The 508,113-nt window shown below is 41.6% G+C and overlaps 8 protein-coding genes, 2 long non-coding RNA genes and 1 pseudogene across 13 annotated transcripts; 6 read left to right on the top strand and 5 right to left on the bottom strand.

Annotated features, from left to right (window-relative positions):
- Positions 1-62,741: 62,741 nt before the first annotated feature.
- LOC121449438 (sodium-dependent glucose transporter 1A-like) lies at positions 62,742-76,225 on the bottom strand. The gene is given in 5 exon segments (XM_041653862.1): positions 62,742-63,683; positions 63,685-64,669; positions 67,268-67,384; positions 68,469-68,637; positions 75,969-76,225. Coding segments are annotated over 4 exon segments (1,431 nt in total). The 5' UTR covers positions 68,635-68,637; positions 75,969-76,225; the 3' UTR covers positions 62,742-63,520.
- Positions 76,226-81,429: 5,204 nt separating this feature from the next.
- Positions 81,430-105,611, top strand: LOC121449293 (sodium-dependent glucose transporter 1-like). The gene is made up of 4 exons (XM_041653596.1): positions 81,430-81,588; positions 92,082-92,250; positions 94,216-94,332; positions 104,587-105,611. The coding sequence occupies exons 1-4, from the start codon at positions 81,430-81,432 to the stop codon at positions 105,609-105,611; spliced, it is 1,470 nt and encodes a 489-aa protein (XP_041509530.1).
- Positions 105,612-120,847: 15,236 nt separating this feature from the next.
- On the top strand, positions 120,848-136,284 carry LOC121449613 (sodium-dependent glucose transporter 1C). The gene is made up of 4 exons (XM_041654175.1): positions 120,848-121,317; positions 129,242-129,410; positions 133,090-133,206; positions 135,025-136,284. The coding sequence occupies exons 2-4, from the start codon at positions 129,245-129,247 to the stop codon at positions 135,951-135,953; spliced, it is 1,212 nt and encodes a 403-aa protein (XP_041510109.1). The 5' UTR covers positions 120,848-121,317; positions 129,242-129,244; the 3' UTR covers positions 135,954-136,284.
- Positions 136,285-144,475: 8,191 nt separating this feature from the next.
- On the top strand, positions 144,476-154,381 carry LOC121449031 (sodium-dependent glucose transporter 1C-like). The gene is made up of 4 exons (XM_041653232.1): positions 144,476-144,835; positions 146,285-146,453; positions 147,856-147,972; positions 150,213-154,381. The coding sequence occupies exons 2-4, from the start codon at positions 146,405-146,407 to the stop codon at positions 151,172-151,174; spliced, it is 1,128 nt and encodes a 375-aa protein (XP_041509166.1). The 5' UTR covers positions 144,476-144,835; positions 146,285-146,404; the 3' UTR covers positions 151,175-154,381.
- Positions 154,382-158,435: 4,054 nt separating this feature from the next.
- LOC121449075 lies at positions 158,436-171,195 on the bottom strand. The gene is made up of 3 exons (XR_005974478.1): positions 171,118-171,195; positions 163,489-163,588; positions 158,436-162,103 (listed from the first exon to the last, which is right to left on the bottom strand). It is a non-coding gene; the product is annotated as an uncharacterized LOC121449075 (long non-coding RNA).
- Positions 171,196-171,265: 70 nt separating this feature from the next.
- LOC121449989 (sodium-dependent glucose transporter 1C-like) lies at positions 171,266-179,791 on the top strand. Its single transcript, XM_041654637.1, has 4 exons — positions 171,266-171,595; positions 174,381-174,549; positions 175,438-175,554; positions 176,551-179,791. The coding sequence occupies exons 2-4, from the start codon at positions 174,501-174,503 to the stop codon at positions 177,762-177,764; spliced, it is 1,380 nt and encodes a 459-aa protein (XP_041510571.1). The 5' UTR covers positions 171,266-171,595; positions 174,381-174,500; the 3' UTR covers positions 177,765-179,791.
- A 6,123-nt stretch (positions 179,792-185,914) lies between these two features.
- Rev3l (REV3 like, DNA directed polymerase zeta catalytic subunit) lies at positions 185,915-327,288 on the bottom strand. Of its 3 annotated transcripts, XM_041654073.1 has the most exons (33): positions 326,819-326,945; positions 317,308-317,436; positions 280,093-280,282; positions 271,123-271,197; positions 269,184-269,344; positions 262,326-262,422; positions 258,916-259,010; positions 257,549-257,653; positions 256,536-256,620; positions 256,301-256,452; positions 254,361-254,480; positions 248,361-248,598; positions 245,023-245,165; positions 240,326-244,478; positions 236,662-237,572; positions 234,158-234,240; positions 233,243-233,368; positions 228,422-228,614; positions 226,663-226,774; positions 225,774-225,889; positions 220,563-220,681; positions 217,976-218,094; positions 215,445-215,586; positions 214,663-214,907; positions 213,659-213,767; positions 209,537-209,743; positions 206,602-206,711; positions 201,499-201,613; positions 198,967-199,104; positions 197,870-198,060; positions 197,084-197,330; positions 196,027-196,236; positions 185,915-187,046 (listed from the first exon to the last, which is right to left on the bottom strand). In XM_041654073.1, the coding sequence occupies exons 3-33, from the start codon at positions 280,185-280,187 to the stop codon at positions 186,906-186,908; spliced, it is 9,153 nt and encodes a 3,050-aa protein (XP_041510007.1). In that variant the 5' UTR covers positions 280,188-280,282; positions 317,308-317,436; positions 326,819-326,945; the 3' UTR covers positions 185,915-186,905. The 3 variants fall into 3 exon arrangements, with proteins under 3 accessions (XP_041510007.1, XP_041510005.1, XP_041510006.1); XM_041654071.1 differs by lacking the exon at positions 317,308-317,436 and having other exon boundaries at positions 326,819-327,288; XM_041654072.1 differs by lacking the exon at positions 317,308-317,436 and having other exon boundaries at positions 256,301-256,449; positions 326,819-327,288.
- A 109-nt stretch (positions 327,289-327,397) lies between these two features.
- On the top strand, positions 327,398-452,085 carry LOC121449560. The gene is made up of 3 exons (XR_005974535.1): positions 327,398-327,770; positions 364,273-364,371; positions 450,797-452,085. It is a non-coding gene; the product is annotated as an uncharacterized LOC121449560 (long non-coding RNA).
- LOC121449559 (glutathione S-transferase P-like) lies at positions 340,536-341,198 on the bottom strand. Its single transcript, XM_041654076.1, has one exon. The coding sequence runs from the start codon at positions 341,178-341,180 to the stop codon at positions 340,548-340,550; it is 633 nt and encodes a 210-aa protein (XP_041510010.1). The 5' UTR covers positions 341,181-341,198; the 3' UTR covers positions 340,536-340,547.
- Traf3ip2 (TRAF3 interacting protein 2) lies at positions 417,968-460,392 on the bottom strand. Of its 2 annotated transcripts, XM_041654074.1 has the most exons (9): positions 460,019-460,392; positions 446,864-447,700; positions 437,005-437,188; positions 432,420-432,598; positions 430,355-430,443; positions 426,467-426,535; positions 425,284-425,400; positions 421,009-421,083; positions 417,968-418,490 (listed from the first exon to the last, which is right to left on the bottom strand). In XM_041654074.1, the coding sequence occupies exons 2-9, from the start codon at positions 447,690-447,692 to the stop codon at positions 418,344-418,346; spliced, it is 1,689 nt and encodes a 562-aa protein (XP_041510008.1). In that variant the 5' UTR covers positions 447,693-447,700; positions 460,019-460,392; the 3' UTR covers positions 417,968-418,343. The 2 variants fall into 2 exon arrangements, with proteins under 2 accessions (XP_041510008.1, XP_041510009.1); XM_041654075.1 differs by lacking the exon at positions 446,864-447,700 and having other exon boundaries at positions 460,019-460,385.
- A 6,092-nt stretch (positions 460,393-466,484) lies between these two features.
- Positions 466,485-467,230, top strand: LOC121450192 (annotated as a pseudogene).
- The last annotated feature ends 40,883 nt before the right edge of the window (positions 467,231-508,113 follow it).

The raw sequence follows: 508,113 nt of genomic DNA, 5'->3' as shown, positions 1-508,113 counted from the left end.
GTGGAAGTAACAGCCAACATGCTAAGTGTACAATTTCTTTTAAGGGGGTTTGAATAACTGTAATTTATTTATTATTTATTTATCATGACATAGAGTGTAAGTAGATCAGATTGGCCTTCAACTCTCTTCTGTTGCTTCAGACTTGTGTAGGAATCGCTGCCATTTGTGGTAGTAATTTTGATTTTGAAGGTATGAGCTTACAAGGCTATATACATGCAGCTGTTTTCTTTTCAAGGCAAGGTCTCACTAAGGAGCCTAAGCTGGCCTGGAGCTCACTATGTAGCCCAGACTGGCTCAAACTCACAGAGCTCCTTTAGGTTTTTGGAAGCAGTCTTGATATGTGGTCCAGGAGGAACTGGAACTTGAGGTCCTCCCGCTTCAGCTTCCTAAATGGAGGAATCACAGGTGAATCACAGCTGTGTGCCCACCTTCAGCACTACTGCACCCGATGTTTTTCTGTTTTAAATTGAAGGGTCTTTGGCAATTTGTTTGCAAAAGGTTCTCTTTCAGGAGGTATGTATATATGTATGTGTGCGCATACACACACACACACACACACACACACACACACACACACACACACACACTGGTTTTTCCAGACAAAGGTTTCTTTGTGTAGCCTTTGCTGTCCTGGAACTCCCTCTGTAGAGCAGGCTGGCCTCCATCTCCTAGAGATCTGCCTGTCTCTGCCTCCCAAGTGCTGGGATTACAGGCATGCTGGGATTACACTCCCTGGCTCAGGAGGAAAATATCTTAACCATATTGTCCTTTCTTTCTTGTTTTAGAGAAGGTTTTACCATGTAACCCTGGCTGGCCTGGAACTCAGAGAGATCATCTGCCTCTGGCTCCCCTGCTGGGTTTAATGCTGTGCACTATAACTCCTGGCTTCTGTCTCCTTGAGTGTTGAGTTCAGGCACATGGGGTTAACACATGGAGAGAGGTGCTTTTCTAAGTAGCGCAGGGAACATGACATGAATTTGTCTTGCTGGAGGTTTACAAATACTTTCACCAAGTCTAACAGTAGCATAGGTATACAAGCCAGAAGTTCCCAACCTAATTTCTGTTTCTCAATAAATCTAACTATAGGTATCTCTCAGTTTCAGCGAGTTCTGGAGGGAAAATGCCTTGTAGTCATGAAGCAGCTTGTACGTAATAGGACTCTCAGCACAAAATAATGTTGAGAAGCCATGTTAGAGCTGGGAAGCCACCAGGAGATTGGGAATGGCAATTGTTCTAAAGTACGTGATGTTTTCAGCATATAAGTAACTACAGACAACTTGTTAAATTACTTTTAAAGATTTATTTTATGTATGTATGTGTTTGCACAGGTAGCCACAGAGGCCAGAATGGGGCATCCTATCCCTTGGAGCTAGAGTTCAGGTGTTGTGAGTAGCTGGGATCTGAACTCCAGTCCTCTGGTGGAGTGGTGAATGCTCCCCACCTCCAAAAAACCCAAAAGAGACAAGTCTCCCTATGTAGCCCTGGCTGACCTAGAAGTCACTGTGTAGACCAGGCTGGCTTCTAGCTCAAGATACCTGTTTGCTTCTGCCTCCCTTGTGCTGGGATTTAAGGCGTGCGCCACCACCTAGCTGCCGTAAGCACTCAACTTCCCAGCTGATGAGTGTTTTATATGTGTGTGAAGGCATAAGCCTTCCCGAGACCTTCCCTGCTGGGTGAAGGAGACTTTAATAATACAGTCTGCACTGCAATACTGTCTTTAGGTCCTAGGGTGTGTTACTGTGTTATATTTTACTCCCTCACAGAAGGACTGCAGCTGGTGCCTCTACTAAAAATTAGATCAAGGTTGCTATTAAACTTCATATTCCTTTCAAAAAATTTTTTATTAAAAAGATTTACTTTTTGTGTATGGATGTTTTGCCTACATGTATGTGTGTGCTTTCAGAGGCCAGGAGAGTGCCTCATGTCCTCCCAGAACTGGAGTTACAGGAGGTTGTGAGCCACCCTGTGGGTGCTGGGAACAGAACTCAAGTCCTTTTCAAGAGCACCAAGTGCTCTTAACTGTTGAGCCACCTCTCCAGACCCAATATATATAATATATATTATATATATATTAAAAAACTGTAAGACAATGGAAAATGTGTTCAACCAACAAAACCATACATGTATTTTATACATACATTTGAGGAATTTTACATATGAAGCTATTACTGAGTTCAAATACATGGTAGGATCCAGTTTTTGTTAACACTCAATGATTTAAGTTTTATTTACAAGAAATTGACCACCAAATTAAGCCTTTGTAATGAACATGGCCTCCTAAGAGAATAACTTTAAAGCAAAAGCTCTCATCAGTGTTTCTAGCACAGAGTGTAAAACACTCATGGATTGGGGATATCTCACTGTGGTAGGGCGCTTGCCCTGCGTGCCCAAAGCTCATGACAAAAAGTCATGACAAAAAGTCAAAAGGAAAAGAAAAAGAAGGCATATGTATCTTATAATTAGATTTGATTAAGGAGATATTTTGAACATTTAAGCTATTTAAGTTTTTCAACCTAAAGTCAATTTTTTGAGTCATTGGTCTTAAAATTTGAATATTGAGTTACTTACTGAGTATTTTTGTAATCTGAAAAAAATTCTCATTGAAAGTATCCTTGTTTGGGGACTGGAGAGATGGCTCAGCAGCTAAGAACACTTGACTGCTCTTCAAAAGGACCTGGGTTCATTTCTTGGGACCCACATGGCAGCTCACAACTGTCTGTAACTCCAGTTCCAGGGGATCTGGCACCCTCACACAGGTACATATATAGGCAAAATACCAATATACCTTAAATAAAAATAAATAATTTAAAGAAAGAAAAAATGATAGTTCACTTTTTAAAAAGTATTTACTTATTTATTATTTACACAGCGTTCTCTCTGTATATTTGTCTGCATGTCAGAAGAGGGCATCAGATCTCATTATAGATGGTTGTGAGCCACCATGTGGTTGCTGGGAATCGAATTCAGGACCTCTGGAAGAGCAGCCAGTGCTCTTAACCTCTGAGCCATCTCTCCAGTCCCTGACAGACTAAAACTGCACCTGGGCCAATGTCCACAAACCTCAGTTCCATGCTTGTGATCAACAGTGTTGGGCTCCTGCTTGGTGCTCCTAGCACCATGCTTACGACAATGTCAGACTCACCAAAATGTCACCAAGAGGTACCTGGAGGCCCCAGTTTATGAGCTTCTGTGAGCAGGATTCAGACAACTGAAGGTCATGAGGGTTAGTGTAGCCCTGCTTTCTTTCACAGACTTTGCCTCAACTGTTTCATAAGAATGAGAAAACCTCACTGCCAATGTTGTCTTTTTAGCTAGAAAGAGCATGCGTTCCCAGCTGGGTCTGTTGGGTTCGCTGTTAATTATTGTGAGTTACGTGTGCAAGGAGAGCCTTACTGATCATATTCCAGAGTTCCTCCCACAGCAGCTTCTGATATAGCGATTAATTAGGGGAGCCAAAGACCCGACAGTTATAAAGGTACCGTGTCGCACGAAATAGCGCTGCATTCTATCCGCTTCTCCCGTCAGGTTGTTTCAGCTTGAAAGTTAGAGCTACAATAGACTGAACTTCGCAGTACTGAGAAAAAGACTGTTTTAAGTATCTCTTGGCATCTTCTTACTATTTCTACTTATATTTTATCTTAATGTTTATCTGAAAAATTTAATTATTTTATATAGTTTGAAAGTTCAAACTCTCTTAGCAAAACCAAATATTCCAAACGTACCTAGTGCTCCATGTGAGCATGCCTCTCCCATCCTCTCTCCTCCTCTCTCCGCTTCCCTTTCGCCCCCCCCATCTCCCCTCCTCTCCTACGTGGGGTGCCATCCTTCCCAGAGACGTGTAAATATAGCTAACTGTGTGAAAGTGCCATGCTTGGACTGACCAGCATGGATATTTTCCTAGTTTTGAGAAATTCTGCTTCTTTTAAAGTAATAGACTTTATAATTGAGTTTTTTAAAAAATGTGATTTATATATTTCATATACAGACAACCAAAACCTTTTTAATGAAGAGTGCTTTGTAATTTGGAGAATACAGTCATTTTACTATGGGGAAATGTGATTCTCTCAGTAAATGCAATAAAAGTTTTAGCAAATTCCTGTAAGACCTTGTGATTGTATTTATGGAATTCCCGGGGCAGGGGACTTAACTGAGGTGAACAGTCTGTGTTTTATGCTGTATGTTTTCCTAGTGTGTTTGGATATTGCCATTTCCCAGGGAAGGGAAGGCCTCGACATGTTCTAAAAGCTAAAAGCCCTAAGCGTAGAGGCTATGCCCAGGGTTTTGCCCATGCTAAGCAATGCTCCGTCCCTGGCTGCACCCAGCCCTAGCACTTATTTCAGCGAGTAGTATGTGGCTCTGCAGATCAATTCTTCACCTGTGAATCAGGCTTCTAGAACTCTAAACCTCCCTGGTTCTCCTGGCTCCAGGCCACTCCTTTCCTGTGTCCTAGTCATCTTCTGAGGATTGGGATTGCGCCAGGACCTAACTTTTGACACACAGATCCCTTGGAGGTTGGGTGCTCATGGGTCCCAGCTCTCAATCTCCTGCCTCAGCTTCCCAAGTACTGGAATTATAAGCATGTGCCCTCCTGCCCAGTCAGACTCCTCCATACTCTCTAGCCTCAGTTTCTAACTGTGTGCTGACATAGCCTCTCTTCCTTGACGCCCCTAGTCTTGTGTTTCCCACCTTAATGTCTCAGTAACAGGGCTTAATCAGTTTATGCCAAACTGAGCTTGTTTCTTTCAATTCATGGAGTCTTTTTTTTCTTTTAAACACTACTTGGCCCATTTCTATCTAGCCTCTTCTAGGCTAATTCTCGCACCTGGACTAGCCCATTTCTAATTATCTGTGTAGCCCACGAGCTGGCTTACCAGGAATGATCTTAACCTGCGTCTGTCTGGAGTGGGAGAATCATGGCGACTCACTGACTCAGCTTCTTTCTCCCAGCATTCTGTTCTGTTTACTTCATGAAGACTTTATAGTTGCATGGACTAAAGCATCACCTGCACAGCCATGTTCCTCTCATATCCACTAACAAACACCAGCAGGTCCTGTAGGCACCGTCCCTAACATATCCAGAATTTCTCCCCTCCCCACACAGAGACAAGTCATAATTTATGTGTTTGTCTGCCCTGTAGTTTTTCTGCTGTCTGGCAGCTGGAAAACTATGATAACCAGGGAATATTCTACCATTGAACTGCTTGAATTAGGAAATATTTTTAAGCAAGAAATAAGAGTGTGTCACAGCCTGGCAAGTGAGGCTGTGACACAGGGGCCAGGAAGAATCGGTGCGGGTGCTGTGGACACAGGAAAACAGTAGCATAGCTACCCATTCCTCCTCGAGACAAAGGTTGTGTCATGAGAGGTGATGTGAGGGAAACCAGACACTAATGGACTGGCTTATGAAAGCCATTAAAGGGCGTTTGGTCCATCACAGCTGAGATCATCACAAATATTACAGCTGGGGACATAGAGGAAAGACAGGTTTTTTTCTATCAAAAGTGGCTAGCCTGTCAAAGGACCAGTATTTCATAAATACCCCCCACCTTACAGGATTTTCATGTAAAGGAGATCAAATCTTTTACTCTCCTGAACTTGGCAAGACTCCTGTTTCTCAAGGGTCTGTGCTGCACTCTGGAACTCAGTCATAGCAGCCAATCTCTTCCCATTTTTCTTCAGAGCTCTTTCCAAATTAACCAATCAGGAGCAGACTGTGAGGGTGAACCTCAGCCAATGAGAAAGGGCCAGGCTCCTTAAGGGAGTCTTTTAGACAGAGACCATCTTGGCTGTGTGTACTGCTTGTTTGCCTGGTGTGGGCCATGATGCCCCCTTTTTTACAAAAATAATTGTCTTGCCATTGTTTTGTTTACTTTCTTTGTGCAAATTCCTCAGTGAATGGGGTGTGGAAGAAGCAACATTCAATGCTCAGTTTACTGCCAGATAAGACGGCTTACAGGGTGGGGAAGAAAGAAGTTGGCTCAGCAGAGATCCTGGACTGGCGTTAATCCCAGTTGTCAAGAATAAGATCATTACCACAATTTTTGAGCCAAATTTGAAGCAACTTTTAATTAAATACAAAAGGTCAGGATGATCGACTCTGACCCATTCCTGGGTTCCCAGAAAATGACAATCAGTCACATTTTGCAGAGGCTTGAAAAGACAAACCCATCAGGCTACATATTTCCCAACTGGTCCAATCAGGGGCAAGCATATATCCTGACATCTTTCCTGCCCACATACTTCCCGCCTACCTGTGATAAGCCCATCTGGTGCAGTTGGGGGCAAATGAACTTGTTTAAGGGAGCAAACACATATGGCTTGTTATCTGCCATAAACAACAGCCTCCAGCACATCTGTCCTTGGGCAAGGGGCTTGCAGGTTAGAGGTATTTTGCTTTATTTTTTACTCTCAGGCATTGAAGGAGTACCTCCAAGTGTTCAAATGCAAGAACATACCTTGCTGACAGCCAAACTTGTAAGAGTCACCCTGTTGGGTATTGGTTTAAACACACAAAGGGGTCATGGAAGGAAGCTAAGAGTTGGCACTGTCTGGTGGGGCTATGTAGTGATAAGGAGCCGCGGGCCACTTCTTGCCACCCGGCTAGCTTTACCCAAAATAATTACACGGAAATTGTATTCTTTTAAACACTGCCTGGCCCATTATCTCTAGCCTCTTACTGGCTAACTCTCTTGATTAACCCATTTCTAATAATCTGTGTAGCACCACAAGGTGGTGGCTTACCGGGGAAAGATTCAGCACGTTTGACCTGGTGGCTGGCTTCATGGCGGCTGACCAACTATGCTTTCTTTCTCCCAGCATTCTGTTCTATCTACTCCACCTATCTAAATCCTGCCCTATCAAAAAGCCAAGGCAGTTTCTTTATTAACCAATGAGAGTAACACATAGACAGATGACCCTCCTCCATCAGGGCTAGAGTTCCTACAGTGAGCCCAGTTGCAATGGGGAACCATAGCAGTTGTGAAGATGCTGGTGCCAGGGGACAGTCAGCAGAAACACCAGCCACCATGAAATGGAGGCAGCTGGGACCAAGATGGGTGGGCCAGAGAGGTGACTCAAGCTCTCTGGGAAATCTCAGAGGAATTGTGAATGAATCCCAGATGTTGAAAGTTGAATGGTTTGCACTGTTGGAACTTGTTTTTGTGCTGTGCAGGTTGTGGTTGTGCCCTGTATCTTCCCTCTTGAAATAAAAAAGGTTCTTTAGATATTGTAGGAGCACAGCTGAGATATTTTTAACTTCTTTAAAGGGAAATTTTGGAGTTTTACAAAAATTTAAATAAAAAACCTAGAAACAGTTTTTAAAAATATTTAAACTTACAAGGCTATGTGACATTTTAAATTTATAAGTTATTTTATTACGATATCTTTATTAATATGTAATCTTTTGGGGGGTGTTGAGACAGGGTTTCTCTTTAACTTTAGAGCCCTGGAACTCACTCTGTAGATCAGTCTGGCCTCGAACTCATAGAGATCCGCCTGTCTCTGCCTCTCAAGTGCTAGGATTAAAGGATGTACCACCACCCATCTTTAATATGTCATCTTGATAAATACAAAATAAAAGGCTAAATTTAGGGCCACAGCTATGAGTATTAAACACTTAACCCTAGAAACTGGGATATTCCTACCTTGTGATGCAGCATGATAGTAGACCTACTTCTTACATAAGGTCTATTCGGGCTAACAGAGACTGGTTTAAGCATGAACGTCTAACCTCCTCGTCTTTACTAACTTTGTTAAGCTTTAACTATTTTGATAAACTGAGTCAGACAAGAAACATATTGTGTAATGCACTGGAAGGACCAGGAAAGTAAAGTTACCATTCTCCCTATGGACTGAAGTCATGATTTAAGGTTTTATTTTAATACTGAAAGAGCTTCAACTCAGAACCTGTTATTTTTTTTTAAGGCTCAAATGGAGATACAGCGGTAAAATCCTAATCTTGGAAGGGTTACTAGCTTACTATAAATTGTTAAAGATAATTAAGTTTTAATGTAGTAGGGAGGGACTTGGTCTTGCCCCAACTTAATGTGTCTGATTTTGATGACTCTCCATGGGACGTTAGAATGAACAGTTCTTGCTGTTTCTTAGGTAAACATTACAGTGAATGGTTGCTTCTCAAAGTACTTTGAGGAGTCATAGTGGAAAATGGTAAAAAAAAAAAAAAATTCTTTGTGAAAAACAGTGATGTTTCCCATGATTTGTAGAATTGCTTTCTGAAGGTGCATTGCGGCCTTTGGCACACTTGAGGCTCTTAGATTATTAAGTATTGCAAATGGTAGGCAATAAAGAACTGAAGTCATGAGGACATATAGCAAGACATATAGATAAGTAGGACCTAGGTTTGAGGAACTACTTACCCAAAAACCTTGTGAAATTATCAATAAATATGCCTTTGTATGGCTGTTGGGGTTCAGATCATCAGAGGCTGGACCTTCCTGTTGGGACCTTTTGGAGTCCTGGCCTCCGGCTGCTCTCCCCCCCACTAGTGACCTTTCCTTGCCCTTTTGATTTGAGCTTCTGAGAGCTGTGTCAAAGCTGTTTGCCAACCCTGCTTCCTGAGCATGCATTGCCCTGCCTTGACTGAGAGGATCAGGTGATGAGGTCTTCACCTGTTGGCCCACCTGGCTGGGTTAGGTATAAAACCTCCGTGGTGCTGTTCAATAAAGAGCTTCTTCTACCAGCAGCTTGAGAGGTGTGTGCGTGTTCAGTCCTGATGTCCTTCACTCGGTTTCGGTTCTAGGCCGTGTAGGTGCTGCAAGAGGAGATCCCACCAAGGTGGGGAACTAGGGAACGCTGAGAGGTCACCCTCGGGAATGGTGAGGGCGGATTGAAGAATGGTATGTGTGTTTTTATCCTCAGAGACGCTCTGAGGGATGCCCTCCAAAACAGGAGACAGGAGGGTGAATTGAAAGGCTTCATGAAGGCATAAGTCACAAACAATGCCACACCAGTTTGGAATTATGATTAATAGGGTGGTATTTATTTAAAGGGGAAAAAACTTACAGATCACCGTCCCAGACAACAGCCCTCTGTGCAACCAGGAAGGGAGTCTAGTCACCGGAAGTGGCCGCTTTTTTAAAGGGCGAGAGACCACGCCCCAATGGGCTGGTATCTCAGCGGCTATAGGCTGGAGGAGCAGAAGGACCTCCTGCAACAGCTTCAAAAAGGAAAAGAGTAAAAACAGTACAAAAAGAATGAAAAAAATGACAGAGTATAGCCCCAGAGATGAAGGAAAAGAGTAAGTTTAAAAGACAGATTAAAAGGAGGACCCCCAAGAATGCAGCACCTCGACTCAGCAGGAAGCAGACCTGCCCAAATTCCCTAAAAGATTGTCAAGGAGAAGAAAACAAGGATAAAAAAGGGGGTGAGATGTTGGGAGCTGTGAACCTCCCAGATCCTGAATTTCTGGTAAACAACTTGTAAGGCTTGCAGCTGCTCTGAGCACGAGACCCTCAGGAGTTCCTGATGGCAGGAGAGTGGTTTCTGGTGGGTTTGGCTGGGTGTGACTATCAGTTAAGGATCTCTATATAAACTGCCCCTGGACACAATAAAGGGGGCATTCTTGTTTCAAGGATGACCCCTGTCTCTGTCTATGTGTCTGTGTGTTTCAATCTCCAGCCCCTTGCCCAGTTCACAAACTGTACGGTAGTGCATAGAACACAGACAGGCGTGGTACGCTACTGGTGTCGGAGGTCCTTCTGTTTATGTGTTGCTTTTATTGGTTAATCAATAAAGAAACTGCTTGGCCTGATAGGGCAGAACTTAGGTAGGCAGAGAAGACAGAACTGAATTCTGGGAGGAAGGAAGCAGAGTCAGGGAGAGACACCATGAAGCCGCCAGAGACAGACGTGCTGACTCTTTCCCGGTAAGCCACTGCCACATAGTGATACAGATGAATAGAAATGGGTTAAATCAAGATGTGAGAGTTAGCCAATAAGAGGCTAGAGATAATGAGCCAAGCAGTAATTTAATGAATACAGTTTCTGCGTGACTATTTCTGGTGTAAGCTAGCCAGGCGGCTGGGACAAAGGGCCCTGCTCTCCTTGTAACAACACTACACTTTCCTGCTGTCACATAGACCTCAAAATTTCATTTTGAAATGACCTCCTTCTTCCACCAACCCACACAACACAAACACCCCAATGGTCTGAATGTGGGTCAAGGGATCTGGGGGGAGGGTGACGAAGACAGGAGGAAGATAAGAGGGGGCTGGGGAGAGTAAACACTCCCTAGAGTCCGCATTAACTTCTGTGAGGGAGGGAACAGAGTGAGACAGAGAGAGCTGACAGTCTGGGAAAGGAGATGGGGAGAAATGGAGTCACCAAAGGAGGACCCCAACATCAAAGGGCAGGTCCAATGGAAATGACGGAGAGGAAAACAGGACACATCACTCTGGGCGGGGTGCAGCCCCAGCTCTCACCAGCCCCAGGAAGGCGGCATACAGGACCGCGATGGAGAACCAGCGTAGCACGCTCCTGGCCTGGCCACTTCTCCGGGAGGTCGGCCGGGGGACTTGCTCTCTGCCAGGGTCTCCACCTGGTGGAGCCAATCTTGGGTCCTACACTCCCGGTCTTCAGGTCCAGTTCCAGCTTGGCAGCTGCAGAGAAAAGGGCAAGAAATGGGAAGGCTGGATTTTAAGATTTTGAAGTCAAGCCTTTGCCAGAGATGATGTTTCAATGTTGGTGTTAAGCCTGTGGAAGTGAAGTGTGGCAGTGGCGTGGATACTGAATCTTAGAGCAAAGCCATTGACTGGAGCAGGGGCTGGGTGTCCAGGAATGATCTGGGAGGTCCATGGACAGCTGTGACATGCACAGACAAAGGTGGTAGAGACTCCAGCTCCTGAGAGAAAGGGGGCAGGGGAGGCTTTGGAGTATAAGGGTGAGCATCTATCTTTGGAAGGGCTGAAAAAGACAGCTGACTCTGAAAAAGAATTTTTAAAACCCAGAATTTTAACTTTTTACGTTTATCTATAAGAGATTGAGAACTTTCAATACTAATTGGCACTATGAGTTATAATTCTCAAGTTAGGTTTTATGAATATGTTAGAATTATTCTGCTTTTCCATAAAAAATTGTTTTATCCTGCTTAGGATCATTAACAGTTTGTTGTAATTTTTCTTTTCCTGATTTCTCCAATGGTCTGTGTGGCCAGCATAATCCGGTATGTAAATATCTATTGAATTAAATGGCATCACAGATAACGAAAATTTCCCCTTTTTAGTGTCACTAACCATAAATAATGCCTTGTTCTGTAGTTAGAATTCAGCCAATAGTCAGCAACCCTTGACAGAAGTCAGCAACTGGGTAATCAACAGGAATAGGGTTTTGTTTTTGTTTTCAACAACAACAACACCACCCTTCCGATCTGGTTCTTGACCAACGGTCTTCTGAAAGAATGCTCGCAGCTGAAGTCATCCGTGATGGCGAGAGCAAGGAGGTTTTCGGGTGGATAGAGCACAGATGGTTGATAAACACACCGCATTGTTGGCTTGAGTACAGCAAATGGAACAAAGCTGACGCCCGGTAACGGCACAGCCTCGCAGCCGACATGACTTTACTCAGCAGTCATGGCAATCAGTGTCAGGCTCCAGTCATTTGCGAGAATTTGAGCTGATGTACGTTTGAAACCCCAATTTTGAACCAATACGTGTGCCTTGAGCTATTTGGCTGTTGACGAGGCCAGTGACTGCTGACTGATCTTGGTTTTCTCGATGGCTGGATCCTCTCCTGACACCTAGCTATGGTGACAGCAGGGTGTGGCCAGGATCCCTATGGCTCCAGGAGCCTGTTCCAGAGCAAGTGATTGTAGCCTGAAAGCTGAAAAGCAGACCGGGAAGGCTCAAGAGTGGACAGAAGGCAGGGATGCGGTCTTGTGAGGACGACCTCTGCTCCTGCACACAACGGTTCCCTAAAGCTTAGCAGCACGCACTGTTTAGGGGCTGTTGCCAGGCTGCAGCTGCAGCTCAAACTCGCGGAGAGTTCGGTTTCCTAGGCAACCACCATGACTTCCTGGCCGACTCTCCCCGTTGGTTGGCCAGAGCCTGACTCTGTCACCGGAACCCCGGCTATTTTGCAAGATGGAGAGTGAAGGTTCTGGGCGGCCAGCTGGGGCCAGGGTCGAAGTCCAGCCGCCGCAGGAGGTCCTGAGTCGGGACGGTCCCTGGGGGAAGGTGGAGTCTGGAGGAGCCCAGCACAGAGCCTGTGAGGGTCCGCCCGCAGCAGGAGCTCTCCGCAGCCGCCAGGCTGGAACTAAACGTGAAGACCGGGAGCGCCGGGCCTGCGGCTGGTGCCCAGCGGCTCCACCAGGCGGAGACCCTGGCAGAGAGGAAGCCGGCCGCTGCGACCTCCTGGAGGAGTGGCCGGGCCAGGAGCGTGCTGCGCTGGCCTGGGTCTGAAAAAGCATGGGATAAAACCGGACTCGCTGAACATAGCGGATAATGAGAAGTACTGAGAACTCAAGAACAAAGGCAATGGGTTTTTGATCCTACTGCACGTACTGGCTTTGTGGGAGCCTAGGCAGTTTGGATGCTCACCTTACTAGACCTGGATGGAGGTGGGCGGTCCTTGGACTTCCCACAGGGCAGGGAACCCTGATTGCTCTTCGGGCTGACGAGGGAGGGGGACTTGATGCGGGAGGGAGGGGGAAATGGGAGGCGGTGGCAGGGAGGAGGCAGAAATCTTTAATAAATAAATAAATAAATAAAAATAAAGTGAAAGAGACCATGCCCAAGTGGGCTGATATCTTAAAGGCTATTGGCTGAAGGAGCAGAAGGAGCTCCTGTAGCACCTCCTCTTTTGTTTAAGTAAGAGATTTCTAAACCCAATACAAAACTATATACACTAGGAACAGATATCAAGTATAAGATTATAATTACAATCAGCATAAACAATATTAAGCAAGGAACATATGCTAAATGTTTTAATAAACATTCCATCCTAAGGAGTCTAAGTCTCCTGTTCTCATCACCTTACCTCTTCCTGTCTGGTTGACCCACCTATACTTTCTGCATGGCCAATCAGCATTTATTTAAAACATGATTGACAGAATACAGACAATTCTCACGCACCACTTCTCCCCCCCCCCACACACTTTTTTTTTAAACAATGGAAAATATCCATAGTCCATTTTTTTGGGAATGTGGGCATAATATTCCAGGCTACTTCTGGCTGGTTGGGGGTGCTGATAATCTTATAGGGACCTAAAGAAAATTTAGAGTTATGATCAAGTCCTGACTGGAGTATCCTGTGAGGCTTGATCATCTCAGGCAGCATCTTGAATCTGTTTTGGATGTAGAACTCAGACATCTGGGCCATCTGTTTCTACCGGAGATTTCTCAGGTGGTCTTCCTTGATCAAACCTGATTTTTCTTAACTCAGAATGAATCCACATTCTCTCATTTTTTTGTAGAAACAAAAGCAAAATCTCTTCTCCAAAGTAGCATACCTTTTGACTTCAATTTTGAAGTCAAGGTATTTTTAAAATACCTATCTTGGATTAATTTAGCAGCATTTATAAACAAGTAACTTTTAGCAGCTGTTGTTCCTTCCTCAGCATTCAAACAATTTAAAGAGAGCAACATACAGTATCAAGATGTGTATTTTTTTTATCTTTACGTGGCTTTATTTTAACCTCTATTTTTTTATTTTTATTTTTAACTTTTGGGCTTTTCTGTATTCTGACACACAGCAGACTGCCACAGTGGCTGTAACTTGTCTTGACTGGAGATACTCCCTTAATGATTGAACAGCATTTGTGGGGGCGGGGATGGAACCTCTGATATCCTTCTTCACAAACGTGAAATTGTTTAGGCACCTCCAGCAGCTCCTATTCCCCAAATCCATCTCAAGCAGTGGGAGCTATAGAAGGTTCTCAGCAATGGAACATAGCTCCCCACAATGAAACAACCTCACTACCAAGTGGGCTAAGAGTGGACCATAGGCTCAGCAGTCAGGGAATCCCTCTCAGGAAACAGATTACCTCCTTGCTGCTCTCCAATGGTGGTGACCCCGAGCTCCCCATTTTCTCCATTGGTCTGGTGACAGGAGCCATATGAGCTTAGACAACTAATGAATATGAAAGCCTGAAAGCCTTCAGAGGGCAAGCTGGGCATTCACCATGCTGGATGGTTGCAGACCATGCTATCTGTTCCCATGGATACATCCCGTGGCCCTTCCTTCCCCTGGGAAGTCTCTTTATTGTGTGCAGGTGCCTGTCTGGAGGAACCGTGATATCATCATGGGGGTGCTGGGTTGAAACCTGGACCTGCGTCTTCACCTGAGCTGCATCCCAGCCCCTCAGGCACCTTTTAAAAAAGCCACACTTTGTGCAGCAGTAAAAGCAAAGGAAAGGAGTCAGGCAGAACAATTTGTCCATCATCATACTCACGCCCCAAGGAGGAAGGCTATAACTCTGAATTTGTTCCACTAATTTATGTGAAATATTAATGTCCTCACTCATCTTTCAGAGTGGCTTTTGACTCCTCTGAGCATCTGATTGGTTGTAAGATTCACCTTCCCCCAGTTTTAAGCGTGTGTTGCAAATGCCATATAACCAGCACCCCGAGACTGCACAGAGCAAACACCCAGGACCCTGTTAGAAGCTTCTTCACCTGCAACTAACTTCTCTTACTGTTTCAGGGCCGGCACTAACTTTGCATATTGACTGCTCTGGCCTCTGGTTATCAGGAGGTTTGGGAGATTCCAAGGAATCCTATGAAAAAGGCAGCAAGCACATAACCACTAAATCTTCCAGTCCCTAGGATACACCCTTGAAATGAGTATCCAGAAGGGCTCGGTCTGTGCGCTCCAGTGGGAAGGATCCAGTGTCCATCAATGGTGACACCCAGGACCGAGCCATCCAGCTGGCTCAAGAGTGTGCCCTAATGCTGCTGCGCAGTGAGACAAACACAGCTATTGCTGAGAGTTCTCTGTGGATGCTCCATAAGGAGAGCATCCTTTCCTTTAGAGACAGGGCTTCACATAGCCCAGGCTGGCCTCACGGTCACTCTGTAGCCAACAATGACATTCCATTTCTGATCCTCCTACCTCCACCTCCCAATGCTAAGATTCTAGACCTGGATCATCACACCCAGTTTATGAAAATTAAATTTTCTATATCATAACCATATATAGCTCCAGCCTTTCTGTATGGGAAAAGCTTGTACCAGGAAGTAAACTCTGTGGGTGTCAAGTGAACGAATCCATCCACAAGGGTTTAAAGCATGACGCTTCTGGGAACATATCACTGAAGGCTTTTATTGTCTCCACCAAAATTAAGGGATTGAAAAGCAAACACTGGGTAGGAGCCTCATTTCCTAGCGATCTCCTGTTGCTCGGTTGCGTTCGGGGTCGTTTCAGCTCGACACGCTGAGTCTTGGAGCGCAGAGCTTTTGCTGGTGCCCGCTTTAAAGACTCAGTGGGCGCCAGGCGGACATCCAAGCTGCCCCTGGGACCACGCATGGCAATGGATTTCCATCACCTTAAACACCAGTTTTGCTTTCCACTTAGGTGCCTAAAATTGTTCATTAACTAGATTATGTAGGAAATTAGACTTGGATCGCTCTTGTGGAGCTCGTTCAAACCGCACAGTTTAACAATCTCTCCACTGGTGGCTACTGAGCATGAAAATCCGCCAGGTCATTTCCTGGGTACTTATTTCTTCTTGTGCTCACTGCTTGCTGGGTTAAACATCACCTTGATGTTTATGAGCCACTGGTTTCTTCATTAGAAGTCGAGAATTCCTCCCCAGCCCAATGGGGCGACCTTAAAGCTACAGAATCCTGTACTTGACAGAGTCTCTGCCCTTGAATGCCAAACTGATGGTGGCTTGGTAAAGAGCCCTCCCCCTAAACGGTTAACTGTAGGTGACAAGACTTCAAGTGGACAAAGACCTGGTGAGAGTTAGAATAGTGATGCACTTGGCGAGAAAAGTCGTCTCTGTTCATGACCTGCAGCTTTTATGAGGTGGATCTTGTGTTGCCCATGTTGACCAAAACTCATGCTCTGTTTGATCCTGCCGTCCCCCTGACAGCCAGGACCACAGGCAGGGCCGCTCGGCCTGACTCCTGCATATAACACTTACAGATAATAATTAGGATTATTATTGATGATGTTCTACTAGAATTTGTATTTTTTGTGAATGTTATATAGTTACTGAGACCCATTAGTAGTAACACACATTGCAAAATAACTGAAAATTATAGCATTAGTTACATTTTAGCAATGTTTCCCATGTAATATAACAAATAAACTCAATCAATTTAATTTCCTTACTTTTAAAAAGAGAATTATCTTTTTGAGAGGTTTCAAGTTTCTATTGGGAAAACCTGCAAATTAATTAATTCGTGGTTAAGAAAAGTATTTGGAGACTAGAGAGAGTGACCCGCAGTTAAGACTGCTGCTTGCTTTTCCATAAGACCTGGATTTGATTTTCAGTATCTATATGGCATTTCATATGGGATACATGTTACATGTCATAGTTACATGCTTGTAACTCCAGTTCCAGGGGATCAAACATCCTCTCCTGACTTCTCAGAACACCAGACATGCATATACTACACAGACATACAGGCAGGCAAAACGCCCATGTAGGTAAATTTTAACAGAAAAAAAAATATTTAATCTGATTTGATTTGGGGAACTTCAGCAAAATTTCAAAGGTTTAAAATACTTTTTCAAGATCAGTTCACAGGTTAAGGACAGTCCTTCCTCAACCAAAGCGACGTTAGCACTTCGAAGGCAAATGCGAAAACTTTCACTGTTGCCTTTACTTAGATCTCTTGCAGAATACTCAAAACTGAAAAGCTAACGTGAGGAGCACAGGAAAAGCGGGGATCCCTGCTTCCTAGGCCACCACCTCCAGTTTAAAGTACAGTCCTCCACAATCTCTTCCTAAGCCCCAGTGATGACGGGGGAAGGAGGCTGTAGTTATAGAGTTAATGTACTGCTATTTAAAAGACCAAAAGGGCCAGCCAGCATGTAAGAACACCTTATTTATTGTTTTAACAGCAACATGAAATTGTAGCTTTGCAGTGAACTTTAGATACTGATGCTCAATTTTTAGAAAATTTTCTGATCTCAGTAACTATGGTCACATGTCCACAACCTTCTTATCTGTTCAGTTCACTTCAGTTCAGTGTTCTTATCTGTTCAGTCTTCGCCCTATTTCCTTGTCTTATTTTTTTTTTAACTGATCATAAACTTCAGCACAAAAAGTACCTTATTTTTCCCTTGAAAGAAGTATCTGCATGTTCTGCGGTTACCCTTACTAAGACACATCTTGTCTTTCTTGTATGTGTCTTATTTTTAGAGGGTTTTGTTGCATGCATTATTTGAAATTTAATTTTTAACTTCTTTTTAGTTGTATCTCTGGGTGCACACCAGTGGGTATGAGCGCCAGTGGGTATGCGCACCAGTGGGTATGAGCGCCAGTGGGTATGAGCGCCAGTGGGTATGAGCGCCAGTGGGTATGAGCGCCAGTGGGTATGTGCACACGAGTGCAGGTGCCTGAGGAAGCCTGAGGGATAAGATTCCTCCTGAGCTGGTGTTTTAGGCCTTTGTGAGCTGCCCACTCTGGGTCCTGGGAGCCAAACCTGGATCCTTTGCAAGGGCAGTAAATTCTCTTAACCTTTGTGCTATCTCTCCAGCCCCCTCATGAATTAATCAGAATTTTTAATTTTGCTCTCCGGCGCCGTCGACCTCTTATTTTGAGACAAGGTCTCTGCCCTGGCTTTGACAGGGCAGCGAGCCCCAGGCAGCTCTCTGTCTCTGCTTTCCCCAGCCCTGGGATTCCAATGGTGTCACACCCAGCGGTTTAAAATGTGAACTCTGGAGAGCTAACTCAGGCCTTATGCTGTGTGGACACACTCTGCCCACTGAGTCCCGTTGTTTTAGACCTTAAGCAGTGTCTCACTGGGTTACTTAGGCTAACCCTGAGCTCAGGCTAGCCCAGGCAGATCCTGAATTCTCTACTCTCGTGTTTCAACCTTCCGAGATGCAAGGCGTGTACACCTGTGTCACAAGGCCTGGGTGAGGAACTACCTTGCTAAATTTAATTTTTAACATCTGTATCAAGCGCATTTGAAACTGCAAAACTGACTGTTGATAGTCTCAGCCTGGGACTGGACCCCTCTTCTTCCTGGAAAGTAACAACTGCATCGACCAGCGGTCCTTGTGACTTGGTAGTGAATTCCCACAAAGGCACCATGGTTCGATCCAGGCCTTAAAAGCACCAAAATATGTTCATCTTCAAAAAACAAGTTAGATGAAAGTGTTCAGACCAAGAAACTAAGGCAAAACTTCATGGTGGAGCATGTCAGCGCTGCAAAGAAGTCCCTGAACACGTGTAAAGTAGAGCAAATACAAGCCACTGTCACAGCCTAAGGAGGGGTTACATGTTTACAACAGGCAGTGAGGGACTCTTACGAATGTGTGGACCAGGTGCCCGTGAGCTTGAAGCTTGTGCAAAATGTGGAAAGAAAGAAGCTGCTGTCATTCTGTTTAATAAAGAACCAGGAACTTCAGCAGTGACTGAAACTCAGGGCTCCATCCATATCAGACGCCACAAGGGAAGGAAGACGGTGGGGAGGATTTAGATGCTGACCCTGACTCGGCTGATGAAGATGGACTCGCTCAGGCGGCTGACGGCTCAGCGTCGGCTGCAGAGGGCTCAGCAAACACCCACATCAGAACGAGGGAGTCAGAAAGGCTGTCAAAGTAGGCAGAACTGACTCGTGAGCAGTAGAAATTATTTATAGCATTTGAATAACAAACAAGCTTGCATATACAGAATATGTGTGCAAACACTTACGGTGGCGTGCTGTATAATCTACGGAAATTGTTTAGAGAAACCTATTACCTGATGTCAAGCCATTCAGTGAGAACTGGTGATTGTGTCAGACTATTTCCTGGGAAACTGAGATGAGGAGCGCACAGCAAGCGCATTGCCATTGCCTGACCTCAGGTGTGTGACTCCCTGAGCATAAGGCCCCTTACATCTTACTAAGAAAACCTTTTGTTTTTATACACACACACAAAAAAAAAATCAAGTACAAAATCGTGTATAGCAATTTCCCTCAAAAAATATTTGTAGGTGGCATATTCTGTACCGCCAGCCAGTTCCCCAGTTACCACCCAGAGACTTATTACCAATTATATATGCTCAGCGGACAGCTCAGGCTGATTACTAACTAGCTCTTGTACCTTAAATCAACACATATTTCTTATCTGTGTTCAACCATGTGGCTTGGTACCTTCCCTCAGTATGAAGTGCTCATCTAGCTTCTCTTCAAGTCTCCTGGACTCCGCCCTCCTTTGTCTCAGCATCCTCTTTGCCTGAAAATGTTGAGTAGCTTTGGTCATTCAGCTTTTTATTGAAACAATCCAAGTGACATATTCATAGTGCACAAAAAACTATTCCACAACAAATATTTTATTGTATTTTAGAGACAGGGTTTTTTTGTGTGTGTGTATTTCCAGCTGTCCTGGAACTCACTCTGTAGACCAGGCTGGCCTCAGGCTGAGAGATCCTCCTTCCTCTGTCTCCTGAGTGCTGGGATTAAAGATGTGCACCACCTGGTATAATATTTTGATATACTTCATCCCATTGTTTTTTATCTTCTGCTAGTTTGGAAATATATATTCAGGAAAATGTGTGAACTATATAATTAATATAGTTAATTATTAGTTAATTAGGGAAATCCAGCATTCATATTAAGTGTATACATGGTCTGTATCAAAGGCTCCAATGAGGTTCTGTCTCATAAGCTTATCCTCCCCACAATTCCATGGTTCTGAATCCTCACTCTGTGGCCAGTGTTTCCACTTACAGACAGTGCAGGTTAGCTTTGTGTGATTATTGAAATCTGTGTTTTTGTGTTTAAAATCGCAAAGCTACAGAAAAGCAGCTGGGTTGAACAATGAACTTTCTCACATTCTTTACATAGATAGCCAGTTTCAGTGTTCTATTATGTTTTCTTGGTGTCCTTATCTCCATGTATGTATATACACATACATATGTGTGTATGGATTTCCTGAACCATTAAAACGAATGTGAAACCCTGGTATTGGAAAAAAGAAAAATATGCAAATCATTTCACAACTAAGTCACACAGAATACAGCTGAAGAGAAAGAACTGAGAAAATGAAGAATTCTGTAATTTTTATATTGGAAATGGAGGTCCATATTCGTAAACTCAGTGCCTGGAGGGCAGGAGGATCAGAAGTTCGAGGCCATTCTTGGCTACTCTCAGAGTTTGAGGCCAGCCTGAGCTGCAAAAAACACTATCTCAAATTAGTATATAATGTTTTAAAAATTGAAGGCTGTACATGGATAAAACCCGGATGACCACGTTGCTCTAGCAATAATTGTATTGCCATTGTAGATCTTTCTGAACTGAAGGTCTTAAAGTAACCCACTGTCTCTCATCGTCCCACTCTTTTTATGGGAGAACAATCTGTTACCACTCTTTTTAGACATTGTTTTAATTTTTGTAAACGCAAAGCTTCTGTCTTTTTAAATTTTAGGGAATGAGTGTTGCTATACTGGGACCCACATTTCAAGATCTGGCAGCGAACGTGAACAGAAATATCAGCGGCCTGTCTCTCATTTTTGTGGGCCGAGCCTCTGGGTTCTTGTGTGGCACCATGATTGGTGGGGTTCTCTTTGACCACACGAACCAGTTCTTCCTTTTGGGTGAGTAAACACCAACTTCCGCTGTTCTCTGCCTGTCCTGACTTTATACCCTGGCTCTTCATGCGACAGGCACAGCCTACAGAGTGCTGAAAACAGAAGCAGTCAGTACCAGGGCGTCTTCCCTGGCAGCTGGGCTTCTAGACTCCCTGCCCTTACCTGGGGAGTTGGAAGGAGTCTGGAAACCTGATTGGCTCTGGGGAGCGAGCGCTGGCCCCCTGAACGGGGCTGACCTTTACTGCAATGTCGGCTCTGCTCCAGGCTCACACACTGGCTGACCATGAAACTCTGCTTTTCTGGGGGTAGGGCAGGGCTCCTGGGGCCACAGGGGTTAGAATGGGTTCCTGGAACCTGGCCAGGTTCTGTGCATTCAGGATTGAACAAGAAGGGGCAGGAGGTGGTGGGTGAAATCACGTAGACTATGTTTTGTCCTAGTCACCCAGTGTCCCTGAGGAACCTAGACTGTCCCTTCCATACCTGAGAAGACGGCAAAGCTCTCAGCATAATGTTTCCAATAAATTGGCACAATTAAGGGGGATTTAGACACAAAGCAAGGGGGAAAAGTTACTTCTAGTGAATAAATGGCTCTTTTTCTATTTCCTCTCTATTCCCCTAAATTATTTTTTTTTTTATTTGAATTTTCGAGACAGGGTTTCTCCGTAGTTTTTGGTTCCTGTCCTGGAACTAGCTCTTGTAGCCCAGGCTGGCCTCGAACTCACAGAGATCCACTTGAAGGCGTGCGCCACCACCGCCCGGCTCCCCTAAATTATTAATTTAGGGTCATAAGCAGGAACTGTTTTACTGAAAACACTGTTAGTCCACCTCTGAAAGTTCTCCAAGTTTCTTTTTTACTTTTCCTGGTTTTTCAAAACAGCTTTTTGTTTTTGTTTTTTTGGTTTTTGTTTGTTGGTTTTTTGTGTATGTAACAGTCCTGGCTGTCCTGGAACTGGCCTTGCAGACTAGACTGGCTTCAAATTCACTGAGGCCCACCTGCCTCTGCCCCACAGTGCTGAGATTAAAGGCATAGGCCACCATTGCTTGATTGGGTGGTGGGAGCTCTTAGTTTCCGATTGTATGGTAGTAAGTAAATATTTTGGGCCTGTCTCTTTTGCTATAAAAGTTGGCTTTGCTGTATAACTTATGATTACTAATGGTACTATAAATCTGTTTTGGTCATACATTACAAAAGCCTTATAAAATTTACATAATTTTACATGAACACTGTAGAAACTACTACACTCAGTGGTAATTTAATCTTATTTTTCTATTTTTATAGGTTTGATTATCCTGAGGAATACAGTTTTTATATTTTATTTTCATTATTTAATATTAATGTTTATTTTTACAGTGGGGATCAAACACAGGACTCATGCATGCTAGACAAGCATGCACTCCACTACTAACCCGTGTTTCCAGCTCCTACAGCTGAATTTCTTGCCTTTCTTCCCAGGAGTGTCAATGGTGGCAACGGCAGTCGGCCTTTATCTCACCCCTTTCTGCAAGACAGCAGTCTTACTGATGGTCACCATGTCTATCTTTGGGGCTTCCGTTGGCGTTGTGGATACAGGTGTGTGAAGTGTCACCTCTGGGGTGGGAACTCCACTAGGAAAGTACAGCAGATGACATCAACGGTCCCTGGCATACTTTTGAAATGACACAGTACTGACTTGGTCCTGGGGTCACTCAGAGGGAACACCCTTGTAGCAGCTGCACTTGGGGCTGGTCTGGCATTGATTATGAACAGATATCTATACGATTGGACTAAACATCTTCGATCTCTGAGAGACTGATTTGCAGGAGTTACCCTGGGAACGGCCATCTGTGGTTGCAGTGTGGCTGAATGGGGCTTGAGTCTGGGGGTTAAAATTTATCTTTGCAAATCAAGTAGGAGGAGCTGGTGGTTTAGATCCAGCCCAGGGCCATCCATTGGCTGAGAAAGCAGAGAGGCAAACTTACAGTTAAGCAGACCCGACTTACCCAGCTAAGAGAAACTGTGCTGCTTGCTTTCTTTCCTGTTATTTTCTCCTAGAAGTTCTAAATCTCCAGAGGTACAACTTCTCCTTTTGTTAATATCTATTTGAAAACCTACGAAATACCACACACGATGTGGACTTTCCTTCAGTTCCTACTCTCTAGATCTCCCTCAATGTTCTTTTTTTTCCCATTTCATTGAAATATTTATTTTTCTTACATAATATATCCTGATTACATTTCCCCCTCTCTCTACTCCTCCCAGCCTCCCAGTTCCTCCCTGCCACCTCTCTCATCTAACCCACTCCCTTTCTGTCTCTCATTAGAAAAGAGCAGGCTCCTAAGGGATAATAATAAAACAGAACATAACATTATAAATATGTTAAAAGAAAAACCTACACACCAAAACTTGACAAAACAGACAAACATAGGGAATAGAGCCCAAGGGCAGGCACAAGTAGCAGACCCATTTGTTCCCACACTCAAGGATCCCATTAAAACACTAAATGGAAGTCATAATATATATGAGAAGGACTTGGTGCAGACTTATTAGCCCTTGTGACATAGCCCCTGCAAGACTGCACCCCTTGTGATAGCACCCAGGTATCTCCCTCTCCACTCACACGAAGTGTGACAGGACTCAGTAGTTAAGGCCAAAGTATATCCACCAGGGAACAGAGGTCAGTGAACCTCTATGACCTGGATCCTGAACCACAGTCTTTAGAAACAACACCATAAGTGGCTCCCTCTGACTGTTGGAAGAGCCCACACCAGTGTTTACACACCAAAGCATCAGCGCCCTCCGACCTAGACTGACAGCTCTCAGGATTTATAGCAACTCTGGCTAGGAATGTTTCTCCTGAGAAGCAGAGGATATCCTGGTAGCAACAGCCTAGCTCATGGATCAAGACTGATCTGTGTCTGCAAAACCTGGTTCTCTTTCCCCATCACCGACTGTCTTGACCCCATCCCTTTCCCTACAGGAAGATACTCAGCACCATGGAGGCTATACCAAAGCTAATGCCATGCAACAAATCAGAAAGCTCCAGCTGCTGGGTTTAAGGCTAACAATACCTTCACATCAGGAAACACTGCCACTAATGGCCAACATTGTTCCATGTTTCTGTGCCATCACGGTGAATCCCAGAGGGAGAGGAAAGCTCTCTTTGATACGAAGGACATCACTGCTCTGTGCCTCTTACACTCGCTGGGAATATGGCCCCAACTTCCCAGCAAATACAGGGCACTATTCTGAGTGACATTTGTGAGAGGTTGACCTTGAGAACACAGGGCCACGCACGGATCATCTATGGGATCACTAAGTCCATAAGTTGTCTTTCCACTAACTGATCTTATTCACCATGACTTCAGGCTAATGGATCACAAAATACGCTTTCCACTGGACCGTGTTCATGAGCTACAAAAAGTTAGGAGCAAACAGATTTAACTGAGTTCTGCTCAAATGCCCTTAGATGGCCATGTTTTCCAGTCCCTAAAGACCAAGATTGGTCTATGGGGAATTTCTTCATTCAATGAAGCTTTCATGTTCATTCAGAACTTGCTCTTTGACCTGACTCTTTCCTGTCTTCTGAGCAGCTTTTTATAAGGTTTCCTTACTCTCCACCATCATACCAAAGTGGGCAGTATCCAATGGGATTCCTGGACTGGATCCTCCTGGGCAGCAGGCGGTGCTGTTGTATTACTTGAAGTTAAGATTTCAGTTTGGGGAAAAGTGTGCTGCAGTAGGTCAGATCTGCTCTTGGGATACCAGATGTATACGAGATGTATGGAAAAGGGGGGTGTTAATCAGCATCATCACTGTATTCTTAAAGTCAGAAGTTTGTGCACATCCTCTGAACCAATTACTGCATACTGTACAAGTGTTGGGAGGGATGAGAGATGCTCTAGTCTTCTCTGGAATCTTGAACTTCTATTTGGGCAGATATCAACAGAGTCGTGTGTGTATGTGTGTGTGTGGGGGGGAAGCACCCAGAAAGGCGGTGAGAACTTTCATGTCCATCAACTAGTGGAACAAAATTTGCTTGTAGATCTTCTTGCCCGTGTTGTGGGCTCGTGTGTGTTGCTGAGTAACAGAACGCTGTAGCTGACTCTGCCTGGATTTCACTGCTCTACCGGAGCAGTGAAGCTGACCAGTGGCACACACCTGCAGTCCCAGCACCCAGAAGGCAGAGGTGGGTGGATCGTTAAGAGTTTGAAACAAGCCTGGTTTATATAGCAAGTTCCATATCAGCCAGGGCTGTATAGTGAGACCCTGTAGGGGGAAAAAAAGCAATAAAAAGGATGGCTGAGGAGCTGGGTGTGGTTCGGGTGCAAGAGCATGCGTGTTGAATGGACAAGACGCTGGGTTCAGTTTACAGCACTAATGATGATGATGGTGATGGTGATGATGGTGATGGTGATGATGATGATGGTGATGATAGCACTAAACAGATCTATAAAAGAGCTGATAGTGCTGTTGCTGAATGAATGCTTGGGGAAACGTCTCAGAGGAAGGAAAGGAATAATGTTTGTGGGAGCAGCTAAGGTTGTTTGCTGATGTCCAGAATGGTCGGGGGCAAGCCTGGCTGTCCCAGACTTTTTGGTCACGATAGTTAAGTGTGTCTCTAGGTTCCCATGATGTGTTACCAGGTGGCTCACTACAAGAAGAAAGTTTGACTTTCACAGCCTGCTGTGGTCCTTAGTCACCATGACAACCCAAACAAGAATTCTGACCAATAGCAGGGAATAAAAGGCTTTGAACTCTATTTGACTATGTTCAGTTTGGTTCACAGAGACAGCCATAAGGACTGTCCTGAGTTTCCTGGTATTATTTTCTTGACAGCATCGTGTAATCTCCCCCTGTGTCAAACCCACTCAAGAGATACAAACAGGGACAAGCATGGAGGTGTACACCTATAATTCTAGTGCCCAGGAGGCTGAGGCGGAGAATGCAGAATTTGAAACCAGCCTGGGCTATATAGCAAGACTCTGCCCCGCCCCCACCCCAGGGGGGCGTAAGTGTTCCTCTCAGCCAGCCTTTGTGGTTTCAGCAGTAAACAAGAACAAAGAAAGCAGAACCATGCAATGAATGGAGATTCCGTTTAGATCAATCAATTACGGTGGAGACAGAAAAACTTTTCGGGGTTTAAGGATTCAGTCAGTTTTGAGAGACTGTCAAAGAGGGAAAAAAATAGCACCCTTTTGGGGGAACCCAACCCCACAGCTCCCTCAGATCACAATTACCAAGTAACAGGGAATTTCCCACAGTTCACCCAGGGATTGGCTGAACCACTTCCAATGTGGTGTTTTACTCTAAGAAAACATTTAAAGTACTGCAGAGCTGATTTCAAAAGAATCGTGTGCAGAGTGAGACTCGTTCCGGTTTCACTACATCTGTGTGGCCAAGAGAAGCCGCTTTCCTCTTGGACCTGTTTCCTATTTGCAAAGCCAAGTGGAAGGCCACCCACAATGGAAGCGCTAGAAACGCCAGTTTATTGTGTAGTAAGTTACAGTTACAGTTACTGCAGACCCACGCAACGCCAGGAAAGTTCGCTGCAGTTAGAAAACAGCACAATCAGTTTCGAACTGGACAGAAACCCTCAGTGATTCAATTAGCGCCCACGAGATAGCTGATGGACCGGAAGTGCCCAAAGTCACAGAACGTGCAGGGAGCGAAGGTGAGAGTCCAGCTGGGAAGGGCAGGTCGCCTGCAGGAGGTTCGTGCCCCAGCCTGGGAGGGGTGCAGCGTCAGCTCTCACCAGCCCCAGGAAGGCGGCATACAGGACCGCGGTGGAGACCAAGCGCAGCACGTTCCTGGTCCGGCCACTTCCCCGGGAGTTCGGTGCCTTCTGTCCATTCTGCGCAGGGGCCTCGGCCTGAAGGAGCCGCTGAGAGGCAGCCGCAGCCCCGAACTCACGGAATTCCACTCCCAACTCCAGCTTGGCCACTTCAGGCTACTGGTCTTGCCTCTGCCGCCAAGCTTTTCGGCAGATCCCTAAGGGGCTCTGAGCTCCAGTCCTTCTGGGCCGGGAGATTCCGCCCAGTGTCACCTTCCTCTGGAGACGTTTCAGAATGAGGTCAAGGAAAGCTGGACTTCGTACAATACTGTGTTGCAAGAGGAAGACAGTCAAGATCTTTCTTGCACAAGCCTGCGCGATCACGTGATGAAAAAGTGGCTCCAGCCAGCGAGGGCAGAGTTTCCAGTTAGAAGCAAACGTGGTTACCCTGGAGACCGCGGGTCGCTCTCCCAGGGGCGTCTCACCTGTCAGAACATTAGCTGATTGACGGGTGCCGCAAGGAGGCGAAATTTGGAAGTGCAGCTTCAGAGCGGAAGAGGGGTAAAATGAGGCAGACAGGCCTTTCATTCCACCAACTGGGACTTTAAGGCAAGAGGTCGAATAGTTGGAAGCCAACATGGATTACATAGCAAGACCCTGTCTCAAAACTCAAGCAAAAAGTTGTGAATATTGGAGGTGTCTGTGCTTCTCCAAGCCCAATGGCGCGTTCTACTGAGGGACTGGAGTCATAGAGCAACCCAAATGCCTGCCCTGCCTTAGGATTCTCCAGCAAGTCCAGGGGAAAAAAATGACTCAAAGCCCAGCATATGCACAGTGAACCAAGTTAATGGTTAGTGTAGATAGTAACCAGTGGTCATTACAGGAGAGCAAGGTGCGCTTCCTTCTCTCACTGCGGCTAAGAGATCAGAGGCCAATACAGTCTAGTATGAACTGGAATGCACCTGATATATCGGCAATTGAGGGTCCCAGAAAAAATAAGAGTACTACCAGCAAATTCTGCTCAGGAACAATGACTCCACTGACAATACTAGTGACAATAGAAGATCTGAGAGAACTGCATAGCCAGAAACAGTTACAATGTTAAGTCAAGTTTGCCAAGTCCCCCCACAACCACCAAGGAGACTGAGTCCCGTATGTAAAATCATAGAGCTTTTATTCAAGTTTGAACTCCGACTCTCTGAGTGTCCAACACATTTACATGATCAGAGAACCTTAAGCTCAGTTTGGGATGGGGTTTTATCATAGCAGAGGTTGGGGTGAGGGAGTGCTCAGGTTCAGGACCCCAGATTGGCTGACATTTGTCTAGGGGTGTCTTCATGAAAGGGGATGGGTGTGTGCTGGGCTAAGGAACTTCAGGGGATCCTATTTACAATGCTTGGAACCTTAGGAATTTCCTTTGGAATGTTAGGTACTTTCCCTTTTGATGGCCGGTTCCTAGGTGGTGCCTGGGTTTTTTCAGTTCGTGGACTTTCCTGGAACTGGGTATTATTTTACCTTAGGGTAATCTGAAACTCAGGCCTCTACTGAGCTTGTCATGGCTGGGCCCCACAGTGTCATTATATGTATCTGTCTTTGAATTGCTGACATTATTTTGGCAAATTAAAGATTATGGTTTAATCTTGAATCAATCTTATTTTCATCAGAAGTTGAAAATCTTCACTACTTTTTTTTATTTACAAATTTCTCCAAATCAAATGAAAAAATCTTTTTCTAGCTATTAATTTAATGTAGAAACCTCCAAGATGAGTCCTTGGAATATCTCCACAGGCTGTATCTTTTTATAAAAATAGAGATGTTAAACTCATATCTCTTAGTTTATTTGATGCATTGAAGTATATGAGAAGTACAATAAAATAATAAATGCAAAATGTATACAAGTGATACACTCAAGTCCGTGAGAACTGTGATGACAATAAGAAATTCAAAATTAATGAGCTGTGTACAGATGGGTGCGTTACTAACATGTGTTTCAGAAATTGTGTGACATTCTTAGGAATCTAGTGGGCATAAGTATAACACGAGCAGTCACAATTCAAAGTGTTACTTTGTTATTCTGAAGCAGGGCTCACGTGTCCCAGGGCTGCATTGCTCTCCATACACAGCTGAGGATAATCTTGAGGCTCTGATTCCACTACCCTCTACCTCCTGAGTACAGATGTGCTTATAGGCATTTGTGCGAGGGATGAACCTCAGGCCTTCCTGTGTGCCTGCAAGTACCCCACCACCTGTGCTGCCACCCAGCCTCCACCTGTTTCCTTTATGTGTTATATGCAAGAGCCAGGCCTAGCAACCCTCCCCATAGTCCTAGCTAATCAGGAAGCTGGGGTAAGAAAATCAGCTGAGCCCAGGAGTTCTGGTCAGCAAAGACAGCCTAACAAGAGCATCTCATAAAGTTTGTATGCAACAGACACAACCTGTCTTGGTCCAGTTGACTTATCCATACATTCTTGAGAAGGGGAGTGTGGATTAAGAAAAAAGAATAGATGAGAGACTGAAGATAGAGTCAGGAGGGCATTCCAGTGAATACTGAAACTGCCTCAGATTTACCTGGGTAAGACCAAACATCCTGTTGTTTGACCTTGTAGGAGCAATAATAGGCTAGAACTCTCTGATCTTATGTCAAGGTGGAGTGGAGCCACTTCTATGGACCTCTACAGTTTCTCCCTTTTAATTTAATTATGACTGTGTCTGTCTTAGGTTGTTCTTTTTAACCTTCTAGCCTTACCTGTCATTGATACATTCCATCATGCGTGTCCTGTCTTAAGTTGACTGTAGGCAAAAAGACCTTACTTGTCTTTGACTAAAAGCATCTGTTATAAAGGGTTAAGGGAGAGTGTACCTCTGAACCAACTTTTCAATGAAAGTTCTCAAATAACTTGATAAGGCCAAGCAAAACATATACTCCTATGGCTACAATATTTCCTAATAAAGGGAGAAAAGGATAACAAAGATAAAATGGCCTTTTAAAATTGGCCCAGGATGTCTCTAGCAGTTTTAACTGCATCAAAATCCAATCCTGCTTTTTTTAATCACACCATATCGAAAGATTCTTTAGCATCATGTCAAACTCCTCTCAAAATGAGCTCTGACTTTTCCCCATCTATTAACACTTAGATAGCATAGCAAAGTTGCAAGCATTAATAGGTTAATACTATCCAGTATGATCACACACAATTGGCTCTATTACAATTTTCATAATTTTGATTCAATCAAAGGATAATAAAATGTTTTTGCAGTGGCCAAGGTATGAGTAACTCCACCGTCTTGAACCTTTTCTCTTTCCCTCCCTTCAAGTCCAATGCATTGTCGCTTCTAACTTTCAAAGGCAAGCTTTTGCCCTATTCCTTCTCATTCATAATTTCTATATAAATTGAAATCCTGTTTTCTACCAAAAATGTCCCATAAAATCTAGCAGTATAACCTTTACAGCTAAATGCTGTCTGTGTCACCACATCCAACCAAACATTCCCAAAATGTGCAGTCCATCCGCAATAACCGAATATATCATTTTCGTTGGCCTCCTCAAAGCCCTTTCCATTCCTTTTACATTTTTCCTATAATTTATCTTTTTGGGTTTTCTTACCAAGTCTTCAACAAAAGCTAACTAGTATGAAAAATAACTAACATGCTTAGTTCCACAAATGGAGAATATCATTGCAAGACACAGCACTTAACATCTATCTCAAATGTTTATACAATTTTTTCCATGGTCTTAAGCTTGACAATCACAGCGTCAATCTTGGATGTGATGCAGCCTAGGGAGTGCTCCATGCCGTCCACCCATCTCACCAGTACCTGGAACTCTTCATAGAAAATCCTGCTGGAGATGCTGCCCTTCCTCTGGGAGCTATTGCCCACTGTTGCCATCATCCTCCTTCTCAGAGTCATCCAGGTTTCTTGGGGAACTTCTGCTCATGGGATGCTGTAGGAGCACATTCTGCTCCTTCAGCCAATAGCATGGAAGACACCAGCCCACTTGGGTGTGGTCTCTTATATTGTAAATGCAGCTGTAAAGTGTGCACTCCCTCTCTTGCCTCCAGCTGCTAGACTCTGTTCCTGTTTGCACAGAGGACTGTTATCTAGGACAGTGATCTGTAAGTTTCCCTTAAATAAATAACCCTTTATTATTCCTAATTCCGAACTGGTGTGGGATTATTTTGTGACTTCCGTCTTCAGTGGGATGTGGTAAAGAGCTATGTTCCAAGTCTAGATCCTCCCTTTCTTCTGCACAGGGTGGTGGTAGGGGCTCCGGTTGCCACTACTCTGGTACACTGGGGAATACTTAATATTGGTATGTTCATGGCATTTTCTTTTGCTCTTCTGCTCTCCTTGATCCTTCACTGCAGCGTCTCAATGTAATGCTGGACAGCCATGTAGATGAACCAGTACTGTACCTCTGTCTGGACTATCCCTGGCCTCTGGGACTGCACCATCTGAATTGTTTTAGGAAAATTGATGTTACAGTCCCATTGGGACCAGGGGCCATGTGTGTCTGTCTGTCTGTCAGCGTGACTGGTGTACCAAGAGGGATGGCTCATGCTGTGCTCTGAAGGTCACCCCCCCAAAGCAGGCCAGTCAATTTGACTTTGTCCCTCTCCACATAAACTTTGCAACAAATAGTCTTAGAGCTTTAAACAGAGTTTTTAGACCTCACTAAACCAAGTTATGTAACATCTGTGATCTTGAGAAGTTGCTGCCCATAAAATAACTAGATAGACATTATCAATAATTTGGGCATATGAAAAATATTTACACTGTAGCCAACAACAAGGCAAATAAGGTGCTGTGGTGAAGTTGCTGCTGCAGGGAGATGATGAACTGAGAGCTTTGGCGATCTGGGGAACCACAACATGCCCAAGCCTGGCTTTATTCCTTGTGGCCCTATTGATTTATTTTGGCCTGGTAAGTAAGTACAGGAGCTTAGAAAACTTCATAAAAAGTTTGCTGGAAGATGCGTCGGAGAGGCGCAGCATCCAGACGAGGTGGAGAGGCACCGCAATCAGGAAGAGGCTTTGGGGGACCAGCGCGGCGGTAGACGCAAGCGGCGGGGACCGGTGCGGAGGCAGACGCAAGCGGCTGGGACTGGCGCAGAGGCAGAGGCAAGCAGCGGGGACCGGCGTGGAGGCAGACGCAAGCGGCGGGGACGGGAGTGCAATAACGAGAGCAGATCGCTCTACTACAATTAAATCAAAGAGGTAGGCCTTTTGTTGGCGAGGTCACTGGCAAACGGGAGCCTGGTCCTGTCCTGAAGACCCTTCGGAGGGGTGAGAGGGTTCTTGGCCTGCGGCAGGAACCAGGAAACAGAGCGAGGGCATTTTGTAAGCAGAGCCCTTGGCCAGCAGGGAAACCTGATCCGGTTTTTAAAAGACCCATTAGATTGGATCAATAGGAGGAGATGGGCAGGCGCCAAGGCAAGAATTCACCCAATAATCTGAAAAACAACATGAAAACACCAGAACCCAATGATCTTACAACAGAAGTATTTGAACAACCTAACACAGAAGTGGAAAAAATTGACTTTATGAAAGCAATAGAGTCCCTTAAACAACATGTAAAAAACGCCCTTATAGAAATGGATGAGAAGTATAACAAAAAGTTTGAAGAAATGAGTAAATACGTACATGATACCCTGGGAAACCAAGAACAAAACGATCAAACAGGTAATGGAAACAGTTCAAGAATTGAAAACTGAAATGAAGGCAAGGAAGAAAATACAAACTGAGGACCAGCTGGATATGGAAAATCTAGGTCAACAAGCAGAGTCTACAGAAACAAGCATAATCAATAGAATACAAGAGATAGAAGAAAGAATCTCAGATTCTGAGGACACCATAGAGAAAATAAACGAACAGATCAAAGAAAACAGCAAAGCCAACAAATTCTCAACACAAAACATTCAGGAAATATGGGACACAATAAAAAAACCAAACCTAAGAATAATAGGAATAGAAGAAGGAGAAGAGTCACAGCTCAAAGGCCCAGAAAATATTTTGAACAAAATTATAGAAGAAAACTTTCCCAACATAAAGAAAGATATTCCTTTGAATATTCAAGAAGCATACAGAACACCAAACAGACTGGATCAAAGAAAAACATCCCCTCTCCATATAATAATCAAAACACAAAATATACAGGTTAAAGAAAGAATATTAAGAGCTGCAAAGGAAAAAGGGCAAGTAACTTATAAAGGTAAACCGATCAGACTTACACCTGACTTCTCTATGGAAACCATGAAAGCCAGAAGGTCCTGGATAGATGTACTGCAGAAGCTAAGAGACTATGGATGCAAACCCAAACTACTATACCCAGCCAAGCTATCGTTCACTATCAATGGAGAAAACAAGACAGTCCAGGATAAGAACAAATTTAAACAATACATAGCCACAAATCCAGCCCTACAGAAAGTAATAGAAGAAAAATCGCAACCCAAGGAATCCAACACTTCCAACACTGCCTACAATAACTCAGGCATCTAGTGACCCTTCACCAGCACATCTCAAAGAAGGGAGACACAATCTCTACTACCAAAAACAATAAGAATAACCGGAGTAAACAACCACTGGTCATTAATATCACTTAATATTAATGGGCTCAATTCACCTATAAAAAGGCACAGGCTAAGAGATTGGATACGAAAACAGGATCCAACATTCTGCTGTTTGCAATAAACACATCTCAACCACAAAGACAGGCACCTACTCAGAGTACAGGGTTTGGAAAAGGTGTTTCAAGCAAATGTTCCTAAGAAACAAGCAGGTGTGGCCATACTAATTTCTAACAAAACTGACTCCAAACTAAAATCAATCAGAAGAGACCGAGATGGTCACTTTATACTCATAACAGGAACAATTCATCAGGATGACATCTCAATCCTGAATGTCTATGCCCCTAATATAAAAGCACCCACTTATGTAAAAGAACTATTACTAGAACTCAAGGCAGACATCAAACCACACACACTAGTAGTAGGAGACTTCAACACACCTCTCTCTCCAAGGGACAGGTCAATCAGACAGAAACCTAATAGAGAATTAAGAGAATTATTGGAGGTAATGAAGAAAATGGACTTAACAGACATCTATAGACCATTCCACCCAAATAGGAAAGAATATACCTTCTTCGCTGCAGCTCATGGAACCTTCTCGAAAATTGACCACATACTTGGAAACAAAGGAAACCTCCATAGATACAAAAAAATATCAGTGTCCAGCTGTGTCCTATCAGATCACCACAGATTAAAGTTAGAAGGCAACAACAATGCTACCCACAGAAAGCCGACAAACTCATGGAAACTGAACAGTCAACTACTGAATCACACCTGGGTCAAGGAAGAAATTAAGAAAGAAATTAAAGTCTTCCTTGAATTTAATGAAAATAAAGAGACAACATACTCAAACCTATGGGACACGATGAAAGCAGTGCTAAGAGGAAAGTTCATAGCACTAAGTGCCCACTTAAAGAAAACGGAGAATGCATACATTGGGGACTTAACAACGCACCTGAAAGCACTAGAAAAAAAAGAAGCAGACGCGCCCAGGAGAAGTAGAAGACTGCAAATAATAAAACTGAGGGCGGAAATCAACAAAATAGAAACACAGAAAACAGTCCAAAGAATCAACGAAACAAAAAGTTGGTTCTTGGAAAAAATCAACAAGATCGACAAACCCCTATCCAAACTAATTAAACGACAGAGAGAGAACACGCAAATAAATAAGATCAGAAATGAAAATGGGGACATAACCACAGACACAGAGGAAATTCAGAGAATCATTAGATCTTACTACAAAAGCCTGTATGCCACAAAACTGAAAAATACAAAAGAAATGGACATTTTTTTAAATAAGTACCATATACCAAAGCTAAACCAAGACCAGGTGAATGATCTAAATAGACCTGTTACTCACAAAGAATTAGAAACGGTTATCAAAAATCTCCCTTTGAAAAAAGCCCAGGACCAGATGGTTTCAATGCGGAATTCTACCAGAACTTCCAAGAAGACCTAATACGTATACTCCTTAATGTATTTCATAATATAGAAACAGAAGAGGCATTACCAAATTCCTTTTATGAAGCTACAGTTACTCTGATACCAAAACTGCACAAAGACTCAACCAAGAAAGAGAATTATAGACCAATCTCACTCATGAACATCGATGCAAAAATCCTCAATAAAATACTGGCAAACCGAATTCAAGAACACATTAGAAAAATTATCCATTATGATCAAGTAGGCTTCATCCCAGGGATGCAGGGCTGGTTCAACATACGCAAATCTATCAATGTAATCCACCATATAAATAAACTGAAAGAAAAAAACCATATGATCATTTCATTAGATGCTGAAAAAGCATTTGACAAAATTCAACACCCCTTTATGATAAAGGTCTTGGAGAGAATAGGGATACAAGGGTCATACCTAAATATAATAAAGGCTATTTACAGCAAGCTGACAGCTAACATTAAATTAAACGGAGAAAAACTCAAAGCCATCCCACTAAAATCAGGAATATGACAAGGATGTCCACTCTTTTCATACCTCTTCAATATAGTGCTTGAAGTTCTAGCAATAGCAATAAGACAACATAAGGAGATCAAGGGGATTTGTATTGGAAAGGAAGAAGTTAAGCTTTCGTTATTTGCAGATGATATGATAGTATACATAAGCGACCCCAAAAATTCTACCAAAGAACTCCTACAGCTGATAAACAGCTTTAGTAATGTGGCAGGATACAAGATCAACTCCAAAAAATCAGTTGCTTTCCTATACACTAAGGATAAGGAAGCAGAGAGGGAAATCAGAGAAGCATCACCTTTCACGATAGCCACAAATAGCATAAAATATCTTGGGGTAACTCTGACCAAGAAAGTGAACGATCTATTTGACAAGAACTGTAAGTCTTTGAAGAAAGAAATGGAAGAGGACACCAGAAAATGGAAGGACCTCCCTTGCTCTTGGATTGGGAGGATCAACATAGTAAAAATGGCAATTCTACCAAAAGCAATCTATAGATTCAATGCAATCCCCATCAAAATTCCATCAAAATTCTTCACAGATCTGGAGAAGACAATAATCAACTTTATATGGAAAAACAAAAACCCAGGATAGCCAAAACAATCTTATACAATAAAGGATTGTCTGGAGGCATTACCATCCCTGACTTCAAACTCTATTACAGAGCTACAGTATTGAAAACAGCTTGGTGTTGGCATAAAAACAGAGAAGTCGACCAATGGAATCATATAGAAGACCCTGACTTTAACCCACAAACCTATGAACACCTGATTTTCGATAAAGGAGCTAAAAGGATACAACGGAAAAAAGAGAGCATCTTCAATAAATTGTGCTGGCAAAACTGGATGTCAATCTGTAGAAGAATGAAAATAGATCCATATCTATCACCATGCACAAAACTCAAGTCCAAATTGATTAAAGACCTCAATATCAGTCTGAACACACTGAACCTGATAGAAGAGGAAGTGGGAAGTACTCTACAGCACATGGGCACTGGAGACCACTTCCTACGTATAACACCAGCAGCACAGACACTAAGGGCATCATTGAATAAATGGGACCTCCTGAGACTGAGAAGCTTCTGTAAAGCAAAGGACACTGTCACTAAGACAAAAAGGCAACCCACTTACTGGGAGAAGATCTTCACCAACCCCGCAACTGACAAAGGTCTGATCTCCAAAATATATAAAGAACTCAAGAAACTAGACCGTAAAAGGCTAATCAACTCAAATATAAAATGGGGCACTGAGCTGAACAGAGAATTCTCAACAGAAGAACTTCAAATGGCCAAAAGACACTTAAGGTCATGCTCAACTTCCTTAGTGATCAGGGAAATGCAAATCAAGACAACTTTAAGAAACCATCTTACACCTGTCAGAATGGCTAAAATAATAAACACCAATGATAGCCTTTGCTGGAGAGGTTGTGGAGAAAGGGGTACACTCACCCATTGCTGGTGGGAATGCAAACTTGTGCAACCACTCTGGAAAGCAGTGTGGCGGTTTCTCAGGAAATTCGGGATCAACCTACCCCTGGATCCAGCAATACCACTCTTGGGAATATACCCAAGAGAGGCCCTATCATACAACAAAAGTATATGCTCAACTATGTTCATGGCAGCATTGTTTGTAATAGCCAGAACCTGGAAACAACCTAGATGCCCTTCAATGGAAGAATGGATGAAGAAAGTATGGAATATATACATATTAGAGTATTACTCAGCAGTAAAAAACAAGGACTTCTTGAATTTTGCATACAAATGGATGGAAATAGAAAACACTATCCTGAGTGAGGTAAGCCAGACCCAAAAAGAGGAACATGGGATGTACTCACTCATATTTGGTTTCTAGCCATAAATAAAGGACATTGAGCTTATAATTCATGTTCCTAGAGAAGCTAAATAAGAAGGTGAATCCAAAGACAAACACATAGGCATCCTCATGAATATTAACCTTCATCAGGCGATGAAAGGAGACAAAGACAGAGACCCACATTGGAGCACCGGACAGAAATCTCAAGGTCCAAATTAGGAGCAGAAGGAGAGGGAGCACGAGCAAGGAACTCAGGACCACGAAGGGTGCACTCACACACTGAGACAATGGGGATGTTCTATCGGGAACTCACCAAGGCCAGCTGGCCTGGGTCTGAAAAAGCATGGGATAAATCTGGACTAGCTGAACATAGCGGACAATGAGGACTACTGAGAACTCAAGAACAATGGCAATGGGTTTTTGATCCTACTGCACGTACTGGCTTTAGGGGAGCCTAGGCAGTTTGGATGCTCACCTTACTAGACCTGGATAGAGGTGGACGGTCCTTGGACTTCCCACAGGTCAGGGAACCCTGATTGCTCTTCGAGCGGATGAGGGAGGGGGACTTGATCGGGGGAGGGGGAGGGAAATGGGAGGCAGTGGCGGGGAGGAGGCAGAAATCCTTAATAAATAAATAAATTTAAAAAAAAATAAGGCAAATAAGCAGAAAGAGTATTTGTAAATGTACATTATATTTACAATGATATTCCCGATTATAGGGACAAAATGAACATACAACCCACACATAAAAATCGACAAGAATATGATGTGAGAGTCCCCTCTGTGTGCTGTGATTACCATTAACAAATAAAGAAACTGCCTTGGTCTGTTGATAGGGCAGAACTTAGGTTGGCGGTGAGACAAAACTGAATGCTGGGAGAAGGAAGGCAGAGGAGAGATGCCATGGAGCAACCGGAGACAGACATACTGGTATGCCATGACCTTGTGATGATGCACAGATTAATGGAGATGGGTTAAATTAAGATGTAAGAGTTAGCCAATTTTGTTGAAGGTTGGACTTTACCCAGTAGGCATCAAGGAGTCCTCAGAGGTTCTAAAATGGGTGGGGACAGTAAATTAAGGATAAAGACACAGGTTTTGGGGGTTTGTTGTTTTTGTTTCTGTTTGAGACAGGGTCTCTATGTAGTTCTGGCTGTCCTGTAGTTTGCTATGTAGACAAGGCTAAGTTCAGCCTGCCTCTGCCTCCTGAGTGCTGGGTTTAAAGGATTGCACCACTACACTGGGCTAAGTTTGGGGTGATGTGGGAGTGTCATATATCAATCTGTTGATTTCATTGGTTAAGCAATAAAGAAACTGCTTGGCCCTGATAGGTTAAAACATAGGTGGGAGGAGTAAACAGAACAGAATGCTGGGAGGAAGAGGAAGTGAGCCCAGAGACGCCATGCTCCCCTCTCCCGGGCAGATGCGATTCAGCTCCGACCCAGAATGGATGTAGGCTAGAATCTTCCCGGTAAGCACACCTTGGGGTGCTACCCACATGATTGGAAATGGGCTAGTCCAGGTGCGAGAGTTAGCCAAGAAGAGGCTAGATATAATGGGCCAAGCAGTGTTTAAAAGAAAAAAAAGCTAGAGCTAATGGGCCAAGCAGTGATTTAATTAATACATTTTCTGTGTGATTATTTTGGGTCTAAGCTAGTCGGGTGGCCGGGATGAACAACTGGGCCCTCCTCCAACAAGAATGCAAAAGCCTCTGTTCTATATTTACAATTTTTCTCCTGAGTCACTCACCACACCTGTGCTTTACTTTTTATCCGAGTGCTCACTTTTCACTTGTGGTATCCATCCCTTCCTCCCATGTTCTCAAGCCCCAACATCGGGCACCATTTCTCTCGGTTCAGCTAATGTGTCTGTACACTCTTGAGAAGGGAAATGTGGATTAAGGAAAAAATAGATGAAAGAGTCAGGAGGGCATTTCAGTGAACACCGAATCTTCCTCATCTATTTTTCATAGCCTTTGTATACCCCAAGTGAGTAGGGAGGGCAAAGGACATTTTATTTATTTATTTTTATTTTCGAGACAGGGTTTCTCCGTAGCTTTTGGTTCCTGTCCTGGAACTAGCTCTTCTAGACCAGGCTGGCCTTGAACTCACAGAGATCCACCTGCCTCTGCCTCCCGAGTGCTGGGATTAAAGGCATGCGCCACCACTGCCCAGCAAAAGGACTTTTTTTAAATCAAGGACTAAACAAGAGTGATTATTCAAAATATCTCAAAGAAGCAATAATAGGCTCTCTGACCTTACATCAAGATAGAGTGGAGCCACTACTGTAGACCTCCACAACAACCAACTTTTGTTGCCAAAATGCATTACTATTATACAGAACTCTCAAACGATCTTCAGCCATGGCCATCTTGAGTCTTGTCATTTGTAGTTACTGTTTAGTATAAAGGGACTGTAGTGGAAAGGGCTATCAAGTTCTGTTGGCCTGGGGAGGAATTCTCGACTTCTAATGATGAAACCAGTGGCTCATAAACACCAAGCTGATGTTTAACCCAGGGCCAAGCACAAGAAGAATTAGTCAAGTACTCAGGAAATGACTTGACATATTTTCATGCTAAGTTAGTCTGTGGTGAAATTACATACTGTGCAATTTGAAAGAATGTCGTGGATTGGCCCATGCCCAATTACCTATCAGAATCTATTTAGCATATAGTACTAAGCCCCTGTGCTTGAGATGATGCAAATTCATTGCTAAGCATGGACCCAGGGAGAGCTTGGATGGCTGCCTGGTGCTTGTTGAGTCCACAAAGCTTCTAGTATTAAATGCTCTGTACTCTAAGATACGCCATGGTAGGAAAAAAATGTTCCAAACTGTAACAAAACATTGGTGGATGCACATTTTCACTGGACAGGGCTTCTAACCAGCGTTTGCCTTTGCATCCCACCTCCAGTTAACCCAATAAAGCCCCAAGTCCTGTACTGTCACCAGTGGGATGAACCCGGCACTCACAGCCACCAGAAGTGCTCATTTTCTCATGTTCAGAGGCTGCCCCGTACAGAAAGGTAGCTACAGTTAAATTAAAAGCTGTGTTTTCCTAGCAGGGGTCCTGAAGAAATCCCTGGCCACAGTGGTACCTCTTTCATCACACAAGCTGTGTAAGAGCTAAGCAAGGAACCACAGATACAAAGGCAGTGAGCCCAATTCCTGGATCACCTGAAGGCCCTCAGTCCCAAGCTGTTCCAAGTGATGGCAACAGGATCCACTCCCACTGGAGAGCATAGACGGAGCCCTTGGAAACAGTCACTGCCAGGCCTCCTCCCTACTGAAGACCCGGGTACCACCTATTCACATAAATGTGACATGATCCAGAAGGCAAAGCTTCTGTGCATCAATCCAAAGTGTATTTTCACTAAGACCATCTTCAAGCAGACAAAGGCCTTAGCTTTACACACACACACACAAACACACACACACACACACACACACACACACACACAACTTGTTGGGTCTGAGGGTGCATAAATAATGGGAAACAGACCACCTAAGTCTATGGAACCAGAAGCAAACTTTATTCCAAATATCACCACAGGTCACATAAAGCTTACCAGCTAGACCACAGCCAAAGTTCGGGCTTTTAAAACTGTGGCAATGGGGCTGGGGTTTGGGCCTCTTTTCATGGTAAGAAGCAAGCATTAGGCATGAACAAAGGAATTTTTACAATTTTGAGGCTAAGCTTAGAGACATATTACAGTTTAAGATTTACAATTTTTGATAACAAAGTTTTATCTAAATTGTGCTTATATAAGCATGCATATTTTCTTCACTGCTGACAGTGTTTGCAAATATCTTCATGGCTTTTCTGGCACAACTGGTTTCCCATAGCAGGGAAGGATATGAAACAATGTGAAATTGAAATTTTGTCACATATGAGCATTTTGTTAAAGTTTATGGGATGGGATGTATGCTAGCAGTCTCACACAAACCATTACAAGTTAACTTTGGTTTATGCAGTTGTCAGTAGTAAGTAGCAGAAGGATTATTGTAAAAAAAATAGCTACAGAGAACCATTGTAAGAAAGCTAGTTTTTGGTTGTAGCCAGAACTGCCTATAATAAGCAAAGAACACTATTGTTAAAAGCTGTTCCCTAGTTGCTGACAGAGTTGCTGACTGTCAGTTCCATTTCTTTAGGCTTATACATTTATATTCCTATATTCCTGGACCTTCACCTACTGCTGTCGTGGTTCTCCCTTCCAGCTCCTTGCAGGAAAGCACAGGGAAATGCTGTCATCTTTGGATAAGCTCTAACTAGAGCTATCGCCAAAGCCCTTCCAGGTTGTTATAGAACTGCAGAGCAGAAAGTGCTTCTTGGTATTCTGGACCTCATCACTGCTTGGGAAACACTCAACTGGAAATGACCTGGCTGGTTACTAACTAATATGACCAAATATATGCCAGTAAAAGTGTATCGTGTGTCCATGGATTGTACGCACAAGTCCTAGGGACTACTGTGGGTAAAAACAATAATTGAGTGGTGCCATGTTACATCAAAATTAATGCCATTAAGTGAGGTGCTGTATGGATGCAGCTTGCTACCCGTAGGAAGCTTCACACAAGACCTTAGAGGTGACTGAACTTAATTGATATATGCTTGGTGTCCACTAGGGGGCAATCATTTCCACCTCAAGAGCCCTACTGAAATTGTAGTCTCCTTGCTGGTGTAGATCTTACTGTTAGGCATGGCAACTTCTGCTTTCAGAATTGCTTTTCTGGAAATTTCTATTGTAATGGTCTGCTCAGTCCCTTTAAGAGACAAGCCATGCCCACTCCCTTCCCCATCTGCTGAGGCAAGCTGATCTTCTCCCCACTTCTTCCCCCTCTCTGCCTCTCTCTCTGCTCTTCCCCCTTCTCCCCTCCCTTCCATAACCCACTAAATAAATACCCAACCTCACTCTGCTTGGTGTGCCTATCCATGTCTCTATCTCTCACCTGCTGCCACATGACTCCCTGCCTGGGACTAGCCACCTTTGGAGACCTGTGGCATGGTCTTGTGGCATGCTCATCTGTCTGTCTCTCCTCATGGGACTGGCTGCCCCATTGAGGTATCTCACCTACCATGTGGCTCCCTGCCTGGGGCTCTGGCCCACTGCAGCCACTCAGGGACCTGCAGCATTTTACTTTTACCATAACAATGGTGCCATGACTCAGCCAGTCTCTCCACATTCCCTCTGGCCTGTGGGTGGGCTGGTTGAGAATGCATGGAACCCTGGGCTTGGGAACCAGGTTTTTTTTTTTTTTTGCAACAGTTCTCCATTCTGCCTGAGTGTGACTTCGACCCACACCACTGGCTTCAAATGATGAGTTTCCCCACTCTGGTCAGCTTAACTGTTTCTCTGAACCTGAGGAATTGACCATTGAGCTCACAGAAATCTTTAATGTTCTTAGAAATGTGGGGACAGCTCCCCAATCATGGCCTTAACAGCTACGATTGAGCCCTTCACTGACATTCATCTCTGGATTACTTCCCTTAGCTAAAATCACAGGAAGACTGACCCTGAATCATCCAAACTGCTCTGTCCCTTTAAGAGAAAAGCCACGCCCACTCCCCCCAACTGATGCAAGCTGAACTACAGCTCCAAGTCTAAGTGCCTCCCTTTTCAGTGTCTCTCTCCCTTCTCCTCCCTTCTCCCCTTCTCCCTCCCTGTTTCTCTTTCTCTCTGCCTCTCTCTCGGCTCTTCCCCCTCTTCCTTTTCCTTTCATCACCCACTAAAATAAATATTCAACTTCACTCTGCATGGTGTGCCTATCTGTCTCAGTCTCTCACATGCCATATGGCTTCCTGCCTGAGACCTGGGTGCCTTTGTGTCCTGCCATGGTCTTGGGACCCACTGCCCGCTGCCTGCTGCAGCTCAGGGTCATGTGGCATGGTCTCATCGCCCACTGCCCATTGCCACCACTCTGGCACCTGCAGCATGGCTCACCATGGTTTTGTGGCCTGCCGCTCATTGCCACCACTTGGGGACCTGCAGTGTTTCTGCTGCTGTGCCCCTTGGGGGAACTGCAGCATTTTATTTAAACCATTACATCTATACCTTCCACAGTCAAAGCAGTCAATACTCAAAAGGAGCGCCCACCTTTGAAGAGAGCTTCTAATAGTGTTTCTGGGAATTATTTGTGGCAGTGAGGTGCTAGTTGTATAGGATTTAAAGCTACCTGTAACTTGGGGAAAATTTGGATCTAGTAACCGGTCAGACCTCCCATGGGTTCTGAAATGTGGAAGGTGAGAGCAGTTACATCCACAAATACTTTCTGTACGAGAGTCACGTTAGATTTCCTCTTCGGGGGCTAGAGACTACCCCATGAATTAGAACATACACTTCTCTTCCCCAGGACCCCAGTTCTATTCCCAGAACTCAGGTCGGGATCTCTCAACTGCCTGTAACTGTCTGACTTCAGAAACTTCTCAGGGGAGAGGAACACACTGTGTGCTCATGGGAATAGCAAGCGGTTAGTCTGCAAGCATCAGTGATGGTGGAGGACAAGCCTGGCTACCACAAAGCTTTCAAATACTGTCATTAGTGGCGCTCCAGGTTCCTTTGGCTTATGCTGCCAGGCTAACTATAAAAGTAGCTAACTCTTTAAATCAGACAGTTGTCCATCAACTTAGGGTCTTAACTGCCATCATGCCATGGAGTCTAGACAAAGGCTATAGAGAGATTTCCCCTAACACCTTCGCTCTTATTATGGGGGTTTGGATTGTTTGATTTTGATCTGGTTGGTCCCAGTGGAAACCTGTTAAAGAGTGTGCCCTAGTTTCTTAGTTAATTTAAGAAGTATAAGTTAGTTAATAAGAAGCCTGAGCTAATAGACCAAAGAGTATGTGATTAATATTAAGCCTCAGAGTGGTTATTTCATAAGCGGCTGCAGGAGCTAGTAAGCAGGACCAGGTGGGTAGAGAAAAATCAGTCTAGGAGGACCAGCGGAATAGAGAATAATATTTGTAGCTATACCTGTCCACCTGTTAACTATCCTAACACCCTCCCTTACCTGTCGGGATCCTGTGAGTAATAGGTGTTTCTATGTGCTAAGCCTTCGAACTGCAGTTAAAAGCATGAAGAAGGCATAGAGAGTTACCTGTTTAAACGTTTATTGTCCATTAAGAATTAGATAACTGGACCAAACTGACCATGACTATGGTCACAGAAAGTGCTGCTGGTACCCAAGACCTCATCCCATTTCAAACCAATCTGCTGACCCACAAGGAAAGTGGGATTGTTAAATCAGCCTACAGTTGTCCTTGTGTGTAGGAGTCTGCAACCTCAGTACTCCAACACCTGAAGCCCAACAGAAAGAAGATTCTTAGAGAAGCAGGTGACAGCCAAGTGCTGAGTCCTTTACAGCTGCACACGGCCCAAAATGCCCAAAGTCAGGCGAGTTGTCCACAATCGTGTTATTTTCATACACTCTCTGGGTCTCTAGACAGTGTCTGCCCATATTCCAGAGTGGGGTTTCTCAGCCTTCACTGGCCCTGTCCAGTTCCTGAATTACTTCTTTGTGCAAAGAAACTTAAAATCAACACGGGTGACCTTTGCTTTTCAATAGGAGCAGTAACAGAAAGGTTAGCAGCTGGCTGTCAGAGGGAATCCTTGGCCCTTTAAGAAAATGTTTCTATTTCATCTACATTTAGAGAATCGCCGATTCTCACTGCACCACGTCTTCTCCAAGGCAAGGTGTGCCCCTTCCCCAGGCAGAAGCCGCCCAAGACTCAGGGTCAGGTGAGAACAGGTGCTCAGCAAGCAGTGAGTTCAAGGGTCAGAGCGGTGGCTCTCACCAGAGCGCTCCCTGATCCTAGAAAGATTTACAGAAGACCTGGCCCAGGGAGGGGATGCCCCTGCATCCACAGTGATTACTTCTCGGATCTTCCACCCCCACCATCAAAGCCCAGTTCTGATTCCATCTCTGAGGTGCACAGTTAGCAGACATTACTCCGCAGAAGACTCACTTTCAACTCTCTGAGGCCACAATTCCCCAAGACAAAGGGAGGTCATCAGCGGAGAAGGCGCTTCTCCCTGTGCACTTTGAGAAAAACTCAAGGATCTGAAGGCTCAATTTACATAGGATTATGGTAGAGAGTGAGGCAGCTTCTGGCTTCAGCACCTATCTAACTCCGCGACCTGACAAAAGTCTCTTCCCCTGTGGGACCTAGTTTTCAGCTGCGAAATTAAATTGTTAGCTGGATGTGGTCAGTGCACAGGGAAGAACTCTCAGGAAGAAAGGCTCCTTGCTGTGTAATGATCTGGGGTGCGAGTGCCATTGGCACACACCAGCAGAACCTCCCCCCCCCCACACACACACCTTGTACAGAAAACAAGTAAGATTTGCTGCAGCAGGAAAACCCTAGGACAATCTGTAATGATTTCAGCCACAATAAGGCTGATACTCTCGGATTCTAGGGCCATGCATGTGCACACAAGTCCTCGGGCAGAAGTGCCTAATGGCCCTTGGGGATGTTAAAAGGCCCCGCGTGATCCACGTGCAGCATGGGTTACATCATCCACGTACGATTCACCTAAGTTCTTGAGCCCTGTCATCTGCATGAAGTAGCCACGTCAACCCTTGTGTGCACGTGCTAGGCAGCTTGTAAAAACTGGATGCACCATCTTGCTCTCTCTCTTTCTCTCTCTCTCCACGCTGACTTCCCAGGCCTGTGCAGACCCTCTCTAATAAACTCCTAAATCGGTTTGTTGCATGTTCTGTCTTTCCTTCTCACTCGCACCAGGTAATTCTACAATCAATTTCACATTTGATTATAACTGTGTCTATTTTCCTGATGATTGAGTCCTGTCACTGGTACTTGTGAAGGGGGAAATATAGGGCACAGGGTAGTTTGATACAGACCTTCCAAGTCAGGCTTTACAGAAACCAACCAGAAAGTAGGCCTGAGTCTCAGTTTACCCTAAGGCAACACCTGACTCCAAATAATACCACAAACTTGGACCACCCAGGCAGAAATGAACCAATCAGCATCCAAGGAAAATGCCCAACATTCCAACCATTGCAGATAGGATCATCTGATGTTGTTTAGCCCGGCACACACCCACCCCCTTTTCATCAGGGTACCCCCAGACAAATGTTGGCCAGTCAGGGGCCCTAACCCTTAGAAATCACTCACCCAAACTCTGCTATTATAAAAACCCCACTGGGGCTCCTTGATTGTGCCAATGTGCTGACCGTAAGGAGAGTCCGAGTTCAAACTTAAATAATAAAAATAAAGGCTCTTTGCTTTTACATCCAGGATTTAGTCTCCTTGTTGGTTTTTGGGGAACTCCACGATCAGGGCATGATAGTCATCTGAGCGAGGAGGAAATACCTTTACTTACTCACTGAGTTATTTGTGAAGCCCAAGTAGCTGTTACACTTAATAAGACACCATTTCCCTCTGCTAAGATGGAAGAATTCAGTATGAAATGGGATGCACCAATGCATTATTGAAAGAAGTACCAAAGAAATTTCAAGCAGTATTGTGACCACCATGTCAGGGATGATGTTCTAGATCCCCATGGAATTGTGACCACCATGTCAGGGATGATGTTCTAGATCCCCGTGGCATTGTGACTACCATGTCAGGGATAATGTTCTAGATCCCCGTGGCATTGTGACTACCATGTCAGGGATGATGCTCCAGATCCCCACGGCATTGTGACCACCATGTCTGGGATGATGTTCTAGATCCCTGTGGCATTGTGACCACCATGTCTGGGATGATGTTCTAGATCCCTGTGGCATTGTGACCACTATGTCTGGGATGATGCTTTAGATCGCCGAGGCATTGTGACCACCTTGTCAGGGATGATGTTCTAGATCCCCGAGGCATTGTGACCACCATGTCTGGGGTGATGCTTTAGATCCCAGTGGCACTGTGACCACCATGTCTGGGATGATATTCTAGATCCCTGTGGCATTGTGACCACTATGTCTGGGGTGATGCTTTAGATCCCAGTGGCATTGTGAGCACCATGTCTGGGATGATATTCTAGATCACTGTGGCATTGTGACTATTATGTCAGGGATGATGTTCTAGATCCCTGTGGTACTGGAGACTGAACTGAGGGCCAAGCACATGCTAGGCCAATGCTCTACCTAGGCCCAAGAGTGAAGAGACACCCACAGCATCCCTCCCTTTGGCTACCAGATTATTAAACAACAGTCTCTAAGGAACTGGAATTTCCCTGTATGCTGGGAGAAGTGTTAATCCCCAAATTCTCGAGAAAGGAATAACCAAGAATAGGATTGTCCTAATTAAAGCACATTGTATTTAGGGGTACCTGAGGATAGCTAGCCAGTGACTCTCCCTAGCTCGGGGATTTTGAGAGCAGCCCCCACTGGCCTCTCCAGGTCCCTTTGATAGGAGAGATAAAATGTTCACAAGGGGTGAGGGGGCTGGTGTTTATCTATTGTTAAAAGACACAAGGAAAAGGAAGGAACAAGGGCAAGTGTACATACCAAAGGCAAGAGCACACACCATGTGAATGGGGGTTACAAGCAGTTTACATCGGACCAGGAACTTCTTGATTTCAAACAGAAGCCTTCATTAGTAGGGACTTGACACAGGACACATCTCTTAGCTAGGAACAGACAGGAACTGTTTTGACTATAAACTGAACTCTTAACCTGTACAATATATTCTTAGTTTCAATTTCCCCTTAACCTGTGACATGTATTTTGGTTTGGCATTAAAAAAAAGCGAAGCTCAGGGCCAGCCAGGGGAGAATTTTTCTTCACAGCCTTCTGGCAGCTTTCATACCAAGAAAAGGAACCACCTTGTCCAGGACTGCCTAGTTATATGTTCCACTTGATAGCCTTTTAAGCCCAGTCTTACATCAGGACCCCAAAGATGGACTTGGGGCAAGACTCTGAGCCTCTTCATTTGTTCCTCTTCCTAATGTGGCCACCCTGAGTAAATAAATCTCCTTTCTCTGCTTTCAATATTACTCTTTCTAACTGGATGTTGAGGACCAGTGGCTGAGCCTAGGTTGTATTGAGAATAAGACCACTACCACAATTTTTGAGCTAAATTTGAATCATACTTTAATTAAATAGTGAGCAGGACAATGGGCTCTGTTCCATTCCAGGGTTCCCAGAAAATGGCAATTTTGCACAGACTTATAAAGACAAACCCATTAGGCTACTTAATTCCCACGAGGTCCAATCAGTGACAAGCATATATCCTGATGTACTTCCTTCATATATATTCCCCACCTACATCCAATCATAGGCAAGCATACAATCTGACGTGTTTCCTGCCCTCAAACCTCCCGCCTCCACGTGATCAAGTACATCCAGCACAGCTAAGAGCAAACACGCCTGTTTAAGGGAGAGACGTGGCTTGTTATCTTCCACACAGTCTCCAGCATTTCGGGAAGTATCTGTCCTTGGGCAAGGGCTTGCAGATGCATTTTGTTTCATGGATCTCTTGGGCACAGTACTTAACACCAACCACACAGATTTGGCTGTCACAGTTGTCAGGGTGCCAGGGCCCAGTCTCACCCCAGCAGTTCTGGTAACAGCACTGCCAGGTATTGAACAAGGCATTTTTGGAGGACCCTGAAAAATAAGGATAATAGTGAAGTCCTGGCTGGAGTAGTCTGTGAAACTAGAGAATTTCAGCCAGCAGCCTTGAAGCTATTCTAGATGCCAAACTCTGAAAAAACTACAACAGAGACATCTGAGAAGCTTGATAAGTTGGGCCGTTTGTTTTTAATTGGTGTGTGGTACCTTTGCTCTGGAAAAACAGAAACTTTTTAGAGTATATATATAATATGTATATTCTGTGCTAACCCAAGTATGGAATGTGTAGCATGCACAATTCAGTTAAAGATGATATTTTTTGTTTTATGTTTGAGCAGGTAAAACATGTATCACTTGTCTTCTATTTTTTTAGGTTTATTTCTTTATGTCTGTAGCCTGGATTTTCTGTGGGTCTCCCCCAATCAAATCTATAACCTTAAATAAATCTATAGCCCTTTATTTTTTGTGGAAATAAAAATATAATGTCTTTTCTAATGCAACATATTTTTGATTTTCAATTTGAAGTTAAGACACTTTAAAAATATATAGGTTAGTATTTTTTTTTGTTTGTTTTTTTGAAAACAGGGATTCTCTGTGTTGCTTTGGAGCTTGTCCTGGAACTAGCTCTTGTAGACCAGGCTGGCCTCAAACTCACAGAGATCCACCTGCCTCTGCCTCCTGAGTACGGGGATTAAAGTTGTGTGCCACCACTGCCCAGGTAATTTAGTAATTTTTAAAATTCAGTGTCTCTCAGCAGATATTGTTTGCTCATTAGCAACCAAAAAAAATTAAATACTGTAACATGAGGGCCTGCTTGTTGGGGTTTCTGTCCTGCCTAGTTCCCACAGTCTTTAGGTCCCAAAGAAAATCACACCGAGAGTCTACATTAGATATGAACTGATTGGCCCATTAGCTCAGGCTTCTTGTTAACTCTTATAATTTATATTAACCCATTATTCTTATCTATATTAGCCACATAACTTAGGACCTTTTTCAACAGGGCAGGTCACATCCTGCTTCTTTGGTGTCTGGGCAGGACTGCAGAAGAATGGGCTTCCTCCTTCCCAGAATTCTCCTGTTCTCCTTGACCCGCCTCTACTTCCTGTCTGGTGTCTCACCTATACTTCCTGCCTGGCTACTGACCAATCAGCATTTATTTAAAACATAATTGATAGAATACAGAATTGTCCTGCACCAAAATACAACACAATAATATGCAGGATCCAGATTCCCTGTGTATTTCCCATCTTCACATGGCTTATTTTTTATTACTTTACTCTTTCTTTAAAGACTTTATTATTTTTAAACTATTTTTGATGACTGTTTTGTTTTAAGTCTATGCAGATTGTTAAACACACTGTAACCTGTTTAGAGTTTTCCATTGGAATCTGTCTGAACTGAGCATCTGCAGCGTACTCTGTCTGCCATTGCACAGCTCATCTTAGCACATGGCACTCGTGGCTGGACTGTAAATAATGACCAATAGCCCTATCTCTGTATGTCACCAAGCCTACCTGAGAGACAGTGGTCACCAGGAAGCCGTGTTTTTTTTTCTTTTTTTTTTTAAATATTTATTTATTATGTATACAATATTCTGTCTGTGTGTCTGCCTGCAGGCCAGAAGAGGGCACCAGACCTCATTACAGATGGTTGTGAGCCACCATGTGGTTGCTGGGAATTGAACTCAGGACCTTTGGAAGAGCAGGCAATGCTCTTAACCTCTGAGCCATCTCTCCAGCCCAGGAAGCCATGTTTTTGACTCTATGTTCTGAACTTTTAAAAAAAAAGTTTTCTTAGGGTTTATGTGAAAATTTTGGCCAGATGTTGGGCTCCATGTAATGCAAGTCTTTTTCTGTTCTACCAGTCAGCTCCCAAATCATGACAGGGAGATTTCTTATTAATTATGAAAGCTTGGCATATAACTTAGGTTTGTTTCTAGCTAGTTCTTATAACTTAAATTCTATTAATTTATATCCTGCCATGTGGCTCATGGCTTGCTACCTATTTCCTTGCATGTCCTGCTTCTTCTGTATCTCATGGTGTCTGGGCTTTCTTCTTCCCTGCATTCTCTCTGCCCCCAAATCCTGCCTAGCTATTGACTGTTTAGCTTCTTATTAAACCAATCCCAATGACATATCTTCACCTAGTGAAAAGGAATATTCTTCAACAGGTCAGCTTTCACACCTACCGACAACCCTCCTAACACAGATCCCACCTTAGTCCTGTCTACATCCAGGAGGACTACAGCTGACAGAGGACATAATAACTCACTCAAGAGTGGTCAGTGGATCCCTGACTATAGCTGGATAGTGAATCCCTGGCTGTAAGAGGATAATGAAACATTATCCTCATTGTACCAAACATTATCCTCATGTACCAAATCTGGACTGGGGCTGGAATGTAGTGCTTGAGTGTCCAGAATAACCAAAGTCTAGATTCTCTACCTTGGACTGAAACAATATCTAACCCAATAGCTCAGGTCTCAGCTACACACACTAACCTGTTGTATGATAAATAAAGCTTGTCTAGAGATCAAAGGATGGAGCTAGCCACTAGTTAACCATAGAGGCCAGAGAGTGGTGGCTCACATCTTTGATCTCAGCACTTGTAATCTCATGCCTTGATCCCATCACTTGAGTGGCACACACCTCTACTCTCAGCACTAGGGAGGTGGAGGCAGAAATATAAAGCAGGTGGAGACAGGAGCTCCCCAGTTCAGTCTGAGGATTCATAGAGGTAAGAAGTCTTTGGTGACTGGTTCTTCTTCTGTGATTCTTTCAGCTTTCACCCTCGATATCTGACTATAAGTTTTTATTGTTAAGACTAATTAGGATCATGCTTCACTACCCCAAGTCCTGCAGATAATTCCAGTGTTGTGAGGAACTGGAAAGGGGCATAGATGCTAGTTTTTGCTGAATTATGTCACATGAGGGGCGGGGGGGGGGAAGTTCTTTAAAAAGAAAAATTGAAAAAGTATCTCATTCTGTAGCCAGGCTGGCTTGTTGGTATACAAAAGAGTTCCACAATAGCCTGAAATGGAGTTTAACAAAAGTAAACAGAAATAGGAGCATATTCAATATAACAAATACACATTATAGAAGTCTGCCAAAATTTACTTTTCCTGTTTTCTATTGGATTTTTTGATTTATCCTTTATGATTATTCTATTATCCAGAGCAGTATTATTTATTATAATAGGTCATGGATTTTTTTAATTTCCCTGGGGAGTCACATCCTTCACAGTGACTTGGAATGACTGGACCATGTTTGACCTGGGGTCCTGTGAGAGGTCCCCAAGTAGTTTCCCAATGTTAATGGTTTGCCTTTTGTTAATCTACATTTATTGGTCCAATGCCAGCCTTTGTTGCATCTTCTACATAATCCAGATGATTGAGATCATTGTCATTCCTATAGGAAACATTATTTCTAGGAATGCCTATCTACAATCCCTTCTCAGATATCTTATTCCACCATAATTAAAACATTTGGTATTTTGATGCCTCTTCACACCTTTGGAAATTGCTTCTCCTACCCAAGCCTCAGTATTATAGTCAAATGACTCAACATTGACCATTTGAAGGGATCCATTCATCCATTGGTGCCAATCTGGTCTTTAAAGGCTCAAGTGTCTTTCTACATTCTAAGATGGCATATTCAGAAGACAGAGATTCAATAAGTACTCATCTAATTTCGGGATTGATTACCCCTATTTGTACAGCTTTATTTAATCCTTGCAAAAAGTCACTAAAGGATTCTCTTGGGCCTTGTATGATCTTAGTATATGATTCAATCCTTCATTCTAGTTCTTGAATCCTGTCCTAAGCATTCAAGGCTGCTGTATGGCTTAGGAACAAGATGTTCATTGTAAAAAGCTTGACTCTGTGGATCAGCATAATGGTCCTCACCAAGAATTTGATCTTGGGAAGCCTCAAATCCTTTGACTCTACCTTTCTGTTCTAGGACTGTAGCCTCCTGTCTCTAACAGCACTTCCACTGTAACTGTGTCCTATCTTCTAGCACTGCTGAGACTAATTGCCTTCCTGGAGGGATGTTCTGTCTGCTAGCTTGTCTCAATTGTTCTGGGCTTGGAAAGAATTGCTGACCCCTTTCTGTAATCACTGAGTTGGGTCTGCGGCCAGTGTGAAGCCTCTTTCTTTAGTTTATCTTTAACTCACAGCTTGTGCAATGGTCTCACTCACAGGCCAGCACCTGTTTATTTTTAGCCCACAATGGGAGGTCAGCCAGCAGCTTAGAGATTCTCCAGTGTAGTGCTTGAAATCTATCTCCTGGAAGGGGGAGAAATGGATCAGCAGCTCTTGCAGAGGTTCAGAGTTTGATTCCAGAACCTGCACTGGGTGGCTTTCAATGGCTGGTGACTCCACCTTCAGGGGATCTGACACCTCTGGTCTCCATGGGAAACTGCACTCATATACGCAAACACACACATGCAAGGCAAGATATTTTTTTTTAAAAAAAATAATTAATCCTTTTCAAAAACTGTCTTATTCATACATTTCTAACTTCCTATATGCCTCATCAGGCCCATCAGTGAAGGCAGCATGGGGGGTCCACGCTTGTGCAGTCACTCCCAACCTTTTACACGGCCTCTGGAGACCAGATTCAAGGCTCACATCTGCATAGCTAGCACTCTACTCATGGAGTTCTTTCCAGACTTCAATTTAAACTCTCAATGGTAAACCAAATGGAATCGGGATCAGATGCTGGGCTAAAATCATGGAACCAGGTAGCCTGAGGACAGACCTCGTGAGTATCAGTCTCTATCATTCCTAAGACCCCACCTAGCTGTGCTAAGAGGTAATCTAAAGCTAGCTGCTGTCTAATGCAGCACCTGTTGGTACTTCAAGGAGGATAGTTCAAGCTTTTAGAGAAAGGCTGAGGTCATTGTGGGTTTTGTGTCTTCATTTTTTTTTGAGACAGTTTCACGTAGCACAGGCTGGCCTTGAACTCACTCTGTAGCTCAAAGTGACCTTGAGCTCCTGATCCTCCTGTCTCCTGTCTCTACCTCCCAAGTACTGGGATTAGAGGTGTTTTTTGTCATGTTCAGCTGTGGCCATGTTTTTAGTGAGTTGTAGAGGGTTTTTGTGGGTTTCTTTTGGTTTTTGGTGGAGGATAGGCGACTCCTCTCTTTCATGAATGATGGGTCACTGGTGTCATGAATTGGTTCTGTGACTCTTCTCTCTGTTTGTCTGTCCCTCATCTGAAAAGGTAACTATTGCTTCTCTCTAGTGCTCGCTATCTCCATATTCTCTCTCCCCTTCTCTCTGTTTATCTATTCACTCCATAACCCCCATAACCATTAAATAAACTCTGTACCCAAGCTCTGTCTGCCTGACATATCTGTCTGTGTCCAACTCTCCGTGGTCTCCCACCCACTAGCAGACCTGCCAGGGACCCTCCACTTTGATCTTTCATTGGTGCTGTGAACTCAGCAGGCTAACCCTTCCAGTTAAGGACTGCTAGGGATCCTGTGACCTATACCCTTCAATATGGTCGCTTTTCCAACTTAAAATCTCTGGAATTCTACACCCAACATCAAACAGTAGGTTCCTCCCACACATTTGGCCATACCTCCATGAGTGTGCAATCACTCGGTGGTGGTTCCCCCACGGTCAACCACTTGCCTATCAGGATTAAAGCCCCTCACTCAGGCCTCCAACTTCATGTGATGATGTAGAGGTTTGGTTTGTGCCCACCCATTCTCATGGCCCCTGGACTTTGTGAGTGATGACCCAAAGCCAGTTTAAGCAATAGTCTATGCTGAAGTTCCTGGATGCTGAAGTTCAGTCTCTGGACCTTCTTGCCTTACTCATGGAGACTGCATCTCTCCCTTTCCCCTCAGATATCAAGCTACATAGCTGCCTATCATTAGCTTTCATTCTGCCAGTGATTGTTAGCTGGAAATGTAACATCCTTTTTCTATGTCTATCTACCTTTCATTCCCATGCATAATCACACCCATGCTAAATTGGCCCACAGCTGCCAGGACCCGCTCCATCTGGTGGGCTTGGCAGCAGCAGAATCAATCTCTCTTCCATTCATAGAGCCCTGTTTCTGCCACTACTGCACTGCAGGTGTAAGGTCCAAGGCATGTGAAAATCTTAAACCTGGACATGCAACCAGCTCACTTCCCAACTTTCTGTCCATCAGCTGGGTCAGTTGGTAAGATCACCTCTGCCGCTTCCCACAAGCAAGATTCTCTCAGGCTCTGTCTTAGCACTGAGTGGTGCATTCATTTTTCAGGCCCAGGGCAGGGTTCCTCTCAGATCTATGGATCCTTTTCAGAATCCTGTTCCTTTTTGGCCTAGTGCCTCTAGGGTAACTGCCTCTTCTCAGCTCCCATTGTCTTGTAGACGAATGGATGATGGTCCGAGATTGGCGTTCATTTCTCTGCCTCACAGGCTGACAAACTTTTACAGCGGGCAGTTAAATGCAAAGAGTTACAACATGTGGGCAAACATGACTGCCACCATTTTCTTTGAGTATAAGAGAGGAGCCACAGCCTCTAGCCAAATGGCACTGGCAGCCTACTTGCCTACTAACAGATGACCATACTCCAGCAATAGCTTAGCTGCCCCCAGCTACATGGCCTGTCACCAGCTACCTTTAAGCCACTAGCTCTGCTTTTAAAAATTGCTCATAGGCTCTATTGCATTTGGTGTATTTGTGTGATGATTCACCTTGGCAGGGCCTGCTGTTCATTACACACACAGACCCATCTGCAGCACATCTCCTCCCCTGCAATGACTTTACTTTCCCCATAAAAAAGCCAGCTTTCTCTCGCTCACTTTTCATTTAACTTTATGCGGGACTTAAGTTCAACTGTGTGCAAATGTACATGTACTAACTGTTAAATATTTTAAGTAATCTGTTTGTTACATCTCCTTCCAGACTAAGCAAACGATGAGTCTCAAATATTTTAAATTGGTATGTACTTTTAAGTCTCTTATAACATACTATATATGTAATCCTAACCTGCTTCACAATACATTAAGCTGTTTCCCACTATTGTAAGTGTCTATTGCAAACAGGTTTTTCTTCTTTGTCTTTCACAAGTACAATAACTGTTGAGTTAAAAACCAGGGCAGTCAAGTTGGGACCCAGCTCTCCAGGCAGATTCCATACTGTAGTAATAACCTTAAATATATACCTGATAAACAGCCCTTCAGGGCTCAGAGATCTGGGGAATATGACATTTAAATGTTTAATTATCAAAAGACTTTTCATAACAGAGACACAGGTTGGCTCATAGCAGCAGCAGCCCTTCTTCTCCAAAGAAAATAGAAGACAGATGGGCACAGAATGGGCACAAAACAGTGTCCATCCACAATTCACTTCAAGTGAAAGTACTAACCACTGGAAGGAACTGCCTTTCATCTAAACTCCTGAAGATCTCCAGACAGTGGACAGAATCACTAGAATCAATGGCCCAGCTACTCAGGGTGAGGTAGGCTTGACTTTGTACAGATTTTCTAAGCCATAGGATCTTCTAAAACCCAGCAGTCCCTATGATAATCAGCAGAAGGCAAATACAGCCATAAAAGTCCCTGCCCTCGATGACCCTGGATGACCCTGAGGAGTGGCTCTAGGTAGCCAATCGAGTAAGTTCTCTGTCATTTTTTAAATCAACAACTCAAGTAAAATTTTATCCTTTTCAAATATCTCTGATGCAATTTGACAGCTGAGAGGTTTTGTGTGTTTAAAAGAGCAACCTCACCAAACAAATTTCAGTATAACTTCTTAACATGTTCTAAATTCAAGTTATCAAATTTCTCTCTCATGTTACCACTCATAATCTTAACATTATCAATAAAATGCTCATGAGCTTTTAATCTAACTCTAGCAGAGTACTACCACTACTGCAAGACCAAGATTTTAAATTCTCTTTGGCTGTTTTCTAAAGATATTTTCCATTGTGCAAAAACATCTGTCACAGTCATTCTGGCATAAATATGCTGCTGTTTATACAATGTATGTGTCTAACATTTATGATTTACACATTCAAAGAATTCTTGTGAGTTTCAGGGAGCAGAATTAAAGGATTCACCTTAAACAGGTCAGATACACCCTTCTCATTTCCCTGGTCCTGATTTTTTTTTCTTTATAAACGTAACCTTGTCCTCTGCTCTGCCAACACCTTGCCAGGTCCAAGAGACACCGGACAGTTCCACACCACAAATCCTGGACTGGAGTAAAGCAACCAGATACCCCAGGATGTGACCATCACCCAGCCTTCTCAGCACCTCCCCCAAAGTCTTTGTTGCCCACAAATAAGCAGGAAACAGTCTTGACAACCTGGCACCCTCAGTCCCCTTAACCTGCCATGGCTAACTCCTTGCCTTTTTATTATAAGAAAAATGTGGGAATGTTGTAAAAGTAAATCTGCTGGCCTGGCCTATCACCTGGGTACCTGTCACTTTAAGATACAAGCCCTACCCTCTTCCAATCTCCCCCTTCCTGCCAAGGCAAGTGAATCTCCTGCCTTCTCTCCAGCCAGCTCTCTCTCTCTGCCCATCCTTCTTCTGGAGGGGCAGCTTCTGCCTCTTTCCCTTCTCTCCCCTTTTCCCCCTTCTCACCTTTCCCCTTGTTTCTTCTTTTTATTTCTCTTTCTCTCTCCCCATCTCACTAACTAAACTCTATACCCAAGCTCTCTCTTCATGGCGTATCTGTCTGTCTCCCACCTGCTGCAGCCTCAGGACACCTGCTGTTGCCCCTTGTGGGACCAGCCTTGGGTCATCCACATCATGAATGAAAACATTGGTTCTTTGACTCCTCTCTAAATCTAACCTGCAGTGCTGGACCCAACAGATTTAGTCCCTTGCTTATTATGGATATGAGTGATGTTGTGAATAGAAACTCCTGGTAGAATCATATATCTCAAGATAGAGGCTCTTTGGTGATAATTTCTATGGTGGTTTGAACAGGTATGGCTCCCAAAAACTCATGTGTTTGAATGCTTGGCCCTAGGGAATAGCACTCTTAAGAGTTGTTATGGCTTTGTTATAGCAGGTGTGGCTTTGGAGGAAATATGTCACTGTGGAGGCAGGCTTTGAGGTCTCACATGCTCAAGCTACACCCAGTATGTCACACAGTATCTCTTTTTGTTGCCTGCAGATCAGGATGTAGAACTCAGCTCCTTCTCTAGCACCAATTCTACCTGCATGCTTCCATTTTCCCCACTACAACGAAAATGGACTAAGCCTCTGAAATTGTAAGCCAGCCCCAATTTAATGTTTTCCTTTATAAGATTTGCCATGGTTTTAGAGTAAAAGGGACAACTGGAGCAGGAAACCAACCAATTACTGAGCACCCTGACTCTGAACCCAGAGCCAATGAAAGAAACACACCCTGGACCTGAGACCTGAGTCAGGGAAATAAACATCTTTATCCCAGAATCCAGAACCAAAGAAACATGCCCTGACTCTGAAACCAGTGCCAAAGAATCACACTTTGTCCCTAGAATCAGAGTCAGTGAAAGAAATATGCCCTGGGCCTAAGATTAGAGTCAAAAGGCTTAAAAGGACCAGTGAAAGAAGCACAGATTGGCCATGAAATAAGAGCGATCTCTGCCCCAACTAACTAAACTGACCAATCCCTGAGCAGGGAAAACTAACCAATCCCTCCTCTCCCTGGAAAAACTCCACCCCCTAAGAAGCCCCATATATAAGCCGGCGATGGTGGCGCACGCCTTTAATCCCAGCACTCGGGAGGCAGAGGCAGGCGGATTTCTGTGAGTTCGAGACCAGCCTGGTCTACAGAGCTAGTTCCAGGACAGGCTCCAAAGCCACAGAGAAACCCTGTCTCGAAAAACCAAAAAAAAAAAAAAAAAAAAAAGAAGAAGCCCCATATAAGCCTCTATTGGGTTAGAGGCTGCTGTTCCTCCCACCCTGGCAGAGGCAGCCTCTCTTCTGGACTCCTCTTTTCCAAGTAAGTCTCTTTCTCAAAAGAGTCTTGGGTGACGATCTTCATTTGAGGCACAGAAAAGACGAACCTGACTGGGGTGTTCCTTAGGGGACTGCGCTGAAAAGCCTTGCTGAGACGGCCCCTTAGGGGTGCCGAGCAAGGCTGAGCAGAAAAAGTAGCAACTTTTTTGCCAGAGCTGGAGGAAATTGTTACATTTCTGCATGGGCTTCCACTTTAGTAGAGTGTTAGCAAAAGAAGTAACATCTTGCACCAGAGAAGACGCAGATAGCTCTGCTAGGACGTTCCCTTAAGGGAAGAGAGCAGAGCTCAACTGTAGCTGCTCTCCAGAACAGGATTGCTGTATCCTGAGGGAGATCATTCCCCACCACACCCCAGCTCCGGGTAACTTGGCTTCCTGATAAAGTCAGGACACCTTTCCTCTAGGGCTGTCCTATTGCGGCTTCAGCCTCCTCCAGCTGTCCTATTGCAACTCTACCCCCACTCCCCCCCCCCAGAGCTGTTCTAGTGCACTCTAAGTATATCCTGACTTCCTGGTAAGTCAGGACATCTTTGAGGTACCACAGCTGTAACACATTCCCTACAATGGTCACGGTGTCTCTTCACATCAATAGAAACTCTAACTAAGATAGATTCTATACCCTAGAAATCGGGAGCCAGATTGGAATGTGTGAAAACAGGATATACATAGAATGGGCCTGTGCCCACAGACAAGACAGTATCCTTAGGAGAGGATGGCTTCCTAAAGGTGCCCAGAGAGTAACTGTTGAGTTCAGGAAAGAGAGAGGGGCAGAGCTAACATGCCTCCCTTAAGTTCAGAGAATTTTCCTGCCTGACCAGCTATAGTATAGACAGACTAGACTGTGTGGCAGACAGTGTCTTCGATGACTGTGAACCAACACAACCCTGCCTTCTTTAAGTTGCTTTGGTTGGGTATTTTGTTGCAACAATGAGAAGTAACAAAGACACCAGGAGCTGTGAAGAGCAAGGGGACTAAGGGTGAAGGACTTGATTGTGTCTGATTAGATGAGGCGGCTGGCCAGTGAGTCCCGGGGATCCTCTTGCCCCTGCCTCTCCAGCACTGTAGTACAAGCGTGTGCACTGCCACACCCCGCCTTTTATATGGATGCTCATCTTGGACTGATTTTCCTTACTCTGCCTTCAAGGGCTGGATCCATTTTTGGAAGGGCTACTAAGACTAGAGAGTTGGACTTTTAAACTTTACTTATGGGAGGGGCACTCACTGGTGTGCATGTGCGTGTCCCATTGCACATATGTGGAGGCCAGAAGACAACTGTTTGGGAGTTAGTTCTCTCCTTCCCTATAGTCCTTACATTGAGACAGTGTCTCTTGTTTATGCCCTGTGCTGCATACGAGGGCTTCTGGCTAGTCAGTTCTCACATCTGTCTGCCTCCCTTGTCTCCACAGCAGTGCTCGGATTATAGGTGTACACCATCACACTGTTCCCCCATGAGTTCCAGGGATCAAAGTCAAGGCATTGGGCTTATACAGAGAACATTTTTTTTTTTTTAAAACCAAAGTGTCTCCTTGGCCTGGAGTCTGGACTTTTTAAATGACTGCAGGTTAAACTGTCACAGTTGTGGCTAGAGGCTTCAGGAATGTATCAACTTTCTTCCTAACCCTGTATCCACTGGCATCTTAGGTAGACCCTGTAAGAGCCGAAATAGTGCTCAGAGTAGCTTTAGAAACCTATTCTAAAAACATATAGTCATCCTCCTGGATATTAACCTTCATCAGGCGATGAAAGGAGACAGAGACAGAGACCCACATTGGAGCACCGGACTGAAACCCCAAGGTCCAAATCAGGAGCGGAAGGAGAGAGAGCACGAGCAAGGAACTCAGGACCGTGAGGGGTGCACCCACACACTGAGACAATGGGGATGTTCTATTGGGAACTTACCAAGGCTAGCTAGCCTGGGTCTAAAAAAGCATGGGATAAAACCAGACTCCCTGAACATAGCAGACATTGAGGACTGCTGAGAAGTCAAGAACAATGGCACTGGGTTTTGATCCTACTGCACATACTGGCTTTGTGGGAGCCTAGGCTGTTTGGATGCTCACCTTACTAGACCTGGAAGGAGGTGGGAGGTCCTTGGACTCCCCACAGGGCAGGGAACCCTGACTGCTCTTCAGGCTGATGAGGGAGGGGGAGTTAATTGGGGGAGGGGGAGGGAAATGGGAGGCGGTGGTGGAGAGTGTAGTATGAGCTGCGGGCCTCTTCCCACAGCATGGCTTCTGGCCGCCTGGCTAGCTTATACCCCGAAATAACAACACACCATCTGTATTCATTTAAACACTGCTTGGCCCACTAGCTCTAGCCTCTTATGGGCTAATTCTCATATTTTGCCTAACCCATTTTTAGTAATCTGTGTAGCACCAGTCTTACCGGGAAAGATTCAGCATGTCTGACCTGGCGGCTTGCTTCATCGCATCTGCCCGGGAGAGGGGAGCATGGCGTCTGTGTTAGAAGTCTTAGCTCACTTCCTCTTCCTCCCAGCATTCTGTTCTGTTTACTCCACCCACCTATGTTCTAACCTATCAGACCAAGCAGTTTCTTTATTAATTAACCAATGATCTTCCTCCATCAGGGGAGGAGACAGAAATCTTTAATAAAAAAAAAGAAAAAGGAAACCTATTCTAGCTCACTGCTATGATTGCCAATTGCTCTACCCCAGTCACTTTCCTGCAGAGTGTTTCAGGTCATGTAGGTGGCCACAAACCAATTGTTTTCCCTCTTACCACCCATATCGATTGAGGGTCCTTGGGATGACTCTTAGGGACCTACAAGAGTCCCTTTCTTAGTCTTTTACCATTTGTACCACCTTTGGGGACAGGTGGGTCAGGGTCTCAAGCCCCTTGGGAGCACCGAGGCCAGCTCCCCTTCAGACTGCTCTCTGAGGTCTCCACAGCTTCCCTGATCAAGAGGATGGGTGGCTTTATGAAGTTTTGGGGGCCTTTTAGGGGTATGCCATTTCCCCTTGGGGATGGGCTTGCCTAGATGGGGGAGGGGACAATATTGTCCTCTTTCTTAGAGCCTGATCCTTTGTCTCTGCCCCGACACCCCTCTTCAGCCATGGCAGGTCAAACCCACAAACGGTGAGCAGGAATAAATACTCTCTTCTGCACATTGCTTTAGTCAGGCATTTTAAGACAGCAACAGAAAAAGGAACTAAAAATCCCATTCAGTCAGCAGGACACAGAGAAGCTGCCGCAGCCTGGGTCCATGGGACTGAGGCATAGCTCACAAAGACAGCAAACTCAGCAGCAGCCGCGAGATGCTGATTGTGCAAACATATGGAATGAAAGAGAAATGGGGATCCTGGGCCTCCTCCAACATTTCAAAGGAAGTCCCAGGAGGCCGGGGTACGGGCAGAAGGATCGGAATGCTCACAGGAAGTCTCTTACAGGACAGCCACATGAAACTGCAGGAAGAAGGCAAAGCTATCAAGGATTCCACAGGAATGCAGACTGCCAAGGCCAGGACATAAGCCAAGCTGTAGGCAGTGAACAGACCCAGTCAGAGTGAGCATGTGCCTTACAAACAGCAAATCCAGGATACGGGCCCTCAGCATGCCCTGTTATACTCAGATGCCGTTTCTTCCTTTGTGGGTCTGTTTTGGGGTCTCACTATTTTTATTCTCCTGTTGGAGGAGATGTGAATGTGACTTCCCTGGCATTGTAGTTTGGAAGTAGGTGACTTTCTTTTCATTTTCTTAAAAACAGGGTCTCACTGTATTTCAGGCTGGCACAAAGCTCATGGCACCATGAGCTACCATGCCCGTCTCTTTCAATCTTTAGGAAAGCTCACGGCTACTCATTTGCCTTGAGTCTCAGAGCCTGGACATGGACTTCCGAGAAATACTTCAGATGTTCGAGACTACTGAAACGTAACAGAACATTTTGCACTAGATTCAACAGAGGACAGATCAGTATTTTATATGTGTATATAAGACAACATTGTTGAGTAACTTTGTCCCAATGTCAAATGATCATTTATTGTAAAGTGTATCCTGATTTCAGAATTGTTAACAGTATGGAGGGTGTCCCTTATGGTACATTCAACTCTGCACTGAAAACAGTATTGATGTGGGATTCCCCTCTGTAGCCTGTGAGTACCATTGGTTAATAAAGAAACTGTCTTAGGCCTGTGATAGGGCAGAGTAGAGCTAATGCTGGAAGAAAGGAGGTGGAGTCAGAGAGAAGCCATGTAGCCCCGTCAGAGACAGACACCAGTTGGAATTTGCCGGTAAGCCACAGCCACACAGTGATACACAGAATTACTAGAAATGGGCTAAATTAAGATGTAAGAGTTAGCTAGTAAGAAGTTAGAGCTAATGGGCCAAGTAGTGATTTAACTAATACAGTTTCTGTGTGGTTACTTCGGTTCTGGGCAGCTGGGACAAATGAGCAGCCTCTTACAACACTGTATTTTTCAAAAGACTATTTATATTTGGCCTTGAGTACATTATACAGCACGTGCAATTAGTATCACATTCTTAATTAAGTTTTTGATCATCTCTGTTTCACTCAGAATTTGCATTGACGAGCAAGCTAGAGCTTATCTAGGAGACATCTCACAAAAACTTCATGATACATAGATTTTCAATTTGGGAGTCATCTCATCTTCCTTTATAGAAATTCAGGATCTGGAGAGGACACAGAGGCCTGTGCTGAGTGCCTCAGGGCAGACCTGAGAGGCAGAGTCATGTTGAGAAGCCACACATAACTTAAACCTTGCTCTGTGTTTCCTTTGTAGAAATAAAAACCTGAAACCAGCCATTGCCCCTGGTACTCTGTGACCCAGCCCTACAACAGCTGTGGAAATGTCGGACCCTTACAAAGATACCTTCAGAAGAACACTCCCAGAATACCTGGCAGAACACAGGTGGGTGATCACTGTTGAGCACATCTGTCTGCTGTTGGCACACCCTGCAGCTTCCCAACCCAACCGTCTTCTTTACATGCTCTGAAAGGTGGCGACCATCAACATTACCTGTGTATGCATCTGTCGGAATGAATCTCCTAGCAAGATCTTATGGATGACTGAGAATCACAGAACGTGTTTCTAAATTCTTTAGCTTTCTCTATAAGTAGACCCAGAAAGTATGAATGCCAGCAGGTATTGAAAAATCCTCACTCTCCCGATGATTGAACTCTTTATTCAGTGAAGTCCTTAAGGAATTCTTCCTCTCTAAGTATATACATCCTTTTTGTCTGGAGTGTGTCAAGGGGTTGCCTTTATTTACTGCAGAGGACTGAGCAGAAGGGCCCCTTCAAGAGAACATCTCTAAATGACCCCATTAAAGATGGCCTCGTTGGGTCACTCATTTCAACCACTTTAAAATCTATTTCATTGTTGTTGTTTTTTTCGTCTTCCTGTTTAGTCTCATGCTCACAGTCTAGAACTAGTGGACAAAGCTTTCTGGTCCTCGCCTTTTCTTTTTCCTTTGCGCTGGCGTTCCAGAGGTGAGGTGGCTAATTTATACATCACGGGAAATATAACTCCAGTGAAGATGGCTGATGCAAAACAGATGTACAGAATCACTGGCAGGTCTGGGTAGTGTCCTTGAAGAATTCCGATGACTGCAGGAATCGCCATATCTCCTAGAGAGGCACCAATTACGAAGAATGCTGCAGACTTCCCACTTAGGCTGGTGTACTGCTCAATCCAGGAAACTCCACTGGGAAACGTGGTTGCCATCGAGGCTCCATACACAGCAGTCGCAATCCAGAGGCAGAGAGGGCTCTTGTCAAAAAGTACCAGAAAGAAAGATGAGACAAGGCTGCCAACGTTGCTCAACACAATCATGGTTCCAGGCTGTAAGAATGTGGCAAAGAAGATGGCCAGGCCCCTGCAGGCTGCAAAGGTCCCCCAGAAGACAGAGTTCAAGCCGGCTGCTTCACTTTCTTTCATGCCAACATGGGTGGTGGCAAAGGAAAATAGGTAAGAGCCAAATGTTATCTCAGCTCCAACATAAAAGAAGAAGAAGACAAAGAGGAGACAGAGCAGGGTCCTGTGATATTTAGCTCTTCGAGCACCCTGAGCAGAATCTGTGTTTTTTTTCTGCCTTGAGTGTTTAATACAAAACAGACCAAAGAGAAAGACAGAAACTACTAAAATATAGGTGCCGGTGGAAGCATACGCCCACAGCAGATTCATGTTCTCGGGTACCGCAAACAGAGAGTCTGAGGTAGCTTCAGATGATCGGTTCAGCATTAGAGGGTCAAAGGCAGACTCAGTGAGGTTCTGAGTGGATTCTGAGGTACTCCAGGCCAATTTAGCCAGCAGGGGAGCCAGGACAGCACCCAAGGCGAAGCTGAAGTGCAAGGCCTGCATGTGTGGGGCTCCTTTGTCTCCCCAAAGAGCCAAGATGAGGACATTTGCACCTGCCAGTGAAACATGGGGAAAGGTTCAAGTTAAATTGTCAGTCAGTGCAGGGAAATCTCAACAGGCCATTACTATGATAAAGCGGCTGAGTCTGTGTCACACGGTAGGAATGGCGTGACATTAGCCCCAAGTGATTCTGATTAAGGACCTCATCCATGAACACCAGAAAACTGTGTGTTGTGATATCTCAACTCATACGTGGAAAGCTTCAAGCTGGAAAAGCACTACCCTCTGGAACCAGGTACACAAGCAAGCAAAGGGCTGTTATACATAGGCCCACACCACACTGGGGAATAATGCTATAGACCTATTTGTTACTAGTGTTTGAAACTTATGTGTTGACTAGGGTAATGTTTATCATCCAATAGAGGCCAAATGACAAAGCTGTCTGGCAACCACTTGAACATGGTGGATAGAAGAAATGCAAACACTCCACCAGGAACCCAAGTGATCTAGGCTCTGGTGCTCCAGCTACGGGAAACCAGCGGCCCGTCTTTTGGAATCCACACAACACTGCCTACACCCTGACAAGGGGCAAACTTTAAGCACCAAGCCTTTGGTTTTTTATTTTAAGCAGTTACTTTGAGATAAGCATATGTTTCTACTTTGTAACTCCACGACCAAATGATACCTGAGTTATAAAACACTAATGGTGTTACTGTTACATTAGAACATCAAGGAACATTCCATCTAGAGAAGCAGATCAGTATGTTGCTTGACTATCATCAGAGGAGCTTCCTGCATCAGGTGGGTACAAACACAGAGACCCACAGACAGCGATCTCACACACACACACACACACACACACACACACACACACACACACACACAAGCACACATACACACACGTCACATGTATGCATGCACGCATGTAGGCAGGCAGACAGGCAGACTGACTGACTGACTTTGGAAGACTAAGCCCTAGATAATGTCTCCATCAAACTCCCCCTCTTAGAACTCAGGGAACCCAGCTGAAGAAGAGGCAGAAAGAGTGTAAGAGCCATAGGGGATGGAGGACACCAAGAGAACAAGGGTCTCTAAATTAGCTTGAGCAAAGCTCATATGAACTCAGAGACTGAGGCAGCATGCACACACCATGCACACATCTGCACCAGGTGTAATGTGAAAGTAAAATGCTGCAGGTTCCTGAGGCATTTCTGCAGCAGGCGGGAATGCTGCAGGTCCCCAGAGCAGCGGCAGGCAGCGGGCAGGGAGTCCTGAGAGCAGCCAGTCCCAGGCAGAGACAGTGCAGGAGACCATGAGGAAAGACAGATATATGGGCACACCATGAGACCACGCCACACATCTCCAAAGGTGGCTAGTCCTGGGCGGGCAAGAGACAGATGGATAGGCATGCCATGCAGAGTTAGGTTGGATATTTATTTAGTGGGTTATGGTAGGGAAGGGGAGAAGAGCAGAGAGGGAAGAAGAGGAGAGAGGGGGTAATGGAGAGAGAGAGGGAGTAAGGGATGAAAGGAGGGAGGGAGGGAGAGAGAGGGACGAAGGGAGAGAGAAGGGAGAGAGACAGAAGCTGCCTCTTTGAGAGGGAAACGGAAAAAGGGGAGAACTCAGGCTGGAAGTTGAAGATCAGCTTGCCTCAGCAGATGGGGGTGTGTGTGTGGCTTGTCTCTTAAAAGAGACAGGACAGACCATCATACCAGGTCCTTCTCATATGTATTATGACTGCCAGTTTAGTGTTTTTATGGGATCCTTGAGTGTGGGAACAAGTGGGTCTCTGCTACTTGTGCCTTCTCTTGGGCTCTATTCTCTGTGTTTGTTTGTTTTGTCAAGTTCTGGTGTGTAGATTTTCCTTTTAACATATATTCTTATATATATTATTTTATTATCCCTTAGGAACTTGTTTTTTTCTAATGACAGACTGAAAGGGAGTAAGTCTGGATGAGAGAGGTGGCAGGGAGGAACTGGGAGGAGTAGAGAGAGGAAAATATAATCAGGGTATATTGTGTGGGAAAAAAAAAACCAAATCTAATGTCAATGAAATAAAAAAAAAAGAATATCGAGGGAGATCTAGAGAGTAGGAACTAAAGGAGTGTCCACATAGTGTGTGGTATTTTGTAGGTTTTCAAATAGATATTAACAAATGGAAAAGCTATCGCTTTGGAGATTTAGAACTTCTAGGAGAAAATAACAGGAAAGAAAGCAAGCAGCACAGTTTCTCTTAGCTCGGTAAGTCAGGTCTGCTTAACTGTAAGTCTGCCTCTCTGCTTTCTTAGCCAAGGGATGGCCCCTGGCTGGATCTAAACCACCAGCTCCTCCTACTTGTTTTACAAAGATAAATTTTAACCCCCAGACTCAAGCTCACTTCAGCCACACTGCAACCACACATGGCCGTTCCCAGGGTAGCTCCTGCAAATCAGTCTCTCAGAGATCGAAGACGTTTAGTCCAATCGTATAGATATCTGTTCATAATCAATCCCAGACCAGCCCCAAGTGCAGCTGCTGCAAGGGTGTTCCCTCTGAGTGACCCCATGACCAAGTCAGTACTGTGTCATTTCAAAAGTATGCCAGGGACCGTTGATATCATCTGCTGTACTTTCCTAGTGGAGTTCCCACCCCAGAGGTGACACTTCACACACCTGTATCCACAACGCCAACGGAAGCCCCAAAGACAGACATGGTGACCATCAGTAAGACTGCTGTCTTGCAGAAAGGGATGAGATAAAGGCCGACTGCCGTTGCCACCATTGACACTCCTGGGAAGAAAGGCAAAAAATTCAGCTGTAGTAGCTGAAAACACGGGTTAGTAGTGGAGTGCATGCTTGTCTAGCATGCATGAGTCCCTGCAAAAAAAAATACTTTAATATTTAAAAAATAAACGTGAGTTATAAAAAACTATATCCCTGAGGATAATCAAACCTATAAGAGTACAAAAATTACATTCAGTTTCCACTGAGAGTAGTGGTTTCTAAACTGGTTATGTAAAATCGTGTAAATTCTCTAAGGCCTTTGTAACTTATGACCTAAGCAGATTTGTCGTACCATTAATGCTCATAATTATTTATACCGCAAAGCCATGGTTTTTGGCAAAGGATACAGACCAGAAATCATTTCCTTATTGTCACACATTAAAGAAACTTGGAGAAATTTTAGATGTGGCTAACAATTTTTTTTTCCGTATAAGTTTCTGCTTATGCTCCTAAATTAATTGCCTGGGGGAACAGGGAGGAGGTAGAAGAAGAATCCCTTATTTATTAACCGGAAGTAACTTAGTTCCCTTGCTCTGTGTCTTACAACATCATCTAAATCCCCCCTAATTGTGCCAATTTGTTGGAAACATTATGCTGAGAGCTTTGCCGTCTTCTCAGGTATGGAAGGGGCAGTCTAGGTTCCTCAGGGACACTGGGTGACTAGGACAAAACATAGTCTACGTGATTTCACCCACAACCTCCTGCCCCTTCTTGTTTAATCCTGAATGCACAGAGCCTGGCCAGGTTCCAGGAACCCATTCTGACCCCTGTGGCCCCAGAACCCTGTCCTACTCCCAGAAAAGCAGAGTTTCATAGTCAGCCAGTGTGTAAGCCTTGAGCGGAGCTGACATTGCAGTAAAGGTCAGCCCTGTTCAGGGGGCAGAGCTCGCTCCCCAGGGCCAATCAGGTTTCCAGAGTCCTTCCAACTGCCCAGGTAAGGGCAGGGAGTCTAGAAGCCCAGCTGCCAGTGAAGATGCTCTGGTACTGACTGCTTCTGTTGTCAGCACTCTGCAGGCTGTGCCTGTCACACAAAGAGCCAGGGTATAAAGTCAGGACAGGCAGAGAACAGCGGAGGTTGGTGTTTACTCACCCAAAAGAAAGAACTGGTTCGTGTGGTCAAAGAGAACCCCACCAATCATGGTGCCACACAAGAACCCAGAGGCCCGGCCCACAAAAATGAGAGACAGGCCGCTGATATTTCTGTTCACGTTCGCTGCCAGATCTTGAAATGTGGGTCCCAGTATAGCAACACTCATTCCCTAAAATTTAAAAAGACAGAAGCTTTGCATTTACAAAAATTAAAACAATGTCTAAAAAGAGTGGTAACAGATTGTTCTCCCATAAAAAGAGTGGGACGATGAGAGACAGTGGGTGACTTTAAGACCTTCAGTTCAGAAAGATCTACAATGGCAATACAATTATTGCTAGAGCAACGTGGTCATCTGGGTTTTATCCATGTACAGCCTTCAGTTTTTATCTTTTTCTTATTTATTTATTTATTTATTATAGATTTCTGTCTCTTCCCCGCCACCGCCTCCCATTACCCTCCCCCTCTCCCAATCAAGTCCCCCTCCCTCCTCAGGCCAAAGAGCAATCAGGGTTCCCTGCCCTGTGGGAAGTCCAAGGAACCCCACCTCCATCCAGTTCTAGTAAGGTGGGCATCCAAACTGCCTAGGCTCCTGCTCCTACAAAGCCAGAACAACCTAGATGCCCTTCAATGGAATAATGGATGAAGAAAGTATGGAATATATACATATTAGAGTACTACTCAGCAGTAAAAAAACAAGGGCTTCTTGAATTTTGCATGCAAATGGATGGAAATAGAAACCACTATCCTGAGTGAGGTAAGCCAGACCCAAAAAGAGGAGCATGGGTTGTACTCACTCATATTTGGTTTCTAGCCATAAACAAAGGACATTGAGCCTATAGTTAGTGATCCTAGAGAAGCTAAAAAAGGAGAACCCAGAGAAAAACATATAGGCAGCCTTCAATTTTTAAATCATAGTAATTTGAGATAGTGTTTTTTGCAGCTCAGGCTGGCCACAAACTCTGAGAGTAGCCAAGAACGGCCTCAAACTCCTGATACTCCTGCCCTCCAGGCACTGAGTTTACGAATATGGACCTCCATTTCCAATATAAAAAATTACAAAATTCTTCATTTTCTCAGTTCTTTCCCTTAAGCTGTATTCTGTATGACTTAGTTGTGAAATGATTTGCATATTTTCCTTTTTTCCAAAACCAGGGTTTCACATTCATTTTAATGGTTCAGGAAATCCATACACACATATGTATGTGTATATACATACATGGAGATAAGGACACCAAGAAAACACTGAAAGAACACTGAAACTGGCTATCTATGTAAAGAATGTGAGAAAGTTCATTGTTCAACCCACCTGCTTTTCTGTAGCTTTGGGATTTTAAACACAAAAACACAGATTTCAATAATCACACAAAGCTAACCTGCACTGTCTGTATGTGGAAACACAGGCCACAGAGTGAGGATTCAGAACCATGGAATTGTGGGGAGGATAAGCTTATGAGAAAGAACCTCATTGGAGCCTTTGATACAGACCATGTATACACTTAATATGAATGCTGGATTTCCCTAACTAACTAATAATTAACTATATTAATTATATAGTTCACACATTTTCCTGAGTATATATTTCCAAACTAGCAGAAGATAAAAAACAATGGGATGAAGTATATCAAAATATTATACCAGGTGGTGCACATCTTTAATCCCAGCACTCAGGAGACAGAGGAAGGAGGATCTCTCAGCCTGAGGCCAGCCTGGTCTACAGAGTGAGTTCCAGGACAGCTGGAAATACACACACGAAAAAAACCCTGTCTCTAAAATACAATAAAATATTTGTTGTGGAATAGTTTTTTGTGCACTATGAATATGTCACTTGGATTGTTTCAATAAAAAGCTGAATGACCAAAGCTACTCAACATTTTCAGGCAAAGAGGATGCTGAGACAAAGGAGGGCGGAGTCCAGGAGACTTGAAGAGAAGCTAGATGAGCACTTCATACTGAGGGAAGGTACCAAGCCACATGGTTGAACACAAATAAGAAATATGTGTTGATTTAAGGTACAAGAGCTAGTTAGTAATCAGCCTGAGCTGTCCACTGAGCATATATAATTGGTAATAAGTCTCTGGGTGGTAACTGGGGAACTGGTGGCGGTACAGAATATGCCACCTACAAATATTTTTTGAGGGAAATTGCTATACACGATTTTGTACTTGATTTTTTTTTGTGTGTGTGTGTGTGTATAAAAACAAAAGGTTTTCTTAGTAAGATGTAAGGGGCCTTATGCTCAGGGAGTCGCACACCTGAGGTCAGGCAATGGCAATGCGCTTGCTGTGCGCTCCTCATCTCAGTTTCCCAGGAAATAGTCTGACACAATCACCAGTTCTCACTGAATGGCTTGACATCAGGTAATAGGTTTCTCTAAACAATTTCCGTAGATTATACAGCACGCCACCGTAAGTGTTTGCACACATATTCTGCATATGCAAGCTTGTTTGTTATTCAAATGCTATAAATAATTTCTACTGCTCACGAGTCAGTTCTGCCTACTTTGACAGCCTTTCTGACTCCCTCGTTCTGATGTGGGTGTTTGCTGAGCCCTCTGCAGCCGACGCTGAGCCGTCAGCCGCCTGAGCGAGTCCATCTTCATCGGCCGAGGCAGGGTCAGCATCTAAATCCTCCCCACCGTCTTCCTTCCCTTGTGGCGTCTGATATGGATGGAGCCCTGAGTTTCAGTCACTGCTGAAGTTCCTGGTTCTTTATTAAACAGAATGACAGCAGCTTCTTTCTTTCCACATTTTGCGCAAGCTTCAAGCTCACGGGCACCTGGTCCACACATTCGTAAGAGTCCCTCACTGCCTGTTGGAAACATGTAACCCCCTCCTTAGGCTGTGACAGTGGCTTGTATTTGCTGTACTTTACATGTGTTCAGGGACTTCTTTGCAGCGCTGACATGCTCCACCATGAAGTTTTGCCTTAGTTTCTTGGTCTGAACACTTTCATCTAACTTGTCTTTTTTTTAATTTTTATTTTTTTAGGTAAATGTATTCTGGTCCTTTGGGGCCCTGGACTGACCCACAGGGCCTTTCTGAAAACTCACCAGATAAGAACACTGAAATGAACTGAAGAGATAAGAACAGATAAGAAGGTTGTGGACATGTGACCATAGTTACTGAGATTAGAAATTTTTCTAAATATTGAACATCAGTATCTAAAGTTCACTGTAAAGCTACAATTTTATGTTGCTGTTAAAACAATAAATAAGGTGTTCTTACATGCTGGCTGGCCCTTTTGGTCTTTTAAATAGTGGTACATTAACTGTATGCACTACAGCCTCCTTCCCCGTCAGCACTGGGGCTAAGGAAGAGATTGTGGAGGACTGTACTTTAAACTGGAGTTGGTTGGCCTAGGAAGCAGGGATCCCCGCTTTTCCTGTGCTCCACATGTTAGTTATTAAATTTTTGTTCCTTCAGAAACTGAGTATCCTGCAAAGAGCTAAGTTAACCAACAATGAGAGTTTTCACATTTGCCTTTGAGGCGCTAACGTTGCTTTGGTTGAAGAGAGATGTCCTTAACCTGTGATCTGATCTTGAATAAGCATTTTAAACCTTTGAAATTTTGCTGAAGTTCCCCAAGTCAAATCAGATTAAATATTTCTTTTCTGTTAAATTTTAAGAGTATGGGTGTTTTCCCTCCTTACTTGTCTGTGAACAAAATACATGTCTAGTGTCCTGAGATGTCAGAAAAGAATGTTTGATCCCCTAGAACTGGGGTTATAGGCATGTAACTTTGGCATGTAATATGTATCACGTATGAGCTGCCATGTGGATATTGAAAACCAAATCCAGATCTTACGGAAAAACATACAGTACTCTTAACTGAGGATCAATCTCACTAGTTTCCAAATAATTTTCTTGAACATGAATTAATTAATTTGCAGGTTTTCTGATGGATGCTTGAAATATCTCAAAAAGATTATTCTCTTACAAAAATTGAGACATTAAAATAATTGGGCTTACTTTTATATTAAATTACATGGAAAACATTGCTAAAAAGTAAGTAATGCTATACTTTTCAGTTATTTTCATAGGGGTGTGTTATTGTTCTTGTGTCTCAGAAATTATATAACATTCATAAAAATACAAGCCCTCGTAGAACATCATCAATAATAATCCTAATTATTATCTGTAAGTGTTATATGCAGGAGTCAGGCCGAGCGGCCCGGCCTGTGGTCCTGGCTGTCAGGGGGACGGCAGGATCAAACAGAGCATGAGTTTTGGTCAACATGGGCAACACAAGATCCACCTCATAAAAGCTGCAGGTCATGAACAGAGACGACTTTTCTCGCCAAGTGCATCACTATTTTAACTCTCACCAGGTCTTTGTCCACTTGGAGTCTTGTCACCTACAGTTAACCGTTTAGGGAGAGGGGTCTATACCAAGCCACCATCAGTTTGGCATCAAGGGCAGAGACTCTGTCAAGTACAGGATTCTGTAGCTTTAAGGTCACCCCATTGGGCTGGGGAGGAATTCTCGACTTCTAATGAAGAAACCAGTGGCTCATAAACATCAAGGTGATGTTTAACCCAGCAAGCAGTGAGCACAAGAAGAAATAAGTACCCAGGAAATGACCTGGCGGATTTTCATGCTCAGTAGCCGCCAGTGGAGAGATTGTTAAACTGTGCGGTTTGAACGAGCTCCACAAGAGCGATCCAAGTCTAATTTCCTACATAATCTAGTTAATGAACAATTTTAGGCACCTAAGTGGAAAGCAAAACTGGTGTTTAAGGTGATGGAAATCCATTGCCAAGCGTGGTCCCAGGGGCAGCTTGGATGTCCGCCTGGCGCCCGCTGAGTCTTTAAAGCGGGCACCAGCAAAAGCTCTGCGCTCCAAGACTCAGCGTGTCGAGCTGAAACGACCCCGAACGCAACCGTGCAGCAGGGGATCGTTAGGAAATGAGGCTCCTACCCAGTGTTTGCTTTGTCAATCCCTTAATTTTGGTGGAGACAATAAAAGCCTTCAGTGATATGTTCCCAGAAGCGTCATGCTTCAAACCCTTGTGGATGGATTCGTTCACTTGACGCCCACAGAGACTCCGGACTCAGATATACATAAATACATAAGGCATTCCCATACAACATGAGTAATGCCTTTTTAAAAAGAGCTGCACCCTAACTTATAGAAACTTGCAGATCTTGCCTTCTCATAAGCTATAACATTACTTGCTAGTCGGTTTTACGGGATTCCAGCAAAGTATATTTTCTCTAGGCTGAAAAAAAGCCCCTTTCACCCACCAACTGGTGTGAGCCAGGATTTCCATGATCTAGAATCTGGGAAATGGGGCTTTTAGAAACACCACCATTAACTTACTCCCCTCCACTATTGGAAGGGGCCATTCCAGGTTTTCTCTGCAGCAAACTTCTGGGCTGTCTATCTTCTATCTGTATCTCTTAGCTAGGAGGGACTGATCCTATCTGCTCCAATTGTGCCTGTGCTGGACACCTTAAGGAAAGGTTGACCAGGGACATTTCTCCCCAGAAAGAGCCACCATTATAATGATGGGTCACTTTGCTAAGATCATGGAGAGATCTTCTCTGTCATTGCAAAACCATTATCCTTTTTCCTTTTCCTCTAGCCTGGTGCCCCCATCCTCGTCCTCACAAGGATATCACTGATTCTCTAACTGTGCTCCTGCATACACTAAGGAAACTTCCCAGGGAGGGGCTGGGATGCAGGATGCATTCATGGGAGCAGCTAGCACTTAGTATGTAAGCACACAGCGTGGTGGAGGCAAAGCCTGCGAAATGAAAGCTCTCAGTCTTTCATTTACATTGGTTGTTTAAGCTCGTATGGATCCTGTCACCAGATGAATTAAAAAAATGGGGAGCTCGCAGTCACCACCATTGGAAAGCAGCAAGGAGCTAATCTGCTTCCTGAGAGGGATTCCCTGACTGCTGAGCCTGTGGTCCACTCTTAGCCCACTCGGTAGTGCGGTTGTTTCATTCTGGGGAGCTACGTTCCATTGCCGAGAATCTGCTTGAGGTGGATTTGGGGTATAGGAGCTGCTGGAGGTGCCTAAACAATTTCACGTTTGTGAAGAAGAAGGATACCAGAAGTTCCATCCCCATCCCCATGAATGCTGTTCAATCATTAAGGGAGTGTCTCCAATCAAGACAAGTTACAGCCCCTGTGGCAGTCTGCTGTGTGTCTGAATGCAAAAAAGCATGACCCTGTGTTGGTGGCTCTTACTTGTGAGCTTTTGCCATGTAAATTAAAGGACTTTGGAGTAGTTTCTCAAACAAGAGAGATTTCTGCTGCTATGTCCAGATTTTTTTTTTTCAGGATGGGACCCTGGTCCCTCAGAACCACTGGCTGCTATGTCCAGATTTTTCAGCATGGGACCCTATCTCTCAGAGCCACTGGGTTGTTGCTTGTTCCGGTGGCATCCTTAGACCTTCGCTCCAACATGTGCGGGGCTCGGCAGGGAGGAGCATGCACAGAGCTTGGGGTGGGTCTTTGCCTACCGTGTTCTTTCACAGCTGCCTAGCGTCCCGCACCCAGAGCAGGTCAGCAGCAGGATGCCAGGCAGAGCTTCAGTGGGCTGCTGGTAGGTTTGGAGATTTTGGAAACCTTCGGGTTTTCAAATGACAAGAACAAGGGGAAAAAGCAGATGCTGCAACCAAAATCAAGAAAGTGGAGTCCAAATGGAGGTCAGAACTCCACAGCCAATCTTAAAATGGTCACAGGGACCAGTTGGAAAGAAAACGTTGCACAGACTTCAGCAATGTCTGCAGTAGAACACAGGTGAAGAGCTTACTCATTATGCTTTACGGAAGGTTCAGAAGACCCACACTTACAAGTTAATAGTTTCTGGTTAGTGTATGAGTTCTTGGTTTGTGAGTGTTTAGCTTTGGGGATGGGTATGTGGTTAACGGCTAGAGTACTTGCCTAGGTTTCGTAAAGCCCTGGGTTCATCCACTGTTCTTCACAGACCGAACATGCTGACACACACCCATTATCCCAGCACCTTGTGTGGAGGTCAGGAGGATCAGGAGTTCAAGGTCCATCATCAGTTACGGGATGAGTTGAGGACCAGCCTCTGCCACTTAAGCAGCTACCGGTATGGTAGAGAAAAAATAATTTTTTCTCTTGTTATTATTTCCCCATCTGTATAATCAACTGTTTGGCGTAATTTAGTCAAGTCACCAGAAAGAGAAGATTCCCCCCAAAGTAGATTTTTCTGTATAATAATTAAGGGCGGTGACTACAGACGTTGGCAACCTCTTTTCTGTCTCCCCAGTACTCAGAAGAGCAGACAAAGATGGCCATGCGGGTGGGGGCATCTTATGCAAAATCAATCATGCTCTTGACAGTGACCCACCATGATTAAAATTGTGTTAGTTGATGAAACCAAAGCCCCAGCGGATTAACTAAAATGCCCAAGGTCACAAAACGTGCAGGCAGCAAAGGTGAGAGTCCAGCAGGGACGGTCAGGTCCCTTGCCCAAGGCTCGCACATCACTCTGGGAGGGGTGCAGCCCCAGCTCTCACCAGCCCCAGGAAGGCGGCATACAGGACCGCTGTGGAGAACCAGCGCAGCACGCTCCTGGCCGGGCCACTCCTCCAGGAGGTCGCAGCGGCCGGCTTGCTCTCTGCCAGGGTCTCCGCCTGGTGGAGCCGCTGGGCACCAGCCACGGGCCCAGCGCTCCCGGTCTTCACGTTTAGTTCCAGCTTGGCGGCTGCGGAGAGCTCCTGCTGCGGGCGGACCCTCCCGGGCTCTGTGCTGGGCTCCTCCAGACTCCACCTTCCCCCAGGGACCGTCCCAACTCAGGACCTCCTGCGGCGGCTGGACTTCGACCCTGGCCCCAGCCGGCCGCCCAGAACCTTCACTCTCCATCTTGCAAAATAGCCGGGGTTCTCGTGACAGAGTCAGGCTCTGGCCAACCAATAGGGAGTGTCGGCCAGGAAGTCACGGTGGTTGCCTAGGAAACCGAACTCTCCGCGAGTTTGAGCTACAACTGCAGCTGCAGCCTGGCAACAGGCCCTAAACAGTGCGTGCTGCTAAGCTTTAGGGAACCGGTATGCGCAGGAGCGGAGGTCATCCTTACATGACCGCATCCCTGCCTTCTGTCCACTCTTGAGCCCTCTCCGTCTGCTATTCAGCTTTCAGGCTACAATCACTTGCTCCGCAACAGGCTCCTGGAGCCATAGGGATCCTCGCCACACTCCTCTGTCACCATAGCTAGGTGTCAGGAAAGGATAAAGTCATAGAGAAAACCTACAGCTCGCCAAAGGTCAGTCAGCTGACACTGGCCCCGTCAACAGCCAAATAGCTCAAGGCGTACGTATTGGTTCAAAATTGTGGTTTCAAACCCACACAAGACCAAATATACCCACAAGTGACTGGAGCCTGACATTGATCACCATGATCGCTGAGTAAAGTCATGTCAACTGCGTGGCTGTGCCATTACTGGGGAGGAGGGGGTGACTTTGTTCGGTTTGCTTTACTCAAACCAACAATGTGATGTGTTTACATCTATTTCAAATACGTTCTAGCCACCCGAAAACCTCCTTGCTCTCTACAGCACTGACGACTTATGCTGAGAACATTCCTACATAATAGCATTGGTCAAGAACCAGACTGGAAGGGCTTTTTGTTTGTTTGTTTGATTTTTAATAAAAAAAAAAAACATTATTCCTGGAGATTACCCAGTTGCCTGCTCTTATCAAGGGTTGCTTGTTATTAGCTGAATTCTAACTACAGAGCATATCATTATTTATGGTTAATGACACTACAGAAGCATAAAATTTTGTAATCTATGATGTCATTTAATCCAACAGATATTTATATACCAGATTATGGTGACCACGCAGGCTATTGAGAAAATCAGGAAAAGAAAAATCACTGCAACTTGTTGCTTGCTCTAAGCAGGATGAAACAATTTTTTTAGGGGAAATCAGAATAATTATAACTCATGGATTAAACCTAAATTGAGAATTAAAATAAATAGTGCCAGGTTACTATTGAAAGTTCTCAGTGTCTTATAGAGAAATATAAAAGTTAATAAAATTCAGGTTTCTAGAAACTATTTCAAAGTCAGCTGTTTTTGTGAGTCCTTCCAAAGATAGGAGTTCACCCTCATACTCTAAAGCCTCCCCTGGCCCCTTTCTCTCAGGAGCTGGAGTCTCTACCACCTTTGTCTGTGCATGTCACAGCTGTCCGTGGACCTCCCAGATCATTCCTGGACACCCAGCCCCTGCTCCAGTCAATGGCTTTGCTCTAAGATTCAGTATCCACGCCACTGCCACACTTCACTTCCACAGGCTTAACACCAACACTCGAAACATCATCTCTGGCAAAGGCTTGACTTCAAAATCTTAAAATCCAGCCTTCCGCTTTCTTGCCCCAGTTTCCCATCCCCCTGTTTCCCTCTCCGTCATTTCCACTGGACCTGCCCTTTGATGTTGGGGTCCTCCTTTGGTGACTCCATTTCTCCCCATCTCCTTTCCCAGACTGTCAGCTCTCTCTGCCTCACTCTGTTCCCTCCCTCACCGAAGTTAATGCGGACTCTAGGGAAACTCCATGAACTGTCCTAGTGGTAAGCTTACTACTTGACACAGTAGTGGTTTTACTTCAAAATTAAATAACTCTAGCTTCCTTAACCTGCTGTTTAAAAGTGACTGAATTTGTTCTCTGACAATTCCACCGTGTATAGCGCAGTGTGGCGTGTTGTGTTTACTCTCCCCAGCCCCCTCTTGTCTTCCTCCTGTCTTTGTCACCCTCCCCCCAGATCCCTTGACCCCCATTCAGACCTTTGGGGTGTTTGTCTGTGTGAGTTGGTGGAAGAAAGAGGTCATTTCAAAATGAAATTTTGAGTTCTGTGTGACAGCAGGAAGGTCCAGCCTCTGATGAACTGAACCCCAACAGCCATACAAAGGCATTTATTGATAGCTTCACAAAGCTGGTTTTTGGGTAAGTAGTTCCTCAAACCTAGGTCCTCCTTATCTATATGTCTTGCTATATGTCCTCATGACTTCAGTACTTCGTTATGTATCATTTGCAATGCATAATAATCTAAGAGCCTCAAGTGTGCCAAAGGCTTCTGTGACCAAAGTCATTCAAAGGCCGCAATGCACCTTCAGAAAGCAATTCTACAAATCATGGGAAACATCACTGTTTTCCACAAAGAATTTTTTTTTTTTTACCATTTTCCATTATGACTCTTCAAGGTCAAAGTACTTCTAGGAACAACCATTCGCTGTAATCATTACCCCAGAAACAGCGAGAACTGTTCATTCTAATGTCTAAATAAGATACAGGGAGAAGTTGTCATACTAATGCTTGCTTCAGATACAGTGAGAACTGATTACTCAGGCATCTACTCCGCATACGTTAGAAGGTTTCATTCTAACGTCTTCTCCAGATACAGCGAGAATGTTTACTCTAATGTCTACTCCATATACAGAGAGAACTATTCATTCTAAAGTCTACTCCAGGTACAGTGAGAATGTCCACTCCAATGACTACTCCAGATACATTGAGAAGATTTCATTCTAACGTCTTCTCCAGATACAGCGAGAATTCTACTCCATATATAGAGAGACCTTTTCATTCTAAAGTCTACTCCAGATACAGTCAGAACTGCTCTCTCTAAAGTCTACTCCAGATACAGTCAGAACTGCTCTCTCTAAAGTCTACTCCAGATACAGTCAGAACTGCTCTCTCTAAAGTCTACTCCAGACACGATAAAAATTGTTTTTACTAACATCTACCAAAGATATAGTGAGAGCTGTTAACTCAAATAACTACTCCGGATAGAGTGAGAACTGTCATTCTAACGTCTACTGCAGATATAGTGAGAACTGTTTACTCTAATGTCTACCACAGACACAGTGTACACCGTCCTCTCTAATGTCTACCACAGATAGTGTACACTGTTTACTCTAATGTCTACCACAGGTATAGTACACACTATTTACACTAATGCCTCCTCTGTGAGAAATGTTAACTCTATTTTCTACTCCAATTACATTTAGAATTGTTCATTCTGTGAAATGCTACAGATACAGTGAAAACTCTTCACTCTAACACGTACCCCAGATAGAGTGAGATTTGTACACTCTACCGTCTACTCCAGATACAGTAAAAATTGTTCCCTCTAATGTCTACTCCAGATACAGTGAGAATGTTCACTCTAACATCCACTCCAGGTACATTGAGAAATGTTCACTGTAACTTCTACTCCATATATAGTAAGAACTGTTGATTCTAATGTCACTCCAGACAAAGTGAGAACTCTTCACTCTACCATCTCCTCCAGAGAGAGCAAAAACTGTTCACTCTTAAAGTCTACGCCAGATACAATGGGAACTGTTCACTCTAACATCTACCCAAGATACAGAGAGAACTGTTCATTGTAATGTCTACTCCAGATACAGTGAACACTGCTCACTCTAAAGGTTAGCACAGATACAGTGAGCACTGTTCACTCAAACATCTACTCCAGATACAGTAAGAACTGTTCACTCTTGCATCTACCCAGAAATAATGAGAACTGTTCACTCTAACATGCACCCCAGATACAGTGAAATCTATGCCAGATACAGCCAGAACTGTTCACTCGAATGCCTAATCGAGAAACAGTGAGTACTATCCATTCTAACGTCTGCTCTGAAACACTGAATACTGTTCACTCTGTCATCTACTCTCGACAGAGTGAGAGTTGTTCATTCTAAAGACTAATCCAGACAGAGGGAGAACTGCTCACTCTAAAGGCTAGTCCAGATACAATGAGAATTGTTCACTCTAAAGTTTTCCCAAATACAGTGAACACTGTCCACTCTAAGGTCTACCCTAGAAACAGTGAGAACTTTTCACTATAATGTCTACCCCAGATACAGGGAACACTGTTCACTCTAACGTCTACCCCAGATACAGGGAACACTGTTCACTCTAAAGTTTACTCCATACACCACGATTCTGCTAAATTCCTACAACATGTGTCTTTAGTCCAGTATTGTAATCCACCGTCTTTGTCCAGGACTCTCTGTGGTCACGCATTTGAATCTATCTTTTGGAGCACAGTGTTTTCACAGTTGGGTATGAATTGTTTTCTTCTCTCAAGTGAACACACACACACATACACACACACACACACACACACATGCTATTTTTCACATCTTGGGGGAAAATAGCCACATGTCACTTATAGCCATTGGTTCTTTTTCTTTCCATTTTTTTAAAAGGAAAAAAAATACACTGAGATGCTTAGACCAAATACCTTTAGGGACTGCCCTCTGCTGCCTGGAGAGAAGTTGGTACCACTGAGTATTCACAAGAGATAAGAATGGGTGTGTGTGTGTGTGTGTGTGTGTGTGTGTGTGTGTGTTTGTGTGTTGGGTCCCTTATAGTTAGAGTTACAGGTAGGTTGTGAACTGCCCAGTAGGAATGCTAGGAATTGAACTCAAGTCCTCTGCAACAAATCAGCAAGCACTTTCAATGCCTGAGCCATCTCTCTAGTCGCCAAGACCACTTGACTGGGCTCCTCTGAGACTGTGCTTCCAGCTTTGTCAGCCTCCGGAGGTCGGTGCATACGTCCTCAGGAGACTGATGCATACGTCCTCGGGAGACTGATGCATACGTCCTCGGGATGCCCGTGTGCAATTATGTGAGAAGGATACGGAATGAAGCCGTGAGAACATGTGGTCTTCCAGGAAACCACATTTCCTCTCCCCCAAGAAGCTGGGCTCCTGAGTGCTGAGAGAGGCCTGTCCGCCAAATGCTCTTCTTAGGAGCTTTGTCAGATGAACCTGAGTTTCCCCTGCTCTCACCACGTGCACAGTTCAAAGTGTAACTTCCCAAGGCCCTGACTCAGGATTGTCCTTGGTGGGAGGAGGCTCTGGGAGGAATTTTCTGGTCCCAAGGAACAGGAGCTCAGAGCTCCAGGGACCCTGCTAAAGAGCTGGGTCACAGCAAAACCCCTTGTTTGGAACTGCCAGTCTGGGATTGGAAATGGAGTCCCAACGGTCCCAGGCCAAGGCTGTTGGGCAGCGCCTCCTCCAGGCTGAGACCCCAGGGAAGAATGGGCTCCGGGCTGTGTCCAGCGGCCAAGGGGGAAGAGCGCTCCTCTGGTTCACCACTGTGGTCCTGAATGCCGCCTTCCTAGGGATGGTGAGAGCTGAGGCTGCGCCCTGCCAGGCTGGGTGCAAGCCTCCTGCAGGGGACCTGCCCTTCCAGGGAGACAGGCTTTTGACCACCTGGGCATTCATGTGACCTGTGTGCAGCATTATTTAAACAGCCTGGGCGGTGGTTTCATCGTCAGGAAAATGGGTACAATTCTAACTAAACGTGAAACTGATTGTCCTAGGGTTTTGCAACGGCAACAAATCTTACTTGGTTTCTGTACAAGGCATGCATGTGTGTGTGTGTGTGTGTGTGAGGGGGGTTCTGCTGGTGTGTACCAATGGCCCTCTCACCCCAGATCATTACACAGCAAGGAGCCTTTCTTCCTGAGAGTTCTTCCCTGTGCCCTGACCACATCCAGCTAGCAATTTAATTTCGCAGCTGAAAACTAGGCCCCACAGGGGAGGAGACTTTTGTCAGGTCGCAGAGTTAGGTAGGTGCTGAAGCCAGAAGCTGCCTCACTCTCTACCATAATCCTATGTAAATTGAGCCTTCGGATTCTTGAGTTTTTCTCAGAGCAGAGTGCATAGGGAGAAGCGCCTTCTCCGCTGATGACCTCCCTTTGTCTTGGGGAATTGTGGCCTCAGAGAGTTGAAAGTGAGTCTTCCGCGGAGTAATGTCTGCTAACTGTGCACCTCAGAGATGGAATCAGAACTGGACTTTGATGGTGGGGGTGGAAGATCCGAGAAGTAATCACTGTGGATGCAGGGGCATCCCCTCCCTGGGCCAGGTCTTCTGTAAATCTTTCTAGAATCAGGGAGCGCTCTGGTGAGAGCCACTGCTCTGACCCTTGAACTCACTGCTTGCTGAGCACCTGTTCTCACCTGACCCTGAGTCTTGGGCGGCTTCTGCCTGGGGAAGAGGCACACCTTGCCTTGGAGCAGACGTGGTGCAGTGAGAATCGGCGATTCTCTAAATGTAGATGAAATAGAAACATTTTCTTAAAGGGCCAAGGATTCCCTCTGACAGCCAGCTGCTAACCTTTCTGTTACTGCTCCTATTGAAAAGCAAAGGTCACCTGTGTTGATTTTAAGTTTCTTTGCACAAAGAAGTAATTCAGGAACTGGACAGGGCCAGTGAAGGCTGAGAAACTCCACTCTGGAATATGGGCAGACACTGTCTAGAGACCCAGAGAGTGTATGGAAATAACATGATTGTGGACAACTCACCCGACTTCTTCGGACATTTTGGGCAGTGTGCAGCTGTAAAGGACTCAGCACTTGGCTGTCACCTGCTTGTCTAAGAATATTCTTTCTGTTGGGCTTCAGGTGTTGGAGTACTGAGGTTGCAGACTCCTACACACAAGGACAACTGTAGGCTGATTTAACAATCCCACTTTCCTTGTGGGTCAGCAGCTCGGTTTGAAATGGGATGAGGTCTTGGGTACCAGCAGCACTTTCTGTGACCATAGTCATGGTCAGTTTCGTCCAGGCTGAGCACATAGAAACATCTATGACTCACAGGATCCCGGCAGGTAAGGGAGGGTGTTAGGATAGTTAGCAGGTGGGCAGGACCAAGAAACTAGGGCACGCTCCTTAAGTCAGAGCTCATCCAACGAGGGCAACATGTCCATGTGCTTTCCTGCAAGGAGACAAAAGGGAGAGCATCAACAGTAGGTTCGTGTGTGTGTGTGTGCGCGTGCGTGCGTGCGTGCGTGTGTGTGTGTGTGTGTAGAAAGCTAAGGCCTTTGTCTGCTGGTAAGATGGTCTTAGTGAAAATACACTTTGGATTGATGCACAGAAGCTTTGCCTTCTGGATCATGTCACATTTATGTGAATAGGTGGTACCCGGGTCTTCATTAGGGAGGAGGCCTGGCAGTGACTGTTCCCAAGGGCTCCGTCTATGCTCTCCAGTGGGAGTGGATCCTGTTGCCATCACTTGGAACAGCTTGGGACTGAGGCCCTTCAGGTGGTCCAGGAATTGGGCTCACTGCCTTTGTGTCTGTGGTTCCTCACTTAGCTCTTACACAGCTTGTGTGGTGAAAGAGGTACCACTGTGGCCAGGGATTTCTCCAGGACCCCCACTAGGAAAACACAGCTTCTAATTTAACTGTAGCTACCTTTCTGTACGGGGCAGCCTCTGGACATGAGAAAATGAGCACTTCTGGTGGCTGTGAGTGCCGGGCTCATCCCACTGATGGCAGCACAGGACTTGGGGCTTTATCGGGTTAACTGGAGGTGGGGTGCAAAGGCAAACGCTGGTTAGAAGCCCCGTCCAGGGAAAATGAGCATCCACCAATGTTTTGTTATAGTATGGATCATTCTTTTCCTGCCATGGTGTATCTTAGAGTACAGAGCATTTAATACTAGAAGCTTTGTGGACTCAACAAGCACCAGGCAACCATCCAGGCAGCCATCCAAGCTCTCCCTGGGTCCATGCTTAGCAATGGATCTGTGAGCTCTCAAGTTCAGGTTTTAGTACTGCCTACTAAATAGATTCTCATAGGTAAATGGACTTGGGTCAAATCTACCGCGTTCCTTCAAATTGCAAAGCTTGCAGTTTCACCACGGACTAACTTAGACGAAAATATGCCAAGTCATTTCCTCGGTACTTAATTCTTCTTGTGGTTGGCCCTAAGTTAACCATCAGCTTGGTGTTTATGAGCCACTGGTTTCTTCATTAGAAGCCGAGAATTCCTACCCGGGCCAATGGACCTTGGTGTCCTTTCCGCCATTGTCCTCTCATACTGAACCATTAACTGCAAGTGTCAAGACCATGATGGCCATGGTGAGAGCTCCTTTGAGGGCTCCGTATAATAGTAATGCATTTGGCAAGAAAAGTTTGTTATGTCTGTTGCATACAGACTTCATGAGATGGGTGTTGCTAGGCCTGGGCTCAGCTGATTTTCTTGCTCCAGCCTCCTGATTAGCGAGAACTACGGGGAGGGTGGCGAGGCTCTTGCATATAACACATAAAGGAAACAAGTAGAAGCTGGGTGGCAGCACAGGTGGTGGGGTACTTGCGGGCACACAGGAAGGCCTGAGGTTCATCCCTCGCACAAATGCCTATAAGCACATCTGTACTCAGGAGGTAGAGGGCAGTGGAATCAGAGCCTCAAGCTTATCCTCAGCTGTGTATGGAGAGCAATGCAGCCCTGGGACACGTGAGCCCTGCTTCAGGATAACAAAGTAACACTTTGAATTGTGACTGCTCGTGTTATACTTATGCCCACTAGATTCCTAAGAATGTCACACAATTTCTGAAACACATGTTAGTAACGCACCCATCTGTACACAGCTCATTAATTTTGAATTTCTTATTGTCATCACAGTTCTCACGGACTTGAGTGTATCACTTGTTTACATTTTGCATTTATTATTTTATTGTACTTCTCATATACTTCAATGCATCAAATAAACTAAGAGATATGAGTGTAACATCTCTATTTTTATAAAAAGATACACCCTGTGGAGATATTCTAAGGACCCATCTAGAAAGTTGCTAAATTAATTCAATATCTAGAAAAAAATTTATTTCATTTGATTTGGAGAAATTAGTAGAAAAAAAAGAAAAGAAATAGTGAAGATTTTTAACATCTGATCAAAATAAGATTAATTCAAGCAAAGCACAATCTCTAATTTACCTATGTGATATCCATACTTCAAAGGCAAATACATAGGCTGGCACTGTTTTTATTTTGAGATGAGGTGTCACTGTGTAGTCCTAGGTTGTCCTAGACATCCTGGTCCTCTGACCCAGCCTCTACAGAACTGGGGTTAAAGGTGTGATCTTAAGTCAGAAAAAAAAAAAAACCTAATAAGGACATCACAGAACACAGGAAATTATCTCGGTAAAATTCAGGATTTTCACATCCTATAATAATTACCCCAAATGGCAAAGAAAATTCCTACAGTATCCTGTACAATACTGTACAAATACAATAGGTGTATGTGTGTACACACACACATGCGTTTGTGTGTAGGGGACTGTTGTGTGCACAGCACCTGTGTGGAGGGATAGCTTGTAGGCATCAATTCTCTCCTTCTACCCTGAGTTCTGGGGCTTGAATTCAGTGACAGACTTGGTGGCAAGCACCGTTACCCACTGAGCCATCTCACCAGCACAAAATTTTATTTTACTACTGTTTTTTTTAAGTCTTACTATTATACTTAGAAAGATGGGGACTTGTGACCCTGACAGTCTGAGGATCTCAGAGGATCCTTCAGTGCTGACCCAAGAGGAGGATGCCCTGTTTTGGTCCCAACATTCTCCTCCCTGTGAGCCTGAGCAAACTGTGGATGTGTGGGTTCCCAGGCACGAGGTATTGTATCCCCAATCTCTTTTGGTTTGGCTTCTCTGGCTGGCAAGCCTCTGTAACAGCATCAGGCCAGACAGAGGCAACACACTCTCTCCGTACCACCCATGGTGTCTCCAGGGTGCTCCCAGGCCACCACTCCATGCCACACCATCTGAGGGAGCAGCAAACACTGGTGATCGCTCCACAGGTGGCCACCCCTCCTATGCACCTCAGTGAACACGTTAAAGAACGCATTGCACTGATTTTAAGGCACTGGACTCTTTTCTCAAGTGAGCAATCTCATCTAAGTGAAGACATCTCCATTCTAGGCACTCCAGTTCAAAGGTTTCCTAATAACGTTAACTTACTCCTGCCCAGCCCCCAAATGTACACAGGGTCGGTGCCCTTAACTTAGTGATGATGATAAGCAAGTGTCTAAGAAATCAGTCTCTGGAGATGGATGCTAAAAAGAAATCCCACACTAACTCAGAATTGAGTATAATAAAGAGTTATTTATTTAGGGGTAGACTCACAGATCCACTCCTCTGCATGAATGGGGAACAGAAACCAAATCCAGCAGCAGGAAGAGAGAGAGAGAACACGCACTTTACATTGGCATTTATAGTCTAAGAGCAAGCCCAAGCAGGGGGGTAACTTAAAGGTTACTGGCTATAGGATTTTTTACAGCACCTCCACTTTTGTTTAAATAAGAGAGTTCTAAGTCTAATACAAAATTGTATACAATAAGAACAAATATCAGGTATAAAAATTAGAATTACAACAACATAAACAATATCGAGCAAGAAACATGTGATAAATGTTTCAATAATTATCCTATCCTAAGGAGTCTAAGTCCTGTATTATAAATAACTTGGCCAAGTCATGAGAGGAAAGTAACTACAACAATCTAGTCTTCAACCCCATCAAAGACCCAAGAAGGGAAATAGTATTACTTGAGTCAGCAGAAAGTGCAATCAATCAACTTCCAAAATGTGCAGTAGATGACAGAGACAACAGGCTACCTGGGCAATCACCCAAAGTCTCATTTGCAACATTGGAGCAACCAACTTTGGCTAAGACCTAGAGTAATGGACAGACCATTTTCAGAGGCAAGAAATTTTTCAAAACCGTCTTACCCTGTCTTGGCAAGATTTGACAGTCTTTTCTCTTGTATCCTGCTTGTCCTGTCTGGACATTGTGCATTTTGTCAGTGGCCAATACATGGGCAGTTTCTTGCCCAAAGGCCAGTTTTTGCCAAGATGAAAACAAGCTCCAAGTGGAGTGTCTTCAGTCCTCAACATTCTTGTGGGAATAGATCAGTGCTGCCAGGAGCAATCGTGTCTTACTTCAACACAGCCCTAAGTTATTTAAATGTCATATTCTACAGCACTCTGAAGTGGTTGAAGATTGCCTATCTATGTAGAATATAATCCCTTTGTTTCTAAAGAACCTGATTAGTCTAAATATAAGTATGATAAACGTAGATGACTATTGACTTACAATTCTTAATATCTATATAACTTAAAGACTAAGATTTCATATTAGAATGCTAAACAATATTTAAACAACTGTACAATAAATGAGGACAATGACCTCAAAATGTAAACAATGTATAAGTATCTTGATAAGAGATAGAAATGTATATTGCAATGTGATAAATATATCCTAAAAGTGTATCAATATACAAAATGTCTTAAGCAGAGGTAGAAGCATACATACATACAATACGACAAAATTAATTTGCCTCGGTATACAAATATTATAGATGAAAATAGGAATATATTTAGTATAATTTAAGTTTGTATCAATATACAAGAATCTATACCAATGTAAATTGCCTATAAATAATAGCTCACAAGTATTCACTCTATTGCTCACTATTATTAGTGTGAGTAAGCTCACACTAATTTATTATCTCATCCAATTTCCCTTTATTTCTCCTCAAAGAGATCCCTGAGCCTACATAATTTGCCTCCAACTCCCAACACTATACCAATTATACTCAACCCCTAAATGATGTCCCTAGCCCTGAGGACAAACTTTGTTGGGAGAGGAGACATCTTCTTTTAGAATTATTTTCAGCTGGCAATGTTCTTCCTATGGGCTCCTGTGAAAGTAAAACGATGGCTAAGTTTCGAGATTACTGTCTGGTATAATTGCAAATAAACTTTGAGTATTTGGTAGGGTTTTTATGAGGTTTCTATTTGAGTTCTAGCCATAATGTTGTAAAAAGTACAGAATTTCACCTAATCAAGTTGGAACCATCTTGTTCAGCTGGTACTCAAAACAGGTCTTATAGTAGTACTATCAGTATCATGATGTCATATCAACCAGGTGGGGTTGTTGTTGTGGGGCCCCATCTTCTTCCTGGAAACTTCAAAGATTACTGTAGGAAAACTCATTGTTTATTGTGGAAAACTTAAACATTATTTATACAGACATATATTCAATAAAGGTATGATAGAGTCAAAAATAGGTATGAAGAAAAGTAAAATTTTTTTCTAAATTCTTTCTTCTTTCTGTCCCATACTGGATGGCTCCTGACATGAGACAGAAACTCTGAATTTTTCTTTTAACAACATGCTTGGATTTAGAGAAGGACAGAGTCGTTATCCAACTCCAAAGCCAGATTTGATTTTTAAGTGAGTCATGACTATTTAATGACTAGTTAATATTTAATATTTAATGACTAGTTAATATTCAGAGATTCTTACCTTCAGAAGATCTTTCCTCATAAGTGATAATTCTTTTTGCTTGGTGGTTCTATCTGAATAATTATCTTTTCCTATTTAGGTACCCAGATGTCTAGGGTCTCTTTATTTTCTGAAGATGAGTATTTTCCTGCAAAGACAAGAACAGAATCCTACCCCAACCCTTATAAGGCTTGAGGAAGGTTGTTTCCTAATTTTCTGAGAAATCGCCACACTGACATCCAAAGGGGTTGTACCAGCTTGCATTCCCACCAGCAATGCAGAAGTGTTCCCTTTACTCCACAACCTCTCTAGCATAAGTTGTCATCAGTGTTTTTTTTATCTTGGCCATTCTTACAGGTATAAGATGGAGTCTCAGAGTTGTTTTGATTTGCATTTCCCTGATGCCTAGGATGTTGAACATTTCAAGTGTCTTTCAGCCATTTTAGATTCCTCTGTTGAGAGTTCTATGTTTAGGTCTATACTCCATTATTTTATTGAATTATTTGGTATTTTGATGACCAATTTCTTGAGTTCTTTGTATATTTTGGAGATCAGACCTCTGTCTAATGTAGGGTTAGTGAAGATCTTTTCCCATTCTGTTGGGTGTCATTTTGACTTGTTGACCATGTCCTTTGCTTTACAGAAGTTTTTCAGTTTCAGGAGGTCCCATTTATTAATTATTTCTCTCAGTGTCTGTGCTGCTGGGGTTATATTTAGGAAGTAGTCTCCTGTGCCAATGCATTCAAGTGTACTTCCCACTTTCTCTTCTATAAGGTTCAGTGTGGCTGGCTTTATGTTGAGGTCTTTGATCCATTTGGACTTGAGTTTTGTGCATGGTGGTAGATATGGCTCTATTTTCATTCTTCTACATGTTGATATATAGTTATGCAAGCATCATTTATTAAATATGCTTTTTTCCATTTGATATATTTTGTTCCTTTGTCAAAAATCAGGTGTTCAAAGGAATGTTGATTAATATCCAGGTCTTCTATTAGGTTCCATTGGTCCTCCTGTCTGTTTTTATGCCAATACCAGGCTGGAAAACTCTTTCTTTAAACCTTTGCTATTGACATGATGTTTCTTATGAAATTCTGAGGCCTTCAACACACTTCCAATCAATAATTGCTCAATTTCTGCATTACTTTGTGCTAGAGGACCTGGCAGACCCGTATGGGATCAGATGTGTGTTATGAATATGGGACAAAGTCCATTCCTGATTATATCTTGAACCTGTATGAATAATGAAGTCAATTGTGTATCATCTAGTATAAATTGAGCAGTTTTGATATGCAAGACAACTTTTCCTGCATATTGTAAATCAGTAACTATATTAAGAAGTTCTTTAAAATTCCTTAGTACCATGAGAATAGCATATAATTCTGCCTTTTGGACAGAATTATAAGGACTTTGCTCTACCTTACTTAAATCTTCTGATTTGTAACCTGCCTTTCCTGATTTATTTGCATCAGTATAGAGGCCCAAGTATCTTTTTGCATTCTAAGTTGGAATTTTCAAAAGTCAGAGATTCAATAAGTACTCGTCTAGCATCTGGGTCTATCGCTCCCAATTGTACAGCCTTAGTTAATCTTTGTAAAAAGTCACTAAAGGGTTCTCTCTGGCCCTGTCTAACCCTAGTATATAATTCAATTTATTTTCTTGGTTCTTGAATCTTGTCCCAAGCATTTAAGGCTGCTTTGTGGCATAGGGACAAGATTTGTTCATTGTAAAGGGCTTGAGCACATGGAGCAAGGAGCTCAGAACTCAGGAGCAGGGAGCACAAACCTGAAGTTGTCCCTCAGCTGGGAACGCAGCAGTGTGTGTGTGTGTGTGTGTGTGTGTGTGTTCACGAACTTGGGAAATTGCCAAGTTGCCACGGCCACTTAGCTCCGCTGTGGTGGGACTTTAACAAAAAACTACTTAGTAGGTGAAAGCAAACCAAGCGGGCAGGGGTGGGAGACCTTCTGGGCTGTGGACTGTTTGGGCCTTTTAGACTGGTCCACCCAGTAGGTGTGGAGTCCGGATCCATGTGGGTGCCAGATGAGGAAGGACGCTAAAAGAAATCCCATACTAGCTCAGAATTGATTATAATAAAGGATTATTTATTTAGGGGTAGACTCACAGATAAGAGTCCTCTGCACAAACGGGGAGCAGGAACTGAATCCAGCTGCTGGAAGAGAAAGGAAATCAGCATTTATAGTATATGAGGCCACGGCCAAGTGAGTGGGTAACTTCAAGGCTACTTGAACTAACTACTGGCTGTAGGATTTCCTACAGCTAGTCTCCCAGACACCTTAGCCTGGAGGAACCCATTGCAAAAGTGCTCTCCCATCAGTGGTCCCATGTAGCAACCCAGAGGACCATACACAAACCTGTAGACAAATCGAAGAGACAGCCCACAGTGACCTCGACTGCTGTGCTGAGGTCACTGAACACAAAAGACTCTGGTTGATACATTGATGTAATCATTTGATGCTGATACCATCACTGGAGGTCTCTTCCACCACATATCTGATGCCAAACCTTTTAATTTGGTCAATTTTCATTTGAGGGACTGGAGATATATGGTTCAGCAGCTATGAGTACCTACTGTTAAGGCCTGGGTTTGCTTCCCTGCTTTCATATCAGCTGACTCTCAACCACCTGTAACTCCAATTCCAGAATGTCCCACACCCTCTTCTGGCTCCTGCACATGTGTAGTGCACGTACACATAAAATAAACAAATATTTTAAAAGATCTTATTTGAGCAGAGGAGCATTCATAAGTTGGGCAGCTCAGATGACTTATCTCATATGTTGTGTGTTTGTGTAGAACCCCATCTGTACCAGAAGTAGGTGTCTTAATAATATAAAAATTCTGGTATGTAAATCCTCACATTCGAACTTCCAATGCATTTGCAAATACTATACTAAAAATTTAGTTTGAAAATAAAATGAACAGTACATCTTACGAAATACTGTAACTGGCGAGACAGCTCAGCAGTTCAGATGTATGCCACCGAGCCTGGGCTTGATTCTCAAAAGCCACATGGAAGAAAGAACTGACTTACACAAGTGGTCTCGTTATCCAGACATGTACACCGTGGCACACACAGGTGTGGATGCACACACACTCAAGAAATGAAAAATTAAGGATAAATCAGCATTAATTTGTAGTGCTAGACTTTAAACATGGACTTGTGCTTGCTAGGCAAGTGGCCTACCATGGAGTTGCCTCCCTAGCTCTAAATTAGCGTTTAATACACAATAGCCTTTTAATGTATTGTCAAATAGGAAATAATTTCTTAAAAGCCACAGATTTAAAGGACTTTTGAAAAATTGAGAGGTTTGAAACAAAGAAAAGCAAAAAAAAAAAAAAAGAAAGAAACAAAGAAAAGCAACAGGAGCCCACGGCTTGTGGTAACTTTAGTGTTATTGAGTATTCCTCCCTTTCTCGGGGCCTTACAGTCAATCTCCGCCTTGTTACCGCTCGCCACTAGCTCATCTGCAGTGGATATAATTAGATGGATGTTACTTTGTTTATAAGTAAAACCGTTTGTCTTTGTGAATTGTAGGGGGTGGGCGCTGCTGTGCTAGGACCCACTTTTCCAGACCTGGCACGAAATGTGAACCGGAACATCAGCAGCCTTTCGGAAATATTCGTGGGCCGGGCCCTCGGCTACTTGGGCGGCTCTGTGGTCGGTGGGGTGCTTTTCGACTACATGAATCATTTCTTACTTTTGGGTAAGCTAACAGTGATTTTCATTTCATTGTTTCTGGCAATGAGTGTGCAGTGAGTCTCTAAATACGAAGGCATCAGCCTGGGGACCTTGACAGCTGAAGTACACTGTGCTTTGCTGTTGTCAACTGGGTTGCCAGAGGCTATTGTCCCAAAGGCAGTGACAGGGAATGGTTAAGGAGTGCTTTGGAAACTTGACTAACCCTGTGAGTGGGAGTGTTGGCACTCCCAAGTCTTGCCAGCCTAGGCCCCAAATCAGGTTCCATTCCAGACACACACAGTGTCCCCACGTTGGGCTCGTTGGAGGCTCAGCTGGGTTCCCAGGGCCGCAGAGGTAAGAAACGGCTCTTGGAACCTGGATTGGACACAAAAGGTTGATGAATTAACGCAAGCTGGATTTTTTTTGTCGCTGCTATCCAATGTCAGAAACGAGCTCAGGATGCTCGCCCACGTCTGGAAGCAGATGGGAAAGTTTTTACCATGCCTGCTTTGAATAAATCGACCTCTAAAGAAAGAAAGGCAAAACACCTCTGCATCTGAAGCAACAATTTATTATTCCTGGTGAATAAATAAGAGATCCCTTTTATTCCAAAGTGCACTGAAGAATACATATAACTCACTATACAGATGTAAGTTTTTGTTTGTGGAGAATCCTGTTACACAGGTCTCCACCACTGAGCTAAGTCCCAGCCCAGAACTACATGCCTTGTGTTTTCCTCCCAAGTCCACAAACTAACTTATGTAAAGTTTACTAGTAACTCATCCTCCTCTTGGCTTTTTTGTTATTCTATATGCAAACATTCCTTTTGGTTCTTGGATTTTTGTTTTGTTTGTTTTGCCCGTGTGTGTGTGTGTGTGTGTGTTTCACATATGTGTGGGCTCATGTATGTTCAGGTATGTGTGAATGAGTCTTTCTTGATGACTCTCCAGTTTCTTTATGGAAGCCCGTTCTCTCCCTGAACTCACAACTCACTGATTTGCTTCCTCTGGGGAGCCTCCTAAACTCTAGGATTACAAGATCCCAACATGTCTCAGCCCACCAGCCTCTTGCCTCCTCCAGCACAGTTTCTTTGGTAGCCCTGGCTATTCTGGAACTCACTCTGCAGAACAAACTGGCCTCAAACTCAGTGATCCACCTGCCTCTGCCTCCCAAGTGCTAAAGGCGTGCGCTGCCACCACCCAGGTTCCACCAGGCTGGGGATCAGAACTCTGGTCCTCACACAGGCATGGTGCATGCTTGTCCTCTGAGCTAGCTCTCTAACTACTCCCCTCTATTTCAGCTATTTTTTTTAATCATAAAAGTGCATTTAAGGGGCTGGAGAGATGGCTCAGTGGTTAAGAGCACTGCCTGCTCTTCCAAAGGTCCTGAGTTCAATTCCCGATAACCACATGGTGGCTCACAACCATCTGTAATGAGGTCTGGTGCCCTCTTCTGGCCTGCAGACATACACACAGACAAAATATTGTATACATAATAAATAAATAAATATTTTAAAAAGTGTATTTATTAACTACAGTGCGTGTTCCAGAGCTCTCCTGTGGAGTCAGAGGACAACTCTCGAGACTCAGTTTCTCCTTCCACGTGTGGGTTGCTGAGCTATAACTCGGGTCTTCAGGCGTGGCAGCACAAAGCTCTATTGCAGCCCTCCTTTGGTTCTTGAGTGTAAAACATTTAAATAAAAAGCTTTTGCTTCTTTTGCTATGAAACTTGGCTTAATTGTGTGTTTTGTAGCTTGATTCTAGCAATGATAGAATTACATTAATTTTTAAACCTTTTATATTTTGTAATCCATAAAGATTACACAAGATTTAAAAGGCATGGTTCCTTGTAGAAGGTACAATGTTCACCCACATGAGGTTTTTAAAAATTTGATCCCATTTGCATTTGGTGGAGTTATTATGTTGGAGTGACTCCTGACTCACAAACACTGCTTTTTACAGCTGCCTTTCTTTCAACCTTGTTTTCTCAGGGCTATCAAACCTGTTCACCTCAGCTGGCTTTTACCTGATCCCATTTTGTAAGACAGCTGTCTTACTGACTGCCATAATGTCTGTCACTAGCATCTCATTTGGCGTTCTGGATACAGGTAAGTGAATCACTCGATGTCCTATCCAGGACTGGGGCACTACTGCTAGGGAAAGGTGGAGCAGGAGGCATTAAATTCTTCCTTGTGATAGGCTTGAAATGAAGAAGAGCTATTGCTCTGGAGTCCTCAGCTCAGAACCAGCCTGCTACAACTGCTTCTTCTTGCAATGTACGACAGCAGTTCTCTAACTATCTGCCCGTGAACGGCCTTAGAGGTTTTTGTCTTATGTCCTGCTACTATCAGCATCCCAAGAGGGCAGCCAAGAGCCTGCGCTTTGTACCACTTTCTTTGCATTTGTTTTTTGTTCTTTGCTTTCTAAACTTCCCTTTATAGTAAAACGTCTGCATATGCATGGTGTCTTTAAAAACCTATAGCTGCGGGGGCAGGCAGAATAGCTCAGTAGGCAGAACCAAGACATCACTTGCTGTCCAGCCTCGTTGCAATGGCAAGCTTGGGAATCAGTGACAGACATTGTCTGATGACAATAAGACAGGGCATGACAGAAGACCCTGGACGTCTCCCTTTGGCCTCTGGATATGCGCACAATTGTGTGCATGCCTACACACTCATATGCAACACACACTGTAGTAATAAGAGCGGCGGGGCTGCGTCCCCAGCATCCCAGCCTCCTGCTTGGCTAGCTTATGCCCGAAATAACAACACACAAACTGTATTCATTTAAACACTGCTTGGCCCTTCTCTTCTAGGCTAATTCTCGGGAGAGGAGAGGATGGCGTCTCTGTCTGAGGCGTCTTACCTCACTTCCTCTTCCTCCCAGCATTCTGTTCTGTTTACTCCACCCACCTATGTTCTAAGCTATGAGCCCAAGCAGTTTGTTTATTACTTAGCCAATGAAATCAACAGATTGATATATGACACTCCCACATCAACACACAAATCTACTAAATGACATATGTGTAGATGTAAGTCACAAAACAATCCCACACCAGTTTGGAATTATGATTAATAAAAGGGTTATTTATTTGAGGGGAAAAACTTACAGATCACTGTCCTAGACAACAGCCCTCTGTGTGACCAGGAACAGAGTCTAATAGCCGGAAGCAGAGCTGGAAGCAAGAGAGAGAGAGAGAGAGAGAGAGAGAGAGAGAGAGAGAGCGCAAGGTTACTGCTGCTTTTTAAAGAGAAAGAGACTACACCCAAGTGGGCTGGTATCTTAAAGGCTATTGGCCAAAGGAGTGAAAGGAACTCTCATAGCACCTTCCCCTTTTGTTTAAGTAAGAGAGTTCCAAACCCAATACAAAACAATATAAACTAGGAACAGATATCAAGTATAAGATTAGAATTACAATCAGCATAAACAATATTAAGCAAGGAACATATGCTAAATGTTTTAATAAACATTCAATCCTAAGGAGTCTACGTCTTGTATAGGAAATGGCTTGACTAGATCGTAAGAGGACGGTAACTATGACTATCTAATCTTCAACCCCATCAAAGGCCTGAGAAGGGAGATAATATTACTTGAGCAGGCAGGAAGTACAATCAAGTATATTCCAAAGCAAGCAATATATGAGAGAGACAATTAGCTATCTGAGCAATCACCCAAAATCTCATTTTGCAACACTGAAGCAACCAACTTTGGCTATGGCCTAGCATAATTGACAAACCATTTTTAGAGGCAGGAAATTTTTCAAAACCATCTTATCCTGTCTTGGAAAGATTTGACAGTCCTGTTTATCCATTTCCTGTCAGTGGTTGAGGCATTGTCAGTTCCTTACCCAAAGGCCAGTTTTGCCAAGAAGAAAACAAGCTCCAAGTGGAGTGTCTTTGGTGCTCAACATTCTCTCAGGAATAGATTGGTGCTGTCAGAAGCAGTCATGTCTCATGTCAACAGAACCCTAAGTTATTTAAATGCCATGTTCCACAGATCCTTGATGTGGTTGAAGATGACTATCTAGACAGAATACTATCTCTATGTATCTAAAGAATCTAATTGATCTAACTGTATGTACAGCAAGCATGAGCAACTATTGAGTTATAATAATTAATACCTATAATACTTAAAGACTAAAACTTCATGTCAGAATATTAAATAACCTGTAAACAAATGTGCAACAAATGAGGACAATGACCTCAAAATGTAAACAATATATAAGTATTTGATCAGAGGTAGGAGTAATATATAATGCAATATGAAAATATATCCTAAAAGTTGTATCAATATACAAAATGTCCTAAACAGAGATAATAACATACATATATACAATCTGGCAAAATAACTTTGTATAGGTGTACAAATAATGCAAACAAAAGTAACAAATATAGTTTGAACTTGTATCAATATACAAAAACTATACCAATGTAAATTATCCATGAATAATAGCTCACAAGTATTCACTCTATTACCCACTATTACTATCTCCCCCTTTTTTTTTAACAAACATAGTTTTCACCCCAACCCTCTATCTAATACAAGTAATAATCAACAACCCTTAAACAGTGTTCCTAACCCTATGGACAAACATTTTTGGGATGGGGCATCTCTTCTAGAATTGTTTCCCACTGTCATGAGGATGATATTCTCTTAATGGGATCCTGCAAAATTAAAGTGATGGTTAAGTTTCAAAATTACTGTCTAGTATAGTTATAAAAGAATTTCTGAGCAGTCAATAGATAGGTTTTTTTTTCAAAGTTCTTATTTGGAGTTCTGGTCAGAATGTCATGAGAAGGTGCACCATTTCAGCAGCTGGTACCTCCCCCAAAAGGGAAGCGGTCTTATAGTAGCACTGTCTGCATCATGATGTCATCTCAGCTAGGTAGAGTTGTTGCTGTGGGGGTCCCATCTTCCTCCTGGAAACTCAAAGATTAATACAGGGAAAGGATCCATAGGAAAATCTATTGTTCATCATGAAAAACTTAAACATCATTCATATATACATACATTCTATGAAGAATATGATAGAGACAAAAAAGGCATGGGGAAAGTAAAAATTTTTCCTAAAGTCTTTCTTCTATCCCATACCAGATGGCTCCCGATATGAGACAGAAACTCTGAATGTTCCTTTTAACAAAGGATTGGATTTAGAGAAGTACAGAGCCATTGTCCAACTCCAAAACCAGCTGAATATATATATATATATGCATGTGTGTGTATGCGTGTGTAAATGTAAGTGTAACCCATACCTGGATTCACAAACCATATTCTGTTTTCTAGATGCTCCTTAGTGGATAGTTATTTTTTCTTCTGTCAGCATTCAAACATTCAGGGTCTCTTGAATTTTTGATGATGTGTATTTTCCTGCAAAGATAAGAGCAGAACCCTGCCCCAACCCTATATGGCTTTCCCTACCACCTATATGGTTGTCACCATTGTGGATGAGCTGTCATTTCTCTCTTTCAACGGATTTCTCCTTTCCAAAGCAAATCTTTATTAATTTTGATGGTATCTATAATTTTTTTTCTCCTGTGGAAATAAGAGCAAAACCTCTTCCCCAACGTAGTACATCTCCTGGTTTCCATTGTGAAGTCAACACATCCTTGAAATATACTGGTTGCTTCAATTCAGAAGTTTTTTTCCATTATCCAATGCCTCTCTGCTGCTGTTGTTTCTTTCTCATTAGTATTAAGAATATTCAAGGTTCATAAAGCATTATGCAATCTATTTCTGGGGGTATTTTCCATCCCTTTCTGTTTGTTCGGCATATCCTTTATAGTACAATTTGACCTTTCTATAACTGCCTGACCTGTAGGATTACTTGGTATAACTGTAATGTGCTTTATATTATAATAAGCAAAAAACCATTTCATTTTTTTAAGATATGTATTCCGGACCATTCTGTTTTTATTTGTGCAGGTATACCCATGATGGCCATAACTTCCAATAAATGTGTGATTAATGAATCAGCCTTTTCTGAGCTCAAGGCAGTTGCCCATTGAAAACCTGAATGTGTGTCTATGGTGTGATATATATATATATATATATATATATATATATATATATATATTAATTTACCAAATTCCATAAAGTGGAACACATTCATCTACCAGATTTCATTCCTTTGAGTACCCTTTGGGTTACTTCCTACAGGCAATGGTGTTTGATTATAGAAAGAGCAAGTAAGGCATCTCTTTATAATCTCCTTAGCTTGTTGCCATGTAATAGAAAACCCTTTCTTTAAACCTTTGCTATTGATGTGATGTTTTTTATGGAATTCTGAGGCCTGCAACACACTTCCAATCAATAATTGATCAATTTCTGCATTACCTTGTGCTAGAGGACCTGACACACCCATATGGGATCAGATGTGTGTTACATACATATGACAAAGCCTATTCCTGATTATGTCTTGCACCTGGATAAACAATGAAGTCAATTCTGTATCATCTGGTATAAATTCAGCAATTTCAATATGCAAGATAACTCTTTCTGCATATTATGAATCAGAAACTATATTAAGAGGTTATTTAAAGTCTCTTAGCACCTTGAGAATAGTGTATAATTCTGCCTTCTGGGCAGAATTATAAAGGCTTTGTTCCCCCTTACTTAATTCTTCTGATTTGTAACCTGCCTTTCCTGATTTATTTGCATCAGTATAAAATGTATGGGCTGAGTTATTGGAGCATCACATAAATTTAGGGAAGAGCCCAAGAAGTCCTCTTTATAAGGTTAAGTTTGTCGCTTTTGGGATAGTTGCTATTAATTACTCCCAAAAAATTAGCACAAGCTCTTTGCCATGGTTCATTGTCTTCCCATAACTTTTTTATTTCATTAGTAGTGAAAGGCACTATAATTTCTGCTGAGTCTATACCTGCTAGTTGATGAAGTCTCAATTTACCTTTTATAATTAATTCAGAGATTTTTTTTCACATGAGTTTTTAATCTTTTACTTGGTTTATGTGGTATAAAGATCCATTCTAAAATAATATTTTCCTTCCACATTAAAATTCCCATAGGAGAAATTCTGCAAGGCAATATGACTAGAATACAACTAAGAATTGGACTCACCCTATCCACATGTGCCTCCTGTATTTTTTTCCTCAACCATTGTCAGTTCCTTTTCTGCTTTAGCTGTTAATTCTCTGGGACTATTCAAATCTTTATCACCACCTAAGGTTTTGTTTAAATGAATTATTAGATCAGGTGTTATCCCAACAGCTGGTCATAGACTGGAAATGTCTCCTAACAATCTTCGGAAATCATTTAGAGTCTGTAATCAGACTCTCCTAATTTGTGCCTTTTATGTTCTAATTTTCTGTAAACCTATTCTGTAACCTAGGTAATTAACAGAATCTCCTCTCTGTATTTTCTCAGGAGCAATCTGCAATCCTCATTTAGGTAAAACTATCTTTACATATTCATACATTCTTTTAAAAGTATCCATGTTTGAATCAGAAAGCAAAATGTCATCCATGTAATAGTAGATTATAGACTTAGGAAATTGCTTATGAATTATTTCCAATGACTGACTTACAAAATATTGGCACAATGTGGGACTATTGGGCATCCCTTGTGGGAGAATAGTCCATTGATATCTCCTACTAGGCTGAGAACTATTATAAGTAGGCACTGTGAAGGCCAATTTTTCTCTATCCTTTTCTTGTAAAGGTATAGTAAAAAAAAACAATCCTTTAAATCAATAACTATGAGAGGCAATCCCTTTGGTAACAGAGAAGGCAGAGGAATTTCAGATTGTAGAGGGCCCATAGGTTGAATAACCTTGTTGATAGCCCTTAGATCTGTCACCATTCTCCGTTTTCCAGATTTCTTTTTAACAACAAATACAGGAGAATTCCAAGAGCTAGTAGATTCTTTTATATGTCAAACATCTAGTTGTTCTTGTACCAGTTGTTCTAAAGCCTGTAACTTTTCCTCATTTAGAGGCCACTGCTTAACCATTTTGGTTTCTCAGTTAACCATTTTAAAGGTAGGGCTGTTGGTACCTCTGAAGGTTTATCAATTGCTTTGTGTTCTTGTACAGCCTGAATGGCTGGTGTCCATCATCTACAATATTTTCTAATATTTTCCTCAGAAACATAAGTTTTGGGGGCTTCTGGTGTAGGACAATTCTGTATTGTCAATTACATTTTAAATAAATGTTGATTGGCCATAGCCAAGCAGGAAGTATAGTTGGAACAACCCGACAGGAAGTAGAGGTGTGGCAATGAGAACAGGAGAATCCTGGGAAGAAGGAAGCCCTCCCATTCCTTCCCAGGTCACCGAAGAAGCAGGATGTGACCAGCCCCACTGAAAAAGGTACAGAGCCATGTGGCTAACATAGATAAGAATAATGGGTTAATATAAGCTACAAGAGCTAATAAGAAGCCTGAGCTAATAGGCCAATCAGTTTATAATCTTATGGAGACCTCTGTGTGATTTTCTTTGGGGCTTGCTGGCTGTGGGGAACAGGGAAGGACATAAACCCCAACAAGCTGGACCCAACATGTTACAGGCTTCAGGAATGTTAATATGGGTATTCCATTGCTGCAATAGGTCACAACCCCACAAATTCACTGCGATATTGTCTATACATGGCCTTTGTCTTCCTATTTGACCTTCAGGCCCTATGCATTCAATCCATCTTGTGATTTGTTTTAACTGAGATAGGGTTCCAGTTCCCAGGAACTGATCATCTACCTCCTGAAGAGGCCAATTCAGATGCCAAGATTCTGGAGTAATGATACTTACATCTGCACCAATGTCTAGTAAGCTTTCAATAAAAATGCCAGTTATACAAACTTTTAGCTTTGGTCTTTGATCATTTATAGAAGTCTGCCAAAATATACATGTCCTCTCTCCTACTGGATTATTTGACTCATCCTCCACATTTAACCCATCATTCAGACCACGATTGACCAGTATCACAGCAGGCATTAGATTTTTTAATTTTCTTGGTGAGACACATTCTCCACTGTAACTGGGAATGACTAGGCCACTTTTGGCTTGGGGTATCTGCTAGAGACCTCTCAAGGAGTTTCCTGCTGGTATTGGTTTGCCTTGTTTGTCTGTTGTTGACCTGCATTCATTGGTCCAATGTTGGCTTTTACCACACCTTCTACATATACCTGAATGCTGAGGAGTATTTTTGCCATTCCCAGAGGAGACATTATTCCTAGAAATTCCTTGCCTACAATCCCTTTTCAAATGCCCTATTTTACACAATTGAAACATTTGGCAGTTTGATGTCTCCTTATTGCTTTGGAAATCACTTCTCCTATCCAAGCTTCATCATTATAGCTAAACGTCTCAACATTCATTGTATGCTGAATCCATTCATCCATAGGTGCTGATCTAGACCTTTAAGGCCCAATTATCTTTTTGCATTCTAAGTTTGCATTTTCAAAAGCCAGGAATTCAAGAATTATTTGTCTAGCTTCTGGGTCTGTTACTCCTATTTGTACAGCCTTAATTAATCTTTGTAAAAAGTCAGAAAGGGTTCTCTCTGTCCCTGCCTAACCGTGGTATATGATTTGATCTTTTTCCTTAGTTCCTGGATCCTGTCCCAAGCATTCAAGGCTGCTTTGTGGCATAGGGACAAGATTTCTTCATTGTAAACAGCTTGGATCTGTGGGTCAACATACAGCCCTTCACCAAGAAGTTGATCTTGGGGAACCTCAAGACCTTTAGCTTTTCCCTGTTGTTCCATATGTTTGGATTCCTCTCTGAAATAAATTCCAAACATCAAGAAGGTTCATCATCCAGGACTGCTGAACCTAACTGAAAAATGTCATGGAGGGGGGGTGGTTTGCCCTGACGTTAGAAGCCCAGGTCTTTATCATCTCCTTAGCAAATGTAGAATGCAAGCCATAAGTTACAACAGCTTTCTTAATTTCCTTTAGATTATTTATTCCTATTGGCATCCATCTATCTTCTTTGGCTCTCTTCAAGGCTTTAGAAGTTGATGCTTTGTCTTTGTAAATTACAGGGTAGGATGCTAAAACCCTGGGTGATCCAGTTCTGACTGCCACTGGCGATGTTGCATCCTGTCCTTGTGCCTTCTTACCATGTTAATCAGCTCCAATAATTTTCTCAATCATTTCAAATCTTTTTATCATTTTTTTTTTTTTGTAAAGCCTGAATCTCCTGGCCTGTAGATATTTCTAGTGATTTCATGGAGGCATCAAGTCTCTGGTCCTCATTCTGCACCTGTGATTCCATGGTTTTAATGTTCTCCTTTCAAGATAACATCTCCTCCGTGGATTTTTCTTGAATATCATGTAGATTGCTATCCTGGAGGTACATTCTGTCTGTTACTTTATCAAAACTTTTTTTGATAACTTTTGAATGTCAAATTCAACAGTATGAATTCTTTCACATAACTTCCTAGTACCCTTAGATAAGGAATTAATTCTGTCTATCATAGTATCCACTTGTTCAGATAACCTCTGATTTTCAATTATTTTCATCCTGTCAACTAGCTGTTCATTATTAGTCTGTAAAGATTGTATCATTCCTAGGAGTGCCACACTCTTCCTTAATGGTAGAATATGGGGAAGAAAACTGAAACCTAGTAACCAGTAAATTGAGGATCCCCATAGTCACGTAAGCCTCACATGATATAATCCATTGTATTAGTAAAGAAAGCAGTAAAAGTTGCATTGGAAATAAAAACTGCCATATTACCTGTTATCCAGCAGGTGGCACTGTTGCCAAGTTGCGACCAGAATCTATGCAAAGGTGACAGAAACGGGGTCCTGTTTCAGTGTCCACCTTGGTATTTGTTAAAGACTGGGAAGTATGAGTTTCTCAACAAAGTAAATGTAATTAAATCAATTCCATACATAGAGCCATAAACCCAGAATCCAGTGGCAGAGAACAGCAACCCAGAAGCCACATACGCCACCACGTGACAAAGAGTCACCCTGAGGAGTTGCAGCATTAGGCAACTGCTTGTGCTCTGACTCACGCTGCGTAGGCTCCGTGCTGCAACAGGGATTTAAAAACCCGCTCAGGAAAGAGCAAACCAGGGGGGCAGAGACTGTCTGGGCCTGTGGAGCCCGGGAGGCATGGAGTTTAAATCCACATGGGTGCCACGTGTAGACGTAAGTCACAAAACAATCGCACACCAGTTTGGAATTATGATTAATAAAAGGGTTATTTATTTAAGGGGAAAAACTTACAGATCATTGTCCTAGACAACAGCCCTCTACGCAACCAGGAACAGAGTCTAGTAGCTGGAAGCACGTGCGTGCGTGCGTGTGTGTGTGTGTGTGTGTGTGTGTATGTGTGCATGTGTGCGTGTGTGTGTGTGCGTGTGTGTGCGTGTGTGTGCATGTGCGTGTGTGTACATGTGTGTGCGTGTGTGTATGTGTGTGTGTGTATGTGTGTGTGTATGTGTGTGTGTATGTGTGTGTATGTGTGTGTGTGTGCGTGTGTGTGCGTGCGTGTGCGTGCATGCATGCGTGCGTGCGTGCGTGTGAGAGAGAGATAGAGAGAGTGAGAGAGAAAGAGAGAGAGAGAGAAAGCAGCGACTGCTGCTTTTTTTAAAGCAAAAGAGACCATGCCCAAGTGGGCTGATATCTTAAAGGCTATTGGCTGAAGGAGCAGAAGGAGCTCCCACAGCACATATGTGATATTTTTCCTTCCATATTCCATCCTTCTTGTCTTTCCTTCTCTGTCTAATGTTATCTTATTGATGTGGAAAATATTTTATTCTTTAGGCTTTGTTTGATTATAAATACTTTGATTTTTAAAAAGAGATGCATGGGCTTGATGCTTTAAACTTCTCATCCGGTAGGTCCTCTGACAACACTAAGGGCAAAATCCAAAATACGTATTATTTCCTGTAGTAGGCACACCAGGACATATGGTGAATTCAGGATTCTAAATCAGTATTTGGCACCTGTTTTTAAGCATAAATAAATAAATAAATAAATAAATAAATAAATAAAATATTTACTATTGCAAGTACAAAAAGGGTAGATGCTGTGTCTGAACTGTATGCATACATTTATACGTGTGTGTGTGTGTGTGTGTGTGTGTGTGTGTGTATTGAATGAAATTTCCCAGTAAAGTGCCAGCATATTTTAGAAAAACCTCTGTTAATGTTCATGGCTCTAAGAAGTAGTAGCTGATCCGACAGTAGATTTCCATGCGTAGTCCATGTGTAGGTATGAAACAATGTGTGCAAAGAGCCTGCATCACAGAGTTGAATCAGGTGCAATCTTCATTGTCTTAGAATATTTGCCATGCTGGTGCAGCGTAATACAGACACATACTTTTAGTGGCGTTTGTTCACTAACACACATATTAGCAAAACTGCCATGTTTAACTTAAACCACTTCTTTTGTTGGCAGGTGGCAATGTTCTCATCTTGAACCTTTGGGAGGACAAAGCAGCCCCACAAATGCAGGCCTTACACTTCAGTTTCGCCTTGGGTGCCTTCCTGTCACCCCTGCTGGCTAAATTGGCCTGGGGTACAACAGCGTCCGCTCAGAACTACACAGAGCCCGACTTTGAGCGGTCAGCCTTGAACCGATCCTCTGCAGGTACCTCATACTCTCTACTTGCGGTACCTGAGGACAAGAATCTGCTGTGGACGTACGCTTCCATCGGTACCTATATCCTAGTAGTTTCTGTCTTTCTGCTTGCTCCATTCTTTAAGAAAAGCTCAAAACAGAAAAAATCCACGGCATCTGACCAGGGAGCTCGAAGAGCTAAGTACCACTGGGCACTGCTCTGTCTCCTCTTCATCTTCTTCTTTTTTTACGTTGGAGCCGAGGTGACCTACAGCTCTTTCCTATTCTCCTTTGCCACCGCCCATGTTGGTATGGAAGAAAGCGAAGCAGCGGGTTTGAACTCCATCTTCTGGGGGACGTTTGCAGCCTGCAGAGGCCTGGCCATCTTCTTTGCAACATTGTTACAGCCTGGAACCATGCTTGTGTTGTGCAACGTTGGTAGCCTTGTCTCATCTTTGTTTCTGGTGCTTTTTGACAAGAACCCCCTTTGTCTCTGGATCGCGACTTCTGTGTATGGAGCCTCAATGGCAGCCACATTTCCCAGTGGCATTTCCTGGATTGAGCAGTACACCAGCCTAAGCGGGAGGTCTACGGCATTTATTCTGGTGGGTGCAGCCCTGGGACTGATGGCGACTCCTGCACTGTCTGGAATTCTGCAAGGACTCTACCCAGATCTACCAATAATTCTGTACACTTGTCTGGGGTCAGCAATATTCATGACTGTTTTAATTCCTGGGATGTATAAATTAGCCACCTTACCTCAGAAGCAGAAGGAAACCGTCAACAGTGAGGACCAGACATTTTTACCTTCTAGCTCTGGGGAACAAGGAAGAAAATGCAAAGATGAAGAAAAATGCAATTAAATGGGAAAAGCAAGAGTGGGGACCAGAAGACTCTGCTTTGTAGCTCTGAGATAAACAGAAAGCTAAATGAAGACAAAAAGGGGGCAGGTGTGGTTGACATGAAGAATGGGGCACCCTTTGAAAGAAATAGAATAGAAATGTTTTTATATATCCCATAGCTGAGCAGTCTTCTGGAATGTTCTACAGCCTGCATCCTCCCCAGGTAACAGGGATGATTCACTTGAGAATCACCAGGACAAGGGACTAAGGGAGAAAATGGGCTGGTGACTGAGTGGCCTGACTGAGTGACTCCTAAGGAGCCTGTCAGAGCCGAGCTCTAAATGTCCAGCATATTTCAGGGAACCCAATCCAGGCCCGGTTACAGCCAGTGGAGATACTGTGAAAGGATTGATTCTCAGGGTCTCCCATAAACTCCCAGGTGATCTTGTTCTGGGCCTCGGGTTTAGCAGAAAACTGATTAATATGTTATGAACCCCACCTTTCAAAGAGTTCATAGAAGACGTCTGTTTGTGTTTTATTCTTTTGAGACAGGGTATTTCTGTGTGTCCCAGTCTGGTCTCGAATTCACAATCTTCCTGTCTTAGTTCCAAGACATTTGAGAATTTAGGAAGCTCCCCAATGTGGAGAAGCCACAGAGTGGATTGTATTTGCTGAACAGATAACCGGTTTTCTCATTCCACCTGAGAAGCTAGGGAGTAATTTCATGCCATAGTGTCCTAGGCAATGGGAGGAGTTTTTATTCATTGCTTACTTTGTCTGGAGGTTGGAGCAAGGATCTTAATGATTCACTTGATTGGTGTTTTTTTCCTTGAAGAGAACACATAGTTCAGGAGACCTGCCTCCCAGGTCTTCTGAGATCCCTAACATTGCTGACATAGAAGTCATCTCCACAACCCATGATTCTAGAAGACAAAATACAAGGATTTCCAAACTAAAATCCATGACTTCCGCAGTCCCTTTTGGACGTCTCTGAGAACTTAATGTAGTCGCCGGCCCATTTTTCATTTCAATAAAGAAGTGAAACACAAATCACAAATAGATTTAAGAATGTGCTACACATTTAATACTTTATACGTTAGCTCTAATTTTCAGTAAAGTGTGAATTTTTAAAGCTGCATTTCATCAATTCTAACCACTTTAAAATTATGGCACTCCTTATAATAAATGATTGTTCAACATTGTGGCAAGATTAATCAATTCTCTTCATTTACATATATGAAATGACATTGAATCTCATGATTAGATTCAATAAGGCATGGTAGTTTATTGTTTTAAGGATTGTGAAGACACCTAGTTTAGCATAATGTTTTCTTTTTCTCTGGCATATGTTTATTGTACAGAGCACTGGGTTCCATAGGAGTTGGAGACATGGAGGCTAGGCAAAGTCTTCTCAAGCCCTTGGCCTATTTCAGGGGTTGGGTCTCTAGTTTACTACTTCTGGATTCGATTTACACTAGTTCTGAGTAGCAGTTACTCCATAAGCACTATAAGCATCTCACAAATGTACCCTCATCTTTTTCTCATGTATTTGTGTGCATGGTACATGCACATGCGTCTGCATGTTCTCATGTGTGCAGGTGTTTGAGGAGGCTGGAGGTTGACATCCAGAGTTGATTGCTTGTCACCTTTTCCACTAAGGCAAGGTGCTTGAGTGGACCCAAAGCTCTCTGAGATTCCTACCTGGCCAGGCACTGTGTCCTAGGGATCCTTGTCTCTTCTCAGAGTGCTGGCATTACAGGTGGGACGCTACACCTCTCTGACACTGTGTGCACTGAATGCAAGCTCTGGTCTTCACACTTGGGCAATAAGCTTTTTAACCTCTGTGCCATCTCCCTAGCCCCCGGTATCGATCTGCAGCCATTGTCATCTGAGGCTCCTCTTCCCTGATAAAGAACCTAAGAAACCAAAGAAAAAATGAGAAGATGGCTTTATATCTTGAAGTCAAGGACAAGAAAGTCCATTTTGTATGGACGTGGCAAAACTGGTGTGGGCCATCCTTGGAAAAATGACTGGAATTGATGAAGGATTGGGACTGGGCATTATTATTTCTAAGTCTGACTTTTTGTAGTTTGGAGTGGTAATTATATCATAAGCACAGTAAGTATTGACAGATGTTCCCAAGATTCATGTTGCCCAATATCGTCTTTCTACACTGCGGAATGCTTGCTTACATTTATCTCATATCTATAAACCTGAAGTTTTGATGAAAATGGTTTTGTTTTTTAAGTAAAGTGCAGCTCTTTGCGGGGCTCAGGATCAAACCCAGAGCCTTGTGCACACAAACCAAATGTTGTGCTCTTTACATTCCAGGCTCAGGACAGCTCCTTCCTCAACAACTGTCCTTAATCTCAGAAACCCACTAAACATTGGCTCATGTTATTCACTTTGGACATCCAGAGTAGACAGGTAGACAAACTGCCAGTATGAGCCAGTCAGTCTTCCATTGTACCCTCGGTCAGAGTAGGGAAAGTGCTTTGGCATCACTTGTTGCTTTTGCTCAAGCTGTCCAGCTGAGAAAAGTTGTCTCGGTTACTCTTCTCCTCCAGTGAGCGCCATGACCAAGGTAACGAATATAAGAAAGCATTTAATTGGGGTTTATGGTTCCAGAAGATTAACATTCAAAACCAGCATGATAAGAAGTATGGCACCAGGCAGGTAGCTTGGTGCGCAACCATTATAGGAGTTTACAGGTTGAGAGAAAACTCACAACGGGGGGAGAGAGAGGAAGGGCAGAGAGGAGAGAGGGAGGGAGAGAGAGAGAAAGAGAGAGAGAGAGAGAGAGAGAGAGAGAGAGAGAGAGAGCTAACTGGGAATGGAATGGGCTTTGAAATGTCAAAACTACCCCCAGCGACATACCTCCTCCCGCGAAGAGATACCATAACCACAACAACTCATACAAGGGAAAGTGTTTAATCAGAGATAGCTTATAGTTTAGAGGTTTAGTTCATCATCCTCCAGGAAGCATGGCAGCACAAAGCCATCCACGGTGTTAGAGAAGCGGCTGAGAGTTCTGCATCTGGACCATCAGGCAACAGGAAGACAGAGTGACACTGGGTTGGGCTTGAGCTTTTGGAACCGCAAAGCCCACCCACAGTGGTACATTCCCCCACCATGGCCACACGTCCTAATGATGTCACTCTCTGTGGGCCTATGGGGGCTCTTTTCATTCCAACCACGATACATTCTAATTATTTCCGAAAAGTTCCACCATGTGGGGAACAAACATTCAAATATGTGAGCCTATGGGGGTCATTCTCATTCAAAATACCTCTGTCCTAGATAGTAGCAGTTTTTGAAGCTTGTCAAATGTGGGTTCTGCCTTCAGCAGTTGCCTATTGAAAACTTAAATAGGTATCAATCCTATGGTGTACATATTTTAGTTTTCCAATTCTGTCCCATATAAGCTGGTTCTTCTGACATGAGACAGAGATTTTATATTTTACTTTAATAAGAAGTCTTAATCTTTAATTGGACTGGGACTACACAAAGACCATTTGTATTATTTGTCTGTAGAGAATAGTAGAAACAAATATTTGGGAAGATTTATGAAATTTACTCTTTTCCTTTGGACATTTTTTTCTGGATGATTTGTCCTTTTTCTTTAGATGTCTTATTTGTCCAGCAGTCTTCACATTCCTTACCTGGATACCTTTATTCTTCTAAAAAGGCAAAAACAAAACCCTTTCCCAACCCTAATTTTGGGGAGATTCTCTTTTGCAAAGTTAAATATATCAAATGAAAAGCACTTGTTAGTTTTACAGGTTAGTTTAGATTAAACAGCCATGATTCTTAATGAACCATCATCTCTTCTAATTAAGAGGTGTCTCTTATTCAAACCAAATCTTTATTAATTGTGATGGTATCCGTAGATTTTCTTCTCCTGTGGAAGCAAAAGAAAAACCCCTTCCCCAATGTAACACATGTCCTGTTTTCCATTCTGAGGTCAGTACATCTTTAAAGTATACTGGTTGGTTTAATTCTGCAGTTTTTTTCCTACTATCTAATGTCTCTCCACAGCTGTTGTTTCCTTTCTCATTAGCATTTAGAAATTTCAAACTTAATAAAGCATTATGCAATCTATTTCTGGGGGTAGTTATCATCCCTTTCTGTTTATTTAACATTTCATTTAGAGTTTGATTTGATTTTTCTATAATTGCCTACGCTGTAGGATTGTGTGGTATGCTTGTAATGTGCTTTATATTGTAAAAAGCTAAAAACTGTTTCATTTTCTTAGACACATAAGCTGGAACATTGTCTGCCTTTATTTGTGCAGGTTTACCCATGATGGCCATAACTTCTAGCAAATGTGTGATTACTGAATCAGTCTTTTCCAAACTCAAAGCAGTTGCCTATTGAAAACTTAAATAGGTATCAATTTGTGATGTGCAGATTTTAGTTTTCCAAATTCTACAAAATGGAACACATCCATCTGACAGATTTCATTGCTTTGAGTACTCTTAGAGTTACTTCCTGTGGAGAGTGGTGTTTGGTCTTATAAAGAACAAGCAGAATACTTCCTTATAATTTCCTTGGCTAATTGCTACTTGATAAAAAACTCTTTAAACCTTTGCTATTGATGTCATGTTTTTTTTTTTATGAAATTCTGAGGCCTTCAGCACACTTCTAATCAATAATTGATAGATTTCTGTATTACCTTGTGGTAGAAGACCTGGCATACCTGTTATGGAATCTGAATTAATTCAAAAAGGAACATTGAGATTTCATCAATTAACAGAAATAGACTCAACAGAAATTTTAGCACCTTTAATAATGATGACATTGACAAATTATTGGGGAAAAGAAAATCCTGACAAAGAGCTTGTACTAATTTTTTTTGGAAGAGATAAGCAACAACTATCCCCAGAGCAAGAGAATTGAACTTAGAAAGAAAACTAACCAGATCCACCTCATATAATATGGGACACACCAATAATGGGAGCCCTTACATTCTATACTGATGTAAATAAATCAGGAAAGGCAAGCTACAAATCAGAAAATTTAAGTGAAGTGGATCAAACCCCTTATGATTCTGTCCAAAAGTCAGAATTCTATGCTATTCTCATGGTACTAAGGGATTTAAAGAACTTCTCAACATAGTTACCAACTTGTAATATGCAGAAAGAGTTGTTTTGCATATTGAAACCACTGAATTTATACCGGATGATACAAAATTGACTTGATTATTTATTTAGTTACAAGATATGATCAATAGGAATCATCCCATATACATAACACACATCTGGGTATGGTGGATCTGGTTAGTTTTCTTTCTAAGTTCAATTCTCTTGCTTTGGGGATAGTTGTTGCTTATCTCTTCCAAAAAAAATTAGTACAAGCTCTTTGTCAGGATTTTCTTTTCCCCAATAATTTGTCAATGTCATCATTATTAAAGGTGCTAAAATTTCTGTTGGGTCTATTTCTGTTAATTGATGAAATCTCAATGTTCCTTTTAGAATTAATTCAGAGACCTTTTCTACATAAGTTTAGTTTTTTTCTGCTTGGCTTATGTGGTAGAAAGTTCCATTCTAAGATAATCTCCTCCCTCTGCATTAAAATTTCTGTAGAGAAATGTTTGGAGGGTAATATGACCAGAATGCAGTTAGTATTTGGATCCACATGATCCACATGTACCTTCTGTAAATTCTCTTCAATCAAAGCCAATTCCCTCTCAGCTTCAGCTGATAATTCTCTGGGACTATTTAAGTCCTTGTCACCATCTAAGGTTTTGTTTAAATTAATCAGTTCATTGGGTTTTATCACAATAGTACACCATAGATGAGAAATGTCTCTTAGTAATCTTTGGAAGTCATTAAGAGTCTGAAATCGATCTCTCCTAATTTGCACCATTTGGGGTTTAATTTTTTGTAAATCTATTTTATAGCCTAAATGAATAATAGAATCTCTTCTTTGTATATTTTCAGGAGGAATTTTTAATTCCCCAACAAGGAAAATTTTTCTTTACTTCTTCAAACATTTTTTCTTTGAAACAGATAGTAAAATGTCATCCATGTAACGGTAAACTATAGATTCAGGAAATTGCTTACATATTGTTTCCAATGACTGACTTACAAAATATTGATGCAGAGTGGAGCTATTTAACATTCCATGCAGAAGAATCTTTCATTGATATCTCTTAGCAGACTGAGAATTATTATAAGTAGGCATTGTGAAGGCAAATTTTTCTCTCTCCATTTCTTGTAAAAGTATAGTGAAGAAACAATCTTTTAAATCAATACTATAAGAGGCCATCCTTTAAGTAATAGGGAAGACAAAGAAATTCCAGTCTGTGCGCCCATTGGCTGAATTGCCTGATTAAGAGCTCTTAGATCTGTTACCATTCTTCATTTTCTAGATTTCTTTTTAACAATAAATACAGGAGAATTCCAAGGGCTGGTTGATTCTTTAATATGCTGATAATTTAGTTGCTCCTGTACCAGCTATTCTAAAGCCTGCAGTTTCTTTGTTGTTAAAGGCAATTACACAACCCATACAGATTTGTCTGTCAACCATTTTAAAGGTACGACTGTGGGTGCCTTTGGAAGATCAGTAGCTGTTGTGCCCTGTTCTTGTACAACCGGAATGGTCGGTGACTATTCTTTATAATATCTTGTGGTATTGTTCCCAGAAACATATGTTAATTCATGGTTTATTTCTAAGATTGGGAGAATATTAATCTGAGTATTCCATTGCTGTAATAAATCACATACCCACAAATTCTTTGGCATGTTAGCCACATACGGTTTTAATATTCCTCTCTGTCTTTCTGGTCCTATACATTGGACCCATCTCACACTCTGTTTTATCTGAGATAAAGTTACAACCCCTAAAAAACTGAACATTTGCATCCTGAAGAAGCCAATTTGGATGCCAATATTCTGATAAAATTATTGCTACATCCACATCTGTTTCTACCAGACATTGAATGACAATTTATTCATATTATTAATTTTGATCTTTGCTCATTTATAGAAGTTTGCAAAAATACTCACATTATGGTTTCTCCTTAAATTTTTGTTCACTTTTCTGTAGCTATTTCCGAGCAGTATGATTTCTTACAATAGGCATTAGGTTCTTTAATTGCTCTGGGAAGGAGTTTCCTCTATGATGGCAAGAAACAACTGAGACGGATTTGGCATAGGGGCCTGTGAGAGACCCCTCATGGAGTTTCCTGATGGCAAAGGATTACCATGAATATTCCTCACTGACTTACATTCATTAGTTCAAAGCCTGCCTTTGCTACACCTTCCCTATAACCCAGAAGGGAGGGGTGTTCTGAGTGGATTATTCTTAGAAAAAATATTGTTTCTAGGAATGCTCTAACTACACTTCCTTTTAAGGTGACCTTTGCTGCCACAATTATAACGACTGACATTTTGATTTTTCTTCAAACCTCTGGAAATCCCCTCTCCTATTGAAGTATCGTCATGGTCATGAGATTCAATATTAATTGTATCTTGAATCCAAAGGTGCTTATTTGCCTTTAATGGCTTAATTATCATTTTGTACAGAGAAATGGCATTTTCAAAAGCCAGAAGTTCAATTATTATTTGTCTAGCTTCTGAATTTGGTATCATTGTACTTAATGCTGAGGTCAATCTCTGTATGAAATCTGTAAATCCTTTCTTTGGTTCCTGTATAACTTTAGTAAATGACTCAGTTTTCTTTCCTATTTCTCCAGTTCTGTCCCAAGCATTCCATGCTGCTGTGTGGCATAAATCCAGGGCCTGGTCATCGTATACAGCTTGCCTTTCTGTAGTAGCATAATCTCCTTCTCCAAGAATTTGATCTTGGGAGATTTCCTACCTATAACTTCACTCCATTGTCCAATAATCCTAGCCTCTTCTCTGAGCTAGGTACTCCATTGCAATTATGGACCAGGCTCTAAAATACCTTTAACCAATTCTATCCAGTGGTTAGGGATAATTCTATTACAAACTGAGTTTAACAGTTACAAACGAGTTTACCTTTGTTTCACAAAAGGAGAATGCATGCCATGTGAGACTATTGCTTCCTTGAATCTCCTTAAATTTAACATTGGCACAGGAGTCTAGTTAGCAGTAACAGAGCCTCTGACATTGGGCAGTTTCTGTAAAGTTACTGGATATATTCAGATTGGTTGCTTGAAAATCTTAGTTTGCTCCTCTTATTCTTATAATGCAATGCTGAAATTGGTTCTCCATTCAATTCCTCTGTCTGAATTTGAATATTTCTTGTGGCAGGGGAGAGGGCCGCTTGTTTGTCCTGCTTCTGCTCCCCTTTCCATCCCCCTGCCTCCACCTTTGTATGTCTCCTTTCACTCCCAGTATTCCCTCTTCTACCTGCATTTCAGATTTATTACACTACTCTCCCCAGACCCTCATTGAAAACCTCTTTGTTTTTTCTGCTCATGGGCCTCTTTCCAGTTTCCTGGCCTCTACTCACACCTACTCCACATATATAATTGCTGCGGACTGGCTCAGGGGAGCCACTCAGAGTGTGGGAGAAGCAGGGTCTTTGTAACAGGAAGGCACAAGTTTGGCGAATGACAGACAGACACAACACACAGAGAGAGGTTGGAATCTGCTGCAATTTTACTGAATTCATGTTTTTATTATATAGTATTCAAACAAAGAACAAATCAGAAGATCATATATCATCAATTGGCACAGTATGAAAGCTTCTTTTAGTCACATCAGCGATTTTTAAGAAAAGCATATTATCAGGAACAGGTGTTAGACATAAAACATCCTTTGAAGAGGAACTCTTGTCCTTGGAAATGTAAACCTCAGACAAGTGGTTTCATCTTATCTAAGAATAGAAAGTTTCTGTCTCATTGTCGCTATTATGGCCTTTCCTCTTTCTAACCTTTTCTTGACCAGCTTGCTGCACCTGCTGAAATATACTTTTTTGTGCTTTTTTACGCAGCAGACATCCTGGGGGTTGGGATCTAGCAAGCCTATCCATAAAGTTCAGAGTATAATATAACAGTCTTTGTCCACCAACACTAATACATCTATTCCCTTGCTCATCATACACCCCATGTATGACAAAGGTTTCTGCTGTAGTCTTATACATTCCCATACTGTGCTTCCCTATCCCAGAGCTGCTCCTGAAGAGATAATCCTTGTCTTGTAGATATATAGAATATCATTATTAAAAGAGATTGTGCAAAGCCAGCTACTCAAGAAACCTGTCTATGCCTCAGGGGTGGCTAATACTGGGCTGTCTGCCATTGACCTCCAGGAAGCCTAGTCCCATAGGACACTTAGCTCCCATCCGGCATAATGACATATGTCATGTCACACAGACGACACTGGAGTTGGTGTGGCATATAATCATGTGTAAAATTGGAGGCTAAGATCCCCATACAAGAACATGTAGTGTTTGTCATTCGGAGTCTGTTATCCCATTTAATAGAATATTTTAAAAGTTTCCACCCATTTTACTAAAAAATTTCTTTTTCTTTATGACTGAGAGAAGTTCAACTGTGCTACATTCCACATTTTCATTGTCATTCATTGGGTGATGGGCTAGATATAGACGGATTCCATCTCCTTGTTATTAAGAATAGAGCAGCTATAAACACGGATGTGCAAGTGTCTCTCTGGTAGGATAAAGACTCCTTTGGGTGTATGCCAAGGAGAGGAATAGTGTTATTTTATTTGTTTTTGTTGTTTTGTGTTGTGGAGTATTTAAGTATGTAAAGATGTATTGCATTTGTTTATGTTGCAGAACATTTGTTTAACTATGTAAAGATGCATTGTGTTTGTTTAATAATGTAAAAATGTGTTGCTGTTTTAAATTGCCTGACTAAGGAATCTGATCGCTCTAATAAAAAGCTGAACAGCCAATAGTAAGGGAGGAGGTATAGGCAGAACTTCTGGGCAGGGAGAGTTAGGAACAGGAATTTTTAAGCTCAGGGAAGAAAGAAAAAGAGATGACAGGGAGACACAAGGTGTCTGACAGACAGACAAGAAGAAAGCAGGAAATTAGGGCAAACAGAATGAAAGAAAGGTAAAGTCCCGAGGCAAAATATAGATGAATAGAAACAGGTTAAATTAAGTTAAAAGAGCTAGTGGGGAAAGCCTAAGCTAAGGCTGAGCATCCATAATTAATAATACATCTCTGTGTTTTTATTTGGGAAGTGGTTGGCGATCCAAATAAAAACCCAACTACAGTATTGTTTTTTTTGTTTGTTTGTTTGTTTGTTTTTTGAGACAGAGTTTCTCTGTGTATTCCTGGCTGTACTGGAACTCTCTTTTTAGAACATGCTGACCTCAGACTCACAGAGATCACCTGCCTTTGCCTCCTGAGAGCTGGGATTAAAGGCATGCACCACTATTCCAGCAGGGTTAGTCTATGTTTAACTTCTTATAGAAAGATTTGTTTTTATGTGTATTGGTGTTTGGCCTGCATGCATGTATTGTTCCACATGCTTGCCAGGTGCCTGTGGAGGGCAGAAGAGGGCATTGCATCTCTTAGATTCAGTATAGATGGTGGTGAGCCTCAATGTGGGAGGGACCCACACATGGGTCCTCTGCAAGAACAGCAAGTTCTCTTCAACAATAAGCTGTCTCTCCAGCTCCTGGTTTTGGTTTCTTGAGAAACCGCCACATTGGTTCCCACAGCAGCTGCAGCAGTCTACACTCCAACAACAGTGAACAGCATCTTCATGCTGACTCTAATTTTTAAGTTCCTGTTATTTGTCATCATCGTGACACATCAGAGACCTAATGATAACTCCAGCACACATGCTTTGAAAATACATTAAAACATTTGTTATAGCATGGGCGAGAAACAAGGACAACAGCTAAGGTAGAGGACATGGAAACCTGGAAGCCAATTTAAGAGACACTAAAAGCAGAGTGCCTTTAATCCCAGCACTCAGGAGGCAGAAGCAGGAAGACATTTGTGAGTTCAAGACCATCCTGGTCTACATACGAGTTCCAGAACAGCCAGGACTATGCAGGGAGACCTCGTCTCAAAAAACCAAGAGAGCCAATAGAGAGATAGTGATTGAGTGGAAGACAGGGGAGAGAGAGAGAGAAGGAGGGAGGGAGGGAAGGACATAGGGAGGGAGGGAGTGAAGAAGGGAGGTATGGAGGGAGACGGAGAGGGAGAGGAGATTGAGATATTTCTGAGGCCACCTAGAAAACTTAATGAGCAAATGGACAAAACTGGAAACCGTTTGTAAGAAAGGGAGACTCAGCCGGGTGGTGGTGGCGCACGCCTTTAATCCCAGCACTCGGGAGGCAGAGGCAGCCAGATCTCTGGGAGTTCGAGGCCAGCCTGGTCTACAAGAGCTAGTTCCGGGACAGGCACCAAAGCTACAGAGAAACCCTGTCTCGGAAAACAAAAACAAAAACAAAAAAGAAAAGAAAAGAAAAGAAAGACAGACTCAAGGGTTTGTAATCTGGCAATCTAAATGAATAAGAGCAAGAAGATGGAAAAGACATTTAATAGAAAGTTAAAGGAAAATTTATCACAATTTGAGAATGGGGTTGTCTTGAGTAAAGAGCAAAATCAAAATCAGGTAAAGATGAGACCTTCTGGCCCGTATGTGTGTGTGTGACTCAACACACACTATTTTTAAGCCCGACCTGAGTTTAATTCCCATTACCCACGGGGTGGAAGGAGAGAATTGACATCCTCAAGTTGTCCTCTGCCCGCCATGTGCACACTGTGGCAAGGTGCACTCAGGTGTGTGTGCACGCACACGCACACACACACGCACACGCACACACACGCGCACACACACCCCACCATCACACCATATGCAAATAAATGTACTTTTAAAAAATACAAGACCTTAATTTTTTCTTGGCTAGTATAAAAACTAAGCAATGCGGCAGGTGCGGTGCACCGTCTTTAATCCCAGCATTCAGGGGTGGAGGCAATGGATCTCTGTGAGTTTGAGGTCAGCCTGATATACATGGTGAGTTCCAGTACAGTTAGGGTTATATAGTAAGACCCTGTCTAAAATAACAAGCAAACAAACAAAAAAAAAGCAATGATTCAGATGGACATTTTTTTTCTTTAAAGACGGGGATTATCTGCAGTTTGGAGCCTGTCCTGGAACTAGCTCTTGTAGACTAGGTTGGCCTCAAACTCACAGAGATCTAACTGCCTCTGCCTCCTGAGTGCGGGGATTAAAAGCGTACACCACCACTGCCTGACTGCAAGTGGAATTCTTTACAGCATCTGAGTTTTCTCCAGGAAGAATGCATAGTTGAAAAACCTAAAAGTCAAATAATTGTGTGTGTATGTATATATATATACATATATACATATATATATATATAAAATGATTGAGGTGGGAGGGCCCAACCAACTGTGGGCAGTGCCATCCCTGTCAGGTGGTATGGGTATATAAGAAAGCAAGCAATAGAGATCAAGACAATTAGCCGCGTTCCATGGTCCCTCCTTCGGTTTCTGCTCCAGACTTCTGCCTCAGTGATGAATTATAAAGTGTAGAAAAAAATCCCCCCACCAAGTTGCTTTACCAAGTGGTCTTTACCACGGCGACAGAAAAACACACTAAGACACCGTTCTTGGCCCCTATTTCTTCACCAGAGTTTCTCCATCTCTCATCTCTTTCTGTAGTTTGCAGTATTTGAAATTGTTGGGACATACTGAGGGCTGAGGTTCCTCTAGCAGGGCGCAGGAATTCAACTCTTGAGCAGCAAGAATGCTGAGGAGGGAGGCAGAGGCAGGCGGACCTCTGTGAGTTCCAGGCCAGCCTGGGCTACAAGCGCGAGCTCCACGACAGTTAGAGCTGTTACACAGAGAAATTCTGTCTCCAAACAAACAAACAAAGAAACAAAAAAGAATAATTATAAGGTGTGGTGGTGAACGCCTTTAATCCTAACACTTGGGAGGCAGAGGCAGGTGGATCTCTGAAAGTTCCAAGTCACCCTGGTCTACAAAAAGTTCCAGGACAGCCAAGGCTGTTACATAGAGAAACTCTGTCTCTAAAAACAAAAACAAAACAAAACAAAAGCCAAGTAGTTGACCGCATGATCATCCCATTTGCCTCATAGCCATGGCTCTCTGTTTCTAGAGTTGCGTTCCTATTAATCTGCTGATGGAGCTGCATCTACAAGAATCGTGTCCTCTGATGTCCCTGCAATGGTTTGATCTGTATTTGAAAAGCCACAGTTGCTGCCATGTGGATTAGAACAGTGGCAGCTGATCAACACACAACATAGGTCTTGGAGATGTAATTTATTTTGCCTTCTCTCGCTGAGTTCATTTCTGAACAATTGTCCATTCTAGAGAACAGAGTTTTCACTCACTCTATTCAGACTGCCTTCTTGAGGTCTTTCTAAATCCAGATATTCAAGAGCTCTTTCCTTTGGCCCAGTGTGCAAGGAGCTGATAGTAGAACTAGAGATTTTAAAAGGGGTTGATGGAGGTTAAGACTTGGTGGTCTAAAATGTCTTGGACTGGGGAGCTTGGTGATGGAGCAGCTCAAAATGTTTCTATAGGGCCCAGCCATGACAAGATCAGTAGAGGCCTGAGTTTCAGATTACCCTAAGGTAAAATACCTAGTTCCAGGAAAGACCACGAATGAAAACCACCAAGGAATGGACCTTGAAAGCAGAAAGTGCCTACCATTCCAAAGGAAATTCCTAAGGTTCCAACCATTGTAGATAGGATACCCTGAAGTCCCTGAGCCCAGCACACACCCATCCCCTTTCACGAAGACACCCCTAGACAAATGTCAGCCAATTTGGGGTCCTGAACCTGAGCACTCCCTCACCCCAAACTCTGCTATGATAAAATCCCACCCCAAACTGAGCTTGAGGTTCTCTGATCATGCCAATGTGTTGGACACTCAGAGAGTCGGAGTTCAAACTTGGAATAAAGGCTCTTTGATTTTACATACGGGACTCAGTCTCCTTGGTTTTTGGGGGACTCGGCAATCTTGACCTAACATTATAACTGTTTCAGGCCATACAGTCCTCTCGGATCTGGCACTGTCACTAGTATCTGGGACGCTGGAGTCTTTGTTCCCAAGCAGAATTTGCTGGTAGTACTCTTATTTTTTCTGGGACCCTCAATTGCCGATATATCAGATGCATTCCAGTTCATACCGGACTGTTTTGGACTCTGCTCTCTTAGCCGCAGTGAGAGAAGGAAGCGCACCTTGCTCTCCTGTAATGACCACTGGTTACTATCTGCACTAACCATTAACTTGGTTCACTGTGCATATGCTGGGCTTTGAGTCATTTTTCTTCCCCTGGACCTGCTGGAGAATCCTAGGGCAGGGTAGGGGGTTGGGTTGCTCTATGACTCCAGTCCCTCAACAGAACGCGCCATTGGGCTTGGAGAAGCACAGACACCTCCAATATTCACAACTTTTTGCTTAGATTTCTTTGAGACAGGGTCTTGCTATGTAATCCGTGTTGGCTTCCAACTAGTTGTCCTCTTGCCTTAGAGTCCCAGTTGGTGGAATGAAAGGCCTGTCTGCCTCATTTTACCCCTCTTCCGTTCCGAAGCTGCACTTCCAAATATCGCCGCGGAGCGGCACCCGTCAGTCAGCCAGTTGGTGTCTGCAGTTCTGACAGGTGAGATGCCCCTAGGAGAGCTACCTGAGGTCTCCAGGGTAACCACCTTTGCTTCCAACTGGAGACCCCACCCCCGCTTGCTGGGGCCTCCCCTCCCCCACCTTTTTTTTGGTTTTTCAAGAGTGGGTTTCTCTGTAGCTTTTGGAGACTTTCCTGTAACTAACTTTTGTAGACCAGGCTGGCCTCAAACTCACAGAGATCCGCCTGTCTGTCTCCTGGGTGCTGGGTTTAAAGGTGTGCATCACCACCGCCCGACTCTTCTTTCTTTTTATAATTTCTTTTCTTTTTAAGAAGACAAACTATGTTTCTCCGTTTTACATACCAATTTCAGTTCCCACTCCCTCCCCCTTCCCATTCCCTCCACTTCCATCCCACCCCCATCCACTCCTCAGAGAGGGTAAGGCACATTTCCTTGGGAAAGGTCCAAGGCCCTCCCAACTATATCTAGACCGAGCACGGTATCCATCCAAAGAGAATGGGTTCCCAAAAAAACAAAACAAGCAGTAGGGATAAATCCTGTGGCAGAGCAGTCTGCCTCAGCCATACAACTGTCACCCATAATTCAGATGTTCTAGTTTGGACTATTCTGGTTCCTTCCCTGTCCAGCTGGAGTTGGTGAGCTCCCATTAGCTCAGGCAAACTGTTTCAGTGGGTGTCCCCATCATGGTCTTGCCCTCTTTGCTCATATTCTCACTCCTCCCACTCTTCAACTGGACTTTGGGAGCTCTGACGAGTTGGAACCTCTTTTTCATCACGTGATCGCACAGGCTTGTGCAAGACCGGTCTTGACTGTCTTCCTCTTTCAACACAGTATTGTACGGAATCCAGCTTTCCTTGACCTCATTCTGAAAGGTCTCCAGAGGAAGGTGACTCTGGGTGGAATCTCCGGGCCCAGAAGGACTGGAGCTCAGAGCCCCTTAGGGATCTGCCGAAAAGCTTGGCGGCAGAGGCAAGACCAGTAGCCTGAAGTGGCCAAGCTGGAGTTGGAAGTGGAATTCCGTGAGTTCGGGGCTGCGGCTGCCTCTCAGCGGCTCCTTCAGGCCGAGGCCCCTGCGCAGAATGGACAGAAGGCGCCTACCTCCCGGAGGAGTGGCCGGACCAGGAACGTGCTGCGCTGGGTCTCCACCGCGGTCCTGTATGCCGCCTTCCTGGGGCTGGTGAGAGCTGACGCTGCACCCCTCCCAGGCTGGGGCACGAACCTCCTGCAGGCGACCTGCCCTTCCCAGCTGGACTCTCACCTTCGCTCCCTGCACGTTCTGTGACTGGGCACTTCCGGCCCATCAGCTATCTCATGGGGGCTAATTGAATCACTGAGGGTTTCTGTCCAGTTCGAAACTGATTGTGCTGTTTTCTAACTGCAGCGAACTTTCCTGGCGTTGCGTGGGTCTGCAGCCACTGCGCTCTAACTGTAACTTACTACACAATAAACTGGCGTTTCTAGCGCTTCTATTCTGGGTGGCCTTCCACTTGGTTTTGCAAATAGGAAACAGGTCCAAGAGGAAAGCGGCTTCTCTTGGCCACACAGATGTAGTGAAACCGGAACGAGTCTCACTCTGCACACGATTCTTTTGAAATCAGCTCTGCAGTACTTTAAATGTTTTCTTAGAGCAAAACGCCACATTGGAAGTGATTTAGCCAATCCCTGGGTGAACTGTGGGAAATTCCCTGTTACTTGGTCATTGTGATCTGGGGGAGCTGTGGGGTGGGGTCGCCCATGAGAGAGCTATTTTTTCTATCTTTGATAGTCTCTCAAAACTGACTGAATCCTTAAACCCCGAAAAGCTTTTCTGTCTCCACCGTAATTGATTGATCTAAACGGAATCTCCATCCATTGCATGGTTCTGCTTTCTTTGTTCTTGTTTACTGCTGAAACCACAAAGGCTGGCTGAGAGGAACATTTATGCCCCCCCCCTGGGGTGGGGGCGGGGCAGAGTCTTGCTATATAGCCCAGGCTGGTTTCAAATTCTGCATTCTCCGCCTCAGCCTCCTGGGCACTAGAATTATAGGTGTACACCACCATGCCTGTCCCTGTTTGTATCTCTTGAGTGGGTTTGACACATGGGGAGATTACTATACCACGAAACTTCTTATGGCTGTCTCTGTGAACCAAACTGAACATAGTCAAATAGAGTTCAAAGCCTTTTATTCCCTGCTATTGGTCAGAATTCTTGTTTGGGTTGTCATGGTGACCTAGGACCACAGCAGGCTGTGAAAATCACTGACTTGCTTCTTGTAGTGACCCACCTGGTAACACATCATGGGAACCTAGAGACACACTTAACTATCGTGACCAAAAAGTCTGGGACAGCCAGGCTTGGCCCCCACCATTCTGGACGTCAGCAAACCACCTTAGCTGCTCCCACAAACATTATGCCTTTCCTTCCTCTGAGACGTTTCCCCAAGCATTCATTCAGCAACAGCACTATCAGCTCTTTTATAGATCTGTTTAGTGCTATCATCACCATCATCATCATCACCATCACCATCATCACCATCACCATCATCATCATTAGTGCTGTAAACTGAACCCAGCGTCTTGTCCATTCAACACGCATGCTCTTGCACCCGAACCACACCCAGCTCCTCAGCCATCCTTTTTATTGCTTTTTTTCCCCTACAGGGTCTCACTATACAGCCCTGGCTGATATGGAACTTGCTATATAAACCAGGCTTGTTTCAAACTCATAACGATCCACCCGCCTCTGCCTTCTGGGTGCTGGGACTGCAGGTGTGTGCCACTGGTCAGCTTCACTGCTCCGGTAGAGCAGTGAAATCCAGGCAGAGTCAGCTACAGCATTCTGTTACTCAGCAACACACACGAGCCCACAACACGGGCAAGAAGATCTACAAGCAAATTTTGTTCCACTAGTTGATGGACATGAATGTTCTCACCACCTCTCTGGGTGCTTCCTACCTTCCCAAGAGCAGATCTGATCTACTGCAACACACTTTTCCCCAAACTGAAATCTTAGCTTCAAATAATGCAACAGCACCACCTGCTGCCCAGGAGAATCCAGTTTAGGAATCCTAGCTTCAGTGGGAGCTCAGTTGTTTAGCACATTTTTGGAACTAATTTTAGCTATTGGCTGCTTTGGTATGATTGTGGGAGGTCTAAAAACCTTATGAAAAGGTCTTCAGAAGGCAAGAGAGAGCCAGATCAAATAGCAAGTTCTGAATGAACAGGAAAGCTTCATTGAATGGTCTCTAGGGACTGAAAAACATGGCCATCTAAGGGCATTTGAGCAGAACTCAGTTAAATCTGTTTGCACCTAGTTTTTTGTAGCTCTTTAACATGGCCCAGTGGAAAGCGGATTTTGTGATCCATTAGCCGGAAGTCGTGGTGAATAAGATCAGTTAGTGGAAACACAACTTATCGACTTAGTGATCCCATAGATGATCCGTGCGTGGCCTTGTGTTCTCAAGGTCAACCTCTCATAAATGTCACTCAGAATAGTGTCCTGTATTTGCTGGGAAGTTGGGGCCGTATTCCCAGCGAATGTAAGAGGCACAGAGCAGTGATGTCCAGCATATCAAAGAGAGCTTTCCTCTCTCTGGGATTCACCGTGATGGCACAGAAACATGGAACAATGTTGGTCATTAGTGGCAGTGTTTCCTGATGTGAAGGTATTGTTAGCCTTAAACCCAGCAGCTGGAGCTTTCTGATTTGTTGCATGGCATTAGCTTTGGTATAGCCTCCATGGTGCTGAGTATCTTCCTGTAGGGAAAGGGATGGGCTCAAGACAGTCGGTGATGGGGAAAGAAGAGCAGGTTTTGCAGAAACAGATCAGTCTTGATCCATGAGCTAGGCTGTTGCTACCAAGATATCCTCTGCTTCTCAGGAGAAACATTCCTAGCCAGGGTTGCTATAAGTCCTGAGAGCTGTCAGTCTAGGTCGGAGGGCGCTGATGCTTTGATGCGTAAACACTGGTGTGGGCTCTTCCAACAGTCAGAGGGAGCCACTTATGGTGTTGTTTCTAAAGACTGTGGTTCAGGATCCAGGTCATAGAAGTTCACTGACCTCTGTTCCCTGGTGGATATACTTTGGCCTTAACTACTGAGTCCTGTCACACTTCGTGTGAGTGGAGTGGGAGATACCTGGGTGCTATCACAAGGGGTGCAGTCTTGCAGGAGCTATGTCACAAGGGCTAATAAAAGTCTGTGGGAGCAGATCCAGTTGCCACCAATTGCTGATGCCATTGGCAGGCCATCTGGTCAACCCAGGCTTGATATTGCTGTGTTTGGGACACTTGTGTAGTGAAGCCGGTATGGCTGTAGCTGGAGATCTCTTCAGCATGCCCGACGAGGGAAGCACCTTTTTGATAACTGTAGCTATGTATAGCACTAGCCGCTCTGCACAGGAAAGCTTCCATCACCTAGGAGATAAACACCGAAAGTGGCCAGTGAGTGGATCCACCCAAAAGTGTTCAAATCATCCAGGAGCTGATACAGTGTTCCTTGAGGTTGTTTTTTGATTTTCAAGACAGATTTTTCTGTAATTTTTGGTGCCTGCCTGGAACTAGCTCTTGTAGATCAGGCTGGCCTTGAACTCACAGATATCTGCCTGCCTCTGCCTCCTAAGTGCTGGGATTAAAGGCATGTGCCATCACTGCCTGGCTATGAAAAGCAATATAATTTCTAAAAGGTCAGGAAAATATCAAAAGTTTAACACATTGTTCGGACAGAATTGAATATTATAGTGAATGAAAAATAGTTTTTTATTTAGCCGAAATGATATTAGTGCTTCAAACTGAATTTCAAAAATCTCATAAATGTGGAATAACCTTAGTTCTTTTAGTACTGAAGGCTTAGTTTCCTTAAATGATTTTCAAAACATCACAAATACAGCATGAAACAGGAAATCATGTTGTCCACTTCCTGTGACTCTGCCTGTTGGGCCAATCACCTCAAATGCAACAATACCAAAGCAAATCCTTCACACTTCCCATTGCGCATCAACCAACACACCAGGAAACGAGAAGACCAAATCCTAGTTTTACAGTGAGCCTTAGCAGTGATGCTCAGTTTCTAGAAAAACTTCCGAACAATTCTCATCTACTCTCAGCCAGCTTGTCCCAGAAAGTTGTTTTCTGAGTTCTTCTTCTACGTACTTCCTGCAATATTCTTACCCGTTCTACTTTGGCCTTATTGTTCTTAGTTTAGCGCAGCTACCCTGCTTTAAGACAGAAGAACATCCATTTTTCCTTTGATAATGTATCTGCATACTTTACACTGTTCTTGCCTTGGTGACTTTTCTATTGCCATGACCAAGGCAACTTATGAAAGAGTTTATGTGGGGCTCACAGTTTTGGAGGGCTGGTCTGTGACCATCATGGCATGGCAACAGGCAGGCAAGCATGGTGCTGGAGCAGTAGTTAAGAATTTACATGTTGAGACAACAACCACAAAGCAGAGAGAGAGAGAGAGAGAGAGAGAGAGAGAGAGAGAGAGAGAGCAGAATTGACAGCTTCAGCTTTGAAAACCTCTAAGCCCACTCCTAGTGGCAGACCTCCTCCAAAAAGGCCACACCTCCTGATCCTTCCCAAACAGTTCTACTAACTGGAGACCACGTACTGTAAAGCATGAGTCTATGGGTGCCATTCTCATTCAACCTACAACATTCCACTCCCTGACCCCCATAGACTCATGGCCATAGAATAATATAAAATGCATTTAATGCAACTTCAAAGGTCTCTATGGTCTTGTACACTCTCAACACAATCTGAAAGTCCAAAGTTTCTTCTGAGACTCAAGACAAACACTTAACTGTAAAACCAAAAAGCACATCACATACTTCCAACATACAATGATACAGAATGTACATTACCATTCCAAAATGGAGGACTGGGGCACAGTGAGGAAATACTGGACCAAAGCAAGACCAAAACCCAACAATGTCTCAATGTCCCTCTCTCTCTCTCTCTCTCTCTCTCTCTCTCTCTCTCTCCCTCTCCCTCTCCCTCTCTCAGGCTGGTACCACTCCCTCTCTGCAGCTCTCCTTGAAAGATGTCCCATAGCTCTTGCATCTCCAAAACTCTGTGTTCTCCAATATAATGCAGGCTTCACTTTCACAGCCTTCCTTTCACACACTTTCACACTTTCACAATGGCCTTTCTGACCTCTGTGAAGGGAATCCCCCACCACATGCCTGGCTTCAGCAGCTTTACTTAAAGCTTTACTTTATGATGAAGGAGGAGTCCACAGCCCCTTTACTCCTGTATCCTTCATGACTCTAAAGCCAGAATCATGCAGCCAAAGCTGCCAAGTTCTGCTTCCTTGGTGGAACCTGGCCCCCTCTTTGATTGCATTTTGGGTAAGCTTTCTCTTTTATAAATTGGGAGTTAAACTGGGCGGGGTCTTGTCCCGAGAGCACCACTTCCTCTATTCTATTTCACATCAGGCCTCTTTTTTTTTATCTCTTTCAGCAAAAGCCCTGGCCCAACATTAAGTTTCCTGGTGCTCTTTTTCTCTCCAAATTGTGTTTAGTATTTCTTTTCTCCTTCTTATTCTTTTTAATCATAGATCTTTGTAAAAAACCATTGCTAATAATCAAGCAACTGAGTCAATAGTAGAGCTGTCTTACAATCTCCTCCGCCAACAAATTTAATCCATAACATTTAAATTTAGCCTCAGGTAGGTTCTTAGAACAAGGACAAAATCCTTAGCAAAATATGAAAATGGCCATTAGCCATTGCTAATATTGTTCCCTCTGCATCCTCTTGAGTACTGCCTCTATAGTCCAGATTGCTCTCTGCATTACTGTCTTCCAAGGCTCGCTCACAACATCAAATGCTTTCCTAGTCCAAAGTCCACATGTCTTCCACATTCTAAAAAGAAAAACAAAAAACAAAACAACAACAACAACAAAAAACCCGAGCATGGTCAGGCCTTTCACTGCTATAGTCCACTTCAGGGTACCACTTTTACCTTAATTACTTTTCTATTGATAAAACACCATGACCAGAGCAACTTATAAAAGAAAAAAAATAATTTGGGGCTTGCAGTTCCAGAAGGTTAGGCCATCATGGTGAAGCATGGTAGCTGGTCGGCAGCCATGGCACCATAGCAGTAGCTGAGAACTGACACTGAGACAGCAACCACAGGCAGTCGTTAGGGATAGCTAACTGGGGGTTCGGTGGGCCTTTGAACCCTCAAAACCCACCCCCAGTGACACACCTCCTCCAATCCTTCCCAAAGAGTTCCACCAACTGGGAACCAAGCAGCCCAACATATGAGCCTTTGGGAGCCATTCTCATTCAAACCAATGCACTTACAAAAGTCCCATCTCCTTGTACAATTGCATAAGGCTTCCTGTTTGTAGTAATCTTAATTCATGTATTAGAATTTTAACCTGTATTGGCCTTAGTTTCCATCAATGATAGTAAATGTGCCATTGCCAATTTTATGCTAGTCAGGTAGAGACTGCTAAATCTATTAATCATAGCTCCTAAAAGAAACATGTACCCTTAGGATAACCTAAGAGTCAATGTGGTACAGATATGTTCACTAATAGTCCCAACTATCTTCAGTCTCTGCAATAAAAAACTATGGAGGAGGAAAAATTTTATCACTAGTCCTTTGGTTCCCCCATCCCCACCTTTTTTCCCTTGATCTACATTTCAAGTATTTGTGCAATTTTCCCTCATCCATAATGGTACATTTCTTTTTTAAAAAAAAAATTAAAAAATGTATCAGTGTTTTACCTGTATGTCTGTATACCACGTGCATGCACAGTGCCCATGGAGGCCAGATTATGACATCAGATCCTTCAGAAATGGAGTTAGAGTTGCCATGTGGGTGCTGGGACTCGAACTCAGGTCCTCTGGAGAACAGCCAGCAGTTTTAATCACTAACTGATGTCCCCAGTCCCCAAACTGTACCTTCTTGATGACAGAATGGTAAAATATTCTGACACAGAAGGCAAATCTTTTACAGAGATTTTATCTTCTGCCTGTTTAACTGATCTCCAACGATTGGGCGAAAGAGGCTTAAAAACATGAGGATGAAGTCAGGTGTCATAAGCTGGTTTTCTTGGTTAAAAAATATACAACAGATAAGATTAAGTTGTATAGACCTACAGAAAAAAATGTATTTAATGGTGACAAATGCATATTTTATGTTTTTGTTTAATATTTCATTACTTTGACAAGGCCCCATGTAGCTGAGGCAGGATTTGAACTTACTATGTACTTGAGGATGACCTTGAACTCCTGAAACTTCTCTCTGTTTTGTTCAGTGCTGGAAAGGGAGCCCAGGCTTTGCACATGCTAGGCAGGCGCTCTACAACCAAACTGCATCTCCATCCATATTGTTATTATGATTATCATGCTTATATTGCCATGCTAAGCATCCAACGTAAGCTTGAACATGTCAGCAGCAATTCTACCACTGAGTTATATCTTGAGCTTCTGTTTTTGCTTGTTTTGTTTTTGAAGACATGGTTTCTCTGTGTAGCCCTGGCTGTCCCAGAACCTCGCTCTGTAGATCACGCTGGCCTTGAATCACAGGTCCATCTCCCTCCGCCTCCTAAATGTTGGGATTAAAGGTGTGCACCACCACTAACTAACTAGCTTATCTCCAGCTGCTTATTAACTTATTTAAGAGAGGAAAAAGGCACAGGGATTAAATCATTTTTGGCTGGAGAGATGGCTCATCAGTTATAAACACTGACTATTCTTCCAGAGGACCTGTGTTTGGTTCTCATCACCCACATGGGCACTCACGACCACCAATAACTGTTTCCAAGGGATCTGATGCCCTCCTCTGGCCTCCTGAGGCACTGCACACCACAGTGCACATGCACATAAAACATACACAAACATAAAATAAAAGTATATACATCTTTAACATTTTAAAAAATAATTAAATAATTTTGAAGGGAAATTACTTCTGAAATGAAGACAATCAACCAGAGTCTATGGCTCTGGTAATATTAGTATCATAACTATAAAATTCTTTCTTACTGTGAATGGGCCTTAAAATAAGTTCTTGCTTTGTAACCCACTCCTCACTTTTTTTCTTAGACAAAAATGAAATACATATTATCTTGCTTGCAAGTAAATCTTTCATCTTTTTTAATTTCAGGGAATGACTGTTGCCATATTGGGGCCCACATTTCCAGACCTGGCACAAAATGTGAACCGGAACATCAGCAGCCTTTCGGAAATATTCGTGGGCCGGGCCCTGGGCTACCTGTTTGGCTCTGTGGCTGGCGGGGTGCTTTTCGACTGCATGAATCATTTCTTACTTTTGGGTAAGTGAACATCACCTTTTATTTGCAACTTGACTCTATATATGAAAACTGCAACCTTACTTCAGATTTGACAACAGAACTGGGCAGTGTGGGTATCCTCCCTGGAAACTGGGCATCCATGGTTCCTGTGCCTACCTTAGCCGGTGCAGGGACTCGGTACTGAGTCCTCTGGGAACTCATTAGTCCTCAGGTCTGTGTGTCAGCAATCCTGAGACTCCACCCTCAGGTCACACACTGGTTGACCACACAGTTCTGCATATTTGGAGGTTCCCAGGACCACAGAGGTCAGAATGAGCTCTCCACACGTGGCCGGGCTCTGTGGTGGACCGAACATGAGGAGGCAGGAGATGGTGGTGGGCTGACTATAGGCTGCATTTTGTTTGGGTTTCTCCATGTCAATGAGGACAAACCGACTGCTTTCCCACATTCTGGAAATGATGGCGAACCTCTTCATGTACTCCCTCCTGAATAAACTGATTTTGTTAATAGAATATTCAGAGTCTCATTAGTACTTGTTGAAGAAAGAAAAATAGTTAATTAATTGCTGCAAATGCCACAGCAGGGAGAGTAACGATCCAAGGGAGACAAGAAGGAACTCTAGTCCAACACAGTTTAGTTTAGTTAGCAGGAAATCCAGTTGTTTTTTTAATTTTTATTTATTTATTTATTTATTTATTTTTTATTTCTATTTTGTTGTTGTTGTTTTTTGAGACAGGGTTTCTCTGTAGCTTTGGGGCCTGTCCTGGTACTCACTCTGTAGACCAGGCTGGCCTCGAACTCACAGAGATCCGCCTGCCTCTGCCTCCGGAGTGCTGGGATTAAAGGCATACGCCATCACTCTCCAGCTGCAGAAAATCCAGTTTAACATGACTTAGCTGGTGTTGGTTCAAACTCCCAGAGTCTGACCCTGGGTAGTTTATTTCTTAGACGTTTAAGTACAGTACAGTTGTCAAAAAAAAAAAAAAAAGTTTCCTGGTAACAATGACTTCAGTCCATGTGCACAATAAGACGTAAGGTGTGACTACATCACAGCTCCTTTACAAAGCACACGTGACCTTTTCCATAAAGGTAAGGGTTCCGTAGCTTAAGGGCCTAGGAGAAGGTCTGGTGTGGTCATGGCCATAGAACACGTGACGTCTCCCTAAAGATGGGTTCTTTTGGCTGAGAAACAGTGCTCAAGATAATGGTCTAGGGAGGTCGTACCTGGGGAATTTGGGTGTGGCCCAGTCTTACAGGCAGCGCAGCTCACCAGGCTGCTAACAGTATCGATTCCCAGTCTTCTGGGTGGAAAACAGGTCCCTCAAGTTGAAGAGACAAGCCTGTGTGTTTAACATTCCTGGTTCCCCTCGTGTGTATCTGTGAGCACAAAGACCTCATGCTCTCTACAGCTGTTGCCGAATAAGTGAACAATACCTCCTATTTCCTACGTAAGCTTAAAGATTCTATGTGTGCATGCAGTTTGGGGTGAGAGAATCATGTTCAAGGCCTGTGCCTTCTAATCACGTGCTGTACCATTGAGTTATACACCCACCCACCCCAATCACGTATCTTCTACTTCCCTTGTTATCTGCTACACTCATTTATTTCAAATATCTTTACCATTTTATTCTAACTGGGGGGAGGTATAGGCATGTAGAAGTCGGAAGTCAGTGTCAGGTCAATCACTTGTTAAGGGGTTTGTGACCTGGGAAAATACCACAAACTCAATCTAATTATAATTAAATATTTATTTGAGATTATCTTGAAGGAGGGGTATGGAGAAGGACTTTTAAAGGAGAGAACCACATGAAGACCTTCCATATCTATGCAAGCCAGCAAAAACCGTTCTGTTCTGCCAAGTGAATCAGTTAAGGCAACTGAAAACAATGTTTGTGTGTCTGCATAAGCAAGTTACAAAAGGAAAAAAGGCAGAGGCAGTTAGCTGTATAATAACAAGTAGAGGGTCACTGGTGTACATTTTCAGGTGAGTGCCGTTGAGTTAGGGTAACTGGGAACTTGTCTTCCAGGGCCTGGAGTCAGAGACAAGTGCCTGGTGGGTACCAAGATGGATGCCTAGCATAAAATGGAGCTTCTGTAGCCATGACATCCCGCAGTGATTTTAGAACAAATGAATCAAATCACTGATTCACATTTATGTAGGGGTAACGGTTGATATTTTAATTAAGCCATTCAATCAAATCCCAGCCCCCAATGTGAGTAACCCTTTCTGTCACTCTCTGATTTTAACAGGTATTTGTAATGCTGAAGGAGCTTTGGTGCGCTAATGGGCACCAGAGATAGTCCTGTGTCCCTTTTGACAGAGATAGGGAAATGGCTGCCTGGGTAGAGGAGAGCTGGTTTCATTCGGCCCTAACATTCGGGTCTTTTGTTAATGATTGGGGTAATGTACTCTCTTCTGTAACTGCTTCCCAGATGACTTAGGATGTTGTTGTCAGGCTCAGGAAGGCTGGAATGCTGGTCATAGACCCGGAGGGGGCAGGGTTCATCTTGTTTGCTGTCCATGTTTTGTTGGCCCACCGGAGGCCGGGGAAGCACCCATTGTATTGGAGCCGTCTAGAATGCTGGTCTAAAGCTAGGCTCAAGGCAGTAAGAAATCTCGTTGGAAGCATCTGGTTTACCTCAGCTTTCAGCAAGGTAAGGACAACCCGCAGGCGCTGATTCTCTCCTTCTGCCTTGTAGGTCCTAGGTGGAAAGTTTCTCCACCCTGATAAGCCTCTCTGCCAACCCGAATCAAACCAAATCAAACCAAATTAGAAAAAGCTCAGGTTTAATGGACACACTTGCTCCCAGATGGCTTTCCAGCCCCCAGAGAGAAGATGGAAAAGGAAGATCTGAAAACCACGTGTTTGGTCTCTGGGGGAGGGGGGCAGTTTAAATACCCTGTGGGCGTGGTCTTGAGCATCTCTGGGGAGGGCTCATCTTTGGCAGGTTTTCTCAGAGGTGGAGTCTGGACTGAGGCAACTCCCGGGGAGGGGGCTTGGGGTGGAACTTGCACCCAAACATTCCAGACAAAGTACCTTTACCAACTGAGCTGTCTCCCAGCCCCTTCAGCACATATTTTGAGGAAGGTTCCCTCACTACACCCGCCTTCTACTCACAGGGCTACACTGGATGCTTAGCAAGCCCCAGGGATGCTCCTGCTGCCTCCTTCTCAGCCCTGGGATCACAAGTGTGCACAACTTTCTCTCTGTGTCTGTAAAGATCCCAGTCAGGACAATTCCTGGCAGCAGGCACTTCACTGCATTTATTTCAAAGTTTTACTACAAACTTCTACAACTGCACTTTCTTTTGCCTTTTTGCTACCTCAAATTCCTTTCAGTTTATAAATGTCAAACCTCTAATTTTTTTCAGCCTTATCTTATTTTGTTAGAAAGATATTGTGTTATGTTTATAAATTATTAGCAGTATTCAATGGTACTCATGTCATAGTTTTATATATATATGCATATATATACATATATCATATACCACCATGCCCAGTAATTATTTTAATTACTTTAATTATGTTTAATCATTTAATCCATAAAATAATATAATATTTATAAGATATAACCTGCATAAAGAAATTCTCAAATTATCCAGTTTTCATACGACCTTACTTTCATTTTTGTTTTTAGGACATTGGCTTGACTCTGCATGAATACTGTCTATATAACTGACATTCTCACCCTTCTTTTAGGGATGGCGATGTTGGCTACCGCAATTGGTCTTTATCTTGTTCCTTTCTGCAAGAGAGCAACATTACTGATTGCCATGATGTCTGTGTTTGGTGTTTCATTTGGCGCTCTGGATACAGGTTAGTGACTGGGGGAAGTGGATAAAATTACACTGTCACCTGCAAGGCTTGTGAAATGGCGTGGCCTTCTGAGGAGGTTGTAGGGTCAATCATTTAAGCACACCCTTCTAGCAACTGTGCTTCTTGCCAACCAGGGAGTCAGTTTTGAACAGTTAGTGGATACGTGAACTAGAAGACATTTCCCTGTGAGGGAGTATTGGTTTTCAGTATCCAAATGAGAAAGGATCCCTTCCTAATGGGTAATTACAGTGTAAGTTAGAGGGCTTTCATTTTGAGATAGAATTTGGTCATATTAAAATAAAAAGAATTAATGGCTTATTAGAACAAACTAAGGTTGGAACTGACATTGGGCTGTAAAAGCATAGAAACAGACAGCCAACTAAAAAACACCCACTTTTGAGTTCAGAGAAGCCTATGTTGAGAAGCCTTTCTCAGTCTATGTCAGAGGTTGCTGTGTTTTTGAAAACCTCTTAAACAATGTGTATGATGTTTGTTTGCCCCAAACTCCAGCTTTCTATCCATCCCCTCTTTTCAGTTAGTTGAAAAATACTGGGTGGAATTACGAGTTTGCCTGATTTTTAAAAAGAGTCACAGACGAGATGATTTTTCGCCTTGAAGCTGCTCTGACAGGGTGAGCTCAGTTTCTGGAAGACATTCTTGTCTATTGGAACAGGAGCATCCGGGTCCTAACTGGCTGCTTTGCTCAAACATAAATAATCTCTGGGGGCTGCCAGCTCCAAGTACATAAAACTAAAAATGTGTAATGTGTTTATTAAACTTTGAACTACATTTATTAAATATATTATATTATATAATGTATTATAAACTCTGCAATGTATTTACTGTGTATATTTATCACATACATAGTAATAAGTAAGTGTGTAAACATTACACCCCCAGTGTGGTATTGACTCTATTTTGTAAAACAAAAACAAACAAACAAAAAAAAACTTTGCAGTTGTGTCTGGCTCTAGAAGGTGGTGAACACCAGCCTTTAGGTCATGTCTATGAGACATTACAATGCATAGTTCCTGTTGGTGCATTAGGGATCTTAACCACATAATCAACTCACAGTTGGCATTTGTAACTTAGAACATCTATGATGTTCACACTGTGCAATGCATATTCATTCATTTTCTAATGGCGCTGAATGTAATTGGTCTTTCTTTGGGCTGCCAGTTCCCAAATAATGACACAGAGACTTTTTATTAATTATGAATGCTTGACCTTGGCTTAGACTTGTTCCCAACTATAACTTAAATGAATCATTTCATATTAATCTATATTCTCAAACATGGCTCATTGCCTCTCCTCCATAGTGTATGTCCAAGTTGATTCATCCTCTCTTCTTCCCAGAGCTCCTCTGTCTCCCCAGAAGTCCTGCCTATTCTCTCCTGCCTAGCTATTGGCCAGTCAGCTCTTTATTAAACCAATCAGAAGGCGCCTTTGGCAGAATCACATCTTCACAGTGAACAAAAAGATTATCCCACAAGAAATGAAACATTTTTTTTTTGTTTTTATAAGGTTCTTGAGATTTTTATTTTTATTATTTCTAACTATGCATACGTATTTGTGCCTGTGTATGGGTAAGTACACATGCGTGCAGGTGTCCACAGAGGTGAGAGGTTGCTGCTCCCTGGGAACTGGAGTTTTAGGGGCTTGTGAGCCACCAGACTTGGGTGCTAGAAACCCAGTTCTGGTTCTCTGCAAAAGCAGTAAGTACTCTTGACTGCTGAACGGTCTGTCCATCCCTGGTCTTTCATAATTTTACTAAGTTACTATGTGTAGCAGATGATTTTGTCCATGTTTCATTGGCAGGTGCAAATGTCCTCATCTTGGCTCTTTGGGGGGACAAAGGAGCCCCACACATGCAGGCCTTGCACTTCAGCTTCGCCTTGGGTGCCTTCCTGGCTCCCCTGCTGGCTAAGTTGGCCTGGGGTACAACAGCGTCCACTCAGAACCACACAGAGTCCGACTTTGACCCTCTAATGCTGAACGGATCCTCTGAAGCCAGCCCAGATGCTCTGTTTGCGGTACCCGAGGACATGAATCTGCTGTGGACGTACGCTTCCATCGGCACCTATGCGCTAGTAGTTTCTGTCTTTCTGTTTGGTCTGTTTTGTAAGAAACGCTCAAGGCAGAAAAAATCTGCAGCATCTGGTCAAAGAGTTCAAAGAGCGAAGTATCACAGGGCCCTACTCTGCCTCCTCTTCATCTTCTTCTTCTTTTATGTTGGAGCCGAGGTGACCTACGGCTCTTACGTATTCTCCTTCGCCTCCACCCATGTTGGCATGAAAGAAACTGAAGCAGCCGGCTTGAACTCCGTCTTCTGGGGGACCTTTGCAGCCTGCAGGGGCCTGGCCATCTTCTTTGCCACATTCCTACAGCCTGGAACCATGATTGTGTTGTGCAACATTGGCAGCCTTGCTTCATCTTTGTTTCTGGTGCTTTTTGACAAGAGCCCTCTCTGCCTCTGGATCGCGACTGCTGTGTATGGAGCCTCAATGGCAACCACATTTCCCAGTGGAGTTTCCTGGATTGAGCAGTACACCACCTTAACTGGGAAGTCTGCAGCATTCTTTGTAATTGGTGGTACCCTGGGAGAAATGGCGATTCCTGCAGTCATCGGAATTCTTCAAGGACACTACCCAGACCTGCCAGTGGTTCTGTACGTCTGTTTTGCATCAGCCATATTCACTGGAGTTTTATTTCCTGTGATGTATAAATTAGCCACCTTACCGCTGTAATGTGAATAAAAAGAAAACATTTCAGGGGGTCAGAATACTTTGTAAGTCTGACCATAAAGAAAAGCACAAATGCGAAGATGGAGGGGAGAAAATGAATGAATGAAGTTTGAAGCTGTTGAACCATGCAATGCGGCACTCTGTAGTTGTCTGGGAACCTTTGATGGTCCCCACAGTTGCTCACCAATACCTCTCACGTACATTGACTTGGATAAACAGTTTGATAATCCTCTGTGGAATTCTGTGTTCATTTCTTGTGACTGTGACCAATATTTGACAAGAAACCAAGGAAGGGCTTTTGGGGCTCACAGTTTGATGGTGCACTCTACCATGGAGGGGCAGGCATGATTGCAAGAGGTTCCCTTCATGTATCAGGAGTGTGAAGCTGGGAACCATATTCTTTCACATTTTGGCAAAACAGGAAGCAAAGAGGGACCAAAAATGTGTCCAGGTATAAAATCTCAAGCCCTTCCCCTAGTGATGGACTTCCTCCAGAGGAGCCCCACTTCCTCCAGAGGAACCCAACTTCTTTCAGAGGAGACCAACTTTCTCTAAAGGAACCCCACTTCCTCCAGATGAGCCCCACTTCCTCCAGAGGAGTCCCGCTTCCTCCAAAGGAGTCCCTCTTCCTCCAGAGGAGCCCCACTTCCTCCAGAGGAGTCCCACTTCCTCCAGAGGATGCCCAGGCCCTAAAGGTTCCACAACCCTCTAAAACAACAGCCCCAGCAGGGCACCAAGTATCAAACAATCCTGGGAGGGGCATTTCACATTTCACATTCAAGCTACAGAAGCATCTGTCAGTATTTCTTGGGGAAGGGGGACAGTGCAGGGTCAAATTCAGAACTCTTCATGGGCCAGGCAAGCATTCTACCTCTGAGCAGATCCTCAGCCCGCCGTTTCCTTGAGTGGGCAGTCTAAGTGGGCCAATCAGAGAAGGTCAGCAGCAGTGTTTCAGTGGGCTCTGGAGATTCAGTTTTTGAGGTCAATGTATAAGGAATGCCAAGATATTTTGAAATGTTCTGTAATTCCCAGAATCCTCACGGTCTTGTACTGTCAATCTCTTGCTATGAGGCACTTATTTTGGCAGGAGCCATCAGGCGATATTTCATGGTCTCTTATTTTCAGAGTGTACAAAGAATTCACACATGTTTGAAAAGTTGGGTAGTGTTCAAGTAGATCAACACCACTAAGAAAGAGAATGGATGTGCTGAGCAAATGAATCGCCAGGCCATCCACACTAACCAGGGACGTCGTGGAGAAGAGCTTCATGAAAGAGTGTATTTTGATGTAGACAGATGTTTTCACTGTTTGACTTTACCAGTCAGCTGGATTAAGGAATGCTAGTGACCCATTTATCTTTGCCTATAAGACATTATGGAGTGAGTTTGAAGAGAGCTGTCTGCGAGACTTGACTGCCTTCTGGGTCTACTCTGAGGCACTTACTGAGGCCTCATTTCAATGGTCCATTTCAAAAGAGAAGTGAGACAGAATGACAGGAAGGCTCTGAGAGGCGCTACTGGTTATGAATGCATTCCAATTTGACGTGCTTGCTCTGCCTGCTGACTTTCTGACAAGTGTATTTACGGCTGCGTTTCACTGTTCTGAAGATGCCTCTTTCCCTCATACTTTATGCATATCTGAAACAGCGTATATTTTATTGTCAATGATCATTTAATACCATGGCAAATTATAACTGACAGCAGGTTTCTGTATACAGATTAAAGATAATACGATTTACAATCAGTGTTTTATATTAGTGAAAAAAAAACAGTAGCAACTTCAGTTGTGGATGTTATATTAATTTTAAAAAAATTTTTAAGGAAAAAGCTGTTTGTTTGTTTGTTTGTTTATTATTTCAAGATGGGTCTTACCATGTCACCTTAGCCTTGTCTCAAACTCTGGGACTCAAGCAATCCTCCTTCCACAGCTGTCTGAGTTCCGGGGCTACAGGAAGGTACTGCAACATTTCCTGTCCTTTAATGTGTGATTTTTTGTCTGTGTTCAGATAGAATTTGTAGACTGTGTGTTCCAATACCTTGACAATAGAATGAATCCGTGTCTATTTGTGTTCCGATGGGGTTAGTAACACTTTGTTTTGCTACCTTGCTGGGAGGGTACATTTGCATACAGTCATATTCAGAGATCTGTAGACACCTCATTCTCTTGCCTTACATATGAGGGCTGTAGATGGATCTTTTTGAGCCCTTAACTACCTCAGTAAGACATAATAGGTCTGGGACTTGCTGTTCCTAGATTTGACTTTTCACTGGTTTTGAATAGTAATCATATCATGAAAACTGTAAACATTTGACAACTTTCATTTACAGCTAGGCAATCTGTCTGAGGGTTAGAATGTTTGTGTAACCCACTATACAATGTTGCACCTGCGTGGGGTTTAAAGTAACAATGAGAAAGAGGAACAATGACCATGGGTCAGAGGAGAAAGGCTGCTTCATATTAAATATAACAAAACATATGCGTGCTATCCTTTAAGGGGCAGGATTGAGTGAGTTTGTTTACTTCTTCCCAAGCTTTATGGTGAATGGCTTTTAATTCCAATCTGATGGTGGCGGGTTATTTCTCATATCACTGTAAGTTGCTTCTGAATATATCTTTGGTTTAAGTGAAATGTGGCACCTTTCTTCACAGCAACCCACTCACCTTGTGCTCACAGCTTGGCCTATGGACTCCCCTAGCACGAGGCTCAGAAGAGGATGGAGCAACAGAAGGCTCTTTCTCTTTCTGTAGTGTACTCTTCTCTTAGGACTGAAAGTACCTCTGCTCAGTTTACTGTTTCTCCTACAGCCCTGGGGGCTTAGGTCGTAGTATTAACCCCTTAACTAGACATTCTGCCTTTAGCATCTACTTCCGTAGAATTGTTATCTGGTTGGTTGGTTTTGGTTTGTTCGAGGCAGGGTTTCTCTGTAGCTTTGGAGCCTGTCTTGGAACTAGCTCTTGTAGACCGGGCTAGCCTCGAACTCACAGAGATCAGCTTGCCTCCACCTCCTGAGTGCTGGGATTAGAGGCGTGTGCTATCACCGCCCAGTCTGTTTTAGGCAGGCTCTTGCTGTATAGCTCAGGCTGACTGGCCTCAAACCCAAGGCAGGCCTCCTGCTTCAGTCTCCTGAGTGCTGGCATTGTAGCCAGGAGCCATCACAGCCAGATAGCAGGCAGAGAACAAAAGCAGCAGCCAGAGGATATAAGGATTATGGTAAGACTTGTATTTAGAAGGAGATCGCTATCAAAAGGAGCGAGAGTGATGATCATGTATCTCCAGTTCAGCGAAGCCACAGACAGGAGTGCCCATTGTACAGTGCAGGCTTGTGGGAAACTTTCCAGGGTGTTTTTTATTTCTTAGAATTAAATACCACTGTTCTTGTCTGTTTAATCCAGGGATACAAAGTGCTTTTCTCTGGACTGTGATATGAGAAGTGCTTAGTGATACTGAAGAAGGCAAAGGGCCATCTGCTTCTGCCCTTCTAGAACCCATAAACCTCAGGAGGAGAAAGGACCCAGGAGAAACGTGATTGCAGTGTCCTCTTGTCCCCCAGCACGAGTGATAAGCCTTTGGTACCATGGATTTTAACCCTGACCTGTATAACAATTACCTCGCAGTGTTACATAATGACCAATGCCTGGCCCTTTACACAGAAATGCCTTTAAGTTCCTCTGTAGTGTAATCTCAGGCAAAGGTGAGAACAGAGGCCTTTGGGAATGCAAAGGAACAGGAACCTCTCTCTGCTGGGCAGAGCTAATGCAGGGCTGGGGAAGCTGTGCTCTTTGTGGGTGACTTCACTGTGCATCCTCTCTGAAGGACGAGCAGGGATGGAGAGGTGTCCTGTTTGCTGTCACCATCGCTGCTGCTTGGTCAAGTAGAGAGGAAGGTGGATTCTGTTGCTGGAAGTTCTGACAAACACGAGCAATTCCAGACTCTCTGCAGCTTGCCCGCCTTCTGCTCCGGCATTTTAATACATTGTGATTTTATTCCACCTAATCAACTGTAGTTTTATTTCCTCTTTAAATGAAAAAAAAAAGGAGGAAGACTCTTAATGTATGGAGAATATTTTTACTGTAGATATAAGGGAGAAAGCAGGCAGAGGGGAGAGTCCTGGCTGAACATGGATGGCCCACTGACTTAACCGAACCATGAGAGGAGGGGAGAGCCAAGAGGGGCAGCTGGGCAAGAGACTGCTGTGGAGGGATCAGGCTGGGGGAGGGGGAGGGAAGCCCCAGCCCTGAGAAGGAGAGGGTTAGTGTACTGGAATGGTGAGAAGTACTGGGGGAGTCACAGGTACTGAATAAGGCTAGTCCTGGGTTTGAAATCTAACCCCCTTAAAGATTAGGCGTGGTCTTGTGAATTTCTTACATTTACATATGACTGCATTCATTGATTATAGGTTTTGAAGAACATCTTGAGAGGAATATTGTGACGTGTGATATAAACACATTTATAATTATAAATTCATCACAAATACTTGCTCTGAGCTTAGACGCTGGTCATTAGTTGTGTCTTTGATTTTTAAAAAATGGGCTTGACATCTCTCCTTTAGAAATTAGTCAAGAACGTCTTCATGTTTTACACGTTGAGGGGTTCACACTTACACTGAGTCCCTACAATGTGAGTAGCATTCCATTTGACACGTGAACAATCCTTGGGGTTTTTTTTTTTTTTCCAGCTTCTCTTAAGAGCTTTCTGACAGGTTCTAAACTTACCAGTTCTCCGGTGAAATTGTTACTTGCTACATGACTTACTACATATATTGCTGATAGATTTCCTGGCGGAGATGATTATAGCTACTCCTCTGTCTCAGAGGAGAAAGGAGATTTTCTGAATGGGCACCTGGAAGCCTACTGTCGGGATCCATGGCCCTGTTTTGCACTTAAACAAGAAGAGTAAAAGAAACTATTCAGTGTTTGCAACTCAGCATGATTCATGTGTATTCTTATCTCCTGACTTCGTACATTTATGAGTCTCTGGGAAAGATCTTCTTAAAGTTGGAACGTTCAAGTTGAAAGAGGTTATGTCTTATCTAAATGATTATAATAAGTGATAGTCCCCGAGTCCTTGACTCCTATGGTCCCTGTTTCGAGTGACCCTGGTTTACGACTGTGTGCTCTGCTCAGGACAGAACTTTCATACTAGGGACTCTGGGCAACCTTTGACCTTTTGGTCTCCTCTTAGGAAACTGTGGCAATAAGAAGCAAAAAGCAGCATTTCAGTATTATAAGTATATGAGTGTTAAATAGAGGCCCCAGTACTTTCTACAAGGAAAGGCTTGTTTGTATCTGACACTTTCTCTGTGGGATGCTCCCTGGGACTAGAAAGATGGGCTATCGGACTGGTTCCCAGGGCGCACCTGAGGCCTCGCTGGGGCTTCGTGACGCTTCCTCTGAGGTTGATGATATGCGTGTAGAGGGGGCTATTTTCTGATTCTTTACTAAAAGTCATTCTTTAAGAAAGCAATTGAGCGGGCTGGAGAGATGGCTCAGTGGTTAAGAGAACTGTCTGCTCTTCCAGAGGTCCTGAGTTCAATTCCCAGCAACCACATGGTGGCTCCAAACCATCTGTAATGAGATCTGGCGCCCTCCTCTGGCTTGTGGGTGTACATGGAGGCAGAAAGTTGTATACATAATAAATAAATAAATCTTTAAAAAAAAAAAAAGAAAACAATTGAGCTTGAATCCAGATGTCATCTATAAGCTATCACACCAGGCTTTCCTTTCCTCTCTCTCTGTGACTGAGCCAACACACAGTTATCACCCTTGACAAGGAACTGTGTAGTTTTGTATATGAAGAGGGACCACAGAACACAGAGGTGGCGGAGCCAGCTTAGTTATGGTGCTAACTTCTTTTTTTTTTTTTTTCGAGACAGGGTTTCTCTGTAGCTTTGGTGCCTGTCCTGGAACTAGCTCTTGTAGACCAGGCTGGTCTCGAACTCACAGAGATCCGCCTGCCTCTGCCTCCCGAGTGCTGGGATTAAAGGCGTGCGCCACCACCGCCCAGCTGATGCTAACTTCTTATGCACACTGACAACACTGATTCTGATAATCTCCCCGAACCCTGAAGCCTTGTAAGGCAGATGCTGGATGCTGTTTTCATAGAGGAAGGTACAGTTATAGGCGCTATTTCCTCCTGAGTGCTAAGGCTGGTGGAAAAGAAGCCAGAATTCAGTCTGAGGTTTGCACGATTCCAAAATCTGTGCTCTCTTCACCAAACTACACATGTTTTTCTTCACATTTGCCCTATATAAGCTGTTTAATTCTGTTTAATATCTGTTTAATTCATGTATCATTCACCTGTGTAATCTAGCTTCAGCTCACACCCGACTAGACACCTGCTCTACTCCAGGGACAACTCTGGCTTCCTGACAGTGTTTAATTCTTTAGCTAATGCAATAATTTACCTACCAAAACTTTGACTTTTTGTTTTTTTGAGACAAGGTTTCTCTATGTAGTGCTTGCTGTCCCGCAACTTGCTTTGTAGACCAGGCTGACCTCAAACTCACAGAGATCTGCCTGCCTTTGTCTCCTGAATGCTGGGATTAAAGGCGTGAGCCACCACATCCAGCTTTTTGAGTGGTTTTCTTATGCTAGGAACTATAGCCTGACTTTCTTTTCTGCCGCCAGTCCCAAATAATTATGAAAACTGGCTTCAGCTTAGGCTTGTCTTAACTAGCGCTTATAACTTAAATTCACCCATTTATGTCAATCTACGTCTGTCACGTGTTGTTACCTCTCTTTCATCCTGCACCTCCTGCTTCTTCTCCAGCTAGCTGGCAACTCCACCTGCCCTCTTCTTCCCAGAGTGCTCTCTTGTCTCTGGAAGTCCTGCCTAACCTCTTCCTAACTATTGGCTGTTCGGCTTTTATCACGCCGATCACAGCAATACATTTTCACACCTTGTGTACAAATATCCCACAACAAGGAATTCTATTCATTCAGGGGTACAATGGATGCCAAATCAGACATAACGTCTGACGTCATGATTTCAGAGTGGGTCCAGGTGATACGCTCAGGCTTGACGTCAGTGACTGCTTCTTAACCGTCTAGCATGAGTAACTTTTAAAGAACTATTTTTGTTGTCCTGTTTCTACAGTTTTTAACCCTTTACTGGCTATACAACCAATTGCTTCTGCTCGACACATCTGAACAATGTCTTGGGGTTTCTTGCGTGTTTGTTTTGTTGCCTCAGCAGGGCCTTTGAGTGTGTGGTACTGCTGCTTCCGCTTCCTGGCTGGTTACAGGTGTGATCCACCACGCCTGGTTTGCACACCAATTACTTCCTTATAGCGATGACTGGATGTTGTTGGGTCCTGGAATCCCTAATCAAAGACTATTGCAATCAGGTCTGGCGGCTTATGCCTAGTATCCCAGCCTTGCTGAGCTAAAGCGGAAGGTTGAGACATTTAGATCAGCCAGAGCTACAAAGTTAAGATCTTACTGCAAACAGGAGGGAATGGAACCAATTAGCTCTTTAGACAAAATTGGCTTCAATTCAGCCTTTTTACGATGAAGAGGTCTGGTTTTAGGAATATCTATAGAAGTAATATTGACAGAACTTGAGATATTGAGGAGAAAGAAGAGGAAGTATGAAGGTGTGATCTTGGAGTCTGTCTGGAGATGACCAGGTAGACGGTGGTGACGGTATATATGGCTGCCCCAGATTCTCACTGTTGGGCAAGCTGACTGCAAACCGATTTCAAGCTGGACTCTCTCAAGTAGCAGGGCCACCAGACAGCAGGCATGCCTCCGATTTTTAAAATCCTGTTAGTTGTCATGTGCTCCTTCAGAAGCCACCTGCACATCCCGAAATTCTCAGAGCTGTGGTTTCGGAGATCTACTGTGGCCTTTGCGACTCTGCGTTTGAAATGCAGACAAGAAGGAAAGTCATAGACAGGAAGTTGGAAGCTGATTCAGGAGACGTCTTTGGGGTGATTAGGAAAGGCTTAGTGACCACACGTGGATGAAGCTGTTTCGGAGGGATGATGAGACCAGGGTTTGTGTTCTAGGAGCCTCAGAGTATTCCGAAAGAGGAGCAAGAGTTGGGGCACGCCCGCAAGGATGGGATGGGGGTGTTGGATAAAGACCAAACTAAGCGACCTTGCCTTCTGTGAAGACGCGAAGGCCTTAGTAAGCAAAACTTTAGTCGGCCATCTAATTTATCACGCTACGTCAGAAATAAGTTCTGAATTGGACGAGACACATATCCGAAACCACAGCTTTGGGCCTATGTTTGTTTCTGGAGTTGCTGTTCCACTGTTGGCGATTGACTAGGCGGCAGCGTTGCGAGGATTGGATAACACAAACGAAAGATGATGCCCGAGCTTCCTCGAATGTCTGTAGAGTGGAAAGATGGACAAGGAGGCAGAGAAATGTCGGGCGTCAAGGGCTGGGCTCTGGCCAAGTTTACAAAGGCCAAGCCATCCCCCCTCCTTCCTCTCCATAGGTGATGGGGGTGGGGTCGGGCCTCACCTTGTGGGTGTGGCAGTGCTTCTCCTTGGGGCTTAGCGGTGTCATCTGTAGATAGGCTGCTTTTACACTGGCGACCCGGGAGCCCAGCAGAGGCGCTGGCTGCAGTGCGGACATCGCAGGGACGGATCACCCTGGAGGTGGCGTGGGGAGCCGCGGGGCAGGCTGCGCCCAGATCTTACTCGCCTGGACGAGATCGAAGGCATCCAGAGCCTTTTGGAACCGCCAAGCTGGAGCTAGAGACGGACCTGGAGTTCCGCTGGGCCCCGGCCCCCGGGCAGCTCCTCTTGCAGGAATCCGGGGCCCCGGCGACGCTCAAGGAGTGGGAGGAGGCGGCGGCTGAGCGCAGCGGCGGGACGAGGCGCGGGCTGCTCTGGTTCACCACGCTGGTCCTATATGCCGCCTTCGTGGGACTGGTGAGAGCCCAGGCTGTCCCTTCCCAGGCTGGGCCAGGAGGTTCCCTACTAGGAACGATCACTCCCCGGCTGCAGACCTGCTTCCCTAGCCAGTACAGTGGGAGATCGGGTGCATTCATCTTTCTGGGTTTCCGTTTTCCCATCTAGGAAATGATCACAGTTCTAATCTTGGAGGGTTTTTTGTCAACTCAAACGGATTGCCTTAATGTAAACTTTCATGGTCATGGGTACGATGGGAAGAGATACAGCAAGGGAGGCCCAGACTTTCACCTGCTCACCTCCACAATCACCCTTGCAAACTCCGGGGTGGGCTGAGTAAGTTCAGCTACCTGGCAATTTTGCAGACGGAAAATGACTTTTCTTCATCATTCAGATGGTTAGGTGGTAGGAGTAAGCGCCTGCGAATGCCAGTAGCCACAGTCTTTAAGATTGTAGCATTTTTAGACACGGTGCCACAAAGTAGCCCAGACTGAGGCTAAACTCAGTGGTGGTGTTTCTGCCCCAGGGATTACAGATCCGCACACCTGGCTTGCTTCTCGGGTTTCTTTGATGTAGGAGGAACTGCGAAGGAAAATTCTACAGGTGCCTAGAGAGCCTTCCCTGTGTGCTGAAGTCTCAAAGTCCCTTGGAGGACTTTGATAAGGACTCAGTATTCTTTCCTTGAACTTGGTGCTTGCTGCTGGCCTGTCCTCACTTGTCGTCCTTCGTCCTGGGTCCCTGCTATTAAAAGGGGGCACACTGGTTTGAAGCAGATCGGTGCCGTTACCATCAATCACTCTTAGAATATAGATAGATGACTTAGAAACGTTTTTCTTAAAAGGACCAATGCTAACACATTGTAAGGCAACATTTTATTGATAAAACCGTTGTGTATGTGTGCATGTAATAATTCCTTAAAAGTCTATACTCCTTCCTGGTGGCTTTGGAATTTCATTAAAGAAGATTATAGATTTAGAAACATTCAGAGAGTTGATTTCCAGCATATTGTGTTTGTGTAGGTCAGAGAAACCTATGTATGTCAGAAGGATTGCATTTTTTTTTAACATAACCAACATGAGCAATACACTGATGTTTCGGAATTTAAATTTTGACAACTAAATTCCTAGATCAGTAATAAATGGAGTATATTTAAAATAAAATATTTTGAGAATACATTTGATATATCTTAGTAACTATTAATACAGAAAAATTTTGTAAGGTGATCTTCAAAATCTAAACAGAACTGCAACCAAAGCCAGGCAACATTTAAATACTGAGTAGAGGATGATTCACAGGAGCGTGCGCCTCTAATAGTAAAGGGTTGCTCATCTTGTTTTGTTTGAATAAAGGGAACCTCTATATTACATTGTAATTCCTGCCTCCCATTCTTTATTATGGAAAATGCCACCATTTAAATGCATACCAATTTAGTGGTTGTAAGTTTAAAGCTCTTCTCATTTTAAATTTTAGGGAATAAGCATTGCTATCCTTGGGCCAACATTTCCAGATCTGGCAAGAAATGTGAACCAAAACATCAGCAGTCTGTCTATCATTTTTGTGGGCCGTGCCTCTGGATTTGTTTGCGGCACCATGATTGGTGGCGCTCTCATTGACTATATGAATCATTTTTTACTTTTGGGTAAGTAAACGCTGCTTTTTTGCTTCTCCCTCCCCCCCCCCTCCAGTGAATTTTAAACTTGACTTTAAGCATTAAAAGCGTAGACTGAAGAATGGTTGACAACAGAAATGGGTGTGGGTATCCTCCCCTTCTGTACAGAATCCATCCATACTGAACATTCTAAAACTTGATTGGCTCTTTCTCAGGAGCGTTGGTAACCCTGAGCAATACTGACTTTTACTGTCGGCTCTGCTCCAGGCTGACACACTGGCTGACCTTGAAGCTCTGCTTATCTGAGGGTACGGCAGGGCTTCTGGGGCCGTGGGGTCAGAATAACTCCTGGAACCTGGCCAGGCTCTATGGACTTGGGGTTGAAGATGAAGGAACAGGGGATGGTGTAGCCTGCACTCGGGCCTATTGCCCTTGTCAGAGTTGAGCGCAGGTTGATCCTCTCAGATCCCGACCCTGGAAGAGAGGGCAGAGTTGTCAGCATGCCTTTTTCAATAAATTGGCATAATTAAAAAATTTTAGGTTACTGTGATAAAAATCCTTTGGAGGCAAGGTGAATAATTTATTGCTGACAAATAAGTAATCATCATTATTCCCAAAGTTGGCTAAAAGATTGTTTTTCCTGTACTTTATTTCCTTTTATCCTCCAAATGAACTTATTTGGTAAAATTTCCCTGTCATCTATTATGATTTTTATTCTTTTTTTTTTTTTTTGATTTTTTCGAGACAGAGTTGCTCCGTAGCTTTTGGTTCCTGTCCTGGCACTAGCTCTTTCTAGACAGGCTGGCCTCGAACTCACAGAGATCCGACTGCCTCTGCCTCCCGAGTGCTGGGATTAAAGGCGTGCGCCACCACCGCCCGGCTATGATTTTTATTCTTGCGTTGTTACCTCATATAAGAATTCTCTTTGAAGTAATACTTTTGGGGTTAACACAGACACTAAAAAAATTATTTTTTTATAATTTCTAATTTGACCATTAGCAATAATAGAATTGTATTCAAGTCATAGTAATTAATACTTTTGTAGTCCACAAATATTATAAAAGATTTAGATAAAACCACCATGTATTGCAACTGTATCTCTCATCTACTCATGATTGAAATTTTACTGTGGTGGTAGTGGTGGCTTTGCCTTCTTGGCTTGATTGTCTTTGAGACAAGATCTCACCATGTTACCTTAACTGGCCTGAAACTGTCTTTGCAGAACGTGCTGGCCTCAAACACAGAGATTTACCTGTCTCAGTCTCCCAGACATTGGGATTAACATTAGTGTGTACTACCATGCCCAGCCCAAGACCAACCAGTTTTAATTCGGTGTTATTTTTCATTTATAGAATTTGTTATGATGTTCCTTTGACCTAGGACCCTAATGAATACTTGTTTTATAGCTGGCTTTATTGTCTTCTGTTTTCAGGTGTGTCAATGTTAGCTACTACAGTTGGGTTTTATTTCATTCCTTTCTGCAAGAAGGCAGTCTTACTGGTTGTCATGATGTCTGTCTTTGGTACTTCGGTTGGTGCTGTGGATACAGGTTAGTGAACCCTTTGGAGTCATCTCCTGATTTGGGGATAGTACAATGAGTAAGAATAGACCATATGAAATTGTGGCATCGTTTGTCTTGGTCTTAAGATGGCATGGACTCGCACAATCAGATTACATTTCCAGCACCCCTTCTTCCTGCCAATCAGGACTGGGCATGGTGGTAAACACTAACGTTAATCACAACCAACCAATTGTTATCCACTAACTATGACGTGAACTTTGAGAATTTTGCTTTATGAGAGATTGTTGGGTTGTCCCCAACATGGAAGGACTCCCTTTCTGCGGGAAATTATAATGCAAATGGGCTAGCTCTCATTCTGGGACAGAGTTTGGTTGCTCTAGTATAAAAGAAAACGATGATTTGATAGGACAAAGTATATTAATTATTTTGTAATTGCTGTGATAAAACACTATAATGAAAGCAACTTGTAGGAGAAAGACTATTTGGGCTTAGGGTTCCAGAGCTCCCATGATGGGGGAAGCTGGGACCACTCATCTTGAACCAGAAGCATAAAGCAGAGGGAGCAGTTAGAAATGGTTGGAGGCCTTTAAATTCTCAAAGCCTGCCCCAGCGGCACACTTCCTCCAGCAAGGCCACCTCCTAACCCTACCTAAACATTATTTTTAGTATACCACCAAATAGGGATCAAGTATTCAAATGCCAGAGACTATGGAGGACATTCTCGGTTAAACCACCACACAGGGGTAGAATTACTTACTATATGGCTGCAGAAGCACAGAAGGAGTCATTCAACTTCAGATGCGACCGGATTCTAGACTTAGAGAAATCCGTGAGGGTACCATATTCTTGCCTTTGTTTTTGGTTGTTTTTTCTTTCTCTGCAGCAGAAAATCTCCATGTTTCACTCTATCACTGAAGACCTCCTAAATTACATGCAGATCATTGCTTATCCCTAATCCTAGCTTTCAATTCCCAACTTTCTTGTTCTAAGGGAAGAAACAATATTTGATAGATCATTTACACTTCAAGCTCCATTTGAATGCAAAAATTACAGTGTGGAACCATATGATTGTCTCAAAATACCTGATTTGTTTAAAGATAACCAAACACTAGATGCTTCTGGCTTTTTACTGTGTGGGTGTTGAAACTATGTAGTGTACAATTCTGAAAATTGTTTTTGTTTCCTATAACAAGTATGCCACAATTCTGGGGCAATCTGGCTCCCAGTTGGGTGTCATGCATCTGGTTTAGACTTAAGCAAACAATATTCTTCAATTGGAATTGACACCTAATTGGAAGTACTGAATCTTTGGCAGTTTCTCCACCATTAGATTAAATTTTGCCTAGTATATATATATATATATATATATATACATATATATACATAAATATATATATTTACATACGGACCTGGGGATATAGCTCAGTTGGCCAGAGTATCTGCCTAGCATGCATGAAATACTGTGTTTAATCCCACGCACTGCATAAACTGAATGGCACATTCTTGTAATCCTAGCAGTTGAGTGGCACCGGTGGGAGTACCAAAAATTCAAGATCATCTTTAGCTACATAACAAGTTCAAAGTCAATAGGACATATATGAGAACTGTCTCAAAAACACAAATAAATTTAGCAGTGTGTTGTTGTTTCTATTGCTCTGAAGAGATGCTATGACCAAGGCAACTTATAGAAGAAAGCATTTAATTGGGAGTTAGTTTACAATTTCAGAGGGTGAGTCCATGATCATCATGGCAAGGGGCATGGTGGCTTCCAGGCAGGCATGGCACGGGGGGAATAGTAGACGAGGACTTTAGATCCTCATTTGGAGAGAAGGAGTGGAGGCGGAGGGAGATGGAAAGGGGGAGGGAGCAGGATATATTGACTAGACTTGGGGTTTTGAAACCTCAAAACCCACCCCCAGTGATAAACTTCAACACCTAGCCCTTCCTAAACAGGTCCCCAGGTGGGAACTAAGCTTTCAAATATGTGAGCTTATGGGGGCTATTCTGATTCAAACCACCACAGTTAGTAATCTCCCAGTGAGATTACCATTGTTTTATGATAAACTGTTTCAAATGTACCTAGCTCACGTGACGGTTTACTAACTTATAAACTTAACGTATGAAGATGAGCTGGAACCCAGTCCTCTGGTGATAGGGGGTTGAAGCACCTTAATTGGCTCTGGTGTAAACATCACAAGCTCCCATAGCCCAATACAGACACCCCTTCCTCCATGAAGCGACTGACAAATTGTTCCTTTAACTTGTAGGTGGGAACGTCCTCATCTTGGCTCTTTGGGGAGACAAAGGAGCCCCACACATGCAGGCCTTGCACTTCAGCTTCGCCTTGGGTGCCTTCCTGGCTCCCCTGCTGGCTAAGTTGGCCTGGGGTACAACAGCATCCACTCAGAACCACACAGAGTCCGACTTTGACCCTCTAATGCTGAACGGATCCTCTGAAGCCAGCCCAGACGCTCTGTTTGCGGTACCCGAGGACATGAATCTGCTGTGGACGTATGCTTCCATCGGCACCTATGCGCTAGTAGTTTCTGTCTTTCTGTTTGGTCTGTTTTGTAAGAACCGCTCAAGGCAGAAAAAATCCACAGAATCTAGTCAGAGAGTTCGAAGAGCTAAATATCATTGGGCCCTGCTCTGCCTCCTCTTCATCTTCTTCTTCTTTTATGTTGGAGCCGAGATAACATTTGGTTCTTACATATTCTCCTTTGCCACCACCCATGTTGGCATGAAAGAAACTGAAGCAGCCGGCTTGAACTCCGTCTTCTGGGGGTCCTTCTCAGCCTGCAGGGGCCTGGCCATCTTCTTTGCCACATTCTTACAGCCTGGAACCATGATTGTGCTGAGCAACATTGGCAGCCTTGCTTCATCTTTGGTTCTGGTGCTTTTTGACAAGAGCCCTCTCTGCCTCTGGATCGCGACTGCTGTGTATGGAGCCTCGATGGCAACCACGTTTCCCAGTGGCGTTTCCTGGATCGAGCAGTACACCACCTTAACTGGGAAGTCTGCAGCATTCTTTGTAGTTGGTGCTTCTCTGGGGGAAATGGCTTTTCCTGCAGTCATCGGAATCATTGAGAGACACTACCCAGGACTGCCGGTGGTTCTGTACGTCTGCTTTGCGTCAGCCATCTTCACGGGAGTTCTTTTTCCCGTGATGTATAAATTAGCCACCTTACCCCTGCGCCACCAGGCAAAAGAAAGAAAGAGTGAGGACTGAAGAACTTCTCTTTCCAGCTCTAGGCTCAATGACTGTGAGGCAGAAAAGAAGTGGGAAGACGCAGGAAAATGGAATGGAACACATTCTGAGGTAGTTGAGATGAAGGATTCGAGGCATCTGTAACCGAGGAGTCTAGACATATTTCTAGTTGATAGAGGCCACAGCTGATGCTTCCCAAACACCTCCATGTGTGAGGCCTCTCAGGTAATGGCTGTTATCCCCTGGGATACACCAGTAGAAAATGGACAAACATTTGGAAAAGATAACTTGTTTAGTAACTTCATAGTTCCTACACTTACGGCCAGGGGAGCCACGTAAGTTCTCAGCAATTTCCTGGGGTCAGCTTCTAGAGCTATTGTACAGTAGCTGCTGAACTGTTTTTAAAAATTCTGGAATTTCCAGAGTTTTCCATAATGTACCAAGTGATCTCATATAGTGGGATCTTGTAACGAGGCTCCTGTTTGAGAGACTTATTAGGAAATATGTTTTTTTTTTTGGTGTGGTGTGTGCTAAAAGGCATCTATAGTTAAGAAATTGGTAGTGCTCCAGTAGGAAGGTACCACGGAGATGTGGAATGGATTGGCCTTTGCTGCGCAAATGATCAAGCGTCCATTTTCTCTTGGATGAGTGGGAGAGGGTAGTTTTGACACAAGAGAAACTGGAAGTAGTAAAATTGATCCTATAAAGGATGTACTCTGCTTAGGAAATGAATTAGCAGTTAGTTAAAGGGTGGTACCTCCACGCTCACTGGAAGAGAAGTAGTGTACTGACCAAGTTCGCTAGAAACTGAAGAGAGAAAACTTTGTGCCATAATCTAAGTTTAGGATTGCTGAGAAAATTTCTGCTAGATGATTATTCACCAAGACTGACCTCCAGTTAGATTCCATCCCCATAACGAAAGGGTCTTATAAGCAGTCATTGGGCCCATCACCATATCAAAGAACATACCTCTAAAGGGCAGCTGAAGGGGGCAGAGCAGGGTGACAACCATCACTATGCCCTGGCAAGATGAATCTAGGAGCAACTATGTCACAACACTGGTGTGCTCAACAAACTCTTCTGACAATATCTTTGTGTGTAAATCTCCCACCTGCCCAAGTGTCCAGACACACGGTGTCCTATGACTGCTTAAATTGTTCCAAGTATAACCTGGACCAGGACCTAAGAGAATTAAGGGTGACAAGATTTGTGGAAAGAATCGGCCTAAGGTGTGAGTAGGAGCTAGGAAATCTTCAACTCAAGGCCAGCTCTTCTTTGGGCATTAGCCACAGTCAGCTTCATGGCTTTTTGGATTTTTGTAAAGAGGTTTTCCTTTATTAACTCTAAGTGTGTGGCATGATTTCTCACTAGGTAGGCATATTATTTCTATAACAATTTCATGGAAACCTATTTGGAAATGGGGATACATTATGTAATTCTTTGCCATATCCCTAGTGTTGGGTTAAAGAATGCTAAGGACTTGTTTGGTTTGGTCCTTTCTTTCCATCTTTTTTTTTTTTTAAGATTTATTTATTAAGCATACAATATACTGCTGGCAAGAAGGTTGTGAACCACCATGTGGTTGCTGGGAATTGAACTTGGGACCTCTGGAAGTGCAGCCAGTACTCTTATCCTCTGAGCCATCTCTCCAGCCCTGGTTTGGTACTTTCCCTCAGGTGGAGTCCTGCTTTCTAGATTCACGATGAACACTGACCAGGGACTTCTTTCATGTCATCTCCTTGTCCTTCACCCTGGAAACGCAAGCGAGAGGATTTCCAAACTGAGAAACCCACAGGGTTTGGAGTTTGTGCAAGACATCTGCCGAACAGCCCTTCCTTCTCTTAAGATGACAATAAAGAAGCTTTAAGAATGTGCTTATATGGATATATGCTAACACCTTAGTACTTTATTTGAATAATTATATGAAAAACACTTTCATTGCTGAATTTCATTATTGTTATTGTCCTGTTTTGTTTTGTCTGGTTTTGAAATAATGTTTTGTTGTATATCATAGACTGGCCTGGAACTGGTAAACCTTCTACCTCAGCCTTCTGAATTACACCCTGCACCTCCAGGTCACAATAGTGCTGTATTTGATCCATCCTAAAATAAATCTTTTCCTAATACTTTAACATCTTGAAATAGATATGAAATAATCATTCAACTCTTTAAACAAATTGTATGTTCTCCATACAAATATGGAAATAATGTACTTCAGTATAATTAGTATCTTAGTCATTGAAATGTGATTATTCTAATTATTACAATCATACTATTTTACAGATAATTTTTTAAAGTTATGGGTGGTCTCACTGTAACATCCAGGCTGGCTCCAAATAATGGGGCTCAAAGTGATTCTACTTCCTCAGTATCCTGAGTAAGAGGACAGACAGGTACCTCCACCCCAGACAGAATGTTCTATCTGCATATGCTGTTTCCAGTTATATTCACTTGTACTTAGAGAGAGCATGGTCCAATACTAGAAGCTGTTACAGAGGTGCTACTTCAGCGCACAGCTGTAGGCAGGGTCTGTTCCATTCTCAGGGTTTGGACATCAGTTACATTATAAACACTATTAAAAACAGGCTAGTTTTTTAAAACTTATGATGAGGCAGTCTTTCCTAGGGGTTGGACTCCTTGTGCAGCCTCCTGGGCTTCTCCTTGAACTTGAAATACCTGGGAGTCCGATATACTGAGAAGAGGGTGTTTTGTAACCAAGGGTGGGGATAAGAAAGGCTATTTTCTGAACATGGCAAAGCCGGCCTGTGTCATCCTTAGACAAGCCTGAAATTGATGTGAGATTATATTTCTTTCTACATTTTAGCTGACTGATGTTGGATTTCTACCATATTACAGTATGTTTTCTCTTTCCTAATTTCTATAAATGTGCTTTCGATAAACGTGCTTTAGTTTGTTCATGTGGGGTGCCCCTCTGTATGCTGTGAAAATATTTTATTACCATTGGTTAATAAAGAAGCTGATTTGGCCAATAGCCAGGCAGAATACAGCCAGGCAGGAAATCCAAGCAAAGATACAGGAAAAAAGAAGTCTGAGTCTGGGAGACAGCAGCAGCTGCCAGGGAAGCAAGATATGAGGTAACAAGTCACAAGCCTAGTGGTAAAATATTGAGTAATAAAAATGAGTTAAAGTTGTAAGAGCTAGTTAATAATAAGCCTGAGCTAATAGGCCAAACAGTTTGTAATTAATATTAAGCCTCTGAGTGGTTATTGGAGAACTGGCAGGCAAGAGAAACTTCCAGTTACAAATGGCGTACCAACATGAAGCTCTTGAATTTCCAAAACACCTAGAAAAATTTTAAAAAGGTTATAAATGCACAAAAATAGAACTGTGCTGGGCTTCCTAGTCTCATGATTTCCTGCCAACAGCAGCAGGCCAGAGGTGTATCTCCCAACACCTGCCTGTAAGATGGAGCTGGCTACCAGCTGCCATGAGCTAAGCTGCATGGTGGGTTTCCACAGTGTCACACAGGTCTCGGTATAGAATGGCTAACCTTACTCATACGGACAAAACAAAAAAGTTTGTGGGCTTGTGGGCAGCTGCATGCTACCTGATGGGGGAGGGGGTACAGGAGGGGAGCAGGGGTGGGGTAATCATGAAACCCATTGCTACCTCCATCGTATTGAAAAGTAAAGCATGGCAGAACCAACAGCCAAAGTAGGCACTCTGGTCCTAGCCACGCCCACTGGACAGTTTAAAACAGTGATCAAAAACTGTTACAGATTAATAAAGACAGGTTCTAAACGGGTCACAGTGTGCTAAAAAATGTACATGGCTTGGGAGAAAGGAAAAGAGTATAGAGAGTTACGAAAAATAAGTTTTAAAAATAAAACAAAGTCTTTCAAGAGACAGTAAAGGTAAAATAAGAGAAAAAGCCACAAAAGATGGGAAATACACAGAGGACCTGGATTATGTAGACTACTGTGTTTTCTTTGAATTTTTTTTTTTTTTTTTTTTTTTTTTTTTTTTCTCTCCCTTAATTTTTATTTTGCAATATGTCAACTTTAAAAAAGTACCACATACACTTCAGCTAGAATCTCCAATCATTAACATTTTTCATTTTTTGCCTCTGTTTTCCATTTGCAGTTTTGACAAGTCACATGAATATTGCACACATAATATTCTTATGTGAATATTAAATCAATGCACCCATGAGCAAGAACTTCTTCCTAACAAACCCCAGGGCCTTGATCATGCCCATGAAATCTAATGTAAATAACACTATCCAAAAGGCAGTCCATCAAAAAAAAAAAAAGTTTTCAATTCTCCCTATGTTTTCTTAGTAGTTGAGGTTATTATTTTTCTTCCTTCTTCCTTTAAATTATTATTCTCATCAAGGTCAAACAGGGCTTACTTATTTCATCAGGTTTTTATGTTCTTCCTTTATTTCTTTTTTTTTTTTTTTTTTTTTTTTAATAATTTTTTTATTAAGAAAAGAAGAAAAAAAACATAAACAAAAAACAAGTTTCCACCTCCTCCCAGCCTCCCATCTCCCTCCCCCTCCTCCCACCCTTCTCCCCCTCCTCCCACCCTTCTACCCCTCCCCCCACTCCTCTCCCCCTCCCTCTCTGGAGCACTGGACTGAGCTCCCAAGGTCCCAATGAGGAGCAGAAGGAGGGAGAACATGAGCAAAGAAGTCGGGACCACGAGGCGTGCACCCACCCACTGAGACAGTGGAGCTGATCTACTGGGAGCTCACCAAGGCCAGCTGGACTGTGACTGAAAAAGCATGGGATAAAGCCAGACTCTCTGAACATGGCGAACAATGAGGGCTGATGAGACGCCAAGGACAATGGCACGGGGTTTTGATCCTACTTAATGTGCTGGCTTTGTGGAAGCCTAGCCAGTTTGAATGTTCACCTTCCTAGATATGGACGGAGGGGGGAGGACCTAGGACTTGCCACAGGGCAGGGAACCTGGACTGCTCTTTGAATTTTTTGACTGCTAACGAGCTGACTACAGAGAGACATTTAGTTGTGGGGCTGTTAAGCTAAGCCAACATGAAAGTATCTGCAACACCAGTTACGGCTCTAGTGGAACGCCACCGTCCACACCCTCATGCCGCTATGAGTTCATCTTAGGGACTTAACAACCTTGCACTGACCTGGTGGATAAACATACTGATTGCTACTTCTTTCTGTTCCGTGTTTTCCTTAGGCAGGTTTTACAGATGACCCTTGTCTCATTTTATTGCATTTCTGAAGCTCTTAGGCCTTAGTAACTTCTGTGAGGCTTGTTTAACAGGGATCTACCTGTAGCCTCTGCTTTCGGAGGGCGGAAGATGGAACACGGGGAGATAACCATGTGGTAAGAATGCGGTATACACTTCAAAATCCACAATGGAATCCACAAACGAAACAAGAGTGGCTGTTGTGTCGGGCTACAACAGACCTCCAGATGATGGAGTTGCTGGCTCACAGACCCCACTTTGGGTAACAATGGTGCACCTTTGGGGAGTCTCTGAACGCATTTGCTCCCTTTCTCCCATAGGCACATGCACACAGCACACACCGTGTACAAGATGCCCTGTATAAACATCTCCAGCTGTAAACCTGGTGTTTAGGCTTCTCCGCGTGTGTCACTGACTGTTGGTCATTTCCTTCATGTTTGTAGAGCACCAACTTGTTTTTTCCAGTACTTGAGATTAAGCCCAGGGCCTCACGCATACCAGACAAGTGCCCTGCCTTGGAGCTGTGTCTTTCTCCTAAGTGCCGCTAATTTTGCATTTTCTGCTGATGTGTATCTGGGGCAGAGCTACTCTGATACACACAGAGCCCCTGTCCTAATGGAGTTCATCCTTAATGCAGCCCTGCCAGTAGAAGTTTCTGCAATGGTGCAGATAAGTTTCCTTATCTGTGCTGGCCTGTAATACAACAAGCTACTTTCAGTATGAGTTTTGCTCTCAAGATATGATATAGTCATCTGTCCCACAAGACAATTTGGGGGTTCTATATCAATGGGAGGATGTATTTAACATCGTCCCCAATTCATACTTATGTTTCAATAATGTTTTAATTTTCAAAATTTTTATTTATTTATTTACTATGACTTGTATAATGACAAATCCATTTCTAATTTAAACAGAAACAGCTGCCTTGACTACAGGCTGCTGTATTGGAGAGCTAGTGAATCTACATCATTCTATTATTCATAGAGGTGTTGCCAAAATGCATTTATTTCTTGTTCCTTGGGAAATTAACAGTATCTAGAGGCAGGAATATATGTAAATACCTTATTAAATTGCATAATTCCCATAGCCTTTGTGAAAAGCCTAGACTTAAGAGCTCGTGGTGCAGACACTGGAGCTAAATGATATCAAAGGGTATTAAGTGTATAAAGTCACACTTGGTTAGGAAGAGGCTTTGTAACCCTTTTCCTAAATACATTTTGGTCAATTGTCATTTGAGCTAGATCTTGCGGCAGGAAGACCCAGGCTTTTATCTGGATCTTGACACAGAGGGATACGCACCTTTAATATAGATTTTGAGATGGGAAGACACTCTTAATCTGGGCCACACCTTCTGCTGGAGGCCTGTATAAGGACAATGGAAGAAGGAAGGGAGTGTGTTCGTTCTTCACCTGCTTGCCCTCACCTTGTCAGCATATCCGTTCCTCACTGGCATTGGAGTCCACTTCTTCTGGACTCCAGCACATACAGAAGACCAGCTGAGACACTCAGCCTCGTGGGACTGAACAACTGCTACATTCCTGGGCTTTCCATTCACAGCTAGACACTGCTGGACTGCAGCCTGTAAGTCACTCCAATACACACACACACACACACACACACACACACACAGATACAGACAGACAGAGATTGAGAGAGAGACAGACAGACAGACACACACACACACACACACACACACACAGAGAGAGAGAGAGAGAGAGAGAGAGAGAGAGAGAGAGAGAGAGAGAGACGGAGCAAGAGATTCATTCTGTAAGTTCTGAGTCTCTAGAGAACCCTTACTAATACAGCATGGGATGGAAGATACCAAGGAAACCATACCTTCTAGATACAATCAGATGATGCACATATGAACTCAACATGGGAGCATGCACAGGGACTGCACAGGTCAAGACAATTGGGGTCCAACTAAGAGAAGTGGACGCATGCTCCCACCCCTAACTCTGATGAAGGCGTAAGTCACAAACAATGCCACACCAGTTTGGAATTATGATTAATAGGGTGGTATTTATTTAAAGGGGAAAAAACTTACAGATAAAGGAAGGAGTCTAGTCGCCGGAAACGGAGCAGGAAGCGAAGAGAGCGAGAAGGGAAGTAGCCGCTTTTTTAAAGGGAGAGAGACCACGCCCCAATGGGCTGGTATCTCAGCGGCTATAGGCTGGAGGAGCGGAAGGACCTCCCGCAACACTCAGAGGCTATCTCCAAGTGTCAACCACTTGTAAAGGAAAAATTACTTTTCCCAATGGAGTCTCACTTGGTATACCAACCATCCCATGTCCAGCAATAGATGGCCAACACAAAATTAATTCAGTGATATTTTTAGAGATTTTCTTTTTGTCTCCTAAGGTTTTAGGTTTTTTTTTTTCTTTACTGGTTATTATGCTTTTATGTTATGGTTTCAGATTTTGTGTTTTTAAGGGTTGTGTGTGTATGCATATAATGTATTTCTTATACTTTTTCTGTTTTGTTTTATTCTTTTTTGCTTGCTTTTCTAAAGAGAGGGAGAGTGAGAAAGAAGGTATACAATTGGAGGGGGTAGGGAGGATCTGGGAGGACATGAGGGAGAAGCTATGACTGGAATATACTGTATAAACATTAAGTTTCATTCAAAAAAGTATTGTTTCAGACTCTAGACAGGTGTTTGATCTGCAACCATCTGTATCATCCATGCAGTGAGAAGATGAACTCAGAAAGTGTGTAAAACTAAAGCTTTCTTTCTAGTTCATGTTGTGTATTTTAGGCAGTTGTTCTGAGATCTTTCCGTGTGCTGAGTACTGCAGACTTAGGACCTTCCACTCTTATCCTTGGAGTACGATGTAGCATGGTGGTGTTAGGATTTGAGACACGATGGGAATGTTAGGAGGTGCGGTCTACTTGTTAAAGGGGCAGTGGAGGTGAACCTGTAAAGGATGTCTCTCACACCTGTCTATCCCTGGGTCTGTCTCTTGACCTCCATGAGGCAAGTGCCTCTATCTCACCAGGCCTTTCGCCATGGTGATCCTTCTTACCATAGGCCCGAACACAGAGAGAGTTGAGCACCAAGTGAAACCTCTGCAACTGGGAGCCCTAATCAACTCCTTACGTGTTAAGCAATCTCTCATGTGTGTTTGGCGCGGTGATAGAAGTACTGACTACTAAAGGGTTTGATTCCAGTCTTGTGCTGCCTCATGGTTCCTGCTTGGGCTGCCTTGGAAGGAGAGGTGTGTGCTCGAGAATCGAGGACTGGCTAGTCTGTACCTCTCACAGCATCTCTGCCCTTTACAATTGTTCCCGCTTCCCCTCTCTAGGCTCCCATCCTCTGTGTGCTTCTGTCTAGATGTTGAACAGAGATTCGTCTATTTGTTTATTTTGGTCTTTCAAGACGAAGCTTCTCTGGGTAGTCTTGGCTGTCCTGGAACTAGCTCTGTAGACCAGGTTGGCCTCGATCTCACAGAGGTCTGCCTGTTGTGCACCACCATTCCCCAGCTTAACGCCACTGTTCCACTGAGACTACCCTCTGGGGTTTCTGGCCACGCTATGAAGGAAGTGAGAGGGTTGGCTTTAGGTCTGCTCCACCGCTCCTTCTAGAGAGCTGGCTTTCTCACACTCCCACACACACTACTCTGACAGCAGAAGCACTTACTGTGCAGTGGGAAATTTCACGTTCAGTCTATTCCAGGGTAGACTGGGCTCAGCAACTATTGTCAGTGGGTACCTGAATGAACAAGGTTCTTCTTTTCAAATGGAAAAAAAAAACTCAGCTAATTGTAAAATTCTTCTTGAAAAAGTCTATTAGTCAAAGTTACTAGAATCTATTTTTAACATTTATTTACTTAGCGTGTACCTGTAGTCCGTGTGTGTGTGTGTGTGTGTGTGTGTGTGTGTGTGTAGGTACCCTCGGAGGTCAGGAGAGGGCACTGAGTCCCCCTGAATGGGAGTGATAGGCAGTTGTGAACCATTCTACATAGATGCTGAGTGATCTCTCCTGTACTTTTATACAAAATGATACTTTTATACAAAAAGCTGTACTTTTACACAAAATAATAACAGCTAACACAATAGAGTAACATTTACACTTGAAAGAGCTATAAATGGGTGCCCCTTTATAATAGATACAATTACAGCCCTCACCTGTGGACCAAAAAGCTTCCAAGTTCACACAGTTCAGTCACTTAACAGACACAGACCAAACATGTGCTGTGCCCAGTGGGCACTGCTGGGGGTAAGGCGGGCAATCCTCAACCCGAGCAGAGCTAAGACCACATTTATACAGTCAAGCAGCTAGTGCAGCCAGATGGAGCTCCAGAAAAACAAGGTAGCTGCACTCTTTATTATTGTTTGCTGTTTGAGCTGAGAATTTCCAGCATTTATGTCTCTGGGGTCAATCTTCATTTACAGTTTTTCCACTTTTTAGCACAATGCGTGTGAATTAGTGTACCTAAACCCAACAAAGAAAGCCCTGGGAAGGGATGCTGACACCAGTGTCAGGTTTGTCTGGTAGAGCTGAGGGAACACTGTGACAGTTGAGTTGGAGCTTAGATTACAGCCTCTAACACCAAGGGAACGCGAGGGCTTCAGTTTTCAGTCCTGTCCCTTATCACTTACAGAAAATGCAACTTCTGGGAGGAGCATGTTGTCTTCTGAGTCCAGAGGACCAGTGGGCCTTTTAGCCTTGCTTTAAAATTATTTGTGTGTATGTGGGTGTGGGTGTATGTGCGCGTGTGTGAACTTTGTAGAGTTAGTTCTTTCCATCCACTTTTACATGGGTTCCAGGGATTGAAGTCAGGTAGCCAGGCTTGCCCAGAAAACACATCACCCACTGAGACATCTTTTCAGCCATGACCCTTTGTTGAAGTGACTCAGGGATAGAGCATTCCAGAAAGGACAGTTTACCTGCCACAAGAGTCTAAGAAGGCTTACCTGAAAAATAAAAATATTTGATGGAAAACCAAAACAAAACTGAATGTTTCCAAGTGTGCAGAACTGCTTTTGAAGCAGGGTGAGTGACACCCATAGCCATCATGGTCCTGAAGATTGTGCATCCTCACAACAGCAAACTCAGCTACAGAAAACACCCAGAACCACCCTTGGCAAGGTCCAGCTCTATGAGAAATGATTAGGTTTTATCATTTTAAACATACTACCAGTAGATTGATACTGCCATTATTATCTTGGAGTACAAAATGCTTTTCTCTGGACTGTGATATGAGAAGTGCTTAGTGATACTGAAGGGGCAAAGGGCCATCTGCTGCTTCTGCCCTTTAGAACCCATAAGCCTCAGGAGGAGAAAGGACCCAGGAAAAAATGTGATTGTGGTGTCCTCTTGTCCCCCAGCACGAGTGATAAGCCTTTGGTTCCATGGATTTTAACCCCGACCTATGTAGCAATTACCTCGCAGTGTTCCATAATGACCAATGCCTGGCCCTTTACACAGAAATGCCCACTTCTTTGCAGTAGAACCTGAGCCTTTAAGTTCCTCTGTAGTGTAATCTCAGGTAAAGGTGAGAACAGAGGCCTTTGGGAATGCAGAAACAGGAACCTCTGCTGGGCAGAGCTAATGCAGGGCTGGGGAAGCTGTGCTCTTTGTGGGTGACTTCACTGTGCATCCTCTCTGAAGGACGAGCAGGGATGAAGAGGTGTCCTGTTTGCTGTCACCATCGCTGCTGCTTGGTCAAGTAGAGAGGAAGGTGGATTCTGTTGCTGGAAGTTTTGTCAAAACACAAGCAATTCCAGACTCTCTGCAGCTTGTCCGCCTTCTGCATGCCACACTGTAAGTGTGTTGGTCACAGGAAAAATAGCAAGAGTCAGCTCTCTCCTTCCACCATGTAGGTTACAGGGATTAAACTCTGGTATTTAGGCTTGGGAATAAGCATCCTTACCCACTGAGACATCTCACCAGTCCTTTAGATTATTGTGAGTTTGTTTGATGTGCATGTGTAAGTGCCCTACAGTGTGTGTAGAAGTCAGAGGGCAACTTGTGAGAGGCAGTCGGTCTTCCTGGGTTCTCACTGTGGGTTCTGGAGGGGTCAATATCATGGCATAAGATTATGTAGTAAACCATTTTACCCACTGAGCCATCTTTCCAGCCCTGACATTTCAATTCATGTGACTCCAAAGCCCACAATCTTTTCATTAAGCTACTTTTAATGTCTTCTCACAGTTGCCATATATAATGTATAATGTATATGACTTCTAATGTGTTTAGCTCCCTCCTTGCTAGTCCACTGTAATGTGGCCTCAATTCTCCACACATCTACAGAGCTGCTACAGTTCAGTGACAGTTCCAGTTCTAGTCCTTGGGAACACCTTTAACCCTTTATCTGGTCATTTGTGTATCCAAAATTGGAGTAAATGCATTTGCCAGTCATGGTGTGCATGCTGGGATATGCTGGGGAGCAAATCAGGCATGGTTTCTGTCATCAAGAGATTAGAACAGTGGTTCTCACTCTGTTGGTTACAACCTCTTTGGAGATCAAATGATCCTTTCACAGGGGTTGTTTAAGAACACCAGAAATATCAGAGATTTATATTATGATTCATAAGAGTAGTAAAATTATAGTTATGAAGTAGCAATGAAAACAAATTTATGGTTGGGGGTCACCACAACATGAAGAAATGTATCAAAGAGTCACAGACTTAGGAAGGTTGAGAACCACTGGTTTAGAGTCTGATGGCAGCAACCAATCAGAACATAGTAGCTAGGCAGATCAGACAAGTAGGTGTGATAAATGGGTCTCTTTCCCTTTCTCTGCCTTGGGGCTAGACTCCAGGTCCATGTGCATACTAGAGAAGCACTCTTCCAGTGAACTATCCCTAGACAAAGAAATCTCTCTTAGCTCTCTAAGAAAAGTAGTTTCTGGCCAAATGTGGCGGTTCATGCTCATAATCTTAGAATTTGGAAGGCCAGGAGGATTGTCATGAATTCTAGTCCATGCTATGCTACAAAGTTAAGTTTGAGTCCAGCCTAGGATACAAAGCTGTAAACAGAGACTGCTTATTCATTTCCCTGCTGCCCAGATCCAAATAATCAACATAAACTATATTAGTTGCAACATTGTTTCACCAATGGTTCAGGCTTCTTATCAACTAACTCTTACATCTTAAAGTAACCCATTTCTATTAATTTGTGTATCACCACGAGTCTGTGGCTTACCTAAGGTTCTGGCTGGAGTCCTTCTTTGGCAGCTACATGGCATCTCCTCGACTCCTCCTACTGTTTCAATATAGCTCTTCCTGACTGGTTATATTCTGCCCTGCCATAAGTCAAAGCAGCTTTATTCATTACCCAATAAAAGCAACACATATACAGAAGGACATCCCACATCATCTCCCCTCTTTCTGTCTAAAAAACGGAAAGATTTTAACTTTAACATAGTATAATTACATAGAACAAAACAGTTATCAAGCAGAAATTATAGTTACAATATTTAGTTCATTTGCATTTGTCAAATTAAGGAAAATACTCTGTCATCTATCCTATCTTTGTGAGTCTAAAGTTTTATATCTAATTTATTCTTTATCATAACTAAGGAAAACTATATGTCTTCAACTCTTCAAAGACCCCAGAAGGATATAATATTATCTAAGTAAACAAGAAGTGCATTATAAGCAACTTCCAGAACTCTAGAATTGACAGAGACATCTGACTGTCTGGACAGTCACCCAAAGTTCTTCTATAATGTTGGGGCATCCATCTTCATGCTACAGGCCCATAATACCTGGCAGACTTTTCCATGAAGCAGAAAATTTGAAGATATGTTCTGCCTTGTAATGGGAAAGTTCATCAGTTGCTTTCTTCTGTGTCTTGCAGAATGTCTGGCAGATTCTTTCATGAAGCAGGAACCCTGAAGGACTGTCTCACCTGCTTTAGGCAAGTTCACCAGTCATTTTTCTGTGGGTCCTGCATGTCCAGTTTATATAGCATACCTTCAAGCAGTCCAGGCAAGAGCAGTTTCTTGCCCAAATGTCTAGTCTTGTCACATTGAAGGCAAATTCTATAACGAGTTTCTTCAATGCCCATCAAACTCTTGAAGTAATTGGTGCTGCCAGAAGCAGATATGTTTAGAAAAGTTTGAGTTCTTTTTTTTTTTGTCTTTTTTTTTTTTTGGTTTTTTGAGACAGGGTTTCTCCATAGCTTTGGTGCCTGTCCCGGAACTAGCTCTTGTAGACCAGGCTGGCCTCGAACTAAAAGTTTGAGCTCTTAAAACATTTTAAATGCCATATTCCATAGGTCTTTGAAGTGTTAAAGATTATCTATCTAACTGAAATATATCTTTGTGTATCTAGAAAGCCTAAATAATATGACTATAAGCTTAACTAATATAAATGACTATCTATTAATCTTTATTTTTAATTATACATTACATTTTTAAATGAGCTGCACAATCTACAAGAGTTAGTTTCAAGATAGGCTCCAAGCACAGAGAAACCCTGTCTTGAAAAATCAAATAAAAAAAATGAATTGCACAAACACAATACCTTAAACAAGAGTAAAATATACATACACACAGTGTAACAAAATCAACCATAACTTTGTATCAATAGATTAAGATCCATACCAATGCAAAGTATTCATTTCTATATCATATCCCCCTTTACATGAAAACAAACATTTATAGACAATCATTCTGGGAATTTGGGCATTGTTTTCTCCAAACTGCTTCCTGCTGTTTGTTAGGCAAAGTATTTTTAGGGTTCACAGAAAACTTTCAGGGGGTCTTGATCTCCCAAACCACATTAGCCTAGAAGGAATCCAAAGGTTCTCATCCTCTGTGGAAACAAAAGCAGAACCTCTTTTCCAAAGTAACATATCCTTAGCCTCAAATTTTGAAGTCATGATACCTTTAAGTTGGTTTAGCTTAGCAGCCTGTACAATGAAATGTCTCTCTCTAGTTAGCTCATTCAGTCAAAAAATCCAAAGATAACAGAATAATATATACAATCCAGACTCTTTGTGTATTTTTCATCTTTACAAGGCTTATTTTTCTTTACTCCTTTCTTCTATGACTGTCTATATTATTTTATACTACTTTTTATGTCTCTTTAAAGACTCTGTTTTAATTTTTAACTGTCTATACTCTTTTCTTCTTTCTCCCAAGTCTACATATATGCTTTAAACACACGATGACCCTTCAGAGGTTTATTTCTGTCTGAATCTGTCTTTATTGTGCGTCTGTAATCATTTTCTGACCAGGAGTGCATTTGTTTTCTAAATGCTAAGTTTAGTGATGCTAGGACCAACTCTGCACCCCTTCCTGTTGGCTTCCAGTCCAATATGGCAGTGGTATGTTCACTGCCTCTGCAAGTCACGCTTACTGCCCCAGCTCCAGGGACGCAGCAGGTCTATGTCGCCATTAAACAACACGGAGCATGCTGCTCAGGACGGAGCATGCTGCTCACAGACCCCATTTAAGCGCAGGACCTCCCAAAAGAGCCAGAGCCATTCCTGCTACCAGCAAGGATCAGGAAGCCTTACTTTAAAGAAGCTATGCTGTTTTTTGCTGCTTATGCTGAGTCAGGAAGCCTTTTCTTAAAGGAGTCACCTCTGCTTGTGACCAGCAAACAGAGCCTATCTGAAAAAAATGTGGCTACCGACAAGTGCTTGGCTCCCATGTTTTGTGGATCTAGGAAGTTTTTAAACTTTCTTAGGCTTCATGTGGATGTACATTGCTGAGCACTGGGCGTCATCTGTAAATGGAGACTGTTCATTTGTTTCCCGGCTGCCTGGACACAAATAATCACACAGAAACCATATTAATTGCAACACTGTTTGGCCAATGGTTCGGGCTTCTTATTAACTAACTCTTACATCTTAAATTAACTCATTTTATTATCTGTGTATTGCCACAAGGCTGTGGCTTAAGGTTCTGGCTGGAGTCTTTCATCTTTGGCAGTTACATGGCATCTCCTCAACACTGCCCACTCCCTCTATATATCTCTTCCAGACTGGTTATATTCTGCCCTGCCATAGGTCAAAGCAGTTTTATTCATTAACTAATAAAAGGAACGCATATACAGAAGGACATCCCACACCACAGTTTTCTTTTCAGACAGGGTCCCTTGTTGCTCAGGCTGGCCTTGAGCTTACTACTGTAGCTAAGGTTGGCCTTCTACTACTGATCTTGCCTCTACCTTCCAAGGGCTGTGATTACAGGTATATACCACCATACCAGACAAGAAAAGTAACTTTTTATGGATTCATCTGCTTTTCTTTCTGTTTCTGATTTGTCAGTTCTTCTGCATACAAAGTCAAGTACCTCTCGGTTCAGATCAGCTGAGGGACAATCCTATTTTACAGAATGAGATGCTGCCTAATACTAAATGCTTACATTAAGTCAATTGTATCTTTAAAGCAAACTTGTAATTAAACTTTCAACAGATAGGAAACCTTATTTTAGAAATAATTGTACAAATAAAACTGATTGTATTGTGTGCATGTCTGTAATCCTAGTTTGCGGGAGGTAGGAGCAGGAGAGTTAGGAATTCTGGTTGCCTTTGACTCTGACTCAGAAACTGAGACAGAACAAAAAGATGACTTATCAAGCTGACACACCTAGAAAACATTTTCTATTTTGTTAATCTTGTTTAGCTAGTAGACGTGTCCTGGCCAAATCCAAGCCTTTTGGTATGGAACACGAAGCTCTCCACAGTGTAGACCTAGCCTACCTTTTCCACATCATCTTCCAGTTTCTTTCATGTCTTATTTTGGCACATCAAAGTTCGCTCAAACTTTCCAGATTTGCCAAATACGTGAGGTAATAGATTTATAGGAAGAAAGGTTTATTTTGGTCAGAGCTCAGAACTTTTGGTCCAGAGTTGCTTGGCCTGGCTGTTCTGAGCTTGTGGTAAGCAGAACAGCATGGCAGGATGCTTCAGTGGAAGACATTCTCACTAGGAAGTAGAGGGATTGTCCCTTGGTTGTCAGGAAAGATAGAGGGGGAAAGAGAAAGAGGGGGAAGAGGAGGAGGGAGGGGAAAAGAGGGAAAACTTGGGCAGTCCTACTTGCTTTCTGCAGTCCAAGGGCATCTTTCCCTCTCTTGGTTTTGCTTGGAGAATGGAGAGATCCCCTTACAGACTTTGATAAAAACAGGACTGATAATGCTAAAAATGCCTCCCATCAACTAGAAAACTGCCTCTGCTGTAACCAACATTATTTCCACAGATTAGTGATGGGGCCAAAATACAGCTCTGTACAGTAAGGCCAGAAGAACTGTGGCTAACCTCGGTGTCACATTTGCAAACCACCCAGGAACTCTTAGAACTCGGAGGTGATGGAAGTGATGGTTATTCAATTCTGCATTATCGAAGGGCTAGAAAATTTGACCATTTAGTCAAACACAGTAATACAACATGGGTCTCCCTTCCCACAGAAGACCTTTGTTGTCGGAGGCTGCTTGTTTGTTTCCCGGCCACCCAGACTCCTGAAATAATCACACAGAAATCTGTAGTAATTGCAATACTGTTTGGCTAATAGCTTAAGTGTATTTCTGGCTAGCTCTTCTATGGTAAACTAACCCATTTCTACTAATCTGTGTATTGCCACTTGGTTGTGGCTTACCGGCAAGGTGCCAGTGGGCTCCAGAGTAGGTGTCTGTCGACTGCGGGTGGCTACATGGTTCTCCTGACTCTGCCTACTCTCTCATTATCTATTCAGCCTGGCTTTACTCTGTTAATCCACTGGCGGAAAGCAGCTTCTTTATTAACCAATGGCAACAAAACATATTCACAGCATACATCACCTCCCACATCAGACCTTGGTACTTTAGCAATTTCTAGAACTATTATAAAAAAGGAAAAGGCAGCACGATTCAGATTATTAGCTTACAAGAACAGTTAAGCTCACAGGGAAAGAAAGCTAATTCATTCCATCTTGAAAGAAGACAAAAGAAACTACAAGTAAAATAGGTGTTCTCTTACAGGGGCAGCAGCCTCTGAAAGAAACTTTGAAAGAAAAAAAAGGCAGACAATAACAGGGCTGCTCTGGGGAATAAGGAAGTTTTCCACTGCTAATATGTTAGGAGAAATAGAGATAATTATTAACCAACAGGAAACAAAGACCCCGGCAGAAACTTGAGCTACTCTGTTTTACACCCTACCATGTTTAAAATCTCGCCCAGAATAAAAATAAAATTCAAATGGTGGGGGATTTCAATTTACCCATACTGCCTGTAAGTCAAATCCTACTGTCTTAGTGTTTTATTGCTGGGAAGGGACACCATGACCATTGCAACTCTTAATAAAAGAAAGCATTTACTTGGGGCTGGCTTACAGTTTCAGAGGTTCAGTCCATTACCCTTATGATGGTGAACACGGAGGCACACAGAAAGACATGGAACAGGAGAAGTTGAGAGTTCTACATTCAGGTCAGCAGGCAGCAGGGAGAGAGCACTGGGCCTGGCTTGAGCAACCAAAACCCCCTAGCTGACCCCCAGTGACACACTTCCTTCAACAAGGCCACATACACGAATCCTTTCAAATAGCGCCACTCCCTGTGAGCCTATCGGAGTCATTTTCATTCAAACCACCATATGTATAAAATTGATATTGGGAGAAACTGGGCAACACTACTTCCTCCTGGTAAATTGTGCCCCTGTCCGTTTGTTAGGACATGACTCTTTGGAAACAAAATGTTCACATATCCATGTCCCAAAAGGGAATAGTATCATTAACTTAGAGACACTGAGAAGCTCCAGTCCCCAAATTTTCTCCATGCAACTTGTGAAGGGGTCAAACAAGGAAAGAAAACCGACAGCCTTCTTTCACAAGGAGAATTTGTGCAAAAAAAGCCCTCAAAAACAACAAAAACAGATGTTGCTAGGTGATGGTGTCCTTTAATCCCAGCACTCGGGAGGCAGAGGCAGGCGGATCTCTGTGAGTTTGAGGTCAGCCTGGTCTACAGAGTGAGTTCCAGGACAGCCAGGGCTATACAGAGAAAGCAGGTCTTGAAAAAACACAAAAACAAAAGAGCGAAAAACAGACGTAGGATGACTAAAATCAGTTGCCCCGGTTGAGATAACAATAGACAAAAGCAAGCCTTGCCTAGAATAAAAACATAAATACAATTTGAGGCAAGAAGCCCTGGAGGAAATCAAACCATCATAGAAGACTATCAAGAAAATGGATTCATAATACAATGACCAGCCCTCACACCACCCCAATATTACCTACAAAGAAGCAAAATGGAAGACAATAGATATTTGTGCAAAATCTCTAGGCCATAAGTTGGACAGTCATCCTTGCAATCCAGTGGTACCTAATCCCACACTTTGTTTACCTAGAGTTTCTCTAACTAGAGAGCCCTTTTCGGTGGTAGGTTTTACAGTACCTTTTCTTTAGTGTCCTTTTGCTCCTAATAGCTATTTTTGTTTCCTCACATAGGAGAAACGACAGTATTGTATTTACTGACAGTTCTTATTTAGGAGATGGACAGGGCATTTTCAGGAAGGATATGTAGTTAAACTACCTGTCTTAACATAAGTGAATGTGCTCATTCGCCTAGCATTCCATCTGCTCAGAGGGCTGAACCAGAGTTTTAACCAGAGCATGCCATTTGGCGGAACACAAAACAGCTAACATTCCTATAGACAGCCGCTGTCCATTTGGAGTGGTGCAGCATTAATGGCATGCTGTGGAGACAAAGAGGATTTCTGACTTCCTCTGGCCAGCCCATTTGAAATAGTTAACAGGTCTCAGAATCACTGAAACGTTACCGATTTGCCCAATTAGCCACCATTAAAACCTAGGACACTCTAACACAAACACGGCAGAAGCAAAGAATATGTTGGTATTGTAGCATGCAGAATAATTCACATCTTAAAATGCCTTTATTTAATCATTTTTGTGTTCTAAATTTCAGTGTCCCACTGAAAATTTCAAGACACACACTTTTGGAGCCCAATCAGAAAACTTTTGAAATATTCTACATGAGAAATAAAAACAATCGTAAAGATAGTTGGAATGGAGAGGAGGAGTTGGAAACCAATTTAAGAGATAGTTCTGAAACAAATAGAGAAGTTAATGACCTTGTAAATTAAGGTGGAACGTTGGTTCACAGATAATGAGGTTTTGTAGTAGCTTGAGAGTCTAAGTGGAGTGGGTATTGGAGACAGACATACAAGTAGACAAGAAAGTCAGATACAGAATAGTATCGTAGCATTTGAGGCCGTGGTCCCTGTGTTTAAACAAGAACCAAATCTGTAGTCGTGTACATGATCTTTCTTTTTCAGCTGGCATAGCCACTTGGCAAACAAACTCACACCCAGCTCCACTCCTAACAATGGAACTGTCTGCAAGAACGAGGGCAGGCAAGTGCTTGCAGCTCGTTTTGACCCGGATTTCTTTCCTGAGATATTGTTTGACTCTTCAGGAAAGACCAGTGGTTTGTTGTCTGGCCTTTGGAGAATTGTTACTCTTAATATTCCTATTCCTAGTCGGGATCACGTGGGATTCTGAGTGTTTTGTAAATTAACAGATACTTAATGTGTGGGTTTACATGTGAGGGTCAATAGCTGTGGAGTAAGAAGCTGCCTTTGAACACTCTCGTACGTTCAAGGAGCAAAGGCAAAGGTTTTGGAAAGACCAGAGTGCAATAAACCCTTCGGGTTTCCAGGTGATCCCGAAGTCTGAGGAAGTTACCATCTTGCAGTTCTAGGCGGGTTTTCTTCCTAAGTTTTGTGACTTCTTACCCTTTGGTTCGTCTTGTGCTAGGCTGCAAATCCTACTTCTTCTGCCTAGCATGCCCCAGGCGCAAAACTCCCACGCTCAGTTTACTACCACACCTCACCTGGTCCAGGAAATCCGATCACCAAGGCAAACAGCTTAACTTCCGGTTTGAAGACAGCTCCTGGTTGACTAGACGCTTCATTTCCGCAACGTGATCCGCGCAGGCGCCCTGCGATCCGGAGGGCGGTGCCCTGGAGCCGCACCTGCCGGATAGGAAGGCTGTGTTCTGGCGTCACGCTCCCTCGGGCTGGTCCCGGGGTTGTCACCCCGGGAGACTCTGGGGCTCGTGGGCGGAGCCGGGCACAGCCCTGCACGCCCGAGGCTGGGGTGCACGGAGCTCGGCAGGTAGAGAGCGTCGTGGAGCCGCCACGCTGGAGTTGGAGCTGGAGTTCCGTGAGGCCGGAGGGCAGCGGCTCCTCCGGGCCGATCCGGGGCCAGAGAATGAGTCCGAAGCTGTGGTCCCCGGGCGGAAAAGCCGTGCCGAGAACGTGCTGCGCTGGTTCACCACCGTGGTGCTGTGTGCCGCCTTCCTGGGGCTGGTGAGAGCTGAGTTTGAAACCCTCTCTGGCCAATGCTGGAACAAGCGTCCTGCAGGGAACGTGGTCTCCTCAGTGCTCGGTGCCTTGCGTGACCTTTGGGTGCCTTGGTTAATCCCATGGGTCTCAGTTTTGTCATTTGGAAAAAGTGGGCAGAACTCTAATCGTGGAGGGTTATTGTCAGACTCAAATTAAAAATATGTTTTCCAACATGAGCAAACCAACTTTCCTGGGGCAAAGGGGAGATATGGGAGGGGAGCCCAGACCTTTACCAGTTCTCTTTTGCTCCCATCCACTGAAGCTCCAAATCGACCACAGAAAAGCTTTGAGAAATTGCCTCTTCCTGGAGCCCTGACCAAATCCTGCCAGCCGCTTTATTTTGCGGATGGGAAAATAAACCCAGAGAAGAAAGTGGCTTTTTTGGTTAAATGATAGCATTAAGAACCTGTTTCTTATCCTGTTCTCAGCCCTGTTTAAATCAAGCCTTAATATCCTTAAATGATTTTCTTCATTCACGTACAAGAACAGAAACACCTTTTAAGACCAGTGTCTCTTTCTGTAGCTCCAGCTACTTGGCTTGGAACTCGCTATGTAGACCCAATTGGCCTCTAACTCACAGACAGAGGGTCTCACTATGTAGCCTTGGCTACAGTGGAACTCACTGTGTAGACCAGGATGGCCTCAAATTCATAGAGATCCACTCGCCTCTGCCTCCTGAGTGATAGACTTGAAGCTGTGGACGGACCACCGGCCTAAACCTGATCATTTCTGACTTGAGTGTTCTGAGGGCGCCTTTGGCGAGAGTCGCTTCCCATCACTTGGCATCTCAGTCTGAGCCTCCGTTGTCTTAAGACTTCGATGGGATGCAGAGCAGGAAGAAGGTGCTGCAGGTGATAGAGACCCTCACTGTGTGCCTGGTCTTGTGAGTGCTTTGAAGAAGTTTGATGAGAGCCTGCACGGGCCACAGGCCTGTAGGTACCTGGTCCTTAGCCCTGGCTTGCTGCTGCTTGGTTTATAGCAGAACAGCGCAACACAACCATTTTTTAAAATTTATTTATATGCAGACTGGGGATTGACCCAAGGGCTTCAAGTATGCCAGGCTTTTCCTCAGCTGTATCCTCTGCCCACAGTCCGTGGTTCTTAAAATTCACACATCTTAGAGACATTTTGGGAATTTCACCTGAAGTGGAGCATAACCCTTAGTTCTTGCTAGTGCATTATATAACATCTTATTGTAAAAAGATCATTCTGTCCATGTTATGTGTATTTTTGCTACGAAAGTTTTATAGTCCATATATTTCCCCATGGCTTTGGAATTTGAGGAAAACTGTAGACACAGGAACATTCAAATTGCTTATTGGCCATATTAGGTATAGATATATGCATACGCAATTTAAAGGAAGGACTCCATGTGTATCAGAAATATTGGCATCTTAATATAAAAGAGTAATAATTTGGTGTTTCATACTTTAAAATTCTAGCAATTAAATTTCTATACTTAAGCATATAGTATATTTGAAAATATAAGAATATATTTTAAAAATAGTTCATTATATTTTGGTTCATTGGGTTTGTGTGGAGAGGCCAGAGGTGGCGTCCTTAACTGCTGTCCTCCTTATTGTTTGACAGGGTCTCTCATTGAGCCCGAAGCTTACCAGCTCAGCCAGACTAGCTTGTGAGCCACAGGGGTTGCTGGGATTCTAGGCATGGTGCTGTGCCTGTGTGTGCTGGATATATAAATTTCTGTGTTTTTTTTTTAAGATTTATTTATTAATTATATATACAGCATTTTGCTTGCATGTGTCCCTGCAGGCCAGAAGAGGGCACCAGATCTCATTACAGATGGTTGTGACCCATCACGTGGTTGCTGGGAATTGAACTCAGAACCTCTGGAAGAACAGTCAGTGCTCTTAACCTCTGAGCCATCTGTCCAGCCCGTGCTGGCTAGTTTTATATCAAGTTGACACAATTAGAGTTCTCTGAAAGGAAGAAACTTCAATTGAGAAAACGCCTCCATAAGATTTGGCTGTAAGGCATTTTCTTAATCAGTGATGGATGGGGGAGGGCCCAGCCCATTGTGGGTGCCCATCCTTGGCTGGTGGTTCTGAGTTCTATAAGAAGGTAAGCTGAGTGGCCCCTCCATGGCCACTGCATCAGCTCCTGCCTCCAGGGTCCTGCCCTGTCCTGGATTCTTTCAATGATGGACTATAGTATGGGGGTGTAAATCTTATGCCCTTTCCTCCCAACTTGCTTGCCAGTCATGGTGTTTCATTGTAGCAAAGAACCCCACCTAAGGAACTGTTCTTTTTATGTGATGATGGAGTTCCAAACCCAGGTCCTCTTGTTGGTGCAGCAGGCACGTCACTGACTGAGCCAACTCCTTAGCCCCTAGTTTGTTACATACTAACTGTTAATACATAATGGTCATTTAGGGTATTGTTCAATACTGAACAGTTGAAACAAAAGAAAAGTAGTTTTTTTAAAGTTATGTGTGTTGGAACACACTGGTAGTACCAACATTTAGAGACTGAGACAGGAAGACTATGATGTTAGGATCTCCAAAACAAAGCAAAAACTTTAAAAAATATCAAGGGTTTCGAATAAAAGGCCGTTGGGAGTGTGTAGCTCTATTGCTATAATGTATGTGTTTCCTTAGGTTTGACTTACTGTCCTCCGAAGGCCCTTATGGTAGATTGTAACCCTCTGCCTGTGGTTTTGTTACCATCCAAAAGCTGCTTCTTGGGCAGTGTTTCCGAGATAAGTAAAGCTCTCTTCTTTTTGACTGTAGGGACTGAGTGTTGCTATACTGGGACCCACCTTTCCAGATTTGGCAAGAAATGTGAACCAGAACATCAGCAGCCTGTCTTTCATCTTTGTGGGCCGGGCCTCTGGATACTTAGGTGGCTCTATGATCGGAGGAGTTCTTTTTGGGTGCATTAATCACTTTTTACTTTTGGGTAAGCAAGCACTGCCTTTTTACTTCCTTGTTTCTGTCAACAAATTTACAGCGAAGATCTAACTATAGAAGATTGTTGATACCTGTGACGGGCACTGTGCTGGCCTCCGCCTGGCAGCTGGAGCTGAGTTCCTCTTTCCGCTTTGGCAGCAGGAGGGAGTCTGTACCTATCCCACTGTAAACTTGATTGACCCTTGGGAGCGAGTGTTGATAAGCCTGAGCAATGCTGGCATTTCATGTCGGCTCTGCTCCAGGCTCACACACTGGCTTGACCTTGAAGCTCTGCTTATCTGGGGGTAGGGCAGGGCTTCTGGGGCCACGGGGGTCAGAATAACTCCTGGAACCTGGCCAGGCTCTGTGGAGTTGGGGTTGAAGATGAAGGATCAGGGGACAGAAGGGAAGTGATGTAGGCGGTATTTCAGTCCTCCTGCCTATGACAGGGATGAGCACAGACTGATCCTCTGGGACCCTGCCCCTGGAAGAGAGGGCAGAGCTGTTAGCATGACCCTGCCCCTGGAAGAGAGGGCAGAGCTGTTAGCATGACCCTGCCCCTGGAAGAGAGGGCAGAGCTGTTAGCATGACCCTGCCCCTGGAAGAGAGGGCAGAGCTGTTAGCATGACCCTGCCCCTGGAAGAGAGGGCAGAGCTGTTAGCATGACCCTGCCCCTGGAAGAGAGGGCAGAGCTGTTAGCATGACCCTGCCCCTGGAAGAGAGGGCAGAGCTGTTAGCATGCGCATGCCTTTTTCAATAAATTGGCATGACTAAAGACCATTTGATTGAGACATTAAAACTCCCGTGGAAACAAAAATACTTATTGCTGATGAATATGTAAATACTTTGTTACCCAAAACAGAGCTGTTTTAGCCAACCTTCTAATGTTTCTTTTCAGGGGTGTCCCTTTCTGCTACCACAGTTGGTCTTTACCTTACTCCGTTCTGCAGGACAGCAGTCTTACTGGTTGTCATGATGTCTGTCTTCGGGATTTCAATGGGCATTCTGGATACAGGTTAGTGAAGCCCGTATTGTCATCTGCACTGCCGGGGACACTCCTGCTGGGAACAGGAAGGCAGACGACATTACACTGTCATTGGAATGTCAGGCTGGGCCACCGCACCTGGTCAGACTCACCTAGCAGCGACATCAGAACATCTTTTGAGCGTTTGCCTATGAAATCAGCATCAGTGGTGTTTCTCAGTGAGAAGAGGGGATTCAGGATATCCAAACATGGAAGGCTGCCCCTCCCACGGGTGGTGTAGTACAGATAGCATCTGATCCTTTAAGAAGCCACTAGCGGACCCTCTTCACGGGGTAATGTGACGTTTGCTCCCCTCCACGGTCCTCCATCCCTGTCCTCCCCGCTTTCATGTTGTTGGACAGATTGTGGGACTATTGTATACATTAGGTTCCGTTTGGTTGTGAGACTGTGGAGTGAAATGTTTGCTTGTCTGAAAGTTAAATAGAGAGCCAGAGACTTGATGCTTCTGGCTGTCACCTCATAGGCTGTCCAGCAGGATAGTGCAGGGGCGGAGAGCTGTGCTTGGTGCTGGATGTATGTCACAATCCTGGGTATGGACTTCCGTGGCAGTGGCTGCCAGGTGCAAGAATAGAAAGCTTTGCTGATTTGGCTACTATCTGGTGCTAAAATCAATCTCTCTCTTGCAGATAGGTGTGTGTGTGTGTGTGTGTGTGTGTTATATCTGTATAACCCCTGGTGTGGTGCTAGCACGTTTTATAGAACGCCTTTGCCAATGTGCCTGGCCCTAGGGGGTGGTGGTTTCCAGCTCGTAGATTCTGTGTGTTAGGAAGAGATACTGTGATACATCTGCTGGTGAGCGGGGGTCAGAGCTCTCACACATAGCTTCGCCTTACTGCAGGCTTTGCATCAGCATGTTGACTCTGGGTGGGACCAGTGCCCCGCCCCCCACACCCTGCATATTTTTAAATAGTGATGTAGTGTTCTTATTAACTCATTGTTAATTTAGAGAATTTCTTTTGTTGGCAGGTGGGAACGTCCTCATCTTGGATCTTTGGGGGGACAAAGGAGCCCCACACATGCAGGCCTTACACTTCAGTTTTGCCTTGGGTGCCTTCCTGGCTCCCCTGCTGGCTAAGTTGGCCTGGGGTACAACAGCGTCCACTCAGAACCACACAGAGTCCGACTTTGACCCTCTAATGCTGAACCGATCATCTGAAGCCACCTCAGACTCTCTGTTTGCGGTACCCGAGGACATGAATCTGCTGTGGGCGTATGCTTCCATCGGCACCTATGTCCTAGTAGTTTCTGTCTTTCTGTTTGGTCTGTTTTGTAAGAAACGCTCAAAGCAGGAAAAAGCCACAATATCTGCCCAGGAAGCTCGAAGAGCGAAGTATCACAGGGCCCTACTCTGCCTCCTCTTCATCTTCTTCTTCTTTTATGTTGGAGCCGAGGTGACCTACGGCTCTTACGTATTCTCCTTCGCCACCACCCATGTTGGCATGAAAGAAACTGAAGCAGCCGGCTTGAACTCCGTCTTCTGGGGGGCCTTCGCAGCCTGCAGGGGCCTGGCCATCTTCTTTGCCACATTCTTACAGCCTGGAACCATGATTGTGTTGTGCAACATTGGCAGCCTTGCTTCATCTTTGTTTCTGGTGCTTTTTGACAAGAGCCCTCTTTGCCTCTGGATCGCAACTTCTGTGTATGGAGCCTCGATGGCAGCCACATTTCCCAGTGGCATTTCCTGGATGGAGCAGTACACCACCGTAACTGGGAAGTCTGCAGCATTCTTTGTAGTTGGTGCTGCTCTGGGGGAAATGGCGATTCCTGCAGTCATTGGAATTCTTCAGGGACACTACCCAGACCTGCCAGTGGTTCTGTACACGGGTCTGGGGTCAGCCATCTTCACTGGAGTTCTTTTTCCTGTGATGTATAAAGTAGCCACCTTACCCCTGGAACGCCAGCGCAAAGGAAGGAAGAGTGAAGATCAGAGAGCTTTGCTTTCCAGCTCTGAGCTCAATGACTGTGACGAAGAGAATGAAGAGGAAGATGCCGAAAAATGGAATGAAATGGATTTTGAAGTGGTTGAAACGAGTGATCCAACGCGGGAGCCTCTAAGGGACCCATCTAGAGGGGTCCTGATGGAGCCCACCCCTGAGGCTTCCGGTCAGTACCTCTCAGATGGGTACTTTTCAGTCAACAGTAGCAGTTCTCTTGTGCGTCACCAGGACAAGAGGGACTGACAGTCAGAGATGACTTACTGAAGGGCTTCATCGCGGAACAACCACTCCTGAGGACACCGCTCAGAGCAGGGCTTTGGCAATGGAACTTTGTGCGCATTCACAGTAAGCGCTGAAACGATTTGAAGTGCTTGCTGTAGGCGCCTCAAGAACCCTCTGTGCACCATGGCTTTTGCCAGGAGACCGTTTCCTGGCCTCCACCACTCAGAAGGCATTTCCGTGGGTAGAGCCGGGTAGTTAGTTACGCGGTAGGACAGTGGAGCTACTGGGCTGAGCAAACGATCGTACCGGGGCTTGTGGAGAACGGTCACGTGGAAGAGCCAAACTTTGGAAACAGAGATAGTTTTCTCATTTTACCCCCTGTGTAGGGTTGAGCAGAAGAGTACTGCTGACCAACTATTTCTGTGAGAACACAGCAGGCCATGGTTTCTAGCTCAATATCTAGCTTCCTCCCTGACTTCACATTGAGCTTTGACACGAGTCTGGCGTTTTTGGTCTCCTGTGATTCTAGAAATGCAAATGAGATTATTTTGAAATTTTAGGGTTTGGGTTTACTTTGTTTCTTGAGTCTTACTTTACAGTCTAGGCCGGCCTGGAATTTACTAACTAGCCCAGGTCTCTGCCTCCTGAATTTTGTCCTAGAGGCGTGGGTCACCATGCACGGTGAACTGTGTGAGCTTTAAAGTTGTGCAATATTTTTGCTAAAGTAGCCCATTCCTTTCAGGCGGAATGTGAAACAGCAAGGCTGGTCAGCCTCTGAACGCACAGCGGCTTGTGAAGGCACAGTTTAGCAAGCCCTTGATAGCTGCAGCGTCCACTGATCGCCAACACGCCCCTTTCCCTCAGGCTGAAGGACCGGCTCTTAAGAATTCTAGTAATTTCTGTTCTTGTTTCCCCGTGCACTTAAACACATTTTTTTCCCCAATCACAGTATCATGTTCCATGCAGTACAGCAATTCATTGCATTTCAGAGATTATGGTATTTTTGCTGACACTTTAAAAGAGAGAGGTTATTTTTATATATGAATCTATATCGTGTTCAGAGAGGATCTGGAGACATTCTTTTGATTTTATGTAATTATTTTTTTTCTTTTAGCTTTTACTTTTTTTCCAGTGCAGGTGACTGAACAAACACAGGGCCATGCCCTTGCTAAGCAAGTGTTCCACCACTGAGCCAAGTTCCCGGTGTCTTAGGTTCAATCATAGAAGCTATTTTGGAGTTACTACGTTAGCAGAAGTGGTGTGTGTGGGTCCTTTGGTGCCCATAGCCTCCCTCAGTAACAGAGCCTGGGGCTGGGCCTGGCTGTTTTAGGATTTGACTCCCACTGGGTTGGGGTGTTAATCACATTTGCACTGTAAACCAGGCTAAAAGTTTAGTTTACAAATGAGTCACTATCTTCTTTGGTGACTGGAGATCTTGTGTCTCCGTCTCCAGGACTACTCCTGGGGTTTGAAGTACCTGGAAACCAAAATAAAGATGAGAAGACAGGGTGATGGCCTAGGGAGTCAGGGATGAGGGACAGAATGGGCCATCCTTTGGTAAATGGCTTATACTTCTCAGGTTTTATGCGGAGTGACAATGAATAGCTGTCTGGCTGCAATGTGTTTGTTATCTTACCAGATTTTAAGAACTTGCTTTTCTTTAAAAAAAAGTGCTTTGTTTTTTATTAAGTGAAATATAACAACACCTTCTTGTAAAAAAAGATTAAATTTTTTTTTCTGTGTGTGACTTTTGTGACGTTATGTAAGTGTTCCAACATGGGTGCCTGGTGCTGGGAAAGTCCAGAAGAGAGGGGGTCGGATCCCCTGGAACTGGAGTTATAGATGCTGTCAGCCACCATGTGGCTGCTGGGAATAGAACTTTCCAGATCCTCTCAAAGAGCAGCCAGTGCTTTTAACTGCTGAACTGTTTTTCCAGCCCCATAACACCTTTCTGGAGCACTGCCTATGACCTCCCATATGCCTCTGGGCACACTGGTTCAGGTTACTTAACAACTCTGCCCCACTTTGCAGAATGCTTGTTAGGCATCAGGTGGCAGCTGGCACTGGAGTCTTCTTAAACACAGATTCTACCTTCAGCATCTACTTTGCAGGGCAGAAGGTGGCATCAGGAAGAGAGGCACGGTGATAAGAACTTGACATAGAGTTTGAAAATCCACACTGGAAATCTCCCACACCAAAGTGTAAATTGCCACATGAAACAGTCATTGTCATAGCGTGGATGTATTTTTAGATTGGAAGGAAACAACTGAGCTCAGGTAGAAAAAAAATATTCGTAGGGAAATATCTTCTGGTGCACAGTAGCCAATGGTCAAGTTTCCTGTTGCTGACAAGATCTAGCTGTTTGCAACTTTGACAATGCGGCATGACTTGACTGTTCGCACACTGAGGGTCATTATCAGGGAGGACTGTGCTCTTTACTGGACGTGGGCGTGTCTTCCAGGGACACCTGTTTGCTGGCAGTGTAGTGGTGGAGGCTCCTGTTTTCTGCCGGCTATCGGCTGGTCACTTCTATGGGTTTGTCAAAGTCTCCCACGGTTCCTCTCCAGGCTATACTCTTAAGTTCCCTTAAAACACGGCAGCCTGCCCAAAGCAAGCAGGAAAATCCCCTTCCCGCGACAGCGAATCCCTATCAAGCCAGAGTTGTGTGGCATGGATGTACAGAGGACTGCATCCTAACACCTTTGCCCTCTTTGTCTAGCTTGAAGTAAATCACAGGTTCTGCCACAATGCAGGCAAGAGGCTAGACAGGCTTGTGAACCCGTGGATTCATTGTCGGGAGTGTGTGCCATACTTAGTCAAGCTTTTCAGAGCATTACAAGGTAGATGTCTCAGTAATTATAGGTGCCACCTTGTATTAGGGTGCTCTAGAATGAATATATGTGAATATATAATATATATGAGTATGTATACATGGGTTATATTCTGATATATATGTTAGTTATACATAATATATGTTATATAATAATAGTCTAAATATGACAGGAACATTCATGTCAATTATAATCTTTGTTTCTGCAACTGATCACATCACCGTAGCTGGTATTTAGAACTACCTTCCTCTACTACGCATTCTGTATTTCCTCCATCCTCTACAAGCACTTCTGCAGGTCGTGGTTCTTTTCCTGGAGTGACCCATACCATCATCCCTGATCGGTCTGTGCCCTTTGTCATCCTGCTTGGATCAGGCTGTTATAGTTTTCCATTGATTTTAACCACAGGATCCTTCTTACCTCCATTGTGGAAAAGGAATTCAATTCCCTCATGGTAACTTAATCAATCATTCCTCTGAACACTGTTATTCCTTTCTTGGCTGGTTGGCTTAAGGACATCAGAAGCCCACAGTGGCCAGGGGCAAGTCTGAGCTTCCAGTTCAATGGAATATTTGCTGTTGCTCATAGAAGGAGTGTGCCCCACTTTGGAACCAAAACTTCTAGACCAAAAATTAAGATTGTGGGAATAGAAAGCAAAAACTTTCCTAGTCGATCACTACAGGTGATAGTGAGTAGAACCATTCCCCTTTCTGTCCCTTGATTCCTGGACCCATGGGAGAAACCTTAACATGTATATTTGATGCTGATTCAAAATATATACCACCTATCCACTCAAAAAACCCCAGTCAGCCCTATAGGCTGCTGCAACCTCAGTGGCGGTGAAACTGTCTTCAAAAGCATTCTATTTTTCAGGCCAGCTGTTTCAGGATGCTGAGGAACATGGGAAGACCCGTAGATTCTGTGATTGTGAGCCCATTGTTACACTTCCATTTAAGTCCTTCCTGCAGGTACACCTGGCAGCTTCTCCATGCCCTCCTGGTCCTCTAGGATGCTGAACCCTCCCCCACTGGTGGGGTTCCTGTTTGCCACCCTCCCTTCCTTCTCTAATCTTTTTGGGCTCCTTGGACTCAGAGGTTTCATTAAAGCCTCACTGTCTTATTGCAAACAGCTTGTTCTCGGTAGAGCTCGACGACGGCCAAAGATTGCACACTAGATTTCTAAGGTGGTGGTGCACGCTTTTAATCCCAGAAGCAGGTGGATCTCTATGAGTTCAAGGTCAGCCTGGTCTACAGAGCAAGTTCCAGGACAGGCTCCAAAGCTACACAGAGAAATCCTACCTCGGAAAAACCAACCAGCCAGCCAAACAAAACGAAACAAAACCAAATTGTCGGATTGTAACAACTTCTGCTACCACACAAGCAAATGATTCCAAGTCTCTTATCTCTAGCTTTTTCTACTTTCCACTCTTAAAAAAATCTCTATTCTTTCTTGCTCTCTGCTCTAGAAAACAAATCTCTTAAGACCTTTGTTTAAACTCTTATCTCAGGATTTGCAAATTTATTGGGTGTGGTTAAAGTCTGTGACAAATGTCATCTTAAAATTTGTCACAAAAGTTGATGGTTTAATTACACATAGGAAATTAGGTAATCTTAATGCACCCCATGTTTGTATGTGACTTGGATTCAACTTTTTTTTTTTTTTAATAGTCAACCAATGCTCAGTTTATTTCTCCCTCTCTTGGTTTTCTGAGACAAGGATTCTCTACAGAACAGTTCTGGCTGTCCTGGAACTCACTCTGTAGACCAGGCTGGCCTCAGACTCAGAGATCTGCTTGCCTCTGCCTCCCGAGTGCTGGTATTAAAGGCATGAGCCACCACATTTTTTCATGGTTCACTCACAACGGTACTTTCCCAGGTCTCTGAATTCATTTTAGTTACTTGGCCCCTGAAGGTATTTATGTATCAACTAATTCACATTTAGAAAAAAAATCACAAAACCACCTGCCCATGTAACAGTGAAGTATCATATTTACAGTTGTTTATCTGAGGATGAATTATCCTGAAGTATAATACTGTGCCATAGCACCTGGAAGCTGAACTCTAATGAAATGTTCACTGATACTGACCTGCCAAGGATGCAAAGAGTGTTTTCTAAAGGCTGGGAATTAACTGGTGTCAACACCCCTCCTGGAATCAAAGCCCAGGAGAGAGGGTCCACAAGGTAAATATTAACTTGACCCTCATCTCTTGTTTAGAGGAATAGATCTGCTACGGTATACTGTATATATAACTTGGATTCAACTCTTGTTTAGGAAATGGAAAAAAAAGGGAGGGGGAGGGTAATATGCCTGATGGGTTCACCTGGGAATAAACAGCAACCATGTAGCTGGCAGCCATCTTTCCTAAGGTTAAAGAGAGCAAATGCCATGAACTTTCACCACCATCGTGATTAAGATCATCACAGGGTAGAAAGCAACTAAGCAGTCATAAAACTTCTTAGTCCTACTGAGCCCTCTGTTTCTCAGTGTATCTCTTTTTAGAATAAGGAGGCAACAGCAGGTCTCCAAGATATTATGGATTATGATGGATTTTTGTATGATTTTGTCTTGAGAGTAAAAATTTCAGAAAAGAAACAGCATGTTTGATGAATAAAATATGCTCAATGAAGGTTTATAAATTCCTACAGTTATGTCTCTGTACGTAAACAAAAACTGACTTAGAGATGTGGATCTAGCCATTTATGTCTTTGCTGTGTTTAACGCCAGGCTTCTAGAAACTTTCAGATAAGAAACAACATAGCCTCTTTTTCTTTGCTTTGTTAAGCTTTAGCTATTTGAATAAATTGAGTTATACAAAAATTGTGATATTCTATACAGGTACACAGTAAAAGGGTCAGGAAATAAAGATTTCCAGTCTCTCTGTGGACTGTATTTATGGTTTTTTAAGTTCTCGGTTTCTCTGTGGACTCTATTCAGTGTTTAAAGCTTTATTTTGATGCTAAAGGATCATCAATTAAATCTCAAATTTTTAAGGCCCAAACTTAACAGGGATAAAACTATAAAGTCTTTATTTTCTAAGTTACGAGCTTGTTGTAAACTGTTGAAGATAATTGAGATATGTGCTCAAGGACCACTATCCTTGTAGTCACGTGAAATACAAATGGGATTCATGTACAAGGACCTTTTGCCTTCTGTAGATGCCAGTGGTTCTCAACCTTAACATTGCTGCGACCCTTAACATTGTTCATTTGTGGTGATCTCCAACCATAAAGTTATTTTTTTAAGTATTTATTTATTATATATACAATATTCTTTCTGCATGTATGCCTGAAGGCCAGAAGAGGGCAGCAGGCCTCATTACAGATGGCTATGAGCCACCATGTGGTTGCTGGGAATTGAACTCAGGACCTTTGGAAGAGCAGGCAATGCTCTTAACTGCTGAGCCATCTCTCCAGCCCCATAAAGTTATTTTTGTTGCTACTTCATAACTCTAATTTTGCTTCTGTTATGAATGGTAATGTAAATATCTGATATGCAGGATATCTGATATGTGCCCCCAGAGTGGCAATGACCCACAGGCCGAGAACCACTGGTATAACATATGATGTTTAGTTACTCCAAAAGTAAGTCAAAACTAAATTTATTTAAAAATCAGGCATACTTAATAGATTACATGATGGCCCTCAAACTCCTTAAAGAATTTAAAATATTCAATGAAAAAAGCTTCCCTCGATAGACAGAAATGCCAGCCCCTAAGGTTACCTCCAGCGAAGATGATGGGAGTACAAATGAACTCCACTGGGAATTTGCTTTAAATGGGACAAAGCTGGTCACTGTGAAGAAGTGCTCCATGCCTTGCCTGCTGCCAGGGCCCTGCGACAACTGTGAACACATTAGGGTTGACTGCCTTACCCTGCCTTATGAAGGCAGGTTAGTTTTCCCACATTCCTCATCTACAGGAAAACCTCAGACCTTGTGGGTCAGCCGAAGACAGACAACCTCTGCCCACAAGAAAACCATCAAGATGACCACAGAGGAGCATACAGTAACCATCCAGGTAGAGGCTTAGTCTCTGTCACTTTCACTGACACAGAGGCCATTTGGATTACAAAACCATCAAGATGACCACAGAGGAGCATACAGTAACCATCCAGGTAGAGGCTTAGTCTCTGTCACTTTCACTGACACAGAGGCCATTTGGATTACATTTTCTGCTCAAATTTACCCTTCTCAGGTCTCTGATGGTGTTGATGGCTGGCCTTCACTTTATCAGTTTAGCAACAGCAAGCAACAAGTTTCTCTCCAAAAGGCTGCAGGTGCTTGGTCAGTCCATTTCATATGTAAAAACCAGTGCCTGTTTTTTCTAGAGGAAGGCTTACTCACAGGTTCCACGCTGAAAGAGAAACTCACAAAGTGGGTTTGAATGTAAATACTCAAGCTACCATGATACTATTTACTAACTAAATTTACCTTTATTTAAAAGAACTTGCTGATGGGTTTTTGATCCTACTGCACGTACTGGCTTTGTGGGAGCCTAGGCAGTTTGGATGCTCACCTTACTAGACATGGATGGAGATGGGTGGTCCTTGGACTTCCCACAGGTCAGGGAACCCTGAGTGCTCTTTGGCCTGACAAGGGAGGGGGACTTGATTGGGGGAGGGGGAGGGAAATGGGAGGTGGTGGCCGGGAAGAGACAGAAATCTTTAATAAATAAATAAATAAATAAATAAAAGAACTTACTGAAATTTCAATGACTGCTCTCAGTAATCAATCATCTGTGTCTAATGGTAAATGCTTGGATGGAAAAAGGAAAAGTTTAAAGTTTATGTAAATTGTGAGGGTCTAAGAAAGTCATTTAAGGTGTGTGAACACAAGCTGTGAAGGTCTGAGGAAGTGATGTAAGCTGTGTGAATGAGCAGTGTTTCAGATTTCTTTCCCTCTGGCTATGCTATTGTTATATTATCCTTGACTTAAAAAATTCAAAGTTTTAACATATTAATCAATGTAGTTCTGATAAGCTATTAATTTAACCTTGTAAACAGCTAGCTACTGTTTAGTCACAGGCCTCAAAATTTAAATCTCCTTTGGTTGTTTTCCAAATATAGATTTAAAAGGTTGTTTTGTTTTGTTTTTTTTTTTTTTTTTTTTTTTGTGTGTGTGTGTGTGTGTGTGTATGTGTGTGTGTGTGTGCTGAAAACATCTCTGTTCAATCCAGCCCTCTGGACAGAGAAAAGAATGTTCATGCTTTTAACCCAAAACCATCCTTTTGTTATGGTTTTACCTCATTAAAATTCAGGAACACCTAGGGTTAGATGGAACCCATGCTGCCTATAGAACAGATGAAGAGAATTCTACTTATGGCAAGATAAAAATCACAGCACTATATTTCATATTTTATTCAATTTTCAATTTGGTTTCCATTATTAACTCTTAAAACAAAATGATTTCCAGTTTAAAAAACAATGCACTGACCACATAATTCCTTTTTCATTTTATACAGTTATACAAATATCCTAAATACACATTTGTGTTCAAGGGATGGCAAATAAGATTAACTGTACAGTACATAAGGAAAGAAAATATTTTAAGCATATTTAGAAGCAATAGAAATGTCTATACAAAACAAGCAAAATGGAATAAATTTTTTTATTTTATTTTTAAAGTATTGCAACAGGCCCACAGGTTTGTAACAAAAATGTCTTTGCACAGTTCCTCACAATGCCCCATTAGTAGCTAAAGCAAGACAGCGGTCTTTAGAAAAGAATGTTTCAAAAAATGCTACACATGGTACTATTTGCACAGTTTGATCAAAGTAACAAATCTACCTTTGAGTCAAGCAAAACCTAGAGGAGATATACCAACAACGTGAAAATCATTGTATAAAATTCATTGCACATTATTTTACTCAGTTGTTTGAAAAGTAAAAAAGTGTATTTACAAAATATTTTGCAGTCAAAATTATAAAGTGAGTGGATATCTCTAAGCAACACGTCTTGATACAGACAGTTTAAGGAATACACACGAATGACTTTCTTTTAAGAGGTTCTCAGTGTTCCTTCCACGGGGAAGTAAACGTGATCTGTTCAAATGGATTTACAAGATGGTACATAAACTGGAGCAAATCCAACACTTACATTATTATAAAACAAGGTTAAAAGGTGAAAGAATGAGAAATTTGTACATTGTAAAAAGTGAGCTATTCAGAGATCAACATGTATACTTTTTAATTCAGTTAGCAGAAATCTTCATAGTCTTCGATGACAGACAGACAATGGACATCTTGGACTGGATGGATGTTGAAAAGCACCATGCAGAGGAGTTGAGTGGTAAACACTGAACAAATAGCACCTGGAGTTCTGTGATACTGATAACTTAAAACTGGTCCAGTAACTGCCGGAGATATGGTGCCTTGGATAATTCTCTGTTTACTCGTGAGAGTTTGAAAAGTACTGGGCAGTTGAGAGAAACACATGGGATATGTCGGTCAAAGGAACCTGTACAGTTCCTGCATATCTGAAAGTGTAAGAAAAACAGATAAAACGGTAAGAAAAACATCTATGTATTTATGCAAATACATTTTTAAATCCCTTCTGCTCACTCAGATAACCAGCAAGCTTAATTCAGTATAGAAAATTTCATCTGCTTAATCTCCCAGAAACCTTGCTTACTGTTTATGAGCAAGGTATTTCTAAAGGCTAGTTCACAAAAAGTTCCTGATGGCAGAGGAGTGGTTTCTGGTGGGTTTGGCTGGGGCGTGGCTATCAGTTAAGGATCTGTTGGAGGGAGGGGGCCCCACTTGTTCTTCCCAGCCGCCCAGCTAGCTTACACCCGAAAACAGAAACTATTAACTAAATCATTGCTTGGCCTAACTTCTTATTGGCTAACTCTAACATCTTAGTTTAACCCATTCTAGTAATCTGTATATCACCACAAGGTTGTGGCCTACCAGCAAAGTTTCAGCACATCTAATCTCCAGCAACGAATGGATCCATGGCTTCTCCCTCTGCCCTCCTTTCTCCCAGAATTCAGTCCAGCTTTCCCTGTCTATCTAAGTTCTGCCTTGCTATAGGTCCAAAGCAGTTTCTTTATTCATTAATGGTAATCATAGCACACAGAGGGGACTCCCACATCAAGGATCCCTATATAAGCTGCCCTGGAACACAATAAAGAGGACATTCTTGGGGTTTTCAAGAAAGACCCATGTGTCTGTCTCTATGTGTCTAAATCTCCAGGCTCCTTTCCTGGCTTGCGAATTCCCGTAGTACAGACGTACAGTACACAAATGTGATTATATAGAACTAAGATGCTCTGCATAGCTAAGGAAACAGTCAGTAGTGGAATGGGAGATAATATCAGAAGACCATTCATGCGATAAGAAATACCCAGACAAGGAACACAAACTCAAAGGCAAACCCAGAGAAGCAGTTAACATGACTAACAAGCAGGCAATAATAAACAACACCACAGTGGAGATCTGCTGTGATGGCATGTTCTTGTAATCCTTCAAGCTGGAGAATCCTGAGTTCCAGGCTAACCTGGGCTATAATATTCTCTTTCAAAAAACTAAAGCCAACACACAAATTTACAATGAGATATCATTTAATACCAATTAGAATAGTTATTTTTAAAAAAGATAACCAGAAAACAGTACAGTGATTCCTTAAGATTCAGAACAAAACTATCATAATACAATTACTACTTTTACTTTAATTAATTTATTTTTTAATTTTTGAGATAGTGTTTCTCTGTGTAACAGTCCTGGCTGTCCTAGAACTCACTTTGTAGACCAGGTTGACCTTGAACTCATAGAGATCCGCCTGCTTCTGCCTCTAAGTGCTGGCATTAAAGGTGTGTGCCACCATGCCTGGAGATGCAACTATTTCTACTACTTAGTATATATCCAAAGGAATGAAATCACTGTATGAAACAAACACTCAACTTTCATGTTTATTGTCACTTCTATTGTCAATAATTAAGATGTGGAATCACCTGAAGTATGTACCAACAGATGAATAGGAAAAATAAGGCATACCTATAAAATGAAATATTATTCAGTAATAACGGAAAACCTGTCACTTGTAGCAATAAGGATGCAACAAAGTGAAATAAACCAGATATAGAAGACAAAAATACCACATTTTCATGTATAGAAATTAAAATTAGTCACATCTCACAGAAATAATGGGTATAATAATGATCATAAGAGGGCTTGGGAGAGAAGGGGAAGAGAAATAAACAAAACCTGCAAACAGGTACCAACATGTAGACACATTGGAAGAAAAAGTTCTAGTGTTGCACACAACATGGTGATGCCAATCTACAGTGATTATCTCAAAAGAGGTAGAAGAGAGGCATTTGAGTGTGTTTGCTTAGCATGCATGAGGGTCACTGATTCAACCCCCAGTGTTACATGTGCATAAACTGAGTGTATTGGTGCACGCCTATAAACAGCAGGCCAGAGCTACAGGTGAAGATCAGTACGAGTTTAACATCATCCTTGGCTACACAGCAAGTTTTGAGAGCAGCTTGGGATGCATAAGACCCTTTGTCCCCTCCCTTCCTCTTCTTCTCCACATCCCTCTTTCTCGGTCAGTGGATCAGGAGGTGACTCTCAGCTACTTCTCCAGCACCATTTCTGCCTGTGTGCTGCCATGTTTTCCACCATGATAATGAACTAAACCTCTGAAACTGTAAACCAATCCTCAATTAAATGTTTGTTCTTAAAAGCTGCCTTGGTCATTGTGGTGGTTTGAAAGAAAATGGCCAAGTTTTAACTTTAAAATGGCCAAATTTCAAAACAGCCGAGTAGAGATGCTATCATGCGTTTAATAGCGTTAACTCTGATAAGGATTTATAAGGAAAAGGAGCAAGATGAACAAATAAAAATACAAAATGTACATTAAGAAAAAGGGCACCAGGAAGTGGAATAGAACTAAATACTGTGTTCAAGGAGATAAACAAATTAAGAAATGGAATAAAGGGAGTGGTGACCTTAGGGAAAGATCCTACCCAACTAAGTTTCCAACTTGTGAAAAGAAATTAAAAGTTTAGAGCCAGGTGTGGTGGTGCACTCCTTTAATCCCAGCATTTGGAAGGCAGAGGCTGGTAGATCTCTGAGTTTGAGGCCAGACTGGTGTACAGAGCAAGTTCAGAATGGCCAAGCTTAAGCAGTGAAGGAAATCATTGAAAACAGAAAGCTGGTGAAGATATAATTAAAAGTTCTCTGAGTCTGAGGCTAGCCTGGTCTATACAGATCCAGTTCCAGGACAGCCAAGCTTAGGCAGTGAAAGAAACCACTGAAAACAGAAAGCTGGTGAAGACGTAATTGAACAAAGGGGCCATGTTCCAGCCCCAGCAAATAGCAGAACTTAGCAGCTTTGGTCACATGGTTCTGGCTTTAGAGTTAAGGGCAGAAGAAAGGGATTGTGGAATCTACTTCCACAACCAAGGAAAGTCTCTGAGGCCAGGCCATGTGTATACTTGAATGGAGGCCTAGAGAAGCCGTTTTGTGAAGCTGTGAAGCTGAAGCCTGGATTGCTCTAGAGAACCCAAGATGTTGCAGATGCCAGAGTCATGGTATACTTGCTGAGGAGAGTTGCTAACTAGGAGTGCAAGAGAAAGAAGTGTGTTGCAGTCCACAAAGCCAAAAGGAGTTGGAGATCTGAAGAGCATTTTGACATCAGACATGTAGATGCAGAGTTTGGAGTTTGCCCAGCTGGTTTTTGGTCTTGCTTTGGTCCAGTATTTCCTCACTATGCTCCCTTCCTTATATTTTGGAATGGCAATGTATATCCTGTGCCATTTTATGTTGGACATCAATGTATATCCTGTGCCATTATATGTTGGACATTAGTGATCTGTTTTTTTTAATTTTTACTTTATAGGAATTGCAGTTAAGAGATTGCATGAATTTCAGAAGAGACTTTGAACTTTGGATTTTTAAATATTGTTGCAACAGTAATAGACGATGGGGACTTTTTCTTTTAATTCACCTTGAAAAAAATCCTCTATAAAAATCTCTCTTGCTCTTCTACATAGATCCCTAAATAGATCTACCTAGGCTCCTCATTATTCCACATAGCAGCTTCTCTAAGTAACTCTACAGCCTCCATATCTCTGGCTCTACTCCCTCAGCCTCTCCTGTCTATACTGCTGCCACTTCTCTCACAGCCAAAATCTGGACAATTATATGTTACATTTTCAGGGCCTGACCCATTCTCATAACACAGGATTAGGTAATGCAGTTTCTCTTAGGCTAGGGATGTCACAATGATCAGCCAGTAAGTAATGCTTGGCCATGCATGTAGCTCTTTCCCAGACAGCAGAACCGTGAGTGGTAGGGAGTACATGCACAAAGTTTCAGTTGCTAGACAAGGAGTTGTGTCTACCAAAGTTGCCTCATTTCTGACTTGGTTCAGCAATAAACATTGTGTATTTGTCTTCAGGGGCAACCAGTCTGCTCTGAAGTCCAAATTAGCTGTCTTTGTGACTGAGAATAGCATTACCTTTCTATGTCAGTCTGAATAATGAAAGATATCTTAGTATTATTTCTATTCATCATAATCCTTAAACAGAAATCATCTTCCTGACCATCCACAGCTATATATGTGCCCAATAGATGGAATGTTTACATGAGAGAGATACACAGGCAGTGGGGAAAACACCCATAGCTGTTCTTAGGGAAGAAATACAGTTCTTGGGGAAGAAATGAAGTGGCATATGAGAAAAATTACAGACAGAAAACAACTAGTTTCCATAGCCAGTAACCCCATGGACTTTGCCTAGTGGGGCTCCCCAAAAGAGGGTCATTCGTCTTGGTGGGCCAACTGGCTGAACACTAGTTGTCACCTGCTGCATAATTCCATGGCCTCTGGTAAAAGCCATTGCTACCAGTAGCTCTCAGCAGTGGTGGTGGTTTGAAAGAAAGTAGCCCCCAAAGGGAGTGGCAGTATTAGGAGTTACAGCTTTGTTGGAGTGGGTGTGGCCTTGTTTGAGGAAGTGTATCACTGTGGAGGTGGGCTTTGAGGACTTATGTATGATTAAGCTACACCCAACGAGACAATTCACTTGTTGCCTTCGGATCAAGATCTCCAGTACCATGTCTGCCTATCTATCTGCCACACTATTCCTAGCCCCCATGCTCCCTACCATGATGGTAATAGACTAGATCTCTGAAACTGTAAACTGCCATCTCAATTAAATGTTTCTCTTTATAAGAGTTGCTGTGGTCATGGTGTCTTTTCACAGAAATAGAACCCTAACTAAAACAGTGCTTAAAAATAATCAGCCACAGTAAATATTTCTAGAAAAGGGGAAGCATTGTGATAAATAATCATCAGAGTTTAATGATAGTCACAGACATAGTTAAAATGATATTAAACATGAAAAACTAGTTTAAACCAATACTAGTGAGAACTCCTCAGAGTCAAGGAAATACAGAACAACTGTGTGGTTAGAAAAGGGAGCTCAAGCCGGTTGTGGTGGCGCACGCCGGTAGGATTTGCTGAAGGAGGCAGAGGCAGGAGGATCACGAGTTTGAGGCCAGCCTGGGCTACACATTAAGCCGGGCGGTGGTGGCATACGCCTTTAATCCCAGCACTCGGGAGGCAGAGGCAGGCAGATCTCTGTGAGTTCGAGACCAGCCTGGTCTACAAGAGCTAGTTCCAGGACAGGCTCCAAAACCACAGAGAAACCCTGTCTCGACCCCCCCCCCCCCAAGAAAAAAAGAAAAGAAAAAGAAAAAGAAAAGGGAGCTCAAGTGGCAAGCATTCAGTCCTAGTTACTCTGGAGGCTCAGGTAAGAAGATGAGCTGAGTCATGGAGTTCTTCAGAAGTGAGGGAGAGAGCAGACACAATAGCAAGCAGCAACAAACGGCACTAGACTATTTCAAGAGATGAATGAGCTCACTGTAATTACAGCTCTAGTTTATTTGTAGGAGGGGTTCTGGTTTAAAGATGGCTCACAAGGCACTGAAATTTTTATCTCTAAAACACCTCATGTCAACTGAAGGATCCATTTTCCAATGCACACGGGTCATTGTATACAATGTTAGTTACTGCCACAGCGAACTGCTTAGAAGCACATACTCTGCAAAGATGGAGCATACTGTTCTATGAAGGCTTTTGCTAATTAGATCTTTGCTAAGAGATTCAAATCTATTCCCCAATATAGCATTTCTGTGTTGCAGCTGTATGTGCTACAGTTACATTCAGGTGCCAGGACACACTGATGAATATTTAAGAACTCTCTGTGCCTGTCTGGTAAATAATCTAGGCTGGAATATGCAGCTTGCTAAATTTAGCTCAAATGTTTACTTCCAAGGCTTTACTGGCGATTTAAACCCTGAGTGTTATAGCTTGATTCATACTTAAGTTTAAAAATTCAAACAATACAAAAGCAAGATTGCATTTTAGCTTAGAAGGCAGATATTAAAAAAATATCATTGTGAGATCATGGACCCTGGAGGCAAATCTATAACCACCACTTTACTAAAGTAGTATGATCTCTAACTACATTCTAGATATCTGTCCTTATACCCACAGGTAAGTGAAGTCTTCACCCTTCATGCAAGAGACTGAAACCATTATAGAAAACCATATCAAAACAGAGTTTTCGAGTCCAGAAAATTCTGTGGGAGAGAGGGCAGAAAGACTGTAAAAGCTAGAGGGCCAGGGAGTTTGCTGTGAGACTGTGTCTCCTTGTAACATCAGAAGCTACACTTCTAAAGTCTATCAGCATGTCTGCCCATACATAACCTGATCAAATAGAAAACATTAAAGTGGACAGGGGAAAGCCCAGAAGCCTCAACCCCACACAAAGGAACTATAGGCAACTACAGGAATACTGAGAGATGAAGAAATGGTCTTTCCCTTGGGAAGACCCCACCAACTGGTTATCCTATGCTGACCAGTCAGTCCTGAAAACATATATAAAAGTAACACTATGCAGACTGAGCAGGCTGTGTTTAAGAATGTATGTGTATATGTATGAATATATGTATACAATTATGAAGCAATAATTAATGAAAAAAGAGGCCATGAACTGGAAATAGAACAAGGAGAGGTATATGGGAGGGTTGGGAGGAAGAAAAGGGAAAAGAAAATAGCTTAAATCACTTGAGTGTTTACCACAGACGACAAAGACTACCACATTATAAGGATAGGACAATGAACACAATGCTTTGATCAAAGTCAATACTGGCAATGCAGAGCTTCAGTTGCCATGAGAAAATTATGACTTTCCTTCTCAATTTTCCTCTTCTTGGGCACTGGTGTGAATGAGTGTTTGCATCCTCCAGTGTTTTTATCTTTCCCTACTTAGAGCATGCAATTCTATCTGAGCAACTGTTAAGTAGATTTACTACATTTATTATTTATGTGTATATGTGTGTGTGTGTGACGTGTGTGGGTGCTCACACACTGAAAGAGCAGGAAGGGATGAACAAGCCCCAACGAGGTCAAATTTTAAACACTCTATAAACACCTAAGATATATATTGCCTAATTTAGTGTTTCAGAGTTTGATACACAACCATAAAAATTAGTTTATGATACTTCAACCTTCTGTACCTTTATTATTTTTTTCTATGACTGGGTTTCTCTGTGTAGTCCTGGCTGTCCTGGAATTAGCTCTGAAGACCATGATGGCCTCGAACTCAGAGGTCTGTCTGTCTCTGCCTCCCAAGTGCCCCAACACAGTTGTATTTCTAATTCCTTGACTAATCTTGGGCTGAGAGAGCTATCAAAAGCTATTACTATTTTCCCATTTCTTACTGAGTGCCTGGTAAATGATGATTTATAAAAATTCCCACACACACTTTAACTATCTCAATTGTAGTCATGTCCACCATGCTCGGCTTAGAGTCTTTGGAAAGACGTTAAACCATTCCTCCATCTTTATTTACAAATGCTATCATTTCTTTTAAGCTATATCTTTGTGAGAAGTGAGACCTACTGGCAAGGTGAGTACTTTCTGAACTGATGGCATCATCTAGAGTGGTGTTTTTCACTGGCAGCAGAAGACAAAGAGATCCTAGAAGAGACTAACTCACGCTTGATCACAGCAGGTCTGAAGTTCTGTTCTTGCCAACATATGATACCAGAATCCAAGGAGAGTTTTTCTGAGATTTAGCTGCTGCTGACACATGATAGAAGCTGGTAAAACAAATAAAGCTAGGAGTTCCCAGTGACTTAAGTAGCTGTACTAACTAGGACCACTCAACTAGTGCACTAGATGGTAAGAACTCCATGGACTAAGCAGGAGGTTGCCCATTCACTCAGTCAATATGTCTACCACACCGCCACCAGTGTGGGCTAGAATCAGGTGGAGCTTCAGTTACAGGAAGCGGGGAGAATGGCAGAAGTCTACTACAGGGAAGGCTTTCCCTGTCCAGCTGTTTAAACTTGATTCTTCTCAGGTGATCACAAGGGGAGAACAAAAACATTTTTAGAAAGAGGGAACAGGGATTCAAAGACCAGAACATAGGTAAGATTAAGGTATATTCATGTGTTGACATACAAAAGAGTTCCACACTCCCAGAATGGAGTATAACAAAGGTTTGTTTATCAGGGGATAAACTCACAGGAAGAGTAGTGATCCTCAAGTCCTCTGAATGGGAGATGTGAAGGGCACAGTATGACCAAGAAATGGGTACAGAGAGACACTTTTTGCTTAGATTTCATTTTTTAACTTACATCAAGAGAGGTTTGCTTGTTTATTTTTACTAGAATTACATGTAATTGTTATATTTCATGTTAATAGTCCAGCTTAGCCACTTACTTATTGGGACCATAAAATGCAAATTACTTAACCTATCAGCAAGAGTGATTATAGCATTTTATCAGGAAGATTTGATTCATTATCTATTTTCTATCTGGATTCTCAGAACTGTAGATTTCACAAGTTCACTCATCCATCTTTAAGATGACTAGTTTGATGAAAATGGCAAGTGATAAATCAGCTAGAACCTTTATTATTTTTAAATAAAAGAAATTGTATAAATGCCCACTGTAATCTAGGTTTCAATAAACAACACACTATCCTATATAACCCAAAACTAAACAAAAATAACCTAAGTCATTTTTACTAATTAAATTGCAGTGTTAATTAAAGATTATTTATTAATGTGTGTGTGTATGTGTGTGTGTGTGTGCCTCTGAGTGAGCTTATGTGTATAACATTCATGCAGGTCTCTCATGGATGCCAGTGGGCACTGGATCCCCTGGAATGGGAGTTGTAGGCAGTTTAGCTGTCACGTGGGAGCTAGGAACCAAGCTCAGGTCCACTGCAAGAGCAACAGGCACTTTTAACCGGAGTCATCTCTCCAGCCCCAACTGTAGCATTTCTTAGACTTTTAGAAGTTTATCTGTGTAGAATCCTTACTTCATTTTTCATATTGGTTTCATATCTCACTCTACACTGAAGAGTGGATACTATCTCCCTGAAGAGTCAAGAGTGTTTGTTTGGGAGTTCAGATCTACTAAGCAAGGCTGTACCTTCACAAGTTGCTCCTGTTTACGCTCCAGTTCTCGGATTTCTTGGTTGAGAATGACTGCTACATGCTGAGGCTGGCTCCGACATTTGCTACAGATGCCATGTTGAGTCAGGTCATCGCACACAGGACAGTGTAAAGTGGTGAAATACTGGGAGATAGTGCCTTTCCGCCCTTCCAGTTCACTTCTGGAGGAGCTGGTCGCTTTCTGGATCTACAACAACATCAGTTCAGAAGTTAAGTCTGGGTGGGTGGTCTTCACAGGCAAGCAGCTAGTCCCTTAATTACAGGTTTTTCTTTCTTTCATTCAACAAATGCTGAATAACTATTGTTTTAGATACTGGGGTATAGAAGGGACCAAAGCCTTTACTTACCTGGATGATTTTAAAAAATAAATAATAAAATGATTTTATTTATTTTACTTTATGTGTATAAATGTCTTGTCTGCTTGTGTGTATGTGTAACACATACATGCCTGTTGGATCTCCTGGAACTGGTCTACAGATGGTTGTGAGCCACTATGTGAATGCTGGGAATTGAACCTGGGTCCTCTATATGAACAACAAGTGCTCTTAGCCACTTAACTATCGGTTTAGCCCATGAACTTACACTATCATCAGCTACCTTGTTTTGTTAGTCTGCAGAGTGTAAAGGTCCAACGAAAGTAAAGCCAGATCATTTCAAATTTAACTGGATACATGTCACCCAAGAATTCTTCAGTTGACATTAATACTTATTTCAGGGATCTGGTACTCTTTTTACATTGAAATAATATATTCTGTTCTTGGAGTCTTATGGTGCCATCTAAAATCATTTTGAATAAATATTAAGGAGTAAAGTATCTTAGAAATGTCATTGACTTAGAATTCTTGTTAGTCTTGGCAATTAAAAAAAAAAACCCTCAGTTTCCTGGCTTCTAACCAAGATATAGCATTTTATATGCCAGTCAGCACAAATTCTCTGAAGTCTTAACCTTAGTTTCCTAGCTTATATTCTTCTTCCAATAATAATATACTGAAATTTGAAATATTTATAGGACATGCGTTATTTAGTAAACTTACTCTTGGTAATTCATGATACCAGCTGAAGACATCAATACCAATAAGAGAGAAGATTCTTGCCAGAGGTGGAAGAATTTGCTTGGTGATATAGTAGGTGGCATTCAGTCTCAGAGACGGATCCTGTAGGACTTCTGCTGGGCGCCTTATCAGTTGGATAAGGGGCAGTCCGGGGGTCCCATAAATAATGACATACGGTACTCGTTCTCCAACCCGAGGCTCAGAGCGCCGGTCATAAGCAAGCATTTTCCTGTTCAAACCCAAATGAAGTACATAGTCAGAATGTCACAGAAGGCACCTTCCCAGCAAATTAATTCAGAATTAAGCTAGAAACCATGAGCAATCTACAGGGCTACCTTCAAATTAGAGTGCTGCTTCTTTAAGAATTATATACACTTGGCTCAGCTGCTGTCACGTAGAAACTTACTCTCTACAGCACCATGAACTGAATGGTGTGAGACCCTAGTAAGTATTATCTAACAGGGAAAGAAGAGAGAACTGACTAAACAATCTGCTGCAGAAAGAAATCTAAATGCCTGCTCTGGCAGTTCAAAATAAGGATGGCTTAGTGATTCTACGGAAGAAGCAAATGTAATCAGAAACATCACAACTGTATTGCATTTAGTTTCCTAAGAAAAGCCCAGAAGAGGAGATCTTACAGAGCACAGGGAACATCAGTGTGGGAAACACTGCATCGTGGCTATTGTCTTTTCTCTTACTGCTGCAGGTGGCCTCTGCAATGTCCTGGCTGTGTCCTGAGGATTGTTAGGCTGTTGTGTGTGTCATTACCTTGTAAGTTCAAGAGCTGGAACACAAGCTCCAGGTCTGTAAGAAAAACTTCCTCTGTACTCCTTGGCAAAGATAAAATCTTGAATGCTGGCTTTCCCTTCCACAAGCTTCATACATTGTCGCTGTACATACTGTTTAATTAGACTTATATCTCTTGTTTCAAACAGCAGCTTTAGAGAACGTTCAAGTATCTTAAAACAAAAAGATGCAGAAAAGATAAACTAGCACCCGGTATGTTTCAGCATTATCATTGTACTTTCATTAAAAAGCTTTTGGGTATTGAGTCAAATACAGACACACACACACACACACACACACACACACGCGCGCGCGCGCGCGCGCACACACACACGCATGTACACGCCCTTGATCTTGTGATTAGGTAATAAAAATGATTAGAGACTGAAGTTTGAGATGTTATATAGCCTGCTGTTTCTAAGAATATCACACAGCTTGAGAAAAATCATACTGGAATGATGTTCTGATGAAACATTTGCCATGTGATGAAAAACATGAAACTTGTTTTTCTTAAACAGTCGAAGCACTTAAAGCGTGAGAAACAGGACCAAACCTTATGTACTAAAAGAACCCAATTTAGCTATAGAAAAGATAAAGAAAAATTTAATATTACCAATGAGTCAAATAAAAAAAATCAGCCTTTTTTATAGCTTTGTAAGCGACAGTTTTCTGTGTTGTAAGTATGTGTGATATGACATAATCCAACACAAAGTGGGTTGACAGAGGAAGTTCTAGTCAATTTGGAATGAACTCAGTTACTTAGGAGGGGTCTGTAGCTTCTCATCTTCATGTTGCTCCATACATTGTGGGAGTTGTTATATGAGAAGCTATTCTATCATCAAAGGCGACAGGCAATAAACTCTTAATTCCGAGAGAACAAAGGTATGGGAAGAAGTCTGAAACTAAGCACTGAAGTAGAATAGTTTCCAACTAGAAATAAAATTCTCAAAACTCACTTATCCCCCCCCCCCCATAGTTCTGTGTCCTTAAACTAAATGCACGTTTAAGGACATTTACATCTATACCAGGTTCATTACTACTTATATCTCACTGTTATAAACAACATATATAGAACCTACCTTAGAAACAGCAGGGCAAGAATCTCTTCTGACTGTTTCTATTCCTTTTGCATCAAATAATGGGTCCTTCTGATCCAGAGTTTCATACATGTAACCCACATATCTCTTTTTTGTTTGTAAAACACAGGGCAAATATACCTGTAGTAAAATTGACAGAATGACTCTTAGTAACCACCTTCCTCAAACTGTGACTGATTTTCTGCTTTGTTCTCTGTATTTGGATACCACTATAAAATGTTTAAATATTCCCAAGGATGCAATGAACTCCGATCTACAACCTGGAATGTGAAAACACACAGAATCAATTGCTAGTACTTCTTAACCATTTACTCCTTTTTCTGCACTGACTTGCTTCTAATTCAAGTGATACTTTTTTCAAAAGCCATCAATTAAATATTAATTTTAAGTTACTTTATATCAGCATATAACATAAAGTTATAAGAATAAGCAGTGAGAACTTCCTAAAGGTTTGCTGCTACTGAATTCCTCTGTTCCTTCCAGAGGTGCTCTGTGAAAAATCCAACTATTCTCCCCGCACCAGCAGCTTACCACATACACTGCTTTGCACTTTGTAGCTTTAAGTCAATAGTTTTCTTGGGAGAGCATTGCATTTGAGTGCGGAAGGTTCATCTGTCTTAAAGCTACAGAATAGCCCATGGTATGTGGGTGCTATGACCGAGGTGACTGACACCTCCTAAGGGGTCCATGGTGTGTGGGTGCTGTGACCGAGGTGACTGATGACCTCCTAAGGGGTCCATGGTGTGTGGGTGCTGTGACCGAGGTGACTGATGACCTCCTAAGGGGTCCATGGTGTGTGGGTGCTGTGACCGAGGTGACTGATGACCTCCTAAGGGGTCCATGGTGTGTAGGTGCTGTGACCGAGGTGACTGATGACCTCCTAAGGGGTCCATGGTGTGTGGGTGCTGTGACCGAGGTGACTGATGACCTAAGGGGTCCATGGTGTGTGGTAGTAGGTGACTGTTCACCTACTAAGGGGCACTGAGGATGTCTGAATCTTTAGACGTTAGAAATAAGGTTGCGGTAAACAACCTTACACCTTATTTGATTTCATCTTTAGGAGAGATCCCTGGACCGATAGGACATTCCTTTTATTTTAAATTACAAATTTTATCCTTTTTCTTGCCTCTAAGCTCCCCTCTTCCCCAAACCCTGATTTAACATTTCTTATTTTTCTTTTGAAAAACACAGTCTCACTATTTTTTTCAAAGTAGCTTTGAATTCCTGGGCTTAAATGTAAGCCTCCTTTCTAAGCCCCAGAGCAGCTAGGAGGACGGGCTTGTGCCATGTTGTCTTTAAAGTGATTCTACTTTCTAAGCCCCCCGAACAGTTAGGACTACAGCCATGTGCCATGGTGCCTGGCATATTTATTTTTTCTTAATCTAAAAATAAAAAGTTTCTGTTTATCACAGTCAAAGTGGTAACTTGAAATATATGTTCGCGTGGAATGCCAAAGCTTTATCCATCAGCACATTAAATGTACATGGCCTTAATATCCCAGTTAAAAGGCAGAAATGATCAGAAAAAGAATAAAAAATAAAGCTATTCTTAAGATCTATTAGAAATCTATATAACATAAGGGCACAAAAGAATTTAAAAAACCAAAAAAACTAAAAAGCACCTGATACCTTTCTACTCTCATGTCTGCATTAATATTAACAATATTAATATCAATGCTAATATTAATGAAAAGAAAGGTGGAAAAAGTGGTCTTTGTTCAATACAAGGAATATTATTTTAAAACATTCTGTTAAGGCAATAAAACCTAAATAAAGACTAAGAAGCAAATCCATGATTACAATGCACACTTTAGCATCTCCAACTTGTGAGTGACAGAGAATCAGTGAGAAGAGACATGCTTCCACCACACAACCTATGGAAGAACTGAGCAATGCTCCCTACAGCAGTCTCATCATTCATCAGAATATACACCGTTTTCCAAGGTCACACGGAACACTTACAAAGACAGGCATTCATCACATGCAGACGTGGGAGTAGGAAGACGTCAGGTGATTTAGCCGTTAGTTGTTGACTGCTGAGGTTACAGTCAGCCTTTGTAACTTCCTAGCTGAGGGTCTAGAAACTGAAGCAGAGACAAAGACTCTGCTGTAGCTTTTCTAAACTCCCAAACCATAAAATCTGTTGATACGTTGGCTGCCTTATACTATTAAGGTTGGAGTGGCCTGTTTCATAAAAAAAGTAAATGAAATCATCTCTTCACATCTTAAGATATTATTGAAAAAAAAAATTGGGAGGCCTGGTGGATACAAGCTCAGTTGTAGAGTGTTAATACAAGCTAGGCCTTAACATTATACCCAAACACATAAACCCCAAACCAAACCAAATGAACCAAACAAACACAACTTTATACATACAACCTTCCGAAACTGAGAGAGTATATAAAAGTAAAAACTTTAATAGTCAGGGTATTTACAGTGCTACAGACTGAGTGAGTCAGGAACTTGTAGAGGTATGGAGACTCTGCATGTGATTAGTAACACTCCAGCTCCTTACCTTCTCAAACTTCAATTTTACTGGCTTAGGATTAGTAGCAGTAACAGCTTCAGCAATTTCTTGACCAATCTTAAAAGACTGCTCCTTAGTGGCTCCTTTCAGTAGCACAAACATACTAAGAGATTAAAAAATACAGCAAGGTAATGCGGAAGTCATTGTGAGAACAAATTTCATCCAGAGTCACTTCCTGGCTGATAAACAGTCTAAACCAAGACGATCCACTCCACCCTGACTGTTCCTTCTTAAGTTGGTTCCTATCACAGCTTTCCTGTTTACCCCTTTCTCCTTGGATTCTTACAAGATACCTAGTTACGGCTCTCAAAGGCTCAGGTACAACTAAAACTCAAACACTGAAGCTGCCAAGGTCCTAGATCATCTGCGGGTATTCAAGGTGGTGCATGGCACACAGTTAAGTTAATTAAAAAAAAAAAAAAAACAGTCTTTTAAAACTGTACTCCTGCCCCAGGATTAACATATGATTAGTTTTCTGTTACTACAGATTAGTTTTGTTTTTTCAAGAATTTTGTATAAATGGAACCATATCATACATACTCTATTGTGTCTGGCTTCTTTATTTAGCATACCTGAGAGGGTCATCTATAATGTTGGGATAACTGGTTTCTTTTTATAACTAGAGATACCTATATCTATATCTCCACTGTCTGGATAGACCATAAAATTTCTATACTTTCATTTGACTATAATGAATAAAGTTCTAAAGAATATTTATATGCATCTTTTTGCACGAACATCCTTTTCCCCTTAAAAAACTGTACTTAAACGTACAGAAGTGTGACTTCTGGTTTTTATGCTAAGAGTATGTTTAATAAATGACTGCCAAATCATTTTTATTATAAAAAGTTATTATTTTTAGGTTTTTCAGATACAAAGATGAATATAAGCACTTTAAAAATAAGATGCACATATGCATATATTTAAGAACAAGTAGTTAAGCTATGGTGACAGAAATCAGAGATGTGACTGCATGGTGGTGCTGGTATGAAAAATGAGTACTGACTGTAGAGGGGAAAAAGAAAAGAGCTTTCATAGCAATAGAAATGTTCTGCTGGGCAGCAGTGGTGCATGCTTTTAATCCAAGCACTCGGGAGGCAGAGGCAGGCGGATCTCTGTGAGTTTGAGGCCAGCCTGGGCTACAATAGCTAGTTCCAGGACAGGCTCCAAAGTAACACAGAGAAACCCTGTCTCGAAAAACAAAAACAAAACAAACAAAAAGAAATGTTCTGTAACTTGACTAGAGTGGTGGCTGGTTACTCAGGCCCACATACTTCTCTATAAACTACATGCTGTGCACTTCTGTAAAGGCTATATAGTTCAATAAAAGTGATAAAACCAAGTGTGTTAGCTATCCAAACATGTCACATTTGTTACTTTGCCAGATGGGCCAAGTGACCACAGCATAACACATGTATTTCTAGATCAGCACTCACCTCTACATTCTCTAATTCTCTCCCCCATCTGTCTCTTAGAGTGCTCACTCTTCAGGACCAGACATAAGAAAGCACATACTGTATAATTCCGTTTATATAAAACACTTGAAAGAAATAAAACTAATCTACAGTAATAGAAAGGGACTCATGGGAAACCTTGGGTCAGGGGTACGAAATCCTATAGATATGTTTAGTTAGTATATGTATACACACTTAGAAGCACACTCAGTATACTTTAAAAGTTATTATATGTTTGAGATATTACTTAATAGTATTAATGGGCTTATTGGTGGATACTCTGCTGTAGTTAACTTGATTTGGAGCTACATTTCAAGGAAATTACCCTGAATTAATGTGAAGTTCTGATCACAGTACATAGATGAGTAGTCTAAAATGGAAAAGATATCTTTGTTGTTACAACTGTTTTTGAGATGGCCTTGTTAAGTAGTCAGTCATGCCTGGCCTGCAGCTCAACATTTAACCCACTTGAGACTAGAACTTGGGGTAATCCTTCTGCTTCTTGTCTGTCAAGTCCTAGGACTACAGGCATTAACCACACCTGGTAAAAAAAGAGTGTCTTACATCCAATTCTCATTGTTACTGTACTTTTAATACATTTAAATAACATTCATCTTTGGGCTAAATAGGTTCAAGTATACATTTAGAATTATAATTAGTATACATTTTAGGGATTGCTAGGATGTTTTTCTTAATTATGGTCTGATGAATTTCCCAAGAGATTCTGATTTTACTTCCCTATCCTGAAAGTATATATATTCTTACTGGAAGTTCTTCCCTACACCGCCTAAGAATTACTATTACTTTAGTCATTGACTGAAGCAGGTTTTATCCTACTGGATGGAATAAATGTGAATGAGAACCATTACTATATAAAATAAAAAAAGAGTGTCTTACATCCAATTCTCATTGTTACTGTACTTTTAATACATTTAAATAACATTCATCTTTGGGCTAAATAGGTTCAAGTATACATTTAGAATTATAATTAGTATACATTTTAGGGATTGCTAGGATGTTTTTCTTAATTATGGTCTGATGAATTTCCCAAGAGATTCTGATATACAGAATCTATACTGTATACTATAATATACAGTATGCTTATTTAATACACTTAAGTGGGTGGTAATAAAAAACAGTCTCCTGTGTCATTTTGATACTCTGGTAACTGACACTCCTCAATTGGAACCCAAGATTCTTTATGAATCTTGATCCTTGAGATTGAGGGAGGCAACGGTGACTCATCATCATTTACCAAGTTCCTTCATTCAGTTGATGAAGTAGTTGAGTCAGAAGCTATGTGAATTATGATTGGCCATGTTAATACACTAAAAATATAGCTAGACAGATTTCAGATCCTTTCTTTCAGTTGAAATTTTTTCCGCTCTGTCAAATATTTATTATTTCTAAGGCATTTTCAGCCCTTTATCATAATCATCCTCCTAATGAAAAATTTATACTTAATTTGAATAAAAGTAATTATTAAGACATATATTTTGGAAAATTTTTGTACTTCTAATAATTTATTTTTACCTTGCTGTTAGAAGGCACAGCCTAAACAAATTGTCCTTACACAGATCAAGTAATCAATGATGATCAAAGTGATACTGTCCATAAATTTAGCTGACTGGATCTCAATATTCTTGTGAAATCTGATATATAGAGAAAGCATTTGCTAGGAATCAAGACATAAATTTACATTTATGTCTCAATTACTGACTAATTGGTGATAATTTCTTACCTAAGGGCATGAACTTCTAATAGTATATAAATTGCTAGCATAAGTAATTCCACATACCCTTTTGTTCTGAGAGCCTGTGAGCATTGGATTTTGAAATTATTTTTTAATTTAAATTATTTTTTTAAATATTTATTTATTTATTATGTATACAATATTCTGTCTGTATGCCTGAAGGCCAGAAGAGGGCGCCAGACCTCTTTACAGATGGTTGTGAGCCACCATGTGGTTGCTGGGAATTGAACTCAGGACCTTTGGAAGAGCAGGCAATGCTCTTAACCACTGAGCCATCTCTCCAGCCCTTTAAATTATTTTTTTAATATTTTTGTTTTAAAGGCAGAGTCTCACTGTGTAGCCCTGGTTGGCCTGAAACTCTCTATGTAGATCAGACTGGATTTGAACTCAGAGGGATCTACTTGCCACTGTTTCCCAAGTGCTGGGATTCAAGGGCATGTACCACTATGCCTGGTTTGTTTCAATTCTTAAAGATTTTTAATGGTATATAACATTCAGTAAAAATCATGCTAACTTATGATCCTATGTATCACCAACTAACACACATAAGACTCTGAGTTAAAAACAATTTAAGTATTTAGATTTCTTCTTTTCTACAAATTTTGCAAAGAATTGTAACTTAATGAAGTTTGTTTTAGTACTTATTTTGATAGACTACCAAGCAGAAGTTTAATTGAGCAGCGAAATGCCCAAAGACAAACCAAGGTATGGCTTTTGGTGAGCAACACTGGATAATATTGATGGAGCTTTGAAAACATGAAACTATCCCTGTCTACTGGTAATGAAAAGGTTACTACATGCAACAAGGTCTCAGTGAGCACTAACATAATGCTGGCTGTATATACATTTTGAAGGACTGAGAGAATTAAATATTATTTAAAGATCACTCACAAGTTATTTTTATTGATTGGGAACATTCTCTCCCATTGCTCTGTTGAATAATCATCAGAGGTGCTGAGGCAAGTGCTCCTAGCTTGATCACAATGGAACTCTAAATTTATTATGAAAACCACTTCAGACTGCAACTAATTAGAATACCTACATTCTAAAAGGATTTCAAGGAGTCAAACAAGTAAGATGTTACATAAATAACTGAACCTTGAAAAATATTAGAATGAGTAACAAAGCAAGCAGGGTAATGTTAGTAATCCAGGATTCAAAAGATATCCCATTCTTTACCAGGATGTAAATGGGCTTGGAGAAGCCTGCATATTCTCTAGGATAAAACGGGTAACTCTATTTGTCTCTTTGCTTCTCTTAAAAGAAGGTCAATAGATTTAATAAAAAGTTAACAGCGTAAGGCTTTGACAACTGTCTTTTTAAAAGATTATTTTTTTGTTCTTGATTATGTAGGGTATATAAGTGTACATGTGTAGGCATGTGTTTACCAAGGACAGAGAATGACAATGACCGCCCCTGTCTATCATTTTTCTCCCTTTTTCTGCTATGGTGACAGCCAGCAAACCAGAGATATTCCTGCCTTTGCCCTCCCTAGTGCTGGGGTTACTCATGTGGCCATGTCTAGTTTTTAATGTGGGTACTGTGAATCCAAATTCAGGTCTTCAAGGCAGGATAGCAAATGCTCTTACCAACTCTAAGCCATCTCCCTAACCGGCAGTTGTTTATTGCTATTGTTATTATTGTTACTACTACTACTACTACTATTCTAAGGGACTTAAATACAGTGACTCAGAAGAACTATCCAATCAAGAGATCATAAGGACAAGAAGACTGATCTAGGAGTATTTAAAAGGATTTTCCCTAAGCTATTTCAAACACCAAAAAGGAGGTATCAATAAATGTAAACAAAATAAAAAATTAACAAGAAAAATGCACATCCCCAAACCAAACCAAAAACCCAACTATAATCCCTAAATCCATTACCTGTCAGTATCACCGTAAACAACCCTAGCGCCCCATTTCTTGGTATCATTCACTAGTTTAATTGCTCGTTCCAAGGTCTCTCTGGCTTTGTGAACAATACTATCACCAACCTGTTGACAAAACACATTGGAAATGACTTCTTAACATTGCTCAGTAAAAGTCAACAGATTTTAATAATATTAAAATTTTAATTATTTAATATTTCTAGAAATGAAATAATGTAAAACCAAAATAGCTATCAGTGTCATCACAAAGTTAAAAAACCGAATTAAAAGAATTGACAGCTATGGACTTGCCTTTGAATGTACCAGGAAGTACAATGGATTGCACACTTTTACAAGGTACACAGGTACCTTTGATTCTTGGAAGAATAAATCTTGTTTCAAGGTTTATTCAAGGTCTATCTTTTATACCCATATAATCAACTAGGGCACAGTTGATTATATCTTTCAAAATTAGTGTTTATGATAGTGTGTTTAAATGCCGAAACCAAATTTTGTGACTGATTATACATATATTTTGGTAAAACTCAGTAAAAGAAAAAATGTAAACAATTATATGGCAGAAAAATATATTAGCAATGTTCAATTTAAAACAAGTAGGTAAATAAATATGCCCCCAGGGTTCTTTCAGTGTGGCCAATGAGTTTTAGCAAGGATCATGGCAGAAGCTGATAAAAGATACTAGGCCTTACGCAATGTGAGACACTTCTTCATTAGGCTATATAGTTCGGTAAATTAAGGAGACTATATAGCATTAGTGTTATATCTACTAAGCTCATTGAGATGAAAAGATAGAGAATTCCATCAAACTAAATGGAGCCTTCCCTTTGCAATTTTAAAATAAAACTATGTATTTTTGTCTTTTTGTTAATAATCAAACAATAATAATACTGATGCTTCCCTTTTTGCTACAAAAGTTGAAGTTTCCAAACTAACATAGGATTGAATAGTATTTAGAAAGCTGTCTAAAGCTGCACTGTAGAGTAAATACTGGCATATAAACACAAGGATAGATAATAAAACTGCGAGCAAAAATCTAATTTGGATTTTAAATTAAGATAATATATTCTATTTGAGACTTTGAGTATATTAGAGAACCTTGAAAATGTGAACTCTAACTTATACATTAAAATATATTATGAATTAGCATGCATAGTAGTGCATATCTTTAATCCCAGTATTTAGGAGGCAGAGGAAGGTGGATCTCTATGGGTTCCAGGCCAGCTAGGATTACATAGTGAGATCCTGTCTCAATACAAAACATAATAATAACAACAACAACAATAACAATAAGATAATCAACCATAAAAACACTGAAAACCATGTTATCCGGCTGAAACTAGTAAGTTTTAATAAAATGTTGAATCTCTGTCCAACAGCCACCTTCTCCCAGCACTGAGTTTATAGACATGGTAATGCATACTACTTACATGGGTCCTGAGGATTTCAAGTTTTTAAGACTGCACAGCAAGCACTTTACTGACTGAACCATTTTCCACACCCACCTTCCCCTGGAGCCACCTTTCCAGCTCAACACTGGCACCTCAGATGCCAGAAGATTACTCTGTGTAACCCAATCTCTCCTTCCACCTTTCTGTGGGTTCCAGGGATGGAAGTCAAGTTATCAGGCTGCTTTGGTGAGTGTTTCTGCTGAGCTCTACTGCCAGTCCCTGAGCAGCTGTGAAGCTCACTTGGCCTATTGGGAACTGTGAGAAGACTCTGTTCCTCCTCTAGCTTCTCTCAGCAAAGATGTAAGTTGGGCACATCACAACCCTCATGTAACATTAAAGAACATTAGGCCAATGGATCTCCTGTCTTTTCTGTCACTAGTACATTTATTATTCTGCTGCGCTGTTTCATATTCATGTCTAATAAACATCTTAAGAAATTAGTTTTGTTCTATGAAAAGTGCTTTTCAACTGATCAATCCAAATGAAGGTTTTATCTTCTTTAATTGGTACACTAACAAATACAGAAGATTTTGCAGGGCGGTGGTGGCACATGCCTTTAATCTCAGCACTGGGCAGGCAGATCTCTGTGAGTTCAAGGTCAGCCTGAACTACAAAGTGAGTTCAAGGACAGCCAGGGCTATTGCACAGAGAAACCTGCCTGAAAAAGCCAAATAAATAAATAAATAAATAGATTTTACTTTTTGTATATGGTGCATGTACATGTAATTGTATGGGGGGGCGGGCAGAGGCTGACATCAGGTATCTTACTCAATTGTTTTTCACCGTTTTTGAGACAGGGTCTTCCACGGAACCTAGAGCTAACTTATTCAGTTAGACAAACTACTCAGTAAGAGTCAACCACCTCATCACTGAGACCACAGGCAAAAAGCTGTTGCCCCTGAAAGTGCGTGTGGGTATTGGCGATGTCAACCTGGGCCCCTCAGATTTATACAGTATAATCTATTTACCGACTGAACCATTTCCCCAGCCTATGGAATGATTTTTCTTTATTGTAACATTTGGACTATAATTTTGTATCTATCAAAATACTAAAAGGAATTATTTTGTATAAAAGTTACTGTAAACACTACTATAAACTGCCACTGAAACCTCAACTCAGGATAATAAATGTGAAAATATGTACAATTTATTTATTTTTTGGTTTTTCGAGACAGGGTTTCTCTGTAGCTTTGGTGCCTGTCCTAGAACTAGCTCTTGTAGACCAGGCTGGCCTAGAACTCCTAGAGATCCGCCTGCTTCTGCCTCCCGAGTGCTGGGATTAAAGGCGTACGCCACCACCGCCCGGCAATATGTACAATTTAAAAATTATTATTGAAATAAGGGAGCAGAATTTTCAGAGAAAATTCACAAATACCCAGGAAGATGCATGTTTATAGACCTAATTTAAGAAAAAACTAGTATGCCATGGAAATGACACTTTAGTCAAAAGTTTAAAAACATAAAAAAAATAGTTTGTGTTACCTCAATGCATGGCATTCTCCCCGAGAAATTAGCAGATGTATAGCCAAATGTGACATTTGCTATCAGCTTTAGTCCGAGCTGACGTGCATTAAGCATTCGTGACAGGGCTCTGTCTTGCTTGTAAGCCTTCATTGACTGCTTCACCATGAATCTAGTCTTCAAAATTTCTTCAAGCATTCTTGGTAGAACACCCTTTCGTACTGAAGGCTATCATAAAGGAAAAACAAAGGAATATATAAAACTCCTCAGTCATATGTACATGCATACAGATTTTGGTGACTAAAAAGGAAACACTTATAATAATGGCCAACTTTCATAAATTGAAACATGCTACTAACAAAAATAGCCACAGGACTAGCAATTGTCATACAAAATGATCAATTTTATTTCTTTTGAAGAGGATTTTTCTTCTAAAACATTCCTGTACTGTTTATAATTCAGATGCGGTACTTCTATGTGAGCTCTGAGAACTCCAGGAAGCAGGATGTCAACTAGTACATAAATAACTACACAACAAATTCAGAGGAAAATGCTGTTCATACTTTGATTGAGACCCCCATCCTTCTAGAAAGACATATGGGCCTGCATCACTCATAACCAACGTCAGGTGTTAAAGATCTCACCCTAATGACCCCACACAGTGCTCTGCATGGAACTCCATTTATCTACCTTGGAAGAATGATGAGCTGGTTGACTCTGCTGACATTCAAACCTGCAGTTCCAGGGACTCTAGGTATTTCAAATCTGATGCTTAGACCACTAAGCCATCCCCTCCGGCCTATATTTATTAGCAATCTGGAAGAGGGGATGAATAATGAGGTGATAAAATTTGTTGTTGCCAAAAAAAAAATCATTTGTATTAATCAAGACTAGGGAGGATTTATGAGAACTCTGGTAGGAATGAAAACCACAAAACAGTTATTAACTGATGATTCATAGCCACGTGCAAAATAACGCATGTCAAACTGAACAATTAAAACTTCAGTTATATGATAATTACATTTTTGAATATTAAAAAAATCTTATTTTTATTAAGTTTTACACACTAGGTCAAAATGTAAATCAGGTTTTAAAAATGCTATTAAAGGGAGCTTAAACAAATAATCTATACGTGTGACAATGAAATTATAGTCTAACCTCTAATTCATTTGGTGTACCCTTTTGAAGCAGACTTAATGTTCTCTCTTTGTTCTAGCAATTAAAATTGTAATTATTAATGCAAACTAATAATTATTTTTATATTACACTATTAGTGTGATTATTAGTGAAAACTTTCACACTCACATATTATGTCTTATTATAAACCCTTCCTATTGTCCTCTCTAACACTCTCCTACCACCCCTCTTCCCTTCCCTTTGCCTTCCCTAGTAGAACCTGCTTGCTTTCAGGTCCTCTCCTCCAAGCCTCTGTTTTCCAAATATAAGAGAAAAAGTGATATTTGTCTTTCTGTGTTTGGATTATTTTACTTAATAAGTTGAGTTCCATCCATTTCTCTGCAAATAATACAATTTTATTATTCATTATGGCCAAACACTACTCCATTGCGTGTGTACGGCATATTCTTTTGTGTACTCATCTGATGATAAATAGGATGGGCACCCTGGCTGATTCTATGACCTAGCTGCTGTGAGCAGTGCAGCAATAAACAGGGACATATAGGTATCTCTTCTGTGTGCTTTCTTTCTGGTTTACACCTAGAAGTGATGCTGGATACCCAGTAGTATAGTTTTAGTTTTTAAAGGGGCCATCATACCACTTTCCCCAGGGCTATGTAATTTACTGTCCTCCCAGCTGGGTATAAGGGCTCCTTACTCCTCTCACATTTGTCGGCATTGGATTTTTCCTTAATGAGAGCCACCTAACCTACGGTGAGGTGGACTCTTAGTGCAGTTTGACTTACATTTCCCTGGTGGCCAAAGACTCTCAGACCTTTCACATGGCTGTCAGTCAGCCACTGGAATTTCTTTGAGATCACAGGCTTATTTACTGACTGGATTATGTGATCATCTGGTATTAGATTTCTCGACTCCTTTATATATTTTGGATATTAATTCTGTTGGAGTTCCTTCCACTCCATATTTTTTTTTTATCTTTACTCATGATTCTTTAATTTGCTGACAGAAGCTTTTAAGTTTCATATAATCCCACTTGTTATTTGAGTTTTGAGTCCCACTCAGGAAATTGTTACCAGTATCAAAGTCCAGAAGTGTTTCTGTCATGTTTTTCTGTATCCGTGTTAAAGTTTTAGGCCTTTAATTCATTTTCAGATGATTTTAATTTTAATTTCAGGTGTATTAATTATTTTACGCTAATGAGTATTTTTTCTGCATGTCTGAGTACAATGCTTGTAGCTTGGTGCCCAGAGAGCCCCGAGAGGGCATCAGATTCCCTGGAACTGGAGTTACAAGCAGTTGTAAACCACATATGGGTGCTAGGAATCAAAACCATGTCCTCTGAAAGAACAGCCAGTGCTTTTAACCGCTAGGCTGTGTCTCTAGCCTTTCAGGTGATTTTTATGTAGAATTAAAGGCAGAGAGATCTAGTTTCAGCTTTCCTGACACTTTTTGTTAAAGCTGACTTTTCCCCCATGTATATTTTCGGTATTTTTTGCCAAGAATCAGATAGCTTAGATTCACACATTTATATCTAGGTTCCTTATTCTATTTCATTGGTTTATATTCCAGTTATATCTAATATTATTCAATGAAGTTTTTGTTTCTTTGGCTTTGTAGTGCATTTTGAAATTAGGTATTGTGATGTCTCCCCTCCTCATTATTATTCTTTTTGCTTAGGATTGGCTTTTTCTATTTGGTATCATTTGTGTTTCTGTATGGCTTTTAGTTTTTTGTCTGGTTATTTTTTTTTCCAAGTTTCATGAAAGTTACTGGTATTTATTAGGGACTGCATCAAACATGTAGCTCAATTTTGATATTATGTCATTTTAACATTATTAATTCTCATACATTGAAGTTTTCCTATCTTCTCATTTCTTCTGTTTTTTTTTTCTTGAGTGTTTTTATAATTTTTCTTTTTTAGATAGGGTCCTCACAACTTAGCCCTGGCTGGCCTAGAACTCGCTGTGTAAATTTAGCCTGAAATTTACAGAGATCTGCCTGCCTCTGCCTTCTAAGTGCTGGGATTAAGGCGTGGGGCACCACGTCCCACTCACTGTATTATAATTTTTACTGTCAAGGCCAAAGACAGGAAGTCTTTACTTATATTTATTTCCAAGATTCCACTCCACCCCACACTGTGAATATGACTGCTTTCCTGATTTCTTAAAAAGAACCATGATCAAATATGCAGAAATATTATTTGAAAAAGGATTTTTTTAAAACACGGGGAAACAAACAAAAATTCAGCTCCAAAAATTTCTAAGAAAGGAATATACCAGGAACTTATCGGTAAATATTTTAACATCTAAATTGCTAACTAACATTTAGTATTATCTCTTAACTGGTAATAAGTACACCAGAATGAATTGGAGGGTTGGTGGGATCTACATCAAACATTGTTTCATAAGTGTAGTAGACATCAACTCACTGCTAAGGAACTAGGAAAGAAGTTGGCTATATAACCTCTGAAATCTCCTATTTTCTTTATTCAGTTAGGAAGCTTTCTTTAGTCTTTCTTGAGGAGAAAACATACACAGAAGAAAGGAACTTTATTTTTAGTTTGTATGTCTTCTTTAAAAATGCAATCATTAAATTTATTAAAGTATCATCGTGTCTAAGATGGTAATAATTAAATTTAAAATAATGTAGAAAACTTGCAGGATGTACACATTAAAGCAATTAAAATTTTTGCAGATAACATCTTTTAACCATCAAATTGCTAGGTATGTCTGCCAGATTATAGCAGGAGGTAGATGCTATAGGTGTACACTTACTTTCTTCAATATTTCATGAATTAAAATATAGCAATTAAAATATTTAAACCCAAATTCAACCAAAGGAAGATGATTTCTTTTCTTCAAAATGATTTCTTAGAAGATTTGTTTTTGACTTTATGAGATAAAAGTCTTCAAGTTGTGTAACCTTATATGTCAACAATACCTAAACACTATTTGTTCTCTAAAGGTAAGCCACGGTTGATTCCTTTCATTTACAGGAGAGTATTACCTTAACGAAAGCTACTCCATTGGGGGACACTGTGACGTCATGCCTAATTTGGTAAAGTAAATCTGGAGGTACTCTGAGAGAGGTACAGCCAAATTTGAACTCCTCATACCTGTTAAGAAAGAAAATATTGAGCAGAGACCTTCTCAGATGACACAACAGAGCCTATAGACACATCTCTAACTTCATCACAACTCCATATCCAAACATGTAAACATGAGTTCATGTAATTAGTCATATGCTTACTTGGTTCATTAACAAAATTCTTCATATATGCACAACTTACAGAAAAAAGGCATTCCTTAAATAACAGTGCTTTACAAATTAAGAACTGAATATGCACTAAAATACAAATTCCAACTCAAAATATAATCATGTTATATCAAACTCCCTAAAGAAAATTTCAAGTATAACAATAAGTAATTCCAAATTTCCTTCTTAATAAAAGACAGGATTAACAACAACAGTTTCTACAAATATTTTCTATGAAAGATACTACCAGATTAGATCACAATACCTGGTCTCAAGTGCACAAAATCAGTAAGAAGATAAGATTCTGTATTTCTTATAGTCTAGGAAAAATATTCACTCCTTTGATAATTTAAAATGTTATTCTCATTTAATTTACATGAACTAACAAAATCTAAGAGTTAATTCCATCTTTTGAAAAATCACAGCCTTTTTCTAGGAGGAAGTGACAACTGGAATTAAATCATTACTTTCAAAGTATTGCACTGAAGGCTATATTAAAAAAATAATTCTCCTGAAGAATCAAACAGAAAGATGCAAGGCTGATCTGTCCCCACTAATGACCCTGTTCATGTGCGTCGTCCATTCACAAAACTGAATCAATTATAAGATCATGTCAATTAGGAAGACAACTGCAACATTGTGTCAGCTGTGCTCTACCCAACTCCCTTATTCTTAAGGAAGTGTGAAGACAGTCTATAATCATAACACATATAAAGCACAAGAACATGACTGGAAAAATAAAAACAAAATCTTACTTTCCCAAATTCTCTATGTGGCCAAGGCAAGTGGAAAAACAATAGTTATATGCAATCACAATGGAAGGATATAGTGACTGGAAATCCAAAACAAGAACGGAGTTGCTATAGAAGCGAGACTCGGGTTCCATGATGAGGGGAACACACTGTGGGGCTCTCATCTGGGACCTCTGCTGAACACTAGGGGTCACTGGAATATAGTTCATTGGTTTAGCAAAACGCAACATCATTGATTCCACACGGTACTGCAAGGAGAAAAGAATGTAAATATATGGTTACTTGAATATTTTGAGGATGGTTTTCCCCTGCAGACTAATCATATGGTTTTCTACACTAAGTATTTTTTAGTCAATTTTCAAGGTATCACTGAAATTGATTTACAGATTCTTTATTTTTATGTTAAAATTATCTATCAGGACTTGGAAGACTATAAACTTAGAAATATAAATATAAATGAGGTAGATTTTCTTTCCTGGCTTCCCCACTGATAAGAGGTATCTCTAATGATACTACAAGATTCAATTATTCAGGTACTGATACTAAATACAAAGTTTGTTTTTCTCTGTGTGGGTTTCTCTGTGTGGCTTTGGAGCCTATTCTGGTACTAGCTCTGTAGACCAGGCTGGCCTCAAACTCACAGGGTTCCTCCTGCCTAAGATTAGAGGCATGCGCCACCCCCACTCCCACCCCCCGGCTAGATACAAAGTTTTAAAAACCTACTCAGGTCAAGAATAAGCATCTCATTTATGTAGTACTTTAAAGTGTACAAGAAAAATTTCTACCTGTGAACCTCTTGTTAATACATGTAAAAACTGAATGCCAAAAAGTCTGGCCATTTCACTGGTTTTTCCAATTAGGTCCAGCTGTTCTAACATCTGGAGATTTCCACGGACACGGCTAACATAATGATCAACCATTTTCCATCTGTCAAAAAAGAACCCATACATGAATACAGATAAAGTGAGGTTACTGAAGGAGAGAGTGCAATATATAAAGTATATTAAGGAGTTAAATGCTGGAGAACTTCAAGGAATAAAACTCAGTAATAGTACGCAAAATTTAAAATAGTACTTATGATAAGGTATCATAAGGATAACAAGTTTCATATTTCACCCTGATTTTGCTAACCCAGGTCCAGTATTCTACTTAACTTGGCAAAAAGTTACCTATTCAGAATAATACCTAATTAGAGGTGGCAAGACATGCATTTAGAGCAGCACTATACCATACCTTAACAAACATAATTTTTAATAAGTAGAATTAAATATTATTGACTGGTTTATGTATGATTCTTTTCTTGAATCAACACTCTATTACTGAACTACAACCTAACTTCTCTGTGAAGCTTTGACACAAGCCTCAGCCTTACTGTAGTTTACTTTACTTCTCTGAGGTTCCTCAAAATGAAATGGAAGATAAGCAGATACCTTGAGAGAGATAGGGTGTGGGAACTGGGTGGCTGGGGAAGTGGGGAGGAGCTGGAAGGATCTGGGGGAGGGGAAAACCATAAACAGAATATATTGTACTAAAAAAAAAAACCTGTTTTCTGTAAAAATTGTTTTCTCAAATACATGAGAGTTGTTTTTTTAAAGCTGTATCTCTTCCATCTTTACCAGAATTTAACTTTATATTTAATAAGGCAAAATGCACTCATTTTTAAATACTGGTCACCTGCCTTTCTCCTTTTGAAGCCTAAGTCCTGACAAATTAGAAGCGCTTAGGAAACATCTGGAGTGGTATAGGCCATTCCCAAACACAGAAGAGCACCAGGTAGTGGTCAAGGGGCAGGACACTTCCCAGCACAGAACTTAAGCAAAGGAGCTCAGCAGCTAAGGAAGAAGCAGGAGAGTCTCTGCCTACCTCTGGACACAGGCAGAAAACCTTTCTGGACCCAGAAACTGGTAGTTATACAAAATCAAGGGTTTTCCCACTGTGGTAAGAATAGGAATGCTGAGGAATCTCATCCTAATACCCCAGAAAAGAACTTCCAAAGACTAAGGCCAAACAGGAAGAATGAGTAATTCCTTCAAATCCACTCTATGTCTTATACAGACTAACAGTGAGCTGAGTGTTGTTTTGTACAACTGTAATCCTAGCACTTGGGAGACTGAGGGGGGAGCATTCCAAGTTGGAGGTCTTCTTGGGTTATGTTAGAGTCCAAGGCTACTCTAGGCTATGTACAGATATTGTGTCCTTAAAAAGAAGAAAGAAATCAAATGAATTGGACAAATTAGGAATATCTGAATATCCTTCACAGAAACAATGAAAGGCAGAAGGAAAGGCAATCAAAATCTTTATAGTAGTTAAGAAACAGAAAACAAAGCAAAACTCAATCATAGAATGAGACAGTAAAATATCAGTCAGAAATATTTTCTTTTCTCCTTTTTGTAGGTAAGTGCTGGGACAATTTATTTCCAGCAAACTTGCAGTAGATGAACCACCAAAGGAAAAAGACAATGACAGCAGACACTAACCAACCATGTGGCCTAGAAATCCGTCAACTACTGAAATGAAAATTTAAGTTCACATAGACTTGCATACACAGTTATTACATGATAGCTTTATTCATAGTAGCTACAGCCCACATTGGTGTCTATTAAGAGTTAAATGAATAAACTGTTAGGCATTTCACATAGGTATTACTGAATATTAAGAATGAATAACATGCAACATATTAAATCTCACAACAGTTACAACTTAAAAAGTATAGTTCAGTTTCTTCAAGGAAGTCTGATAAAAGCAAAAGATTACTAACATTTCCATTTCTATGATGTTCTACCTGTGGCAAAAACAATCAGCTAATAGAAAACTAATTAGTATTTAATACAAATCTAATTAGTATTATTGTGGATAGTTAGGGTTTGGGTAGACTGACTATAAATCTGTTTAAGTATTCCCTTGTACGTAGTTATCCTTCTTATCTGGGTACTACAGAGTGAGTGTATATATTCCTCAGAGTCATAGAACAACACACTTTAAAAGTCTGCATTTTATTGTATATTAATATAAAGCTCAATAATAGTGACTCAATTCTACTTTTAAAATTAATATTTTATGTGCAGGAGTGCTTTGCTGGCATGTGTGACAGTGCACCATATGTGTGCTGGTGCCTGCAGACGCCAGAAGGCACTGGACTCCCTAGAACTGGAATTACAGACAGTTGTGAGATGCCACGTGAGTGCTGGGAATCAAACCTGGCTTTGGAAGAGCAAGCAGCCAGTGGTTAAAACTGCAGAGATGTCTCTCCAGCCCCTAAAACTGATTTAAAATAAATAAAAAGATACAGTAGCTTCTTGGGTGTGGTAAACATTACCTGTAGAGATCTGTCTTGTTATCAAACCAGTCTGACAGGACGCGGAAGGTAAAAAGGGGAAAACGCTGATGGAGAACGTGAAAGCTCACATTTTCAAAAGTGTAGTTAGTCAGAGCAACCTTAAAAAAAAGTGTAAGGCATAATTATATTTATGTAGATCATTTGTTTTTTTTTCTAAGTCAATCCCAGGTCATTAGGTTTTAAAAAGTCTTAATATCACTTAGAATTTTTCATAGATGACATGAAAGCCATTTGTAAAGATTATCTGTTACAAGCAATCTATACATAATTAATTCAAAATATGTATAGCTTACTGGGTATAAAATTTTTCCACATTAACAATCCAGAAGTATAAAACAGTGATCCAAACTGGTCTATTTTACTTAAAACTTGTCACCTCCGAAGCAATGGCACACTTCAGGACTCACATTCTCTTTCTGTCTCTCTCGCTGACTGACAACGGTAAAAAGGCAATGGGATAAGGTAAAGACCCAACAAGTGTAAACGAGGAAGGACTGCAAAGGCATGACAACAGCAGATGAGGTTCGCCTGAGAGCAGCAGGTACAGCATGGACTACAGGTCAAGTTAGTGATCTGAAGAATAAATCTAAATGGCTTTCTTTGAATGCAGACAATGAGGGAAGCGATCATACCAGAGGGACCATATGGAGAAATTAGGACCAGAGACTAGAGTGCTACCATACAGGAAAATTAGGTTTGTAAAGGAAGTTGAAAAATCTAAACGGTCAAATCTAACATAACACTCTGTTCTCTGTACTGCCAAACGACTTGATAAAATCTGAAAGCCTAGATGGAATCGATGATTTAGAAGGTCTGTAACTGTTTTCAGTTTTCAGAGTAAGAGTCATATATTCCTTTAAGTAGCTAATATATATCTAATAAAAATTATTTAAGAGGCAGTGGGTTTATCATTAAGGACTTGAAGTTCCCCAGTGGGAACAGCAGAAATTTTATGCGTAGAGGAATCACACAAGCTACAAATTGCCAAGCACCATGAGAGAAACAAATAAAAGACACAAAGATTACACTGTTTTTTTTTTGTTGTTTTTGTTTTTGTTTTTTTTTTTTTGATTTTCGAGACAGAGTTTCTCCGTAGCTTTTGGTTCCTGTCCTGGAACTAGCTCTTGTAGACCAGGCTGGCCTCGAACTCAGAGATCCGCCTGCCTCTACCTCCTGAGTGCTGGGATTAAAGGCGTGCGCCACCACTGCCCGGCAAGACGCAAAGATTAAAAAGGAGCTTTTGTAACTATTCCAATTCAGAAAACATAATCTGAATGTCTCTAGTATGAAGCAAATACTCAAGGCTAGCTCAGGTCCAAAGTCTTGAGAGACGTATTACTACTATCACTCAGGATAAAAAGCGATGGGCTGGGGAGATGGTTCACTTGGTCAAGTGCTTCATGGGAATCTTAGTTCAATTCCCCAAATCCATGTAAAAAGGTCACTTGTGTTAGCACAGTTTGAAATCTGAGTGCTGGGGCAGTGGTACACTCCAGACCTATGAGAGACCCTGTTTCAAAATACAAGGTGGATGGCTCCTCAGAAATGATACCCAAGGTTTACCTCTGGCTTCCACCAACATATGCATACCCAAATCCTTACACACCACATAACTGCACACAATAAAATTATCCTCAAGCAGATTCATATAATGCACAGTTTCAAGTTAGATTAAATGTGAGTACAACTTCAGACACAGGGCACAAAGAAGAACGAGGCTACATAATTTTTATAAAGAACCCATTGCTTTTTCCAGTATGATTTGCATGTGACAATGCTCCAGCATGCTTGGAAAGTCAGTGTTTAACATAAATCCCGGATAGCTACACAATCACTGAACAAGGGAAAGATAGAAAGCGTATAATGAAAAAATAGTTTCAAATAGCAGACAACATTGGAGAATGAATTTTCATCTAATCGCTTTAGCTGTTATTATTCAAAGTCCAAAATCTAAAAACAACCTATAGTATGAATCTTTATATTTCACATAGAAAAAACAAACAACTTCAAAGATGCAAGTATCATCTAGTAAGCTCTACAAGCTTACTTTTATTGTGTGTGAAATAACTATTTCTACAAAGGATTGCAAATTAACGGAGAGCTTGGTGAAATTATTTAACCCCAAAGCCTATCCAACGGGATGCCACTATTAGCTATTTCCAAATAGTTTCTCTCCAGTTTGGCCCGGTATTTAACTGTATTTATTATGAGTTTCCTTCCTAAGTCTAGACTAGATTTTCTTAAAATGATGAAATTATACAATATTAAACACAAATACCAAAATATTTTATTACAGTTATAGACTTTACTTTCAAGGGTCGAGGCTAGCCATGAATTCCTGATGTATGTACAATAATTCTGATTTTCCTAGCTGTTAAGTTAGACAGAAATAGAAAAACAATGAAGGTGTAATTTTATTTTGTCATTTTATAAAGTATTTTGCAACTTTAATTACATACAACAATAATAGGTCACAAATCAAAGAGAATTTTTACTAACACTCTATAATGAGTAAACTGTTATACTGATCTAATCTTATTTCCAAATTTTAAATAAAATACCTCACCTCGTTTCTCATGATTCTCCAAAGGTTTAGCGTAATTCTGCCAACAATGTTGATCTCACTCATTGTATCTGATGCATAGTCATCTCTTTCCGCTGCACATGTGTTTCCAGTCTTGTCATCTATAAAAAGAATGCATGTTGTATCAAGAGAAGCAGAAAATAAGCTTTCAGGGAAATTATGCCAAAGAAAATGAAAGCAACAAAAGTAAGACTTAAGACTAAAGGTAAAATTTGATTCAGTCTATTCAATATTAGAACAATGGAATACTTATTATTTTAACAAAAACAATTTTTTAAATCACATAGGAAGTTTGTAAACTAAATATAAAGACACAAGCATTCTCTTCGTCTTTCTATATAGTATATACACTTGTTCCCTTGGTATCCATAGAGAATGGTTCCTGGATATCTTGTAGGTAGTAAAACATGTAAAACACTTCTTAAATAAATGGCTTAGTATTGGTGTAAGACCTATGCATAGCTACATCCACACACATCACCATATTGTTTAGAATACCAAGTACAATGTAAATAGTTGTTTAGTGCGCATGCATTTTTGATCCACCTGTCTGTGGCTATGGTATCCCAGGATATTAAGAGACAACTATGTATATTTATTTTTGTCTACACAAAATCCAAAACTGTTTTAATTTGAATATTTCTCAATGAAAACACTTTAGTGATGTTTGAAAATGTACTTTGAGTGTAATTCCTATCAATAGAAAAGTAAGATATCTTCAAAATCTCTTACTTTTTAATTTTTAAGTACATAATTTTGCATATAAAAGTTTCATCATAGTAATTAAAATTTTACTGCCTTATTTTAAAGTTTAGAAAAATGTTACTTTCTTATTTTTGTCAATTTTAACAATATACTGATAGTTTTTTCCTGTACCCTCAAGTATCACATAGTTGAAAATATTCTATTATGTGAACTACAAAATAAGTAGTTAAAAATTCCAGTGGTACAATTCTTGCTTTTAATTAACACTGATGAAGTTGTAATTTTTGAACTGTGAATGCTTCATTAGATCAAATAGACTGATCATTTCTTTTTCACCCTCTTACATTTTTTTCCCTTACTTGACTTAACTGCACTTTTAAGATGTTCAGAGGGAACTAGGAACCTGGTTTCTGCCTCTCAAGTGTGGGCTTAGTGTTCTGAAGCAGCACAAGCAGCACAGGACCTATGGGAAACGATGGCGGATGAGGTATAACTGAAGTGCAAGACAACGGGTGGGCTCCAGCCATAGCCAAGTCAGGTTCTATTGGTGAAGAGCTGAAAATCCAAACTGAAACTAAAAATCACTGTTTTGATTTTTGATAAATCATAAAGTCTTTCAATGGGTGCTGGTATCTATATAATTCTCAAATTTTAATCTGAACTGAAAGGCTACAGCCAATGCTCAATAAATGCAACAATTTTATTCCATTTATTTGTTTGCAACAACTTTTATTCCATCCAGCAAAGCCAAACAACACTGGTAATGCAGAAAACCTAACACTATAAACCAAACTCGCTGAAATTTGCTGTTTTATGTCCTCCTCCCCAAGAAGTTCCTCGGGCACCATAACCTCTAGCTCCCGTAACATCCTCCACTAAGTGAAGTGCCAGTCAAGATGTGCCAGGACTGTGTAAATTTAAACAATAGCCATCTTTTAATTTAGCAATTTGTGCTGTTACTTTTGGTTAACACATAATGCTACAACACTTTTGTTTGTTTCTGGGTTTTTTTTCCCTTTAGCATAAAAAATGTCCATTGCTTCTACGTTTGTAATCCCTGTTCACAGTGGTAGAAGCAGTAATACCACAAGTTCAAGGTTAACCTAAGTTATAGTAAGACCCTATGTTAAACCAAACCAAACAAAAACAACAAAAATTCCATTGATAAGCCAGCTGTTTTTTGGGGGGAAATAAGATAGTTTGTATTGGCGGTGTGTGTGCGCCTGCACATGTGCACAGGGACCAGAAGCTGACACTGGGTGTCTTCCTCAATTGCTTCTCCACCTCATTTATTGAGACATTCCCACCACTGAACCTAGTACTTATTCATTTATCGAGGCTAGCTTGCTGGTAACTCCTGTACTACTCCTGCTTCATCTCCCATGACTGGGATAAAAGGAGCCTACCACCATAGCTAGTTATACTGAGCACTGAGGATGCAGCTGAGGTCCTCATAAAAGCACCACGTTGACTACGCCCTCTTCCCAGCCCCAAACGGCAGTTATTAATATACATAATTCTCTCAAAATTTGAGAAACTCAGGACAAATCTCTTAAACTATGAGAGTTCCTTAGAGCAAAGAGAACTGAGTCACTTCATGGTTGATAATTAAAAAATTAAAATAACAATAAATTTAGTTAACACAGCTGACTAGAGGTATTGTATCTTATACATCTATCGTGTTCTAGGAACGTTACCAACACTGCTTCCTTTACTAGCACCTTCACTATAAATTTCATTTTGTACCATGCAAATTCTGCTTAGAAACATTACATCTTGTCCCAGGTCATATGGTAAAAAAACAAGTAGTAATCTGACTTGAAATTTTTGCTTCTTCCTGGATTTTTTGTAACATCATTGTAGCCTATGCCCTTACCTGTAATATTCAGGGCTTAATATTTCAGCATATAGTAGATATTCACTAAAGGAAGTACATATGGGCTCAAAACATTTTTAAAGTATCTTTACAATGCCAAGACTGCCATGAACATATTACTGTATGTCGTTTCTCTGATAAGATTGTGTAAAATGGAAATATACCACCTTTGCATCTACATGAACTCTTTACATTACTCAATTCCTAAAAATGTATCCACTGAAGATAGTGGATAAGCACTGGGAAATAATTACCATTGAAATGAGCAAAAGAATATTCAGGTTGTACGCTAATGACAAAGCGTCCGTTTCTAGAAACGAACACTCTCTTCAAAGACAATTAGTTGAACTATTCTTTGCTCAGATTAGGATCGTGAAATCAGTCTATGATCCTGAGGAAAATATGAACTTTATGCATATCCATGTAATGAAACTGTAGGGTGTTAGTGTGGAAAATTGTAGGGAAAGTTGTAGCTCATACAGCGGGATAGTGAGAGTGGCATTTGTGGTCAGAGATTTTTCTGAGTGTGAGGCTTAAGACACTGAACTGAGAATGAACATTTGCTCACCCACTGAATGACAAGCAAGGTGTCATTCCTGGACAGAAGCAACAGTGAAAAACAATTTCATAATGATTTTATCTTACAATCTTATTTTTAATAAAATTCCTGTTTTTGAAAACTCCATACATGAAAAAAAACCAAGTAGTATTCTATACAAGGATCACTTCACCTTGAAGGCCATGGACCCACACAACTCTCATTTCTTTCTTTATGCTAAAAAAATAATGTTCAAAAATTTCATTTTACTAAGTCAGCACAACACTTATAAAGTGTTTACTGTCTTCAGGCTCCATTACAACCACCTTGAAAGTCCTTTAAGAACCTCCACTTTCCAGAGGAGTAAATCAAGTATTGGATCTATTCTGTAATTTGCTTGACATTATATAGGTGCACAGGCAGAGTTTGAACCTGGGGAGTCTTTGCTCCAGAACCTGTGCACTGGACCACTACTGTGTTACTTAACAAACCACACACCCTTTGTGTTTACTCTGTTGCTTAATTGTAAATGGGAGACTGCAATGTGGCGTGGCTCACGACACTTAATAAAGTTTTAGCAGTGATTCTGAGAAAGGATGTGAGCTCTCCTTCCCTCCCTTCCTCCTTCTCCTTTCCGTTTCTTTCCTTCTTCCATACTTCCCTCCTTTCCTGTGGTGCTGGGGATCAAACTCAAAACCTTTAAACACTCTACTGCTGAGCTACACACCTAATGTAGGACATTAACTTCATCATTCTTTTGATCCTTATCTCTTACAATCAATTAAATGTAATTAACAATGTACCTGAGGGCTGCCTCTCCTGAACACTTAGAAAACTGTCCCATAAAGCTGTGGGAGCCAAAACAAACTAAAAAAAATGTAGTTATATAGGCAACTAATGACTGCTGAATTAGTCTCTTCCAGGGACGGGCACCCTAGTTAGTTATCCAATACCAAGAGTCAGCCTCGAAATCATGTACATATAAAGGAACACTAAATTAATGCAGTAGGTTGTATTCATATATTGATGTGTTTATATATTACATAATAAAGTATATAATAATAATAATAATGATAATAATTAAAGGAAAAGAGGCCACCTATTTGAGATGTGGAGGTGTGGAGGTGAAGGTGTTAGAGAAAGGGGACAAAAAGGAACTAGAGTGAAGAAAGAGAAGGGGGACTAATATGATTAGACTTTAATTAAAATTAAAAGAACATTAAAAAGAAAAAACTAAAAATAAAAAATAAAATGACTATGGATAATAAGATATCTTTAGTTATAGAAAAAATGTTTTACAGCTGGGCATTGTGGTGCATGCCTTTAATCCCAGCACTCAGGAGGCAGAGGCGGGCAGATCTCTTGTGAGTTCAAGGCCAGTCTGTTCTATAGATTACATTCCAGAACAACCAAGGTTAAACAGAGAAGCTCTGTCTCAAAAAGAAAAGAAACAATAACAAAAAGACTTACAAATTACAATTAATTTTATTATAAAAATTATTACTCCCTCTCTCTAAACAGCACCAAAACCTTAGTGAATTACAATCAAAATTCATACTACTTTTTAGACTTATACTCTAATAAAAATCAAAAGCCAATTACTTAATTACTAATCTTAACTATTACTGCTCTTTGGCCCTTCCTCTCCTACCAATTTAATGGGCAAAACAATAAAAACAGAAAAAAAAACCAATAACATTACAGTTTATGAAGCTGAGGAAATATGAAGCAGCTTCACAACAACCGTGAAGACTATGGGAATCATAGTATAATATAGGAAAACAGTTCTAGGATATTGGATGAAGAAAGCACATTAAAGATGAAACAGTATAATGCTATAAAAAGATTTATATATGAAAACATAATTAAAAGTGGGAAAATCCCCAACACATAAAACAGCATATGTAACAGTGCGAAGGTAGACTTTTTCCAATCTGTTTTGTATGGAGTTATATCTAGAACTTATCACAATTTAGTATAAAAATGGAGCTAGAATAACAGTACTTCCTTTAACATTTTCTCCTTATTTACAATTTCTCTGTAGTTGTAACAAAACATTTGCAACTCTACGTACCTGGCACTCGAGAGATCATCTGACATAAGTCGACACTTAGAGCAGCAGCCCTCTGTAAGAGGTAGCCCCAGGAATGCATCTGAATCTCATATCCTAGGAGAATATCAGGGTCATACCTAAAGAAGGAGGTGGATCAAAGTGCATACATTACAACATTTGGACCTTTGCCCAGAAGAAGCATTTTTTTCATGATGTAGGGAACAAAAATCAACATATATATTCCAATGTGGAATATATATGTACAAGGGGAAGGATGTGTAGTGGTACCTGTAGAACAACTCCTACAGAATGACTTAGAATAAATGACTATAGGAGTTATTTTCTTTTCTAAAATGAGTTTAATCTTACTAAGACTGCACTTGTTCTGTATTTCTTGGGAAAGGGGCTGTGGGAGATATTGTAATTTTAAATTAAAATGATTTTGTTTAAAATTACTTCATAAACTCTCACAAAATTTTACTTTCAACAAAAATACATTATTAAAATAAAAAAGAATTAAAAAAAAAACAATTCAAAATACTACTAAAATGGTAGTTAGTTCCCAAGGTAGAAACTTATTTAAGTGAATAATACAACTGAACTTTTGTACAAATTCCTATTACTTCAGAACCATAGCAAAACCATCTTAAAATACAACTAAGAGGCTAGAAGCAAGTATTTTTCTTTATTCCCTTAATTGTAAGAAACAGAAGATTGCTTTTCCTATTCTTCTTTGATGGGCACAGGAATGATGATAGAAGACTGAAAGTAAGAGCCTCTCTAAGGATAATTATATACTTCCAAGGGTCCTGGAAATGATTCCTGTCCTCTTTTATATCTTATGTCATCTGCAGGAAATGACTGAAGAAGAAAGACCAAAAGAAAAAAATCAGAAAATACAAGATAATACCTCTTTATTATATTTGTAATTTCTTGAAAGAGTGCCTTCTCATCAGCAGCATAGGTAACTTCTAATCCTGTAATTCCAGATCTGATAAGTAGTGGGGTCTGATATCTGATATCTAAGGAATAAAATATTATATATAACATTACTTCATGTACTATTAAAGTAACATTAATCTTTACTTTTAAGTAAAAGAATATGAAAACTGAACCCCACAAGTAAAACTATAGTTCAACTACTTGAAGATTTTCTTTAATGGTTTTTCTAACGTAACATGTAACTTAAATTCAAGTTTCATATTTTCAGTTATTCTACTAAAGTCTTTATTTATAAAATTACTTGCAAAGACAATTACTTTGTTTCTATGCTTAATTATCCTAATGGGAATATCTTTGCTTAATAGAAAATATTTTAATCACTAGTATGCTGGATAATGGGTAACAACTCTTCAAGAAAAAAAAATTGAATGTGTCTTTGCTTGCCTATTTCCATATGTAAAGTCATCCCACCACAGTTAATTTCAAATGACCAACACTGGCTATCATGAAGAATTCATAAAAATTCAATGACTATCTTGTTAGCCGATGTTAGGCAATTAAACATCAGATTCTTAACGGCTTTCTTTTATACTCAATCTTCCTCAGTGTACTCAAATAATTTATAAGGGTTACCTTTACAACTTGGGAGAAATACTTGCATTTCCTTAAATGCTTATATGGTATATGAATAACCTCTGAACCAAACATATCTTTATTTAGGAAGATACATGAACAGTTAGAAAATATATCTTACAAACTATGAGAATAGTTAACAATGTCTAAAGTAAACAGTTTGTATTAGCAGCAATCTGGAAAACAATGAAGTTTGTTTACCCAAGCTAATTATATATGATTATTTGGAATTGTTGTGAATAATTAGTTTATAAACTATGTGTTAATTAGAAATTTTACTAAGATCTTTGTGTCACTTGGTTTCTAACTTCCCTCCCCTGTGGTACTGAGGGCAGAATCTGGAGGCCTCACACTCTGATCCGTGTTGTATTCCATCTCTATTTACTTGTGGTTGTAATAATCAAAGTAAGAATCATCAGTCTAGGAAAAAGGGTTTTTGTTTATTTGTTTGTTTGCTTTTTTGAGTTTTGTTTTTTGAGACAGGGTTTCTCTGTGTAGTTTTGTAGTCTGTCCTGGAACTCCCCCTGTAGACCAGGCTTGCCTCCAACTGAGAAATGCCTGACTCTGCCTCCCGAGTAATGGGATTAAAGGTGTGTGCCACGCTGCCTGGCTAGGAAAAAGTTATGTACAGCTTCATACCCCAACCTCAGTCAACATTAGAGAGGAGTCTTCCTGATTGCTGTAGTTCTTCAAGAAGAAATTTTGTTAAGAATGACTAATGGCACACACCTTTAATCCCAGTACTCAGTAGGCAGAGGCAGGCGGATCTCTGTGAGTTCGGGCCAGCCTGGTCTACAAGAGCTAGTTCCAGGACAGGCTCCAAAAGCTACGGAGAAACCCTGTCCTGAAAAACCAAAACAAACAAACAAACAAACAAATAAATAAAAAGAGTGGCTGGCACATGCCTGTGATTCTAGCATTTTGGAAGTAGAGGCTGGAACATCAAAGCTCAAAGTGAGCCTCAACTACACAGCTAGTACAAACCAATCTGAGCTATGTGAGATCCTGTCCAATCCCCACCACCTACACACACACACACACACACACACACACACTCACTTGGCAAGCACATCCTTACTAAAAATAAACAATACCTTGATGGGTGACTGTCTTGTCTTTATCAATCACTATCACACCTGTGAGTTCTGTTTTCTCTGTGTCTGGGAGAGGAGTGTCAGATGAGATGCAGTAGAACAGAGCACAGATTGGGTCAAACTCGGGATCTGGTTGTAAGTCTCTTCTAGTTCGAGCATGCAACTCCACACTGATTAAGGTAAGATTCTGTATCTACAAAAGGAAACGAAAAATTACACTTAAAGTGTTTCACGGCATGCATGTTCAAAGAAGTCCTTTTTACTAAGACTTTGAGAAGACAAGTAAGTAGAAATATAGATATGCACATAAAAGACAAAGTCACAACCAGGCGGTGGTGGCATCCACCTTTAATCATAGCACTTGGCAGGCAGAGGCAGGAGGATCTCTGAGTTTGAGGCCAACCTGGTCTACAGAGTAAGTTCCAGAACAGCCAGGACTACACAGAGATATTCTGTTTTCAAAAATTAAAGAAAATAAAGGCAAAGTCACAATTTAATAGTTCATAAATTTATGAAACTTAAGACTTTTGCTTCCAAAATTAGATTAACTCGTGTTCTTATTTCAGGAAATGCTTCAGCTGCTACTTCTCAATGGCCATACTTCAAAAGTGTTTGTTTAGAATACATGCAGTGCTTCTTAATTTCTGTTTGAGAAAAGAATTAGTTCAGCAGCTTATCTACATTCAAACCAGACTGTCACTTCACAGTTCACTGCATTAGAATACTATCTTTAGTTTAAACTGAAAACAGAAATCATCTTTTAGTTTAAAGTTCAGATTTACTAACCTGCTACTATTTAAGGATTGTTTAAATTTAGATATTTTTGCACATATGCATCAATTTTTCAAGTTTTAGTTTTACCTTTAAAAAATTAAAAGAACTTTTATGGAATCAACCACACAAGCTGGTATGGGACAATTCTGTATTCTGTCAATTATGTTTTAAATAAACGTTGATTGGCCAGTAGCCAGGCAGGAAGTATAGGTGGGACAACCAGACAGGAAGTAGAGGCGGGCCAATGAGAACAGGAAAATTCTGGGAAGAAGGAAGCTCTCTCCTCAGTCCTGCCCAGAAACGGAAAAATAAAGATGTGACCTGCCCTGCTGAAAAAGGTACCAAGCCATGTGGCTAACACAGATAAGAATAATGGGTTAATATAAGTTATAAGAGTAAATAAGAAGCCTGAGCTAATGGGCCAATCACTTTATAACTAATTCAGACTCTCTGTGTGATTTCTTTGGGACCTAAACAGCTGTGGGAACTGGGCAGGACAAAAACCCCAACAAGCAGGTACTCCTGTTAAAATAAGCCTTTTCATTTGACCAGTGTTCATACTCTTACTAACATGCAACACACATTAAACATACTCACTATACTTTGTTAATAAAAACCTCTCAATTGCAATTTTTATGTTTTTTTTTTAAATTGAGACAGAGATAGGCCCAGTAGAGCACACATGTAATCCTAATCACTCAGGAGGCTGTAATAGAAGATGGCTTCAGCCCACAAACTCAAATCTAGCCTGGGAAAAAGAGATATTGTGCCTCAAAAAAAAAAAAAAGTAAAAATAAAAATAAAGTAAATCAACATAATAGTACAGGAAACAAAATTTGGCCTGGATTCATAATTACATGCTATACACTACCATATATCATATACATACAGCTGGCACTGGAAAATACGACTATTCATAGTGTCTTCATAATTATTCAGATCACATAAATTAGCAACAGATTTGTAGTTATAATCCATGCAAGCCAATGAAGAATGTAAGTGCCATGACTTCCATTAGTAACAGTAATAGAATCTGGCAAATTCTATTTTTGGCACAAAATCTTTTTGGAGGACAATTTAGAAATATCTATCAAAACTTAAAATTTAAAATGCACATATCTTTAGCCAAGCAATTCTACTCCTGAGAAATTATGTTATAAACTCATTCATTAAATCAAAATATAAGTAGAAGGAAGTTTACTTGAGACTTTAAGAGCAAAAGGAGTAAGAAAAAAACCTCAATGTTTAGATGGGAGATTAGTAACCAGCTAAGTGCCATAAGGGTCATGTAATGACTGAACAGTCAGTAACTTTTAACATTTGTCAAAATAAAGAGACTGATATCTATGTTTTAATATGGAAACATCAGTATAATATATTGTAGTGAAATTTCATTTGTATTTTAATAAATAAAGCTTGCCTGAAGATCAGAACGCGAAACAGCCACACTAGTCAGCCATACAGGCCAGGTGGTGGTGGCACACACCTTTAATCCCAGCAGCCACACTAGTTAGCCACAGAGGTCAGATGGTGGTGGTACACACCGCAGGATGAGACAGGAACTGCTGTCAGTCTGAAGATTTCAGAGGTAAGACTGCTCTAGTGGCTTGGCTGCTTTGCTTTTCTGATCTTCAGGTTGAACCCCAATATCTGTTTCTGGGTTTTATTATTCGTGCTACAATATGTTGATAAATGGAACCACGGAATGTAGTATGCCTCTACATATGTAAAAACGCAAGCATGTGCACAGAAAACTTCTAGAGGCATGAGAATGTATAAGTACATAGGACTTTTGCAAAAGGAAACTGCTGGTCTAGGGTAGGAGGGAGGCTTATTTTACCTTGTCTATCTTTTTGTCCTGATTAACATTTAACATATACATGTAGTATATGTATTTGCTAATATGGTTACTATTATATTCTTTTAAATATGCAAAACATTAATTATGTGTGTAGGAAGTCGATGCTGGGTATCCTTCTCTGTTGCATTCCATCTTCTTTTTCTGAGACAGCCTCTCCTGCTAATTTTGAGCTAACTTGTTTTCTAGCTGGCTGGCCAGAGAGCCCCAGGGATTCTCCTCTCCTGACCCCACCCCCAGTGTGGGACACTACATCACACACTGCCACACCTGGCTTTATATGTGGGTGCTAGGCATCTGGACCAGCGAGCATTTAAGGACTGAGCCATCTTCCCAGCATTCCCATGCCCCAGAAATTTTTACTTGGAAATGTATACCATTCAAGATTTTATTGTTTATAATTAGCACATAATAACCTAGCAAACACAAAAACTTTAAAGTGGAAAACCTCTCTCCTAAAGCCATGAAGACAAAACAACCAACTGAATTAGATGAATGAACATGTATAATGGGTACAGAAAAGACTTGCGAGGACAATTTTAGGTCAGAAGACCCTTACAGAGTAATTTCATTTTTAGAAATCTCACATTTACACTGAGCCTTTCTATCTGAGAGTTAAAATGCACTGCTGCTCTTAAGAGTTCCTACGGTGTGGTTTAAAGCGGAGTAAAGAGTGAGCTAGATGGGTGAGAGAGAGGAGTCCTTGTGTTCTGTACTGAGTAAAGCAGAAAGAAGATAAGGGAATACAATGGGCGAAGCTCCCTAGAGCAAGCATTCTTTAGAGTTCATCTGCTGTTCTGACCACTGCACAGGTATTAAAATTCTGACCTGAGAGGAGAAAGGTCTATTAACAATCAACTCAACATCATGGACTGATTTTAACTTCAAGATGTTACATACATATAAATAAAATTAGGTTGTTCAAATAAAAAGAGAATAACCAAAGGTAATCAGTTTTTCTGGAGTCTAAAAGGACGACTCAGTGGTTAAGAGAGCTTGCTGCACAATGATGAGGACCAGATTCAGACCCCAGCAAACACATAACAGCTCAGGCATCTTGCAAACACCAGTAACTTCAGCTTCATTTGACACGATGTCCTTTTTCTGGCCTCCGTGGGCATCCCCACACAAACGTGCGCGCGTGCACACACACCCCAGTATACATGTATGTATGTGTGTATGTGTATATGTGTATGTGTACATGAATTTTTAAAAAACAAGTCTTTTGCTAAGTACTATCAATTTTGCTTTTATATTTTTCTTATTTTTATTTACTAAATAAAAAATACTTATTTATGTATGTGTGCATACATATGCCCTAGTATGTGTGTGGAGATAAGAGGACAACTTATGGGAGTTGGTTTTCTCCTCCTACCATGTAAGTTCTAAGGATTGAACTCAGATTGTCAGGGTTGGTGGCAAGTGCCTTTACTAGGTAAACTATATTGCCAACCCAATAATTATAGTTTTAAAAAACAATTCCTTTAATTTTTAACTGTGGGCATGCATTTGCTATGTATTCCTAAATTTATCTCTTGCGATTTGGGCTCTTGGTGCCTGGCATGGTGGGATCTTGCTCCCTCTATTGGCCATCTTGGGCACCAGACATACACAGTGCACTTAGATAACATGTAGAAAAATTGCTCATGAAATAAAAATATAAATATATAAATGTTTATTATATATAAAACAACAAAATAAGAACAAACACTGATTTCAATCTTGCTATCACTTTAACAAATGCTTTGAGTTTCCGGTCCATTAATTTACATTTACATTATTTTTGTTGTTTTTGCTTTTTAAGACAGAGTTTCTCTCTGTGTACTCCCGGCTTCCTGAACTCGCTCTGTAGACCAGGCCAGCCTTGAACTCACAGACACCTGCCTCTGCCTCCCAAGTGCTAAAATTAAAGGTGTTAACCACCATCGACTGGCTTTCCTAATTTAACCTGCATAAACTAAATTTTAGGTATTAATTCTGTGAAGGTTGTGAAACAATAATCAGTCTCAGCATTTGGTCAATATTTAAACTTTTTTTCTATTTTACACATATACAATAGAAAAAAAATGAAGATTAATGAAGAAATTTGAACATATCCTTTTCTGGTTAAAAAATTTGCCATACTCACCCTATGGACAAATCCTGATAGTTAAGCTCAATGTATACAATCTTATAAGTTGTAGTTTTACCTCATGTAAAGCTTTTGCCTCTTGTAAGTTTTGTATGCTGACTTTGAAACCATAGGTATTGTTTAAAGATGGTCCGTCAATCTGAGAAGTTTCTTTCTTTGGAGTATTTACTGGTGCAAACTGATTCTATTAAGAAAAGACACAGCCAGAAACAAACATGAACAGCCATTTAAGAAAAAAGTTTTGTTAGCATTCCTTTTACTTTAGTAACTGTAAAAATGTGATCAGTCTATAAACAGACCATGTGCTGACATTTGATTTTACAAGCTCTGAATATGGAAAGAAGTTGTTGGGTAGAGCTCACACTTCTACTCCACAGATATTTATCTTGACTTTTCTTGAAACAGAAGTAGCTAATATGGAAGTGGTTTCTATCATTTATTTCCAAAGACAATGTCTAATGCATTTCATTCACGTAACCTTATACTTATCAATTAAGTACTATCATATCTCTAGTAGTTGAACAAGGACATTTTTATTTCTCAACTTCAATAGTAGATAATGTTGCTTTCTTTGTAATTTAGTGAAAGAAATTAAAAAATTAAGTTATATTTGAAAAAAATAAACCAACGAAAAGGATATATTTCTGGTGGGATCAAAATCACTTACTTGAGCTCTGCTGTGACTGGACTGTTCTGATACTGCCAGTTATCAGTTAATGTATGTGTATCCTCATAATCCACAATTTGGCTATCATATTCACTTTCTCTGTAATATTTGTATTTACACATAAGAATATTTTAGATCCCAACAATAAAAAACCAAAGAAAAATGTAATTTTTTGTTGTCTCAAAGATATGTAAATAACGATGCAAAAAAAATGAAACAATTAAGTTCAAACACAGTTATGAGTTATCTGAGGTCTAAAATGAAGACTTGGTCTTGCACTGACCTACAGATGTCTAGTATAGTTACCTTCACTTGTGTTGTTAGGAGAACTCTCCTGAGACTTTCAGTATCATTCCCTTTCTTATTACACAACTTCTGGGTTTTTGGTTCTGTAGAGAAAAATTTCATTTTTATCTTGTACATCTGCTTCTGTTTTTTAAAACAAATTTTGCTGTTTCAAACACTTAAATAACATGTGTATCATTCTATACTCCAAATTTCATAATTTAAAAATAAAATTAAAATCTTAAATCTCCACAAAATACTTGAAAATTTTGCATTTTATATATGCACACTGGCGTTTTACTATTGAGTTTCATATCTTAGTCATTACCATTGGGAATAATTTACTCATCAAATAGTTATGATGAGGAGGGAGAGATATCAAGTTTCTTCTGTGCTTTAGAAAGAATCATAAATTCGTCATACATAAATGAAGGTGAAAGTACAACAGTTCTATACAGACCACATTCTAAGACCTTTCAGTAGATATTTGTGGATAGTACTAAATCCAGCATATACCATGATTTTTGCTATACTTACCTACCTATCCCCCATAACAGCATTTAATTTATAAGTTAGGCAAAGTAAGCTTAAAAATACCCAGTAATAAAATAGAATGACAATAATATACTCTTAATAATTTACATGAATGTGATATTTTCCCCCTTTTCATAAGGAAAGTATCTTCCTGCTTCTCTTTGGCATCATTACTTCTATGCTTCGGGTTCATGAAGTAAAATAACAACCCCTTGAACAAAAGTGTTCTAATCCACAGCTGCTGACTGGATCACTAACAAGAGAGTAACGGGTAGAATGCTATACTAGATAATGAGATGGTTCATATCCTGGGAGAGAAAGGATAAATAGTCATGATACTCAAACAGGACATCATTTCAAACTCAGGGTTCATTTACTTACAGAATTTTATAATTAGTATTTTTGAACTGCAATTGTCTGTGTGTGACTGAAACTGCTAAAAGCCAAATCCTGAATGAGGGAGGAAGTAATTGGGAATTTGTATCTAGTTAACACTTAGTGTCTTTGAACTGAAGTATGCATAGCAGGAATACATAAATGGTTTCTCCTGACTGTCATGCAGTAAGAGCATAAGAAGGCCAGTAGAGGCTCAGGCAAGAGATGATAATGAGCCAGCATAAGGCTGTGGTAGCAGAGATAAAATGAAGTAGAAAATTTTGAGTTATTTAGGAAGTGAGTAAAAGAACATTGTAAAGGAGGGAACAGGGTGCTGATTAAGGGAATCAGACGATGTGACATATGTATTGTGCCTAACTTTGTTTAATGATGAGACAATGACATTATTCACAGAGAGAGAGAATGGAAAGATTTGATGGGTCTGAAAATGGCTCATGCAGCACATGAATCTGAGTGTGTTGGTAAGGTGGTAGTGCATGCTGACATTGAGATTATGATTTAAGGGTTAAAAAAAATCAATCTTGTAGTCCTTTGAATATTCAATCGGAATGCCATATAGTCAAGTAGGATAGTATTCTACAGCCTAAAATAGAATTCCCAACTGGAAATACAAATTTGTGAATTATCAGTATTAACCCTGTGGTCAGGAATTTGATCATTTAGGAGAAAAATCAAAGGAAAGCTTAAGACTTAATTGCAACACTTAGATGACAACTAAGAATAGTATGATATATTCAAAAGAAAATCAAGTAGAAAGAAATAAAAATGAAGACAAGAGGAACTCCAGAAACTAAGTTGTGGACAACAGGCCATGATTACTTAGAAGGCACGATTAAAAACTAAAATGCATCTATTGGCTTTAGTTACAAGTAAGTTTTGAGAAACTTTTTTTCCCCCTGTTTTTCCAGACAGGGTTTCTCTGTAGCTTTGGAGCCTATTCTTGTAGGCCAGGCTGGCCTCAAATTCACAGAGATCCGTCTGCCTCTGCCTCCAGAGAGCTGGGATTAAAGGCATGTGCCATCACCCCTGGTGAAAAACCTTTTTCTTTTAAACAGTGGAATGACAGAGTTCAGATTAGGATAGGCTGAGAAATGAATACAAAGTAAATAAGCAGAGCTGTTAAGAGAAATCTTGTAAAAAGCAAGCTGGCTTTAAAGGAGGAAGAAAAATTTGGCCTGAGATATAAGGTCAAGGGAAATTTTGGCTGCTTCTATATTTAAAGGTGGGAAAGAGGCTGGGGATATACTTCTGCAGTGGAGTGTGTGTACAGACCTTGGGAAAATCAAAAATCAAAAAGGTGGTGACTTGGGCATGTGTAAAAAAGCCAATGGTAAAAATTCAGTTCAGAAGCAGGTAAGGCTTCTCAGTGGTTCGTCTATTTCATCCAGAAGGTAGAGAGATACAATGTACTTCACAGTAGAAAGAAGAAAACATTTCCATCTGTCGATTCCCTAAAGCATGATGAGTCAAAAATCATATTCCATTTCCTGAGCTACAATTTCAATTACAAGACTGTAATTTTTATCATATAGTCTAATGTTTCATCTCTACCTTTGAAGAAGCATATGTAGCCTTTCCACTATTTATACACTTACCAATTGATAAAGGGCTAAGGCCAGTTACTTCAGGAAGCTTTTCTAGAAATTTTCTCTGCATAACTGGTGTACTATGAAGGCAAAGTGGATCACATTTCCCAGTTCTTGCTTTAGCATTGATTGGAGAGATCATCTGAGGCTCCCGAGGCTCACTGCATGGACTTTTTGGGATACTATCTTTTGTTGGCTTTAAGAAGTTCTCAGCAGCTAGGGAACATAGTTCCTCCATCGGTGATGAGTGTCTATCATCTCCATTTAATGCTTTGAAATCTGGGGATGTTACTTGTTGCCAAGGTGGAATACCTGGAGAATCAGGGGAGCTGCAACTAACATAACAATTATCATCATCTTCATCTTCCTCAGGAACAACTGCAGAGGTGAGTGGTGGTAGTGTCTGACTGACACTTACAATCTGATCACATCTTGTAGTTGTTGCTTGTGAGGCAATGTGAGCCTTAGTAACTTCTTCCTTGGTGTGTGCTGTAGTAGGAAGTGTATGTGGGCATGCATCCATCTGTGAAGACACTGCAGGTGTGTCAGCTGGAATAACTAAAGGACTGATGTTTTCAGCAGATTTTATCACTCCAGTTAACTCAGTTTTAGAGAATTTCTTTGAACGTTCATATTCTTCTTTGGCTTGAAGCCATGCTTGGACCAGTTGTCGACTTGGGGCATATTTGCAAGGCATAATTACAATTTTTTTATCTTCTACCGTCTTATGGCTATTACTTGACCCTTTATTGACAACTGCTTGGCCATTACGAAGAGGGGAGCCTGGTCTGGGACTCTGAGTCATTGCTGAGAATGCTGTTTTCCACAGGCGCAGTCCTTCCAAGGAAAAGTCTCCTTCAAATTCAACCAGGTCATTTGGAAGTCGAGTTTCCACCATGAGAAGTCGTCCACCAATCTCCCTATAAATACATTTTGAGAACATATGTTTTTGTCTCAAGAAACAATTACCCAAATAAGTTCCTACCTAACAGATTTAGAGTCCCTTTTGGTGTCTCAAATATGACAATTTCTTTTTCCACTTATCCCAACTGTAGACAAAACACTCTACCTTCAGATTCAATATGCTTTTCTTTACTGGCATACAATTACAAAATTAATTTCTTTGAAAGGCATCATCACCACAAAGAAAGAAGGTATTTGTTGTTTCAATTTAGTGTCCCATGAAACTTTTTCTTTGGAGATGACACAAACTCATCAAAATCCTTTCCACTAGTCTTCTCTGTATGTGTTTGGGTATGTTTTTATATGAGTGAGTTAACATATGTGGAAGGCAGAGGATTATACTACATACCTTCCTTAGTTGCTCTCCACCTAAGTTTTGGAGACAGCAACTCAAACTAAACTTTAAGCTCATCACTCTGATTAGCTGGATGGCCAATGAGCTCCAGGGATCTGTGTGCCTGCACCTATCGAGTGCTAGGGTTATGGACAGGTGCCACCATGTCCAGATTTCATGTGTGCACTAGGAAACCAAACTCAGGTCCCTGTGCTTATGCAACATGCACTTTGTCAACTGGTTCATCCTCCCAGGCACTCACTATTAATTTTAAGCAATATTCTACTCTCACCATACACAGATAAAAACAATAGAATAATTTGTCTTTTATTTCTCTAAAGCCTCTTTCTCTATTTGCTAGTACCTATACCTTTGTATTTTTAAAATTCTCTCAATATTAAAAAAAACATGCATTTGTTGGTGGTATACTATGAGGTTTTGGGTTCAATGTTCAGTATCAAACAAAATCCCATCTACACAGCTGAGGGAAACAACTATAATTCTGTTGTCATGTATTTGAGTTTATAAACACAAGAACTTTGGAATTGGCAGAACACAAAATGAACAGTCTAAATTCCACTAATGTTTAAACTCATGTGTATATAAGGAAAAATCAGTAACTGAAAGATAAACTGGTTTAGTTTGTGGGGTGTGTGCACATGTGAACATGGAAGTCAGAGGACAAACTTTTGAATGTTCTTCCTCAGGTGCTGGCTGGCCTCTCTCTTTCACAGACCTGAAATTCACCAAGTAGGATGGGCTGGCTGTTCAGCAAGCCCCAGGCTCTATCTGGACCACCTCTATAGAGATTTAGGATTACAAGTACATGCCATCAGACCTTTTTTGTTTTTGTTCTTTTAAACAAACACCCCACACACACACACACACACACATAAGTCTAGATTACCGGATTTATGTCCTCAAGCACTTTAGCAACTGATTCATCTCCAAAGCCCCAAACTCTTGGATTAGGTCATGTATTCTGTTAGCTCTTGTTAGTTATGTGCTACCCTAGTGATGAGAGTCTAGAGAACTATCCAATGGCTGCTACAGAAAACAGTACAATGACTACCACTTCACTCTTTGTTGTATGCATCTTTCCTGAAAATCTTTAATGAAAGAAAAGATAAAGAGAAATCACACCTCAATCACACCTTAGTAACTATAAAAAGCTAATAGCACTATCAACAAGACTAAAGATGTTGGAATCAAATGAAAAGTAGTTTAAAACAGACATATCCAAAACTAATGTTCATTTACTATCATAAAAGAACTTATGTGTCCCCAAAGGTCCATGCATTAGAGGCTTGGTCCTTTAGGACTGTGAGAGTTGCCAGAAACTTTAAGGTTTAACTTTAAGGTGGGACTTATCGAGAGGTCTTCAGATTATAGACACTGGTCCTTCTTTTTGGTCCTAACTATCTAGTGAGAAGTTTGGCTCTGCCAAATGTGCCTATTTTGATGCGCTATTGCAACAGACCCAAGTCATAAGTTGAACATAGACTGGAATCTCTGAAACTGTGAGTCCAAGTGAATCTCTTCTCCTTATAAACTGGGTAGCATACAACATTTCTCAGTGACAGAAAGCAGATGAACACATTTATTAAAACAAAACAAACATTTAAAGAAACAATTTTTTTTTAAATAAAAAAGTCCAAAAGCTTAATTTTGGTTTGGTGAGATGGTTCCACAGGTAAAAGCAGTGGTTACTAAGTCTAACAACCTAAGTTTGATCTTTGGGGCCCACATGGCAAAAGGTAGGAATTGAGTCCCACAAGACCTCCATACTTATGATATGCACACAGATACATACACATACACCAAAAAAAAAGTACATAAAAAAGCTTAACAATTAAAACTTTCATTCATGGGCATGGGTTAAAACTCAGTGGCAGTATTTGCCTATGATATGAGGTCCTAGGTTCAGTTCCCAGAATTGAATTCTCTCTCTCTCTCTCTCTCTCTCTCTCTCTCTCTCTCTCTCACACACACACACACACACACACACACACACACAAGTCTCTCTCACCCTGTCCTTCCCTTCTTTTCTCCTCCTGTAATACTTTAAGGTATTTTGACATTCTTTTAAATTCTGTATCATGTCAAGGTGAGCCTTTGCTCCTCTAATGGTGACACGAGTTAAGTACTAGCAAATTAAAGCCCAAGATCATCAACTTAATTTGTCTAGGTGCAGTTTTCTACTTTGTGAATGTTCTTAGTCAATGTATAATTACAAGTAATTTTTCACTGTTCTTGAAAACGCAATATCACAAAAAATGCAATATCACAGAGATAAAACTAGCAATCAGTTATGAAATGTTACAAAATAAAAGCTGTTCAAAATGACCCAAGGAGAAACAAATGGATTTTGATTACCTGGGCTTTTCTGGCACATCAGAAGGATTACTGCAAAATGGTTCCTGATAAATAGTTTCTGAAAGATCATGATCCAACAAAGTTGCCACAATTTCTTCCCTACTTGGTGGGGACATAAGTGGTTTCAGAATGTGAGCAGTTCGAGGAGTAAAACTGCCGTTTTTAGACTGTAAGGGAGAGCTGGTAGACCTTGGTGAACTATCAGGAGTTGGTGTCAATACATCATTGTTTCTTGAAACATACAATTCTAAATCTTCAGAAGCTGCATCCACAAGTTCCCCATCAGGGGAGGAAAGTATGGTTGTAAAAGAGGTATTAACTGAGTCAAGAGACTGTTCCATTTCTTTTCTGTTATGACCTTGCATCCAGTCTGAACTGCTTGCCTGTGGAAGACTGAGAAATACTTCTTTACTCACTGAACTCCTATTCAGCCTGGATTTCTCATTTAGACAACCCTCTGACTGCTGGACACAGAAAGACTCCATGATTGCATTAGATCGAGATGCCAGAGGATGAAAGCTATTTTTCCACTGGCTGTGCCGATGACTTTCATTGTTATCTATAGACGCTTTCTCAAAAAGTTCAGGGTTCAAAGTACTGGATCTAATCCATGGGCTTGAATCAGAGACATGATGCTTCTCCTCACTACAACTCTGTTTGTCGTGACTTAAAAGTTCGTTCTTTTCTATAGCTTGTCCTGGGAAAAGATCCTGAACAGCATCACTCAGAAACTTCTGAGGCAAATTCTGATCAGCTGGAACAAACTGACTACCAGAGTAAAAGCTACAAAACCCAGTCTGGCCAATTGTGTTAATATCAAAATTATAATTATGTTCAGGAGATAAGCTATCTTCAAGTGAATAACAACTTTCAAAACCTGGATCTGAAAAAAGGATGGGACTATCATCTGACAGGGAATTATCCAACTGGCCAGAGGTCTGCAGATTTAGAGGGTCCACTTTTAGACATCTGGGGGTTTGCTCCTTAGGTTTCGTTCTTCTGGGAGTCCGAGGTTTTCTTGGAGATGTCACTGATCGTGTTCGTTTACTTGTTTTCTTATGCTCGACAGGAACAGAAGTATTCTTATCTGGCTGATTACTAGATGTTGAATCTTGTACAACATTTGCACTTTGTGCTTTCTGCTGCCTTTTTTGTAACAATTCTTTTAGAACAGCTAGCCCAGATTGTCCTTCACCAAATACTGGAGGTGTTGACACATTTTGATTTTTACACTGTGATAGTGCTTTGGTTTGTGAAACTGCTTCTGACAGTGACCTTTGTTTTACCCTTTCAGGCTTAAAATTTGACATATCTAAAATAAAGCTCCTCTGTTTCTGCTCCCATGCTATTTGTTTGATGGGACTTCTCAAAGAGGTTACAAAACAATTAGGTGTCTGGCTTTCCTCAGAAGCTGCATTTCCTGGAGAACAAGTTTTTTCACTATGTTTTGACTGTTCTGACATGTACACAGTCTGCTGCTGACTGTCCTTACAGTGCAAAAAATTGGGGGCACAGACCTGTTCTGGCTTTGATTCTAAAGAACTGCGGTACTCATTTAACTTTCCAATAGATGACACACAGTTTTTCTGTATATTTGTAGTCTCATCTGTCTTTGGAGACAATACACCTGAAGAGATCTGTGTACTTTGTGCTACCTGAGACAAATGGTTGGAAAGGTCAAATATGCTTTTCTGAATCAAGGTTGATTCCTTTCTAGTAAACATAGCATTTTGAGACCGCTGAATATTAATTTTTGAGATTCCAGGTCCTAGGGAACTATAAACTGATGAATGTAAATCATCTCGTGAACTGGGGAACGTTTGCAAATCCATAGACTTCTTGCTTTCTAAGAAAGAGGAAAAGCAGTTAGACATCTTTTGCGGTGTACTAAGTCCAGTAGGTTGGCAAGTAGAAAGTGAATGATCCACAGCAGGGCCCGTTTGTGACATCTCTTTCTGTTTAAAAAGTGCTTGAGTGCCAGAGGTACTTGTGAGCTCAGGCACGTTCTGGTGGTTGAGCATAAGCTTTGCCTCAGCCTCAGACTGTGGTTTTATCTTTTCATCTGTTGGTGCCATGTGCTTTCTTGATGTACCTTTCTCATTTGTTCTTTGTTTCTGTTTTGCTCTTGGTTTCTTTTTACCATCATCTCCCAGTTTATTTGTCTGATTTCGTTTGTTTCTTTTTTTAGTGACTCCAGAGGGATTTGCAAGTCTTGCTCTTGACTTCTTACCCTGTGCTCTTGCTCGACTAGTTTTTCCGACCCGAGAATTAGCAGTCTTAGTGTTGTATGCATTAGGACCCTTAAAAAGCACTGATTCTTTTTCTGCAGCAGCCAGAATTTCTTCAGCTCTTGGGTCTGTGGGAGACCAGCAGCGAGGAGGAGATGAATTGATAGGACTTGTGCTTCTCTCAGAAAGAAAACCTAGCTTTGACATAACATCACTATAATTCAAGTCACAGTCTTCGGTTTCAGCAATGTAAGATGGTGAGGGAGGAGAAAGAATAGCATGTGTCCGTCTTTTTCTGAAAGATAAAGTTCTTTTAATGTTTTCACTGTTTGCTCTTTGTTGCTTACCAGCTTTTTTCTTAGCAGACTTATGTTTTGACTTCCTTCTGTGACTTTTCTTTGGTGCTAGTGGATAAATGGGATATTTGGTTGCAGGGGAGTCAGGAACTTTTGGCCAAAAATCCTTCAAAGGTGCAAGCTTCTTATACAGTTCCATTTTTTCCTCAGTTAATATGACTTGTTTTTCTTTAGAATCTATTTTACTTAGCTTCACAAGCATATTTTTCCTCCCTCTAAATCTATTGATAATAATATACTTTATAATGACAGGGGGCAGCTTTTTAGACATTTTTCTTCGTTTTCTGGATTTTAGAGTTCCATCTAAATTTTCACCAATTTCCATGGGATGAGGTAGGCTAATTTTTGAGTTCTGTGTTACAAAACTTGACTCACTATCTTCAGTTTCATAATTTACCTTGCGTTTGGCTCTAAGTGTGTATTTATTTCCGTATAGTCCAAAGGACTGATCAGCTTCTAAGGACCCATCTCCAAAATGACAGTCTATAAAATTTTCTGTAGGTGTTTTATTGTCAAATGTTCCATGAGTAGCTTTAATTAAATCACTACTCCATGCATTATCCTTCTCAGAAGCACTGCTGTAAGGATTACTATGCATACAACTGTCTTTTGTGATTCCAGTATCACTACTTTTGGTAGAAGTTTCCTGATGGCCTATTAATTTCTTTTTATTCAATTTTAACCGGGAAGGTTTGCTGCCAGGTTGTAGTTTGTATGTGACAGGAGATAGTTTCTGTGGTCTACTGAGACAATTAGAAAGAACAACACTGGGAAAAAACATATAATGGGCTGCCTGCTGGCTGAGACTTGGCTTTTCCACTTTATGTTCTTGGAATTCTTCGTATCTGATTTTGAGTTTATTCAGTCCACTCTCATCAGCGATACTATCAAGAGAATTCACCATAGGTCTATTCTCTGCTGAGCATGACAGCATGTCACAACTTTCAGTTAATGAAGAGGGGAATATACTATTAAAAGATGTGCTGTTTCCCTTTTCATTTCCTTCAGAGGACAGTTTACTTTTTGAATGACTTAAGTCAGGAAAGTTGAAAGAGTTTTTCCCCAATGTATTCTCACTAGTATGACGGTTCACATGTATGAAAGAGGCATCCTTTTCAAGTTTTCTCATGTTCGTATACTTTCTACTTGGTATTTGTCTTGTAACAGATGGAATATCTTCTTCATAATCAAAAACACTACTTTCACAGGAAGATACCGGCAAAGACTTGTCTTTCTTACAAATTTCTTTATGAGAGTTATCTGAATGAACAGTACTGTTCAAAGATCCAGAGCATTTCATGGAGTAAGGACTTTCATTTGTAAAAGTGACCGAACTGTCTCGACCTTTTTCTGTATTGTTTGGTGATGAAAGGTCTCCAGTGAAATCTTCTTTGTTTAAAACATGGGACGAAAGGGCACTTGTGTGTTTACACTGAAAGGTAATCTTAGCAGAAGATGGGGGTTCCAATGTAGCAGCATCCTTGTGAAAGATGGAAGGTCTTACTGATAGTTTACTTGTTGCAATCACTGAAGAGTGTGTTCTACAATTTTCATTGTTTAATGGATTGTCTGGAATCAAAGAAAGAAAAGAATTTAATCATTCATAGTGTTAATCTCTTAAGGAAGAATTTAAATTGTTTGTACATATAAAATAGCAATCTGAACAAAGTTTACCCCTCTCATCAAGATTATACAACCGAAACAATCAAGAAACAACATTAGTCATTATTTTAAACATATATTCTTTTAATCAAAAAAAGTTACAGTTGCTTTAAGGAATATGAGAAAACACTATCATTTGTTTCATGAAATAATATGCTATTCTTCATGTTATCTGAAATACAGTTAGCATATTTCTTAGTTTCCTGTTATATATGAATGATACTGATTAGGGTTTACAGAGCTTCAACAAGCAATTCACAAATATCCTACCCTCTTGAAAATAAGGAATCACATATCTATATTTTTTAAAAAGAAAAACTATAGAAAGAAAAAACGTAATTGTATCACTAAGAACCTCATATACTTATGCAGGAAATGATTTCAGTTTTCAAATAAAATATAATTTTACTTACTAAATAACCAAATGCCTACAATAGATTTGTTTTCTTACCACTATTTTCATCTGCAGTTCCGTCTAACTGAGGTATAGAAAGATTGGCAAAAAGCAAACTATTATCACTCCACTCCATTTCTTCTTCTGAGGATGAATCATCATCTTCAGTTGAGCTTCTGTGGGCATTTCTACACAGTGACCTAGAGAATATTAAAAGTCATTGGTGAGTATGACCATTAGAAAAAGATGCATCTGGGGTTGCAAAGATGACTCAGGAGTTAAAACACTGGCTGCAGAAGACTCTATTTCAGTCCCAGAACCCACATGGTGGCTCACAACTGTAACTCCAGTTTCAGGGGATCAAAACACTCTCTTCTGGTTTCTGTAGGTAATGCATACATGTGATGCACAGACACACATGCAAACATACATGTAAAATAAAAATAAAAATCTTAAAGAAAAAAGTGCATTTTAGATGCAAAATTTCTGATTATGATAGTAAAACAAAACAAAGATAAAAATAGCATTTAAAAAAGAAAAACAGATTTATTTTACTTTATTAAAGTATACTGCTATGGGACCTGCAAAGTTATTATAAAGTAGAATTTATAATCTTGCTCATGTGAAGTATAAAGCATCATAATTATTACTTATGACCACATCTTGGGTTACTCTATCTAGTCATGTCCTTCCTTATAATCTCCCTGCATCCTATCTGTGATAATACATACACATATGTAACAAACGAGAATCGAGTGACTCTTAAGAAGGTAGCATCCTAACATTTTAAGATATTCATAAATGAACCTTTAAACTCTGAAATGAGAAACAAGAATGCAGTGCAATGGGGCACTGAAATCAGGACCAGAGAGAAAGCAATAGTGATCAAGAAGAGCTAGAAGACAATATGGTAACTGACTTGATCCTGCAACAGCTATAAAGCAAGGTTACTGAAAATTTTAGGAAAATCTGAGGTTCAGCAAGTTTAAGTTCGATCACATATTTCTACTAGCTTGGAACTTTCATTCCCATCTTGATGCTCAAAATATTTCTTCCCATACCTAGCCTTTTCCCTCTGGCCTCAACTGCTTGAAAACCATTTACCCTTTAAGTCTTTTACAAATCACAATTTGTCATAAAATCACTTTTATGTGCTCAAAGAAATATTACACCAGACATGATCTAATTGTTAGTTATTATTACTTATACCCTGGCTGACCTGGAATTAGCTCTGTAGACCAGACTGGTCTCAAACTCGGAGATCTGCCTGTCTTTGCCTCCTAAATACTGGGATGAAAGGCATGCACCACCACACCTGGCTAGAGTTATTATAAGATTCTAATAATTCTAGTCTAACTTTCTATTTGATATAAAAATCTTATTTTTAATAGTTCTGATAAATCTCCGTCTTCATGGTCTTTCTAACAAGGGCTTGTTGTCTCATATAATAACCCTTCAATGATTAGTGACTCCAGTGTAGCTAACTGCCTTTTGATATCACATACAATGAATATTTTCAACTTCCATGATATATTAATGCTTTATCCTCCATCATAAGGAACATATATGTCATTTTCTACATGTCAATATTCAATTTATAAATTTTATCACTTCTCCTTTAATTACCTAATTAGACCAAATATCCTCTATTCTAATGTTTTTTAAAAATTACAGTGTTCACAGATCTTTCTAGTTGTCTCCTTTTTCTTTCTCTTTATTTTCTCAGTCTTCTTAAACTGTGGTACACGTGGAAAAAAAAACATTTAATATATAGCATACATTTAACAAATTCCTTTCTACATTTCTACTATTCGATTTCTCTCAAATATGGTTATGAAATGTTTGAGTCTCGCTCAGAGGCTGATTAAAGAACCACAACACATAGGTGATGGCTAATCTCGGTTGCCAACCTCACTGACTCTGGATCAATTGAAATGTGTATCTCTGGGCATTCCTGGGAAGAACTTTCCAGACCAGATTATCTGAAGCAGGCAATACTACCCTAAATGTGGGCAGCACATTCTGGTCGCAACCTAGATAAAAAGGCATGGAAAAAGGAAACTTGCTTTTTGCCTGCTTGCCCTCACTCTATCCTGTTGCTGTGGCATTCCTTCAACAGTATCAAGGGGGAAAAAAACTTCTTTGGAATTCCAGTGTAAACTGAAGAACAGCAGCTCTCCAGGAATCTTCCTGGCACAACAGATTGGGCCTGCTGAGACATTAGTCTCGTATACAGATTCTTGGCTTCTCCACTGTAAGATGGTTGTTGTTGGTATGCATCCTGTAAAACAATCTCACAGATACCCTTTTATATTATATATTATATATAGTCATTATAAATATATATTCCTTCTACCAGTTCTGTTCTGCTGTGGAACAATCCTTTTTTTACACTAGGATTACATATTACTCTCATTGGTTAATAAAAGCTGAAAGGCCAGGGCAGTAGCTGGGTAGGAAAATAGGTGGGAAAACCAAACTAAGAATGATAGGAAGGAGGGCAGAGTCGGGAGAGACACCAGTCAGCCACCCAGGAAACAAGACATGCTAGAGAAGAAGTAAAGCCAAGAGCCATGTGACAATACATAGATTAATAGGAGCGGGTTAATTTAAATATAAGAGTTGGCTAATAACAAGCCTGAGCTATCTGCCAAGAATTTATCAGCTTGCACTGTTCCTTTAGAAAACCCTGGCTAGTATATCAGCTTTTTGTTTTGTTTTGCTTTGTTTTGTTTTGTTTTGAGCCAGGGTTTTACACTGTAACCCTGGCAGGCCTGGAACTTACTATGTAGATCAGGATGGCTCTAACTTACAGAGAGCCACTTGCCTTTGCCTCATGAGTTCTGGGGTTAAAGGCATGCAGTATCACATCCAGTTCTTACTGACATTAAAAGTAAACCATAACAACAGTGCTTGCTTCTTTCTGAGACTATTTATTTGAGGTAATATGTAGCCTTTGCTACATATTAAAGGCATGTGTGATTAGGACAGCTATTTGCTTATGTTTAGTATTTAATTCACTCAGTCTAATCAGACCTGAAAGTCGCCTCTTATTTTTAAGCTGACACTGCATACTGCTATTCAGACCCATTCACAGTTACTAATTACTCTTTTCAAGTTCAGTGGTGTAGGGGGAGCTTCAGTTTTACCCATTGGTTCCTCAGATGTGTCAATACTATACACAAAACTGACGGTTTAAAATGTAGCAGATTATTTTGCTGGGAATATTAAATATATGCTACACAAAAAGTCATTATTTAGAAGGAATTTTAAAAGTCAATTTCACAAGGCATTTTACAGTATCAATAATAACATGATTTTCTACAAAAGTACAGCAATGTGACAAAAAGTATTTATTATAGTAACTAAAATAAATTTTTTTAAAAAAAAATCACCTCTTTTTGGCACAATGTTCTTCAATATCATTGTCCCATCTCTGGGACATCACCAAACTAAGCTCCATTTCCTCCTTTTCAATCTGTGGTGCATTTTCTTCATCATCACTATTTTGGGGATTTTGAGAGTCTGCAAAGGACTGACATAGTAAAGGCATCCTATTCTTTTCTCCTTGATATCCATCACTTTCCAAACCAGCAAGAAGATGTACCAGTGCTTCATCAGGACTACTGTTCACTATAAAACAAGCAAATTAATCACCAACAAATAGCTTAAAATTTCTAAATGATCTAATAATTGACATCAATTATGAAATAACACAATAGATGCTGACACATACTAAAAAGAATATAATTAGTGCAAAGGATCAAGTGTTGATGATGTAACCCTTCTGTCAAAATGAGCTCCTTAGACCATCTGAATGAGAAGAATTAGTGACCTTATGAAAAAAAAAAATTCTCGCTCTCTCTCTGTCTGCCCTTCTGGAGAGGCAGCTTCTGCCTCTTTCTCTTCTCCCTCCTTCTTCCCTTTCCCCCTCCTATCCTTCCCTTCCCCCTCCATAACCCACTAAATAAACTCTATACCCCAGCTCAAACAAAAAAAAGAAAAGAAAATTCTCAGATTCCATCTCACATCTATTAAATGAGAACTTCTGAGGTAGGACACAGGGACTGATGTTTTTGAAGAGCTGTCCAAGTGTACTTAGGTATGGACAAGCACTAAAAAAAAAAAATGGCCATAAGTGTTCAAAGTAAGCTAGCATATTCAAACCAACGCTAGCTAATTAAGTGTAATAAGATATATATGTAAACATCTTATCCTACACTTAAACTTTACACACAGGATAGTCAAATACAATCTAGTTGAGATACATAAAGTTTTTAAAAGTAGTTCAGAAGCTTATTTTTTATGAAGTCATACCATATAAACTAAGATTCCTAAAGTTAAAAATTCACACAGTATCAAGGGTTAACAAGGCTGTGATAAAACTGGAATCTTCATCTACTGCTGCACAGGGTGTAAAATGTTCTTAATTTCTGGCACACATCTAAAATCCTTGTAATCTTTAAAGTGTGCCTTTTAATATGCTAAATATATCAGGACGGGTGTTTGCAACCACAAGGAGAAAGGCAGGATTAGAGCGAATTCTGTCATATCCTCCAGCCCTCAGGGTAGAACAGAATAGCTGACGGATGAGTTACACTCTTGGTCAATTAGTCTTGCCTACATAATGAAACATCCACAAAACCCAAATACTGCACATTTCCTTTAATTTGTGGTTCCCAGATTATAGACAGATACATATAATCATATGTGTGTGTGTGTGTGTGCGTGTGTGTGTATGTGTGTATATAATTTGAAAGTAGAAGTAAAACTGTTTAAATGAACTAAGGACTTACATAAGGAAGGGTGAGGTGAGGAGTTAGGAGGGATGAAGGAGAATATTCCTGATATACAATATATACATTTTGAAAAGTTTAAATAAATAAATAACAAACAAAAAAGGGTGGGGTGTGTAAAACCTCAAAACGCAAAAGGACGGAATTTTGAGAGTTTTAGATAGACAATACATGAGAGTTCCTGGAGCCTGGCACAGAGGGATAGGACATAGACATTCTGTGCCTTTCTTTTGTCCCTCGTTATACCCACTGGTTCTGGCTGTTTTTGGTAACCTTTCTAAGACCCTTATAAGTCAGTAATAAATCTGATTGCCCTAGTTTGGTGATCTCAATAAAATTAATTGAGCCTGGGAAAGGGGTAGGCAGCTCTTCCCCATGGATTCTGTTATAGTCTCCAAGTAGATAAGGACTAAAACTGAATTGAATGAGGGAACATCCAAGTGTTATCCATTCCAGAATTGACTGCTTGCTAGGTATGTGGGAAAAATGCTTAGACATCCAGTCACAAACATGTTCTGTTTCGATTGTTAGGGTTAGGAATACAGGAGAAACTGAGTTTATATTCTCCTTATATCCATACTACATGACCCAACATGTGTATGTAAGAAATTCACTACCACATGTATATACAATAAAACTGAAGATATTTATATGGTTTTTTTTTTTTTTTACTTTTTACTTCCAATGACTGGGTCAGCTTATAAAATAAAGGGTTTCATTATGTCATTTAGATATGTGCATATCACTTCGCTATACTCCAGTTACCGTTTCCTTCTCTTTTCTGCTACTCTCAGTGCCCTCCATCCATCAACTGGCTCACTTTCTGCTTTCATGGTCTATAGATATATTCACTTTTTCTCCTGTGTGTGTGTAGGAGTCTGTGCACGTGCAAGTAGAAGCCTAAGGTGGATGTTGGGAATCTTTCTCAATTTCTTTTCTACATTAGCTTTTGTGGAAATATCTTCCCACTGCAGTTATTTATAAAACAGGATACCAAGAATACGTAAATAATTAAAATAGATGATAAAAAAGAAATTAGTCAATAACTAGGTAAAGGAATTAGTTCACAAAAGGAGAAACATAAATGTCCACTAAATATATAAAAATATATTGAAGCAGGACCTTTTTTTAAAACAGAATCTATGTAGTCCTGGAATTCACTATGTAGATCAGGTTGGCCTCGTACTCAGACCTGCTGGGATTAGGGGCATGGGCCACCAGGGCAGACTGAGGCAGTACTCTTAATCAAACCCAGAGCTCACTGATAAGGCTAGCCTCATTAGCCAGCTTACTCCTCAGATCCATCCTCTTTGCCTTCACAGGACAGAATTACAAGTGGAGTGTCATGATCACCCAGCACTTGTATAAGTTCTGGGGGTTTTAATGACACTCCTCTTGCTTGCATGACAAGAACTTTAAATTTATTTAAAAACGTTTGTTTGTCTGATTTTAAGGGCATGAGCCAGTCTTTTGCCTGCATATATCTCAACACCAAAAGAGGAGGGCAGAAGTAGGGTTGACTCTGGGACAGGAATTAAAGACAAGTTGTCATTTGGGTGCTAGGAATAAACCTGGGCCCTCTGGAAGAGCAGTCAATACTCTTAACTGCAGTCATCTCTCCTCCATCTAATAACTTAGTTCTTTATGGCTCAAAAAGTACTATTATGTATCTAAACCACATTCTCTCTCTATCTGACTGTCTGTTGGTGGACATTAAACTGGTTTGATATCTCAGTCACTGTGACTCAGTACTCAGGATGCACCGGCAGCAGTTATCCAGCAGTTATTCGGTTTATGTTTTAAGGACCCTCTGCACTATTTTCCGTGTTGATTGCATCAGCTTATATTCCCACTTACAGTGTGCAACACTGTCTGTTCTTTCTCTATGTCACTGGTATATGAGCTCAGGGCTTCTCACACGCCAGGGGCAACTCTCTACCTTGAGCTACAGCTCTTTTCTCTTCTTCCCTTTCTTAGACAGAGCCTGTCACCAAGCCAGGCCTGGCACTTGCTCTCCTCCTGCCTCAGGCTCCTCAGTGGGCCCAACATTCGTCTGTTTCCTTGATGACAGAAGTTCTGCCTGTGGTGAGATGGAATCTTAATGTAATTTTAATTTGCATTTATTTGTCTGATGGCTAAGAATGTTGAACATTTTCCCCATATACTTATTGGCCATTACATTTCTTCTTTTGAGAACTGACTCAAAAGTTACTACTTCTTATAGATTTATTTTTATTTATGTGTCTAAGTGTTAGCATACACACTTGTATGTGCACCAAAGGCATGCTTGGTGTTCATGAAGGTCAGGATAGAGTGCTGCATACATTGTATAGGGAGCTGCCATGTGAGTGTTGGAAACTGAACCTGGGATGATGTAAGAGCAGCAAGCACTCTTGACTGCTGAGCCATATCTCCAGTGCCCCCCTACTTTAACATTTAATTATTTATGTTCTTTATATACTCTAGGTTATCAATATCCTATAAGATATATGGCTAGCAATGGAGATATTTTCACAAAAGCTTATTATTCCTAAATAAACATGTCATAATATTTATAATACCCCCAAATTGGAAATAACCTAAATATACATCAGCTGACAATCAAAATATATTATGATGTAAATGATAAAATATTTCTGATCAAGAAAAAGGGAATGAAAGTTATACCATGGTTGAACTTTGAAAACGTTATGATAATTGAAAGCAGCCAGATCCAGGAAAATATTTGAATGATTTCATTTATATTAAATGTTCTAGTTAGGTAAACCCAGTAAAAGAGAGTGTTTGCCCAGGGGCTAAAAAGAAGTAATTGTTGCTAATGAGTACATGGATTTTCAGGAGATGATAATAATGTTCTGAAATTGGGTAATAGTACAGATTGCAAAATTATAATAATGCACCTTTAAATAAATTTTTAAAATGACATTAAAACAGGTCCGTCCTTCCCCAGTCTATTACACAGCCCTTCTCTCTATAGAATGAGGCAACAAGGTAACATAATCTCCATTTACTAAAACACCAAGCTTTATGTTTTCTTTGTTGATGTTTAGGAATTTGGCCCAGGGACTGGAGAAATGGCTGAGGTTAAAAGTACATAATTCTCTTGCAAAGAGCCTGAGTTTGGTCCCTAGTACCTTGTTTAGGCAGCTTACAATACCTGTCTGCATCAGGGAATCTGATGCCCTCTTCTGGACAACATGGACACACCCCCATCCTCCAACAGACACACTTTGGTCATGTTAACAAATGTAATATAAAATGAAAATAATTGCTTAAAGCTGTTTTGACAATGATCTACTTCTTAAACCGAAATATACAATTATTTTCCTTTTTCTGCTTCATTCTTATAGAGATCAGATAACATTTAAACTGCTAGAATTGTAAGAAAAGGTGGAGTCATATCTGTTGCGGGTACAACACATTTGGCTAACGGTGAATTAAGGATCTACCACTCACACTCCTTTTTCAATTTCTTAAATTCTATGTTCTCTCTTAACTTTTGTTTAGCTACATTTGATATATGTGTTAATTTATTCAAATAGAGAAATATATGAGATTATAACCTCAAATTAAAGCAGTAATATGTTCATAGAACAATTTCTTTTAAAAATTAGATTTAAAAGCTAAAAAGTTTCTTATCCAAAAGATTTTTTAAATGAGCATATACAATAATTTTTGGATTGCCCACAACCAGTAAGTTTATGTTCTACCTAAATAAAAATGTAGAGGGTATTAGATGGAGCTGAGATCATACTGGTTCTATAAAAATTTTTAAAGGGAAGCAAAGAAGCATCATAATATTGATAAAACCAAGCAAAATAAGAAGCAGACTGTATAAATGGTTTCTGATGATTAAAAGGCATTTAAGGTGATACTGCAACACTCAGAAATAATGGTCATATGCTACACTACTTAAAATTTAGTGACTTGAATGTAAATTTCTTAGTAGTACAACAAACCATTCATGGTTTTATTAATATGCTTCATGTGGAGTATTATTTTAAAAAAAAATATAAAGAGTAACTGGGAGCTGGGGAGATGGTTCAGTAGTTAAAATGCTTACACTGCAAGTATAAGGACCAGAGTTCAGATCCCTAGAAACACATATAAAACCTGGTGGGCAGAGCAACCCACCTGTAAATCTTGCCCTGGAAGGGGTTAGCAGGGAGTTCCCCTTTGAGTTTGACAGACTCTGCCTCAGTGAATAATGTTGAAGAGTGTTTAAGGATGGTTCCTGACATAGTCGTGAGGACTCCAGATGCATGCACACAGACATGCCTGCTTATCCCTACATATGTAAATACATGTGCATATGTATTCATCCTACACACACAGAAAATAAAAGAATAAAGAGAATAAAATTTGTTTTGCTCCTAAAGCAACATGTTTTCACCCAATGTAGAGTTACAAAAGGCTTTCTTTCACAGCTGTTTTTTTTTTTAAGGAAAAACTATGCAGAAAACACAACATTACTGGATTTAATGTGATGCTTAATTTCTATATTCAGTATTACTAAATGTAAAATGTTTACTTTTTTGAATCAAGGGGAAAATAAAAAACAGAAACCCACTTTGATTAAAACATGATAAATTTACTTACTGAAAGTTGGTGTCTCACTCAGTCTTTGAGTCAAAGGCTGAAAAGTCTGACTATTTTCCATGAGGTTCAAAATGGCTTCTTCATTAATAAGTGCTTCTTCTACTTTATGTCTAGTGCTACCTTAAGGTGACAAAGAATACAAAGTTAGCAGTTTACATACTAGATTTTATATAAGTTATGGGATATTACAGTATAATTCTACTTTAAAATTGTGAAATGTTAGTGAAATATATAAAAATGCAATATAAACTTAATAAAAAAAGCCAGTGACTTAATGGGAAATGAGCAAAGAATATAAAAATCAATTATTAGATGAAGAAATCCACATGGCCTTCAATTTGCTTCAACTCACTGGTCATCAGAAAATGAAGGTTAAAATAAGGAAATGCATTTCAAAGAACCACAGTAGCACAATTTCTTTTGTTGTATTTCATTTGTATCTATATTTAGCACATTCAAATGTTATCTAGGGTCCTCCTGCCTAAAAACACCACATATGAAACAAAGTGACTAATCATAAAAACCTTCATTATCTCTTATACACCAATTGTATACAAACTATATTCTTGCATGCATCCTACCATCCAGCTACACACATGTGTTCTGTCGAGAAAATCTGGCACAAAATCATTAAGAAGGCATATAAAGCCCTGGGCAAAAGTGAAAATGATCTAATATTTGTAGAGAAACAGAGAAGTATTAAAGCAAAATATCTGTCAGTGGCTAAAATAAATAAACAGTGATAAATTTCAATTAAGATGTTGACATAAAAAGATGATAATTACTATTAGTAATGAAAGAAATAATTAAGCCTCAGTAAGTTAGTATTCATATTCTGTAGAACAGTTACATTAAAGAGATAATATCAAGTGTTAAATAAATAAAAAACACTAAATCACAGGAAGTCTTACATAATGTTGGTAGGAATGCAAAACAGTCCACCCAACATGGAAAACAACTCGGTATTTCATTTAAAAACTAGACACAGATTTATCACATGCTCTATAAATTCCACTCACTGGTATCTACTGGAAAGAAATGAAAACATGTTCATACAAAGACATGTTTATCTAATCATTGTTTTAAATTTTACCCCTTCTTCAAAGGCAATATTTATAATAAAGCTTACTTTGCAACTGGTTCATTTGCTACAATTTCCAATATTTTATAATTCTTCCCATGACATTTACTTTGAATTTCATATTTTATTGTTCATAGCAACATTACTTTTATCAAACGAAAGTGAAAGCAACTGAAATATCTACCAACTAAGAATGGATTAATAAGTACAACATTTTATAATAAAAGGAATGAAATATTGATAATTATCATAGCACAGACAAACCCTGGAAGGGTTTGCTAAGTGAAAAAAAAACTATATTATATGATTTCATTTATTTGACATATCTAGAAATGTAGACAGACAAGAATTTAAGGAAATGGTTACTTGGGAGTTAAAGCCGGAAATGGCCATAACTGCCAATAAGATAGACTGTATGTTGGTGGAAATTTTCTAAAATTAGAACATACAGAGTAATAATGTATTTAAAATGAGTGAATTTTATGCTCTGTAAATTATTTGTCAATTATTTGTTTAGAAACGCAAAATTTTGAATGTAAAAGCAAATTTCCTAATCTATGTCAAGAATGACATTTGTATAAAATCTGAAATATTAAGCAGCAGCACATATTGTGGATATACATATAAAAAGAGTCACAAAATTTTACATCAAAAGAGTTTATAGCAACTTTGGCATAGTGTTTATCTTTAGAGACATAGAAAGGGTAAAAGAATAGGAAATAATTTTTGCTATATCTATATTTATTTCTTAGGAGAAAACCAAACAAACAAACAGCCAAATATTAACTTAAGTGTCCAATGCAATGATGCTTGTTTTAGTATTTTCTGTTTAATTGAAAAGATAATCAGATAATTTCACCTTTGCTCAAATCTGTGTCTTTGTGGACTTCTATCATATTGGCTGGCGTACACGGAAGCATTTCAGGAGAAAGAATCTCAGAGTGCAATGTTAATTCAGCAGAGAACTCTTGGGATCCATTGCTGTAGTCCACAGATCCTGATAATGTTCTGCTTAATTAAAACATAACTTTTATAATAAACTATATAACAACACAATAAAATTAGCTCTAAGATCTATAACAAATAAGACTTACACAGAGAAATCATTCTGTTTGAGAATTTCTTGGAGTCTCTTCTGAAACAGTTTTTCACTTTCTGTTGCTGGCACAAATCTGCAATCTTTAAATTTGAAAAATGCATTAGATAGCAATGAATGAAATACTTCTCCTTTCTCACAGCACTTTCTTATCTTTCTTCTAACTATATCCCACCACCTAAAAGTAGTCCTGTTACAGAATTATACAAAAGAGAAATGGATGTTATTAACAATAAAATTAAGAACTTATCATTTGAAGTTTTATAATTATAGCTTAAAACAAAACAGAAAAAAAATCTTCTCTACCCACAATCACATTATATACTTCAAAATTAGAAGTTTTCTCCTTTGTAAAATACATTTCAATTTTAAAGGGCATAAAAAGGCACTTAAATTTTATCAAAACATTTTTGGCACTCCAGATATAACAGTAAATTTAAAAACTTTAATTGGACTTCAGTAGAGACTTACTACAATATTTGTTTTCTGAGTGGTCCTTAACACTTTATTTTTAAAGCTTTGCTGTATTCTGTGGCATGTGAACTCTCAACTTCTTTCAGAATATAGCAACATTTAATAATAAATGAATATTTTTCTTAAATTAAGGTGAGGGTTTATATGACAGTTTCAGAAAACAGTGAGGACAATATTTCATGGCTGACACTTTCAAAGTAGAACAAATCAATGGTGTTTCTAAGCTGAGACCCATGGATTTCAGTATCTTATTTGGAAATAAAGGAGAGAAGAATATACTAGAGGATGAACACAGAACAACAAGTGTAGCAAAAAGGTAAGGTACACAAAACCCAAAAACACACAAAGAGGTAACAATAAAATGACATTTGGAGATAGTTATAAAGATTTATTGGTTGTACAGCAATGATGGTAAGAAGTACAGAAAAATTAAAGGTAATTTAAGAAATAAAATCTAGTGCTAAGAGAAAATTCAATGACTATATTTTTCTACTAAAAATATTTCCTTAAGTCATTAAAGCATTATCAGGCATATACCTTGTGATTCAGGCTGGCTAATTTGAGAACTTTCATTTCTGTTTCTTCGCCGTTGCTTTTCATCTTCCCATATGGCCTGGAGCCCAGGGTTTCCACCAATTTGAGCTGCAATCACAATACTACAAGGGTCAAAGTGAAAAATTCTTTCTATAAATCCCCTAAGCTTTAATAAATACCTTTGTGGGATGGGGATACACAGGGATACTCATACTGGCCTGGAACTCATTATATTACTCAGGCCTGCCTGGGACCCATAGAGATCTGCCTGCCTACGTCTCCTGAGTGCTAGGATTAAAGACATACACTACCACGCCCAACAATATTATCTTTTAAGAGAAACATTTACTATATATGGTATAAAGGACAAATTATCCCAACTCGAAATTTATCATGTTGCTTCCTTTCTAGCTTTTTGTCCTATAATGACTGGGAAAAAAAATAAAATACCAAATAAATAAAATTCAAAGATGTGATGAGAGATAAATCTAAAACTTCTCTCCATGACATCTAGCCTGTGTATAAAACAATCAAAGGGCAGAGTATATGAAATTATTTTACACTGGCTAACGTCATTTAGTGTCACTTAGTTTCCTATCTGGGTAAATAAAGTCAAGCAGACGGAAATATACAAGAGCAAAATGACTACCCATTGTGATTAAATATAAAATGCTTTCTCAAGAGCCATGTGTTGAACACTTGGCCCCAGGCTGGCGGCTACACTTCAGAAGTGACTGGATTACGAGGGCAGTAAGTTAATCAATGGAAGGATCCATTCAATTTAGAATGGGCACAACTGGAAGAAGTAGGTCATGAGGAGTGGAAGTGCTACTGTATTTATCTTGTCTTGGTCCCTTTCTGTCTGAGTCCTGGCTTACATGAGGTGAATAACTTTGCTCATCATGACCTCCTGCCTTATGCCTGGAAATGATGGCGCCAAATGACCATGGACAGAAACCTCTGAAACTGAGACACCTAAGGAAGTCTTTCTTTTTTTTTTTTTCAATTTAATTTTGTTTTTATTGAAAGAAAAAAAAAAACAAATTCCCGCCTCCTCCCAGCCTACCATTTCCCTCCCCCTCCTCCCACTCTTCTCCTCCTCCCTCTCCAGTCCGAAGAGCAGTCAGGGTTCCCTGCCCTGTGGAAAGTTCAAGGTCCTCCCCCCTCCATCCAAGATGGTTTCCCCAGGTATTTTTCTCAATGCAACACAAAGCTGGCCAACATACCCTCCCATCAGAAACAAAGAGCACACTTGAAATATTTTGTTTTCTTCTTCTATAATATCATACTTCTCCAATAATGCTTCTACCCTACTTTTGTCATTATGTTTTACAAATAAAAATACATATTAAGAAAAATTGTGTGCATACCCTCAATGTCCAGCCTATTTAAGATGTCAGCAGCTACAGCATCCACTTCTAATTCACATGTACTCAGAGGTTCAACACCTTCCAGTAATAAAGAGCTGTAAAGAAATGATATCAATAAATACAGTAACTGTGCCAGCACAAACTCCCCAAATTGTTGTTGTTGCTGCTGGGGATCTGAGATTTCTTATGCAGGAATTTGTGTTTTAGTAGTAATGAGAAAACCTGAGGTTAATAAATGAATTCATAATTATTCATGATACTATGTATATGTAATAAATTAATAACAGGATAAGAAAAACTGTAAGGACAACCTACTAATAACATTTAAAATACAGTCTATATATTCTGAATATTTTATACATAAGGAATATTAATATTCAGTATACTGTTCTGGTTAAAGAAAACAGTTAAGACAACAGAGGGACAACATAAAAATTCATGAAAAATCATAAATATATAAAGTAAGTTGCATAGAAGTATTTTCCCCCTGCATGATTTTTCAGATAAGGGAAGGTAAGCACACCAATTCACTTTTGGACCAATTCACTATTCTTCTTGTCCTCAGCTATTTCTTGACCTGGCGATGCTTTAAAACTTTTCACAACTACTGAAGTGATAACCACATGAATGTTCAACAGTGAGTTATTGCTAGCAAAGGTGACAACAGTTTAATTTTATAAGAACTACAACAAAAGTTTTCACTAATGCCTTTGACTTGAAAACATGGGTTAGTTTGAGATTTTTTTGACCTTCAGACCCACTAAAAAGAAAATTAGGAAGACACCGTGGAACTGTCCATTCCTCTCAGAATGCACAAAAATCTGGTACAGGTCCTAGTTTGCCTGTTCCAAATGCAAGATCTCATGAGAGAACAGATTCTAAATGAAGAATGAAAGATCAATAACTCTACCTGAAAGTAGGGGATGCAGGTTTTATTAACATTATATTGGATGTTATTCTAATGTTTTTTTTTTCATTTTAAAGACTTACTTATTATGTATACAGTGTTCTGTCCGCACATAAGCCTGCAGACCAGACGAGGGCATCAGATCTCATTACAGATGGTTGTGAGCCATCATGTGGTGGGTGGGAATTAAACTCAGGACCTCTAAAAGAGCAGCCAGTCTCTAAACCACTAAGCCATCTCTCTAGCCCCTATTTTAAATGTTTTAAGAAAAACATTAGGAAACTTTCATTTTCTATTTTCTTTTCCTAAGGTGGGACATAAGACATTATTAATTTGTCATGGCTGTTGGTATAGCTCAATGACAGAAAGCCTGCCTGGGATGCCTGAGGTCTGGCCCTGATCATTACCCTCACACTACAAAACAGAAAGTAATTTGTTAAAACACACACATACCTACCTTTGCACTATTCCTACAGAAAGGCATAGTAAAGTTAACTTATCACAACATTCCTTTACCTTTCAGAAAAAAAAAAAAACAATTCGCAAAGTAGAATGGCCTCTCTATTCATTGTTTTCTTAATATAGAGTAAAAAATAAAGTCTATGAATACTAGCGGCCCACCCAATTCTTCACACTCATAAATAGACAAATCTGCTACCAAGAAAAGAAAAAAAAATCAGCTGGGAAATAGCTCAGTCAGTAAACTTTTTGCCATACAAACATGAAAATGACAGTCAGTTCTCCAATATCCATGTAAAAAACTGGGTCTAACACCCCTACTCTGTAATTCTATCCCTAAGAAAGTAGAGAGGAAGTTCCCTAGGAATGCTATTCTACTCAAGTGTTCCAGGTTCAGTGAAAAACTTCAAAGAAATAAGGTGGAAAGTAACTACAGAAGATACCCGACCATGACCTCTGGACTCCATTCACATATATAAACAAACAAATACATACCAAAAAACACAAAAAACCAAAAACAAACAAACAAACAAAAAAACCAGAAACAGCAAAAAACAATCTCACGAAGATCAGTGAGTTAGGGAGATGGTTCTGAAGGGTGCTTGCAGGCAGGTCTAAAGACCTAAATTTGACCCCAAAATCTCACATGGTAGAACGAAAGAACCAACTTGAGATTTGTCTTATGACCCCTACACTTCTGCAATAACACATATACATGCATGCATGTCTGTGCATGTACACACACATAACACCATATTAAATAAATTAATAAATATAGTTCAAAATAATAAACGTCCCTGGTGGTGGTGGCGCACACCTTTAATCCCAGCACTTGGGAGGCAGAGGCAGGCGGATCTCTGTGAGTTCGAGGCCAGCCTGGTCTATAAGAGCTAGTTCCAGGAGAGGATCCAAAGCTACAAAGAAACCCTGTCTTGAAAAACCAAATAATAACAATAAACATAAATTTAAAAGAATAAAACAAGGCTAGCAAGATAACTCACTGGGTAAAAAAAAACACTTACTAACAAACCTGATGACCTGAGTTTTATACCCAGGACTTATATGGTAAAAAGAGAAAACTGACTCCCACAGATTGTCCTCTGATCTCTGTGCATGTGTTCATATACACAACAGATAAAAATAAAATGAAAGTTTAAAACCTTTTGAAAACTGAGTGACACACATGCAGTTAAAAAGAGGAAAACTATAACCATGTTGCCAGTAACACAGTGACCAATAAGAGGCTCAAGAAAGCTTGACCGATATTATGTAGGACAAAAAAAGAAATCCCTTAACTTTATACAGAAAAGCTACTGACTAATAACTTAGAAGGGTAGTGATGACATGTCTGCTTTATGGTAGGAAAATCTAAGCATTTGGAATTTGCTATAACTTTAAGTATAATCAGCAAAACAGTAAAAGAAACAAGTTGTACTTTGTTATGTCTTTATTTCCATAGCTCCTCAATATTTAGAATCTAAAGGGTTATTTAATTTAAATACATGTCACTTCAATTTTAAATTGCCATTTTATAATAACTGAGTTTTTAACTTAATAACTTAGAAGACCTCAATTTAGACTGCATGATGAAGACTAATACTGACAAGAAATATAACAACTTACATCAGATTCCGTTTATTAATTAGGTAATAACTATGCATGTTTCCATGATCTGTTTTTTATTTATTTTATTTATAAAGTGACAGTGAATTTTACATTGTGTGTTTTATATTGTGCAGGTGTGTATGTCATCACATGGAGAGGTCAGATGACAATCTGTAGGAATCTGTTCTCTCCTACCATGTAGGTTCAGGGATCAAACTCAGATCATCAGATTTGGCAGCCATTTTGCTGCTCCCACCACCGTGAGGTGTTCTTTAACCTGTGAACTCATGTTATATACCAATTCTGAGACTTGCTTTTACAATAAATGTTTAAAAGACCCAATGTAGTAAAAGGCTAAGTTTTAATTATAATAACCAACAGTAAGTGATCATAGTCAGAACACACATAAACTTTCCCTTCTTTGACATCATTGGCTAACCTTGGTATTTCATCTTCTTCCCACCTAAACAAACTACCCGCAGCAGAATTTCCTGATAACTGCTCCTTTAATGATCCAGTTGCATGTGATGTATCACCTAGAAAAAAGGCAAATTTAAATAAATCATACTTTCAAACTTTTTATTTTATCCAATAAATTCATCTACCTATTTATTTATTATTGGAGACAGCATCTCATAACATAGCTGTGGTTGACCTAGAACTCATTTTGTAGACGAGAATAGTCTCAAATTTACAGACCTGGAAGACTCTGCATATATCAGGAAGGTTATAATTTGTACAAAATAGTTCTCTTTGTAAAATAATTTACAAATCATGCAGAGTACCTAAACATTGTATCTTAAAGATTCACTGATATGCAGGATTACATATGCACAGCTGAATGCAGTAATTCCAAACTAAGAGTATGAGAAAGTGTTCACAATGAATTAGAGTAATGAACAATTACAAAATGACACAGTATAATAAAAGTATATACCTAAATGTTCAGGTAAATATAATTAACATCTCATTAAAAATAAAGAAATGTACTTTTTAGAGTTCAAATTGCTAAATCAAAGAGATCTGAGAAAACGCCACAAAAATCAGCAAAATGACAAGAATTAATATATACCTTTCAATAGCAAGTCTGACTATTAAAGGTCTTAATTCCCCAGTAAAAAGACACAGACTAACAGACTGGATTAGAAAACAGGATCTATCTTTTGCTGCTTCAAAGAAACACACCTCACCAATAAAGATAGACATCACCTTCTGTGGTGATACTTTGTTTGTGCCTGAGAATCGGAGTCTAGAGCAAGCCACTAGTTAGCCATAGTGGCCAGGAAGACACACACACCTCACAGCAGAGGCAGATGGATCTCTGTTAGTTCAAGGCCACCTTGGGCTACACTAAATTGATCCAGTCTCAAAGAGAAACTGAGCCTGGCAGTGATGGTTCATATCTTTATTCCCAGTACTTGGGGGTCACATGCCTTTAATCCCAACACTATGAAAGTGGAGATGGGAATGGATATGGCTGGGGGAGAGAGGAATATAAGGAGCACATTCAGTATGAGGATTCATAGAGATAGGATCGCCCTTTTGGTCCGAGGATTCAGTAGAGATAAGAACTAATGGCTGGCTGCTCTGCTTCTCTGATTTTTCAGATTTCATCCCCTAATATCTGACTCTGGGCTTTTATTATTAAGACCAATTAGAAATCACGCTACAACCATAGGAGGAAAATGGTGGGAAAAAATATTGTAAACAAATAGAAATAAGACAGGAGTAGGTATTTTAGTATCTGATAAAATTAGACTTCAAACCAAAATTAGTTGGAATATATAAGAAGGGACACTTCATACTCATTAAAGGAAAAAAACCACCAGCAGAATATTATACTCCTAAACACAGGGACACTTAATGTCATAAAGAAAACACTGGTAAAAATAAATAACCTCAACACAGTAATAGTGGGTGATTTTTAACACCCTCCTCTTACCATGGGTGATTTTTAACACCCTCCTCTTACCAACATACAGATCATCTGGAAATAAAATAAGCAGAGAACCCTGAGTTAATGATATAGAAAACCAAATGATCTAAAAGATATCTATAAGGTTTTCCACCCAATCCCTAAAGAATAAACATTATTAGCAGAACACAAAACAAATTTCAATAAACATCTGACCTACATTTTATCTGACCACAACAGAATTATAGTAGATTACCAACAACAATAGAAACAACAGAAAACACACAAATGGATAACAGCAGACTGTTGAATAGCAACTGGGTGAAGGATAAAACTAAATAGGAAATTTTTAAACTCCTAGAAATGAATGAAAATGAAAGCACAACATTCCAAAATCTATGAGACACAGTAAAGGAAAGTTTACAGTACTAAGTGCCTACCCCCAACCCCAATCCACTCTTTCTCCATTTCTGTTTAGGAAAGGGCAGATCTCCCAGGAGTATCAACAAAACATGGCATATCAAGTTGCAGTAAGACTAAGCACTTCCCCCATGTATTATGATGAGGCTAGGCAACCCAGTATGGAAGTAGGGTCCCAAAAGCCAGTAAAAGAGTCAGAGACAGCCCCTGTTCCCACTGTTAGCCCCACACGAGGACCAAGCTACACAACTGTAACATATATGCAGAGTGTCTAGGTAGGTCCCATGCAGGTTTCCTGGTTGTCAGTTCAGTCAATTTGAGAGATCTTTAATTAATAAGTTAATGATGCACCTAAAGGCCTTGGAAAAACTAAAACAAAAACACCTCCCAAAAGTAGACAGGCAGAAATAATCAAATAAGGGTTGAAATTAATGAAAAATATAAAGATCAATAAAATGAAGTTAATAATTCTTTAAAAAAGATTAACAAGATTGCAGTAGAACAAACCTCTTATACACTATAAAGATTTGTCACTTGAATTGGTTTAATAAAATGTTGACTGGCCAGTAGCCACGTAGGAAGTATAGGCTGGGCAACCAAATTTAGGATGATGGAAAGAAGGGTGGGTGGAGTCAGGGATGCAGGCCAGGCGCAGAGAGAGCAAGATAAATATGCCATGCTGAGCAAGGGTACCACCATGTGGCAGAATGTAAATAATGAATATGGATTAGCTTAAAATACAAGCCTGAAAATAATAAGCCTGAGCATTGATCAAGCATTTATAAGTAATATTAAGCTTCTGTGTGGTAATTTGGGACGTGGCTGCTGGGTATTTGGCACCAAGTGACTCTGAGATAGAAAACTTCCATCTACAATTGATAAACCTTTAGTTAAATTAACCGAAGAGAGATGATCCAAACCAATAAAACTGAGACTCTAAATAAAGACATTACAATAGACATTCAAGAAATTCAGAGAATCATAAAGACTTGAGAATTACTTTATAATCTATGTTCCATTAAACTAGAAAATCTAAAAGAAATAGATGAATTTCTAGGTATAGATGGCCTACCAAAGCTAAATCAAGATTAACTAAACAATTTAAATAGACCTATGAAATACAATTGAAATAAAAGTAGTAGTTAAAAATCTCCCAACTAAAAATAACCCCAGGGCTAGATGGATTCAGCAGAGAATTCTATCACACCTTCAAAGAAGAACACCAATATACTTCAAATTATTTCACAAAAAAAATGAAGGAACATTCCCAAATACTTTTCACAAAGCTGAGATCAACCTGATAGCAAAAACTATACAAAAGCCCATTAAAAAAGAAAATTATATGCTAGTATCTCTGATTGACAAGGCCACAAAAGTTCTCAATAAAATACCAGCAAACCAAATTGAAAAACACATCCAAAATACTGTCCATCATGATCAAGCTAATTTCATCCCAGAGATACTAATGTATCAGTAATCTGAATCTGTCACATAAATACATGACAGGACAGAAACCATACGATCATCTCATTAAATGCAGAAAAGCTGCTGATAAAATTCAACATCCCTTCATGATAAAAGTCCTAGAGAATCAAAGAAGGCAGGAGAAATATCTCAACATAATAAAGCAAGCCCAAAGCCAACATCTTACTAAATGAAGAAAAACTCAAAAGAATTTCAAATAAAATCAGGAAGAGACAAAAATGTCTACCATCTCCATTCCTATTCAAGTTTTCGCTACAGCAATAGACAAGTCATGGAGATAAAAGCGATACAAATAGGCAAGGAAGAAGTCAAGGTACCCTTACTTTCAGATGCTGTGATTCTATGCATATAAGACCCAAGAAACTCCAACAAAAACCTCACACAGCTGCTATGCAGTCAGCAAAGTAGCAGAATATAAAAATAAACACACAAAAATCAGTTGCCCTCCTATATAGGAACAACAAACATGCTGATTAAGAAATTAGGTAAATAATTCCATTCAAAATAGCATAAAATACATGCATACATGCGTACGTGTGTGTGTGTGTGTGTGTGTGTGTTTGTATCTTGAGGCTTGAGAGATATCTCGATGGTTAAGAGCACTTGATGTTCTTGCAGTAAACCTGAGTAAAGCAAAGTGGGATGTGGCTTAGTGGTAGGATGCACAGACTTCTGGATTCAATTTTCAGACACGCATACATATATAGGGGAGAAAAGGAGGGAACAGCACATGCATGCACATGCACAAACACACACACACACACACTATAAGCCAATAAACTATATGTGCCAGTCCTGACATGTATATATCCAACAATTCTAGAAGTAATCTTTGAAATGAAAATGCTTTCTCCACTGTCAAAGTTAAGGTGGCTATATGCAAGCTATTTCTCTACCGAAGTACCACAGTATCACTGTCAAAGTTAAGGAGACTATATGTGAGCTGTTTCAAATGTGGACTTTCTCCTGGGCTTCATATTGCTATCCTTTTACAAAGAAGCTAATAGGCAGTCAAGTCTATCTCAACCTTCTTTATATGACTTTTTTCTTAGTGATTCTTAGGACCTAAGGAGAACTATTCACTCAGAAAATTTGGCTGCATATGAGAGATTTTATATTATTCTAATTCAGTGAGAAGATGAAAAGTTTTAATATCATTAAAACTTGAGGTTATTATTAGCTAGTATAATAATTTATAAATAAAAGAATTATTTTGGTCTTTGAAGGGGAGTAATGAACTAGGTTCACGGCATTATTAATCTCTATGCATTTAAATAAATGTAGTATGAAGTATATGTTGTCACTATAAAGTATTTTCTTTCTAAAAGGAGTTTTGCTGCATCTAAACTGTTTCACATAAGGATATTAACAGTTGGAGAGCCTAAAATAATTTTTAAAAGTATTAGTGAATATAACATTGTATAGTAGGACTCTGCACACAGCATCCTTACTTGATAAAGATTACAAATGATTAATCTTTCAGTAGCCACCAATGATGACACCAACTGAGTTCTTTGCTGATTTGGGGTGTGTTTACAAGGTTTGACTTACAAGACTAATTCTAATATATTCTAGTACATTGTGTACTGAACATATACTTGAATATTAAGAGAGTATGCTCTAGGGAGGATTTGAACTTTCTTTAACTAAATCTAAATATTACCAGATTAGTACCACCTTAGATCACATTCCATATATGAGAATGTTTTAGTCCCAAGATATCCTAACTGTACTGAATGTCTTGAGAGTGTCCAAGTTCTTCACCTGTGTTCAACTTAAGGGTAAATGTAGGAGTGAGTCTACCTTATTCTGGAATTTCCACCTGCCAGGTAGACCTGGACTTGGGTATCTCTTACAGCAGTATGATTGACTCAAAGAAGATTCTGAATTTCCCATGGTAAACAAAGTGAAAGTCATCCTTACTACATTACCTCTTTTGGTCTGCACTTTTTATTATTTGCATATTCTTTAGTGTATTTACTATTGTTTGAATACTGCCCAACATTTAAATGATTTGCATATTCTTTAGTGTATTTGCTATTGTTTGAATATTGCCCAACATTTAAATGATTTTTTTTTTTTAAAGAGACTGTTCTCAAACTATAGCCCGTTAAGGTTTGGGAATAGTAGAAGAAATTAAACCAAAGGAGGAGAACAGTTAGTAAACTTAGAGACAAAAATGCTGACTCCTGGGTGAAGAACTATGGGAATAAAGGAAGAAAATATGGCCACCAGGAAGAACATATTGGCCAAAAGAAAAATGTCCATTTCATTTTGTTCTAAAAGAAATAGAAAGGAAGAAGAGATTACACAATAGATAAAGTGTTTATCTACACAAGAGTATGTGCATCAATGTGCATACACATGTGTGCATCCTCCCTCCTTCCTTCTCTCTTTCCCTCTCCCTCTCTTATAAGCTAGACCACTGAACCTAAAAATTCTACTCCAAGGTATATATGCTCAAAAGAAAAAAAATGTACAGAAGTGTCAAAATAGCATTGTTAACAAGAATCAGAAAAGGAAAGATTTCCAAATGACCATCAGCTGATGAAAACAAAAAATGCAGGTTATAAACACAACAGATTCCTTTAATCCCAGCACTCGGGAGGCAGAGGCAGGCGGATCTCTGTGAGTTCGAGGCCAGCCTGGTCTACAAGAGCTAGTTCCAGGACAGGAACCAAAAGCTACGGAGAAACCCTGTCTCGAGAAATAAAAAAATTAAAAAAAAAAAAACCACAACTGATTATTACTGTGTCACTAATAGGAATGAAGGACTAATACAAAACACAAGGATTAACCTTAAGAATATTATAGTAAGTATGAAAATTATGGTTCAACATACTGTACAAATCTACTAATACTAAATATAGAAGATATACAGAAACAAAGTTTATTATTGATTACTTAGCAGTCGTAGGTCTGGGAAGCTTGCAGATTAGAGTCCTAAAGTATAAAAAGGTTTCCTTCAAGGTGACTAAAATATTTAAATCTATTTCAATGTCTCATAGCTCCAAATAGGTGAAAAATCTTCAAGCTGTCTCCTTAGGAGTAGGTGAATTATATAGCATGTGAATATTTCAGTAAACTATTGTCTTTTGTACTACTTTAAAGATTTATTTATTTTTATGTCTATTGCCTGCAAGTATTTCTATTTGTCACTTGTGTGCTTGGTGCCTGAAAATAACATTGAATCCCTTGGACTAGAATTAAACATAGTTCTGAGTCATCATGTGGATGCTGGAATCAAAATGGGATTCTCTGGGAGAGCAGCCAGTGCTCTTACCTACTGAACCATCTATCCAGCTCCAGAAAACGTCCTCTCAAAAGTTTTTCCTGGTAGTCTCAAACCCCATTCTGAGCATTTAGTTTTCTTCATTAGCCACTCAGCAATAACTTCTCAATATATACTATTTTGTAAGTCATTGATTACATAGCACCTGTTTCAAAGCCTTAATCTGAACTGGAAAATTAACCTACCTTTCCTTCTTGCTTTTCGGAACTTGACAGCAGCCAGATTTATTAAATTCATCCCATAAAGATTGTAGTCAATGAAGAGCTGTAGGAGGTAGGGAATATGCGCTTCATGAGGCTGATAAAATTTATTCATTATGGCTCCACTTTGCAAAAGTTCACATATTCTAGATTAAAAAAATAAAGTTATAGGATTATGTTCTTTAAAATATCAAATGAAGCAATAACTACATATATACAGAAAACAAAAAAATACACAAAATTTTCATTTAAATATTTCCAGAAATTTGTATTTAATTTGAAGTTAAAAGTTTAAATCAAAGTTTTAAAGAAAAGAAAATGAAATTTTCTCAATTAAAAAAAACAATTCATGTATTAAAAGGAGAAAAATTTTAAACCATTTTTAACAACTTACAGAAATACACACTGGGCATATCAGTGACTGCTTGCAATCCCAGCACATGGCAAGCTGAAGCAGGAGGATATGTTTGTGGCCAGTCTAGGCTTTCGGACAAGACCCTGTCTCAAATCACCAAGATGGAGTTGGATGTACCAGCCCTTCCAAAAGTAACTAAAAGTCAACAAGTTCTTTTTTTCCCAATTTTTTTAAAGAAAAAATTTAGCACTCACAACAAGTAACTTACAACAAACTACCTGTAACTCCAGTTCCAGGAAATCAAACACCCTCTTCTGCCCTCCTCAGGTAGCCTATGCTCACGGTGCACGCTCACACACACTCACATGCTCACACAAGTACCACACAATAAATAAATTTGAAGGATTATAACACTGTGATAACTTATTTTTGAAAAGGAAAAATGACTCATGTTTACTTTCTTACCACTGGGTATGTAAAAGATAGTAAGAATCCCAAGAAGTGTTCTTTTGTACTCCATGGTTACAAGAAAAGTGAACAGAGGAGAACTGATACAAAGTCCTTTCTTGGCAGAACTCTATACAATTACTTTAGTGCTTAATAGAAGCTATTTTGTATCAGGTCAGGGGTGTGCTGTACAAAAATTATGGGACAGGCTCCAAAACCACAGAGAAACCCTGTCTCGAAAAACCAAAAAAAAAAAAAACTATTTTACTTGTATATAAAAGAAAATAACTATTGGGATTAGGGCTATCTATCTATCTATCTATTCATCCATCCATCTATCTATCTAAAATTTGGTAAGGTGCTCAATCAGTTTAATTCAAAGCAAACTTCAAGTCTTTGGTTCTCGCATCTCTTACAGTTCCTTAACTCACTGTAGATAAAGAATCATTCAAATTATCTCTTACCAAATGACTAACTTTTGGAACTCAGTAATATTAACTGAGAAGCTCTCCTGAATAAGAACATTAAGTACTCACCCAAAGGCCATTTATATTTTGTTGTCATGTACATTTAAAAACCTTGTGAATTTACAATGAAATATATGTGTTTGTTTCATTCCTGCTTTCAATAACATGGGTTCTAGAATAACTGGGAAAATAAATTAGATGCAGTAGACTAATTAAAGGCAAAACAAAAACAAAAAATTCAAAATATGAAGCAACTACTAAGGAACCAACAAGAAGCCTGCTCACTGTAGTCTTTCACAAGTCTTAAATTACTTTGAAATCAAAGGGCTATCTCCTTTTCAGTTTTGAACATATGGACTGGTCAACAGGGCACCAACATTACATCACACAGTTGTCATCTCTCCTTACAAAATTCAACAAACACACTACATCTGAGACAGAAAGAAGTAGACAGGCGCCATAAAAAGGACCTACCTTTGAAATATCCTTCATACAACCTAAGCAATGGGACCTTTTCTACTCATATGTGTGGACATTTTATGTTCTTAACTGTAACGGTGTTAAAATTACACAGCCCTTCTTCTATCATTTTCTTGTTCTCACTAAAACATTTAAGTCATGGTCATTGGTATTTTGGTCTCATTTATCTCTGTACCTTTTCACCATTGCAGGGTTGTAAAGATAGATCTTCATAAAGTGTCTTTCCTTCTCATGATAACCATAAAAAGGCCTGAAATAAAAGAAAAACATTTAAAAATATTTCTGCAATTCAGAAATGGAACTTATTGTCCTAATTCGGTTCAGTTGGCCTAATTCAATCTTTAATAGTTATTCAATATTATGAAAACACATTTAAAAGTACCACCAAAACCTTTCAACTAAACCTATTAGCGATTTTCATATAAAAAACACCAAAGCATTTTTTTTTTGGAGTCAAAAACAAATGTGAAATAAGAAACAGGATAATCATTTTTGATGTAGTTCAGGAATGATAAATGTCCTTCAGGTTACAAAAAAAAAAAAAGGCTGAAGCTAGATTCTGAATTTTGTGACAACAAAGCATTTTTGAAAAAATTTTTTAAAAGAAATGATTTGACAAAAATAGGGACAAAAAAGAAAAGCAAACCATTTTCTAACTTACACTTAATCATCACAACTCTAGAAAAAGCTGCTCATTTAGTGTGGAGTTTGAATGAGAATGTACAAGCATATCACATTTGTAGCTGGGCCCAATCTAAGGGAACTACTTTCTGGCTGGCAGTATAATCCCACAGCCACTGCAGTCTACAGAAACTTGCAGATATTGCTAGTGTTGATTGTAACTGAAAAAGCTGAATACATCCATAGAAACTTGTCTCACTAGGAACACAAATCAGCATGCCATATCCAATCAAAATAATAGGAAAGTCTCTTACTACTAAAGTCACCACACAAACTGGCACAGGGAACTAACTCAGCAGATTCACAAATATTAGCATAAAGAAGCATGAAAAAGAAAAATGTAGTATGGGCTTCCAAAGGAACATAGTAATCATGTAGTAGAGTACAAAGGAAATGAATTAATTAATTAGTTGGCAAAAACCTCTCAAGAGAATGAGTTTTTCCAAAAGACCTTGTACAATACTAAGTAATAACAGACAAATAAACTTAGGAAGATAACTCAAGGTATAACTGTGAAAATCATTAAGTAAAGATATGGGAGAATTAATTACTAAAAATTAAATTATTGAAGAGATATACACTGGAAACACTAAAAAAAATCCTGAAGGTAAAAAAAAATGAATGAAGTTAAGTTTCTAGTTTGTTGAGAATCTCAACAGTAGAACTGAGCATCTAGAAGAATTTCTGGGCCTGAGGATAGGTCTTTTGCAATAATCTAGCCAGGTTTCAAGAAGTAAAAAGATGTTGACACTAACTGAATTCCATTAAGCAGGTCATATTAATTTTATGAGATTTCAGAACATAAGGGGAAAAGCATAAGAAAAATCTAGCAAACAAAATAAGTGATAAAAATGTTACAATTGGCCAGGTAATTGTTGAGGTTAAGGGCAAGAGGTTCAGGAGTTCACAGCAGACCCAGCTACATGATACTGTTCTTCACATCCAGAAAGTTCAGAGTAATTCTAAAATATTTTATTTAAAAAGCATCTCTCTAAGGAATATTAAAATCAATTCTCAAAACTCAAGGAAAGTTAAAAAAAAAACTCGAAGTAAAATCGTTAAAATAAGGCAAGTATTAAGTCAATGGGATAAAAGCAGAAGTTCCAGCAGGAACATTATACTACAGGGGAGAAAGAGATGTGATCTGAGTTCTCAGGTGGGGTAGAAACCCTGGCCAAACATGAGTATTATACCCAGCAGAGCTAGACTTGGGTGCAGTTGGCGAGGTACTTGTATGGTAAGTGTAAAGCCCTGTGTTCTATCCCTAGCACCACACAGCAGACACACGACGGGAAAAGAAAACAGAATACAATAGAGCAGCCAGAGGAAAACTGTGACAAATAAGGACTGTGAGTCTTCCTCAGTCTCTCCAACAAAACCAAAAATATTGCAGAAAGTAAAAATACTGGAGCTGGGCAGATGGCTCAATGGTTAAGAAAGAATATGTACTGATTTTGCAGAGTTTGGTTTCAATTGCCTGAAACTCCAGCTCCAGGAGAATTGAATGCCTCTGCAGGCACCCACACATGAGTACACGATTAAAAAAATAAATCTTCCAAAAATATGTTGCAGGAAAATGAAAACTACCATAGCCACCAAGTCTATTGTCAGACATGAAGGAGAATTTGTGTGTGTGTACTTGTGTATAGGTGCATGTACATGCACGCTCTTGGGATCTAGGAGGACATCTGGTGTTCTGTTCTATCACACATTTCCTTAAGACAGGATCTCTTACTGTGGTAGTTTGAATAAGAATGGCCCCCATAGGTCCACAAAGTTGAATACTTAGTCATCATAGAGTGGCACTATATCAAAGGACTAAAACGATTAGGAGGTGTGGCCTTGGTGGAGGAAGTGTGTCACTGGGGGTGGGCTCTGAAGTTTCAAAAGCCCATGCCTACTGCTCTAGTGCCTGCCTTCATGCTGTCATGCTCCATGCCATGATGATAATGGACCAAGCCTCTGAAACTATAAGGAAGTCCCCAATTAAATATTTTCTCTTATACGAGTTGCCTTGGTCATGGTGTCTCTTCACAGCAATAGAATAGTAACTAAGACATTTACTGAACTTGCAACCAGGCCGACAGCAAGCAAGACCCAGCAATCTCCGTCTTTGCCCCCCAAAACAACGGAGTTATAAGCACACATATAGACATGCACACTGAGACCTTTATGTGGGTGCTGGAGACCCAAACTCAGGTCCTCATGCTTGGACAGCAAACATTCTTACTTAGTTAACTATTTACCCAGCCCAAGAAATGCTTAACAAAAGCAAAAACTGAAGGACACCACAGGGGTCAATGCCTTCCACACTTCAGAAGCCTTAGAGTAACAAAACCTGCCGTGACTGCCAAGCAACCCCTCCTTTCAAGTTAGAGGAAAGCCCAAGAAGCCCCAAAACAATATAGTCTATTGCCATTACTCGTGTAGTGTCCTTTAACAGCACTTATAAGACCTCCCTTACTCGGCTTTATTAATTTCACAAGTTTACTAGGGAGATGCAAATTATATATCATATATATGCACTCATATATGTATGTGTCATATATAAACGTGTATGTCAACACATGACACATTTTAGTAGCTGATGTCTTTAGTATCTATACATAACAAATGAAGTCAGTGAAAATTGAACAGACCAGAAATTAAGAGCTTGAATGGGACTGGTAAGATGGTTCAGTGGTTAAGGGTGTCTGCCAACGAACCTGAAGACTGAAGTTTAAATCCTGGGACCCACAGGCTGGAAGGGGTAACAAATCCCATGAGTAGGCCTCTGACCACCCCTCCCAACTGAGTAACTAAATAACTATTTATGGGCTTAAGAATCCTATTTTGTTATCTCAGGATATGAGACTGAAGAAGAAAAAGAGGTGCAGATCATACTAAGGAGAGAAATTTTCAATGAAGGCAGAAGAAGTGAGGTTTCCATATAATTTTAGAAGGACCTAAAATAAAAATTCTAATGCCTCTGATAAAACGTGACTCTTCAAAGATGCGTAATTAGGAGCTAGTGAGCTGACTCCGTGGGTAACAGTGCTTGTCATTCAAAAGCACAAGACCAAGTTCAAACTCCAGTAACACCTGGCATGTAAAGCCAGCTGCATGACACAGGTGCCTGCAATCTCACCTTTCCTACACAGAGAAGGAAAGCAGAGGCCAGAGAATCCCAGGAAGCTCATGGGCCAGCGCATGCAGCCTAGTATACAGCAGAAAAACACTACAGAGAAGCCTTATCTCAAGTCAAGGCAGAAGATGAAGACAACACCTGAGATTATCCGCTGATTCCATCTATATGCCACAGCACACAGGTGCCCACACCCACCAGACACTGTGCACATACTCACAAAATAGTAAAGTTTTAAAAATTTAAAAACAATTTCTCATATTCTGGGTCAGAGCTATCTCTATTATTATTGTTAGCAAGTAATTTCTATTAAAATTTTAATTTTGCTAGTTTCCAACATCTAAAATGTGCTTCCATCTCATCCTTGTCTCTCACTTTAACCTTGTGATTATCACTGACAGTTCTTTTTCCCTGTCTATTTTACACCACTTTGGGCTCTCTAATTTGATCCCTTGCTTGTATCTGATCCTTCCTCATGTATCCCCTTGGCTAGCTATCTCCTTAGCCTGGAAAGCTCTGCTCCTGGCTTTTGTATAGCTTCCTTTCCATCTTCATCAGATCTCAGCTTAACTCACCTCTCTCAGAACTGTATTCTCTGATCAACTCTGTCTTTCATCCTTTATTGTTAACATTTATTAATTTTATGTCTATGTGAGTATACTACACATGTGCCTGGTATCCAATGAGGCCAGAACAAAGTGTCATCTGAATGTCCTGAAACTAAATACATCTGTGAGCCACATGTTCTACATGCTAGGAACTGAACCCTGGTCCTTTGCAAGAAATGTTCTTAAACACGGAGTCACCTCACCATCCCACATAATATTCACACTGGGTGGTGGTGGTGCACATATTTAATCTCAGCTCTTGGGAGGCAGAGGCAGGTGGATCTGAGTTTGAGTTTGAGGCCAGCCTGATCTACAGTGCATGTTCCAGGACAGGCTTCAAAGCTACACAAAGAAACCCTGTCTTGAAAAACCAAAGAGGATGGATGGATGCCTCTTCCTATGTGTGTGGCAAGTATGCTCACATATGCGCACACATGTGTGTAGTATGCGTGTGTGCATATGCATGTAGAAGATGGATGGATGCCTCTTCCTATGTGTGTGGCATGTATGCTCACATATGTGCACACGCGTGTAGTGTGCGTGTGCATGTAAAAGATGGATGGATGCCTCTTCCTATGTATGTGGCATGTATGCTCACATATGTGCACATGTGTGTAGTGTGCGTGTGTGCGTGTGCATGTAGAGGATGGATGGATGCCTCTTCCTATGTGTGTGGCATGTATGCTCACATATGTGCACATGTGTGTAGTGTGCGTGTGTGCGTGTGCATGTAGAGGCCAGAGGTGATGTGAAGTATGACGCTATTGCTTGGTGTAGGAGGTCCTTCTTTCTATGTGTTGCTTGTATTGGTTAATTAATAAAGAAAACTGTTTTGGGTCCTTGATAGGGCAGAACTTAGGTAGGCAGAGAAGACAGAACTGCATTCTGGGAGGAAGAAAGCAGAGTGAGAGCTGCCATGGAGCTGCCCAGAATCAGACATGCTGAATCTTTCCCAATAAGCCACTGCTACATGGCAATATACAGATTAATAGAAATGGGTTAAATCAAGATGTGAGAGTTAGCCAATAAGAGGCTAAAGCAAATGGGCCAAGCAGTGTTTTAATTAATACAATTTCTGTGTGGTTATTTTGGTGCTAAGCTAGTCAGGTGGCCCTCTCCCTTGCAACAATTGCTTCTAAAATTTGCTGCTATTTTTATGAAGAAAGGGATAAAAGATGTATGGCACTGTGATCTTGAGTATCTAATTGACCATATCTGGAATTAACTAAAAACCCAAAAGTGGGGCATACATGTGAGGAATTTTTCTTGATTGCACCATTTGAAGAAGGAAGACCAACCCTAAATGTATATAAAGGATGTGTAAAGAAGTTTTTTGCCTGCTTGCCCTCAATCTCACTGGCAAGTTCATCTATCCTGCAGCCGAGGCCTTCCTTCAGCCTACTTCTTCAGGATTCAGACACGTACACTGAACATCAGCAGACATCCAGCCCCATAGGCTGGACAATTATTGGAGGGATTCTTGAACTTTTGTTGGGAAACAGTCATTGTTGGACTAGCAGGACCACAGCCTGGAAGCCACTCTAATAAATCCCCTTTATATGTGAATATATATTTTATCAACTCTGTTCCCCTAGAAAACCTTGACTAATACAGTAAATTCCAACTTTCTCCTACTATTGTGGTATTTTTTATATATATAAACAGCTCTTGGGACATAGGTCAACTCTACCCAAATAAATGGGAAGAAAACCTCTGCTAATGTGGTCCATATTATCTTTGTTAACAATCTTTAGTGTTTTTTTCAATTAGTCTCTTTATTTCATATACTGAGTAAGTCTTTAACTATTAAACCAAAATTATTTGGAAATTTGGTTTCATATATATATATATATATATATATATATATATATATTGCTATATATAGACATTCTATACATAACCTTCTATTTCTCTTAGCCATTGAAAGTCTCTGAATAATTTTAGCTTGCTTAGTTGGGGAATATGTAAGAAAGATTTATCTACATGCAGGTGAACACAATCCAAATCACACTGTGAACAAAAAGACAGATTTTTCTCTCCTTTTCCAGAACTGGAACACAGTTTCTCTTCTGCTCTTAGAGATCATATGTTCAAGCTCTCCAGCTTCGGTAAATCTTGATGTGAGTTTCTAGGACTCACATCAACAGCCTGAAGCTGAGAATTATACCATCAACCTTTCTGGTTCTGAGGCTTGGACTGACTACCAGCATCCCAAGGGTTTCAGCATTCAGACTACTGCAACATAGCCTCTATGACCATGTGACACAGTCCCCCAAACAAATACTCTCTCAGCATCTGTAGTTGTATCTTATCCACAGCTACATCTATATCCTATTATTGTCTCTCTTTTGGCTAATAAGATGCTCAACAGTGTGAAAAGGTACTAGTGTGTACTAATAAACAAGTAAACATGATTCTTTCTCTGACTGAACTTTTAAGCTAGTGGAAAAACATAAAATTAAGAATAAAAATTAAAATAATTCAAGCTAAGTGCTAAAATAAACAAAGAGTGGACTAATATACAGAATACTAATAATCATGACAACATTCTACTTAAAGTAGTCATGCTTGTACCAAAAACTCAGTGGGGAACAGTCTAGTATACATAAGAACTGAAAGCAAAGATTGTGTCTCTAGATGGAACACAGTAAATAGGAAGTAAATAGACATCAGATTACGTAGCTATGGTTAAAAGTTTTAGCTTTATTTCACAAGCACGACAAGATTTTTTTAAATGATCCAATTACATTATGAAAAGACTGCCTTTTGTTTTTAACTGACTTGTAGTCAGACAATAGAAAAAAAAGAATTCAACTAAAAAATACTATCCAAAGGAAAGTCTAGATTAAGATGTAAGAAAGTAGAAAAATGTAAGGTCTATAATTTGATAGTACAGACATATAAACCCCAAACGTCCAAGCACGGACTCCAGATCTTTCCTCCAATACGCTCCACCAATACAGACTCAAAATTCTGAGCAAAAGTCCTGTTGTCATTCTTGACATATCCCACAGCTCTCAACCAACTCAACAGTAAATCTCGACAACCCTCAGATATATTAAGACAGTGATCTTTGCATTACTCCCTCGCTACTACTCTAGTTCAAGCCACCACACTTTATTACCTAGACTGATAAAATAGTCATATTGTATCTGTATGTCTTCCAAAATCTGTGTTCCCCTATATAGTTGCTAAAGAAACTCTAGTTAGTTTAAGTCAGGCCTTGGCTGCTTAGTGCCACGCAGCAGCTCAGAAGAAAATTCAACAGAGTTTCTCATTGGCTCAAGCTCTCTAAAAATGAAATGCAGTGCGTGGATTTTTTTTACGGAGAATGCGTGAAAGGAAAGGAGCAGGGAGACAAAGAGGCTGGGTGACCATCAGGCTTAGATATAGATCTAATCCAAGATAAAGGAGAAAGAAATGGAGGCAGGAGCTGTGAGGTATCTTCTACTGCAATGTAATTCAAAAACAAAGAATACAACTATTAATAAAGCTATTAGAGAAGTCTCAAGTCTCTATATAAGAGACCTGACTTGGTGTTCTACTTGGACTCAGAGTCTGGCTAAAATGGCCTATGGAAAGTCCTGGATTTCACCTGCCATTGTTCAGATACAGTCCCTGTCTTCAGAGATCTGAAAACCACAATCTCACAACTTTCAAATCAAATATGCTGGAGATACTAGAAACCAAAGTATGAAAAATATACCTTGAAAATTAGTGGTCTACATGACCTTTTTCTCCCACATATCTACCTACTCTCCTTCTGTTGCTCTCGCCTAACTCTCCTTCCACTCCAGCCACGGGAACTCCTGCTTACTCATTTCCAACTCACTCTTTTACCTTCCGTAGCCATACGATAGCAGCGTCACTGATCTTATCATGACACCCTTTCTGAGCACCATATCTAAAACTGTTACAAGTCTTATCTTCTTAGTGTTTTCCATATTCTCTTCCTCTACACCAATGATCATGTAACAGATAAATCTATTTCATCAAGATGTACTGGCTATTACCTTTTCTTGTTATTAGAATATAACCTCTAAGGATTTTTGTTTTGTTTAGCAATATGCAAGTAAAATAATTTAGATTTTGGATAGCCTCCAAACGTCCATGACTTAAAGGCACTACTGAGAAGGTACCTTTAAAGGTAGTTTAGTGAGGGCCTTTAAATCATTAGAAGCATGCTCTCTCAAAGGGACTTAAGGAATAGTCTCTTTCTTTTCCTTTCCTGTTTCCTGGTCTACGATGAACAATTTGTTCAGTTACAGTTCCTGTAATGATGTACTTTCTTGACACAGGCTATAGAAACCAGATCAATGGACTATGGGATATAAATGGAATCTATAAAATGCAACCCAAATTAAATATTTTCTCTTTATAAATTGATTGTCTCAGGTGTTCAGTATAGTGGCAAGAGACAGAGCAACATTCCAAGGATCTAGAACAGCATATTAAAAAAAGGTGCCATAAAGTGAATATGAATTACATGAGTTTCTTCAGCTCAAGGAAGAGGAGAAATGGGAAAGATTAAAACAAAAACAACTGGTAGCCATTTACTTTTCATTCCAGTAAAAAGTTACTTTACAAAAGTTTCAAAAAAATTTACCTTAGCTCCATTATTATGAAAGTTTAAAAACAAGTCAAGATATATTTTATTTAAGCATTTTCTCTAATTAAAATAACAAAAGAAAAACAGAAAAGCAAAATTTAAAGGATATTATCATATACTTACATTCCTGATACTAATGACACTTTGAACACATGCTGAGCAGTGGAAGATGGATTGCCTAAAGCCACATTAAGTGCTCTGTCGATACTGAATGCCATCTGAGAAAGATAGCTTTCTGGTTGCTGTCCATAACCATCATATGGCACATAGAGGTAAGGAAAGATGCCATGTAGATGAAGACATGTCTTCTGACCTAAAATGTAACACATTATAAAGTTTAGTCTTGAGACACATGTAACAATATAACATTCAGAAAGCAAGTCATTTAAATGATCTAACGGCGATATAACTTACATAAGGTAGGAGAAAAAAATTAGTCCATAGCCACTTGTCTTAACTATACTTAAGAATAAAACATTTGTAAACATTTTGTAATCATAAGCACTGTAGTATATTATCTAAATGCTGTGCAGTTTTGGTTAAAAGATATGTAGCTACTTTATTCTTACATTCTGACTACTTTTAAGTATCTGACAGTGCTACAAAGCTTACAAAGTCACTGAACATGTACTAAAATCAATGACTACCTCTTTGCACTAATGTTTTTACCTTAGAGGCTTCCTTAAGATAGAGATAGCTCTAAGAGAAAGAACAAAAAAAAAAAAAGTTCCGATGTATGAAATTTTGCTATTGGGGATAGGAAAGGAAGTAAAGACAAAATTTTGCTGTTGGGAAGAAAACAAAACAACTTATAGATCAATTGTATGTAATAGAAATGGACTTCTGCATATTTAAAATTCCTATTTGATGGGATGGTTTTACAGGGAGATGCAATGTGATGGGGTGGGTGAACCAAAAGTGAAAAACCAACAAGAATGCACACTTTTCAGAAGCAAAACTGGCACTGACTGACCAGCACACTACCTGGGCACAGCCACGATAAAGAAAGAAAGGAGAGGCTCGAGAGATGGCTTAGTACTCACTGCTCTTGAAAGATCTGGGTTTAGTTCCCAGGACCTCCCCTCCCCTCTTATGGCCTCCATGAGTTCCACACACATGGTGCACATAAATTCACACAAGTTCTCATGCACACACATAAATAAAAACTAAGTCTCTTTTTGAAAAGAAAGAAATAGTAGTAAGATTCAAAAGGAGAAAGGAAAAAAAAACTGCCACAAAACCAAAATCCATGCCAAGGTTAAATAACAACAAAAAAAAATCAAGCACAGGCACCATCCTTCCCTGAATCTGGCAGGGCTATGGAGTGGTTCCTATCCTCAGAACACTGTCGTTGGTTCCTCTCTTGGGTGTGTGTCATTTGTCTATTCAAACGGAAAAGAGCAGTGATGGAAGAACACGTCCATATTTCTCTTGCTGCCATTCACTACCACTGAGCTATTTCTGTAAAAAAATCTCCAAGCTTCTTTCTGCCTATTACCTTTTCCTCACTCTCATCACTTGGCCTTTTCTTTTGGTAGAAGTGGCTATTTTATTGATTACTATTTCCCATTTCTAGCTGAGATTTATAGAAAACATAAAGAAAATACTGTGAACATTTTATTATAAATAACACTTGTCTCCCTTTCCCCTACCCTGGAGACAGGTCTCTATATGTAGCCCTGAAAATTCTGGAACTCACAGATCCAACCTGTCTCTGCCTCCAGAGGGCTGGGAATAAAGGTGTGCAGCACCACATCCACTGTCGCATTTTTAAGGTATTGTTCCAAACAGAAACAACATATTTACAAGTGATTATATAAAGCAGAGCAATACTAGAACGGTCAGTTTCACAATGGATAAGATCTAGAATTCCTAGGCTACAATATTCTGATTATTATTTTAGTGCTGGGACCAAACTTTGATAACTAGGATTTCATGTGTGAGGCAAATCCTTTATCACCGCTCTACATAACCAGCTGTGGGCTGCAGTATTCTCAACTACCAGCCATGCTACTTTTGAAAACTTAGAAACTGTGTGGTCACTACACTGAAATTTAGTTTCTATTTGTACTAGCAGTTATGAAGCTTAATTTCAGAGGAATAAAAAATTATTTTAAATTAAAAGCAAATTATGTAGTAAATTTATTTCTAAATAAAATTGTTTCCAAAAAACACAGTTTAAAATTCTTCAAATAAAGAAAATTGGTGATAAAAAAGATCTCAGTCTACTGATGACCTGCTTACATGTTTTCTAAATATCTCATGAATAAAAGTTTTAAAAACTACCCTTGTACATATAAAACACAGTTGGATTAATGGTAAATACGCTTAACTAGAGAGAGGCTGAAGGATGGAGAGACAGAAATGTTTCCTGTAAGCTGACAAGTAAATTGAAGATCAGTGATTCACAGAATCACTAGTAACATTTCACAAGAAACTGTAAGGACCTAGGATAGGATTTTTTTATGATCCACGTATCTTAATGGAATTTTGGTTAAAATGCCTAAGAGAAACAATTACAAATTTTAATTTCTACTAATGAAGTATTTTCAAAAAACAACTGTATACCACTTTTCACATTTTCTGCTTAGTAGGAGTCAGAAATTATTTTCTATTCTTAAGCTTTGGAATTACAAAAATCTGGGGATATATGGTTTAGGGAGAAGGTAGAAACTATGCAAAACACACCAGACTAAATTTTTTTTGCACTTATTTCTTTCTAAGAAACAACTTTGCCAAGTATCACATGGGCTAACACAGTCTAAGTTCTCTATCTTCTTGACGCTGCGGCCCTTTAACACAGTTTCTCATGTTGTGGTGACCCCAAACCATAAAATTATTTTCTTGCTACTTCAGAATTGTAATTTTGCTACTGTTAAGAATCATAATGTAAATAAATATATGATACGCAGGGTATCTGATGTAACCCACAGGTTGAGAACTGCTGGCCTAAGGCATAGCATGTTTTAGTAACTGAGGTTAGATTTAAAAGCAGACTGACAAAACCTGAAACCAATCACCTTTTTATTTAATTTAAACACTCAGTTTCTTAAAAAGTTAATGTTGGCTTCCTTAACCTTTTAACTTCTCAGTTATTGTTTTATTTAAAATTATGTTTCCTTGACTCACTCTATGACAAATTCTTTGGGTCTTGATAGAACTGTTTTTTTGTTTGAAGAACACAGTAATTTCAGGACTCAAGCACAACACATGCAATGTGTTTACTAAATACTAACAAATGAAAGAATAGTCAACAAAATAGAGTAATTGCTCAGGGACAAAAGAAAGAACTAAAAGCCTGAACATATCTGAAGAAAAAAGTCCATGAAAACATCAACTATGATAAAGGAGGAAATGGGCATATGATCTGATAAGAATTCCATCTTATTTAATTTCCTGTTCTGAATACTTTCAGTACCATTCACAGCCATACTGACAGCATTAAGACAGATCTACCTTTCTCTGGTTCCTAGAGATGGTTTGGTGCCTCCACATACCAAACAAATGAATTCCTTGGCAATAATACTAACAAATCTAATATAGAACGGGCATCAGAGAAGAGAAACAAAATAAGAAACTCAAATGTTAGAGAGACTCTGTACAAAAGTAAGTATATAAATCAACTGCGTTATAAGCAGCAGTTTCTACTGTCAAATCTGTGATTCCACAACAGCATTGTTTATCTTTACATGGTACGGACCAGATCTGTCGCCTTATAACAGTTCTGTAAGTGTGTGCTACCACACGCCATAAAGTCTTATTAGAGATAAACTATTCTATCTCAACTTCATTAGTCAGGATTAGGCTCAGCTGAGAGAGAGCGCTCTAAAAGCAGCAACTTCTCTGAGAAGTCTCGGTAGATAACTGATGCTATAGAGAGCTGCAGCCTAGTGAAGAATCTTGCCTTCAGTCCAGGAACCTACACTACACTACACTACACTACATTAAAATATGTTACACATCTTTAAGAATATTTTTCAAAATTAATAAAATGTATTTTAATCTAATAAAGTATCTTGAATTCTTAAAGATTTAGGGTATTAGCTACTTCTAGGTGACATGTGAATCTGAGAAAATATATTTATTTCCTTGTCTCCAGAAATCTTATTAAGGTAAAATTTATAATAAAACCAGTTAATTATATAGTGCATGCATGATATGAATATATTGTAAGATGATTAAATAAAGCTAATTAATACATCTATCACCTTGTATACTTATTTTGTGATAAGAATTTTAATATCACTTAAGTTAAAAGAAAACCTAGTATCACAACACCTTTCAAGTTTCTTGTTTTTAATTATGTGTATGTGTGTAGGTGTCTGTAGCGTATGTGGGTACACCTGGGGACCACAGATATGGGAGTCCTCATGAAGTCGGAGTTACAGATAGTCATGAGTTGCCAGATGTAACTGCTGAGCCGTCATCTTGCCAGTCCTCAAATTTCTTCTGTTTTGAATTTCCACTCTGAAAGACGTTGTCCAATCCAGAAGGTCTAACAAAGGTTTTAAAAAGTGATTTGGCAAAATGTGTCACCTAATGGTTTTCAAACACCTGGCAAGACGTGGTAGAAAAGAGTGCCTCCTAATGATGTTTAAATAAATCTTCTTTGCTTATAAAGATGGGGATGATACAAAAGTTTTAACTAGCAATAGTAAAAGTTATAAAATTTTCAAAATTGAAAAGTTATAAAAATTTCAAAATATTTCAATATAACAAACTTGATTGCCTACTTTTGTAACAAATGTTTCATTGAGATGTTCCACATCCTATCTGAATGGTGCTATATGACTGACAGCTCTTGTTACAAGTTGAATAAGCTGCACAAGAGACTTTTCAGACTTCAGGCTGTAACATACATTATCTAGTACAATACCAGTTTGTCAATTTCAGCAACACATCATATTGCATTATACTTCTCTGTATGATGTATGACTATGCTAGATATTTAATTTTCTCCTTTTATAAATAGTCCTTTGGAGTTTCTCATTTATTTTTATTATTTCAAGAGTCTACTTTATTCATACAATAGTCTTATATGACTAATAGTGAGAATAACTCAAATACAGCTGTAAGTTTTCTATACATTAAACAACTTTCCAAAGTCCAATGTTAGAAAATAAATCACATACTACTCATATTTACGGTCCCTGACCTCATGGACATTATATTCTATTTGGAGATAGAGATGCATAATCAGGAAATAATAGGATGGCATAATGGGTGCTGCAAAGACAACCCAGTTACATGTAGAGATACAACAACCATCTGTGAGAACCTATGAAGGCTTCCTAGAGAAAGTGACATCTGAAATTTAAGTAAGACTAAGATTTTCAAAAGAATGTACAGAAACCTGAAAGCAAGAGAGAGACTTCTAGGTAGGCTACGTACATTCATAGGTCCTTGCATATGCCCAGGAAAGGCCTGAGAAGGCCCACTTTTACATGTGTCTCAAGAAACAGCAAGTATCCTTCCATAAATGCTGGGACAAAGTGAGAAAGCAGCAAGTGGGCAAAAAGTGCCCCCGCTAGCCAAGAAGCTTCACAATGGAGAGCTACTGGCTCTCCTTCAGTTTCCTTCAAAGGAATGACACTGGTCTATCAACCAAACTCCATGGGAGCCCTCATACTCCAGAGTAAGTGGGCAATACAATCCCACCCCATGGTTTTTGTGGGGTTTTGTTGTTTTGTTTGGAGAAAAAGAACATGAATTTGGGGTTGTATATAGGGAAGTAGGGATCTGGAAGGAGTTTGGGAAGGTGAAGTAATATGATCGAAATATATACTATGAAATTCTTAAGTACAAACATTTTTTAAAAGATTTGAGAAAATCTAGTTCAAAGCATTTCAAAAAATAGTTGGTCCATTAACTGTATTAGGATAGCTGTGCAGAAAGATCAAAAACAGTGACTACACAAAATCTGTCAGCAAAGTAACTAAAAAAATAAAAGCAAACAAATACAAACACTGAAGGTGTGGACATTCTGACTTAAAGAATTCTTTATTCTTGGAATAAAGCTCTTAAAGCCTTTGCATCTGTAATGTGCCTTTGTTTTTGTTCAATGCACCAATGCTGTTCATGAAACCCAGGAATATGGTACATCCTATTAACTTGAAAATGTCTAGTTTTCAAGAAAATATTACAAATAACACAGAAAATATGGGCTTACTGTTGTGGTATATTATTTTAGGTATTTTACTCACCTCCTACCCCCGAGACAGGGTTGCTCTGTAGCTTTGGAGCCTGTCCTGGAACTAGCTCTGTATACCAGGCTGGCCTCGAACTCACAGAGATCCACCTGTCTCTGCCTCCCGAGGGCTGGGATTAAAGACGTGCACCACCACCACCCGGCTAAGGTATGTTACTTTTGCTTGTGCTCTGGGACATTTGTTTAATGATACAAAGATGTGTTTGATTAAGTAAAATTCACCTGCAGTCAAGAGGCTGCATCATCACCCAGCTGACAGGAAGTAAGTGGTAGGGAGGAGACAGATGCAGAAGGGTTTTTAAGGAGGGTAGGGCCACACAGGAGGGCTTCTAGAGAAGTGAGCTGCTTACTAATCACCTCTCTGAGAATTCAATTCTTTAGAGGGATAGAGATTTAGATAAGTTCACCACATAATTTTTGAAAGAGTCGCTACCTGAAGGAACAGAATTCCCATAGGCAGTGGCTCTTGCGGCCTAACCGCTGATAGCCATGGATTAAAAGGCAGAACGATTTTTAAAAAGAGGACAACAGCTTTTAGACAAGGAGTGAAAAAGCATTTCAGAAAACTGTCCTTGATGTATGCTATACACTGAACTTACTGGACAAAAACTTCCTAACCAGGAACTAATATCCCAAAGAACCTAAGGACTATTTACCTAGGAAAGCGGGAACTATGCAGACACGTCTATGTATCCAGGACACAGAGGGAAGTATGCGGACACGTCTATGGATCTAGAACAACGTCTATGTATTCAGGACACAGAGGGAAATATGAAGACACGTCTATGTATCCAGGACACAGAGGGAAGTACGAAGACACGTCTATGTATCTAGGACACAGAGGGAAGTATGCAGACACGTCTATGTATTTAGGACACAGAGGGAAGTACGAAGACACGTCTATGTATCTAGGACACAGAGGGAAGTATGCAGACACGTCTATGTATTTAGGACACAGAGGGAAGTACGAAGACACGTCTATGTATCTAGGACACAGAGGGAAGTATGCAGACACGTCTATGTATTCAGGACACAGAGGGAAGTATACAGACACGTCTATGTATTCAGGACACAGAGGGAAGTATGCAGACACGTCTATGTATTCAGGACACAAAAGGAAGTATGCGGACACGTCTATGTATCCAGGACACAGAGGGAAGTATGCGGACACGTCTATGTATCCAGGTCACAGAGGGAAGTATGAAGACACGTCTATGAATCTAGGACACAGAGGGAAGTATGCAGACACATCTATGTATCTAGAACACAGAGGGAAGTATGCAGACACGTCTATGTATCTAGAACACAGAGGGAAGTATGAAGACACTTCTACGTATCTAGGACACAGAGGGAAGTATGAAGACACATCTATGTATCTAGGACCCAGAGGGAAGTATGCGGACACGTGTATTTATCTAGGAAAAAGGGAAGTATGCAGACATGTCTTACCGAATGGAAAGTATCAGGGAAAACATATGCTATTAAATGAACTAAATAGAAGCTTTGGATTTGAAAAACAAAGTAACTAAAATTATCTAAGATTTTGTTACACAAGGAAAAATACATATCTGTTCTATGTCCCTGGTTCTTGGAATAAAGCTCTTAAAGCCTTTGCATCTGTAATGTGTCTTTGTTTTTGTTCAATGTACAATGCTGTTCATGAAACCCAGGAATATGGTACATGCTAGGCAAGTACTTTACTCTCAAACCACAGACCTAGCCATTCTTTGTTGTATTTTGTACATTAACAAGATGAGGAGTCCCTGGGGGTTCTGCATGCAGAACTGGTTGCCAGAGGAATCAATCAGGGAAGGCTGGAACTTTTAGCCCCACCCCTAACTTCCAGGGAGGGCAAAGAGGTGACAACTAATGTCCAATGATACAACTAATCAGGCTCATGTGATGACACACCAACAGAAGCTCAAAAAGGGCTGGGTTTGAAGAACATTTGGACTGTTGAACACACAGAAGTTCCTAAAGGGAAACATGACATAAGACCCACGAACTCTGCCAGCCCCCTTCCCCTGCATATCTCTTTAATCTGTTTACTCACCTGTACCCCCGTAATATTTTTAATAAATAAATTGTTTGAGTTCTGTTGGGTGCTCTAGCAAATTAATGAAACACGAGGAGAGTAGGTCAAGGCTCTCATGCCAAAAGAGTGGTGGTCCCCTTTATACTAGACCCTTGGCATATGGGATCTAAGTCTACTTCCAGGTAGACTGTTAACATATTGAACACGGCTGGTGTTTTAAAACCATTGAACTGGTTTTAAAAAATAGTGAACTTGAAAACAGATCAATTTAAATTCTCAAATCTGAGGAATAAAAATGAATTAAAAAAATAAAGTTTCAGAGATCTTTGGGATGCCATTAAACATGCCACTTGCAAATACAATGTGAGCCTCAGAACAAGGAGATAAAAAAAGAAGAGAAGCAGGGAGAGTATTTGACGAAATAATGACTAACAAATTTCTAATTAAAAGTATGTAAAAAAAACAAGATTTAATGTAAGATAAACTCAAAGAAAGTCACATATCATAATCAAACTGCCAAAAGACAAAGACATTATTTTAAAGTGCCAGAAGAAAAATGTCATCACATACAAAATTGCTTTGGTGAGATTCATAGATGGCTTATTTAGAAACCACAGAGTCTGAAAGATAGTTGGGATGACAGAGTTATCAAAGGAGAAAATCATCAACAAAGAATCCAGTATCTAGCAAAATTATCCTTTATAAAGGTGATTAGTTGAAGGGGGTAGGGGATTAAGACATTCCTTGATAAACAAAATGAGGTAATTTGTTAGGAGCCAACCTGTCCTAACAGAAATACCGAAGAGTGTTTTATTTTAGGCAGCGATGAAAATATGCAGTGACAGAAATCCACACAAATAAGGAGCAAGGATAAAGGTGACTACATAGAAAAACACAACAGACAAGTATAGTTTTGTCTATACCTGTTTTATTCTATGTCATTTAAGAGACAAGACTACAAAGCCATAATTATAAAATCATGATGAGGGGTTATGAGGTAGAAAGATGTACTTTGTATGATGACAACAGCACAAACAAAGGAAAAGAAAATGGACCCTAACTGAGCAAAATTGCACAGTAAAATTACATAGGGGTTAATTCAAATAATAACACTTTGAGATGGGGAAGTAAAATTACCACAAAGAAAATAATCTTTAAAACTGCATAAAAACAGTAAGGAAAATAAAAGAACATACTAAAAGAACACCTACTTAACAAAAAGACAAAACAGTTAAGAAATTACTAAATGGGAGATATAGAACTATACAGAATTAGATGGTAGTGTAAAACTACATTTCACCTATCATACTCCACTCTGTGGCTGTCATGGTTAAGCTTGATTGCCAACTTGACAGGATCTAGAATCATCTAAGAGACAAACCTCTGGGTATGACTTTGAAGGTGGATTCTGACTGAGTTGAGAAGACCTACCCTAACTGTGAGCAGCACCATAAGCTGGGGTCCACAGTAAACAGGAAGTAACCTGAGGATCAGCCATCTTTCTGCTTCCTTACAGTATGACCAACCGGTTGTCTCATGCTTCTGCCACTATGCCTTCCGGCGAGCCAAAATAACCTCGGAATGCCTTAGAAGAGGACTTGCAATTGAACCTGCTAGAAAATTGTTTCTTATCTCATTTTCTCCTTATAATTTCTTTCAAATGTTAACAATGAAAATATAATGCCCTTATATCTTCCTCTTTTTGTAAGGGAATTAGAATGAAGCTAATTAAGGACCCTGTTTCTAGATTACAAGTATCCCTTAGTGGTTAATATATAAGAAACCTTCATCTGGCAATGCATGGAGATAGGGGGAGGGAAATGGGAGGCTAGGAGGAGGCGGAAATTTTTTTTTCAATAAAAAAAAAAAGAAAGTTGTTGAAATAATACCTAAAAGCTCATTTAATTTGAAATTATTGTTATACAAACGAAATCAGAAAAAGAAATTACCTTGAATTTTAAGTAAGTATGAAGCTCAATTTACATACTACCAAAAGTCCTACACCGTGACATACCATTTTCTTTTTGTAAAGCCTGTTCTTAAAAATAAACAGTTAACAGCAGTATCAAGACTGAATCTCTAAGGAAATGTGTATTTCATAATAAATGTCACTAAAGTAACTAGTGTTTGTTAACCTTAAGCAAAAGTAAGATTCTAGCTTGTGAAACAAAAATTTTGTTCAGATGTTTTAGCTAAAATGATTACACACATTAATTTTTTGTTTTTTCAATATAAAGATAAGTAATCAAAGCTCAAAGTAAAACTAGTATTCTGGTTATAATCTTAAAATTCATCTTAGATACTTTAAACAATGGTAATAAAAAAAACTATTTCAACTGTTTCTGTAAATGCCTGGGTTTTCAGGGGCTCAGTGAGGTTAAGAGCATCCTGCTCTTCCAGAGGACCTGAGGTTCAATTCCCAGCATCCATGTGGCAGTTCACAACTGTCTGTAACTCCAGTTCCAGAAATCCTCATAGGCACTAGGCACACATGTAGTAAGCAGTCACATATATGTGTAAAATACCCACACATATAAAATAATACAAATAAATTTTTAAAAATTAAAAACATGAGTTTTCTTTCAAAAACAAAATAGCAAGGGCAATTATCATCATCAGTAAGTCTAGCAAAGTATTCAACTGTTCTGTAAGGTAGTTGAATACTAAAGGACCTTAAATTTATATTTCTACAAGAAATTTTTAAAAATCCACAAGACGAAAAGAGAAAAATACATACCTTGAGCTAATAAATAACTTTTATCTAGAATAAAAACTTATTAACTCAGTAATAAAAAGAGACAACCCTATCTTAAAATGTGTTTAAATGTAGTTTAAATCTTCAATGTCCCCCAAATATCACATGCTGGGGTAAGGTCCTCAGCCTATGGCACTCCTGGAAGGTGACAGAAATCCTTAGGGTGTGGAGCCTAGTGGAAGGAGGTAGGGCACTGAATGTATATCCTCCAAGGGGATGCCATCCCAGCTCCTCCTCTTCTCTAGGCTTCCTGAATGCCAAGGGGTAAGTAGCTTTCTCCAATATGTATCCTATCATGTATACATATCCTAATAAGTGTACAGGGAGTGGTGCCGAGCAGCCATAACTGCACCCTCCTAACAATGAGCCATAGTATCTACACTCCTCGAAAATGATTTCCTGTTCTTTTAAGAATGAAAAAATGAATAGCATAATAAGCAATGGATTTAAATAAACATATTCCAGAAAAGACACATGAATGGATAATAAGCACATGAAAAGGTGTTCAATACTAGCAACTATCAATAAAACGCAAATCAAACCCACAATGAGTACTACTTCACTATCCATCAAGACAGTTAAAATACTAAAGTTAAAAAACAAGATGTTAGAGAGAAACTGGAAATTTCATACACTGCAATCTACGCAAATTATGTATGTGAGTATTTATAGCAACATTATAATAGTCAAAAGGTAGAAACAATTTCACTTGTCTATCACCTAATGAAGAAATAAACACAACACAAAATATGCATTGAAAGGAATGTCATTCACTGATAAAAAATGAAGTGCTGATATATGATACACATGGATAAACGTTAAAGCTAGGCACAAAAACTACCTATGATTCCACTTATAAGAAATGTCCAGAATAGACACATTTTTGAGGCAGAAAAAAAAGATTAATGATTGCTCATGCTAAAGGAATTGGTAAAAATTGAGTAGTAACCACTACTGGGTATAGAAGGTATTTCTTTTTTTTTTTTTCTTTCTGAACATGGCAGACAATGAAGGCTGATGAGAAGCCAAGGACAATGGCACTAGGTTTCAATCCTAATACATGAACTGGCTTTGTGGGAGCCTAGCCTGTTTGGATGCTCACCCTCCTGGACCTGGATAGAAGTGGGAGGACCTTGGACTTCCCACAGGGCAGGGAATCTGGACTGCTCTTCATTCTCGAGAGGGAGGGGGAATGTAGTGGGGGGGAGGGGGAGAAGGGGAGGGGAGTGGGGGAGAGGGGGTAATGTGTGTGGGGGGGGAGGGAAATGGAAAATGGGGAGGAGGCGGAAATTTTTTTTCAACAACTAAAAAACAAAAAAAATAAAGAAAAAATAAATAAATAAAATTGCCCTTCCTGCTATTAAAAAAAAAAAAAGAAGGTATTTCTAGGTGATAAAAATGCTCTAGAAGTGTAGTGCTGGTTGCCCAATGTATCACAGACCATGAACCTGTACATAGGTTAGTCATGTGGTATATGAATTCCAGCTTAACAAAGCTATTACAATATGTTTATATCTATCTATACTGTTTTCTTTAAAAGTCTCTAATGAGACTTAACTTTAAATATCCCTTATAATAATGCTTCCATTCACTTCATCTATAATTTTTTCTTTTCCTTTAGTTTTCTGCAGTTTGAATATGCTATACCTAGGTACTCATTTCTGAGACATGTATTGATCCTGTCCTAGATCTATGATTTAGTACCTGCCATTAATTCCAGCCTTTATTACTTCAAATATTTCTGAGTAGCCTACCAAAGCTACTCTTCGTTTGTTATAGTGTTTTAGATTTCTAGCATTTCCCCCTGCCCCTTTTTAAAGACAGGTCTCACTATAGCCTTGATTGACCTAGAATTTAGTATATAGACCAGGCTGCTGTCCAACTAAAAGATCTACATGTATATACCTCTAGTGCTGAGATTGAAGGTGTGCACCACCATGCCCAGCCTTCAAGCATTTCCTATGCTTCAAACTGGCTGCTTTTTACATTAGAATTATTCTTAAATTCGCAATCTGAAAACCCCCAATCTCTGGAATATCTATCTAGGAATTCAGCTAATGTTCTACTGTTTGTTGTAGCTATATAGACATTGTTAGATAAAATTTATTCAACAGCCTTGTTTTTATACGTCATCTTTGGAAACTATTTAGTACATGCATGCATGTCCTATAGTTCTTTTAGTTATACTAGACCTATTGAAACAAGTTAGGGGAGAGGATGTGTTCTACAGTTCCATGACTGGATTTCAGTTGCTAAGTACGCCTGACCCTCGGATTTCATAAGTACTTCTCAGCTTTTCCCCCCTTTTCCAAAAAACAAGAATGCTAGTGATATCTGTGACTGGAGTTCTCTTTGCCTAAATTACTGGACTCTGGATAGTTTTCCATTTTCAGCTTCCCTTTAGAAGTCCAAAGGCACACCATCATCTTCACTGTGAGAACCTGAAAGGTTCTTGGGAGAAAAAATCTCAAGGAAGGGTGAGGTTTTCTAACACTGGGTTCTAGTAATTTTTAACACAAATGTTTACATTCAAATATCAACTATATGTTAGACTTCATTTCCTTACCACTTCTTGGCTCTAATGACTTCCGGTAAGATGTGGCTCTCAATATTCACCTGCCTTCTAGTTTAGGCATTTATTTACCTTGTGACAACACTTTTCTCCTTGTTGCTTGTTTGTATTGAGACAGGGTTTCACTATGCATTTCTGGCTGTCTTGGAATTCACTATGTAGACTAAACTGACCTCGCACTCAGAAGTCCGCCTGCTTCTGCCTCCCAAGTGTTGGGATTAAAAGGGTGAGCCATGACACCTGGCTTGATATATATGGTTGTTCAGTTTCCTTTTTTATTGTAAGAACAAGAATAAGAATTTCCCTTCCCTCTTCTTTCCCTCTCTTCCCAATCAGGACTTCTATGCAGCCCAAATGACTTTGAACTGACAATCTTGCCTTGCCTCGGCCTCCCAAATGCTACTGTGTGCCAAACTTGGAACAATTTTTAATTTCTTTATATAGTTAATTGAATCCTAAATTGAAATATCTAAGATGCTCTAGGATTGCCTTGTATTTTGTCTGCCCCAGATATAGAATAAATAATTTCTCAAGAGATACCCCCCTTTTTAAATTGGATACTGTTTAGAAATCAGAATCTAGAAATGGTGTAATGCCAGCACTAGGGAGATAGAGGCAGGAGAATCAATATTCAAGAATTCCCCGTTGGCTGCATAGCAAGTTTGAGGCCAGACTGTACTACATGAAATGTAGTCTGAAAGGAAAAACAGGATACTGAATGTTTGTACACACATAATATATTTCTATCTATCCTTCTATGAGAAACTATGAGCTCAAAACGATACCTCCAATCTCATTCCAACACCAAAGAGACATTCTGTTCCTCTATATATTTCTCTCCTAACCAATAGCAAGATAACTGGCTCCTGCTATTCTAAATATAAGGCTTGCTTATACTTACTTATTTACTTGTGTATGTTTTACTTATCTTAAGTAAATACTTGACGAACAGTGGGTCAAATGTTTACAGTCAAGAGAAAGTCCATCCTTAGGTGTTTACCTCATTTTATATTCTCACCAGCAACACATCAAAGCTAGAGTCATATCACCACATTCATACCAGTGTTTGCTGTTAGGTTATTTAATTTTAGTCATTTGAATGGCTATAATGATATTGAATAGTGACTTTAATTTGAACTTTTATGATGACAAGATTATATTAAGTATTTTTCCACACTTGTATACTGAATATTCAAAAATATTCCTTAGCAAAATGTCCATAGTCTTTTGCTGATTTTTTTAAATGAGTTGCTTTAATAATTTAGCTGTAGAGTTGTTTAGATATAGAAAAAGTTGTTAGCTATATATCTTGAAAATATCTTAAAATCTATGAATCACTTATTTCACTGTACTATCAATCATCTTTATGCAGGGGGTACCATGTTGAAGGGCATTGTGAGCTGTATGGCAAGCTCCCAAATCACAAGGACTTGATTTTATTCCTGGGATTCTCTTACTTCCTAATTAGAAATCTCCTACTATGAAGGTCATTGCTACAGCATTTTAAAGACTGAGAAAATGTTAAGAATTTCTACTCTTCACAGTAGCAGGGACTTAAAGAAGTAACTTTATAAGATCTGTATAAGATCAAGCCAACCAAAATTCTGGCATAGACGGTCTCCAGGAACAATTGGCAGTTTATAGTACCTGTGGGAATGAACAATAATAACTGTTCATTATGGGTACAGCTTCTTTGTGGGTACAGCTGCTGGAAGGTTTCCTGTGCTCCAGAGGATGTCCCCATACCTATGTTCACATTGGCAGTGCTAATTAATGAGCTACTAAAAAAAGAAAAGGGGGCATGGTGTTGGGAGGAGGATGTTTTTGGGAGATATAGGAGTGGTTGAGGGTGTGAAATGGGCATAAAGATGATCATAGGTCATTGTGGATGTGTATGAGTTTTTCAAAGAATAAATAAAAATAATACTTTATAGTTACTTATGAAAAACATAGGTAACTTTATGAAAACCCCAGAAACTTCTTTACCTCCATCGGTGACAACTATGAAGAGAGAACTCAAGCACATTTAGACTGATGGTAATTTCTAAGCGTCTGTGTTTAATTTTTAAATGGGGGAGGGAGCTAATTTTCAATCATACTTAAAGTACATTACTCATTGTGTTAACACACCAAACAGGAAAATTGCAGTTATTGAAAAAAATTACAAAAACCCTTGATGATTTGCAAAGAGTTACGTGGGTGGTTCCAAGAGTCGGCCTCTAGCCTCTAGCCAAAGAGCATGCCACATATGTTCTGAATCATCAGTAAACCCAGATGCCCTTGTATGAAATACTTCAAACCCAACTTTCAAATGCTAGGAAACCCTTCTACAGGGAAAAAAAAAAAGCAATCTTAATCTTAGTACCCCTAGCCAGAAGTTAACTAAGAGACAAAATAATCCTAAGGACGGAAAGAAGAAATGAAACCAAGAACTTCTAATACAAACTCGGGTCTTTGGCAAAATAATTTGACCTTTTCACATTATTAATTTTGATTCAAATCTAAGGCCCAATTAAAGAAGGTCTGGACACTGTAAAAAAAATTTAAAATTTTATGCTATGTCAGAGGGTGACCAACTTTTTCTACAATAGGACAAAAGACAAGTATAGACAATTATTTTAGGATTAGGAGCTAGTGCTTTACAACTAGTTCACACCTTTGGAGCATGGAAAGCACCATAGGCAACAGAGTAATAAGTAGGAGGCTGTATGACCCAATAAAGCTTCAGTAACAAACCGCAGAGATGGGATACAATGCAGAAGCTGAGCATGTACACAGGGTGCTGTGGGTCTTCAATTGCTGACTTCCTATCTAACATATAAGCTCCTTTGAATCAATAGTATCTTAATGCCTGGCACAAAACACATGGTCTATAAATGTTTGCAGGTATTTTATATGTAAAAAAAATCAAAGAACTTAAACAATATATATATATATATTACTTTAGTATAAACATTATCTGTCAAGCATTATTAAGATTAAAAACTCATGTTAAAATTTCTAAATTATTCCCCATACTAAGTTCTAATATTTTGTGTTGTAATAGAAAATTACTTGGGGCTGGAGAAATGGCTCAGAGGTTAAGAGCATGCCTGCTCTTCCAAAGGTCCTGAGTTCAATTCCCAGCAACCACATGATGGCTCACAGCTATCTGTAATGGGGTCTGGTGCCCTCTTCTGGTCTGCAGGCATACACGCAGAAAGAATATTGTATACATACTAAATAAATAAATATTTTTTAAAAAATTAAATAAAATAAAAAATTACTTCTTTAAATTCGAAAACATCATTATGTCAATATTGAAATCTATTCAAAAGTAACATTAATTTTCTGACTCCCTGGGAAATTTGCAATAACAAGCAATCTGACTAGTTACTATTAAGAAGAAGGCTAAGGGCTGGCAAGATGACTCAATGGGTAAAAGCACTTGTCATACAAGCCTGACCACCTGCTTCAATTTCTAGGACCCCTGTCAAAAATTAAGATGGCTGGATACAATGGTACACATCTTTAATCCCAGCATTCTACAGTAAGATGGGAGGCAGAGTCAGGAGAATGGCCTGGAAGCTCATAGGTCACTTAGCCTGGAGTATGCAAGCAGCAACAGAAGCAAGAGCCTACTTCTACGTTATTTATATTTATATATTTAAGAAACTGCCAGGTGTGGTATTGCACGCCTTTAATCACAGCATTGGTGAGGGAGACAGTGGTTATGAGAGTTCAAGGCCAGCCTGGTCTATATAATGAGTTCTAGGACAACCAGTGATACACAGTGAGACCCTGTCTTGAAAAAAAAAAAACAAAACAAGAAATTAAGTAAACATGTGTCTTGAAAAAACAAGAAATTAATAAAGATACAAACTACATAAAAAGAATACAAATCAAAATTTTCAACTTGGGGTGAATAAAAACACATCAAAAATGCCAAATTTAAAGGACAATAATATTGAAGACACAACAACAGAAATTATATAGTTTTTCTCCCCAGAAACAGGGTTTCTCTGTGTATCTTTGGCTGACCTGGAACTCGCTTAGTATACCAGGCTGGCCGTGAACTCAGAGATCTGCCCACCTCTACCCAGCAATAGAAACCATTTTAAGCTTGGAAAGAAACCTGAAAGTTTTTACAAAAGCACGTGTAAACTATATGGCAATTTAAAACAAACCCACATATAGTATGTGTAATTTAAGTCTCTGCAGAAGTGCTATGCAAAACAACCTGAAAGCAGGGATGGGAAGGGGATGCATATCGTCTTAAAGTTGCATACAGGAGAAAACTACTATGGAGATGAGGAAATAATTATTTAAAGTTGTATATATATGAATCAATTAAGAAAAAGTGATTACACAAAAATTACACACTTAAAAAACACTCATATAGCCATGCAGTGGTAGTGGTGCACGCCTTTTATCCCAGCACTCGAGAGGCAGAGGTAGGTGGATCTCTGTAAGTTTGAGGCCAGCCTGGTCTACAACAGCAAGTTTCAGGACAGGCTCCAAAGCTACAGAGAAACCCTGTCTCAAAACAAACAAACAAACTCTTATGAGCTGGGCAGTGATGGTGCACACCTTTAATCCAAGCACTTGAAAGGCAGAGGCAGGCAAATCTCCATGATTTTGAGGCCAGCCTGGACTACAAAGAGAGTTCCAGGAAAGTTAGGATTATTACACAGAGAAACCGTGCCTTGAAAACCAATAAACAAACAAACCAACCAATCATAAACTCTTATGTCTAGCATAATAAATGAGAAGAGAAAGCAGGGTTTTTATACTTGCTTTTGGTTATGTTATTTTGGTTGAGAAGCGATCAGTTTGTGTAATGCAGAAGAATATCTATCACCAATAAAGTGAAGCACAAATAATAAAAACTCAGAGACTGAAATTGGTGTTCAACACAAAGACCCAAAAAGCAAAGCTGCCAGCCACTGGCTCGTACCTCAACTTCAGTCCAAAACGGTGATCCTGCCTCCAGAATCTCAGAATGAGACTTTGGGGAGAGCTGTTTCCTCCAGTTTTATCATCCTCTCTAGGGCTGGGATTAAAGGCAGGCATCACTGTGATTAAAGGCATGCACTGCCAGGTTTCTATGGCAAATCAGTGTGGTCACTGGGATTAAAGGTGTATGTTATTATTACTTGGTCTGTAAGGCTGACCAGTGGGGCTGTTTTACTCTCAGATCTTAAGGCAAGTTTTATTTATTAAAATACAATTGAGCCGGGCGGTGGTGGCACACGCCTTTAATCCCAGCACTCGGGAGGCAGAGGCAGGTGGATCTCTGTGAGTTCGAGACCAGCCTGGTCTACAAGAGCTAGTTCCAGGACAGGCTCCAAAACCACAGAGAAACCCTGTCTTGAAAAACAAAAATAAAATACAATTGAAATGCCACTACAATAAAGTACACTAATTATCTCACAAGATGAACAAATGGAGATGCTACTTACTTATTAAATTTATTCTGGATGACAATAAGGCAGAAACCAGACAGAAATATAAAGAACTCCCATACTAAGCTGTATAAATGCAGTCTTACATGAAGGATAGTAGATGCCTGGACCTGAGCTGTGAGTTTGAAGGATAAAGACAAGGCCATAATGGAATTAAAACAGGGAAAAGGCAGTAAAGACTTGCGTCTAGTTAAGGGTACCTCACTGGTATCCAATAGACACCATAACTAGCTTTGTTACTAGTACAAACTGCCTACTTTTCAACTTCTAGACTATAAAGAAAAAATTCTATTTCATTAATAACCTCCTTAGATTTGATTTACACAAACTTACACACACACACACGTACACCTAAGATAACATTTTTATTTGAATGTGAATGAAATATCATTTTAAGTACAGCTATCCCTAGGGAGATACTAACTTCGCAGGAAGTCAGAAATGTTTATCCTACAGCACTAGTAACTACGTGATATACTACTGACACCTTGTCCAAATTTAAATCAAAGTTTTGGCCAAATATAGAAAAAGACAGTTTTATTAGATACATAAAGCTTGATCAAACATTATCTCTATCGGCTAGCTGGGTCTAGTGTCACATGCCTATAAACAACACTCGGAATAAAGTCAAGATGTTGTGAATCCAAAAGGAAAAAAAAAAGGTGTTACATAGTAAGACCTTGTCAAAACAAAATAAAACACTTTTTTAAAGTATATTCTAAAAACTTAAAAATGTGTTTTAAACTACACCCTGTAAAAATATGTTATGAACCCCTCGCGGTGCACTAGAGGAAATACTTGGTATCTTACATTAGCCAATAAAAAGCTTTTTGGTAGCTCACAAAACTTGGAACTCTCCAAACTGAGAGAAAATAACTGCACAGCAGGTGTCTGATAAAGGATCTGGACAAAATATATTTTCAAATTAATGGCAAAGGAAATAAATAATTCAAAAAGTTTTTATTTTCCCCCACCATAAATAACTTCACTAAAGAATGATAAGCAGATGAAAAGATATTCTGTACCAAAACTGGAGAGATGGCACAGCTGTTACAAATGCATACTATCTTGTACAGGACTCAAGTTTAGCTCCCGGCATCCATGTCAAGTAGCTCACAACAGTCTGTAACTCTAGCTCTAGGGGAATTTCATCTAGCCTTCATGGTAGACACACGTAGACACACACACACACACACTTTAAACAATGTAATAAAAAAATTAAAAGATGTTCAATATCCTTGGTCCTGAAGGAAATAAAAAAGACTACAATGAGATGTCATTTTATTTCTACTCAAAGGAGTAAAATCTAAAAAGATTAAACATAAACAAATGTTAAGAAGGTTATGAAAGCTAGCAGATGTGGTGCACACCTTTAATCCCAGAACTTGGGAGGCACAGGTAGGCAGATCACTAAGTTCGAGGCCAGTCTGGACTACAGAGCTGGTTCCAGGACAGTCATGGCTACACAAAAGACCCTATCCCCCCACAAACAACAACAACAACAAACCAAATCAACAACAACAACAGATAAGGGTATAAAGAAATTAGGCCTCTCACACATTGCTGGAGCTAATGCAAAGTTACAGTCATGGGGGGGAGGGGGAGGTCTGGTAGTCTTTTAAGAAGTAAGCATCCTGTTTCCCCAAGTTCCCCCCATCCTCCCCTTCTCCCTTTTCTCTCCCCATCTCCCCTTACCCCCATCCTACCCCACCCCCAAGATCCCAATTTTCTCCCCGGCAATTTTGTCTACTTCCCATAGCCAAAAGGATAACTATATGTTTTTCCTTGGGTTCACCTTCTTATTTAGCTTCTTTAGGTTCACCAATTGTAGACTCCGTGACCCTTATTTATGGCTAGAAACCAATTATGAGTGAATACATCCCATGTTCATCTTTGTGGGTCTGGGTTACCTCACTCAGGATAGTGTTTTCTATTTTCATACATTTGCATGCAAAATTCGAGAAGTCATTGTTTTTTACCGCAGCGTAGTACTCTAATGTGTATATATACCACACTTTCTTCATCCATTCTTCCATTGAAGGACATCTAGGTTGTTTCCAGGTTCTGGCTATTACAAATAATACTGCTATGAACATAGCTGAACAAATGCTTTTGTCATATGATAGGGCATCTCTTGGGTATATTCCCAAGAGTGGTATTGCTGGGTCTAGGGGTAGGTTGATCCCGAATTTCCTGAGAAACCGAAACACTGATTTCCAAAGTGGTTGCACAAGTTAGCATTGCCACCAGCAATGGATGAGGGTACCCCTTCCTCCACAGCCTCTCCAGCAAAGGCTATCCTTGGTGTTTTTGACTTTAGCCATTCAGACAGGTGTAAGATGATATCTCAAAGTTGTTTTGATTTGCATTTCCCTGATTGCTAAGGAGGTTGAGCATGACCTTAAGTGTCTTTTGGCCATTTGAACTTCTTCTGTTGAGAATTCTCTGTTCAGTTCAGTGCCCCATTTTTTAATTGGGTTAATTAGTATTTTAAAGTCTAGTTTCTTGAGTTCTCTATATATTTTGGAGATCAGACCTTTGTTGCGGGGTTGGTGAAGCACGGAAGCACAATTCTTAGTTAAGGAAGCCACCTTAGGGTTGGCAAGAGACTTGAACCTAGAGTGGCTCCCAGGAGCCCAAGGCGATGTCCCCAGTTAGTTCCTTGGGCAGCTGAGGATAGGGAACCTGAAATGACCCTATCCTATAGCAATACTCACGAATATCTTGCATATTACCATAGAACCTTCATCTGGTGATGGATGGAGATAGAGACAGAGACCCACACTGGAGCACTGACTGAGCTCCCAAGGTTCCAATGAGGAGCAGAAGGAGGGAGAACATGAGCAAGGAAGTCAGGACCACAAGGGGTGCACCCACCCACTGAGACAGTGGGGCTGATCTATTGGGAGCTCACCAAGGCTAGCTGGACTGTGACTGAAAAAGCATGGGATAAAACCGGACTCTCTGAACATGGCGAGCAATGAGGGCTGATGAGAAGCCAAGGACAATGGCACGGGGTTTTGATCCTACTTAATGTTCTGGCTTTGTGGGAGCCTAGCCAGTTTGGATGTTCACCTTCCTAGACATGGACGGAGGGGGGCGGACCTTGGACTTTCCACAGGGCAGGGAACCCTGACTGCTCTTTGGACTGGAGAGGGAGAGGAGTGGGGGGAGGGGAAGAAGGGTGGGAGGAGGGGGAGAGAAATGGGAGGCTGGGAGAAGGCTGAAACTTTTTTTTTCCTTTTCTCAATAAAAAATAAATAAATAAAGTAACTTCAAAATTAAAAAAAAAGAAGTAAGCATACTGTATGAACAAGCTTACGCTTACGAAGCTATAAGAGAAATGAAAATATATAACCAAGTTAAAAAAAAACTTGTACACAGTACTCAAATGTATTTCTTCATAACAACATTCTAACTACAAACAAACAATCTGAGTATCAATAATTTAGTGACTGGTATATCCATGTAATGAAAAACCAACTAAAAAAACTAAAGAACATTCCTGAAACATGCAAGAGAATGAAAGAAACCTAACTATATCCTTCATGATCCCGCTTATATAAAATTCTAGAAAAGGTAAAGTCATATTAATACTGAAGACCAACAATTGCTAGGGATCAGAGATGAGGCAATGACACACAAACTTTTAGTGTGACACATGTTGAGATGACTAGATATGGTTGCCATAACTCATCTAACTGATCAATTTTACTATACATATAAATTACACCTCAAAAAAAGTAGATTAAATTTAAACAGAGCAACGGATACATATGCCCTTCATCTCACTTCTCTCACAAAGATGTGACATATTTACAGGCAGGTAAATAAAGATGTAGCAGTGACTGGCAAGAAAAAGACAGCCCATAGGAATGATAGAGCCAAAAAGAGGAAGAAGTTGCCACACTTAGTTACATTTTAACTATCTGAATAATCTCATTAGATGCTACTCTGCTTCTAAAACAAACAATTTCAATGACACCAAAGTAACAGTGCTGTCATCAAAATAACCTATTTTTGTTTGTTTGTTTCTTTGTTTTCAGACAGGGCTTCTCTGTGTAGCACTAGCTGTCTTGGAATTCATTCTCCCGGCTGGCATTGAATTCAGAGAACCACCTGCCTCTGTCGCCTGAAGACTGGGATTCAACGCATGCGCCACCACTGCCTGGCTCAAAATGACATTTTTATGGTAGGTTCTCAGGGCTACCCAAATCAGAAACACCAACACTTTTTTTCTGGGCACTATCCCACATCTAGTGTAGCAGACTGCTAGGTGAAAAGAGTCTAAATAAATTTAAATTATCCCAAGAGACTGAAGCAGCACGCATAGGGCCTGCATGCCTCTGCACAGGACCCCTATATATATATATTATGGTTTTCAATTTAGTGTTTTTATGGGATTACTGAGTGTGTGAACAAGTGGGTCTCTGATTGTTGTGCTTTCTCTTGGGTTCTTTTCTGCTGGCTTATCTTTTCTAACTTTAATGGATAGGTTTTGTTATATCTTCTTATATTTTATTTCATATATACATGTATATGTATAATTCTGTAGATAAACATTTTTTGTTTTGTTTTTCAAGACAGGGTTTCTCTGTGTAACTGCCCTAGCTGTCCTGGAACTCTCTCTGTAGACCAGGCTGGCCTAGAACTAAGAGATATGCCTGCCTCTCCTTCCTGAGTACTGGGATTAAAGGTATGTGCCACCACTGCCTGGATATATTTTTTTTTAATGAATGAATAAATGAAAACATAGCTACTAGAATAAAGGTCAGCAACTAAACTGTCACTTCTACCTGCTGAGTGAAGGAACATTAGTTTTCTAATAGAATAACAGTCACTGGGTATATCAACTACTCCAGGGCAGGCCTTATGTTCAGGAGGACTTGGAGTTTTTTGTGTGCTTTTTATTTGGTTATACTTTGGTGTGTGGTGTTGGGGGGAGGTGTCTTTTTCTCATTTTGAGTGTATTTTTATTTTCTTGGGCTTGGGGGATTTTGTTGTTATATTGGATTTTGTTTTTTGAGAAAGCACTTGGGGGAGGGAAAAATATGATCAAAATATATTTGAATTTTAAAAATGTTTTGAATAATTAAAATACAAGACAAAAATTTTAAACCTGTCCCACAGAAATTTTTTTTATAAGTCTGGAAGAACCACTGTATTAGAAACTCAAATGTGCACAGGTATGCTATACACACATATACATCACTTTGATTACAATGGACCAGATCCAAAGTGTCAGGAGCCAGAAAGCTGGCTCAGTGGGTAAAAGCACTTGGTACCAAGCCTAATGACGAGAATGCAGTCTATAAGACCTACATAGCTGAAGACCAGACCAACTTGCAAGGGTTGTCTTCTGACTTCCATGCTTGTGCTATGATACAGATGATAATTCCCTTTTATTTACAGTTATACATCATGTGGTTCTACCCATCACAGTCACTTAGTAGCTGTCTTAGTGTCGCTGTATTGTAGTGCTTATGTTAACCGCTGTTTTAATGGCAATCCCCAAACAAGCAGCAATGACACTAGCAATCCAGATAGGCCAATGAAAGCTGTAAAGCTCTTCCTTTAAGTGAAAGGGATAAAGTACAACAAAATATTTGAGACACTAGTCTACACTCATATACCTTTTGTTACAGTATGCTATTTTTCTTTTGTTAATTCATTAAAAAGTTATAAATTAGTAAGTTTTATAATAGTTATGTACACAAGTGAAAAATATTTCTACATGTTGTTTAGCACTACCATAGTTTTAGTGATCAACTGGTCTTAGCAGGAAATGACAACCACTTCATCATTAATTTCATATACTATTAAAAAATTCAATAATATTTTATATGTGGTATGTTTTCCCTTTTATAAATTTTGTTTTTTAAATAGACGTTCTGATGGGCATATTCTACAATCAAGTATTATGTCAAAAGAAAACATAATTTGGGAGGAGTAAGGGGGGTGTGGTCAAGATACATTGTATACATGTATGAAGTTTTCAAAGACTAAAACATTTAAAAATATTTAGACATAATTTCAACAATAAATCTAATGAAATGGACATTAAAAACTGTTGAGATAAGAATCCTTGTCTTTATGAATTTTATCTTCTAAAAAAACTGTCAAGGCCAGAGAGCTAGCTCCTGAATAAAGGCACTTTCTGCCAAGCTTAATGGCCTGCCTTCAACCCGAGACCCACATGGTTGAAGGTTGAGACCAATTCCCAAAGACAGTCTTCTGACCTCCACTGTATGATGTTCTGGCTATGGAACATACAATCCCACACATAGATGCACAAAATAAATTAAAATATAAAAAAATACAATCAACAACAAAAGAAACCTGTCAGGGCTGGAGAGATGCTTCAGCAAGTAAGAATGTGAACTCACACACTCCTGGAAGTGCAGCACAGTGAGGGCAGAGAAAGGAGAACTGCTGGGGCCTGCTGGCCACTGCCCCATCATCAGCTACTTCCATGCTGAGTGAGAGGTCCTGTTCTCAAGGGATTAAAGCAGAATAACTAAGCAAGTCCTCCTGTGGCCTCTACACTCACATATACACATATGCACATATATTTTACACAAATGCACATATATTCATACACACACACACAAAAAGTAAAACATAGTATAAAGTTTATAGTTTTAACCTTCTTGGGATACACAATTTAATGACAGTATTGTTCAACCATGACCACTATAACCACCTTCAGAACTTTTCCACCATCCCAAACCAAGATGGTTCTATTGAACAAAAAATTCCCATTCCCCTCATCCCAGCCCCCGTTAACTACCTACAATCCTATTTTATGAAACTGGCTCATATAAGTGGCTCATATACTGTCATTCTTTCACAAGATTTTTCTTCTAATTATGACATGTCCGGGCACCATGCACTGAGGACACAGAGATGCACAGCACAGTGCTCTCTATTCTAAAGAAACTCACACGGTAGTAGGGAAGCTAAACAAAACTCTCAAATCATTTGGTAACTGTTCTAACAAAAGTACAGGGACTCATAGAGAAACCCTGTCTCAAAAAAAAAAAAGTACAGGGACTCAGTGAAGGCTTCACCACAAAGGCAAATGGCTCATGACAGTCTTCTAGTATGAAGAGTTTACCATGATGAGCACTAGTACCACACAGAAAAACAGCATATACTCCTTCAAATTTATTTGAGAGGGGTGACATTGCTAGATATTCTGCACATTTACTAAGCCACCAGGTCTGTGTTCCTTCCTTAAGCCATGAGCATATGCAAAGTCTTGAGGATCTTCACTTGGAGGAAAAACAAGCAGTTTAGAGTGGAAAACTTCAGGAAGAACCTGTGGCAGCTGAAACAACAGCTGGGTACCACATCATGAAAAGATTTTTAGGTTACCTGCAGTCTGACTTTATTAATACGGAATAGTTTGAGAAGCTTAAAATATGTAAAAATCCCAATGGATTTTAGTTAGTTAGCTGTTAGTACTCATTCTTAGGATATTTCCAGAGGTATTTTATTTCCTATAATGGTAGCACAAGGGATTATATTTGTAAATTATTTTTATTTTAGATGTATGAGTGTTTTGCCTACACATTTGTCTATGCACATGTGGGCCTGGTACCCACAAAGGCGAGAAGAGGGCATCAGGTTCCCTAGAACTGGAGTGACAGATGCTATATAGTTAGTTCAAGAGCTATGAGCTGCCATGTGGGCACTAGGACTGGACCAAGGTCCTCTCAAGAGTCACAAGTGTTCTTAACCATTGACTCCTCTCTCCAACCCCAGGATTAATTTGTATTAATGAGAACATTGACAGTTTTATACAGAAACTACAGGAGATTAATGATGGCCTCAAACTGGAGAGGAATATCAGTAGTAGATTTTATGCTTGGGAATTAATGTTTTATTCTTTTTTTTTTACATGTTCTATTTGTGTGCAAGTTATGTGTGATAACACCACACATTTATAGATCAGAGGACAACTTGTGAGAGTAGATTCTCTTTTTCAACATGAGATCCTAGTATTTAAACTCAAGTTGTCAGGCTGGATAGAAATCACCATTTACATAATTTGAGCCCTCTGCCAGACCAAGTAACAATTTTTCCTAATCATAAGGTTTTTATTTTAAAAAATATTAGATAAACAGTAAAAACTTTACTCCATCTTTTGACACATTTTATTACTTCTCTCCCTATGTTTATAATATATTCATTTTTAAACAAAGGATTCATACCTCACAAATTATTGAAGCTCATTCTTCACTTAGTCATGAAGGGAACGTTTCCTCTTTTGGTTCTTACTATCTTTTGGTGACTGTACAGAAGGCATTATAGTCATAACCATCCTATACTTTAAAAGATTTATTTTATTAACAATTTTTTTGTTTTGCTACTATATACAAGTTGAACATTCCTTAACAGAAAATACAAAATCTTAAGCTTTTTTGAAACTTATATTAAGCTCAGATTTTAGAGCACTTCAGATTAGTATTTAACTTCTACCAGTTCTCCTTATTTAGTGGGCACATGGGAATCTTAAGTCTATTGCCAGAATCTATTCAGTTCATGGTAAACTTAACAGTTCTTGACAAGAAATACCATGAATATGAAGCACAAGTCATAAGATTTAAAAACAAGGAATTTTTTGTTATCAAGTGATTAGGATATTATTCCACCAAGACAATCACAAATCTATATGTATGGACCTAACAGAGTATCAAAACACATTAGCAAAAAATATAAAGACAAAAAACTGACAAAACTAAAAGGAAATAGACAAACCTATAAGTTGGAAATTTCAACACTCCTCTATCAGTGTTTGATAGAACAAAGGTAATGAAAAAATTCAGTCATTACTAAAAGAAATACATACAAACCTAAAATAAGATATTTTAAATTAAGAATTTAAAGGCTGAAGAGATGTCTCAGTAGTTGGTTTATTGCTCTTCCAGAAGAACTGGATTCAACTCCCAGAAACCACACTGAGCAGCTCACAACCACCTATAATCCCAGTTCCAGGGGATCAATGCCTCTGGAGATATCTATAGACACATGATACACACATACACACAAAAAAAGTTAAAATTTAAAAAAGGACTAAAAATCTAAAGTCTTACAATTAAAAATGTCGGTATGAGCTGGGCAGTGGTGGTGCACACCTTTAAATCCCAGCATTTGGGAGGCAAAGGCAGGCGGATCTCTTATGAGTTAGAGGCCAGCCTGTTCTACCAAGAGCTAGTTCCAGGACACAGAGAAACTCTGTCTCATAAAACAAACAAACAAAAAAAATGTTGGCAGGAAACATGCTGAATCTTATACACTGGCACTAGCTACATACCTTGGTACATCCATTTTGGAAAAAATTTTGTATGCATGTGCACATATTTATAAATTTACATTCTTATGAAGAATAAATAACAAATCCATATTCTATAGTGAAACATTTAAAAATCAAATAACAACATGATAAACAGAGGTAACTAACCCCACATTAGTTCCAACTGAACATTCAGACTCAATGCAAACACATCCGATATTCCTTACACTTCTTGGTACAATGTAAACCATAAAACAGCACACCAGCAGCATGCTATTCAATAATCCCCAAAGCTACTCAGGATCATTTTTTTTTTTTTTGTCAAGAACAAATCAAGTGTGAAAGATCTGGAATGCACAAGGATAGGTACATTAGCAACTCAGTACCAAAAGAGTACCAAAAAGCAGACAGAAAAAAAGTTTTTTAAGCTTCAGCAAGGGGCTTGTTCAATGGCAAGCATTGTCACGCCCTGGAAAGCCTTTTTCCCCACATTTACAGTTCATCCGCAATCTTCCCAGTTTTATATTTTCTCTGAGACACAGTTTCTCTGGTCTTTACATGCACACACAAATATATGCATGCATATATGCACACACCCACATGAGCATAGTACACACAGGAAAACAAACTAAAGTAAGGTTTCTGTGAAATTATCAGAAAAGCAAAGAAATGGAAAATGCCAAGAAGAAACAAAAGACTAAGATATAAGCAAAACTCTATAAAAGAGAAAGAATAAAAATTACATTGGGAATGAAAAAGAACAGAATCAATATTGTTTAAAATAAAATCAGTAATGTAAACAATGAAAGAGCTTATCAAGAATGCAGAAATCAAAAGCTAGCAGTAGAAGAGAAGATGGGACTGAAGACATGGCCCAGCAGGTAAAGATACTTGTTGCCCCGCTATGGAAGAAAATCAGCTCCTGCAAACTGTCTTCTCATTTCTATGTGTGCTGTGGAAGAAAATCAGCTCCTGCAAACTGTCTTCTCATTTCTATGTGTGCTGAGGCACATGTGTACCCATACACACTAAATAGACAAATGTAATAAAGCATAAAAAATAGAAAAGCTGAATGCTTAAAAGGAGACAGTGAGGCTGGGCCTGGTAACACACCCCTTTAATACCAGCTTCAATCTCTAGGTTTGAGGCCACCCTGCTCTACAGAGCAAGTTCCAGGACAGTTAGGGCCACACAGAAAAACCTTGTCTTGGAAAAGAAAATTAATTTAAAAAAGGAGACAATGAAAATGGTCACAGTATTTTTAAAGAGAAAGAAATATTATCCAGTCCATAAGCAACATAGAACTTTTAAAACTGCTTATTAATTTATATTAAAACACCACAAAAAGGAATAAATGCAATAACCAAAAGTACAACAGAAGAATCCCAAACTAAAAAGCATGTGCATCTTTGTAGCAAAAGAACTTTCTTTAGCTCGTCAGAATTTAAAAAGACATGGCTTGTGAGATGGCTTAGTGGATAATAGGTGCTTGCTGCCAAGCCTCCTGACCTCAGCTCAATCCCTGAGACCCCCCCAAGATAGAAAGAGAACTGACTCCTACAAGTTGTCCTCTGACCTGCATACTCATGCTGTCAAACACACATGTGCTCACAAATATAGAAAATAAAAACATTAAAGACATCAGAATAATGTTTAAGACAATTTGGAAGAAAAAAATTCCTAGGACAGCTGCACAATGTGGCATAATTAGGCTTGCCATTCTTAACCAAGCTAGTCAGGACTATACACAAGCCACAACTCATTCTCAGATAGTCTGGGTTCAGAAGAATGTTCTACAAACAGATTCGCCTAAATAGTATCTGACACTATTTGAAGAAACTAAGTTAATAAAAATTGACAGTCAAGCTGAAAATACTGAAACACCTCTGTAAACAAAGTATTACCAGGCAGGGGGATCAAATTCAAACCTGGGCTACATATCAAGTTCAAGGCCAGAGACCTTGTTATTTAAGATATAATCCTTTTTTTTAATTAGTTGAGATTTTTGCACATATTTTGACATTATCTCTCTACCAACTCTTCCCAGAGTCACACCCCCGTCTCTTTGCACACAACTTTGTGTCCTCCTTTTTTCCCTTATCAAGAGCATTCTGTGTTGCCTAAAACTTCTTGGATGTAAGACATATTTAAGAAATTTGTTTCCACTAAGAAAATGAATAGTTTAGAACATTCAACACTTAGTAGTAGTCTTACAAATTAGTGTGGGAAGCTGGGAGTATCAAAAATCTAAACTGCTTGTACAGGTTTAGTATCCCTACTGTGAAAATCTGAAATTTGCAATGCTCCAAGTCACAAATATTTTGAGCATTAGCATAGTAAGTATAAAAATTCCACGCTCAATCTACTGTGATGGGGTCATTCTGTCAGGCTGTATGTTTAGGTAAAACATAAATGAATTTCATGGGTCCTGTCCTTAAGACATTTCATTATGTTCAAACAAATATGAATTCAGAAGATTTTCTATCATATGCATTTTAGATGAGGGATACAAATCTGTGTTACATAAGAGACAATATTTTATCTTGTTTTTGAATTTTATAATTAATTACAACTACATTTCAGTATATATGCTTTTATACTGAAACAATTTACACAGCAAAAGCCAAAACTAAGAGGGAAAAGGGGTTTACTTCAAATGTATAAACTTATAAAGATAAAAGACTAAAGCATATTTATTATAACAAAAATTTTACTGTCTAAAAACTTTGCTGAAAATGGGTTCAGGTAGGTTTTTTAAAAAACAAAACAAAAAGGAGTAAGCTAAAAGGATTAATATATAGTACAGGTCATGACTTACAGTAGGTATCATAGAAGGATTACTATATAGTACAGGTCATGACTTACAGTAGGTGTCACAGAAGGATTACTATATAGTACAGGTCATGACTTACAGTAGGTGTCACAGAAGGATTAATATATAGTACAGGTCATGACTTACAGTAGGTGTCACAGAAGCATCAAGTTAAAAGAAAAATATACAATGACACAAGACAAGAAATAGAATTCAAGATGGAATCATTTAAGGAATCCTCTTGGATTGCTAAAGAGGTAGCTACAACGCTATTCAAGTAAATTTGTTACAGATCTGCAACAAGACAAATGTAAAACAATTATTATTGTTACTATTAGGTAACAATTACTCCCTTTAGGCAATAATTTTTACAATGCAGTTTGTGTGTGTGTATATGTATATATGTATGTATATATATATATATATATATATATATATATATATATGTGATTTGTCTCATTGTAGTTTCAAGTACAAGTACCAGGAAAAAAGTTTCTTCACCATAAAGAGTTTAAAGAACTACTGTAAGGTTGTATCAGTCATGAAGCTTTTGTGTGTGCCAAATAACAGACACAAATAAAGTCACAGTGATGCAAAGTAAGACCAACAGAAATGGGAAACAAACTGTTTGTGACAGGTCAGACAAAAAATAAGTAAACAGAATATACAACATTTGAAAACAAAATTTTAAAAAATGTCATATTTTCCTTATGCAGTTTTATGTTCTAGGATATCCTATCAGTTTAATAACAGCTTTTGAAGAAAACTCATTGTACCAAATGAACAGAGCGAGCTACACTGCAACCTCAGAAATGCTTTCTAAAGTCATTATAGGAACAATCAAGGAACTAACCATCTGTCAATAATCCATATCAAATAAATGAAAAATTACTTCAAGTTTCAATGAAATATATAGATTGGTGACAGTAACAAATTCTCAAAGAAACTTCAATAAATTTAAAAAGTTTCAAAAAAAGATACTGGCTTTCAACAACGTTCTACCGTATCACTTAAGAATTACTACTTGGTTTTGACTTTTTTATGCTGCTGAATAAAATTAATTGTGGAGATAAGGTCTGGCAACCTTTAAAATGTTTAAAACTACATTAAATTACTCAAAACATGCTAATATGTCTGCTCTTACAGCTTTGAATTCTCTTTGTATACAGAGTTCAGTAAAGTACTTCACATCAGATGCTATATAGCAGGTGACAGACACTTCTGCCATTTCTTCCATAGCTCACTAAAATCTTTCATAACCTCTAGATGATTATCTGGCAGTATTACTATTTTTCCAAAATGGCTACATTTTATCTTTATTTTACATGGTCAGTGAGAAACTAACAATCTAATCACTCTAATGTCTACATGGTTTGTAGGAGGAGGTCATACTTGTTCATCCTGTCTGCCTGGCTGCTTAGTCCCAAAATAACCACACATAAACTGTATCAATTAAATCACTGCTTGGTCCATTAGCTCTAGCTTCTTAATGGCTAACTCTTACATCTCAATTTAACCCATCTCTATTAATCTGTATATCACTACAAGGTCATGGTCTATCAGCAAAGTTTTGGCACATCTATCTCTAACAGCGGATCCATGGTGTTCCCTCACTCAGCCCTTCTTCCTCCCAGCATTCAGTCCAGTCCTCAACCTACCTAAGTTCTGCCCTACCAGGCCAAGGCAGTTTCTTTATTCATTAACCAATACAAGCAACAAATAGATAGAAGAACCTCCCACACCAATGGTTGGTTAAAGAAAAGGACGAATTAAAAAGATAAAGCAATGTTTGAACTGCTATTGTTGTATGTGTTTGTGTTAAACACACGAGTATATATACAGTATACTTGTGAAATAGCAAGACCAATACAATATTCTGAACAATTATAATTGGTATGAAGTATTTTTCTACCTATGCTATACAATCTGATCATCTAAAAATAGTCCTTTAAAGGATGGCCCTATTTCTTACAGGCATTGGTGGTGCACGCCTTTAATCCCAGCACTTGGGAGGCAGAGGCTGGTGGATCTTTGTGAGTTCAAGGCCAGCCTAATCTACAATAGCTAGTTTGAGGACAAGCTCTAAAGCTACAGAGACACCCTGTCTCGAAAAACAAAAAACAAAACAAACAAATAAATAAATAAAATAAAGGATGGCCCTATTTCTTGACTGTAATGTCAAAAAACAGTCTCACAATAGAAACAAATCTAGAAAAGGAAAAAAAAGACAGGATAGTTTCAAAAATTTTAAATCACAGACTTTTAAGGATAAAATCTCCAAACAATATACGTCCATGCTGGATCTTTTCTTTCTATTCTTGCACCAAATATGTGCGTATAACTTCATTGGGATATGTTTTAAAGATTCATTTAATACACACACACACACACACCAAAATTTTAAAAATCACTATTTAAATAAAAAGCACTTATTGTAAGAACAACTTGATTCTTAGATACAGGTCAATTTTTCTAACATATGAACATCTCAGAACCAAGAATTTCAACAGTAAAATGAGCACAAGAGAAATAGTATGTTTTAAAAGAAACATGTGGACTGGGGATGTAGCTTGGCTGGCAAAGTGCTTGCCTAGTATTCACATAGCTTCAGGTTTGATACCTAGTACCATGTAAACCAGGTATAGTGGTGAATGCCTGTTATCTCAGCACTACGGAGGTTGGGCAGGAGGTTCAAGATCATTCCCAGCTAACAGTGACTTTCAGGCCAGCCTGTGCTACATGAAACACTTTCTGCTTAAACATACTTAGATGTAGACACACCTGCATATGTGTGTGTATATACTTCTCAAGTATATAGGAAGACAATCTATTATAATAAAAGAATGTAGGAGCCAGGAGACAGCACAGCAGGTAAAGGTACTTGCTACGCAAATCTTGTGCACCATGTTGGATTCTGGGAATCTAATGTAAACATGAAAGAGAAGACCTGACTCCCTGACTCTGCAAGTTTGTCCTCCAACCTATACATGTATGCTGTGGTGTATGTGCACACACACACATACAAACACACACAAATAAGAAATTTAGAAATGTAAATTAATATTGAGCCGAGGTCTATACTTTTACCCATCAGATTGAAGATAAAACACTTGAGAACAAAATCTTCAATATATGGTTTCATTTCTGGTGGCAGTACAGATTAAACAACCTCTGTATTACAACTTGTATATTTAAAGAATGTCTGAACTTTTTTTAAAATGTGGTACACAAGATATATATGGTATATGGTCATTTAAAAATTACTATAATTATCTGCTTTTTCAGGTCTCTGATAAGGCAGACAGGTAAGAAACTTGGATGAATATAGTAGTCTTACTCTACTTATTGCTTATCTAATAATACCTTATTGTACAGTTAGCGGAGAATGTAGGTATTTGTGAATGGGACACAGAATACAAATAGAAGTAACAGAAAGAATTAACTTTACCTGAACCAAATATATTGTTTATGTAAATACCTCCAGCTCAGGGTATAGCTCAGCAACAGAATACTTGTCTATCACACACAGGGTTCAATCCCTAATATTATTTTTAAAGTTAAAAAAACAACCACTTATTTAACAAAGGGAACAATGTCATATGACGTATGTCAGCAAATGGGCCCTTTGGATAAATGAGTCAGCCAGCAACAGTATAACAGATTATAATAACGACTGCCTAATTAGCCATATATCCTTAGGAAACCCCTAAAGACAACCCCTGCGATTTGTTTTGGACCATCAAACAAAAATAAATATGGGGCTTGTCTTTATTTGCTGTTCCTGGAAACTGTGGTGTTATCTTCAGGTGAAGAGTCATGTCTAGCCTGCTAGAAGCTTCCGGCTCTACGGCACCCTAGCTAACAGGCAGTACCAAACCCCAGACCAAATAAAACTATTCTAGACTAACCACCTGGCCTATCCACTAATGGCAGACATATAAACAAGCCCACGGAGAAGCAGTAAGAGAGATGCTTAACTAATAGGAGCCCAGAATTAAAGGTTAATACAGCTATTTCTTGACACTAGTAAGTTTAGGGGAGGAATGCTGTACAGCAAAAGTTAGTGTAACTGGGTAAAAAAATAAGATTCGTGAGCAAATATGAAAATATAGCTGCCCCTATCTATGTAGGACTAGTCCCAAAGTCCCCATTCTTCTACTTCAGATTTTAAAGCCTCTTAAATGAAATGGAGTGATATGTGCACATAACCTATCTGTAACAGCCCATGTATTGTAAATAATCTTTGGGTTACTTATGGTATCAAATAAAATATAAATGCTAAGCAAACAGTTGCAATATTCAATTGTTTAAGACACAATAACAAGAGAAAACCAGTCTGGACACATACAGCACAGATGCACTTGCCCTTCCCAAATAACTTTCAGAGATTGGATGAATCCCTGGATATAAGACCTTCAGATATAAAGGTCTGACTACAGATTCACATAGTATTTTCTTAATTATACTAAACTTATTAAAAAAATATTTTCTATTAGATTAACTGAAAAGTCCAATTTCCTTATAAAACATTTACATAACGTAATTCAGTCTAAATAATCATAAAATGTTGAAACTAGATAGTACCGCTTAGAAAAGGTGAATTAATATGAGTAACTATTACTGTGACTAAGAATATACTCACGGTCACTGTCATTTACTAACAATACTGTTTGGCTTTTCTGCTTCTTTCGTCTAAATGAGTAATAACCTAATACATGTTCTCTCATTTAATCTCACATGCTATGAGGCAAGCATGCTACAAACTTAGGTAAGAGTCAATTAGCCTCTTTACATCTCATTTCCTCAAGTGTAAAATGGTGGAAACAGTACTTTTTGATAGTGATAAAGACTTAATTACTTGGAAAATGGTATACAATAAAAATCAAAAAATGGTCCAACATCTGTTACTAAAATTAATATGAAATTAAAGTATTTACCTAACATATGCTTTCTATTTTAAAAGTTTTAAACCCAATTAACTAAAGTATGATACATAAAAATTAACTTGGAAAATCTTTCTGACTTTGTGAAAGTTAAAAAAAAAAGGCTAACAGAAGTTATTTTTTAAAAACTGATAAATATATTTACAAAATATATGGTGAAGACAACTAAAGCACTAGAGAATAATGAATTATTTGACCTAATTCCACAGTCTTAAATAGGTTTAAAATAAGAGGCTTCTTTTTTGCATGTGTATTATAAATTCACAAAAGGAAAAACAAGCAAAGCAATAAATCCCTTTTGACAAGTCACCTTTACTGTGACACCTGGCATATGTTTTTAATATGTCCTACCATAATTTATGTATTTTTAAAGCAGTACTAATGACTTTGGAAAATCGGGCTCCTTTAAAGGAATACATTTAGCCTAATGTGCAGCACTGGGAAAACTATGGTTACTCCTCAACCCATGGCTTATCACTGCTCCTTTTCAAGGAGATCAGAAATGGACACTGCCCTGCCCTATAGAAAACAAGAGGTTTTTTTGTTTTGTTTTGTTTTTAAAGTTATGCCTGGATGGGGTGATTTAAAAAACTGGCCAGCTTTTAAAAGGTGTTTGAAATACACAATTATCTCATCTATAGACATGAGTCATTGAGCAACTATAAAGAGCCTACCCCACAATGTGCAAGTGATCTACTTTTATATTAATGGGAGGAATACATAAATGTTACAAAATGTTACATTTTCCATTTCACTTCAATTCAAACATTTTAAAGAGCACTTAGTACACAAGAGGTAACAAGGAAGAGTCTAGAGACAAGTATAGAAGTGGGTAACATTATGCTACTATATGGCAGACATTTGCTGGTTATTTTATTCAGTAATAAGTCCTGTGAGGTAGAAATTAGTAAAACTCATTTTACAGAGAAGGAAATTAAAGCACATAGAAGTAAAATAACTTGTCCAAGGTATCTCAGCACAGAAGGCAGTGGAATGGAGGAGTTATTGGGGGGTGAGGGGGATGCCTGAGGACAGTGCTATATGACTATTTCTACAGACAGTGTTCAATGCAGTAAGCCCTTTAACTGCAGTGTGGGAAAGGGCCAGGACTTGAAAACCAAGGAGATAAACTCTGGGAGTGGTCAAAGGAGCCAGAGGCTTAAAGAGTTTGATATTTGAGTTGTTACTTTTAAGGATGAGTACCAACTTCAATGCCAAGGATCATCCCACCCCCCTCACCCCCAATATATTAACCAAAATAAATTACTTACTTGAAATTGAGAAAAACAATTTTGAGAGTAATCTTCCTCAGATATATTATTCCATAGTTTTAAAAACAAATAATATGATGACAGTTTAATTTTTAGGTTGCTTTTATGTGGCTTGTCTTGGTTTTTATTCTGAAATGAAATTTAGATTAGTCATTTTCTTGTTCTGAGAAACTAGGAGTATGCCAACATGTTTTAACTTTACATTCTTTCACATAGCAATATGTATTCTTACTTACAAAGTCATCTTTTTCACATCTTAAACAAACCTAATTTAATATATAAATTACTTTTAAGTGTAAATATATGTATATGCAAACTAAAATACTTCTTTTAATTCTTGTTACACTTTCTTGGCAATTGGAAGAAGTGTAAGAAAAATAGAAAACTTTTACAAATTGTTAAATATTAGACAAGGCATTTCTGAGGTAACACTCTTTTATTTGTTTATATAGTTAATATTCCCTGAACCCAAAGAAAATTAAATAATTACCCCCAAAGAAACTGATTTTGAATTCTTATTAGTTCCCAAAACTATAAACTAAAATTAAAGTAGAATTGGCCAGAAAATATATATAAATAATTTTCCATTGACAATGACTATCCATTTGCTTCAGAAATCACTGTTAGATATATATTCAATTTCTGCTGCAGAAAACAGTCCAGTTTCCCAATAATAATTAAGCAACAAGTTTTCATTTAAACAAATTGAAATATTTAAAAATCTATAAGAACCAGAAGAAACACAGGAACATCTGGAAATCTTCAAAGAATTAAAAAAAAAAAACCTACCAAAAGGTTAAAGAATTGTAACCGGGAGTATGAATGTTAGTTACAGTATGTTTTGTTACCCTAAATGCATCTACATCATGTTTGGATAGTGGATAAGTCTCTCTGATTGCCCAAGATATCCATCTCCATATTATTTATATTTGCATGGTAATTAGAAGTTAACATAATTGTATTCAAAGTTCACTGTATCTTCACTCCTATTATTTCTTCTTATTTAATACCACTGTGGTGTTAAATTAGCAACTAGGTACCAAAGCAACACACACTCCAAAGCATATCACATATCACACTCATTAAATTTATAAGTATTTCTTTGAAACAACTGGAGCTAATGGCAACCTACCCTATTTAAATACAACCTACTTAAACTGCAATCATTTTTACTTCCTATTAACTGAATGCCAATGAAAAGTCAGAAGAAAATACGTACTAGCAAAGGAATCTGAGAAGTCTAATAGATTTTAATTGTATATAATTTTAATGCTGATTTTCATTTCTAACTATCCTAAATTCTTCATTTATGTAAGTTGTACTTATTATTCTTAAAGATCATCATACACACATATACACACCTTACTCGAGTCTATTCTACAATGATATTCTCTCCTCTTCTAGACACAGTAGGCTTTTAAAGAGTTCTAAATTATATACATGAAATTAGTAATTCTACCAATGTTCTATATTTAATCTTTCAAGTGTCATCAATATCGTCCTACAATATATCCTCAAATTTGAGGGAGTAAGGGCCAATGTGAAGTAGTGAAAACTGTCCAGATTCCCAGTTTTCAAATCTATCCTCATACCAACCAATGAAGTACTGGGCAAAGCCTGAAGCTGCTACCTGTCTAAAATTCATGTGTTTGAATATATATATATATTCAAATGTGTAATATATATATATATATACATTCCAACAAAGTTTTAAATATACATATATACATATATATAAAATAATAAGTCTAGAATAAGTTTCTCCACCCTCACATTGTTACTGGTTTTTAAAACCTTGTACAACAGAAGGACATACGGAACATCTGCATGGTGGTTAGTGAAATATAAATATATATATATATACATATATGTTAAAATTTTAAGTATTATGATATTCTTATGAAAGAAGTAATGTAAAAATTCTTAATATGTATGAATTTTAAATTCCAACTTCTTCACATCAAGAAGGATTTTGGGGAACATACATATTCTATTAGTTACCTTGCGGCAAGATAAAATAGCCCATCAAATGCACACGGCACGGCAAGCAAGGATTGAGAGTTGGACCTAGAACCTAGAGGTAGTCTTTCCCTGCCCTTCTCTGCCTCCCCAGCCACTATCTGCTTCCTTGTATCAATAGTGAGATGTACCTTGACCTAGATGGCATGCTCCTCAGGTACTTAGAATACAAGTTCCAAAATCTCTTTTCCTCAAGAAACAGCTGGGGCTGATGGCTGAAGACATTCTAGATAGTAAAGTACCTCTGTTATTACACTTCAAGTATAAAAAAATAAAAATGGAGGCTCGCCCTGCAGTTTATAGGTGCCAACCAAAAAGCCTCCCTTTCAGCCTCTATTTCACTAGGGTCACCCTCCAATGAGCTATATCCATCAATTAAAGGCTCTGAATTAGAAGACCTCTAACAAAACTTTTACTGTAGTGATTATTTTGCTGCTGTTTAGAGCAATTATTAGGACCTTTTGCTTTTGTTCTGCTTTACTAATTTCTGTAACCACAACTTGAACCAGTTCTACTTATTGGAGGCAATTACTATCACCAATTCTCTCATCTTCCTGAAGACAACAGTACAAATGTAGCACATTGTTTCTCTACCTACAACACACTCCAGTCTTTCCCTTTCCTTTTTCCTCCTCCATGGCACCACTGCTGTGCACACAGTATCGTACTGCAATGCAGCCACACATACTCATACACTTTGACACATATGCAAAACAGGAAACATAAAATCTTGAGTAGAATTGCTACACTTTTAAGTCTGAAACTTTCCAAACTGCTTTACATAAAACATGAATACTTTAGAATCTACCAACAATGTATGAGACTGGCATTTCTCTTCACTATTCTCAACTTATCCCACATAGCTTTGCAAATATAACAGACGATGGAATACGTTATAGCTACAATTGTAACTTTATAAGAAATACTACATACATATAGCACTTTCACATGAATTTTCTTTGTTTATTTCTTTATTGGCAGGAGGTTATTAGGAAAAAATTGGTTGCTTTTCAAAAGTACAAATGAGTTTACTAGTCAATTTACCTTTTAGCTTATGATTTGCCCCATACAGAATTTTATTTCTGTGTCATAAAATTCAGAATCTAGCTTCAGCCCTTTTTTTTTGTAACCTGAAGGACATTTATCATTCCTGAACTACATAAAAAATGATTATCCTGTTTCTTATTTCACATTTGTTTTTGACTCCTCTGGAAGCCCACTTATTTTTTTTTTATCAGAATAGTAGCCATATATCTTTAAAATCCTTATTAAATAACCATTCTTTTCCCAACTGAAAGATCAAAGATAGTATCTTTAAGAACTAACATGAGTTTATTTCTGAGTTTTACTCTGTTGCATTGCTATCATGTGCCCAAATCATGCCAGGCTCATAAACATTTTAAGTTCCTGGCATAGACCTCAGTAGCAGAGTACGTGCCTAACATATACAAAGCCCAGGGCTTACCCTCAACACAAGAAAAGACACCTTCATATACCCACTCCCATACTTTAAAATTAAAACAACTTCAAAAGCAAATGGATATACTACAACTAGAAATTGCTAGTTTGCTTTAATAGAAAAAAAAATGCCTTTGACATTTTCTTAGCTAAGCATAATTAAGGTCAAAATACCGTGGTGCAATTATGCACTTTGGTGGATATTTATTTTAGAGACCCTAATGAGACTCATACTTTGTCTTACTATATTTCTGAAACACATCTAGGAAATTGGCTTTTTCTTAACAAGCATGTGAATGGTCTTTTCTAAACTATGCAGTCAATATATGTTATGCGTAGAAAATCTTTAAAGTATAAAACACACTTTCTACAGAGAATCAACCTTTATATTTCAATAAGTTTTTCTGCATTTTAAATGACTATTTTATAAACTGATTTTTTCACAAAATGACAATATTTTCCATGTTATTACATAATCTAAACATGATTAGAACTGAATAACATTTTGCTGAAATATGCTCCCTTTATGTACCTACTTCCCAACTGTTAGCCATCTGAGGCTATTCTCTGTGATGACTATCATCCTTTGATTAATTTTTTCAGTGAATGCTTATGTTTCAAGCACTCTGGTAAGCACAGCTCTCTAACAGTGAACAACAACAACAACCATTATTAGCATTTCTGGAGGTTACAATGAAGAAAAACTAAACAATCTCCAATACATATAGAATATAGCTACAGCAATGCTATGAAGGCGCTTCAGATGTCCATGGGTAGGAGGACTTCCCTGAGGAAAGATAAACCTTAGTCTTAGAAGAAGGAAAAGAAAATATTCTACTTGCAGGGACCAGCAAGTTCAATCCCCTCGACGTGGGAGGGAGCACAGCAAGAAAAGGGGACTGAAATAATGCCAATATGGGAGGAATACAAAGAGCAAGGCAAGAGGAATATGGCTTAAACCATGACTGAAGAGAAAGATAGGACCAAGCTGTGCAAGACTTTGTAGATAGGTAGTTGACACCCCCTAAGACAAGGAATTTTGTCTGTATTCTTAATACAACTGAGTATTAATTACTAAAGCACATAGCGTGATGTAAACAATTTCGTTTTGCAAAAAAACTAATTACAGTGTAGAAATCAGATTAGAAGGGGCAGAATAGATTGGGACAAACCACGATTAGGCTATTGTAGTAAACCCTTTCAAAAATGTCAGGAGCTTGGACTTGGATGGTGATGGATAATGAAAAGTAGATGGATTCAAAAGGCAATTCGATTTGCCAAAATATTTATGTCCATAGATTAAAATCCCTGAAACTAGAATCAATGAGTCAAAAGGGAACATTTCAAGGATTTTGGCATAGAGTGCTAACTAAGCAGCCCTACAGAGAGAAGTTTTCTTCATTTGTGAATTACTTTGTATCTGTTCCTCTATCCAAAAACTTTATTTAATTCTTAGAAAATCTAAAATGACAATCTATATTTCTCTTTTTGCCTGTCAGGTGGTCATCACACCCTCTGTTTAGAGTCCTCACGATCTCTTGCACACACTTCTGCTTCAACCTAATCATTCTATGTTCGATTTTTACTTCCATGTCTATCAACGCTTGTCTTCTGCGTTTCTGGAAGGTAATGCTGCTTTAACAAAGGCACACAGACTATGTTGATATACACTAAGCTTCTCCACAGTATTCCAGAATCAAGAGGGCTCCTGCCTGCTTCTAATTTGTTGATTACGACTTTAGTCAAATATAATACATAAAACTATTAAAGCTTTCTATTTGGGACTTCAAATATTTATTAAAGTGGTCAAATTTTGTTTGTGATTAGCCTAACTAGATCTCTGTATGCTCCTGAAAATCTCTAATAATTATAACTAAATAGGTCTTACATGATCTTAAGATATTTTTGAATGTTTAGCTAAGTGTAAACAAGATTCTCAATTTTTTTGAGAACCTAAGTTAAGTGCTATAGTTTTCAAAACCACACTCATAAAAATGTATTTAATAATCTACCAACTTACCAAAACAGGTCATTATAATAGTTCATTACAGCTAGGTTTATAAAATAGAAGATGCACTCAGTCAAAGAAGCCCCATATTCATGTAGAATTCAAAATTAGAATCTATGTTTTTTTAAAAAAAAAAAAGAACCACCGGATTTCATGTTACTATCTCTAACAATCTATAAAAACAGTCACCAAGTAGGAGGAAAGTCACAGGAGAGCAGTAGTAAGCTCCTGGCAGTCATCAGGAAGGCAAACAGCTCCCTCTATAGTTTGTCTTGCTTACTTTGGTTCAGGACTTGGTTAGTGAACACCTTGCCCTTTTATTTACTCTACTCTGCATCTCAGCAGGGACGCTCTTTGAAAGGATAATATGTTTAACCTGGTGCTGAGAAAGCGGAGAACCGTCCAAGCTCAGCGTGAAGGAGCTACATCAAGTAAGGAAGCAAGAGAGAGAGATGTGGAAACTGGACAGCATCCAGTTCCTCACCTGAGTAGTCACACCCACATTCAGATATGAATCCCATACTTCAGTCATCATCTTGCTCTCTTTCCACAAAGAAAAATTACTAGAACATTGTTATAAAAGAAAAACACATTTTTCTATAAATGATAATGTTTGGGACACAGGAACATACAAATAATGTTCAAAAGGGTTTTAAAAACGAGTCTAGGGCCAGTGAGGAGACTTAGCTGGTAAAGGCACTTGCTGCCTGAGCCTGGTAACCTATTGGATCCCAAGAACTCACCGGGTGGAAGGATTCCCTCTGACCTCCACACATACAGGGTGCTGGAGTGCATGTACACACACGCGCGCGCACGCACACACACACACACACACACACACGCACGCAAATAAAGGTAAAAAGCTGTAATGAGTTGGAAAGAACGAAAAGGTTTTTTTAAATTCCATCATTCACATGAAAATAAAATTAAGTGACTTCTATAGGAAATCACCATTCTTCAGTTAGCAGATGATCAAATTCATCAGTTAGAACTCCAAATTCAAGCTTGAACACGCTACTTGAAAAAATAATATTCTCAAATTTCATTAACTCAAAACACAGAGACTTTTAAATTTACCAAGACATTTTTGTACATTACACAAATATGTCCTTAAAATCCAAGACATTTTTGTACATTACGCAAATATGTCCTTAAAAGAGGACAATAAAAGTTAACTGGACTGTTTCCTAAAGCAGAAAATTACTTTTCATGCAATAGCAGTCTTCCAATCAGTTTGAAATTTATACTTCTTAAATAGCCATTTTGAGAGAAATTTTCTTCTGATGCTATTTTTCAGGACCTCCTTTGAAAAGCAAATTCTGTTTAAGAAAATAAAAAAAAAATCTTTTCTCCAAACCCAAGTAAAAGATTAAGGACTTCCAAAATTAGCACCTAAAAAGGGAAAACATGTTCATGGCGCTTCATGGACTATCGGGTGTTACAATTTTCATTCCTGTAGTTTGCTTGTTAGTAAAGATATGAACTAGTTGCATTTTGTAGTAGTAAATTTGTTTTCAATACAAAGTCTAGCATTCACAATTTTTTCAAGACAGGGTTTCTGTCTAACTGCTCTGGCTGTCCTGGGACTAACTCTGTAGACCAGGCTGGCCTCACACTCAGAGATCCACCTGCCTCTGCCGCCCAAATGCTGGGATTAAAGCATCAGATTTTAATAAGATATTCTAGCCTCTCCATTACATTAATTATTTTTAAGTTTTATTTCTCTACATGGCCTAGACTAGTTTTCTTTAAGAAGAGAATTCAAAAGCAGAAAATTCTGCAGCTTATTTTTTCTTGAGATTGAATTAATACTAATTCTACTGGGGGTTTCTGACATTAAAATGTTTGATTTATGAAAACTGCAGACCTTCAGTATATGCCAAGGATTTCAATTTTCTTCTTGTTGAGGAAACAAGATTTGTTTTATACTATGTAAGGAATTATTTTATTGTTTTCTCTCTTGACCTCAACTCCAAGGCATATCCCAACCAAGTAAATTATTAACATACATACATTAATGAGTGAATTACTGAGTCCTAAGCTGACATTTACATTCATCCATGTGCCATGCTTGAAACAAATTTTTGTTTAAGCCTCTGAGTATACCTCTTTCAATCTGATAATACTTAGCAATTTGAAATTTGGTTTTGCCTGTATGAAAAGTATTTTTTATTCATTTGTATTATTTCGAAGAACACCATAAAAACAGTGAGTTTTTCTTTCTCCTTTTTAACTAGGGCTGGCGACCAATTGTAAGATATTCAGGACGAAGAGAAGAAATAAATATTCCTTATGAAATAGTTCACATTCCAATATCCAGAAACACAAGTGTATACACCACAGTCTATCTGTAAAGGCTATTCTTTCACAGAATTGGGCTATTAGTGAAACAACAAACAAACAAAACTTTCCTACATAATACAGTTTTACAATCACACAGAGATACATATTTAGTGAGTGTAGCAAGAAAAACCAAAACCGTAGAAAAGTAACTCAACCACCATCCAGACTGGACCACCACCACAAGTATCTACTAGTCATAGAACGTATTGCTCTACGACCTGAAAATCAACTTCACTATCATTCTCTGCAGCTGAGCCGAGAACAAGCAGGTTCCGAATCAAAACAAAGAGAGCACCACGACATTTAAAGGGTACAGAACCTATCCTCCAGAATATCAGAATGCCTCTTATTTTCCAGTCTTCAAGTCCCATGGGCTGTACCCTCCACCAGCTGTTAACAGCATTCAAATGCTCTATCTTCAAAGGTTCACAGCGTCAAACTCCCACTATTTGAAAAAGGAGTCTTTTACCAAATCTTATTTATCGCATTGGCATTTTTAACAAAGAGAAGTCACATGAAAAGGTGATAGCTTCGAATGGGTGCCTGTATTTTGGAAAGTGGTATTATCTTGGTAGCCCACAGAAGCTGACTGTAGTAATAAAGATGAATGGCGATGAGGGCAAGGAGCATCAAGTGGGAAATGCTATCTAAAATCCCATAGGGCAATTCCTTGGTAAGAGCATCCGCCTCCAGAATACCGCTTTAGCATTTCACCTTAACAGTTTAAAGCATGTAAAAAGCAAAACTGAAAAATAAAAACACAAAAACCTTGCATATTTGGCCACTATTCTATTTGTATTATAAATTCCCAACGAGCGTTCCAGAACATAGCTTCTGTCATTTTTTCCCCACCATTTCTTCAAAATACTTTTTAAAATCTATTTCTAAAATGCAACCCTACAACCCAGCCTAGAGGCATTTTAAAACGCCTATGGTGCTGAGCTTGGCTGTGTTTCCTGACGAATTCACCCCCATTAAGTGTAGTATTTTATGCTGGGCGACACAAACACGTATTTCCTATTTCCATGGTGCACATTTCCTGAAAGCACTGCACCTGAGGATGCCGCTCTGTCCCCGCCGAGGCATAAACTCTAAGCAGTCACGACCTGCACTCGCGGCACAGCCACATGGTCACTTCAATGAGAAAGATTATCTGGCTCCGGGCGCCACTTTCTCCAGCCAAAGCATCTCCGGCAGGGGCAGAGGAGAGCGAGGGTGAAAGGAGGCAACGGGGAGCGACTGACCACGGGGCTGACACTTCCCCTCTAATCGCAAAGCCATTTCTAGAACAGGGCACCGAGGAGGTGCAGCGGGTACCCGGGGTTCCATCAGCCACCGACCTCTAAGGACCCCGCCAACTCGTCCTTGGGGACGAGGCACAGCCCCCCGGACCCAGCGAGCGAGAGAGGGACCTAGCCCGCCCGCCGCCCGCACAGTCCATACCCCGCGCCCGCTGCCTGTCTGTCGCGGACGGGGGCGCAGCGCTCGCACGAACCCACATTTTTTCCCCCTTTGCCTCTTGTCACGCGCGGGAGAAAAGGCGAGCGGAGAGAAGAGAGGAAGAGTCCGCAGCGACCCCGGAGAGGGCCGGCGGCGCGCGCGGCAGCGCCAGGCGGGGAGGGCACCCCCGACACCTCCAACACCCCGCCGCTCGCACCCCCGCCCCCGCCCGCTCCCGCTTACCTGCCGGGGTCGCTCCGAAGACTCGAACCACCGGCACCTTCTTGACAGGCAGCTGGGTGAGGGGGGATTGGCAGATATCCAGCCCCCGCAGCGGGCTAGCCATGTAGTAGTCGGCAGTCACTATCCTCACAGAAAACATGTTCGCCGCCGCCGCCACCGCCTCCCCTCCACGGGCGACCTGGCAGCGGCGGCAGCAGCGGCAGCGGCGGCGGCGGCTCCGCAGAGGCGCCTCCTCCTCGGCTCGGTTCGGCTCGGCTCTCTTCTCCGTCTGCCCTCCCCTCACGCGGACGCCGAGACGAGCGGCGGCGGCTGCGGCGCGCGGGGTAACGGGGCAACGGGGCTGTGGGGCTGCCGCCGCCGCCTCCTCCTCCTCAGACGCAGCCGGCGAGAGGCAGCGGGAGGGAAGCCCTGGCACGGTCGTCGGGTCGGGTGGTGCCGCTGGTGCTGCCGCCACGGCCGCCGCCGCCGGGAATCACACGGGCTCCTCGGTCCCAGGCTGCAGCTCTTGTTGCCATGATGATGATGTCACGGACGCAACCACTGGGGGAGGGGAGGAGGGGTGTGTGTGTGTGTGAGTGTGTGTGTGTGGAAGTGTGCGCGCGAGGGTGCCGACGGGCGGGTAGCGGCGGGTGGGCGCCCGCGCCCCGGCGAGAACCCGGTTAAGGGGCGAGGATGGGGGTTCACCCCTGGGCCTGGAGCGCGCGGCTTCGGGAGAGGCTGGCGGGAAGCCGGGCCGCGCGGCGCGCGCCGGGGAATCGATGATTCGGCCTGTGGGCCGGGTCACTGCGGCGGGGCTGGGGGAGCGCCGATGTCATGGATAGGCTCCGAGGGGCGCGGGGCTTTGGCGGCTCCTGGCGCTTGCCTCGCCCACCGCCATTTCACGTCCTCCTAGAGGAGGCGGGGAGGCGGCCGCGGACAGGATTTTTAACCGGCCCCCACCTCCCCGTACAAGGTAAGGGAACCCGCCCGCGGGAGAAGGGAGGCGCGGCGCAGATCTCGTGCGGCCCGGGCCTTGCGGGAGGGAGGGAGGGAGGGAAGGAGGGAGGACGGGCCGGGCGGGGCGCTGGCTGGGCCGGCCCTTCTCAGGTAACGCGGCGGTTGTGCGCCCAGCCCGGGCCAGCGCGAGGGGCGGGGGCGCGCGGGCCTCGGCCTATAAAAGGGCCGCCCTGGCGCTCGCTCCCTCCTCCCGGCCCCGCGGGCGGGCGGCGCGCGCTCCTCCTCGCCCCCCCCCCCCCCCCCTCCGCTGCGGTGCTGCAGTGTCTGCGCCCGGCCACTTAAGGAGATTTATTCACGCGCGGCCCTGCCCAGCTTTGCCCAGGGTTGGCAGAGGCACAGCACAGGGATTTCCCACCGTCGTGTTTTTCTCCCCCCCCCCCCCCCACTCCCCGGAGGAGGACATTCGCCGTGGTTTCCTCCGCGGCGGCACGAGCGAGAACACGTAAAGACTTGTTTGCCCCAGTCACCTCCCTCCACTCCTCTCCCAGCCCGGGGCTGAGCCCTGAGAGCCTTTCAGAGAAAATTTTGGCTTAAGGAAAAAGGCTCATGAAAGTCACCGTGTTTTCATGAACGCGTTGGGCAGGATTGACACAGAAGCCAAACGGGGTGGGGTAGGACCGTTAGACAAAAACCAACCAAACACACACAAACAAAACAAAACAAAAACCTTTATTTGGAGCCTGAACGGTGATGGAAATGATGAAGTTAGAGTTTGTGGGGTGTTGGGGAAACAGATGTTGCTGGTTTGTGTGTTAAATTAGAACCTATGGGTTTTTTTTTTTTCTGACTTGGTCACTAATATTGGGCGTGACCTTGGACAAATAATTTGGTTTCTTTAGGCCTCAGTTTTCTCACATGTGAAGCAAGGGCTTCTCTTAAAAACTAATCTTTGTGGGTCCTTTAACCCCCCCCACAAAAAAATTGAAGTGATAGGACCAGAAACTATGGTGTCAGCTTTGAAATTTGCCACCGGAATTAGGACACTTGACAGTCATTAGCCATCCAAAGTCGAGCTCATTCTGTCCCACTTACAAAATTATACAGGTGTGTTTTACTGGTTATCATATTGCCTTGTATTTGGAGTGGTGTGAAAGCACCTTGTTTGCAGCCATTGTGGGTTATCACATAAAATCAAAAGGCTTAAAGGGACACATCACTAAAAGAAGGTTTCTATATCATAAATGCTAATAGGAATTTATGCTTAGGGTGATCTGAGACCGATCAATACAGTAAATTACTCTCAAGAGCATAATAATAAATGGCAAGACTAGGGCATAATTTACCAGCAGCTATAGTACAAGGGAAATTTTTAAAAATTGATTTTAAGTATTAAAAGACTAAAGTGATTTAAAAATAAGACAACCACGCACAAGCCTTGGGTTCATTTGATTCAAACAGAATGTCAGATTGACAGTGTCAGTGATTTCCACTGGTATTCTGTGGCATTTAGTGTATTTTTTAAGGTGTAATATTTTTGTCACTTACTAAATCACATTTTGGGGGAATGGGAAATGGAAATCTGTATTAGCACCCCACCAGCCAACCCTGTGTATCTCAAGCAGTATAAAATGGAGAATCCTAGATTATATTTTTATGAAATCCATACATAATTTTTAAATTATATTGTTTCTACCTGAAAAGTAAAGGTATCAAATTAATATTAGCTCTTTCTAGAACAAGATTCTTGACCACTGCCTCTTGAAACATTGTTTACTTTTTCAAAAGGCACTTACAACCTTGTTTCACATTCTTCTAGAACTCCTAAGAAAATAATGTCCATTCTTGAAAAATGTGAGATGGGAATATTTTTTCTATTATGTGTAATTTAAAGTTGATGATCAAATAAAAAACCTGATAACAGTCTCCTAACCACGATTTAATAGGTTTTATAAATATGTTCTTCCTGGAAAAAAAAAGTTGTAGCATTTTCACTTAGCGACTGAGTTTTAAAATTTTTTTTTTTTTTTTTAAATATTTATTTATTTTATTTATTTATTTATTATGTATACAATATTCTGTCTGTGTGTATGTCTGCAGGCCAGAAGAGGGCACCAGACCTCATTACAGATGGCTGTGAGCCACCATGTGGTTGCCGGGAATTGAACTCAGGACCTTTGGAAGAGCAGGCAATGCTCTTAACCACTGAGCCATCTCTCCAGCCCTGAGTTTTAAAATTTAATTTACTAGATAAGTGAGTTTGTCTGATAACTGTCGGTTTATTTTCTCATCTATGAAATGATGAGAAAATCATTTTAACTTTTTAGGTATGTAATCAGACTCAAATTTAATAATGTGGGTGAAAGTTTACATCCAGATGACTACTCTGTGTACAATATGTAAAATCCCAAATATGGATGTAAATATCCTTTCTTTTTAGTGACTATCATTTGCTAAGATAATGAGAGATATGGTGACATGTTCTGTTATCTTTGCAGAATTTATATGCCGGAATGGTAAGAAATGTATTTTAATGATAGCAATTAACATTTGTCAATTATTTTAGTTCATTGACGGCACTTATCATCTCATCCTTTTACTTAGAGCCTTCCTACCTTTCTGTACCAATCCTTTTCAACATCAGTTGAAGACATTTGCTTCTTAGCAATTGATTATCTGGAATAGTAGGCGAAGACCTCTGTATTATGTGCTGGAGGGGGCGGGAGGTATTGGCTTGTTCACCAAGCCAGTCCACTCTGCATTAGCACCTTTTCTCACTGTGGCAGAACACCTGACAAGAAGAAACATAAGAAGGGAAGAATTTATCTTGGTTTAAAGTTCTAAGAAATATAGTCAGTCCATAAGAGGAAGACATAGTAAAGAGGATGTGTGGTAACTGCTTCTATTTTGTCCAGCAGAGAAAGATGAATTCTAGTGCTCAGCCCACTTTAACCTTTTAATTTATTCAGGAACAGCTTGTAGAATAGAGCTTTTCAAGTCAGAGTGGGTCTTTGCATGTCAGTTAAACCTTTCTGGAAACACCCTTGTAGACCTTATGTTTCCATGATAATTCTAAATCTAATCACATTAACAATGAAGATTAAGCACCACAACCTTCTAGCTTGCAAGTCTGTACTTTAGAAACTGACAGATAAACTGGTTCAGACTCCCTTGCAGCTAGGGTGCTAACATGAGATTAGTCAGTGTGATGATAAATATTTAATGCCAGCCAAAAAGAGTGTGAAATCCCAGATATTTAGTATTCAAGTTCCCAAAGTTACTCCCAAGCCATCAGAATGACTTTACTTAAATATGAATTAATTGGAAAGGATGCTAACAATCAGAATGTGGCATCAGCATGTGGTTTAATTTCCAGCAATCAAATGCACCAGTTCAAGGTATATTTCTGAAAGTGAGCAACATGGTGATTCACCTGTATTTGGAGAAAATGAGATTTTTGGACAAACACTGTGGTGAGACTATCTGGTTCTTCTGAGAGGAGTGCTAACATTTATTTCTGGTGTGACGAATGATGACTGACCGGTGGGTTGTATGGATGGGTTTCCACAAGAATAACACTAATGTGAGATGTGCATTCTTCTAGGAATAATTTTTTCCTGGAAGTTGTTTCTAACTGCATATTTTCTAAACCTTGCTCTGTGGCTTTGAGAGATTATTTTATCCATTAATCCTTTACTACTTAAACTAGCCCAGTCATGTCCAGTTACATAATTTGTGAGCCTCAGAGCAAAATGAAAATACAGTTCAACTGGTTCAAATGTAGAGACAAAACATCATTTTCTGTACTAAACTATTATGCTGCCACTGCTTCCTTTTTTCTCTTTTCCTCCTCCTTCCCCTGTCTCCCTCCGCTGGCCATAGTGCTTTATAAATTTGCTGGTTTGTAACCCAGACTGGCCTGGAACATAAGATCTTTCTGTCCCAGCCTCCTGAGTTCTAGGGTTATAGGCATACAGTACTATCCCCAATTCAATTTGCTTTTTTTTTTTTTTTTTTTTTTTTTTTGGTTTTTCGAGACAGGGTTTCTCTGTATCAGTTTGCTTTTTAATGTCAGTTTAAGGGGGGGAATGAAACTTTAAATTCTTATGATGAATTGCACCATTCATCTTTATATTGTACAAAGCAATTTTAAATGCAAATATAACAGTATTTCACTCATATGTGGAATCACCAAAATTACCTAATTGGAATTTCATGACTTCTACATCCATATGTATTTATGATGTCACAACTTTGTAAACTCAGCACAAAACAAACTCAACTATTTTTATTTCCCTTCTTTTGTATATGTTCTAACAATATTCTCTACCTTCTGCTTACTGATAAGTAAGTAAAGACTAAAAAAAAACTCTAGATTGCTCTTTGTATGTTATTTTCAGAAAAATGATTGATCACAGAAACATGAGCAAGAAGGGATATGATAGAATTCTTTGCTTACTTGTATTTTTTGGATACTACCACCTTCTTTCTGCACCTACAGCAAATTCCAATTCAAACGGAGATCTTAGCATCTTAGAATTGTTAGCACCTCAGTCACAGATGCAACATACTTGTTCTGTGCTCATTTGATCTGATTTACTATACCTCATAATACATGTATGTCTCGGCTCAGGACATCATGCATATGATATACAAATAGGTGGCAAGTAGGAAAAGTTATATATAGTCTTTGCCTCTGTGTATGTTCTGTTGTGTCACTGGACTTAACTTAGAAATCAAATATTCAAGCAAAAAAATGTGTCAGGAATGTCTAGATTTTCTGACTGCAAATCATCTAACCAAAGGAATTTCTGGCATTTTCTTTTTCTTTCTTTCTTTCTTTCTTTTTTTTTTTTGTTTTGTTTTGTTTTGTTTTTCGAGACAGGGTTTCTCTGTAGCTTTGGAGCCTGTCCTGGAACTAGCTCTTGTAGACCGGGCTGGCCTCGAACTCAACAGAGATCCGCCTGCCTCTGCCTCCCGAGTGCTGGGATTAGAGGCGTGCGCCACCGCTGCCCGGAGATTTCTGGCATTTTCTGTGAAACAGTCATCGTACAGGGCATTGAACATCCTCATCCCCTGGGCATTGCATGCTGTTGTGACAATTTGAGGTGTCACATACATTTCTAAATGCCAGCAAAAGCTTGCTATTCTTGACCAATTCCTAGAGTGTTCTTTACTGTCTACAGCTATGAACGTGACCACTACAGACACCAACTATATTTTTTGTTAGTGATTCTCAAGCAAAGAAAGGGGGGGGGGACTACAAAGTTAAGTTTAAATGCTTTCAAATTTTCATACCCAGGAAAGCAGAATTATGGTTTTCCTTCCTATTGCCCGAAAAAAAAAAATGCCATCTACCTTGATTATAAAACAAATTAGAGGGATAAAATTGCTAAGGTAACTACTTGGACTTTTGTGTCTGTAATGCTGTGAAATACCTTCAACACAGTTTCTTGGTGTACAACTGTCCTTGAGACCTTCAAAATAATGTGTCTTTTTGTATGGAACTATGGACTTGATGTCTGGCAGCCTCTAGGTACCTTTGGGGTGGGGCTCATTGGCAGAGAGATTAAAGCAAGATTAGAGATGGAGACTTTCAGCCCCATCCTCCAATCTTTGGAGGATTGTGAAGGGTTGAAAGTGAATTGAGCACCAGTTTTATCAAGTATTCTATATAACAAAACCTCCATAAATCCCCCAAAGGATAGGATGCAGAGAACTTCTCAAGAGGTGAAGATGTGGATGTTACTGGTTCGTGGTATGCCGGAAGTGCAAGGAAGCTCTGCACACTTTTGTCAATCTTCTCATCTAGTTCTCTTCAGTACTTTTAATATTATTTATAAAAGACTGATAAACAAGTTAATTGTCTGTGAGTTCTTTAAGCCATTCCTGAAAATAATCAAATATAAATAGAGAAATGGAAACCTGGAATTATTGCCACTCAGAAGCACAAATTAAACAACCTAGAATCTGCTGTTAGCATCTAAAGGTGACTACTGATTGAACCTTCACATCTCAGATTTGATGCTATTGGATATGTTAGTGTGAGAACGAAGCTAGAGGACATCCAGCTGTCATCTCATGCTGGAGTGAGTGGGGGGAAATCCTCATCCTTATGGTATCAGAAGTGTGCTATAAGAATAGAGAAGAAACTGAATTTGAGTTTGTTTTTTCTATTAGTGTCACATACAAATAAATTATAGTTGACTTCAGATGGCAATTAGATATATTTAAGCAGATAAGGGGGTAGAGAGATAGCTCAATGGTTGAAAGCATGTACTCCTTTTGAAGACCTGAACTCATTTCCCAGGACTCCTGTTACCACCACCTGTAACTTCAGCTCCTGCTCATGTACACATAAACACATAATTAAAAATAAAGTCTTTTAAAAATAAAATATATGTTGGGCCCCAAAATGAGTTTTTATTTCTCTCAGGTTAAACCAAGGAAATTAAAATAATCATAGATTAATTTCTGAAACAAAAGTCTTATCTTTTAAACTAATTAATCTACTAAGTTATTAGGTGAAGCTAAATTTTTCTCTCTCCCACTTCTGTAAATTTATCAGTTGTTGACTGAGGTTTCTGTCCTGCCCGGTTCCCTCAGTTGTTAAGTCCCAAAGAAATCACACAGAGTTCTACATTAATTACAAACTGATTGGCCTAGTATCTCAGGCTTCTTATTAACTCTTATAACTTGTATTAGCTCGTAATTCTTGTATGCATTAGCCACGTAGATTGGTACCTTTTGCGACAAGGCAGTCACATCTTGCATGTTCTGTGTCTAGCTTCCTCTCTCTCTGATGATTTCATACTAACTCTTTCTCTTCCCAGAATTCGCCTGTTCTCATTGCCCCACCTCTACTTCCTGCCTGGCTATTGGCCAATGAGCATTTATTTAATATACAAGTGACAAGGTACAGACCATTGTCCCACAAAAAGCAGTAATGTCTTAAGAAGGGACCTACTGATCCTATAAGATAATTTTTGAGAAACAAAAGCAAAAATCTTCCACAACAGCATGTTAGAACTGAGGCCTGAGTTTTCTAGGACCCTCATTTAAATCGCATATTCAGAATTTACGCTGGAACTTTGGGTGGGGGGGTGAGACACGACCTCATTTTGCAGCCCAAACTGACCTGGAACCCACTGTGTAGCCGAGGCTATCCCCGAACTCAGCAGTCCTACCCTCAGCTGGTCGAGTACTGAGATTACAAGCATAAACCACCATACCCAATTGATACGGGGACATTTCGAATGGATTATATTGTACCGTTCCACCCATACCCCACTGGACAGGTCGTGAATCGGGCCAGGAGCTGAAGATTCAAACACACACAAACACAGGTCATCCTTGGAACAAGAATGCCCTTTTTATTGTGTTCCAGGGCAGTTTATGTAGGGCTCTCCTTGACTAATGGCCACTCCCTAGCTCTTGGGATTTTTCAGGTGCAAGCCCACCAGAAACCACTCCCGGGCCATTAGGAACTCATGAGGGTCTCATGCTCAGAGCAGCTGCAAGCAAGGAAAACAAGTTGTTTACTCCAGCAGGCAAGGGGTCACAGAAAATTCAGGGTCTGAGGGTCTGCAGTCCCCAATATTATTTATAGGTAATCTGGAAAAGACTGGAAGAAACATATAACATTAAAATTAGATTGCTTCCAGTTTAAACAATTAACAAACAGTCCAAACCAGAGTCTTATTTGGACCAGCGTATTCCAAAAAAGCTTTCCTGGCCCTAAAGCTTTTATCATACCTTTATTTTCACATCTTAAATTCCAGGAAAACATCCCCTAATAACCTTCTTATTGACTCTGAACTCTTCTGAGATTTGGTCTTCATGTTATATCTTCATTCCAAAGACCAGAAAAGACTATTCTCAGATTTCTAAATATGGGTTGGCCATTGTATTAGTATTCCAATCAAATGTGTTTTTTTCCCCCATTTTGATGCTTTAAATGGATAGCACAGACATTAAGGAAAACCATAAAATGTGGATTGTTCTATCCCTCCTAGAGACAATCTGATTAACATTTTACTTCAATTATTTCTAGAAGGTTTTTTCTATGACTATATTACATAATGGAAATGGTGCCCTAGTTTTTTCATTCTGCAGTGTAGCAAAAGCTCCCCATGCCAATTAAAACTTTTCATATACATTGTCATAGTCACTGTTCTATTGCTGTGAAGAGACATCATGACCAAGGCAACTTTTATAAAAGAAAGCATTGAAACCCCCAGGACTGCTTACAATTTTAAAGGGTTCGTCCATGATCATTATGTCAGGGAGCTCAGTGGCAGGCAGTCAGGCATGGTGCTGGTAAAGTAGCTAAGAGCTGTGTCCTAGTCCACAGGCAGCAGGCAGTGAGGCACTGGGCCTGGCACGCGCTTTTAAACCCTCAAAGCCTAACCCCTGTGACACACTTCCTCTAGCATAGCCACACCTGCTAATCTTTCTAATCCCCTAACAGTTCTACTCCCTGGTGACTAAGCATTCAAATAGATGAACCTGTGGGGTCCCTTTTTATTCAAACTACCAGTTATTCTAATGACTGTAGGATACACTGTAATAAGGATCTAGGATAGTCTACCTATTTTCTGGTGTTGGACAACAGACTTTCAAACTTTATAGTGTTATAAATAGCACACTGAGAAGTTTTTGGTTGGAAACCTTTGTCGATTTAGAATGAAATCCTTAACGTTTTAAGGATTTTACATTCTAGTTTATTATTTTTAAAAAGGGCACCAATTATTGACACTTGCCATATTCCTTATCCAGCTCCAGCAGAGAATTACATTAATATTTCTGCTATCCAGTTTGCTCTTCCTCCCCATTTTTTTCTAAACTGTTAACTGACTCTTAAAGTTTCCTCTCAAAGATCATTTTCATAGGAAAGCCTTTCCATACTGTTTGATTATAATTCTTTTTAGTCATTTGCTGTGCAATTTATTTTTCTATAGCATGTGTCTCTAGTTGTAATAGTCTACTTATTTGTATATTGCTTGAGTAATTCTGCTTCTCCCATTAAACTAGAACACTGCAGTCATCTGGATTAGAAGAGATTATAATGTATGTTATAAATGACTGATAGGATCCCATAAATATGACTTAAAGCTTGAGATTTTAAAGGCTGGGGGTTGTCTTTAATTAAACACTTGTTCTTGCAAAGGACCAGGGTTTAGATCTCAACACGCATATGGTAGCTCACAACCCTCTATAATTCTAGTTCCAAGTTATCGGATACCCTCCTTTGGCCCTTTCAAGTGCCAGGCATACATGTGGCACACAAACAAATGTAGGCAAAACACAAACATAGATCTAAAAACAAACAAAAAAAACAAACAAAAAATTTGAGATTAAAATATAGCCATCAAAGATATTTTTGTTCTGAGCATTACTCTGTGGGTTGAAAAGACCAAAGGAAAAATTACTAACATAATTCCAATTTCATGAAGCTTAAAGTCTACAGAAGAGGTCAACTAACTTCCCATTAAGGGACAAATAGTTACTTTTTTAGGTTTATCAGGCCATATGGTCTCTCTGCCACAAAAACCATTAATAGAAAAACCATTAATAGATCCCAAAAACCATTAATAGAAAAAACATGAACAGGAGTGTGGATCAGTTCTAGTCAGACATTTTTTTAGACAAAGGTTATGGGCTACATTTGATCCAGGGCTCATCATTTATTGATCTTTGTTCTAACAAATAAAAGAAGCTACTAAGATTATTTGTAGTGATTAAAGTCAAAGGCAGGATGCTATGAAATCCCATCATAGAATTGCCTGATCTAGTCTGGAGAGAATAATAAAGGTTGCTTTGGTGAAAATGACTGTCTTAATTACTGTTCTATTGCTGTGAAGAGACACATGACCAAGGCAACTCTTATAAAAGAAAACAGTTAGTTGGGGGCTTGCTTACAGTTTCAGAGGTTTAGTTCATTAGCATCATGGGCAGGGAGCATGGCAGCAAGCAAGACATGGCCCTGAAGAAGTAGCTGAGAGTTCTACATTCTGATTCACAGATAGAGAAACAGGTTGGCATGGGCTCTTTTGAAATCTCAGATCCCACCCCAGTGACACACTTTTTCCAACAATACTACACCCCCTAATTCCTTTACCCAGTGTAAGATAAAGCAAAGGAGAGGTGTCTTAGTTACTTTTTTTTTTTTTATCACCATGAAGAGATACCATGACCAAGGCAACTTACAAGAAGTATTTAATAGAAGCTTACAGTTTCAGAGAATGAGTCTATGACCATCATGGCAGGGAACATGGCAGCAGGCTGTCAGACATTGGAACAGCAGCTAAGAGCTTAATCTGAACCATAAGTGTGTGTGTGTGTGTGTGTGTGTTTGTGACAGACAGACAGAGATATAAAGCATACTAACTGGTAATGGCTTTGGCTTTTAAAACCTCAAAGCCCTCCTGTCTTAGGTAGGGTTTCTTCTATTGCTCTGAAAACACACTATGATCATGGTAACTTTTATAAGAAAAAGCATTTGATTGAAGTGGCAGCTCTTATAGTTTCAGAGGATAAGTCCGTTATCATGGTGGGACAAGGCAGTGTGCATGTAGGCATGGTGCTGGAAAGGTAGCTGAGAATTCTACATTTTTTAGGCAACAGAATGTAAATTTAGACGCTGGGTGTGGCTTGAGCATACCTGAACCTTGGAGTGACTCACTTCCTCTAACAAGGCCACACCCATTCCAACAAAACCACACCTCCTAGTAATGCTACTCCCTTTGTGTATGTGTGTGTGAGGGGTCATTTCCTTTCAAACAGACACACAGAGAATAACACATTTCCAACAAAGCCACACCTCCCAATCCTTCCCAAAAAGTTTCACCAGCTGGGGTTGATGAAGCCTGTTGGGGGCTGGTTATTCTCATTCAAACCACTGCATTCCACTCCGTGGGCCTCACAGGCTTCTAGGCATATCATAATACAAAAGGCATTTAATCTAATTTCTAAAGTCCTCTTAGTCTTTCGGTCCCAACACTCTTTACAAAGTCCAGTCTCTTCTGAGACTCAAGGCAACCTTTTAATTGTAATCCCCTATAAAATTAAAAATCATATTACTTCCAAAATAAAATGGCACATAATACACATTACTATCCCAAAAGGGGGAATAATAAAATAATGGTTCAAAGCAATACAGAACCCATCAGGGCAGACTTCAAATCCTGTAGCTCTCTGTTGGATGTCTAGAGACTTAGATGGCTCCATCCTTCCAGATTTGCTAACTGCAACACACTTTTCTATCTTCATCTGCTTCCACTTGGCAAATATACCATAGCTCTGGCATCTCCAACATTTTGGAGTCTCCAACCCAATCCAAGCTTTAGCTTCACACAGTGGCTTTTTTGGGCTCTATGTAGGGAAACCCTGCCACACATCTTGCCTCAGTGGCTCTCCTTAACTTCATAGAAAAGTCTGGAACCCCTTTACTCTTGTATCCTTCATGACTGTAAAGCCAGAACCATGTGACTAATGCTACCATGTTTTGCTTGGGATGGACCTAGCTACCTCCTTTAGCATAAGCTTTGATTTACTGATGGCTTTTCTTCGTTGCTTGTGCTTTCCTTTTTCCTAGTTGCAGTGAGGACACCACTCTTTATTCCATTTTACAACAGGTCTTTCTTTAGATTTCTCATCTCTTGAGCTTGAGACTTGGCTCACACATTAAATATCTCCTTGAACTGTTCTTTTTGTGTTTACTTTTCCCTGCTTGCTGGTTTTCTTTGTAGATCTGCATAAGCATGATCTCTAATAGCCACGTGACATAATCAATATTAGGTTGTTTTGGAATCTCCTCTGCCAATGAAATTATTCCAAAACTCTTCAATTTAGTCTCAGGCAGTTTTTTAGGGTAAGTGCCAAAAAGCAGCTACATTCTTAACCAAAATATCGAAAGAATGCTCTCTAGCCCAGTCGCCACCATTGTTCTCCTCTGAAACCACTTGAGCTGGGCATCCATAGTCCACATTGCTCTCAGCACTATCTTCAAAGTTTCTACTAGGATGGCCCTTTAAGTCCCACTTAAAGCATTGAACTTCTTTCTTGGTTGAAAGTGCCACATCTTCCACATTCCTCAAAAACACAAACAAACAAAACATCATGGTCAGATCTGTCACAGCAACAACCCCACTCCAGGTCCCAACTTCTATCTTATTTCCTTTTCTATTGCTGTAAAGAGACTCCATGACAGAGTCAATTTATGAAAAAAAAAAAAAACCATTTAATGGGGGCTTACAGTTCTGAAGATCGAGTCCATGACTCTCATGGCAGGGAGCATGGCAGCAGGCAGGCATGGCACTGGTGAGTAGCTAAGAGCTTATACATGATCCACAAGCATGAGGCAGAGAGAAAGAGAGAGAGCTAGCAGGGAATAGCCTTGAAACCACAAAGCCCATCTTCAGTGATGCTACTCCTCCAACAAAGCCACACCTAATCCTTCCCAAATAGTTCTACCAAATGGGGACTAAGCGTTTAAATATATGAGCCTGTTGGGCCATTCCAATTCAAACAACCAAGGGAAGTGTTTTGAGTTGTTTGTCTGTGGTTTTGGGGGGTATGGGAGGGTTAAGGTAAGGCCATTCTTTGTAACCCTGGTGGGCCTAGAGCTTGACCAGGCTAACCTCCAACTCCTAGACATCTGCCTGCCTCAGCCTCTCAAGTACTGGGATTAAAGACATGTGCCACCGCATCTACTGGAGTTTTGTTTTTTTTTTTCTTCTACAAACTTTATTAGTGCTGGGGAAAGGAGGACAGGCAGCTCCGGTCTCTCCCTACATTACTGCTTGCCGTTGCCATTGATGGGACTGTTCAAATGGTCAGGGGAGGACAGAAAGGCCTTGATCTTGGGCCGGGCACTGAGGCGTGCCACATAGGCACTGAGCAGGGGGAAGTTGTCCAGGCAGCCAGGGGCCAGGACCTGGTGGATCAGCAGCAGATCTAGCAAGTTGTAATCGGCGAAGGAGATCTGGTCACCCACGATGAAGGCTTTGCCTCCTTGGTTCTGGGACAGCAGGATCTCGAAAGGTTTCAGGTGTCCAGGCAGGGCCTTCACATAGTCATCCTTCCCTTCCTCATATTTGGTGTAGATGAGGGTGATGTATTTCAGGCGAAGGTCTTCCACCCCATCATTCACTATATCCACCAGGGCAGTCTCCTTCTGATCTTTTCCATAAAGCCCAAGGGATCGGCCCAAGTGCCTCAAGATGGCATTAGATTGGTACAGGGTAAGGTCTCCATCCTGAAACTTGGGGAGCTTCCCATACAGACAGGTGGACTTGAGCAAGCCTTTCATCCAAGTATCTATGGACACCACCTCCTCCTTCCAGCTCTGGTCCTGGTCAGCCAGTAGTCTGCGCATGGCCTCACAGCGCCCTCGAACTGGGAAGTAGACAATGGTGTACGGCGGCATGGCTGCTGCGTAGACGGAGGCACGAATTCCGAGCCGCGTAGACGGTAACGGATCTTGGATGTGGACCTCTACTGGAGTTTTAATGACATATGTTTGAAAGAACTTTTGCTCAGCTTCGTTTCCGCAGTAATTCAAAAAAGGATTCAAGTGAAGTCTCAGTGACCCTTAGGTCCTAGCACAGGTAAACCTGACCTCAATTCCCCTTCCTCCAGGAAAACTTGACCTAGTTGCTGACATTTTCTTCCTAAAAATTTTAAAGAGTAAGAATAAGCCCTTTCTACATCAATAAAAATGTTACAAAGTTGGCACATGAATAGGAATTGTTTGTGCCTAAGGCCTAAGAGATTCAGTAACACCAGCTCAACAGTTTATATTAAACATGCATTTTATTACTTAGTTCTAATCTTTTTGTATTGCTACTTTAAATTTTTATTAATTCCCCTGTATTCCTAAAGTCCTGTGTTAGCTGCTGTGGGTGGTCCTAAAAAGAGCCATAAGACATAACCCAGGCTCAAACAGTGTTGTTGACCCATGGGAGTCATACTTGATATTCCCTTTTTACTTCGCACAGTACCAAACATTTGGTTGTTGCTGCAGAAATCTTTTTTCTCACTATCCTCTGCACTGCACCATTGGGTAAATATTGCCCAATCTAGCCACTTCTGTATGACTTGGACAAAACATGCAGCTGGCTGAGCCAGTCAATATGCTGAAGCCATTGTAACAGCAGTGTGCAGTTTGTTGAAGGGAGAAGTCTTGGGTAAAGGCCAGCCTTGCCAGGAAATAGTGTGCTACTTTGTTCTTGAAGTTTATAAAGAACTCTTGTACACCTTTATTTTCACACCTAAAGTAAAAGAGTCTCACCAGATACTTTTCATGTCAAACTATAGCAATCATGTTGTAATTCATTTTCCTAAATTAAGGCAAGTAAGAGCTCATATTTTAGTTGTCACCAGAATTAGCAGGTAACTTCATTCTCCATTCAGTTTAGCCAAGAAAACCTAGCCTAAGAATTAAAACATGAACCACGATTCTTCTTGAGTCTGAAAAATTACTCATTCTTGCTAAGCTGCTACTTTGTTCTGCATTTCTGTGTGTGTTTTATACTGAAAGTTCATAGCACAAGAAGGATACCTCTTTTAGAATATTTGTTCCCCTAAATTAAGTATACCCAGTCTCTCCCAAGACTTAATTTATTAAAGGCTTTAGAATCTAGCCTAAAGATTTTCTTCACCTTAATTCCTGCACTCATCCTGAATGAACTCACTATCCATGTAGTTAGCCTATGTACTACTGTTGAGTGGGAAAGGTGATATCTTATAATTCCTTAGTCTACCATCTATACCTCAGACCCAACATTCCTAAACATAGTGTTAGTTATAGATTCTCTATTATATACCCCAAATAAACCCCAAACACTAAATTGAACGTGGCGCCTGTCTTCAGATTGCTGAGTGCACCTAGATATAAAAAAGGACTGCAATGTAGATTGGCATTTTAACACTGCACATTGAAGATCACAGACCTCAGTTAAATCCCCCTTTATCCATGCTGATGAGAAGGGAACACTGTACCTTATAATATATTAGACTCAACAATCTCCAACTCATTCTTTAAATGCCAGCAAATTATCCTTTGTATATCCAAAGTAATTAACAGAACATTTCAATTGTTACCTACCTTTTGACTCTCTGACTTAGCTTCTGTGTTTCCTTTCCTCTCTTTCTTTATAGTTGGGGAGTCTAGTTTATCTGATAGGGTAAATTTTCTCGTACTTTTTAAATTAATATTTAATATTTGATTAGTTGAAAAGAACACATCTTTGATATTCTGGTATGAAATAATAACTGGAGAGTAATCTCTCCTAAGAATAGTGACCTACCTAAAGAGGCGTCTATAAATCCCAGTACTCTAGACTCAGGTCTCTTGAGATATTTCTTTTTTACCTTTTCCACTTTCCTAAAAACACATGCTTCCCTTTTCATAGCATAGAAACAGTGCTAGTTGGGAGAGCATATGTGATGTTTGTGTTTATAAGTACAGATAGAGGATAGAGTGGCATAGTAGCTGAGAGTTGAGGCTCTGCAGCGCAGTTTCTCTTTACGTGCTCTGTAGCTTTGGTTAAGTTACTTTCTCTGCTTTATTTGCCTCGTCTGTATAATATAAAAGTGGTAGCACTTACCTTCCATTGTTATGACAGTCTAATTATGGATATTAAATGAGTTAACCTTAGACTGATAAGTACTCCATAATATAAGCTCTTAATCACAATTTAGACATGGTTCTGTTTCCTAAAATAGTCTTATCCATTAATAACAGGAGAGCAATTTTAAAAAGATAGAAACTTTTGGAATTTCAGCGATGAGATGTAAAAAGTAACATTTTTAATTGCAAAATATCAAAGAAGTTTTTTTTCTTTGTTTGTTTGTTTTGTTTTTTTAAGACAGGGTTTCTCTGTAGCTTTGAAGCCTGTTCTGGAACTAGTTCTTGTAGACCAGGCTGGCTTCGAACTCACAGAGATCCACCTGCCTCTGCCTCCCGAGTGCTGGGATTAAAGGCGTGTGCCACCACTGCCCGGCAGAAGAAGTTATTTATTATTATTTATTTAGATCGTTTGTTCTTAATCAGTAATGTGCATCAGAATTGTTTACAAGGTTTTGTAAAGATACAGTTACCTGAGCCCCTTTTCACATCTGTTAAGTCAGAATAGCCATGGGCAAGTATATTATCACCTCCAGTCAAGAACCAGGGAAGTGCTTTATGATTTAGATCTTAGAATGAGAAAACTGAGACTCAGAGTAAATGTTCATAGAGCACTCCATAAGATTCATTCACGCATCTAAATCACTTACTTCCTTTTTTGCACAATCTTCCTCTTTTCTGTTGCTTGCTTGATATATTGAGAGAAACTAATATAGAATATTTTTTCAATACCAGAAAAAATAAGAAATGCTTTATTTTTATTTATGTAACTGTATAGTGAAAGGTGCGTGTGTTAATAGTTTATCAGTGAATCTGGGATTTGCTGTTTTGGCTAGCCTGGCTGGTCAGCAAGTCTCCAGGATCCACTTGTCTTAGTCTACCAGTGCTAGGGTCACAAATGCTATCAGCCATGCTTGGCTTTTGTTATTTAATGTGGGTGCTAGGGATCAACAGGGTCTTCAGGCTTGTGCATTAATCACTTAGTCACTGAGCCATCTTCCTACCCCAGCAAATGCTTTTGAAAGGCACTTTATTGGGCTTTTAATTAAAATTTTTAATTAAAAATAACATTTGCTGTAATTCATGCTGGGAACTATTGTACACTTTTACAATAGGATTTTGTTGTGTTTTTCATGTGTGCATAGGTCTTTACCATAGTAGTTCCTTCCAGTTAGTGGAAGAAACATTGTGTGGCAGAGAGCAGCTCCGCTTACCCTCAGACTGACAGGCTAGCAATGCTCTCCAGCATTCCACAATAAGTATGCACTGCTTATGCCTTAAGTGGACTTTTTTATACAACTTTAAGGTTTTTGGTTGTGTTTTTATTGTGTAAACTTTGTAAGCTATTTTAGAATTTTCCAAAATATTTGCTGGAAAAAATGTTAGTGACTGTTTTGTTCTTGTGCAACTTTATTGAGTGGTAGGTTAAAGACTAAAAACTTGTGTTGAAAGAGAAGAAAATTAGGGGATTTTGTATTTTGTAAAGTATGGCATTATCTTTAAAAATTATTTTCTTAATCCATCATATTAGTTACTTTTCTGTTGCTATAATAAAAGACTGTGATCAAAAGAAACTTAGGGAAAAGGGGGTTGTTTGGGCTTATAGTTCTAAAACTGGAGAGTCTGCCATTCCCAGTGTTCTCTCTCTGCCTCTTGCTTATGGATTTGAGGATGAGCTCTTAGCTGGTCCTGCTGCCTTGCCTTTGCTCTGCCATTAGGACTCTAACCCTCGGAAACTAGAATGTAACATGAGGGTCTGCTTTGTTGGGGTTTCTGTACTGCCCAGTTCCCACAGCCAGTAAATCCCAAAGAAAATCACATAGAGGTCTACATAAGTTATACTGATTGGCCCATTAGCTCAGGCTTCTTATTAACTCTTATAACTTATATTAGCCCTTTATTCTAGTATACGTTAGCCACATGGCTCAGTACCTTTTTTAGCAGGGCAGGTCACATCCTGCTTCGTCAGTGTCTGGACAGGACTGCAGAAAGAGCTTCCTTCTTCCCAGAATACTTCTGTTCTCATTGCGCTACCTCTACTTCCTGTCTAGTTGTCCCGCCTATACTTCCTGCCTGGCTACTGGCCAATCAGTGTTTATTTAAAACGTAATTGACAGAATACAGAATTGTCCCACATCACTAGAAGCCCAATTAAATGTTTTCTTTTGGAAGTTGCCTTAATCATAGTGTCATGTACAATAATAGAACAGAAACTAAGACACTCCATACAAACAAAGACATGAAAGTATAAACGGGACTAGCTGGGAAAAGAGTCCCCTTCCTGTAATGGGAAGAATACATGAGAGGGTAATGGGTGGGGTGTTGATGATCAAAATACATCATATGCATGTGTTAAAAGGTTATAATGAAAACCATTATGTATAATATGTGTTTTAAAAAATTAGTGTCAAATCATACATATAAAAATATACATACACTGCTGGATGGCATCTTAACTAGACATTGAAAGTAAGGTAGAAGAGACATTACCACCATGGCCTCTGGGTTAGTTGTTATGCTCCTGATATCACCTCCAATTCACTCCCCACATAATCTTCAGCCATTTCTGAGTTAAATGCCATTTTCTCCCTTGGCTGTTTAACATGGTGGTACTCTTTTATCTTTTTTTGAGTAACAAATTGCTTTTCTTTATATATGACTTGTTGGAATACTTTCTACTTTACTGATTAAAAAATGAAAAAGTAGTTTGATTGAAGGGAAAATATACCATTGTAAAGTAAAGGGGTGGGGAAGCTGTTAAGTGGAGTGCTTACTTAGTGTACATAAGCCCTGGGTTTGATTCCCCAACTCCAGGTAAACTGGGTGTAGTGTTGCTCACCTGTGACCCCGGTACTTGGGAGGTGATAGCAGGAAGGCCAGAGTTCAGGTCATCTTTGACTGCATAGAAGTTTGAGGCTAGTCAGGCCTATATGAGACCTGATTTGTAAAGAAAAAGAAAGAGGAGATATTGTAGAAATGGAATTTTTCAAAAACAGGAAAAAAGTAAGTTATTCGTTAAAACTATTGACAGAAAACCTAGAAAAATTTTGGTAAAACCAGATTGTGGAAGATTTTGAACAGTGAATCAAGTTTAGAGTTGGTATTTGTATAGAGGAATCTGATGAGTTTGATCAAGAAATTACAGTTGACTTATTTTAACAATGATATACAGGAAGGATTTAATGGTAAAGAAGGAGGTAGAGGCAATAGGGTAGTAACAAAAAATAAGGAGGACATTAAGATAAAGACTCTATTTCATCGTGTATTTGATATATACAAGGCACCATACCAGTAGGTGCTGGGGATACAGTGGGACTCTGTCTTGTCATGAAGGAGTTTTCTGTCTAGTGATAGATGGGAGCATCTTTAGGGCTCCTGGATGAGTTCCTACATAAAATTTTGGCAGTCCAGTTTTGAGTTTTACCTGGTTACTAGGGAACTGGAACCTTATTTACAATGGCATATATTTCCTGTAATCAAGCTCCTTCCTGGGACACTCCAGTAAGGTAGCAGCTGGCTGTCCCTGGCCCCTGATGGTGCAGCCTAAGCCAGAGCTGTTTGAAACAGATTGTTCTGGACTTTCTGCTATCACAAGTCTCGAAGAAGTCTAAGTCTAAGCAATCACTTCCACTTTGACCAGAGCAAGAACATTTCTGCTGATGGCTTAAGGATGTTGTGACTTATGCTAAGATGCAAGGCTGTGGGATTAGTCCAGAATACATACTTTAATGACCATGACTAAGAGGCAAAACCAAGGGATCCAGGCATCCTTTTCTGGGACTATATAAGCAGTCAGCTCAGGCTCACTTGATAAGTTGCCTGAGACAACTCTACCATTCTGCCTCTCTTGGTGTTGCAACATCAGATCCTTTTCTCTTAAGTGGTCTTTTCTTTTTATAGAGAGATCTTTCTGTTAGTGATGCTTGCTGGGCTGGTAAAGAGAGGGACGCAGTAGCAGAGACAGTAGAAGGGTGGTGATGGCAGAGGCAGCAGAACCCCAGTGGCAGTAACAGCTGAGCCGTCAGCAGGTCATGGTGTGAATGCAGCAGAAGCTGCAGCTCAGCAGTTCTGCAGTACCAGACAAAGAAGGAGGGCGGAGGAATGAGAGAGATGGCCAAAGAGGGCAGAGATCTGAGACTGACAAATGAGTGGAAGGCTGTAGGATGCTAGAGAAGAGAACCTACAGGCCAGGTTGCTAGAAAAGTTCTAGAGAACTCTCAAGTCTTCAAGACCAAGGTCTCAGACTCTGGATGAGAGCTGTAGCAAACACTAACTGTGCCAAGGGCTAAAGGTTTCAGCTCTTGTGACCTGCATGAGTACTGTAACATTAGAGGGTGCCACCTGGCTTTTCTGCTGCTGCTGCTACCACCTACCAATGTCAAACACTGAGTGAAATGAAAATTGCCAGAGGCTAGAATTTGAAGGGCTCACCTTGCCTTCCACTGTTGGTTTCTGGATATAACCAAAAACTTTCAACCTGTGTGAAATATTTACATTTGGGTGGATGAGAAAGTCCCAGAGCTATAGAATTAATTATTTTCACTTTTGGCATTTGAAAGAGAATTGGTTGTTTGAAGCACAATTAATAAAAACCCAGAGAGAGAAATTGAGGTTCTACCTGAAGACACGAAAAGCAACACAGCCAACCACTGACTCTTACCTTGACCTCAGTTTGAAAATGGCAATCCTGCCTCCAGGAATGTCAGAATGAGACTGTGTCTAAGAGCTGTTTCCTCTCGTTTTATAATACTCTCTAGGGCTGGGATTAAAGTATGCATCACTGGGATTAAAGGCATGCACCTTCCAGTTTCTCTGGCAAGTAGTGTGGCTACTAGAATTAAAGGTGTGTGTTACCACTGCCTGGTCTATAAGGCTGGCCAGTGGGGTTGTTTTATGTTTCTGATCCTCAAGCAAGTTTTATTTATTAAAATACAAGTGAAATGGCACTGCAGTTGTTGGCTGTAGTTATTCATTTCTATAATCTCAGCAATAGAGGGCAGAGGTAGGTTGCTGAACCTCCTCGGGTAGTAAGACCCTACCCAAGGAGAGAGATAGAGACTGGGGACAGGAAAGGAGAATTGATACAGATAACAGAAATAAGTGGCAGGACAATGAAAGCAAGAACTAATACTTCCCATAGTGGTTGGGGGTACAGGAATGTAAGTTGAAATAATGACATAATAAGGTTTTGATAGACTTTTAAAAATAAAGGATATGTGCTTTTGCTGTATAACAAACATTCTAAAACACAAAGCCCAAGACAATAATTACTATTATAGCTCACCTGTCTGCAGATTGACTGCTTTCAACAGAGCTTGCTTGTATAGCTGAAAGCCCTCTGGGAGCTTTGCTCTAAACTAGGCTGTCCCACTTACCTGTCACTCTTATCCTGGGACCAGGTGGCTTCCGTATTCTTCTCTTGGAAACAGAAAGGGCAGCTTAAGAAGACAAATCGAAATGCATAGGCCTCTTGAGATCCAAACTCCAAAATAACATATATGTACTTCTGATTCATTCTGTAGACAGAGCAGTTTATGTGGCCCAGTCCATATTGAAGGGGTGGGAATTAGAATGTCTCTCTGTAGAGGAATTGCAAAATGACACAACAAAAGATGTGGGTTCATAGGCAGGTGTTGAACATATAGAACGAGGAAGAGAGGAACATAAGGAGAAAGATGAATGCCATAAGTGGTAAGGTTCAGTGTCCCCACAAAGGTCCATATGTTAAATATTTATTCCCCAGGCTGTCATTATTGGGAGGTGGTAGAACCTTTGAAAACCAAGGCTTCGTCAGTGGATGATACTTAGAGCATTGGGTTCATGTTCTTGAAGGGAAATGGAGAGCCCTGTCCTTGTTTCCTAGCGCATGAGATCCTGCCATGATATAGATTATATGTCTTTACCAGAGACACAAACCACTCCAGCCATTGGTCTTAGCCTGGAACTTCCGTAACAATGGGCAAAAAGAAACCTTGTGTCATTATAAGTAAATTGCTGTAGGCATTTCATTATAATGATGGAAAGCTGACTAATAAAATAGAGAATTAACCTTTGAAAAGAAGAAAGACACTTCTGGGATTTGAAAGAAGGAATTTGATTGGATTTACTTAGTAATAAATTAAAGTCCTAGATGTCTAGTTAAATTTGAGTTTGGATAAACAGTGAATGCTTGTATGGGGGTAATGGTCTTGTTTTAAGATGTCAGTTGTCCAAGCTAGGCTCAAATTCATAATCCTTCTGCCTTAGGCTGCTGTATGTATGTCTCCATGTTAGGTCTATTGTGAATATATTTTCTAGTATTAACTGTGCCTCATGAAATATGTGGTAGTTCTCAATTTATCACTTTTAAATCATCTTAAGTACCATTTAAGTACTTCTATAATGTGATGTTTGAGATCGAACATACTAAAATGTTCCTCATATGAAATATAGCGCTTAACTGGGCATCCTGTTTGTTATCTTCCAACTCTGCTCTGGATGGATTTTAAATAAACCCATCCTAAAGCGATTTCCAAAAGGATAGGTCCATGTGGGGATGAGGTCTGGAAAAGTTTGGAAGAGCTGCTGTTGTGGGTGCTCTGAAATAACAACAGAATGTCGCTGGGCATTTGTGAAGGCTCACTTCCCTCGGGTGGCCCACTTTGCCCTGGATACACCAGGGGTAAAGTTTGCTGGGAAAAGTAGAAATGATTACTGTTACACAGACAAACTATTTTTTTTCCTTCAGCAGCTCAGGGAGAATATTCAGGCATCAAACTAACTAGAGCCTGGGCGATCAAGGAAAGCAGATGAAATCAAAAGATGAATCAGGAGGGATTGAGAGTCCTGTAGTCACAGTGGGCCAGATAGATGGAAGTTCATACAGAAACTGAAGGAATGGTCTTGCATAATGATATGGTTAAAATTCATTTTTACATTAACTGAAGCTAAATTAAAAGCAAGAGCCCTAGAGACAAAACACCTGATTTTGAATTCGGTTTTGTTTGTTTATACAAATGTCCCTGTGCCTTAGCTTTTTATTCATAAAACAGAAATAATACTGATTGCTTAATAAAACTTACTGGCTTATTAAGGAGTAAATAAAATAAACCATGTAAACCACTTAGAATATATCCAGCACGTAGTAAGTCCTCAAATGTTTGTAATTTTGGTGATGGAAGGAGTTAGAGACAGAGACCCACACTGGAGCACTGGACTGAGCTCCCAAGGTCCCAATGAGGAGCAGAAGGAGGGAGAACATGAGCAAAGAAGTCGGGACCACGAGGGGAGCACCCACCCACTGAGACAGTGGAGCTGATCTATTGGGAGCTCACCAAGGCCAGCTGGACTGTGACTGAAAAAGCATGGGATAAAACTGGACTCTCTGAACATGGCGAACAATGAGGGCTGATGAGACGCAAAGGACAATGGCACGGGGTTTTGATCCTGCTTAATGTGCTGGCTTGGTGGGAGCCTAGCCAGTTTGGATGTTCACCTTCCTAGATATGGACGGAGTGGGGAGGACCTAGGACTTACCACAGGGCAGAAAAATAAAAAATAAATGTTTGTAATTTTTTATCATTTTAAATACCATTTAAGGGTATTATAAATATGAGTGCCTTAGAGAATATTATTTTAAAGAATAAAAATGTCATGTGTACATTCACTGTGTGTTTTCTTCCTCAGCTAACAAATGGTGTGTTTGTAAATACATCACAGTTCTCTACCTGTTGAAGCTCATACAACCTTAATCATTTAAGGTTGTTTTCTTTAGTGATATTACTAGGAAATAATTATACTCAAATCATATCTGTCTTATTTCCCTCTAGGTGAGCATGCTTTGGGATTTTCAGTTTGAGTAATTCCTGTGGGCTCTGCCACCCAGCAAGTTAAAGACAGAATTCCTCCCCAGGGGGTTGTGTTCTGGGAACATGAGCAGCTTGTTTTCATGAGACGTGTCCCTTACTCTGGCCCCTGTTAGAAGCTGTGCTCTTAGTTCTGTTAACTTTTGTTTTTCTTTTATCATAACACAGTTTCTCAAGTTATTTGCACATTAAAATTTTTGAGAAGTAAATTTTTATGGGGATATTTTGCTTTTATGAAGAAAAATTAAACTATTCATCTGTATTTTCTCTGAAAATAAGCAGAAACATTAATTGGTGTTGTTATCTGGGAATAAGACAAAGAGTGACTTTGATTCTAACGTTTTAAAATACAACAATATTCTCTGTTGGAGTCTTCTAAAGAATTAAGGAATTAACAGTTTCATATACAATCGACTTAAATGCATTCTTTATCTTTAAAAGGAAGGGCCATTGAGTAAATCATGTGTTCACAGTCTTGTCTCGTGTAATCATAAACTATACAAACACATTTGAAGCAGGACTTGCCCTTGAGACCTTTTCTGTTTAAAGAGTGGTACACTGAAAGACCACCAGCAGAGGAGAACAGGAAACACCTTCCAGCCCTCCTCCTCCTTGCTGCTCTCCTTTGTCCTCTAAGGACATTTGTTGTAATGATTATTCCGTATAACTTATAGGTACATTGTAGAAGACATATCATTTTATGTATTATTTTCCTACCACAATTATTGTTTCCTTTTATGTCACATCATAAGAGTTTTTGAAAGGTTTTCTTTGTTTGCTTGTTTCTGTTTTTCAAGACAGAGTTTCTCTGTGTAGTCTTGGCTGTCCTAGAACTCTCTGTGGACCAGGCTAACTTCACACTTAGAGACAGCCTGCCTCTGCCTCCCATGGGCTAGGTTTAGAGGCATGAGCCATCAACATGCAATATTTTAGGGTTTCAACATATTTTGTTTGTAAAAGATATGGAATATAATATAGAAAACTTATAAATTGACTGCAAGTATCTAAAAAGTAAACTTTAAACTCTGAGTTCAATAAAATCATTTAGAAGCCTAATGACTTTTTTAAAGCTAAAATTTAAAGGTGTTTTAGAGAAGTAGATACACTTAAAATAGATGTGTTCCCCTACCCCCACCCCCAGCTCCTCCAGACAGGGTTTCTCTGTTCTGGAACCCTGGCTGTCCTGGAACTCACTGTGTAGATTAGTCAGCCCTTGAACTCACAGAGATCTACCTGCCTCAGCCTCCTGAGTGCTGGGATTAAAGGTGTGTGTCACCACCACCTGACAGAGATGCTTTTTAAAAAGATTAATGTAAATGTTTATATTAATTATGGCGAACTTTTAAAATTTTTAAAATACAGTAGAAATATGTAAAGGTGACCACTATTGATTTTATTTGAAAAAGGATGAGAATATGTATTTACTTATATGCTTTTTTAAATATGCATTGATGTTTTTGCCTATATATATCTATGGGGGTCTCAGGGGTTACAGACAGTTGTTACCGTCCTTACTTGTACATATTTGGAATTGAACCCTGGTCCTCTGGAAGAGGAGTCAGTGCCCTTAACCACTGAGCTGTCTCTCCTGCCCCATAGTATGCTTTTTTTTTTTTTTTGGTTTTTTTGAGACAGGGTTTCTCTGTGGCTTTGGAGCCTGTCCTGGCACTAGCTCTTGTAGACCAGGCTGGTCTCGAACTCACAGAGATCCACCTGCCTCTGCCTCCCGAGTGCTGGGATTAAAGGCGTGCGCCACCACCGCCCGGCTCATAGTATGCTTTTTTAAAGTGCTAATTTGTAGTTTAATCAGAAAGTACAGTTAAGATTAAAACAAAATAAAATATTAACATCCTCAGAGACATAAAGATCTTTCATTAGTGCTTATTTAGTAAAAAAAAGTCTACTTCAGTTAAATTTTATATTGTTTTGTTTTCTTTGAAACAAGTTCTCACTCTAGCTAAGACTGACCTTAAACTTGCTTTCATCCTCCTGTCTCAGCATCCTTCATGCTAGGATTGCAGGCATGAGCCATTATAACAGACCTAAAATGATTTTTTTTATGTTATACCTGGACATTTGAAAGATACCCTTTTGTTTGTTTGAGGGGTTTGGTGTTGTTTACATAGACTTTCACACAGCCCAGGCTGACCTCGAGCATTCAGTGCAACCCAGGGTGATCTTAATTCTCGTTCTTCCTGCACTTCCTATGTGCTGGGATTATAGCAGCATCCATCTTAAACATTTTTAATTTTGAGGAACAATGGTATGACATTTTGGAAAATTCAAACTAGATGGACTATTTCAAATGTTTTCAACATTTGATAGCTTGTTTACTACCTGTTGTGGATGTGAGTCAAAATTTGGGCTTTTTGTACTAGGAGTCCTTAAACTGCTACCTAGCTTTGTCTACTGCTGATCTTTTGTAGATTTCTGAAATGAATGTCTAAAGGGTTTGTAAACCTTTTTATTATAAAAATTTCAAATATGTAGAAGTAAGGCAGATAGTATAATGAAGTCCCCCATTATTTTGATCTTTAGTAATATGATAGTACAGATACTGTATTTTTCGTGTAGTAGATGTTTAAGAACTGGAAAAATGTCACTGCTTTAATGTACACTTGAAAGAATCTGTATAAATCAGAATGTTTTAAATATCCATTATTTGCTTACCCATAACAAGTTGTATTTCAAAAGCTTGTTAGTCACTAGCCTACACACACTACAAATGTGCTCCCCTTTTTAAAAGGTTTATTTTATTTTTACTTATGTTTACATCTGTCTGTGTGTGGGGATGTGCACATACAGGTCCCCTGGAGGCCAGAGGCATTGGAAGTCCCTGAGCTGGACTTAGAGTAAGGCAGTTGTAAGTACCTAGACGTGGGTCCTCTGTAAGAGCAATGATAGTTCTTTAGAGCCGACCCACCTCTCCAGCTTTCTTTCTTTCAAAATGTGCTTTTATAAGTTTGAATAATTGCATAGAATGTATTTTGTTCACATTCATCTCCCTCCCCCAATTCCTCCAAGATACACCCCCATCTTCCTACCCACCCAGCTTCAGGTTTCACTCCATGTCTCTTCTTTCTACTCCTTCCCCTTGGCATGTCCCCTTCTCTAAGTCCAGTTTGTGCTGGCCAGCTACTCTTGGGTGTGGAGCCTGCTTTGGAGTGTGGTTACCATAGGTGGGCTACACCATTAAAGAAAATTGATTCTCTACCTGGGCATGATGGCATACTCCTTTAATCTCAGCACTTGGCAGGCAGAGGAAGGCAGATTTCTGAGTTTGAGGCCAGCCTGGCCCACAGAGTGAGTTCTAGGACAATCAGGGCTACACAGAAAAATCCTGCCCCCCCCCCCAAAAAAAGAAATGAAATGAAATGAAATTATTCTCCCGAAAGTTGTCAAATGCCAGCAGCCCCTCAAACTAGATAAGGGGCTTCATGCCCACTTCCCCCACTCCATGTTGGAAATTTGGTTGAGCTTGCACAGGTCTTTCCTGTGCTGTTACAATTTGTGTGTCTGCTTTGTGTCTGGAAAACATTGTTTCCTTGTAGTCTTCAACCACCTCTGGTTCTTCCGATCTTTCTGCCCTCTTCCTTAACGATCCCTGAATCTTATGGGGAGAGTGTGATATAAATATCTCATTTCTGTGTTTCTTATCATCTTAACCAAGCTGGAGAGATGGCTCAGTGATTAAGTCTTGCCTCTTGCGGAGGACCCAAGTCTGACTCCCGTCATCCACAGGATGTAGGGCTTTGTAGCCACCTGTCACTTCAGCTCCAGGGGGTCCAACACTCTCTGCTGACCTTCCAGGGCACTTGCACTGGCATGTATCTACTCCCACACAGACACACATACAAGATGAAAAATAAAACTTAATCTTTTAAAAATAGATCTTAAGATGCCTATTAGCTCTTTGTATCAGCTTTCAGTAGTTAACATGTTTCATCATATTTAAAAGAAATCTGTTCACTACAATGAGAAAATGCCTTCTTTGAACTGAAATACTAGGGAATATCACATATTTTCCCTTCTTTTAAGCATCAAGTTCTGCCATAGGGATCGTATCTGCCATGTTAAATCTTAAGCTTTCTCAGCAAAAGTAACAAGAATTCATAAAGAACCGTGGAGAGATAGATGAATATACTCTGTACATACCACTCTGAAGTTGTTCCTCTGTCAGGGTGAGTTAGCGAGTCAAAACCCTCATATATTATGGATGATGTCTATGATGGGCCCTTAGCTGTCAACAAAAGTAGTAGAAATTAAGTTTATTCATGTTTTTCTCAAATTTGGCTTCTGTGGGCTAGAGAGATGGCTCTGTTGATAAAATGCTTGCTTGCTATTCAAATGAAGTATGAAGGCCTGAGTTCAAAGTTCCAGTACATATGTAAGAAGCCAAGCATGATCCCAGCACCAGTGAAACAGAGAGAGGAGATGCCTGGAGGCCTCTAGCAAACTGGGTTGGTGAGCTCCACATTCAGGGAGAGACTGTCTAAAAAAGGTGGAGAGCGATCAAGGCAGACACCCAACCTTGACCTCTTGTCTCTACATACTGCATAACTGCATACACATACATGCCCAAGCACACACGTGTGTATATGCCACACACATAAAAGTTACCTTCTGGTTATTTCATCTTTAAGTAAATTTCTGATATAGGAAACCTTTGGTTAATATATGTCTAAGACCACACACACACAAAATAAACTCTTAGACCAGATGTGGTAGCACATGCCTTTAATCCCAGTACTTGGGAGACAGAAGCAGGAAGATCTCTGGATCTCTGTATATTCGATGCCATCCTGGATCTACAGAGCTAGTTCCAGATAGCCAGGGCTACACAGAGAAACCCTGTCTTGAAAAACCATAAATTTTATAAATAAATAAGAAGAGAAAATTCTTGAATTAAAGCAAAAATTGGAATATAAGCATAGGTCTTGACTGGAATACTGCTTATCAGGAACCTATGGGCAGAGAAACTTTTTAGAAGCCCTGAGAATTGTAAATGGAAGCAAAAAGACAAGCTCCACTGTTTCTGGCATGCCAACCTGTCTCCTGCCCAGTTTGACCTTGAATTCCACATCTCAAAATGCTCTAAGCAAGACTTTAGAGGTACAAAATTGTGTTAATGATTTTCTTATTTTGAACATATTTGTAAAATACAAAGATTAGTGGAGCAAATGCTTCATAGCTAAAACAAGATGGGCAGGATTCAGAAAGTGCAGTGAAAATAGGCCCCTTCGGAATTAGGAATACTAAATACTACAGTGTTCTTTGCCCCCAGCATAACATGATTTAGTTAAAATAAACCAGTCTTATTCTTTCTAGCAGTAAAAAAACATTTCCATACTGTGAATGATAATATTAGATCATGCAAATCTTCAGTGCACATGTGGTGTGCAGGTTATCCTGTCTGCTCATAGTCTCCAACCTTGTATGTCAGCCAGAGAATGTGTATGTGAGTTTCTGACTGCAGTCTCCCAAAGCTGACTGCCTTTCCCAGAAGCAGTGATATAAACCAGTGGGAGTAATGCTCTTAAGTGTTAAGAGAATCAGGCATACACTGAGTCAACTAAACGTCATAGCATGGTAAACCTCAGCTTCCCCCAAGACCATTAGATAGAACAGCTTATGAGCTAAGCACCACGTTAATACAGTGTAGTTAATCTTTTAAATGAGTGAGTACATATATAAATACATTATTTTTATTATTTTATTAAATTATATATCAGTTTTATTTATTATGTATTAATGTGGCCATTTAAAAAGATACTTTCTAAAAAAAGCAAATCTCTCTTCCACATCTTTACTCTAAAACCTGAAAGTCCTTATTAATAGCAATTTTATAACCAACAAAAGCTGAGAGTAATCTCATTGACCTCCAGGTGGTGACTACAGCAATAAACACAACAAAAATCACAGTGTTTATTCATAGACTAGAATGCTACTGAGCAATTCAAAGAATCAAATTAACATGGATGAATCACGGATGTGGTAAGCTAAGTGAAAGAACTCAGACCCTAAAGGTAAGTGTGTAATTCGACTTCTGTAGTACTATAGAGAAAGCAAAACTATGGGGTCAGACAACATGATGATTGCTAGAGGAGGTAAATGCCTCTTAACTGTTAACAGAAGGAAGTTTTTGTGGGTGATGAATCTCTTCTTTTTTTCTTAAGGTAGGTTTATTTATTTATTTATTTATTGGATTTTTCGAGACAGGGTTTCTCCGTAGCCTTTGGTTCCTGTCCTGGAACTAGCTCTTGTAGACCAGGCTGGCCTCGAACTCACAGAGATCCACCTGCCTCTGCCTCCCGAGTGCTGGGATTAAAGACATGCGCCACCACTGCCGGCCTTAAGGTTTATTTTTATGTATGTGTGTTCCTCTCTGTGTGTACAGGTATCCTTGGACACCAGAACAGTGTGTCAGATTCCCTGGAGCTGGAGATCCAGGTGGTTATGAATCTCCTGACTTGGGTGCTGGAAACCGAAACTTCGTTCTCTGGAAGAGCAGTATGTGCTTGTAACTGCTGCACTGGCTCTCCAGCCCCTTATGGTTCTGTCTTGATTTTAGTGGATATGTTGTGACTGCATCATCAAAACTTATGGTACTAGCTGAGCTATGGTGGCATATGCCTTTAATCCCAGCACTCGGTGGGTAGAGACAAGTGGATCTCAGAGCCAGTTTGGTCTACAGAGCAAGTTCCAGGACAGCCAGGATTACACAGAGAAACCTTGTCTTGAAAAATCAAAAACAAAACAAGACAAAAACAAAAAAATCCAAGCCTCATGGGACTATATGCTTAAGATTAAATTTACTGTATATACTCAATATATACTATTCTAAATATAATCAATATACTTGACCTTTTAAAAAAGTATTATCTTGGAATATATGACGGGATGTATCTGATATATTTGTAAGTGAAAGGGCAAGTTATAAAACAATATTTTATGATAATGTTTTTATGAAAGTTCTACAAATATATAAATGTATGTTTATGTATGCCTGTGTGTCATTTAAATGCCAAGAATAAAGTTTGGAAAAATATGCTTCAAATTCATAATGTCAGACACCTCAAGGGTGGACCTGTTTCAAGGAGACCTTAGTCTATAGGCACCTGTTGGAATCACTTATTATCCATATTTATGGAGCTGAGCCATAGACTGTTTGTCTGCAGTGCATGTGGTCCTGGGTTCCATTCCCAGGATTTTAAATATATGTATTTGTGTGTGGAAAAAAAGGCATAATTAATAAATGAACATTTTAGGGGATGGAAGATGGCTCAGTGGTTGAGGATGCTTGCTTCTCTTCCAGAGGACACCAGCACTTACATGCTGACTTATACCCTTTCCTAGAGGATAGCAGGGCACACATGTGATGCACATATATTCATACAGGCAAACATGCACAAAATAAAAATGAATAAATCTTTTTTTTAAAAAGAAACATTTTAGAAAGCAGAAAAGATAAACACAAAAAATGTCAAAAGAAGATAAACACAGCCGGGTGGTGGTGGCGCACGCCTTTAATCCCAGCACTCTGGAGGCAGAGGCAGGTGGATCTCTGTGATTTCGAGGTAAGCCTGCTCTACAAGAGTAGGACAGACTCCAAAGCTGCAGAGAAACCCTGTCTCAAAAAGATAAAAATAAACACAAAAAAGTCAATAGTTAGCTCTGCCCATAAGATTACAGATAGATTTTATTTCTAACTTGTATTTTCTTAATAAACAAGTTCAGCTTTTATAAATATGAAAAAAATGTGTTATTAAATAAAAAAGAAGGAACAGAGGAAGGATGTTGATTCAAAAAAAATAACTTAAACAAATACAAAATTATAAAAATATTCAAAACAATTTTTTTTCTGGTAAATAATTCAAATCCTCCTAGAATAATGCTCCTCAATGTTTTGTCCATACAAATTTCCTAGAACACTTGTTGAGATAAAGTCTGCATTCTAGCAGGCCCATAATTTTAGAGCTGCTTTGTGAGCCACCCTCTTAGCAGGCTCTTGTACTACACTGGCACTGTCGCAGCCACTGACTGTATGGGGTCCTAAGCCCCTGAAATGTGGCTAGTCTAACATGAGAGCAGTATAAACCCAGGATGCTGAAAACTAATACCAAATTAAAAGACAGGGGCAGCAGAATCATTTTACTTGTACACTATTTTGAAAATACTATGTTCAACTCTATCTAGCACAAATAATAAAAACCCAGAGATAGATATTGGGGTTCAAGCTGAAGATCAGAAAAACAAAGCAGCCAACCACTGGCTCTTACTTCCACCTCAGTCTGAGATGATTGAGATCTTGTCTCCACGAATCCTGAAGACCCCACGCTTCACTGAGTTCCTGTCTCTTCCCTTTTATATTCCTCTCTCTGGCCCGCCATATCACTCCTGTCTCCACCTCCCCAGTGCTGTGATTAAAGGCTTGTAATCCCAAGTGGTAAGATCACCTTTGTGTGAGCTCTTTTTGTATTTAGACAGATTCAGGCTTGTATAGCACCTGGTACCCTTGAACTAATGGATATTTTCTGCCTGTCTCCGGAGTCCTGGGATTAAAAGTGTGTGCCACCACTTCCTAGCCTGGATAGCTGACTAGTGTGACTGCTTTGTCCTATGATCTTCAGGCAAGTTTTATTTATTAAAACACAAATAATATACCACTATATTCAATCAAAATCTAAAATTGATTTTACCTGCTTTTTCTTGCAATTTTAATATAACTAATAGGAATTTTTAAGTTACATTTGTGGTTTTTATTTTAACTTGCTATTATATTGATAATGGAATATCAGTATTGGTCTAGAATAACTTGATAGAATTTTACTTTGTTAATGTCAGTCTGGATTTTGTTTATATAAATATAATTTGGAAAAGGATTAATAACCTACTAATAACAAGATCAGCAACTTTTTGTCTCATTTTAAATATCCTTAGGATGTCTCAAAATATATAGGCAGTGGTTAAAACAAATAGAAAGCATAGAATTTGATTTGGAAAAAAAAAACTCTGAGGTCTTTAAATTAAAATTTATTACCTGAGAGAATTATTTATCAAAAGGGTATGTTTGAAATAGAATATATAAATGGTGCTTGCATGAGAGTAAGTGAGCTGCCCTTCTCTGAGAACAGTGTGTTAGACTATGGTAATATCCATGAAGCATGGTACAGTGGCGCTCTCACACTCAGAGTCCAAGACAGACTTCTCTGAGGAAGAATCAGAGATCAGCTCAAAGATTTATCAGACTTGCTTTATCTCAGCTTTTATAGCTTCTCTTTCATATTAATGGTGCAAATAAGGCTTTAGGATTAACTGCAGCACAAATAATAAAAACCCAAAGACAGCTATTAGGGTTCAAGCTGAAGATCAGAAAAAGAAAAGCAGCCCAGCCACTAGAGAATTGTTACCTCTACCAAGGCTCAGAGGAACAAAGGGGTGACCCTGTCCTCAGTGTGACTGTAGACTGCAGTGCTCTCCACCAAGCCTCAGGCTTCACTGCTTGTCTCCTACTGCCTTATACAGTACACTTCTCTCCGCCCAATTATACCACTCCGGTCTCCACCTCCCTAGTGCTGGGATTAAAGGCGTGTGAGTCCCTTAGTTAAAGGCTTAAAGGCGGGGAACACTTTTGTGAGTTGTTCCTCTTTTTAGACAGATTCAATTTCAAGGTGGCCTTGAGTCCTGGGATTAAGGGTGTGTGCCACCACTCCCTGTCCTCTCAAGGTTTAGCTCTGCACTCTGATCTTCGGGCAGACTTTCTTTATTAAAACACAAATGAAATATCACTATAATTAAGTGTTCATTTAAATACGCAATGGAAGATATGTTTGTCTTTCAGATATAAAATAAGCACACTCTATATTATTTCAAAAGAAGAAATTATGATCTGAAATACTGCAAGTTTGAAGGTGGTTGATGGTAGCAGAGCAAAATGTGGCATTATAGTCTTCAGTTATATGTGCAGATGAGGGGCAAGGATTGCTAGGATAACTAAAGCTACGAAAAAACAAAAGGCTTATTTTACCTGTTGTTTCTTAAAATATATTCATCTGAAGTGTCTTAACCCAGTGACGTTTTGACTGGAATATGTTCTTGAGCTTTAATTCCCTTCTATGAGAGAATGAAAAGACAAATTTAGGAAAATAATGAAACATGTAAATTATGAAAAATCTTAATTCAAGAGAAGAATGGGCTGAATATATTTTTAGTGAAAATCTGAATTCCCCCTGTGAGAAACAATGATATTTAAATTGTAATAAGAATACTAGAAAATCCAAGTAGGGAAAGGAAAACTGATTTATTTTTGGTTCTGCAGAAGCTCAGTATCAGCCTGGAAAAAGGCAAAAATGGCTGGCATGATAAAGAAGTGGTTTTTATATTCCTGACCTCATTTCTCTGTCCCCCAAATCCTTCATTGGCTGAGTTCTTTGGGGGAGTAGAATCTTCGAGGTGTTCTAGATTACTCCCTCCCGAATTCCCAATTCTACTGGTATGGGACACAAAGTCTTATCTAATGTATAGCCCAGGCATGAGAGTCCCATCTCTGGTATGTGGACCTGTCATATAGCAGGCTGCCTGCACCACTCTAGGATGGACTGAGAGCACTGAGACAAGCAGACTGTAACTGCCAGCTAGGGAAGACCTTTCCTCCTGCTTCTCTCAGCTCTCTGAGGCTGCTAGATGCATCTCATACTGAAAACAGAACAAATGTTTATCTTGCCCCCCACAATGTTATATTTATTTATAATAGTTCATTTTCTCTGGAACATTCTTAACCCATAGGGAAATTTCAAGGAGAAAAATGTCTCCATTATTAAATGTGCAGTTTTCTAGCCCTTAAGATCATTAATTGTGCCTAATTCGAATATTTCTATCATTCATGTTCATTCACTATTTCTCAAACTATGTGGACATAGATAAGTCAGACCTTTCTAGAAATGGCTAAATGGAGATTGTCTGGTAGTGGAAACTTGTAGAGAGCCATTAAAAACCAAACTCAAAACTGAAATTTGAGTCGAGAAAATAAGCAGTTCTGCTTAAGAATCACAATTGCAAGCCGGGAGGTGGTGGCGCACGCCTTTAATCCAGCACTCCGGAGGCAGGCGGATCTCTGTGAGTTTGAGGCCAGCCTGGTCTACAAGAGCTAGTTCCAGGACAGGCTCCAAAGCCACAGAGAAACCCTGTCTCGAAAAGCCAAAAAAAAAAAAAAAAAAAAAAAAATTACAATTGCTTTTCTCTGTTCTTAAGAATAAGAAAAATAGCTTTTTTAGACCTTTTATTTTTAGAACCAGTGAGTTTGTTTAATTGTGTTTCTGGTCTAGTCCCCTAAAGTATACAATGAGTCTTTTGAATCTTTGTCAGTATTTATGGTGATTAATCCTTAACATATTTTCTCTACATGAACAGCAGTTACTTATTGGAATTGGCCTAATTTCTATTAAATAACCTTTTACAGAGGAGAGAATATGAATTAATGTGGCTTCCAATAATGGTGAAATTTAGATATGAATTACTTTTCTCAAATAGAGGTTAAGATTTAGGTCATGCTGTCTGTGTCTTATAAAACACCAAGACTACCTTCCTATTCTCCTGAGTTGTATCAGTACAAGGGCATTAACTGATAATTAGTGTGTCTATAACTTCTATGTAAAACCATAAGGTTTTATGTATTTATGATGTTGATAAATATACAGCATGTATATGACAGTTTCCCCTTAGTTATTGGGGAGTACTTTTATTAGAAATATTTGCATGCTATGAAAATGCACACCACTTCAAATTTTCTAGGTGAGTTGCCTATTTGAAAGCTTCATGGTTCCAGGCCAGCCTGGTCCACAAAGCAAGTTCCAGGACAGCCAGAGCTGTTACCCAGAGGAACCTTGTCTCGAAAAACCAAAACAAAAAAAGAAAGGAAGGAAGCCTCCTTGTGGTATTTATGAAAACATTTTTAATCTTTTAGCCTCTTACAGTAAGCATTTTCCTCCCTCTGACATTAATTCCTCCTTGAGGTTTTCACTTCTGTAGTAGTCTTAGGGTAAATGGAAGTACACACAATAATAAGCCCATCTAGATTTTTCTTAGGTAGTGTTGTAATAAGGAAGTAATTCAAAGCAGAAAACATCAGTTCTGCACATGACACTGAGCTACAAAACGGCCAATATTCCATTCACTTAGCTCTGTGTATCTGAGCACATCCACCCACACTATAGGAAAGACAAGATTTGTTCTCTCTCTCTCTCTCTCTCTCTTTCTCTCTCTAGTAGCATATGAGTAATAAAAAGTGAATAAATGTTGATAATTACTTCTATATGTGTAGAAATTTAGAAGCAAACTGTGAGAGGACTGTTTCAGTTGTATCTAGAGTTTAAAGGCCAAGCATGGCAAATCGAATTCATTCATTCTCCTGGTTTTGTAATTCACCACATCATTCCTTCCTCAATCACCAATTCTTACCTCTCTCCTTTCTCACCCTTACTTCCTATGTCCCTGAGAAAAAGGAATAATCAGAAAAAACTTAGAGACGCCACCTCCCTACAACACTGCATGAGTGCTAAATCAGTACCGGAAGTGTCTGCCCTTTCCCCTCTAAACTGAAGTGTTTCTAGCCCTGTCACTCTGCAATTTGTGCTTTAGGTCTCTTCCCTTCCCTGCTTGCTGATTGTGATTTAGCAACTATCTCCTCTCTCCTGCATCATCACTCATTTGAGTGAACTAGAAACCACCTTGTTAGACACAACTATGAGTTCTCTAGGATTCTGTTTTTAAGATTTATTTGTACTTTTGTTTATATGCCTGTGTGTGCACATAACATGCACAGCTTTGGGATTGACCTGACGGGAGCAACAGGGAATGAAGAAACAATCGATTCACTGTGGTAGCTTGAATGTATTTGGGCCCCTAAGCTCATAAGGAGTGGCATTAGGAGATGAGGCTTTGTTGGAGTAGGTATGGTCTCATTGGAGGAAGTGTTTCACTGTGGGGGTGGGCTTTGAGGTCTTATACATGCTCAAGCCAAGTCTCAAACCACTTCCTGTTGCTTGCAGGTCAAGACATAAGAACTGTCATCTCCTTCCCTAGCACCATGTCTGCCTGCATGCTGCCTTGCTTCTCACCATGACAATAATGAACTAAACCTCTGAACTGTAAGTGAGCCACCCCAATTAAATGTTTTCCTTTACAAGAGTTGCCATGATCTTGTTGTCTCTTCACAGCAATAGAAACCCCCACTAAGATACTGATAAACAACTGAGTCTCATGGATCATATATACAGCATCCCAGAAACTTGATGTGTTTATATGAACAAGGAGCATGTTTATTGTATACAGCTGACTGAGAAGTCAGGTTAGCTAATTTTGTTGCGGGGGGTGGTCTCTGTAAAGGAGTAGTCTCAAGTTGTATTCATCCTTGAGGAAGAAGTTGTGGTTGATACTTTCTGCACACACTGTCACCATCCATACTTGGACTAGGGGAAGGCCTAGAGCCTGAGCCAGGGAAACAGTTCTGATGCATTGGGCCTTGACATGGCCATGCTCATGTCAACAATACACATTCACTCCAGACTTTGTCTGCTCTCTACCCTGGCCCCTGTGTATGTTCTTGCGTGGGTGTGTACCCAAAGAAGCCAGAAGAGGACATCAGATGCTCTGGAACTGGAGTTATAAGCATTTGTGAGCCACTTTACATGGGTGCTGGAAACCAAACTCAGGTTCTCTGGAGGATCAGTAAGTTCTCTGTACTGCTAAGCCAGCTATTTAGAGTCAATTTTTGTTTTTAACTGTGTGACTGTAGTGTGGGGGGGGGGGGGGGGGGGGGTCAGGGTACTTATGTGCACATGGTTGAAATTTTCTTTGGGCCGCCAACCAGCTCCCACATAAAGACACAGAAACTTATTATTAATTATGAATGGTTTGGCCTTACTCTAGCTTTGTTTCTAGCAAGGTTTTTTTTTTAACTTAAATTAACCCATTTCGGAAAGACCTCCCTTGCTCTTGGATTGGGAGGACCAACATAGTAAAAATGGCAATTCTACCAAAAGCAATCTATAGATTCAATGCAATCCCCATCAAAATCCCATCAAAATTCTTCACAGATCTGGAGAAGACAATAATCAACTTTATATGGAAAAACAAAAAACCCAGGATAGCCAAAACAATCTTATACAATAAAGGTTTGTCTGGAGGCATTACCATCCCTGACTTCAAACTCTATTACAGAGCTACAGTATTGAAAACAGCTTGGTATTGGCATAAAAACAGAGAAGTCGACCAATGGAATCGAATAGAAGACCCTGACATTAACCCACAAACCTATGAACACCTGATCTTCGATAAAGGAGCTAAAAGTATACAATGGAAAAAAGAGAGCATCTTCAACAAATGGTGCTGGCAAAACTGGATGTCAATCTGTAGAAGAATGAAAATTGATCCATATCTATCACCATGCACAAAACTCAAATCCAAATGGATTAAAGACCTCAATATCAGTCTGAACACACTGAACCTGATAGAAGAGAAAGTGGGAAGTACTCTACAGCACATGGGCACAGGAGACCACTTCCTATGTATAACCCCAGCAGCACAGACACTAAGGGCATCATTGAATAAATGGGACTTCCTGAGGCTGAGAAGCTTCTGTAAAGCAAAGGACACTGTCACTAAGACAAAAAGACAACCCACTGACTGGGAGAAGATCTTCACCAACCCTGCAACTGACAAAGGTTTGATCTCCAAAATATATAAAGAACTCAAGAAACTAGACCATAAAAGGCTAATCAACCCAATTATAAAATGGGGCACTGATCTGAACAGAGAATTCTCAACAGAAGAACTTCAAATGGCCAAAAGACACTTAAGGTCATGCTCAACTTCCTTAGCGGTCAGGGAAATGCAAATCAAGACAACTTTAAGATACCACCTTACACCTGTCAGAATGGCTAAAATAAAAAACACCAATGATAGCCTTTGCTGGAGAGGTTGTGGAGAAAGGGGTACACTCACCCATTGCTGGTGGGAATGCAAACTTGTGCAACCACTCTGGAAAGCAGTGTTTCGGTTTCTCAGGAAATTCGGGATCAACCTACCCCTGGATCCAGCAATACCACTCTTGGGAATATACCCAAGAGAGGCCCTATCATACAACAAAAGTATATGCTCAACTATGTTCATGGCAGTATTGTTTGTAATAGCCAGAACCTGGAAACAACCTAGATGCCCTTCAACGGAAGAATGGATGAAGAAAGTATGGAATATATACATATTAGAGTATTACTCAGCAGTAAAAAACAAGGACTTCTTGAATTTTGCATACAAATGGATGGAAATAGAAAACACTATCCTGAGTGAGGTAAGCCAGACCCAAAAAGAGGAACATGGGATGTACTCACTCATATTTGGTTTCTAGCCATAAATAAAGGACATTGAGCCTATAATTCATGTTCCTAGAGAAGCTAAATAAGGTGAATCCAAAGACAAACACATAGGCATCCTCAGGAATATTAACCTTCATCAGGCGATGAAAGGAGACAGAGACAGAGACCCACACGGGAGCACCGGACAGAAATCTCAAGGTCCAAATCAGGAGCAGAAGGAGACGGAGCACGAGCAAGGAACTCAGGACCACGAGGGGTGCACCCACACACTAAGACAATGGGGATGTTCTATTGGGATCTCACCAAGGCCAGCTGGCCTAGGTCTGAAAAAGCATGGGATAAATCCGGACTAGCTGAACATAGCGGACAATGAGGACTACTGAGAATTCAAGAACAATTGCAGTGGGTTTTTGATCCTACTGCACGTACTGGCTTTGTGGGAGCCTAGGCAGTTTGAATGCTCACCTTACGAGACCTCGATAGAGGTGGGCAGTCCTTGGGCTTCCCACAGGTCAGGGAACCCTGATTGCTCTTCGAGCAGATGAGGGGGGGGGGACTTGATCGGGGGAGGGGGAGGGAAATGGGAAGCGGTTGTGGGGACGAGGCAGAAATCCTTAATAAATAAATATATTTAAAAAATAAAAAAAAATAAAAAAAAATCTATAAAGGAGAAAAAAAAATTAACCCATTTCTATTCATCTATGTACTGCCCTGAGACTCGCTTACCTCATCTGCATACTGTCCACACTGCTTTCCTGCTTCCTTCATGTCTACCTGGCTGGCTCGCTGGCTCCCCTTTTTTCTCTGCTAGCCAGCCCCCCCCATCCCTCCTCTGCTTAATTTTTGGCCATTAAGCTTTTTATTAGACCAATCAGATGCCTTAGGCAGGCAAAGTGAAACAACAACAATATCTTTATATAGTTAATCAAATGCAGCATAAACAAAAGCAATACATCCTTACATAATTAAGCAAAGACAGCACATCTACATAGTTAAACAGTTATTCTGCAACACAGACAAATGTAACACACCTTTACTTCCTTAAACAAATTTTCTGTTCCACAGCAAGTGCAGGTGCCTGAGGAAGACATGCTGGATGTTGTAAGGGATTCTGAACTGCCCATTGTGGGTACTAGGAACCAAACTCAGATCTTCTGCAAGAGTAGTGTGCACTCAACCACTAAGCCATCTCTCCAGCTCCAGTTACCTGGGATTCTTACAGTAGCCTATCTGGTTTCCTTTCAGTGCCCTTCACCTTTGATATATTTTCATCATAACAGTCAGAATGATATTGTTAGTATTTAAGACTGTCATTTCACCTTTCTGCTCAGAACCCTCCAAAGGCCTCATACTTACTGAGTATAAAAGTTCAAGGCCTAACAAAACCTTGCTTGGTCTTCCCTGACCTCTTTCCCTAACATTATATGCTGTGTTCCTTGGTTCTTCCTGCACCAACCAAACCAGCTTCTTTATTTTTTTCTTGAATACCCATGTATACTCCTAATATTTGACCAGATTTTCATGTCTTCTTCCTTATGTTCAGTATCCCTCAAATATCACCTAATTAATGAAGTCCTTGCTGCCTGCCACCTCTAATTCCTGAAAGTATAGCTCACTGTAAATACACTTGCCCAGCATACAGGAAGGAACTGGATTCTGTCTCTTGTGAGACTTGGGGGAGAAATTATTTTCCTCTTCTCCCTCCTCTGTTTTCTCTTGTTATCATAATCTACATCCTATAAAATACAACACATTTTTACTTATGAATCGTTTGTAGTCTGTCTCATCTGCTCTAAGATCTATGAGCAGTTTGGGATATTCACCCCTTTGTACCTCACTCACAGGTTACTAGTACATTCCTGGAAGGTAGCAAGTAGTCTATAAACACTGTTGAAGAAGAACTCTTTATGAGGGTATGACTAGGAAATGACTTGGGAAAAGAAATACAAATTGAATTTGTTTTTATCTTTTCTCACCAATTCTGTTTCATAGAATTCATGTCTTCAAGCCAGGCGGTGGTGGCGCACGCCTTTAATCCCAGCACTTGGGAGGCAGAGTCAGGTGGATCTCTGTGAGTTCGAGACCAGCCTGGTCTACAAGAGCTAGTTCCAGGACAGGCTCCAAAACCACAGAGAAACCCTGTCTTGAAAAACCAAAAAAAAAAAAAAAAGAATTCATGTGTTCAGCTTCAAATGACCTAACCTAAGCATTCCCTTGTCTAGGAACTATGGATGTCTTCTCCTATATAATTTAAGAGAAATGCACAATGAAAGAATTATGTACCTCAGGCCTGGCTAGATGCCTCAGTTGGTAAAGAAAGGCACTGCCACCAAACCCAAGCCTTGGAACTTACATGAAGAAAGAAAAGAACCATCATGTACACACGTGTTTCTCTGATCACCACATGCTCATGGAATGTGTAGGCCCACACATAAATAAATGGTTTTGTCTGTTTGTTTCTTCTTGTTGAGATTATAGTTATAACATTTCTCCCTGCCCTTTCGTACCTGCAAACCTCATATACCCCTCCTTGTTTACTTTCAAATTCATAATCTGTTATTACATGCATATATGTGTGTGTGTATATACACATTTCTACTTACTCTAATCTTCTCAGTCCACATAGTGTTACACGTATGTTGTCAGCGATGATCATTTGGTGTTGTGTGCTCTTCCAGTTTTCTCACTCTCAGCATTCCTTATTTGCCTTAGTGTAGGGTTGAGGCCTCAGGAACTTCTCCCCATCCGCTTTGGCATGTCTATTGGTGTTGTCCTTCTTCAACTCATATTTAGCAGTCATGTTGGTGGAACTTTATGAGTGATGTATGTCTTTAATACTAGTGCTCAGGAGGCACAAGCAGCAGGTCTTTGTGACAAGACCAGCCTAGTCTTGAGATCCAGGTCAGCTAGGGCTGCTAGTCAAACTGACCCTGTCTAAAAACAAAATGTTGCTTAATTTCTAAATATTTTGATTTTTACAGAGAACTTTTATTGATTTATAATTTCTATTTTTCTTCATTTCAACTATAATTACATTTTATAATAAGACCTATATTTTTATAATTTCAAACCTTTTAAATATTTTTGAGACTTGCGTACCAATGGAGTAGACAGTCAGTATGAATATGTTGAATGTTTGAAAAGAAAAATGTATAATATATATAGCAGTTGTGAGATGGCGTGTTCTGTAACATAAAATTGGCTGAGTTGTTTGATAATGTTACTGAAGTCTTCCATGTCTTCATTGATTTTTTTTTGTACGTTTGTTCTGTCACTTTATCAATCAAAGAAATTGGAGTTTCTATGACTATAAATTATTATATCTCCTTTCAATTATATTAACTTTTATTCGTATTTTGATGCTTTGTTAGGTAGAAAAATATTTAGAATGACTATATTTTCCCTTTTCCCATTGTGAAATATTTCTCTTTATTTCTGCCAGTGCCTATCCTCTGACCTAAAGTATAGTTTGCTAATAGCCACTAGTTCATCTTTATTATGACCAATGTTTAAAATGTGTATCTTTACCTAGCCTTTTGCTATTAATTTATGCCTTTATGTTTAAGGCATATTTCTTAATGATAGCATACAGCTAAACTGTGCTTCATTGTCTAGTCTGAAATTTCTGCCTAATTAGTATGCTTAGTTCATTTGCAGCTAATGTAATTATTGACATAACTGGGTTTATCTGCCATCTTGCTGTTTTGTTTCTGTTTGTCTATGTTCATAGTCTCTCTCCCTCTTTTCTTTCCCACCGTGTGTGTGTGTGTGTGTGTGTGTGTGTGTGTGTGTGTGTGTGGAGGGTGGCCGTGTACACATGTATATAAAGGCCCAAGGACAGTCTCGGCTATGTGGTTCCTTAGGTGCTGGTCCACCTTGTCTTTGAATTGGCCTGGAGTTCACCAAGTAGGGTAGACTAGCTGGCCAATAAGCCCCAGAGAACCTCCTGTCTCTTCCTCTTTGGTGCTTGGACTACAGGTGTGAGCTACCATACCCGAGTTTGTTTTTAATTTGGGTTCTGGAGCTGGAACTCAAATTCTCATGCTTGCAAGGCAAGTGCTTTATCAACTGAGCTATCTATCACTCCAGCCCTTTCCTGTCTTCTTTTGGGAGATTTTTCAATCATTTTATCTTCTTTATTGCTTATAAGCTGTGCCTTTGTTTTATATTTTTAATTGTTTTCGATTTTGTGTGTGTGTGTGTGTGTGTGTGTGTGTGTGTGTATAAGGTTTTTGCCTATATGTATGCATGTTACTACATGCATGACCGGTGCCCTCAGTTATCAGAAACAGAGGCCAGATACCCTGGAGCTGGAGTTATAAATGATTGTGAGCCACCATGTGGGTGCCTGGAACCAAACCTAGGTCCTCCACTGCCTTAGCCCACCAGTTGTTTTTGGTTTTGTGCCAAGATGCCTACTGGCTCAGGAGATTCTCCCATGGGGAGCACATGGAGTCAGTCTGCCCTATTTCCTTTCTCTATCCCTGTTGTTTGCTGAACCACGGTGTGTTTTCCTGCCTGAAAAGAAAGGGTCAGATTAATGTCCTTTGGACTTGGTTTGGAATCCGTTGCCAAACACCAAGTTTTTCAAGACGGCCCTTCTATTTTTAAAACGCTTCTGTGGGCACTTGCACTTTTTGTGGTTACACATGGTGCAGGGTGGCCCTCTGTCAGTCTTCTTGCTGACAGTCCTACTTTGTTCCTGAGTCAGGATCTGCTAGATGAGGCCCCTGGCAGGGAGATGAAGCCGTGGCCGCAAAGGTATCGCTTGTAGTACATGCTGAAGTTATACCAGTATTTGGCTGACCTAGATGGACACTCCAGGGAGACTCACACAATCAGGGTTATGATGGTAAGGCTGCTAAAGCTCCCAGCCAAGAGATCTCTGGTGTATACTGATCCTGAATTCTCTTCTGGTACCAAACTAAGCAGCATTCCTACTAATCAGAGCACTGTGGTTTATTACATTCAACTTCCCGAGTCAGCAACTGAAAGATAATGAGGTTCCGGAGCTTTGGTAGCACAGCATTTTATCCTTGGACATTGCCTTTTCCCTAATTCGTTTCTGTGACACTTGAAGAGTCTTCTATCCAAGTGCCAAGAGGAGTTACTCCAAAGAGGATGTTCTTCCTTCTTTCTTTCCTCCCTCCCTCCCTTCTTCCCTCCTTTCCTTCTTCCCTCCCTCCTTCCCTCCATCTTCCCCTTCCTCCATTCTTCCCTGCTTCTCTTCCTCCTCACTTCTCCTTATCTTCCTTCTTCTTTCTTCATTTTAGGCAGGCTCTCAATATATATTATATCCCAGCTTGCCTCAAGCTCAAAGACCCCTCCTGCCTGCCTCCTAATGCTGCTATTAAAGGTGTTGCATCACAAAACTCTTCTTTTACAGAGTGCCCAGCAAGTGTGCAACACTGCAATCTGAGGCTCATTGTCCCTCCCAGGAACATGACTGGTCTCCCCTCACCCTTACAAAATCAGTTCCCACTAGCTGCTCTGGGATCACTGGATCATCGCTGTCTGGTTTTATACCCCAGACTACTATAAAGCAATCTGTACTGTGCTGCCAACCTATAGTCTCAATATCATGCCATTTTCCAGAGACTTATCAATGAATTGGTGAATAACAGTCCTCCTGTGTCCCTTATAAATTTATTTTTGACAGGTTTTGTGGTGCACGCCTTTAATACTAGCACTTGGAAGGCAAAGGCAGCAGATCTTTTGCATTTGAGGCCAGTCTGATCTTCATAGGATGTTCCAGGCCAGCTAGAGCTACATAGTAAGAACAAGTCTCCAAAATTATTTTTTTAAAAGGTATGTTTAGTACTATGAGCATCCTTCTGACTGAAGCAAATGGATGAATCTTAAACAGTATGTATGCTGTTATGATATCTGAGTCCTGCACATGTAGGTAATAGTAAGTTATAGCTAGCTCTTTTAACAAGAAATTGGAAAAGGGTTTAAAACATGAATTTTAAAATTGCCAGTGAGCTTCTACCCAGTGAATTACATTCACACACACTTAGCATAGTCTTACCTGCCTGGTGGTTGATCTTTTACTAGCGTGTATTATTTAAATGTGCAAATACTGTGTTTGTGTTTAAAATGTTAAGAACACTTTAAGTCTTCAGTGCAGTGCTAGATTACGTATTAATACTTCAGCAATAATTTAAAACACCATAAAATCGTGGTCTTGTGCATTGTTTAAGTCTGTTCCCTACTTGTGAGCTCCTCAGTTTAAAATATGCTTTTGATTACAAACTCTCAACATGGATCAGTTCAGTTAAAAGTTTTTTAAGATACTCATTTAGAGATGTACTCTCTGTTCTATAGATAGGTGGATGGATGGATGGATGGATGGATGAATAGATAAAGTGATAGGTAGGTAGACAGATAGGCAGGCAGGCAGGCAGATAGACAGACATATAAATAGAAAGAAATCTCAAAGATACAATCTTTGAGTCAGGGTCTCACTGTGTAGCCCTGACTGGCCAGAAACTCACAGAGACCAGCCTGTCTCTGCCTCCCAAGTGCTGGGATTAAAAGTATGAATAAGAAGCTTGACTATGTGGGCTAAATAATCCTTGTAATATTAATTCTTTTAGATTTTTTATTATTATAATTATCATATTTGGTTTTGAGGATGGTAAGCAAGTGCTCTATCTTTGTGCTATATTCCCAGCCTTGTGTGACTCTTATAATCCTGTACTGTGTTAAGGTTTTGAGATGATGTAGCAAACAGTGATAGGCTTTTCCAGTATTCATTCTTTTGTGCATATTTGCCTTTTCATCTTATATTTTCTTTAACCTGAAAATTTTGTAATGTCTTGTAGTTCATGTCTGCTTATTAGCAAATCTTTAGCTTGTTTATCTGAAAGACTCTTTTATTTTATTATTTTATTTTTACAAAAAAACCATTATCTTTTGCATACTAGGCAAATGTTCTACCAATGAGGTATATCTCAAAACTTGATGTGTTTGTTTGGGTTTTGATTTTTCAAGACAGGATTTCTCTGTCTTGGAATTTACTGGGAAGGGCAGGCTGGCCTCAAACTCACAGGTACTGCGATTAAAGGCATGCACCACCAGGCTTAGATGTGGTTTGATGAAATAGGGCATGGAAGTGCAGAAATGACTGACCATGAGCTCGATCCTCCTGTTTCAGTCTTCCAAACAGGAATTACAGACAAGAGTCACCATGCCCAAACATCATTTTAACTTTAAAAGGACCTTTGTGGGAGGAGGTGGCAGAGAGACCTGGGGTATTTTGGGAAACCCAGGATGGTTGGTGAAGTTAGTTATACTTCAGTTTCTGCTTCTGGTAACAAAGTTGGCTTTGTTCTGCATCTTGGGTAGAAAGTTGCAGTTCCATAAAAACTAAAAATTCAGTTTCAAGACCACACCATGGTAGTGTGCAGCTTAATCCAGCTCACTAATTACTAGTCTACAAAATGACTTTTCATTTTATGAGAGAAGGAATCTTGGGCTTTCTTTTTCCTTCTGTTTTATCTGTAATTATCATGTGTTTAGAGCATATAGGATGTGGTAGATTGAATGTAAATGGCTCCCATAATCTCTCAGGGAGGAGCACTATGGGGGGTGTGGCTTTGTGGAGTGGGTATGGTCTTGTTGAAGGAAGTGTCTTACTGTTGGGGTGGGCTTTGAGGATTTTTATGCTCAGGACTGAGACACCACCCAGTGTCCATTTCCTGTTGCCTACAAGATCTAGTACTCTCAGCTACTATCCAACATATTAGCATGCTCAATTAAATGTTTTCCTTATAAGACATAGGATCAGTTGAAGCATGAATTCACTGTGCCACCTTGATGGAGAATTCTGATTTTTTTATTTATATTGATTAGAGAAATCGTGTAATTCAGTAACTTTATTTACTTTAAAACCAAACAAAGAGGCCTCCATGGTAATAGAAATGTAGGTAAAATATATTTTCATATAGTGTTTCCATTTTCTAAGGTCACACTATAGCTGGGTATTTGAATCGAACACAGAGAGAAAATCTTGGCACCTATCCTACCTCTACTTCTGACTGATCTCCTTTCCTCAGTCCTTAATGGAGAAAGGAGCTAAGTCGATGGGATGCTAGGGTTTCCAACCTCTGTGTGGGAAGCCCATAGTTTGCTTGGGAAGAATATTTGAATTGTTGGTAAATTCGTGATAGAGTGGGAGACTTCCCAGAACGTAACTGTGCCTGAACTTGGAAAAAAGAGATAAGTCTTTCTTTTTTGCTGTTTGTCTCAAACTATGTTCTACCCATATTTCATTTAAATATGAAAAAATTAAAACAACTTTCAGATTTTTTTATTCCATTGATTTCAGACTTTTTATTCTGTTAACTGTTTGCAGAATTGTATTGTGATTTGCAGAAGCATTTTAAATATTTCCAGAGGTTGACTATAGAACTTTCTATATTTAAAAATCCATCTAAATTTTATGTAAAATAAGTTCCCGTTGGCAGTACAAAACTAATGAAGTAGCAAAAACACCTGCTAGAGCAAAGTGATTCTCACCAACCCCCTTAACTCTCCTTAAAAAACACACCCAGCACTCAGGTATAGACTTCTGTTTTTAGTTGAAGTCTAGAAATGTACATGTGGTCGTTCCTACTGAGTCATTTCAAAACTGGCATTATTCTCTTAAGACTAGTCTCTTCTTAATGAAACTAAAATAAATATGCAAGTTAATATCTTACATAAAAAATTAAGTATCTTCTCGGAGGAAGTTTAATACAGAGCAGATGACTGGAGAAATGATTGCTTCATTGTTTTACTGAGGAAAATAGTGAAAACAAATGCCCCATCTTTAAATAACTTCATGACTGTGATGTGGTGCCTGAGTTAGGGTGTGGGAGACCTACAGCATGAGATGAGAGTTATCGTGCAGCACTGAGAACAGGCTTTGCTTATTTAACTGGGCTGACATACTGCAGAGGCGAGCTATGTGCTAAAATTAGATATTAGAGTTCATCCAATAGCTGTACAAGTTATAATCCTTTTGCAACTGGAACTTTGGGTTCATATCAGGACACTGCAATATGAGAATGTAAATCACTTGTGCCACATCCTTAGGAGGTCATTATACCATGGCTGCCTGCATTGCAGAGCCATAGAGTTATTAAAGATAGAATTTCCTCAGCTTATTGTTTGGCCTTTGTTTTATTTTTTCCTTATTGTTTTTCTTTCATATGTGGGAAGATGCTTTGAAAATGATATTTAATTCTCTAATATCCTGGTCCCTGTGATCCCTCAGATGTAAAATATAGGTATTGGAAAGCAAGAATTGGGCAAGTACTGTGCTAACACATTAGATTCTATGGGTTTTGTGGGTAAGGTAATGTAGAGACAGAATGACTTGTAATCAAATAGAACAGTGGTTCTCAACCTTCCTAATGCTGTGACCCTTTAATACAGTTCCTCATGTAGTGATGATCCCCAGCCATAAAATATTTTCATTGCCACTTCATAACTGTAATTTTGCTACTGTTATGAATCATAGTGTAAATATCTGTGTTTTCCAATGGTCTTAATGATCTTAGGTTACCCCTGTGAAAGGGTTGTTCCACCTGCAAAGGGGTCATAACCACTGAGATAGATCTACCAGCCCCAGTGTTTAACCTAATCTTCACTCACAGTAGCGGCGTAAATGGACGACAGACGGAAATTATAATAAAATATTTGAGCTTTAATTGGGAAAGACTCACAGAACCGGAGTTCCAGTGGAGAACAGGAAAGCAGAAGGGAAGGTGGGGAGCATGCCTGCAATCTTTATAATTAAAAAATATCCTCGGGGGACCCCGCCCTACAAGCAAGGTGATTGGCTGGGTCTCCCCTACATCTCCCCTTTTTGTCTAAATAAGACAAAGCCAAACCAAATACAACTATATACAATAGGAACAAATAATAAATATACTAAACATTTTATTTTAAAGAGTCTAAATAATGTAGAGAATAACTACAATTATCTAATCTTTAACTCCGTCAAAGATCTGAGAAGGGAAGTAATATTACTTAACAAATGAGAAATATCCAAAATGTGCAACAAATGACAGAGACAACTGACTACCTGGGCAATCACCCAAAGTCTCGTTAGCAATGTTGAGTCAACCAACTTTGGCTAAGGCCTAACATAACTGACATACCATTATTAAAGGCAAGGAATTTTCTTAGAACTATCCTACCCTGTCTTGGCAAGATAAGACAATCCTGTTTTATCCACTTATGGATATTTTGTATCTTTGTCAGTAGTTGAGGTATGGGCTTTTCTTAAGGCAGCTGGGTTCTGCTTATTCAGGCAGTGGCTGTACTGCTGCAAACTCAGCCAAGGCAGGCAGGGAGAGTAAGTCTGGCGGGCAGGGCGGGGCGGGGCGGGGCCGCAATCTTTATAAGTAAAAAATATCCTCGGGGACCCCACCCTACAAGCAAGGTGATTGGCTGAGTCTCCCCTATAACTCCCTGAAAGTAAAAGTTTACTTAATTCCTTGTCAGCACCTGTCTTAGGTAGGGCTTCTGTTGCTGTAAGGAAACACCATGACAAAAGCAAGTTGGGAAGGAAAGGGTTTATTTGGCTTAGACTTCATATCCCTGTTCATCATCAAAGGAGTCAGGGCAGGAACTCTGACAGGACAGGAGCCTGAAGGCAGGAGCTGTTGCAGAGACAATGAAGAGGTGCTGCTTATTGGCTTGCTTCCTGTGGCTTACTCAGATTGCTTTCTTATAGAACCTAGGACCACCAGCCCAGGGATGGCCCCACTTCCAGGGGGCTGGTCCGCCCCCATTGATCACTATTTGAGAAAATGGAGGCATTTCCTCAGCTGAGGCTCCTTCCTCTGATGACTAGCTTGTCAGGTTGACACACAACCAACCAGCAAACCACCTTCCTTTGGTTTGGACAGATATAGAAAATACTAGGTGCTGAGAAAGTGTCACATAATCTCTCCTTCAGGAAACATTTAGGCTTTTGGCTAAACAGACACATTTACTGAATGTTATATTGCACAACATTGTCCTGTGCATTTTCTCACTTAGTCCTAACAGGCACATACAGTACTGGGTCCAGTACATTTGTTTTATATAGATTTAGGCTTTACATGCCTTCAGTTTACTAAGTAAGAAGTGGCTGAACCAGACTCAACAGAGAGCTCTTAACCACTATGATTTTAAGCCTTATAAAATATCATCCAGATATTCTACCAAATTTAATGGCAAACCATTAATTTCTTAATTATATTCACTGTTTGCCATATCTAATATTGTAAATTAAGTGAGTATTGTAAGTTGGGTGGCTTTGGAAACAGAAAGATATATTTTTTCTTTCTTTCTTTTTGTTTGTTTGTTTAAACAGGGTCTCCTATAGGCCAGCTCGGCCTAGAGTCACTATATAGCTGACCTGGAGTTCCTGATATTCCTTCCTCTGCCTGCTAATGCTGGGATGAGATGTGCACATCACACCCATTTGTGTATGGTTTAGCCATCCATCCTTTCCCCTCTCCTCCCCATATACAGGCTCTCTACCACCTGAGCTATATTCCTGGCTCCAGATTAAATTCTAACAGTTCTGGGGGCTAGAAATTTAAGATGAGAGTCTTGGTGGGTAAATTTGGTTTCTTACAACTCTCTGCTTACAGACAACCACTGTTGTGCTCGGAATGTTTGTGTCCCAGGACTTAGATGGTGACATACTAACCCCACGGTGAAGGTAGGAAGAAATGGGCAAGACGTGCTCACAGAAGAAACTATCCCCTTACGAAAACTGCAGAGGGACGCCTCATCTTTTGCACCCCATGAGGACACAGTAAGATGGTGTCACTTATAAGGAAACAGTTCTCAGCAGATCCCAAATCTGCCAGCACCATAGTCTTGGACTTACCAGAAATGTAAGAAATATATGGTGGTTATTTATAAGTCATGAAGATTTCTGATTGGTTGTTTTAGTTTGCTTTGCTTTGTTTTAGTTCTTTTAAAGATCTCACTTTTCAACCTGGGCTGTCCTTGAACTCATAGCAATCTTCCTTCCTCTGCCCCCGAAGCACTGGGATGAAAGGCATGAGCTACTGTGTCCAGTTTACACTATTTTGCTCCAGCAGCCTGAAGAACTAAGGCAGTGGTTTGTTGTTTGTGTTTGATTATTTATTTTTTTTTTATTTTTTGAAAGGTTCCTTTTGTAGCCTGGATGGCCTATAACTTATAGTTTCTGCCCCTTCCTTCCAGGTGTTTTGATTCTATGGCAGTGCCACCATTTCCAGCCTGACAGCTGCTCTCTTGTTCTATCCTCGTGTCTGCCCTGTGTCTATATGTTATCAGTGTTTTGGGGAGACTCCATTTAAACCTCTTTAAAGGTAAATAAAGGTATATTCTAAAGTAGTTAGGGCTTCAGCATGGATTGAGGCGAGCATAATTCAGCCTGTAATGATGCATATGTAGCACAAAACATGTGACATCATGTAGAAAAGAGGAACTAAGAGTGTTTACTATGTATGAGACACCCTCCCAAACACTCCGTGTCATTTCATCTGTAAGTAGATAGCACTCTCTGTACTGTTCTCTTTTTAAAAATGTAATTCTTCAGCTGGAGAGTTGGCTCTGCTTTTAAGAGCAATTGTTGCTCTTGCAAATGATTCACATTTTACTCCCAGCACCTATATAGAGGTTTACAACCATCCATATCATAACTCCAGTTACAGGAGATCTGACACTCTCTTCTGACCTCTGTAAGTGCCAGGCATGTAGGCAAGATACTCAATACATATAAAATAAAATGAATACATATTTTAAAAATTGATTTTCTTAGCAAGGTATGGTGGTGCACTCAAGAGACACAGGCAGTGAATCTTTGTGAATTCAAAGTCAACTTGCTCTCCATATATAACTAGTACCAGATTAACCAGTGTTGCATAGTGAGACTCTGTCTCAAAAACAAAAAGTATTATTTTTCAATTTTTCTAGTTCTTTGATAGTTTCATTCATGCATATATACATTTTAATCATTTTCACCACCTCATTACCCTCTCATTCCTGCTGCTCTAAAATCTTCCTTCTTTCCAAATCTCCTTTCTGCTTTGATGTCTTTTTGCATCAGAGAGAGACACACTGAATTTAATTAGGATAGTCCATGTGGGTGGGAAGTTATTTGCTGTAGCTATGCAGTTTATCAGGAACTATACCACTAAAGAAAGTGGCCAGCTCCCAGTCCCACCTCTCAGCAGCCATAAACTGCCAGCAGTCCCTCAGGGAGGCATGGGACCAGATGAACCTCACCCCAATCTGTGATAAAATGTTGACTAGCCCAATCACATGCATGTTTTTAAATTTTATTTTTTCTTTGATGATTTTATACGTTATATAATGAATTATAGTTGTGGTAGATACTATTCTTATCCACATTTATTTTGACCTTGATGGGTGGAGAAGAGGAAGGTATTTTAGAAAGAAGTCAGTCATAACTGAGTCAGGAAACAGAAATGAAGGAAGCATGTGGGGACAATGAGGAGATACCACTTCTGGGTGACGTAGGAGGGTCATTTGTCTATGTGTTACTTTAATTGGTTAAGAAAGAAACTGCCTTGGCTTTTTGATAGGACAGCAGCTTAGATAGGTGGAGAAGAATGAACAAAATGCTGGGAAGAAGGCAATGAGGCAGACACCATGATTTCCTTTCCTTTCTAGACGCTAGCTAGACTCATGCCGGTAAACCACGACCTCGTGGTGGCATACAGATTATTAGATATGGGTTAGTCAAGATGTGAGAGTTAGCCAATAAGAGGCTAGAACTAATGGGCCAGACAGTGTTTAAATGAGTACAGTTTGTGTGTTGTTATTTCCAGGGCTAAGCTAGATGTGTGGGAGCTGGGCGGGACGAAAAGCAGGCCTGCTCGCCTCCTCACTACATCTGGGAAAGAGCAAATCTGAGGAACTAACAGGATGCACTTCTGAAGGCTAGCATTATGATTCTTAGCTTAATTGCTCAGTGAGGTTATCCCAGTTCTGTAGATTAATGTTCTGTAGATTAATGCAAACTGAGGAAGGATCATTTGTATTCCAGCCACCCAGACCCAAATAATCACATAGAAACTATATTAATTACAACACTGTTTGGCCAATGGCTTAGGCACATTACTAGTTAGCTCTTACATCTTAAATTAACCATCTTTAGTACTCTGTGTATTGCCATGAGGCTGTGGCTTACTGGCAAGGTTCTGGGTGTCCTTCTCCTTCGGTAACTACATGGTGTCTCCTTGACTCTGTCTATTCTCTCTGTCTCTATTCAGATTTCCTGCCTGGCTTTACTCTGCTAAGCCATTGGCCAAAACAGCTTTATTTATTAACCAATAAAAGCAACACATGTACAGCAGGACATCCCACATCAGATTAATGTTTCAGTGGTAGAATGCTTGCTTTTTTTCAATTTTTATTTTATAAGCATTGGTATTTTGCCTGCATGTATGTTTTTGTGAGGGTGTTGGGTCTCCTGACAATCTGCCATGTGGGTGCTGAGAATTGAACCCAGGTCCTTTGAAATACACACACCCACTACTTCTACTACTACAACTACTACTACTACTACTACTAATAATAATAATAATAATAATAATAAAATTAATAAAGTTGTTTAAAATAAAAGACTATTATATTGTTTTATAGCATACATATTTTTAGACTTTAGGTAATATCCAAATACTAATTTAAAGCCAAGTACTACTTAATATATTTGATTTGATTTATAACATATGCACGAAACATATAAAGCAGGTTAAAAAATTATAAGTTTTATTTTATTCTCTTGGCAGTAGAGTATTCTGCCTTACAAAAAAATATATAAACCAATTCTTACTATTGTTCCCCAAAAACAATTTGGTATTTGCAAGTCCAGATTACACCTGCCAAAATGTCAATAATATTTTCACTTTCATTGGCTGTGTTCTCCCTTCACTTCCCCTGTGTCTTTAGACAAATGGAACCAGTATTTTAGCAGCAGTTTCACCAGAAATAAAGGAAAGGAAGACTTTATTCATTTCTTGAGGGTGCGTAAAAAGATAGATGTTAGCATCCATGGTATAGAAGAAGACAAAGTATATCTAATAAGGCAGGGTAGGAGTTGGTGTGCCTAACTGTACATTTTCTCACATAACTGCCTAGCAGTAAACATATTAATATATCATGTAGGAATTCATTAAATTGCTTTCTTAAATATCACAGTATATAATCTTTTCATAGATTGTAGAAGTAAAGTGCTTGGAATGCTAATTAAGTAGAATTCAAAGCACATACTTCATGAGGAATAAGTAAGAAAACAGAACAATTGTACCTCAGTTGGACTGGGCCAACTGTGAAGATAGATGTATTAGTTAGGATTCTCTAGAGGGACAGAATCGCTAACATAACGATATTTAACAGTTGCTCAGTCTTTGAGGCTGGATGACTCAGTGATAGAACTTTCCCACGGTGGCTTTCACACCTGGGATGCTGGCAACCCAGGAGGTGCTTCAACATTCCCAGACTGGAAGTGAAAGCCTGGAAGGTACCTGGAGAGTCAGTTAGTGGTTCTCAGTCAACGAGAGAAGCCTAGGAACTGGTTCTGAATCCAGCAAAGGAATTAGCAGCAACGATAAGGTAAATTACTTTGGCATCAAGAAGGGAAAGGCCAAGTGAGCAAAACTGGAGGGATAAGCATCCTTCTGGGGCTGGAGAGATGGCTCAGAGGTTAAGAGCATTGCCTGCTCTTCCAAAGGTCCTGAGTTCAATTCCCAGCAACCACATGGTGGCTCACAACCATCTGTAATGAGGCCTGGTGCCCTCTTCTGGCCTGCAGTTATACACACAGATAGAATATTGTATACATAATAAATAAATAAATTTTAAAAAAAAAAAAGCATCCTTCTGCCATGCCCTTTTTCATCTTTGCTGCCGCTGGAAGGTGCTGCTCACACTTGGTTTTCCCACATCAGTTAAGGCAATTGGGACAGTTCTTAAAATGAGTTCCTTACTCAGATGATTCTAATTTGTGGCAAGATGACATTAAAATGAATCATCACAATAGAGAATGGCAGAAGCCGTATAATCCAAATTATATTAAAGCTATGAGTCCCCTTTGTAATATCCCAAGGAAGCTGGCATTCTGCCTGGTTTAGCCCTATACTCTCTGTATAGAGATACTCATTATTTACCAGCACAATTCAAGATTTTCTTATTTAGAAAAATAACTATATATCCTTCTATTCTTATTTCCCCATCCAAACTCCACAGAATGATCTCTCCAACAACCCTTCACCTGTTTGAACTCAACCACCCTATCATATACTGTCCTACTGTGGCATCACTAACAAAGATGCTTCCTAAGCCAGAGCCAGGATGTTTATCCATTTATATTCAGCAGCTGAACTGTTGTCATCCCTGGAGCAGGCTGGAGGGAGTGTTTCTCATTTGGTGGGTCACTAGAGCAGGGAAGGAGGAAGTCCTACATGTGGACCTAGGTAAGAGTCTTAAGACTTAATTTAAACGTGGTTGCAGCAAAGGTAAGGGCCATGACATTTTATTTGCTCTAATAAACCAAGACAAAAGTTTTGATTCATGTCATTAACATTCAGCAGAGCCTGTGATTTTGAGTTTGAGCCTCGAGTTCCATTCTCCTGCCAATTTTACCATTGTCCAGTTCTGTATCCCTGGACAATCCTCCCACTGACTCAGAGGTTCCTATACAAAGACACATGCTATTTTTCTACCCATGAAGATACATTCCTCTTCCTGGTCTCTCTTCTGTGAATCCCAGCACTCTCACATGTGGATTAGCCTCCTATTCCTTTGCATCTTTTGCTCTACTGAAACACTTGGTTGTGGTTTTGATCACCCGAGGCTTTTGTTACTGGTCTCTGAAATAGTAGTTCTTGAAGGTGAAGACTCAGTCTTGGTTTGTAACTTGATACGTATGCTTCCTAGAAGCAGTTTTTAAAAAAATAAAAAGAAAAGGTAAGAAATTAGAATGAGGAGGTTAGACTAAATTATCTAAATAGCCTCCCAACTAAAACTCCATATTTCTCTATTGTAACGGTGTAATCGAATGCAGACAGATGGTAAAAATATATATATCTATAGCTTTAATGTAGAAATAGACTTACAGAACCACCGTTCCCGCGGAGACCAGGAAAGCAGAAGCAACGGCTGGCAGACATTAGCCCGAGGCGAACACGCCCCCCAAGGGGCGGGACTTATCCCTACATCTCCCCTTTTTGTCTAAATAAGACAGAACCAAACCAAATACAACTATATACAAATATAACAAACAATATTGAGAACAAAAGCTTTGCTAAACATTCTATCTCAAGGAATCCAAATAATGTAGAGAGTAACTACAATTATATAATCTTCAACTCCGTCAAAGATCTGAGAAGGGAATAAACACTACTCAACAAACGAGATATATCCAAAATGTGCAACAATTGACAGAGAGAACTGACTACCTGGGCAATCACCCAAAGTCTCGTTTGCAACGTTGAGTCAACCAATTTTGGCTAAGGCCTAACATAACTGACATACCATTATTAAAGGCAAGGAACTTTTCAAAACTATCTTACCCTGTCTTGGCAGGATATGACAGTCCTGTTTTATCCATTGATGCACGCTCTGTATCTCTGTCAGTGGTTGAGGTATGGGCATTTCTTTGCCCAAAGGCCAGTTCTGCCAAACAGAAAGGCTCCAGATGGAGTGTCTTTGGTGCTCAACATTCTCTCGGGAATAGAGCGGTGTTGCCAGGAGCAATTGTATCTCACTATCACGAAACTCTGAGTTAGATTAAAGGCCATTTTCTGCAGCTCTTTGAAGAGGTCGAAGATTATCTATCTATACTGAGTATAATCTCTATATATCTAGAGAACCTGATTAGTCTAATTATAAATGACAAACTTAGATGACTATTTATCTATATAATTCTCAATATCTATCTAACTTAAAGACTAAGACAATAAACAACTGTGTAACAAATGCGGATAATGACCTCCAAATATAAACACTGTACAAATATACATTGCAATATGGCAAATATATATCAATACACAAACATTGTATAAGTATCTTAATCAGAGGTAGAAATGTACACTGCAATATGGTAAATGTATACAATATATATATCAATACAATATATGTCAATACATAAAAATGTTTTAAACAGACATAGAAACATGTATGCATACAATAGTCAATATAATTTAACTTTGTATCAATATACAAGAATCGATACCAATATATTTGTCTAAAAGCAGTAACTCACAATTATAAATCTATTATCCCATCATTCCCTCTTTTTTTTTTTTCAAAATGATCCCTGAGCTTATAAAATTCCTCCCCCAACCTCCCAACCCCTAAATGATGTCCCTAAACCCAGGGGTAAACTTTACTGGGAGAGGGGACGTCGTCCTCTAGAATTACTTCCAGCTGTCATGGGGGCAATGTTCTTTCTGGGGGATCCTGTGAAAGTAAAATGATGGTTAAATTTCAAGATCAATGTCTTTTAAAATTGCAAATAGTCTCTGAGTATTTTGTGGAGATCTGGCCAGAATGTTGTACAAGATGTGCACCATTTCAGCTAACTTAGTTGGGATTGTCTTGTGCAGCTGGTACCCAAAACAGGTCTTGTAGTAGCGCTATCAGTATCATGACGTCATATCAACCAGGTAGAGTTGTTGTTGTGGGGCCCCATCTTCTTCCTGGAAACTTCAAATGTCACGTCAGGAAAAACTCATTGTTCATTGTGAAAAACTTAAACATTAATCATATAGACATATATAGACATACATATATATTCAATGAAAGGCATGATAGATATATTCAATGAAAAGTATGATAGATATGAAGAAAAGCAAAGATGTTTTCTAAACTCATATTTCTTTCTGTCCCATATCATGGCTCTTGACATGAGACAGAAACTCCAGAAACTGTGGGTTTTTCTCTTACTAACAGGCTTGGAATTGGAGAGGGACTGAGCCAGAGTCCAACTTCAAAACCAGCTCTATATATTTATAAAGAAATGTTTAATAAGACATATATATAAAAATTAATACTTACAAAATGTGTCCATCCATCAATAATTAAATAGTCAGGGTCCCTCAATTTATTGGCAGACATTAGCCCGAGGCAAACACGCCCCCCCAAGGGACGGGACTTATCCCTACACTCTATCCTTCAGTGTTTAGATTCCTAAGCAACTTCAGAGTTTTAGAAAGTCTGTGTGAAGAGAATGAGTTTTAAAGTGGTTATATCAGAACAAGAAAACTATAAATAATGTATTCATATATGTTATTAAATTTTAGGACTGAGGTTAGAATTCATTTAATGACCCATTTTATTTTATAAATGAGGAAACTGAGGCAAACTGAGATTAAGTTGTCTGCCCGAACTCCTTCAGATAGCTCAACTTTCAAGCACCTCAACCTGAATCTTTCAAAAAAGTATCTACAAATAAAAGTGAGGTTCGTTGCCCTTTTATAGCAACTTACAGATTTCTGGCCCTAAGTCAAACCTCAAGAAACAAATCTCTCCCAGACAAACTAATAAAAATGTGTCCTGTCTTCCTTCCAGAATTGTCAGAGGATGTCATAGTACTATGTAGATTGCTCCTTCAGAATGTTTGCTAGCTAGGACTGTAATCATGTGACTTGCTGTTCCTTGGATGGGAGTCCAGGCTCCATGTTCTGGTGGGAAGCCATGGGTAGTGCTACTCTAAGACCAACTTCTTGGCAAGCAGCCTTAAGGTACAGCTGTAGGGTGACCTAGTACATGGCCAGGGCCAGGGCCCGGGCTCGGGGCCAATTCCAAGAAAACTTGAGCCAAACCCATTGGAACTCATTCCCAGTGTACTAAAATTGCTCTCAACTAAAATTTTAGATCAGAGAATTTTCTTATTTAGCATAAGAACTACTTCAGTTTAGAAGGTCATAGAAAAAGTATTTTGATATTTATGTTATTTATGTTCCTTTTTAGGGACCAAAATATATATAAAAAAGACATTAGATTATTCAAGAAGCTATGGAAATATTTTTAAAGCAACAATTTTCATACTACATGATGAGTATCTTTTATCTTTGAACATTGCATATTAAATTGCAAAACTCCTTCAAATGTAAGGTGACCTTTTTGACTAGTTATGTCAGCTTGACAGAAGCCAGAGCCATCTGAGAGGAGGGAACATCAAGTGAGAAAGAAACTTCCAGAAGATCTAGCTACTAGAAGGCAAGCCTGTAATTAGTTATTTTCTTAATTAGCAACTGATAAGGGTGGGCTAGCCCATTGTAAATGGGGAAAAACTTGGGCTGGTGGTGCTGTGTCCTATAAGAAAGGAGGCCTAGCAAGCCATGAGGAGCAAACCAGTAAGCAGCACCCCTCCATGGTCTCTCCATCAGCTCCTGGCTCCAGAGTCCTGATCTGTTTGACTCCTGCCCTGACGGCCCCCATTTTTTGAACACTGTCTTAGCTAGTCTAATGTTAAAGACTGTTCTAGTTTGCTTTTGGCTACTGTGATAAGACACTAACATAAACCAACTTGGGAGGAAAGGGTTTATTTCATTCCTTACAATTCCCAGGTCACAGTCTGTCACTGGGGGAAGTTAGGGTAGGGATTCAATGCAAGAACCTGGAAAATGAACTGAAACAGAGACCATGGAGGAACATTGGTTACTGGCTCAATTTCCATGACTTGCTTAGCTCACTTTCTTATGTAACCCAGGACCCCCTTCCTGGGGCTGGCAAAATGAGTGATGTCCTCTTACATCAATCATTAATCAAGAAAATGCTCCACAGGCTTGCCTGAAGGTGAAGGTGTAAGTCACAACAATCCCACACCAGTTTGGAACTATGATTAATGGAATGGTTATTTACTTAAAGGGGAAAAAACTTACAGATCACCGTCCCAGACAACAGCCCTCTGCGCAATCAGGAAGGGAGTCTAGTCGCCCGAAGCGGAGCAGGAAGTAAGAGAGAGAGGAGAGGGAAGTGGCCGCTTTTTTAAAGGGAGAGAAACCACGCCCCAATGGGCTGGTATCTCAGCGGCTATTGGCGGAAGGAGCGGGAGGAGCTCCTGCAACACCTCCCCCTTTTGTTTAAGTAAGAGAGTTCTAAACCTACTACGAAATTATATACAATAAGTACAAATATCCTATTCGAACTAGCTTAGGTCTTGTATAATAAATAACTTGGCCAAGTCATGAGAGAAAAGTAACTACATTTATATAGTCTTCAACCCCATCGAAGATCTGAGAAGGGAAATAATGTTACCTGGATAATTAGGAAGTTCAGTAAAACAACTTCCAAAACATGCAACAAATCACAGAGACAACTGGCTACCTGGGCAATCACCCAAAGTCACGTTTGCAGCGTTGAAGCAACCAACTTTGGCTAAGGCCTAACATAACTGACACACCATTTTCAAAGGCAAGCAACTTTTCAAAACTATCTTACCCTGTCTTGGCAGGATATGACAGTCCTGTTTTATCCATTGATGCACGCTCTGTATCTCTGTCAGTGGTTGAGTTATGGACATTTCTAATAATCTGTGTAGCCCACAAGGTGGCTTACCAGGGAAGATCTCAACCTGCGTCTGTCTGGAGTGGGAGAATCATGGCGACTGCCTGATTCAGCTTCTTTCTCCCAGCATTCTGTTCTGTTTTCTACGCCTACCTAAGGGTTGGCCTTTCAAATGGGCCTAGGCAGTTTCTTTATTAATAAGAAATCACTCCCACAGCATTTACCCTTTTTCTGTTTAAACAAAAAAGAAAGGCATTAACTTTAACATAGTAAAATTACATATAACAAAACAGTTATTAAGTAAGAATTACAGTTACAATATTTATATCTACTTTATCTTTTATCATAACTAAAGAAAACTATAACTATCTATCCATTCTTCAACTCCATCAAAGACTCCAGAAGGATATAATATTACCTAAGCAAACAAGAAATCCAAATCTCTAGAAATGACAGAGACATCTCACTGCCTGGACAGTCACCCAAAGTTCCTCTGTACCATTGGGGCATCTATCTTCGGCCTTCAGGCCCATAGTATCCAGCAGACATTTCCATGAAGCAGGAAATTTCAAAGACAGTTCAGTCACTTTCTGCTATGTCCTGCAGAATGTCTCGCAGACTCTCATGAATCAGGAACCCCGAAAGACCATCTCACCTTTAGGCAAGCTCAGCAGTCCTCTCTCTGCGGGTTCTCTGTGTTCAGTTTATGCAACAGTCCAGGCAAGAACAGTTTCTTGTCCAAATGGCTATCAAACTCCATAAGGATCCTCTTCGATGCCCATCTTTCTCTTGAAGTAGATTGGTGCTGCCAGGAGCACAGTGTCTCATTGTCATGAAAAGTCCTAAGTTATTAAAACATTAAATGCCATATTCTGCAGTCTTTGAAAGATATGAAGAATGCCTATCTAACTGAAGTATATCTCTATATATCTAGAAAATCTAACTCACATGGCTATAAACTTGACTATTATCAATGATTAACAACCTATATTTCCTAATTATACATTACATCTTAAAAATGAACTACACAATCACAATACCTTAATCAAGATCAGAAATACATATACATATAACAAAATTGACTGTAAAATCCATACCAATGCAAATTATTCATATCTATATCATAGCCCCCTTTAAATGTAAAAGAACATTTATAAACAATATTTGGGAACATGGGCGCAGTTTTTTCTCTCCAAACTGCTTCCTGCTGAATGGAGACATCGTTAATTAGGTCTTTCATGGTATAACCTGTGTGCCAGGGTCATCTCAGTTGGCAGTTGAGCGAAGCAATTTTTTGAGGGTGTTCATAGCAACCTTTCAGGAGGGCGTGGCCTATTATACCATATTGGGATAGACGCAATTCACAGGGTTTCATCCTCTGTGAAAACAAAAGAAGACCCTTTCCAAAGCATCATATCCTTAGACCCAAATTCTGAAGTCATACCCTCATGATATCCGCTCTGGTTCCACTTGGCAGTCCATATAATGAAAAGTCTCTCTGTAGTTAGCTTTTTCACAGTCAAAAATTTTAAAGAAAACACAATAACACAAAGAATCCAGACTCTCTGTGAATTTTCCATTTTTACGTGGCTTATTTTTCTTTATTTCTCTTAATCTATAACTATATGTACTCTGTCTCTTTAAAGACTTTACCCTTTTTTTTAAACCATTAACTTTATTCTCTATATTCTTTTTCTTCTCTCTCTCAAGCCTACGTACATTTATCCAACACTGTGGTCTTTTATGTCTGAATCTGTTTTATTGTGAATCTGTAATATTTTTACTATCCAGGAGCACTTTGTTTTGCGCCTTTAAATCACTAAGCGCTTAAGAATCTAAGCTGTGACATTCCTAGGTCAAAAATAGGTACTGCAGGCTTGCCCCGCCCAGTCCAACAAGGCAGAGCAGCTCTTGACTGAATCAGTTGTGTCTCTGAGCTGCAGAGCAGAGGGTTGCTGTGGATGTTGGCTCCACCTCTCTCCAATATCAAAATGGAGGACGTACCATTTTCTACTAGCTCTGGGGCTGCCAGGTAGGAGCCGCACTCAGCACTTTAACTCTGAGACTGAGTGTGCGGCACAGAAACTCTTTTCATCCAAGTTACAGCCAAATCTGACACACAGAGCACTGCGCAGTCTGAAAACACTGTATGGCGGCAGGAATCCGCCATGCTCTTCTGCCTGCCTAAGCCTGATTCTGCCTTCTGCTCAGGTGCAGGCGGGGAGCGCTGAGCCATCAGCAAGGTCTCAGAGCACTCTCCTTTAGATCCTATGCGGGAACACAAACATCCAGTCCCATAAAAGCCATTGAAATGCTTTAAAAGCCAGAGTTTGCACTGGCAGCACAGCCCCAGGAAGCCGCGCTTTAAAATGAGGCAGCTTTTTTTCTGCTGCTGTTGCCGAATCAGGAAATCTCTCTACAGCACGCCACCAACAAACAGCAAAAATCTGTGTTAAACTCTCTCTCCCTTATTTTTAAAGCCCTCTCAGGTTTTTAAGTGGATTTAGTCCATCACGCTGGGCACCACTCTGTTGAAATAGGAGCAGCGGGGCTGCGTCCCGGCACCTGGCTGCCCGCATGGCTAGCTTATGCTCCGAAATTATTACACGGAAACTGTATTCTTTTGCCTACAAGCCAGTTTGATTGTGGCAGTTCCTCGGATGAGGTTTGCTTTTCCCAAACTTTTGTGATACTGCACAGAAAGACTAACTCTTGGTGTCATTTACTCGAGTGGGTCTGATTAATTCAGTGGAGTTTTGATCTCCTGTTCTACTCTAAGAGAGTCTAATTTAAGAAGCAGTAGTCCTAAACAAAGGACATAATCTGAAAATCACAGCAAACACAGTCACAGAAAGGAATGAGGAACTTTTGTCCTAGTCAGTCTTTTAGAAGAAACTCACAGGGGAGAAAATTGTTTTTCTGGCCTTACCGACACAAAACAGTGCACAAAACACAGTCAGATCTTGTCACTCTGAATTCACATGTTAATTCCACATATTTGTGGAAGGGGCCATGGCTTTCAGTGCCCCCACGTACGCGGTCAGTGCCCTCACGCCGTCAGTGCCCCCATGCCGTCAGTGCCCCCACGCCGTCAGTGCCCCCACGTGCGCAGTCAGTGCCCCCACGCCGTCAGTGCCCCCACGCCGTCAGTGCCCCCACGCCGTCAGTGCCCCCACGTGCGCAGTCAGTGCCCCCACGCCGTCAGTGCCCCCACGCCGTCAGTGCCCCCACGCCGTCAGTGCCCCCACGCCGTCAGTGACCCCACGCCGTCAGTGACCCCACGCCGTCAGTGCCCCCATGCCATCAGTGACCCCACGCTTTCAGCACAAGTCTTAGGCATTACGGTTGTTTAAATGAAAATGGCCCCCATAGGCACATATAATTAAATGCCTGGTCCCCAGTTGGTAGAGCTATATGGAAAGGCTCCTCCATGGTCTCTGTTCAGCTTCCAGATTCCTGCAAACAAGCCACCAGTTACATGCTTTCTTTTATAAGAGCTGTCTTGGTCATGGTGTCTCTTCACAGCAATAGAACAGTAACTAAGACAAATTTGGTCACCAGATCTCACACACATGTGTGGTTATGAGTTATGAAATAGTCACAAAGGAAAAATGGGGAATATGATACAGTAGCGTGTCTAAAACATAGTAAGATTGATAACAATGTTTCTTAAAGGTTATCCAATCTGAACAGGTTAAATATGCTTATAAGTATGGAAGTTGAATGAGGAAGTAGTTGTCAATGACCTTGAGGTACATTATTAACTTGGTTCCGAGTGGAGTAAAATTTTGATTTGTAAAGGCAAGCTTTAAACACCATTTCGCAAAACCTATTCCCAGACCAGGTGACTAGCTTGTATCAGGTTGACAAAACTAATCAGCATAAGGACCACTGGCAAAGTAGTTAAAATTGTGGCCATAAAGTCACATTGGCTGAACCCAGACTGCAGGTGTGCCATCTCAGGGGTTGGATCTTAGCCTGCTCGAACCTCAATGTTTTCATCTGTAAGTGGATAAGTGTTTAGCATTAGGTTGTTAGAAAGTTCACTAAGTCATGTAAAATGTAGCACACTGCCTATAGCATAGTTTTTAATTTTAGTTGCTGTTATTTTTTTAACCCATACTTCTATAATATGTTTGAATCCCAATTCTGTAATATTCACAATCTAGCACAGAATTCTGAAAAGCCAGAAATACCTTATATCAAAATATGTAGAAAGTCCTATATGGATAGGTTTGTGTTTAATCCTCTTGTCAGAACTTGAGTGAAAGACTTAATCTGAGGGTTTTCACTGACTTAAGTCCCTGAAGACCTTCCCAAATATCATTTCTTCACCTCCCAGAGCCTTGTTAAAGGAAAAACAAATAACCAAGAGGGGTAATGTTCGCTTGTAATCTTAGCACTAGTAAGGCTGAGGCAGAAGGATTACAAGGTTGAGGGCACCCTGAAATTACATAATGATTTCTTAATAGGCCTAAGCAACAGAAGACTTTGGGGGATGGATGTTGGGAGAGGGAGAACCAATAACAGAAAAAGCTGAAAAATGTATATAAATTGTGCCTGCCTGCCTCATGGGAGATACTGGGAGGAAGTCAACAAAGGCTGGAGACTTCTAGCAGGAAGGTATTTCCTAGTTCAATAGTCTGCCTCAGTAGTTTGCTAATGTTAGCAGAAGAGCCCCTGGATGAAGATTGTCCCCACCCTTAGAGATTTTGTGAGTAGGTTTTGTTTGGAGCCTGAGAATTCGTTCATAGTCTCTCTCTCTCTCTCTCTCTCTCTCTCTCTCTCTCTCTCTCTCCTTCCCTCCCTTTGTCCCTCTGTCCCTTCCTCCCTCACTTCTTTCCTCCTTCCCTTCCACCCTTCTTCCTCAAGTTCTTTGGTATTCATGATGCTGGTTTAGGGACCACACTTTGAGAACCTCAGTAAATAGACATGTACCTATTGGCAATGTGGTTTCTTCTTTCTCCATTCAGATGGCCTCTATATTGCCAGACAGAATTCTGGTCTGTTCAATAATCTCTTCCCACCTTCATATTGAGCTGCACTTTCTGCCATCACTTGAAGATTGGATCACATCTGCTTGAAACTTGGGATGATAACAGGCTGATAATGTGATACACTCACATTGGATCTTGTCCCAGCTCTGTATTATAGTGCTGACTCCTAGCACCTAACACCACTTTCATCCTGCTGACCCAGACTCTGAATGTGGGCATAATGACTCTCAGATTTGTTGATTACTTAGTCTTCACAGCAACTCTTTGAATGGATATTGTTACCCATTTTATGTATGGAGAAATGGGAGGTTAAAACGTGGCTAGAAAGTATCTACCAGAGAAACAGGGATCTTTGTCTGTTTTATTCTCTGTTATTGTCAAAGTGTCTAGAGCAGTGGCCGACCATGCTGATGCTCAACAAATGTTTACTGGTTGACTGAAAGGTCATGAGCAAGAGGGGTCCAGGGTATGAAAGCAATTGTGCCTTAAGCGCTATTCCATATTTGCCTTATTTTAGCCACTTTTCCTTTATCACTACCTGAATCAAAGTCATCTTTCACAAAAATTATGAGTCATTTTGAATCCATTATTATTGTTTCGTGTTGATTCCTCATTCCCCATTGCTGCTGTTTTCTCTCCTCATTAAATAGTTGCTGTTGTTTATTGAAATATTTCTCGTTTTTATGTTGTCTACGCAACTTTTATCAAATGCCTCTTTTCCCCCTCAAGGTAAATTCAATGCATATATCTCTGTTCTAAGACAGGGAGGTAGTGTGGAATAGGAAAAACAAAGAAATTAAAATCAGGATTCTGTGGGTAAGTCATATCTTCCCTGGTTCAGTCTCCCCAGCTATAACCTTAAGAGTTGGAAAGATGATTTTTCCTGCTCAAACACAGTAGTTTGTTTTGTTTTGTTTTTTACTCTTTGCTCTTTGGAGGCCTGCCACCCAGCTCCCAAATAAATACATGGAGACTTATTCTTGCTCATGAATGCCCTGCCTTAGCTTGACTTTTTTATAGCCAGTTTTTCTTAACCTAAATTATCCCATCTATCTTTCACCTCTGGGCTTTTGCCTTTCTCTATTCTATTTTCCTTTCTTTCCTTCTTACTCTTGGCTGGTTGTGTAGCTAGGTGACTTGTCCCTGGTGTCCTCTCTCCTTCTCCTTTTATCACCCTTCCCTTTTCTTCTCTTCTTCTATATATTCTCTCTGCCTGGCAGCCTGACTATCCCTCTCTCCTGCCTAGCTATTGGTCATTTAGCTTCTTAGTAGACCGATCAGGTGTTTTAGACAGGCATAGTAACACAACTTTACAGAGTTAAACAAATGCAACATAAAAGAATGCAACACATCTTTGCATCATTAAACAGATATTCCATAGAATAAATGAATGTAACTAATATTCCACAAAAAACACTGTGTAGTGGTTAGATGCAGGGCTTATGGCACTGTGGTCAAAATCAGGTAGGGGAAGAGTTGAGAGTACAAAGGGGTGTAGGATAAAATAAATGCATGCATTTTAGTACGATGGGAGCAGTGTAAGTGCCAAAATCAAACAGTGAAATGAATAAATAGCTGTAAGGAAACCAGATATGGTATTGCACACCTCTAGTCCTAGAACTTGGGAGACAGAGTTAGGAGGATGTTGACATCCAGGTCAACCTGGGCTTCAAAGCGAGTTCAAGACCAACCATAGATGTATAGTAGTAAGATCTTGTCTCAAAAAAGAAACAAAGGCTGGAGGTATAGTACAAAGATAGAGTACTTGCCTAGCCTGTGCAAAGCCTGGGTTTGATATCCAGAACTAAAAAACAAGTGACATTTAATAAGGGCCTGTGCTCATGAGGGAGGAAGAAATCATATCTGCATGTTATGTGGCAGCGGGATCCTCTGATGTCAGCCCATATCTAACGTCTTAATCCTCTCACTATTTGAGGTATAAAGGCTGCTGAGGTTCCAATAGCTATAAGCCAGGTTGATGGTTGCACAAACACTAACTCCATAATCCAGAAATTGTCTGCTCAAGACACACAAATTGTTTAAATGTTTGAGAAATTGCTCACAGTAGCAAAGAGAAAAGAGAAATGTTATGTCCTTGATAAATACCTCCTGACTTACTCTACCATTTATCAGTTAGGTGGCCTTGAGCATCTTCTCAGAGCTTTGGCTTCACTTCTGTTCCTCATGTAGATATTGGTGATAATAATAGCACCCAGCGAGATCACTGTAAAGAATAAGTTCTATGGACTGTCTAAGGCTGCTGTGTGATACCTAGAACACAGTAGATACCTATATCTAAACATGTCCATGTTCAGGATGCCTTAAAACCCCCAAAGGGGAAAGCGTTTACAACAAGAGTGTTTGTGTAGACTCTGTCCTTGGGTCCTTGGGTATTCAGATTCTGGAAAGTGTGTGCCACATTTATCTGGGACATTTCCCTACTTGTTTTATAACTTTAAGATCAGGATAGGAAGGAAAAGCAGAACACATGCCTGACGGGAGAACCAAGGAACCCAGCAAGCATTATTATTTCTCCATCCAGGTGACATGATGAAGGTTGAAAGGAGCAGTTAGTTACATCATGGCCAGTGTGGACTAACCGTGTCTTTTCAATTTGAATGTATAATCATCAGGCTTTTAAATATGAATGTGGGCTAAGAGTGTAGTTCAGCAGTAGAGAATTTGCTTGGCATGTGCAAGGCCCTGTGTTTGAGTCTCAGCGACACTTAAGAACAAAAACAGGATGGTTGTTGCTGTAGCTAATACTAACAGTCGTCATTCTGATGGCTACCAACGGAAGTCTTTGTGGCAGAAAAATAAATCAGTTTTGCTAAGCTTTGGAATTAGGAAATATGCATTTAGGGTATGAAGTTTTAATTTAGAAGTCAAGTAAAATCTTACCATCCTGTTAGTCACTAAATATCTGACAGTTGCTGTAATGGTAAACATAGTTCTAAACACAGAGGTAGACCATAATGATCAGAACAAAAATTCTCAACTTTTTGGAATAGGAGATGAAGAAAATAACCAATGTAAATCAGCAAATCAGTAAAATAAATACCATATTAGAAGTAGTTAAGATGAAGCAAGAATAGACAGGAAAGGAGATGAAAATATCAGTAGAATTAGATCCTTATATGTTAGATGAGATGTCCATGGACATTTTATTGACAAGATATTTCCAAGGTAAAACTGAATGCCAGAAAATGTGTATGAGAAATGTGAGGGGGGGACCTTACTTTACAAGTCCTGGAGTGGGAGGTGCCTATCACTTCTACAGAGCAGCCAGGTAGGAGGTCAGGGCTGATAGAGAAGGCGAAAATGGCCAAAAATCAGGTTAGAGAGAAAGCAAAGGCCAACATAGAGTGCTTTATGGACATGTCAAAGACTGAAATGAGAAGAAAACTACCAGAGTTTTACATAGGAAAAATGTTAAGACACTCTAGACCATATTTTCACTGACTGCTTACTTGGTTTACTCTGCTAGTTTAATTCAAAGGTTTTGATTGTGTTTTCAGTGCTGGACATTGAACTCAGGACTTTATGTTCTACCACTGAGCTATATGCCCAACCCTCAAGTGTTTTACTTGTTCTCACAATAACTTTTTGAGGTAGGAAAAGCTATATTCCTTATTTTACAGCTTAGGAAACAGAGGACCAAAGGGTTAAATAAGTTGTTGAAGATCCCACAGCTAGGAAGGACAAAATCAGACTCAGGCCCAGGTAAATGTGAGTATCTTTGTGTTACTCTTCCAAATGCTTAAAAGATTGAGAGCAAGTGTTACTATAGTTGTTTTTCTTTCTTTTTTAGTTATCAGTATTACCAGATCACATTGAGAATAAAATTAGTTCATTCTCTTTCATGAATATTAAACTTCTTAAGCTGATAAAAATATTCTCAGCATTTTGCTTTATAATTTCAAAGTTTAAAAAAACACTGAATTTTTCATGTTAATGAGCATGTTGGCGAGCCAGACGGTGGTGCACGCCTTTTAATCCCAACACTCAGGAGGCAGAGGCAAGTGGATCTCTATGAGTTTGAAGCCAGAGTGAGTTTCAGGACAGCCAAGGCTACCCAGAGAAACCTCTTCTGGAAAAAACAAAAACATGTTGGTGCACCTCTCTTTAGTTATGTAGACAGCTGTTGGATGTTGGCTGGTTGGGAAATTTTGTCGTATTGCTTACACTCTTACCTTAGTGCCATCTAAATCACCACTGTGTGATTTCCTATTTATAATTTATCATTTTCTCGTTTGTTAGATGAAACATCCCTTAAAGCATGCCACAGCAAGGTGAGCAAAAGTCAGGCTTGCAAAATTTTGGAAAAATAATTACAAAGCTTCATTAAAGAATAATGAAAGTTGATTCATATAGTATCAGCGCTGCCCAGTTTAGCAAACATCATTATTCCAAGTCATTTTTAGAGGCACCCAATCTTCAGCATTTATATTTCTCAAGCAATCTTTTAGGGAATAATAATAACAACAACAAAAACTCCTTTAGTAGAGGCTCTAAAAGTAAAATCACTGATTCCCATTTTTTAATTTCATGAGTGCTAAGATGGAAACAATGGACATTTTAAAACAGGGAACACAGATTCCTTTCACTCTGCTGTAGCTTTAACATTCCACCTTGGTAGCTAGCCAGACATTTTGGCTTCTGGAGCCAGTTGCCTTTTGCATGCTGATTTTCCTGAGAAAGTCTCCCAATAGTTTCTCCTTTGGAGCAGAGTCTATAGACTTCAGCCCTGTAGCAAGTGGGATACAGAGTGTGGGATGAAAACATTGAAGGAACAGTCTCTCACAGACGAATCCAGTAACATAGTCCCATTTTAGGTTTCTGGCTGCCAGCAAACGTACCTGTTAGGCCCTTATCACTGAAGGACCACAACCAGGACTTCAACAAAAATACTGAGTGTTCTGGCACAGCACTTTGCAGCAAATAAGTGAAGCGCAGGAATGCATATTTATGCACACGTGCAAACCATGTGTCTGTGTTCCCACATTCAAGTATTTATAGAACTTGCAATAGGAAGAATGGTCAAAAAGGTTTTGTGGTCTTTTTTCATAAACACTGTTCAATATTGTTTATTCCAACCACTCACAACAAAAGGGATTAATAAGGCCAGACTCAAGTCCACAGAAATGGTTTTATTGAGTATGTGTAGTAAAACTGGGAGATATTTATTGTTGGTAATAGACTTTAGGTGAGAGTTGTGTTGGTATGGAAACTGCATCAAACCTAAAATGGTCTTTTGAGAGGAAGTGGTTATTTTGGTGTGTCTTGTGGCCAGTTTCAATTAGGCATGAATGAGAGAGTACCACACTTTTCTGAAAGGATCAAAAGCCAACACTTGGCCTTAACCTCCCTCACCTCTGCCCTTGCTGATCCTCTTTGTGAACTCAGCAGTTGCTGTCAGGTCTTGCCATTCCACTGCAGAAAAGAGCCGGAGCTATCAGCCTGTCAGGAGGAGATTGAGAAGCCAGGGGCTTTCTGGAGAGTGCCAGCCTTCTGCCCATAAAGAATTCTCTCAACTCATCAATGCGAAATTGACATGTTTTAAAGTGTCCAGCGAAAGGCTCAGAAGCGGTTTGCTGCTTTTTGAAGACTGTGCTCTCATTGCTCAGATTCTATTTTCCATTTCCAAAGTTCTTCAGCACTTATTTGTATACTCGATAGTATACTAGACAAACAACTCTCCTGTCCTCAGTCAGCACAGAGCTCACAGCTGTGGTGTCATGGTACTTGATGCTGTGATTAATTGCCAATTACAAACATCTGATGAATATTTTAAACCCTTCCTTAGATGACTTGTTTTATAGCTGACATATATGGTTAGTTGAAAAGACTGAGGCTATGAAGTTCATTGCCACAAAAAGCAGAATTTAGTCCAAGTGTCATGCTTTCCTGATCTCTAATAGAGTATTTTGCTCTTTTGACACCTAAACCATACCTGTGCCTTATGGTCCAACTCAGTTCCGGCCTTGTTCCCAGTCCTTTGCTGGCAGTCCTCGCTGAGACCCACCTCATGGCCTAGGACCACTGCTTCTGGAGTGCCATCAGATGTAGCATTCATGCCCTGACTTCACATCAGAGCTTATATGCATTGCTTCTTCAGCCTCCCCCACAGCACCTAGAGCAGTGCTGAGCACATGTGGAAGCTCAGTGGTAGCAATGAAATAGCACCAACCTAAGGCATCTATCTCATCAGTAACCCAGAAGCATGCAGCATTAACTTCCAGGCAGGCCATTCCAGGAATACATTGGTCAGCTGGTAGCTTAGCGATTGAAATCACTGTTGACTACCACCCACAGAAAAATGTGAAGCAAATTATATGCCTTATCATTTCCATTAGGGAATTACTAGTGAGTATAAAAAGGGGGAAATTAATGGACTAGATAAAGAAAAGAAATACAGGACATAGGAAAAGAAATGGTTTGGAAAAGGCAAAACCCAAATCCTAGCATTCCCATTCTTGGATCTAATATGTTTCTTTTTTTCATGACAAAACATCAAAGAGTCCTTGCAAGTCATTTAATTGATGATTGCTGGCCCATCTTATTGCTTTGTGCAGAAATAACTGTCTGTTCCAGTTTGAATTAGGAACAAACTAGAAGGACAGTGGCTTTGGGGAAAATCAGTAAATGCAGAAGCCTAGTAACACTGGTATATTGTGGCAGTGAGAAATGACAACTCAAAAAGAGGCTCCGCTTCCATGGGATTTCTCACTTTATAGGCTGGGCTTCCCACTGGCAGCAGCTGAAGCAGGTTATTATGTACGTCTGTCACGTGGTCCACTTCATCACCCAAATGGAACTGGAAGAGTAAGTCCCCCTAACAAGCCCCTTCAGTACAGTCTTAAAAACTACTTACAGATGTACTCTTCCTCTGTCGGGACACAAGGAGTTTCCTTGTGCTGTGCCCCATGGTACAGGAAATGCATTATCCCCATCCAAATTCAGGCATATGAGGAGGAAGCATGTGAAAAGAAAGCAGCTCACAAAAGCCCACACAGCGTTTGCAAAAGTCCTCAGAGGGGCTCACACACCCGTTTATGATAACGGCAGATAAAATCCTGTCTCTGAAGCTCAGTTCATTTCAAATGCTAATGTCCACAAAGGGAAAGGAAACCACATCAGCATTCAGCTTTGACACAAACACTGCTAATCCTTTTTATTTATGATTGTCACTGAGCCCCTCTGCAGCATGCCAGGTCTCCATTTGTCTTCCAGCGTTGGCTACTTTGTGTGCTTCACTCGGAGGTTAGTTGTACTTTTTAAGTACTGTTTTGGATCTTGAATCAGGAGCCAGTATGTTCATATTCAGATCAGCTTGAATTGGATATTTCTGTAGAATCATCCTGTTCAGTGTTAGATTTGTCTGCCATTGTTGAATCTCCTGCTTCACATAGTGTGGTCAATTCATGATTCATGCAGTCAACGAACAAATACTAAAATTTAACCCGTGTCCCACTATCCCAGGCACTGACGAATAGGGAATAGAATCCTATGTTTATACAGATAATAATTTAGAGAGGGGAGTCAGGAAACAGAGAAATATGTCAGACAGTCTGTCAGTCAGAATAGAGTACATTGTTTTGTGGCAATAAACACCTTCGTATCTCAGAGCTTGAAAGAGCAATGTTTATTCCAGGGGTGCTGGAGAAATAACTCAGCGGTTAAGAGCACTATCCTCCCAGAGGACCCAGGTTTAGTTCCCAGCAACCACATGTCAGTTCGAAAAACAAAAACAATAACAAAGTTTATTCTTTATCACAGTGTGTCCACTGAAGGGTCACTTCCATACAGCACCCAGGCTATCCAGAGAACCACCATGGAGTAAGGCTAGTCTCGGGTAGAAGATCAAATGGTGAGCTGTACACTGACTGACTCTCAAAGCCTACAGTGTGACACGTGGCACTTCTCTTAGTTTCTGGACCCAAACAAGCCCCGGTTACAAAGGGCCAGAAAGAGCAGTCAGATCACGTGCTCAGAAAGTGAGAGGCTCTTGGCAGCCGAACTCCCCCAGATGCTGATGAGGAAAAGTAGGGTACAGGAGATATACCTGAAGAGTCCGTTTCTATTTGGCACAGAAAGTCCAAAAGAATCTCCCTACAGTGGCATCTGAGGTGCTTTCTCAGTCTGTGGGCAGAGGACAAGTTCCTGAAAAGGAAGCTGCAAGAGCAAAGTCAGCCTGGCTTGTTCCAGGAGGACAAGGACGTCTGGGGGGCTGGAGTGAACAAACAATGAGGCAGACGTCTAAAATTAGATCACAGGGGTTACAGGTCACAGGACACAAGGTAGACCCTTCTCGTAAAGGGATCTGGCTCATGTAGATTTTTGTATGAAGACAAGGTCCAAGTCTTTTAAAATACTTTCCTTATAAAAATATTACATCATAGTAGATGCTCAGTGTTGACTGCATGGAGGCATTAATCTTACACTCTTAGCAGATTACAAAGAAGCAAGAATGTTGATGAGAAAATCAACAATGTCACTGCTAAGAAACAGTGACACTACTAGTAGTGTGTTATTTAGTATGGTTTTGAACAATGGGCATATTTTACATATTCTTTTACAATAAATTATTTATTTTAAAACAATAGCATTTTTTCCTAATTTTATATATATATATCCTATTGTGAATGTTTGGGCAAACCCTGAAAACCCAAAAGGAGAATCCAAGAGTCCTTCATAGGCCCATTGTGCAAGGCTGCTGTTAGTGTTTGGGTATATGCCCAGTCTTTTTTCTGAGCACCGGCAGGCTGTGTAAGGCCAGTCACTAGCCACCCTGTGCTTCAGGTTCCTCATCAGTACAGTGAAAGTAGGAACACCTGCTTTGTAAGGTTAACGTGAAGTGTAAACAAGGTAAATAACAAATTTCTTACACAGTCTAATACCTGGCACAAAATAACTGCATGGAATTGCATACTGTTTTGTGTATTTCTAAATAGTTTTCATACTTTATACGTTATTTTTTAACATGGTGTCACCAGTATTTCCCCAAATCTTTATTTCTTTTTATACATAGTGAGACAAGGTAAGGTCTCACTATGTTACCCTGGTTGTCCTCAAACTTACTGCTATCTTCCTACCCTTCCAAAACGTTTTTTAATGACTGTATTACATGAACAAATAAATTTCTCTTAATTATGCCCCTTTTGTTGGACTTTCTTCTTTAATATGTAAATGTTGAGACAGTTTCAATTTCTCAGAAAAATACAAAACCCTTCTTTGCCTCTGAACAACTTGAAAGAAGTCACCAACTTGATTTCCTCATCATTTATAAATACCGTAGTGAAAGATTTCCAACAAGACACTCCCCTACATAACTCAAGTTCAAACAGCAAAATAGCAAATTAACATGGATACACACACACACACACACACACACACACGCACACACATTTAAGACAAGGTTTCTCTGTGTAACTGCCTTGACTGTCCTGAAACTCACTTTATAGACCAACCTGGCCTTAAACTCACAGAAATCTGCCTGCCTCTGTCTCTTGAATGTTGGGATTAAAAGTATGCACCCCTATTTCCCAGCTCTCTGTTTTAAACTTTAAAAAAAAATTGTTTGTGTGTTTGCCACATGTGTGCAGGTGTCTGTGGAGTCAGAAAGGGCCGTCAGACCCCCCCTGAAATCGGAAGTGCAAGCAACTGTGAGCCACTGGGTATGGATGCAGGATGAAAAGCAAACACGAGCCCTTTGGAAGAGCAGCAGATGCTCTTAGTCACTGAGATACTTCTCAAGCCCTCTCCATTTCTAAACAGATTCTAACCTACGGAAAATGGTTCCAGCCCAAACTATGTATTATTATCAGTCAAGTATTAATCCCTCTTTTGTCTGGTATACTAGAGTTATTAGGAGTGTTGTGGAGACAGTACATGTTCTTACTGTGTGCCATGCTCTATAGCCTCTCTACTTTGACTTTCACAATCTCTGATGGAGAATTTTTCTGGACACTTTTCTTGCCCCACCTAGGCTCTGATATCTTACTTCAAGTCATTTCTCTTTGGGGATGCCCCCTTCAGCTTGCCTGAACTCCAACACACACACTAGGTTAACTTTTTTTTGCAAAAAGATTCCCGTATTTTATGTGGGATCTAAAATCATGTTCCAGATTGCACCTATATCCTCAACCCACCTGGACTGCCAGTCCCCTGTGTAGGGGAATGTGCTACAGTAGTGTTGCAGGGATATCCTGACTTATTGGGAAGCCAGGATATACTGAGAGCCTCAATAGGACAGCTCTGGGGATGGAGCGACAATAGGACAGCTCTGGAGGGGTAGAGCTGCAATAGGACAGCTGGGGGGAGGGATAGAGCCGCAATAGGACAGCTGGGGGAGGTAGAGCTGCAATAGGACAGCTCAGCCCTGGTGGAAAGGTGTCCTGACTATCGGGAAGCCAGGTTACCTGAAGCTGGGGTGCAGTGGGGGATGGTCTCCACGCAGGATATAGGGATCCTTCTCTTCTGGAGAGCCTCTATAGCTGAGTTCTGCTCTGTTTCCTTAAGGGAATGTTCTAGCAGAGCTATCTGTTTCTTCTCCGGCCCACCTTTTGCTAGCACTCTGCTAAAGGGCTTAGCTCCAGGGAAAAGTTGTTACTTTTTCCTTCCTGGCTTTGCTCAGCCCCCTTAAAGAGCAAGGTTCTTCTGTTCTGCACTGCCTTGCTGAGGTCTCCTAGGGAGCATCTCAGCAAGGTTTTTCAGCTCAGTCCCCTAAGGGACTTCCCAGCCAGGTTCTTCTGGTCTGCCCGCAGGCAATGAAGGTTGTCACCCAATACTCTTTTGAGAAAAAGATTTATTTGGGAAAGAGGAATCCAGAAGAGTGGCTGCCTCCGCCTGGGAGGGATTAATAGCCGCTCTTAACTGAAGGGGTGGAGAGGCTTATATAGGGCTTCTAAGGGGTGGAGTTTTCCCAAGGGAGAAGGGGGATTGGTTAGATTTTCCCTGCTCAGGGATTGTTCAGTTTAGGTGGTCAGGGGCAGAAATGGCTCTGACATCATAGCCAAAATGTGTTTCTTTCACTGGTCCTTTTTAGCTTTTTGACTCCAATCTTAGGACCGAGGCATATATCTTTCACTGGCTCTGAGTCTAGGGACAAAGTGTGTTTCTTTGACACTAGTTTCAGAGCCAGGGCACATGTCTTTAGTCCTGGGTTCAGAGATAAAGATGTTTTTCTCCCTGGCCCAGGTCTCAAATACAGGGTATGTTTCTTTCTCTGACTCTGGGTTCAGAGTCAGAGTGGTCACTGATTGGTTGGTTTCCTGCTCTAGTTGTCCCTTTTATCCTACACCCTGCACTACACCATCCTCTCAATCCTCTTTGGGTTTGACATTGTGTGTCAGACTGACCCGAGCAGGGATGCCTTCCTTCCCCCATTCTTCTGGTGCTATACTTCTTTAATATTCACATCATTTATGGGAGTCCTGCTAGTTTTCTCCCAAATGAAGAAAGTTTCCATTGGCTAGATTGTTGATGCCCTTTTGCTAATAATGGTTTCCTTTCAAAATTAAAAAACAACTTGGGTAATAAAATATACACATATGATTCATCTGAGATGTTCATTGTATTACCACATACTTTAGAATCACACTTCGTGTTAAAATTGAGCTGACACTGTAGGATCGCCTATGTGACAGTATTTAACTTTACTATGTTGGTAGCTATTTTGTTGGCAAATTTTAGCATAAAAATAACCAAAACTACCCTATGCGTTGATTAATGAGAATCATATTGAATTATCTTACCAGTTTTAAAACTAAAACTTTTTCAGTGATGAGATATTTTTGAGTTTGATCTCTTTAAGTTGTTTTGTTGAGACAGTGTCTTGCTATCTGGCTCTGGCTGGCCTGAAACTTACTTTGTAGCCCAGGATGTCCTCCCATTTGCAACATCCTCTTACTTCAGCCTCTGGGTGTTGAGATTACCAGCATAAAAGATTGCACCAGCCCCCTACCCCCTTTAACTTCTTCGTGTGAGGGTTTAGTATCTTAATTTATTTTAAAAATTGATTTTAATTTTCCAACATGAAAATAATTATGTCCTTACTTTAATTGTCACAAACTAGTGAAAAAAGAACAAGGTCATTTTAATTACAAACAATACATTCATGCAAAGAGAAGGCCGTATAAATCATGGTGCCCAGCACAAATGAAATTTCATTGTAGTTCAAGTAGAAAAACATGCTGAAGAAATAAAGTCATTAGGGGCTCATAGTATCTTGGGCTAAATTCAGAAGAAACCAAGTAAAGCTGTCCCTGTGTTCAGGATGTGAGCATGTGTGTTAGTATCGTTTTGTTTGTGTGACATTAAAACCTGCAAATACTCTCCACAATGAACTTTCTTTTAGATTTATTTTATATTTATGAGTGTTTTGCCTTTGTATGTCTGTGCACCACATACATTTCTGGTGCCTTCAGAGATCAGAAGAGGGCATTGGATTCCCTGAAAGTAGAGTTATGGATGTCTGTGAACCACAATGTAGGCACTAAGAGCCAAAGCTGGGTCCTCTGCAAGTGCAACAAGTGTTCTTAAGTGATGTGCCATCTCTCCTGTCCTATCAAGAACTTTGTATTAAAAGCTTTTTCTTAAAGTATCAGCATTGTACCCTTCTTTAATCACTCGGGCTGGAGAGATGATTCAGCTGTTAAAGGCCAGGCTCACAGCCAAAAATATAGCATCAGCTAGGCAAATCACAACAAAAAACTGGGGGCTGGATGGGTGGTTCAGTTCTTAAAGTGCATCTAGCTCTTTCAGAAGACACAGATTTGGTTCCCAGCATCCACATTAGGTGGTTCAGTTTCCAGGGAAGATCCAGCGCTTCTGGCCTCCATGGGTGTCTATAATTATGTGCGCATACCATTACACACATGCACATAATTAAACAACCAAACAAAACCAATCAACAGTGACTTCAAATGAGCAAGCTCATAGGAGTGAAAACTGTTTTGAATCATGATTATAGAGCCAGGTGTAGTGGTGCTTACCTTTATTCTCAATACTCAGGAGGCCGAGGTAAGGCAGTTATCTCTAAGTTTGAGGATAGCCAGGTCTACAGGACAACCAGTTAGGCAAATCCTGTCTTGAAAAAACGACAAATAATAATGATTGAGTCACATAATTACTCAATCAACCATTGAAATATAAATGCATAAGAGCATCCTATTATGCTTTTATAATTACATGACTAAATTACAACTAACCAACACTGGACATTTAGTTCCAGTAGTAACTTTCACCTAAACCTGATGTTTCTTTATTTGAATTTACCTGGTAATCTTGTTTAAACTAATTACAAATATGATTTTTTCTTATAACTTTTTGAGTTGCGGTTTTTAAAAACTGTAAAATTGAGTGAGCTGGAGAAATGGTCAGTGGCTAAGTGTAGCAGGCTTTCTTGGACTACCAACCCCAAATCATGATGTGGAGACTTCTTTTTAATTATGAGTGCTCAACCTTATCTTATGCTTATCCCACTAGCTCTTATAACTTATTTTAACCAGTTTCTTTTCATCTACATTTTTGCCTTGGGGTCTTTTACCTTTCCTTCATTCTGTATGTCCTACTGTCTGGTTGTCTGGCTGCTGCCTAGCTGACTGGCCCTAGGCATCTCCCTCTCTTTCTCCCTTGTTCTCTCTTCTTTCATCCTACTTATTCTCTATGTCCATCATCTACCTCTGACCTCCATAGACACACGTGTATACACACACACACACGAGCCCACATATACATAAACAATTTAAAATATACCATCTTGATCAACTCACTATTATTAAGAATATCTGCGATGTTGGGAAAATCCAGGATTTTCCTCTTTGTTTTCGGTTTTTAATCAACTATAACTAGGAAGCATTTATATTTAACTATATATTTGTGTATATTTAAGAAACGTTTAGATGAAAGCTGTTTAAGTCACTGTTGGTGGTGAGGGTATCCAGGAGAACTTATTTCTTAAGAAAATAAGAGGTTTGAAATACACTAACCAGTGTGGTAACATTCTTTCAGTTTAATGATTGCTCTGCCAGCTCTCCAGGCTTTCCCCTGTGTTTGGCTTACCTAGGAGACTGGGTTGGAGATGACAATGAGACTTCATTTCTTAAGAAAGCAGAGTTTGAGAGCATAGCAGGGTTCCCAACGAGAATCCAGGTTTTCCGATTTTAATAATAGGCATAATGTGAACACAATACAGCCTTTGAAATTATTTCTAGCATACTTACACATCTATTATCTATCTTTTAGGTTCCACAGTCAGCTTCTCCTTTAAAGCCAAGCATCATTACCAAGTGTTGCTGCTATCCCTTTAATCATAGCGGCTAGCTCTGCCCAGGGCCTTGCTTCTTAGCAAGAGTTAGCCCTGGGAAAGAAGGCTGTCTCCAGGTGCTGTGGCTATTCTCTGAATCCTGTCCGGCTTCTCCCTGACCTGGTTAAGAAAACAAATTAGACTGAGCAGCAACCCCAGGAAGACCCCCCTGGAAGTTTAAGGCTTAAAAACTCACATTATAGACACTTCATAGGCCTTCATTTTCAAACTATAAGATTTTTGTTGTTAGAATTTGCTGTTAGATTTTTTGGGGGGAGGGTAATTTGTCTGCTGAGATGGCTTAGCAGATGAAAGCCTTTGCCGCCAAGCTTCATGACCTGAGTTTGATCCCCAGAATCCATGATGGAAGGAGACCACCAGTTCTATAATGCTGTCCTCTGACCTCCACGTGTGCATATCTACACCACACACACACACACACACACACACACACTAAAATTGAAAGAAATCCAAAGTCCCCATAAATATTTCTTAACCCTGGGATACAAAGCTGGATGAAAGAGCAAGAAAGGAAGAAGCCTTTTTGAGCATTTCCTACACACAGGCACAACTGTAGACACTCTCTTTCTTTCATCTGATCTTATTCTGACATTCTCCCTGGGAATCAGTTCTTTTTCTTGATGTGGGCTGCGACAGAGTAAAGTTATATGCTTAAGGTCGTATTACATGTAAGAGAATTGAGATTCAAACCTAGGTGTACCTGATTAATACTGTGCCACACACAAGAAGCTTGTGAAAGTGTGCCACAGGTTTGGCTTACCAGTGTTTTAGTCCCCATACTGTGTCTAGGGAACTTGGTTATTACCAGTTTCACTCATAAAATTTCTTTGCCCATTCTGGCAAGTTACCATTCTCTGCTTTCTTGCTTGTTTGTATTCAGCCGAGAGGCTCCACCAAAGCATTTCCCAGACCATACTAAGCAGTGTGCTGAATTTTCCTTGCTCTGCGCCAGCTGTGCCACCAGACAGGATTCAGCTGTCCCTGCTGTGCAGCTGCTTCTTCACCTTCCTACCTGCAGCAGGCAGGACCATCTTGCCCTTTTCCAGTCATGGAGCTGAGCTGCTCTTTAGAGAGGTGTGATGGATGGCCAGTGGTCTGTGTTGTCATTTATTGGTTGAATATATACATTCTGCAGTGCTGTTACATGCTTTCCCCATTTCTTACATTCTGTCTCTTGGTCTCTTATCTCATTTTCATGGTGATTTATAGGGACCTTGAATGCAATAATCTAAAAAGTGTGTGGGGGAAGGAATGGATCTTCTGTTTATTAGGGGGGAAATACACATTCACCTGCTTCTTTGAAGATTTGAGCCAGAAACTGATCATCACTCAAAGGTCATGTGAAGGTCAGAGGCAAGAGATCAGATGTCTCACTTGTTGTCCTAATGAGCTTTCCCACCGTGACATCCTATCTCTCCAGCTGCATTGTAAGTCGCTGCAAGACAAGAGTGTGTCACTTCTCTTTATGTGTATACCGCTTTGCACATAGTAGGTGATGATTATCAAGTTGGAGATTGGTGTTGGTTTGTTAGTTGCTGTAGTAGCTGCTAATCTCCCTTTTGAATGGCAGTTTCACTAGAAAGTATGGCATGACGGGACTGGAGCCCCCAACTCTAGTTCATGTGTTTTTTTTTTTCTTTTTCAGAGAATAATGAGTGATATACTGGTACCCAAAGACTCCACATCTTGAATGTGGAGATTCTCTGCCCACACACTTTGAGACACACAGCTTAAGCTCACCTCATAGCATCCCCTGAAGCACTCAGATGCCAGTCTTCATCAGAAGTGGACTAAGTAACCACCCCTAGACACAGCAGGAGATATCCCAGATACTCCTCTCACTGATGGAGATCTTGGGCTTCTCTTTTGTACAAAACTGTTTCAGGCCAGGCTGATAGAGCCTTGGTTTGCGTGCAGAAGTGTCATTCACAGAAGAAATGAGTGACTGGCTTACCATACGGATATCTTGTAAATGAGATGCACAACTGCTTTCTAAAAAAAAAAAAAAAAAAAAGGATAGAGAAAACATGATGTAATCTTTCCCAGATGACTAAGGTCATTATTTTTAAAACTAGTCAGGTATAAGGACAACTGTGTTATTACCAGGAACGTTGTTTGCTTGCCTGCTTGCTTGCTATGTTTTAGAACAGGGTTTTGCTATGTAACCCAGGTTGGCCTTGTTCTCACCTTTGTAGCCTGCCGGGCTCTGAACTTGCAGAGATAGTCCACCTGCCTTCCGAGTGCTAAAATTACAGATGCGTGTCATCACACCTGACTTCTTAGCAGGAACTTCTGAAGGGTTGTCTAGGGTTTCATTTGCTGTGGTCAAACACCATGATCAAAAAGCAAGTTGGGAAAAAAATATTGTAGTCCATCACTGAAGGAAATCAGGATGGGAATTCAGACAAAGTGGGGACCTGGAGGCAGGAGCTGATGCAGAGGCTATGGAGGGGTACTGCTTACTGGCTCACCACTTGGTCTGCTCAGCCTGCATTTTTTTTTTTCGAGCCAGGGTTTCTCTGTATTTTTGGAGCCTGTCCTGGAACTAGCTCTTGTAGACCAAGCTGGTCTCAAACTCACAAAGATCCACCTGCCTCTGCCTCCCAAGTGCTGGGATTAAAGGCATGCACCACCACCGTCCGGCCCAGCCTGCATTCTTATAGAACCTACGACCACCAGCCCAGGGATGGTACCACCCACAATTGTCTGCACCCCCATAAATCACTAATGAAGAAAATGCCTTACAAACTTGCCTACAGCATGATCTCATGGGGGCATTTTCTTAATTGAGGTTTCCTCCTCTCAGATGACTTTAAATTATGTCAAGTTGACATAAAACTGCCCAGCACGTGGTTATGAATCTGAACCACTGAAGCTGTGGCTATTTTGATTTCACTTGGGTAAGGTAAAAATTAAATATAAGGATGCTTTTTTTAAATTTTATTTATTTATTTATTTTTAAATGTGCATTGATGTTTTGCCTGCATGTATGTCTGTGTGAGGGTGTAGGACCCCTGGAACTGAAATGACAGTCTTTAGCTGCCAGTGAGTGCTGGGAATTGAACCTGGGCTCCCTAGAAGAGCATCCAGTGCTCCCAACTGCTGAGCCATCTCTTTATCCCCAAGGATGCTTTTATAAATACTACTTGGCAACATTTTAAAAGTTGCATATTTAATGGTTTGGTGTTTTGGTTTGGTTTGGTTTTAGTTTTGTCTGTTTTGGTGATTTGAATAAGAATGGCTTCCGAGGCGCATAGATTCAAACGCTCGGTCACCAGGGTCACCATTTGAAAGGATTAGGAGGTGTGGCCTTGTTTGAGAAAGCTTGTCCACTGGAAGTGGGCTTTGAGTTTTCCAACCTAAGAATCTCTTTTCTCCTGCTGCCTGCAGATCCGAATGTAGAATTCTCAGCTATTTCTCCCACACCATGTCTGCCTACACGCCACTATGCTCCCTGCCACAATGATAATGAACTAAGCCTCTGAAACTGTAAGCAAACTCCAATTAAGTACTTTCTTTTATAAGAAGAGTTGTCTTGGTCCTGGTGTCTCTTCACAGCAATAGAACAGTGACCAAGACATCTGTTCAAAATATTTTCATAACAAAAAAATGTCAGAACGACAGCCGCCACTTCTATCGGGAAGCCAATTCCTAATCCTCCTTTACTGGTGTCTTCCTAAGTGGCAACTGCTGACCTCCTAAGGGTGAAAAAACAGGCACCTGTACTTGTCAGGACTGTGAACAAAAGAAGCAAAAGGTGAGCACATCTGTGTTGGGGTTAGCGTCTGTGCTTGTGTTAGGATAAGAACAGTAATGTGTAATACCTGACACCATAGCTTGAATTAGTTCATAAGTCAGCCATACTTCTCTTACTAGGATCAAAGGTCAAGTAATATGTAAAATGCCCAGCGGCTGGCCAAACAAGCTCTCCTCACGCCAACTGTTTGCCATAACCATGTTCACAAACTGTTCTAGGAGCCATTGTGAACAAGCACCTTGTTTTAAAGGGTTATTTAAAACTCTAGTAGAAGAGATTTCTTTCTAGTGACAAAGGAGAACACTGAGGTTGGTTATTTTACCTTAGTATAACTTGGGCTTTATAACATTAAATGTAAACATCCTTAGTCTTTAGCTTGGGGGGATTTTTATAAAACCTCCACATTGGTATGTATTTCAGACTCAAAAATCCACCGCCCTGGAACCTACTAGAGAAGGATTTCAAACTAGGGAAACGTAAGTTCTCTATGGTTTCTGAGTAAGCAAACTGTGGCTAACAACAGATTGGAGAGTAAAATCAGTTAGTCCTTGTACTCAAGGAAACTTGACAGACGGAATGCAAGATGCTAAATCAGCCAGGTCCGGGCTTTACTTCTCTGAGAAGTAAAGACTTTCAGAGAAGTCTTTGGCCAACGCCAATGTCCAGATCATACTGCTGTACCCAGATAAACTCAGAACCAGAAGCTTTCTGCCCTGGTATTGCCTGGGAGGGGGCAAAGGCCAGGCAGGTACCCAAGGCCCAGCTGCGGCTCCATGGTGAGGCTGGCACGAGGCTTGGCTGCCAGCCTTTTCCAAAGCAATCCTTTGATAACACTGATTACATTTCCCTCACCAGAGCCTGGGGCTGATTGAGAAACAGCCAACTTCTCTGGGTAACAAAGAGGAGGGGAAAGTAATCCAAACACAGGTTTTATTATAAAATCCAGGCAGTGAGAGAAGTATGTTTATTCTGTAAGATAGCACACCTGCTCAGGCCCGGGAGGCTCATTTCCATCAGTTGCCATGGCAAACTCGTTATACTTCAGGGCCATGTGGCTTTGTTTCCTTTTGAAATCTGGTCCTTGTCCTACCTTCTCTAACAACTCCAACACAATGGCATGGGAGCCTGCGACAGCATAATTGATTTTTCCTTCTCTCTATCAGCAGTTCACATTTGTTGGGCACAGGCCTGAGTCTGCCTTCTCCTTTGAACTCCTTGCTAACCATGAAGGCATGCTTCGGAAAGCTATCCTCATTAACATTCCAGGTCTCTCCTCCCTGTCAGCAGCAACAAAGCCTGCATCAATGGCCTCCTTCCTCCCTGCTTTACTGAGTGGCTCAGTTCCATGTTTTGCTGCTGATCCAGGTGCCCAGGCAAACAACTCTAGGCTAAGAAGCATGCAGGAGAGAGTAAAAATAGAACAGCAGCTTGGATGCATACCAGAGCAGCTACTTCATCGCCACGCTCTGCACACTAAGCCTAATGGGATCCATCAGGCAGGAGTCCTCTCACACTCACCTTCTCCCTCCTGCCTCCCCTCTCCCTCCCTCCCCAGCTGCCTTCTTCCATCAGCACCTTCCTGGTGAAGGGAGCAAAGGGAGGTCAGGCATGGGACAAGAAAGATGTGCCCCAGTAGTTTTAGCTTACAATACCTAGGAGATCTGGGGGCTGTGATTATGCCTCACAAGAGCTAGAAAAGAGTGAGCAGGCCTAGAGCTTGTCACCTTTGCCCAGCTCTACCAGCCCATGCTTCTCATTGTTTAGCAAAGTCTCAACACTTCCTAAACCATCTGAATAAATGTGACCTAGGCCCACATCCAAAAGGTCTCTGAGAAGGTAAATACAAAAGTCAGCCACAATGACCATTCCTTTTGCAGGTCCCACCTGCTTGGCTTGAGGCATATACCTAGTCACACATGGTAGTCTACAAAAGCTATCCACCTCTCTCCATGTGTTCTAAAGTTCTAAGTCTAAAAGCATTCTTCAAGAAAAAAATTTCTGAAAGAGTTGGTATGACATTAGGGCCATGCTGTCCTGCTTGGTTACAGGTCTCTCAGAATGACTGTACTGATTGGATTCTTTTGTGCTGTTTTATGCCTCATGGTGAACTGTATTGTTCCTGCAGCAAATCCAAATCCCCTCCTAAGCAGCTAAAGTCTTCCAAGCACCACCTTTGTGGCATGAGTAGGACTCAAGAGAGAAGAGTTTCACAGTGTTTGAAGAAAAAAAAAAAAAACAGTTTTTGAGAACTATTGATGTTTTGGAGTTTGAAACACGCACATGTACATGCACACAAATGCGCATGCCCACACCTTTAAGACATTCATCTGATTGCAGATGTTTTGTCTTTAAGCTTCAGGAAGGTATTGAGGATTTTTAAGTTGGCTTAGGGTTCACATTAAACCACTACCAAATAAATATGCCAAATCACTTCAAGAAGAGCTCTATCCATATCATCACGGCAATAATTAATTCCCTGAAGAGATTCTCCCGGCACAAGCAGTAGCGTGATCATTTACTCACCTAGCCACCAGAGGATGGAGGTAATCTTCCCTCAGGCCTCCTGTGTTCAGGAGGCTATGTTTACTTCAGGGAGGAACTGGGTCATGAGTCTCCCAGTAAAACCCAGGATGTTCCATAGGCTCACAGCCTTCAAGCTTTATCACTGGGGCTGTAGCCCTGGAGTGACCTTGAGCAAATCAGTTTCTCTGAGTCCTGCTCCCTTCCTACATAAAACAAAGTCACAGGGTCCCTTTCAGACTGAAAATTCCATGACAGAAATATATTACTTTAAAATGTCACTGTTTTGCTTTTATTCTTTCTTGCTTTTTGTTTGTTGTTGAGTTATCTCATATAGAACTGTTTGTGCTGAAACAGCACAAGAGTCTCTGTTCTGAGAGGTGTGACTTTGTGGTATCTTCCCACAGTGTAACCTACCTTCTCATTTCATCTGCTGCTAGGAGAGGCTCTCACAGACTCTTCTTAGCACGTTAAAGAGAAGCAGAAAGATCCTCTGGTTTGAAAGACTCTTTCTGGGTCATTTCAATGGTCATAGATCTTTGCAATCCATTTGGCAAAGGTGCTGGTGACAAAGTGGATTTGGCAAAGTGACTGTGGTGGTTGATGAAGTGACTGGGTTAGGAAAAATGTTTTTGGCCAAACATCCGAAAATAAGGATGTAAAGTCCAAAGTGGAGAACTTTCATGTCTTGTTGAGATGACTCAGAAAAACTCAGGTCTTTAAGGGGTGATTTGTTTACTGGGAAAGAAGGAAGAGACTACAGCAATGGTTTTTCTGAGTGCTGAGCTGAGGAAAAGCCAGGTTTTTACTTTGATGGTAGCCCCATGGTGAGACATTTTTGAGCTGTATAGAAGTTAAACTAGACAGGCAAGTATTTGGAAGTCAGACACTGAAATTAAAATTAGCCACTAAATATCAGAAAATAATCTAACTCTATACCCAGTACATCCCCAAGTTAGCTTCTGTATGACTAAAGTCATGAGGCTACAAAGTTATTTTTACCAAGGCAGACCTATCCTATTTCTACCCTCAAATTATCGACAAGGCAGACCTATCCTATTTCCACCCTCAAATTATCGACAAATAGATACAAGGACCAGGATAATGTTTAAGTAAAACAGGTGTTGAGTATCAGTGTTCTAAAATAATTGAAAAAATTCCTTTGCTGCTGTTGGTCATATTTTGTAGACACTTCAGAACCAAGTTGTCTCTTTTGGTGAGTACAGCATGAACGCTCCCTCCCTCCCTCCTGCCCCCCCCCTCTCTCTCTCACACACACACACACACACACACACACACACACACACACACACACATTTGGGTATTTGTTTGGCTGGTGGCTGGCTTGCATTTTGCTTGTTTTGCTATCAATTGTAACACTTTAAGGACTGTTTGTTGCACATCAGGGACCTTAACCACTTGAGACAGGAAGAATAGAGGGAACTTGTGGCTGAATGCTCCAGGAGTCTCTGAAGGGGGAGGAGGGCTAATAACATTACATTACTAAATCTTTGCAAGCTGGAAACATTTCAAAGAAATAATTGCTGGGCTGTTTCTGCAGATGTTGAATCCTCAATAATGGGCTCACCTCAAACCAGAACAATGAAAAGAGAAAAAAGACTTGAAGTTGGTGTTTAGAATGTTTGCCAGGAATTCAGAGTTGGCCAAACAAGAAAATTCTATTAGATCTAAAATGCCACTGAAGTAATTATTTTTCCCATAAAGTCATACAGATGAGCACTTAAATTCTGCTATTTTTTTCTTTATTTAAAGCATTTACTCCGTGCACAAGTAGACATAAAGTAGGTCAGATTGTAGTCTTTGTAATTCATTAGCAAGTTTTCTTTTTTGTAGTTAAAGAGTGTTTGTCTCTCTCTATAGTTACATTTAGAGGATAACTATCTCAGAGCAAAGTTGAAACTTGTTTACCCAAATAGGCAGAGAAAGGAAGCAATAGCTCTCATCACCCAAGCATCTTTTTATTAATCTATTCTTTCCTTGTGCTACAGTTTATTTAGATCACACACATGTGCATGCACACACACACACACACATTTTATAAATGGCTATATGTCATTTCCTTGGAGACCAAATAAGCCCAAATTATTGATTTCATTTAAAAATAAAGATATTTTTTTAAAAAAAAGAAGAAAATATCTCTTCAAACAATGTACCTGAGAGCTGGGGTTTGGCTTATGTTAAAGCATATCCAGGGTCCTAGATTCACTCTTCAGCCCTGGGGTCTGGGAGGAACAGTTTTGTCAGATACATTGATGCATGCCTATAATCCCAACACTCAGGGAGTAGAGGGAGCAGGACTACAAATTACAGGTCAATCTGGCCTAAGCAGTTGTAGGGTAACCTGAACCACACAGTAAGACTCTTTTTTAAAAAATCAGCAAAACCCATTAAGGTATGTTTTTTGTTAATATGAGTCAATTAATTTTTCTGTTTTCTAAAAAATGGTTAAATTTCAATTAAAAAAAAAAAAAGAAAATGTAACCCGGTATAGTGGTTTGAATTGGAATGGCTCTAAATTTGAATGTCTGGTTTTCAGTTGGTGAACTGTTTAGAAAGGATTAGGAGGTGTGGCCTGGTGTGCGAAGTCCTGTCTATGTGTTGCTTTTGTTGGTTAGTGAATAAAGCTGTTTTGGCCAGTGGCTTATCAGATTAGAACAAGGCAGGAATTCCAAACACATAGAGGAGGAAAGAAGGCGGAGTCAAAGAGAAGCCACGTAGCCCCAAAGGAGAAACGTGCCCCTGCTGGAGTCAGTTGGGACTTTACCTGTAGGCCACAACCTTGTGGTGATGCACAGATTAATGGAGATGGGTTAGTTTAGGATATAAGAGCTAGCTAGAAATATGTTTAAGCTACTGGCCAAACGGTATTGCAAATAATAAAATAAAATGTGATTATTTTGGGTCTAGGTGGCTGGGAAGTGGACAAGCAGCCTCCATCTACAGTGGCCTTGTTGGAGGAGGTGTGTCACTGCAGGTGCACTTTGAGGTTTCAAAAGACTATGCCAGGCCCTTTCTCCCTCCTGCTCAGCCTCCATCTTGTGGATAAGATGTAAGCTCCTAGCTCCTACATCAGAACCATTTCTGTCAGCCTGCTGCCACACTCCCTGCCATGATAATCATGGACTCATCCTCTGAAACTGTAAGCAAGCCCCCAATTAAATACTTCCTTTTCAACACAGTCTTGATCATAACATCTCCTCACAGCAATAGAATAGTAACTACTACACCAGGCATGTTGGTGCATGCCTGTAATCCTAGCACTTAGAGGGCCAAGAAAGGAGGAATGATGTTAAGTTCAAGACTCCCACTCTACAGAGTGAGTTCTGGCCCAGTCAGAACTACATAGTGAGACCCTTTCTCCAAAAAATGAAACATAAATAAAAAGTAAAATTAAATTTATTCCCTGGGAGATGTAATTGTAAAAAATAAATACCTGATTACTTCTCCAAAGAAAATCTAGAGTTTAGGTCTCAGATTGCATACTTTCTAGGTTCATTAAAAATCCCTTGGTCCATATGATTTTATGAGTATCCCAGGTCTCAGAAAAGTGGAAAAACTTGCTTAATTACAGGTGCTTAGGCTTAGGACAAAGATTAGAACTTTTAGACCACAACTCGGGCCTGTGTGACACATGCCTCTTACATCATGCGTAGACTCAAAATATGTATTTTAACTAAATGGTCAGACCACCCCATTTCTGTCTCTGTCTCTCTCTCTTCCTCCCTTCCTCCATCCCTCCCCCCCTCTTTCTTGTTTATTTGGTTTTTAGAAACAGGGTTTCTCTGTGTATCCCTGGCTGTCCTGGATCTCCCTCTGTTGACCAGACTGTCCTTGAACTCACAGAGATCCACCTGCCTCTGCCTCCCAAGTGCTGGGATTAAAGGCGAGCATCACTGACCCTTTTTTCTCTTCTTGCAGTGCTGGGAGTTGAATCCTGGACATCTCCTACATGTTAAGCAAGTGTTCTACCACTGAGCCACACTCCCTGCGCAATCGTACTGTTTACAATCAGGGTTGTTCTGTTAAAAGCCTCAACTGTAAGAGTAAACCTTTCATAGTTACATAAAAAGGGATTTTTTAACTTTCTTTAAATTTATTAATCCTTTAATACAGATAACTTTATCACATTTATCTAATACTATATCTAAGCGGTTTTGTTGCTGTCCCACACCTGTCCATTTCAGTGTAAATTAATACGCCCAACTCCATTCAGATAAATGAAACACGTTCTTCCAAAGAGTAATCATTTATTATTTGGACATGAATCAGGTTGGTCTTTGGTCTAAGGACACAGCATCTGACCAACTCATAAAAGTAGCTGAAGTGATGGGGGAGTTCTTGTGGTCGTAGGTGTTTGCTGCCGTCACCTATAGTATCCACTCACCAAAAGTACTCAGCTCAGGAGGACATGGGTACCTTGTGTGTTTTTTAAAAGACAGGACATACAGAGCAGTCAAAGTATTGGGAGGCAGAGAATTGTGCAGAAGAAGTGTTCTGGGTCCTGAATCCCCCTAGAAGACACTGAAACAGGCCTGACTGTCACCAGCCAGCCTCAGCTAGAAGAATGCTGTGAGAACAGGGCCACCCTGAGCTGGAGGCGGCTGGGTCACAGGGGTACCACCTGAAGGGTGGGCAGAGGACCACGGGGAGGAGCCACATACTCTTCCTCTCGGAGCAGCCGCAGCAGGATGTTTTTCTTATTCTTGGGCCAGCTGTAAACATGAGTGTTCTGGAGCCAGGTGGGCACGTGCTCCTGTGGAAGAGAGGACAGGAGCAAAGGTCACAGGAGAGAAGCCTGGATTCCAGATCCAGGGCTCAGTTCTAAACAGTCTGGCTTGCCCTTCATAGGCGTTCCCACCAGGCTGTCTTGGGAGCTGCTGTTTTGGTTTTGGAGGGTTTAACACGCAGAGCACTTTTGGCTTCGGGTGCAAGCTGTGTATCTCATTATGGAAACCACATGTGCACAGCTTTTTCTGTCAGTCTCCCAGGCTACCTGCCCTTTGCATGTCAACGTGCTTTTCACCACCTTCACATGAAAGGGGTAGGACAGAGGTCATACCGAATGATGTGAATTCCCTCTTGGCTTTGGGGGAAAGATGCCAGGGTTGCGGGCTTAATATAATTCATGAATCTTTCACTCCAGCCTGAGGTCTGGCCTGAAGTGAAAGAAGCAGGCCAGATCTCAGAACATGAGGCTGGGGTTCCACAGGTCAGTGTCGGGGACCACCCTCAGGACCGCCCTTGTGGGCCAGATATTCTGATGGGGAGAAGCACCATAAGCTCAATAGCACCGCAGAAAGGCCAGGGGATGCTGGTGTAGAAGGGAAAAGGCTGCAGCTTTTGAGAGGGTGCTTAGGGAAAGTCTCACAGCGATGGAAAGTGTGAGGCATCTTCAAAAGCAACAAGAGCACAGCAGCAAAATCAGAACAAGTGACGCTGAGTGGGTGAGGAGGGCCAGAATTCAAGGGGCTGTATCAGAGAAGGCCTGAAGACCACTATCAGGCCTCTGGTTTTCATTTTATGGTGTGCTGCTTTGAGGATTGTAGCATGAGTTTAGAACCAGGGCTCAATGTTAAGAGCAGAAGGTATCTAATGAAAAGGCCCACATGGAGGCAAAAATCAGCATAAACTCTTTTCTAAATGAAGTATGTTAATGTCCCAACCTCTGACAATAAAGAGACTGTCAGGTGAAATTTAAAAGCAATAGTAACCCCAACTAGAAATTATATATACATATCGGCATGTGCCAGTCATTCTAAGTAGTTATTGCTAGAGCCCATTGGTTAAAGTACTGTGATTAAATGCTCTCAGAAATGGAACAGTGCCTTCCACAGGCATGAAGGAAAGAACCTCACATGCTAGAGTGGTTGCAAGGATACAAGGATAGGCAAGAGTTCACTAGGCCAACAAGCTGGGAAAGGGCATTATAAGGAGAAGAAAGAGAGGGCGAAGACACCTAGATAGAGAGAAGATGAGTGAGGTTTGCTGACATGACCCATTATGACCAGAGCAGAGGCACCAGGTAAGAAGAAAGGAAAATGAGTAAGTGGACAAAGTCCAATTTCAAAGAGCCTCAAGGGTCATGCTAAGGAAGGTAGCCAATGTTTTGAAGTCAGTAGGATTCATCACAGAATTTTGAAACTAGAGATAAAGATTGAAGTTCTTTGCTGGCAAAGTGGAAGGTGACTTAGTATAGGGTCCCAGAGGAAATGGGGAGACCAGTAAAGAGATTTGCCAGTCAGTGACTGCATTTATTCTCCAGGCAAGTTAGAGCCAGGGAAGATGAGGGGTCTTTTCTTATGCATTGTGCACTGCCCAATCCTGTGTGTCCCATTCACATAGATTGGTTCCCTACTGTAGAGCAGAGGTTTCAATGCAGTCCTGACATCTAGGAATCTTCCAGAATGAGGCTGCCTCTAAGATCAGAGGGCTCTGGTCTGAGTCTCAAACTGTTTACTTAGTTGCTATCTTCTGTTTGCCAGGCCTGGAAAATGTTCTCCAGTAGCTTGACTTACATTCTCTAAAGCTGTCAGCATAGCCTTAGGAATATAATCAAAACCCTCATGAGAATCCCAGCAAGGTCCACTTAGAGTGCTGGTACTCTACTGAACTGTGTGCAGCGGAATACTGATGTGGAGCAGAAAGCAGAGGCTCCATACTTTGGTTCTAGGATGTGAGAGGGAAGAAGCATCAGATGACAATACCCTCTTATTCCTGGGCCTTTGAATACCTGATCCCCAGTTGATGATGCTGTTTGGAGGTGTGGCCTGGCTAGATGAATTATGTCACTTGAAATGGGCTTTTGGGGTGTCAAAAGCCACACTCTCTTTGTTTCCTGTTTGTCACTGGGGATGTGAGTCATCAGCTCTCAGCTTCCCACTCTAAATGTCATGCTTGCCTGCTGCCACACTAACCTGTCAGGATGGTGAGGATCTTAGCCCTCTAGAACCATGAGTCCAAAACCAACCCTTCATTCTATATGTTGCTTTGCACATGGTATTTTATCACAGCAACAGAGAAATAATTAAGCATAAACCATCCTTTGTGTACAGAGAACAACAAGAACAGCCTTGATCCTGCCAGACTTGCAGGCCTTTCCTATTCCTACTGTGAGCCCAGTGCACAACTTGCTGATCTTTCTGGTAATACTGTTCTCTCTGAGGGCTGTCAAAGAGTTGACAATATTTTCAGTCTAAAATCCCAGGTAGTCATCAAACCAGATTTGGAAAAAAAAAAAAAAGAATTATTTGAGGATCTTGTTGTTTGTTTACCTTCTTGGCATTTGGAAAGAGCACAGGGATGAATCTGAAATTCATGCTTCCTTGATTTATGAACTCGATCTGCATCTAAAATCAAACAAATGTGAAGATTAAGTAATCTGGGAACAAAGATGAGAAGTTGATGTGTCAACAATAGTGCCAGCCCACCAGGCGGCCTTACTCTTCCAGGTTGTTTGTCTGAGGAGCTCTCCCCATTACACACTATGCCACTTTTCTTGTATGGAACACTATGCTGGCTGTTCTTGGTTGTCAAGTTGACTACATCTGGAATTAAATCAAAACTGGCTGGGCACAGCTGTGAGGGAGTTTTGCTTAATTAAATCATTTGAAGTGGGAAGATGCACTTAATCTGGATCTTTGAGATGGGCAGACACACTTTTAATCTAGATCTCTTTAAAGGGGAAGACCACCTCTAATCTGGGCCACATCTTCTTCTGGAAGCCTATATAAATGGAAGAAGAAAGCATCTCTCGTTGCCTGTTTGCTTTCACTCTCCCTAGCACCTCCATTCCTGCACTGGATTAGAGTCTACTTCCAGATTCGCTGTTTACTGAAGACCAGCTGAGACATCCAGCAATAACTATTGGATTACTGTCTACCATTGGTAGACAGCCAGACTAGAGCCTTTAAACCATTCTAATAAATACCCCCTTTCTCCATATAGTATATGTGTGTGCACGCACACAAACATATATATTCTGTAATTGCTGTTCCTCAAGAGAACCCTGAGTAATACCACCACCTCTTGAAGGCCTGTTAAAAGTCACATTCTAGGGACCAGAAAGCTGGCTTAGCAGGTGCAGGTACAGGTGCTTGCTGCCATGCCTACCAACCTAAGTTCTACCCCTGGAGCTCACATGGCAGAAGGAAAGAACTGACTCCTGCAAGTTCCACTCTGTTTAGTGACATACACATACAGTAAGTAAATAAATAAAAAGTTTAAGTTCTATTCTGGCCAGGACCTTGAATTTTTTTTTAAGATTTATGTATGTATGTATGTATGTATGTATGCAGGTATGCAGTATCTGCCTGCATGTACACCTGCATGTCAGAAGAGGCGCTATATCTAATCATAGACAGTTGTGAGCCACCATGTGGTTGCTGGGAATTGAACACGGGATCCTTTGGAAGAGCAGTCAGTGCTGTTAACCTCTGAGCCATCTCTCCAGCCCCAGACCCTGAATTTTTTTGTTGATTTGTTGGTTGGATTTCTTTGGGTTAGGGTCTCCAGTGTAGCATAGACTAGCCTGGAACTCACTGTGTACCTCAAATTGGCTTTGAACTCACAGAAGTCAAGTGCTGACTTTGGGTTTTAAGGATTAGGAGTGTGCAGGGGCTGGGTCACCTCAGTTCATGAGAGCAGACTATGTGTCTCTCCAATTCTGTAATCAATAACTTTATATTATTAGCTTTCAGTGGCCAGGTATGAGGGTATTTATAAATTCATAATATGGAAATAAGTAAAGTGCTAGGATTATTATCATTTTGTTGTTGTTGTTTTTGAGAGCCTGTTTAGCAGAGTACCTCTGATACAATTCAGGTAATCCTCCCAGAGTAGCAACCTAGTGAGCAAGCAGGAAGGAAAATTGACAACCAGAGGACAATGTGCAGAGTGTGAACAATTGCTGGGGAAGCCCAGGATGGGGTTTCTTGTTCTGCCTCAGGGAGTGTGGAGACAGTAACAAGAGAGGGACCACTGCTCAGGTAAAGGAAAGTGGGGAGAAGGCCAGGAGAGAGACCATGAGCGCCTGGATGAGGAGGTATGTTAGTATCACTGGAACCATCTGGAAACCCACCTCTTCTGGAGCACAGATGGGCTTGGCAGAGGGGGCTAGGAAATCAGCCAAGAAGAGCCCACTCCATCAGGTCTGAGGTTCCCTCCCCAGATCAATCAGGTTTCACACTCTGGTCACCTAAGAGGATTTAGCTACAAGAACTCTATCAAAATCAGAATTTTCAATATCAGGGGAGTTAAAACCCTCCAAATCCCAAGACTGGCACAGAGCGTTCAGCCATCTGATGACAAGGAGAACAAGGAATTATGTATCCTGAACAATTTCAACTTCCCATTGATTTTTATAACTGTGAAGCTCTTGTTGTGTGTGGGAATAGAAGAAGAAAGTGAATGTGGAAACGGAGACAACCCTGTCCCCCACACCCACTCTCACAGACATACACAACACAGGCCTGCACAGGGGGTTTTCTCAGAACCATCTCCCTTCAAAACACAGACGACAACACGGAAAGCATATGCTACACTGACCAGAGCACTGTGCAGCTTAAGTACTGCTAATCACGCCATCACAGAGTAAGCACCTGTGGGGGAGGGCGTGGTGTCTGTTAAGTTCCAAGTAGAGCTGGGTTTCATTTCTGACTTCAAGGGCGCTGTGTACTATTTGGTTTGTTCCCTGGGCTCCCCAGGGTGTCAAGGACTAGCCCTTAGTAGTGTATTTTTATTTTCTCTCAGATGCTGGCTTTGTAATGAAGTCATCTGGTCTGTGATGTAATTACTCACTAGTGTCTGGAGGAGGCCAGGAAGTCAGCTCAGGGTTAGGAAGATCCTCCTATATCTGATGGCACATCCAGTCCCTCCTGAGATGGGGAAGAGCCTAGGACATTAGGCCAAGACACCAAATGTGGAGACCACATGGTCATAGCTGGCACAGTCACCCGAGCTCGGGCTGAGCTGTGTGTATGACTGTTCTCCTTGCCATACACCAACACAACTAAGCAGGTTTTCCCAGGAACTGGTAGGGACCTGGAGTCCTTCCCAAGTACCAGCTGCTGGCTTCTGGGACAGGCAGGTTCTTAGAGATGTGAATGGAGTGTCAGTGTTTTGGGGCTGTGCAGACACGATAAAGACAGGTAAGGGAGAGCAGCACCCAGAATCAGTCATGACCTTTATAGATCAGTTTGTTTCTAGGAGTGCTATTTTTCAGAATCCTGACCACAGGCTGGCACAAGGTAAAATTGGACAGGAAGCAGATTTAGCTCCAGACCTTTGGCCCGACCCTTGACTCTTGCCACCTTGCCTTAGCTTCTGCTTTGGGTTGTGAACTCAACAAGTGGTCCACATTTGGTGGAGTAGGTGATGGAGACCTTAGAGACCCTGTGATGAGGATGCTGCTTCCACCCTGCTCTCTTGCAATGCCCTGGACTACACGGTGGATGGCATTTAACTTGACTTCCTCTGAGGTAAAGGTGTCCTGAGACTGCTGGCTGCTTCCTGCCTTGTGCTGCTTAGTCCTTGCATCGGGGTCACTTCCAGTAATCCATTATTCCACGTCCTCACGCAGGATAAGAACTGAAGTTGGCCTTATGAATTCAAGTCTAGTGATTTCCCTATTCTTTCTCAAATTTCAGGATCCTTGGTAAATAAACAAGCCTGAGAAAGCAGCTCTAGGTTGGGAGGCTCAGGGCGAGTCCCCCTTAGACATACACCCACTAGGGATCTCACAGGACAGTTGGAAGATTACAGATTTAGTCTGTCTCCTAGCAAAACAGAAATAGTCTCCACAGTCTCTCGAAACCCACAAAGGACAAGAAGACAGCTAGGCCATAAATCAGCTAGTTCTAAAGGTGAGCATTATTTTCTCAGATGCTGAGCAAGTTTGATTCCTCCTAAATTTTCCCATGGTTTAACCAGGCCCCATAGTCCAGGTTTGGCAGTAGAATGTTTCCCACCTATCACAAACTAAGAACAATTACTTTAGTTAACTATTTTCTGTGTGCCATAACTTCAAACATTTCTTCATTTATCTTCACAGCATTGTGCATACTAGTGATCTATGTTATGAATAGGGTTGCAGGAGAGCGGTATTCAAGTACTTCGGCCATGGTCATATAGCCTGCACTTAGGAAACTAACGTGACTAGGCTTTTATGATAGGACAGAACTGTCCTTCCTACTTTGCTCCTTATGTCTCTGAAAAAGCAAGGGACAGACTCCAACAGCTACAGTAACCTGCCCACTACACCACTCACTCTTCTGTCCTGAGATTTAACATTTGTTGGTAAACAGCCAAGCAAACAAAGCCTGACATTCTAGCACCTTGATCTCTTAGTAACAGGCCCAGCTGAGTACTAGGCAGAGCGTAGTGTTTCTCAGTGGGTCTCACAGTATACAGAGCCATTACCAATAACGTCTCCTGACATGGGAGGCCAGAGAGTCTCCCCCTAACATCCTGCCACCATGGGTGAAAAGCATCCTCCCCGGAGAAGGTGCCTGTTCCAGAAGAGCAGCTGGCACCGTGGTCTCACCACTCACCATTCGGTGAATGTACTTAGTATGTAAGCCGTGCTCATCGTCGTCCAGCTGCGACTCAGCACCTTCCACATCCTGTTTGTATTTGGGGCTGATTGCAACAATTATCATCACTGTCTTCTGTTAATGAGAAGGAGAAAAGCATGTTTATGGAAGTGGGAAGTGTGGTTCATTTGGTGAAGACCAGCTGGAAAGTGGCCAGCAGGGCCATAAGCGGTCCCTGACCTGCTGGCGGGTACAGGGCCAGTCCCTCTCTCTCGGAAAGCAAAAGGCACCAGCCCCCACCCGGGCATGCAGTCATCTACACTCCTTCCCATTGCCTCCATGCCCAGAACCCTACAAACACACAGAGCAAAGGCTCCAAGAGGAAGTCTCCCGTCTTCCACAGCCCTCACTAATATACGGCTAGTGAAAGCCTAAATCACTGAATCTGCATGGAGGCAGAGAGGCACTGGCACCGCGCAGAAAAGTACCCTTCCTCCCTGCAACCTGATGTGAGCTGTCAGTCACTCTGCTTCTCCACTGCCCTGCTTTCCCCATGCACATTAGCACAGTCAGTAGGAGCAGACCCTTCAGCACAAAGCAAACACCAGGCTGCAGACAAAAGGAAAGCAAAACCCTGGCCTGCTGAGGCTTCCACCCCCACCCACTTCTGCCCAAAGAAGCACCCGGCCCTGGACATGCTGGCAGCAATCAATTTCTATCTTGTTAAAGCACAAGGTGTCCCAGCGGCTAGTATAGATTCTGTCTGTGGAACTCGAATCACAAGGCTGCAAGTGGGTGCCCTGTGGTGCCATGCTGCATAGCTTGCAAGTCTGCCCAGAAACCCTTTAGCCCAGGCCTACAAACACTTGGAAAGGCCCCAAATTCAACTGGATTCGGCCCCCACCACCCACCCCCGCGCCTTCATTTCCTCCTTTCCTATTCTGGTCTAGAAATTGTTTGCACTGATTGTTATCAACCACCTGTGTCTGGTTTGACCGTTATTTCCTGCCTCTGCGTGTCCAGGAGGGTGACCCCATCCTTCCTTTCCAAGTCTTTGCATAGCTTCCAACAAGAGAGGCTTTGTCAGACTTCCTCAGGCTCAGACTTTGGGAGAGTATCAGGGTTTTCCTTGTGAAATAGCTTCCCATGCTAATTGTTTTTCTCAGCAGCACACATCCTCAGAATTTAGGAATATACTTACATCTCGAAGGTAGCGCTCCATCCATTTAATAATATCAATACCCCGGATTCTGTCCTCAAATATGTCAATCTACAAGAAAAAGGATGAGAGGAAGGGCTCTTGATGAGAACTTTCCCTGGGTGCAGAGCTCAAGAAAACACAAGAAGCTACATGTCTGGAACCCTAACTTGGGCTCTGAATAGGGAGAGGAATACATGAGTCCAAACAATGAGACACAAGTTTCATGACAGTCACCCTATTTCACCATCCGCAGACATTGAAGTTTATAATTAGGGTCTAGTGGTTCATATCAAAATGTGTCTGCAACTATTATAATTATATGGTCAAAAATCTGAAGGACACAGTGTATCACTAAATTGGATATAAGCCAGGAAGGCAGAAATAGTACAGCTATGTATCTGTAATTTGAAAAATTGTAGGCAGATTCTGAAACTTTAGTGCATCTGTAGTGTGCAAATGCCGAGACACAGCTGTGCTGTATGGCCTGTGTGAGTTGGGTCATGATTAGAGTATTATGTCTAGCTTCAGTTACATGTTTCAAAAGGACTGTAAAAATCCGAAGAACAGTCACAAAAACAATTGCTGAACTGGTCAGGAGGGGTTAAGGATGAAAGTCAAGGAGAACTCTGATAAGACTCAGATTATTATTATTAGTAATACTCCTTTAGGTATTAGAAGTGCAGAAAAATCAAATCATTTGTTTTATAGAGGCCCAAATCTCAGTCTCTCTCTCCTATCTAATCTATCTCTTATTGGTCTACATCTCTCCCTCCTGGGTGTGTGTGTGTGTGTATGTGTGTGTGTGTGTGTGTGTGTGTGTGTGTGTATGTGTGTGTGTGTGTGTGTGTGTATGTGTGTGTGTGTGTGTGTGTCTGTTCCGTGTACATGGCACTCCTGATCGGAGGAGGGAACATATAATATAGGTGCCATCAGGAGAAGGTCTTTGGAGAAGGTTATTTGATTAGCCTCGCTGCCCCCCTAGTGATTATCCTGGTGTTACCCTGCTATTTAGAACTGACCGAGTCTCACTAGTCATCAAGCATCCAGAGCCAGCTACTGTCTCCCCGCATGCCCTGTCTACTTCATTGCCACCTTCATTCCCTCACACCCTGCATGCACAGCATACGCCTTCTGCTCTGTAAGTCACAGTGACTTCCCCTTCCCATCACCGAGCTCTCACCCATTTGGGCCACTAGTAGCAAACACATTATAATATTCTTTTATTTACTCAGTGTCTCATTTATGACCTCTTCATCTTCCTATCCTGCTTCTAAGTTCCCCATAGAAAGAGATTATGTGTTTACTTAACTATCGCCCCTATAGAGTACCTCATATAAACTTGGGATGTATTCCTTTATTGATAGAGCATTTAAAAAATGGAATAGCTTTTGTTTGGATGATTTTTTTTTTAAGACAGGGTCTCCCTGTTGTTCTAGCTGGCCTGGAACTTGCTAGGTAGACCAGGCTGACCTTGAACTCACAGAGATCCACCTGTGTCTGCCTCGGGACTGCTGGAACCAAAAATGCACCACCAAGTTCAGCTTGATTTATGTGTTAATGTCCATGTACCTGCTATTCCAGAGCTCAGGGAGCTGAAGTAGGAATTTGAGAGTTTGTAGCTAATCAGGTCTACACTGAAAAATGTCTCAAAAAGTGAAAACAAAACCAAGATAATAATGTCTATTCTGGCCAAAGCCTGCACCAGTATGCAATGGAGCCAGAAGTCCATTTCCATTTCACATTGCGAATGGGCAGCCTGGGTTCTACTCCTGGCTCTGCTGGTTATGAGGATTTAATGGCAACACAGAAAAGACACACAGTGTAATGCCAGACATGATGTTAACATGCCATAAATGGCCATTACTATCCGGTACAGAAGTTGTTCCCCTTCAGAGACAGACATTCTGGGCAGTGTTTGCCTCTCTAGATGTCCATCAGAGTCTACTGCGACCGTATGACAAGTTTTACACACTGCTGCTGTTAGGAGCTAATTATGTCCGTAAAAGGCACATCAGCTGGAAGTGGTGGCTTACACTCGTAAGGAGGCTGACATAGGGGGATTGTCAGCGTGGGATATAAAGTGAGATCCTATCTCAAAAAATAAAATAAAAATGAATTTTTAAAAACTTTCTCATAACCTCATGTGACTGGATTTGGAGATAGGGCCTCTGAGAAGATAACTCGGGAAAAATGAGGTGCTGGATGAGCCCCCACTCCCATAGGATTGGTGTTTATGGAAGAAGAAAGAATTAGTACACAGGTCTGTGCATACACAGGAAAGGGACCATGTAAGAACAGAGAGAGGATGGCCTCTCAAGTCAAGGGGGATGATCCCGGATGAAACCAACTTTGTTTCAGCCTTGTTCTTGGCCTTCCAGCCTCCAGAACTGTTGGAAATGAGCTTCTGCCTAAGCACCCTATCGAGAGTGTCTTCCGGCTGACTTACATAGCCACCTTCTTCAGGTCCCAGGCTCCATTAGTGTCCCGTTGGTGACTGTGTCCTGCTAGTGGCAGGGCAGGACACTCTTCCCTAAGATTTCCTAAACCTACCTAAACCTTTATGCTGGCTTGTTAAAAGTAAACTCTCCTTCAATTACTCATTGTTTGATTTCACTGAGAGCATCCCTATGTAGATTGTGTCCATAGCTGTTCACAAGCACAGGCTTTCATAGGCTAAGGGTCAGGGGCACATTTAAATCCCTGAACTGCACTGCACAGGGCTCGTCTAAGGTTAATGTCCTGGCTGTTCTCCAGAGGCAGTCAATCTGTATGCTTATATTTGGAAAAGAGAAAAGTATGCTCTTATACATTGCCTCAGGTCTCACAGTTTGATTTTTATATCACAGTTGCCACAGCACTGTCTTAGTTTGAAAATGAGAAAGCGATATGTTAATCTACAGAGTTGTGAAGTTGAATTACATAAATTGTAGGCATCTTAAAAAAAATAGGCGCTTCTATTTTTAGGGAGTATTATAGGAAAAAAATTCAAATAAAAACTACTAAACAACGCTAAGCCACTCTTTAGTCTTTAGTTTGTAAGTGTTCCTCTTTAGCCTCCAGTATCTGCAGGTCTCTCATCCTCACTGCCCTGTGGAATCCACTGCTGCTGAATGCCGAGGAGAGAGGCTTCTGGGAAGGAAATACTCTTAATGTTTGAGGAAAGCCAGTCCTCTGAGTTGCAACCTGTGGTATTTTGTTTATCCTACGGAAGAATGTACATGGCTTTAAGCTGTGTTGTTTCAGGGATTGGCAGGGAGACAGATTATGCGCTTGAGAATTCTGGGCCCCAGATCACAATGGACCTGCAGGGGTAAAGCAGGGTCATCTCTCCTAGACAGAGACTAGACCATGTCTTCCCTGTCCAGAAACTTCCCTCCAAGGGCAGCTGTGTGCAGTGGGGGCCCAGGGTTCTACTTCAAACCTCAAAATCTAGTACAGAGCAGAGGGTCTGGTGTGGAAAAAAAAAAACTACCTTGCTGAGCTTGCAGCTTCCTGGACCACAGGAGGCACGTTGGTGGCTATGGCTGGTGAGAAAGGGCAAAGGCAGAGAGTCTAGCAAAAGTCAGGCCTTTCTTCAGCTAGGACCAGCAGGACCAAAGGCTGGAAATAGCACTATTATGGACATTTTGGAGGAAAAGTGCTGGAGACTTTGGGTGGTTTAAAATGTGGTAGAATACTTGGCTAGTATGAGTGAGGTCCTGGGCTTGACTCCCAGTACCAAATCAATAACTAGGTACCCAGAAGACAATTTTATAGTTCCATAAGCATTTAGCTCATGATCACATAAATAAAAAATCACCTATTCATACTTTATCATCATCATCATCATCATCATCACTACTGTGTCCAACCGAACTGTTCAGTTTTCTCTTTGAATAAAATACTTACTGCAGTTTGGAAGCCATTCACCAACAAAAAGTTCACAAATCTCACCACCTCCATGGCTGTGTCCATAGAATAAGTGATAAAGACTTTGCCTAAGAGAGAAATTTCAGAGCTGTTGAAGCTAATCAAGTTATTCGATTGCACACAGAACCTGTAAGTGGTTTGTGCTGCCCCTTGCGTTGGAGGGCGATCTGAGGGCTTGTTTGTAGTGGTGTGGATTGCTAACCTCTGTGACAAGGGCTGGGGCCTGTCCAAGACAGTGCATCCCATTCAGAGTGAACAGAAGACGTCAGGGACCGAGGAGAGTCCTGGCAGGCTGAGGCCACCACAGAGGTCCTCTGGAACACCACATGAGATGTTAAAAAGTCTGCCACCCGCAGCCTGTGAGTCCTCCCAGCTCAGGCCACTGCCTTGCTTCTTGGAGACACACTTGGCCCCGTGCCCAAGGAAAATGCTCTCACAGCAGGCTAAGAAGCTAAGGCTTGCTGAGGGTCACCCAGCAGTGTCTGCTTTTGATCTCATGATGCTCTCTGTTGCCCTGAACTCTTGTCTGACAAGACCAAGTAGGGGGTGACTGAGAAAGCGTTTCCGTGCCCTCCCCCAGTCGACTCCTTTGTGGAGAAAGGTCAGGAAGTAGGAGCAGACTGATGCCCAGATCAGAAATGTGAGTGCAACTTCAGCTTTAAAGGGGAGACACCGCCGCAGGGCAGTCCAGCATCACAGGCCTCCTCTTTCCTCTCCAAGCCAGCACTGAGCCATAGACAGAACTGTTCTGACAAGCTCACCCAACTCAGCCAGAACCGCTGTTTTCTCAGGCCAAAGCGTTGGGGAAATTACTTGGCTAGCAGTTTAATGTGGTAGACAGATAATCTGTACATGTTGCCTTTTAGTCTAGAATGAATCAGTTAAGTCTCAGAAAACCCCAAGGCAGCGGATAAAGAAGGAAGATGCAGAAGATGAGTCTGTATGCATTCACCTGTGCTTAGACTCTTCCAAACAGAAACACGCCTCTCAAATAGAAGTGTGTGCAGGTATGATGGCGGGGGTAACCATGCAGCTAGGCATACGAGTAGCATGTGATCCTTTGTTACCCCCATATGAGCTAATCTTAGGACCCCTTTCCTAGAGTATACGACAGACAGAATATTGGGACCATACACCATGTAAGACTGTGTCTGTCCAATCAGGCAGTTTTCTGAATAAAGTGTATAAGATTTTGAAGGTTCAGATTTTTTGCCTGAAAACCGTGGGGCTCACTGTCATAGGAGTCTTTTGGAGCTGAAAGGGACTAGGAGTAGAGACTCAACAGAAGCAATTAGCAAAGCAAAGGCCTCCAGTGGGGTTATGAGTGTCCCGGATCTGGACAAAGTGAGCCTCTCTAGCAAATAATTTATAAGTAGTGACTGATTTCTTAAGATTTCTGGAACTAAGAATCCTAGCTGGCCTTACTCTCAGAACATTTTGATAATATTTCAACATTTCTGGATCTAGCAGCAGAATGTGGAAAATGAATCATCACCTGACACTGAACAGAGTGTTTCCTTAACTAAAAGGCTTGATTTGCATTGGGCTGTGAAGCAGTACAGAAATGTAAGATGGGTGTTTTTTTTTTTCCTTTTTCTTTTTCTAAATAAGACTGCTCACTCCTACAGAAAGTGACCTTGTTCTTGATAGCTACTGCTAATTTACAGCGAGGCACTAGGTTTCTACCCAGTGCCTCATGAGCATCCAATCCTTTTACCTGGGGCCACACGAGCACCCGATCCATCTGCCCAGGGGCACATCCTTGAAAAGATCACTTAGAAGAGCAAAGAAATATGGGAAGGGGTGTTTGTTGTTTTCTATGTGTTAAGGAAAATCCCCAGGTAAGCAGTTGGGGAGCATTACTTGTAAGGTTAGAATCATTAAAAACATTAAAAAAAATAGCTGGGTTTTCTTTTTAAAGCAAAAAAGAAAAGGTAAATTTTTCTGTATATGTAAAATATAACTGAAATTATGGCTAAGTGACTAAGCCAAACTCTCAAAGCATAAAACCTGACAAGAAGAAACCACGTTGCAAACAACTTACGTAATTCCTCTGGCAAATTGCTGGTTTTTAGAGTTCCTCGGGCTAGAGGGTTGCTAGGGGGTCTAGGCACAGCAGCTGGGGATGGAGCCTGGGGACCCTGTGGTCTCAGCTCTGCAGGATGTTCCAAGGACGCCTCAGGTTCTCCAGCTCCATTAGGTGGTGGGTGATAGAGCTGGTCCCTGAAAGGGAATACGTTTACAGCAAATTTTTATTTTCATTACAAAGGCAAAGTTTGGGGAGACAGACGTTACAAACTGGGGACCATACCAACTCATGATCTCTCCCCTCTGCCTCTGTTTCATATCTGACACGGAAGGAAGAGGAGTCCCATGGAGTTTCCTCTATGAACAAGCCAGCTGGCTGCCATATGTGAGGACCTGTGCTAGGGGTCAAAAGAGGGAAGCAGGATTTGATTTCTCCATTCAAGGTCTGTCTAATTGGGAAAATAAATTCCATGTACGGGTCAGACAAGGTCACCAGCAAAACAAAATAATGTGATGGGTGGCAGGAGGCTAATATGAAAGGCATTCAGAGTAAAGAGACACAACTCTGAGCTCATGATAGATAACATTGCTTATGTTTCAAAAGCTGTTTTTTTCTTAAAGCCATGCAGGTTTAAAAGTCTTTCTTTTAAACTCTGTAAATGAAGGATCCGACTGGTGACGAGGAGTCTATTGTGACTTTGCCCGCCAGCATCCCTGTGAGCATTGTGCTGAGGGTAAACAATGGCATGTACTCCTGTGAGCTTTAGAAAGCCAAGGGAATGCCAGTCTTGTCTCTGCCACTCTGCTTTCTCCTGGCAAACAGTCACAGGTGTGTGTGTTCTGCAGAAGCGTCCAGTGTCCCTGGGTGTCAAGAACAAGGTGCGGCATTTCTCTTTTGCCACTGAAACTCTTAGCAGGTACATGTGGCCCTAACTTCTGCATCAGTTGCAGCGTGCTGGAGGGAGGAGGGGGCAGCCTCTTGGCTGCTCTACTCTGGGTCATTCTCTGAGCCTCCTCTGGCCTCCAGTTCTATAAGCACACAGTTCCCTAAGTTAAATCCCCTCTGCCTAAAATGGCTGAGTGGGCAGGTGAGATCCTCAGCTCTCAAGGCACTTGCTGCCAGGGCTGGTGACCTGGGTTGATCCCAGGGACCTATGTGGTGGAAGGAGAGAAGCACCTTCATGCATGCTCTGTCCTTGTGGGTGCTGTGCATGCAAGTGTGCATACACACAGGAAAGTAAGTGAAGAGTTAAAACCTAGTACACCGACAGTGTACTTCTGTGACTTCTAACTGGTAGGGGGCAAATATGGCAGTATGATAAAATCAGGGTAATGGGACCATGGGTGTCGTTGTTTCATATTATAAAATTTTTGATGTTATAAGTCTGTATATTTGTCTAATTTTAATATTTTTGCTTACATTTTTACCCAAAAGTAATTTCAAAGTTCTTAAAGTCTTATGTAATATGATTTAAATAAAACATTTTTTTAAAAAAAATTACAAAATCTCAACTATATTTCTAAAATTAGAATATTTAGGGAATTTATATTGTATGTTTTTCATAAATAGTGAGCAAATGAGGCCTCTAAAAATATACCTTCAACTGATATTCAGTTCTTTATTATTTATATTAAATCTTTTTAGACATAAAGTAGCTTCATTGTTATAAAAGATGATTACTTGTTTGATAAAGAAATACTAAGACCTTGATAATTATACTGGCTAGTTTTAGGCCAACTTGACACAAACTAGAGTTATCTGAAAGGAGGGAACCACAGTTGAGAACATGTCCCCACAAGTTCTGGCTGTAGGCAAGCTTGCAAGGCATTTTCTTAATTAGTGATTGATGGGGGAAAGCCCAGCCATTGTAGGTGGTGCCATCCCTGGGCTGGTGGTCCTGGGTTCTATAAGAAAGCAACTGAGCAAACCACAAGGAGCAAGCCAATAAGCAGCATCCCTCCATGGCCTCTGCACCAGCTCCTGCCTCCAGGTTCCTGCCCTGTTTGAGATCCTATCCTGATTTTCAGTGACATGGTAGCATAAGCCAAATGACCCCTTTCCTCCCCAAGTTGCTTTGGTCATGGTGTTTCATCACAACAATAGTAACTAAGACAATAATGTTCATAAACTTTCACATATAAATAGTATCATGAGAGTAAACTTCTGGTATCAACATTCTTCTTCTAATCAGTGGAAGGAGAATTATCTTCTTAGCTGAACATTCTTCATCATCCTAAAATGATAACTCAAGGATACTGGGACAGGTTTAATTGATACTATAGAAATATTTGCTATGCAATAACTTTTAACTTTCCTATAAATCTAAATGGTTTTCACGTATTGTGATTCACATCTGTAATCTCTAACACAGAGCATTGCTAGGAAGTAGAGGCTATCCTAGGCTTGTGAGTTCTAGGAAAGCTTGGGTTAGTAGTGAGACTCAATAGCTCAGATAACAATAAAAAAATTTTAAAGTGTAAAACCCTAAGTAAAGCTGCAGACTTGAAAGTGGCCTTTCTAGCAATCTAGGAGATCACTGAGGTACGAAGAGATTAGGCTGTGCAAGTATGTGTTAGAGTGGCCGCTCTAATCTAGCTGTGTTTTTATTTGTGAGTTATTGAAAGAAATGAATTTTTATGAGAAATGAATTTTTGTTTACCTTAAACATTATGATTGTATCCCTTATTCAATACCAAATATATTTGATAAAAATACTTAATGTTTTGTATGGTTTCTTGAAATGTTATACATTTCTTTGTAAGGGTGTGTCTTGTTATAAAATCACATTTTACTTAAGTCCCTTATTGAAATTTTGTGTAATTAGGAGGATGAAGGAACTCCAGAGACTTGTGGACCTTGCAGTGAAGGGAAGCAGGCTTAGGCCTTGCTTGCCAATCTTAATAAAATTGGCTTTTTTTTCCTTTGAATAAAATTTCTGAACTAATCGCCAATTTCTTTTATCTTCAAAAAATCCACTTTAATAGGATTTTCATATGTGATTCTGTTCTATAAAAACAGAACGCAGTTTTACTTTGAGTGTTATATGAAAGTTGCACTTGAAAAGAAGCAAACATTTTATTTACTTTCTTTCCAATTTTGTTCTAAAACAGGAAACTCCACTTGTTCCTCTGTATTCTTGATACACAAATTGATAGAAAAGGTAAACTTGACAAAACATTTTAAAAATAAAAACAGTAAGGAGAAAAACTAGTCAGGGACCACTCAAGTACAGAGTGAGCCTGCACCCTAAGGGGGGCTACTGGTGCTTGGCTCTTAGTGTGAGCCTGCGCCCTGAGTGTGGGCTGACTGGGGCTTGGCCCTTAGTGTGAGCCTGCGCCCTGAGTGTGGGCTGACTGGGTGCTTGGCCCTTAGTGTGAGCCTGCGCCCTGAGTGTGGGCTGACTGGGTGCTTGGCCATTAGTGTGAGCCTGCGCCCTGAGTGTGGGCTGACTGGGGCTTGGCCCTTAGTGTGAGCCTGCGCCCTGAGTGTGGGCTGACTGGGGCTTGGCCCTTAGTGTGAGCCTGCGCCCTGAGTGTGGGCTGACTGGGTGCTTGGCCATTAGTGTGGCAGCATACTGGAAAGAGCTGAGGAACCTTTCAGGTTGGCTTGACTTCAGGGTATCTCGTGATCTTGGTCAGATCTACTGAGAACTGTAATAAAAGAACAAGTACAAAGCCGGGCAGTGATGGCACACGCCTTTAATCCCAGCACTCAGGAGGCAGAGGCAGGAGGATCTCTGTGAGTTCGAGGCCAGCCTGGTCTATAAGAGCTAGTTCCAGGACAGGCTCCAAAGTACAGAGAAGTGCCCCCCCCCCGCAAAAAAAAAAATCACAGTAGTCCATACTATTTGGAAGGCTGACTCGGGAGGATAACAAGTTTGAAACCAGCAAGGGCAACATAGTGAGTTTGAAGCCAGGTTGAACTACATTGTTAGAACCTGTATGAAAAAAATTGTCAGGCAGTGGTGACGCACCCCAGCACTAAGACCAGTCTGGCCCACAGAGAAAGTTCCAGGACAGGCTCCAATGCTACACAGAAAAACCATGACTCAAAATAATAATAATAATAATAATAAGTTTTAAAAGGAAGGGGAAAGCCTGGCTCCCTCATTGGTCTCCGTCAACATACCATTCTGTCTTACCCTCTACCTCATACACCTGTCATGATGCTATCCGCCATGAAGGTGACATAGCCAAGAGGGGCCTCTTATCTTGGAACTTTGAGCTAATGAAATATTTTTTGTTTATCAAGTATTCAGTTTCAAACACCTTGTTACAGCACTGGAAAATGGACCAAAGCAAAGATTTAGACAAAGTTTTGAAAACACCACATTATTTTTCTGGCAGAAGCATAGAAGGGATCAACTCGTATAGATGGTTTTATTGCAACAGAAAATAACTAGAAACCAGATGTGATGATGCTGAGAGAGCCTTGTCCACCACTTTCTCTGTGTTCTGCCCTGAAAAGTTTATACTGAGTATTTCACTGTGTGGCTGCGCGGACCTAGGTGGCAGACCTGCAGACTCTCCATGTGTCTCTGTTACATTGACACTCTTCCTCATGTCAGGATGTGTGGGGATGGGTCTTGCCATACTCATACCTTGCGAGCCTCGGGAAAGAGTCTCTCTGGGCAAGCCTCTCTCCTTGGTCCTGGGGGCTGGGGTAATTCAGCATGACTTTCTGCACAGGATGCAGTCCTCTCCCCCTTGCCCCGGGAAGGGCCTGCCCAGGCAGCGCAGGCTGGATGACTTGCTGGTAGGCTGCTGGAGGGTAGCCATGAGCATCTGTGGGGGAACAAGGAAATAGCAGAGAAGGTTGACTTCGGCTCCTCCAAGTGTAAGGCCATGCATGTTCATTGAACAGTTTTCTTTTGATAGCAACGGAGGGTCCAAATATCAACCCACCTCCATGTATTTGTCATATTCTGTACTAGTAATTCGTTCATAATATTCATGAAATTGATATGTGTTTTTTAATGTAAAACATCTGTGAAATTACATTTGACATTCTAATTAGAAAACTCAAAGAATTTTTTAAGTCCTGTTTTAATAAGATACTTAGGGTAACCCTTCCCTGAAGAACCTCAGTCACACCACTATTCCTACCATAATTCCCCAGGGCTAAGAGAAATTATCCTTGTGATAGATTTAAGATTACTGTGTGGACTAGACGTGGTACTGCACGCCTTTAATCCCAGACTGGGAGGCAGAGGGAGAAGGAGGCAGATCTCATGTGAGTTCAAGACCAGCCTGGTCTATATACTGAGATCCTGCCTCCCCCAATCCAAAAAAATTACTTTCCCATTGCCACTAGGTGAACACAGATGGACACACACGGACACACACACGGACAAACATATATACACACACACACGCACACTGCTTCCTCTTAGGAAGAAGTAAATGAGTGAAGCCGTGGCTCATCCTCTGGGAAGGAGCCAGCAACACCTTTAACTTCACAGTCTCTCTTGTTAAAGCCATGGGCACTTGGCCCCAAGACACTGGGGAAAGGTCTCAATCAACAAGGTATTTGCTGCCTAAGTTTGAGGACCTGAGTTCAAGCTTCCAGCACCCACATACATGTAATTGGGCATGGGGCAGCACATGCTCAGTGCCAGGGAAGCAGAGACAGGAGAATCGTTGGGGCTCACTGGCAAGCCAGTCTGAGTTACTGGGCTACTGGTTCAGTGACAGCCCTCTCTCCAAAGATAAGGTGGAGAGTGATTAAGGAGGACATCTGACATGTACCTCTGACCTCTGCATGTATATGCATGGGCATCCACACACACATGAACACACACACAAACATGCTCATTAATTGATTGTTTTTATTATTAATAGTAATCAATCATTTTTTAAAGAGCAGGGACTGATGTCAATGCATAACTTGGGAGGAAGTTGGTCCAAGGAAGCCCCAGGGTAACAGAGCCCCAAGAGAAGGCAGCTCAGCTGACCAGGTAAAAGAAAAACAGGGGCCCAGAGAGATGGCTCAGCAGTTAAGAGGATTTCTCTTTCTTCTAGAGGACTGGAGTTTAGTTCCCAGCGCCCATGTCAGGCAGTTAACAGTGACCTGTAACTTCAGCTCCAGAAGATCCAGCATCCTCCCGTAGCCTTTAGCGTGCTTGTAGGACAGACCCACACAGACATATTCATCAATAAAACCTTTAAAAGAGAGGTGTGGAAGAGGGGCGCAAGGATCCAGTGGGGTGAGAGAGGAGGATGCAGGAGCATTACCTCGACCTAGAGGGCTACCTTTGAGAAACCCAAGACGTACATGGGGACAGGAGAGGACCAAGTCTTAAGCTCCGAAAGAGGAGCCACGAGTCCTTCATGATCCAAGCTGTCACCTCTATCTGTTTAGTGCAAAAACAATTTTGATTAAAAAAATTATCATTGGTTTTAAATCCTTGCCCAATTTATAGAAGTCATAGTTTTGTTTGTCTGCCAGGGTATCATATTTGAGGGAGACACAGAGAAATAAAATAGTAAAAAAAGCAAGAAAGTGACATAACTCTTGCAGTTAGGACTCACTCTGAATGGTCAGGTCGCCGCTCTTGACTTCATTGCCTAGATGAAGTAGCAGAATAGGGAGGATGGCACTGTCCTGAGTTTTGTCTGCAGTCGGAACAGTTTTAAGGAATCTTTGGGGAATGACAAACTCAAGCACAGAAGAGCTGTCTCCAGGTCCCCACGTCTGGACTCAGAACCCTGGGTGGATTGTAGTGATTTCATTTATTTGTATTTTAATAAATAAAGCTTGCCTGAAGATCAGAGAGTAAAACAGCCCCACTGGTCAGCCTTACAGGCCAGGCAGTGGAGGCACACACCATTAATCCCAGTAGCCACACTAGTTTGCCATAGAAACCGGGCGGTAGTGGTGCATGCCTTTAATCCCAGCCCTAGAGAGGAATATAAGATGAGAGGAGATAGGTCTCAGACACAGTCTCATTCTGAGATTCCTGGAGGCAGGGTCGCCATTTCAGACTGAGGTAGAGGTAAGAGCCAGTGGCTGGCTGTTTTGCTTTTCTGACCTTCAGGTTGAACTTCAATATCTGTCTCCGGGATTTTATTAATCGTGCTACATTGGATGACCCTGGCAATTAACTCAGGCTAGTCTCTCAGGTCTGGTCAAACTCCCTGGAGCCATTTCATTGTTTGTCTTGACCCTTCTATCAGCTGTACCCTTCCTACCATTCTTCCTCTTGAAAAAGTGACATGTACCTCCAACGGAGGCCATGTACCGGCTTTGACACATGACCCTTGTCCTGCTATTGTTAAGCCCTGATCATTGCAAACAGAGGGTTTGAAGAAAAAGAGGAGTCGAGGAGATGAAAAGGATTTGCCTGGGCCCGTCCCTGCTTGGGGCTGACAAAGGAAACCAGGACTTGGACGGGAGATCTAGGAATGGGGAGAGAAGACCATGGAGCCTTTGTGGTCTAGGACAAGGCGCACCACTAAGGCTTTGCTCCGACAGCCTTCTTAGAGTGGGTCACATAAATCCCAAGAGGTCTAGCTTGCCAGTGGGGATTGCAGGGCAGCCAGGCAGGTCACCACTGCTACTCAGGCTAAAACAGGAGAAAAGGTGGTCCTGGCATCATGTCACAGGCAGGAGCCCGGCTCCCCTTTAAAGTAGCTTTGCATGGCTTTAGAAACAGCTGCGCCTGCAATCCCCCAGCATCTACTGCACCAAGATACAGCCTGCATGACCAGGTCCCTGTGCTTGATCTTACCTCCCACAACACCATCACGGGTTTATCATGGCCCACTTTCATCTTGAATACCCCAAGCTGGTCCCCACCTCTAGGATCTGAGCTTACCATCTCCATGCAGAAAGAGTTTGCCTTAGATCTTTACAGCTCAGCTTCTACTTGGCTCTTATCACCTCAGGGAGTTAGCTCCTGGCTGAGCTACCTTCTCTCTCCCCTGTTTTATTCCCTCATCACTAGGGACGGTTTATAAGAACAGGGTGAATGGGGGTTTGGACATCATTCACCAAGCATCCCACAGCTCCTTAGGCAGTACCCGGTAAATGAGGAATAGTTAGTTACAAAGGACCCATTTTGGACTGCACAGCCTGCTTGCTTAAGTCTTGGTTTGTTAGCTGCCTGCTTCTCCTCCTCTTCCTCTTCCTCCTCCTTCTCCTCCCCCTCCCCTTTCTCTGAATCAGTTTTGTCCTCCAGAAATGAAAAAGACAAGGTCAAAGAGGAGAAACTGCCAGGGCCTTGAAAGCTTTTTCAAGGGAGATGCTGAAAGTAAACTCAAGTGAAGTTTTCACTCTTCAGAGCCATTTTTGCTACCCATATCCTTTAGTGAACGGCTAATAACATTTTATTTGCTTTAAAAGGACTAGCAGGCTCTAATCATAGGGTGTGTTCCTTTTCCAGGAGGCGGATGTTAGTGCTGTTAATCAAAAGCCTTTGAATCAAGGTCAGATGATTTCGAGCAGATTATCTCCCTGCACAACATGTTTGTGTCGCCTAGCAACAAATCGTATCATTAAAATCACTAAGCACATGGGCCGAGTGTTTGACTAGCTGTAACTCAGAGTTCTGAAACAGCCACCTGTGGTAACAAGTCACACCAGTGTATATGAAAATGACCCACCTCGTTGGTTTTTACATTAGAGTACCAGCAATATAATCCCCAGTATCATCCTCTTGTTCAAAACAAAGCCTAAATACCAAAGGGTCAACCAAAATGAAGCCAATTCTTCTGTGTGTGGAACTTGGGCCATTTTTTTCTGGAAATGTGGCTAGTTGCAGAGGAAAGTTGTTACATTTAAAAAGTAAGTTTATTAGGTAAATAATTTCAATTGCCCAAGTTTTTCTTTAATTTTTTTTGTTTGTTTTTTACATTTTAACTTACTTTGTCTTTGTGCACTAGTACATACACACGCATGCTTGGAGGTCAGAGGACCACGTGTGAGAATTGCTCCTCTCCTTCCAGCATGTGGGTCCCAGGGATCAAACAGGTTGTCAGCTTAGTGGCTGGCACCCTTACCTGCTGAGCCACATGGCCAGACCTCATTGCTGTGCTGTAACCTTCTGTTCCACTAGCATGACCAGGCCTTGCTAGCTCCATGCTGAGTACAGGCCGAGGTGCTGGAGTTTGTGTTCCCTAACTCAGGAGGGACTACAGATTCCTTCCCATGGCCTTGCTCTTGCCTTCCCTGGCCTGCCACTCTCCCTGCCCCACCTCCTCTGGCCCGCTGCCTCGCTTGTGGCACCTTAGTAACATCAGTCTCCTTGCCTCTTTGACCTTCTCATTCTTTAGCTTTCAGCTCAACTGTCTGTTCCACGAGACCCAGTCTGCCTGCCTGCCTAGTAATATTCGTTCCAACCCCTGGCTATTTCCTTTATAGCATATATGCTTTTGTCATGTTGTGTGCCTGTTTCTACTTCTTTTCTGTCTGCTTACCTCGTGTCTTGTACTATCTATGCAGTGCCCAGCAAACAACATGGCAAATTTTCCTAAGAAGTTCATTCACCTCCCTTCTTTCTCTTCCCACCATACAATTAAAGATGGCCTTTCAAATACTTGATGTCACAGAAAGCTCTACCAATGATTAGAGGCCTCTCTCTCTTCCCCAGAAGGTAGAATCTTCTTTTTATTCACTCGACAAATATTTAGAGACCCTCTACTCCAGGCACACAATGAACAAAGATGAGTATGATACAGTTCCCTTCTGCAGCTCAAGATAAATAGAGACAGAGAGAGATGTGTGCGTCTGGAGGTGTCTGTTTTTCAACACAAACCCACACTAGTCTGCGTGCGAAGGGGAGGCATACAGATCAGCAGCCACCTACTTGAGAATCGCTGCTCAAAAATAGCTTCCCACAGACTTGTCTCCTGTGCCTAAAATTCCATCAAGAGCGTTTCCTCTAGGAGATGGAAGGTGGGTGATGTGATAGACAGATGACTTGCTAGCGCAGTAACTCCTCAGCACTGAGCACAACATGAAAACAGCAAGAATGAAAATCTTGCAGAGTCTTAAATGAGCACCCAGCGCTGCATGCTGTTTGTCAGTCTCGTGAGCCGCTTGGCCTCAGTACAGACGGTCTGCATGTCACAGGGCTCTTACCACTTGGAATTGTAAACCAAGCCCTAAACGAGGTTTTCCATGTATCAGGGAAAACAGTCAACATTTTTCTTCCTTATTAAGAATGGTAGTAAAAGAGCTTATGAGGGAGAAAATAAAATCTGATTTTCAAGTTGTCAAGAAACATCATGATAAAATGCAATCGGTTTAGCCAGGAAACAAAATGGCCAACATAAATTGTTAGAAGAACTCCCACAGCTGTAAGCAGCTGGGGCTCCTGCAAGGCAACTCCTTCCTTTATCATTGCTTCCATCTGGTTTATTTTTCCTTGCCTTAATTGTACATGCATTCTAGCATACAAACAATCACACGTGCCTGGGAACATTTACCCACATGTCCTATTCCGCCTCCTTAATAAGGAAAACAAAAATTGTATAAAGCATAAGGGCTCATTAGATTTAGTCCCTTCTTTTGCCCAAACATTTTGCTTTTATTTATTTATTATTTTATGTGGCTTAGTGTTTTGCCTGCAGGTATGTCCATGTAAGGGAGCCAGATCCCATATAATGGAGTTACAGTTGTGAGTTGCCATGTGGTGCTGGGAATTGAACCTGGGTCCTCTGTATGAGCAGTGTTCTTAACTAACCTCTGAGCCACCGCTCCAGCCCTGCCCAAATAAATTTGTATTGTGGGCTTGATTCGCTTGTTTCATCACAAGTTTCATCTGGAGAACTTCAGTGGAAGGGTTCTTAAACAACAGGCCAACTTCTGGAGCTGTGGTAAAGAAAGCTGTAGGCTATTTCATTGCTTGTTTTCATCGCCTTTGGATTTTGGTTTTTATATGAAAAGGGTGACCAGTAATGTTACTTTTGCTTTAATTTGCAAACTGCAAAGACACACCATTAGCATGGTGATCATTATTTATTTATATATTCATTAACAGGCAAGGAAGTAATGCCCTCCTAAAGCCAAGGAGAACCACGTAGCCATGGTTTCCACCCCACAGCCTCCCTCAGGTGGACAGCGCTTTTGAAGTGGTTTTGTTGGCAATTAAGTGCAGTTATAGCCCTGACATGACACTCTGCATATACCTGTCCTGAATGGTTAAAATCCACGCCAACCAGAGGGATCTGAGGGTGAAGGCTTCCTCTACAGGGCTGGGCTGCGTGCAGGATCCATTTCTGATCACAGGAAAACCAAAAGCAGCTAGTGCTGAGGCCTTGCTAGCAGCCAGCCACTTTTCCTGTAGCCTTTAATGCATTATCTCATTTAGTCCTCACAGCAACCTCCCAGGAGTCTTTGCTGCTAGGCACATCATTAATATTCCAGGGCTGCAGTATCCTGCAGAAAACCTTAAGCACTGGACCATCCTGATACCTTCCCTGGGATTAGGGCTTTCGGGAGCAAGGGTCAAGGAGATGCATCATGAACTAGGCAAGCTCAGGTTTTACGCATTCTTTTTTGTCCCCTTTGACTTCTATTTATCTTTTAATTACAGGAATGCTTTGCTATTTAAAAATTAGCAAAAGTATATAAGATTACAATTAAAACTACACCTGTCCCCTCTTAATCCTTACATTCTCTCATGTTAATGGGTGGTGCAATCTTTCGGGACTTCTAAGGGTAGATATGAACATAGTTTCCTTTTGAGTAAACATGTATGGGATCAACTCTGTATCCTGCTTTCTGCCTTAATCCTTTTTATGTCAGAATATGTACACTGTTTTGTGCTACACAACGGGGACCAAGTAGACCACTGCATAAATAAATCCTGACATGCGGGTGCTCTTCAACCTATGTTAAGCTATGTCTCGATACACTCATTATAAACTGAGAACGTCAGGTCAAACTGTATTTACTGTACCTAAGCTCCTCAGCATGATTACCTTCGCAGCAGAGCGCCCTATAACTGATGTGCTGTTCACTTCGAGCTCTGTGGCTGGCCATGCACTGTGGCTCCTCCAGTCTCTACCCAATCCATCATTTCTTACCATCCTGAAGTTACACTCTTAAATCAGGAATCAGCTCTGCTGCTCTGGCCCCTAATTAATAGACAGTGGTTTGCTTTTTTACTTTCATGCAATGTTTTATAAATATATTACTCATTTGTGTGTACATGCATGTGTGCGCACACATAGGTCAGAAAAGAGCATCAGATCCTTTGGAGCAGGCGTTTGCAGGATACCCAGTTTGTTATGTGGGTGCTGGGATCCAAACTCTGATACTCCTGATCTCTCCAGCCACCAACAGTGTTGGTTTTTATGTTTTGAATTTTTTCCTTTTAATGGCTTTTTTTAAAAAAAAAAATAAAATAATATGTCAGTGTGTGGGTTTATGCACTTGAGGGCAGGTGCTCACAGAAGCCAGAGGCATCAGATCTCCCTGCAGCAGCAGTTGTAGGCATTTGTGAGCTGCCTGATATGGGTAGTGGGAATTGAACTCAGGTCCTCTGCAAGAGCAGCACAAACTCTTAACTGCTGAGCCATCTCCCCAGCCCTCAGTTTTATTAAATATGCTGTTTGTATGTATTTTTGCTTGTTTGATGTTTCTATGGGACACAGTACTAAAAGTAAGACTACTATCCAAAAGGGAGAACTCACATTTTTGATAATGAAATTGCCTTCCGATTTCCATTCCTATCAAAAGTGTATGAAGTGTTCATTGTCTTTTACCCTCTAGCAGCAAGCATGTGCAGGGGTTTTATTTTTGCATCCATAATTACATAAAATATATTGTTACTTTTTTAATCATGTGTGTGTGTGCATGTACTGAATACACATGTATGTGAATGCGGGCACCTTGGAAACTAGAGTATCGGATTTCCCTGGAGCTGGAGCCTGTGAGAACTGAATTCGGGTCCTCTCCAAGAGCAGCAAATGTTTTTAACCACTGAGCCATTTCTCCAGCACCATTTGTGGCCTTTCTTAAGCTAGGTCTCATATGCACTTTGGCGCTTTGTATTTGTATGTGAATTACTCCCATGTCCACCCCAAGTTCTCTCCTGTCTGTCTCTCTTCATCTCTGCACTTTTGAGATCAAACGCTCCCTTCGAACCCCCTTCAATGGAAGACATACAGAGAACAAGGGGAAGGTGAGCTGCTGAAAGAAAGCCAGCGCTTAGGCATGAGAGACGAAGTGTCCCCATTGGGACATGTCTGCCTTAAAAGGAGGCTGCCCAAGGGGGCAATGCTTACCTCCAAAGGCTTCAACAGGAAAAACTTTCCAGTGGGAAGATCTTTCTGGACTCTCATTATCAGAGTCAGTGCTTGTTTTGCTATCATGTGGAGCAATCTCCTGTCTGCTTGGGACTTGCAAGGTCTTTGACTAAGTGTTCACACCTCTGCACCTTTATCTAAGGGGTTAATCAGAAATGCAGATAAAAATAATGCTTGTCATAGAATTGGTTATTAGACCAGAAAAAAACTTTAAATGTCTGAGAACAGAGAACAAGTTAATGATAACTCATCAATAAATCTAATGAAATACAGTTCAGCCTTTGAGCACTTTATCTAGATTTTACATTTGCGCATGCGTGCGCGTGTGTACATGCTCTTTTGGGTGCCACAGTGCACATGTGGAAGCCAGAAGACAGTTTGCAAGATGGCTCTCCATCCATCATGTGGGCCCCAGGGATGGAACTCAGGTTTCAGGCTTGGCAGCAAGTGCCCTTAATCACTAAGCCATCTCACAAGTCCAATTCAACATTCTAAGCGATGCTGGAAGAAGTACACTCAGTGTCATTGGAAAGTATTTTATATTAGGTATATTTGCAAAGGATAAAAAAAAACCCAGTGAAATAAATGTAGCAAAATCCTAATAGGGAATTCTATTTGGGTAAAGGAAATATCCCTTTTCAACTTTTGGGCATATTTCGTTTGGAGGAAACTCCCCTCATACTGCTGTTAGCAGAAAAAGTATCTTTACGTGCAGGTAAGTAGAATTTCAACAGCTTTTAAAACTAACCTGGAGACTTCTGAGAACTAAACCTGCCTATCAAAGTTCGATTGTAGTGACTCAGACTTAAGAAATCCACCACACCTGTGCTGTGGTTGGCACCCAGCAGGCACCTGGTCCCGCCCACTTTCTCAGCCAACTCTGATGGGAAGGGAACAGGGAAAGGAAGAACCCAGAAAGAAGCCCAAAGAACTAGGACAAATGAATTTTCTAGCAATCATCAGCGGCTTCTCTGCCTCAAAGCAGATTTTAATTGCTCAACAGGGGGATCCGCTTTGTCCTGAAAGCTTCCTAGAGGGAGATTTAAGTGAGATGGGTCTTGGCCAAGAAAATGCATCCTACTAAGGCCCCCTGGCAAGCCAACTGCATGCTGAAATACCGTGCCCCAGAGAACACTCTCCCTTACTGCCAGTCTTCGGACATGGGCAGTGTTGTTCAGAAGCCCAGAAGCGATAAAGATCACTTACATGGCGCCTGGTGATAGGGCCCTCCGGGACAATGATACTGATAGTTCCATGGAGCCTGTGGGGACGGATTGAGAGGAGCCCTCTGTGCACATGCTGGATACCTCTGAAGTTCACACTGAGGGAACTCCTGGGACCTCAGAGGCCCAGGGAGGTCTTGCAGGTAACATGTGGAGGTGAGGGGCAGTGGCCTTTCCAGCTGTCTGATGCCCAGGACGTCTTGGGGCTGGGAATCATACCCGGTGTCTATCGTGGGCACATCTGGGGCTGTTCTGTTCCTGTGGGGTCGGAGCCGAGATACTGTCTCTTGGCCACCACTGGAGGAGTCAGCCAGAGCATTAGGCAAACTTGGGTCCGACGTGTCTGAGTCATGGCCAGTGTCGGGAGAGGCTGCCGAAAGCTGAGCTCCCAGCCGTCTATTGCGTTTTTCCAGAAGTGAAAACCGGTGCTCAGGACGGAGGGCGCCAAGCACAGACTCCGACTCAGGCTCACTGGCTTCAGATGAGCATGAGCAGAATCCCTTGCCAGGATCAGGGTGCCTTCTAAAGAAACTGGCATCACTCTCCTCCAGGACTTTAGTGCGCAGGTCAGTGACCTGTTGTGACACTGGCTGGTGATGGGCAAGTTTCAGGGGAGGAGGGCGAGCCTGACAACGGTCTCCTGAAGCATGGCGAGAGGCTTGGCGTGCTGACAAGCTGCTGGGTGCCATGTTCCTTGTATTTGGAGCAGGTGGTTCCAATTCCTCTTCCAGAGAATATTCTGGGATTGGTTTCAGCAATTGACTTGGGAATGGTTCTGATTCGTCAACCTCCACAGGAATGCTTCGGCTCATTCTAGTTTCTGGAACAAGAGAAAGCAAGCCAGTCTCAGAAGATAGAGCATCTTCTGACCTTAAAGGACCTGGTTCAGGATGTGGTTTAAATTAACAGTCGTGTGACACCGCTGTCTGCGGGGCCCCAGTCACAGCGAGTGGTGTACTCAGCCATTCCAGGCAAAGGCACTAATGTGTATTAAGATATTTTATCTGGAAGGCAATTGAAGAAATATGACCAGAAGTCATTGTGTGGTAGGAACTGCTTACCAGCAAGGGGAAACCACGGCTGAAAAGCAACTGCCGCTTACTGAGAAGAGAGAGATTATCAGAAAGTGGGCTGCCTTGTGTGTTTGGAATGCATGATGCAAATAATCCCAGGAACTGATGGGGAACAATCTCCAGGACGTACTGTTGTTGTTTTTTTTTTTTTTTTAAAGTGAGAAGCAGGACAGGGTGTCTGAGAAGAGGAGCAGCTGTGAGTGCCGGTGTGTGCATACCCTTCTTTATGGGTGTAACCGCGTGATGTACACAGACCTGCACTGAGGGCGGTCAGAAGTGCAATGAGTTTTACCTTTTGAACTTACATTTTATTTATTTTTTACTCCAGTTGGCTATTGCTTAACAACACTAAATAAACCTAATAACACTAAATACGTTTCTTAGAAAAAGAAAGCACAAGCTTAAAAACAGGTCATGGTGACATTTTCCACTCAACAACTTGGGTCGTTTGGAGGATGTATTTACCTCCGGGCACTGGGCCTGTAATGAAGGAAGCCATGACTAAAGGCTTGTTCAACTACCCTTGGCCCCCAGAGCAGAGCCCACGATCCAAGCAATACTGCTTTTATCTCTAGAAATCAACTTAACACAATGGGGAGGAGGAGGAGCTTCCCTTGTCTGTCTAATCATTAGCTGGTTGCTGGATGCCCAGCTGTAGGGCAAACAGAGGAAAGCCTGGGAGATGGGGTGCTGTTGGGACACTAGGGGGTTCACAGGAGGCTGCAGAGCAAGTGTTGTAAGAGCGAGTAAATGTCGGAAATCCCGGTGGTTCATACTTCAAAGGGCCTCTATACACAGCACACTTCAAATACTAGAGAGAAAAAGGCTGTGCGGGGAGTTTAAATTCCAACTTTGGATCCATGCGGCCTTTCAGCCACCCCCGTTTACGGAGAGCCTCGTGCGCCTAAAGTCGCAGAGTACATAAATAAATTATTGTGCTAAGACAGCTTTGGAGAATAGGAGTTTTCAGTCTTTTACACCGTGTGCCCACTCCAATAAGAGAGGGCAGCCTGCATGGCAATATTCCCCTTTCACAGGGCAGGCCAACAGTTTGCTTCTAGATGGAACCCAGGGCTTTCCAGAGTAGACAAACATCTACTAAGGTAGAGCGTTGGTCCCTGTCCACTGGGCTTAACTGTCTACAGAAAGCCAGGCATGTTAGCACATGACTATAGTTGCAATTTTTACAGAGGCTGACGCAGGAGAACCGCTTAGGCTGAAAAATAAAACATTGCTCTTGCTCCCTTGCTGCTGCAATCCTGTGCTCTTCCTGGCACACGGGAAGCAGCCTCAGCTTCCACCTGCCCTCAGCCGTCCCTTCCCAGGCTGTTGTATACATCCCTTGGAAGAGATCCCGCCCTCTAACTTGGTTTGAGCTTTTGAAAATGACTAAGAACCTACCAAAAGATAAAAAAGTAGCCCGCCATTTTACTATTTTAAAATCATTTCCTCTTATCCTTACAGTTTGTCTGCATCTACAAAATGGGATACACTGTGTAGCATGCTTTTCAGCTCAGCCAGCTGGGAAGCAGAAGTTATCTCTCGGGTGGCCGAGGCTGTGTGAGCTCGCCTCCCTGAGCCTGCGGATAAGTGAGAGGTTGAGGAGGGTGGACAGCGAGCCAGCTAGCAAAAGGATGACATTCTGCCAGCTCTTGTCATGTGATTCACATCCCTTGCTCAAACTGCAAACACTTCGGGTGCAAAGGCTCCTAATCTCTGCGGGTTTTCAAATGTGGATTTCTGAGAAGTAACTTCCTACCCAAAGCAAATTTTCAGATTTGACTTTTCTAGCTCAGAGGTCTGCCAGGGGCTACAGGGAGGCTAATATCACAGGTGACAAGTGTGGCCATCTCACATGCCTTAAAACTGGTCTGTAAAGGGGCACATGGCCCCTCAGGTGTAGGAAACAAACCTGTCATGGCAATGACAACCCTCACAGTAACACTGTAGCATCAGTAATCACTACAAAATGAGAATGGACCCCGAGGTTTGAAGTGAGTCACCACCAAATACACACAGACAGCAAGCCCTTACTCCATGTTAGTGGCCCACCCCCAAGGCATAAGCTCAATTACAATTGTTTTGCTTTTTAAATGTCTACGGGTAGTGCAGCATGAAAGGAAGAACAAGGAGACAGTGAAAGCTCACCAGAAGTATTCCTAAAGACACGGACAGCCTGTGCCTCCTGTGTCTCTCGATCTGACGCAGAGAGAAAACACGCAGGCAGGCAGCAGGACCTACCCCAGGGTGCACTCGTTCTCAGAATACCCGCATGGCTCCCTTCCTTTCTCCTCAAGTGTCGCCTTCTCAGTGATCCCCCTGGACTCGCTTGGTAAAGTGTTTCTAGTCTCCCTCCCTTCCACGCCCTCTCTGTTTTCCCATCCTCGTTAGCAATCATTACCATCTTACATATTCCTCCGAGATAGATAATGTAAACATTTAATCCTGTTTGCTTCCAAAATATAATTCACCACACCGTGACTTGTCAGTCCACTACCCACAGCCCTGACCAACACCTAGAACCACACCCGGCACTGGTAGACGCTCAGTAAGGGTGTGCTGACTGAATGAATGGTCGCTGTCTACTGTACAGCAGTACTTGCAGCTGGATGGTTCCCTGGCAGGGTTGGCATTTGTAGACCTGGAACCTCTCAGCTCCAGCCCTGGTCAGAACTGGTCAGCCCTCTCCCTGACAGTCAGAGGGAGCAGCAGCACATAGGTTAGAGGGGTTAATCAAAGATGCAGTTTTCACTGTAGTAAGACATTGTAGAAATATTATTCCTTAAAAACAGCCCAGTATTTCTCCACTGCTAACCATTCCCACTTTTCTTGTTTTCTTCTAGGCTCGCTCCGTGTTCTGTTCATGTGACTCTCACCCTGCTGTGGCCTGTACTCCAGTCACTGACACAAGGCAAGTCCGGGCTGATGTAGAAAGTCCCTACTCAGCTAGCCATGACTTTGGAGAAAGCCCCTGACCTCTGAGTGGACAGAAGACCTGGATGTCAGCGCGTGGGAGCCCTGGAACCTGCATTGCTGGGACAGCTCCAAAAGACTAGGAAGCACAGGCTTGTCATACCTGGAGAATAAGAGCATGCCTGCCACACTGTGGCCCTCTCTGCGGGAAGGGAGAGGCTAGGAGGAAACCTGGTGGGTGGGGTTATGGCTGGGACTCCTGGAATTCTCAGGGCAGTTGCCAGGCTCTGCTTAGAGACTATGATAGGGCGGGGCCTCCATGCTGAGGGTGAGCAAATTCTCCCTTGCTCTACGAGGAGGAAAGAAAGAACTATCAGAATTGTGAGTCTGTGGCCCATGACAGAGCCGTTTCACCTCTGCAGAGAAGTGTGCACATGGTGCCAAACGAAGTCTGTAAAGACAAGGGATGCAGCAAAGACTCGAGACAGAATGTCTCTGGGTTCAAAATGCATTGTGTATCTGGACAATGAACACGCTGTCTTTTCACAAATAATGGGGAAGTGCCACGCGAACTGAAGTGGAAACAGCTCCGAATATATTAGTTTAAAAAAAAAAATAAAAGAGCCACCTGGCTGGCTGTGATGTAAGACTGTACATGTGTGTCATCTCCTAGAAACTAGAATAGTAGTCATCTGTAGGCAGGGAGCAGGGGGATTCACTTTCCAGAACGGCCTGAGCCTTTCCTAATGTGTACCGAGTGTGTATCTGTCTACCGGACTCCTTGTTAGAATACCATTGACCTGGTGTTCACAACAATTAAGAACCAATGCCAACCGTGACTCCCACTCCACCTCCAGAAGCCCGTGAACTCCCCAGAATACAAAAGACAAAACAGAGTGCCTATTGGCTGGCTGAGCTGCAAACAGAGGCTAGGTACCGAACAACTGCCAGAGTGAATGGCCCCCACAGTGAACGGCCACAGTCAGGAACCATAGACCCTCTGTTCCAGCTCCAGAGACAGCAGCCTTCCTCGTGGAAGTCTCGCTCACCCACTTCGGCCGAGAACTGCAATTGCTGTTTCCAGCTCTTGTGTTTGCATTCCCTGTTCTTTTTTCTTTTTGTGAGAGAGGGTATCAACTGCACCAGTCATATCCATGACTGCCCCGGAACTACACATAGACCAGGTTGGCCTTGATGTAGCCTCTGCCTCCTGAGTGTGGGGGGGGGGGGCGGGGGGGGCTGTTTTCTTTTTTATGTGTATGAGTGTTTTGCCTGCCTATATGTTTGGCACCACACCTGTGCCTGGTGCCCTGGAAGGTCAGAAGAGGACATTGGATCCCCTGGAACTCGAGTTACAGGCAATGGAGAGCTACCATGTAGGTACTGAGAACTGACTGGGTCCTCTATAAGGGCAGCAGCCTCTGATCACTGAGCCATCTCCCCAGCCCTCTTCATTCTCCTCTGTCAGTTTCTCCATCTCTCCCCAAACCTCTGGCTTTCCTCTTCCCCTCCCAGGTCCGAGGCTGTGTCGTCTACTCTCCCCCAGCCCCCAGCAGGACCAGCTATGCAGTCAAGACACTCCCCACCCAGGATGTGTGCCCCTGGTTCTCTTTCTAGAATTGCTCACACTCCTTCCTCCCGCCTTTCTCTGCACACAGCCCTGCACTCGGCTCAGATCTTCCCTACCGTATCAGCGCGCACCTTCACTCACCAGAGTCCTAGAAAGGAGCTCATTGGTCTCCACAGACCTCTGTGATCTCACCAGGACCTTGGTCCCTCTGGTCACCCTGGCCTCCCCTCTTGCATTCCATCAGATGGCTTCCTTCCCCTTCCTGTTTGAAACCCAAGGCTCCCCCAGGACACAAGTTAACAGACCTAAGGTCACAGTCATGCTCACAGTTCACCGTGGCTCTGACTTACAGGTGGTTTTGCCCTGAATCAACACGTATTTCTCAGGTGTGAGCTATTCTCAGAACTTAACTCCTTCTGGATGCAGACATCTGGATTGTGATTGCTTCCCTACCAGCTGTGTAATTAAATGTCATGACCATGACAAAGTTGCTTCTCTGTGTCATTTTTCTAATCTACAAAAAGGAAGGACTAGCAACTCTGGCCCATAGGGGTGATACAAGGCTAAAACGTATAGCATGCCCAATGCCGAGCCTGGTCCACATCCAGTTCTTAAGTTACTTTTATCCCAGCCAGAGACTTGGCTTTGGAATAGTTTTTCTAGATGCCGTCCCACACAGGTGTACCAGCTACAAAGAGTGTCATCCGATCCTAGTGTATGGGGACCGTAGCTGTGTAACCAGCGAGTGTACACGAGAGGACTCCACATTTGATTCATGGCAGCTCACCTGGTCCTGGGCCACAGGCAGAGTGAGAGTCCCATTCTGCTATTCCTCCATGATACACATTAAAGAGCTTTGCGAAAGCCACACGAGAGATTGGTGAAGGCAAACCTGCCTAAGGATCTGTCTCCCAGCAGAGAGAATGGTGGAAACAAACCATTGAGATCCGTGCTTGGCACATTTTCCCTACAAAGGACCAAATAGCACAACCTTTCTGGTTTATGGTTCATATGGTGTCTCTTTCTTGTATTCCAGTGTGTGTGTGTGTGTGTGAGAGAGAGAGAGAGAGAGAGAGAAGTGTGTGTGTGTGTGTGTGTGTGTGTGTGTGTGAGAGAGAGAGAGAGAGAGAGAAGTTTCTTATTCCCCCGAGGCAGGGTCTCTCACTGAACCTAGGCTGACTGGCAGGTGAGGTCCTAGGATCCACCCATCTCTGATCCCCAGCACTGGGTTAAAGGCCTGCACAGCCATGTACATCTTTTTCCATGGGTCCTGGGGATTTGAACTCGGGCCCTCATGCTTGCCCAGCAAGACTCTTACCCTGGTGCCTCACTGTGTGGGGTTTGTTAAACACAAAGCTAGGGGCTGGAGAGATGGCTCTGTGGTTGACCATGTATACTGCTCATGCAGAGGGCCTGCGTTCTGTACCCAGCATCCACTGGGAACACAGCATCCACGGATGGCTTAGAACAACCTATAACGAGATCCAGAGGGACCTGGTGCCTCTGCCCACCACAGACAACCTTACTCACATGCACATACCATGCCTCCCACACACAACTAAAAATCAAAAAAAATTAATATAAAAATACTTCTTAGCACTAGGCTAGTATAGAAAGACCTCATGGGCTACCTTTGGCCTAAGAGCTGATAAAGACTATGCTGATGTAGCAAAATGCAAACCTAATAAAATGGCTCTAGTTAAGAAACAGTGCCCTCTCTTACCTGTTAATACTTACTGAATATTGTGCATAAAGTCGTTACAAGGATCTTTACACACAGTATAAAAATATTCATTTAGTTCTCACTGTGACCTGAGTTGATAGGGACTATTGTTGGCTCTGTTTTATAATGGGGAAACTGAGGTACAGGAAGGTTAAAGAACTTCCTCAAGGTCCTATGCCCTGTAGCAGTTCAGCTTAGAGCCCGAGGGCTGAGCCGTCTGTGTTGACGCTCTATTTATTTGAGAGGGCGGGCAGCCTAAGTGGGAACTGCTAGCAACTCCGTTCTAAGTCGGTTTCAGAGCGGTCACCTTGACCTGCAGAGGCGTGGGTGTGCGTCAGTGAAGGAGGAAGCCTGGGCATCTTTCTCTGGTGCCATTGCAATGGAGGGCGCTCTGAGACCGCAGCGGTATCTTGACCTGGAGAGGCATGGGTGCGCACCTCCGGTGTTCACCGGGCCCCACAGGAGGAAGCCTGAGCGACTTTCCCTCGTGCCATTACAATGGAGGGTGCCGACTGCAGAGGCATCTTGATTTGGAAAAAAAAAAAAAAGCCCTTGATTGGATCTCATTAAATTTTAATCATAAACTGAATTCAAAATAAATTGAAACCTGGATGACAGAGCACAAACAAAGGGCAGTGATAAATGGCAGTGCAGCTGGGACGGGGACAGCGTCCAGGGGACATCTCCGAGGCAGGGACGGATGGGATGTAATGAAGGTGCTGGGTCCCTGGAAGAAGACAAATAACAGACAAGGAACAGAGGAAGGGCGAGTGAGCAGCCTGAGTAATTAATAAACGCCGCCACAGCTCCTGAGTAATCAAGACTAGCTAGTCACCAACTGATTGGATTTGGGCTGCTTTTTTTGAGACACTGTCTCATGGAGCCCAGCCTGGCCGTGGAATCCTGATTCTCCTGCCACCACCTCCTAGATGCTGAGATTATAGACAAGCCCCACTACATCAGGCCGGATTTTGTTTTAATTTTTTTGTTTTGTTTTGTTTTTTCAAGACAGGATTTCTCTGGAGCTTTGGAGCCTGTCCTGGAACTCACTGTTGTAGACCAGGCTGGCCTTGAACTCACAGAGATCTGCTGGCCTCTGCCTCCCAAGTACTGGGATTAAAGGCATGCGCCACCACCGCCCAACTGGATTGTTTTTAAAAATATGTATGTGTGTCTGTGGACTTGTGTGTGCAGTACACGTGTGTGTGTGCTTGTGAAGGCCCAAGGTGGACACCAAGTATGTCGCCCAGTTGCAGGCGCATGTGTGTGGAGGACCGAGCCCAAAACCACGTACCCTCTTAGGTCACTTCTCCACCTTCTGTATCGAGGCAGGGTTTCTCCCACCTGGACTTTGTGGGTAGTATGGCTAGCCAACTTGCTCCAGGAGTTCCCTGTCTCTGTTGCTAAGCACTGGGGTTCTAGGGGGTCTGCCACACCCACTTGACTGGTAGGTGGGTTCTGGGGATCTGAACTCCAGTCCTGAATTATTTCGTTCTTAAAAAAAAAAAAACAGTTTGGGTTACTGATAAGGTTGAAAAGTCCTAGAGACATATAGCATGAATATTTCGGGGGGGCATAATGAATAAATAGATACATTTATAGTTGGGAGGATCCTGAAATCCAATTTGGATCAGATACTTTTAATTACAGATCCTTGGGGTATTTCTTTTACTCTCTGGGAATAATTTAAATTTTCTTTTTACGTTTGTTTTTTTCTATGGTGTGTTGCCATGACGCCCATGCACAGGTCAGCAGACAACCAGGCAGGAGTCTGTTCTCCGTTTTCTACCATGTAGATCCCCGGCATCAAGTTCAGGCCGTCAGCCGGGTGGCAGGCACCTTTAGGAGCTGAGCCATCTTCTTGCTGGCCCCCAAAGAGTAGTTATGTGTGTGTCTAAAAATCACAGATCTTTAGAAATATCTGTAAACTCAAGAATTTCTTCGTCTACTGCCCAAATGTATGCAAATTACCATAAGGCTGTTTTGCTTAGTGGAACCTTGGTTTGGGGAGAACCAGTCAACTCGGGTTCAAACTCCACTGAGCAAGCACTTCCAAGCTTACTTGCAGAATTTCCCTGAGAGAGAAGCTGTTCCATTAGGGCTTGCCAGAGGCTCTGAGCCGGGGTGAGCCTTGGAGACAAGGGAACATTCGCTGGACTTTGCACAGGAGAATTCACAGCAGGCTGAGGGCAGTCCTTATACTCTCCTCTGACTAGCTGAAGTGACCTTGGGACTGGAGGATGGAGACTTCTGGGAACAGACTGCCTACCACACTGAAAGCTGCTAATAAAAACATTTAAAGAAACAACCTCAAGCCAGTTCGGGCGCTTTTGTTGCCCTTATTTTGTTTGTCTGCTTGGTTTTGTTTGTTTGTTTGTTTTTGTTTTTGCTTACTTTACGAGACCTGGTCTTTCTAAAGCTCCCTTTTGTGATTCCTCATTCAGGTCACAGAGTGAAGAAGGGACAGGAAGGAGGGGAAGGGTTTGGAAGAGAGAAGGAAGACAGAACTGCGCCTGCTATGGCAGGAAGATCTTGTAATCTGAGTACAGGTGCAGAAGGGTCAACGGGACAGTCCCAGGAGAAACACAGGAATGTGCAGGGTGGGCCAGTGGCCAGGTTGTCTAGGCAGACGACTCAGGATAGGAAAAGTTCAAAGATGGGCATGAGACCTGTTTACCCTTGGAGAGGAAAGGAAGAGCGTGGAAGGTTGGGCACAGGAGCCAAGTTTCCTTCACCACTTGGCGTTGCCAAGACCCCAAGTAGACTAGGTCTGCAGTGGGTGAGCGGACAGGCTGTGTGAGGGTCTCCCACCCATCAAATTGTTTGATTTCAGCAGGGCCATCTGGGAACCAAACCATAATGGTAGCGTGCTAAGGATGCCACATGGATGAAAGGCCACCCTTCCTCAGTGAGTTTATAGCCTGTGGTCCCCAAGAAGGTCTAGGTGCCCACCTGTGCACGCACCTGTACACCAGCACGCACACCTGCACACACACCTGTGCACGCACCTGTACACCAGCACACACACCTGTGCACACACACGCACACCTGCACACACACCTGTGCACGCACCCGTACACCAGCACACACACCTGCACACACACCTGTGCACGCACCCGTACACCAGCACACACACCTGCACACACACCTGTGCACGCACCTGTACACCAGCACACACACCTGTGCACACACACGCACACCTGCACACACACACATGCACCAGAAAAGTAAGCAGAACACTGAGGTTGGAGCACACACGGACTCTAGGAGCCACGCTGGGTAGGAGACAAAGAAGGCTGGCGTGGGAGAAGAAACCCTATGTTTCATGAACTAAAAATATCTGGGTGACAACGCATTGAGAAGAAACAGGAGAGGCCTAGGGGACAGCTTCTCGATTCCAAACATCGGCTACTTCTCGTGGAAAGCCAGCTGGACTTTCTGATAAGGAAATGGGATCAAACATTATGGGTCATTTGGTTGAATGTGAGAGGAACGGGAAGTGGCCTATGCCTCCATCTGCGCTTTTCCGGCAGCAATTGCCTGCAGTCCGTATATGTATGTTTTTAAAGGCTAATCTAAAATTGCCTGCAGACGAAAACGATTTGAATTCAGGATCTAGCTGAGATTTCCATTCTGCGACGTGTAAAACATTGATTTAATTTAGACAAACCACTCCGCCATCATCTATCTTGCTGAATGCCTGCTAAACGACGCCTGGAAATATGACTTTCTCCTCTTTTAATTTTCAGTCTATTTGAAAGTCACTGGCGCCTTCATCTTGGGAGGTGCGGGCTTGAACGCTTTGTGTCTCTGTACCCTCTGAGAATCCCTGAGCGGAGGATGCTTTCCCTCCAGCAGCCTGTCACACTGCCCACCCCTTCCTCCTGCTTAGCCAGACCCATGCAGTGAAGACATCAGAATGGCCTCATCGCCCATCTCCTCAGGCCTGTGGAAGGGCTGGGAAGGGCAGCACCCAGTTAAGCATGGCTGTGGGGAAGCCTTCACCCATCCAAGCGAGGCTGGGTGGCAGCTGGCAGCCACACGGACCTGCTACCCTGGTTTAGATGATCATGCTTCAGATTTAAACCAAGGATCAGGAACTCGTCACAAGCAAGATGCGATGGAGGCCTGGTGCCCTTATTCCAGAACACACAGAGCCACCTACAAACACCACGAGGCCTACACTAGAGCCTTATACCCAACAGAGAGTTTCACAATACCCAAGTCCGCCAGTCGCCCCCCAGCCAGAACCTACTGGGACTGTACTGACAGTAACTGATCAAAAGAAGCAATAATTTTGTTTTTTTCAAGCCGTGGTTTGGAAAAGGTTAAGGACCCAGTGGACCTGCTATCTAATAATGAGTCTACCGCAGTCACCAGCCTCACGTGGTGCTCAGAGGTGTTTCGCTGTTCCCTTGCCCCTCCTATTAAAGGCCCACACACTGCCTGCTGGGGCCAGGAGTGCCTTCCTGCTCCAGCTCCTGGCCTCTGAAGCAGGATCCGCTGCCAACCCTGGAGCCTGCCTTGACTCTCCGCGAACACATGGGACATGAGCTAAATTCAAGAAATCCCATTTTCCCCTATGTGGTTAAAGCCAAAAATGACGGCTGGATTCTAGGCAGCCCTCCTGCAGAGCTGCAGCTGACTCTCCCACCCCCATCCCTCCACAAGCTCCTGCCCTGACAGCGGCTTTACCTTTGGCCTGGAAAGCAGATGAGGGGACCTGAAAAACTTTTTAAAAGTTTATGTTCAAGGAGCCTGAGTACCTCTACGGTGTTTGATCGTATGCCAGGTTCTGTGGAAAGGGGGGGCCTGGAAAAAACGTAAGAAGCAAAGGCCTTTCTAATGGACTGGTAGCAGAGGTGAAATTTATATGTGTAATAATCAGTAAACAAAACATGTCTTCTAAGACCACCCATTATGGTACCCTTCAGGAACTATGCTGGCCTTGTTTTGTTAGAGAGGAACTTAGACATAATCATGTTAGTACACACACACACACACACACACACACACACACACACACACACTGCAGATGAAGAAATCCAGGCTTCTGGGAGCCAAAGAGGATTGCCACACAAAGTGGAAGGAGAGCTAGGAACCAAGTTTTCTGACCTCTTTTCAAATTATTAATTTGGTCTCCTCTCACTCACTCCTTTAAAATACAGTCTCGGTAGTCTAAGAGGCCACCGAGAACTAGAAAGTCACAAGAAGGTGGCTCTTAAAAAAGCGCCCCCCTCTCCCGCAGCATGGTCCAGACACAAGCAAAAGCCTGGCTAAGGGGAATGGAGGAGGGTGGGGGCGAGGGTGTCGAGAACTTCCTGACCCAAGAACGTGATGTTGATTTTCTTTCTTTTTTTTCCCCCAGCATAAAAGCAGGATAGGGAAAAACTGGGAGTTGGCCTTCCCGCTCTGTCACTGACGTGTCTGGGGCTGGAAGCCAATTACTTAATCCTTGCTACCACGGCTCCCTCTTCAGAGAAACAGTTTTGATTTGTTTAAAAGACAGGTTCTTGCCACGTAGCCCAGGCTAGCTCTGTGCTCACTATGTAGCATGATTTCTTGAAACCCGAGGAGACAACTTGGAGTAGCTTGGTGGTGTCCTGTGTTCCTCTCATTAAAGAGTTAACCTCCGCTCGGCCTGCCTGAAACACTAAACCAGAGGCACATTTCTTAGTGGAGCTCTGTCGTACTCTCAGCTCAAAGCTGGTCTCCAGATGAACAAGGTAAAGGTGGGGAGACCAGGGCGGGCGGAGGAGGAAAGTGAGGCCGGAACATTCTGGTAAAGGAGAAAGCAGGGGATTGGAAACCCTGTCAGTGGTTAAAGAGGTCAAAGCAGGCACCAGTGAGATCACTCACCTACGACGGCCACAGACAGGCAGGCCCGGGGGGTGGTCGCTGGCTCTGCTCTGGGGCTCCACCTCGGGCCGGGCGGCTCACACCTCCCTCACCCTCTCCAGTCCAGGTAAGTGGTAGGGCAGGCAGTGAAGCAGGAAGTGGATGCTGTATGCAAATCTCTACGGGGAGGAAGCCTCTGCTCCGCAGGCTCCCCTTGGGCAGTGAATCAACCGCTGAGAAGTCTCTTTATTTCTTAAAACAGAAACCTCCTTCATTTACCAGAGAGTCAGCAACCAATTAGGCGGCGTCCTGATTTTACCACCCAGATAAGAAACTGTGAGGAATGCCCCGGCCTCGGGGGTTACTGCGGTGCCTGAGAAGGTGTCTCCGGGAGACTGAATCATTAGCAGCTTCACACGAGGAGACTAGGACCTTGTGATGGGAAGGGATACGGAGCAAGAGGTTTTTTTTTTTTTTTTTTTTTTTTTTTTTACAGTGTCCTTTAACTCTCTAAAACAGATCTGCTGCCCATAGCTAAGGAGCTAGGATTCTGTGCCTACAGCCTTGTGCAGAAGTACACGCGCGCGCACGTACACACACACACACACACACACACACACACACACACACCCTCTGCTTCTCATTTCACGATCTTAAGTTTATTTTTCATTTCCCCTTGTTTACTCAGTGGCCTACAGAATTTATTCCAAGAAGGGGGATACTAGAGCAAGATGATACCGCAGCCGTGTGTGCCGGTGATATAAATCCAAGTGATTTGCAATGCATTGGAGGGTGATGGGAGCCAGTCTAGGTGTGAACCCAGCCTTGTCACCAGCCGGCAGGGCTCCTCGCCGCCTCCCAGATGCTGGACTTGCTCACCTGTAGGTGTCTCAGACTGAACCAGTCCTTGAAACTGACTCTCTTCCCCACCCTCTCGGAGGAGACAAGTCCTAGAAGGTCCCCAGCCAGGTTATAGCAGGTCTACCCAGGTATTACCCTTGCAGCAGGTTGCTCCACACTTTATAAGCAAAGAGAATGTGGCTTGTTTTTAAAACATTATGATCAAGGTGGTATACATTGTGGTGTGTTTCTACAATGGAGTGCTATGGAGATGTTAAAACAATAAATGGCTGGCTTTGTTATTTCTACGAATTAACATGGAAAAGAACCTCTGAGAAACTAGTTAATGAAACATTATTTTTGACAATATATATGTTGACATATGTAGGGCGTTGCCCATGACCTTGTGGACAATCACTCCATACACGCTAAATGATCAAGTCAGAAATGCCTGGAGCCAGATCTGGTAGGCAGCATAGACCTGTTATTCTCATATTTATTACCTCGACCTTGAATTTTCTTTTCTTTTTTTCTTTTGTCTTTTCCTTTTCTTTCAAGATAGTTCCTCTGTGTAGCAGCTCTGGCTGTTGTGGAACTCGCTCTATAGGCCAGGCTGGCCTTGAACTCACAGAGATCTGCCTGCCTCTGCCTCCCAAGTGCTGGGATTAAAGGTGTGTGCCACCACCACCTGGCTTCAGCCTTGAATTTTCTGCTTCGAAGATTATTATCAGATCTTTTGAGAGGATTGGGGAAAACAACTTCTTTGTGGAATGGCTGAAACCAGGATAATTGTGGGGGAGGGACAGCTACCAATGCTAGGGGAACTGAAAAGGAGAGAATAACGGGGAGTCCTTAAATGGGCTGGGTAGAGCCTCCAAGGTCCTTCCAGAAAGTTCTGCCTTTGGAACCCTTTCCATGAGGAGAGTCAAGACAGCCTTTTCTTCCAGTTCTCCACGAAATGAAAGCTGTGTGGGGTGACACACCGGAAGCTGACGCTCTGCCGGCAGTTACTCAGCTCGCTCCTCTCTAAACCCATCATGAGCTTGGGGAATGGGATAATAGCTCCTCACTCAGAGCTCTGCGGGGGCCCTTCTGGAAAGCAGCCCACGGATGTAAACTGTTTATACAGCGTCTCTCTGACTAAGAAACTTCTGTCTGAGCATGGCTGCTGAGGTTTGACTGAAATACGGATGACCAAGGGCATGCCTGAGGTCTGGGACATAGACACCTCCAGTTCCCCGATGCTTCCCACTATCATCCAGATACTCTTATGTAGCCCCACAGAGAGCAGTTCTTTCCTGAGGACCTTTGTCCACTTTTAATCATGAGAGCAGTCCTGTGAGGTGCAGTGACTGTCATCCCCCCTGTACCTTTGAGGAACACAAGGCTCAGAGACATCTAGTAGCTTCTTAAAGGACACATAGCTAATTTGTGGGGCTGTCAAACTCAGAGCTGTCTCTTTCCTCCCTCAGCTGCTCAGCTCTGGCCTCCGTTTCCGACATGTCTGAGTGGAGCATAAGCAGTTCACTCTACACAACTCTTGACAATGCTCAAGAGAAGGAAGGAAGCCATAAGTGGGTGGAGCCATGACTGTGTCAGTCATGTTGGGTCCAAGTTTACACATGATTGTTTCTGTCAAAGAAGAAAATATCAAATCATGGAGTCAAGATATAGGCCAACTATTGTTTCCTAGAAAAAGTCCTAAGGGAAGGATTTCTATTGGCCAGGTTTTAGGGGTTTCTGTGTCTTTGTTAATTAGGGTATGTCTTGGTTGCATCTCTGTTGTGAAAAGATACCATTACCATGGCAATGTAGAAAAGAAAGTGCTTAATTTGGGCTTACTGTTTCAGAGGGTTAGAATCCATGACGGTGGAGCAAAGTCATGTTGGCAGGAGCATCTGAAAACTTACCTCTTCATGAGCAGGTAGAAAGCAGAGAAACAGTGAAGGGAGGGTGGGGTACAAGTCTTTTGAAACTTCAAAGCCCTCCCCCAGGGACAAACCTCCTCCAACAAGGCCATACTTCTTAAGCATTCCCAAATAGTTCCATGACTGTAGTCAGATTTTCCTGTCCCTTCCATCAGGTCCCAAATAATGACACAGAGACTTCTTATTAATTATGAAAGTTTGGCCGATAGCTTAGGCTTATTCTTAGCTCAGTTTTATAATTTAAATTAACCAATCTCAGTGCCGCGGGACAATGGTCTGTACCCTGTTAATTGTATTTTAATAAAACACTGATTAGACAGTAGCCAGGCAAAAAGTATAGGTGGGGTGATGAGAACAGGAGAATTCTGGGAAGAGGAAAGAGTCAGTCTGCAGTCATCACTGAGCTGCAGAGGAAGCAAGATGAGAGGGCCTTACTGATATAAGATATTGGGCTACATGGCTAAAAGAGATAAGAATTATGGGCTAATATAAGTTACAAGAATTAATAAGAAGCCTGAGCTAATAGGCCAATCAGTTTGTAATTAATGTAGACCTCTGTGTGATCCATTGGGACTTAATGGCTGCAGGACAGGGAGGGACAGAAACCCCTGGCAACAAATGGCTCCCAGTGTGGGGACAATGGTTTGTATCCTGTCAACTGTATTTTAATAAATGCTGATTGGCCAGTGGCCAGGCAGGAAGTATAGGCAGGACGATGAGAATAGGAGAATTGTGGGAAAAGAAAAGATTCAGTCTGCAGTTGTCACCCAGCCACAGAGGAAACAAGATGGGAGGGCCTCACTGATATAAGGTACCGAGCCACGTGGCTAACACAGACAAGAATTATGGGCTAATGTAAGATGTGAGAATTAGTTAATAAGAAGCCTGAGCTAATAGGCCAACTAGTTTATAATTAATGTAGACCTCTGTGTGCTTCTTTGGGACTGAACAGCTGCAGGACTGGGCAAGACAGAAACCTCTATCAACAGAATGGCACCCAACGTGGGACAGCTGCATCCACATAAAACCTGAGAAAGCTTGGAAAGGAGTTCTAGACACTAAAAAACAAAGTTTAGCAACATTTTTCTTTTCTGATTGCTGGCAACTTACTGCAGTTCCTTTAAGAGAGTCTTACTAATTCAGTGGTAGCAAAAATAAAAAAAGCCACATGGTTTTGAAATGGCTTCCTGGACTGTGCTGCCACTACTTTCTCTGATTCTTTCTGGAGGTCCAGCTACTGAGCTTTTAAATAGGGGTTGTGGGCAGCATGTAGCAAGTTACTTGGTGACAGCATGGGCCAACTGGTTATCAGAGTTGAGGTGGTAAGGACAGCTCCCACCCGGCCGTCTCAGAGGCAGTAAACGGACTTCTACTATGATGGACTGGGTGGAACCAAAAGGCAAAGCAGCCTTACCTGGTCAAAAAAGGATTATATGATGCACAATAGGACAGATTCAGACAAAAGAAACTTCTAAATGGTTTACAGTGCATTTACAAATATATGTAGGTTTGGGAGAGAAAAGAAAAAGGATAAAGTCTTTAAAATAAAAAAGAAAGAAAGAGAGTAGTTGGGTGTGGTGGCACACACCTTTAATCTTAGCACTTGAGAGGCAGAGGCAGGCAGATCTCTATGAGTTCAAGACAGCCTGGTCTACAGAGTAAGTTCCAGGACAGCCAAAGATACGCAGAGAAACCCTGTCTCAAAAAGCCAAAAATTAAAAATAAAATAAAAGAAATAGAGTTTAAAATAAAGCCACAAAAAAATAAAAATGCACAGAGAATCTGGATACTGTATGTTATTGTGTTGTCTTTAAATTGTTCAATGACTGAGGAAGGAGCAAAGCTGCTAAAAGATATTTGATTATAAATGCTGCTGGATTAATCTAATATATGTATTTTGAAAATGTCTTGACTTCAAAATTTAAGTCAAAAGGTATGCTACATTGGAGAAGAGGTTTTGCTTTTGTTTCCACAGGAAATGAGAGGCTGTGGATTCATTTTGGGCTGAGAAAAGTCAGATTTGATCAAGGAAGACCCTCTGAAGAATCTCCAATAGGAGAAGATGGTCCAAATGATCCAACGTTTCAGAGAACTTCTGTTGGAGCTTCCTCTGAGTTCTGCATCCATAACAGTTTCAAGACTGCTGGCTGAGATGATCAAGCCTCACAGAATATTCCATTCAGAAATTCAAAGATTATCAGCACCCCCAATCAGCAGGAAATATCCTAGAAAACTCACTCACATTCCCAAAAAATGGATTATGGATGTTTGCCTTTGTTTAGAATGTTGGTTACTAGTTGTTATGGATAATGGTCAGGAGATTTGATTCAGAGTTCTTGTTTTTTGTTTTTTTTTTAAAGGGGGGTGGGGGGAGTGCTGTGGGACAATGATCTGTATTCTGTCAATTGCATTTTAATAAAACGCTGATTGGCCAGTAGCCAGGCAGAAAGTATAGATGGGGCAACCAGGCAGGAAGTATAGGCAGGGCGAGAACAGGAGAACTCTGGGAAAAGGAAAGATTCAGTCTGCAGTTGTCACCCAGCCACAGAGGAAACAAGGTGAGAGGGCCTCACTGATATAAGGTACCGAGCCATGTGGCTAACACAGACAAGAATTATGGGCTAATGTAAGCTGTGAGAATTAGTTAATAAGAAACCTGAGGTAATAGGTCAACTGGTTTATAATTAATGTAGACCTCTGTGTGCTTCTTTGGGACTGAACGGCTGCAGGACTCTATCAACACATCTCTATTAATCTATGTGATTCTCCGAGGATCATCTACCTCCTCTATGTACTATCTATCCCGCTTTCCTGATTCCTCTGTGTATCCACCCTTCTGCTTCCCAGTGTCCTCTCTGTCCCCCAAATCTTGCTTAACTCTTGACTGTTGAGCTCTTTATTAAACCAATCTGAATGACACATTTTCACAGTGTACAAAAAAATTATTCCACAGCACATGACTGGGGACTAAGTATTCAAAAATTCAACCAAATGAACCTACCAGGAACCATTCTCATTTAAACCACCACAGGGTTGCTGTGACAGAGTACAAGAGAGTGGGTGGCTTAAACCATAAACTTTTATTGCTTAAAAGTTCTCAGGCTAGAAGTCCAAATCAAGCCACTAGAAGATTGTGTGGGGGTGGAAAGCCAGCTTCCTGGCTCATAAGGAGCCTTCTTGATCCGTCCTCATATGGTAGAGGAGCACTGAAATGCTCTCCGGTCCCCTTTACAGGGGTACTAGTCCCATCCACAAGATCTTCCTATGACAACGTAGTTGCCTCTCAAAGGCCCTCTTTCCTAGTGCCGTTATATGAAGTAGGTGTAAGATTTCAGCACGTGAATTTGAGGGATAATGGACATAGAATGTTGTTTATAACACTTGGTAATTTTGCACACAATCAGATAAAGGCAGTTTCCTCCGCTCTCACAAAACTAAACCAAATCATGGTACCTAGTGCTCAAGGGGAAAGAAAGGACTAATTTTTGTGACAGAACTGATTTTTCCTTTTTTTTTTTTTTTTTTTGATTTTTCGAGACAGGGTTTCTCTGTAGCTTTTGGTTCCTGTCCTGGAACTAGCTCTTGTAGACCAGGCTGGCCTCGAACTCACAGAGATCCGCCTGCCTCTGCCTCCCGAGTGCTGGGATTAAAGGCGGGCGCCACCACCGCCCGGCTTGATTTTTCCATTTTTAAATCTCCAACTACTATCATGAGAAGGTTGAGGGAACTATATAGGTCTACCACATATAAAGGGAGATAGCTGCCATCGTGCTGTCCTCTTAGAATGGTCTTGTTCCCAGAGAAAGCCAGAGCCGGTTTACAAGAATCGCAGTGGCGTTCGGAGTCTTACTAAAGCGTAATCATGCCTATTATGTCCTATAACGGAGGGGCCGTCATGGCCATGAAGGGAAAGAACTGTGTGGCCATTGCCGACGACAGGCATTTCGGGATCCAGGCCCAGATGGTGACCACAGACTTCCAGAAGATCTTTCCCATGGGTGACAGACTGTACATAGGCTTGGCAGGGCTGGCCACCGACGTCCAGACAGTTGCTCAGTGCCTCAAGTTCCAGCTGAACCTGTATGAGCTGAAGGAAGGTCGGTAGATCAAGTCCTACACCCTCATGAGCATGGTGGCCAACCTCTTGTATGAGAAACGGTTTGGTCCCTACTACACAAAGCCTGTCATTGCCGGGTTGGACCCGAAGATCTTTAAGCCTCTAGACCTCATTGGCTGCCCCATGGTAACTGACTTTGTGGTCAGTGGTACCTGCTCTGAACAGATGTATGGGATGTGCGAGTCTCTCTGGGAGCCCAACATGGATCCAGAACACCTGTTTGAGACCATTTCCCAAGCCATGCAAAACGCCGTGGACCGGGATGCTGTCTTGGGCATGGGCATCATTGTCCACATCATCGAAAAGGACAAGATCACCACCAGGACACTGAAGGCCCGGATGGACTAACCCTGTGCCCTGGTCCTGGTTTCCTTTTGTTATTTTTTTTTTTAATAAAATTGCTTTTCTTTCAAAAGAAAAAAAAACAATGGCCCTTGTTCAAAGAGTCCTGAGCATCAGTCAAGGGCTGAATGACTCCCCACAGAAGCGTGGCCATTCCTCCAGTATCTGTCCTGCTCTGGGCATTGACCCTGGTCTCCCTCAGTCAGCACTGGCCTTTGTCCTGACATATAGTGGGTGCTGGACATACAAGCAGAAACGTCTCAACACTTTCTTGGGTCTCCTTCAGATGGACAGGCGGTAGCAATGCAGCATTCCAACTGATTAGTCATTAGACAAGGCTGAGAGTCCACTGCATCAGAGTTTCTTCATTGCACAGTGAGTCTCTCCACTGCACGCAAGTCTCTCCACTGCACGCTGAGTGCTTCCACTGCATGCTGAGTGCCTCCACTGCATGCTGAGTGCCTCCACTGCATGCTGAGTGCCTTCACTGCATGCTGAGTGCCTCCACTGCATGCTGAGTGCCTTCACTGCATGCTGAGTCTTTCCACTACACACAAGACTCTCCACTGCATGCAAGTCTCTCCACTGCACGCTGAGTGCCTCCACTGCATGTTGAGTGCCATCCACTGCACGCTGAGTCTCTCCACTACACACAAGACTCTCCACTGCATGCTGAATCTTTCCCAGTGAGCCACGACCTTGTGATGACATACAGATTATTAGAAATGGGTTGAATCAAGATGTTAGAGTTAGCCAATAAGAGGCTAGAACTAATGGGCCAGGTAGTAATTTAATTAATACAATTTTGGTGTGGTTATTTATGGAGCAGGCTAGCCGGGCAGGATGGAACAAAGGGCCCACTTTCTTTTACTACACATGAGAGTCCCTCCACTGCACGCTGAGTCCCTTCACTGCACAAGAATCCCTCCACTGCATACTGAATCTCTTCACTGCACAAGAATCCCTCCACTGCATACTGAATCTCTTCACTGCACAAGAATCCCTCCACTGCATACTGAATCTCTTCACTGCACAAGAATCCCTCCACTGCATACTGAATCTCTTCACTGCACAAGAATCCCTCCACTGCATACTGAATCTCTTCACTGCACAAGAATCCCTCCACTGCACGCTGAGTCTCTCCACTGCATGCTGAGTCTCTACCTGGCCCTGGTTCCAGTTGCTACCTGTTCAGGTTCAGGCTTGTTTCCTGCCCTGTTGGCAGACTGGATCAGGACCTTCAGGACCTAATGGAGGTCTTGGTATTACAAACACAAAGCAGAAGGGGAGTCTCATCCTTTCTCCTTAAGAGGTCTGCGTGATTTGAATGTGCCTTTCCTCAAGTCACATCCTGAGACTGAACTGTCAGAGAGTGTTAGGAAATGAGAGATATTGAGGGCAGAGCTCTCATGAATGAGACTGGTGACCTAAAAGAAGTGTGCCTCTTTAACCTTGTCACTATCTTAAGAAGACAGAGAAGGTGCTACCCATGAGGGAGAGGCCCTCGGCAAGACATGAGATCTACTGGGACCTTATTCTTGGATTTCCTGCCTCCCGAACTCTGATAAAGAAATGTCTGTTGTTTATAAATTTCTCAGTATAGAATAGCCCCCTTTAGCCCACAAAAGCTACATACCAAATTCATAAATCCTGAAACCACAGAACACCAAGCCCTGTAAATACCGTTTTTTCCTATGCATACATATCTATGATTGTTTAATTTATAAACTTGACACAGTAAGACATTAACAATGGTGAATAATAAAATATAAGTTGTAACTCTATATTGTCATAAAATTATCAACATCGTTACTTTCGTTCTTTGATGTCATTGTTACACAAAACGAAGATGTCTCAATTTGACGGCTTGAGTGGGAAATGTCCTTCACAGCCTCACCTATGTGAACATTTGGTTTAGAACTTGGGATGGTGTTTGGGGAAGTTGTGGGATCTTTGGGGGTGTGGCTTTTTGAAATGGGTCACCGGGGTCAGGCCTTTGAGAGTTACAGCCGTCCCCATATTCCTCCCCACCACCTCTGCACTCCCAGATCTGCCACAAGAGAGAAGGTGAGCAGCTGCTGAGGGCTCCAGCTGCCATGCTTCTCCGCCATGTCGGGTTCTCCGCTGTGACGGGTTCTCCACTGTGATAGGTTTTCTCCTAAATAACCCTCCCCTCTCTAAGCTGCTCCTGCCAGTTTTATAGTACAGTGTCAAGAGAAGTCATCCACATACTTGACACACTATACCACAAGAATCTGATATCTAGGCTACTACATGACAAATGGGCGTGTTGAACATTCAGCAAGGGATGCTGGAAGAAGGGAGGAGTCCCAAGTAGGTGGGACAGGCAGACCAGCACCTCACCAGACTATTCAGATGAAGCACAGTTGTAATTTTTAAAATTACATTTATTTGTTTTGTTTAAGTGTGTGCCTGTGGGAAACACACATGTCCCATAGCATGTATGTGGAGATGGAAGGACAACACTTAGGAGCTGGTACTGCCTTTTCACCATCTGGATCCTGGGGCTCAAACTCGGGTCGTCAGGCTTTGCAGCAAGCTCCTTTACCCACTGAGCCTTCTCACAAGCCCCTGATGCCTAATTTAAAATGAAAGAATCGTTTGTTTCTGGAAATTTCCATTTTATATTTTCAGTCTATATTCGATGCACATAACTGCGGGTGACTGAATCTCAGGTAAGAGTGATTGCTGTAATTTGTTCCAGATGCAAGTACACATGAAGATGAGCCTCCGTCCCCTACGAAGTCCAGGTTCTTCATCTTCTTCTCCTACTAGGGGGATACTGGGGCCAGCAGGCTTGTCAAGGTACAAAATAGCCTGTTAAACCATTACCCAAGATCACGGGTGCCTTTACCAAACACTGCATACTTGAAGGAGAGCATTCTAGAAGCCAAAGATTGCCTGCTCCCCGGTGGCTTCCTGTGGTTTCTTGGATCTAAAGTTGGGAGCAGTGTCTCTTGAGTAAACTCCACACATAAGGCTTTCTATTAAAACCACCAAATTATTAGGAGCTAGTCTTCAGGATGCTCTTAGAGGCTAGGGCTCTGCTCAGTGGGACAGTGCTCGCCCGGCTCTGGAGAGGGTCCTCGTCCATGTCAGCACCAAGAGCAGATGGAGGTTTTGGAAGCTGATTAAGCACTAGCCCATTCTAAGCACATTGCCTGCCTTACACGTGGGAGTGTAAGACCCTTGCAAGGTGGGCTCTAGAGGCGGGCTCCAGAGGTGGGTTCTCTGTAATGAAGTTGAGAAGGGGATTCCAGAGAGCAGCTCTCCAGAAGAAAATAGCCAAGAGGTCCCAGGTTCTGCTTCCTAAGGAGGCAGAATATAGGTGGGAGGGTCAGACAAGGGAAGCATATTGGAAAAGGAGCAGAAAGAGGGAGAACAAATGGCATGGAGTCCAGTAGAGGAATAGGCAGGGCAGTGAGGCAGCAAGGGCTGTGGTGGACAAGCTTGACATAAGAGAGCAGGGGCAGTGAGGATCTCTGACATCTTTTGGTGTGTGGTCCATTGTGCAAGTCCTGGCCTCCAGCCCTGTACTTTTCCTCAGCTTCAGTAGTTAGAGTCACACAATTGCTTGGCTTCTGGATATACCCACAGGTAGCTTATTTAGTACACATAAATCGTTAGGATGAAGCTTGGCATAGTGACATAGGCCTACAATCCTAGCACCTGGGAGGTGGAGGCAAGAGGATCAGGAGTTCAAGGCTAGCCTTGGCTCCATGGTGAGCTCAAGGCCAGCCTGGGTTACATGAGATGTTGGCCAGAAAACAACAACAACAACAATGACAAAACCCCACAATTAAAAATAATAAATAATAGTATGGTTACTTGTCGAAACTTGGAATTCTTTTTTTTTAAATATTTATTTATTTATTATGGACACACTATTCTGTTTGCATATATGTCTGTAGGACAGAAGAGGACACCAGACCTCATTACAGATGGTTGTGAGCCACCATGTGGTTGCTGGGAATCGAACTCGGGTCCTTTGGAAGAGCACGCAATGCTCTTAACCACTGAGCCATCTCTCCAGCCCCCGAAACTTGGAATTCTTGTACACACCTCTTGGGGAAGTAAAATGGCATAGAGCTATAGGCTATAGCACACTCATTTCTAAAGTTACCATATGATCCAACCATTGTGTGTGTGTGTGTGTGTGTGTGTGTGTGTGTGTGTGTGTGTGTCCAGAGAAACTGGGAATTAAAGTTTGGGCAGGCATCCACACCCTTGTATTTATAGCAGCGCCATTACAATTAGTAATGTGGCGTATAGAGTTGAATATTGATGAGACTTCAAACGGAACGAGGATACAACACAGGCTATAACATACATGAACCAGAGAACACCTGCCCGGTAATATAAGCCAGTCATACAAGGACACTTGTTGTATGACCTGCTTACATGAGGTGCCTTGAGTAGTCTTTTCAGATAAAAAGAGCTTTGGAGACGTACGGCAGTGGTGATGGTCACACAACACGAAAATGACCCTCGTGCTATGAACTACACTCCTAAACATGGCCAGACAGAGAATTTCCTTAGGTGTACTTCACCACTATGAAAAAGAAATCCTAAAGCAGCCTTCAAGGCAGGCTCTGCAGCTCTCAGCAGGGAGCTTAGTGGCTTGCTGAGCTATACATCAAAATCCCAGCCCATTCCCTGTGTGCCACCATCTCCTCGGCACCTAGCTTGACAGTTCCCACTCAGGAAGACATCCAGGACACCGGGCATGCGCCAGAGCCACAGAGATTGGGCTTGGGGAGCCGTGGTCTTTCTTCGCTGTGCCCTTCCTCCAATACTTGATTTTTTTTCTGGTGTTCATATTTCCTCCTCCACCCTTCCCTCATCGAAATATGCCGTGTGGGGGAGGGGAGGCCCTGATCACTCATTTTATACAAATCCATGGTGTGAATTTGAATCAATGGACTGCCTCTCCAAGGGGTGCTTGCTTTTTAAGCCTCATCACCTTCTATGAAATGAAAGGCTTTGTTTCGTACTGAAGGACTTTCAGACATCAGGGAGCAAGAGGGGAGGGATCAGAGGGGAGCGGTGGCCGGTAAGGCAATCATAACCGGAGAAATGCCATTAAATGGCAGAAGCTTTAGGCCGGCGTTAGAGGGAGGTGTGTTTAACGGACAGGCTGATCTGCAGGGCTCCAGGGAGATGTGAAGTATAAGGCAGGGTGTGTGTGTGTGTGGGGGGGGGGGGGCTAAGTGGCCAGGCAGTTTACGTTAAACCCTCCCGGTTGAGCAAACCCTGGCTCCAGGTCCCACACGCCGGACTCTGGTTTGTCATCAGAACTATTCACACCCAGGAAAAAGAATGCAGGGGGCTGATTTCCTTAGGGTATCATTTTCCTGACAGCTCTCCATTCCTGCGCTCTGCTTGTCGCATTGTAAAACTCCAAGCAGCTGGGCTTGGCAGCTGTACATCTCTGTCCACAGAGCCTGAGCAATGTTTTTTTTTTCAATGTACGGTTGGTAGAGAATGTCATGCAGTGTGTAAGGCGGATCATGTGTACATACGTGCATGCGTGTCTTGTAGGTGCTTCTGAGTCAAGACAGTAGTCCTAGGTGTAGGAGCGATGCTGTGTGAGCGGCATCCAGGTTCAGAGCTTGGATGTGACAGACACTTCCTGGTTAAGACCATAGACCATCCCCTTCCTGCACACGACCTTGGAAAGTTTAACATTGCCATTCCTGTTTCTTACTCTGTGCAACGGGTAGGAAATGGGGTGTCGGTGTCATGGGTCACCACAATGCATCAGCCTGACTGTCACCTGACCTTGGGATCTGGGGCTTCTTCCTAGCTCAGAGGGGCAAGGTAGCCTGAAGGACCACCAAATCTCTCATGCCCTCATTGCCAGCACAGACTGCACCTGTGTACCCAGAAACCCTTGAGTCTGTTTGAGAGTAAACGAAATGCCCTGTGTGCTTTGTCTGGTGTTTTGCTCAATAAAGATTAGCTACTGTCACCCTAATAAATATTAAATAAGTGCACAGCTCAGCCAGCATACCTGAATCTGATCTGAGTCAATACCGTCGGAGAAACAACTCAACTCACGAGAGTGGATAATACTAAAATATTCATGCATAGCAATGAGATGAATTTTTATGCTAATCATTGACTAAGGGTTTCTTGAATGTCAGAGAATTTAATACCAACCAGAGACATCCATGTGGATGAGGATACGGCTGAGGAGAAGCCAGTTGTGGGAGTGCTAGGGCACTTGGTTGAGGCCTCTTAAGAGACAGGTACTTCCTCCTGGTCAAAAGAATTGAATCTGAGTTCTCTCTGGCCCTGGGTGGAGAACTGGCAGTCTATGCTGTAGACTATTTACTATTGACTTCTCACTTAAGAGTGAGTCCAGTTGGGCTTGTCAGTCCCCTTAGGAAAGCCGATTCAGTTGAAGATGCTGGAGAGGGGGGAATAATTGTCCCCTCAATGTGATAATGTATGTATACACCCCCCCCCATTTCGGCTGTTTGCAGAACTTCACTGCTAAGACTGCCTGCTCTCCTCAATTCTAATTCCAAAAATATAACCCCCACCCTACCTCATCTTTTCTTTGGATACTGGCCAAATTCTTATCATATTTGCCTTGGTTCTCTGAATACTCTCACTCTTCCTTCAGCCCCTCTCACACCCAGCTGCTTGCTGCCCTCCCGAGCTGAACCTGCCTGCTGTCTTGAATCCTGACTCCAAAGGCATACCATTCTCTCTCTATCTCCCTTCTCCAAGAAGTTGTCAGTCATTTCTTCTCCACCTCCCTCCTCTCTCTGTCCTCCATCTCCCTCCTCCATCTCCCTCCTCCAGGAAGCTGTGATTCCCTCTCCATCTCCTTCCCCAAGGCAACTGTCAGTCATTCCTTCTCCTTCTCCCTCCTCCATCTCCCTCCTCCATCCCCTTCCTCCATCCCCTTCCTCCATCTCCCTCCTTCAGGAAGCTATCAGTCATTCCCTCTCCATCCCCCTCCTCCATCTCCCTCCTCCATCACTCTTCTCCATCTCCCTCCCCCACCCCCCTCCTCCATCCCCCTCCTCTATCTTCCTCCTCCATCTCCCTCCTCCATCTCCCTCCTCCATCCCCCTCCTCTATCTTCCTCCTCCATCCCCCTCCTCCATCTCCCTCCGTAAGTAAACTATCAGTCATTCCTTCTCCATCTCCCTCCCCATCCCCCTCCTCCATCCCCCTCCTCCATCTCCCTCCTCCATCCCCCTCCTCCATCTCCCTCCTCTATCCCCCTCCTCCATCTCCCTCCATAAGTAAACTATCAGTCATTCCTTCTCCATCTCCCTCCTCCAAGCAGCTGTCAAGGTTTATAGCTTGCTGGCCCTGTGGTTTACTCTCGAGCTCCAATAAAATAGTCCTTAAGCTTCCCTCTGAGTCTATTTGAAATTATTTTATTAATGAGACCAAGAATCCACAAAGGGAAACCCGAGTTCCCCTTTGGCCTTTCCTCGGCTCTGCTCTGCCTTGCCTAGGGGTCCCTCTGGGGACAAACTGATCTTGGAGATCACAACACTTGAAACCTTGAGTTTTAGCAGAGTCGTCCTCACTCTCTAAGCTTGGTGCCTGGAGACGGATGCCTTCCTAGAAGAAGAAAAATTGTGTATTCCATTAATTTAAGAGGTTTTCCTCTCTCAGCTCTGCTTTCTTGGCAGGCTGCATGGAGAAGTAAGAGTAAACACAGCTCGTGGAGCTGTCTAAAAAAGAGACGTTCTTAGAATTGCAGCTTACATAGAGAGGCCAGGAAGATTATACTGAGACAGAGACAGACAGATAGACAGAGACAGAGAGAACGACAGAGTCAGAGACAAAGAGAGAGACACACAGAGAGGGAGAGAGACAGATTCAGAAAGAGACAGAGACAAGGAGAGACACAGAGGGGGGGAGAGAGACAGAGACAGACAGAAACAAAAGAGAGAGAGAGAAAGAAAAAGAAACAGTCAAAGAGAGACACACAGAGAGGGAAAGACAGAGACAGACAGAGACAAAAAGAGAGACAGAGACAGACAGAGAGAGGTGAGCGAGACACAGAGACAAAGAGAGAAATAGAGACAGACATAGAGACCTGCAAGACAAAGATGAAGAGAGACAGCAAGGTAGAGACAGAGATAGAAAAACAGACAGAGACGGAGAGAAGCTGCACTTCTATATTATGTATGCCCCCAACCCCAAAGCTCCTCCTATAGCTGCCCCACCCCAGGTAAACTGGCCTGTGGGGAAAGGCCCCTGCTCCTTCTGAGAGTTAACCCAGAGACTAAGGAGCAAACTCAGAGGCTGCCTTGTGGACCTGAGGATCAGACTTTGATCTCCAGGACCCATGGTTTTTTGTTTTTGTTTTTTTGTTTTGTTTTGCTTTGTTTTGTTTTTAAAAAAGTCAGGCTTTGTGGTTCATGGTTGCAATTCCAGCACTGGAGAAATGGAGACAGAAGTTCCCTGAGGCATTCTAGCTGGCTAGCTTGGCTTACTTGGCAATTTCAAGTCAGTGAGACTGTCTCAGAAACAGTGGTGGACAGTACTCAAGGAATGACAGTTGAGGTTGTCCTCTGACCGCTAAGTCCCTCTCTCTCTCTCTCTCTCTCTCTCTCTCTCTCTCTCTCTCACACACACACACACACAAGCTCTTTTTGTTCAGTCCAGTTCGGTCCTTCCAGAAACACTTCAGAACCTTTCTGCATTTGTCGCTCCTTTTCTTTTGGTTTGGACTCAAGAGAAGTCTGTGTAATGTGCTTCCCCATTTAGTGAGAATAGGCCCTGAGGTTCACACCGGGTTTTCTGATCTCTGGAAAAAGCTTTCACGGGCCCCCTTGTTACTTGAAGATGTGCCAACCAATCCCCCACCCTATGCTCACCTGGGTCCCTGGGTCCTATTAGAAGGCAGGGTGACTGGCCTTCACCAGCAGGCCAACAGCTGGACCCCAATACCCATTCTTTTTTTTTAATATTTTTTATTGTTTGTTGGTGTGAAGGTGTCAGATCCCCTGCAACTGGATCTTCAGACAGTTGTGAGCTGCCATGTGGGTGCTGGGAATTGAACCCGGGTCCTCTGGAAGAGCAGTCAGTACTCTTAACCACTGAGCCATCTCTCCAGACCCCCCCCCCCTTTTTTATAAATATCCAATACCCATTCTTGACTCTGCCGCAGTCATAGAACAACAGTTAGTAGGGTTAACCACTACCTGGAAGAAAGACTGTTCTTTCAGCCTCAGGAAGGCACGGTCACGTGTTGAGACTTGAGAAGTGGCGTGTGGGGCTCTGGGGTCCTTCCTAGACCACAGGCTAGAACCTGAATGGAATGGTGGTGGGAGCCGTTAGCGACCATGTAATGGCAGCAACATCCCAGGAAGGATGGACCAAGATGGAAGGCAACCGGGTCCCTAAAAATACAATCCTTCCATCACATCATCCAGCCTCCTGCTTGACTGTGATTTAGTTGTCTGATTGGGTTTTCCCAGGAGGATGAATCTCTGCTGTTCTCTCCCTTCCTTCACCCGCTCAAGGGTATATATAGTCCTTCTCTCGCCCTTCAATCGCCTCAAGCCAAGGCCAGTGTGGGCTAAGGCAATCCTGTGAACTAAGAATTGGATGTTTGGTGCTAACAGAGAGTCACTACCCAGAACTGGGCTCAAGAAAAGAGCTGGACATTCAAAATGGGATATATCACTTACCCCAGGCCCAAGCCTGTGTGTGCAGGATGGGATGAGGTTCAGATGAAGACTCCATCTCCTGCTGCATCCTTCCCTCACTCCTTCATATGAGCGCCACCCGACACACGAGGATTTTCTGTGTGAACACCCTGGCTCAGCTCATGCTATTCTTTCTATCTATCTATCTATCTATCTATCTATCTATCTATCTATCTATCTATCTATTGAGGCAGGGTCTCACTATGTAGTCCTGAATAGCAATTCCTCACTCTGTAGATTAGGCTGATCCACACTCATAGAGATCCACCTGCCTCTGCCTCCATAGTAATGGAATTAAAGTTTTTGATTCCCCATAGAGCCATTCTTCCCAGCCTTGGTTAATGTTTAGAGTCTGCCCTGCCTGCTTTTGGAAGAGTCTTGCACAGTCTGGACTCCACGTAATCTTACCAGGGGATGGAAAAGCCCGGTGTGAATGGGTGTCGGAAGCCCCAGGGGATGGAAAAGCCCAGGGTGAATGGGTGTCAGAGGTCCCCAGGGGATGAGAAAGTCAGTGTGAATAGGTGTTAGAAACCCCAGGGGATGGAAAATTCCAGTGTGAATAGGTGTCAGACGCCCCAGCCAGTGCTAATGACGGCTTATAGGTAGGATCTTGAAAGCTCAGTCTATAGATATTTTGTCTGTTTTTGAGTGAGGTTTTTGCTTCTTTGTTTCTTTGTTATTTTAGGCAGGTTCTCATTATGTAGCTTTGGCTGGTGTAGAACTTGCTATGCAGACTGTGTTGGCCTGAAACTCAGAGATCCTCCTGTCTCTGCCTCCCTAGAGCTGGGATTAAAGGCATGTGTCACCGCACCTGGAAGTGGTTTTGTTTTGCCAAGGGTAATCTCGAGCTCACTAAGTAGCCAAGAGCAATCCTGATTTCCGGATCCTCCTGATACTACCTCCCAAGTGCTGGGATTTTAGGTAAATGTCACATTGTTTTGACCTTTCCCATCTTTAACATCATACTGGTTGTCTGACGTGAGCTGTGGGAGAAGTATTTACACCATGGAGATTGGCATACACTGAAAATCAGACATTTCTCTCTGAAGAGCCAGACATCCATGGATAGATAGTTCACCCTGTGGCCAAAAAAAAAAAAAAGGCAGATCAGAACCCACTGAGGCAGCAGTTCTCCCATCGGAATATTGGGGGGTCTCTGACATTCGCAGGAAGCAGAGTGACAAACCCTGCCCATCACCTGCCATCTCCAGAATTCAGGAATGTGCATGCAGTGACTTATTTTCTTTATTGATTGTCCTTTCTTGTTATGTTAGCAAAGACTGAGACCCTGGGAAAAGGTCCTGCGCTGAGTGCCCATGTAGGGTGCGAACAAGGCAGGGCAGGCTAAAGGAAACCTGCCAAGCCAGCATCTGCCTCATACTTTCTTGTCCCAGGCTGAGAGCTCAGACCCTGGACACACTGGCCTCACCATAGTGGTCGGTGCTGTGAACGTCCATGAGCAGGCTAGTAGAGCACCCGGTTCTACCTGCAAGCCTTCTGTTAGGACACTCCTGCTCGGATAGAGGGAGACCTAGATAGATGCATCCCAACTGAGGTCACAGAGCCAGGTACGTCTTGACATCCTGTGCTGATTCTTGTAGGGAACCTCGGGGTCGGCTCAGGACCCCCAAGACCAAGTTCTCGGCACAACGGAGATTTATTTGCCCCAGAGGGACAAAACTGAGGGAATAAGAGACAAAGACAGGAGATAGAGGGTGAGAGAGAAGGGGAAGGGAACAGGGGAGAAGGGAAGAGATACTTGTTCTGGAGTGGGGCGGGGGCAAAGGACTGCCTCCAGACAGAGAGGAGACAGACGTGGCCCACAGAAAAATAAAGGTAAAAGGGGAAACCCTGTGTTAGGATGGGGTGTTTAATTTTAATTGGGCATGTTAATAAGGTGAGCCAAAGGGGGCTTTTGATTGTTGGACTTTAATACTTCGAGAGCTGGACCTTGGTAGTCCACCTCGGGAGGAAGAAGTGGCCAAATAAGGGAAGTGGCTAGTTTTAGGAATGTAATCTAACAGTTTTTAGCAAGGCAGAGAGAATGCGGGAGAAGGGCAAGACCTGCTAGAGCCATGCTCGCTGTGCTCAGGCCTGCTGGAGACCCTTCAATTCCATCCTCACTAAGTCCACATCCTAGGGTCAGTCTCTGCCTTGTATCTGAGACAACCCTGCCCTGGGAGAGCCCTGTTTGCCGAATATAGTGCTTGGTGAGGGGAGGCTAGATATAATTTTAGCTGTCTGGGTGACTCCCAGTGCCCTGAAACCCACACAACTCTATCTGGCTGTACATTGCCAACTTGTCTCACAGACTGAGTCCTGATTGCGGCCTGCTGGGCATGCTGTAAGCAGAGGTTTTCTGCCCAGCGCATGACTTGGCATTCTTCCTCAGTCCAGATGCAACAGCCAGTGGTTGCCCATTACTGTGCAAAGGCCTGATGTTCTCTGCACACCTAGAAAGCTCCTAATCCTTCTCCCTCTCTGGAGTGACTCTAAGGGGCCACAGCCCCCACCTCACTCTGGAGAATTCTTGAAAATATGGATGCAGATCACCCCCACTCCCTACTCCCAACCCCTACCCCAGTTTAGATGGCTGCTTCCTGCCCCACTGTTCCTGCCAGTCTTCCTAAACGCCAAAGGCCACCATCGCAATTCTGCCATTTCAGCTGGATGTTCCTAGGGGCAGTAGAGGGACATCTCAGGTCCCAGAGGGGCAAGTTTGGAATGGACAGGGTGGTGTCAGGAGTCAGTCTGGTGTCCTCGCCTAAGCGAGGATCTCTATGGTCAGCTTTCACCCCCTGGTGTTGCCTCTCTCCAGAGCCCTCTTCTCCTCCGTTCAGGGTCTCTGACCCTCATCTCAGCACCACACAAGGAAGGCAAGAATCTTGCAGCTTTATCAGCCAATGTTATCCAATGCCTTTCCTTGGCTTGATGGCAGTGCCCTCTCAACTACTTCTGACTCTTTTCACAACCAACCACGTTCCGTAAAGACATAGTGGTTCCATAGGCAGCCACCTACCACCAAGATCAACCCTATCTCTCTGCTTTATTTATATGGAATGGCTGGCAAAATAAATAAATAAATAAATAGAAATCAGGCAACAGTTTGGTAACTCCATTTCTGAGTTTAGCCCCGAGACTCAGAAGCAGGTATTTGAACAGTGATTTGTGTGTGCGCCCATGTTCAGGGCAGCATCGGTCTCAATAGCCCAGCAGCACCAAGACGGAAATATCTACCAGCAGATGGGCAAGCAGAATTAGGCACATGCACACAAGGGACTGGACCTTTAAGAAGAGTTGCATTCTGACTCAGGTAACAACACGGAAGAGCCTTTAAATGATGATGCAGGGTTGGAGAGACGGCTCAGTGGCTAAAGGTGTTTGTTGTGCAAGCCGATTCCACCACGGAAGGAGAGAGCCATCAAAGTCACCCTCTGACCTCTACACATACACTGAGGTACATGCGCACATGTGTACCTCCATACGCATGCACACTTACACAGAGAGGGGGCAGGGGAGAGAATAATAAATATCAGCTTCCCGGATACAGAGAGGTGAAATAGTTGTTACTAGGAGTTGAGAAGAGAGATGGGGAACTTACTGATAATGGACTATTTGGACTTTAGTAACGAATCATGCCAAAGGCTGCACCACATAGTATGAACGTTCTCGTACCACTGAACTTTACCCTTGGAGATGAACAAAGCAAAACCAAACCAGTAATGATTGTGCTGTGTATACTTTTTATCACAACCTAGGCACACCTCATGAGGAGTTTGAGGTCCTTTATCCTTTACCCTTGCAGGCAAGCTGCTTCCCCACACCCATCCTCAGGGACCCCGGAGGAGGGCAGGTGGAGACAGCAGGCCAGCACCGAGGCACTGTTTTGACACAGCTGTCCAGGGCAGCAGAAGGGGCCTCTCCTTGGGACTCAGTGTCAATGCTTGCTCACAGGTAAGCACCCGCGCCTTGTTAAAGACCCCAAACGCTTTGCTGCCTTCGGCTTTCCCCTGTCTTTTGACGGAGTGCGAGCCGGCGCTCTCCTTGGGATTGTTCTTCACAACAAGCAGCAAGCAATTCATTGCAGCAGTTGAAATTTATTGTGTGCTTGCCTTAACTCAAAGCCAGCCTCGGCTGGGTGTTTATTCTTCACCGTTGATACATTGCACACAACAGCCCGAGGCATCTGAATTTAGGGCACACACCCCATCGTGCAGCGAGTGTCCCTGCTGCCGCCTTCCCCGGGCCTGACCCCCTGAAATCCACAGAGCTCAGAGATGGGCGAATTCTTGATTGCTGGCCTATAGAAACAGTTGGGAGCAGAGGACGCTTTGGGTTTTCTGCCTGGTGCACGTGGCTGGTGACTCAATTCATTTCAGGAGGCCCAGTCAATAAATCCTTAGTAACCTGCCAGCACAGACCACCCCTTCGGCCCAGCTGTCACCGAAACCACCAGAATCTGAGACTCTGTTTCAGAACGAGCAGGAAGTACTCTGGCCTGTGTCCTCTTCTGGCCCACACAGATGCCAAGGGGCAGCTTCCAGCCCCGCCTCCTGCCTCATCCCACGTGGCCTCACCCTACTCCCCATCCCAGAAAGTGACTGTCTAGAGAGGACTGTGATGCCGGTGCCGAGCGAGGCAGAACAAAGGCCTGTGTGCTCATCGAGTGCCATTTGGAGTGCATGACAATTTCAGAGCACAAATGGAAAAGAGAAAAAAAAAAAAAAGAAGGCTTGAAATCTATAGCTTTTGTCAAACCAGAACTTGTAGGTCTTGCCTGACAATCAGCCAGCAGCTCCAACCCACGAGGGACACTTCTCACGCGCAGCTTCTGGCTGGCTATTAGCTCCCAGCAGCCTTCTGACCCTTTGTGCAGGGAAGTAACAGCTGGCAGCTGGCAAGGGGGCTGGCAGAGTGGGCAGCTTTTGCGTCTCTGGGAGCGGATGTAAGATTGGCAGGAAAGGAGGCATTTAAAATATGACGATTATAAGCATTTCACACCCGCCTCTCTTTATTATGCGTTTGGATTCTGGCTCTGATTGCTAAAATGTATTGTATGATGAGAAGCTTTGATGATGACCCCCCCTTAACCAAGCCCCCCCATTTTAACTGTAGATATCACAGCTTTTCTTGCGACTAACGCCAGCTTAGATGATGATGGGTTCTTTGAGTGTTTTCTGCTCAGCTCTCTTTCCAACTGTTCTTAGGAGCAAAGATGATGGAAGAATGGCCGTGAGACCAAGCTCAGGTGTGGGCTGGTGACTCACTGACACAGAGTTAGCTCACGTGGGCCTGTCGGGCAAGGCCTTGGCTGGTATCACAGCACTAGGGAGAAATGGATTTGGGGATGGAGTGGAGTGTGGATGGATTAACTGCCAGTAGAACGGATAAAGATCAATTTAGCCCGTTCTCTTTCTTGTATGTGCCAACCAGCTCTCCATCTTGGATCAGAAAGGGTGGGGGTGGGAGCATGCAGTGGGAAGGCCTAGTAAGTGGCAAGCCAAGCAGAGTGAGGGGACAATCCCCCTCAGGAGAGTGGAAGGACTTTTGTGACAGCTTCCATGTGACTCATGCTTCCAAGGACCTGTCCAGCGATGGCGAGGGCATTGTTTGTGTAACCTCACATAAGGAGGACTGGCCGTCAGGAATCAGTGGCTGTGAGGGAAGGAAGAGGGGACATATGACTTCTGCATGAACTATTCTTCACTATGCAGATGCACTGATGCAAAGATTTTGAGTTGGAAGTGACAGCTGTCATCTTGATCCTATTCCAGCCCTGCATCAGGAACACACAGACTTTTCTGTGTTCAAAAGCCCCAAGAGAAAGACAGTATTAGTCGTCCCTTAATGGAGACACTTCCTTGGCTGAAAGCTCACGGACCTGAGTTTCCTTGCAGCCAGAAGTGGACAGTGCCCTGTCTGGAGGAGCTACTGTATTCTGAGGGACTTAACTGGCCTTGCTTAGCGGAACTCAGTGTCTTATGTGACAGAATGCTTTGATGTGTGGTAAGAAATAAAGCAACAAAGGCAAATGTGCTGAGCTTATCAAAGACAATGGCTGCCACCAAAGAAATCAGTCTTTCTTCTCTTGTTGGTGCCATTATGCTGACCCTGGGGCACCAAAAACACTTCCTGTGACGTCAAGAATAACACATAACTGTTCTTGTCAGCCCCATGACAAATGTGAAATAGGCCAAGTTCAGTATCAGAATTTTCCCCCCCACTTGCTGGGTTTTTCTTCCTTAGAGTTTCCCAGCTCATCCCTAAGGTATTTACTGGTCTCCAGTGCCAGGAAAACAAAATAATCTACTTTATACTAAAGTGTCATTGATTCCCTGTGAATTCTACCCCAAGGGCATCTGAAGTCTGTGTCTGTCTGGATTCAATCAAGAGGGACAAACTACACTGTAATTTGAACAGGCAACATATAATACAAAGAATTGTTCACTCTAATAAGGGACCAAGCCAACAAAGAGCTGGCTAATAAGAAGTAAAGAGGAGACAAAAGGATATAAAAATGGCAGATGGAACAACTCTTGAAGGTTGAAATGAATGCCTGAGAGCCAAGTTTCAGCCCTTGTTGAAGAGGGCATGGTGATGGCACAAGATGGCAGAGAAGACTCTGGGATACCACAGTGGAGACACATAGTAGAACTCTGGCCTCTGGGTTGTCAAAAAGAGTTGGAGAGATAGCTCGCTATGGGTGCTTCGCTGTGCATCTTGAGGTAGAGGAAGACCCAGGGAACTGCTGCTCTCAAGTGCTGCTGACCACTGTACATCCCAGGAGCTGGTGCTGCAGGAGCTGGAGAGTGGCAGACGTGGCAAGCATAAGGGCACCAGGGCAGCAGACCCCACTTCCCTACCGTCTCTTCTGTGCCTTCTGCTGAAAAGCTTAACATGGTACTCACCACAGAGAAAAAACCTTCAATGGTCACAGGTCCATTTTTGAAGAGTATTTAATGAAGGATATGGATGGAGTTGAGAAGCAATGTATTGACAGTTAGCACATATTTTTTGCCATTTTTTTTAATTGAAAAAAAATTTCTGCTTCCTCCCAGCCTCCCATTTCCCTCCCCCTTCTCCCACTCCTCTCCCCCTCCCCCCACTCCTCTCCCCCTCCCTCTCCAGTCTGAAGAGCAGTCAGGGTTCCCTGCCCTGTGGAAAGTCCAAGGTCCTCCCCCCTCAATCCTGGTCTAGGAAAGTGAACATCCAAACTGGCTAGGCTCCCACAAAGCCAGAACATGAAGTAGGATCAAAACCTAGTGCCATTGTCCTTGGCTTCTCAGCAGCCCTCATTGTCCGCCATATTCAGAGAGTCCGGTTTTATCCCATGCTTTTTCAGTCTCAGTCCAGTTGGCCTTGGTGAGCTCCCAATAGATCAGCCCCACTGTCTCCGTGGGTAGGTGCACCCTTTGTGGTCCTGACTTCTTTGCTCATGTTCTCCCTCCTTCTGCTCCTCACTGGGACATTGGGAGCACATATTTTAAAAGACAAGAAGTGGTCCAGTGGGTAAGAATGCTTGCGGCGTATGAGGACCTGAGTTCTAATCCATCACCACATGCTGTGGGATAATGCTCTTGTACACTGTAAAGATCACTTGTATTAGTTTAATAAAATGCTGATTGACCAGTAGCCAGGCAGGAAGTATAGGTGGGGTGACCACACTAAGAGAATTCTGGGAAGAGGAAAGGCAGAGAGACACAGTCACCAGTCAGATGCAGAGGAAGCAAGACGAGAATGCCTTACTGAGAAAAGGTACCAAGACATGTGGCTAAACATTAACAAGAATTATGGGTTAATTTAAGTTGAAAGAGCTAGTTAATAATAAGCCTGAGCTAATAGGTCAAATAGTTTATAATTCATATAAGCCTCTGTGTGTTTCTTTGGGACTGAACAGCTGTAGGACTGGGCAGGACAGAAACTTCTGTCTACACCCACATTAAAAAAAAAAAAGCAAGATATGGTCAATGTACCCATAACACCAGCATTATAAGACAGTGACAGGTAGGTCTCTGGACCTCCATCTAAAACATCGAGCTTCAGACTCTGTAAGGAAATAAGGTAGACAGTGACTAGGAAGACCCATGACATCCTCCTCTGGATGTCACACCCAAAATATTAAATACACCTCAGATATTAAAGACAGAAATGAATGCACTCAGCAGTGTGGATTTCTAATACTATATTTCTGCAATAGGCCAAAGGAGAACATAGCCAGAAGTGTGTGTGTGATGTGTGTGTGTGTGTGTGTGTGTGTGTGTGTGTACACGCATAATGCCTGTGGAGGCTGAAAGACAAGGATCTCAGGTGTCACCCTCCTTAGGAACACTACCCACCTCATCATGACAAGGTCTCTCATTAGACTGGCTGGCCAGGCTACCCCAGGGATCCTGCTGTCTCCACCTCCAGTGCAGGAATTAAAAGGAAGAATTAAAAGGGTCCCCCTGCTTACAAAGCAAGCACTTACCAACTGCTTGGAAGCTCCTCAAAGGAGACTATCCCAAGGGCCCGTAAATCTGGATGTAAGCGACGTAAAGGTCAATCAGGATCAGGTGAGACAGTCAACTGTTGCTTTGAGGCAGGACATACCTTCAACTCTTAAGTTCATCTCTAGGCCTGGATGACGCAGGCCAGGGGGAACAAGTAGATCCCACCAACTTTATTTCTGCTTTTAAACCCGTGAAGAGACAGCACTCTCCAGTCTGCTTTGCTCTGGAGACATACCAAGTCATGGGCATTGGAATGCGGCCCCCAGGGCATCTTCCAGAAAGTTGCTGCTGCTAGCCAGAGGAAGGCAGGCTGCTGGAGGACTCCCATGGAGCATTAGGGAGGGGTGGTGGCTTTGTTTGTTGGAAGCCTGAGTCATAGCCCTTAGACACTCAGAAGGGCTGCTCATCCCGTACTCCACATGGCTCAATTGCGGCAAGACCCCGAGAAAGCTGGAATTTTCGTGACTGATGTACTAGGAAAATGAAGAACTCAGGCATAATTTCATTCTCAAACTTAACAGAGCCCGTAATTTCCCACGGGGCCCATAATTTCCCTTGCTTGGAGAAGTTGAGTCATACAGTCTCTTCTGTGGTGTGTCTCATAGAGGGATTTCATAGGGCCCAGTGAGGAGGACAAAGCATGGCCCCTTGGCCACTTTACTGTAATATTTTGGATATGAGATGTCCCTCTATGGGTTCATGTTGCAGGCCTGGTTCCCTGATGGTGACGCTATGGAGAGGCGATAGGGTCATAAAGGTGCTGGTTAACCTCGTTGGTGGCTTAACCCAACTCTGAGTCTACTTGTGATCCGTTATTGGTCCGAGGAGCCTGCTGGGGAAGCGAGTCACTGGGAGATGTGGTTTTGAAGCACAAGTGTTAGCCCTGGACCTTCCCTTCTTGCTTCCTGGCCACTGTGAGGTGTTCCACCCTGAAGTCCTGACTTAGCACAGCCCAGAAACAAGGGAGCCAGCTGACCACTTACTCAGCTTGAAACCACAAATCACAACATTCCTCTTCGGAGCTGTTCTCAGTGGCTATTTTCCATTTGATTCATTTGCTATTATTGTCTGTTATGGGGAGAGGGGCACATGGGGGCTATGGTGTGCACGTGGCAGGGCAGTCAAGGAACTATTTTGTGGAATTGGTTCTCTCCTTCTACCTTCATATGGGTTCCCAGGATCGAACTCAGGCTTTTGCAGCAGGGTCCCTACTCAAAGTGTTAGTTACAGTTCCTAGTGCTGCGATGAAACATTGTGACCAAAAGCCACTTAGGGAATGTATGGCCCCCATAGACTCATGTATTTGAATGCTTTGTCCATACAGAGTGGCACTATTAGGAGGTGTGGTCTTGTAGGAGTAGGTATGGCCTTGTTGGAGGAAGTCTGTCGCTGTGGGTTTTGAAGTCTCATATATGCTCAAGCCACGCCCAGTGGAATAGTTCACTTCCTGTTGCTCATGGATCAAGATGTAGAACTCATTCCTTCTCCAGCACAAATGTCTGCCTGCATGCTACCATGAAGAGAATGGACCAAACCTCTGAAACTGTACAATGTTTTCCTTTTTAAGAGCTGCTATGGTCACAGTGACTCTTCACAGCAATAGAAAGCCTAACTCAGATGGGAGAGAAGGGTTTACTTGGCTACCATGTCCTGAATTACAGTTCACTGAGGAAAGCCAAAGCAGGGACTCAAGTCAGGCAGGAGCCTGAAGGCAGGGGCTAATGAAGAGGCCGTGGAGGGGTGCTGCTTGCCTGACTTGCTCAGTCTGTTTTTTTACAGAACCCAGGACCACCAGACCAACGGGTCTCCACCCAATATGCTGAGCCCTCCTACCTCAATCACTAATGAATAAACTGCCTTACAGGCTTGCCAACAGCCTGATCTTAGAAGTGAAGGCATTTTCCCAGCTGAGGCTCCCTCCTCTCAGATGATGCTAGTTTGTGTCAAGTTGACATAAAACTGTCCAGCATAGCCACTGAACCATCTCGATGGTCTTATCAAATATGTTTATTACAGGACAAAGACATAACAGGCAACTCTCTGTGAGCTCGAAGCCAACCTGGTCTGCCAGGACAAGCTAGTTCCAGGACAGTTAGGGCTGTTACACAGAGAAACCTGCCTCGAAAAAGCAACAACAACAACAAACACCTCAACACCTGATGTGGGAGTCCCCTCTGTGTGCTGTCATTGCCATTAATGAATAAAGAACTGTCTTGGCCTGTTGATAGGGCAGAACTTAGGTAGGCAGGGAAGACAGAACTGAATGCTGGGAGGAAGAAGGGTGGAGTCAGAGGAATACCTTGGAGCTGCCAGAGACAGATGCTGGGAATTTTACCTGGTAAGCCACTGCCACATGGCGATCCACAGATTAATAGAAATGGCTTAAATTAAAATGTAAGAGTTAGCCAATAAGAAGTTAGAGCTAATGGGCCAAGCAGTGATTTAATGAATATAGTTTTTGTGTGGTTATTTCAGGCTTAAGCTAGCAGGGTGGCCCGGATGAGCAAGCAGGCCCTCCTCCTACAAACACCTCAAAGCAAACAAATAAAAACAAAAATAAAAAGTTCACAAAACAAAACAAAAAATTAAAAAAAAACCCTAATACATCCATGGAACAAAGTCTCCATGAGGCTTATTGTCAGGGTGTCCTGTCTTTTTCCTCCTTTCTGGGAGCTGGTCATTGTCACGAAGAGACTGGAAGTGGTGCATACAGCTGGACTGGCTGAGGGTAAGTCGGAGCAGGTTCAGCGCACCAGGTAGAGGAGCCCTGGGGCTGTGGTATACTTCTCACCTCATTCTCTCTGGGGTCTACGCTTCGCTCCTAATTCGTAGTTCTTTCCTCCTCCAAGCGTTTAGAAAACTGAATTTCCTCCATTTTAAAACACACACACACACATCTACATTAAGTAAGTAACCGAATACACCTACACATTTTCCTACAGACAAACTGTGGGCTCCTTTTGGATGTGGATGGCGGAAAAGGAAATGCATTAGCATGAGGGCTTCCTTCCAATCTGCAAAACTAGCAAGGTACCCTTCATAGTCCTAGGGCTTCATACACACCAGGAGACCTCTCTAATAAGGCCTCAGCTTGGGAGCCCATGGCCCCTAGCCTTTGTGAGGTGAGGCTTCTGGAGAGGTCCTCAGCCTGCGTGACAAGGTCAGGTCAGCACGGCTCTCCTAAGCTCTGCACCCCAAGAGTCAACACCCTACAAGTAAATCACGCTTAGCAGCAGCACGGCACAACATCAAGTTTATGGAGAACGCACATAAATTTGGGTCTGGAAAGAGCAGAGTTTCCTGTGGTGACAGGCCGCTAGGCTGGGGGCTGCGGGGCTGCAGGGCTGCGATGCTATCAGCTGGAGGCCTTTGCAGCAGGGAGCAAAATCAGAGTCTACAGGGAGCGAGGACACGCTGGCACCTGGCATCTGAATCCAAACTCCCAAACTGCTTTCTATGTTGTGGCATTCACTTGGTACACTGGAGACAGCTCCCTCTAAACCCAGGCAGAGTTCTTCTTTCTGGAGGTTTTGGTGAACTCCAGGGAGGGAGGGGGAACAGAAAGGAAGCGAACATACTTGTATTCTCTTACCTTCTCTAGAGTTTTACTTTAGGATTTTTGCGTGGGTCCAAGGACCTCTGAAAGAAGGCACTAAATCTGGCCATCTTTGAGGCTTTAATACTGACATTAACGTGGCCCTGTCCCTGCAGCTTTGCCTCATGATCTGCTTCTTATGATTTTTAGATTGTCATTGTGATATGCGTGAATGCAGGTGACCATGGAGTCTGCAGGGCTGAGGGCTTCTCAAAAGGGCCCAAGTCCAGGCTTGCTGGTGGCACCTGTGAGCCTTTCCAACGTTGTCAAACATCACTTTCCAGGAAAGGGGAGGCTGGACTTGGAAAGGAAGAGATGGGGGCGGGGGTTTGGACTGGAGACTGGAGTGTCATTCTAAGGAGATGTAAGATGATCCATCTCAGTTATATGAGGACACCCCAGAGCCAGCACTCATCCCTCTGCTTCCCAAAAGCCAGTAAAAAAGAGAAAAGAGGCAGACTGAGTGTCTGGACCCAGAGGCACACAGAAAATGAACTCTGATCTGGAAGCCAAGGTGGCTGCTCTGGTTCCTCAGACTGAAGAGAGGAGAGGTGTAGGTAGAGGTGGCAGGGTGCATCCAGGAGGGATTTGTGAGCCAGAAAGGTTTGCATAAAAACTGGGCCTCTAGAGGCAACATAGGCGGGCCGGGCAGTGGCCAGGCACTGTTGGTCTGTGCTGGGCTTCTGGCCTCCCGCCTTCTTAGCTGTGTAGCCTGAGCAAGTTTTCTGAGCTGTGATGAGGGGTGACAGGCCTTACCATGTGCCACTGTTTGGACAGAACCTGGATAAAAAGGTGACTTAGTAGGACATCTCTTTCCTGCGCCACACTATCTCCTGGACCCAGATCTACAGGCTGACTCAGAGGGCCAGGCACAGGAAGACAACCACGGGTTCGATACTTCCCTGGATCCTGCTCCATCCCCCGGGCAGTGTGGGCCGGCAGGAATGAGGGGACAGTCAGCAGACCCAGCTTGTCACCTCAGCCCTGCTGGACGGCTGTGGGCCACACCCAACCTTCCCGGCTCTAGATTGTGTAAGACTGACAGACACAACACTCTGTGTCCTATGCTATAGCTGCTCTGCCCTCAGTGAGTCAGCTCAGAAGGACCTTCTGATAGGGGGCACTTTGATATCCATTTCACAGGTGGGGAGATGGAGGAGAAAGCGGTACATACACTTTTATAGGCACTTCCTCATGATCAAAGTAATCAGTGTACTCTACAAAGAAAGGTGAGGCTCAGAAAAGTTTATTTAACACTGCACTTTTTTGTTTTGTTTTTGAGACAGTGTCCCTCTCTATATAGCCCAGGCTGTCTCAGAACTCATTGTGCAGACCAAGCTGGTTTTGAACACACAGAGATCCATCTGCCTCTGCCACCCCAGCACTGGGATTAAAGGCGTGTGTCACCACACGCCCCCAGCTATAACACTGTATTTTGAGGCCTCAGTAAGGTCTCTTAAATAAGTACTCACTTTCGATGATTTTTTTTTTAAATTGAGAACACCTTACTGAATTGTGTTGTACTCCATTCTTATACAGACAAATGGGCTTTTAAATATGTGTGTGTTCTCGCATGTACACAATGCACATGCGCACTATGTGTACGCCGGTGCCTGAGACGGTCAGGAGAGGCTGCTGAGCTGCAGTTACAGGAATCGAGAACCACTCAGGATGGGTACTAACAACCAAACCTGGGTTTTCTGGAAGAGTAGCAAGTACCCTTCACTGCTGAACTGTCTCTCCAGGGCAGGCTCAAGTTTTCTAACTGTTGAAGATAGTTTATCAGTTCTTGATTATTTAGTTTGAATAGCAATAATCTGAGCAACACTCTAATTGCATTCAGATGGCTAAGTATTTCTACTCCACACACGAAGAGAATGAAAAATCTACACCTACACAAACACACAGAGCAGCCTTATTGACAACAGTGCCAAAGAAGAAACAACCCAAATGCCCGTCCGCTGATACACGAATAAATAACAAACAGAATGTCTTAGTTAAGGTTTCTATTGCTGTGAAGAGACACCATGACCATGGCAGCTCTTATAAAGGAGAACATTTAATTGGGGCTGGCTTGTAGTTTCAGAGGTTTAGTCCATTGCAGTCATGGTGGAAAGCATGGTGGGATGAAGGCATGGTGCTGGAGAAGGAGCTGAGAGTTTTCTATCCAGACAGGCAGGCAGCAGGAAGAGAATGTGAGACACTGGGCTTGGTTTGAGCATCTGAAACCTCAAAGCCCGCCCCAGTGACACAGTTCCTCCAACAAGGCCACACCTATTCTAACAAGGCCACACCTCCTAAAAGTGCCACTCCCTATGGACCAATAGGGGTCATTTTTTATTCAAACCACCACATGGACTAGTAGTCAGCAACAATAAAGTCAAGAATCAGCAGACATTCTGCCGTCAATGAGCCTTGAAATCATACTGAGAGCTGCGACTGGCCACGTGCTACATGAGTCCTATTAAAGGAAACGTCCAGAGGAGATAAAGGTACAGAGACAAAATAAATTAGTGGATGCTAAAGGGCAGGGCCAGGACTGTGACTGGGAGAGTGATGGCCGATAGGCGAGGGCCCCCAGGGTGATGAAGACCTTCTGAAAGGGACAGGGGTGATGACGGTGCAGGCCAGTGAATATTGAAAAATCCACTAAGTCTATAATTTAAAGGTATGAGGCATGTAAATTATGTTTCAATAATGCTTTTGATAATTTGTAAATAATTTCAACCATAGTCTATTTTGTTTCTTTGATAAAGAGTCTCCCTGGTTTCCCAGGATGCTCTCTACCTCCTCGGCTCAAGCCATCCTCCTCCGTCAGCTTTCTGAGTAGCTGTGTCGAAGGTGGATACACCATGACGGGCCATGATCTGTTTTTATCGGCTGAACTGTGTTTTCCTAGATTGATATTTTGGAGTCTTAACTTCCAGTACTCAAAATGTGACTTCATTTTAATTAATATAGGCCCTTTGTGGCTGGGGTTGCTTTTAAACAGAGATGAAGCCTTTAGGGTAAACCTCACTCTGTCGGGGTCCATGTGAGAGGACGTTAGGACACACTGAGAGACACCGGAAATGTGTGCAGAGAGGAAATGCTATCTGAGGGTAATGACAAGACAAACCAAACTTTTGGCTTGCAGCATTTTGTATGTCTGCTTTGTTTTGTTTTGTGTTTCGAGACAGGGTTTCTCCGTGTAGTTCCACTTGTCCTGGAACTCGCTCTGTAGAGCAGGCTGGTCTCGAACTCACAGAACTCCGCCCGCCTCTGCCTCCCGAGTGCAGGGATTAAAGGCATGCACCACCACTGCCCGGTTACATTTCTGTATTTTAAAGCATTACTGTTTGTGCACTTTAATTGGCAGTTCCCAAACTAGTACATCCGTGTTGATCGTTAGCTTCCTCAGCCATGAATAGTCTGTAAGTCCAGCTGTAGGGGATCCAGAACCCTCTTCTGGACTCTGAAGACATTTACATTCATGTGAACATATCCATATTCATGTGCATACACACGCATAATTTAAAAATAAAATATGTCTGTAAAAAATTGATATTTCAAAAATGTTTCTATTAGGCTAGGTTGTATTTTTAGCACATGGAAAGTTGGCTTTTATGAAAACATAATCATTGTTATTATTTATATTATTAATTCTGTATAATGCTGGGAGCCAAAATCTCCTGCATGTGAGGCCAGCGCCTTACCCTGGAGCTATTTCCCCCCACCAAAATATGAAAGCATTTTGATAAGCAAAACCTCAGAATTTCTGAGGGTCCCCTCCTCCCAAATTCAGAAAAGTAAGATTCTCTAAATTTAGGAGGAAATGACAATTACTGGGAAATAAAACTTTGAAGTATTCAGTATTGTCAATAATTCTCCACATGAAAATTTTTCAGGCCGAATCTTCTGCAGTAATTGATTAAGCTGGAACCCTTGATCCTGTTCAACTGAAAATGTTCCCATCTGTATTCGTGTTCTGGAGTTCAATGAAAAGTTCAAAAATAACATGGAAATAGATAAATTTTTTGGAAGACCCAACAAATCTATTTTGGATTGTACTTTTAAAAAATGAAAACTTTTAAAGAACTGCAGTAATTAACTTCATTTTCTAGCTTTGGGGGAAAAAGACTTGGGAAGTAAGCAAAGCTCAGCCACACGAACAAAGGAAGGTGCAACCCACAACTGAAAAGAGCTTCAAGGGACAGTGGGGGAAACGTGTGTTTCACAGGGAAGTGGGAGCTGGCTCAGACATGCCATTAGCGCATTCTTGTCATGACAGACTCTTGGCTCTAGTTTCCTCTAAGCTATGGTGGTTCGTCGTCGTCGTTGTCCACTTGACTGGGTTGAGAATCACCATGGAAACGCCTCTCTGAGTATGTCTTTCCAGAGAGGGTGAGCTAAGCAGCAAAGATCTACTCTGAATACGGAAGCACTCATGGCTTTCTGCTTCCCCGCGGCAGGTGACCAGCTCATGCGTGAGCTCATGCTCCAAGGTTTATCCCAGTGATGCACACTTCCCTCCTCACATTGTAAGATAGATAAACCCTTCTAACATTAAGTTGCTTTTGGTTCCGTATCTTGTCAGAGCAATTAGAATCTGTAAGCCAGATGCTAAAAATGAATAAAAGCTACTTTGATGACATTCAAGTCAACATGACAATGGGGGTCAGAAAATTTTCCCCGTGTCACTTAAGAAAGGCAGCAAGCCCAAATGCTTCAGGGTCCAAAGTCTGGTGTACATGGTGTTGAAAGACGTGGGCCTGCCTTCTCTTCCCCTTTGACATAACTTTGGAGAGCCCACACACCAGGAGTGGGTACACTTGTAAGCCCCACTGACTTGTGTTTGGCCACGTGACTTGTCTCATCAACTGTAGTAATGTGTTCTCATCAGGACTGCCAGCCCACAAATAATGACAGGGAGACTTAATATTAATTATGAAACTCTGGCCACTAGCTTAAACTTTTCCCCAACTTCTCTTATAACTGAATTATCCTTTCATTACGTTTTGCCATGTGGCTTGGTTACCTCTCCTGTGACCGTATGCCCACCTTACTCTGCATCCCCCAGCATCTCCCTCGCACCTCAATTCATCCCTCTGACTTCCTTTTTCTTCTCAGAAGTCCCACCTACTCTCTCCTGCATAGCGATAGGTCAATCAGTATTTTATTAAACCAATCATGGTGACCCATCTTCCCAGTGTACAAAAAGATTATCCCACACCAGTCAATGGTAGAGATCATGATGCAATCAGATCTGGAACCCCTGGAAGAGCAGGAGAGGCTTGGTTTGATACAGGTGCTTTGGTGACAGATTTAACATGTATAGAATCCTCGGGAAGTTGCTGCCCTCTTTCTGGGATCCAGGACAAGGGGACACAATCATACCTGGATTTGACCTGAAGCTGGTAGCCAAGTCCTAGAAAGGAAAACTGGAACTCTGAGCCTGCAAAGCCGTTCAGAACAGAGGCTGGTGGTTCACCTGCAGACCCGTGATGGAAAGGGATGCACCTACAATTCGAAGCCATTGAGGTTTGGAATCTATCCTGTAAGGCTAATGTTACCATGGTAACAGCTAACTAACGCAACTGATCTTCTGTACTCTCAAAGGATGCTCCCTGGACACTTGCATCATCTAGATGCTCATTAAAATGAAGGAGGAGGAGGAGGAGGAGGAGGAGGAGGAGGAGGAGGAGGAGGAGAGGAGACGGCTCAGTCAGTAACAGTGCTTGCTGCACAGATGTGATGTCCTGTGTTTGATCCTTAGCACACACATTAAAAAAAAAAGTCAGGTATGGTAGTGAGTGCCTGTCATCTCAGCACTAGCGAAATGGCGACAGGAGGATCCTCAGGACTTGCTGGCCAGCCAGTCGAGCAGAGCCAATGAGCTCCGGACTCTGTCAATGCACAGCACCTGAGCAAGCCCCGGCATTGATCTCTGGCTTCCATACATTCACACATGTGTGTGCACCCACAAACACACATCTACACAGAGTGAAGGTTCCCGGAAGAGGCTTACAAACACTGGCCAAGCAGTTTGGCTAGACATTTCTGCATGAGACATGAAATACAAGGATAGGTTAAAGGTGGTGTCTGTAAGGCCAGCACTGAGGAGGCCAAGACAACAAGATTGGAAATTCAAGCCCACGTGGGCTACATAGTGAAACCTTCTCTCAAAAAAAAAAAAAAAAAAATGTCTACATAGTGAAACCTTCTCTCAAAAAAAAAATGTCTACTGAATTACTATAGAAACAATTCTAGCTCTAGATCTTTCAAAATCTTGCTGTTATTCATTAAAACATGCGAAGGCATAAATTGGCTGTAACAGTGAGAATACGGAAATAGCAAAACTATTAACAGAAGCAGGGCTAAATGAAGGATGAAGTCTCTGCTGTATGCGATTCTGTGTCGTTTGTTAAGAAGGTGGACACATGCCAGAGTAAAAAAAAAAAAGAAAGAAAAAAAAAATTAAAAAAAAAAAATAAGAAAAAAAAAAAAAAAGAAGGTGGACACATGCAGATGGGGCAAGTTCTCTGAGAAGCGTTGTTTGCTGAAGAGTTGGCAAGAGCTAATGTAAGAAGCATCCCTGTCTGCAAATTCAGAAGGGCCACAGAGACGCCAACAAAATGGACTGGGGTCTTCTGGAGAGACAGTGTTGGGAGGAGGTGTTACTTTATCTATGGTGTTTGCTGTTTCCATGCCACGAATTTGCAGTGCAAATTTACATTTTGGGTCTTTAAAAATGTAGATTTTTTTAAAAAGGGGGTTACCCCTTAAATGAGAGGAGTCCCTGAATCTACATCTAACTAAATGCTGTCCTGATAGGTAACCTGAGCGTGTCAGGGCAGATGGCATGAGCACCTACCCCTGTGAACAGGAGTAGACCTCTCAGGCCCGAAGATGCTTGTCTTAGGGTTGCCGTAGCTGTGATAAACACCGGGATTAAAGCAACTTGGGGGAAACAGGGTTTATTTAGGTTATATATCCTGAATCACAGTCCACTGAGGGAAGCCAAGGCAGGAACTCAAGCTGGACTGGAACCTGGAGGGAGGAGATGATGCAGAGGCCACAGAGAAGCCCCACTTACTGGTTTGTTCCTCGAGGTTTGCTCAGCCTGCTTTCTTATACAACCCAGGTACCACCAGCCTGGATGTCCCCACCCACAGTGAGCTGTGCCCTCCAGTATCAATGAGTCGCTAATTAAGAAAATGCCCCACTGGCTTGCTATAACCGAATCTTCCAAAGGCATTTTCTCAATGGATGTTCCCTCCTCTCAGGTGTCAAGCTGACAGAAAAATAGCCAGCCAGCACAGTGGCTTGGGTTTTTAAAAGGTGAGCACTACAGCCCCTTGCTCCCTGGGGAAGGTCCCTGACAATGGCTAGGACGGCCTTCTGCCCTACCCTGGAGAAGTGTGCCTGGATCCTAGGGGAGGAGAGGAGGTACATGAAGTATTTACATTTACAAAGAAGTGACGGGGGACATTTAAAGGGGGTGGGGGACAGGACACCAGGGACAGGACAACAGATGTCACTCCCCAAGGAGACACCGTCAAGAGAAGTTGAGGTGAGGACAGGACCAGGACCAATGAGAGTTGGCAGTGTAGGTTTTGACGGTCCTTCTATAAGACCAGGAGCTTTCCCTGAGCGTCCAGCCCTGTGCCCAGAAAATCTGTGATCCTTGGACACTCTCCTGGAAGACGGGCAGTGTCTGCTTGAGGTTCTGGGGCCTCAGCCAGCCCTTTGCAGCGTCAGCTACAGCAGAAGGATTGCAGCTGGGCACCCCCACCTGGGGCAGCATGAGGCAGGTGCTTCTAAAGTCCCAAGTGCAGCTTCACAGCTACTCCCAGGATCCTGACCCCCAGGCTGCTAGAGCTGTCATCCCAGGGACTTGCTTGTTCAGGAGTTGAGGCCCGCTCAACTTATCTGGCGTGACCTGGCTTGGTTGGCTTCTCCAAAAGCTCAAGGCTGAGACCGTCCTTGGCCCTTCCTGGAGGGGCTTCGTATTCCTCATCCCAGCAAGGGAGGGTGGTGAGTGGCACAGTTGCTTCCACAGGTCAAGGCTAAGGGCAGGAGCCTTGCCAGCCGAGCCAATAAGGCCAGGCGAGCAGGACCTTGACCATGAGTGTGCGCCATGGAATGTTCTGCTGCCACAAGTTTTCAGTAGGAGGAAGCAAAGGTAAGCACTGCGCTACAAACTGAAGTCTGCGGCCTGGGTCCAGATGTTGTGCTCCTACCTCCCAGGGGGCAGCATTAGAAGGTGGGGGTGTTGTGAGGCAATCAGATCATTGTGAGAGTTCATGCAGTAGGCCGCTGTGATCTCCCCCATCTCAGCCCTGTGAGAACACAAGAAGATGGCCTTTTGGCTGGAGAGACATCAGGCAAGGACACTGGCTTCTCTCCCAGGTACAAGTTCCAGCACCCTCATGGCAACTTAGGTCTGTGACTCCAGTCCCAGGGAATCTAATGCCCTCGTTTTTGTCTCCATAGATACTAGGCACATAGGTAGTACACAGAGAGACACGCAGGCAAGACGCCCCTCACAGTCTCACTCATTTCAATGTTTGGTCCTCAGTTAGTAGCCCTGTCTGGAGAGGCTTAGGAGATGGGACCTTATTGGAGGAGATATGTCACTGGCGAAAAGCTTTGAGGTTTAGAAACCAGCGCCATTCCAGTTTGCTTTCCCTGTTTCCTGCTTGCTGTTAGAGACGTGAGCACTCACTTATTCCCGCTACCATGTCTGCCATCTCTTCCCATGATTCCCTCATCCCTCTAGAGCCATAAGCCCAAATGAATTATTCATTCTGTAAGCTGTCTTGGTCATGGTGCTTTACCGCATCAATAGGAAAGTACTGATGTAACCACAGACAGAGAAGAAGAAAGGTTTAAACTGAAGATAACTGTCTACAGACATCTTGGTGGCAGGGCAGGACAGACACCAAACCTGTTGAGGCCTGGATCTTGGATTTCCCAGCCCAATATCCTGCTGCTTGTAAGTCGCTTGGCCTATGGCATTTCTGTTGTAGCAGCCAGTACAGTCTAAGACACATGTTAGAGACAAGTTTCTGGCTTCCTGTCCAAAGAAAAGCCTGAGTGAGCAGGTCCAGGGAAGGCCTGGGCCAGTCTTTGTAAGGATTTACTTAGGTCATGCCAATGCAGGCCCAGATCTGTGGTTTGAGGTTGGTTTGCTTGCTCTTCAGAAAGTTTGGGAGGGGTCGGGGTCAGTGCAAGAAAACGTACTTTATTTTAGCCATTGGGAGTCTCTCACTCTTTTGAGAGGGCTCAGAACAAGTTCTTGATGTATCTATGACCTATGACCGCAAGCACAAGCCACAGAGGGAGAGGTATGAGAACAAGCTGGGGGATGAGGGTGGAGGATAGACGCTGGGACATTTGGGCACCGAGTAGTCACTAAGCTGAGGGTGTCTGGAGCTGGATGAACCCCAGGCCCAGGGCCCCAGACCAGCTGCCAGGCCCACATCTGGAGTCAAGATTGCCATGGGAAAGTCTTACGTGCAGGCACAAAGCAACTAACCAACCCTTCAGTCTGCCTGAGGGAGCCGCTAGCTCTTCTTGACCTGGAGCCATAGAACCTTTCACCTGAGTGACCATGTATCCAAATCTCTCTCTCCCTCCCTCCCTCCCTCCCTCTCCCCCTCTCTCTGTCTCTCTCCTCTCTCTCTTCCTCTCTCTCTCTTCCTCTCTTCCTCTCTGTCTCTCTGTCTCTCTGTCTCTCTCTCTTGCTTTCTCTCCCTCCCTGTTCCCCCTCCCTCCGTCTCTCTCTCTCTCCTTCCCTCCCTCCCTCCCTCCCTCCCTCCCTCCCTCTCTGTCTCTGTCTCTGTCTCTGTCTCTGTCTCTGTCTCTCTCTCTCTCACACACACACACACACACACACACCCTCTCCCTATAAGCCTAAAGTCAGGGGTACCTCTTGGTTCAGCTGAGGGTGGGGCTGCAGGCTCCCTATTGACTTGGAAGTCTCCTGCATTGCGTGTTCCAGCTGTTCTTGTCCGGTTTAGCATTTTAACTGGAGGCTACAGCCATCCTAACACAGTAAAGGGCTGATAGCATTTCTACCCAGCGGAAAGTTCCAGAAAGTCTAGTGTTAAGCACCAAATCCAGTGTCGTGGTTCCAATCAATTCAGGAAACAAAATTAAAAAAAGTCTTCAATTTATTTGCATCTCTGAGACTCAGAACTTCTAGCCAAAAATGCGTTCTTTGATTTTTTTATCCCTTTAATGTGAAGCATTCTCTAAATGCATTTCCATTTTAGAAAAAAAAAAGCCTTGTGCTGGCAAAATACTTCATATTGAAGGAACTCAGATGGCAACTGAGGATTCCGGTCACTGGATTGAGTTCAGTGTAATATCAGAGGGTCTGAAGTGTGCCAAGTTCCTACTCTTGGTGAACCTGGAGGCCAGAAGGAAACTCTAGGACACAGACCGACACCCCAGCAGGTGGTGAAGTGGTGCCTGCCGCCGGATGACCAGCAACCAGGTACACGGTGCTTCTAGAAGCGCAGCTGTCTCTTGATGTTAAGGTTCTGAAGGATGAGTAAAGTCTTTACAAAGAGGACTGGGCACAGCAAGTCTGGAGGTGTGGGTCATTTTATGAAGCCGGAAGACAGGGTAAGATGAACGGGACAGACAGTGGGGCCAGTTGCTGTGCGTGGACTCCCTTGAACTGGCCCCACATGAGGAGAGGAGTCTGATGACCCCAAAGAGTGTTCTACCACGCTTGGTAGACTCCCCACCGAGACTGTAGGCAGTAGCTGTCCCAGGACCACTCTCTGGGGGCTCTCTCCAGCCACTGTTTCTTTCTGTAGATTCTGCAGATTCTCCCATGAAGCCATCTCTGTCCCCAGCTCCACTGCCCAGTGTCTATCTAGTCTCTTAGTTTTGGTTGCAGCCTAGGGGAGATGATAGAATAGCCAGGAGCTAAAGAGTTGCTTCCCTCTGGCTAGACTCCACTACACCCATATGAACTCTTTCTGAGTGTCACATGTCAAAACACGACTAAGCACACTCTGCTGCTGGGGGTGGGGGGTGAGGCAGATCTTTCAGGCATAGTCTCCTTCCAGTGAAGAGGGTCAGCAAGAGAATGATGCAATGAAACTCGTAATTGTAGATTATTTTCTTGGATAAAGGGTAAGGTTGGAAATGAAGGGCGAGCCGCCAGCATGTCTCGAACTTCTGCCACGTGCCAAGCACTGCTGTTTGCAGACAGCTTTTTATCTATTTATTTACCTTTTAAAATAAATGTTATCTCATACCTGGCTTTTGTCTGTCTCCTCTCTATGAGCCTTTCTCGTTCTTCTCTTGCTGACTCCCTGCCCCCCCCCCCCCCCGCACTGCCACTATCTCCTGCTTCTGCTTTCAGGCCCCACACATATGATATCTTATTCTCCTCAGAGGCCACTTTACTACACAAGGACCCAGAAGCTAAGTAAGAGGCTCAACGAGGCCCCATACCTTGCCCAGAGTCACACAGCAAGTTGGTGACAGAATGGTGTTTGAATCCCAAATCTGTACTGATTTGAAGCCCTCACTTTTCACGTAGCAAGACACGAGAGGATCCAACTCCCTGCATGGGTCTGCAGGGGTCTCACTAGTCACCCGTCCGTGAGTCTATCCTTTCTGGTTCTCCTTTGCATCTTCTCTCTCTGTTAACAGCGGTGTGATCAGTCACCTGAACCCAACTCGCTCTAACTCTGTGTCCCTGCCAGTAAAGCAGGGGTCATAATAACTGACTCCTAAGGGAGGCAGAGATAGGCAGATCTCAGAGTTGGAGCTTTGCAGACTGAATTGCAGGATAGCAGGGGCTGGACAGAGAAACCCTGTCTTGAGAAACAGAAACAAAACAAAATAACAACAAAAAAGATTAATAGTGATGATGACAGTATGTCCCCAAGGTGTTGAGAACGAGCCCAGAGGATGTTCATGAAATGCTTAACCCTGAACTTGGCACTTGCCCCACAGTTCTGCAGAATCCATAGGGAGAACAGTTGCCTGCAGATGGGGTCACAGGAACTTGCTTAAAGAAGGAATGGGCAAACACTTTCTATAAAGTAAGAATTTTCAGGGTTCTTGGGTCAATCAGTGCTCAACATAGCCAGCACTGGGTGAAGCCAGCTCTGACAGGACAGAACCAGATGGGTGTGGCTGTGTTTCCAGAAAACTTTACACCCAAAAGAAAGCAAGCCAAGGGCCCCAAGGGTGTGTTTTGCTGGTTCTTGCTCTTTGTCTCCCATGAGGGACGATGCAAATCTGTTTATCTCATGGATGTTTCTCAGTCATGAGAGACATTGGTTGGCACATGTGTAAATACTCTGTAAATACTGAAAGAACCACTAGTGGGCTGAGAGGGCTTGCCTAGTGTATGTGAGCCCTAGGTTCAATCCCCATCGTGGAAAGAAAACCAAAGTAAAGAATGAGTAGTGAGAGAAAGCTAGCTAGGAAAGACAGACAGACGGGGGACAGAATGTTGAGGCTTCCCTGGGGTCAGCGCAGGAGGTGGGTGTTTAAGTGAAGAAAGATGTAATAACTTACAGACTTATTGGAAGGGCTAGAGGAGGGCACCAGGCGAGCCACTCTGCCAGCAGACCTGTGGCCTCTTGCACAGCCCAGTAGGCTGAGATACAGAAAACCACTGTTGGAGTGTAGTTACTGTGACTGCCAAAACAAGGCCAGAGGGTAGCCAGGAAGCCAGGAACGGCATGGGCTGCCACCATCACCTCTGAGTGCCTGTTAGAATGTGGAGCCTAGCCAATGGCACCTAACCAACTGAATCTTGACACCCATGACTGGAGAGGAGACATCACTGGTTCCATGACCTTGCTTCCTGGTAGGACAAAAACACAGGCTGTGGGGACCTGGCATACACCGCCTTTCTGCCTTCCAAACTCTTCCGGAATACATCTGATTGGTGCAGCCCAATTCACAGTTGTGGTCTAAACAGCAAGGCAGTCTGGGAGATGCAGTTTTCATGTCCCTAGACACAGTGGGGGCGGCATCCGGGAGAGCTGTGCCAGCCTACATGTTCTGGTGATGGGCCTCTGCAAGACAATCCCAAGTCTCGTGGCTAGAATCCTCAGCCATTTCTTTTGCATAGAAACGTAAAGTTAGGACTCGGTGGGTGCAGCTTGTCTCTGCTTTGCCGTGAGTCAGCTCGGAGGTCTGAGCACGGGGGCCCCCCCGCTGTGTGAGACAGCCCACGGGCCACCTGGGAGCCCAAGTCCTCACCCACAGCCCCAGCTGGGTTCTTGCTTAGCAGCTAGGGACAACAGCTAGCGAGCTCTCTGTCTCAAGAGATCTCCAGCTGCTGCTCTGGGGAGGAGAGGCCAGTGGTCCCCAGGAGTCTCCCCAGCTGCAGATCTCTGAGCAAAATACACGACTTGCTTCTAGCTCTGCCTTGAAGTTTTGGGGGGTAATCTGTTATGTAGTAAAAGACTGCCAGAAAGTGGGGGGCTGGATGGAAAACCAATGGGACAAGCAGAGACAGAGAGAGGGGTGATGGTGACCCTGGCTGAGCACAGTCCCTGCCCTGGGACCCTCACAGTCAGGCTTGACAAAAAACTTCGATGCTTTTGTCTACTCGACACTAGAGTCCAAACTCTGGCTAAGTCCCTGGCATCTGCCACTGTTACAGGCACTGCTACCCAGGGACTGTCTCTTGTAGAAACCGTCTCTCTACAGTTTCTGATCATGGCTGAAAAGCTTCGATTTTAAAGCTCTAACCAGGCAAGGCTGATCTACTGAATGAAGCTAGGATGTCTCTGCAGGGTTTCGGGACAGCGCTGGCGAGTTCATGCGGCGGGACTGACACACGGAGTTGTGCCGGTTTGTACTGCACAATTTGAGGGGGTGGTATTCACATTTGAGTCATTATCCCTTTGAATATTTATTGTAGCTATTTCCTGGCAGACGGCAGCAAAGCATGTGGAGGTAGGGGCGCCTTTTCTATTTGCATAAAGCTGATGGGTATCAAGTGGCAGGAGACACAGGTATAAAGCTGGTGTCTAATCAATCATAGGTCAATGGCAGGGCTGGGGACTGGGGTGGGACGGGGAGGAGAAGTAGGGTCAGGGAAGGCCCTTCGTCTGCCGAAAATGGGAGTCCAGAAGAGAAGGGTTGAGATTTATGAGGTACAGAGTTCAGATTTCTGAGACAAGCAAGCATACAGAGGAGACAGGGCAGGTCTCCCACAGGACGCCTCCTCAGGATAGTCCAGCAGCCGCAGGTTCGCCTTGAAGGGTAGAGACCTAAGGGTTTAGCTAGGCATAGTGGCCCATGCCCCAAACGCCAGCAGTTGGAAGACTAAGGCAGGGAGACCTTGAGTTTGAGGTCAGCCTGGGATGGACAGTGAGAATTTTTCTTTAAAAGAAAAAAGTCTGCCTTTACTAAATGAATAGGGACCCTAGGAAGGGAGACCAGACAAGCAAACAAAGGGCGGCATGGAAATGGTGGTGACTGGAACATGAAGAAGCGGAAGGGTGTGGGGGATGGGACGAGGAGGAAAGGCATCAGTGAGAATGACTGGCATGGCTGTGCTCTGCCCAAGGGCAGGGCACGCTCTAGCTACAAATGCTGCCCTGCTTTGGAAAAATCTGTATTAGTCAAAAGCAAATATCCTAATTCAGAGCAACAGGGCAGCTTCTGACTGTCAGAGCAGATAACAGGACCCCTATTTTATTTCAATCGAATGGGAGACTGAGGAACCTTTCCGGTTGGAGCAACGTTCTCCATTTTGCATTTGCTCTTGAAAACAGACTCTCAGCCAAGCGCAGCGTTTTGATTCATCTATGTATCTTCCAAGGTCCCCTTTGGCTGCACGCACGCTGCTTTTGTTCTTGGCTTGCCGTTTTAAGTACAGCTCTGCTCCATTTCCATCCTCCCTCCGCTATTCAAAACACAGGAACTGTTTGAATCAGAACAGACAAATGCGGACAGAAGGAAGCATCGCTTTCCTGCCCTCCAACACGGGGAGGTCACGGTTTAGCGATAGCAAAGACAATGATGAATGCCTTGCGTTTTCACTCCGAGACCTTCAGGAATGTACAAACAAATATTTCCTGATATTCACAGGTGAGAGGAGGGAGGTGAAGTGGCTCACGAAGGTTTTTTGCTGATTGCACCGTTTCCTCCTCCACTTCCTAATCGTCTCACGACGGTGCTTTGCTGAGCGCCCCTGGAGCTGCCCATGTTTTAAAATCAAGAAGTCTATCAAAGTAGAAAAAAAAAATCAATGCATTTTATGTTAAGGATGCGGGCAAATTATCATTCCGCTCTAAGAGTCTTCTCCATCACTATGTCGTGCACAGTGTAACATGGCTAATTTACCAGAAAGCATTGTTATTCGTTCTCTAATTCTCTAGGCAGCGGCTGTCATGCACTAACCATCTCCTCGGGCACTCTCTGGGACTGACAGACCTCCGGCTCCGTTTACGGTGGCTGGGGTTCCAGAGCCCAATCTCCAGAGGCTTGACTCCCTCCTGACACCCTCCAGTGCTATCTCCTGGGGGTGTCTGAAAATATGAAACGAAAGGACCCACATGCTTGGATTTAGTTTGTGATAGGCTTAGGTGAATTCATTATAAACACATGCAGAAAGAAAGAAAGAAGGAAGGAAAGAAAGGAAGGAAGGAAGAAAGGAAGGAAGGAAGGAAGGAAGAAAGAAAGAAAGAAAGAAGCCGGGCGGTGGTGGCGCACGCCTTTAATTCCAGCACTCGGGAGGCAGAGGCAGGCGGATCTATGTGAGTTCGAGACCAGCCTGGTCTACAAGAGCTAGTTCCAGGACAGGCTCCAAAACCACAGAGAAACCCTGTCTCGAAAAAGAAAAAAAAAAAAGAAAAGAAAGAAAGAAAGAGGAAAGACATCTCTCATGCTGTGTCCTCACAGTGTCACATGCGTGCTTTTCATTAAAACACTATCTGAATAGTACTCATTGCATCCTCTCCTGCTTCCGATTATTACATAGCAAGCACTAGATAATTAACTAAAAGAGAAATATCCAGAACAAAACAGCCAGAACACCTTGTGATACCGAGTAGTACCTTCCGGGAATTTCCACCTTGTCCGACGCAGCAAGCGAAACGGTGTGGCTAGCGGGTACACCAATAGGGGAGCTCTCTCTATCGGCGGCCGCAAGGGGAGGTACCAAGTTGGTACAAACCCTCGGCTGGCAGTTCTTGGATGCTTGCGCTCTCCATTCCCAGCCACACTCCAGCAGGAACCTGGAATCAACATCCTGCCTGGAACTTATTCTTGGGGTTGGAGGGATGACCCGATGGGTGAATTGCTATGCATTCACGAGAAACTGAATTTGGACCTCTAGATCCATGTGAATTGGACGCAGAAGCACACATGTGTGATCCCAGCATTCTTAGCACAAGGTGGGAGGCAGGCAGGTGACTTCCTGGGAGCTCTCAGGCCAGCTGGCCTGGTATACCCAGTGGCAAACAAGAGAATCCATCTCAAACAAGGAGACAGGTAAGGACTTGCCCACACTCACACATGCATACACACACACACACACACACACACACACACACACCCCAACAAACCAATGAATCTCCCAAAGGAAAAAAAACAAACAAACGCCAAAAGCGTCTTACCCTCCGTCCTTAAATGGTGTCACCACCTCGCTTTCTAGAAAGTACAAAGAGAGAGAGAAAGAGAGAGAGAGAGAGAGTTAGTTTTAATGCAACTGCTTTGTTTTCTCTTTGGACTCATACTTCTGTGTTCAAAGCAGGTGTCACCCTGAAAGGCAAGAAGTGTCCCTACACTGCAATACCTAGGCCACCTTCACCGAGTGCTGGCTGTGGTGCCCTGCAGATCCCACGCAGAGCTGACACTGGCTTCCCCTCTACAGACAGCTAATTGCAGTGGGTCCTTTGGGCCTCCGTCTTCACTGGGCTGTGAATGTTAATTGTATGTCTTTTGAGTTTTGGGGGCACATGGTCAAGCTCATAATGAGCATACACCGGAAGTCTGAAGCGAGGCATAATCACCAGCACTCACGTGTACCCACCGTCATCACTGCCTTCATCACGTTCCTCTGGAGAGCGGTGGCCCAGAGCGTCTCTCTTCCCAGCCTAGGCTTCTTCTCCTTTGCCAAAGGTCTCCATCCCTCCATCTCCGACCTGTGACATCCGGGCCAAGGAGGCCGATCTGATCTCTCTCCCGGAGGAGGCTCTGGGTGGCTTGCCTTTTCTCCCCTTCAGACACGAGGCCGTTTTCGGCTCAGTGGGAAGGGAAGTCAGAAAAGCCTCATGAGAGGGGGCAATGATACCCTTCCCACGATCCGTCTCCACACACAAGCAAGCCTCCACTTCCTACAGTGCTTCTCACACAGGCCGGAAGTACTTGGTCATGCGCTGCAACAGGGATACTACAAGCCACTGGCTGGGGACATGGTACGCCTGGATGGTTTGGAGAAACAGTTTTATATGAAAACAACGAGATGGTTATCTTGGGAATGGAACAAAGAGTTTTCATAAAATTATCAAATTCAAATAGGACCTCCCCTGGGCCACACTGTAGAGTACCTTCACTTGGTGACTTCTTACTCCGTGCAGTCAGCTAGCACGCTTTAAGAAGTTTGAGTTTCTACCCATGGTGTTGGGGCGAGGGAGGCCCGGGGGAAGGCCTTCACAGTTATCTTGGAGACTAATAACTGCACACTGTAACGGGCAGGGTTAGTGCTGAGGCGGCATAGTACAGCCCCCTGGCTCTCGGATAAGAAAGCCATCGGAAGGCAAGCCATCACCCCACTGATTGGCGGGTACTACCCATCTAACCACCCACCCACGCATCAGCCTCCCCCCCCACCCCCGTCAGCCGGAAGCCCATCATTGTTCAAGGTGCAGAAAAGTAAAATCAAAATACCACGCTGTTCCCGGTCTTGAGGAGTGCTCGGCCTGCGCCGGAAAACACAAGACAGAAGAGCAGTGCACCGAACACCCTGGCAGCGTGAAGCGCACCTGGCGGCGTGAAGCGCATGGTGACATGCATTCTGGGTACTTCAGAGAGAAGCACGGTCTTCTAGTCGGTGGGAGAGCAGTCCCTTGTCAAGCATTACGTTCTTACAGGGCTGTTCCTGCAAAACCACAAAACCACCGATTTGTATTTCAGCCTCTAGACTGGTGTGGCAGGGAGGGTGCTGGAGACGAACCCAGGACCTCAGCTTGCAAGGCAGGTGCTCTAGCCCTTAGCTCTGAGCTTCCACTTAAAGTAAGGATACGTTGGTCCTCCTCATGTCTTCCTCGTGGGATTCTATTTTGCATTGGATAAGGAGGAGGAATGGTTTGGATGTTTGTCATAAAGCGTCTCTGAATATTAATATAAATACTAATTATGAAGTCTCATTTGGTATTTAAGATACTACAGGCATTATTTTTTCATCATGTTCTATGGAGTTAGAACCTACACTTGAAAATTTTTAAAAAAACAAATAAATATAGATAATGAAGCTGCTTGAGCTACTTTTGTCCCCTCCAGGATCAAAGCCAACCTCCTTCCCTCCAGAAAACAGGTTTTTGACATCAGCCTAACCGAATCTCACAGTGTATGTTACATGCAGTGGAAAGCAAGCCAACAAAAGTCATCTGACTCTATTAAAATCTCTTTCAGAACCAACTGATCAAACACCATTTTTTTCTTGAATACAGCTTGTTAGGAAACAAACGCCTGCCCTGTGCGTTTTCTTGTTCTGCGTCACAGCCAACAACAGAGGTAGCATCTCTTCTACAGGAAGCTATGGTGCTATTTTCCCCTGCATGCTGCCGAGAATCTTACCTTCCCATGAAAGAGCCGTTCCAGTTAACATGGCAGACACTGTTACAGGCCCGTGGGAAATCGCAGATAAAAATTCTGCAGCTCTGGCGCTGCTAGAAAAAGCCTTGGCTGCCAAGAATTAGCCACAGAAGGATTCCTATCTGTCTCCAGGTGAGTAAACACCCGGAATTTTGAGTCATGTGTCAGGCTTTGTGGGATCATCGTTTCCCTTGACTTTCCCCCTGGAAGCACCTGTTCCCACCACGGCAGGCCCTTGAAAGTCCGTGCGGCTGACGCTCTGACACACGGGACCTGGCACCTACCAGGGCCTTATCA

The sequence above is a fragment of the Microtus oregoni genome, unplaced genomic scaffold, assembly GCF_018167655.1.
Source record: "Microtus oregoni isolate MIOR12 unplaced genomic scaffold, Mior012 000006F_ref0000085, whole genome shotgun sequence".
Taxonomy (NCBI): Eukaryota; Metazoa; Chordata; class Mammalia; order Rodentia; family Cricetidae; genus Microtus; species Microtus oregoni.
Note: the sequence above shows the minus strand (reverse complement) of the source record. Positions and strands in the feature narration are given on the sequence as shown.

Excerpts from the sequence above, each read along its gene's own strand:
- Rev3l (XM_041654071.1), bottom strand. The coding sequence starts at position 326,957 with ATGTTTTCTGTGAGGATAGTGACTGCCGACTACTACATGGCTAGCCCG. Across the intron at positions 254,481-256,300 it reads AGACACAGATTTGAGCAAAG|GTAGCACTAGACATAAAGTA; the intron begins GTGAAATTATCT and ends TGTCACCTTAAG. Across the intron at positions 214,908-215,444 it reads TATTAACAAGAGGTTCACAG|TACCGTGTGGAATCAATGAT; the intron begins GTAGAAATTTTT and ends TTCTCCTTGCAG.
- LOC121449613 (XM_041654175.1), top strand. The coding sequence starts at position 129,245 with ATGACTGTTGCCATATTGGGGCCCACATTTCCAGACCTGGCACAAAAT. Across the intron at positions 129,411-133,089 it reads GAATCATTTCTTACTTTTGG|GGATGGCGATGTTGGCTACC; the intron begins GTAAGTGAACAT and ends CCCTTCTTTTAG. Across the intron at positions 133,207-135,024 it reads ATTTGGCGCTCTGGATACAG|GTGCAAATGTCCTCATCTTG; the intron begins GTTAGTGACTGG and ends TTTCATTGGCAG.
- LOC121449989 (XM_041654637.1), top strand. The coding sequence starts at position 174,501 with ATGATCGGAGGAGTTCTTTTTGGGTGCATTAATCACTTTTTACTTTTG. Across the intron at positions 174,550-175,437 it reads TAATCACTTTTTACTTTTGG|GGGTGTCCCTTTCTGCTACC; the intron begins GTAAGCAAGCAC and ends GTTTCTTTTCAG. Across the intron at positions 175,555-176,550 it reads AATGGGCATTCTGGATACAG|GTGGGAACGTCCTCATCTTG; the intron begins GTTAGTGAAGCC and ends TTTTGTTGGCAG.
- LOC121449559 (XM_041654076.1), bottom strand. The coding sequence starts at position 341,180 with ATGCCGCCGTACACCATTGTCTACTTCCCAGTTCGAGGGCGCTGTGAG.
- LOC121449031 (XM_041653232.1), top strand. The coding sequence starts at position 146,405 with ATGATTGGTGGCGCTCTCATTGACTATATGAATCATTTTTTACTTTTG. Across the intron at positions 146,454-147,855 it reads GAATCATTTTTTACTTTTGG|GTGTGTCAATGTTAGCTACT; the intron begins GTAAGTAAACGC and ends TTCTGTTTTCAG. Across the intron at positions 147,973-150,212 it reads GGTTGGTGCTGTGGATACAG|GTGGGAACGTCCTCATCTTG; the intron begins GTTAGTGAACCC and ends TTTAACTTGTAG.
- LOC121449293 (XM_041653596.1), top strand. The coding sequence starts at position 81,430 with ATGGAGTCCCAACGGTCCCAGGCCAAGGCTGTTGGGCAGCGCCTCCTC. Across the intron at positions 81,589-92,081 it reads ATGCCGCCTTCCTAGGGATG|GGGGTGGGCGCTGCTGTGCT; the intron begins GTGAGAGCTGAG and ends TGTGAATTGTAG. Across the intron at positions 92,251-94,215 it reads GAATCATTTCTTACTTTTGG|GGCTATCAAACCTGTTCACC; the intron begins GTAAGCTAACAG and ends TTGTTTTCTCAG.
- Traf3ip2 (XM_041654074.1), bottom strand. The coding sequence starts at position 447,692 with ATGAGCCGAAGCATTCCTGTGGAGGTTGACGAATCAGAACCATTCCCA. Across the intron at positions 437,189-446,863 it reads GCCCTATCACCAGGCGCCAT|ATGCTCATGGCTACCCTCCA; the intron begins GTAAGTGATCTT and ends GTTCCCCCACAG. Across the intron at positions 426,536-430,354 it reads TGAATGGCTTCCAAACTGCA|ATTGACATATTTGAGGACAG; the intron begins GTAAGTATTTTA and ends TTTTTCTTGTAG.